We start from the raw sequence: 576716 nt of genomic DNA on the forward strand, positions 1-576716 counted from the left end.
TCCCGGGCCAATATTTATCCCTCAATCAATTGTAGGAGCTTGTTCTGCACAAAATTGGCTGCCACGTTTCCTACATTACAACAGTGACTACACACCAAAAAGTACTTCATTGCTTGTAAAGCACTTTGGGACATCCAGTGGTCATGAAAGGCTCTATATAAATGCAAGTCTTTCTTTCACTCTTCACATTCTGGCTATTGTGCTGAAGACGTGCTCCAGAACTAGCCATGCCTCTAGCCAAGCCGTTCCAGTACAGCTACAACACTGGCATCTATCTGACAATGTGGAAAACTGCCCAGGTATGTCCTGTCCACAAAAAGCAGGACAAATCCAATCCGGCCAATTACCACCCCATCAGTCTACTCTCAATCATCAGTAAAGTGATGGAAGGTGTCATCAACAGTGTTATCAAGTGGCACTTACTCACCAATAACCTGCTCACTGATGCCCAGTTTGGGTTCCGCCAGGACCACTCAGCTCCCGACCTCATTACAGCCTTGGTCCAAGCATGGACAAAGGAGCTGAATTCCAGAGGTGAGGTGAGAGTGCCTGCATTTGACCGAGTGTGGCATCAAGGAGCCCTAGTAAAACTGAAGTCAATGGGAATCGGGGGAAAAACTCTCCACTGGCTGGAGTCATACCTAGCACAAAGGAAGATGGCTGTGGTGGTTGAAGCTCAATCATCACAGCCCCAGGACATTGCTGTAGGAGTTCCTCACGGCAGTGTCCTAAGCCCAACCATCTTCATCAATGACCTTCCCTCCAACATAAGGTCAGAAATGGGGATATTCGCTGATGACTGCACAGTGTACAGCACCATTCACAACTCCTCAGATAATGAAGCAATCCATGCCCGCATGCAACAAGACCTGGACGATGTTTAGGCTTGGGCTGATAAGTGGCAGGTAACATTCACGGCACACAAGTGCCAGGCAATGACTATCTCCAACAAGCGAGAATCTAACCACTGCCCCTTGGCATTCAATGGTATTACTATCGCTGAATCCCCCACCATCAACATCCTGGGGGTCACCGTTGACCAGAAATTTAACTGGACCAGCCACATAAATACTGTGGCAACAAGAGCAGGTCAGAGGCTAGGTATTCTGTGGCGAGTGTCTCACCTCCTGACTCCCTAAAGCCTTTCTTCAAGGCACAAGTAAGGGGTGTGATGGAATACTCTCCACTTGCCTGGATGAGTACAACTCCAACAATACTCAAGAAGCTTGACACCATCCAGGACAAAGCAGCCTGCTTGATTGGCAACCCATCCACCACCTTAAACATTCACTCCCTCCACCACCAGTGCACCGTGGCTGCAGTGTGTACCATCCACAAGATGTTCTGCAGCAACTCGCCAAAACTTCTTTGGCAGTACATCCCAAACCCGCAACCTCTTCCACATAGAAGGACAAGGGCAGCAGGCGCATGGGAACACCGCCAACTCCAAGTTACCCTCCAAGTCACACACCATCCTGACCTAGATGTATATCGCCAATCCTTCATCTTCGCTGGGTCAAAATCCTGGAACTCCCTACCTAACAGCACTGTGGGAGTACCTGCACCACACGGACTGCAGCGGTTCAAGAAGGCGGCTCACCACCACCTTCTCAAGGGCAATTAGGAATGGGCAACAAATGCTGACCTTGCCAGCGATGCCGACATCCCATAATCAAATTAAAATAAAGGTCTGCGTGATTGCGCAAGCAGTCCAGGCTTCAACCTTGCAGTTTACAATGTCAGTTGTGCCCTGAGAGTGTTACAGGAAGCAGCCACCTTTACATAGCGCTCCCCCAGTCCCTTCCTGACTGCAAAATGCTCCCCTCAACCTGTCGTTGCTATTGGCAGGCGGTAAGGCAGGGGGCGTCACTCAATATCTGGTCCGGGGCGCTACCAGGGCATTGCACACTCGACTGATGTCACAATCTGCCGGCGCAGGAGATCATGGTGGTAGTGTTTAGCGCTGCCGCAAAATGTCTAGTTAATTTCCTGAGCGGCGCAAATATCGCCACGCACGGGCGCTAGTTGCTTTATGCCCCATTAGCGCCCTCTTAAGGCGCTAACGGGAGGTGCAAACCAACTGAATTTTTCCCCCCTTTACTCTTATACTCAAATCCTCATGTAATAAAGGCCAACATAGCATTTGCTTTCCTAATTGCTTGCTGTACCTGCATGTTAACTTTCAGTGATTCGTGTACAAGGACACCCAGGTCCCTCTGAACACCAACATTTCCCAATCTCTCACCATTTAAAAAATACTCTGCTTTCCTATTTTTCCTACCAAAGTGGATAACTTCACATTTCTCCACATTATATTCCATCTGCCATGTTCTTCCCCACTCACTTAGCTTGTCTATATTGTCTTGAAGCCTCTTTGCATCCTCCTCACAACTTACATTCCCACCCAGCTTTTTAGCATCAGCAAACTTGGATATATTGGCCCAGAAATTCCAGAACGGGGCTTGCAGCGCGTGCAAGCCCCGTATTTGCACTTACCCCGCGCTCGTGCCGATCAGCTTCTGGGACGCCTGAACTTGCAGAAATAGAAAGCACATTCCCGGGCAGCGTATGACGTCACGCCGCCCAGGAGTGCAGCCAGCGCGAAGCCAGGAGCGTGCAGTGTAAGTGAGACACGCCCCTTGAGGTCTCAGTTTCACTGGACACGCCCCCAATGTTTCTGTCAAGCTGCTAAGGATTTTTACATGCAAAGCAGCAGTTTAAATAGGTTTTTGGAAGTTTTTTGAAGATTTTGGTAACTTTTATAAACTTTTTTAAATGTTTACATTATTTTGAGTAATCTGAAGTAGTTTTAAAGAGAATTAAAGCAATTTAAAGACTTTTAAAAGCCCTAAAAGAATTTTTTAAATTCCATTTATTTATTTAGCAATGTCGTCGTCATACGTGTCTTCACACTGTTCCCTTTGGGGAACTGTATGAAGTGGTGGAAGGATTTATGGCCGTGATTAACGCTCATTCCGTGACCGTAACCATCTTTGAACCAGCCATTAGGGCGGTTAGTCCTATGGCGGGAGGGTTTTACGGGCTCCCACAAGCTATACAAGGAGGGGGGGCCACCCACACCCACGGACGCAAATATCCCACTGGATGTCAACCCAGAATTTAGAGCCGGAGCTCCGACTCCACTTGCCGGGACTGTCTGGAGCGGGGTTCGAAACCCTACCCTGATCTGGCCCAGCGGCGGGGATCCTACCGCTATGACAAAGGCCCAATCCAATTAGCAACGTGAAATGGCAGCATAGGGCTCCAGTCATGGGGAGGGAAAAGGCGCAGGAAACGTATGGGTGTCACCTTTTGTGCGGAGTGGGCCTTTTGCGTAGCAGTAAGCATCCCCGCCGCTGGGCCAGAAGGAGTAGGGTTTTGAACCCCACTCCAGACAGTCCCGGCAAGTGGAGTCGGAGCTCCAACTTTAAATTCTGGGTGGACATCCAGCGGGATGCTTGCGTCCGTGGGTGTTGGTGGCGCCCCCCCCCTCAGATGGGTTGTGGGAGCCCGTAAAACCCGCCCGCCATAGGACTAACCACCCTAATGGCTGGTTCAAAGATGGTTACGGTCACGGAATGAGCGTTAATCACGGCCATAAATCCTTCCACCACTTCATACAGTTCCCCAAAGGGAACAGTGTGAGGATACGTACGATGATGACCTCTTGTGCAATGCACCTCCTTGGACCCTCAGTCGCAGATGCGAGGGGGCAAGTTGTGCAATTGTTAAATTTTTTATTTTATTGACATGTAAAATGTTGGCCCAGTAATTCCCTTCCAAATGCGCTAGTACGGTCGGGGTACTTACGCATCTGGCCGGATGAAATGCCGGTTTTCAGCATGCACAGTGCATGTGGGGAAAACCGGCATTTCCTGTCCTCTGAACGAAGGGGTTCAGAGGCAGAACGCGTGCGACTGCACAGGCAGCGCGTGCGCAGTATAATTCGCCGCTTTCATTAATGCTTTCAGTGAGGTCCAGTCATTACAACTTACACATGAAAAAAGCATGGGTACAGTTGCTCCAGAGGCTGCGGAGGAAGATATTTCTTATCGTGGAGCTTCTGAAAGTATGTATGTCTGTATATATTCCTTTGCGTGTTATGTATATATTCCTTTACTTATGTGTATGAATGTATTATTTAATTATGACTTTCAGAGAAAGTAACTTATTGGAAAATCATAATTAAAAATATACATTCACACACATTAGTAAAGGAATATAAAACATACATACATATACGTAAAGGAATATATGTGGACATACATACATAACTCATTCTCACATTCCATTCACACAGCCACAATTGCTCCTTCTACCTACCGTTCTGAAAACCCGTTTAAAAAAAAAAAATTAAAGTTTAAAACTTAGTTAAAATTTCTTAAAATAACTTCCCTCCCTTTCCCAAACCTAAATATTGCATTTCATAAGCTCTTCCATAAAATATATCTCCTTCCCCAGCCAATGAACAACTTTACACTTGCTTTTTTCAAGTGCAAGTTCTAGGGACTTACCCTCACTGAATCCATCAGTGAAATCTACAAAGTTCACTGCGCAAGCGCTGCCTGTGCAGTCGCACGCGCTGTGAATAGACCTCGGGTCTGGAAATGCCGGCGTTCCCCGCATGCGCTGTTCCTGCTGAACGCCGGCATTTCCAACGGCCAGATGCGTGAGTAACCCGACCGTACTCACGCTTCTGGCCTGGAATTTCTGGCCCATTACATTTGGTCCCCTCATCCAAATCATTGATACAGATTATGAATAGCTGAGGCCCAAGCACTGATCTTTGTGGTACCCCACCAGTTAAAACCTGCCAACCCGAAAATGACCCGTTTATTCCTACTCTCTGCTTTCTGTCCGTTAACTAATCCTCAATCCATGCTAGTATGTTACCCCAAATCCCATGAGCCCTAATTTTGTTTAATAACCTCTTGTGTGGCACCTTATCGAATGCCTTCTGAAAATCCAAATACACCACAGCCACTGGTTCCCCCTTTATCTATTCTGCTAGTTACAACCTCAAAAAACTCTAACAGATTCGTAAACACGATTTCCCTTTCATAAATCCGTGTTGACTCTGCCCAATCCTATTTTTATTTTCTAAGTGCCCTGTTACCACTTCCTTAATAATAGATTCTAGCATTTTCCCTACTACTGATGTCAGGCTAACTGGTCTGTAGTTCCCCGTTTTCTCTCACCCTCCTTTATTTAATAGTGGGGTTACATTTGCTACCTTCCAGTCTGCGGGAACCGTTCCAGAATCTATGGAATTTTGGAAAATGACAACCAATGCATCCAGTATCTCTATAGCCACCTCTTTCAAAACCCTACAATGTAGGCCATCAGGTCCAGGGGATTTATTGGCTTTCAGTCCCATTAATTTCTCCAGTACTATTTTTTTCTAATTTCCTTCAGCTCCTCATTCTCACTAGACCCTCGGTGCGCCACTATTTCTGGGAAGATTTTTGCGTCTTCTTCCGTGAAGACAGACACCATGGGTTGGATTTTGCCAGGCCCGAGGAGGCGGGTTTGGAGGCGCGTGAGGTGTTAAATTTGCAAAAAATGGCGGGCGGCTCCAATCCCACCCCCAGCCCGCCTCTGAGCAATTTTCCCAAAAGCGGGCTTTCAGACCCCGTTTCGATCCCGCCTCCAAGAGGTGGGATGAGCCCTTAAGGCCCTTAACAAGTGCTTAATTGCCTCTATAATGCCATTTTGAGAGGCCTTTCTAAGTTTAACACATTTCCCCCATGCTGCACGTCTCCCCTGGAACACGCCAGTGAATCCTGGTGGGCTCACAAGTGAATTGCTTACTAACAGCTGCAGCTCCACCATTAAAAAGGAGTTTTCAATAATCATCATTTGCAGGAGGCCGAACTTTGTTTTCTCAGGTCTGGGAGAACTTTTAGCAGGCCTACTCATTGTGGAAGTTTTGAAGCTGAGATCCATCTCCACTGTGAGCTCCTGGGAAACCCCTCTCCCCACCTTGACTAAGCGCTTCCTCAACTGAGGTATATATCTGCAGCATGGGAACCATTTATTTCCTTTCCTCCTGGACATCAGATGCGGATGAAGACCAGCTGCGGCAGCAGCAGAACCCGGAATAACAGCAGCACCAACAGCAGGACCAACAACAGGAGCGCCAAGCTGCTGCTCACCCACCTGAAGCTGCATAGGCCAGAAGGCGCCAGCGTATGGAAGTACGTCGCAGCAGGAGATACCCCCAAAACAGGGTTTACAGACAGAGGATGAGCTACCTCAACATGACTGAGCAGCAATGCCAAAGGAGACTCAGATGTTCGCGAGAGCTGGTGGATGACACCTGCGCAATGCTGCACCAAGACCTGGAGCCCAGAGGAGCGGATGGACACCCCTTACCAGTGGCCATCAAAGTCACTACTGCACTCGACTTTTTTGCTTCAGGATCATTCCAGGGATCAACAGCAGACATCAGCGGCATCTCCCAGGTGGCCACACACGCTTGCATCATGCAGGTAACCGATGCCCTCTTTACCAATGCGCACAATTACATCAATTTCTCCAAGGATCAAGCAAGTGTAACGGCACATGCGGTTGGATTTGCTAATCTGGCAGGCTTTCCAAGGGTGCAGGGCATTGTTGACTGCACACATGTGGCCCTTAAGGAACCTTATCACAATCCAGGTATTTGTGTCAACCGCAAGGGCTTCCACTCCCTCAATGTACAGCTGGTGTGTGACTACAAGAAGGAAATTTTGCATGTTTGTGCCAAGTACCTTGGCAGTTGCCATGACTCCTTCATCCTGCGGCAGTCTAGCGTGCCTCCGCTCTTCAGTCCGCCAGACCAACTTTGCAGATGGCTACTTGGAAACAAGAATTATCCCCTGAAGACGTGGCTAATGACGCAGTTGAGGAGGCCATCCAACGAAGTTGAGGAGAGCTATAGCTGCAGCCACATTTCCAACAGATCCATCATCGTGCAAACCATCAGCTTGCTGTAGATGCGATTCAGATGCCTTGATGGATCAGATGAAGCCCTGCAGTACTCAGCAGCCAGGGTCTCCAGAATCGTCGTACTCTGCTGTGCACTTCACAACATGGCATAGCATCGTGGCTTGCAGCTGCCTGAGGTACAAGTGCCTCATCACATTGCCTCCTCAGATGAGGATGAGGAGGAGGAGGAGGAGGAGGAGGAGGAAGAGAGCGACAACGAATAGCTTGCGGAGATGCATCAATCAGCGGCAGCAGGGTGCGAGCACATTGCAGCACGGGATGCAAGGGATGCACTCATCTTGGCCAGATTTGCTTAGCCTGCCCAATCAAACACATTTGCCTCACACCTTTTTACCACACCATCGACAATGGACAATAACCTGCGGCTTCCTAACACTCTGACCATCATACTGACAATTCCAAGTCACCCTGAGCATACAATGTGAAAGCCCCATTTGCAAAATGACACAGCCCACAACATCAACAGTTTGCCATCAAGTTATTTTATCACATAAATGCACGGATGGCTTTTCAAAAATAAACACAACAGAACACCCAAGTGAGTACCTTTACGACTACTTGTGCTTTATCATCCTCTTACGTGTGCTCCTACGTGGTGCTTCCCCGGCGGCTTCAGTAGATGTGGAGGCTGTTGTATCCGTGTGTTAATGGAGACACGGAATGCAGGAGTTGGTTTAACAGGTGTTTACTGAACAAAGTCTGGAGGTGAACTAACAGATACAAGACGCTATACAGGCTTATATACCTGAGTGGTCACTACCGGTATTACAGTACACAGGGGCTCTTAAAGGTACATACACTACAATTCCTCCCCTTTTAGATAATTAGTACATAACATTTTAAGTAATCATTAATTAACATATTTACAAGAACAATAATCTACACATTTGCTGCAGTTAATCAATTATAAGTCAGTCTCTCTGGAGGCTTCCTGACTCGGTCCGGATAACGCCTCGGTGGTGTAATAGTTTTCGGTGGTGTAGTAGGTTCTTTTGGCAAGGTCGATTTGGCTTGAATGCCAGTGTCGGGTTCATCTGGTTCCACTATCACCGGATCGGAGGTAGATACTATGGGTATCTCTGCTTCATCATTAGGTGTATAGAGTTGTGGTGTAGGTTGTCCCTTTTCGGATGACTCTATGATCTGGTCAGCATGGCGCCTTATTATGCTTTCACCAATGTCCGCGGTATACATCAGCAGTCCTAGTCGTGTGCAAATAGTTCCAGGCTGCCATTTCTCGGTACGGTAGTCCCGGGCCAAAACTTGTTGACCTATCTGGAAGGTTCTAGTTGGCCTTTCATTCATGCCTTGAAATTGTCGGTTCTCTACGTCCCTTCTGATGTTTGGCTTGATCAAATCCAGCCGGCATCTTAGTCTTCTATTGAAAAACATCATGGCGGGAGTTTGGTTTGTAACCACATGTGTTGCATTCCTGTACGCAAACAAGAAGTTATCTACCTTATGTTGCAGATTTATGTCTTCATTACCCATGGCCTTTATGGCCTTCTTGAAGGTCTGGACAAACCTTTCAGCTAATCCATTGGTGGCGGGATGGTATGGGGCGGATGTGTAGTGCTTAACCCCATTGTTTTTTAAGAACTTCCTGAATTCTTCGGACACAAATTGCGGTCCATTATCAGAACAGATCTGTTCAGGCAGCCCATTCCTGGCAAATATGGTCCTTAATACTGTGATGGTTTTTTCCGTGGTGGTGGAGGACATCTTTATTACCTCCGGCCACTTGGAGTGTGCATCAACCGCGATTAAGAACATTGAGTCCATAAATGGACCAGCAAAGTCGATATGTACCCTTTGCCATGGAGATGAGGGCCACTCCCATGGATGTAGAGGGGCTTGTGGTGGGGCGTTTTGGACCTTCTGGCATCCTAGACAGCTCTTGGTCATTTCTTCGATGTCTCCATCGATACCTGGCCACCACACAAATGCTCTGGCTAGGTTCTTCATTTTCACTCCACCCAGATGCCCCTCGTGAAGCTCCTTTAGCACTTTATCCTGGAGTTTGGGTGGAATCACCAATCTGGATCCACACATCAAGGTTCCTCGGCACACTGACAGCTGTTCTCTTCTTTGCGAGAATGCTGGCAACAGTGGTTCGCCATGTGCTGGCCATCCCTTCACCGTTAAATCGTAGACTCGTGAGAGAGTCGGGTCATTTCTCGTTTCCTTTTCAATGGTAGAATTTGTTACTGGTAGACATTCCACTATGGTTGAGTGGAACATCTCCACTGGGTCCACTGTAGGTGCCTCTTCTACCGTTGGCAACGGTAGGCGTGATAAACCGTCAGCATTCCCATGCTGTTTTGATCCTTTGTATTCTATGTCATATTGGTGTGCCCCTAGGAAAAGGGACCACCTCTGTAGCCTTTGCGCTGTCATAATGGGAACGCCCTTTTTAGGGTTGAATATGGAGTCGAGGGGTTGATGGTCAGTCAACAAGGTAAATTTTTGTCTGTGTAGGTAATGGTTGAATTTCTTCACTCCCCACACCAGGCTGAGTGCTTCCCTGTCGATCTGGGCATAGTTACGCTCAGCTGAGTTCAATGAGCGTGACGCAAAAGCTATCAGCCGCTCTGAGCCATCAGGGAATCTATGCGATAATACCGCTCCTACGCCGTAAGGGGATGCATCGCACGCCAGTCTGATTGGCAGTGATGGGTTGTAATGAGCCAACACTTCCTTGGACGTGTTCAAGCCTTTGCATTTATGGAAGGCACGTTTACAGTCTTCGCTCCATTTCCAAATTATTCCCATTTTTAGCAGTGCGTTAAGAGGGTGCAGAACAGTTGACAAGTTGGGTAAAAATTTATGATAGTAATTTATCAATCCCAGGAACGACCTTAATTGTGAGACATTTTCAGGTGCTGGGACTTTTATGACCGCTTCAATTTTTTCAGGTGACTTATGCAACCCTTCTTCGTTAATTATATGGCCACAATATGATATTTGTTTCTGGAAAAATTCGCACTTGGGGCGATTTGCTCGTAGGCCCCGTTCTCTCAGCCTAGTGAGCACCTGCTCCAAATTGGCAAGGTACTTGTTGTCGTTTTCTCCTGTTACAAGGATGTCGTCTAGGTAGCATTGAGTCCCCGGAATCCCTTGCAGGACTTGCTCCATAGCTCTTTGCCAGATAGCTGGAGCTGATGCTACTCCGAAAACCAGTCGATTGTACTGGTACAGGCCTTTGTGTGTGTTTATCGTGAGATACTTTTTAGAGGCCTCCTCAACCTCCATCTGTAGATATGCCTGTGCCAAGTCAATTTTGGTGAAACGTTTCCCCCCGGATAGTGAGGCGAAAATATCTTCTATCCTGTACCGTATGAAGGACCGGGTTTACAGTCACCTTGAAGTCCCCACAGATGCGAATTTTTCTCTGTTCTTCAGATTTATCATTATTCAACGTTTCCTACATGACCGGGACGATGGGTGTTGCCCACTCGCTCCAATCTACCTTGGATAACACGCCTGCCTTTTCCAAATTCTCCAGCTCTGCCTCGACTGCTGGACGAATTGCGTATGGCACCGGCCTTGCCTTAAAAAACTTGGGACTTGCCGCATCTTCCACTTTTATTGAGGCGGTGACGCCTTTCAAGGTTCCTAGTTCCTGTTGAAACACTTCTTTGGCGTTGGCCAAGATGTCTTTTAATCGTTCAGGTATGACGTCATCATCATTTTTTTTCTTACTGGTCACCGTCAGTGCCTGAATGGAGTGCCAGTCTAAATGTATCTTCCTGATCCATTCATGTCCCAACAGTGGTGGACCACCATCTTGCAGAACGTATAAATACAACTTCTGTATTTCCTTGCCGTTGTATACAACAGGCACCCTTATTTTCCCTCTGGGGTTTACTTTCTGCCCCGTATATGTCTTCAAGATAATGGATGTGTCTTTCAAAGGTATATGCGGAAATAGCCGCTCGTAATCCCGTCGACTTATGATGGTCAGAGCTGATCCTGTATCTAGCTCCATTTTAACTGGGGACCCCGCTATCGTGAGGGTAACCCAAATGGTCTGGTAATCTTCTTTGGCAGTTACATTATGTAATTTGAGAGAGCTTAGTCTCTTGTTTCCAGAGTCGCTATCGCTCTTCTGGTCTTCGGAGCTACTGTCCGTCATCATTTGTACCTTTCTGTAATTTTCCTTATTGATTTTTTTTCTGTCAGTGGACTTTTTTGTTTCCAGATCGGCATACACGTGCAATGTGTCCCATCTTTCCGCATTGCCTGCATGCTTTGTCCTTGAACCAGCAGTCCCTCTGGTCATGGGTGGATCTGCCGCAGCGATAACATCTCTCGAAACCCCATGTCATTTCATGTGTGCTGAAGTCCTGTGGCTTTTGCTGTATCTCTGCAGCTCCTCTTGCTGCTGCTTCGTATGATACAGCCACACTGAAAACCTTGTCCAGTGTCAAATCTTTCTCAGAAAGTAGCCTTTTCTGTGTTCCTTCACTTAGGAGACCGCAGACGAATTTGTCTCGTAGAGGATCTGCCAGTCCTGCCCCGAATTGGCAGTGCTTTGACAGCTTTCTTAATTCGGTGAGGTAATCAGCGTTACTTTCATTCTTGTGCTGATTCCTCCTGAAGAATTTGAATCGTTCCGCTATCAGCAGCGGTGTTGGGTTTAATTGCTCCTGTAGGGTATCAACAATCTCCTTAAAATTCTTGTCCATCGGTTTGGCTGGAGTGATTAAGTTTCGTAACAGCCCGTATGTCCTTGCGCCCATCAGATTTAGAGGTACCGATGCCTTTTTATCATCCTCTACTTCATTCACTGTGCAATATACCTCCACTCTTTCCACATATGTCGTCCAATCCTCTATATTACTATCGAAAGCAGTAATATTGCCAGCCTTAGGCATCCTGAAAATCAAAAATGGCGCCTCCCGCGCTTTCCTTTCTTCCCTGCCGAGAAAAAATGGCGTCTCCCGCGCTTTCCCGCCACTGCCGCTGCTGACAACGCTGTTCTCCGCGGTTTTTATTTACACAGATATTTTTAATAGTTGGAGAGTCGTTCCCGCCGGACTTTCTGGGACTTTTCCCTCCCTCTGCTTGGTCCGAACGCCAACCTGCTTTGCAGCGCCGGCCGTCTCCCGAGTGCTCCACCCTCCGTCTCTGTTTGCCTCCGCCTTCCGACTCGCTTCTTGGCCCCGCTGCAGAGCCACCCGATCGAGCCCCAGCCCGCCGCCCAGGAAGGATTAGTGCAGTACCTGCCACCAGCCCGGCTAGCTGGTGAAACCACAGTTTTTTTGTGTTTTTTTTTCTTCGATTTTCCTCTGAGGAATCGATCTCCTTGAGGTGCTGCCGAATTGCAGGTAAGTCCATTTCCAATTCGTCGCCACTGTTGTATCCGTGTGTTAATGGAGACACGGAATGCAGGAGTTGGTTTAACAGGTGTTTACTGAACAACGTCTGGAGGTGAACTAACAGATACAAGACGCTATACAGGCTTATATACCCGAGTGGTCACTACCGGTATTACAGTACACAGGGGCTCTTAAAGGTACATACACTACAGAGGCCCCTTGCTCACTTTCTTGCTGCTCCTGCCTCAGCAACTTTGGCGGGCATCCTCTGAGGTTGTGAGCTTGTGAGGGCTCGGCAACAGTCTGCTGCTCCTGCGGCTTGTAGGGGGTGGCGGGTGGCGTGTCGCATGTGCCCAGTCAGTTCTGCCCCTGACTGTTGGTGAGCGGTTTGAATCGCCCCCATGCCCCTGGGTTCTAGACACTGGACTTGGGTGCAGGTGGCGATACAGAAAACTCCAGTAGACAAGTGGTTTGGTGTAAGAAACCCAAGATTTTATTGAACAGAGATAAAACACAGTCTTATGAGAGATTACTGGTAGACAATTACAGGCATAAACAAAATAACTATATACTTATACAGGGAATGGGGAACACACGGCACATCGAGGGAAAACAAGCTACATTAACAATCCCCTTATCCTTATCCCACCCCTATACCTAACTAGATTAAGCTATGAGGGGCCAGGAATTCATGCTCATCGAGTCAAAATCTGCTGAGTTCAAACAGCAGTGGGGTTTGGGGTTCGCTCTTTGTGCTCTCTGGGGCCTGCCGTCGTCACATGGTCTCAGGGCACTGCAAGGATGTCGTCCAGGTAAAGTACCCCGAGGTTAAAGTCTTTGCTTGGGTACTTTACCTCGCAGGGATGATGGTTCCTCTTCCTCGGGCGGCAGTTGGAGTTTGCATGAAGATAGTCGCAGGTCGGCTATATTGAAGGCCATATTATTCAAAGCGTTCTTCAATCTTCTCCCAATTCATCTCGTCTCATATCACCTCGCCTCGTCTCGTCCCGCCTCGTCTGGCCTGGTTTGCCCGTGTTCGCCTGGTGCAATGCTGGGCGTCCCTGATGGAGTTGGGAAAGACACGGGCAGTGGTCAGGTGGCAAGCGTGGGAGGGGAAAAAGAGCAGGAGCCATGAGGGCAAGGAGCAAAAGTAAGAGTCAAGGCGAAGGGGCGATTGCTACTGAGGGCCTACAATTATACTCCTTCGGATGGCCCTTATCTGCGCGCCAAATCAGGTCAGTTCATTGTTTCACTTTTGGTGGGCTGTTTTAAATGATTACACCAATCTAAACTAACTGTTTTTAGATGGCCGTTTATCACACCTAATGGCCTGATGTCCGAGCTGTATTGGCATTTGTGCATTTTAATCGGCCTGTGCAGCCTTGGTGGCTTCCTTAAGCTGTTTATTTATGCGGACAAACTAATGGCCTTATGCTTAGGCCTAACTGGGTTGATATGTTCCAATCTGATGAAATGCATATTCAGTGTTTGCTTAACTGTCTAGTTTTTCAAACACAAATGTCCTTTTTCACAGAAATGCATTTTAAGTTTTGATTTCCCAAAACAGCTTGTTCTGTGCTGCAGAGTCCAAGCTTTTAAAATCTTACAGGCTTTTGGTCACGAGGTGCAGACGCCATCTATTGGGTACACTTGTTAAATTGTCCATAAGGTCCCTTTATTAATAACCTTGGGGGAAATGTGGGAATTTTGCGAATCTTACAGGCTGTGCAGGGGCTGAGCCGTCGATCTCAGTTGGGTGAGGACTCTGGTGGGACTCTGACCGAGGACTCTGCAGTGGCATGGTCGTGTGAGCGCTTGAAGAGGAGCCCCCACTTCCTTGTTCTCTGCCACCAACATCCCTCTCATGGGTCAGCCTCACTTCAGATTTAGCAAGTGGCTTGACAGCACCTTGCTGCACTTCAGGAGGGCCATGTGACCCGTTTCTGCATGGGAAGTCCTACTCCAGAGGACTTCCATGAAGGTCTGGTTTCTCTGCTCAATAGCTGACCATCGCTCCTCAAGAGATGTCAGTCTATTCTGAACAATGACCATGTTTTCAAGACCCTGGCGACTTGGCTCCTCCATGGCCATAGCCATCCTCTCCTCTACCATAGCCATCCTCTCCTCTACGGTAGCCAGCATTACCATGGAGGTAGCCATCCTTTCCATGGAGGTTGCCATCCTTTCCGTGGTGATGTGTTCATGCGCCAATGCCTCCACAAAGGCTCTGCTCATGTTAGCAATGGACTCTTCCATTCGCTCCACACTCACAGCAACCCTGGAGACAAAACCTGCCAGAGGCTCCTGCACCTGTTCCTGATGTTCCAGCACCGCTCTCCTTCTGGATGGACCCAGAGGCACAGGGTCGGCATGCAGCTGAGCCGAGCTAGGAGAGTCCTGCGCCCTCCGACGAGGACTCTCCGCTGCTGTCCCTGTCTCCACCATCTGCTGATGCTCATTTGTGAGCTGTGATACACCAGGTGACAGCACTACTCTATCTACCGAAGGTCCCACCGAGGTGTGTGTGTCTGTGCTGGTGCTGGGTGTGCTTAATTCTGCTGACGCTGCACTCTCAGAGGTTGCAGCTTCCTCTGAGGAGTCTGGTGGTTCAGGCTGTTCCTCCTGGACAGTGGAAAGGGGGGCTGTCGATGCTCCTGTGGAGGAGTAAAGGAAAGAGTTAGACATGTGAGTTAAACGTTGCATGCACATTGAAGTGTGCAGATTATCAAAAGTCTATCTGTTACAGCAACAGAATCAAGATCAGTCACTCATGCAATGTCAATGAGAGAGATGAAAAACTATTCTGTCACCAGCTTGCTCTGATGCGCCCGCCTGTCCGTCCCTCATTGCGCATCCTTCTCGACTCCCACGATCTCCAGGGCTGCCTCCTCTGCAGTGGTGAGCTGGGCTATTGAGGGTGGCCCTCTTCCTGTCCTCACCCTTTCCCTCTTATTGTGGGCTCTCTTTTCCTGCAATGAGGGACACAAGTGAAGTTTGAGTGAGAATGAAGGAGTGAGTGTAGAGAATCCATAGCACAGATGCTTAGAAGGACACAAAGATGGAGTGAAGTCCCAAGACCAAGGGCCCTCCCTGTGTGTTGTAAATTGTTGTCACAGCATCACAGTGATAGGGAGTGTGTGGGCTGCATAGTTGAATAGTTAAGTGAATGTGAACATACAGAGAGAGGGAATGGTTAAGGGTGCAGGGATGTAAGGGTCAAGTGGGATGTGGAGGAGGAGGTTGACAAAGCAGAGTGCTGGGGATGAGAGGCGATGGGGATCAGATTGAGGGTCATTGTGATGGAATACTCACTTTTCCTGTTTGGAGAAGATCATGAAACTTCTTTCTGCACTGCAGCCAGGTTCTGCTGCACATTGAGAAGGCACTCACCTCCTGTGCCACTTGCAGCCACACAGCTTTGGTCTGTTGGGGAGGTTTTTTCCTCCCAGAAGAAGGAAACAGCACTTCCTTATTAGCTCTTGCACCCTCCACCAGAGCTTGGAGGGAGTCCTCATCAAAACGGGGTGCACACTTTGATCTGGAGCTTGACATGGTTGGAACCCTAATCCCTCAGAAGTCTAATTCAAAAGTTGTAAGGCAGCAAATGAACCAAGGCTGCTTGCAGGCCTTAAATGCAGCTGCATAGATGACGTCATCAGTGGAGAGTTTCAAGACCAATAGAATCATTGGACCAGGGGTTCCCACACGCTGGAAATCAAATGCCCAATTAGGGCAAAATCGCTCACAGCGGAGGCGGGGGCAGGACCCGCCAGCCACCTGACCCGACCCCAACCCACCCCCAATGACAAAATCAAGCCCAAAGTATTTGTTTAATTTCTCTGCCATTTCCTTATTCCCCATTATAATTTCTCCTGTCTCAGCCTGTAAGGGACCCACATTTACTTTCGCTAATCTTTTCCTTTTTACATACCTATAGAAGCTTTTACAGTCTGTTTTTATGTCTCTCACTAGTTTACTCTCATATTTTAAGTTATGGGTACTGAAATTAAATATCTACCTGTAACACAAAGCACTACAAGTAGTGTAGGCAAAAAGCAGCAACTCCTTCCCCCTCTTCTCCGAATTCCCACTCTTTCCAAATTTCCAAATAAAACACTCTGTTTAAGTACACTTCGTTTTAATTCCGCTCTGGCAGACCGCTGCACAGGTAGATATTTAATTTCATTACCCATAATTTAATCTAGATCAAGTAAGTAGGAACAAACGGGTTATTTTCAGGATGGCAGGGTGTAACTCGTGGAGTGCCGCAAGGATCAGTGCTTAGGCCTCAGTGATTTACAATCTATATCAATAACTTAGATGAGGGGATCGAATGTAATGTATCCAAATTTTCTGATGATACCAAGCTAGGTGGGAAAGTAAGCTGTGAGGAGGACGCAAAGTCGCTGCAAAGGGATATAGACAGGTTAAGTGATTGGGCAATAAGGTGGGGTATAATGTGGGGAAGTGTAAAATTTATCCACTTTGGTAGGAAATATGGAAAAGCAGAATATTTTTTAAAAGGTGAGACTAGTAGATGTTGGTATTCAGAGGGATTTAGGGGTCCTTTTACACGAATCACAGAAAGTTAACATGCAGGTACAGCAAGCAATTAGAAAGGCAAATGGTATGTTGGCCTTTATTGCAAGGGGTTTGGAGTATAAGAGTAAGGAAGTCTTGCTGCAATTATATAGGGCTTTGGTGAGACCACACCTGGGGCACTGTGTACAGTTCTGGTCTCCTTACCTAAGGAAAGACATACTTGCCTTAGAGGGAGTGCAACGAAGGTTCACTAGACTGGTTCCTGGGATGAGGAGATTGCCCTATGAGGAGAGATTGATTAGAATGGGCCTATATTCTCTGGCATTTAGAAGAATGAGAGGTGATTTAATTGAAAGGTATAAAATTCTTAGATGGCTTGACAGGCTGTTTCCCCCGGCTGGGGAGTTTAGAACAAGGGGTCATAGTCTCAGGTTAAGGGGTTGGTCATTTAGGACTGAAATGAGGAGAAATTTCTTCACTCAGAGGGTTGTGAATCTTTGGAATTCTCTCCCCAGGAGACTGTGAATGTTCAGTCGATGAGTATATTCAGCATTCCTGTGCTGCCTTCCTTTAGGAATTTATGTTAGTTTTCCAGTTAATTCAGGGGTTTGAGTAATTTGGGTTGATTTCCATTGTGTGCCGCCACCTAGTGGATATTTGGTACCTAGCAAGTGCAGTAAAGTGCAGTAAAGTGCAGTAAAGTGCAGTAAAGCACAGTAAAGTGCAGTAAAGTAAACTACTGTATATCACAGGCCTGCAGCCACACATGGTCTGGGAAGTTATTTTCTTGCTATGCTCCGGCCTTGGACACTATTTGTCTGTAAGTACTTGAGAATGTTATAGATGATTAGTGTACACTATATTTTGCAGAAAATGTTTAGTTTGTAACTTTTCTCTGTAAGCAAACTTACACAGCTAGCCGTGAAGTGCTCGCTCTCTGTCTAGCTGGTTAACTTGTAGCTGTATTTTGACGCACTATGTACAGGGCTAATTTAAAGTGAATGTAAGAGAATGCCTTTCAGTTTGCTAAATGTATATTCACAGTAAGCTGTGTTTCCACATGTTTTGGTAAGTTACATGCCAAATGTACTGTGTTGCTCAGGCGTACCTAAATTTGTGTATGCATATCAGTTATGTGCTTGCATACTAATGTGTGCTTCCATTTCTGTATTGTATTTCAGTTTCACAATAAGAATCTTTCAGTAAAGTTTACAAGAAAAGTCAAGCCTTGTGATTTTTATGGGAAGATATCAAGTTGTTAGCTACCTGTCTAGCTTTGCATAGGAACACGCTGCAAGGGCAGAATAGTGAAAAGACAACAGCACAGCGGGCTCAAGCACAAGAAGATACCACTCAGCTACCATGAGTCTACGCTCAGGATGACAATATAACATAGAGGACGTTGACCAGCCAACCGAGAAGCACGAGCCTCTTCGAGCAAATGATGCCAAGTCACAGTCCTCTAAAGCATCCTCTAGATCATCTCGGTGGTCCAGCAGACCGTCGTCATCGACAACTTCTGCAGCCGCCAAAGCACATGCCAAGGCAAAAGCTGCCCAGGCTCAATTGTCCTTCAGTGAAAAAGAAGCTAGTGTGATGAAGCAGAGAGCTGACGTCGACGCTAGTGTGATGAAGCAGAGAGCTGACCTCAACGCCAGTCTCCACATTCTCCAAAGCCAGAGAGCTGCCGCTGCTGCTGAAGCTGAAGCTGCAGCTTATGAAGAAGGTGAGGAGAACGAAGGCGGGGAGCACAGCCATGAACCATATGTTCCAGAACAGCCCCTCAGTCCAGTGCAACGTACAAGTGAGTATGTCCAACAACACTCCAAATTGTTCTTCAAGGAAACATCCAGGTATCTCGACGCACAACCAGCTACTCACCACAGTAACAAACAGCCTGTTTTCAGAGATACTGAGATTAAAAGAGAAGGAACAAGTAAGACTTACCTGCAGAGACCTCCACAGCACTCGGCCAATCCAGCCAAGCAGTCCTCACCCGAGCCACAAGGTGCACAAGACCTCGCTAGGTATCTCATCAACCGAGAATTGTTAAGTTCAGGTCTTCTAGAATTTGATGACTGTTGTGTATGTACCTTTAAAAGAGAACTGTTTTACAGCTCCTGTATATTGTAGTACCGGCAGTGACCACACCTGTATATAAAGCCGGAGCAGGCTTCTGTACTTCAGTCTTGAGACTACTCTACTCGAGTAAACACCTGTTGATTGTTAAGTTATAGCCTCCATGTAGTTCTTGGGGAAACATCCTATTTAAAGAATCACGGATCTAACAGTGGCGACGAGGTTGATTCGAATCTGCCTGCAACTCTGCATTTCCCGTCAAGGAGTCGCTCCAGGAGGACGGTGGAAGAAAGTCAAGGCCAGAAGCACGGGCGTCGACCACGAGCAACCAACCAGTTATCCGGCAGCAAGTGAACATCGCAGGAGTGGCTGTTGAGAGCCATGACGATCCAGCAACAGACTGGCAACAGGTGCAGCGCACACCCTTCCCGGACAGCGGCGGCGGGAGCCGACCGACGGCATAGAAAAGCCGAGCAGCGTCGACGGGGTAAGAGAGAGGGTGAAGCAAACAGGGTGCGGCCGGGGGTTAAAGAACCGAGCGGCGTCGAGGAAAAACAAGCAGAGAGAGAGAGAGGGTAAAGCAGCAGCCGGGTTCAGGACCGAGCGACGGCAACGGGAAAGGCGCACAGGAGAACGCGCAGAGCACAGCCAGGGCTCAAGGGCTGAACTGCGTCCTCGGGGAGAAGAAGGGAGAGCACGGGAGACGCCATTGAGCCGCGGAGAAGAAGGGAGAGCGTGGGACACACCATTTTTTTTTTGAAGCCGCAGCGGGGAAGAAGGGCGAGCGCGGGAAGGAAGGAAAGCACAGGAGACACCATTTTGTTCCAGCAAAGAAGAATGGAGAGCATGGGGGACGCCATTTAGAGAGTTAAATTACACCCAGGGATGGCGAAGAATGGCAGTATCACGGCGTTAGACAATGAAGTCGAAGATTGGGCAACATATGTGGAACGCATTGAGGTGTACTGCATGGCGAATGAAGTGCCAGATGCTAGGAAAGCACTGGTTTTGTTAAATTCCATGGGTGCAAACACTTATGGCTTACTGCGAAACCTGATAACCCCAGAGAAGCCCATGGAGAAGAATTTTGAAAGCATAGTAGAAATCCTACAGGACCACTTAAGCCCCACACCGCTGCTGATAGCAGAAAGATTTAAGTTCCACAAAAGGAACCAGCATAAAGACGAAAGTAATGCTGAGTACTTAACGGAACTGCTCAAGTTATCAAAACACTGCCAGTTTGGAGTGGGACTAGCAGATACGTTAAGGGACAAGTTTGTGTGTGAGCTTCAAAGTGAAGGAACCCAGAAACGGCTTTTATCAGAAAAGGATCTTACGCTGGACAAGGCTTTCAGCATGGCAGTATCACACGAAGCAGCCGCACGGGGCGCTGCAGAGATACAACGGAGACCGCAAGAATACAGCACCAATGAAATGTCATATGGAGCAGGGAAGTGTTATCGCTGCGGCAGAACAACACACAATCAGAAGGGTTGTTGGTTCAAGGACCAAGTGTGCAGACAGTGTGGAAAAACAGGACACATAGCAAGAGTCTGCAGGTCAGGGAAGAAAACCAACAGCAAGAAATCTCCACAGGAGAAGTACAAAAAGGTACATAAGGTGATGGACAGTAGTTCAGACGAACAGGGAAATGATACAGACTCCGGAAGCAAGGAGCTGGGTTGTCTGAAACTACATAAGGTAACCAAAATGGAGGATCACCAGACTATCTGGGTCACACTCAAGATAGACAGAGTCCAAGTGAAAATGGAATTGGACACTGGATCAGCCCTAACAGTCATAAACCAAAGGGACTACAAGCGGCTATTTCCACCTATACCCTTGAAAGCTACAGAGATTGTCTTGAAGACGTACACGGGGCAAAAAGTCTACCCCAAAGGAAAAATAAGGGTGAAAGTGATATACAAAGGCCAGGAAATATCTAAAATGGACCTATGTGTATTGCCAGATGGAGGACCACCACTACTAGGACGTGAATGGATCCGGAAGATACAATTAGATTGGCATTCCATACAGGCACTGAAGGTTGAGGCCAAAAAGGATGACGACGCCACACCTGGACGACTGTCAAAAATGCTAACTGACACACAAGAAGTGTTCCAGGAGGGACTCGGAACACTAAAAGGCATAACAGCAACGATTAAAATAGAGGAAAATGCAAGTAGTCCAAAGTTTTTTAAGGCCAGACCGGTGCCTTATGCGATCCGACCAGCCGTTGAAGCAGAGCTGGAAGGGTTGGAATGTTCAGGAGTACTGTCCAAAGTAGACTGGAGCGAGTGGGCTACACCCATCGTCCCTGTAATGAAGAGGTCGTTGAGTAATATGTCTGGGGAACCAAAGAAGGTCCGCATCTGTGGGGATTTTAAGGTGACAGTGAACCCAGTCCTTCACACGGTACAATATCCACTTCCACGGATTGAGGATATTTTCGCCTCGCTATCTGGAGGTAAACGCTTCACCAAAATTGATCTGGCCCAGGCGTACTTGCAAATGGAGGTAGAAGAAGCCTCGAAACAATACCTCACGATCAACACTCATAAAGGTCTCTATCAATACAATTGACTGGTGTTCGGGGTAGCATCGGCTCCGGCTATTTGGCAAAGGGCAATGGATCAAGTCCTGCAAGGGATTCCAGGGGCCCAGTGTTATTTGGATGACATCCTGGTCACGGGCGAAAATGACAGCGATCACCTCGCCAACCTGGAGAAGGTGCTCACTAGATTAAAGGAATATGGGCTACGAGCTAATCGCCACAAGTGGAGTTTTTCCAGAAGCAGATCTTGTATTGTGGCCACATTATTGATGAAGAAGGGTTACATAAGTCTCCTGAAAAGATTGAGGCAGTAGTCAAGGCTCCAGCACCGGAAAATGTGTCACAACTGAGGTCGTTCCTCGGGCTGGTAAACTACTACTGATGTAAGAAAAAGGAGTCTCACACATCAAGTAACTTTAAAGTAAGCTTTAAGCAACTTATAATCACACTATATACAAGAGAGGTCTTCACCATGCCTCTGGTAGAAGCCCTTTACAATACTGAGCAGTTCAGTATTTATACCAGTCCAACAGGAAGTGACGTATGACAGGAAGTGATGTATGTACAAAGTTCACAGTTCACAGTTCACAGGAAATGATGTGCGCATAACTTCCCGGAAGTAGTTATTATTATCACATTCTTCCCTCCTGCAGGATTAGAAGGCTGTGGTCTTCCTTTTGTTCCGCAGCCGCCGAACGAGGAAGAGTCGCACCCGTTTGGGTTCCCGTCGTAGAGGGTCGCTGGTCCGCTTACATGCGGTTGGCCATTGGTCAGAGTCTGTGTGGCCTGGATTACCCTGTGAAGGGTCGGGGAGATCATGGCTTCGTGTACGAGCCCCAATAGGTTCAAAGTCGGTCTGCCTCTGTTCAGAGGGAGGTGCAGAGCTGGTCTGTGGCGGATCAGTACTTTCGTGCGCGGTACTGGGAAGATCGCAACTTTGAGTACGGGGTTCTACCGGCACCAAGCTAGTTGGTGTCTGATCAGGATCCTGGAGAGGGGTACCCGATAGGTTGCAAGAGTTTCCTGGTAAAATACCATCACCCGATGTCCCACTAGGTCCTGGTGGGCAGGGAGCCAGATCCCGTAATGATACGGTAGATTCTCGGCCGTCGGGATATCGTATATTTGCATAGGTGGGGTTGGCATCGGTTAGTTCGACCTCGTCTATGAGAGGGTCATTTTTAGACGTCCGAACGTATCTTTGGAGTAGTACAGGTCCAGGAGTAGTTAGCCATGACAGGAGTGATGTCCCATGAGATGAGCAACGCTGGAATCCAAAGAACCGCTCATGAGGTGTAGTACTTGTGGCTGTAGAAAGAAGGGACCGTATAGAGTGCAATGCATCTGGAAGCACTGCTTCCCATTGCTGGTCTGGTAGGCCCTGAGATCTTAAAGCAAGACGTACGGAATTCCAGATGATACCGTTATACCTCTCTACCTGCCCATTTCCGATGGGATGGTATGGCGTTGTTTTGCTTGTAGCAATTCCCCGTTCTGAGAGGTAGTCCTTGAGTTCCCTTGACATAAAGGATGGACCCCGATCTGAGTGAATATAAGCCGGCATGCCACAGAGAGAAAATATCTGCTCAAGGCAGCAGATTACTGTGGACGCCAGCATATTGGAGCAGGGGAAGGCAAACGGAAAACGTGAATATTCATCAATCATGGTGAGCAAATATGTGTTCCGAGTGGAAGAGGGCACTGGGCCCTTAAAATCGAGCTAAGTCATTGCATCGGTTGGGTTGCATGTATGAGCATACCATCTGAGGGGCGGAAGAACTGAGGTTTTAATTTCGCACAAAACCGGCATTCTTTACATCTCCAGTAGAAAAAGGGAGATTCCGTGATCGTACGAAATGTAGCATGCGCGTAACGCCAGGATGACACAATCCATTATGGACATCTATGAGAGTAGAGGACGACATAGTGGAGCAGAATGCCCGTGTGAGGGTGTCCGGGGCCACATTCTCCTTGCCAGGTCGATAGTGAATGGTATAACCAAAAGAGGCCAGTTCCATCCTCCAAAGTTGTATTTTATTATTCTTAATTTTGGTTCGTTTTCGATTATCGAGCATGAAGGCGACTGATCGCTGGTCCGTGATTAATGTAAAGTGCTGGCGAGCTAGAAAATGGTTCCACTTCCGTACTGCCTCTAAGATGGCTGTGGCTTCCTTCTCAAACGGAGGATAATGTAGCTCGGCACCTTGTAAGGTCCTGGACATAAATGCTACAGGACGACCTTCCTGATTCAGAGTAGCCGAGATCGCCTATGAAAGGGAGATTCTCATCGATGGAGTGAAGAGCCGCTTTCTCCAACTGTTTTTTGAGAAGGTTAAAGGCTGCAACAGCCACTGTTTCCAATGGAAATGATCTAGCATGCAGCAAGGGTTGGATTTTGTCTGAAAAATGAGGAATCCATTTAGCATAGTATGCAAACAGACCGAGAGCCTGACGTAAAGAAGCCGGATTCTTAGGTGACGGGAGCTCTTGGAGCGGGCGAAGTCTTTCTGGGTCTGGCTTAATGATACCATTGCCTACGCAGTAGCCAAGGATGTTGATGGTCGGTTGCGACTCAACAGATTTAGATTCATTCAAGGTTAAGTTACGGCGATGGAGGGCATCCCGAAATTTTTGGAGGTTGGCGTCATGTTCCTGTTGATCGTGACCTGCAATAGTAATGTTATCAAGATAGGGAAAAGTGTCCCTTAGGTTTTCCTGTTTAACCAGGCCATCCATTGCCCGTTGGAAGACAGCCACTCCATTAGTAACCCCGAATGGGAGGCGACGAAATTGGTACAGCCGTCCATTAGCCTCAAAGGCCGTGTACTGCTTATCTGAGACCTTCAAGGGTACCTGATGATAGGCACTTTTTAAATCGTAAGTTGAGAACACTTTGTATTCGGCCAGCTTATTAACCATATCATCAATGCGTGGCAATGGGTAGGCGTCCAAGTCAGTATATTGATTGATGGTTTGCGAATAATCGATGCATAGTCATTGTTTGTGAGGTTTTAGAGGGTTCTTGACGATGACGATTTGAGCCCGCCAGGGCGACGAACATGGTTCGATGATATCCTCTGCTAAAAGTTGAGAGATTTCAGCCTCAATAAAAGATTGGTCTTCCTGACTAAAGCGCCGCGATTTCGTTATTATTGGTTTGCATCGAGGAGGAATACTGGCAAATAATAAGGGTTCATCAAGTGAAGCTGCTGATAATGCACAAAACGATAATTTAGACAGCATATTAGAAATAGTAAGTCCAGGTTTGGATCCGCCTAACTCAATGGTGAGTTTCTTATGCTGTTTTTGAAAATCCAGCCCTAAGATGAGATCACTACATAAGTCCTTGAGCACCGAAAGTCGGGTGGAGGGATACATGCGACCATTAAGTGTCATATCAACAACACAAAAGCCGGAGATTCTGGTATTAAGTGATGACTGAGCCATCGCAATTGCCTGGTCCGATGGGAAGACATGTAGTTTCAATTTCGCAACAATCTGTTCTGTAATGAAACTATCAGTACTTCCTGAGTCAATTAAGGCATCTAAGATATGCCCATTAATTGAAACTTTTGTAGCTGCATGAAACAGGTTCTGTGGGCAAGCAGCTGTAATTGGTGTGGTTGCACAGAGAGTGGCTGAAACTCTAGGTGTGCTTCTTCGGGAGAGAGCTCGAGAGGAAGCTTGATAGGTCCTAGCCGGAGCATCTTGATAGGCCCTAATTGGGGCAGTTCGGTAGGCCTTAGCTGGATAGGCCCTCGTAGAGGCTCTTGATTGGCAAACTTTAGCAAAGTGTCCTTTTTTTTTGCAATGACTGCAGATCGCATTGCGAGCAGGGCAGAATTTCCTAGGGTGAAAAGAATCTCCACAAAAGAAGCATTCCTTCCTAGATTGCCAAGAGGCTGCTAAAGTGGGGTCATCCTCCTCTTCTTCATCAGAAGTATCATCAGGATTAGATTCCTCCATGATAGGGTTCACCTGAGGCCACTTGAATCGTCTGGTTGCAGTTACAGCAGCAGATCGAGATCTGGGCAGCTGATAGAGGTCTGCATTTCTCTTTGCCAAATCCAGAGAACAAGCTAGGTTAAAAGCCTTTTGTAGCTCAAGTGTTTTACTTTCCGGTAGACGCTGGCGTATAAATGGAGAGGCAATCCCGCAGATGAAAGCATCACAAATCATTTCTTCACGGTACAGCTCAGCTGAGGCTGCCTGAAAGTTACAATCTATGCTGAGCCTGTGAAGTTCTTGACGGAATTCGTTAATCGATTCCCCTGGCCCTTGTCGGGCTGTGGCCAGTAGATGTCTAGCATAGACCTCATTTGGAGTCTTGGCATACAGTTTTTTAAGTGCCCGAATCACCTCATCGTAATTATCCCATTCATCAACATATTCAAACACTGTTGGGGTCACATAGTTGATAAGTATCCTCAGTTTAGTAGGAGCATTCGCTTTACATTCATCAAGAAAATTCTCAAAAGTACGGTACCAATGCTTCCATACCCTGCCAGCTGCTGGTGTGTTTGGGTCCAAGTCCAGGCGAGTAGGTTTAAGGATGTTTTCCATGATGGGTGGTTCCCTGGATCCTTAACTCCGAGTTTGTCCGAAGGTCTAGTATTTGTGAGTGTAAATACTAAGTTGCTTAAATTGATGTAAGAAAAAGGAGTCTCACACATCAAGTAACTTTAAAGTAAGCTTTAAGCAACTTATAATCACACTATATACAAGAGAGGTCTTCACCATGCCTCTGGTAGAAGCCCTTTACAATACTGAGCAGTTCAGTATTTATACCAGTCCAACAGGAAGTGACGTATGACAGGAAGTGATGTATGTACAAAGTTCACAGTTCACAGTTCACAGGAAGTGATGTGCGCATAACTTCCCGGAAGTTATTATTATTATCACAACTACCATAAGTTCTTACCAAATTTGTCTACAGTAGTACACCCACTGAATACCCTACTGCAGCGCCTATATTTCCTAAGGAGGCTGAAGGGATGTAACCTGTCACCTCTGATCCTCTCTAACTTTTACCGCTGCACAATAGAGAGCATCCTGACGAACTGTATCACAGTATGGTATGGCAGCTGTAGCTACTATGACCGGAAAGCCCTGCAGCGGGTAGTCAAAACTGCCCAACGCATTACCAGCACCCGGCTACCAACCATAGAGCACATATACCAGAAACGCTGTTTACGGAGGTCACGGTCCATCATCAAAGACCCTACCCACCCCAGCCACAGTCTGTTCACCCTCCTGCCATCTGGGAGACGCTACAGATGCATTCGCACCCGTACGACCAGATTTAGGAATAGCTTCTTTCCCAGGGCTGTCATCCTACTGAACTCCACAAATATACTCTAAAGCCTGCACATCTGCCAATGCACTTTATTATGGTTATGTTTCTGTTAATGTATTACAAGCCAAATGTATGTTGAATGTTTAAATGTCTTAATCTAAATGTACACTCTAGGGAGCCGCAAGCCTACATTTCGTTGTACTGCACTTGTGCACTAACAATGACAATAAAGTTGATTATGATTATGATTATGATTATGAAACGGGGGTACCATGGAAGTGGAATGACAAATGTAAACGAGCTTTCCAGAAGTGCAAAGAATTGATCACATCAAAAGAGGTGTTGGCCCATTTCAACCCAGCACTACCAATTCGGTTGGCATTTGATGCATCACCCTATGGTATTGGAGCGGTGCTGTCGCACAAATTCCCAGACGGGTTGGAAAGGCCAGTAGCCTTTGCGTCTCGGTCACTAACCTCAGCCGAGCGCAACTACGCCCAGATCGACAGGGAGGCCCTCAGCCTAGTATGGGGAGTAAAAAAGTTCAACCACTATCTGCATGGGCAGAAGTTCACCTTGCTGACTGACCACCAACCACTTGTCTCCATCTTTAATCCAAAGAAGGGCGTTCCGGTGATGACTGCACAACGGTTACAAAGATGATCCCTTTTTCTAGGGGTGAACCAATATGAAATAGAATATAAAGGCAACACAGCATGGAAACGCTGATGGGCTATCACGCTTGCCACTGCCTACTGTGGAGGAAGCACCAGCAGTGGACCCTATTGAGATATTTTATTCGTCAATAATTGAACGATTGCCAGTAACTAACGCGGATATAGAGAAGGAGACCCGCAATGATCCGACACTGTCTCGGGTATATGATTTGACGGTGAGGGGATGGCCAACACATGGCGACTCACTGTTGCCAGCATTCTCATCCAGAAGAGAACAGCTGTCAGTATGCCAGGGGACAGTGATGTGTGGATCCCGAGTGGTAATTCCACCCAAGTTAAGGGAGAGATTGCTCAATGAGCTTCACGAAGGTCATCTGGGAGGGGTAAAAATGAAAAGCCTTGCTAGGGCTTATGTGTGGTGGCCGGGGATTGATCAACAAATCGAGGACCTAACCAAGAGCTGCTCAGGATGCCAGAAGGTCCAAAATGCACCACCACATGCCCCTCTACACCCATGGGAGTGGCCTTCCTCTCCATGGCAACGGGTGCATATTGATTTTGCTGGTCCATTCATGGACTCAATGTTCTTAATAGCAGTGGACGCGCACTCGAAATGGCCTGAGGTGATAAAAATGTCCTCAACCACTACAGAGAAAACGATTGCAGTCCTACGGACCATATTTGCCAGGAACGGCTTGCCAGAGCAGATTTGCTCTGATAATGGACCACAGTTTGTGTCCGAAGAGTTTCGGAAATTTATGAGAAGGAATGGGGTAAGGCATTACACATCCGCCCCATATCATCCAGCCACAAATGGATTGGCTGAGAGGTTCGTACAAACCTTTAAAAAGGCGATAAAGGCCATGTGCGATGATGAAATTCCACTACAGCATAAGGTGGACAATTTCCTGTTAGCCTACAGAAATGCGACACATGCAGTTACCAACCAGACCCCGGCCATGATGTTCTTTAACCGAAGGTTGAGATATCGTCTGGATTTGCTCAGACCAAATGTGAATGACCGTCCTGAAAATTATTGGTCATGGAAAGCCTCCTTCCTGAGTACCACCAAGGACTTGAATCTGTCAGCCAGAGAAGAACTAGATTTGATGACAAAGTGGCTCGGAGCTGAGTCGTCAGAACAGGCGAGGAGAATTCGCTCAGCGCACGTCCGCAATCTCACAGCAGGCCTCAACCTGGTTTGGCAACGTCTCGAAGACTGTTATGGGACACCAGAAGTCATTGAACACGCACTGCTTAAGAAGATTGAGGACTTTCCGAAGCTAACCAGCAAAGATAATGTCGAGCTTCGAGAACTGAGTGACATTCTCCTCGAACTGGAGTGTGCTAAGGGAGAAGGTTACCTGACAGGCCTCTCGTATTTGGATACAGCTCGTGGGGTAAACCCAATAGTGGAAAAGCTCCCCTACAACCTTCAAGAGAAATGGATAGATAAGGGATCCAAGTACAAGGAGGACAACGGAGTAGCATTTCCTCCCTTCTCTCTCTTCTCCAGGTTCGTCCAACAACAGGCAAAGGTGAGGAATGATCCAAGTTTCACTTTCTCCACCTCCAGCAGTTACGCTCCTTCGAGAACAGAGAAACCCACAAAGTACAACAACAAAGCCTCTGTGAGCGTGCACAAAACAGATGTTCCAGCCGAACCCTCAGTCAACCAATCCAGTTCTGCTGGGAATAAAGTGGATGACCCAGATCGTCAGTGTCCAATACACAAGAAGCCCCACCCACTCAAAAAGTGTCGAAGCTTTAGAGACAAGCCTATTGATGAGCGCAAATCATACCTGAAAGAGAATCGCATCTGCTTCAGGTGTTGTGGGTCGACTATGCACATGGCAAAAGACTGCAAGGCGACAATCAAGTGCTTCGAGTGCAACAGTGAAAAACACATCGCAGCCCTGCATCCAGGTCCTCCTCCTTCGACCACTGAGAGTGCTGCGGTTGACAAAGAGGATAGCGGAGAGCAAAGCGAAAGCGCATCTTCTTCAGTCACCTCCAAGTGTACAGAGGTTTGTGGAAATGCAAGCAGCCCACGCTCATGCTCCAAAATCTGCTTGGTTAAAGCATATCCTGCAGGGAGAAAGGAGAAGGCAATCAAGATGTATGCAGTGCTTGATGAGCAAAGTAACAAGTCTCTAGCGAAGACAGAATTCTTCAATCTCTTTGAAGTCAAGGCCAGCGCAGCTCCGTACACGCTAAAAACCTGTTCAGGGACAACAGAGACTACGGGTAGGAGAGTCGGTAACTTCATGATCGAGTCCATGGATGGGAAACTACAGCTTCCCCTCCCCACCTTAATTGAGTGTGACATGATGCCAGATGATAGGATGGAAATTCCCTCCCCAGAGGTCGCACGCCATCAGCCCCACCTACAGCCAGTTGCCAACAAGATTCCAGCTGTGGGCCCGGACGCGCCAATCCTCCTGATCTTGGGAAGAGACATCTTAAGGGTGCACAAGGTGCGTGAGCAAATCAACGGGCCCCACAATGCTCCTATGCACAGCGGCTTGACCTGGGATGGGTCCTTGTGGGTGGAGTTTGCCTGGGAACAGTCCACAAACCAGCGGATGTCAACGTATATAAAGCAAACGTGTTGCACAACAGTCGCACATCCTGTCTCAGCCCATGCCCAAACAGGATCCAGGTAAAGGAAGACTACGATGGCATGACGCAGCATCATAGGTCAACCTCCTCTGCCTGTGAGGAAGAGGCAGGCCTCAGTGTGAGCACAGACAGCCTAGGATGCTCAGTGTTTGAAAGGTCCAAGGATGATGACAAGCTAGCATTATCCATGGACGACAAAGCTTTCCTAACCATCAATGCCCTGAGGAGGTTTTTCTCAATCCATGGTCCAGCCAAACTTCTCCGCTCCGACAAAGGGACTAACTTCGTGGGTGCCTGTAAGGAGTTGGACATCCACACGGATGATGCAGTGGTAGGAAGCTACCTCCAAAAGAAAGGATGCACGTGGGTGTTTAACCCCCCGCATTCATCCCACATGGGTGGTTCATGGGAGAGGCTCATCGGTGTTGCCAGGCATATTCTGGATGCTATGCTGCTTCGGACGGGACCCACTCGTCTCACACACGATGTCTTGAGCACTCTCATGGCTGAAGTCATGGCAATCATGAATGCAAGACCCCTGGTGCCGGTGTCCACCGACCCAGACATGCCTGCAGTCCTCACCCCAGCGATGCTCCTGACTCAAAAGATGAGTGCTATTTCAGCCCCCTCTGGAAACTTCGACATGGCTGAGCTGCACGGGAAGCAGTGGAAGCAAGTCCAGTGTCTTGCAGACACTGTTTGGAAGAGATGGAGAGGAGAGTATTTGTCCACCCTACAGAGCCGTAGGAAATGGACAGAAGACAAGCCAAATGTTAAAGTGGGAGATGTTGTCTTGCTGAAAGACAGCCAAGCACACAGAAATGAATGGCCAGTGGGACTGGTTGTCAAAACTCTGCCGAGCAGGGACAAGAGGGTCCGCAAGGTGGAGGTGAAGATTGTCAAGGAGGGTACTGTCAAAGTGTTTCTGAGGCCAGTCTCAGAGATCATAGTCCTCCTTTCTGAAGAAACCTAGAGAAAGGATTCTGAGTATGTTTGCAGCCAAAGGACGTTTTCTTTAGGTTTTATTTTGTATCTGTAGTGGTACAATGGAATTGTACCAAGCGGGGAGTGTGCTGCCTTCCTTTAGGAATTTATGTTAGTTTTCCAGTTAATTCAGGGGTTTGAGTAATTTGGGTCGATTTCCATTGTGTGCCACCACCTAGTGGATATTTGGTACCTAGCAAGTGCAGTAAAGCGCAGTAAAGTGCAGTAAAGTGCAGTAAAGCACAGTAAAGTGCAGTAAAGTAAACTACTGTATATCACAGACCTGCAGCCACACATGGTCTGGGAAGTTATTTTCTTGCTATGCTCCGGCCTTGGACACTATTTGTCTGTAAGTACTTGAGAATGTTATAGATGATTAGTGTACACTATATTTTGCAGGAAATGTTTAGTTTGTAACTTTTCTCTGTAAGCAGACTTACACAGCTAGCCGTGAAGTGCTCGCTCTCTGTCTAGCTGGTTAACTTGTAGCTGTATTTTGATGCACTATGTACAGGGCTAATTTAAAGTGAATGTAAGAGAATGCCTTTCAATTTGCTAAATGTATATTCACAGTAAGCTGTGTTTCCACGTGTTTTGGTAAGTTACATGCCAAATGTACTGTGTTGCTCAGGCGTACCTAAATTTGTGTATGCATATCAGTTATGTGCTTGCATACTAATGTGTGCTTCCATTTCTGCATTGTATTTCAGTTTCACAATAAGAATCTTTCAGTAAAGTTTACAAGAAAAGTCAAGCCTTGTGATTTTTATGGGAAGATATCAAGTTGTTAGCTACCTGTCTAGCTTTGCATAGGAACATGCTGCAAGGGCAGAATAGTGAAAAGACAACAGCACAGCGGGCTCAAGCACAAGAAGATACCACTCAGCTACCATGAGTCTACGCTCAGGAAGACAATATAACATAGAGGACGTCGACCAGCCAACCGAGAAATAATTCCGAAGGGACCACTCCCTCCGTGACACACTGGTCTAATCCTCTATCACCCCCAACACCCCTTCCCCTTCGCCCGGCACCTTCCCGTGCAAGCGCAGGAGATGCAACGCCTGCTGCCCTTTTACCTCCTCCTTTCCCACTGTCCAGGGCCCCAAACACCCCTTCCAGGTGAAACAGCAATTTACTTGTACTTTTTGCAATTTAGTATACTGTATTCGCTGCTCACGATGCTGTCTCCTCTACACTGGGGAGACCAAATACAGATTGGGTGACCACTTTGCAGAACACCTCCGTTCACTCCGTAAGGGTGACCCCGAGCTTCCGGTCGCCTGTTACTTTAATTTTCCACTCCACTTCCACTCTGACCTCGCCGTCCTCAGCCTCTTACACTCTTCCAATGAAGCTTAACATAAGCTCGAGGAACAGCACCTCATCTTTCGATTAGGCACTTTACAGCCTTCTGGACTCAATATCGAGTTCAACAATTTCAGACCATAACCTCTGCCCCTATCTTTTTTTCATTTTTTTTTCTCTCTCACATGGCAGCTGTTGATTATTCTGCCATTGCCATTTACACTTCATCTAGAGTCATCTTTTGTTTCTTAACTTGTCTCAAATCACTGCATGAAATGGGATTGTGTGATGACAGTACGCCAAAGAACATTTACTCATCAGGTAAAGCTGTTTTTCTGTCCTCTTCATTAATTAATCATTACAACAGCTATTTTCTGATTTTCAGTCAATTCTATGCTAATTTCTTACCACATGTTAAGGCTGCATTGGGCAGTATTAATTCCAGTTTGTATATTCTGAGGGACCATATATTAGGAATGTCCACACTTCTTGTCTTTGTGAACCATTTGGAGCCTTGTAAAATTTAAATCAATGCTGATTTGCATATTTGCATATATTGCAAGTTGTGCACTGTAAGACATCCCATGTTCTAATTTAGGACTTATTTGCCAATGAGGCAATGGCACTAAGAATAGACTTTCCAAATCTTCAGGCCCGTGAAATTCAAAGAGGATAAATTGGTAAGCAATAAATATATTTGCCAAAAGAACTGAGATGCCTGGGCTTTGTGGGCCACAGTTTGGACATCTTCACCTTTTCTTTTATATTCACATATAAGACAAAACATTTATATAATTCTTTGAGAATTAAAGTAGGGGGTCATCTTATACACAAGCTCATAGCCTGGTCCCCTTCTGCTGTGTGTTGACTTGACTATTCCAATGTTCTCTGGGCTGTCCTCCCATCTTCCACCCGCCATCATTTTTTTTATTCATTCACGGAATGTGGGCATCGCTGGCAAGGCCAGCATTTATTGCCCATCCCTAGTTGCCCTTGAGAAGGTGGTGGTGAGCCACCTTTTTGAACCGTTGCAGTCTATGTGGTGAAGGTACTCCCACAGTGCTGTTAGGGAGGGAGTTCCAGGATTTTGACCCAGCGACGATGAGCTCATCCAAAACTCTGCTGCTCGAGTCCTAACTCGCACCATGTACCATTCACCCATCACCCCTCCCAGTCTTGCAACGCCACAAATTTTAAAATTCTCATCCTTGTTTTTAAATACCTCTATAACCTCGCCCCTCCCTATCTCAGTAACCTCCTCCAGCCCTACAACCCTCCGAGACCTCTGCGCTCCTCCAATTCGGGCCTCTTACGCACCCCCAATTTTAACTGCTTCACCATTGGCAGCTGTGCCTATAGCTGCCTAGGCCCTAAGCTCTGGAATTCCCTCCCTAAACCTCTCCGCCTCTCTACCTCTCTCTCCTCCTTTAAGATGCTCCTTAAAACCTACATCTTTGACCAAGCTTTTGGTTTTCTGTCCTAGTATCTCCTTATGTGGCTCGGTGTCCAATGTTGTTTGATAATCACTTCTGTGAAGCGCCTTGGGGCGTTTTACTGCATTAAAGGCGCTATTTAATACAAGTTCTTGTTGTACTGGGTTCTCCAGTGCAAGTCTCTTGCTCTGCTCTCTTTGGCTCCTTATCACTTCTCTCTCGCTCCCAGTATTCTCTTTCCTGATTGTTTTATGTTGTGGCACCTTGAGCTGTATCTCCGCAGAAAGTGGGAAATCTGACTTTAATGCACATTGACTGTTTTGCTGCCACTTTGCATGAATTCAATCAGGAGCCCTCCACCACCGCCCGCCACCACACCCCCCATCTCCTCACCCCACCCCCATGTGCTGACAGAGGGCAACTGGAGACATGGCAGCTAGAGAGAGTTAAAACTCCAGAACGTTTGGGTCCTTCACCCCCTCCCCTCCCTGGCTTGGAAATCTCGCCCCAGTAAATATTGGGGCCTCACTGTCTAGGCTCACTTATAAGGACAAGGAAAGGCCATTTAGCCCATTGAAGCTCATATCTGCAATACTCAACTCTCCCAGCCGCAAATCCAATTGCATCTTGAACATCCCAGTGACTTTGCCTCCACCACCATGCTCAGCTGATTATTCCAAACATTTATTGCCCTTTGAGTATGGAAATCTTTCCAGAGAGCTGGAATTTACTTTTCATTCATTTATGTAAATTTCCATTTTACTTTGAAGTAAAATTAAAGATTTACTTCCTTATACATACTTCCTTTACTTCTTTATATATCTTGACAAGATTTCTCAAGATTACAGCTCATCCCTTTTACATTTAGGATCATTTGCGTTGCTATTCTTTGCAGGCTCTCCAATTCTTCTACGTCCTTTTGTGCTAACCAGAATTGAACACAGTACTTAATTGAACAAGTTATAAATGGCCACTTGAGTAAAGTAGCAGAGTGTAGCTGGCACTCAGGCAGCTGTATCTCAGCAAGGGTTATTACTTTTAGGACAGAACAACAATAACTTGTATTTATATAGCACCTTTAATTTAGAAAAATGTCCAATGGCACACCATGGGGCATAAGGAAAACAATGGACAGAACGAGATGCTAGAAGGGTGACCAAAAGCTTCGACTTAAAAGATGGGTATTAAGAAGGATCTTAAAGGAAGAAAATTGCATTTTGACACCCTTTTGAAGGCATTGTTATATTTTATTTGTAGCAACCTTGTATTCAATGGATTTTTAGAAACTTTATTGCGGTCATCGGTTCATGCCTTGTTGCACAAGTTTGTGTTTGGCAGAGCAGATTTAAAATTAAATTTTTATTTAATCATTTGCTAAAAATAAACAATTCAGCTTCCACAAAATGTGACTGTCTTTGTGCTTTTGCTTTGTTCTCCATTTTCTGCCATTTAGCTCCACCTACCATTGTACAGGGGGGGAGGGGGGTGAAATTCAATCACCGTGTTAAACGGACACAAAGTCAGTGGAGCGGTTGCACCGCCCGGCCAAAGCCGGCTTTGGGAGGCTCGAACCATGTTTGGGTTTAGGCCTCATTTAAATGCTGCAGGTCAACTCAGGGCTACAAATGGGCGCCCGGATGCAGTTCATCAGCTGTGGGAGGACAGGAAGTCGGCTAGCTCCCACGCTGAGCTGACCGGCAAGTCGGGTCCTGGGTTGCTCGCCAAACGGACCGGTAGCTCGCCCATTTACAGGTCCGTCCAAAAATTGCATCAGGCGGGCAATCAATGGGCATCAATGGGGCTGCCGAGGTGCGCCCCCCCACCTCCATTTTCAACTGCCAGCCAACCATTTTTCAGGTGAGAAAGGGGCGGCCAGTAGTTATGATGTTCAGTAACACTGATTAAGTATCTCAGTTGCAATCATTACGGCAGTCAATTTGAATAATTTCAACTAACTTCTGATTAGGTGTCTTAATTTGCTGCTGGCTGTAGGGTAACATACTGTGTATGCATGCTGCATTCACTGCCCAGTGCTAAGTGTATACATATACTGTCATATATTAAAGTACCTTAGCAGTCCAAAACTAGCTCCTTCTGTCCAGATGCCAATTTTCAAAACATCCAAGAATATTTTAACAATATACACCAACAGCTGTCAACAATTACGTACACTGCAGTTATTTGTAACATTGTAAATACAAACAAAATTTGACCAGATACAGTTAATTGTGGCATCTGTCAAAAAGGTGCCCCATGTGTTCAGCTTGCCCACCATGTGACTTTACTCCTTTCAAAATTGCAATTGAGAAACTGGTTAAACGAGTGAACATTCTTCCTTCAATGAAAAACCCTGACTAAAGATAAGTTTATATAGGATCTTATCATGTAACATTGTCGGAAAGCAAATGGTATATTAGCTTTTGTTACAAAAGGATTAGAGTATAAGAGTAAATGGGGGAGAAATTCGGTATAGCCCTGTTTGGGGCGCCATTAGCGGCCGTGCGCAAAGTTTAGCGCCTGGCGCTAATTATTGCCTCCGACGGCAAACTTGGCTTTTATCGCCCCTGGAGGTGATTGGAGCGCTAAATCAGGCGCTACACACCTCTCTTAAGGCGCTAAGGCCGAGGAGCGAGGCGCTACCTCAGAGGGCGGGCGCAGCGCAGATGCTGTCAGTTAGCGATTGAACACAGACACACTGGCGCCGGTCAGTTCTTAAAGGGGAGGGTCGATCTTGCTCTGCAGCCACACCCTGCTCATTGGAGCCTTGAATCTCGGCCTGGGCAGACCTGTGGCTAAATCTTGCAGCCAAGGACTGTGGAGAGGGCCAGGGAGCGAGCACAGCGAACCAGCGAGCGGGCCTTGGAGGCTCTGGTTGACGCGGTGGAGCACAGAAGGTCTATTCCGTACCCAGAGAGTGGCAGGAGGCCTTTGCCACATGAGTACAGAAGAGTGTGGAGGGAGGTGGCTCAGAGAGTCTCCTCAAGCAGCATGGTGCCTAGGACCCATCTCCAATGTAGGAAAAAGTTCAACGACCTCACTCGGGTCGTCAGGGTGAGTGCCTTTTTTTCAAAACCTCTCCATCCCTCCATCTCAACCTCACTTTATGGCCAGAGGGTCTTAAAAGCCCCAATGCCCAACACTCATCCAACACCTATGGCCCTTTCATCAAACACACATGCACATTCCACACTTTGCATACAGTAAGGGCTATTCAACTATGGGAGGCATTTCAGGCAAGACCATGGCTGCATACAGTAAGGGCTATTCAACTATGGCAGGCATTTCAGGCAAGACCACGGCTGCATACAGTAAGGGCTATTCAACTATGGCAGGTATTTCAGGCAAGACCATGGCTGTATATTTAGTCAGACGCCGTCCTTTTTCTTGCAGGCCAAGTTACCTCATAATAGGAGACAGCAGCAATGGACCGGTGGAGGGCAGCCTCAGCTGCAACCCCTCAGCGACCTTGAGTTGCACGTCCAGAGGATTGTGGCAAGCCGGGTGATTGGTCCCGTCGCCACTGGAGACGCCGACCCCGTTCTGGACAGCAATGGTAAGGTCATCACCTTTTTGTCCTCTCTCATTCCACTTGTTCCTCACAACACCAGCCTTTGACACTTTCAATCCAAGTTACTAAATCGCTGCACTCATGCCTCCCTTGCTGCCACCCTGTCCTCACGCTAAAGCCACTCTTGTACCTCCCTGCTTTCAGATAATGATTCACCAGGTGAGGAGACGGGCCCTCAAGCTGCCAGTGGGAGTGAAGCTGAAGGCGAGGAAGAAGAGGAAGCCGGAGCATCAGCGCCACCCTCTCCTGAGGAAGCCCATGCCCACACTGGGAACACGCCTTCCCTGGAGGGGAGTAGGGGGGAATGGTCTGATGAGGGTGAAGCTCCAGGACCCAGTGGGCTGCAGCAACGCGATGGGGGTAGGGAAGCTCGGGGGCCTTCTCCCCGGAAGGAGAGTATGCCATTGAGTCCTGCTACACTGGACGCAGAGGAGGAGCGGGTCCTTGCTGAAATGAATGCCCAAGCGGAGCACAGGCACACTGAGCTCATGGCTGCAATGGCAAGGGTGCCCGAATCCATTGAACACTGGCAAGGAGTATGGAGCACTTCGCTGTAGCACAGGCGGCTGCCACGCAAATGCTTAGTGTTGCAATGCAGTCACTGGCTGCGCGAGCACTGACTGCTGCCACCCTTGCTGGATTGGGCACATTTCCCCGGTGCTCCAGCAGATTGCTCCGGATGCTGAAGTGCTGCCCCGTGGGAGTGCAGTGTGTCGGTCGAGCAGGGAGTTGCTGTCCTCTCTCAAGATGACAGCATTCCTGCTGCCACCACTGGCACTTCTCCACTACAGTTGCCACCGCCTGTAGGACAGACTGCTGCCGCCTATGCAGAGTTGGTGCAGTCTGCAGCCGGGCCTTCCAGGCCCAGAGCTGGTCGAGGCTGTCCTTCAAGGGCATCTGCAGTCTCAGGTTGTGACAATCAGCAGCCTTCCACCAGCCTTGCTCCAGCCACTGGGGTCCCATTACGGAGGAGCTGCAGGGTGGGAAGGGGGGAATTTCACAAGGGAAGGAGATCACCCTCGAAGGGCAAAAAGTAGGAGGTGTGACAAAAGGTTTTTCATTGTTTTATTAAAGGCCGAGGTTCATGGTCAAATTTTTGTAACTGTTTTGGACATTGTCTCCAGGTTGTGAGAGACAGTTATGCTAATGACTGGTTTTTTTTTGTGTTTCTTTCTATTAGTTTGTCATGCGGAAATGAGACACACAGTTTGTCAAATAAAGAAGTTTCTGTATTCAAAATGTACATGTTTGGTCTTTGCAATCATTGTTGCCTTGACTGGCTTAGGGGTTGCGGGATGGTTTCATTCAGGTTGTTTGAATGGCAGAAGCCATTTCCTCAGAAGGGGCCTAGAAGCGACTTGCTATGAGCCTTTGACGGACGGCCCTTCCACTTTGTACATTGTGTGTCTCCCCCCCGCCTTGGTGCTGCTGATGATCATCCTCCTCATCTTCCTCCTCCTCTTCCTCCTCCACCTCTGCTGGTGCTCCAATGCCTGGTGGCATTGGCTGGGTCCTGAGGATTGCAAGGTTATGCAGCATGCAGCACACAACAACGAAGTGGGAGACTCACTCAGGCGACTACTGAAGGGCTCCTCCAGAATAATCCAGACAGCGGAACCGTTGCTTGAGCACGCCGATTGTGTGCTCAACAGTGTTCCTGGTAGCTTGATGGCTCTCATTGTATCGCAGCTCAGCAGGGGTGTTGGGCGTACGGAGCGGTGTCATCAGCCAGGTGCACAGAGGATATCCCTTGTCCCTGAGAAGCCAACCTCCTGGGTGATGCGGTGCCTGGAAAAGGTCTGCCACAGAAGTCTGGCGCAGGATGAAGGCATCGTGGCTACTGCCAGGGAAGTGGTCATTGACAGCGAGTATTAGCTGTCTGTGGTCACAGACTGTGGTAAACCACTGTTTGTATTCCTGTTTGTCCTGTTTGTATTCCACTGTGTACATGCCTGGACATGCCTCGGCTGACTCCTCCCACAGGTCCTAGTATAAAGGTGACTGCTCCCCAGCCCTTTGTATCCTGGACCGGTCGACCACTCGAGGCAGACCTCCATTCTGTTGTTAATAAAAGCCTTTAGTTACTCTTCTAACTCTCAAGTCTTTTATGAGTAATTGATAGCGCATCAATTTTATTAACAACATTTTTATAATGGAGAAGATCCTCACACCAGCATGCCTGGACTTAGATCATCGGGAGGCGGACTCATCCACCAAGTTTACTCACTGGCTTAAGTGTTTCGAAAAATTCCTGACCGCCTCCGAAGCAATCAAATCGGACGAGGACAAACTGGATGTCCTGACCTCCAAAGTGAACCACCGAGTGTACTCGGTCATCCAAGACGCGACCTCGTACGCGGATGCTATCAAGCTCCTCAAGGACCAGTACACGCGCCCAGTGAACGAAGTGTACGCCAGGCACCTCTTGGGGAGTCGTAAACAACAACCTGGGGAATCGACCGTGGAATACCTTCAGGCACTGTCTGTGCTTGGCCGGGCCTGTGGTTGTAAGGATGTAAAGGCCGCCGTGCACACAGAGGAACTTATCCGGGACGCTTTTGTAGCGGGCCACAGATCCAATTACACACGACAGCGACTGTTGGAGCAGAGTAACCTCGACCTCAACAAGGCCTCTGAACTCGCACTATCGTTGGATGCAGCCTACCAGGGCATGGATGCCTACTCCTCTGCACCGTGGACGCCACGGGGAATGACAGCCTGGGACACGGTAGGACCGCCTCATAGCGCCGTGCCACCCCAGCCACACCCCAACAACGGCCCAACTACCGCAGCAGTGTCCCAAGGCCAGACAGCAGTGCCCCAAGGCCAGAAATGCTACTTCTGTGGCCAGGCAAAACACCCCAGAGCGCGCTGCCCGGCGAAAAACGCGATCTGCTCGGGCTGCGGGAAGAAGGGACACTACGCTAGCGTCTGCAGGGCCAAAGCCACCCCGAACCCCAGCAGCGCCGCGTGTGGGCCATGCGGGCCGCCATTTTGGACCTCCCCGGCCGTGTGCGAATCACCGGTACAGCAGCCATTTTGGACGCCTCCAGCCACATGGGGATCATGGACGCCGCCATCTTGGACGACAGCCGGGACGCAGCAGGCCCCCGACACCGCCTCATCTGATACCCGCAGCGACACACCGACCCCTACGCTGGCATCCGTTACACTGGACCAAGCGAGACCGCACCAACTGGCCAGTTCCACAATGGACATTAAGGTAAATGGTCACGATACAATCTGCCTTTTTGACTCTGGGAGCACGGAGAGCTTCATCCACCCCGACACGGTGCGGCGTTGCTCTCTCCCAGTCCTGCCTGCGCAACAGCGGATTTCTATGGCCTCCGAGTCCCAGTCGGCGGACATCGGCGGCTACTGCGTGGTGACACTCGTAGTAGACGGGACCGTGTACGATCATTTTAAACTTCTGGTCCTGCCTGACCTCTGCGCTGCCGTCCTGCTGGGGTTAGATTTTCAGTGCCACCTTAAAAGTGTTACGATGGCGTACGGTGGACCCCTACCCCCACTCACAGTCTGCAGCCAGCAGCTTCCAAATTGCCCGCCGCGCACCAGGTGCAACCTCTCCACACTCAGAGTCACCCCCCCACCACTGTTTGCTAACCTCACCCCCGACTGTAAGCCCATCGCCACAAAGAGCAGGCGATACAGTGCCGGGGACAGGGTTTTCATTAAAACCGAAGTGGAGCGGCTCCTGAAAGAAGGGACTATTGAGGGCAGCACCAGCCCCTGGCGAGCCCAGGTTGTGGTCGTTAAGACCAGCGAGAAGCAGCGCCTGGTCATCGACTACAGCCAGACAATAAATCGCTACACCCTGCTGGACGCCTACCCACTCCCCCGTATAGCTGATATGGTCAACCAGATCGCGCAGTACCGCGTCTTCTCGACCATTGACCTGAAATCAGCGTACCACCAGCTCCCCATCCGCCCTGAGGACCGCCAGTACACTGCCTTTGAGGCAAACGGCCACCTCTATCACTTCCTTAGGGTTCCCTTTGGCGTCACCAACGGGGTCTCCATCTTCCAAAGGGAGATGGACCGGATGGTAGATCAAAATGCGTTGCAGGCCACTTTCCCATATCTGGACAATGTGACCATCTGCGGCCGTGACTTGCAGGACCATGACGCAAACCTCGAAAAATTCCTCCGCACCGCCCAACTCCTAAACCTGACATATAACAAGGAGAAGTGCATATTCCGCACAAACCGCCTCGCCATCCTTGGCTGTGTTGTGGAACACGGAGTCATCGGCCCCGACCCCGACCGGATGCGTCCCCTTATGGAACTTCCACTGCCCCACTGCCTCAAGGCCCTGAAGAGGTGCCTAGGGTTTTTCTCCTATTACGCCCAGTGGGTCCCCTACTATGCGGACAAGGCCCGTCCGCTGATCAAGTCCACCTCTTTTCCCTTGACGGCAGAGGCCCGCTTAGCCTTCCACCGTATCAAGGAGGACATTGCCAAAGCCACCATGCACGCAGTGGACGAATCCATCCCCTTCCAGGTGGAAAGCGACGCGTCCGACTTTGCCCTGGCCGCTACCCTCAATCAGGCGGGGAGACCCGTGGCCTTCTTTTCACGAACCCTCCAAGGCCCGGAGACCAGACACTCCGCTGTTGAGAAGGAGGCCCAGGCGATTGTGGAGGCTGTGCGTCATTGGAGGCACTACCTGGCCGGAAAATGACTTACCCTGCTCACTGACCAGTGTTCAGTTGCTTTTATGTTTAACAACAAGCAGAGGGGCAAAATCAAAAATGACAAGATCTTGAGGTGGAGAATCGAACTTTCCACCTACAACTACGAGATCTTGTACCGGCCCGGGAAGCTAAATGAACCCCCGGATGCGCTATCGCGTGGCACCTGCGCCAGCGCGCAGATCGATAGACTACGGGTCCTCCACAATGACCTCTGCCACCCGTGGGTCACCAGGTTCTTCCACTTCATCAAGGCCCGCAACCTGCCTTACTCTATTGAGGAGGTCAGGACCATGACCAGGAACTGCCAAGTCTGCGCTGAGTGCAAACCACACTTTTATAGACCAGACAGGGCCCACCTGATAAAAGCCACTCGCCCCTTCGAGCGCCTGAGCGTTGATTTTAAAGGGCCTCTCCCCTCCTCCGACCGCAATGTGTACTTCCTCAATATTATTGATGAGTACTCCCGTTTCCCGTTCGCCTTCCCCTCCCCGGACATGACCAGTGCCACGGTCATTAAATGTCTGAACAACCTCTTCACCCTGTTCGGCTTCCCCAGCTATATCCATAGCGACCGGGGCTCATCGTTTATGAGCGACGAACTCCGTCAGTACCTGCTAACTAGGGGTATTGCCACAAGCAGGACCACCAGTTACAACCCCCGGGGGAACGGACAGGTGGAAAGAGAAAATGCGACAGTTTGGAAGGCCGTCCTGCTAGCCTTAAAGTCTAGGGGCCTTCCAACCTCCCGCTGGCAGGATGTGCTCCCCGATGCGCTCCACTCTATTCGGTCACTGCTCTGCACTGCCACTAACGCCACCCCTCATGAGAAAATGTTTGTCTTCCCAAGGAAGTCCACATCAGGGACATCGCTACCGCCATGGCTGACGTCCCCAGGGCCGGTCCTACTGAGAAGACACGTGAGGACCCATAAAACGGACCCCCTGGTCGAGAGGGTCGACCTCCTCCACGCCAACCCCCAGTATGCTTACATCGCATACCCGGACGGGCGGGAGGACACAGTCTCCATAAGAGACCTTGCACCCTCGGGGACCACAGTAACCCACTACCCACTACCACCCCCCCCCACGATTCGATATCCAGCCCCAGCAGACGGCAGGCCTGGGCCCCGCGACCCGCTCGACATCTACGAGGACGACACGCCTGTGCCACAGCCTACGCTGGACTCGACGCCGGAAGCTTCACTACCCCTGCCGTCGCCACGCCGATCACAGCGGCAGACAAGACCTCCGGAGAGACTCCAATACACTAACTTTTAATACACTTCACCCCGCCGGACTCAATTTTAAACAAGGGGTGAATGTGGTAAACCACTGTTTGTATTCCTGTTTGTCCTGTTTGTATTCCACTGTGTACATGCCTGGACATGCCTCGGCTGACTCCTCCCACAGGTCCTAGTATAAAGGTGACTGCTCCCCAGCCCTTTGTATCCTGGACCGGTCGACCACTCGAGGCAGACCTCCATTCTGTTGTTAATAAAAGCCTTTAGTTACTCTTCTAACTCTCAGTCTTTTATGAGTAATTGATAGCGCATCACAGACCAACTGAATGTTTAAGGAATGGAAGCCCTTTCGGTTGCGGAAATCCTCTGCATTCTCTTGCGGCGCATGCAAAGCCACATGCGTGCAGTCAATGGTGCCCTGCACCATGGGAAAGCCCACTATCATCGCAAAGCCCGTTGCGTGTTCTTGCTGCTTGTCCAGAGTCATGGGGAAAGAGATGTACTCTTGTCTCCTTTTAAAAAGGGCATTTGTGACCTGACGGATGCAGCAATGCACCACGAACTGGGAGATATTGGCAATGTCCCCAGTAGCTGATTGAAATGAGCCAGTGGCATAAAAGTTGAGAGCCACTGTTATCTTCACTGCCACCGACAGAGACGTCCTGCTCCTCAGTTGAGGCTGCTGATCTGGCTGAAGCAGGTGGCAGAGCTCAGTGACCACCTCCTTGCTGAAGAGCAGCCTTCGCAAACACTGCTCTTCAGACATATTAATGTAGGAGAACTGTTGGTGAAAAACCCTGGGAGGGTAAGGCCTCCTGTACAGAGGCCTGTTGGCCCTCCTCCGTCTGGCCATGATTGCCACTCTCTCTCTGCATCTCTGTGCCCTCCGAATGTGATGGAGAAGGACGACGTTCCCATCCATTGCAGCCCCCATAGTATCTAGGCAATCAAAGTTATGAAGGTCAAAAACCAAAGTACCTGCAAAGTTATGGTCAGAAGCCAAAACTACCTCAGACAGCGTTGACTCAATGCAGAAGTCTCTCTTTCTCTCTTTGTCTCTCTCAAAATCTCTCTCTCTCACTCAGAACGAGTGGTGCAAAAATGGCTACCACACAAAAGCCAGGAAGAGGCCCCCTTTAAATAGCGCCCCCCCCCCAGCCCCATAGTGACTGGGAAGCGTTCCAATCAACCTGTTGTTGGTTGCGCCAGATGGAAAGGAGGGGGGCGCCACTCAATTTCCATCCCGGGGCGTCACAGGGGCGTTGCACTCTCGAATGATGTCAAGATCTGTGTGTGCAGGAGATCGGGCAGTATTGTTTAGCGCGCCGCAAAATGTCCAGTCAATTTCGCGAGAGGCGCAGATATCGCCGCGCCCGGGCGCTAGTTGCTTTGCGCCCCATTAGCGCCCTCTTAAGGCGCTAACGGGAGGCGCAAACCTACTGAATTTTCCCCCCAAGAAGTTGTACTACAATTATACAGGGCATTGGTGAGGACACACCTGGAGTACTGTGCACAGTTCTGGTCTCCTTACCTAAGGAAAGACATACTTGCCTTAGAGGGAGTGCAACAAAGTTTCACTAGACTAGTTCCTGGGATGAGGGGATTGCCCTATGAGGAGTGATTGAGTAGACTAGGCCTATAGTCCCTAACGTTTAGAAGAATGAGAGGTGATCCAATTGGAACATATAAATTCTTAAGGGGCTTGACAGACTGGGAAATCTAGAACACTGGGTCATAGACTCAGCAGAAGGAGTCGGCCATTTAGGACTGAGATGAAGAGAAATTTCTTCACTCAAAGGGTTGTGAATCTTTGGAATTCTTTACCCCAGAGAGCTGTGGATGCTTAGTCATTGAGTATATTCAAGACAGAGGTCAATATATTTTTGGGAACTAAGGGAATTAAGGGATATGGGGATAGTGCAGGAAGGTGGATTTGAGGTGGTAGATCAGCCATGATCTTGTTGAATGGCGGAGCAGGCTCAAAGCGCCAAATGGCCTACTCCAGCTCCTATTTCTTATGTTCTTATGTTCTTATTTTACTCAGTATTTGCCAGCAAATCGACTGGGAGCATAGCAGCATTCCAATTACACATACTCAATGAATGCTGTTGAACTAGCTAGAGGAGAGAAAAGAAAGAAAGACTTGCATTTAGACCTCAGGATGTCCCAAGCACTTTACAGCCAATGAAGTACTTTTAAATTGTAGTCACCGTTGTAATGTAGGAAATGTGGCAGCCAATTTGTGCACAGCAAGCTCCCACAAACAGCAACATGATAATGACCAGATAATCTGTTTTTTGGTGATGTTGATTGAGGGATAAATATTGTCCAAGACACCAGGGAGAACTCCCCTACTCTTCTTCAAAATAGTGCCATGGGATCTTTTACATCTACCTGAGAGGTCAGATGAGGCCTCAGCTTAATGTCTCACCCAACAGTGGAGGACTCCCTCAGTAGTGCACTGGAGTGTCAGCCTAGATTTCTGTGCTTAAGACTCTGGAGTGGGACTTGACCCCACAACCTTCTGACTCAGAGGTGAGTGCGCTACCAACTGAGCCACCGCTGACAGCCTGACACTGTAAGAGGCTGAAAGAGATCTAGGAGCAATAATGTACTCAACACTGACCATATCTTGTAATTATGCAGTAGCAAACAGTATGCTGAGCTATATTGCCACATCAACAGAATTTAAGTCTGAGGTCAACATGGTGAAGTTCATTAGGGCTGTGGTCAGGATGCACCTTGACTACAGTATTCAGTGGTCATTGAGCCCTGAAAGTGGTGCAGGGCCATGAGGTTGATCCTTGGTATCTGAGGACTGGGTTTTGCGAATAGGTTAAAAAAATCTTGGACACTTCAGCCTTGAAGAGGCAAATTTGAAGGGATTTTATCACATGGAACAGAAAAGGTTGATTTTTAGCACTAATGGTAGGGTAATAGAGGCAAAACTCTGGATGAAGTTAGGTGCCAAATTGGGGGATTGTAGGGTTTCTAAGATAGAATGAACTAGCTGGACCAAATAGCCTCTTGCATCTGTACTTAACTTTGTGAGCTTTACGTACATTGTGAAGGAGATTTGGGAGTTGTCTTAAAAAATCACATCCATAAATAACAGAGATAACACAATATTAAAAAATGTATATGGATAAGCATGAAATGGCCAGATGTTCTTCCCTTAAATTCCTGTATTTTTGCCATCTGCAGTAACTCTCTGTACTTGTGTTTCCACTTCATGTTTGTAAGAGTTGTGGTATTATCCTAGCATATGCTCGTCATTTTAGACTTTTTCTGTGCTACCCTACCTTAGTAAGAATGTGGATGAAACACAGAAGTGAATGTTATCATCACCAGGTAAAACAAATATAAAAATGGAGTCACAACCAATGAATTACATCTGAAATGCAGTTACTGCTATGCAGGCAAATACAACGGCCACTTTTCGCACAAACAGCAATGTGATATCCCTCATATCCTAATATTTATCCCTCAATCAACATCACTATAAGAGATTATCTGGTCATTATCACATTGCTGTTTGTGGGGACTTGCTATGTGCAAATTGGCTACTGCGTTTCCTATATTTCAACAGTGACTACACTTCAAAAGTACTTCATTGCTGTAAAGTGCTTTGAGACATCATGAGGTTGTGAAAGGCGCTATATAAATGCAAGACTTACTTTATTCTTTGATAAATTATCAGTTAATCTGTTCTTGTGGGTGGTGGTAGAGAGCTAAATATTTCCCAGAGCAACTCCTCTGCTCTTCTTTGAATGGTGCCCTGGGATACCTGAGAGGGCAGACAGGCCTCGGTTTAATGACTCATCCAAAAGCCAATGCTGCCGACAATGCAGTAATGTAATTAAACAGTCAGCCTAAATTACGTGCTCAAATCCTGGAGTGGGGCTTGAACCAATGACCCTGTGACTCTGAGGCAAAAATGCAACCAAACTGACACTTTCAGGCTTTTTTTTATACACAGGTAAATGATTCCTGACATATGCTCCTTCATAAGTGTAATGTATACAACATTGAAGGGACTACTTTGTTTTGCGGCTGTACATCCTTAGTTGCGAGCGTATATAACAGACGCGTATCGATTTGTATTGTCAGTGCCGAAGTTCCAGTTACCCAGTAAAGATCACTTGAAGTTACTCTCAGTCTCTGCTACTTTATTATTTTATGTAGTTGTGTATAGCGGTACAAACATGACAAATTGGCGATGAGAATTATGAACCTACGTCTTCCTATTCTGGCATCGCATCCAGAGGACACCGAAATTTGGAAGAAAGGAGCGAGAAGGTAGAGAAAATGGAGCACGCTTGCTAAGCTAGGCAGGGGATACGTAAGTCAAGTGAAAAGTGCACAGGACTTGCGTGATGCTAGCTAACTAGTAAAGAAAGAAAAACGGGTTTGGAAAAAAAAATGGCGATGATTGGCACGATTGTAGCATTTGATAGCAGCATTGAAGACTGGGCAACTTACATTGAAAGAGTGGAGTTGCACTGTGAGGTTAACGGAGTGGAGGTAGAAAAAAAAGCCACTGTTTTGCTAAGTGTTATGGGCGCAAAGACATACGGGCTGCTACGTAGTTTATTAACCCCTGAAAAGCCAGCAAACAAAACATTCAAACAAATAGTGGTCACACTCCAAGACCATTTAAGCCCCAAACCACTGCTCATAGCTGAAAGATTTAAATTCCATAAACGGAACCAGAGCAAAAATGAAAGCATTTCTGAATATTTGGCAAAGTTGCGCAAATGATCAGAACATTGCCAATTTGGAGTGGGCTTATCAGACGCATTGAGGGACAGATTTGTGTGTGGCATGCAAAGTGAAAGCACACAAAAGAAGCTCCTGTCTGAAAAAGACCTCACATTGGAGAAGGCTCTGAGTATCGCAATATCAATGGAAGCAGCAGCACGTGGCGCTTTAGAAATTCAACAAAAATCCCTGGAATATTCAACTAATAAAATGTCACTGAAACAAGAAAAGAAGTGCTATCGCTGTGGCAAAATGTCACATGACCACAATGACTGTTGGTTTAAAGATAAAGACTGCAGACAATGTGGCAGACGAGGGCACACTGAAAGAGTCTGCAAAGCAAATAAGAAGCCGAAAACTGATACAATACAGAGTAACAAAAAGGTACATCAAGTGACTGAAAACAAGAAACCTTTCAAAGATAGATACAAGAAGGTACACTACGTGACTGAAGACAGTTCAGAAAAAGAAAAAAGTGACACAGACTCAGAGGAAGAGGATCTGGCTTGTCTAAAACTATACAGTGTGAAAGAGACAGGGGATCACAGATTAATATGGGTTACTCCAGAAGTGGCAGGAGTTAGGCTGAAAATGGAGCTGGACACAGGCTCAGCTTTAACAGTGATCTCTGTACATGACTACAAACGACTGTTTTCACACATACCGCTAAGGCCAACTAAAGTACTGTTAAAGACATACACAGGACAAAGAGTGTGCCCCAAAGGTAAAATAAAAGTGACAGTGACATACAAAGAAAAAAAAATACCGCAATTGAACCTCTATGTAGTGGAAAATGGAGGACCACCATTGCTGGGACGCGAATGGCTCAGGAAAATACAGTTGGATTGGCACACCATCCAAGCACTGTTTGTGTCAGCAAAGGAGGACAGCAACGCCACTCCTGAGAGACTGTCACAAATACTCTCTGACTCTCAGGAAGTGTTCAAGAAGGGAATAGGAACACTTAAGGGCATGAAAGCAAAAATTAAGATTGAGGAGAACGCAAATCCAAAGTTCCACAAGGCCAGACCAGTGCCTTATGCAATTCGCCCTTCAGTAGAAGCAGAGCTGGAGAAGTTGGAGCAGTTAGGGGTCCTGTCCAAGGTGGATTGGAGTGAATGGGCCACACCTATAGTTCCAGTGATGAAGAAAGCCTCCAGCACAAAACCAGGAAAGCCAAGAAAAGTGCGCATCTGGGAGACTTTAAAGTGACTGTTAACCCAGTCCTCCACACAGTACAGCACCCATTGCCTCGCATTGAGGACATCTTTGCTTCCCTGTCAAGAGGGGAACGCGTCACAAAGATTGACTTGGCCCAGGCCTATCTCCAAATGGAAATTGATGATGCATCAAAGAAGTACCTGACAATAAATACGCAAAAAGGCATTTACCAGTACAATCGGCTGGTATTTGGAATAGCATCAGCTCCTGCAATCTGGCAAAGGGCAATGGACCAAGTCCTGCAGGGGATCCCAGGTACTCAGTGTTATCTTGATGACATCATCATTACTGGCAAGAATGACAACGACCACCTTTCCAACCTCGAACAGGTGCTCATCAGGTTACGGGAGTATGGGCTCCGAGCGAACCGAGACAAGTGTGAGTTTTTCAAAAAGGAAATCTCATACTGTGGACATGTGATTGACAAGGACGGTTTACACAAGTCTCCAGACAAGATTGAAGCTGTGATTAATGCACCAACACCTGAAAATGTGTCTCAGTTGAGATCATATCTTGGACTGGTGAACTACTATCACAAGTTCTTGCCCAACCTATCCACAGTGTTACATCTACTAAATGCACTGCTACAGACAGGGTCACAATGGAAGTGGAGTGACAGCTGTGAACAAGCTTTTCAAGAGAGTAAAAGACTCATTACTTCAGAAGAGGTGCTAGCTCACTTTGACCCATCCTTACCTATTCGACTGGCATGTGATGCTTCACCCCATGGCATTGGTGCCGTGTTGTCACATAAGTTCCCAGACGGCTCAGAAAGACCAATAGCCTTTGCCTCAAGATCATTGACTACAGCTGAACGCAATTATGCACAGATTGACCGAGAGGCCCTCAGCCTTGTGTGGGGAGTCAAGAAATTCAACCACTACTTGTATGGTCAACAGTTTACACTGTTAACTGACCACCAGCCTCTCATTTCAATCTTCAACCCAAGGAAGGGCGTTCCAGTGATGACGGCACAACGGCTACAGCGATGGTCACTCTTCCTAGGGACTCACCTGTATAATATTGAATACAAGGGGACCAAGCAACATGGCAACGCCAACGGTTTGTCACGTTTACCACTGCCAACCTCAGAGAGAGCTACAACAGTTGACTCAGCAGAGGTATTTCACACGACAATAGTTGAGCAGCTACCAGTGACAAACTCCCTCATTGAAAGAGAAACACGCAATGACCCTACATTGTCAAAAGTTTATGACATCACTGTGAAGGGATGGCCAGTGCATGGTGACTCATTGTTTCCAGCATTCTCAGCTAGGAGGGAGCAGCTATCAGTGTGTTGGGGAACACTGATGTGCGGCTCACGAGTTCTGATTCCTCCCAAGCTTTGTAACCGAGTGCTAGATGAACTGCATGAAGGCCACTTAGGTACGGTAAAGATGAAAAGCCTTGCCCGTGGTTATGTGTGGTGGCCGGGAATTGACAAACAGATCGAGGACCTGACAAAGAGCTGCTCAGGATGTCAAAAGGTCCAGAACGCACCACCACAAGCCCCTCTCCATCCATGGGAATGGCCCTCATCACCATGGCAACGTGTGCACATTGACTTTGCTGGACCGTTCATGGACTCCATGTTTTTGATTGCAGTCGATGCACATTCTAAATGGCCCAAGGTCATTAAAATGAAATTAACCACATCTGAAAAGACCATTTCAGTTCTGAGGACCATGTTCGCTAGAAATGGCCTACCAGAACAAATCTGCACAGACAATGGACGACAATTTGTCTCTGACGAATTCCAAGGGTTCATGAGGAAAAATGGAATCAAGCACTACACATCTGCCCCGTACCATCCCGCTACAAATGGCTTGGCAGAAAGATTCGTACAGACTTTCAAGAAGGCCATCAAAGCAATGTACAGCAAGAATCTACCACTGCAACACAAGATAGACAATTTCCTCTTTGCTTATCAGAACGCAGTACACGCAGCCACTAATCAGACTCCAGCGATGATGTTTCTGAACAGGAACCTGAGATCTCGCATGGACCTTCTTAAACCGAATGTACGTCGTGATGTAGAGAACAAACAGTTCAAACATTTGAATGCTAAGCCAACAAGAAGCTTCAGTGTGGGACAGTCAGTTCTTGCTCGTGATTTCCGGACGGAAAAGTGGCAACCAGGGACAATATCCACAAGAGAGGGACCACTGATGTATACTATGGATGTGGGAGAGAACGTTTTGAGACGTCATGTGGACCAAATTCTGGATGTTCAGGTGGAAAACACCCCTATACCTCGCCCAGACTCATCTGACATGGAAACAGACACTCCTGATTCATCAGCATCAGCACCAGCCTCATCCACAGCTGAGAGTTCTACCTGTGCTGATAGCTCACCTAATGCACCTGTACCTGTACAGTCTCATTCCCCAAAGCAAAAGAGTCTGGAGAGACGTTACCCAGAGAGGCAGAGGAGGCCTCCCCAGAGACTTGACTTGTAAAAGGGCTGTTGACAAAATAAAATGTTATGTTGGAATTTGAATTTTGTTACATTTAAGAAAAAAAAGGTTACTGTAAAGACAGGCTCTGTATGTTAATTATAGAAATTTTGCGTTAATATACTATTAAACTAAAGGGGGAGGAAGTGTAATGAATACAACATTGAAGGGACTACTTTGTTTTGCGGATGTACATCCTTAGTTGCGAGCGTATATAACAGACGCGTATCAATTTGTATAGTCAGTGCCGAAGTTCCAGTTACCCAGTAAAGATCACTTGAAGTTAATCTCAGTCTCTGCTACTTTATTATTTTATGTAGTTGTGTATAGCGGTACAAACACAACAATAAAAGGCAATATGCCCCGTTTATCTGGACAGAGAACAGCTATGAGGCTGAATTATGCATTGCATATTTCATACGTGAAAACATCCGAACACCACCAGTGTGCCATCTGAGTATTTCATACTGTCAGCAACTGAGCACATAGCAATAGTAGATTGGCCCTTCTCCATAAAATAATACGGCCATTACAGCACTTTGGAATACATCAGGAGTGATTTTTTTTTGCATGAGACGAGAATTCAGAAGAAACTTCTTTACCCAGAGAGTGATGAAAATGTGGAACTCGCTACCACAGGGAGTGGTTGAAGCGAATAGTATAGATGCATTTAAGGGGAGGCTAGACAAGCATATGAGGGAGAAGGGAATAGAGGGTTATGCTGATAGTTAGATGAGGAAGGATGGGAGGAGGCTCGTGTGGCGCATAAACGCCAGCATGGAATGGCTGGGCCAAAAGGCCTGTTTCTGTGCCATATATCCTATGTAATTTAATTGGGCGACGACTTTGCTGCAAAGTTACACCTTGTTATGTCTTCTAGCACTCATAGTGCTTTGTAAAGACGACTCTGGACTCGGTAGTTTGTAATTATAACTACTGTTTTATTTGTGTTGTAATGGCTGCCTGCCGCATGGTGCGGGGTGATATTTTTGAAGTCCTGTGCAGCGCCTGCGCACTACTTTCCCAGCATCGTAGTGCTGCTACACTTGATTTGAGTGTTAGTACACTTGTACAATGTAGTCCCAACATAACTATGTAACATCCCTCTTTCCCAACAAAACTAATTACATCAATTTTCTATTTTACAATGTTTCCAGTTGAATAACGTTAACAAAATACAGAACGTGAGCTTTCTTTGCTCAATTTATATACAGATATTTGTCCATGTTGTTTTACTGTTCCTAGCGAATTATAATTGTCTTTATAATTATTCGCGATACCGCTCAGGTGGTAGTATGTTACTCCTCCATCTTGTGGACTTGGCTGTAACTATTCCTTTCTGCGGTGTTTTGGTGTGTTCTTTTCTTGTTGCCGGTGCTGTTGTGTTTGGCTCTAGAGAGTGCATGTTTGCAGTTGTTGTATTTGAGGTGTTTGTTATATTGTTTTCCGTGTCTGGTACCCTAACTGCTGTTAATGTTGTCCGCTGTTTGACAGCTTCAGGTGAGGGTCTGATATGGATCCTGTTTCGCCTGTATTGGTTTCCAGGTTCTGTCTCTACCAAGTAAGATCTTGGAGTATCAGCTTTTCCAATAACCTTGGCTGGACTCCATGTTCTCAACAACGGATCTTGTATATGCACTGATTGCCCATTTAGCAGCTCCGGTAGTGGTTTTGCATGCTTGTTATAGTGTGTGCTCCCCGTAGCTTGTGTTTCCATCAGCTTCTGCCGAACGTCCTCTTGGTCCTGGGGAGGATATACCTTTGCTGGTAGAGTTGTTTTGTATTTTCTACCGTTTAGTAGTTCTGCTGGTGATTTCGAGTCTGCTCTCAAAGGTGTCGATCTGATTGCCAAAAGGGCGAGGTCTTGGTCTTCTCCCATCTCCTTGCTTTTAATGAGAGCTCTTTTGACTGTTTGGATCTGTCTTTCAATAAATCCGTGTCCCCTTGGGTAATGTGGGGATGAGGCAATTATTTTAAATCCGTATTTTCCAGCCAGTGCTCTGAATTCGCTGGAGGTGAATTGTGTCCCATTGTCGCAGATGACCTTCTCTGGGATGCCCTGTTCTGCGAATAAGTTTTTCTCAATTTTTGTGATTGCTGTGGCTCTCATGTCGTTTATCCTTCTGACAAAAGGAAATTTTGAGTAGTAGTCTGCTACTATGATGTACCACTCCTGGTTGCACAGGAACAGATCTGTTCCGACCGTGTGCCATGGTCTCGGGGGTACTTCCATTTGAATCATCTCCTTCTGCTGTGTGTTTTGGTATTTCTGGCATATGCAGCATGTGGAGACCATTTGTTCTATGCTTTTGTACATGCCTATCCAGTACACAGCTGATCTGGCTCTTAGTTTACATTTCTCCATCCCCATATGGCCTTGGTGTATTAAGCGGAGAAGTTCCGTTTGCATCGTTTTTGGTATTATGATTCTTGAGCCAGCAAGGAGAACACCGTCCTCCACCGAGATGTCGTCTCTGATTGTCCAGTACTGTCGGATTTGGTTTTGGACCTGCTGGATCTTCTCCGGCCACCCCTGTATTACCTGTTGCATGAGTAGTAGCAACTCCTCTTCTTTACCAGTCTCCTCTTGAATTTGGCTAAGCTTTGTGGGAGTAACATTTACGAGGTGGTGTATTTTTACTGTCAGGCCCTTCATCTCGTGTTTTTCGTGTGGTGACAATCGAGACAATGCATCTGCCAGTGCCATTTCTTTCCCTGGCTGGTTTTTTTTAATTCGAAGTCGTAACTTTGGAGTCTTAACAGTAACCTTTGCAGTCTTTCTGGGGCCTTGCTTAGGTTCTTCTTGTAAATTTGTTCAAGTGGATGATGGTCACTCTCTACCTCGAATTTTCTTCTGTATAAGTAGGTGTGGAACTTTCCACATCCGTATACTACTGCCAATAGCTCTCTTTCGATGTTTGCGTATCTTGTCTCTGCTGATGTCAATGCCTTCGATGCGAAAGCTATTGGTCTTCCTTCCTGCACAAGGGCTGCCGCTAGCCCCCTGGTAGAGGCATCTACCTGTAGGGTGACAGGTTTTTTTCTATCGTAATAAGACAGGCTGGTTTCTTTACATAATAATTCCTTTAGGTGTTTGAAGTTCCTCTCATGGGATTCTGACCATTGGTATTCGGTGTCTTCTTTTAGTAATTCTCTTTGGTTCGCTGTGTAGTCTGACATGTTCGGGATGAAAGAGCTCATATACTGGACCAAGCCGAGGTAGCTTCTCAGCTCCTTCTTGTCGTTTGGAGGTTTCATCTCTGCTATCGCCTTGACCTTTTTGGGATTAGGCTTGACACCCTCCGGTGTGTAGATCATGCCAAAAAATTTGCATTTCGTACTTTTAACAATGCACTTCTCGGCGTTCAGCTTGATGCCAGCCATTCTGGTGCGCTCCATGGCCTCGTGCAAGTGCACGTCATGGTCTCTTTCATTTGATCCGTAAACTTGGATGTCATCAGCGATTCCAATGGCTCCTTCACAGCCTTTGTATGTTTCCTCGATCTTTTGTTGGAAGATGTCTTGGCTGACTTTCATCCCGAATGGCAGCCGCAGGAATTTATAATGCCCCAATGGTGTATTAAAAGTCATCAGGTTAGTTGATTCTTCGTCTAGTTTGACGTTCCAGTAGCCGTTTCTGGCATCCAGTTTGGAGAAGACTTTGGCTCCTGCCAGTGCTGGTGTGATTTCTTCTAATGTTGGTGTGGGGTAGTGGTCCCGCTTTATTGCCTGGTTTAAGTCTTTGGGGTCCAGACAGATTCTGAGCCGCCCGTTCGGCTTTTCCCGTACCACAATCGAGTTTACCCAGTCTGTGGGTTCAGTGACCTTTGCGATTATTTCTTTCTCTTCCATTTCTTTTAGTTCGGTGTATAATTTTTCTTTTAGCTCAATGGGTATTTTTCTTGGAGCGTGGATGACGGGTTGTACCTCTGGATCTATTGTTATATGGTACTTGAACTCCCCGAAGCATCCTACAGTGTCATCAAAACATTCTGGATACATGTCCATCAAATGTTTCGTGTCCATGATTTGTGGACGATTCTCCAGTGGGGTGTTGCTGTCAACTTTCAGTGATGTTTCTGTTAGTTCGTGGTTTACCGAGATTAACCACAGCTTCTCGCAGCTGTTTAATCCCAGGATCGCCGGTCCCTCGGAGTCGGTCACATAGAACATGCAGTTGATGTTTCTGCTTTTGTGTGTTCCTTTTATATAGGTTGTTCCGAGTTGTCTGATCTCGCTCCCCCCATACGCTGTCAGCGTGACGTTGTTTGCTTTTAAACATCCTCTTTTCGGGTATCTATCTTCGCCCAAGTTTTCAGGGAAGATCCTCTGGTATAGCCTCAGTGGAAGGATGTTGCTCTGAGCTCCTGTGTCCAACTTTACTTTTAGATTGACGATTGTGGGCTGTCCTTCGATCTTTTTAATCTGGATGATAGTGTGCCATTCTTTCTTTGGGGTGCTTTCGGTTCGTGTAAGAGAACCTTTATGGTTTCAATGTTCAGAGCTTTGTCGTACCTGCAGTCTTCATCATCTTGCTCACCCATGGTATGGATTTTGTTTTTCTTTTGTTGGTTCTGCTGCCCACCTCTGCTTTTGGTGTGTAGCCCCTTTCTTTTAGCTCTGCACATCTTTTGCCAGTGGTTTGCTTTACCACACGTGTTGCAGCTTGTTCCATACGCTGGGCATTTTCTTCTGTCTGTGTAGTCGTGTTGTCTTCCGCAGTTTCTACACGTATTCGTCCCGCTGTCATATACTTGTTTTTGTGTGCTGTGCTTTTCGCGCACTGCATCTACTCTGTGATCCGGTTCGGGAGTTGTCCGCACGTCAGCTGTATGAGTATTCAACGTTTTCATCTGTTGTTTTGTCGCTTCGTGAGCCCTCGCTGTATCTATGGCTTCTGATATTCTGAGCTTTTCTTTTCCTATTAGTTCTTTTTGCACTTCTGTATGTGCTGATCCCCATATTAATTGGTCTACCAGCCTTTCTTCTAGTTCCGTAAACTTGCATTTGCTGGCTTCATTTTTTAATCTCGTCAGGAAATTGTCAGCCGTTTCACCAGGTTCCTGTCTTAAGCTTTGGAATTTATACCTGTGTATGCGGTGGTTTGATTTAGGCTTGAGATGGTTACTGAACTTTTCATAAATCTCCGTAGGGTTCGTTTTATCCTCTTCGGATAAACTCCAGCTGTTATAGAGATCTAAGCCTTTTTCTCTCGCCCACAGTAGAATGTAGCTGACTTTTTCCTCATCGGAGGAGCCTTTCAGGAAACTTTTAAATGTAAGCTCGCATTTTTGCTTAAATTTTTGGAAAGCTTCCACGATATCGTCGGCTTCCCAGTTCATGATGGGGAGCATATTCGCGGTCAGTGCATTGGACGCCGCCGATTCACGGTTACAACGCTGCAGTTTACTTTTAAATTTCTTTCTTCAATCCGATATCGTCTTTATTTGCGTAAGTTTTACTCACTTATACCGCTGCCACCATGTTGTCTTCTAGCGCTCGTAGTGCTTTGTAAAGACGACTCTGGATTCAGTAGTTTGTAATTATAACTATATTTGTGTTGCAATGGCTGCCTGCCGCATGGTGCGGGGTGATATTTTCGAAGTCCTGTGTGGCGCCTGCGCACTACTTTCCCAGCATCGTAGTGCTGCTACACTTGATTTGAGTGTTAGTACACTTGTACAATGTAGTCCCAACATAACTATGTAACACACCTGATCCTAGCAAGTGACTTTTTAATGCAACAGAAAAAAAGGACCATTGCTTAATTGTTTGGGCAATGCATTCCCATTACACTTTTTTACATTTTAGAACAGATAAGAGTTTTGGCAAAATACAGTCCTGGGTTTTGTGTGTGTAGGTGTGTACATATAGGCTGAACTTAGGTGGGCGGGGTGCAGCCTTGCCCAGGAATGATCATAATCAGTTACTGCAGCTTCAGCAGGAGGCGTGCGCGCGCTGCTGCGGTTGCCAGGGTTTGGGTTCCAATGGCGGCGGTTGCTAGGGACAGGCCGGAGTCGGGCCCGTTCTCAGGCTCGGCTCGGGAGGTGCGGATCCGCGGGGCCGGCAACCGGGCGGGAGCCCAGCCCCCTCCATCCAGCGGGGACCACAAGCTGAGGAAAGACCGGGACGGCGCGGCGGACAAGGCCAAAGCGGCGAGGGGCGAGGTGCCGGAAGCGGCCGCCGTGCTGCTGGCCGCTGCCCACTTGTTGCTGCTTTGGGCGCTGGTCCAGCTCTCGCTGCGACGGCTGGTGGCTCCCGGCGCTGAGCCGGCCGGCTTCAGTGCCCACACGGCAAGGTAACCAATCCTTCACGGCCGGGCCAGCGCCTGGTTTTTACATCTAGAGCAGGCCGTGTTTTTATTTTAAACCGATGCTTCATCTATTGTGCGGTTCGTGCATTTATATCGCGCCTTTCACCACCTCAGGACGTCCCAAAGCGCCTTACAGCCAATGCAGGACTTTTTGAAGTGTGGTCTAGGGTGACCATATTTCCTAAAGCGAAAAGGGGACTCCCAGGTTGGGAGCACAGCAAAGTAGCCAGGATGTAAAATGCAGGTTGAGAGGCAATAATCTTTTAGCAGCCTTTATTTTAAACAGTTGCATATCTACTCTACAAATGCAGAACGAACGTGTGTATAATTACCGTGGATGTGACATCGCACTTTTAAAGTGCATTCAGATGCCATTTATAGAAAGAGAAAGACTTGCATTTATATTGTGCCTTTGCCTTTCACAGCCACCGGACATCTGAAAGTGCTTTACAGCCAATGAAGTGCTTTTGGAGTGTTGTAATGTAGGACTACAATAACACTGTTCAGTCCATTGACCTGAAACTGTAATAACAACAGAAATGCTGGAAATACTCAGTAGGCCAGGCAGCATCCGTGGAGAGAGAAACAGAGTTAACATTTCAGGTCTGGGACCCTTCATCAGAACTGGAAAAAACTGGAGATGTAACAGATATTAAGCAGGTGCAGAGACGGGAGGGGGGGTTTAGGAGGGGAGGAAGGAATAGAAAGAACACCCTGCATTTTTGTAAGAGGCAGGAAAGATAAAATGTTGCAAATGGGAATGGCAAAAATCATGCTGCATGAAAAGTGGGGGCAGGGATAATTATCTGAAATTGTTGAACTCAATGTTGAGTCCGGCAGGCTGCAACGTGCCCAATCGAAAGATGAGGTGCTGTTCCTCGAGCTTACGTTGAGTTTCATTGGAACAATGCAATAGCCCGAGGACAGAGAGATCAGAGTGGGAGTGAAACGGAGGTGTTCTGCAAAGCGGTCGCCCAATCTGCGTTTGGCCTCCCCAATGTAGAGGAGACCACATTGTGAGCAGCGAATACAGTATATTAAATTGCAAGAAGTACAAGTAAATCGCTGCTTCACCTGGAAGGGGTGTTTGGGGCCCTGGACAGTGGGAAGGGAGGAGGTAAAAGGGCATGTGTTGCATCTCCAGTGCTTGCACGGGAAGGTGCCAGGTGAAGGAGAAGGGCTGTTGGGGGTGATTGAGGAGTGGACCAGGGTGTCGCGGAGGGAGCGGTCCCTTCGGGATGCTGAAAGGGGAGGTGAGGGGAAGATGTGTTTGGTGGTGGGATCACGTTGGAGGTGGCGGAAATGGCGGAGGATGATCCGTTGAATGTGGAGGTTGGTGGGGTGAAAGGTGAGGACAAGGGGAACCCTATCGTGGTTCTGGGAGGGAGGGGAAGGGGTGAGAGCAGAAGTGCGGGAAATAGAACGGACACGGTCAAGGGCCGTGTCAACCACGGTAGAGGGGAATCCTCGGTTGAGGAAAAAGGAAGACATGTCGGAAACACTAGTATGGAAGGTGGCATAGTCAGAACAGACGCGACGGAGAAACTGGGAGAATGGAATAGAGTCCTTACAGGAAGCGGGGTGGGAGGAAGTGTAGTCCAGGTAGCTGTGGGAGTCGGTGGGCTTGTAGTGAATGTTTGTTGAAAGCCGATCACCAGAAATGGAGACGGAGCAGTCAAGGAAGGGAAGAGTCGGAGATGGACCATGTGAAGGTGAGGGAAGGGTGGAAATTGGAAGTAAAGTGAATGAACTTATCTCGTTCAGGGCGAGAGCAGGAAACGGCACCAATACAGTCATCGATTTTGCGCAGAGCAAGCACCTACAAGCAACAATGTGATAATGACTAGATGTTAATTTGAGGGATAAATATTGGCCAGGACACCAGGGATAACTCCCCTACTCTCCTCGAAATAGTGACATGGGATCTTTTACGTCCACCTGAGAGGGCAGATGGGGCCTCAGTTTAATGTCCCACCAGAAAGACGGCAGCTCCGACAGTGCAGCACTCCCTCAGTACTGCACTGGACTGTCAAGTCAGCCTAGATTTTTGTGCTCAAGTCTCGAGTGGGACTTGAGCCCACAACCTTCTAACTCAGAGGTGAGAGTGTCCCCCACTGAGCCACGGCTGACAGACATTGACTACTTCCCACAGATTGAGCCTTGCCTGGCCCTGCGACTATACTGGTACCATGTTGACACTGGCACCATAGTTACTTTCTTGTAATATAGTATTTATATGCACTCCCTTAACATTAGTTTGCCTTTTCTAATAAAACCATAGAGACATTGGATTGCCCCAGTGCCATCCAGCAAAAGTGTCCATTTAAAAAAAAAATTTTTTTAGAGGGGCACAACTAGTAAGGAACTAAACCAAAGGAAAATTGTAATATTAAACCTAGTATGCCCTCCAGTCCTTAGCCCACCAGTCATGGATGGCCTCAAGCGTACTGGCAGACATTTCGTGCTCCTTCTCCAGGGCCACCTGGGTGTGGACAAGACCGCGGAAGAGAGGCAGGCAACCAGAGTGACTGCCTCCATGGGCTGTGTCCAACTTGGACCTGTAAATGGTCACCTTTAACATTAGTTTGAGTTTGAACATTTATAGACATCACCTTAATTAGTATCTGACAATCGATTTCAGTTGGGCAGAACCAAATGGAGCAAGATTGCAGCAGCGATTAGAAGTATACAGGCTGTGAGCTGTTTGGATTTGAAGTTTTATTTCAGCCTAATGCATCTATTTACCTTAATTATAATGAATTCTAAGATAATAACAGTGCTTACACAGTGAGGTAATGATTAAGTGGTAGTTTGTAGTCGCTAGCAAGCATTTTTAGTTTGTATTGGCTCTGTTGTTTATTAAAGGTGCACTGCTTCTGGAGCCACTTGGCAATGTTGTGGTGCCATTCGGTTTATGTCATTTTTCTCAGCCCAGCCTAGTACTGTTTGCCTTTTGGTCAGATGGTTGAGCATTTGAGCCCCACACCAAGGCTTAAGAACACAAGCTCAGCCTACTTACTTCCACCTCTGTCTGCACCCCTACCACCGATGAAACTCTTACCAAGTCTCTGTCACTTCTAATACTTGATTTTTCCAGTGCCCTTCTTGTGGCCTCCAGCAAAGAACTGGCAATTGTGAAGTGTCTTTCATGTCCTCAGGACGTCTCATCCGAAAGACCCTACCTTCAGCAGTGGAACACTCCCATAGTATTATGCTAAAGTGTCAGTCTCGATTATGTGCTCAAATTTCTGGAGTGGGGCTTGAACCAATGACCTTTTGACTCTGGAACAAGAGTATAAAATGTACAGTAATTCCTTTTGAGGACATGTTTTTATTTCTGTAAGTTTTTTTTGCTAACACCTTCCTGCCTTGCAACTCTGCTTGTGAGATCTGCTATTACTCCTCTAAGACTACAACCAGCTGCCAGCAGGTCTGCAAGAGTGGTTGGTGCTCCAAGTTTCCCTTCATTATCCTAAATATTTGGTTGCTGCTCAGCAGTTTACCTGAGACCAGAAAACTGGGTGAGCCTGTATTTGTGGTGTAGTAGGGTTCCCACTCCTGATTGCTCTCCAGTGATCATTGATGGAAGATGTATGTGTGTGGGCACGAGGTGAAGACATGGTTGGGTTTGGCTGTGATGACTTTAGCAATTGAATTGCTTGTTGAGGCTCAAAAATGAAGAACGGTCATATGTGCAAGTTACCTTTTTGAGTTATATCCCAGTATGAGTCACTACCTTGGATGAAGATTGGGGAGTGAGAGAAAAAATTAATGGTTTCCATTTTTTTCAGCCAGATCTCAATTTAAGGATTATTTTTAAAGTAGAGGAGAGGAATTGTGCATGATCTTGAGAATTGAAAGGAAGACCATTTAAAGGGTGGGGAAATGTCTTGTATGATGCAGTGGGTTTGAATGCTTTCTTCTCTGGTCGAAATTCAGTTCAGACTAATGGATTGTACAAGTCTTTAACTACTTCACACTTTATCTCATGATTCAGTATGAATGGCAGTAAATTGTTAGCCTTGCTCAGAAGTGCTGATTTTTGGGGAATGCAAAATCCACACTAGTGCAATAAGTGATGCTATTCTGAAATTGGGGCATAATGCAATGAGTGAAGTCTGCATCCATTCTGGATATACGTGATGGTGGTTACCGAAAGTAGGAAGATCTAGGCTGCTGGAAATCTATTTGAATGTGTAGTTATGCTGAGAATGAGAAGTTATGCTGAACCATTATAAATCGCTGGTTAGGCACAACTGGAGTATTGCATCCATTTCTGGTCACCACACTTTAGGAAGGATGTGAAGGCACTCGAGAGAGTGCAGAGGAGATTTACCAGAATGGTTCCGGGGATGGGGGATTTTGGCTATAAGGACAGATTGGAGAAGCTGGATTTGTTTTCATTAGAGCAAAGGAGGTTGAGAGGTGATTTGATAGAGGTGTACAAGATTATGACGGGTTTGGATAGGCTAGATGGGGAAAGGCTGTTCCCTCTAGTTATTGGCACAAGGACTAGGGGACTCAGATTTAAGGTTTGGGGCAAGAGATACAAGGGGGATGTAAGGAAAAACCTTTTTCCGCAGTGAGTGGTGATATGGAACTCGCTGCCGACAGAAGTGGTGGAAGCAGAGACACTCAATGTTTTCAAGGGGAGACTGGATAGGCACTTAAGGGAAATAAACTTGCAGGGCTACGGGGATAGAGCGGGGGAATGGGACTGACTGGATTGCTCTGCAGAGAGCTGGCGTGGACTGAGGATTGGGAGCAGTTTAGGAGTCGACAAAGGGATTAATTAAGAAAGGGAAAATAGAATATGAGAGTAAGCTAACAGGGAACATAAAAACTGACAAAGCTTTTATAGATATGTGAAGAGAAAAAGATTGGTGAAGTCAAGCGTAGGTCCCTTACAGTCAGAATCGGGAATTTATAATGGGAAACAAGGAAATGGCAGACCAACTAAATACATACTTTGGTCTGCCTTCACAAAGGAGGGCACAAATAACCTCCCAGAGATGCCGGGGAACATAGGGTCTGATGAAAGAGAGGAACTGAAAGAAATCAGTATTTGTAGGAAAATGGTGTTAGGAAAATTGATGGGACTGAAGGCCGATAAATCCCCAGGGCCTGATGGTCTACATCCCAGGGTACTTAAGGAAGTGGCCCTAGAGATAGTAGATGCATTACTGGTCACCTTCCAGAACTCGATAGACTCTGGAACGGTACCCATGGATTGGAGGGTAGCTAATGTTACCCCACTATTCAAAAAAGGTGGTAGAGAAAAAGTGGGGAATTATAGACCGGTAAGCCTGACATCGGTAGTGGGGAAAATGCTAGAGTCTATTATAAAAGATGTAATAGCAGAGCACTTGGAAAGCAGTGACCGGATCGGACAAAGTCAACATGGATTTACAAAAGGTAAATCATGCTTGACTAATCTGGAATTTTTTGAGGATGTAACTGGTAAAATAGATAAGGGAGAACCAGTGGATGTGGTGCATTTGGACTTTCAGAAGGCTTTCGATAAGGTCCCACATAAGAGATTAGCGTGCAAAATTAAGGCACATGGGATTGAGGGCAAGCTATTGACTTGGATAGAGAACTGGTTGGCGGACAGAAAGCAAAGAGTTGGAATAAACGGGTCGTTTTCCGAGTGGCAGGCAGTGACTAGTGGGGTACCGCAAGGATCGGTCCTAGGACCCCAGCTGTTCACAATATATATTAATGATCTGGACGAGGGAATTGGATGTAATATCTCCAAATTTGCAGACGACACAAAGCTGGGCGGGAGGATAAGCTGCGAGGAGGATGTCGGGAAACTCCAGTACGATTTGGACAGGTTGGGTGATTGGGCAGAAACATGGCAAATGCACTATAATGTGGATAAATGTGAGGTTATTCACTTTGGTGGCAAAAACAGGAAGGCAGATTATTATTTGAATGGCAATAGATTGGGAGAAGGGGAAGTGCAAAGAGACCTGGGTGTCCTTGTGCACCAGTCGCTGAAGGTAAGCATGCAGGTGCAGCAGGCGGTTAAGAAGGCAAGTGGTATGTTGGCCTTCGTAGCAAGAGGGTTCGAGTACAGGAACAAGGATGTCTTGCTACAGTTGTATAGGGCCTTGGTGAGACCGCACCTTGAGTATTGTGTGCAGTTTTGGTCACCTTACCTGAGGAAGGACGTTCTTGCCATGGAGGGAGTGCAGCGAAGATTCACCAGGCTGATACCTGGGATGGCAGGAATGACGTATGAGGAGAGATTGGGCTTATACTCACTGGAGCTTAGAAGATTGAGAGGGGATCTCATCGAAACCTATAAAATTCTGCCAGGACTGGACAGACTAGATGCAGGAAGGATGTTTCTGATGGCTGCGGAGTCCAGAACCAGGGGTCATAGTCTAAGGATAAGGGGTAAGCCATTTAGGACTGAAATGAGGAGGAATTTCTTCACCCAGAGAGTGGTGAACCTGTGGAATTCTCTGCCACAGAGGGTGGTGGAGGCTAGTTCATTAAATATATTCAAGAAAGAGTTGGATATATTTCTTGAGGCTAAAGGGATCAAGGGATATGGGAAGAAGGCAGGGACAGGGTACTGAATTTGGATGATCAGCTATGATCTCATTGAATGGCGGAGCAGGCTCGAAGGGCCGAATGGCCTACTCCTGCTCCTATCTTCTATGTTTCTATGAATGGCCTCCTTCTGTGCTGTTATGACTCTGACTATACAGTAGAGGTACATGGGCAAGTGGCTAAAGGTTGATGTCTATTCTATTCAAAAGTGGCCAGAATAAAGCTGTTTCATTTAATAAGGCGACAAAACCTTCATTATCTTTTTTAGGAAACATCTCGAGCACATCACTGATTTTGGGCCCAGGCCTGCCGGGAGCCCTGCTAATGAAATCCTGACCGTCAACTACCTGCTAAAACAGATCCAGAAAATCAAAGAAGGAAGTGCAGTAGCACATAGCATTGCAGTGGATATCCAGAGACCAACTGGCTCTTTCAGCATTGACTTTCTGGGAGGTTTCAACAGTTACTATCATAATATTACTAATATTATCGTGAAGCTGGAACCAAAAAATGGAGCAAAGCATGCAGTGCTTGCAAACTGCCATTTTGATTCAGTGGCCAACAGTCCAGGTAAAATGACGCTTTTTTTTTGCTCTTCTCTCTGAATAATCACATGCAGTAATCCGTACTGTGTGCCTATATTTTGCAATCTAGTTGCAACTGGTATTTCAGGGAGTACGTACTGTAGCCTGACGCAGTTTCTTAGGCAGCATGTGGAAGAATGACTGATGAGATGGGCTCAGTTTTTGTGTCTGTCACTCCTGCTACTGTGGAAGAAAGTCTGGACTGCTAGACTGACTATCACTAAACAAATAAAGCTCCTTTAATGATGCCACAATACTCAAATAGCCTTTAATGTGAGGCTTGTATGAATTGAAGGAGCATAATCTTTTAGGGGTATCTAAGGACAAAACTCATGCCTTTAGGCACTTCTGTTTGCACACAGTCCTTTACCCAATTTCATTAATCCCATTACCTCACGCATTCCCCATGTCCCATAAAATTGGGTTGCTGGTCTCTGCAGGCATGCTGGGCTCTACTTTAAAACTGAGCGCATGGGACCATCTCCCCATGTTTACGTTACTAAAGCCAGCTCCCGTATCTTGAAGACCGCATCAGACTACAGTTTTAGTGGGCCAAAGATCCCATTGAAACCTAAGCTTGTCCACACTATGGCGTGTAGCTGACAGAGAGAGACTTGGCCATCTGCAGTTGACTGTACTCCTGAAATACTAGTTGCAACTAGATTGCAAGGGATGGAAGTAGTGGAATTGTAGTACTGGGGATGGGGTCTCAATGTTCGGAGGTGAAACCAGAGATGGAACAGTTGGGTGGGGGAGAGTGAGTAGAATCTCTGATGTGGAAGGACCGTGGGATGTTTTTCTACTTTTAAAGGTGCTATATAAATCCAAGTAGTTGTTGTTTTGCGGAACTGCCGTGGAAGCTGAAAACCGGTTTAATTTTTTTTTCAACAATCTGATTGGTGTGTGGTGTTGCCATGGACCAATCAGCAATGTTGAAGCTTACTACAGTATTACAATCGGGTAGGTGGACACCACACGCCAATCAGCAATGTTGAAGCTTACTACAGTATTACAATCGGGTAGGTGGAGAGTAAAAGACCAGACAGATTCTTCCCAGGGATAAGTGGGGTACAAATATCAGATTAGGAAATAGAAGATATATTTGATGAGTTCCTCACATCATTCTTCAGAATTGAAACTCTTAAACCGATTTCGGATCCAATCACATTAACTAAATTTTTTAAAACTATGTAGGCATCTGTGCAGCATGTTTTAAGGAGAAACTTAAGACATTAAATATAAACCTGTATCAGTTTTTAAGATTCTTTGTGTGAGAAGTTTAGTTTCATTTTTAATTTTTTTTTAAATTCAAGGATATTGGCACTCCTGGAATGCCAGCAGCTGCCAGTACAGAAGAAGTCTTGATTGTGTGGGTTAATTTGTATTAAAAGTACAAATGCTAGTGTGTCCTGATGATTCATATCTGAAGAGTTGCTTGTTTTCGACAGGTGCCAGTGATGATGCTGTCAGTTGTGCAGTTATGCTGGAAGTTCTGAATGCGCTGTCTAATTCATCTACTCCCCTGCAACACGCAGTCATATTTGTTTTCAATGGGGCAGAAGAGAATATTTTGCAAGTAAGTCATAAAGCTGACCAATATGTTGAATATATGCAACACAAAAGTAATACAGCATTAACCTTTCTGACCTTGAATGTACCATCCTGTGCTTGTTCGTTTTTTTTTTGGCAGGCGAGCCATGGATTTATTACACAGCACCCTTGGGCTAAGCTAATAAGGGCATTTATTAACCTAGAAGCTGCTGGTGTAGGAGGGAAGGAGCTTGTTTTTCAGACAGGTAACCCATTGTTTTGTTTGTGGCAGAGACTGTGGTTATTATACAATGGCTGCTGTATGTGTGTCCTGTTTAATTAAAAATATCAAGGCAGATTGTGGGCAAGAAGAGCATTTCAAAACCTGCTGCTACTTGTATTTTATTCAATCCTCATTCATGTAGTCTATTCCCAATGCCAGGACCTTGTACAGCTGGTGGCAGCTTGAAGGTAAACCTAATGGGATTCTCGAAAGCCAGTGGCTGGGAAGACTTTTTTTTATGCCGGCTTTTCCTGGCGACTGGCCTTAGGCAGGTTTACCTTCAGATTACAGCCATCTATTGGAACCTGGTGGTGCTGGTCTCCGTATAGTATAAAAGCAGCAGCAGTGGATATGGGACCTTGGGCTAACTGAGCAATGTGTTTATTTTTATATTGTAGTATGTATTTTCAGCACGCTTAGGTTTCTGCTGGCACTGGATGTAGCCTCAATTTCTGCACCAGAGAGTTAAGGGGAGTGCTTCAAAAAATAAGTTTTTGAGTACTGATTGATAATTTTAATGCCAGACCAGTACTCTAATGGATGTTGAAAAACCTAATGGAACTGCAGTAGAAAAACTAATGTCATCATCTTTACTGTTCTGCTGCGAACACTGGCTTTGTGTTGAATCCATTGACTGCTTCTACATTGTGAGAATGCTGGTCTTGTCTTCCAGTCTTGGATGAGTCATATCTTCTACCACTGAACCCTTATACGTGCGTCCAACACTGTCTTTGCTGGCCTTCTGCCTTCTATCCTCTGTAAACTCTCCACTTGTCTGAAACTTGGCTGCTTGTGTTCTGTCTCGCACTAAGTCACAGTAGTCCCTCACCCAGTCCATACTACCCCACCTTGGTTTCCTGTCCTCGCCACCTTGAATTTACAATTCTTATTCTTGTCTTGTAAGTCCCTCCATGGCTTCACGCCACTGTATTCACAAGCTCCTGCAACACTATATTCTCCTCTGACTCTGACCTCTTTTGCACCCTCCTCCTCCCTTCACCTCGCATTGGTGGCAGAACGTTCGGCTGCATGGGTCCTATCTTCTGGCATTCCCTTCCTAAACCTCTGTTTCATTTTTATTCCTTTTTAAGAACCTCATCAAAACCCATCTCTTCGATTTGTTTGGTTACTCACATGCCTCTGGAATGTTTTGGGACTGTTTCTGTGTTAAACATAGAAACATAGAAGATAGGAGCAGGAGTAGGCCATTTGGCCCCTCGAGCCTGCTCCGCCATTCAATGAGATCATGGCTGATCATCCAAATTCAGTACCCTGTCCCTGCTTTCTCCCCATATCCCTTGATCCCTTTAGCCTTAAGAAATATATCTAACTCCTTGAATATATTTAATGAATTGGCCTCCACCACCCTCTGTGGCAGAGAATTCCACAGGTTCACCACTCTGGGTGAAGAAATTCCTCCTCATCTCTGTCCTAAATGGCTTACCCCTTATCCTTAGACTGTGACCCCTGGTTCTGGACTCCCCTGCCATCGGGAACATCCTTCCTGCATCTAGTCTGTCTAGTCCTATTAGAATTTTATAAGTTTCAATGAGATCCCCTCTCATTCTTCTAAACTCCAGCGAATATAAGCCCAATCGACCCAATCTCTCCTCGTACATCATTCCTGCCATCCTAGATATCAGTCTGGTGAATCTTCGCTGCACTCCCTCCATGGCAAGAACATCCTTCCTCAGTTAAGGCGACAAACTGCACACAATACTCAAGGTGTGGTCTCACCAAGGCTCTGTACAACTGCAGCAAGACATCCTTGTTCCTGTACTCAAACCCCCTCACTACGAAGGCCAACATACCATTTGCCTTCTTAACCGCCTGCTGCACCTGCATGCTTACCTTCAGCGACTGGTGCACAAGGACACCCAGGTATCGTTGCACTTCCCCTTCTCCCAATCTATTGGCGTTCAGATAATAATCTGCCTTCCTTTTTATGCCACCAAAGTGGATAACCTCTCATTTATCCACATTGGGCAGATGCAGTATAATCACCCAACCTGTCCAAATCATACTGGATCTTCTCGGCATCCTCCTCACAGCACACACGCCCACCCAGCTTTGTGTCATCTGCAAACTTGGAGATATTACATCTAGTTCCCTCGTCTAGATCATTAATATATATTGTGAATGGCTGGGGTCCTAGCACCGATCCCTGCGGTACCCCACTAGTCACTGCCTGCCACTCGGAAAAAGACCCGTTTATTCCAACTCTTTGCTTCCTGTCTGCCAACCAGTTCTCTATCCAATTCAGTACCTTACCCCCAATCCCATGTGCCTTAACTTTACACGCTAATCTCTTATGTGGGACCTTATCGAAAGTCTTCTGAAAGTCCAAATACACCACATCCCCTGGTTCTCCCTTTATCTATTCTACCAGTTACATCCTCTCAAAATTCCAGTAGATTAGGCAAGCACGATTTACCTTTTGTAAATCCATGTTGACTTTGTCCGATCCTGTCACTGTTTTCCAAGTGTTCTGCTATTACATCTTTTATGATGGACTCTAGCATTTTCCCCACTACCGATGTCAGGCTTACCGGTCTATAATTCCCTGTTTTCTCTCTACCACCTTTTTTGAATAGTGGGGTAACATTAGCTACCCTCCAATCCATGGGTACTGTTCCAGAATCTAAAGAAGCTACATAATTACACATTGTTGTTGAATCTGTGACTGCTATGCAGAGACTGCTGCCAGATTTATTTGGAAGGTGGCAGCTGTCAAAGAAAGCATCCCACCCCAATACCCTTCCTGTTGGCTAAATAAATAAAATTACACAAGACGACTGGGTAACACAGTGCGCTTTCACTTTGGGGATCTATGTTTGAGTTCAGCCTAGACTCATGGGATAAAATGGTGCCTGGTCCGACCATTTCTATCCTAAAATGGATGTGGGGTCTTATGCACGATCGTGGGACCCTGATTTACATATTAAAAAGGGCCTACCACCTGAACAGGCTGGTACTTTAGCTGCCCAGCGGTATGCTGCTCTCGCCCCTCTGAGCTGCAGCGGGCCGAACTTCGGCATTAATGGGTCAGTAAATCTACCAAACCTATTTTGAGGCCTTCACTGCCCTATTAACGCTGATTTTGGCATTTTAAATCGATTCCGATGTCAGGAGAAAGCCTACCCTCAGTTGGGGTATTGTGTCAGCACTTGGTGTTATGTTGGAGCTGAGTGAGCCATTGCTGGTTGCTGTGGTGTTCGTAATGGTGTCTGTTAGGTTGCATTTACACTACAATAGTGGTGTTTGTGTGGAGTAGTTTCGCTTCACACCAGTGGTAAAATTCCTGGGTAAATCTGGAGTTGGGGTTGTAACCTGACTCTGGAATGAAGCAGCGTGAGAGGAAGGCATTTTACTCCACTTTATGACAGTCAGATTGGGGCCTAAAGCTGGATTTCTGCAAAATTTTAGCATTGGTGTGAAGTGGAACTGCTTTGCACAGCCCTCTTGTAGTATCGTGTAAATGTATCAATCTAAACTTCACAAATCGCGACCTAAACCATTGTCTGCGCACCTGGTTCTATCCAGTTACCTAATTAACAGCGCACATACAGCAACTATAATATTGTGTAATGTTCTTCAACAACTTGTATTTATATAGCGTCTTTTAACGTAGTAAAACGTCCCAAGGCGCTCCACAGGAGTATTTTAAGGCAACAAATTTGACACCGATCCACATAAGGATATATTAGGGCAGGTGACCAAAAGCTTGGTCAAAGAGGTAGGTTTTAAGGAGCGTCGTAAAGGAGGAAAGAGAGGCGGAGTGGTTTAGGGAGGGAATTCCAGCACTTAGGGTCTAGGCAATAGAGCGCACGACCACCAAAAGTTCAGCAATTATAATCGGGGATGCTCAAGAGGGCAGAATTAGAGGAGCGCAGATATCTTGGATGAATATCTGGCTTCTTTGAGTTATGCCAATTGTGTAGTGGTATACTATGAATTTGATACTGAGTTTACAAATGATCTTCACCGCACGTCAATTACAAGAGAAATGCAGGGAACAGCACCAACCGCTGTACATGGCCTTCTTTGATCTCACAAAGGCCTTTGACACTCAACCGTGAGGGATTATGGAGTGTCCTCCTCAAATTTGGCTGCCCTCAAAAGTTTGTCACCATCCTCCGCCTGCTTCACGACGACATGCAAGCCGTGATCCTGACCAACGTTTCCACCACAGACCCAATTCACGTATGAACCGGGGTCAAACAAGGCTGTATCATCGCACCAATGCTCTTCTTGATCTTCCTTGCTGCAATGCTCCATCTCGCCCTCAGTAAGCTCCCCACTGGAGTGGAGCTAATTTACAGAACAAACGGGAAACTGTTCAACCTCCGTCGCCTCCAGTCCAGATCCAAGGTCGTCCCATCCTCTGTTGTCGAATTACAGTATGCAGACGACGCTTGTGTCTGCGCTCACTCGGTGGTCGAACTCCAAACCATCGTCAGCACCTTCACCGAAGCGTACGAGAGCATAGGCCTTACACTAAACATCCGTAAGACAAAGGTCCTCTACCAACCTGCCCCCGCCACACAGTACTGCCCCCCCCCCCCCCCCCCCCCCCCGATTGTCCAAGGCCTAGTCGTGGATTTTGATAATGTGGACCACTTTCCATACCTCGGGAGCCTACTGTCAACAAGGGCAGACGTCGACGACTAAGTCCAACACCGCCTTCAGTGTGCCAGTGCAGTCTTCAGTCACCTGAGGAAGAGTGTTTGAAGACCAGGACCTCAAACCTGGCACTAAGCTCATGGTTTACAGAGCAGCAGTGATACCCGCCCTGCTGTATGCCTCCGAGACATGGACCATGTACAGCAGGCACCTCGAAGCACTGGAGAGGTAACACCAACACTGCCTCCGCAAAATCCTGCAAATCCACTGTCAAGATAGGCGCACCAATGTCCGTGTTCTTGCTCAGGCCAGCATTGAGCGTGGTCAAAGCTTCGATCAGCTCCGATGGACGGGTCACATTGTCCGCATGCCCGATACAAGACTCCCAAAACAAGCGCTCTACTCGGAGCTCCGGCACGTCAAGAGAGCCCCAGGTGGGCAGAGGAAACGCTTCAAGGACACCCTCAAAGCCTCTTTGGAAAAAGTGTAACATCCCCATCGACACATGGGAATCCCTGGCCCAAGACCGCACAAAGTGGAGGGGAAGCATCCGGGAAGGCGCCGAACACCTCTAGCCTTTTCACCGGGAGCAAGCGGAAGCCAAGCGCAAACAGCGGAAGGAGCACACGTCAACCCAAGCACCCCACCCGCCCCTTCAACCACCGTCTGCCCCACCTGTGACAGAGACTGTAGGTCCCGCATTGGACTCGTCAGTCACCTGAGAACTCATTTTTAATGTGGAAGCAAGTCATCCTTGGTTCCGAGGGACTGCCTAAGAAGACTGAGTTTACAGCAGTATCAACAAGAAATTATTGCTTTTGAAAGGGACTTGCTGGAAACATTAGTATAATGGAATAGAATGGAAAATATTAAAAATGCACAAATTGCCTTGAGGTGCATTCACGCAGTATTGTAGTAAAGTGGTTGCCAAATAGCTGACCCCCCACCCCAACCTCAGCACCTGATGGGTTAAGACCTTTATAGTATGATGCAGCACAGAAGGAGGCCATTTGGCCCATTGTGCCTGTGCCGGCTCTTTGAAAGAGCTCTCCAACTAGTCCCAGTCCCCTGCTCTTTCCCCATACCCCTGTAATATTTTTCCCTTTTGAAAGTTACTATTGAATCTGCTACCACCCTTTCAGGTAGTGCATTCCAGATCATCATAACTCGCTGCGTTTATTTAAAAAAAAAAAAAAAGGTTTCTGCATGTCGCCCCTGGTTCTTTTGCCAATCACCTTAAATCTGTGTCCTCTGGTTACTGACCCTTCTGCCACTGGAAACAGTTTCTCCTTATTTACTCTACTCTATCAAAACCGTTCATGATTTTGAACACCTCTATCAAATCTCCTCTTAACCTTCTGACGAAAAGTCACTGACCTGAAATGTTAACTCTGTTTTCTCTTTCCACAGATGCTGCCTGAACTAAGTATTTCCAGCATTTTCTGTTTTTATCTCCTCTTTACCTTCTCTGCTCCAAGAACAACTCCAGCCTCTCCACATAACTCCTACAGGTTAGGTTCCAAAGGGCAGAGTAGAGCTGGGCACTGAGCCAGCAAGGGGGAGAAGTGGAAATTCAGTGACCACTCATTTGCTGAATTGATTATCTGTTCTGGGGATTATAGAAAAAGCTCTTGAATTGACTAAACTGTCATGTGCCCGTGTTGTGATGTAATTATTCTGACTTCATGACTCCACACTATCCATGATCTTCGCAGCCATCCAAGCCGAGCAAGTAGGGTTGGGCTTTGGATGTACCAGTATGAATCAACTGCCCAAACCTGAAGCAAAACTCAGGAGCAATTCACTCCTGGAATGCTTGCCGGAATGATTTTTTTTCTTGAATTCCTAAAGTTCTGTTTTTTACCTCCTGAAGGTCCTGAAAATCCTTGGTTGGTTCAGGCATATGTTCGTGCAGCCAAACATCCTTTTGCATCTGTTGTTGGTCAGGAGATATTTCAGAGTGGGGTCATTCCATCTGACACAGACTTCCGAATCTATCGGGACTATGGCAATATTCCAGGTACAGTGTTTGTTTGTTTTTAGTAAATCGACTACAGTTCGGACTAGGTATCCCTGAATTCATTAAATATTCTGAGAGTTCAATTTTAGCTTTCAAACTAAGTTCCTCATTTCTTAGATACACCATTTAAAAAAAAAAAAAAAAAATAATTTTGGACGCTTAATGTTAATCAACGAACCATTTATTGGGCTGTGCTTCACATTGGTTGTACTTCACATTAGTACACTAACACTGAATACCAGGGAGTGGAAGGCCACAGGCATGAGTTCCCACTGTGCTCAGTTCCTGATCTGAGCCATTCCGAGTGGAAGCTCTGACTTCTGGGAGGGAGAATATAAATTCGGATGGATGTGTCATTGCTGGGGTGGCTGTTAACCACCTTCTGATAGCTATCCAAAGAAGGCATTGCTGGTTGCCCATCCTCTGCACACCAAAGATACAAGACTTGGCGTTGTTAAGAAAATTGAGGGTGCGTGTCATTTATAGGAGAGTAATTACTCTCTGCCAAACAAAGTACACAAAACTGTGGAAAAGGGCTCTCTTGTATTGACAATTTAATTTTTTTTTTTTTTAAACTCCATTTTGGCACAAAATCAATACTACAGTCTGAAGGATATAGTGGAACCTCGATGCCTATCATAATGGAGGGATCGCTTCCATTCCCTTCCCACTGATGGATTCTGTAATAAGATGAAATGAACAGCAGAACCTCAATTATCATTTTATTGTTGCTTTCATTTAATCAGTTTGTAATAAGTTTACCTGGACTTGCCTTCCCAAATTGTTATACAGCGTCGTCATCATCAGTGAAATGAACATTCAGGTTTTCACTATTCAACAATGTTATGTAATGATTGCTATTCTTATCTACTGTACTTGAAAACTGTCACCCGAATACCTAGAAGTAAAACAGTAAAAGCAAGCCCCGAGTCCTGTTGTGCTATTGGCCCAAACCTGACTCTAATGCGAACTGGAGCAGATAATGGCAAAGCAGTTAATTGAGGTTGTACTCCTGTTTTGTGTTTTTTATTCCAACAGATGTATTCTGAGATATTGCATCATTAATTTGCTTGGGAGCCTCTTATGATGTGTGTTCTTTTACAGGAATAGACCTTGCTTTCATTGAAAATGGTTATATTTATCATACAAAGTATGACACAGCAGATCGAATTCCTCTAGACTCCATTCAGAGGGCTGGTCAGTATCGTGTAACCTATAGAACAGGAAGCACTTAGTGTAATAGTAATGTGTATGTTTTGGTTTGAACCAAACTTCTCAATACGTAACTCTTATGATGAAATGATCATTTATTGTGCCATCAGTTGCAGTTAATCTCTAAACTGAGAAGTTAGTTTTGCATTTGGTTCCATTCTATGTTGTGCAATTGGGCACTTTCTAATTATTGAGGATCATTGGATTCAATTAGCCACTTCCTAGTGTAATCATGACTAACTAGCTTAACTAATTAGAATCATAAGATTTTACAGCACGAAAGGAAGCTTTTGGCACATTGTGCCTGCATTGGCTCTTTGGAAGTGCTTACAATTTCCCTGACTTTCCGCATTAAAAAAAAAAAAAATCAAGTATTTATCCACTTCTCTTTTAAAAGCTGTTGTGACTTCTGCTTCCACCGCTGTTTCTGGTAGGGCACGCCATACCTTGACCTGTGTATATAAAAACTCTGTTCCATTGCTCTTTTTGTGACGTTAATTTTATGCCCTCTGGTTACTAACTCACTGACCAGTTTTTCTCTACTTATCAAAACCCCTCATAACTCCGATCTCCTAGCATTCTTTGTTCTAATGGAAAGAGTCCCTGTTTCTACTGCCTTTTCTCCTAACTAAAGCAATTATTTATTTGCTCCATGATGAAAAATTCTGTGCATACAAGATTTGAAAAAACATCTTAAATACTCCAGGTAATGGTAATGACCATCACATCAAATTCTTCGGTTAATTGTTTTCTTCAAGAATTCAGTTTTTTACAACGTTGAAGTTCTTTCCCGTTCCCTTTTTCCCCCATCCTAATTTTTTTTGATGGAGAAACTTTTCTCATGGTCACTTGCCTGCTAACTGGAGTTACTATCTACTTACCATTTCCAAGGCTGTACACTAAAATATGTTTCTGTAAATACTGTAAAGAATATTCGCTGATAATTCTCACTGGACTATGCTGCACCATTAAATTAAATTGTGTAACACCAATTATAGTATTTTTACATATACAATATGAAAATTCACTGTTCCATTTGTGACACTGACACTGTACCTGCAGGGGAAAATAACAGTAAAAGTATTTTTGTGGCAAAAAAATTAATGTTTTAAAATAATTTGCTCTGATTACAAAAGAAATTCAAATTTTTAATTAAAACCTACTAACAAGTATTCATTATATTGTAGTCAGCCATTTAATATTGCATTGGTTTCTGTGCTCTACAAGTGCTCCTTGCTGGGGGATGAACATTTTATTCATATTTTGTCCCAAACACCATGGAATAGATGTATAATAAAGCTTCTCTGTTTTGCCTCAACAATGTGACTCTTCCCTTTTTTATAGAGTTCTCTGATGTGGACTTTACAGTTAGTAGCCTGTTGTTTGGGTTGGGTTTGGTTCAGAGCCAGGTTCCAGAAGTCAAAGGACAGCCAGGAAATACACTGCACCTCCTGGCCCCAAGCTAGTCATTCATCCATGACAAAATATATGCAGTTGTGAGATGTCTGGCCAGGTGTACTTGTTTAGGATATTGTCATAACTAGTTGCGACATAGTAAATTTACATTTAAACACAGACTTTCCACCGAGGGTTAAAGATAACTACCGGCTAAGAAAGAGGATATTTCATGGGTGGACGCTTGCCAATTTTTACACATGAGAATAACCCAGATCATTCAGGTGTAAACTTTCACAATCTCATGACATGTGGGCCGCAGAAACCGTTCAGAGAAGTGGGTTATCTGCAAGAGAGCTTTTTGCAAATGTTTATTTTTGCTTGGGCTGCTTTTAAAATACTGCTCGATTGATGCAGCGGTTGGAGAGCTATAAACAAGATGGCTTTGATGAAATACAAACATGTGAAAATTAAGGGCAGGAAAAGTCCAGCTGGTCCATCAAGTCTACCCCACACCATGATGGCTGGACCACCATGGCTAAAACACTCCTTCCCCTGCAGCCATGTGATCACCTGGGAGAGGCAAAAAGACAGGAAAAAAAACCCAGAGCCAATAAGGGAAAAATACTCCATAAGATTCCCCTCCGACCCCCTTGGGCGATCAAGACCAGTGCATTAGATCACACGATCCAAGTATTAACTGTAAAGACACTTTCCTTCTATCTGGTGTGATCTCTGCCCCAGCCAGGAACTGGTCCAGCTCCCTCCTTGAAGGCAGGCAGAGGGACGGAGCCACTACACCAGCCGGCAATGTATTCCAGAGGCTTTCGATTCTCTGGGAATAGATGAACCGCCTAATGTCCAGCCTATTCCAACTCTTACATAGTTTAAACTCGTGTTCCCCTGGTCCTCCCCAATCTGTTAAACTGGAATAACTTTTTTTAATTGCGAGTTCATGTCAGTTTAGAGAAATTTGCTTTTAGTGATATTAGATTTTGTCGTTCATCTTTAGGTGGTTCCTCTGCCATTTTTGTCTCTTCAATATTACATAGGATTACATAGGATATAAGGCACAGAAACAGGCCTTTCGGCCCAACCAGTCCATACTGGCGCTTATGCTCCACACGAGCCCCCTCCCATCTTTCCTCATCTAAATCTATCAGCATAACCCTCTATTCCCTTCTCCCTCATGCTTGTCTAGCATCCCCTTAAATGCATCTATACTATTCGCCTCAACCAATCCCTGTGGTAGCGAGTTCCACATTCTCACCACTCTTTGGGTAAAGAAGTTTCTTCTGAATTCCCTATTGGATTTCTTGGTGACTATCTTATATTGATGGCCTCTAGTTATGTTCTTCCCCCACAAGGGGAAACGTTTTCTCTCTATCTACTCTATCAAAACCTTTCATAATTTTAAAGACCTCTATTAGGTCACCCCTCAGCCTTTTTCCAAGAGAAAAGAGACCCTTTCCTGATATGTATACCCTTGCATTTCTGGTATCATCCTTGTAAATCTTCTCTGCACCCTCTCCAGTGCCTCTATATCCTTTTTATAATATGGCGACCAGAACTGTACGCAGTACTCCCAAGTGTGGTCTAACCAAGGTTCGATACAGGTTTAGCATAACTTCCCTACTTTTCAATTCTATCTCTCTAGAAATAAACTCTAGTGCTTGGTTTGCTTTTTTATGGCTTTGCTAACCTGTGTCGCAACTTTTAGCGATTTGTGTATTTGTACCCCTAGATCCCTTTGTTCCTCTATCTCACCTAGACTCGCACCCTCCAAGTGATAAGTGAATATCTATAAAACGAAGCCAATTAATTAATTGCCCACTGTCCAGGGCCCCAAACACCCCTTCCAGGTGAAACAGCGATTTACTTGTACTTCTTGCAATCTAGTATACTGTATTCGCTGCTCAAGGTGTGTTCTCCTCTATATTGGGGAGACCAAACGCAGATTGGGTGACTGCTTTGCGGAACACCTCCGTTCAGTCTGTAAGGGTGACCCTGAGCTTCCGGTCACCTGTCATTTCAATTCACCGCTCCATTCCCACTCGGACCTCACCGTCCTCGGCCTCTTGCATTGTTCCACTGAAGCTCAGTGTAAGCTCGAGGAACAGCACCTCATCTTTCGATTAGGCACTTTACAGCCTTCCGGACTCAATATCGAGTTCAACAATTTCAGAACATAACCTCGGCCCCTGTCATTTTTATATATTTTTTTTATCCACACTTTTGGTTTGTGCCTTTTCCTTTTTTTTGTCTCCCACATGGCAGCTGTCTTTCATTCTGCCAGCGCATTTCACACTTCATCTAGAGCCATCCTTTTGTTTCTTTACCTGTCCTATTACCATCTCGTCTCACCTTGAATATCTCTCAATATCTTCACCTCTCACAGACCTTCCCTTTTGTTCTTTCATCCCCTCCCCCATTTCCTAGCCCCCAAACTTGCTTTTTAATCTTTCATTTCCTGCTTTTTTTCTCGGTTCTGACAAAGGGTCTTTGACACACAGAATCCCCACAGTGCAGATAGAGGCCATTTCGGCCCATCGAGCCTGCACCGACACACATCCCACCCTATCCCCGTAACCCCACGTATTTAATCCCCTAACACTAAGGGTCAATTTATCATAGCCAAATCAACCTAACCCGCACATCTTTGGACTGTGGGAGGAAACCGGAGCACCCGGAGGAAACCCACGCAGACACAGGGAGAATGTGCAAACTCCACACAGACAGTCGCCCGAGGCCAGATTTGAACCCGGGTCCCTGGCGCTGTGAGGCAACAGTGCTAACCACTATGCCACCGTGACCTGAAACGTTAACTCTGTTTCTCTCTCCACGGATGTTGCCTGGTTTGCTGAGTTTTTCCAGCGTCTTCTGTTATTATTTTGGATTTCCAGCATCCGCAGTATTTTGCTATCCAATTAATTAATTACTTGTGTAAGCTTGAGCCCTTATTTGTATGCACTTCTGGTTCTTTACAATCAAATGATTGCAGTAGTTAATTCACTAAGTACATGGGAAGAATCAGAATGTGGAAGTAATTAATTAAAACAAATTATTTTTTAAGCTATTATTCTAAACTGTCTTGTGGCATTTGTAGGTGACAACATACTGGCTGTACTGCAGTACCTGGCGACGTCTGTGGAGCTGGCTGACTCAACACAGTATCGCCATGGGACCATGGTATTTTTTGATGTACTTGGATTGTTTGTTGTGGCCTACCCACAACGGATTGGTGCTATAATAAACTATTTGGTGGCTGTAGTAGCTGTTCTCTACTTAGGAAAAAAATTCTCAATATCGATAAATCAAGGTAAGTCTAATCGAAACTTTTAACCGATTTCTGCAGTGGTGGCTTTTTGATCCTAAAAATGTTCAGCTTTTAAAGAAATGTAGTAACGTTGGGCTTAAAAGATCAATTGGCTTATCTCGCAGCTTGGCTCTGTTGGTTGTACTCTCTCTAACTCAGAAGGTTGCAGGTTCAAGCCTCATTCCAGGACTTGAGCACATAATCTTGGCTGATAACTGAAGTTTTGCATAGTCAGAGGTGCTGTCCTTCATTTAAGATGTTAAGTTGAGTGTGCAACTGTTTGCTATTGTGTTTCAGTTGGACTTTAAAGATCCTACATCACTTCCAGGAAGAGCAGGAGTTTCTGCTGGTGTGCCCTGCCCAACATTTCTCCCTCAACCAATATCCCCAATAACCGATTAACTGGTCATTAGTTTCATTGATTTGATGGATCATGTTTTGTACAAAGTGACTGCTTTGTTTGCTTACGTAACATAGGTAATCACAGCACTGCAAAGTAACATATTGGCCCAGAACTTGGTGTCGGGGGCTTGCCGCGCGTGCAAGCCCCCGATGTGCACTTACCCGGCGCGCCGACATCTGAAACCTGGCCCGCAGTGGATTTCCTGTGACGGGCCCGGTTCTGATGTCGGCGCGCTGTGCTAACCTGACCCAGCGGCGTAGTTAGTGCGATGTGCCGGCTGGGATCAGGTGAGCACTGTTCAGCCAATCGGGGGAGGGGAAACTTCATTCATAAGTTTGATAGTAAAGACTGTCAAACTCATGAAAAGTACGGTACCCCAAAACACTACTTAAACTTTAAATAAAATTTTAAAAAGCATCCCAATAATTAAATTAACTATGAATAACTTTAAAAAACTATTTTAAACAATTAATCAAATTTTTGAAAAAAATACATTTTTAAAAAATAGGGTCTAAAACTAAACTTACCTTACTGTAGATTCTTTAAAAATAATAAACCTGTGGGGGGGGGGGGGGGGAAAAAAATTCTAAATTGTACTAAAAGACCACTTACCTGTAAAACTAAGTACTTACGTGTGGTTTCTCAATGCGTAAAAACCGGAGCCCTTTACACGTGCGCAAATCTGTAAAAATACAGGAAATCCAAGTCGCACGCGCTGCCCAATACCGCGCATGCGTTCAGCCTCTTAACCCCTTGGGTCAGAGGACAGGAAATGCCGGTTTTCAGCGCATGTGCTGTGCATGCTGAAAACCGGCAATTCCTCCTGGCACACGCGTGAGTACCCTGTCCGTACTCACGCGTTGTGACAGGAATTACTGGGCCAATTAATGTGAAGGACTTTGACACGTTTGAGGGACCTGACTAGGAACTATATAAATACAAGTCTTTTTTTTCCTTTTTAATTGCCTGTTATCGAGGGGGAGTTTAGGATTATGAAGGCAATGGTATCAAGATATCCGCACCAAATTCCAAGGCATTGTGTTCTTACCTTGATTACATCTCACAGAAATGTTTTCATTTAATAGGAGTAAGATTCCATGATGTGGAGGGGGCGTGTACAAACCATATGTAGATTGGTTCATCTCTTTTTAAACATTGAGCCAACATCCTGCAGTTATGTTACAGGCTCATTAACATTGCCGGTGTGTGTTTTGGGGTAAATTTGAGCCAAGTTATTTAGATGCATATTTTAAAAATTGACACCTATTCTCATCGGTTTAGGGCATCTAATGTATCTAAATTTAAACACTTTTTTGAGAATTAGAATGGAACACTGATATTCCTTTGGTAAAATGGGCAGTTCTGGAGCTCCACCAGTGGCACACTGGGTAAATGTATTCCTGGGATGGTATTGAGCGATTATAGACCAGGGGTTACCTGGACTGTGCTGCATTAGCTGCTCTCAACCAAGGCAGCAGTGTGGGCACTACTGTTGGCTCAGTGTCCCCGGGCTAAAATGGAAGGTAAAAATGTGCCTTCTGATCACTATCTGATGATGCCTGGTGGAAATTGCACATGGTGGTCTTTGGGGTGAAGTCCAGAATGGGCTGGGTTGTAATTGAATAGATTGCTGACTCTTGCTGTGTAGAGTCTCCAATGAAATGGAAAAGAGAGGAGAAAATTACTAGAAGGGTAGTAAACTTGAGGTCATCCAAAACTCTGCTGCCCGTATCCTAACTCTCCAAGTCCCGTTCATCCATGTGCTCGCTGACCTACATTAGCTCCTGGTCCAGCAACGCCTCAATTTTAAAATTCTCACCCTTGTGTTCAAATCCCTCCATGGCCTCGCCCCCCTCCCAACTCTGTAACCTCCGTCAGCCCTACAACACCCGCCCCCCCCCCCCCCCCCCCCCCCCCCCGAGATCTCTGCATTCCTCTGATTCTGACCTCTTGTGCATCCCTGATTTTCATTGCTCAACTATTGGCACCTGTGCCTTCAGCTGCTTAGGCCCCAAGCTCTGGAATTCCCTCCCCAAACCCCGCTACCCCTCTCTCCTCCTTTTAAGTTGCTCCTTAAAACCTGCCCTAATATCTCTTTATGTGGCTCTGTCAAATTTTGGCTGATAACATCCCCAGGCACTTCGCAGGAGCATTTTTAACTAAGTTAAAGGTGCTATATAAATACTTGTTAATATCTGATATTTGGTTCCTAAAATGACACCAGTTATCTTTCTGTTAACCCTGTGGCGTGTAACTGGTGTGATTATTTACAGGTTCTCACTATAGGAGGGATCTCCTTTATGGAATCGGTGTCACAATAATCAGCTGGTTTATCATCTTTGTGACAATCCTTATTGTAGCAGTTTTCGTGTCTCTGACTGGACACTCGATGTTTTGGTACACCCACTTCTATGTTTCCATCATTTTGTATGGCTCAATAGCCCTTGCTAAGCTCATACTGATTCATACACTTGCGAAAAATCTTTACTATGGAGTAAGTATATTGATTCTTTTTATGTTTGTTATTTATAATCCATGTGTTGTCAATTGATGTCTGACTAATATTATCTTCTATCTCCTCTTCATCTTCCTCCTCCTCCCCGCCCCCCCCCCCCCCCCCTCCCTCAAAGCTTTGGTGGCTGATCTAACGCTAGAGCTTTTGAAGATTCAATTTGTGGAGTGCAGTGATGTATAAATTCTGTCATGGCTTCTTGATGTTGCAGAAGCCAGGTGTGGAAGGAGGAGAATAAAGAGGAGAAAAGGATGCAATTTGCAACCTTCTTTTGACATGCATAGTTTGAGTGTTTTTATGACCAAGCCAGTGTTTTCGGTTCAGTGCTAGTGAGCTTCCAAGGAATAGGTTTTAAGTTCCTGTTTATGTACACAAGGACAATGTAAGGTGTTTGGTTTTCTCATCCTTACAAGGGTTCTTTGACTCTGGGTTTTACAGGAACAAAATGGTAGATGACACAGGTTTAGGTTCAACCCAAAACTGTTAGTTTATTAAAACCAACAAAACTCAGACAAAAACCTGTTGCGATTTGGCTGAAACTTACAATCACCCATACGGCCGCTCGTTACCGTTGTGGATTGTAGACCTGGATCAGAGATGACCTGTCCCGTCCTCTCATTTGACTGCAGCTGCCTACACAGCACAAACCCCTTGTAGAGTCAACTGATACTTACAATCACCCATCCGGCTGGTCGTGGCCGAAGTCGATTGCAGGCTGGGAGCTGGAGATGACCGTCTTCCCTTCCTCCTTACACCTGGCAGTGTTAGTCCGAGCTAGCTTCCAAGAGAGTAAGAGGGAGAGAGAATTGTGGTGTGGTTCCTTTTTACAGCTCTTCCGTCACGCCTTTTTGAGTCTGGGCCTTCCCCCAACTCTTGTTTTCCAATACACACCTAGTAATCCAAACCACAGGATATGTACAGGGCTGAGGGATGGAAGATAATTCCTTATCTTGTCTCCTCCCTCCTCCCTTTCTTTCCCCCCCCCCCCCCCCCCCCCAGGTTCATATTCAATGTGATTTAGTCTTACTGCTGATGTGTTTTGCCAAAGGTTAAAGTGTTTTCCATTGAGGCCAGGAAGTCCGTTGTTCCAGTGACACTGGTATCGTTGTCTAATCCATTGAAAATCCATCGAAACCCATTAAAACACAAAGTCTCATTGTCCAAAGTTAAATCACCTATTCACTGTTAAATCACCTATCGAGACTCTCATTGTCCAAAGTAAATGTCTTTTCCAAAGTTAAATTAAAACTCTCAGGTGTGTCTGTGCTTCTAGGTTTAACTGTATCATGCCCTTACCACTGGGCCAAACAGGCTTCCAGCATTTTGCTATTGTACAGGGTTTTTTGGCAATCTACAACAACGTGACCAGAACTGCTTTTCCCAAACTGTATACAACTCTGGTCAGATCACATCTTGCGTACTGTGTCCACATCTGGTCACCAACACACAAGGGAGCCATTTATGTGCTGAAGGTACTGTGGAGAAGAGCCACGAGGCTGACCTCTAGTGTCAGAGGTCTGAGTTATGAAGAAATTTGAGCTTTTTAGACTTGTGCCTTTTCTCTCTGGCTATGACCATTGTCACACCAATACCAGTGATTGCTCTCTGTGATAAGTCAATACTGTAAGGTGATATTCCCAACATACCAGTGGTGGTTGGTGGAGTGGGGTTTACTGGGTCGCTTGTTGGGCCTGGAGGAAGCACTGTGTAGGCACTTCCCTTATGGATTCATTCCTTCTCTCCTCCTTGCAGCTGCCAGGTTTCCTGAGGCCTGGGAAACTCGGCCGAAATGAATTAAAAATAGAATGACTGTTAAAATGAAGACAGGTAGCCTCATTATAATATTTAAATGACCAACTTGTTTTCCACTAGCAGATTAGTCGCCCACCCCTTGTCTTGCCACTGTTAAAACAGGAAGTGGGCGAGTTCAAGGCGCGTTGTGTTCCTGTTTCAGATTTTTTGCCTTTTAACCTCTGACACAACCCCAACCCACCTGTTTTTGGGAGTTAAGATTTAGCCCTTTTTTTTTTTGAAAGAACCTATTGGTCAGATTTTGCTAGTTTTCTAGATTGGCATGTATGTATACTCTAATGGCATTGTTGTCAATTCTACTCTGAATCCTGTACGTTTTGACTTCCTTAATCTGGCCCATAACCAAGCTGGTCTGTTGATATTACCATGTTGCACCATTTATGATCATTTATAAACTAAAGGGTACAATTCTAAAGGGGGTGCATGAACAGAGAGACCTGGGGGTATATGTGCACAAATCGTTGAAGGTGGCAGGGCAGGTTGAGAAAACGGTTAAAAAAGCATACGGGATCCTGGTCTTCATAAATAGAGTACAAAAGCAAGGAAGTTCTGATGAACCTTTTATAAAACACTGGTTCGGCCTCAACTGTAGTATTGTGTCCAATTCTGGGCATCGCACTTTAGGAAGGATGTAAATGCCTTGGAGAGGGTGCAGAAAAGATTGACAAGAATGGTTCCAGGGATGAGGGACTTCAGTTACGTGGATAGGCTGGAGAAGCTGGGGTTGTTCTCCTTAGAGCAGAGAAGGTTGAGAAGAGATTTGATAGAGGTGTTCAAAATCATGAGGGGTCTAGACAGAATAGATAGAGAGAAACTGTTCCCATTGGCGGAAGGGCCGAGAACCAAAGGACACAGATTTAAGGTGATTGGAAGAAGAACCAGAGGTGACATGAGGAAAAACTTTTTCGCAGCGAGTGGTTAGGATCTGGAATGCACTGCCTGAAAGGGTGGTGGAGGCAGATTCAATTGTGGCTTTCAAAAGGGAATTGGATAAGTACCTGTAAGAAAAAATTTGCAGGGCTACGGGGAAAGGGCAGGGGAGTGGGACTAGCTGAAGTGCTCTTGCAGAGAGCCAGCACAGGCTCGAAGGGCCGAATGGCCTCCTTCTGTGCTGTAACCATTGTATGATTCTATGTATAAAAAACATTGTCTCTGTATGTGGATGACACTGGCAAGGCCACATTTATTGCCCATTGCTACTTGTCCATATAGGGACTAAGCTTCATTTCTGACTTAACTCAATTATTACAACTGTTTTCCCAATTTGTCCTCTGTTTGACACTGGATTTGCAGCACTGCAGTAATTTTTCATTACTTGAAGTAAAACCCCTTGGGGAGAAGGTGGTGGTGGGAGAATCTCCCCTCCGTTATGGCAGATAATTGAGGTCTTGCTGTCAAAAGTGCCTTGTATAGGTAATGCATGATAGTTCCCTGAATCTCTAGAATAGGCTGCGAAGGCCCCAAACCTCATTATTGTCATATATCTGACCTGCTACTAAATTTATAATTTTGTTTATGTACAGAACATGAACGTGTTTTACCTAGCGGAGCTGTATTTTGATGTTTCACTAACAATCTGGTGCTGTACTTTGGTTTACCTTACCCAACGTGACATGTGCTCAGCTTATGTGCCTGGACTGTGGGTGGCTTTTCCTCTGTTTGTGAGATTACTGATTGGGACGGAGCTGAAACAAAAAGGTAAACTCGCATACTGTGTATCCTTGCGTTAAAAGAGGAGTATAAATAAATAAATACACAGCAAAATTCAAGAAATACATTGATCACACTTTTCACTTTCAGTTCCTTCCTAGTTCACCACCTGGTGTTACTTACCAAAAAAAAATTCTCTCCATGTAACTATCTCTGCTTGTCTCCCACTCTAATTTTTACTGTGTTCCTCTCTTAATTTGTCTTTCACTTTCTGTCAGGGTCTCTCATTTTGTTCTCTCCTTTCATGGAGAGCTATAGCTAGACTTGGGGTAGCCCTACAAAGGACGGAATACTAGGGTTGGGAGGGAGATGTTCGGCTGAGGTACTTAAACTCTCTCGCGCTCTCTTTTGTACTCTCCGTCCGACTAATGCAGTTTTTTGTTGAGAAATATTAGGTGACTTAACTTAAATTTGGTAATAAAAGCCCTTGGATTTCACAATACCCTAGCTTGCATATTATTCCCCATATCCTGTGTGAAGTCAAAGGACCCACAGCAAAAATTCACATGTTGCTGGACCTCTTGCCCCCTGCCATTGAATAACAAGGACAGGTGATGATGGGGGTGGGGGAGAAAATAATCAAATCCAGCCAAGGAGATAGTTAGGAGGGTGGACACTACAGTGAATGTCATTCAGAGGTGGGTGGGAAAACGTCCGGTTCAGTCAGAAGTTGAGTGGACTGGGGACCTCACTGTGTAGCTACAGTTAGAGGGAGGGGAGATTTGGATTTGGGTGAATAGGTCATAGAAGTGGAGAAATTGAGAAAAGTCATTGTGATCAACTTTTTTGTTTTCAAGAAACGTCCATAGCCATTGCAATCTTTTGCAGATACATGTGAGTGCATCAATGTGCTTTTTGAGGCCACTTATAACTGAGCCCATGATGGGAACGAAAATAACTTCCTGAAGCTGGTCCTTTGCAAATTTGTCTTGTTGGTCTGCAGCAGCATTATCATTTTCTCTGTATCTAGATGATAGGTGAATGGCATAATGCCACTAATCCCTCTGGAGGATAGATGCCAAGGATTGCTGCAACAAGCTCTCATTCATTAAAAATCAACTCTGCCAGTTCATTGAGGCTTTTGCTGTTGTCTCTTTCAACATCAAGCATAGCATCTTGGTACTGAAGGACTAGGTTCTGTTTATTGATGGGATTATAATTTTTCAAATTGATGCGAATAAAACCTATTTAAATTTGGATAGAAGGAGGCTAGCAATATTACTTTTGATTGTGGAAGTCTGGTTCAATTCAAGCAACTCATTTAATGCAACTTTGCAGCCTTTTGGACTCTTGGGCAACAGGACGCGTACAATTGATACATGCTGACCACCGTGTATCAGACGTTGAATGGAGTGAAATGGGAACTTTGTGGACTTGCATTGAAACGTATCTTTGGGTGTCTTTAGTCATTGTACAATCAATTGACTACTTGGCTGAATCAACACCAAATCAATTCATGGTATGCACTACACAAGGAGAAAAAAGTGCCTGTGGATTCTGTCGAAGAAGCACTGCTGAACTCGAGTATTTTCCTGCCGTATTGGCTCTGTTATCATAAGCGTGTCCATGACCGAGTTCGAAATCTAATCTGTGTTCAGCTACCTTGGTTATTTCCTCGCCAGTCTTCTTGGTAAAGTCTCTGAAGCACAAAAAACATTCCTGAATCACAGTTTCCTGCAGGTACTTGATGATTAAAAAAAAATTTGTTTATGGGATGTGGGTATCGCTGGCAAGGCCGGCATTTATTGCCCATCCCTAATTGCCCTTGAGTGAACCGCTGTAGTCTGTGTGGTGAAGGTACTTCCACAGTGCTGTTCGGGAGGGAGTTCCAGGATTTTGACCCAGTGACTTCTAAGTCAGGATGGTGTGTGACTTGGAGGTGGTGACGGTCCCATGCGCCTGCTGCCCTTGACCTTCAAGTTGGAAGAGGTCGCGGGTTTGGGAGGTGCTGCTGAAGAAGCCTTGGCGAGTTGCTGCAGTGCATCTTGTAGATGGTACACACTGCAGCCATGGTACGCTGGTGGTGGAGGGAGTGAATGTTTAAGATGGTGGATGGGATGCCAATCAAGCGGGCCGCTTTGTCCTGGATGGTGCCGAACTTCTTGAGTGTTGTTGGAGTCATTGTGTGGCGCGAATGTTACCTGCCAATCGGCCCAAGCCTGAACGTCATCCAGGTCTTGTTGCATGCGGGCATGGACTGCTTCATTATCTGAGGAGTTGTGAATGACGCTGAACACTGCAGTCATCAGCGAGCATCCCCATTTCTGACCTTATGATGGAGGGAAGGTCATTGATTAAGCAGCTGAAGATGGTTGGGCCTAGGACACTGCCCTGAGGAACTCCTGCAGTGATGTCCTGGGGCTGTGATGATTGACCTTCAACCACTGCAACCATCTTCCTTTGTGCTAGGTATGACTCCAGCCAGTGGAGAGCTTTCCCCCCGATTCCCATTGACTTCAGTTTTACTAGGGCTCCTTGATGCCACACTCGGTCAAATGCTGCCTTGATGTCAAGGGCAGTCTTCCCTCACCTCTGGAATTCAGCTCATTTGTCCATGCTTGGACCAAGGCTGTAATGAGGTCGGGAGATGAGTGGTCTTGGTGGAACCCAAACTGGGCATCAATGAGCAGGTTATTGGTGAGTAAGTGCTGCTTGATAACACTGTCGATGACACCTTCCATCACTTTGCTGCTGATTGAGAGTAGACTGATGGGGCGGTAATTGGCTGGATTGGATTTGTCCTTTTTGTGGACAGGACATACCTGGGCAGTTTTCCACATTGTCGGATAGATGCCAGTGTTGTAGCTGTACTGGAACAACTTGGCTAGAGGCATGGCTAGTTCTGGAGCACAAGTCTTCAGCTGATAGCTGGGATGTTGTCAGGGCCCATAGCCTTTGCTGCATCCAGTGCACTCAGCCGTTTCTTGATATCACATGGAGTGAATCGAATTGGCTAAAGACTGGCTTCTGTGACTGTGGGGACTTCTGGAGTAGGCTGATATGGATCATCCACTCGGCACTTCTGGCTGAAGATGGTTGCAAACGCTTCAGCCTTGTCTTTTGCACTCGCGTGCTGGGCTCCACCATCATTGAGGATGGGGGTATTCATGGAGCCTCCTCCTCCTGTTAGTCACGACTGGATGTGGCAGGACTGCAGAGCTTTGATCTGATCTGTTGATTGTGGGATCGCTTAGCTCTGTCTATAGCATGCTGCTTCCACTTTTTAGCATGGATATAGTCCTGTTTTGCAGCTTCCCCAGGTTGGCACCTCATTTTTATCTGACTGTATCTGATCACTAGTGCTATCTAATCCTTGCGTGAGCTGTCTGACGTTGCATCAAATTTTTGAAAATTACTTGGCCTCTTTAACCACATCCAAGATTGTTTTCACGATGTGACCAGCACGTTCTTCAATACAGGAAACTTTGGTTTATCCGGAGGTTAACTGTCCTGAATGCTCGAGCCACCAGCAAAAATCAGGAGCCGTTTTGTTAGTTTTTTTTTCTTTTCGTTGCTTTTTTTTTCACCAGTCAGGCTCTGCAAGGTCTCGCTAAAGCTGTTGCTAAGCTACAGAGACGTTTGCAAGGTACGGCCGACTGTTTAGAAGCTGTTGCTAAGCAACAGGGTTTGTTGCCAGATACGGAGCTCAAAATCTCTATGTTTCAACATTAGCGCTGGTTTGTCCGGCAGTTTTGATGGGACGGCAACGGCTCGATCCCGTCGGTGCCAGATAGCAGTTTCCTGTAATTCATTTTGGCTCTCTGGTGACAAGAATGTCACTTGAAATCTTTGCACGTGTGCCTTTTTCACACGATCAACATGGTCATCCACAATTGGTCACACCGCAGGTTGGGGCTGCACAGGCAGAAGGGAAATGGGTGACCATCAGGCGGAGCAGTAGAGGCAGGCAGGTAGTGCAGGGGACCCCTGTGGCCAGCCCCCTTTCAAACAGTATACCGATTTGGATACTGTTGAGGGGGATGACTTGCCAGGGGAAGGCAGCAGCAGCCAACTTCCTGGCACCAGGGGTGCTTCTGCTGCTCAGGGAGGAAAAGGAGTGGGAGAGCAATAGTGGTAGGGGATTCTATCATAAGGGGAACAGATAGGTGTTTCTGTGGCCGTAGACGTGACTCCAGGATGGTTTGTTGCCTCCCTGGTGCCAGGGTCAAGGATGTCACTGAACGGCTGCAGGGCATTCTGAAGGGGGAGGGTGAACAGGCAGAGGTCGTGGTTCACATTGGGACCAATGACATGGGTAGGAAGAGGGATGAGGTCCTGCAGCAAGAATTTAGGGAGCTAGGTAGCAGATTAAAGAGCAGGACCTCAAAGGTTGTAATCTCTGGATTACTCCCGGTGCCACGTGCTAGTGAGTATAGGAATAGGAGGATAGAGCAGATGAATGCGTGGCTAAAGAGTTGGTGCAGGAGGGAGGGCTTTAGTTTCCTGGATCACTGGGCCTGCTTCTGGGGAAGGTGGGACTTGTACAAGTTGGACGGGTTGCACCTGAACCAGTGCGGGACAAATATCCTTGCGGGGAGGTTTGCTAGCACTGTTCGGGGGTGTGTTTAAACTAAAATGGCAGGGGGTTGGGAACCTGAGCAGGGAGACAGAGGAAAGGGAAACAGGGATAAAAACAAAAGATAGGAAGGAGAAAAACACAAGTGGCAGTCAGAGAAATCAATGGTTTAAATCAAACGTGGCCACAGTAAATAATAATTCTAAAAGGTCTAAGAGCGTTAAAAAAACAAGCCTGAAGGCTTTGTGTCTTAATGAGAGGAGCATTTGTAATAAGGTGGACGAATTGGCTGTGCAAATTGGGGGCGGAGCGATCATAATATGATCGAATTCTTCATTAAGATGGAGAGTGAAGTAGTTGACTCGGAGACTAGGGTCCTCAATTTAAATAAAGGAAACTACGATGGTCTGAGGAGCGAGTTGGGTAGGATTGATTGGGGAATGGCACTCAAAGGGTTGACGGTGGATAGGCAATGGCAAACATTCAAAGACCGAATGGATGAGCTACAGAATTTGTTCATCCCAGTTTGGCATAAAAAGAAAAGAAAAAAGGTGACTCAACCGTGGCTAACGAGGGAAATTAGGGATGGCATAAGATCCAAGGAGAGGACATATAAATTGGCCAGAAAAAGCAATAATCCTGAGGATTGGGAGCAGTTTAGGATTCAACAAAGGAGGACAAAGGGATTAATTAAGAAAGGGAAAATAGAATATGAGAGTAAGCTTTCAGGGAACATAAAAACTGACTAAAAGCTTTTATAGATATGTGAAGAAAAAAAGATTGGTGAAGTCAAGCGTAGGTCCCTTGCAGTCAGAACCAGGGGAATTTATAATGGGGAACAAAGAAATGGCAGACCAACTAAATTCATACTTTGGTTCTGTCTTCACAAAGGAGGACACAAATAACCTCCCAGAGATGCCGGGGAACATAGGGTCTGATGAAAGGGTGGAACTGAAAGAAATCAGTATTTGTAGGGAAATGGTGTTGGGAAAATTGATGGGACTGAAGGCCGATAAATTATAAGAACATAAGAAATAGGAGCAGGAGTAGGCCAATCGGCCCCTCGAGCCTGCTCCGCCATTCAATAAGATCATGGCTGATCTGATCCTAACCGCCAATCCACTATCACAGAACCATCTCCTGAATCTAACAGAATTAGACACATGAAATAGGAGCAGGATCAGGCTACACGGCCCCTGGGCCCGCTCCGCTACCCACAGGGCCATGACCGATCCGAACCTAGACTCATGTCCAAATTCCTGCCTGCTCCCCGTAACCCTTAATTCCCTTTACTTCGAGGAAACTGTCTATTTCTGTTTTAAATTTATGTAATGATGTAGCTTCTACAGCTTTTTGGGGCAGCATATTCCATGGACCTACCACCCTCTGAGTGAAGTAGTTCCTCCTCATCTCAGTTTTGAAAGAGCAGCCCCTTATTCTAAGACTATGCCCCCTAGTTCTAGTTTCACCCATCATCGGGAACATCTTCCCCGCATCCACCCGATCCGACCCCTTCACAATCTTATATGTTTCAATAAGATCGCCTCTCATTCTTCTGAACTCCAATGAGTAGAGTCCCAATCTACTCAACCTCTCCTCATATGCTCATCCCCGGGATTAACCGAGTGAACCTTCTTTGTACTGACTTGAGAGCAAGTATGTCCTTAAGTATGGACACCAAAACTGTATGCAGTATTCCAGGTGCGGCCTCACCAATACCTTGTACAACTGAAGCAATACCTCCCTATTTTTATATTCTATCCCCCTAGCATCCCTATCCCCAGGGTACTTAAGGAAGTGGCCCTAGAAATAGTAGATGCATTGCTGGTCATCTTCCAGAACTCGATAGACTCTGGAACAGTACCCATGGATTAGAGGGTAGCTAATGTTACCCCACTATTCAAAAAAGGTGGTAGAGAAAAAGCGGGGAATTATAGACCGGTAAGCCTGACATCGGTAGTGGGGAAAATGCTAGAGTCTATTATAAAAGATGTAATAGCAGAGCACTTGGAAAGCAGTGACGGGATCGGACAAAGTCAGCATGGATTTACAAAAGGTAAATCATGCTTGACTAATCCAGTGGAATTTTTTGAGGATGTAACTGGTAAAATAGATAAGGGAGAACCAGTGGATGTGGTGTATTTGGACTTTCAGAAGGCTTTCAATAAGGTCCCACATAAGAGATTAGCGTGCAAAATTAAGGCACATGGGATTGGGGGCAAGGTATTGACTTGGATAGAGAACTGGCAAAGAGTTGGAATAAACTGGTCATTTTCCGAGTGGAAGGCAGTGACTAGTGGGGTACCGCAAGGATCGGTCCTAGGACCCCAGCTGTTCACAATATATATTAATGATCTGGACGAGGGAATTGGATGTAATATCTCCAAATTTGCAGACGACACAAAGCTGGGTGGGCGGGTAAGCTGTGAGGAGGATGTCGTGAAACTCCAGTACGATTTGGACAGGTTGGGTGATTGGGCAGAAACATGGCAAATGCACTATAATGTGGATAAATGTGAGGTTATCCACTTTGGTGGCAAAAACAGGACGGCAGATTATTATTTGAATGGCAATAGATTGGGAGAAGGGGAAGTGCAAAGAGACCTGGGTGTTCTTGTGCACCAGTCACTGAAAGTAAGCATGCAGGTGTAGCAGGCGGTTAAGAAGGCAAATGGTATGTTGGCCTTCGTAGCAAGAGGGTTCGAGTACAGGAACAAGGATGTCTTGCTACAGTTGTACAGGGCCTTGGTGAGACCGCACCTTGAGTATTGTGTGCAGTTTTGGTCGCCTTACCTGAGGAAGGATGTTCTTGCCATGGAGGGAGTGCAGCGAAGATTCACCAGGCTGATACCTGGGATGGCAGGAATGACCTATGAGGAGAGATTGTGTCGATTGGGCTTATACTCACTGGAGTTTAGAAGATTGAGAGGGGATCTCATCGAAACCTATAAAATTCTGTCAGGCCTGGACAGACTAGATGCAGGAAGTATGTTCCTGATGGCCGGGGAGTCCAGAACCAGGGGTCATAGTCTAAGGATAAGGGGTAAACCATTTAGGACTGAAATGAGGAATTTCTTCACCCAGAGAGTGGTGAACCTGTGGAATTCTCTGCCACAGAGGGCGGTGGAGGCCAGTTCATTAAATATATTCAAGAAGGAGTTGGATATATTTCTTAAGGCTAAAGGGATCAAGGGATATGGGGAGAAGGCAGGGACAGGGTACTGAATTTGGATGAACTTGATCTCATTGAATGGCGGAGCAGGCTCGAAGGGCCGAATGGCCGCCTCCTGTTCCTATCTTCTATGTTTCTATGATCATATACTTGGCTAACAATTCAATAAAACCTAAAAAATTGCCATTGGATTTTTCACCCAACTTGGAGCTTGTGTCACGGACAGCTAATTCTTGTTCTCCTCCATTATCCGTCCATTTTTCTTTTTCATTAGTAAAATTTTGGTGGATCTTTGTCTCATGGTCAAGGATTTGTTTCTACAGCTGGTGCCAGGTTTAATCTGTAGTCCACCCAATTGGCATGGCTAGGGTTGGGAGAAAACCGGAGTTGCTGCATCCTGCGGGAAAATTCAACATGGAATGCAGCAAACAGCATACTTCATCATTCTCGCTTCATTTTCTCTCCATGAGGAAGGGTGTAGGCGAGAAGTGCATAGAGGAACAGCTTTCCTTTGATATCCGTTTTTGGGTGGAACTTTGTGTTCCAGTTCCGAAGCACAAGTCTGCCTATATCATCCTGTTTTAAAGACCTTGCCATTGAAAGAATTTTCCCAACAGAAACATGAGGTGGTTTCATGTTCATCTTTTTCCCCTCTATGCTCTTCCTCCTGCATGTCCTCTGGACTAGTAGGAGGAGGATTACCATTTTCTTCAGCTTCAAACTCAAACTGGTCCTGATCCATTTCATTGTCATTGGCACCAGAATGAGGAGTTGGATATTTCAACACTCTCTGCCTTCTCTGATGACGATTTCCTGCTGCACTGAATTGGTTTCCATCCAAAAATTGTGAAATATTTTTCGCTGCTTCTTGCTCTGCAATTTTTCTCTGCTTTTCCTTTTTTTTTCTGCACTTGACTTGTATACACGCTTCATTTTTGACTGTGTTTAATTTTATGATCAAATACAGCTTGTGACCCTCCAGAATTCAGTCTTTCTGCTTTTATAGGTAAAAGCTCACCATTTGAGAAACTTCTCGAATAGCTTCCAGCATCCTGTTTGGCTAACTAAAAACAACATAGGTGTAGAATTTTCCAAAACTCCTGATTGGTTGGTTAGTTTGGGTGGGCGAGGCCCAGTGTCGCCCTGGCATCACCGAGCACAAATCAGTTTAATAGATATTACAAAAACTTGTTTGTATTAAATTTATTGCTTTTTTTGAATAGAAAAGAAATAAACATTTATGGAAATCAGTCACGATAGTTATACATGTTTTATGTAGGGTTAACTAAGCTATAGGGTTTGGTCCCAGCGAATGTGATGTAAAATGCCCCCAAATTCCTCTCGACATGCCTGCCTTAGTCATATATTTGTAACATTTAAGTGTGGACGTGATAGTGGCTTGCTGGCCTCCTGAACTTCACCCTATATGAAGTGCAACTCATTCAGAACTTTACAATCCCCATCTTGCCTCGCACTAAGTCCTGCTCGCCTATCTCCACTATCCTTACTGATCTCTGTTGGCAACTTGTCCCTTGGCGCACCAATTTCAAAATCCCATCTTCAAATACCTCCATGGCCTTGTTTCCTCCCTGCCTCTGCAACCTCTTTCAGCCCGATGTCTGTGGCCACAGCCTCTGCTCATCCAAATCTGGTCTACTGCATGCTGCCCTTCCCTCTGATTTGTCATCAGTGACTGATCCTTCACTACCTCACACTTTCTGTAATTCCTTCAGTAAATCTCTCCACATACCATTGCAACTCTTCCTCCTTAAAACCTACCCTTCTGAGAGCACTTACAGGCACGTGCTCCAATCTTCTTGCTTCTGCTGTGATCTAAACCCAACTGTGAAGTTACTCTGGATGTTTTGCTACATTAAAAGCGTTCTACAAGTGTAAGAAGTTGTACACACATTGGATGTTCTGCTTCCTCCAAAACTCTAACGTACACCTGTACACACATGGCGCAGTGGATATGTACCTGTGTAGGGTGCTCAAGAGTTTTCGAAGAAGGCCAAGTGCCTAATTACATGCTCTGTAATGCATTATTCAGTGCATCGCACATATATTGAGAGATTGGGTATGACTGAGGTATTAACTGTAAGTAGTTTGGGCTGGAGTCATTACCAAATTTAGTAGTACTATGTTTTAAGTTTAAAGACAATTCATTGGGTCTGTTTTGCACTAAAATGTGACTAAAACAAGGTCCTTGCATGCACAGCATCACTACTTGTTCCAAGATCTGAAATATTAGGGCAGGGCCTATTTTTGTAGCAAAGAACAAAAGTGACATTAAAAATAAAGCGACATTGCTCTCTCAAATAGCCTCCTGCTCCATGGTGCCTTGGTCGGCATTCTGGCTGTCCTGCCCACAGTCTTTCTCCTTTATCCTCAGTTATTGAGTACTTTGTACCTGTTGGACAGGAGCAATGCCTGCTTGACCTCCTTCACTACCTCACCTACTTTCCCCTTACCCTGCTGACTGACAGTCGTACTCTCCTGTTCCTGCACCTGTGTTTTTCCTCTGGTGTGTGACTGTACTCTGGAGTAAATTACCCAATAATTTTTCCTCCTCCCTTGCGTGTCATAGTGTCTCTAGCTTGGATACCAGATCAATGACTCTGAGCCAGAGTGTCTCGATGCAGAGACATTTCTTGCATATGTGGCAGTCTGGGACAGTCTCGTTGTCCACAAGCTCCCACATGCTACAATCCCGACGCACTGCCATGTCTTTATTTTTTTAATTAATTAATTAATTAGTTATCTGTAGTTTATTTCTTGAACTAATTGGTTACTTGCCGTCAAGATTTATTAAATAGGTGGGTTTAACTTGATAAATAAATTAGTAATTAGTTACTGAGATTAACTACTTGGCTATTTATCTGCTATTAGTTTTTAAATGCAGTTAGAATTTAATCACTTAGCTTGTTTTTCTTTGACTTACACTTACTTGCACTAATATTAAATCCTTACTAACTCGAGCTTAACACTAACCACTGAAGACACTAAACACACAAAGGGATATCTAGATACTTGCCTATATACTTACTTTCCTTGGGTTCTGCTGCTCTTCTCTGTGTGTTGATTATGACGTCACTTTTTCTATTTCCTCCTATTTTAAATAGCGGAGTGACGTGCAATTTTCCAATCTAAAGAAATGGTTCCTGACTCGAGAGAACTTTGGAAGATTATAGTTAGGGCATCTGTAATGTACTCCCCTACTTTGTTTAAAACCTTGGAATGGAAACCATCTGGTCCTGGGGATTTGTCACTCTCTTTAGTGCCATTATTTTCTTCCTTGCTGTTATTTTACTTACTTTCATTTTATTGAGTCCCTGTCCCTAATTTAGTTTCCTCTTGCATGCTATCCTCTTCCTCTACTGTAAACACTGATGCAAAGTAATTATTCAACATGTCCGCCATTTCCTTATTATCATTGATAATATCACTGCTTTCAGTTTTTATGGGGCCAACATTGCGCTTGACTACTCTTTTTCCTAATGTAACTAAAAAAAAAAGTGTTGATTTTTGATATCCCTTGCAAGTTTCCTTTCATACTCCCTTTTTGTAGCTCTTACTATTTGTTTTATGACCCTTTGTTCTTTGTATCCTTCCCATTCACCAGGATCTGTGCTATTTTTTGTGTACTTTTTCTTTCAGTTTTACACTGTCCCTTACCTCTTTAGTCGTCCATGGCTTTTCTTTTGGCGAGTAGAGCTCTTGCCCTCGGGTATAAACTGGTTCTGTATCACCTTAAATTTTCTTTGAACATCTCCTACTGATCATCTGTCGTTTACCCATTAACAGATTTGCCCAGTTTACTGTGGACAGTCTCTGTCTCATCCCTTTGAAGTCGGCCTTACCCAAATCTAGAATCTTAATAGCTGTTTCGCGTTTCTCCCTTTCAAACGCTGCGTTGAACTCTTATGTTATGATCGCTATTGGGTAAATGTTCACGCACAGTTAGGCTGTTAACTAAATCTGGCTCATTACTCATTACTAAATCTAATATGGCATGCCCCCTTGTTGCCTCTAGGACATATTGTTGTAGAAAATTATCCCGGACACACACAAGAAATTCACTACCTTTCTGACAGGTGTTAGTCGGCTTATCCCAATCTATATGAAAGTTAAAATCCACCATTAAAAACACTCTGCCTTTGGTGCTTTGGTTTTAAATTTGCTGCAGTGCAGCAAAGCAAACTTAGGTTAAAGATTTAAAAAGCTCCCAGCTGTACCATTTTTTACATTTTTCTAATGCTACTCAAGACCTGACATCACTCCGGAGACTACAACATCGAGGGTGAAGGGGTTCAAATTGTCCTCCCGATTGTGCAGATGCACTTCAGATTGGATCAAGCTTTTAAAAATTCATTTGCTCCACAGCAGAGACCAAGAGCACTCTGAGAGGAGCTAAGGGGATGATATACCTAGCAATTCATCCAATGAAAAGCGACGAGTTAAGACAGTAACTATAGGTTTTTATTGGCTAAATAACAGAGCCCACCCTCGTGGGTGATCGGATCCAACAAGGAGGAGTGCCAGCCAGTCGACCACCTTTATACCTGGGCAGGTAGGTGGAGCCATGGGCGGAGTCAGCAGTGGTCAGCCCAGGTATAACAGCGTGACAAGAGGCGACCTCGTGTAGTGATACAACAGTGTGAACAGTGATAACCATAGAGTAACGATATAACAGTGATAACTATAGTGTAACGATAGTGAACGATAAAAGTAGTTTACCACAGGGGACTCTTCTAAACCAGTCCTTTGGCTTAGTTCTTCAGCTTTACTCATAGAAACATAGAAGATAGGAGTAGGCCATTCGGCCCCTTGAGCCTGTTCCACCATTCAATGAGATCATGGTTGATCATCCAACTTCAGTACCCTGTCCCTGCCTTCTCCCCATATCCCTTGATCCCTTTAGCCTTAAGAAAAATATCTAACTCCTTCTTGAATATATTTAATGAATTGGCCTCAACTGCCTTCTGTGGTAGTGTGATCCCTGGTTCTGGACTCTTTCCGCACCCCCCCCCCCCCCCCCCCCCGGCCACCCGCCAGCGGGAACATCCTTCCTGCATCTAGTCTGTCTAGTCATGTTAGAATTTTAAAAGTTTCAGTGACATCCCCTCTTAATTCTTCTAAAATCTAGCGAATATAAGCCTAATCGAACCAATCTCTCCTCATACGTCATTCCTGCCATCCCAGGTATCAGTCTGGTGAATCTTCGCTGCGCGCTCTCCATGGCAAGAATATCCTTCCTCAGATAAGGCGACCAAAGCTGCACACAATACTCGAGGTGTGGTCTCACCAAGGCCCTGTACAATTGCAGCAAGACATCCTTGCTCCTGTACTCGAATCCTCTCGCTGTGAAGGCCAACATACCATTTGCCGCCTTAACCGCTTGCTGCACCTGCATGCTTACCTTCAGCGACTGGTGCACAAGGACACCCAGGTCTCGTTGCACTTCCCCTTTTCCCAATCTATTGCTGTTCAGATAATAACCTGTCTTCCTGTTTTTGCCACCGAAGTGGATTACCTCGCATTTATCCACATTGGGCAGATGCATGGCATCAACCTGTCCAAATCATACTGGAGTTTCTCTGCATCCTCCTCGCAGCACACACACACCCCCACCCAGCTTTGTGTCATCTGCAAACTTGGAGCTATTGCATCTAGTTCCTTTGTGTAGATCACTTAATATATATTGTGACTAACTGGGGTCCTAGCACTGATCCCTGCAGTACCCCACTAGTCACTGCCTGCCACTCGGGAAAAGACCTGTTTATTCCAACTCTCTGCTTCCTGTCTGCCAACCAGTTCTCTATCCAAGTCAGTACCTTGCCCCCAATCCCATGTGCTTTAACTTTTCACACATGTGTTGACCTTCCCTTTTATGGGTCTCGGCAACCCCAATTGGGCAGTCCTACTTATGTAGGACAGCAAAGTTTTTTTTTCATCCTTTCAGGACTTCAGAATAGTCTTCATTCCCTGATGAATTGGCATCTCCCACAACGTTCTTGTCTCCCTCCCCTCAGGCAATGGAGTAAGCAAACACTGACCAACTTTAATTAAAGCTTAATTAAGATAATATGGAACTTGGAGAACTTGGAAACCTAGAAAAATTCTGAGGCGTAGGATAGAATCCAGGCTAGACTAATTGGATGAAAGTTGCTTTGGTTCCTCTAAGGGGTCTTTCTAACTACTGGATTTGAGTCTTATTGGGGATCAATCTGCAGCACAAAAGTACCCACAAATCAAGATTAGCTCACTGAGTGGCCACAGAATGCTGGTATGTAAATTGTAACCTGTTAAACTGGTGCAGTAGGGGGTTATTTTCTGAGATTAAAGTGAAGGTACATTTTTGGGACAAAGTCTTTTATTCTGCATCTAATCATGCTGTACATTATATAGGATTGCTGATGTTGACACTGGGAAGAGCAGCAGTATTTCATTACCAATGCTAATGATCATTAAAAGCAGGGCAATCTTATTGTATTGGTTTGGGTGATCACACGTCTGTTGCAAATGTGTTTAGTACTTGGAATTAATTTTAAGATGCAGGTGTGTGTTTTCTCTCCAACAGGTGGAACTTAAAAAGCAGAGTTATTGTACAAGCAGACACCTATGATGTGAAACACCGTAGTAGTTCTCTTGTTTGGAAGTTTGTTATTTTCTCATATTAAAGCAATATGCAATAATTGAAGCTTATGGATAATTGTATCCCAATTAAACCTTTCCTGCGTGGCACTCATTTTTCCATGTAATTTTGTTTATTTTCCCCTAAATATATGGAACGATTATGTTGGGTTTGTATATTGGGAGCAGCGGGGGAACTTTTTTTTCTATCCAAGATTATATTCCAGCTGAAGTGTTTGCAGATGTGGATTGTATTCTGGCCTTGATAATATTCATATAATTGTGTGTGTGTCTTTCCCTCGGTTATGAGCTTTCCTTATTTTTGGACTTTTCCTGTAGGGTGCAAGGAATTCCTGTAGATACTGAAACGCTGAAATAAGTAGTGTGGTGTGAACGTGTTCAAAATCTGGATAGCTGTCAGATAAAAGTTTGTATAAAAAAGTTTTTGGAGGTCATTGATGGTATATTTGAGATATTGATGGTTTTCTGTATTTCTGTTTGACCTAGGTGCTACAGTGAAGCTGACGGCAATTTATTTTCTGGGCCTGCTTATTCCTCATCTACTGACCATGTATTTGTTTTGGGCTGCATTTGAAATGTTCACCCCCATCCTAGGTCGTAGTGGTACTGAAATACCTCCTGACGTTGTACTGGCTTCTTTAATTGCAGCATGCACGATTATTCTAACTACTTATTTTGTAAGTGGTCATGTTTCATTGCAGTCAAGAGTGTGTGGAGGAGGTTTAAAGGGGCAAAGGGAAAAGTGCATTGCGTTTTGATAGACTAAAATAAAAGTTAATAACCAACACTTCTTAAAGGAACAGTTACGTCTTAATTAAAATTTGAGTTCTTCACATCTCTGCAGCTGCCTAAGTTCTGCTTTAACCATATCATACATTTGTAAACCGGTCTCCACACTGTCACTGCTGCATTATGTAAACCATGAGTTAGGAAAATAAAATGGATCTTTACATAGAATTTTACAACATAGAAACTGGCCATTCTGCCCAACTGGTCTATGCCAGTGTTTATGCTCCACCCGAACCTCTGCCCACCTTGCTTCATCTCACCTCTATTAACATATCCTTCTATTCTTATGTCCCTTGTGTACTTACCTAGCTTCCCCTTAAATGCATCTATGATACATTAGAACAGTTGTTTGTGATAACCTCTGAATAAACTTGTTTGCTACTCCATTTTATCATTGGTTGGCAGGAGGTAGGGTTCCTCCCTGCATCATTCATTCTCCATCTCCTAGTTTTCTCCCTGCCCCTCACTTGAATGATCACTTTTAATCCCTAAAACCAAAGCGATTCCTATAAATTATGAAGACGACCAATTATATATTTTATGAAGGCATTAGTTAAAATTGCAATACTCCTGTTTGGGTGCAGTACAGTGGACGCTGGGAGCCCTCTGGTATCTTTCCCAAGTGGCCAATTTTTCCCATATGTAAGTCTAGCGAGTGAGTGGCAGCAGATTATTCACCATGTTTGAGCATCACAATCCTGTCCTTGCCCAATGTCCATGTGTACTGGCAATTTATCGGGAGTGGGAAATCGGGCAGGTTATTACTCCCCACCCACCCCTTCCTCTACCTGGGCTTCTTTAATTTACAATTAAGATTTTATATCATTAGCCAAGATAATGTGCTGTCTTGCATTTTCAACTGTTTACTCACTAAATATCTTCTGTTCCTAGGTGAGTCTGGTTTATCTGTGCAGAAGTACAAAATGGACTCTGTTGGGTTTAGGGACTGTGTTTTTGGTTTCAGCCACTCTTGTGTGTAGTGGTGCATTTTTTCCGTATACATCTGACCCTGCTAGACCACACCCCAAGCGAATCTTTCTTCAGGTAAGAGGTGCTAAGATTATTACATTTTAGTTGCTAGGTCTAGGAAAGAAAGACCTTGCATTTATGTAGAGTCTTTAACGTTCCAAAGCGCCTGAAGTACTTTTTGAAGTGTAGTCACTTTTATACTGTAGGAAACGTGGTATCCAAGGCGAGACTGCGACCAAGTGAGCCAAGGCTAACTACTAGGAAAATGGAACTAAGTGGGTTCAAAGTAGAAATTACTAGTTTTGAAGCCTACACTGCTAGATGCAGGGTAATTTGTACAGTGATTCATTTCAGAGACACTGGTAAACTATCCCAGCTTTCCCGTGACCAGTAAAATCAATCTATTCTCACTAGTGAAAATCGAGAACATATAGACCAGTCAGCTTAACATTGGTGGTAGGAAAAATAATGGAATCCCTACTAAAGGAGAAAATAGAAGATCCTCTAAAAACCAAAAACATAGTAATGAATAGTCAGCATGGATGCAAGGAGCATAGCGAACAAGGCAGATGAGCTGAGGGCACAGGTAGATACTTGGGACTATGATATTCTAGCTATTGGAGAGGCGTGGCTGAAAGAGGGGCAGATATGGCAGCTCAACATTCCTGGTTACAGGATTTTCAGACTGGATAGAGAGGGAGGTAAAAAGGGAGGGGGGTTGCGGTATTGATTAAAGAAACTATTACAGCGGTGAGGAGGGATCATCAAACGAGGCCATATGGGTTGAATTGAAAAACAAAAAAGGGGCAATCACACTGCTGGGAGTGTACTACAGACCCCCAAACCGTGAGAGGGAGATAGAAGAACAAATATGTGGACAAATTTCTGAGAAGTGCAAAAACCTTTGGGCAGTAATAGGGGATTTCAAATACCCCAATATTAACTCGGATAAAATCAGTGTGAGGGGTATAGAGGGTGTGGAATTCCTAAAAATGCATCCAGGAGAACTTTTTTAGCCAGTATGTAGCAAGCCCAACAAGGGAGGGGGTGGTTCTGGACTTAGTTTTAGGGAATGAAGCTGGGCAGGTAGAAGGCATATCAGTGGGGGAGCATTTTGGTGCTAGTGACCATAATTCTGTTAGATTTAAGGTAGTTATGGAAAAGGACAAGGATAGACCAGGAATAAAAATTCTGAATTGGGGGGAAAAGCAAATTTTGCTAAGCTCAGAGGGGATTTAGCCATAGTGGACTGGAAACAACTACTTGAAGGTAAATCAGTGTTGGAGCAGTGTGAGGCATTAAAGGAGAAGATCCGGAGGGTTCAGACCAAATATATGCCCTTAAAGAAAAAAGGTGGGACTAACAAACCTAGAGGCCCCTGGATGTCTAGGGACATACAGGGTAGGATAAAGAAAAAAGGTGAGGCGTATGACAGATATCAAGGGCTAAATACTCCAGAGTCTTTAGAGGAGTGTAGGGGTGCAATTAAAAAGGATATTCGGAAAGCAAAGAGAGAGCATGAAAAATTCTTGGCAAGTAAAATCAAGGAAAACCCAAAGATGTTTTATAAATATATTAAGAGTAAGAGGATAACTAAAGAAAGGATAGGGCCTATTAGAGATCATGAGGGTAATCTGTGTGTGGCGGCGGTAGGGTTCTTAATGAATACTTTGCGTCTGTTTTCACAAAAGAGAGGGGCGAAGTAGACATTGCTATCGGGGGAGGAGTGTGAAATATTAGATGAAATAAACATAGTGAGAGAGGTTTAGCAGCTTTAAAAGTGGATAAATACCCAGGCCCGGATGAAATGTATCCCAGGCTGTTAAGTGAAGCAAAAGAGGAAATAGCAGTGGCCCTGACCATCATTTTTCAATCCTCTCTGGCTTCAGGTGTGGTGCTGGAGGACTGCTAATGTGGTACCCTTGCTTAAAAAGGGAGAAAAGGATAGACCGAGTAATTACAGGCCAGTCAGCCTAACCTCGGTAGTGGGTAAATTATTGGAAAAAATTCTGAAGGACAGGATAAATCTTCATTTAGAAAGACATGGATTAATCAAGGATAGTCAGCACTGATTTGTTAAGGGAAGGTTGTGTCTGACAAACTTGATTGAACTTTTTGAGGAGGTAACAAGGAGGGTAGATGAGGGTAGTTTGCTTGATGTAGTTTATATGAACTTTAGCAAGGCTTTTGATAAGGTTCCACATGGCAGACTGATCACTAAGTTAAAAGCCCATGGGATCCAAAGCAAAGTGTCAAGTTGGATTCAAAACTGGTTCGGAGACAGGAAGCAGAGGGTAATGGTTGATGGGTGTTTTTGTGACTGGAAGGCTGTTTCCAGTGGGGTTCTGCAGGGCTCAGTACTAGGTCCCTTGCTTTTTGTGGTATATATCAATGATCTAGACTTGAATATAGGGGGTATGATTAAGAAGTTTGCAGATGATACTAAAATTAGCTGTGTGGTTGATACTGAAGAAGGAAGCTGTAGACTGCAAGAAGATATCAATAAATTGGTCAGGTGGGCAGAACAGTGACAAATGGAATTCAATCCAGAGAAGTGTGAGGTAATGCATTTGGGGAGGGCTAACCAGGAAAGGGAATACACACTAAATGGTAGGACACTGAGTTGTGTAGAGGAACAAAGTGACCTTGGAGTGCATGTCCACAGATCTCTGAAGGTAGTAGGCCAGGTAGATAAGGTGGTTAAGAAGGCATACGGAATGCTTGCCTTTATTAGCCGTGGCATAGAATACAAGAGCAGGGGGATTATGCTTCAACTGTATAAAACACTAGTTAGACCTCAGCTAGAGTACTGCGTGCAGTTCTGGCCACCACATTACAGGAAAGATGTGATTGCACTAGAGAGGGTACAGAGGAGATTTACAAGGATGTTGCTGGGAGTAGAGAATCTTAGCTATGAGGAAAGACTGGATAGGCTGGGTCTGTTCCTTGGAACAGAGGAGGCTGAGGGGAGACCTTATTGAGGTGTATAAAATTATGAGGGGCATAGATAAAGTGGATAGAAAGGACCTATTTCCCTTAGCAGAGGGGTCAAAAATCAGGGGGCACAGATTTAAAATAATTGGTGGAAGGATTTGAGGGGAAATTTCTCCACCCAGAGGGTTGTGGGGGTCTGGAACTCACTGCCTGAAAGGGTGGTAGAGGCAGGAACCCTAACCACATTTAAAAAGTACTTGAATGTACACTTGGGATGCTCTAACCTGCAGGACTACGGACCAAAAGCTGGGAAGTGGGATTAGGCTGGGTAGCTCTTTGTTGGCCGGCACGGACACGATAGGCTGAAATGGCCTCCTTCCGTGTTGTAACCTTCTATGATTCTATGAAGGGAAAGGGAAGTCAAAAGGGAAAGCCTGGCTTGACTAACCTCATTGTCTACTCTCTATTATCTCTTCAAAAAATTCAATGGTAATGCAGTAGGTGTAACTTATCTAGATTTTCAAAAGGCCTTCAATAAGGTACCCCATAATAGACTGATGAACAAGGTCATGAATGTGAAGTCAGGGGGAAGTAGCAGAATGGATAGCTAGCTGGCTTCAAGACAGAAAGCAGAGCGTAGCTATTCACAGTGACAGAAGGTGGGTAATAGTGTTCCACCAGGATCAGTGCTGGGACCACTGTTGTTTGCAATTATTATAACTATTTAGACTTTGGAATCAAAAACACAATTTCTAAATTTGCAGATGACACCAAATTGGGGGGGGATAGTCAATACTGAGGAAGACTGCAACAAATTACAGGAGGACATCAATAAACTTGCAGAATGGGCATATAATTGGCAAATGAAGTTCAACACAGATAAATGTGAGGTATTACATTTTGGTAGGAGGAATAGGGAGGTCACTTATTACATGGGTGTGAGTCTAGGTGGGGTAGAGGAACAAAGGGATCACTGAGTACAAATCACAAAGTTGTGACACAGGTTAGCAAGGCCATAAAAAAGCAAACCAAGCACACGGGTTTATTTATAGAGGTATAGAATTGATAAAAAGTGAAGTTATGCTAAACCTGTATCGAACTTGGACCACACTTGGAGTACTGCGTACAGTTCTGGTGGCCATATTATAAAAAGGATATAGAGGCACTGGAGAGGGTGCAGAGAAGATTTACAAGGATGATACCAGAAATGCGAGGGTATACATATCAGGAAAGGATGAACAGGCTGGATCTCTTTTCTCTTTGAAAAAAGAAGGCTGAGGGGTGACCTAATAGAGGTCTTTAAAATTATGAAAGGTTTTGAGAGAGTAGCTAGAGAATGTTTCCACTTGTGGGGAAGAGCATAACTAGAGGCCATCAATATAAGATAGCCACCAAGAAATCCATTAGGGAATTCAGGAGAAACATCTTTACCCAATGAGTGGTGAGAATGTGGAACTCGCTACCACAGGGATTGGTTGAAGCAAATAGTATAGATGCATTTAAGGGGAGGCTAGACAAGTATATGAGGGAGAAGGGAATAGAGGGTTACGCTGATAGTTAGATGAGGAAAGACGGGAGGAGGTTCATGTGGAGCATAAACACTGGCATGGACTGGTTGGGTCGAATGGCCTGTTTGTGCCGTATATCCTATGTAAGATCTATTTCTTGCCTCTGGAGAGGTTGGGATGGTCCTGCCTCCCAGTAAGGTTCCCTCACTAGCTGTGAGAACAGGCTGCAAGAAGCAGTATTTAGCATGTAGCCAGAAAACTGGCTACAAACGAGAATCAAACCATGGAACTTCTGGCCAGAGTCTTTGTCCTGTATGCTGCACTGGGCAGTGCCTTTACCATTTACGCCATTGGCGAGCTCATGTTAGACATGTTTCTCTTATTTCTCCATGGCATTTAAGAGATTTAAGCTCTGGTGATCTCTGTATTAGTTTTGAATTATAGTGTTGGAGTTGGAGATTACCTGCACACGTCTGGAAAGCTAATTACATTAATGCCTATTCATCCCAATAGGACTTGTCTGTTCCGGTCAGTAGGCAAAGCAGACTTGCTAAGTTGGCTATTGGGGTGAGGGGGTGGGGAAACAGGTAGCAAATTAACATTTATTTGTTTTCTAGCATCTCCCCATGACATGCCCATAAGACTTTGTATTAACTCCTATATGCACTTTTTGGGGGAAAGTTGGGCACACGACACTAAACTTTGTTGAGCCGTAACAATTTACAATGGTGGCAGAGAATGGCTTACATTGGGCTAGAGTAATAACAACAGAAAATGCTGGAAACACTCAGCAGGTCAGGCAGCATCTGTGGAGAGAGAAACAGAGTCAATGACCCTTCGTCAGAACTGGAAAAAGTTGGAGATGGAACAGGTTTTTAAGCAATTGCAGGGGGAGGGGAGGAAAGAACAAAAGGGAAGGTCTGTGATAGGAAGGAAGGCAGAAGAGATTAGAAGACAAAAGAGATGATGGTGCAAGGCAAAAGGAGATGGTAATGGGACAAGTTAAACAAAAGATGATTTTGGATGACCTGTAAATGGCAATGGCAGAATCATCGACAGCTGCCATGTGAAAGAAAGAAAAAAAAAAAAATAGGGGCCGAAGTTATAGTCTGAAATTGGGTTAGAGAAAACTGACACGGTGGCAGCATCAGAGTAGTTAAAAGGGAAATCCGCCTTAAACTATCCATGATGATTTGCAGATCAGTGGACATTACGGGGTAAATTTTAGTCTTCACCACCTGGGTAGTAATCTGGTAGAGCAGATTCCCCACCTGCCCGCAATGGAATGAAAATCTACAATGGGTAGACGGTCCACTGTGCCAGATTAGTGCCAAGTAGTGCATACAATAATGTACCTCACAATTTTTTACCTTTTTTTTTTGGAGAGCATGAGAAAGTAGGTGTTGAAGGTACTGCTCCTTGGGATGATGCAATCTTTTGAATGATCAGGAGATCTAGCCCAACTGTGCTATAAAGGTGAACTAATAAATGTACAGATGATGGTTGGTGTTTGTGTCCAAAGGGATAGGATACAACTTTATAATCATTAAATTTAGGGCCTGTACAATTAGTTTAAGAACAACACTTTAAATTTACTAAAGGAAGTGAGGTATTCCTACCACACATTTTGTACTTTCACTACACTGGGCTGGAATTTGCTGGAGCGGGGCATCTCGCAGCATGCCCGGTTAGTTAGACTTTTTTCCTCGTCCTTCAGTTCAAAATGTTTTTGCCCTGTAAGTCGCTGGAAGTGTGAGCTGATAATGGTGCAGTGAGGGCAGCCGGGCATCTGGGACCTTTGTGAATGACTGGACCAACAGGGTATCTCCTTAACCAATGAGATTAAGCGATTGAGAAATAAACAGAGGAAGGACTGAGAAGAAGGGTGAATTAGAGTAAAATTAGGTACAAAAAGAGAAAGAAAGAGACAAAGGAAAATAAGAACATTAAAAAATTTTTTTTTTTTTTTTAAAATCTGTAATGACAATTTACTACATGCAGGCATGAGTTTGAACAGTTTAAATTGTTCCCTTTCTGGGCTGGAGAGGTTGATTGGCATTGCATTAACAATTATCACGTCATTAAAAGGGTACTTGTGCTGTTAATCACAAGTTCTAACTTTCTGCGGTGAGTTTAATGGGCAATTAACGTGCAAATCGAGCAAGTTCTTAAATAACGGGGAGGCTAAGGGCGAGATGCTATTTGTGCGGAGGAATCGGCAGCGGTGTAAATCGACCAGCAAGTTCTGGAGAAACGCATTAATAACGATATGTGTCGTTAACACGCCGTTATTTAACCAACAAGATTTGGCCCTATTTTGTTTGGACAATTGAAGGTAAAATTGGAGAAAATGCCTTTACCTGAGGTATGACTTGTAATATGGTATTTGATGTGAAACTGGATTTTTGACACATCTACTGTGGTTTTTTTTCCACTTGCCCAATGTGTTCATTTCTCTCCCTCTTTCCACTTCAGCACACAACAAGGACATTCCATGATCTTAATGGAGAAATAATCCAGAAAGATTCTGGGATATGGATTAATGGATTTGATTACACCCTTATGTCCCACGTTACTCCACATATACCAGAAATAAACCATACAATAAGAAGTTCATGCGAGAATGCACCTTTTTGTGGATTTCCTTGGTTTCTACCTGTACACAACTTTATCAGGTGAGGATTTCCCCCTCATCCCACCCAATTTTCTCCCCTCTCTTGGAGGTGTTGGGTCTTGTTGGAACTGGTTGCTCTGTTGTCCACACTTAAATGCCAGCAGATTATCTGACCATAGAGAACATCACAGGCAAGCCTTGATTTATGAATGGGAACCGTGGGCTGATTTTTACCCTAGGTTACGGCACAGGGGCCGAATGTATACATCCTGTCAGAGATTGGCCTACTTTGCACAGAGCAGGCAAAAGTGCTGTTGTATTAAATGGATTATCACTGTTGAGCAACTGCAGTTAGTTCTGGCAAAGCCATCTGACACTGCTGCCTGTTTTTCAGCTTTGAAGAAATTTTCTCTTGAGTTTGTTCACTGGCTTTTACTGTTTTCTAGGAAAAACTGGTATCTGCCTGCTTCGGAAATTTCACCGAAGACACCTGGTGCTTTCAAACTGATTTCCAAGTATAAGATGCCTTTGCAGTCTGTGAAATTGACCTTTGAAGTGACAGGTATGACAACTACAGAATTATAGTTTCTGCATCAAGTACAATGTTAGTAAGCTGTTGCCCCTGGTTGGCAGGGGGGGGGGGGGGGGGGGGAAGGGTGAGGAGAGGGAGTAAAGCAGGGAGAGAGGGGGAGGGAGAGAAAGAGTGAGGGGAGGGAGAGCTCACCGCCTTCCTTCCTTCGCAGGGGTCGATCGGGCCAGGCCTGAGGCGCTCCTTCCTCCTCCCCCACCCCCCCCCCCCCCCCCCCTCTCCAGGCTAATCCCAAACTAAATCCAGCAGTCTCCCTCTCTCCTCCCCCCAGTCTCTCTCTCTCTCTCTCTCTCTCCTCCCCCCCCAGTCTCTCTCTCTCTCTCTCTCTCTCCTCCCCCCCAGTCTCTCTCTCTCAATTCAATTCAATTTTTCAATTCAAATGCTTTATTGGCATGAAAGTTTACAGGGAACCATATTGCCAAAGCTTACATAACAAAAAGTACAGTTTTCCAACATTCTGTAGGTGTCAAACAATTTTGACCTTCGTTGGGTACATACAATATTACTTTAAACAATATTAATTTAAACAGTCTTTGTACATCATTGGGTACATTCAGTATTAATTTTAAACAGTCCTCGGGTTGTGACATGTTGTTACATATTGGGCACCAAGGTATGGTCTGTCTCCTTCTCCCAGGACTAATCTTAATTTTGACAGGTCATCCAATTCCTTGAAATCTGGGGTTGTTTGGCTGAGCTTGTCAAATAATATGTTTCTTGAATTTTTTGCATTTTAGGAGGAAATGCATCTCTGTCTCAACCTCGCCGGCCAGACATTGATCACATATTCTATTCTCTAGGCTGCCAGGATTTCTTGTATCTTCCTTTTTCAATTGCCAGTTGGTGGTCGCTTAGTCTGTACCTGGTGAGGGTCTGTCTCTGTTTTGTGTCTCTGATGGTCGAGAGATAGTCTGCCAGTTTATATTCTCTTTTTAGGGCCCGGTAACATTCTAATCTGCTTTGGCTTTTGGTTATTTTGTTCCAATGTTCCAGGTAGATTTCTTTGCATTGTTTAATGATTTGGTTCACTCGGATTGGTGTTTGGACGGCAGTGTTGGTCTGGGGCTGGTCAGGGTCCGGCTGAGTAGGAGTACTTAGTTTCAGTAGCAGCTGACTCAGGGGACTCTTTTCTGGGTTTAGCTCTTGGGTCTGGAAGGCTTTAAAATGAAGGGTGTCTGGGGAGCTAGATTTGAGGTGATTTAGGAAGTTTAGTGCTCGTTTTTGGATGTTTATTATCAGTGGGTATCTGCCTAGTTCGGCTCTGCATGCATTTGTTGGTGTTTTCCTTTGGGTGCGAAGGATGCTTCGGCAAAATTCTGCATGTAGGGCTTCTATTGTGTGTTTTTCCCATTTAGTGTAGCTATGGTGATTGAGCGGGCCCCATACTTCACTACCATACAGTGCAATGGGCAGGATTATGCTGTCAAATATTTTGAGCCAGATTTTGATTGGGATTTGGATGTTGTAGAATTTTCTTTTTATTGCATATAGGGCTCTTCGGGCTTTTTCTCTTAGTGCATTCACTGCTATGCTCTCTCCTTCCTCCCCCCAGTCTCTCTCTCTCTCTCTCTCTCTCTCCTCTCCCAACAACAACATGCCCTACCGCCAGGCACTCCAGCTTATATTTTATATATTTATATATACACGAGTTGGTCTGCCTGTCTGCTATACACTCAAGTTATAGAGCGTACCTACACGCATGTTATATCAAAAGAAAGCTTATCATTAGGGGAGCCTAATAGGCGTATTTACTTTTTGGTCAGACAAAAATTGTTCTAACACTATACAAGAAACGTTCAAAAATCTGCTCATTAACGGTTGACCAATCCTACCGCTCATTAGCGTTGAGTGACGTGATGGTTGACCAATCCTACAGTTCAGTGACCTGATGGTTGACCACTCTGCCGTCTGTGGGCGGGCCTAATCCTGCAGCCTCATGAAACTTCGCCGCCATTTTTTTTCATCCCCACAGCGACAGCACCAGCCAAACAAACCCCCACATTGCGGCTCCGGGAGCAGGAGGTGAGTTGGAGTCACTCGGGCCGGGCCTCACAACCGCTCGGCCCGACACACAGAGCGGGCGGGGGAGCGTCAGCAGCCGTCCATAAACCACGGCACCCTGCCGCACCGGGAGCTCGGCTGGGGTTCGTCTCGGCCCGAGAGCCCGAACCGCTAGGCCCCGCACGGCCACAATTTTCAAAGCCCTTCCCCGGGTGCCAAAAGAGGGGCAGGGAGGGAAAGAGTGACACAGCGCGGGACCCGGCAGCACCCTGCCATAGGGAGGGGGAGGGAAACAGTGACACAGAGCGGGGGAGCGGCAGTGCTCGGCCATAAACCGCGCGGCCCAAAATTGCCCTGGCAACGCCGCCCCCCCCCCAGCTAGTATATTAGTGTGTATATGTGTGTGTATCCTACACATATGTTATATCAAAAGACAGCTGATGATCAGGGGGGTGTCATAGGCGTATTTACTTTTTGGTCAGACAAAAATTGTTCCGACAGTATAAAAAAAACGTTCAAAAATCCGCTCATTAGCAGTTGACCAATCCTACCGCTCATTAGCGTTGAGTGACGTGATGGTTGACCAATCGTATAGGGGATAGTGTTGACTGACGTGATCGTTCACCAATCCTACAGTACAGTGGACCTGATGGTTGACCAATCGGTGTGTCACGGGGGGTGTTTTATTCCGTGTGTGGGTGGGCCTAATCCTGCAGCCTCCCGAAACTTCGTTGCCATTTTAAAAATTGCGACAGCACCAGTACAACATACCCCCACATTGCGGCTCCGGCACAGTAGCCCGGCCGGGCCCCCCCCAGCTAGTGTTATATGTAAGGTACATTCCCTGCCATTTCCATGAATTTTAGCCCGCTGTACAGCTGACCTTAAAACCGTAATTATCAAACTTTTTTTTAAAATTGTAAAGCTTCACCATGTGTCTACTTTTACTAAATTGGTTGCATTTCTTGTGTGAGAGAAAGATTTAAGTTACAAATGGTTTTGTTTCTGCTCATCTTTTGTCGGAAGCAGCAGACATGTGATATTAAATTGTATCCCAGATATATTTGTTTTAATATGCTGAAGGGTACTTTAAATGTTGCTTAAAGTAGTTGTTGGTGAAGATAAAGATGTTAAATCTACACAACCTGTCTTTTGCAAAAAGCAAAGTGGGATGGGAGAGTATTTGGAGAGCATTGTGTTCAACGATTTTATTTTAAAATATTAACGCATTGTAGTTATGTGACTATTAACCAAATACTGAATTCTGTTCATGCCTCTGAGTGTACCTTTTCCCTGTGCGTAGGTCCCAGCCACATGACACTGTACATTCGACCACTGGAAAGATCTTTCATAATCGGGTCATCTGTTGGGAATGGGACTTCTTTGTACAGTAGTGATGGGGATTATTTTGTCTTCTATTCCCATGGACTACAGGCTCCACCGTGGCAATTTTGGTTGGAGATCCAGGTAAACCAATTTATTCCAGTAGCCTGCATGCTTTGTCTTTCGGTATGAACCTTACACTTGAACTGAAATCCTGTGTATTTTGTAATCTAAGTTGGGTTTTCTTTTTGTGTGATTTGAAATAGCATTGCAGTGAATGAACTTGAGATCACAGTTTCCACCTTTCTTCTCATTCTACAGTAACTTCTTCCTTGTTGCCTTTATATTATAGAGTCATGATGGTCTGAATGGTGGCCTCCTGTACCATTAAGTCCGTGCCGGCTCTCTGTAGAGCAATCCACTCAGTCCCATTCCCCTGCTCTATCCCGTCTCCCCTTGAAAACATCGAGTGTCTCCGCTTCCACCGTCGGCAGCGAATTCCAGGTCCTCACATCCCCCCCTGTATCCCTTGGCCAAAACCTTAAATCTGTGTCCTTGTACAATCAACTAGTGGGAACAACCTTTCCCCATCGTGCCTATCCAAACCCGTCGTCATCTTGTACACCTCTCCCCATCGTGCCTATCCAAACCCGTCGTCATCTTGTACACCTCTCCCCATCGTGCCTATCCAAACCCGTCGTCATCTTGTACACCTCTCCCCATCGTGCCTATCCAAACCCGTCGTCATCTTGTACACCTCGATCAAATCACCCCTCAACCTCCTTTGCTCTAATGAAAACAAATCCAGCTTCTCCAACCTGTCCTTGTAGCTAAGATTCCCCATCCCCAGAACCATTCTGGTAAATCTCCTCTGCACCCTCTCTAGTGCCTTCACATCCTTCCTAAAGTGTGGTGACCAGAACTGGATGCAATACTCCAGTTGTGGCCTAACCAGCGCTTTTATAAAGGTTCAGCTTAACTTCTCTGCTTCTATACTCGATACTTCTATTTATGAAGCCCAAGATCCCATATGCTTTGCTAATCACTCTCTCAATATGTTCCACCACCTTCAGAGACCTATGCACATTAACTCCCAGGTCCCTCTGTCCCTGCACACTCTTTAAACTGTGCCATTAAGTGTATATTGCCTCTCCCGGTTCCTTCTGCCAAAATGCCTCACCTCTCCCAAAAAAAAAAAGCAGTGGCCCCAGCACTGACCATCCTCCAGTCTGAAAAACAGCCATTTACCACAACTTGCAGTTTTCTGTCCTTAAGTCAATTTTTTATCCAAGCTGCCACTGACCCACCTATTCCATGAGCCTCAATTTTGTTAACCAGCCTTCAATGTGGTACTTTGTCAAATGCCTTCCTAAAATCCATGTAGACAACATCCATTGTATTCCCATCATCAATCCTCTGTTACTTCATCAAAAAATTCAATTAGATTAGTCAAACACGATCCATCAATTTTCACCCCTTCCATTGCTTCTACCTTTTCCACATCTTCTGATATTTTGTCAGCATCCACCTCCTTAGTAATCACCAATGCAAAGTACTCAGAGTATTCTAGCCTTGCCCTGCGCTTCTAAGCATATATCACCACCTTTGTGCCTAGTAGGCCCCACCCCTGCCTCTTACTACCCGCTTACTGTTTACATGGCGGTAGAAGATTTTTGGGTTCCCTTTTTATGTTCACAGCCAATCTACTCTCATTCTCTCTTTGCCAAACTTATTTTCATCTTCACTTCCCCTCTCAACTTATTGTATTTGGTCTGGTTTTCCCTTGAAGAATTCACCTGACATTCATGATACAACCTTTTTTTTGTTTCATCATCATCTCTATCTCCCTCGTCATCCAAGGAGCCCTTGCTTTGGTGCTGTGGCCTTGGCTCTGCTCTCCCCAGAGAAGCCAACACCCCCACCAGTTTCCAGAACTGTGAACCAGTTAGCGAGCGAGATGCACTCTGGGGATTCCTGCCCTACCTGCCTGATCCTCCTTCTCTGTCTGGTAGTCACCCATTCCCTCCCTCTCTGCCTGCACATTCTGAGACTACGGGGTGACCACTTCTAGAAACGAGCTTTCCAAGTATTTCTCAGCCTCGCGGATGCACTGTAGTGACTCCAGCTGCCGCTCGAGTTGCTGCAGTTGGCAACACTTCCTGTTCACGTGGTTGTCCAGGCTGCAAGAAGCATCCAGATTTCCCACATCGCACAGGATGTGCAAATCACGGGACTGAGCTGCCCTGCCATGACTCTTTACCTCTATGTTGAACTTAGGCAGCAATTTTCTACAGTGCACTTGGCCCTTTTTATATCTGGTTCTCTTTTTTTTCTCTACCACTCTACTCTTGCAGTTGACACCTTGTGTTTGGGTATAGTGTCAATGGCCCTCCACTCCAGGACCTTGCCCAAAAGATTGTTTTTAAATTATGCATACCTAGTCACTGAGTGTTGACTGACTGTTCAACTGAAGGGCATCATAGCCAAACAGAATCCTGCCACTGGATAGCAATGGGAAGGGGAAGGCTGGCAAAACAATGCTATTGAACTGCTGGTTGCACGCTCCCCTAGGTATAATTACCCTTTTATAAATAGTCTAGATTTTAAATAAATGTCCTTTGTTTAACTGAGTGCTAAAGAAACTTAACAATTTCGGCTAACATGGGAGCCAGAAAAGTAACGGTTCTCTCTCCTCAGGTACTGTCCCCCTCCCCTTCAAATCTGCCGTCATCGTCCGTCTCCTCAAAATAACCCCTTGACCCCCTCTGTCCTTGCAAACTACCACCCCATCTCCAACCTCCCTTTACTCTCAAGTCCTTGAACGTGTTGTCGCCTCCCAAATCCGTGCCCATTTTCCTCGCAACTCCGACTTTGAATCCCTCCAATCCGGTTTACGCCCCGCCATAGTACCAAAACTGCTCTCAAAGTCACATGACATCCTTTGAGACTGTGACAAAAGTAAACTATCACTCCTCGTCCTTCTTGACTTGTCTGCAGCCTTTGACATGGTTGGCCACTCCATCCTTCAACGCCTGTCCAGCTGGGTGGGACTGCACTCGCCTGGTTCCATTCTTAGCTATCTAATCATAGCCAGAAAATCACCTGCAATGGCTTCTTCCCACTCCTGCATCATTACCTCTGGGGTCCCCCAAGGATCTATCCTTGGCCCCCTATTTCTCATCTACATGTTGCCCCTTGGCGACATCATCCGAAAACACCGTCAGTTTCCACATGTATACTGACAACAAGCAGCACTACTCTCGATCTCTCCAGTCTCTAAATTGACACACTGCTTGTCTGACATCCAGTACTGGATGAGCAGAAATGTTCTCTAATTAAATACTGGGAAGACTAAAGCCATTGTCTTTGGGCCCTGCCACAAACTCCGTTCCCTAGCCACTCATTGCATCCCTCTCCCTAGCATCTGTCTGAGGCTGAAAGTGTTCGCAACCTTGGTGTCATATTTGACCTTGAAATGAGCTTCCGATCACACATCCGTGGCATAACTAAGACCGCCTATTACCACCTCCATAACATTGCCCGTCTCCGCCCTTGCCTCAGCTCATCTGCTGCGGAAACCCTCATCCATGTCTTTGCTACCTCTAGACTTGACTCTTCCAATGCACTCCTGGCTGGCCTCCCACATTCTATCCTACGTAAACTTGAGGTCATCCAAAACTCGGCTGCCCATGTCCTAACTTGCTCCAAGTCCCCTTCACCCCTGTGCTTGCTGACCTATATTGGCTCGCGGTTAAGTAACACCTCGATTCCAAAATTTTCATCCTTGTTTTCAAATCCCTCCATGGCCTCGCCCCTCCCCATCTCTATAATCTCCTCCAGCCCCACAACCCCCCGACCCCCCCTGCCAAGATATCTGCATTCCTCAAATCCTGCCCTCTTGAGCATCCCTGATTATTATTGCTCAACCATTGGTGGTTGTGCCTTCAGCTGCCTTGGCCCCAAACTCTGGACTCACTCCCTAAACACCTCTATCCTCCTATTAAGATGCTCCTTAAAACCTACCTCTTTGACCAAGATTTTGGTCATCTGCCCTAATTTCTTATGTGGCTCGGTGTCAATTTTTTGTCTTAACACTCCTGTGACGTGCCTTGGGACGTTTTACTACATTAAAGGCGCTATATAAATACTAGTTGTTGTAAAGGTATATGGCACACAGCTTGTGTCAGATTAGCAGCGGGGCCTATTCCAGGTAAGTATGGTGTATAAGTGGATTATAAAAATGCATTAGTCCATATAACGGGTTAATTGATTAGAAAAACAGTAAATGGGTTTGTTCAACAGAACCAGAAATGTTTTCAGTCTGATGTAGTACAAAATGGAGGATATTGTATGCAGTATCAAACTTTTTGTAGCACTCAACACAACCACTGCAAAGAATTCTATTAATGAGTCTGTACAATTTCTTAATGAATTCAATTTTTTAAAATTGTTTTGGTTAATATAAAATAATTCAGTAATTTCATAACCTCCAGTATTCATTCCCTTTACCACATTGTTTTTCAGACTCTTGACCCGACAGCTGACGCTATGGTTGCTATTGCTGTAGCTTCTCATCATTTATTTGGAGAAGATCAACGTACAGCAGAACTGATTGCTCTAGAGAAGAGATTTCCAGAATGGTGTGTTATATCGAGCTGGTCCAGCTCTTACAGTTTGTTCGTCTTCTAACATATTTACATTAAATAACTGACAGGTGGATTTTATTTGAATAAAGTTAAGGCATGACTAGGTATGAGACAAAGTGAATGTACTCCTGTAGTATACTTTAAGGTGGTGAACATTCACCTGTAAGGGCATAGAAATAACTTACATTTTACAATCCCTCATTCATGTGCAAGTAAATGCTTAATTTGATGATGAAAAAAATATTCATAGAATTAAGGTTGGTTAGTGAGACTGGTGTTTCACATGTAAAAAAAAGTTTTAGCATGTGTGAAATATCAAGCTGCTGCTAGGATCTCTGTCATCAGACTATAAAAATCAGGTCTGCTTGTTGACTCATTTGTGTACTTTGACCATTTTACTGATCTGGTCACAGACTGTGCTGTCTCACTGAGGAACAGTGCATTTTTCCACATCTGGCCACTTAATTCCTTGGCACCTGTTCAATCCCAGGGGTCCTCATTTGTTGTGAAGTGAAGATCATTTAGGAAATATTCAAGATGGATTAGTGTGTGCACACACATTTTGGTTTTCATGTTGTATAATGAGTACTTTTGAAATAAAATATTAAAAGCTTGTTTAAAAATTAGTACAAAGTTAGGAGTGAACATGAAGAAATGAGGTGAAGTAATGTTGGTGAAACAAACCTCTGGTTTCTTGCCCTGTGAGATGCAAAGGATTGGTAACATAAGGGCCCATGAATCAAATAATTAACTCGAGTATTTTCAGCTAATTGTTTACAGGGACATTTGGGTTTCCCTAGAATTATCAAAAGATGTCCCCTGTGCTGTCTGTTAATTTCAACACTGATACTCTCAGGAATAAGAGTCACTGCTTGTAGCAGTATTAAATGTGTGACTTGTGATCTTACTAGTGCTAATTGTTCATACTTCTAAAAATTCAACACTGAGGCAAATTTAAAGATGTTAAGAGCCTACTACAACTTGGGTATTTTTTTCTGTGCCTGCATGAGGCTGCCAAGGTGTTGTTATTTTTCCTTTCCCTCGTCCCCTTCCTTCCTGAGCAGGGCAGAGTGAACTAACTATATTTTCCAGAAGTTACAAGTGGGCTTGTACTAATGCTCTGGTACTGGAGATAGTTGAATTCACTCGCTGCAATGAAGTAGGCCAAGGTACTCCACCAGAGTGGAGACTGTCTCAACACCAGGCAGCTGCTCTGCTTGGATTCTGCCTGCAGTTCAGCATCGTGCAGTGGAAGTATCTATTTTAGGGTGTACATAATGCAAATTCCCAAAAGTCATCTTAATTGGATCCCTGTATGCTCTGGAACCATATTGTTTTCTTGAAAGAATATAGCAATAATCATTGTAAAACCAAAGTACAGATGCACAATAACACTTGTTTATTATTCATGTTTAACATGTCTTGATGTTACTGGGGGCTCTTTTAGCATAATGCTGGACACTGAGCACTGTTTTGTTAGTTTACACTGAGGTTTCTAAATGGGGTCAATGAAGTTACTTTCAATATGGAATTTCTTTTGTGTTGATTTCTCTCAGGCCTGAATCAAGTGCTTTACAATTAACAGGAGCCTAGTAATAAAAACTGCACTGAGTTTTAAGTTGAACAAAAACAACTTGGGTTAAGTTGGTGTAAATGACTCTCTCCCAATTTTTACATGGTTATGTATGTTCACTTAACTGTTAATCTTTGATTAACAATTGGCTGGTTTCTAGGTTTAAGTACTTGATTTGGTTCAGTAATCTTTAATGTATAGAAACACTGGAATGGAATTTTTTATATTGGATAGGTGAAGTGCAGTCCTTTGATGATCAACTCTAGCTTAGGCCTGACCAAGCATTAAGTATAAGAACTCCTGGCATCATTTGAAGAGGAGCATGGAGCTTTGTTGGTCCTGACTGATATTCCTCCTGTAACCAATCTCACCAAAAATATAACATCCATTAATTTCACTACAGCTTATGTCTTTGGGAGGGGAAAACAGCCAGGGTTCATTCTCCTAAGTAAGTGCAGCTGCTGATAAAGATAGGATTGGGCTTGAATAATGATGGTTCCCCACATAGCTTACTGGTGGTATATGTTGTCTCAACTCCTGAGGGATTGCTACTGATGGCAACCCTAGCCAACCCCTATGGACCCAAATGGAAATTCTCATGTACACCTGCAGTCTGCAACTAAAGCTCTATTTAACAGGTTGATTAATAAACTTTGCTGATATTGCTTTGACAGTACCACTTTTTTAAATGCATGTAAATTCTTGATAAAATAACAGCATTAATTCATTTTATTTGTGGTCATATAGATTTTGCAAAATCATGCAGGTCTAAAATCTTTAATATATCTCATATCCACTAGGTGGCACTTACTACTTAAACATTGCACCATTGAGCAGTACCTGCAGAAGACATTTCACACTCACGCCGATGGAGAATTATCTCATTGTTAGATGGGTTAGCTCTGTGCAACAAATCAAGTGTTTAGTTACACACTGGTTGGACTGAAGGTGATTTTTTTTGAGTTACAGATGGAGAACTCCTGATTTAGACAGATAGTACTGCATTATGGACACTACAATGCAAAACATCACACTATGGAAACAGGAATCCAAATATGTGGTTGAAAGATGTTTGCCATATTACATTGTTGTACTAGATTAGTATCAATCAGTGTGCTCCCATTTACCAGAGCCATACGACCGTTCCCAAATGTGGCCTCAGTGGAATCCATTTATGGGTGAAAAACATGCTCAGTTTCCATACCAGAGAGAATAAAGGTTTAAGAAATAACTAGTCTTTTAATGTGTAATGCTGGTTTTGATGGGGAATTCAATGCATCTATATGGTCATCTGTCCAACCAACATTCTAATCTTCAGTATATTCAGAAACTCATCAAAGCAACACAGTTACACCAACATTTGGGGTCAATAATTCTAGCTAAATACATTAACAAAAATAAATCTAATCGCAGGCGGGGAGGTCTGGGGAAATTGCAATTTTTTTGCATACCGAGACAAGTAGTAATAGATTGCAGAGAGAAACCACGTTTAGATAGAACCACATTTATGTAGAGAAGTATAATGCTTGTGTCTGAATTCTCAGTGAGGAGAGTACCATCAGTGACATGGTTAGAATCACCTTAACTTGTATCATCTAAAATCAACATCCTAGACATCACAAAATTGTCAATATTCTGTTTTATAGCTTTTATAAAAGCTTGTGCAGTTTTCTTTAAAAAATGAACTGTACAGATTCCTGTGAAACTTCAGACAATTAATGGTGTTTGCAGATTGCACACACAACCATCCACATATGCCAGGAACCAATCCAGAGATGAAATAAGCACCCCTCTTTCGGAACAGCCGTAAAACAAGAACACTTACATAATCAAAAATGTTTATTGCTGTAAATTTGTACATGTGACAGGAAACAAGAATAGCAAATAATTTCTGATAGTACTGTACAGACAAGAACTGCCACAAAGTAGCATTGTGCACTGCATCAATGATTCTTGCAGAAATAATCCTAGGTTCATACCCATGTTGCAAAGTCATTGATGAGGTTATGCTAAACACAACATACTCAATTGGCAAACTGTGCCATTGTTAACCATCTTGTCTATAAATAAAACTTTACAGGAAGAAAAGTGTCTTATCGTTGGATTTTCATAGCTTTACTTAATTTATAAAAATGACTAGGTCAGATTTTTAACATTTGGGACCTTGGTGAAAATTTCACAACATTGGAACTACTGTCTAATTTTTAAAAAGTTCTTTGGATTGCTCCCAATTAGATTTGTGGTGTTTTGTTATTTTATGGGCATGTTAGGAAATTTTGTAAATATATTTTTACTGAATATTGAGTACACTAGTGGAAAAAAAAATCAAAAATTACTTCAAATGCAAGCAATTTAAACACTACAATTAAATATGAAGGTACTACGGTGCATGAAAACAGACAAGATAGTCCAAAATATAATTAACCTTGTAGTGTGTACTTATGATGCTCAACACACTTCAAAATTAGTTAAGAATCTGGCCTCAGTTTAGCCCAGCCAATTCTAGGGCTCATTAACCAATCAATGCACACTGTTTAGTATCTGTATTGCAACAGGCTGTCAGTCTTACTGTATGGTACATGTACAACATGAATCCAGTCTCAACTCTTTTCACATTCCTCAATCGCATTAAACAAAATAAAGCTTTAAAAAATCCCTTTTAAAGGAGATATTACCCTTTTAAATAATTCTGTTTCTACCCATCATTTCCCTACAGGCCTAACAGAAGCATGTGTTCAATACAGTTACAATTAGTATACTAGTTACTGCTTAGGGCTAGGTTACTAATTTGGTCCACATCAAAATTCATTTAAGTTCAGTTTAGCTATAAAAATAGACTACTCAATTTCGTTGTATAAAATAAGCAACATTTTGCATTTTTTGTTCAAATTGCACTGTAACAAATATATGCTATCTTAGTCTTTTAATACTGCTTCAGGTACTTTTATTTTATCTGCATTAAGATGCAAGGAAACAGCTATGAAGGCGGTACCACTAAATACACTGCAGCACTTTGTTCAAACAGGTTACTGTCCAACAGCTCAAGAGTAGGAAATGAATCAGTTTGGGGGTTTGTTCCCTTGAAAACGGATCAATATCTTAATCAAGCTTTAGTTATGACAGCTTTTATTAAAAGCTATTAAAAAGGATGTTGCTTGTTACGGTTTATATTTATTGTACACCTAACTAGCAAGTATAAACACATGATTACATAGCTTTATTTTATTTACATAAAAATACTTTTTGCATCTAGAACAAAAGCTTGAGTTTTTTTTGGAAAAGCAATAAATAAAGGCATTTCTAAACTCAAACCTGTTAAAATAGTCTTACTGATTTATGTATAATTTTCATAAAAAGGGTCTTTTCCAGCCCCTCTACAAAGCAATGGTATTTATTTTACAATGTAAATCACACAAAGATCTTACAACAGGGTACCAAGTTCCGATTTAAACAGCATCACAGTTTCTAACGTCTGACAGCTACCGTAGGCTCATGCAACACACATGCATAGACATATAGTTGCGCTTGAACACTGTACAATATAAACAGCTGCTGCAAGAGCAGTTTGGTTAGTGATTATACTTTAAACTGAATCTGAAATGCACTTTTTTTTTAGAAAAAAGGTCTGTACAAAATACTTGAGACCAGAGGATCAATTCCTAAAGCACCAACACAGCAGGTTTCAAAATTAAGTTGAACAGAGTCTCGTACACATGTTGTGCACATGTCTTATGCCATGCAAGTGGTGATGGGTTTTCCTGAAGACTAGTGATGTCACAGTGAAATATCCGGTGATTGTGCCAAGTAGCATGATTTGTAGAAGTTCCCGCTACTAGCAGCCGACTCACCACAGACCCAAGGAGGGTCATTTTAGGAAACTATTACCTTTTGTGCAATAGATTATGTTTTGACTTTGATGAAATGCACCATGTTTAACAGTCTCTAAACCACAGAGATCAACAATAATAGTTTCTGTTTGCCCAATATGGAGTGCACATATTCCCTCAGAGACACACCCCACTTACCCAAGTCCAGAGAGCCTAGGAAGAGCCAAAGTTTAAGAGTCTTTAAGTGTGTGCAGGGGTACTGCGGGAATTAAACTAGCCAAAACTGCCAAGCCTAAGCATGGAGTATTGGTAAGCACCCCGCTGCTTTTCCAGCCAGGACCATTAGGGCTTTGGCTTTGCTGGAGTCAAGTGGGAAAAAATCCCAGCCCTCAGTTCCATTGGTAAGCCAGGATGGCTGGTCAGTCTTCAATAGTCCTTTGGGAGTACTGAGACCATCTGGCTCAGGTAATGGATTTGAGAGTCTGGCACAGAGGGTACATGTGAGATATCAGGGATATCATCTTGGAATCATGCCAACCCAGAGACTCCGCTCATCTCTCTTCCCTAGGAGATTAATCACCAACTGGTTGTTAGACTGCGGACTAGTACAAGGTTGAGCCCTTGCTAGGGAGACTGCAGGTACAGGAGCTACTCACGAATAGTATGGAGAGAAGCTGAACTCACCATAACATCTGTCTGCACTGCACTCATCCTCCAGGCCTCAGTATGGAGGTAAACCATACAGCACCGGTGGTCTAAACAGCTGGACGCATGCAACCCGTTGCTTCTTTGCAACCCCAACATGGTGGGCACCAATTCCTGGGTATACCAGCACCCTGCCTCCAGGAACCGCCACCGAGGAGCTGTACCCACTCTCTTCCCCCCTCCCTACAAGTCCTCAGCAATCTAAACAGCTTCACTGAGATCAGCGCAGTGGAGATTGCCAACCGGAGATGAGGACATAGTCACTACTAGCATGCACCTCGGCAGCTGGAGTCTGTGGTATCTAAATAAAATGAAAATTGAATATCTTATACAAAAGGGAATAGGATTCTAAAAATATCCCATTACTGAGTCGTGCGAGGGCAGAGCTCGGTGCCAGAAGGAAAAACTGACAAGTGCTACAGAGAATTAGCACTCGCCTCTTTCAAATGTACTTACAACATTTTAAACAACTTTTGTTTTGCAAAAGTAAAAGCAACTTGTACTTCATTGGGAGTAACACTGTCTTTTTAACTAAATCCTATCGTTCCCCTCCCACCCACCCCTGACTTTACAACTGCCCTGCAATTTGCAAGCAAGTTCCCTGTGAAAAATCACAAGACTTAGTTATCCTTACAGCAATGAGATTGTTTAAAACAAAATGCTACAGAATAATGTAAAAGAGGTTTTGTGGTAAATACTTTGTAGGACCATTACGTTATTCTATGATGGCGAAGTTCTAAGCCACTATGGACACAGACAAATCACAGCAGATAAACCTGCAGTTACATTTAGACTCAAAATTCATACTTGCTTATTAAGTTATTCAGATGTCAAAACATCAGTGCTTCCAACTGCTCAGCCATTCAATCGCTCCTAACACTGTCAATGAATAAATCTGTGCCTGGTACTTGCCCTTTCACCTGGGTCATGTTCAGTTTGTACAGCAACTTTCCTTAATGCTCTCCAGACAGAGAAAAATGATATAGAATGTGGGGCGCTTAATTCTGTCCTGAGAGCATCTTTGCAAGACTCCCTTCCCTCACTCATGTCAGAACCGAGGTATTATCCAAACACAACTAAAGCACAATGGAGCATCTCGCAAAGGTACTGGTGGTAGAGTCAAGTACCTACAAATGCAGCAATAAAATGTAACTACTTTTAGAAACTGTTATTTCCATGAAATCATCCTCGCTATCATTAATGCATTTTTCAGAGCATCTTGCAGCTTGTGCATTGCATTATGCCAGGGAGCACAGGAGGATAAAAATGGTATTTACAGAGATAATCTCAGGATTGGATTACTATACATGTCAGCATACATCAGCAGAAGTGTCTTCAGTAATCAAAATGTCACTTTTATTTTGGTAGTGTGAAATGTGAAGGTTGCGTTTTGTTCCAAACTGGGGTTAGTCTTATTTCTGTACATGAGACAATTCTCCTGTAATATGCGGTAAGACATGTGCACAACACTGACACAAGGCACCAATGATTCATTTGCCTTTTTAAAGTTTGGACTACAGCTGTCTGAAGAATAACCATTCATGACAGAGAGCACTCGTAACTCCCTTCATCCACAAGTTGCTCCTCTTCCTCCTCTCCTTGGCCAGCTTCTTCCTGCCTGCTGATACCCCCACCACCATCATTCTGGCTACTGTTAATGTGACTCACTGTATTTCTACTGTCCTCTGCCCAAGGGCTGGGGGGCTCCACTGCCTTTGATATGCTCAGGCGGTTCGAGGGCTGAAAAGCTTCAGGCTGAACCTGCTCCTCCGTGGCCTCGTTCAATTTCTGCAGCTGGGGCTTTATGCGATTCAGAAATGGCTTGTATCCAGGGCTGGCAGTATTAAATCAGCACAGGGGGTGGGGGGGGGGAGAAAAAAAAGTGTGTGTATGAAACAACAGTAGAATTCTGCTCTCACTTTGGTAACTTCTACTGCCCAATGGAATATTTATTCAGCCATTTGTTATACATGCAAACAAATGAAGAGACATTCTTGCATTTCCAGAGATTATGTTTCATGCTGTTAGTAACCTTGGAGCCATTTAAAACCAGACAATCTTCAAAGGCTTAGAAACAAAGATATCAGGCTAACATGTCATTTTATATATACATGAGAGATCACAAAATTAATAAATTACACTAAGGTCATCTGTCAATTTAACCTCCAAAAATTTTACTGAAAACACCAGCATATAAATTTCCTTTGTCAATACTTAAACAAGTAAACAGTCAACACTTAATTGACCCATTTCTCCATTAAGCAATTGCACAAATCTCCTGCTTTATGCCCAATAGGCCTGGCTTCCTTCCCAAATATGCTGTTGCTCACTGACCATGAAACTATCTTGTTTTGATGGCATGAGAGAATGACAACAACAGCTGCATTCATTGGCACTCCAGGATCAGCAACTGAGGGGCAGGTTTAACTGAATCAGCTTTTTCTCTCCAGACCAGGAGTTCGGTAAAGAGCAGAGGGAAATGAAGTGGAGCTGGAACTGAAAACAAGGGACATTCTGGATGGGAGATGAGCATACCCACCACTTAATCTACACGGCTGTGATCAAAGGATTTTGGAAGAAAAAACTATCCCCCAGATTTTCTTTTAAAGAGGTATTCTGCTCAAGGAAATACTGAAGCTTCCCTGAAGACATACTCAGCTTAGCCAGTGAATATCTGAGCAATACAGCTCTGGCAACTACGTCGTTCAAATCTCAGTCTGTGTGATCTCAGCTGAGGCAATGGTAGTTGCGCTAGAATTAGCATTAGTGCCCCTGGGTAAGAGTGGAGAAAATCAGCCAGGGTCCCCACTCGTAACTACTACAAAGCAAACCCTGCTGGAAAATGTACGTGTGGGCATCAGGCGAGGACAGAATCAGGCTTTGAATGGCCACCTAATGCAAGCAGTCATTTGTGTGGAATAGCTACTTGGATAAGGACAGTAGGTGTCCATGAATCCATACCCCAAGCAAGGAGTCAGTGGGGCAGAAATTGTACCTCGTGTCAGTTTTAGAGGCGCAAAAGGCTAAATTTCAAGCACCAATGTCCTGCGCCCCAAGGACACCCGAAATTAGGCCGGGCCATTTTTCAGGTGTCAGGTCCCTATGTAAATATGGTGAAATTGGGATGCGATGAGTAGGATAGGCATTGGGCCTGTCCTGCTCAGAATTCTTCAGCGTCTGCTGCTTAAGATGTGCTGTTAAAAAATGTTTTTTTTAATTTTTTATAAAAGCCTCCTGTGGAGTCAGGAGGAGCAGTAGTGCTTTCAGCTACACAGTATTTGACAGTTGTTGCCGGCCGCGATTGCCCATATTCCACGCCTGCTGCACTACTTTCCCCCACCGGGCACGTAGGCCTGAAATTAGTTGTCACAAAAGGACAGGCTGCATGTGGAGGCAGACAAGATTATTTACATGACTTAGGTGAGGTCCGAGGCCCAAGGTCCAATTTCAGGCTGGCCTCCTGATGCGGGCATGCATAGCCTGGGCAGTGCGAATTCTGGGCCAGGGCGAATTTCTACTCCTATATCTTGGTGAGGATTTTTTTTTTCTTTTGTAGAAGGCTTACTTGCAGTAGTTCTTTTTACTGCCAGCAGTATCCAGCGTTAAGAATGATTCAGTTTACTAAGAAAGGGAAAATAAATCTCCCTCTCTTTCTGGTGTCTCAATATTACTGAACTCTCACATCCCAGTGACTCTCTACCACTATCTACCTGTTCACGGAAGTAAGACATTCTCACTGACCTCGTTCTCCTTCACTTGTGTACCTTGCTGTCTTGACTTGTTTATTTTCTTTGCTCTGAGCTTCCACTGTGGATCTCCACCCTGGAGGAAGCAGCAGCTGGAGCAGCTAGCTTGTAGAATACACTTCACCCTTGCCACACCCTCCCCTAAAAGTGAAGGGTTTTACTTTCACCGTTAAAGACGGGAAGCGGAATGATACGGCACAAAGCCTCGCTCTCGGGCAGCACTCATCAGAAATTTGGAAATTAGTGGGGGGCGAATTCCCGATATCTAAATCTTTGGTGCGAGAAGTTCTGTGCTGAGAGTACGGATATGCAAGCTATCTCTCGACAGTAAACACCAGCCAACACAAATAGACTGGGCTCTGATGGTGACACCGATTAGTATCCAACCACATTGTAAAATTCTAATGACAGCAACATAATGCCACAAGTTTTATTTAACTTAAATTATTCAAATTCAATAAAACACATGATGTAAATAAAATACCTAATGGGACTCAGCGGTTTACCAAGAAAATAAACCAGGAAGGAATTCAGCCAGAATTATATGGCTCAATGTCATGCCAGTTTATCTACAGGTAACTGACCAAGTTGTGGTATGTATCTTTTGTACATCTTGGTCTTACTTTCTGATGTGGTGAGGAACATAGGCGCAACCAACAAATCAATGTTAGGGACACAGAAGGACTGTCCACATATACTCACTCAAGCCAATTGCCATTGAGTGAACTATCTAATAAGAGTGGTTCTCAAACCTTTTCAGATTGGGCCTCACCAAAAAACAAAAACCCTTCTGAAGTCCATTTACTTCTATTTTTCACTCCCGCCTTCATTTCTCTTTCTCCCTCGTCCCTCCTTCTCTCTAGTTTTCCTCCACGCTGTTTCTTTCTTGCTCTCTCGCTCACTTTCATCTCTATTCTTCACTTTGGCTTCTTCCCCCCCTCCCCCCATCACTTTTCTTACTTTTTTCCCCCCTCTAACAGTTTTCTTTTCACTTTACTTGCTATAGCAAACCAACTTGCTTGGTCAGGATTATTTCTAGCAGTGGTTGCGCCAATGGCTCAAAAAGTGCTACTACAGCTCTTAAAAGGAATAAAACATTTAATATACCACGAGTTATGCCAATGCTTTTTAACCTTTTGTGTGGGGGATAGCCTACACATGCCCAAGCACCCCCTGCAAACACTGACTCAATTATTCCAATTTCCAAAAGTCTAATAACGGCACAAAAAACTGACATCCATTGCAAAAAAACCCCATTAAAAATAAATTAATACAAAGCAACAAAAGCAATGTGCCAATAAGGTAACAAATGAAAAATTCTCGACATTGTTTGCCTGGCTCCAGACCGACAGAAATCTGAAGACTTTACAGATCCCATGGGGCCCTCTGGCTAGCCTGGAAACCTATGACTTACGCTACCCATCCTGGGAGGTTTTCTGAGCTACAGCAAGTAGAAATCTGTAGATAATTCTAAGATGTGGATTTTTGGTATAATAGGAGGCCATTCAGCCCATCATGTCTGTGCTCTGGGAGAGCTTTCCGATTAGTCTCACTCCCCTGCTCTCCCCCCCAACCCCATAGCCCTGTAAATGTTTTTCCTTCACATACTTTGGTTCTGTCTTCACAAAGGAGGACGCAAATAACCTCCCAGAGATGCTGGGGAACATAGGGTCTAATGAGAGGGAGGAACTGAAAGAAATCAGTATTTGTAGGGAAATGGTGTTAGGAAAATTGATGGGACTGAAGGCCGATAAATCCCCAGGGCCTGATGGTCTACATCCCAGGGTACTTAAGGAAGTGGCCCTAGAGATAGTAGATGCATTGCTGGTCATCTTCCAGAACTCGATAGACTCTGGAACAGTACCCATGGATTGGAGGGTAGCTAATGTTACCCCACTATTCAAAAAAGGTGGTAGAGAAAAAGCGGGGAATTATACACCGGTAAGCTTGACATCGGTAGTGGGGAAAATGCTAGAGTCTATTATAAAAGATGTAATAGCAGAGCACTTGGAAAGCAGTGACAGGATCGGACAAAGCCAACATAGATTTACAAAAGGTAAATCATGCTTGACTAATCTACTGGAATTTTTTGAGGATTTAACTGGTAAAATAGGTAAGGGAGAACCAGTGGATGTGGTGTATTTGGACTTTCAGAAGGCTTTCGATAAGGTCCCACATAAGAGATTAGCGTGCAAAATTAAGGCACATGGGATTGGGGGCAAGGTATTGACTTGGATAGAGAACTGGTTGGCGGACAGAAAGCAAAGAGTTGGAATAAACGGGTCGTTTTCCGAGTGGCAGGCAGTGACTAGTGGGGTACCGCAAGGATCGGTCCTAGGACCCCAGCTGTTCACAATATATATTAATGATCTGGACGAGGGAATTGGATGTAATATCTCCAAATTTGCAGACGACACAAAGCTGGGTGGGAGGGTAAGCTGTGAGGAGGATGTCGTGAAACTCCAGTACGATTTGGACAGGTTGGGTGATTGGGCAGAAACATGGCAAATGCACTATAATGTGAATAAATGTGAGGTTATCCACTTTGGTGGCAAAAACAGGAAGGCAGATTATTTGAATGGCAATAGATTGGGAGAAGGGGAAGTGCAAAGAGACCTGGGTGTTATTGTGCACCAGTCGCTGAAGGTAAGCATGCAGGTGCAGCAGGCGGTTAAGAAGGCAAATGGTATGTTGGCCTTCGTAGCAAGAGGGTTCGAGTACAAGAACAAGGATGTCTTGCTGCAGTTGTACAGGGCCTTGGTGAGACCGCACCTTGAGTATTGTGTGCAGTTTTGGTCACCTTACCTGAGGAAGGACGTTCTTGCCATGGAGGGAGTGCAGCGAAGATTCACCAGGCTGATACCTGGGATGGCAGGAATGACGTACGAGGAGAGATTGTGTCGATTGGGCTTATACTCACTGGAGTTTAGAAGATTTAGAGGGGATCTCATCGAAACCTATAAAATTCTGTCAGGTCTGGACAGACTAGATGCAGAAAGGATGTTTCTGATGGCCGGGGAGTCCAGAACCAGGGGTCATAGTCTAAGGATAAGGGGTAAGCCATTTAGGACTGAAATGAGGAGGAATTTCTTCACCCAGAGAGTGGTGAACCTGTGGAATTCTCTGCCACAGAGGGCGGTGGAGGCCAGTTCATTAAATATATTCAAGAAAGAGTTGGATATATTTCTTGTGGCTAAAGGGATCAAGGGATATGGGGAGAAGGCAGGGACAGGGTACTGAATTTGGATGATCAGCCATGATCTCATTGAATGGCGGAGCAGGCTCGAAGGGCCGAATGGCCTACTCCTGCTCCTATCTTCTATGTTTCTAAGTATTTATCTAATTCCCTTTTGAAAGAATTTGCTTCCACCATCCTTTCAGGCAGTGCATTCCAGATCACAACAGCTTGCTGCGTAAAAAAACTTCTTATGGGAAAGAAATAGCCATTGCAAATTTGGGCCTATCTGGTTACTGCAGTTTACAGCTGGCCAAATCAAACAGGTTGTATTTGACATAAATCATCAAAAATTTAACTCTGACATAGTGAAGTAAAAATAATAAAAGCATCATTTGAAACTAGCCCATCCTTTTTATAAACCTTATAAATGCGGTTACGAACTGGATCTGCTGACTTTACGGTACCTCACTTACCAGTCTGTTGAAGCCCATCCATCCACAGCTAGCATCCCGTCTTTAATACCCTGCAAAATATCCATGGGAATCTCGGAGTGTTGGATTGAACTGATTATCTGACCGATCACTGTAGAATCTCGGAGAATGAGTGCTGTAACTATACACCACTCCAAACAGCCAGCTTCCATAAAAATGTGCATCAGATACCTGAAAGAACAGAACAGTCGGAGAGGTAACACAGGTAGCTGCAAAACTTTTAACCTCAGGGTTTTTGTATCACTTTGAAGCAACCTTCAATTAGGCCAATTTTTTTTTATTATCCCAAAATATATTTTTCAAATTTTAGCTTTACTTCAAAACAGAAATCTATAATTCAAGAATATTAAATAGCAGTTATTCCCACGTTCTCAAGAGTACTTTTATTGCTCCCTTTAGGTCAATAACAGAAGAATTAGGAACAGGAGTAGGCCATTCGAGCCTGCTCCGCCATTCATGGCTGATCTTCTCCCTCACCTTCCCGCCCGATCCCAATATACCTTGATTCCCTTAGTATCCAAAAATCTATCTATCTGAGCCTTGAATATACTCAATGACTGAGCATCCACAGCCCTCTTGGGGTAAAGAATTTCAAAGATTCACAATCCTTTGAGTGAAGACATTTCTCAGCTCAATCCTAAATGGCCAACCCCTTATCCTGAGACTGTGACCCCAAGTTCTAGACTCCCCAGCCAGGGGAAACATCCTCTCAGCATCTACCCTGTCAAGCCCTGTAATAATTTAACATGTTTCAATGAGATCATCTCTCATTCTTCTAAACTCTAGGGAATATAGGCCTAGTCTCCTCAATCCTTGCACTACCCACTGTCTGATGGGCAGGCTGGGGCCCACTCCTAAGCCTCTGCCAGGTCATTCTTGATTTAGGTGAGAAAACTGCCTGGGATGTCTGAACCTTTAAATTTATTTTATCCATGGATAAATACTGGAGTCTTTATCTCACTCTCTCCCTTACCCCCGAAAAGAGATTAATCAGGAACCTGGTATGTGGGGAATTCAAAAGGCTTAATTTCATGTCTCACTGAGATTGCTGGGCTCGACACAACAAAATAGCGCCTTGCATCTAGGGTGCCTGTTTTCACATGGAGTATTAGAAATGCTGTTGCAGTCAACAGATTTTGGGCTTGTAAAGCAAATAAGTTAAGCAAGTTACTCACCTTAATTGAACCTGCGACTTACGAGGGCCTTTATTGGCCAGCTCCATTGATATATATTCCAGCTCAGACTGTGTAAGACTGAGTGTAGAAAAACTTTCATCTACCATAGTCCAGTCACCATCCACCATAGAACTGGTTTCTGTGAGATCGGTAGCTGACCCAATACTGCATTCATCACCTAAAAATAAAAAGATATCAGTATTTAACGGAGGAATAAGAAAGCTTTTAAGACTTTTGAAATATTTGAGTCTATTTTCTACACCTATGGAATTGCAAAAGCTAATAAGTAGAATTAGAAAGCAACAAAAAACACTTGCATGACAGAGGAATACTAAGCTCTTTTGCTCTCTTAACTGCACAGGTATTGAAGGATTCGAAAATTTCATACATCTCTCCTCCCCCCTCCCCGAAGATTTATTTGTTTTTTTTTTTTTTATAAAAAGAAACCCTGGTCAGACTGAGTTTTAAAATCCAGGGCACAACAAAATGGCTGCGGTCAGACCTCGTGACCGAAAGCCTGTCGGTTTCAATTCGGACCCTGGCAATCTAACAGCTTGTGCATTTCAATGTCTGCAGCAAGGAGATCACAAAACCAGACAAGACTTTTGCATATGCATTGGGGACAAACCCAATTACAATCAGACCTACGCAAAAAGGCCATTAGGTGTTTGCTCAAACAATCAAAATAATCAGCGGGGCCATCGAGACTGGGCTGGCCCCCATCAAAGAACCTGTTGGACAAAGGAGAGCAGTTGCAGAACCGGCAGGAGCCGATTACCGGCCATCCAAGTCGATGGGCCAAGATCAATACCTTTTGTTTAATTCCAGCCCGCTCATATCAGACAAAAGAATGAGCTGATTGAGCGTAGAGATAAGGGCTACCGAGGGGGGTATAACTAGCCTCTCGAGCATCCATTCTCTCTCTCTCGCCTCGCCTCCTGCACCCTGCCTCGCCATCAACCAAGGAAGAAGACCATCGAAGGAGAGCCCGTCCAGAGAGGTAGGATACCCTGTCAGAGACCTTTTAATTACTGGGGTGTCTCTACCTGGATGGTGAAGTCTGTGCAACAGCGGGACCACGTGACATCGGCAGGCAACAGGGCAAAGCTTTTCTTTCAACATCTCAGACCGGTGAGCATTATACTTCTGACCCATCGCAAGATAATCTAGCTAGGTGTAGAGGGTGGGAGTTAAGGGGATTGCTGGATTGTCATTTTAGCCATTTTCCCTCAATGTGCCGTTTCCCCTCCCTTGTTAAGTGTAAGTGTACTGCATTCATATCATCCTTTTGTATAGTATTGTTATCTTATTTTCTCTGTTAATAAATTTTGGTTTTCTTTGTACCAAACCACTGGTCTGCTCGTTTGTCTATATCGCTATCTGCCAATAAGTCCGGGGATCAGAACTAAGGGGGGAGCGAGCCGAACCGCTCAGAGATAAGGCAGCCGGAGACACAACCGACTGGCCAAAGCAAGTAGCAAAACCCCCTACAGTATAGCACAGCATGAAGATCTATTCTCAACTGGACCACAGACTAGGTCGTGGGAAAGTTGGCATGTGGAACAATATGAATAGGGAAGACACGTAAAAGGATTTTTTTGGTTCCATGAACAACATAGATAAGCCTTCCATTGTGAAGTAGAATTATTAGAAGTTACCCCAAACAGCTAACAAAATTTAAATTTATCAAAGGTGTACCAATTACTCCATGTAATCCCTAGATTCTAGAACGGTCCCAGCAGATTGGAAGGCAGCAAATGTAACACCACTATTCAAGAAAGGAGGGAGAGAGAAAACAGGGAACTACAGGCCAGTTAGCCTGACATCAGTCGTCGGGAAAATGCTGGAATCCATTATTAAGGACGTGGTATCAGGGCACTTAGAAAATCATATGATTAGGCAGAGTCAACATGGTTTTATGAAAGGAATATCGTGTTTGACAAATCTAAGAGTTTTTTGAGGATGTAACTAGCAGGGTAGATAAAGGGAAACCAGTAGATGTAGTATATTTGGATTTTCAAAGGGTATTTGATAAGGTGCCACACGAAATGTTGTTACACAAAATTAGGGCTCATGCGGTTGGAGGTAATATATTAGCATGGATGAAGGATTGCTTAAAGGACAGAAAACAGAGTAGGAATAAACGGGCCATTTTTCAGTTGGCAGGCTGTGGGGTGCCGCAAGGATCAGTGCTTGGGCCTCAGTTATTTACAATCTATATTGATGACTTGGATGAAGGGACCAAGTGCAATGTATCCAAGTTTGCGGATGCAAAGAACCTGCAAAGGAACAGAGACAGGTTAAATGAGTGGGCAATAAGGTGACAGATGGAGTATAATGTGAGGTTATTCACTTTGGCAGGTAGAAAAATCAGAATTTTTTTTAAATAGTGAGAAACTATTAAATGTTGGTGATCAGAGGGATTTGGGTGTCCCTGTACACAAAACACAGAAAGTTAACATGCAGGTACAGCAAGCAATTAGAAAGGCAAATGGTATGTTGGCCTTTATTGCAAGGGGGTTGGAGTATAAGAGTAAGGAAGTCTTGCTGCAATTGTGCAGGGCTTTGGTGAGACCACACCTAAAGTACTGTGTACAGTTTTGGTCTCCCTACCCAAGTAAGGATATACTTGCCTTAGAAGGGGTGCAATGAAGGTTCACTAGATTGATTCCTGGGATGAGGATTGTCATATGAGGAGAGAGTGAGTGGAATGGGCCGATACTCTCTGGAGTTTAGAAGAGTGAGGGGTGATATTAAAACATACAAGATTCTGAGAGGGCTTGACAGGGTAGATGCTGAGAAGCTGTTTCGCCTGGCTGGAGAGTCTAGAACTAGGAGGAATAGTCTCAGGATAAGGGGCCGGCCATTTAGGACTGAGGTGAGGAGGAATTTCTTCACTCAAGAGGGTTGTGAATCTTTGGAATTCTCTACCCCAAAGGGCTGTGGATGCTCAGTCATTGAATATATTCAAGGCTGAGATAGACAGAGTTTTGGACTCTAAGGGATATGGGGATCGGGCGGAAAAGTGGAGTTGAGGTCGAAGAGCAGTCATGATCTTATTGAATGGCGGAGCAGGTTCGAAGGGCCGTATGGCCTGCTCCTGCTCCTAATTCTTTTATGCTCTCCCTATCCAGTTTGTGTTGCTCGCTCTCCCTCCCCAGTTTGTGTTGCTCTCCAGCTGTCTCCCTGCCCAGTTTGTGTTGCTCTCCAGCTGTCTCCCTGCCCAGTTACTTTCTCTCCCTCTCTCCATAGTTTGTTTCTCTCTCTCCCTTCCCAGTTTGTGTTTCTCACTCTCCCCCCGTTTGTGTGCGTTTCACTCTCTTCTTAGCCACGCCCCCCCCCACCCCAGTTTGAGCGCGTCTCTCTCTTTGCCTTCCTCCCCCAGTTGCTCTCAGAGTTTCCAGGCAATTTTCATTCGCCCCGATGCACTTATCTTCACAACTGGTTTCTGAATAGCAGGGGGAACCGGCAGGGCTTGGACAACGCGGTTTGGTTGCAAGCTATGACAGCCGGGGGTACTGCGCATGCTCAAACCGCACATATGGGGGCCGTTTCTCCAGAGCTGCCAGGAGCAGTGCCCAGGAGACCAACCGCCCATTCTGGTAGCCCAAAGCGGCAGGGATGGGAACCCTCGCTATGATTGGAAGAACATAAGAAATAGGAGCAGGAGTAGACCATTCGACCCTGCTCCGCCATTGAATGAGATCATGGCTGATCTTCTGCCTCAACTCCATTCACCGGCCCTATCGCCATATCCCTTGATGCCCTTACTAGTCAGAAATCTATCGACTTCAATTGAATATACCCAATGACTGAGCCTCCACAGCCCTCTGGGGTAGAGAATTCCAAAGATTCACCACCCTCTGTGTGAAGAAATTTCTCAGCTCAGTCCTAAATGGCCTACCCTTTATCTTGAGGCTGTGGCCCCTGGTTCTAGACTCCCCAGCCAAGGGAAACATTCTCCCAGCATCCATCCTATCAAGCCCTGTAATAATTTTGTATGCTTCAATGAGATCCCCTCTCATTCTTCTGAATTCAAGAGAATACAGGCCTAGTTTACTCAATCTCTTCTCATACGACAGTCCCGTCATCCCAGGAATCAATCTCATGAACCTTCGTTGCACTCCCTCTATGGCAAATATATCCTTCCTTAGGTGAGGAGAACAAATTTGTACACAGTACTCCAGGTGTGGTCTCACCAAGGCCCTATATAATTGGAAGAAGACTTCTTCACTCCCGTACTCAAATCCTCTTGTAATGAAGGCCAGCATACCATTTGCCTTCTTAATGGCTTGATGCACCTGCACATTCACTTTCAGTGACTCATGTACAAGGACACCCAGGTCCCTTTGAGCATCTGTATTCCCCAATCTTTCACCATTTTGGAAATACTCTGCCTTTTAGTTTTTTCTACCAAAGTGGATAACTTCACATTTATCCACATTATATTCCATCTGCCATGTTCTCACCCACTCACTGAGCCTGTCGAGATCCCCTTGAAGCCTTTTCACATCCTCTTTGCAACTGACACTGCCACCTAGCTTTGTATCATCAGCAAATTTGGAAATGTTACATTTAGTCCCCTCATCCAAATCATTGATATAGATTGTGAATAGCTGGGGCCCAAGCACCGATCCTTGCGGTACCCCACTAGTCACAGCCTGCCATCCTGAAAAAGACCCATTTATCCCTACTCTTTGTTTTCTGTCTGTTAACCAATTCTCAATCCATGCTAGTATATTACCCCCAATTCCATGTGCCCTAATTTTGTTCACCAACCTCTTGTGTGGGACCTTATCGAAGAGTGTGACGAGAATGAGGAACTTATTATTAGTAAAAAAAACAGTACTAGCAAAATTAATGGGACTAAAAGTCGATAAATCTCAAGGTCCGGATGACCTACATCCTAGGGTTTTGAAAGAGGTGGCCATTGGGATAGTGGACGCATTGGTTGTCATTTTCCAAAATTCTATAGATTCCAGAATGGTTCCTGCAGATTGGAAGATAGCAAATGTAACCCCGCTATTTAAGAAAGGAGGGAGAGAGAAAACGGGGAACTACAGACCTGTTAGCCTCATCAATAGTTGGGAAAATGCTGAAATCTATTATAAAGGATGCAATAACTGGGCACTTAGAAACTAAAAGTAAGATTGGGCAGAGTCAACATGGATTTATGAAAGGGAAATCCTGTTTGACAAACTTATTGGAGTTCTTTGAGGATGTAACTAGTGGAGTAGACAAAGGGAAACCGGTAGATGTGGTGCATCTGAATGGAACCAAGCGGGACAGTTCCACTGAGCTAGACAACAGAGGAAAGGTTGGGAGGAGTACTAATCTTAGGTTTTCTCAAGATTTTACTTGGGCATTACTGGACAGGATTTCAATTATGGACAAGAAATGCCATCATTGCACTTCAATGGTGTCCTATCTCAGTCCCAAGGAACTTGAAGCCATTAAAGGACAGCTGTGTCAATTTGGCCTGTATATTTGTTGGTTGCCCTGGATATTTTGACAGACTCTCACTAACAGAATGGCTTTTAAAAAGATAGAAGCTACAAAATTCTAATGAGCTGTTTTCTTCTGAGTATTTCTTAAAATAGTGGGTACTGAATCAGAATCGTCTTGCTCAGCTGAAAGCACAATGGGACTGAATTGACAGAACTGAAGCTGAAGCACAGCGCAGAAGAGAATTCAGTCCACTGAGGTCTGCATTAGCTGAAGCTGGTGATGGGTGGAGGTGGGGAGGCTGGTGAGGAGAGCATTTGGAAAATTGATGCTCGAGGTGAAGAAAATTCATGGGAATAAAAAATATTTCGAGCTCAAGCAAAAAAATCAGATGCAAAAATTATTTCTCAAGACAAAATGACTGATGCAGCAGGATCAGAACAAGTGACAGCTACCCACAAGGGTACTATAACTGGGTGGAGCAATGGAAGTTCATTGTTGAGGATGCTAATTTTTTATCTCAAAGTCTGTGTGGCTGCTTGACATAGATGTGCTGTGCAACAGATAACCAATGAAAACACATCCTAGTTCTGACAAAAATGTGTCTGCTGATGATATTTTGAAACAGTATGTCTCCAATAGTAGGGGTCCATTCACTCCCAGTTCAATTTTCCTTCAATGCTGTATATGATGTAAGAAAATTTACATCAGTTTCAGTTTATATCAGATTAAGTCATATGGGGGAAAGAAAGTGCACCAACACATGGTGCCAAAGGTTCAGATATCACGCCACCCGTTTTCCAATCTGTGCCACATCAGAGTGTCGAGTGAAATAGCAGTGCATGTGGTGCGACACGGTAGGGCCGGGATGGTGGGGTTTTGGGAGGTGGTCGCTAAGGAAAGAAACAAAAGGGGAGGGGGAAAAAAAAATCAGATGGGCCTTTATCAGCAGCCTGGGAGTAGTTTGCAGCCACCCCTCAGTTGAAAATATATGTTAGGCCTGCAAATGAGGAAGAGATAAAGATACAGGAGAAACCACGGGCCAGAAATTCGGGTCCCCACGGGTGAGTACGCGCTGTGTACTCACGCATAGGGCTAACGAAAGTGCCGGTTTCGTGCATGCACTGCGCATGTGCTGGAAACCAGAACTTCTGTTCCCTTGAAGGAAGGGGTTCACAGGTCAAATGCGTGCGCCGGAGAGGCAGCGCGTAGACCTTGAACTTTTTTTTATTTTTTTATAACAGGTTTCTCCGGGAGAGTAAGTCTCTAGCAGCTGCGCGTTTAAAAAGCAGTCACAAGGCCTGCTTTTAAGTGGTGAATTAAGTAAAATTAAAACATTTTCCCCCACAGGTTTATTATTTTTAAATACTTTAAAGAAAGGTTCGTTTATTTTTAGCCCCGTTAAAAACTGTAATTAAATTTTTCAAAAATTTAAATTATTGTTTAAAATAGTTATTTTATGTAATTTATCGTTATTTTAAAAATGTGATGTTTAAAAAAAAAATTATTTGAAGTTTTAGTAAGGTTTTGGGGCCGATCTCTATTCATAGCTTTGACAGGAAGACCTGTTAAATCTATGAATAGAGATTCCCTGCTCCGATTGGCTCCCCATGGCCCACGTGATCCCAGGGGACGTTGCGAACTAACTTCGCCGCTGGGATACGCAAGCACTGCACAGCGGCAGTTGGAGGCGGCCCAGGATTGGAATCCCACGTGGCCCCATGTGCAGGTCAGGGGCTTGCACCCGCGGGAACCCTCCAACCCGAATTTCTGGCCCAGAGGAACTTATACCTCAAAAATCACCCCCCCCCGCAATAAAACCTGAAACCACTGTGTGCAGTACATTAGTTAAATGCCAACAATTAACTGAGAGGCAGCATTTGGCAGAAGCATTGTAAAGACAATAATAGCTGTATTCACTTTACTGCCGGTATATCGCATCTCGAGTCCTCCGTATTTTTTAAGTTACATGGTGCACACTTCCCAAAAGATGGTGCTGGTCTCCTGTATAAAGAGTGTACAGCTTCCATAATACAATTACAATAGGCTTATATAATACCTTTCCCACATTTCCAGCTCTGGAGAGCACAATAAGCTAATTGCTGGTCCCATTTCTTGTCCTACTAAGACTCCCATGTTGTTACAAGTCCTCTACGCTGATTTTCTTTTGTGCCAAAGATACAAGTGTGCTTTAACATGCCATAGATTTGTTTGGTCTGCTTTTATTAATAAGTAACTTGCTAAATTGTAGGTAGAACAGCATTATGTATGGACAACAGGTTTAACTCATGTATTATGAGGGCTGCGTTTGTGTACTTTTATGAATGCTTAATTAACATTTTTACAATAATAACCAAACAAATACTTACCCTTTGAAAGTAAAGGTGACAGAATTGCATCCTGTGTCTGAGGCCCTTGCAATGAGCCAGAATCCATCTCTCTGTGTGCAGTATTTAGGCTAAGGCAGATATGACTACCACGTGCATTTATGACTCCACTCTCCAAATCACTGTTTACAAATGACTCAGTTGACTGCGATTTAAGAAACTGGTCTCCCACTGCAGAAAATTAAAACAAAGATGTTATTAGTGTTCACCATTTCATTAAAAAAATTTTTTTTTTTAAATAGGTCTTACTATGCTAACATTTTCCATCACAGTATTTGTTTCTCCTTTTGTACCAGTTAAGGACTGCTAACCCCAATGTAATTCACAACTGCCCATTACTTACAATGCACGGCATTGAGGCATCCACAACTATGGCATTTCACACTTTTCCAAGGAATGCCAAAGCTTTTTGTATGGCTATTATGTTTGGCCTTTTTCCAGAGAATACAGAACATTGAAGAAAAATAACGTGCTCCTTGTACACTTATTTTGTATGCCTTTATGCAACTCATTCACAGGGGTGCTCATCACAGGGATAGCTCCTGAAAGCATATTATTTATATTTCCCAGCCCTGTAACCTCCATCACTAGGAAGGTACAAGAGTTACAACACACCAACCTGACTTAAGAACATAAGAAATAAGAGCAGGAGTAGGCCATACCGCCCCTCGAGCCTGCTCCGCCATTCAATAAGATCATGGCTGATCATCGACCTCAACTCCACTTTCCCACCTGATCGCCATATACCTCGATTCCCCTAGAGTCCAAAAATCTATCTATCTCAGCCTTGAATATACTCAAAGACTCAGCATTCACAGCCCTCTGGGGCAGAGAATTCCAAAGATTCACAATCCTCTGAGTGAAGAAATTCCTCCTCATCTCAGTCTTAAACGGCCTACCCCTTATCCTGAGACTATGCCCCCTAGTTCTAGACACTCCGGCCAGGGGAAACAACCTCTCAGCATCTACCCTGTCAATCCCCTTCAGAATCTTGTATGTTTCAATGAGATCACCTCTCATTCTTCTAAACTGCAGAGTTTAGGCCCATTCTACACAACCTCTCATCATAGGACAGCCCTCTCATCCCAGGAATCAATCTAGTGAACCTTTGTTGCACCGCCTCCAAGGCAAGTATATCCTTCTGCAGATAAGGAGACCAGAACTGTGCACAGTACTCCAGGTGTGGTCTCACCAAAGCCCTGTACAATTGTAGCAAGACTTCCTCACTCTTATACTCCAACCCCCTTGCAATAAAGGCCAACGTGCCATTTGCCTTCCTTATTGTTTGCTGTACCTGCATGCCAGCTTTCTGTGTTTCTGGCTCAATGACACTTGGACATACATCACCACTCCTTTATCACTGGGCCAATATTCTGGAATTTCCTACCCAATACCATTGTGGGAGCAACATTACCACAGAAAATGCAGTGGTTCATGAACACTGCCCACCACCATCTTCTCAGGGCAAGTAAGGGTGGACAATAAATGTGGCCTCAGCAATGACACCCAAATTCAGTGAACTAAAAAATTAAAAACAAACTAGTATTTGCTTCGAATACTCCAAAACACCATAACCAAAGAACCAGGCCACAATGCTGGTCTGTTGTCTCAGGACGTGGGCGACACTGACAATTAATCAGGGCAACCAGGGATGGGCTATAACCGAGTGGCTTAAAATCATACAGCACTTGTACCAGCTATCCAATTAGTCCCACTTCCCTGCTCTTTCCCTAATGCTTGCTATGGTATTGAGATCAACCATGTAGTGTGGCTAGAGTCATATGGAGGTCAGATTGGATAGGACATCAGCAAACCGGTTGGGTTTTTATGGAAATTTGGTAGCATTCATGGTCATTTCTCCTGGCACTAGCCAACAAGTTACCAGGTGGGATTTGAACTCGGGACCTCTAGGCTGCTAGTCCAGTCGAATAAACACTACACTACTAAACCCTTATACATTATATGACATTACTAGCTGGAGTGCCCGGCGGTGCCGAGGCTTTTTCGAGGGCATGTTGTTGTTGGAAGAGAGAGAGAGAGTGACTGGGGGGTAGAGAGCGACTGGGGGGGAAGAGAGAGAGCGACTGGGGGGGGAAGAGAGAGAGCGGCTGGGGGGAAGAGAGAGAGCGGCTGGGCGGAAAGAGAGAGAGGAGAGAGAGAGAGAGACTTGGGGGAAGGAGAGAGCGAGAGCAAGAGACTGGGGGGAAGGAGAGAGCGAGAGACTGGGGGGAAGGAGAGAAAGAGAGAGAGGGAAGGAGAGAGAGACAGAGAGGGGGAAGGTGAGAGTGAGGGAAGGGGCTGGACTCAGAGCCCGGTGGGTGAAGGGCGGCCGCCATTTTGTGAGGTCGGCGGGACGGTTGAGGCCGCGGGGAAGGGCTTGGACTTAGAGCCCAGCCGCGGTGACCGTGGGTTATATTGCGATGACTGTGTTATAGGACAATGAAGCCAGCTACCCTCTGACCGGAGGAATCAGGAGCCACTTTCTTAAGGCTTTTAATCTGCGATTTAATAATTTCAAAATACTGTTACTTGTTCCACATTTAAATTTTATGTAGTTTAAAATACTTCTAACATTGAATATAATTCTGGTTAATATTTGGGATCCAGGGTGTAGTTAGTAATGCTTGAAGTCTTACGTTGCAGCTTCTGACCGCCTGTGTGAAGCAGAAACTCAGGCATAGTTTGATGCTGAATCTTTGCTGGTTGTTCAAATGATGCCAATAAATCTGTATCCGTTTCTGTGACTTTTTCTTAATTAGGAAATGCCCCTAATTGATGAAACGCCGACTCCCTCCTACCTCTTCCCCCCCTCCCCCCCTCCCTCTTTCCTCCCCCCCTCTTCTCCCCCCTCCCTCTTTCTCCCCCCTCCTCCTCCCCCCTCTTCCCCTCCTCCCACCCTCCCCCTCTCCTCCCACCACCTCTCCCCCTCCCTCCCCTCCCACCACCTCTCCCCCCTCCTCCCTCTCCCCACCTCCCTTCCCCCTTCCTCCTCTCCCCACCTCCCTACCCCCTTCCTCCCTCTCCCCACCTCCCTACCCCCTTCCTCCCTCTCCCCACCTCCCTACCCCCTTCCTCCCTCTCCCCACCTCCCTACCCCTTCCTCCCTCTCCCCCACCTCCCTACCCCCTTCCTCCCTCTCCCCACCTCCCTACCCCCTTCCTCCCTCTCCCCACCTCCCTACCCCCTTCTCCCTCTCCCCACCACCCTACCCCCTTCCTCCCTCTCCCCACCTCCCTACCCCTCCTCCCTCTCCCCACCTCCCTACCCCCTTCCTCCCTCTCCCCTGCCCAAGCCCTCATCCCCCGCTCCAATCCCTCTTTCCGCCCCGGGGCCCGGCACCTGGATGAACGCGTTCCTTGGACGCTTTTGGCGGCCTGGCCGTCAGCCTGATGCCGTTTGGCCGAGGCTAACACCGCAAAGACATGGCCCAGCCGAGTCCAGCGCCCCGGTCAGCTCGAGGTCCGCAGCCCGCTGTTCGACCGCAGGCCACAAAGCACCCGAGCCCAGCGCCGGCGATGGCTCCACGGAGCTCCGTGCCGCCCCACGCACTGACATGGCCCCAGCCCTCCCGAGCTGGCTTCAAGAGCGCCGATTGCGGCTGTGAGAGACGGCCGGCGGGCCCGGTTGCCGGGGTAACCCTTCCCACTCTCCAGAGCCCCGCCCGAGATCAGCACCCCGAGAGCTCCCCCCCCGCCCCCCGCGGCCGAGCGGGGAACAGAGAGACGCCGCGTCTCAGCTGCTCCTGCTGCGCGCGCACCCTTTACTAAGTAGCGGCGCTCGGCTGAGGCCCGCCCCTCCAGCCTTCACAAGATGGCGGCGATCGGGGGGCCGCTTGTTGACTGGGGCCGGGAGGTGCCTAGCTCGGGCAGTGGGTGCGGAGGACAGGCCGAGGCTTCGAGGCCTACCTGGAAAAACGGGGAAAGCTAGGAAAATTAATGAGTTTAGATAAAAGATTTAGAAACAATATGTGTTTTAAAAGCAACTTTTTTTTTTAAAGACGCAGAAAGCGGGAAAAAGGAAAAGTTGGAATCAAGATGGCGGTGACTCACCTCGGTTCAGAACGATAAGGCCCGCCCACACAGGCACCGATTGTGGACCGTCAGGTCACCGAAGCGTAGGATTGGTCAATCGTCCCGTCACTCGACCGTAGGAGGGGCCCGGCCGCACGCGCCAGGAACCCGGCGTGCGATTGGTCGACCTCGACGTCACTCGATGCTAATGAGCGGATAATGAGCGGAATGTTGAACGCTTTTTGGATACCGCGGGCGCAATTTTTGTCCGGCCGAAACGTAAATATGCTTAGGACGGTTCTGGAATCGTCAGCTTTCTTTCGACGTAATGCACGTGTAGGTACGCTCTATAACTTTCGAGTTAATTCAAGACAGGCAGACGGAATGACAGACAGAAGTATCCTTTTATATATATAGATAGACTAGCTGAAGTGCCCGGCGGTGCCGAGGCCTTTTCGAGGGCATGTTGTTGTTGAGAGAGAGAGAGAGAGAGAGAGAGAGCGCGAGGGAAGGGGGGGAGAGGGGGGGAAGGGAAGGGGAGGCAGGGGGGGGGGAAGGGGGGCCCCCCCGAGGGTCGCGCCCCCCCCCCCCCCCCGAGGGTCGCGCCCCCCCCCCCCCCCCCCCCCCGAGGTGAAGACCGCCGATTGCGGCTGTGCGAGACGGCCGGGGGGCCGGTTGCCAGGGTGACGCTTGGCGCGCCCCCCCCCCCCCCCCGAGGGTCGCGGCCCCCCCGTGGGTCGCCCCCCCCCCCTCCCTCAGGTGAAGACCGCCGATTGCGGCTGTGCGAGACGGCCGGGGGGCCGGTTGCCAGGGTGACGGTTGACGCTCAGCAAGCCCCGCCCCCCGGCCGAGCCAGAGAGAGACGCCGCGTCTCAGCTCCTGCTGCGCGCGCACCCTAGCGGCGCTGGGCTGAGGCTCGGCCCTCCAGCCTTCGAGTGGGGCCGGGAGGTGCCTAGCTCGGGCGTGGGTGCGAAGGAGAAGCCGAGGCTTCGAGGCCTACCTGGAAAAACGGGGAAAGGTAGGAAAATTAATGAGATTAGATAAGTTAATTCGTTTCTAAATCATTTTTTTTAATAACAGTATGTGTTTTAAAAGCAACGTTTTTTTTTAAAGACGCAGAAAGCGGGAAAAAGGAAAAGTTTGGAATCAAGATGGCAGCGACTCACCTCGGTTCAGAACGATAAGGCCTGGCCACACACGCACCGATTGGCCTGGCGTACGATTGGTCGAGCTCGAGGTCACTCTGTCGCTAATGAGCGGATAATGAGATGCTAATGAGCGGAACGTTGAAGGTTTTTGGGATACCGTGGGCGCGATTTTAGCCCGGCCGAAACGTAAATACGCTTAAAACCGTCTCGGAAGCGTAAGCTTTCTTTGGAGGTAACGCGCGCGTAGGTACGCCCTGTAACTTTCGAGCGCATAGCCAGACAGAATGACAGACAGAATGACAGACAGATGTACCGATTTATATATATAGATAGATAGATAGATAGATAAGTCTATCAACTCCAAGTCACTGTTGCTCTTTCTAGGGCTGTAACAGCGTTTTGAGATATTAGTAAAAAGAAGTCACTTTACATTTAGAACCATTCCATTTTCTTCTTTTGCCCTTCAATTCTACTTTTAGAATATTCCACATGGAAATAAACAAAAATATTCCCTTATGGCTCAGTGCACCTGCAACCTACTGTAGAATCAGCACACAGATTAAAGAAGATCCCAAGTTTGCAAACCTATAAAGTCACTCCTGCTGAAAAGTGTGACTGTGGGGACAGAGTATGGAGGGGATCACAATGGAGTCCAAACCTACCCTCACCCTATAGCATACTCCGGCTCACTGCACTGGTGGGGAATGGCCAGTTGGGTGAGGTTCCGGAGGGCTGCAGGAGCCCATGGTGCTTCACCCCAGCAAGAGGGCAGGAAAATGAGCAAACTGGCAACAGGTGTTGGTCTATTTCGCACAAGCATAGAAAAAGAGGGTTTTCTAAAAGCTACAATAAGCTCAGAGGGTTATGAGCAATCACTAAGAAAATAAGTGCCATGGCTAACAATTCTGTAGAATTTTTCATTGGGTGGGTGTGATTGCTTCAAATGTTAGAGAAAAACAGTTACTAGTACTCCAGTGTTTGTATATTACATAATCTTGAAATTTGTGTGTTAAAATACAAAAAGTCAAATATCTTTTAAATGCAATACTGTATACCAGGGACTGAAATAATATTATTTGTATTACCTGTTTTATATTTACCATTTTTGAATGGTGAATTTATTAAAGAGCAGGAAGGAACAACAGGAAATGGCCAAAGAAAGTCCTTATGGAGTCTTTTTAAAGCCTTAACAAAGTCCTCGACTCGAGCCGCCCGAGTCCTTTCTTTGCAAAGCCAGCCTATGAGCTCAAATCCCAGCTGTGCAGCAAAGCTGCTGAGATCTTTTAGCCTCATCTCCTCCAGGAGTCTTCGTGCATGGCGCCAAAGCATCTCATCTATGTACATATTCTCAACACAGTCAACATCTTTACTCCACCTAAAGACAAAATACACAAAAATAATTAAACTTCATTCAAATACTTTGTTCTTTAGAATAAGAATATTTTTTTAATTCAGTGCCTGCCGGCCCTTAAAAGCCTCCATTACTGAATGCCAAGTGGTACAGTAGGTTAGGTTTATTCATGTGCTCCGACATGAAGTGGGAGGAAATGAGTTTACATTTACAATTCCCCACACAGCAAGTTATTGGTCTCTGGTGAGTTGCAAGGGTAATGCCAAACAGGTGTTTCACTACTGGGGATGGAGGGAAAGATTGGAGAAGGAATGAGTTAACCTGCACTGTTCTTGTGCACCTAGAGAACAGCGTAAGTGAAGGCCTGGGAGCAGGGAATAGTGGGCAGAAAGAGTTAACAGTGTGCTTTAGAATGCACTTCATGGTTTACACAAAAATTAGTAAAAGCATTTGATAGAAAATTAGTGTAGAATTGATTAATATGCAGACTTGTGCATTTCAACAGCTACATTTAAAACACGGTGGCATAGTGGTTAGCACTGTTGCCTCACAGCGCCAGGGACCCGGGTTCAAATCCGGCCTCGGGTGACTGTCTGTGTGGAGTTTGCACATTCTCCCCGTGTCTGCGTGGGTTTCCTCCGGGTGCTCCGGTTTCCTCCCACAGTCCAAAGATGTGCGGGTTAGGTTGATTGGCCATGATAAAAAATTGGCCCTCAGTGTTAGGGGGGATTAAATGCGTGGGGTTACGGGGATAGGGCTTGGGTGGGATGGCTGTCGGTGTAGGGACCGGGTGCTAGGGTTTGGATGATCAGCCATGATCTCGTTGAATGGCGGAGCAGGCTCGAAGGGCCGAATGGCCTACTCCTGCTCCTATCTTCTATGTAAAAACTCTACAGGGTGAGTAAATGCAAATTTTTCATACTGAAACAGTAAGAATTTTTAAAGGTTTCTAGATTTCTTAGCACTTCTACTGCAAATATGTAATAACTCTTCAGTCCATTATGAAAAGTGGTAAAAGGATCACCCATACTAATCTTCTAACAGCTCTGGTTTATATATAGCGAGGGGGAGAAGAGTGCATCAAACTTTTATTGCAATAAATCCCTGCATTTAGTCTTGTGCTACTCGACAATCATTTTGATGGATCTTTCATTTCAGTTTGTATTTTATAGGTCAATATAATCCATCAGTTTAATAAAGCAAAGTCAAACAACCAGCGATAATTTATGATGTACATTATCTGCTTAGAACAAGAATCTAGTTAGAAAATTAAATAGTACGGTTACCTCTTGGCTGAGGGCCCTGAAGGCATGCTTAGTGTCTTCTGCAGGTTAAATTTACCAGCACTGAGGCCTTCTGTTGACTGGGAAAAACTAATGCTCCGATGTTTCGATGTTTGAAGAACTCAAAGCCTCCAGTTGAGCTGGGTTCCTGTGACAAAACAAAAAGACAATACTTTTAACCTCAAAAACATAAACAGCGTACTCTGTTATCGCTTATGCCACGTGGAAGCAAGCAGAAATAGAATATATCTAATTTTGCACTGGGAAGGATTCTGCAACCAATTTTTCCACTCATGTCGACTGCTAGAAATTGGGAGTCAGGAGCAATGTTCACTGTAATTTTGTGCGGCCCCTTTAAGGGGCTGCGCGAGCCGTTCAAAATACCACGCATGCGTGGTTTTTTTCATTGAAAAGCTGGCAAGCCGGCTATGCGGGGTCCCTGGAGTGCTACACCGCCGTGCAGCTTACAGGGAACATTGGTCAGGAGTTAAGGTAAAGTTGTCATTTATGTACCATATAACAGCACTAGAGCATGGAGCAAGAGAAGACAGCTACAGCTAACAGTCCAGGCATCTACTGTTTCATAGGCATGCTGAAGGCTTTGAACTGCTCATTCTCTCAAAGAATCCAGCAAGTAAACAGTTAAATCTGCAACTACTTGCAGCCACTACTATAAATGCTTTGGGCTTTTAAAATATTTAGATGTTTCCTTCTGATTCACTGTTTTTGCAGCAGTTACTATAAATATATCAAATGTCATCCAAAGATCAGATGCAATCATCTTCTCATTCTCACCCTCCAAGTCTACAACCCTGCTAAGTAAAGTTGGGTGGCTGACTTGAGAGCGGTTCTACTGTATATTGGAACTTTACCGTTGCAATGCAAAAGCAAGAACTTTTAATTCGCAACCTACATTTTTTCCACAGTTTAAAACTGCAAAAAAAATTGGGTTGCAAGAAGTTCAAGATAGTAACCAGTGTGTGTGTGTGAAGGTTGACATAGTTTATCAGCATAAGCTACACTCTCTGAACCAGCCCAGAACCCCAATACTCCACTGGTTATATAGCGTATATATGAAAATTAAGGACACTAGATGGCTGGCAGTGGATTATAAGGCAATAATTTACCCAGGTTTAAGTTACATCACCAAGCATAAGAACAGAGCTTGAGGAGTTTGTTAGCGGAGCCCGAGATTGAATTACTGTCAGACATTGTCTCAATTACATAAATTTAAAAAACTGATAGCAGCTGCTTCTTTTGAATATCATAAATTAGTGACAAGCAATATCAGACCTCAAGCTACAAGGGCTACAGAAAACACAATTCTCCATCCTCCTTTTCTGTACTTGGAGGTTGTTGCAAAGTTTGCTGCACCACATCTCAGGATAGAGTAGTACAACTGCTGTCATGAAAGAGCAATGTGTAGTGATGTATGAAGAGTTTTGCTGGAAAATTATTGCTATATTTGCAGGGCTACAGGGATAGGGCAGGGGAGTGGGACTAGCTGAAGTGCCCTTGCAGAGAGTACCATTCTATGATTCTATATATTGTAACAATATGTATTGATGCGCACTGAAAGATAAGCCGTTTTCACACATACCTGAGTGGTAGGGGTGGGTGGAGGAGTCTCTAATTCTCCTGCACCAATGGCTTTCAAGAAACGGATCATGTGACGGCAAAGATCCCATTTTCCTTGTTCCAGGGCTGTGCTGAAAAGCAGGGTCGCGTGCTGTCTGCTAACCGCAGGGACTTCCATGTTCTACCAGGAGAAAGAAACAGTGGTAAGAAAATGCACCCAAACGCAATCTCAGTGGATTTTATTCCAAATTATCTGTAGAAGCCATATGTTTAGAATCTTTCTCAGATTCTATAATGGGGCTACTAATCAATTTGATTTTTGTGCCATGAACTCTACATATTCAGGTAACCAGATTTCCAGAACAAACATCTAAATTTTAGCAAGAAACCTTGGATATGTATTACAATGAAGAGACCTTAATCAAACTTACTGCTAGACAATTAGTTTTCCTAGTTGCTTACCATTACAGTACTTGTGATCAATAGATTATCCAGGAGCGCACTAGCTCATTTCACTGGAAGCAACACATCAGGAATGATGCCCAATCTTTTGCGGACTGCACTCAATTATTTCCACATCAAAATAAGATTTATGTAACCAGAGAAATATTTTGGCTTGTTCTATAGTTCCACATCTTAATTAAAATTTTAGAAATTTCAACAAAATAAAGCTGGCATATATTAGGCAAGACCAAAAAACCATATTCATTTTTAGAATTGCAACAGATATTTAGCACTTTAAAGGATAATTGCTCCCAAAAGGAACCTTTTCTTTATTCTAACCATGATCTCAGAGACCTCACCATGCCAACACAAAAGCAAAATACTGCAGATACTGGAAATCTGAAATAAAAACAGAAAATGCTGGAAATACTCAACAGGTGTGGAGAGAGAAACAGAGTTAACATTTCAGGTTAATGATCCTTCGTCAGAACTCACCATGCCAAGGTTGGAAAAGTAAGCAAAATATGTATTCGCTTTTTTCCCCCCTCTCGTTTAAAACGGAGGAATCCAACAATAATCAAGACACCAGTACAGAGGAAAAGTGTGAAATGAATAATGATTTTGTCAAGTAATTTTGTTCACTTCACCGTTTTATTCTTTTTATCAGTTTTAACTGGTGTACCAGGTTTGGCAAGAAGCTATCAATGGAATGGAAACTGGATTGCAATTAGTGCTGTAAAAGCACTCACACAGTTGTTATGGATAACGGTGTTTTTATATCATTTGCTTCATTACAATGTACACATTACAGTGCAGCACAACTAATCTTTAACAAAAAGGTTGTAGTACACTAAACTATTTAGCGATTTTAGTCTAGGAAACTAGTCCATACAGTATTGTAATTACAACAGAAAATGCTGGAAAAACTCAGCAGGTATTGTAATTACTTTCACCTCATCAGCAGGAGAAAGCACCACCTTCTTTAGAGGGGGTGTTTCCATTATTCACAGAGAGTCAGAGTTTCTGCCAGTCAAGAGTTTCTGCCACAGCTTGTTGCCAAAGGGTTTGTGCGCCACTAAAACATGGGTAAATTATTAGCATCACAAAGCTTGAGCATTAGCACCTGATGAGGCGGTTTTCACCCCTAAACAATCACATGGATTGCCAAAAGTGCTTGAGGACTAGTATCTGGAGGTGAAAAAAGACACTAAAACGTCACTGAACTGGTTATCTGTTAAGCTCTTTTTTTAAAACAAACATTTTTTGTCTCTAAAAAGAGCTCAACACATGGGGCTGGAATTTGCTGGAGCAGTGTGCCTGGTTAGTTAGACTTTTTCCTGCCGCTTCAGCTCAATTTTATTTTGCCTGCAAGTTGCTGGAAGTGCAAGCTGATAACGAGCAACCGGGCATCTGGGTCCTTGGATAACGATGGGACAAACTGTGTATCTCATAGAATCATTGAATGGTTACAGCACGGAAGGCGGCCATTCGGCCCATGCCGGCTCTCCAAGAGCACTTCCGCTAGTCCCACTCCCCCGCCCTTTCCCCGTAGCCCTGCAAATTTTTTCCCCATCAGGTACTTATTCAATTCCCTTTTGAAAGCCACAATTGAATCTGCCTCCACCACCCTTTCAGGCAGCGCATTCCAGATCATAATCACTCGCTGCGTAAAAAAGTTTTTACTCATGCCGCCTTTGGTTCTTCTGCCAATCACCTTAAATCTGTGTCCTCTGGTTCTCGACCCTTCCGCCAATGGGAACAGTTTCTCTCTATCTACTCTGCCCAGACCCCTCATGATTTTGAACACCTCTATCAAATCTCCTCTCAACCTTCTCTGCTCTAAGGAGAACAACCCCAGCTTCTCCAGTCTATCCACGTAACTGAAGTCCCTCATCCATGGAACCATCCTTGTAAATCTTTTCTGCACCCTCTCTAAAGCCTTCACATCCTTCCTAAAGTGCAGTGCCCAGAACTGGACACAATACTCCAGTTGAGGCCGAACCAGTGTTTCATAAAGGTTCATCAGAACTTTCTTGCTTTTGTACTCTATGCCTGTATTTATGAAGCCCAGGATCCCATATGCTTTAACTGCTTTCTCAACCTGCCCTGTCACCTTCAACGATTTGTGCACATATACCCCCAGGTCATGTTCATGCACCCCCTTTAGGATTGTACCCTTTAGTTTATATTGTCTCTCCTCGTTCTTCCTACCAAAATGTATCACTTCGCACTTTCCTGCATTAAATTTCATCTGCAACGTGTCCACCCATTCCACCAGCCTGTCTATGTCTTCTTGAAGTCTATCACTATCCTCCTCACTGTTCACTATACTTGCAAGTTTTGTGTCTTCTGCAAATTTTGAAATTGTGCCCTGTACACCCAAGTCCAAGTCATTGATATATATCAAAAAAAGGAGTGGTCCTAGTACCGACCCCTGGGGAACACCACTGTGTACCTTCCTCCAGTCCGAAAAATAATCGTTCACCACTACTGTTTTCTGTCACTTAGCCAATTTCGTATCCATGCTGCCACTGTCCCTTTTATTCCATGGGCTTCAACTTTGCTGGCAAGCCTATTATGTGGCACTTTATCAAATGCCTTTTGGAAGTCCACGTACACCACATCTCCCTCATCAACCCTCTGTTACCTCATGAAAAAACTTTAACCAATGAGATTGAAGAATTGAGAAATAAACAGAGCAAAGACTGAGAAGGAGGGTGAATTCAATGTCAAATCAAGTACTGAAAGAAATAAAGAGAAGGAAAGAACAATTGGATTGAGAGAGAAAAGAGAAAGGAAAATAAAGACTTATTACATTTTAAATCTCCAAGAAGAATTTACAATGAGACGGAGCAGTTTAAATTGTTCCCTTTCTGGGCCAGAGAGGTTGATTGGCAGTCATTAACAATTGTCATTAAAAGGGCTATTAAATACCAGACTTAACTTTGTGTGATGAGTTTAATGGGCAATTAATTTGCAAATGCAGCAACTTCATGAAACTCATGGGGATGTTAAGGGTGAGATGCCATTCTCGCAAAGCCAATGCAATTCACGGGGTATCGCTTCCTCGCCACAAGTTGCTGGCCAATTTGCACATTAGTAACGGCGTGTGTCAGGCTTTTTTTAAATCAAATTCTGGGCCAATGGCTTTAGCGAGGCAGGGCAATGCTTAAATGAATAAATAGCCTTTCGCAATTCGTTTAAACATTTTACTCAATTAACTTTTCATTTAACAGGGACAAATTTCACTGGAAAGCATAGAAAAGGTATTTGTGTATGGAGATATTACACTCAAACGTTTTATTCTTTAATCACATTCATTTAAGTGGGTTTGATTGTATTTTATTTTTAAACTAAGGAACTACCAGAGCTCGTCAACACAACTTTAAACTAACTTTATGTTAACCATCCAAATACTTTTAGAAAAGGGTCATTACATGCACTCATATCTTATCATTCTATCACAGCATAATATAGAAAGCACAGTAAAATAGCCATGCATGTTGAAATTCTGCTCACTAACAGAATGTGATAACTTAATCTCTGAAGAGTTACAGAAATGAACTGCTTTATTCAAAAACTGACTGAAGTATGTCGGTCTCATTCTTAGTATATATATTTAATGCAAGATAAACTGCACCCAACTATCTGCCCAATTAGTTATTACTTTAAAGTTCAGTAAAATAAATGCATTTAACTTCAGTACAAATCACAACTGAATTGACTCCATCAGACGGGAAGAATACTTCTGGGAAGAAACAAAGTTTCCTAGCGAGCACAAAAGATTGGTGAGATTTACAACAATTGAACTAAAAAAAAACCCAGCAGCCAACTTAGGCAAACATACGAATTGCCGATCAGCTCACCCTTTAAACCTACGTACAAGATCATTTATCTTCTCATTCATCTCCTTTCAATCTTGGCACCAAGGGCTGATCATTCTAACTACAATGTTACAGGACTGGCCTCTCAACTAATGACGCAGATGTACGGTGCTTTAGAGTTAGCAATGGATGCAAAATCCAGCCTCTGAAACATAGTACATTTAGGTTGTTTACAGGTGTTTTTCAAATCAATGCTGCTGAAAACAAGACAGGATCTGGGCTTGGCTTTACACCAGTATCAGCCGCGATTCTAGCAACCTTGCCAGTGCCATCTCAAACAGAGTCAACGTGCTGAACATGGCCTTGTATGGAGCCCAGACAATGGGGCATTGGAGTAGTCAACCCTTGGGGTGTGAAGGCCAATGTTCCCTCAAACTTTTTTTTGGGAGCATGGCCCCTTGTACGAGTTGCGCGGCCCATTCAAATTTCTGTGCATGTGTGGTTTTTTCATTGGCTAATTGTGCCCGTTTGCTGCCTTTCGAGGAGGCTCTTCAAATTAAGCTGCCTTTTTTTTTTAAAAGGCGCAAGGGCACGAATAGGCACCTTAATTTACTAAGAAACTGACTAGTGTACACCAATTTAACTAGTCAATGGTTTGGTCTACAAAAAATAATTAAAAGGCTAATGGAATGGTGGCCTTTATATCTAGAGGACTAGAATACAGGGGGGTAGAAGTTATGCTGAAGTTATACAAAGCCCTGGTTAGACCACACCTGGAGTACTGTGATCAGTTCTGGGCACCACATCTTAGGAAGGCTATATTGGCCTTGGAGGGAGTGCAGCGTAGATTTTTTAAAATTTGTTTATGGGATCTGGTCGTCACTGGCAAGGCCAGCATTTATTGCCCATCCCTAATTGCCCTAGAGGTGGTGGTGGTGAGCCGCCGCCTTGAACCGCTGCAGTCCGTGTGGTGAATGTACTCCCAGTGCTGTTAGGTAGGGAGTTCCAGGATTTTGACCCAGCAACAATGAAGGATCGGCGATATACTTCTAAGTCAGGATGGTGTGTGACTTGGAGCGGAACTTGGAGGTGGTGGTGTTTCCATGCGCCTGCTGCCCTTGTCCTTCTAGGTGGAATAGATCGCAGGTTTGTGAGGTGCTGCCGAAGAAGCCTTGGCAAGTTGCTGCAGTGCATCTTGTAGATGGTACACACTGCCATCAGAATGATACCCGGACTTAAAGGGTTAAGGTACGAGGAGAGATTACACAAATTAGGGTTGTATTCCCAGGAATTTAGAAGGTTAAGGGGCGATTTGATTGAAGTTTTCAAGATATTAAGGGGAACCGATAGGGTAGATGAAGAGAAACTATTTCTGCTGGTTGGGAAATCTAGGACTAGGGACATAGCCTAAAAATTGGAGCCAGGCCTTTCAGGAGTGAAGTTAGCAAACACTTCTACACACAATGGGTCGGAGAAGTTTGGAACTCTCTTCTGTAAACGGCAGTTGATGCTTGGTCAGTTGTCAATTTTAAATCTGAGATTTCTGTTAACCAAAGGTATTAAGGGATATGGGGCAAAGGCAGGTATATGGAGTTAGGTCGCAGATCAGCCATGTATAGTGGTACAGGCTCAAGGGGCTAAATGGCCTAATCCTATTCCTATAGCTTTTAAAATCAGATTACTCACAGGTGGTGGACTGGACACTTACTGAACCATAACTTCACTTCCGGAAACTAGCGCAAATTTGATTGCAATTTGCGTCTGAATTGCCGATTGCATCCAAAGCGAAAACTCTACCCTAATATAAAAAAAGCTTATTTCAACGTTTTCAGAACAACTCCTCCTCGGATTCCTGCACCACACCCCCCCTGACTGACAGGGTAGGTATGTGGTCTGCTCCCAATCTTCTGTCTATACAGACGTACTGGTGGGTCCAATATAAGAATCAGTAGAACATTACATGGAATTTACAGCACAGAAACAGGCTATTCAGTCCAACTGGTCTGTGCCGGTGTTTATGCTCCACACGAGCCTCCTCCCACCCTATGTCATTCAACCCTATCAGCATATCAGGAAACATGAGAACAGCCCAAGGCGATATCCCCTATCCTGGGTAGCGAGCCTGCATTCCGCAGCTCACATTTTAAACTCAACAGATACCACTGTGAAGGACACCATGCTCCAAAGAATTATATCTGATTATTCTACATACAAAAAGATGACGTGAGTTTTCTGCAAGCAATGGGAAACAGATGCTCGTTGATAAAGTGTGCACTGGTTGTGAAAACGGAGCCAAACATCCAGTTAAAACACAGTTTGTGTTATTTTAAAAAGTAGACTTCCTGACTTTCCCAAAATTTTACAAATAACTTCCATGTTATAAACTGTATTTCGAGCTCTATGACGGGCTCTTCGGGACTAGTCCTGGGTCACTGCTGTTGACCACAGAGCACCATTTCCCACATTCGTACATACAGTTGATTCCTGTTAAGACAAGATTCAATTGGTCAAGAAAATGAGAGATTTTATCAGGAATTCCACACAGGAATGTGTTTAAACCACACTTCTTTTCTTCAAATAATCCCCCCATTTCTCATTCATCTCCTGAAAGTTCAGACCCAATTGCATTGTCAGCCCTCCAGTACCTGTCCATGTGCCATTCTTCAAAAGTAAACAGACAGCGAATAGTGACAGGCTATCCAATCACCAAGCAGTACAGCTGCATATGATCAGATTCTCACCAGACACTCAAAAAAAAAAGTCAATTTCAGCAGTGCTGACTAGATAGGGGGAGTTTGCTGTGGCAACCTGAGCCCACATCAAACTTTGAATTTTCTTGGTAGAATTAGTTTAATCCACATGTGGCACAGCATTTAACCAATGATCTACTTAAACCACATTTGTTCTTTTCTTGCCAATATTCTCGCCTCACCAGGGAGTTGGCTTCTCAATGGGGTATGGTCCCATGGGTGTCTTCAAGACCATATCCAAATGTCTATTATTCACATGCTAGCCTCACAGTATCAGCAAACTTTTTGACTACAGGGGCACTGTAGCCAAGCCTAATCTGGTTCTTTTACAATTTCCCCATGCATGCACTTTCCAGCAGGGGTTGGATAGAGATCAGGAACAGAAACCATAGCCAGTTTACTCCAGTTTAACCCAGGACACCGAGACCAGATGTAATGTCCCCTTCACTGTCCTGGTTTAGATCAGCTAACTCACCCCAGAGCATGGTTTGAACCCAGGATCTTCCTGGTTTGTATGGCTCTGCTTCTCACTATACAACATCACTAAGCCAAGGGGGTGGGGGTGGTGGAGGAAGCAGCATAAAACAGATTTTTAAATGAAAAACCTATAAAGCACAGCAAGTATCTAAAAGCTATAGCATCATTAAAGTTAGTAATCGAACATCTCAATGAGCTATCCATTTAGTCTCATTCCATTGTCCTTTCTCCATACCTCTAATGTTTCCTTTTTCAAGAATTTATGCACTTCTTTTTTAAAAGCTATAGGCATTTTGATTCCACCACTGCTTCGGATAGGGAATTCCATGTCCTAATGGCCCTCGGCATAAAGACATTTCTCTTAACCTCCCCCTTCATACTTTGTGATTATCTTAAATGATGCTCTCTAGTTGCCTATTCAACCACCAGTGGAAAGTCTTTTCCCCATCTACATCAAAACCCTGCATAATTTTGAACACCCATCAGATCTCTTAATCTTCTTTGCTCCAATGAAAAGTGCACCAGTTTCTCTACTCTCTCCTCATAATGAAAGGTGCTCTTCCTTGTTATCATAGCGAATCGCTATTCAGTTAAGCATGCTCCAGATTTTTGTCTTATTTACAAATTTTGATATAGTGTCCCTTATACCCAAGTCTAGATCCTTTCTCTATATTAAGAGCTCTGACCCTTGGGAGACACCAATATTTACATCTCTCCAGTACAAAAATAATCCACTAACCAACACTGTTTTCTGTCCTTTAAATAACTCTCTATACATGCGGCCAAATTCCCTTTCATACAGTGTGCATTGTTTTTAATATAACAAGCCTCTTATGCTGCACCTAGTGAAAATCCAAGTAGAAGTACACAACATCCACTGCGTTCCCTTTATCAATACACTATTTCTTCAAAGAATTCTCTTAAATTACCAGACATTACTTGCCTTTTACAAATATGTGCTAGTTGTCCTTAAATAATCCAAGGTTTTGAGTTTTGATTTGGTCCCGTATTATAGGCTCTAGAAGTTTATCTACTACCAATTTTAGGTTGACTAGTCTATAGTTACCTGCTTCATCCCTTTCTCCCTTATCAGGAATGTTGCCCTATTGTTTCCCCTATGCCCCTTCCACTCAATTCTTTTCAATTTGTACACAAAGCGGAGAGATTATTGCCTTAATGGAAGGCTCAGTTCTTCTTGGTAAACCACTGCCATTGAACTATGGTACATCCAGTGCAGTCACATATTTACAACAGCAACTGCTGCAACACAAACTTCAACACAGTTTCATTTTTTAGATTGAAAGTAACCCACTTTGGTGGCAGAAAGTGAAATTAGGGACAACATTACTGAGTGGCAGATATTTTAGAAATAAGACATTTAATGTTGACACCAACCTTAAACGCTTCCCATGTCACCAAAGTTTTTTATTTAAATGGTGAGTAATTTAGTATTTGAACAGACAACTGGAATTTGTTCTAATCAATCTCTCAGTAAAGTGGAGTAGCTTGCACTGCAATTCACTCCAGAATCTCAATCTTACCTCATGTAGCAGGATTCTAAGATCAACTTTTATTCAGTTTTTTTATAACCGACTGTGCTGACATCTAACAATGTTAACGGCCAAACAGAGGAAATGTGTTACTCCAAACAGCACTCACAACTTTTCTCTTAAGCACTGTAGACAAGGACTTGTCTTATTGGCAATCAGAGCTGCTGTGTCTGAAAGTACAGACTGAAGACGACCATTTCAGTGGAAGAGCAATAAATGTGCTAAAAGTTTGTAAATAGAGATAAGCATGAGGTGTTATAAAACAAGAAAACTCAAAAACATGGCGGAGGTTGCTGGAATTCCCAAAATAAATATTCTTTTAAGAGTGCTGTGAGATTTGCTACTAACTCATTTATATCCAAGTTTAATGGATCCAGTTTACAAAACTCTCCCTCCGCTCTTCCCCCACCCTACTCATCCCTAAGCACACCAATATAAATAGGATACGTCAACTGATTGCCTTCCATAATTTGTTTCAATAACAAATAGGTGTGTATAGGCCTAAAATGACAAACCTGCCATCTTCACAAATAGCATTGCTGTACACAGATAAATATAGAGGTGGTAAATTTACAGAAATAGTTCAATTCAGACTGGGTTACTTCTTTCTGTAGCTGGCATACATAGGTATAAAAAAGGTGCAATAAAGTCAAACAAAAAAACACTGCTGCAAAAAAAATCTGATTTACAATCAGTAGTTTGGTGTTGGTTTTATCGGTTTTAATTTTTTTTTAAAAAAGCTTCAACTGTAGGAGTTGAGGGGAAGACATGCATTTCTACTTCCATTCCACACATTTTGCTGTAGAATTAGGCCAAACTACCTTCCTGGAGAAAAGAAAAGCAAACATGCAAGTCTCAATTTGCATGCAAGCTGACACTGGTCTTTCTTATTTCCTTAATCAATCTATACCTACTGCTGATTATCTTTGTAAACATATTTATATTCCTTTCAGAATTAAAGCAAAACTTTAGGATTTTGGTTTTGTAGGATTCTCAAAATTCACAGATCCCCCAAAACTCAGAGAAAAACCCTAAAGAAAAGGACTTTGGACTCTTTTCTAACCACTTCAGGGTGATAAAATATTGGGCCTAACAGAGGGAGATTCAAGGTCAAAAACCAAGATTTGGTATTTTAAAAGGCATGTTTTGGCTTGTAAAGAAAGAAAAGGCTGCAACAGGAAATGGGATCAACCTCTGTAATAGACAGTTTGAGTACTGGAGTTAATCAGTTAATCAAGCTGTCTGGGGAACTGTCTAACGTCACTCAGCCCCTATCAGGCAATTTACATTCTAACAATGGACCCACGGAAGAACAGCCTCACCCAAAATACCCATCCAAAAACATGCATAAAACAAATCATTTCGCCAACCTACAAAGAATCTCAGGCCCCACAGGAAACTCAAAGCCTGAGGACAATTGACTACAATCAAGTAAGAGCTCAACAGCTCATGGAACCATCCCGAAACCACTTCACACATTCATAAACAAGTTACTATTAACGAGCCCGCCAAAATCTTAAAGTAAACCGAGATTGATTTGGTGCGCAGATTAGGAGGCCCCAATTAGTATAATTGAAAGTCTGTTTTCTAAAGACAGAGAAGTCAAGAAGTTCGAAAGACTCATCAGAAAGAGTCAGCAGTTCCACAGTTACAAGTTCTCTACAAGCTCTACAGTTCTGGGCAGTTCTCAGGAGTTCATCGAGTTCGAAGAAGTTCACAGTTCTGGAAGCAGGTCAGCACACAAGAAACCAGAGCAACAGTTTCGGTGACCATCAGACACCTCGCGGCAACAAGGGCCTTACAAAACAACCAACCGGGGTACGGCAGGCACCAACCAACACATCCAGCGAACCCCGAAACCGCGAACCAGCTCAACTGTCAAGGATCCGTTTGGTGAGCATTATCCCTGGTCCTCTAGAGCCCAATTTAGCTAGTAAAGTGGGATTGGGAGGGGTGAGGTATTTTCTACTGTAATTTCCCTCGTGTGTATCAAAATGTTCCCCATTTTATTAGAGTGTTAAGATTGTTGTGTTGTATTTTCTCTCTTGAATAAAGATCAAAGTTTCTTGCACCAAAACCAGTTGTCTGCTGCACTTTTGTCACAACCCCCAAATAAGTCCAAGGTCTAGAACCAAGGGAGTGGGAGCGATTCGAACTGCTCATAAGTCAAAGGTGAAGCTGACACACACCACCACCCCCTACAGTTTTCATAGCAAGACATCATAGATTAGTGCTACTCTTGCAATACAGTGTTCCCTTTATAAAAAATATTCCAACTTATACAAGTGCTTGGATTGCAACCTTTTGATTCTCTTCACATTGCATGTCACTACCTGATCAACATTTTAATTAGAGCACACTCCATAACAAAATTCCACTACAAACTAAAGCAAATGCTTTGAAGGTTGCTTTGCCATGCAGATCATTTTATGATTCAGTGTGCATGAACTTCCTACCTGCAGGATGATGAGATAAGATGCAGCAGTGTCCAAGTCTTGTGCCAGCAAACACTCCTCAAATAAATCTTTAGGGTTGCCTACTGCAGCAAACAGGTAATTCCACAAGGCATATTCAGTCTTTCTGGCACAGTGAACTACTGTCTGCAGAAACAAAGGGAATTCGGTGATGAACTTTGCCACAGTTGGAAGCAGTGGGTCAGGAATAGGTTCCCGGGAGGTAGCTTCTTCTTCCAATACTTCATGAAGCATCAGTTCCAGTACATGAGGGAAGTACGGTAATGTGGCACAGGACTGAGCTAGGAGCAGAGCCTGTTCACCAAGGTTTCTGACCAGGAGCTGGCGAAGAATATGATGGAGGTAGATTTGGGAGGTCCTCTCAACAGTACAGAAAGGGAACACGACTTCCAAAGGTTCTTTTTCACTGTTGTGCATGTATAAATTGTCATAGAGCACAGTCTCATTCACTGCACCAAGGACCAAGGCATCCTCAAATAGGACAGCCAGGGGATAGATATTGATCTGGAAGGGCAACATGATCCGTCTGGAAAGGAAGGAATGTGGTTTGCGATTATCTCTAGGAAAAAGAGGGAGCCAGACTTTCATTCCTGCTTCTCCACAACTAAGCCAGAGAGCCTCCAGCAAATGACGCTTCTGTTTGTTGGATCGGCAGGTAGTCCATACATTTTCGACACACTGGGCAAGTACCACTGGAGCACAGAATGGGAGCTAAAAGACAAAACAACATTCTTGTCATGAAAAAGAACTAGAACAGAAGTTAGCTATGATATTGCAGAATATTTTAAAACATTCTAGCTAATTCAATTTAATTTGAAACAAAATACTCAGACATATTTAAAGTACAACTAATGCTTTTAGATCAGTCTGCTGGACAATTATTCTGGTGTATTTACTTACCAGCTTCTTTTGTTTAGAAATGCTGTCCTTCTCTTGTACCTGAGGACCTGATCGATCCCTTTGTAGCATGATAAGCTGACCTGCCAAATTAAGCATAATACTCTCTGCAGCACAGGCCTGAAAAAAAAAGTTTAAAAAAAATCTCAGCAATACAAGAATAGACTTTTACTATAAGTAATCAATTCAAAAATACATTGGAAATAAGATTAAATGTTAACAGCTTCCAGTTTCCCTTCTCAATGCATTTCAAATGGGTCAGAGACCATTTGAAGCGCATAACCAACTGCGATGGAATTAATAAGATAGCAAAATACTGCGGATGCTGGAAATCCGAAATAACAGAAAACGCTGGAAAAACTCAGCAGGCCAGGGCAGCATCCATGGAGAGAGAAACGGAGTTAACGTTTCAGGTCGAAGACCCTTCGTCAGTTCTGACGAGGGTCTTCGACCTGAAACGTTAACTCCATTTCTCTCTCCACAGATGCTGTCCTGGCCTGCTGAGTTTTTCCAGCGTTTTCTGTTATTATTGCGATGGAATTAATACAATTCCAAATAATGCGGAGAAGGACTAGTTATGCAATGGTGGTATTGTCTTTTTTAGCACCGTTTAACAGGACTTCACCTTCAATCGACTGATTTGAAGGGGAAGGTCAGTGTACAGAATTGCTCCATAATCCCAGTTAGAAAGAAATGTCTCTGTACAGTTACTGGTGTCTCAGACATTCCTCATCAATCTATGGCTAGTTTAATTGTAGGAACAGTCGTTTTATTAAGAATACTTCCAGTTGTGACACAAGAGGTGGAAGGGTGGGAAGATGGGAAAAATCTTCAACATTTTTGCTCTCGGATTACCTTAACTCAGCAGTTCTAACACAGACACATGGAATAATGGGAGACTGTGAGCCACCAGGAAGCATAGCAAAAAAATTTTTGGGTACGCACCACATGGGAAAAACCACGCATGCGTGGTTTTTCCCATCGACAAGCCAGCTGCACGAGAGCGCTGTGCGGCCGTGCAGCTTAAAGGGAACATTGCTTCCCTTCATTACTTTTAGAATTACAGGGCAATTCAGTAGATTATCCGATTTTCTAAAGGAGAAGTGCAAGTTCAAAAGGCTCCTGCGATTTCACCAAGGATCCTTGTAAACAATTTTTTTTTTCAATTAAAATCGGGAAAATGTTCAACAGTGGTCTGGGATAGCTATTTATTGTTCACAGCATTTTTCCTTTAAAAAAAAATTATGCTACATCACTTTGTTTTGCGCATATAGCAGAACTTCAATTATATGTGCTCTCATTATCAGAGTTGCGAGAAAATTGGAGATCTGGAGAGTCAGCATTTTAAATATCTTACTTCTGAGCCCGCCTCCTACTAACAATTGGTGCTGCAACAGCCGATTTGCTCTCTCAGCTCCCCAATGCATTCACCTGCAACTTTATCACTGGACATGCCACAGACCCTATTGTTACCTCTGGTGTCCCCCAAGGATGTATCCTTGGCACCCTCCTATTTCTCATCTACATGCTGCCCCTTGGTGATATTATCCAAAAACACAGCGTCAGTTTCCACATGTATGCTGATGACACCCAGCTCTACCTCACCACCACTTCTCTCGACCCCTCCATGGTCTCTAAATTGTCAGGCTCCTCGTCTGACATCCATTGTGGATGAACAGCAATTTTCTCCAATTAAATATTGGGAAGACCAAAGCCATTGCTTTTGGTCCCCGCCACAAACTCCGTTCCCTAGCCACTGACTCTATCCCTCTCCCCAACATCTGTCTGAGGCTGAACACCACTGTTCGCAACCTTGGTGTCATATTTGACCCTGAAATGAGCTTCTGACCAGATAGCCACGGCATAACTGAGACTGCCCATTTCCACCTCTAACATTGCCCGTCTCCGCCCTTGCCTCAGCTCATCTGCTGCTGAAACCTTCATCCAGGCCTTTGTTACCTCTAAACTTGACTCTTCCGAAGCACTCCTGGCTGGCCTCCCACATTCTACCCTACGTAAACCCGAGGTCATCCAAAACTCTGCTGCCCATGTCCTAACTCGCACCATGCCTCATTCGCCCATCACCCCTGTGCTCGCTGACCTACATTGGCTCCCGGATAAGCAACGCCTCGATTTCAAAATTCTCATCCTTGTTTTCAAATCCCTCCATGGCCTAGCCCCTCCCTATCTCTAATCTCCTCCAGCCCCACAAACACCCCCACTCCCCAGATATATCTGCGCTCCTCTAATTCTGCCTCTTAAGCATCCCTGATTATAAATCGCTCAACTATTGGTGGCCGTGCCTTCTGTTGCCTAGGCCCTAAGCTCTGGAATTCCCTGCCTAAGCCTCTCTGCCTTCTTTAAAACGCTCCTTAAAACCTACCTCTTTGACCAAACTTTTGGTCACCTGCCCTAATTTCTCCTTGTGTGGCTCGCTGTCAAATTTTTTCATCTTATAATACTCCTGTGAAGTGCCTTGGGACGTTCTGCTACGTTAAAGGCGCTATATAAATACCAGTAGTAGTTGCTGTAGGGAGCAGGCCAAGAACCTACGCCCAATCCCATTGAACTCGATGGGAATCGGGGGAAAACTCTCCATTGGCTGGAGTCATACCTAGCACAAAGGAAGATGGCTGAGATTATCGGAGGTGAATCATCTCAGCCCCAGGACATCGCTGCAGGAGTTCCTCAAGGCAGTGTCCTAGGCCTAACCATCTTCAGCTGCTTCATCAATGACCTTACCTCCATAAGGTCAGAAGTGGGGATGTTCGCAGAGTGTTCAGTTCCATTCGCAACTCCTCAGATAATGAAGCAGACCGTGCCCGCATGCACCAAGACCTGGACAACATTCAGGCTTGGGCTGATAAGTGGAAAGCAACATTCGCACCACACAAGTACCAGGCAATGACCATCTACAACAAGGGAAAGTCTAACCACTTGCCCTTGACATTCAATGGCATCACTATCGCTGAATCCCACACCATCAACATCCTGGGGGGGGGGGGTTCACCATTGACCAGAAACTTTACAGGACCAGCCACATAAATACTGTGGCTACAAGAGCAGATCAGAGGCTGGCTATTCTGAGGAGAGTGTCTCACCTCCTGACTCCTCAAAGACTTTACACCATCTACAAGTCACAAGTCAGGAGTGTGATGGAATACTCTCCACTTGCCTGGATGAGTGCAGCTCCAACAACACTCGAAGCTTGACTCCATCCAGGACAAAGCAGCCTGCATGATTGGCACACCATCCACCACCTTAAACCTTCACTCCCTGCACCACCGGCGTACCGTGGCTGCAGTGTACCATCTACAAGATGCACTGCAGCAACTCGCCAAGGCTTCTTCACCAGCACCTCCCAAACCCATGATCTCTACCACCTAGAAGGACAAGGGCAGCAGGCGCATTGGAACACCACCACCTCCAAGTCACTGCCTTGGAAATATATTGCCATTCCTTCATCGTCGCTGGGTCAAAATCCTGGAAATCCCTCCCTATCAGCACTGTGGGAGTTCCTTCACCACAGACTGCAGCGGTTCAAGGTGGCTTCACCGCCGCCTTCTCAAGGGCAATAAATGCTGGCCTTGCCAACAACGCCCACATCCCATGAATGAATTTAAAAAAAACATGAGTCTCCAGCTACATAAGTGAGTGCCAAAGGCATTATATACTTACCTCTAGCAATTCAGTTTTGATCTCAGAGGAGCTGCCAACTTTAAAAATTAACAGAGCTGTATATTTAAATGCTGGTGAGGTGCAGGCAAGTATTTGGAGAAAGCTGCAGGCAGCAAATCAGCGGATGGATCAGCTGTTGTGAAAGCAACAAATTTTCCTGACAGGAGTAACAAATGCGAGTCTGGTAGCAAGGACTGAGCTGGCCGTATGGGGAAAAGCAGAGCAATCAACAGCGTAATTTGGGGAGTCTTGCTATCTAGTAATTTCTATGATCCATTAGGCGATCTTCTCCATTAGGGTATACACTTACGGTTCCAAACTACTCTCAAATTTAGCATACTTTATAGAAAATTAAGTTCTTTTTGGAGCTCTTAAAAGAGTATGTCCTATTTCCAAGGCTAGTGCATCAATCCCAATATTAGCAATCCAAATCACCAACACAAAATCACTATTAATAAAGTTTTTTTTTTTAAAGTCCTAATCTCAGATATCTTGGGCTGACCTGCAAATTGCTGGTAAAAATGTAAGAATTATCAAAATGCTGGCTGGAAAATTGACCTGAACAAATGACCACACAAAATACTGGCATCAGAATTGCATACATTTCAACTGGTACCTGCTGTGGCATTTTCAAGGTGATGCCTGTCTCTGTTCTCACAGAGGTCAAAGTTACTGATACCACGAGTGAAGGGTGCGGGATGTAACGTGACATGGATACCTCCTGCAGAACCTGAACATTGGCAGTGGGGTTAGGGCTAAAGTTTACAAGAAAAGAAAAAAATTATTAAAAATCGGATTAAAAACAACACTGTAAATCTTCTCAACTTAAGTCATACTTCCGAATGGCCTGTTTTCCCATATATACTCTATGAAATGAGCCAATCCAAGAGTTTAAAAAAAAAAACTTTACTTATTAAAAAAGTTGGTATGTGGTAAGAAAGCATGTTTCCCACTTCACCAGCAAACACTTCCAGGTCAGATAAAGCTCCCTGTCGAACAATTGCCTTAGCCTCAGAAGAGCACCCACTAATGCACCACTGACCTTTTTCATAATATGAATTTTGTGCTGTGAACGAAATTGCCAATTTAGCACCAAATATGCTGAATTAGGGCTAGTTTGTGCTGCCAATAGATTCAGACTGCTCCAATAAGCTTCTAGGCAGCAGAGCAGATATTCATCCCAAAGCCAGAGCTGGATTTGACCTAGGTCCCAGAATCAGCGTGCAATCCTCTACACCGCCCAGTCCCTCGATTAATTAAATTTAAAACGTAGCAAGCACCTTTCATAGATCAAAGCTTGCATTTAAGGCATTGATCCTTTGCTCTAATATACATGATCAAGCACTGACATTATATATAATTTTCTGAGGGTTAGCCATAATGAGCCAAGTTAAAATATATTGCAGCAAAATTGCATTTCTTTAAGTGCCGATTACCATATTCCACATTACTTTTAATACTTCATTTTCCATTGATCATTTTACAAAATAATTGGATCTTCCATCTATTTCCAGAAACAGGTTCCATTAATCAAAGATTGAGTTCTCAGAATCTTACATGTTAGTTGACGTGAACAGAAATGTAATAAGTCTGTGAAATATTTCAATAGGTTCTTGTATTCCTTCCCAATAGGGGAAAAAAATACTTGCATTTATATAGCGCCTTTCATGACCTTAGACTTTACAGCGAATGAGTGTAGTCACTGTTGTAATGTAGGAAACACAGCAGCCAATTTGCGCACAGCAAGGTTACACAAACAGTAGTGTGACAATAACCAGTTAATCTGTTTGAGTGATGTTGGATGAGGGACAAATATTGGGCAGGACACCAGTGAGAACTTCTTCGAATAGTGCTGCGGGATCTTTTACATCTACCCAAGAGGGCAGACAGGGCCTTAATTAATGTCTCATCTAAAAGATGGCAACTCCGGCAGTGCAGCACTGGAGTGTTAGCCTAGATTTTGCGCTCAAGTCCCTGGAGTGGGGCTTGAACCCACAAAATATCAGAAATGGATCTATAGTTAGTAAAGAGACCCTGTGGAAAAGTTGTTTAATAGGGGAAATAAATAAGGTACAAATAAAGCTAAAGATCTAGTTAATGGAGGATCAGTCCATTTGAGGAAAAACATATACATTGCAGTCTTTATAGCAATAATTTTGCAGAGTTTTAGAAATGCAATTGTAAGCCAAAATCTAGCTAAACTCATCACTGTAGGCTCAGCTACTAAAATTATAACAAAGACTTTTGCATAGGTTTGTAAAGAAACCCAAGAAATATTGTGGTCAAGCGTAAATAACCAATAGCACTAAAGAATTTGGCAATTTTCACTTCCCAGTGCAACCTTCTTGCAGCTTAATGTGTACAAGCTTTTTCTCCAACACTTACAAATTATAAGCTGCAGAACTAGTTTCAAAAGAAATTGTTAAACTAAGACCTAAATATTGTTTAATTCAATGTGTAAATTGCTAACAAGAAATTAGGCAAAAGTGACGTATTAGCCTTATTTAAAAGTTTTCTATCTACCCAAGAAAAAAAGAGATACTTTTGGCTTGCTAGTCACTCTGTTCCATTTAAACAGTGGAGTCTACCCTTCAAAGTACTAGTCTGTGCATGGACAGAGAACAGTATGATCTCAGCTCACCCACTATGCCAGAGATATCTAGAAATGCATGATCTATTCAAAAGGGTTATCCAGGAATGGGCTGGTGGCATCCTGCATTGCTGTACGAATGTGCTTAGACATGGAATGAGGACTGGCACCCACCCAATCTCAACTGGTCCATCAGAGGAGCAAAAATGAGAAAGTTCCACACAAAGATAGAGGGAAATTCATAACCACTGATAATCCAAGAGCTGCATTGCTAGAAGCCCAGGAAAAGATCGCCTGCTATTCCTCTCATTAACGTAAATACTGGGGGGGGGGGGGCGCAGAGAGAAAGGGGAGCTAACATCGAAAGGTTACTTTTGACCAAATTAGTAACAATACTGTGGAGGAGGAATTCCTGGAGTGTTTACGGGATGGTTTCCTGGACCAATATGTCGAGGAACCAACCAGAGATCAGGCCATCTTAGACTGGGTATTATGTAACGAGAAAGGATTAATTAGCAATCTTGTTGTACGAGGCCCCTTGGGTCGGAGCGATCATAATATGATCGAATTCTTCATTAAGATGGAGAATGAAGTAGTTGACTCAGAGACTAGGGTCCTCAATTTAAATAAAGGAAACTACGATGGTCTGAGGAGCGAGTTGGGTAGGATTGATTGGGGAATGGCACTCAAAGGGTTGACGGTGGATAGGCAATGGCAAACATTCAAAGACCGAATGGATGAGCTACAGAATTTGTTCATCCCAGTTTGGCATAAAAAAACCCCAAAAAGGTGACTCAACCGTGGCTAATAAGGGAAATTAGGGATAGCATAAGATCCAAGGAGAGGACATATAAATTGGCCAGAAAAAGCAATAATCCTGAGGATTGGGAACAGTTTAGGATTCAACAAAGGAGGGCAAAGGGATTAATTAAGAAAGGGAAAATAGAATATGAGAGTAAGCTTGCAAGGAACATAAAAACTGACTGTAAAAGCTTTCATAGATATGTGAAGAGAAAAAGATTGGTGAAGTCAAGCGTAGGTCCCTTGCAGTCAGAATCAGGGGAATTTATAATGGGGAACAAAGAAATGGCTGACCAACTAAATACGTATTTTGGTTCTGTCTTCACAAAGGAGGACACAAATAACCTCCCAGAGATGCCGGGGAACACAGGGTCTGATGAAAGGGTGGAACTGAAAGAAATCAGTATTTGTAGGGAAATGGTGTTAGGAAAATCGATGGGACTGAAGGCCGATAAATCCCCAGGGCCTGATAATCTACATCCCAGGGTAGTAAGGAAGTGGCCCTAGAAATAGTAGATGCATTGCTGGTCATCTTTCAGAACTCGATAGACTCTGGAACAGTACCCATGGATTGGAGGGTAGCTAAAGTTACGCCACTATTCAAAAAAGGTGGTAGAGAAAAAGCGGGGAATTATAGACCGGTAAGCCTGACATCGGTAGTGGGGAAAATGCTAGAGTCTATTATAAAAGATGTAATAGCAGAGCACATGGAAAGCAGTGACAGGATCGGACAAAGTCAACATGGATTTACAAAAGGTAAATCATGCTTGACTAATCTACTGGAATTTTTTGAGGATGTAACTGGTAAAATAGATAAGGGAGAACCAGTGGATGTGGTGTATTTGGACTTTCAGAAGGCTTTCGATAAGGTCCCACATAAGAGATTAGCGTGCAAAATTAAGGCACATGGGATTGGAGGCAAGGTATTGGCTTGGATAGAGAACTGGTTGGCGGACAGAAAGCAAAGAGTTGGAATAAACGGGTCGTTTTCCGAGTGGCAGGCAAAGACTAGTGGGGTACCGCAAGGCTCGGTCCTAGGACCCCAGCTGTTCACAATATATATTAATGATCTGGACGAGGGAATTGGATGTAATATCTCCAAATTTGCAGACGACACAAAGCTGGGTGGGAGGGTATGCTGTGAGAAGGATGTCGTGAAACTCCAGTACGATTTGGACAGGTTGGGTGAGTGGGCAGAAACATGGCAAATGCACTATAATGTGGATAAATGTGAGGTTATCCACTTTGGTGGCAAAAACAGGAAGGCAGATTATTTGAATGGCAATAGATTGGGAGAAGGGGAAGTGCAAAGAGACCTGGGTGTTCTTGTGCACCAGTCACTGAAGGTAAGCATGCAGGTGCAGCAGGCGGTTAAGGCGGCAAATGGTATGTTGGCCTTCGTAGCAAGCAGGTTCGAGTACAGGAACAAGGATGTCTTGCTACAGTTGTACAGGGCCTTGGTGAGACCGCACCTTGAGTATTGTGTGCAGTTTTGGTCACCTTACCTGAGGAAGGACGTTCTTGCCATGGAAGGAGTGCAGCGAAGATTCACCAGGCTGATACCTGGGATGGCAGGAATGACGTATGAGGAGAGATTGTGTCGATTGGGCTTATACTCACTGGAGTTTAGAAGATTGAGAGGGGATCTCATCGAAACCTATAAAATTCTGTCAGGCCTGGACAGACTAGATGCAGGAAGGATGTTTCTGATGGCTGGGGAGTCCAGAACCAGGGGGCATAGTCTAAGGATAAGGGGTAAGCCATTTAGGACTGAAATGAGGAGGAATTTCTTCACCCAGAGAGTGGTGAACCTGTGGAATTCTCTGCCACAGAGGGCGGTGGAGGCCAGTTCATTAACTATATTCAAGACGGAGTTGGATATATTTCTTAAGGCTAAAGGGATCAAGGGATATGGGGAGAAGGCAGGGACAGGGTACTGAATTTGGATGATCAGCCATGATCTCATTGAATGGCGGAGCAGGCTCGAAGGGCCGAATGGCCTACTCCTGCTCCTATCTTCTATGTTTCTATTAGAGTGCTTTCTGGAGGAGGTCCAGGAGAGGATTGCTCATCTGCTTTTAAGTTGATGCATGGCTCAGGGGAGGTGGAAGAAAAAGATTTGACACTCATATCCAAGGAAGATAAGCTCCCAATTGCAATTTAAATTAGGGATTTCAATTCAATTCAATTTTATTTGTCATATATGCAGCAGACATATGCACTGCACAACGAAATGTTGATTTTTACGAGTCCTCCCAACATTGGAATAAATATGGCATAGCAATGATAAAAATACTAGAAATACAGTAATAATAAATAAAACAGTAATTTCCTTTAATTATTTTCTATGCGAATAGACAAAATGCTGATTTAGTGCAGCTTATGATAGAGTAGCAATTCCATTAAAACACAGCGTTTATGTTCCCCCAGTAACTTGTGCCGCAAGCAGCCAGCAAAAACTTCAAGTGCAGCATAGCTACAATTTACAAGTCACTTATGAACTGAAGTACCCTATTCAGACTGGCATAATACACAGTATGTTGATGCATGAACACCTGTGCCAAGTCAGCAAGTTGAGGCAGAGCCAGTCATTGCAACATACAGCAGTCCCATGGCCCACATGCAAGTGAGGAAAACCAAGTGTATAACAAAAGAGGGTCCAATGTGAGTGTTTTCGATGCACCATGGGTCAAAAAAGCCACCATGTATAGTACAATCTACATCTCTTCAAAACCGTATTTTGTTCCTATATATCAGCACCAATAAAAGTAAATATTTACTGCTTATTACAAAGACAGACAACAGTGGGTACTGTTCTGGGAGGAGTGACTAGAGTCTTCCACTGAAATTAGAGCTGAAAATTTCATTTCTTGACTAATCAAATTTATACTGCATGTTGATACTACAGTTTAGCTAGAATTTTTACACATTATACCATTTTCCAGTGCTAGGCTATAAATTAAGTGTAGTTCAAAAGCAGGGAAATTTTAAAGCCCATTTAAAGCACTGTCCTAAGTTGGATATTATGGTTGCAGTGTCTGGTGATGTCACAGCTATAACAGAGGTATGCCCTAACCTCAAAACAAGGTTTCAAAAGTCTACATGCTTTGTATACGACCTAACTCCCTTCGGAGAATAGCACTAAACATCAGCAGAAACTTGGGAGGGCAAACCTGGCTACTCACCCATCATCTTTCCGGTCAATACTGTATAAGCAGATAGAGCAGTCTGCTCTGAACAATATCACCATGTCCCTGAAGACATTTATTAATAAAGTCTCCGATTGCACTTTGGTAATATGAGCAAAAACATTGTCCAAGTTGGATGACCGGAGATAAAGTCTCAGCTGTTTTGGAAAGAAAATAGAGTGGATATAAAAATTACACCACAAGTTCAGTGTGAAATTTCAACATAAATTCTAACAAGAATGTTTTCTGCAAAAAGGATTGCTATAACAATAAAAAAAACACGGCCGACTCCTAGTTTTCCCCATCCCACAGCCAAATCAGTAGATCAAGATAGCCATTTGCATTTGGTAAAACTTGCAAACTTTGCATATAACCAAAATATTCACATGGCAAGTTTTCTTGTACAAATGTGCAGAATAGCAGACTCTGTCATATCAGTTTTTAAGATTTTGTTACATTATTTCTAAGTCTGATTACTAACAGCAGTGGTTAGTCATCCAAAATCCCCAGAAGATTTTTTTTTCTCAGAGAACATTCTTCGCTTACCTCCTCTTGTTGGTCACTCGCAACAGGTAAGTGGTAGAAATATATACTTAATATGCATTTTTAAAATCGTTATTATGCATTTTCTTTTAAAAATAGGCGATATCAAAATGGAGGTGGCTCTCTTGCTGAATTTCAAAATGCTAGGCAGGAATCAGGTTAAGTTGATTGATTGAGATTAGTTAGGATAAAAAAGGTTCTGGTCGAAGTACAAATTGGATTGTCAACTCTCAGGGCCTTGGTGAATGTTCAGGATCCAGACTACGCGCGATGAATTGTTGATTAGCATTCTACCCGGTCGCTACATATTGCGCCTTTGATCGTGAGCAATTGTCAGTACCACCTTCAAAAGCCTTTGGACTTTGCAAGACTGGGATTCTCCTGTAATCTTTATCTCTGACATTAGTGCAAACAGGTCTGTGGATGAACTGGAACCTATGCCACCCACATGCAACATCTCATTTTGAAGGTCTATGAAAGAGAAAACCTGACTGTTCAAACGAAGGAGATGCTAGCTCCCATTATGTCTTGGAGAACAGAAGTTCTGTGTACACTGATTCTAGTTTTGCTGTTGGGTATTGTTGTTTTAGTATTTTGCTACATGTATTTTTGCTTCTGTATATTATTATATATGTAAATAACTTTGGTGAAATAGTTTTAGCCTACACACACTGATTTGGCAATATGTTTTTATTTGATAACACTTCTGTGAAGCACCATGGGACATTTTACTACATTAAAGGCGCTATATAAATACAAGTTGTTGTTTTTGGTCTGAGGACTGGAAGATGTCATGAGCATACAACCTATTCTCCAGTAAGGGTTTTACCACAATTGGGAGTCAACTTAAACTTGGCATGTTGGTCAAATGTTCTTCACTTACCTCCTCTTGTTGGTCAATCAAATTATAACAGGCTAAAACAATGAAGTCATTCCACCATGCCAAGCCACCAGTCACTGCCATATTTTGTTCCTAAAAATAATAGATGATATGGATTGAGGTTCTCCATCAGATTCTGGAAGAATTCATTTTCCAAAGCATTACTACTCTTGAGATCAAATTCTCAGACTATTATTGCTCCTTGTTCACACGATTAAGTAAACACAGGTGAAATCCTGCTGTGTTTTGTTTTAACTTTGTGTTAAACTAGTGGTACCTACTAACTTTTGGCTGAGCGTCACAAGGTCGCTCTCAAACTCACCAAAAGGATTTTTCTTTTGTTTAAAACTATTTGTTCATAAACATTTTGAAGAAATAGAACAGCAGCAGATGGTAAAAAGCCAATCATTACAAAATTTACAAATCCAAACACCCTTTTAACAATTTGCAGTCAATCAACAACTCCTAATATCAAACAAATAAATTAGATATCAATTATCAAAACATCCCTAGGGTCAAATCAGTTGTATTCTGGAAGAGTAAGGAACACAAAGCTCAAGAGGCAAAGGAAAAAAGTTATAGGAAGCTGAAAGGATGGACTACAAAGAAAATGACAACAGCAGTTGCCAAATAAGAGGAAGAAAGGAGTCTCATGATCACAGGTAAAGAGACAACTGCAGCTAAAAAACTGTTACAAGTTGGAGGGTGGGGGGGAGAAGACAGGGAAAACACACACAGAAACAAAGATAGAGAGACAAATGTAATGAATGGGTAAACAACAACAACAGACAACCATACTCCCTCCAAGAGGCAACCAAAAGATACTACAGGAAACTTTGAGTTATCCGGAGGCGAACCATCCGGCAAGCTGGAGCCACCGTTTTCTTTGCTTTTTTTCCCCCTAGTCAAGCACTGCAAGGTCTGTAGCTATAGCAACAGCTTTAGCTACAGACGCTTGCAGCTGCACCCGACTGTTTAGAAGCTGTTGCTAAGCAACAGTGTTTGTTGTCAGATACGGAGATAAGAATCTCCGTATCTTTCAACATTAACTCTGGAGTGTCCGGCAGTTTTGAGGGAATGGCAGCAGCTCGGTCCAGTCGGTGCCGGATAGCACAAAGTTTCCTGTATGCCTACATCAAACCAGGACAGCATCTCAATGCAATGAAGGAAAGGGTACCACACATTTGCAATGTTGAGAAAGACTTATTTCTACAATCTGTACTCAGCTGCAGACTATTGGTTGTCTAGGTCAGCATGTCGTTAGTAAGTTTTCATGTGTCGGTTGAGGCACATTGTGGTGACCATTTCACTTACCGTTTGATGTGTATAATTGGCAGCCAACATCTCAAAGCAAAGGATTAGATAACGTTTGTTTTTAAGAGCACTGAGGCAAGCAATACCATAGCAAAAGACTGGGATAGGTCAACGCATAGCAAAAAAACCCAATACTGATAACTTAAGAGATTTCCAGTCCAACCCCAAGCTAGACTCAAGATTAAAACCTGTCATTACTTTATTTGCATTCAAAATCATCGCCCAATATTCTTGGGCTTGTGGACATATTCACAAAGGGTGTTAGGGAAAATGCTGGAGTCCGTTATTAAGGAGGTGGTGGCAGAACATTCAAAAAATCATAATACAGTCAAGCAGAGTCAGCATGGTTTTATGAAAGTGAAATCATGTTTGACAAATTTGCTAGACTTCTTTGAGGATGTAACAAGCAGGGTGGATAAAGGGGACCCAGTAAATATAGTGTATTTGGATTTTCAGTAGATGTAGTGTATTTTGATTTCCAGAAGGCGTTCGATAAGGTGCCACATAAAAGGTTACTCCACAAGATAAGAGCTCAAGGGGTTGGGGGTAATATATTAGCATGGATAGAGGATTGGCTAACTAACAGAAAACAGTGTCAGGATAAATGGGTCATTTTCAGGTTGGCAAACTGTAACTAGTGGGGTGCTGCAGGGATCAGTGCTGGAGCCTCCGCTGTTTACAATCTGTATTAATGACTTGGATGAGGGGACAGAGTGTAATGTAGCCAAATTTGCTGCTGATAGAAAGATAGGTGGGAAAGCAAGTTGTGAAGAGGACACAACCTATCTATATCCCTGTGCAGATTCTTTGAGTGGGCAAAAATTTGGCAGATGGAGTACAATGTGGGAAAATGTGAGGTTATCCACATTGGTAGGAAAAATAAAAAAGCAATTTATTATTTAAATGGAGAGACACTACAAAATGCTGTGGTACAGAGGGATCTGGAGGTCCTTGTACATGAAACACAAAAAGTTAGCATGCAGGTATAGCAAGTACAGGAAACTTTGTATTATCCGCAGGTTAACTGTCCGGAATGCTCAAACCACCGGCAAAAAGCAGGAGTCGTTTCGTTAGTTTCTTTTTCTTTTTGTTGCTTTTTTTTTCCACCAGTCAGGCTCTGCAAGGTCTCGCTGAAGCTGTTGCTAAGATACAGAGATGCTTGCAAGGTACGGCCGACTGTTTAGAAGCTGTTGCTAAGCAACAGGGTTTGTTGCCAGATACGGAGCTCAAAATCTCCGTATGTTTCAACATTAGCGCTGGTTTGTCCGGCAGTTTTGATGGGACGGCAACAGCTCGGTCCCGTCGGTGCCGGATATCACAACGTTTCCTGTAATTAGGAAGGCAAATGTAATGTTGGCCTTTTTCTTGCAAGGGGGATGGAGTATAAAAGTAGGGAAGTCTTACTACAACTGTATAGGGCGTTGGTGAGACCACACCTGGAGTACTGCATACAGTTTTGGTCTCCTTATTTAAGGAGGGATATACTTGCATTGGAGGCAGTTCAGAGAAGGTTCACCAGGTTAATTCCTGAGATGAAGGGGTCTTATGAAGAAAGGTTGGGCCTATACTCATTGGAGTTTAGAAGAATGAGAGGTGATCTTATTGAAACGTACAAAATTCTGAGGGGGCTCGACAAGGTAGATGCAGAGAGGATGAACTAGGGGGCAGAGTTTCAGAATATGGGGTCGCCCATTTAAAACTGAGAGGAGGAGGAATTTCTTCTCTCAGAGGGTTGTGAATCTTTGGAATTCTCTGCCCCAGAGAGCTGTGGAGGCTGAGTCATTGAATAAATTTAAGGTGGAGATACACAGATTTTTGAAAGGTAAGGGAAGTCTAGGGTTATGGGGAGTGGGCAGGGAAGTGGAGTTAAGGCCAAGACCAGATCAGTCATGATCTTATTGAATGGCGGAGCAAGCTCAAGGGGCCAAATGGCCTGCTCCTGCTCCTATTTCTTATGTTATGTTCGAGGATGTTGATCTCACCGTATCACCTCAAGCACACATCAGGAAGCTCAGGTTACCAGATGTACAGATGAGCTGGTGTATTTTAGGTCATATACAGGATTTTTAAAATTGTCTCAGAATTCTGAGAATTCCTACAGCTCTTCAAAGCAAGGTGATCTTACCTAATCCACTTGCAAAACATTATTCACACTGATGCAGGAGTTATACCTTTGTTTGTTGTCCTGCAGATTTTTATGCTGTAAATCTAGAGGGAATTGGCACCAGCTCACACAGAAACCTCAAAAAAGTAGTGATGGTGGTAAAGTTGCACAATCTTGTGCTTGTAAACGCAGCGTGCCATATTGGCCCACACCATGCTTCATTTCTAGTGTTGGCAATACAACTAAAAGGCCAAAGATCACCTCTTCAGTCTCATCAGCTCCGTGATAAACAGCCCCGATAACCCGTCCAACACTCCAGTATTGTACTTGTAACTATGTCAGATTAAATGTTCCTGAAGCTGCCTAATTACTGATAATTACATTTCTAAATCTATCCAAGCATATCAATCAATGGCTGGTTGATAGTGTATCTCTGTAATTCACTGGAACATACAAATAGCTGCTTCCAATTTAAAGTAACACTGAACTGCCAAACGGTATCCATGTATGTTCATCCTAAAGCTGCTTATGGGGATTCAACCAGAAGCCCTATTACCATATCTCAGTAACACCATACTGCAAGGTTTCTAGATGGTGGAGTGGACTAGACCCTCACCTCTGGGAATAGGGTTCAAATGTAGCCCAGACTGTTGGGATGAAAGTCTCTGCTGTGTACTGACTGCAATGATCTTTGTGAAATTAGTTTGGGCAGTCTCAATACCATAGGCATGGATCCAGAGTTAAATATTAATTCAGCACTAAGTTTGCAAACTCACCCAGATTACACAGGATGGCGATATGAAATTGGAAAAGTGTCACATTGGTGCAGTAAGAGGCCCTCTACTAAGGTTGGGGGTTGGGGAATATGTTGCAGCAGAGTGGAGAGTTTTGTTCTACGTCTGACCATATTAGCATTACATTGGAAGTGACTGACGCAGCATGAAATATAAAGTGTTCAATTCTCCAGTAATACCATTTCACGCCTTGACAAGCACAAAAAAGCCACACAAAATTTTTTTTTTTTTTTTTTTAAATCAGATACAAATACATGAATTCTGCTGTATCCCATAATGATTGGTTAATGCTGCGACCAGCTGAGTTGGAGATGAAGGCTCCCGGTTTGATTCCTGCTTTCTGTTGAAGTACCCATTCTCAGCTGGCCTCAGTGCTTCTGAATTAGAAGGGTGAAAATCTGTTAAGGTTTGCAGATAGATGGATGTTGGGCAAGGACAGAATTGGACTCAAGTGTGATAGGACAGTGGTCAAACAGCTTGCTGACAACTCCCGATCAAGGCTCATCTCATGAAGAATGGCCACTGGGTGAAATGTCTGAGGAACAATGTCTCAACAAGGGCTCAACACTTCTAGGGGTGGGGAGGGAAGAAAAACCAGCAGGAAAAAAAAGCATTTTTTTTTTTTTTAAATCAGAGAAAGTAAAACTGAACAGTAATTCTAGGATTTTAATGAAACCCACTGCCTACCTGGGTAATATTTCCAAAAAGCTTCCATTTCCTCGTAAACAAAGCATAGTGTGCAATTCCATATCTGCCTGCCACTGCAACATACTGACCCAGCCGGTCTATTGCTGCGAACTGAGGAAATATAGAATACAAATGAAATCTCATCACATCACTAGGTTTCTTGATTTCACAATTTGCTTACTGAAAAAAATCTCACCTTTATTGGCCAGTTACTTTCTAGATAGGTACTGTGGATCTACAGAAAGAGACACAAACAAGTTACGTAATGCTTGGTGTTCAACAGCAGAGTTTACAATTAACCACATTTAGAACGGTCTTTTTAAACAGCTCCCTCCCCCGACCACCAGGTTGCGCCCCTCTCCTCCGAAGGAGCAAATTCCTTGCTGGGGTACAGCGATGTAGGCATCCTGCAGTGTAAGAGGGAAGAGATTTTAAGAACATTAATTCTTCTAAAGAGGATAAGGGGAGTGAAGACCACTGTGGCACATCTGTGACATGTTAAGGTCCTGCATGGCAGACTGGTCACGTAAGTAAAAGCCCATGGGATCCAGGGCAAAGTGGCAAGTTGGATCCAAAATTGGCTCAGAGGCAGGAAACAAAGGGTAATGGTCAAAGGATGTTTTTGTGACTGGAAGGCTGTTTCCAGTGGGGTTCCACAGGGCTCAGTACTGGGTCCTTTGCTTTTGTGGTATATATCAATGATTTGGACTTGAATGTAGGAAGTATGATTAAGAAGTTTCCAGATGATACAAAAATTGGGCGTGTGCTTGATAATGAAGAAGAAAGCTGCAGACTGCAGGAAGATATCAATGAACTGGTCAGGTGGGCAGGACAGTGGCAAATGGAATTCAATCCGGAGAAGTGTGAGATGATGCATTTGGGGAAGGCAAACAAGGCAAGGGAATACACATTAAATGGTAGGACACTGAGAAGTGCAGAAGATCAGAGGGACCTTGGAGTGCAGGTCCACAGATCCCTGAAGGTAGCAGGACAAGTAGATAAGGTGGTTAAGAAGGCATATGGGATACTTTCCTTTATTAGCCAAGGCATAGAATATAAGAGCAGGGAGGTTATGCTTGAATTGTATCAAACACTAGTTAGGCCGCAGCTAGAATACTGCGTGCAGTTCTGGTCCCCACATTACAGGAAGCATGTGATTGCACGAGAGGGGGAGCAGAGGAAATTTATGAGGATGTTGCCAGGACTGGAGAATTTTAACTATGAGGAAAGATTGGATAGGCTGGAGTTGTTTTCTTTGGAACAGAGGAGGCTGAGGGGAGACCTAATTGAGGTGTATAAAATTATGAGGGGCCTAGATAGAGTGGCTAGGAAGGACCTATTTCCCTTAGCAGAAGGGTCAATAACCAGGGGGCATAGATTTAAAGTAATTGGTCGGAAGTTTAGAGGGGATTGGAGGAGAAATGTTTTCACCCAAAGGGTGGTGGGGGTCTGGAACTCACTGCCTGAAAGGGTGATAGAGGCAGAAACACTCATCACATTTAAAAAGTACTTGGATATGCATGTGAAGTGCCGTAACCTACAAGGCTATGGACCAAGAGCTGGAAAGTGGGATTAGGGTGGATTGCTCTGTTGGCCGGCACGGACAAGATGGGCCGAATGGCCTTCTTCTGTGCTGTAAATTTCTATGATTCTATGATGATCTGTCCAAACAATGCAGGTTTATTGTGAAATTCCAACTACTTAAAAGTGAAAGCTGTCTCATTAAAAGGGAATCTCATTAATTTTGTACCGTAACAGATTTACTTTCAAATTTGTATGCTGCATAAATTGGAAAGCTTTTCTTTGATTAAAGCAAAAGTTCAGCTAATGAAAACAAATCTCGTGCGCATCTGGTCAAAACCATTTGAAGGGTTGAACTTCAAGTGGCACTGTACCATAGAAGCATAATTATAACAGTCACTTCATATCCCTACAGTCACAGGCTTGAGGGGTAGTATTGCCCAACACTAATCTGCCAGCCACGCAGCTGCCGAATTGTTTCAAATGGCAAAGCATTCTGATGTACTCAAACTTGTGTCTGTACTGATTTCTAACATTTTTCTTAAAGCAATTGAACAGCAGTAACACCAAATAAACAACTGATAAGTTCTCATGAACGATATTTACTTGCCTATCAGCAAGTAAAAAAATTCAAGTGGTTCTGTGAATATAAAACCAATCACCTGTACAACATGCCAGTGCCTGTGTCCTAATAAAGTGCTTAAACCCTGAGGAACTAGAATGTCATCCAACAGAGGGTTCTTTTCCCTGACTGGCTGATGGCCTGAATTTGCTGATGCGGTACTTGAATTCTGATTCTGCAATGCATCCCCACAGTTCAAATACAGGCGATCCTCTCCTTGCAGAAGTACTTGCTCCTGGTTATTCTGGAAGGAAAGAAGATTGCAACCGTTGTTTAGTATCTAATTCTCCGCTTAAAGCTTTTTTCCAAATGTATGAAAATATTTGTTTTCTAACCTACAAGTGCACTTTAGATCCCTCACAAGTAAAGACAAGAGAGAAATTCGGGTCTTCACGGGTGAGTACGCACGGGGTATGCACCCGTAGGCCCGATGGAAGTACCGGTTTCCTGCATGCACTGCGCATGCGCGGGAAACCGGCACTTCCGTTCCGCTGAATGAAGGGGTTCAGAGGTCGACTGCGTGCACGGGGGTGGGGGGGGTGCTGCGCGTGCGCATCGAACTTCGGTCTTTTTTTTTTTTATAAACAGGTTTTCCCGGGAACGTAAGCCTGCAGAATTTAGAAATGTAAAAAGCAGGCGTAAGGCCTGCTTTTTACAAGGTAAGTGATGAATTAATTAAAATTAAAACATTTTTTCCACAGGTTTATTATTTTTAAATACTTTACAGCAAGGTAAGTTTATTTTTAGCCCCGTTAGAAAATAAAATTATTTTTTTCAAAAATTTAAATTGTTTAAAATAGTTACTTCATTTAATTTATAGTTAATTTAAAAAATGTGATTTAAAAAAAAAATTATTTGAAGATTTAGTGATTTTTGTAAGAAAGGGCCCGTAGTATTTCTAAGTTTGACAGCACTTCCTGTCAGACTTATGGATGGAGCATTCCCTGCTCTGATTGGCTGCCCATGGCCCACGTGATCCCAGGGGACGCATCGAACTAACTGCGCCCCTGGGATACGCAAGCACTGCGCGTCGGCAGCTGGACCAGGCCTCGGATCGGAATTCCACGCAGGCCCACAGCTCAACGGCCGGCGCGCAAGGTAAGTGCAGGTCGGGGGCTTGCACCCGTGGGAAGCCACTGACCCGAATTTATGGGCCAACATTCCAGTCTTACTAGTGTACGTTGCCCAGAGATGCTTTTGAATTGCAATGAAACTACATTTTCAAATATGGAATAATTTCTTTTGGGGAGAGAAATACAACAGCTGAAAACTATTTTCAATTTCCCCAAGATCCTGGAAATAATAAGAAACGGAGGGGATGCAAAAAAAAGTGACAAATCTGATTTTATATAGGCAAGTACATAGAGAGGGGAAAGATGGCTTCTATTTCTCACAGGCAGGTATATGTTCAGAAAACCTATGCTTTTAGTAAAAAGTAATCGAAGTGTGACGTCACCAGAAAGCAGGTAAGTGATTGGTTGGTGAGTATTTCTCTTTTTTACACTTTAACTCTGTGGTTTATAAGCTCTCTTTGGTGTAGCGGGGACTGTTGGTAAACCAGGGCCCTTAAATATATCATTTAACTGCAGTGTAATTGGTGGGATTGATTTGATTTAATTTAATTTCAATTAATTCAAGGATAAGTCATGGCAGGAGAGCCCGGCCTCGTGGTATGTTCCTCCTGCGCTATGTGGGAACTCAGGGACACTTCCTGTGTCCCTGACAACCATGTGTGCAGGAAGTGTGTCCAGCTGCAGCTACTGGCAGACCGCATTGTGGCGCTGGAGCTGCGATTGGATACATACTGGACCATTCGCGATGCTGAGGACGTCGTGGATATCACGTTTAAGCAGTTGGTCACATCGCAGGAAAAGGTTGGACAGGCAGAAAGGGAAGGGGTGACCAACAGACAGAGTAGTAGACGCGGGCAGGTAGTGCAGGAGTCCCCTGTGGACAGCCCCCTCTCAAACAGATATACTACTTTGAATACTGTTGAGGGGGATTGCTTATCAGAGGAAGGCAGCAGCAGCCAACTTCCTGGCACCAGGGATGGCTTTGCTGCACAGGACGGGAGGAAAGAGGGGTAGAGCTACAGTAATAGGGGATTCTATTGTAAGGGGAATAGATAGGCATTTCTGCGGCCGCAAACGAGACTCCAGGATGGTGTGTTGCCTCCCTGGTGTAAGGGTCAAGGATGTCTCAGAGCGGCTGCAGAACATTTTGGAAGGGGAGGGTGAACAGCCAGTTGTCGTGGTGCATATAGGTACCAACGATATAAGTAAAAAACGGGATGAGGTCCTAAAAGCTGAATATAGGGAGGTAAATTAAAATATAGGACCTCAAAGGTAGTAATCTCAGGATTGCTACCAGTGCCACGTGCTAGTCAGAGTAGAAATAGAAGGATATTTCAGATGAATACGTGGCTAGAGGAATGGTACAAGGGGGAGGGATTCAAATTCCTGGGACATTGGAACCTGTTCTGGGGGAGGTGGGACCAGTACAAACCAGACGGTTTGCACCTGGGCAGGGCCGGGACCGATGTCCTAGGGGGAGTGTTTGCTAGTGCTCTGGGGGAGGGTTGAAACTAAAATGACAGGGGGTTGGGAACCTGAGCAGGGAGACAGAGGAAAGGGAAACAAGGACAAAAGCAAAAGACAGGAAGGAGAAACATAAAAGTGGCAGTCAGAGAAATCAACGGTTTAAATCAAACATGGCCACAGTAAATAATAATTCTAATAGGTCTAAGAGCGTTAAAAAAAAAAAGCCTGAAGGCTTTGTGTCTTAATGCGAGGAGCATTCGTAATAAGGTGAATGAATTAGCTGCGCAAATAGAGGTAAACGAATATGATTTGATTGGGATTACGGAAACATGGCTCCAGGGTGGCCAAGGCTGGGAACTCAACATCCAGTGGTATTCAATATTCAGGAAAGATAGGCAAAAAGGAAAGGGAGGTGGGGTAGCATTGCTGGTTAAAGAAGGGATTAACACAATTGTAAGGAAGGATATTAGCTCTGATGATGTAAAATCTGTATAGGTAGAACTGAGAAATACCAAGGGGCAGAAAACGTTAGTGGGAGTGGTATATAGACCTCCAAACAGTAATGCGGAGGTTGGGGATGGCGTTAAAAAGGAAATTAGAGAAGCGTGCAATAAGGGCACAGCAGCCATCATGGGTGACTTTAATCTACATATAGATTGGGCTAACCAAATTAGTAACAATACTGTGGGGGAGGAATTCATGGGAGTGTTTACGGGATGGTTTCCTGGACCAATATGTCGAGAAACCAACCAGAGATCAGGCCATCTTAGACTGGGTATTATGTAATGAGAAAGGATTAATTAGCAATCTTCTTGTACGAGGCCCCTTGGGTCGGAGCGATCATAATATGATAGAATTCTTCATTAAGATGGAGAGCGAAGTAGTTGAGTCAGAGACTAGGGTCCCGAATTTAAATAAAGGAAACTACGATGGTATGAGGTGCGAGTTGGGTAGGATTGATTGGGGAATGGCACTCAAAGGGTTGACGGTGGATAGGCAATGGCAAACATTCAAAGACCGCATGGTTGAGCTACAGAATTTGTTCATCCCAGTTTGGCATAAAAATAAAACAAAAAAGGTGACTCAACCGTGGCTAACAAGGGAAATTAGGGATAGCATAAGATCCAAGGAGAGGACATATAAATTGGCCAGAAAAAGCAGTAAACCTGAGGATTGGGAGCAGTTTAGGATTCAACAAAGGAGGACAAAGGGATTAATTAAGAAGGGGAAAATAGAATAAGAGAGTAAGCTTTCAGGGAACATAAAAACTGACTGTAAAAGCTTTTATAGATATGTGAAGAGACAAAGATTGGTGAAGTCAAGTGTAGGTCCCTTGCAGTCAGAATCAGGGGAATTTATAATGGGGAACAAAGAAATGGCTAACCAACTAAATACATATTTTGGTTCTGTCTTCACAAAGGAGGACACAAATAACCTCCCAGAGGTGTCAGGGAACATAGGGTCTGATGAAAGGGAGGAACTGAAAGAAATCAGTATTTGTAGGGAAATGGTGTTAGGGAAATTGACGGGATTGAAGGCCGATAGATCCCCAGGGCCTGATAATCTACATCCTAGGGTACTTAAGGAAGTGGCCCTAGAAATAGTAGATGCATTGCTGATCATCTTCCAACATTCAATGGAATCTGGAACAGTACCCATGGATTGGAGGGTAGCTAATGTTACCCCACTACTCAAAAAAGGTGGTAGAGAGAAAACGGGGAATTACAGACTGGTAAGCCTGACATCGGTAGTGGGGAAAATGCTAGAGTCCATTATAAAAGATGTAATAGCAGAGCACTTGGAAAACAGTGACAGGATCGGACAAAGTCAACATGGATTTACAAAAGGTAAATCGTGCTTGACTAATCTACTGGAATTTTGAGAGGATGTAACTGGTAAAATAGATAAGGGAGAACCAGTGGATGTGGTGCATTTGGACTTTCAGAAGGCTTTCGATAAGATCCCGCATAAGAGATTAGCGTGTAAAGTTAAGGCACATGGGATTGGGGGCAAGGTATTGACTTGGATAGAGAACTGGTTGGCAGACAGAAAGCAGAGAGTTGGAATAAACGGGTCTTTTTCCGAGTGGCAGGCAGTGACTAGTGGGGTACCGCAGGGATCGGTCCTTGGACCCCAGCTATTCACAATATATATTAATGATCTAGACAAGGGAACTAGATGTAATATTTCCAAGTGTGCAGACGACACAAAGCTGGGTGGGCGTGTGTGCTGTGAGGAGGATGCCGAGAAACTCCAGGATGATTTGGACAGGTTGGGTGATTGGGCAGAAGCATGGCAGATGCAATATAACGTGGATAAATGCGAGGTTATCCACTTTGGTGGCAAAAACAGGAAGGCAGATTATTATCTGAATGGCAATAGATTGGGAGAAGGGGAAGTGGAACGAGACCTGGGTGTCCTTGTGCACCAGTCGCTGAAGGTAAGCATGCAGGTGCAGCAGGCAGTTAAGAAGGCAAATGGTATGTTGGCCTTCGTAGCGAGAGAGTTTGAGTACAGGAACAAGGATGTCTTGCTGCAGTTGTACAGGGCCTTGGTGAGGCCACATCTTGAGTATTGTGTGCAGTTTTGGTTGCCTTAACTGAGGAAGGATGTTCTTGCCATGGAAGGAGTGCAGCGAAGATTCACCAGGCTGATACCTGGGATGGCAGGAATGACGTATGAGGAGGGATTGGGTCGATTGGGCTTATACTCGCTGGAGTTTAGAAGAATGAGAGGGAATCTCATTGAAACTTATAAAATTCTGACAGGACGGGACAGACTGGATGCAGGAAGGATGTTCCCGATGGTCGGGGAGTCCAGAACCAGGGGTCACAGTCTAAGGATAAGGGGTAAGCCATTTAGGACAGAAATGAGGAGGAATTTCTTCACCCAGAGTGTGGTGAACCTGTGGAATTCTCTACCACAGAAGGCAGTAGAGGCCAATTCATTAAATATATTCAAGAAGGAGTTGGATATATTTCTTAAGGCTAAAAGGATCAAGCGGTATGGGGAGAAAGCAGGGACAGGGTACTGAATTTGGATGATCAGCCATGATCGCATTGAATGGCGAAGCAGGCTCGAGGGGCCGAATGGCCTACTCCTGCTCCTATCTTCTACATTGACAGCAACATAAATAAATATTTCTAACTAGGTAAACAGCAGTAAAGGAATAAATGTGTACAGCTTCATCACACTGATATTGGCCTGGATTTTGCGGTTGGTATGACGGCATACTGTCTGCCTTTGACATTGACAGCAAGTTCGAGATTCCGCATGTGCTAAATCCCGAACTTGCGATCCATCAAGTTCCTACTTTACAGATGATCCGCACCGACATGGACATCCTAAATGCTAGCGCAGAGTTGGGCTAATTGCCCAACAACTAGGTATGAAAATTTTACAGCTGGTGCAAACAGGTTTAGGGCCCATTTGCACAACGCAAGGGGTGTTCTGAAGCACAGCCCCAAGTGGAACAGCAATTAATACATTTGCCATCTGAAATACGTGATAGATATGAATTTATAATCCATATCTACAGGCAGGCTCTTTTCCGATTCATTTGCTGTAATAGGTTGCTTTTTTTCTAATTCGATGAAATCCTGGAATGTATACAGTTGTGGAGTGTCTCATTTGGGCCGTACCCAGACAAAATGTGGAATATTAGCACAAATATTAATCGACAGGCATACACACAGAAATCATCTAATAATTTAGTGTTGTTATTTTGTCTCCAATTTGTGTTTCTTTAAAAAGAAATGGGAATGTAGATGTTAAAATTTCACTCCGATTCTCCAGAGTGCCATTAAACTACTGCAAAGAATTGTAGTTCTGATAAAAAATCAATTTCATTCCTCCAAATAACATATTGCTTCTGTTTCCTGATTGGAGCACCGGCCCACGTGATGCCAGGTACGCTTACGCACACGTGATCCGTGGGCCACTACACTGCACGCAACTCTGCAGCGTCCGACAGCAACTTTTCATTTGGGCCCTCGTAACAGGTAAGTGCGCATTCAGTTCGGATGCCGGCGGTGTAATCCTTAATTATGCAGCAGATCTAGTTTTTGGGCATGACATCCATCACCTTTGAAAATCTATTACTGTAAAATAATTAAAGCAATGCTCAAAACCAAACACATTTCATTACAAAAAGAAATAGAAAATGATGGAAACACACAGGGCAATCAGCATTTTTAAAGAGAAAGGACAGGTTGCCATTTCAGGTAGGAGACCCGTTCTTAGAACTGAAGACAGAGATCATCAAGGCGCTTTGTAAGGTGGGAGAGGGGAGGAAGCAAAAAACACTAGTCACAGAGAAAGCTAATGAGTTAAATGCTTTGCAAACTGTTTACACTTGACACATCAACATGCCTCCCATCTGCCTGGATGCCAAAAGAATCCCACCACATCACCAGTACCTCCAACTAAAAAGGAAAATGGGAGACATAGCTAAGGGGCTCGATTATTTTTTTCAGTGAAATATTAACCTACCTTTTCTCTTTACAGGTTCTGACTGACTTGCTGTGTATTTCCAATATTTTCTGTTTTTATTTCAGATTTCCCACATTTTCTTTTTAGTTGTGTATTTTATTAATTTGGCATTATGACTGTCCTCAAGAGTTAACACGCTTCACACATGAAGGCATTTTTCTATCTGCCCAAAATACAACAATCACCACCCACATCAGGAATAAACTGGAATAGGCCAGTGAAAGGATTAATTATAGCTGTAATGAGCCTGAAAATACAAGTGCAGGCAGAACACTTTCTGGTTTTCTTATACAGAAGCATCAATCAATTACAAAGCTAACAAAACAAAATCCATGGAAAATGCAGACTCTTAAATTTTAAGTGCTGTCCAGGTATATGCAGAAAGAAAAGCAATGAAGCATTTTAAAATTCTCATCCTTGTTTTCAAATCTTTCCATGGCCTCGCCCCTCCCTATGTCTAATCTCCTCCAGCTCCACAACCCTCCAAGATATGTGCTCCTCTAATTCTGCCCTCTTGAGCATCCCTGATTTTAATTGCTCCACCATTGGTGGCTGTGCCTTCAGCTGCCTAGTCCCCAAGCTCTGGAATTCCCTGCCTAAACCACTCCGCTTCTCTGTCCTCCTTTAAGACGCTCCTTAAAACCTACCACTTTGACCAAGCTTTTGGTTATCTGCCCTAATTGTTCCTTTTGTGGCTCGGTGTCAAATCTTGTTTTATAACGCTCCTGTGAAGCACCTTGGGACGTTTTACAACATTAAAGGTGCTATATAAATACAAGCTGTTCTTATTTTATTCTCCGGAATTTTTCAACATTGTTGAGAAAGAAGTAAATTGAAGATGGAACCAAGAACCTAAAATTGCTGGAGATTAATAAAAGCTGAATGCTGAAATCAAATACAAACAAAATCCTGGAATTCACAACAGGATCATGTAACAATTGGAAACATTTTACACAGATTTCATTGGTTCCAATAAGTTTTAGTTGTTATGGTTTACAAAAGCAAAAATCAAGTTTCTTTAACAGCTAGTCTCCAGTCTGTATGCTAATAAGAGATATTAAATGGCTTTATTAGCAATATTACACTTCCCATGAAGGAGCCAACAAAATAAACATTAAAAACCACAGTGAATATTTAATATTTTACATTTTGCTCGGAATATTTGTGACCTAAAATTACTGCTAATAAAAATACAATAGAAGGTTGAAGAATAATTAGCAGAATAAAAACAAATTTTAAATCACCAGTTTGCAATTAGTAAATAATAGTTAGGCATCCAGGCCTAACTTGCAACCTACCATGCAGGGGTTAACTGTTAATGCGCTTTTGATGAATTGGAACTGCAGAATTTCTGCTTGCTGTACTACATTTTTGTTATCCAGGTCATTTTCCATTTGTTGAGTACTACAGGTATCACTGGAAATCACCCAAAGATGATAGCCTTCGGCACCCCAGCTCTGTAAATATGGAATAACTTTAGCAAAATATAAGGCATTAAATAAGAAAATCAATCAAGTTATTTTAGAGTATCAACAGAACAAAGAATTTTAGTTTGTTCCAGCCAATAGACAGAATGTTTCCTTTAACTTCAGCGAGATTGAGCTTACAATGCAAGGAATCATAACTATGAATCATTTATTACAAATGCAGCTTACTGCTACGCTATCTTTAAATACAACTTGGTTTATGTTGAAATTGCAGCACACAGATTAACTCATTTCTTTTTAGGTCACAATTTCTCTTAACTGAATGTCAGAGTTTTTTCACAAATATATTTCTATTTAATATGCAGCATGTAGGAAGACAGCATAATCCACAAATAGTTTGGAACACAGTTGTCACCACTTCCCGGAAGCCTACTCACCATAGAGCTGATTTTCATAGGCTCCTTTTTTGTGCCATCAGAATAATGCCTTAAAAAATCAATTGAATGAAATTGTAGCAAATTATTAAGTTTTATAAATTGTCAACACCTGAATATTAGCATTTCTACCCTATTTATCTATATTTATTAAGGGTCTTTAATGGAATCAATGCACTTTTTAAACAAATAGATTCTGATTTTATGAAAATACAATTCTTCCCCATTTCAAATAATTAGGGATGGCTATACATCAATGCAAGATATACTAAAACTCAAGGTGCTGGTTGGGTGAGATCTGGAAAATCACCTGGACACGTACATAAAGAACACACTGTAACCCACAGGACAATTTTTGCTTGCCAGACAAAACATCCCTGTGCCACGTGGATAATTAGATAAAATTAATATCCTAATACATTACCTGCAGAAAAAACAATTTTACCAGCATTAGCTCCAGACAATAAAAACAATAAACTGGACCCTTGCTAAAGGAACTCAGGAAACAAGCAGCTGTGAATGATAACATTATTTTTGAAATTACATTACATCTTTCAGAAAATCTCTCTCCCCACCCTTTTAAAATTCTTTCAGGTATACTTTTCCACTTGACTTATTCCCACTATAATTAATTACTGAACCAAAACTGGACTTTCAACCTGCTGTGACAAAGAAAATCACAAATTATGTTAGCCTGCGAAAATCAGAGGTTTGATCATGGGGTGTTACGTGGTAAATCATTGGCCCCAATTGTTACTAATGCCAATCTACAAGCAACAGAAGGCATAATACAAGCAATAGAAAATTAAGCTTTTCTTTCCTCTCCTAAATGTGGCAATTCATGCTGGAGTGTAGTTCCACAACCACTGGCCACTCTTCACATGAGCCTAGACAGAGAGAGTTGGCAGGCTATTCACCACATTGGGTGCATCACAGTCGTGCAGATCCTGTTCTCACCGTGCACTTTCAATCAGGAATCACTCGATAGTGATCAGGAGCTTGAACCTAGATTGACTTTTCCCATCCCTAGCCCAGAAGAGCTGATGTCAATTGTAGTGCCCTTGCCGCCATCTTAAGAACAGCTAACTCAGCACGAATCAAACTAGGCAGCTCTACAGTTGGTGGTGCATTTACCAACTTAGCCATCAGGAACACCACATGAAATAACTGTCTCAAGTTATCTGCAACAACTCTGTCTCCACCCCTACCATACTCCCATTGCTGCTGAAATTCTTATCCATGCTCATTTTCAAACCCCTCCATGTCATTGCACCACACCCAGTTTGTTAGTTTCTTTAGTCTTATACCCACTCCCTCAACCTTCAGTTATCATAACTTTGGCCTCCAGCTGCCTTAGTCCTAGTTTCTGAAACTCCCTCCAGTCTCTCATCTTCTTAAAGGCTAACTTTTCGACAAAGTTTTTAGTAACTCCTTCTAACTGTCTCACTATGGTTGTGTCCAAACTTTAAAAAAAAATCCCTCTCAAGTGTCTTTCAACATTAAAGGCCCTACATAAATGCAAGTTGTTAGTGACAGAGTATGCTCGAGCCCTAAAGATGTCGAAGGATTGTCTAATCTTGCCATTAGGATACACAGATAGCCCACATCATTCACAGGAAAGTTATTGTGCACTATGAAGTTCCAAAAGATGTAGAAGCAATTATGGGGCTTTGAAAATCTGGTTGGAAAGTTCAGCTAAAGTTGTCAAAATGGAAAGGTCATGTGGCATTGTACATAAGCAAAATCTTTTTTCAAATTTTTAAAATTTTTTTAACTCCAATAATACTCAAGTCAACTAGTGCCAAGCCTAAAATGTCTAATATTCAAAACCAAGTTATGAATGCCGTTTCTATGCTGCAGTCACATGCAACATTACTGCAAACCTAGAATTTGTGAAGGAAATACTCACGCAAAATCTCCGCCTAGTGTGCAAAACAGATGAGCACCAAAAACACTCCACAAGGATAAGCCTCCACAATCCCATGTTACCATGGCAACACTACAATCAGGTGACCACCTGACCAGTTTCACAGCTCCTGTCTTGTTCCAAATATCTGTTCAATATAAGAGTTTGAGTGAGTATTGAAGTCATGTACTACTAGAAAAACTCAATACAGTTCCGCAGAATTAAAAAAATTATTGCAATGCTCCACTTAAAATGGAGGTAAGCATTTTCCAGCACTACTTCTCTCGGGTCATAAGATAATTACCGACGATGAAGGCAGAAGTTCTCTAGCCACTTCCGATTTGAACTTCTTTTGGTCCCACGTAACAATGGGCCAAAATTTCCTATAGCAGATCACCTAATGACGTCTGCTGTTAGTTAGACTTGCCCGGGCATATTTAGGTTTTTTAATTTTTTTGCGTGGCAAGTTGCTGCAAGTGCGATCTGATAATGTCACAGCGAGAGAAACCAGGCATTTGGGACGTGAGTGAACAGGACAAACAACTGTGTATCTCTTTAACCAATCAGACAAAAGGATTGTGAAATCAATAGCATAAAGACCAAGAAGGAAGTGTAAATTAGAGTGGGTGAATTCAATGTCAAATCAGGTACGGAAAGAGAAAGAGGGAAAGAAAGATTGAGAGGAAAGAGAGATCGAGAGGAAAGAGACAGAAAGGAAAAGTGAAAAAAAATTAAAATGTTACATTTTGAAAATCTCCAACAATTAAAACCTGAAAGAATAAGACTCCACACTTGTAATAGTTAATTTTCAGTGGCTGAGAGGTTGTTTGGCAATAATTAACACTTATCACATCGTTAAAAGGGTACTTAGACTGAAATGGCTAAGCCTTAACTTACTGTGGCGAGTGCAAATACAACAACTTCATGCCTTTCAATGGTGAGTCAAACAGCGAGATGCATTTTTGCAAGCTAAAACAGGGTGGTGTAAATCGGACAGCAATTTTTGGATATCTGCGTTTAACTTTGCATCTGCCCCTCACCTGAAGTTGCTGTGCCATTTGCACATAAACAACAGCGAGTGCCATTAGCCTCACTGCTATTTTGACAGCAAATTCTAGTCTATTATTCTGGCCAAGAGAAGAGAGTTCACAGTTCCTGATAATAAGGTTCTTGATTTGGCAGAAAGGGCACTTGAATGTAGCCGTGAGGTGGAGGAAGACTATCTTACTTCTGATGTGTACCTCCCTCAAATAATCACACTAAGCCAAGACTGGGATTTTCCTCGGGGGGGGGGGGTTGTGGAGAGGGACAGAGTAAGAGAGATTACCCTGCCAGTTTATGATACAGCTGTTGTGCATGCATTAGCTGCAGTATATAAATGCCATTTTTATAAAACTGCTTTCAACAACCCAAGTTGGTATGTCAATTTCTTATCCTAAAATCAGAACTCCACAAAAGGTCGTTGCGATCCATTAAAAAATATACATTAGTTGACAGTTTTAGTGAATAAAGTTGAAATATTGCTCTTGTTCCGTTAAATTAATTTCAAATATAAACTTTAAAGCCCAAATTAATGACTACACATTTCACCAACGATGTAAATGCTCTTTAAAGTTAATCGGCAACAGAAGTGAAGCATTTCACTAGGATTTAATATCTATACAGATGAGCCATGAAATCTCAAACCTACCAGGGTACTGTTTTGGAGTTAATTCCAACTTGTGGGACAGCTGCATAGCTCCTGTAGTTGTATCCATTGTGTAAACTAAAACAGAACCACTGGTAGAATGGGAAAAGAATCAGTTATAAACCAGTTTTAAAATAAATAAATAAATCTGAGAATTTTTCATTCTTCAAGGTGAGGGATGTTAATACTAGGACATGGAAGACAATCCAATTTGGATATCGAGTATCAGCCTCAAGCATTACCAGGCCACAAGATAATTATTGATGAGAAAGGCAAGAAAAATGCTCTCAATTGTTTTTTAAATAATTCCAAGGTCTATTTCACTTACTGATCACTCTAAAGGACTTCCGGCTATCAGTCCTAAATTTGCCATTTACGAGTTTGAACACATTTCCTTGTCCTACTCTCAACAATTAGTTTGAATTAAGTTGCCAGATTTACCTTTCCGTACTACCATTTACTATCTTACACAGATGATCACGTCTCAGATTTCTCCTTTCAATTGATTGTCCAATCCTTTCTCATGACTCAGACTGTTGACACTAGGAATCAGTTGCATGATTCTTCTCTGCACTGCTTCCAGTGCTAGAATGTCTCCCTTGTGCCTTGGTGACTAGAAATTAATTCAGTATTCACAAGGTGTGAGCACTATACAGTTGATCATGACTTACCCCGATTTTCATTCTACTATTATGGCAACACAGTTCTATTGGTTTTGTTGATTGCACTCAACATGTCCAACTGATGTAGAACAGCAGAGTCCAATAAGATCCCTATTATTAGAGACAGAGTCACTGAACACTTGGACAAGTATGTGTTGGAGAGTCAGCATGAATGTTAAGGGTAGGCCATGTTTGATTAATCTAGTTGAATTTTTTGAGGAGGTCTAGTAGGGGAGTGCCTACGAATGTTGTCTATAGGTATTTTCAGAAGGCATTTGATAAGGTTCCACGCAAGAGATTATTAGAAAAAATGAAAGTGCATGGAATTGGAGGTAACCTTGTGACCAATGTTCCCTCTTTTATTTTTTTGGGCCTCAAGCATGCGTGGTTTTTGTATTGAAAAGCCGGTTCCCTGGAGCGCTGCGCAGCCGCGGGGCTTAAAAGGAACATTGCTTGTGACATAGCTTGGTAAATTGGTTGGGAGATAGGAGTAGATTTAAATGGAACATTCTTTGATTGGTGGATACAGAGAAACTATTTCCTCTGGTGGGGAAATCCAGAACAAGGGTATAATCTTAAAATTATAGTTAGGCCAGTGAGGAGTGAAATCAGGAAGCATCTTGTCACACAAAGGCTAGTGTAAATCTGGAACTCACTCCCCCACAAGGCTGTGGAAGCTGGGCCAATTGAAATTTTCAAGACAGATTGATAGATTTTTGTTAAGTAAGGGTATAAAGCGATATGGAACAGTTGAGGTACAGATTAGCCATGATCTAACAATGTCGGAACAAGCTCAAGGGGTTGAACGGCCTACTCCTGTTCCTATATAGGTCTCTTCCAACTTCACTTCTAGCTATTTCAACACCATCCATCTTTCCTTCCTATGTGCTGTACTTTATACTGGTCTGTAATAAATTTAATCTGCCATTGTTCTTCTTATATATTTTGTCCAACTCTTGCTGTGATTTCTAAGCTGACTGCTGATTCCACTACCTCTCCCCTAGTTTAGCATCATCTGCTAGACTATTTTACATCGAGTTTGAAAATCCAAATCGTCGATGTAAATTATAAACAGTAATAACTGTGCCTTTCACGTGGAACTTTGTAAAATGCCTTTTAGAAGTCTGGGTATATCGTGTCACAGGGCTTTGCATAGTCCACTTGGGTCGTCACTGGCTCAAAGAAGTTAAGCAGGTTGGCCAGACAGCAATCTTTCCCTTATAACTCAATGCAGACTGCGGTTTACTCAGTTGTTATTGTACAGGTAATACTCAAATTTACTCCCAATAACTAATTTAAGGTATAGCACAGTGAATTGCAGAGTAAAGCTCCCTTATTCTCTGTCCCAACCATATGCCTCAGAAGAATAGCCCCTTACTGTATTTGTCCATTTCCCATACCAATCCACCATGGCCTCATGCTCACTAGGTGAACTGAAACTCCCCAAACTCATTTCATGTAGACAGGAGACGTCAGAGGTGACATTTTCAGTGTTACAGGTTACAGTAAAACACATGAATAAAAATTGTTGTTCATGAAATAAAGAATAAACAAATCAGCCATTTATGCAAGTCGTACAAATTACAGCCATTTAGCTATTATGCCTGTGTCAGCTTCAACTGTAGCTATCCACTCTAAACTCATTTTACTGGCCATTTCTCATATCGTTGCATATTATTTTCCCATTTAAATTACATTATAGTTTCTGCCTCAATTGCTCCTTATGGTAAAGCATTCGACCAGTTTTTTTCTCGACATCCCCCTTTGTTCATCTGGTCATAATCTGGCGTTTATGCCTCTTGTTATCAATTTGCCAAACAGTGGAGACAATCTATCACTATTTATCTTGCAAATTTTTTCATCATTCTGAAAACATCTTAAATCTTCCCTTAACCTTCTCTATGCCAGTGGAAAGCCCCCAATTTTGCACCTTTCTTCAAAACTATAACCTCTCATTCCGGCTATCAAAATCTATTCGGTACATTGTTCGCCATTGGTAGTTTTATGCACAGTTTAAACTTTAATGTCAACAAGCAGGAGCCCACTTACTTTGCACACCCAAAGGCCATCAATTTGTACTTGTTGTTTATAGCTACACAAGTACCATCGGTAACTTCTTGTGCCCATACACCATGCAAATCCTGAAAAGTAAAATTATATAATTTCACATAAATGATACATGCAACACGTCACTTAACAGTCTTTGTTCACAATAGTAGTCTTTTCACTCTACAACAGTCTCTGGTGTTCTTACAAACAATACTAGAACTGTACAATGACAAGCTACATAACCTTATCTTTGGAATCATCAGCCTGCTTCTGCAGGATGTTTGCTCAATGTGACTGGCATGTTCTACTATTTTCCTCATTTGTTGCCCGCCGGGTGCCAGGGTTAAGGATATCACCTCGCGGCTGAGGAAGAATTTGGAGTGGGAGGGGGAGGATCCAGTTGTCATGGTCCACATAGAACCCAATGACATAGGTAGAACCAGGAATGAGGTTATGCTGAGAGAGTTTGAGGAGCGAAGGTCCAAATTAAAAAGCAGAACCTCAAAGGTAATAATCTCTGGATTGTTACCAGAGCCACGCGCAAATTGGCATAGGGACAAGCAGATCAGAGTGTTAAATGCATGGCTTAAGAGTGGTGTGGAAGGAAGGGGCTTTGATTCATGGGGCACTGGCACTAGTACTGGGGAAAGAGGAAGCTCTTCTGTTGGGACGGTCTCCACTTAAACCGGGCTGGGACCAGTGTCCTAGCGAATCAAATAACTAGGACTGTAGATGGGGCTTTAAACCAAAAATGGGGGTATGGAGGGGTCAGGTGGGGGGAAATTTAGAAATCTAAAGAAAAAAGTCAAGGCAATGGAGCAATGTAGCGATTTGGGTAAAGATAAGCAGAGTGCAACAGGAAGGGACAGAGTTTAACAGTAAAAGTGCATCAGCAAATAAGGTGAAAGCAGGGAATAATGGTAAAATCTTAAACTTAAAGGCTCTTTATCAGAATGCACGAAGCATTTGTAACAAGATAGATGAATTAGTGGCAGAGAGAGATAAATGGCTTTCATCTAATAGCCATTAGAGAGATGGTTTGCTTCCAATTTCCACCCTTCCCTCACCTTCACATGGTCCATCTCTGACTCTTCCCTTCCCTTCCTCGACTTCTCTGTCTCCATCTCTGGGGATAGGTTATTGACAAACATTCACTACAAGCCCACTGACTCCCACAGCTACCTGGACTACACTTCCTCCCACCCAGCCTCCTGTAAGGACTCTATTCCATTCTCCCAGTTTCTCCGTCTCCGCCGCATCTGCTCGGACGATGCCACCTTCCATACTAGTGCTTCCGAAATATCTTCCTTTTTCCTCAACCGAGGATTCCCCTCTACTGTGGTTGACACGGCCCTCGACCGTGTCCACTCTATCTCCCGCACTTCTGCCCTCACCCATGCCCCTCCCTCCCGGAACCACGATGGAGTTCCCCTTGTCCTCACCTTTCACCCCACCAGCCTCCACATTCAATGGATCATCCTCCGTCATTTCCGCCACCAAACGCATCTTCCCCTCACCTCCCCTTTCAGCATTCCATAGGGACCGCTCCCTCCGCAACACCCTAGTTCACTCCTCTACCACCCCCAGTACCCCTTCCCCTTCGTCCGGCACCTTCCCATGCAAGCGCAGGAGATGCAACACATGCCCTTAGACCTCCCCCTTCCCACTGTCCAGGGCCCCAAACACCACTTCCAGGTGAAACAGCGATTTACTTGTACTTCCTGCAATTTAGTATACTGTATTCGCTGCTCACGATGTGGTCTCCTCTACATTGGGGAGACCAAACGCAGATTGTGTGACCGCTTTGCAGAACACCTCCTTTCAGTCCGTAAGGGGGACCCTGAGCTCCTGGTGGCCTGTCACTTTAATTCACTGCTCCATTCCCACTCAGATCTCACCGTCCTCGGCCTCTTGCATTGTTCCACGGAAACGCAGCGTAAGCTCGAGTAACAGCACCTCATCTTTTGATTAGGCACTCTACAGCCCTCTGGACTCAAGAGCTCAACAATTTCAGACCATAACCTCAGCCCCTATCACATATATATATATTTTTTTATCCACACTTTTGTTTGGCCTTTTTTCTTCCCTCCCACATGGCAGCTGTCCTTCATTCTGCCAGCGCAATTCACATTCCATCTAGAGCCATCCTTTGTTTCTTAACCTGTCCCATTACCACCTCCTCTTGCCTTGAATATGTCTTAATGTCTCAATGTCTCTCAATCTCCTGCTTTCTATCCCATCACTGACCTTCACTTTTGTTCTTTCATCCCCTCCTCCTTTTCCCAGCACCTAACTTGCTTTAAAATCTATTCCTTTTCCTGCTTTTTTCCAGTACTGACAAAAGGTTCTTGACCTGAAGCGTTAACTCTGTTTCTCTCTCCGCGAATGCTGCCCTGGCCCGCTGAGTTTTTCCAGCGTTTTCTGTTATTATAGAGAGACATGGTCGCAAGGTGACCAAGGTTGGGAACTAAATATTCCAGGGTACTTGATGTTTAGAAAAGACAGGCAGAATTGAAAGGGGGGGGGGTGGTAGCCCTGATAATAAAGGATGACACATGTACATGTACATAGATCCCTGAAGGCAGCGGAGCAGGTAGATAAGGTGGTTAAAAAGGCATATGGGATACTTGCCTTCATTAGCCGAGGCATAGAATATAAGAGCAGGGAGGTTATGATGGAGCTGTACAAAACGCTGGTGAGGCCACAGCTGGAGTACTGTGTGCAGTTCTGGTCGCCTCACTATAGGAAGGATGTGATTGCTTTGGAGAGGGTGCAGAGAAGATTCACCAGGATGTTACCTGGGATGGAGCGCCTCAGCTATGAAGAGAGGCTGGACAGGCTGGAGTTGTTTTCCTTGGAGCAGAGAAGGCTGAGGGGGGACCTGATTGAGGTGTACAAAATAATGAGGGGCATAGATAGGGTAGATAAAGAGGAACTTTTCCCCTTAGTGGGGGGGTCAATAACAAGGGGGCATAGATTCAGGGTAAGGGGCAGGAGATTTAGAGGGGATTTGAGGAGGAACTTTTTCACCCAGAGGGTGGTTGGAATGTGGAACTCAATGCCTGAAAGGGTGGTGGAGGCAGGAACCCTCACAACATTCAAGAAGCATTTGGATGAGCACTTGAAATGCCATTGCATACAAGGCTATGGACCAAATGCTGGAAAATGGGATTAGACTGGACAGGGATGGATGGGCGGCGCAGACACGATGGGCCGAAGGGCCTCTTTCTGTGCTGTAAAACTCTATGACTCTATGACACAAGGACAGCAGCGTGAAAGGATCTCAGCTCAGAAGATCAGGAAGTAGAATCAGTATGGGTGGAGATAAGAAATAACAAGGGACAGAAAACACTGGTGGGAGTAGTTTATAGGCCCCCAAACAGTGGCTATACCATTGAACAGGGTTTTAATCAACAAATTATAGGAGCTTGTAACAAAGGTAATACAATAATCACGGGGGACTTTAATCTTCATATAGACTGGGCAAATCAAATTGGCAAAGATAGCCTAGAGGACGAGTTCATGAAATGCATTCGAGACAGTTTCCCAGAACAATGTGTCATGGAACCAACCAGGGTACAGGCTATTTTAAATATTGTATTGTGTAATGAGACAGGGTTAAATAGCAATCGCATAGTAAAGGATCCTCTGGAGAAGAGTGATCATAATATGATAACATTTCACATTGAGTTTGAGTGAAATACTTCAGTCAAAAACAAGTCTTTAGCTTAAATAAAGCCAAGTACATTGGTATGAGGGGTGAGTTAGCCAAGGTAGATTGGGAAATTAGATTAAGAGATAGATGGTAGATAAGCAGTGGCAAACATTGAAATATTCCAAAATTCTCAACAAATATACATTCCATTGAGAAATACAAACTCCATGGGAAAAATGATCCATCCGTGGTTAACTAAAGTAGTTAAGGATAGTATTAGATTAAAAGAAGCTTATAATGTTGTGAAGAATAGTAGTAAGCCTGAGGATTGAGAGAGCTTTAGAAACCAGCAAAGGATGACCAAAAATTGATAAAAAGGGAGAAAATAGAATTAGAGTAAACTAGCAAGGAAGATAAAAACAGATTGTAAGAGCTTCTACAAGTATGTAAAAAGGAAGAGAGTCGCAAAAGTAAGCATTGGTCCCTTAGAGGCTGAGACAGGTGAAATTATAATGGGGAATAAGGAAATGGCTGAAATTTTAAATTAATATTTTGTATGTCTTCACAGTAAAAGACACAAAAAACATACCAAAAATAGTAGGGAACCAATGGGCTAATAAGAGTGAGGAACTTAAAGTAATTAATATCAGTAGAGAAAGTACTCGAGAAACTAATGGGACTAAAAGCCAACGAATCCTCTGGACCTGATGGCCTACATCCTAGGCTTCTAAAAGAGGTGGTTGCAGAGATAGAGGATGCACTGGTTGTGATCTTCCAAAATTCCCTAGATTGTAGAATGGTCCCAGCAGATTGGAAGGTAGCAAATGTAACCCCGCTATGCAAGAAAGGAGGGAGAGAGAAAACAGGGAACTACAGGCCAGTTAGCCTGACATCAGTTGTAGAGAAAATGCTGGAATCCATTATTAAGTAAATGGTAACTTAGAAAATCATAATATGATTAGGCAGAGTCAACATGGTTTTATGAAAGGGAAATCGTGTTTAACAGGTTTTTTGAGGATGTAACTAGCAGAGTAGATAAAGGGGAACCAGTGGATGTAGTATATTTGGATTTCCAAAAGGCATTCGATAAGGTGCCAAATAAAAGGTTATATCGTAAAATAAAGGCTCATGGGGTTGGGGGTAATCTGGATGGAGGATTGGTTAACGGAAATAAAAAGAGATGGGATAAACGGGTCATTTTCCGGTTGGCAGGCTGTTACTAGTGGGATGCCACAAGGATCAGTGCCTGGGCATCAGCTATTTATAATCTATATTAATGACTTAGATGAAGGGACCAAGTGCAATGTATCCAAGTTTGCTGACGATACAAAGCTAGGTGGGAAAGAAAGCTGTGAGGTCGTCACAAAGCCTGCAAAGGGTATAGACAGATTAAGTGAATGGGCAATAAGGTGGCAGATGGAGTATAATGTGAGGAAATGAGAGGTTATTTACTTTGGTAGGAAGAGGAGAAAAACATAATTTTTTTTAAATGGTGAGAAATTATTAAATGTTGGTGTTCAAAGAGATTTAGGTGTCCTCTTACAGGAACCACAGAACCCTAGTATGCAAGTACTGCAAGCAATTAGGAAAGCAAATGGCATGTTGGCCTTTATTGCAAGGGGGCTGGAATACAAGAATAAGGAGGTCTTACTACAATTGTACAGGGCTTTGGTGAGACCACACCTGGGGTACTGTGCACAGTTTTGGTGTCCTTATCTGAGAAAGGACATACATGCCTTAGAGGCGGTGCAACAAAGGTTCACTAGATTGATCCCTGGGATGAGAGAGTTGTCCTATTAGGAGAGATTGAGTAGAATGGGCCTATGCTCTCGAGTTTAGAAGAATGAGAGGTGATCTCGTTGAAATATAAGATTCTGAGGGGTGTTGACAGGGTAGATGCAGAGAGGTTGTTTCCCCTGGCTGGAGAGTCTAGAACTCGGGAGCAAAGTCTCAGGATAAGGGGTCAGCCATTTAAGACTGAGATGAGGAGGAATTTCTTCACTCAGAGGGCTGTGAATCTTTGGAATTCTGTACCCTACAGGGCTGTGGATGCTGAGTTGTTGAGTATATTCAAAGCCGAGATATATTTTTGAACTCTAGGCGCATCAAGGGATATGGGGATCAGGCGGGAAAGTAGAGTTGAGGTCAAAGATCAGCCATGATCTTACTGAATGGCAGAGCAGGCTCGAGTGGCCGGACAGCCTACTCCTGATTCTTATGTGGTTATTACTCTGAATGAAAAAGTGTATATTTCATTAAGAGCAATGATAGCTACATATACATTTTATTTACATGGGTGTATGTAGGAGAATCTCTCATGGCCTTGCTCATGGTTAGTCAGAGGATATAGCATGCATTTGTTATAACAGGACATGGTAGGCAGACCTGGGTAACTTGCACCACAGTCCCACTAGTGGTGGGAGGAATAAACAACAGGTTTTAATGTCACCTATTAAAAGTAATAGGTGCTGCCACTGCACTTTAGGCCTCGAGGCATTACTAATGTCACAAAAGTGTTACTAAATCGCGACAGCAGAAAATCAGGATGACAAACGGGAAGCTATGATCTTATTAAATGTTGGAGCAGGCTCCAAGGGCTAAATGGTCTACACCTGCGCCTATTTCTTATGTTAAGAATTAAATATGTATATCGATAACTATCAGGGACTGCTTATTAAGGCCAGATTATCATTCATGATTTCATCCAGACTATTTTTGTTCTATATATGGTCACACAAACACAATGCAACTTTAAACTTTAACTCTTCGTTTTTAATCCACCTTCAGCTACCAAGAACGGTGTGTGCTGTTCCACAAACATTGCCATGAAAACCATCAACAATTGCTCCACAATTGCAGGTTGTCCACATTCTCAATTAGCATCTTTCCACAACGACTTCAATTCTTTTAAGCTCATGTAGGTGACTTCTAGTACAGCATGGCTAGATTCAAAGCAAAGCTCCATCTACTCTGCCCTAACAATGAGCTTTAATCTCCAACCTCTGAAGAGTACCCTCTATCAACCCCCCTCCACATAGCATCAGCAGGATTTTTTCCACTACCCACAGTACAGGAAACTTTCGATTTACTGGCACCTAAATAACCGGAAATCTCAGTTAACCGGCAAAATTCAGGAGTAGGTTCAGGTAAGTTTTATTACTTGCCTTCCTTCATCTGTTGCTGTGCAAGGGTGTGGCTGCAGCTGTTGCTAAGCTACAGAGACGCTTGGAACTTTTGGCCATTGTTCTGAACCTGTTGGGTTTGTTGCTTTATACGGAGCTCTCAGCTCCGTATCTTTTACTATAGCTTTCGGTTATCCAGAATTTTTGATGAACCGGCACCACGTCGGTCCCGGATAAAAAAAACGTTTCCTGTATCCTTATGGCTTTGGAACCAAAATTGCAGTGCCAACTTGTGGGCAGGCCAGTGATGTGCCCCAACCCACTATGATGTGTGTCAAGATTGCCCATTGTAACTTCAAACAGAGGAAAGTGAGCAAATAAGACACAGAGATATTAGGCTAGATTTTGTTTAAAAATCCACTTTATATCATTTGCACATTACTACAATGCCATTTCTTTTCAAATCATTTTGATATTGACTGCATTAAAGGTGTCTAAGCTAATGGCATTCGTGTCCAGAATTACAATTTATGATGTACAAGATTCTAGTCATCAGACTCCACTTTTTCTTTGGGGATTTGAGCATCAGTATCATGGAATGTGGAGCTGCACCTATGATCCCCACACATGGAATTACTAATTTCAGCAATGCCATTATGGTGAGGTGCCAAGTAGAGAGACAGTTCCTCTATACAGGGAGGAAGCCTTATCCCATGGTGCAACTCCTGTGTCATACACTGCCCAGTGTCAGCCACAGAGCAAAAATGGAGATCTAGCAGCAGGTTATCCACCTTCTCAGTTGGGGATACATGACAAGGTAAAAGTACAATACCTTTTCTAAAATAAAGAGCAGGGCTGCATTATTCCTGAACATGCCACTGTGATGCATCCCGATTCCACCCAAAAACACTTAGCTCTGGATTTCAAATATCAGATTTAGTTCCCCAAACCTCCATTGAATAAACAATTGAAATAGCAGTTAACACATCTGAAATGAATGAAAAGCATTGAACTTTAATATACTGCAATGATATACGAAATGACACAACCAAAACGTGTTCTACCTCAGCTGTAAGTTTACTGGATACAGGAGTAATGAAACCAATCCGACCGTCATCAAAAACCACAGCAAAACCATCAAGGGTTGCACAGTATTCCATATCTTGAATATGTACAGACTCAAAATCTAATGACGGACCTGTCAGCAAAAACAAACATCAAAACCATACTACGCTGTAAAATTCATACCAGCATTTGCAAGTATCATGTTGGACCAATTGCAAGGTGACTAATACCATATTATGCAGATACAATCAAGCCCACATTTCACAGAATCACAGAAACCCCACAGTGCAGAGAGGCCATTTCGGCCCATCGAGCCTGCACCGACACATATCCCACCCGATCCCTGTAACCCCTACACCAACACATATCCAACCCTATCCCCGCGTATTTAATCCCCCTAACACTAAGGGTCAATTTATCATAGCCAATCACATTTAATGAATACCAACTTGCCACATTGAGCTGTTGTTCCACGCAGGTGTCTGCTCAATGCGGGGTTAATTCTGTATGCTCAGTGCTCGCAACATTGAAATTATAAATTTCAATTTGATTAAATGTCAGAATATCTTGATTTTCCCAGTGGGCATTTATGAAAAGTCTGTGCTTTAGATTATGTCAGGTTGCTGAGATTTTTTTTTTTGGGGGGGGGGGGGGGAGGTGATGGTAGTGACAGGCCCTGCAAATGGAGCTGGCAAGAGGATCTCATGTTCTGGAGTCCACACTGAGGGGTCAATTTTGTGGAACCTGTCGGGAAAAGGCGGGACTTCCCCTTTCGGGTTTCTGACCCGCCTACTTTGACGTCCGGCCAATCCGCGCGATTTTCCCTTGATTGACCTTGTTGAGCCCGCCCAGCGGGCTCAGCAGGCCAATTAAGGGCCACCCGGCAACAGGGGACGTCACAGACTGCAATTTCATCTGTCAAGATTTCTGACAGATGAAATATCAGTATTTCACAGCTGTTTGAAGCTGTCAAACACTGACACTCTGATTTCTAAGCTGAGTCCTTCTACGCAGACTCAGTTAGAAATCTCAGCAGCACTAAAAGCTGCAGGCTGTCACTTTTCACAGATCGCAGCCATTCAGCTTTAAGTGCCGGCTGACTGATGCGCTCCCAACACCTAGAGGAAGAAAGGCTGTGAAGGTAAGTAAAGGTAAGTAAAAGTTCTTTACACACTTTAGACACACCAAACACACTTACCTTTGCACTCATGCACCCATCACTCACCTGAGCGCCGACATCGCGACCCCTCCAACTCATTCAACCCGACGGCCCGCCGCTCCAACCTGGCGTGGTTTGGAGCCGTCGGGAAACCCACACGAAACCCCTCAAAATGGGGATTAGGCTAAAAACTGCCTGTTAACTACCTGTTAACAGGCAGTTAATTGGCACTAATCCCTTCCCGCCTGGTTTCGGCGGGTCCCAGTGAGGGGCGGGTACCCGCCGCCCCTGAAACTTACGTGGGGCGGGGTTTTGGGCGGGATAGTGTCGGGACCCCCAAAGTCGGGATTCCCCCCACCCCCCCACCCCACCCGCCTGACGGCTCCCCGGAAATCTAGCCCTAAGTGTTTGCATTTGGGAAAATTCAGACATTTATAGCACTTCAAGGAAAGATACTTTGAATAACCAATACTGAGCAACTGAAAAGTTGAACAATCAGTCTTCAACTGAGATGGCAACTTGCATTTGTATAGTGCTTTTAAAGTAGACTTCTAATATTTCGGTAAAGCTAGATTCAGTATTTTAAAACACAGTAAGTGGGCAGCACTGGTCAGCTCTGAGAACAGCAGAGCGGGCCGGAATGTCATGTGCTAAGGATCCGACTGTCTGGTGAGCCTGGGCAGTATAAACCAAGCAGGATTGGAGAAGGTGCAGCTAGTTGAGCCTGTCTGAAGAGGTCACAATTTTGGGGTTTTTGTGCTGGATATTCTCTAGTATAGCATCACTCCTGTAAGTAGACCTTGCATGCTCTACACCTTTTTCTGTCCAATATCTACTTGGATGATAGCATGTCCAAGGGATTGTAACAGGGAACCTTTACTCCATATATTGGCTACTTTAAAAAGGAGACTGAAATAGCACTTTACGCAGATAAGCCAGTTTTCAAACAATCAATTGGTTTATTTTACATTAAAAAGTGAACGGTATACAGTTTTCAGTGAGAATAATGTTTTCCTATACTCCTTGGTTATGGAAAATAATAAAGATACAATTTACTGGTTTTCTAAACAAAGGCTCATTTCACTAGCTAAGCTGGTCCAAGCTTTTAAAACAGGCTGCATCTTGCTGCTGCGAGAATACAGATCATTCTTGTGCGAGTGAGCGAGACCTTAGCTGAGCCCCCACTGTGCAAATTAGATGGAATAATACCTGAACCATTAGGTGTCTCACACAATGTTTGGGATGGTACAGAATGATTCCCCTCCACTGAATGGCTAATTATAAAGGCATAATGCATAAGTTTAGATACTCAGGTTGCAGTTTTACTAGCTGAATTTCAGCACAGTTCAGATTGACCAAATATGAAGACCTTACCTCTTGAAGACTGCAGGTCTACAGAAAATGGAACTGAACAAAGATTAATAGCTTTCCTTCCATTTGTCAAACCATCCCAGTGAATAAGATGGAGTATCCCATCATTAGTAGCGATTACCAAATCATCCTGCATCGACTGCAAACTGTGAAGAGGGAAAACATAATTAGTATGGCAATCTCAATCCATTACAATAAAATCAGAGTGGAATTTGCCCAGGTTTATCACAAGACCACATGACCCATTTCTAAATATTTCTACATTAAAGAAGTCCTTGTTATTGATTGTTGTCTGCAGACGTTGGTCATGGTTAAATGGCAGGAAAGTCAATGGCATCCCTCCTGGTGGTGAAAATGCAGCATTATAGATTTCAGTACTCCACAACACTTCTACACAATTAAAGGTTAGGAAAAAAATGTCTTCACGCAGAGGGTGGTTAGAATGTGGACAAATCATTGTTGAAGCAGACTCCATAAATTCTCTTAAAGGGAATTAGAAATTGAATTGGAAAAGAAGAAATTAAAGGCCGAGGGCAGAAGCGTTGTCTTTTAGATGAGATATTAAATCGAAGCCCCGTCTGCCCCATCAGGTAGATGTAAAAGATTCAATGCCACTTTTTGAAGAGCAGGGAGCTTTCCCAGTGTTATGCACAACCAGGCTATCCCTCAGCCAACACTACCAAAAATAGATTATCTGGTCATTTATCTCACTGCTGTGTTTTCCTACACTACAATAGTGGTTACACTTCAAAAGTACTTCATTGGTTGTGAGGCGCTTTGGGACATCCTGAGGTTCTGAAAGGCAGGATATGGAAGATCTTTTAATCAGGAAATCTAAATTGAACACAAATGGTGTTGAAGCTCAGAACCTCCAACTGGTAGATTCAATTTTATGAAGTATGGTGTATCCACATGGTGGTCAGAAGGATGATGGCAATGCACTCATATTTTATGATGTGTTGTGCAGTTCAACTGCTAAACACCTAATGAGGGTTCAAATTTGCACTTGGCACTATTCTAACAAGTTAGTGACTATCTTCCTTGGGAGGGAGTGTGGGAAGGGAAATGGTAACTGAGATCTCTTTGGGGTTAAGGTGGCTCTGAAACAATAAACTTGGTGATGGAGTGTTGAACCAAGTCAACCCTTTATGAAAGGCTCGGTAATGAATTATCTGAGGCAGACAGGGACACAGTACGCCAGCCTGGCTCACTAACATCATTCGCATCTGGGATTCTTCCTGTTCAGTTTCAGATAATCCAAAGACTCAATGGGTAGGGTGGTCCTGCACCTACAGGCAAGATATCTACGCATGTTGTGTTGGGAGCCTGACTAAATTCCAGCAGCACTCATGCATACATTTGGGGTACCCCATGCCATGGCGCCTCTCAACTTGTGCCCAAACTAGTCGAGGGCAGTGTCAGTTCTATCTCCCGCATTTCTGCCCTCACCCCTGCCCCTCCCTCCCGGAACCACGATAGGGTTCCCCTTGTCCTCACCTTTCACCCCACCAGCCTCCACATTCAACGGATCATCCTCCGGCATTTCCGCTACCTCCAAAGTGATCCCACTACCAAACGTATCTTCCCCTCCCCTCCCCTTTCAGCATTCCGCAGGGACCGCGCCCTCCGAGACACCCTAGTCCACTCCTCTATCACCCCAAACAGCCCTTCCCCTGGCACCTTCCCGTGCAAGCGGAGGAGATGTAACACCTGCCCCTATACCTCCCCCCTTCCCACTGTCCAGGGCCCCAAACACCCCTTCCAGGTGAAACAGCGATTTTCTTGTACTTCTCGCAATCTAGTATACTGTATTCGCTGCTCACGATGCGGTCTCCTCTACATTGGGGAGACCAAACACAGATTGGGTGACCGCTTTGCGGAACACCTCCGTTCAGTCCATAAGGGTGACCCTGAGCTTCCGGTCGCCTGTCATTTTAATTCAACGCTCCATTCCCACTCGGACCTCATTGTCCTTGGCCTCTTGTATTGTTTCACAGAAGCTCAACGTAAACTCGAGGAACAGCACCTCATCTTCCGATTTGGCACTCTGCAGCCTTCCGGACTCAATATCGAGTTCAACAATTTCAGATCATAACCTCGGCCCCTATTTCATTTTTTCTTGTAATTTTTCCACTCCTTTCCCCCCCTCCCCCCTTCCTTTTGTTTTGCTCTCACACCTGGCAGCTATCCCTTGCCCTGCCAGTACACTTTACACCCAATCTCAGCCTATTACCATCTCGTCTAGCTTCTAACACCTTTCATTGTCTCTTTTTTACTTCTTTTGTTTCTTTTATTCTTTTGTCCGATCGCAGCCCTGCTTCCGATCCATCTTTTCTTTCCAGTTTTGAAGAAGGGTTCGACCCGAAACGTCAACTCAAATTTCTGTCCACGGATGTTGCCTGACCTGCTGAGTTTTTCCAGCATTTTCTGTTGTTATTTCGGATTTCCAACATCCGCAGTATTTTGCTATCGTACTAATGTTAGAAGTTAGGATGTACACCACAAGGCAAGCCTAACCGTGGCATGAGAAGCTGTCCTTATCCTGCATGAATAGCTGGAGTTATACCAACACACTGGTGGAGTCCCTCACTTGCATAGAAAGAAAACAAAATGGAAAGCCCCCTTACATATCAACCTCACAGATAAACCACTGCACTCCAGTGGCAACTAGTAAGAAAAAGCAAAAAAAAATGCAGTCACAGTGTATAACGTTTTCTAGTGTCTTTTTTTTACTCATTACATTCACATGGCGAAAATGAAGTTTCATGACAACTGATTTTTAGGTGGTAGCAAATATGCTACACAATTCCACAAATAAAATGGAGTAAGATCACCCCATCCTGAAATGGTTTGCTGCAATTTTTAAATATCATTTGGTATTAATCAGAATGGTTCTTCAGATTATGGGCTACACATGTCAACTTCAAATGAAGAAGCAGAAGAAATAGCATGAGAAAATTAAGAATAACCCATATAAATGTGAGATATATATAAAAAAGAGATTATTCGGCTCTCTTAATTTCACATTTAAAAATAATTTTGTAATTTCAGTCCTATTGAGGCTACTTTCCACCTGGCACAAGACTCCAGCACTGTGGTTAGGCCACAGCTGGAATACTGTGTGCAGTTCTGGTCGCCACACTACAGGAAGGATGTGATAGCTTTGGAGAGGGTGCAGAGGAGATTCACCAGGATGCTACCAGGGCTGGAACGCTTCAGCTATGAAGAGAGACTGGGCAGATTGGGTTTGTTTTCCTTGGAGCAGAGGAGGCTGAGGGGGGACATGATTGAGGTGTACAAAATTATGAGGGGCATAGATAGGATGGATACTTAAGGAGCTTTTTCCCTTAGTAGAAGGGTCAATAACTAGGGGGCACAGATTCAAGGTAAAGGGCGGGAGGTTTAGAGGGGATTTGAGAAAGAACTTTTTCACCCAGAGGGTGGTTGGAGTCTGGAACTCACTGCCCGGAAGGGTTGTGGAGGCTGGAACCCTCACAACATTCAAGACGCATTTGGATGAGCACTTGAAATGCCATAGCATACAAGGCTACGGACCAAATGCTGGAATATGGGATTAGATTAGACCGGGCGTGATGGCCGGCGCGGACACGATGGGCCGAAGGGCCTCTATCCGTGCTGTATAACTCTATGTTGCACGTTGTACTCCATTTTGACAGACAGGCAAAATCCAAGTCTCATGCAATACCATAGCTTTTCCTTCAATACCTTTGGCAGAATATAATTAACTCGAGTTAGCTGAATCATAAGAAGTTACATCCAATAAGATTAAGCTTTAATCAAAGTCAAAATCCCTAATGCATCAAGAACAAAATGGCTATTTTACAAAAATTACAAAACAATTTGTAACAGAAGAGACTGGGAATGTTGAAGTATTACCTTGTGATTTGTGCTTGGAAATCCAGCACTTTTTTCATCTCTACAGTGAGGGATGGAGCACATTGTTCCTCCTTGTAACCTGGAGTTACTTTCACTCTTGGATTTCCTCTATAATAAAAGGAAAGTCAGATTGTTAAAGCAATATGTAATCCCATTTACACACTCAGGGTGCAAGTATTCGTTTATATATTGAGTGAAACTATACTGTATTAGCAAATGAGAAGGCTTAGCCAATCATTACAAAATTACTTTCTACTGTAAAATCCAATTTAATGTTAGAATTTAAAGAATTAGGTTAAAAAGCTAGACATGCTGTTGATAATTTTTGGCAAAAATAAGCAATGCTGTAAAAATTTCCACTGCCTTCTATATAGTTAAAATGGGAATTCTTACTAAAGCTTAAATTTGATAAAGTAATTTTGAGATCATTCATACTAGACAATATGGAAACAATGAATAAGCAGTGAAGTTTTGTCATTGCTGCATTAGACAAGCAAGACTGTCCATAGGTTATTGAAAGGAGACATACCAATTAATTCATCATCCATTCACTCAAAAAAGTCAGATGTATACATTTTTGTCAACTTTAAGTTCCAGGTTGGAGGAGAAATGAAATGGAGACACATTTTAAGACTACACAGCTTAAAGCTCTAGCATCTTTTATTCCAAAATTCAATTTCTACACCTATTTCATACATTAAATGTGTACATTAGAAAACTACTGGCAAATTGCTTCTCGGAATGAAGTTAATAATCAGAAGACCCTCATTTAAAGACTCTGGAATTACCATCCTTTATGTTAACAGGTTGCTCAGTTCATGCCAGATTGCTAATAGCTGAAAGCCATGGCGGGATGAAAAATCAGCAAAGAGAGCGATTGCATCCTGAAAAGTTCAGCTACAGTTTGATCTGAAACAGTGTGAAACAGCTGAAACAGGACAGCAAGAAAATAGGGGGAGAAAAGGATAGGGATATAATTACAGCAGATCGATTAGGAGCCTGTTAAGATCTGAAAGCATCACAGGGCTTGAGGGCTGAAAGAAAATGTTTCCATCAATCTTTCCAAATCACAAGACTTCAGCACATTAATTAGTGTGATCATCTTTCTAGGAAGGTTCTCATGTTCAAACATTTCCATCTCTTTAATGCCATCACCAAGGCACCTACAATCCAATATGACATGAGCAATGGCAATTATATGAAGGGATTGTCAAGATCAAACAAATAATTCATCTCAAAAACAAAACAATGTATTGAATCTTGGAACATGCATAATTCAACATCCATTTGATCGGTACACTCAGGTTGTTAACCAACTGCAAGAATGTCTTCTCAAAGTACCAAAGTCAACTGCTGCAAATGGGTCTACTCAGTTTCCTCAGAGAAACAAGGGAAGATTGGCTCATTGCACCCACCACTTGACATATGCGCCCAAATTCAGAATTAATGTTGGATGGTCAAAAATGCTTTGTAAGCAATTTAGCAAGTCCATCAACACCTCATGAATAAATTCTGAAGCCAAATGAGTTAACTAGTGTGCCAGCATGAAAACATTTTTTTTTAACTATGAAAAACAGTATTGGTTGCCTGCATAGTACCAACAGCCAGTTTTACAGATGAAATCTAGCTGCAGGGTCTCAGATGTGTCTTGTAATCTATTCCAACTTGCAGTCCCAAAGTAAGCAGTGCTGCACAAGATTACATCCATGACTCAAGTGGGCTCCTCAGAGGGAGATACATTGTCAATAGAGGAGAACGTCAAACTAGTGTACATTAACCTACTTGGTTACACAGTAAAACTGGCAGATCACTGCCCATAGGGGATTGTTCTTATGGTGATCCTGAAGAGGGGTGGTACAGAATAAAAATTTTAAAGGATAGCTTTATCCCAGAATCACTTTTTGTACACAGTACAAGCCAAAGTATTGAGGTGCCTCATTTAAGATATTCACAAACCAGTTACAGACCTATTTATTTTTTCCAGTCAGCATAAGAGAGAACTTTACAATTATTGAGTACTGTGGCATTAAACCCTGAAAATAGGGTGAAGGGCATCTCGTCTGAATGTCATCCATGCCAATGTTTGGCATTATCAGTATGCATATGGAAGATAAAGCCCATGCATATGGATAATGCAACTGAGAAGCAGCACGTAGGTGAGGTATTGAAGGCCAAGGATGGAACTTTGGAGCATTCTCAATTATGCACGGACTGGGGTGAAAAGCGTTGTAGATGTGCTAGCTTTCCTGTAACTGGTGAGTGTGTAACCAAGTGAGGGTGGTGCTACAGAGCTGAACTCAGAGGAGAGACAATGGAAGATGGAATGGCCAGCCTGCAGAAAGGTCAAAGAATGATAAAGCACAACGGTCCCAGTTACAAAAAATGTGGTTGGTAACATTGACCAGGATTGCCTTCATGCTGTGGGTAGGGTGGTAAATGGACTGTAGGAATCTGAGCAGGGAGTGATGGAGAGGCAAGATGGGTAGCAATGATACATCCGAGCACCTTAAAGCAAGGCAATATAGTAGTTATAGAATTGTATAATCTTACAGCACAGAAGGAGGCCATCCAGCCTATCGTGCTTGTGCTGGCTCTTTGAAAGAGCTATCCAATTAGTTTAAAGAGGATGGAGGGGGGGAGGGGTCTAATGGCAGTTTTGAAGAATGGGAGAACAGCCTGTGGAAAAGGGCCACTGATCACATCAGCAAGCAATAGTTCAAGGAAAGTAGTTGTGTGGTAGGAAGTCTCAAAGAGCGGTCGGTCTAACGGAGGAGATGAGCCTGATTGGGCTGGGTGGGGGGGGGGGGGGGGGGGCGGGAGGAAAGAGAGCAAGTGTCAGGGAAAGAGAGGGGACTAGAGTAATGTGAGGTCAGATTTGGGACAGAGGAGGCCAAATGGTCTCAATCTTGAAGGTGAAAAATTCCATGAGATTCTCGTATTGCTGTTTATTGAAAGTCATAACCTTGACTTTTGTTTGAGATTGTGGAACTCCAACAGCTGGCAAGCCAGGAAGGAGGAAACCAAAGGTGGGCAGAACATTCACCATTTATATTGCTGCTCTAGCTCTCCTGCCTCCTACAGTATGGAGGGAAAGTCTACTTCTAGAGATGACGATCTACTTTTCCAGAGGCAGTAGCAGCACAAAATGCTGCAAGAGCAGATGTGGGGAAATGGAAGTGGCAATAACTATAGTCAAGGGAGCTTTACTCAGCAAATGCATGGGTGCTGGAGATATAAATTGTTAAGGAGAGGGAGGAGGGGAAAAAAATAAAAAGTTTAATTTCCTAGTAATTATATCCTTCACCTGCTGAATAAAAATTCAACAAAATAAGTTACAGTTCTTTCCTTAAAAATTAAATAGAAACCAATGGCAGCATACTTTAATATTTCAGAAACTTGCCACCACACTATTTCTTGGGTATTATGGCCACTATTCAGGACAAGAATTAATAATGCACTCCCTTTAAGACATGCCTTTTGTTAGTCATAAAGTAGGCATGCAGGATATGACCATTAAACAGCATAGAAAGCAATTAGGTGCACAGTGCACACACCCCAATAAAAGGAAATGTTTGAACTATGCTGCCACATCAGCAACATTTGCATTTCTTGGATGAGGTGTCTGGTTGAAACAAGTTGAAGAAAGTGAAATCAGGGTCTCTTCTCCCCAGCCCCCTCTAATCGACCTGCTGCTCTCCTACTTTGCAACACAAATCTAACTGGGTTCACAGAGCTAACATATTTACATGCACAGAAATACTCAACCTATGTTGTCGGATGGTTACAAGGAAAGATATTGGGGAAAGGTTATTTTGTGCTTCTTTGTATATTAGCTTAAAGTACAGATGAATTTACACAGGCACCGTTGATCAATTTTAAGATGCAAATAACGAGTAGAAATACAGGAAACTCTTATCCGGCACCAACGGGACCGGCGTGGTGCCGGTTTATCAAAAAGTCCGGATTACAGAGAGCTCCGTACACAGCAACAAATCCAGGCTTCCCTGTTGCTTAGCAACATGTGCAGGAACTCCGGCCACAGACCAAGCGTCCCTGTTGCTTAGCAACAAGTGCACGAACCCCAGTTACACAGCCACAGATCCAGGAACTGCCACTAATATGAAGTAAAGCTTACCTGAACCTACTCCTGAATTTTGCCGGTTAACAGAGATTTCCGGTTATTTAGGTGCCGGTTAAAAGGGAGTTTCCTGTACATACTATGGGCAATTCTAACCCCAATGTGCCATCTCAAAAATATACAAAGTGAGTCCCCATTTCTATTACCACACGAGGCAGTTTTAAATTTAAGCAGGTTGAGCAGACATCAGTATTTCTATCCACCTGCAAGCGGATCCCATTTTCCCCAGGCTCATTATCGCAATTGAACTATCCAGACAACCCACAATAGGGCAGAGGGATTTGGGATACGATTCTCTAGTATATGATTAAGGATCTTTCCTGTGTGCAATAGCACTTTGAAACAAATTTAGGAAAGCACAAGTTTAACTAGTCGATGCAAATCTTACTTAAAACTGGACTCTCAGCGGTAACATTACACAACTAAATGCTTATTTATTGGCATAGGCCTTGGGCAAAAAAAATCAAGCTGCTGATGAGAAGCCTTTGCTGCAAGTGCATTGGCCCAACTTAACTTTACAATTGTAAACAGGACCAGAATTGCTTTACCAAAAAAAAGCCAAGTGCCCATGAGCCTCCATTTGCCACTTCAATTGTAGAAATTTACAGTTTACATAAATATAATTTTGTCAGGCTCCAAATGCTGAACCCATGATTTAGTTCTCAACATATTCAGGGCTGGCGTTTGCTTTGCAAGGACTCCCTGCAAAGGTTCAGCTTTGGTCCCCTACATTTTACTAGACAATGATACTACGGTCTGGTGTCAAATTGGTTGTCTGAACTTCATCACGTTTACTTCCCAACTTTTTAAAGATAAGAAAAAGATAATCAGATGAGCTAACAGAAAAGAATAAATAGAGGTAAAAAGGATAAAAATGACAGCTCGGTCAAGATCTGTCTCTGCACTTTATAACTATGGGTTACTCGCGCTGTTAAACTTTCTGCACTATTATTTAGCACCTGGGAACTGTGACCGTCATTTCCCAGTACATATATTTCCACACAAAATGTTCAAGTGATTCTAACGGGTCAGAGGAGATAGCAAGTACTGGAAAGCGCAACAGATTTCACTTGTTATTTAAAAAAAAAAAATCTTGCCACAAGATGCAACTGGGAGGTGTATTTGCTCAAGAGTCACCTTTGGGAGAGGAGTGGCATGAGAGAAAGGACCTTCTCTATCCAGAAAGTGAATGAACAGGACAACAGAATTAAATAAAAGATTAAGATCAGAAATGTACGGTCAGACCATGCATCGTCTATGACTGACAGGCTGGAATGCAGTTGTTGAAACCCCAGCAGAATTTTAAAACTGATTAAGAGGGGACGGCTATTGTCAGGCGCCGTCAATGTTTCCTTCATAATGACATACATAAAGGGCATCAGTTTGCTCAGAGAAAATGCATTGAGTTAGGGAAATAATTAGGCACAAGCCTTCTTTATTATCGGATGAGATGGGTGACAATTCGTTTTATTTGTTCTAAGTAGCAAGTTATCATTGTTTTGAGATGTGAAAAATTATTTTGACTTGCAAAAATGAGGTCACCTTTGAAAGGGAAAAGACGACAGTTTACGGGTATTCTCATGATTTCAAATCCATTTAAAACTGTAAACTCAGGAAAGATATTGCTGAATGAAAATATAATTCATATTGATATGTATTTTAAAAATGTTAATGAAAGTATTGAGATTTGTGCGTAATTTATTCTACATTAAATTAGCACACCGAGGCTGCTCGGGGCCCTGCGCAGTTGCATGGGTTGTACGTGTAACGCCACCCCTGACCATATTAAAACTGAAGTGAAAAAAGTACTTCAGGTAAGATAACCCATGAAAAGCAGGCAGCAGGCAGACAAATTGGCAACAGCCATCTTCCCATCTGTCCTTTCCTTTCTCTATTTCCCCCCTTCCTGATCTATATACTGAGCTACATGCAATTAGAAGCGGTAAAACTATGGAAGATGTGCATCCAAAGGCCAGTAAAGTAGGCATAAAGTAAATGATCCACTGTGTATGCAAGACAAAAAAAAACATTTACCAGCTTAAATTCTTCTAAATATGTTTGTAAAATGATCACACAGAAGAGGGGTGTAAATTGCTATATGCAATTATGTGAAGACTATAAATCCTTCACCACATCCTTAAATTGACATGTACCACAAAAGTGAAACATAGCAATTTATTTAACAATCAAAATTGACTCTAAATGACTAAGTTGCGACAGGGTGCAAAGATGTCAGTTATCTATCTACCTTCCCAACGCTTGTCACACTACTTCTGGCTTCACACAACCCAGACTCCGCGGTATGCTTTCTTGTTTAAATAGGATTCCTAGTCCAGGTACTCAACAGAAGTTTATTCAATGCTTTAGACATTGCAAAAGCATTCTTAGCTAATGAGTCAAACGATCATAAAAATGTTTAAGATAGGCAGCTTTGATGTCAGATTAAAGCTGAACTGTTTCTTTGTTAATGTACAAAATAGGAAACTACCATGGAAGCAAAATGCTGAACATAACTGAATGAAAAGCAATTTTGCATTCTTTGCCTTTAGGGACCATTTCTCCAGATGTCAGGGAAAGCCTGTAGCCAGACAGGCGGTTGCGATTACGACTGTTGAAAACACACACACGTTCAGTGTTGCCACCACTGAGTTTTGTTGCGCAATATTATCTGGGCGAATTCGGATTTCATGTGACAAGATGGTTCCATTCAAAACAGCGTATTTGCACACTGCAGTTATTGTCCAAATTACCCCACAATCTAAGATGTGTTGCTACATGGTTTATTTACACATTAGCAGCCAAAATGGGGGCACAAATAAAGATGCACAGCCAGAGAAATTAGGATTCAACTGATCCAATTCCAGCAGTGGCATGCTTGAACAAAGACACCGCTGAGTGGAGTAATCAGAGGTTATCGTCACATTTAAGGTAGTATTAATCCTGTGCTATATAAAAACCCAGGGGAAATAACACCACCCATCTACAAATGTGTTATAATGGAAGATTGCAATACTGAAAACTATGTGGAAAAGGCTGCTTGTACTTGCCTTCTGTAAAATAAGGTATTGGTGGAAAAAAACTCAGTTTAACTCCCACTGTTACATAATCAGGAAATTTTAAAATGCTGAGCAGGAAGATTTCTTTTGAAATGGCGTTTACAATAATCCTAGACCCAACCACAAACTATTTTGCTCACTTGTTTGTAGCAAATGCCTTTCAAAAGACCATACAGATTCTGACTTGTGCTACCAAAAACAAGTTTATGTTCCTTTTTGAATGTCTGCCAATTCATGTTCACTTTTTGCCAAAAGATCCTAAATAACCCACTTGTGTCAAACCTCATAGGTTAAACACAAGTGAACAGCCTGTGCTTCTCTAACTTACTTTTATATAAAGGACCTCCAAGGGCATGTGGTAAGAGTGGCAAAGGTTCACTTGGTAAGTATAAGTTAGTTTGCGAACTCCACCAAAATCTAAGAGTATTACATCAAGACCCTTGCTACCATAACCAGGTTTGTGGGGTCAACTTAGTTGAGCTGCCCCTTTTTCACTGCAGCAGCTCTTGTGTATTTTTGAAATTAAGAATTGTCAGTACAGGGCAGGAGAGAAGGAAAAACATTCAAGTCATAAATCCACAAGCAAATGATGTGGCAGTTGAAGTTTCCTAGCAAGACATTGCTCTCAAAATAGCTCTGGTTAAAGTAAATTCAGCCAACTTAGAGCAGGAAAAGATCTGGAATATGGTTTGAAATTTTTGGCATACTATCTTTAACAGAACATTGAGGGACTGCAGAGAGTTCAGAGAATGATAAAGACTTAAAATACTGAAGGAAGTCCAATTCATGGAGCACTTTATCGAAAAGTACAAAAGGGTCAGTGTTGGGGCCATTGCTCTTCTCCACGTGTGGCAGCCATCTGACTCGAAAGACAATGGTGTAAGCACCAAAGCATTTAAGATACTTTGCCACGCTGCAATGAGTGGCTGAAGAGCTCCAGAGGAACAGTCCTCGCTACTGGTGGTGCATGCATAAAACACTGTCAAGATGATGAAGCCCTTGCAGTCGTGACTCTTGAAACTTGACGCACATTCCCCTTTGTTCCCTTCTCTTTCTCAGCCATCTGTCTTTAGCATCCTTGGCTCCCCGATGTAGTGCAGCTAACCAGTGTGGCCTGTTATTAGTCACATCTTCCCAGCTTGCAGTATTGATGTTAAAGATTTTCAAGTCTCTCTTTCAACACAAGCCTAGGTTATCCCAGCGGCCTTGAAGCACTGCAAGTTTTCCATACAAGGGGTGATTTGGGAACACATATTCCCTCCAACACAGACCAAGCCACCGGAGGAATCCATGTTCGAGAAGAGTTATTAAACTTGGTAACTTAACTTCCTCAGGTACTTCGGTGTCGAAAGCTTTATCTTCCCACTTAATTATCTAAAATATGGCTAAGACAGTAGGTGTGGAAAGAGTTTAGCTTTCTCTCATGCCTGCTATGAGTGGTCTAGGTCTTGCTTCCATCCAGCAGCATGCTCAGGACCTGTATGTTGGTGTCCAACATAACATTTCTGATTATTCCACACATGCTTAGTTAAGTGTCTCAATGTGGCTGCTATGTCTCCAATGTGAGAATTATCTCGTTATCTAGAGATAAGTTATCCGATACAGTTGGTCCTAGGTAATAGAACTATGTTTACAACTTCTAGCCTGGTGTCAGCTAGTTAAACTTCTGGTACAGTCAACACACCTTGTGCCATGATCACTGTCTTCTTTAGACTGATGGTTAGTCCAAATTCAGCGCAAGCTAGCAAAAAGCTATTGCAAGGTTGTTTAAGCTTCACTTCACTGTGTGCGATTAACAATACATTATTGGCGAAAAGAAGTACTCTTATCAACAGCTGTTTGATTTTACTTTTTGCGCTTAGGCATGCAACATTAGAGTTTACCAACAGATCTTGTATGTAGTAATACACCTTCGGCACTAGATGAGAAAGCACAACGAAACAGAGAGAGGAATATACCAAAGTGTTGGTGCCACAATACATCCCTGATTGACAGCACTATGAATTTCAAAACTGTCAGATTAAATCATCATACTGGAGTGTAACCTTTACACCATCTTATCCATATAAATAATCTAGAAGCTGGTGTAAGGGGCACAATATCAAAACTTGCAGACAACAAAAATAGGAACACTTCAGAATGTTGACCATTCTTTCATGAGAAAGGATTTGGAAAATGAAAGTTACTTTTAAATGTGTTTTTAAAAGAAAAGCGTATTTACACAAGTAAAAAAGGCAGAGAATGTGGTTAAAATGCCTGTAAGCGAAGGTTTGAAGTTGTGTCTCTAAGGACTGTAAGCAGTAACAAATTTGTAACGTGTCTCTGTAATCGGTAGACACCTCATACCCATTTTTTGGGAACTCTGATTCCTTGCGCTCAGCAGGCCTTCCCTGGGGTTGTGAACACAGGGTGATAAAAACAGGGATAAAGGCAGTCTCCATAAACTTGTAACTAAGGTTGACCATGTCCTCTTCTAACTGTTCCACAAACTAGTTAGTACATTGGGCAGATGACAGATGAAATTTAATGTAAGAAATGTGAGGTGATATGTTTTGGGTGGAAAAATGAGGGGAGTGGAAATAAGAACTGGTAAAACTGACAGTGAATGCAAGATGTGGCGTGAGGTGCTGCACAAGGGTCTGTTGAGGGTGCAAACATAATACGTGAATGTGAATATAATCTATGTGTCAATATCAAAATTTGCTGATGGCATCAAATTAGGACGGTTAGGAATTTGGGTCTGCCGTAGAAAGCTTCTCTGATTTAGTGGCATCAGTTGGTCCTGTAAACAGTCTGAGTGTACTACTGTATGAGAGTTGACTTGTATGTCCCTGTATCTACTTGAATGGCAGAAGAACCCAGGACACTAGTACCATCCTTGTGACTTGAACTGGACATTTGAGTCTTTCACTTGTGCACTTTTCAACCTTTCCAAAGTAGGACCAACGAGTTGGTGAGATGAGGCCAGATACAAATTGATAAGCTGCTTTATTTCACAGCAAGATGAACACATAGAAGAGCAGTTATGATCAGACTCACTGAATTCAATCAATCAATCAGTACATTAAAAGGTATGGGGATAGAGCTGTTTCTTTGCTGTAACATTCTAATCATTTTATGGGTGATGGGGAAAGAGGGGGTTTGATTGTGAGCCTGAGATTATCTGCAAAACATACTCTCAATGGAGTTTCTGCAATCATCTCCAAATTAAACTTGCAGTGCTAAAGTCACAGATGACCCTGTGTGATCAATACCATTAAACAACGTCAATTGAACACCACTGCCATTTCAAAATTAAAAGTTAAACATTACAAAAGTTATGACTCACTTGGGATACACCGGTTCATATAAGCATTTCTCTTGTCCTGAATGCACAATGTCAAAGAGCAAGATGTATCCATTTGCAGTCTGAAAGAAACAGAAATCAAAATTATAATACTTGGTAAAAACCTCACTAAAGTGGTCATTTTTCCCATTACCGTGGAAGCATTTTTGCTATGGTTCAGCACAGTTCAATAACGCAAGGGCAAAAGACTTTCAACAAATTAGCTAGGTCTTTTTACAAATTTATTAACACAGGTTTTATTTTGATTACCTTCTACTGATACATTTTCAATGCTAGATGCCAAGTCCTGGTGATATTTAGTATAGAAAGTTTTATTTTAAATGCTTGTTATTATGGCAACCCTTCAGTAGCACTTATTAGTTATGCTTGAAGTAGGTTGACAGCTCAGAACAATAGGTTCAACTTTTGCTTTATGACCCAGAGAAGCTTGCCGCACAATACTTTTGAGATTATTAGCAAACTTGATTTTCTCCCATTAGACAGACATCGCTAATTTGGAAAATAACCTGGATAAAAAAAAACTGTATTCAACGCGATTACAATTTTCATGGAGAAGTACTGTAATGAAAAATTCCAAATTTACTAATATGTAGGAACAGTGCTTGGTAAAATTGCCCAAAGGGTTGCATTCAAGATTCACAAGGGAAATTCTCTGTCAACTGACTGAGGGTACCCATACAATATGGAGTTAAGCTGTTGAACTGCTGGGAAGTAAAATAGTTAATACAAGCTTTTAAGCAATTAATTCGTAAAGTTATTATTCCTGGCTGAAGTCCAACAACAACAACAACTTGTATTTATATAGCACCTTTAACTTAGTAAAACGTCCCACGGTGCTGCACAGGAGTATTTTAAGATAAAAAAGCTTGGTCAAAGAGGTAGGTTTTAAGGAGCGTCTTAAAGGAGAAGAGAGAGGTAGAGAGGCGGAGAGGTTTAGGGAGGGAATTCCAGAGCTCGGGGTCTAGGCAACAGAAGGCACGGCCACCAAAGGTTGAGCGATTATAATCAGGGATGCTCAAGAGGGCAGAATTATCTCGGGGGGGGGGGGGGGGTTGACGGAGATTACAGAGATAGGAAGGGGCGAGGCCATGGAGGGATTCTGAAAACAAGGATGAGAATTTTAAAATCAAAGCGATGCTTAATTGGGAGCCAATGTAGGTCAGCAAGCACAGGGGTGATGGGTGAACGGGACTTGGCTGCCCGTGTCCTAACTCGCACCGAGTTTTGGATGACCTTAAGTTTACGTAGGGTGGAATGTAGGAGGCCAGCCAGGAGTGCGTTGGAAGAGTAAAGTCTCGAGGTAACAAAGGCATGGATGAGGGTTTCAGCAGCAGATGAGCTGAGGCAAGGGTGGAGACGGACGATGTTACAGAGGTGGAAGTAGGCGGTCTTTGTTATGCTGCGGATGTGTGGTCGGAAGCTCATTTCAGGGTCAAATATGACACCAAGGTTGCGAACAGTGTGGTTCAGCCTCAGACAGATGTTAAGGAGAGGGAGGGAGTCAGTGGCTAGGGAATGGAGCTCATATTTGTGTGGGTCTCTTTGTTAAAAGTATGGCTGCAAGGTAAGGGGAATTGCAAGAGTGGACTGACCATTCTGAAGATCACTACTTCAGTATGGACTTGTTGGCAATAATCGACATGTATCTAGACAATAATCTATCCAATAAATCGGCTATCAAAGCTGTTAACTTGTCAGCTATCTAGGGTTTTAACCTTAAATTAATCTCGTCAACTGTATCTTGCACTCTGATCATTGCTGTAATTAATATTAATACTCAAGTGTCCATTAATGCTGATTTATAATGATACACCGAATTGTAATTGTGATTTTTGTAACCAATAAACAGTCTTTGTGCAGGATTGGTTGTCTGACGTCCGTCTTGATGATTCGCCAAGAAAGGGTTAATTAATTCACTCAGTAGCCTGCAGGTATCCTAATTGAGGGTTGAATTGAAACTTAAATTTAATTTGAATGGGTTAGTGTAAGGACTGCTTGGTCAAGCCGATCCAGGCCCCACCCACTCCCAGATATATGCTGAGAGGTAAACGCAGATGGTTCCTAGCGAGCATGTTAGGGATTCATCTGGTTCCTCAATATAGTTGTCTGGATACCGAACCCAGCGTTGTGTAAACAATTAACCACCAACAGGTTTTCATGAACTAAATATGTAGAGAGATTATATTTTTGAATTAGTATAAAAGTAGACAGTACAAGAGTCTTTAGGAGCCTTGAACAGAGCATGGTATATCACAGGTCATGGGTTTACCAGGGAGTGCTATTGTACAGCTGGTATTGCGTCTGAGTTGCAGTTTGGATAGGATATGTAACACTTACTGGAATGTGAACTTTGTTCTTCATGCACAAATAAGAGCAAAGTTTCAGGTGACTTGCAGGCCAAGAGGGCTCTGGGCCAATGTGTTAAAGGTGACATACACTGCATCCCTAGATACATATCTCTTATGTATTGCCTTCAAATGTACTGTGCACAGCAAACAGTATTGACTCTGGAAAAGAGTTCATTGGAGTCAAATTTTTGGTGAAACTTGAGTTTCAAATTTGTATACATTTTTAGCAAAAGCTCTGGTATAAACTAGCTTAATGTTGAAAAGTTCCAACTTTGTAAAAGATCATTGCACAACACATGTATACACCACACACATTTTATGTGGAATATGCTAAATACAAATTTCCTGTTTTGTTTAGAACACAGACAAGTTTATATGAAAAAAACATGACTTTTACTGACATTTAAAAGCACATTTCTAAACCTCCAGCTAAAAGCCAGTAACCAGACAGTAGAGATTCTTCCTAGCTCAAGTGCCTCTGGATTGGCCTCCAGGGCAGGCCAAAACACCCACTGCCTATTAAAAGCAACACAGCTGTGCCAGGACACACATGAACCAACTCTGAAACCCACATTTGGTGTGGCTCATGGGGGCAGGGAAGCAGTGAACTAAAATCACGTACTCATGAGGTTGTAAATAGAATGCGAAAGTGAAGGTCCCCGCCAACAGTTTATGGCAATTGTTTCCAGCAAATATTTTATTGTAGTTCATTATATGTTTATGCTTTAAGCTCGTGAATAGCAAGCAAATTCCTGGTATGCGCTGAGATAACTGATCTTAGCTGGGGCAGCAATAGAGGTGCTGCCATTGACTGCAGTGTCCCCAAGATATGCAAGAAACAATTGGCCAGAATTCCTGCTCCTAAATGACCCCTGTTGGGAAAGTGCATGTGCGCATGCTGAGTAAAGACAGCACTGGGCTCAGCTATAATGCCCTGAGATTGAATCACTCACCATCAAGGCTCACACGAAGAACGACCACATGGACTTTGTATTGAAGGTGGAGACACACACCTGGAATGATGTTCCAGGAAGGAGGGGACAGGGGGTGGAAAAAATTGGTACGGGGGAAAAAGGGTCAATTATTCATCAGCCTACACATACTATGAATGAACACAGTTTATCTTTAGTCTAATATTAGCAAAAGTTGTGAAATACGAGCAAAATTTAGCTGTTGATAATCTGGGGTGTTTAAGTGATTGGAGCCGATTTTCCTGACCTTTGCCCTGGTTGGGGAGGCGCGCCCTATCCCGGAGCACAAATACCAGAAAAAGAGGGAGGGGACCTATTATACTAGGTGTCCCTGTTACCCTGCGATTAAAACTAGTGTGGGCCCAATGAACCCATGCAATGAGATGGAGAGGGTTGTTCCAGGCACTCCCACCTCATTTTCTGTTGGGATGGCCATGGAGTGCCTAGGCAGAGGAGCACTGCAAAAAGTTGGTATTGAACTTGTGTCAAGATTCCCCTCCTCCCAGACTGGACGGTTTCAGTGAATCCTGGAGCTGCACTCAAAAATTTTCCCCTTTTTGCTAGCACCACACTCTGCCTGGGGACAGGCCTGTGTCAGAAATAACCCTGGCTCGTAGTAAAAGAGGCCAAGCCAGACATCGACAGTGCTCCTGGGCCTGGAAAGGTGCAACGCACTGCTACTGTACAGTGCTGGGGGTGGGAGAGGAGGGGGGAGAAAAGAGAAAATCAGCCCCTATATGTTTATTGTTACCTTCATGTAAACACAGTACCATATTGTAGAGCGGTCTTAATGTCCTAAAGTTTTGAATATCACTCCTAAAAATCTGAATCAAGATGGAATAGTCTACCCTTATGCCCCCAACTTTACACCTCGTCTGTAATGCAGAATAGCTCTACATACGTTTCGTTTCACCTTCCTGCTGGTGAAACTTTTCAAATTGCATTGCACAGCTCAGTGGTATCACCAAGAAAAGGGGCAGACTTCACTTTCATCATCACAGTTTAGTAGTCAAAACAAATCTTTGCTGCTTCTGCTACTGATTTAGGAAACCCTAAGGTGACAAACAAATTGATGTAAAGGCCAGTTTGTTACTATAAACACAAAGTACAAGATTGACATCCAATTCCTAAAGGTGGCATAGTGGTTAGCACTGTTGCCTCACAGCGCCAGAGACCCGGGTTCGAATCCGGCCTCGGGTGGCTGTCTGTGTGGAGTTTGCACATTCTCCCCGTGTTTGCGTGGGTTTTCTCCGGGTGCTCCGGTTTCCTCCCACAGTCCAAAGATGTGCGGGTTAGGTTGATTGGCTATGATAAATTGAACCTTAGTGTTAGGGGGATTAAATACGTGGGGATAGGGTGGGATATGTGTTGGTGTAGGGGTTACGGGGATCGGGTGGGATATGTGTCGGTGCAGGCTCGATGGGCCGAAATGGCCTCTATCTGCACTGTGGGGTTTCTGTGATTCTGTGAAAGTGTAGAGGTCGGCTGGTGGCTCTCCAGCCCACTGAAAAAGTTCAATGTTTTGGAGTTTGTTCGTCGCCACCTTGGCTAATGGTTTTGTGGACAATGACATCAGCCTTTAAACTGAAGACTTTGTGGTTCTGTCTGAAACCAGGTTGATGAAGACAGGGCTCAGATCTCAGCTGCATAATTCATCATCAAACCTCCATGCAGCCAAGGGCATAACCATGGTGAAGATGTTGCTAAATAACAACAGAAAATGCTGGAAAAACTCAGCAGGTCAGGCAACATCCGTGGAGAGAAATTTGAGTTGACGTTTCGGGTTGAACCCTTCTTCAAAACTGGAAAGAAAAGAAAATAGATCGAAGGCAGGGCTGCGATCGGACAAAAGAAGTGAAAGAAACAAAAGTAAAAGAGCTAAACGAGATGGTAATAGGCTGAGATTAGGTGTAAAGTGTACTGGCAGGGCAAGAGATAGCTGCCAGGTGTGAGAGAGAAACAAAAGGAAAGGGGGGGGGGGGGGGGAAGGAGTGGAAAAATTACAAGAAAAAATGTGTAATAGGGGCCGAGGTTATGATCTGAAATTGTTGAACTCGATATCGAGTCCGGAAGGCTGCAGAGTGCCTAATCGGAAGATGAGGTGCTGTTCCTCGAGTTTACGTTGAGCTTCCGTGGAACAATACAAGAGGCCAAGGATGGCGAGGTCAGAGTGGGAATGGAGCGGTGAATTAAAATGACAGGCGACCGGAAGCTCGGGGTCACCCTTACGGACTGAACGGAGGTGTTCCGCAAAGTGGTCACCCAATCTGCATTTGGTCTCCCCAATGTAGAGGAGACCGCGTGAAGATGTTGCTGCTGGTTAGGATGAACAAAGATTACAATGGATGTGAAGAACGTAATGTACACCTGAGCATTCTTGAGAACTCCATTTTAGAAGACTGAAATGACCACTCAGGAAGGGATGCTGGCATAGAGAGAGCGATAGTGATGTAGGTGTACGAGTAAGCGAACAGCCCTTCAAAGCGGTAATCAGAATCCCTTGCATTACAAAAGAAAGGGAAATAGGGCAAAATGGACCTGGTGAAAATTGCTCCAGGCTCCAAAAACAGCTCCCATTGCAAAGATAACAAAGCCAAAGATAACAAGCTTCAAAATGGCAGTGGAAGTACTTGCCTTTGCCCCATATCCCTTAATACCTTCGGTTAACAAAAATCTATCAATCTCAGATGCAAAATTAACAAATGACCTAGCATCAACCATATTGTGGTGCATATAGGTACCAACGATATAGGTAAAAAAACAGGAGGTCCTAAAAGCTGAATATAGGGAGTTAGGATGTAAATTTAAAAATAGGACCTCAAAAGGTAGTAATCTCAGGATTGCTACCAGTGCCACATGCTAGTCAGAGTAGAAATAGAAGGATATTTCAGATGAATATGTGGCTAGAGGAATGGTACAAGGGGGAGGGATTCAAATTCCTGGGACATTGGAACCGGTTCTGGGGGAGGTGGGACCAGTACAGACCGGACGGTTTGCACCTGGGGAGCACCGGGACCGATGTCCTAGGGTGGGGTGTTTGCTACTGCTCTGGGGGAAGGTTTAAACTAAAATGGCAGGGGGTTGGGAATCTGAGCAGGGAGACAGAGGAAAGGGAAACCAGGATAGAAGCAAAAGAAAGGAAGGAGAAAAACAAAGGTGGCAGTCAGAGAAATCAATGGTTTAAATTAAACATGGCCACAGTAAATAATAATTCTAACAGGTGTAAGAGTGTTAAAAAAACAAGCCTGAAGGCCTTGTGTCTTAATGCGAGGAGCATTCGTAATAAGGTAGATGAATTAGCTGCGCAAATAGAGGTAAACGGATATGATATGATTGGGATTACGGAAACATGGCTCCAGGGTGACCAAGGCTGGGAACTCAACATCCAGGGGTATTCAATATTCAGGAAGAATAGGCAAAAAGGAAAAGGAGGTGGGTAGCATTGCTGGTTAAAGAGGGGATTAACACAATTGAAAGGAAGGATATTAGCTCTGATGATGTGGAATTTGTATGGGTAGAACTGAGAAATACCATGGGGCAGAAAACGTTAGTGGGAGTGGTATACAGACCTCCAAACAGTAATGCGGAGGTTGGGGATGGCATTAAACGGTAAATTAGAGATGTGTGCAGTAAGGGCACAGCAGTTATCATGGGTGACTTTAATCTACATATAAATTGGGCTAACCAAATTAGTAACAATACTGTGGAGGAGGAATTCCTGGAGTGTATACGAGATGGTTTCCTGGACCAATATGTCGAGGAACCAACGAGAGATCAGGCCATCTTAGACTGGGTATTATGTAATGAGAAAGGATTAATTAGCAATCTTGTTGTGCGAGGCCCCTTAGGTCAGAGCGATCATAATATGATCGAATTCTTCATTAAGTTGGAGAGTGAAGTAGTTGACTCAGAGACTAGGGTGCTGAATTTAAATAAAGGAAACTACAATGGTATGAGGCGTGAGTTGGGTAGGATTGATTGGGGAATGGTACTCAAAGGGTTGACGGTGGATAGGCAATGGCAAACATTCAAAGATTGCATGGATCAACGACAGAATTCGTTCATCCCTGTTTGGCATAAAAATAAATCAAAGTGACTCAACCGTGGCTAACAAGGGAAATTAGGGATAGCATAAGATCCAAGGAGAAGACATAAATTGGCCAGAAAAGGCAGTAAACCTGAGGATTGGGAGCAGTTTAGGATTCAACAAAGGAGGACAAAGGGATTAATTAAGAGGGGGAAAAGCTTGCAGGGAACATAAAAACTGGCTGTAAAAGCTTTTATAGATATGTGAAGAGAAAAAGGTTGGTGAAGTCAAACGTAGGTCCCTTGCAGTCAGAATCAGGGGAATTTATAATGGGGAACAAAGAAATGGCTAACCAACTAAATACATATTTTGGTTCTGTCTTCACAAAGGAGGACACAAATAACCTCCCAGCGATGTCAGGGAACATAGGGTCTAATGAGAGGGAGGAACCGAAAGAAATCAGTATTTGTAGGGAAATTGACTGGATTGAAGGCCGATAAATCCCCAGGGCCTGACAATCTACATCCTAGGGTACTTAAGGAAGTGGCCCTAGAAATAGTAGATGCATTGCTGGTCATCTTCCAAAATTCAAGAGACTCTGGAAGAGTTCCCATGGATTGGAGGGTAGCTAATGTTATCCCACTATTCAAAAAAGGTGGTAGAGAGAAAACGGGGAATTATAGACTGGTAAGCCTGACATCGGTAGTGGGGAAAATGCTAGAATCCATTATAAAAGATGTAATAGCAGGGCACTTGGAAAACAGTGACAGGATCGGACAAAGTCAACATGGATTTACAAAAGGTAGATCGTGCTTGACTAATCTACTGGAATTTTTTGAGGATGTAACTGGTAAAATAGATAAGGGAGAACCAGTGGATATGGTGTATTTGGACTTTCAGAAGGCTTTCGATAAGGTCCCGCATAAGAGATTAGCGTGTAAAGTTAAGGCACATGGGATTGGGGGCAAGGTACTGGCTTGGATAAAGAACTGGTTGGCAGACAGGAAGCAAAGAGTTGGAATAAACGGGTCTTTTTCCGAGGGGCAGGCAGTGACTAGTGGGGTACCACAGGGATCGGTCCTAGGACGCCAGCTATTCACAATATATATATAAACTAGCTAGAGTGCCCGGCGGTGCCGAGGCTTTTTCAAGGGCATGTTGTTGTTGGAAGAGAGAGAGAGAGAGAGCGACTGGGGGGGGGAGGGGGGGGGGGGGAAAAGAGAGAGAGCGATTGGGTGGAGAAGAGAGCGCGCGACTGGGGGGGGGAGCCCTCCCCCCCCTCTCGCTCCCCCTCTCCCCACCCTCCTCTCTCTCCCCTCCCCCCACCCTCTCTCCCCCTCCCCCCACCCTCTCTCTCTCCCCTCCCCCCACCCTCTCTCTCTCTCTCTCCCCTCCCCCCCACCCTCTCTCTCTCTCTCTCCCCTCCCCCCACCCTCTCTCTCCCCTCCCCCCCACCCTCTCTCTCTCTCCCCTCCCCCCACCCTCTCTCTCTCTCCCCTCCTCCCACCGTCTCTCTCTCCCCTCCTCTCCTATCCTCTCCTCTCTCTCTCTCTCTCTCTCTCTCTCTCCCCTCCTTGCAAAGACATGGCCCAGCCGAGTCCAGCGCCCTGGTCAGCTGGAGGTCCGCAGCCGCTGTTCGGACCGCAGGCCACAAAGCACCCGAGCCCAGCGCCGGCGATGGCTCCACGGAGCTCCGTGCCGCCCCACGCACTGACATGGCCCCGCCCTCCCGAGCTGGCTTGAAGATCGCCGATTGCGGCTGAGAGACGGCCGGCGGGCCCGGTTGCCGGGGTAACCCTAAGCCCCGCCCGAGATCAGCACTCCCGATAGCCCCGCCCCCCGCCCGAGCCGAGCGGGAAATAGAGAGACGCCGCGTCTCAGCTGCTCCTGCTGCGCGCGCACCCTTTAGTAAGGTAGCGGCGCTGGGCTGAGGCCCGCCCCTGCAGCCTTCGAGTGGGGCCAGGAGGTGCCTAGCTCGGGCGTGGGTGCGGAGGAGATGCCGAGGCTTCGAGGCCTACCTGGAAAAATGGGGAAAGGTAGGAAAATTAATGAGATTAGATAAGTTAATAACTTTCTAAATCTTTTTTTTAAAAAACAATATGTGTTTTAAAAGCAACGTTTTTTTTAAAGACGCAGAAAGCGGGAAAAAGAAAGGAAAAGTTTGGAATCAAGATGGCGGCGACTCACCTCGGTTCAGAACGATAAGGCCCGCCCACACACGCACCAATTGGTCGACCGTCAGGTCACCAAAGCGTAGGATTGGTCAATCGTCCCGTCACTCGACCCATAGGAGGGCCCGGCCGCACGTGGCAGCAACCCGGCGTACGATTGGTCGACCTCGAGGTCACTCTGTCGCTAATGAGCGGATAATGAGATGCTAATGAGCGGACTGTTGAAGGTTTTTCGGATACCGCGGGCGCAATTTTTGTCCAGCCGAAACGTAAATACGCTTAAGACCGTTTTGGAAAGGTAAGCTTTCTTTCGACGTAACGCACGCCCTATAACTTTCGAGCGCATAGCCCGACAGACGCACACGTGATGACAGACAGAAGGATAGACAGACAGACAGAAGGACAGACAGACAGAAGGACAGACAGACAGAAGGACAGACAGATCGACCGATTTATATGTATAGATGATCTAGACGAGGAAACTAGATGTAATATCTCCAAGTTTGCAGATGACACAAAGCTGAGTGGGCGTGTGTGCTGTGAGGAGGATGCCGAGAAACTCCAGTATGATTTGGACAGGTTGGGTGATTATACTGCATCTGCCATGCTTCTGCCCAATGTGGATAAATGCGAGGTTATCCACTTTGGTGGCAAAAACAGGAAGGCAGATTATTATCTGAACGGCAATAGATTGGGAAAAGGGGAAGTGCAACGAGACCTGGGTGTCCTTGTGCACCAGTCGCTGAAGGTAAGCATGCAGGTGCAGTAGGCAGTTAAGGCGGCAAATGGTATGTTGGCCTTCGTAGCGAGAGGTTTCGAGTACAAGAACAAGGATGTCTTGCTGCAGTTGTACAGGGCCTTGGTGAGGCCACACCTTGAGTAGTGTGTGCAGTTTTGGTCGCCTTATCTGAAGAAGGATGTTCTTGCCATGGAGGGAGTGCAGCGAAGATTCACCAGACTGATACCTGGGATGGCAGGAATGACGTATGAGGAGAGATTGGGTCGATTGGGCTTATACTCGCTGGAGTTCAGAAGAATGAGAGGGGATTTCATTGAAACTTATAAAATTCTAACAGGACTAGACAGACTGGATGCAGGAAGGATGTTCCTGATGGCCGGGGAGTCCAGAACCAGGGGTCACAGTCTAAGGATAAAGGGTAAGCCATTTAGGACAGAGATGAGGAGGAATTTCTTCACCCAGAGAGTGGTGAAACTGTGGAATTCTCTACCACAGAAGGCAGTGGAGGCCAATTCATTAAATATATTCAAGAAGGAGTTGGATAATTTCTTACGGCTAAAGGGATCAAGGGATATGGGGAGAAGGCAGGGACAGGGTACTGAATTTGGATGTGTAGTGTCCGTGTGTAGATAAAGACACTGAAGACAGGAGTTGGTTCATAGGTATTTACTAAGCAAGTCTGGGGGGGGTTCTAAAGGATATACACAATACACAGGCTTATATAGCCCAAGTGGCAATTACCGGCATTACGCACACCTGGGGCTCTTAAAGGCACATACACCACAATTCCTCCCCTTCTAGCTAACTAGTACATCATATTTTAAGTAATTATTAATTACATGTTATATGCAAAATAATATACATTGCTGTATTAATTAATTATAAGTTAGTCTCTCAGGAGGCTTCCTGACTCGGTCCGGATAACGCCTCGGGGTTGTAGTAGTTTCTGGTGGTGTAGTAGGTTCTTCTGGCAAGGCTGATTCGGCTTGAAGGCCAGTGTCGGGTTCATCGGGTTCCAGTATCACCGGATCGGAGGTAGATATGGGTATCTCTACTTCATCGTTAGATGTATAGCGTGGTGGTGTAGGTTGTCCCTTTTCGGATGACTTGATGATTTGGTCAGCATGGCGTCTTATTATGCTTTCTCCGATGTCCACGGTATACATCAGTGGTCCTAGTCGTGTGCAGATAGTTCCAGGCTGCCATTTCTCGGTACGGTAGTCCCGGGCCAAAACCGGTTGGCCTATCTGGAAGGCCCTAGTTGGCCTTTCATTCATGCCCTGAAACTGCCGGTTCTCCACGTCCCTTCGGATGTTGGGCTTGACCAAATCCAGCCGGCATCTTAGGTTTCTATTGTAGAACATCATGGCGGGAGTTTGGTTTGTAACCGTATGTGTTGCATTCCTATAAGCAAATAAGAAGTTATCCACCTTGTGCTGAAGTTTTATGTCTTCATTACCCATGGCCTTGATGGCCTTCTTGAAGGTCTGGACAAACCTTTCAGCCAATCCATTGGTGGCGGGATGGTATGGGGCGGACGTGTAGTGCTTTACCCCATTGTTCTTTAAGAACTTTCTGAATTCTTCGGACACAAATTGCGGTCCATTATCAGAACATATCTGTTCCGGCAGCCCATTCCTGGCAAATATGGTCCTTAATACTGTGATGGTTTTTTCCGTGGTGGTGGAGGACATCTTTATTACCTCCGGCCACTTGGAGTGTGCATCAACTGCGATTAAGAACATTGAGTCCATAAATGGACCAGCAAAGTCGATGTGCACCCTTTGCCAGGGAGATGAGGGCCACTCCCGTGGATGTAGAGGGGCCTGTGGCGGAGCATTTTGGACCTTCTGGCATCCTAGGCAGCTCTTGGTCATGTCTTCGATGTCTCCATCGATACCTGGCCACCATACAAACGCCCTAGCTAGGTTCTTCATTTTCACTCCACCCAGATGCCCCTCGTGAAGCTCCTTTAGCACTTTATCCTGGAGTTTGGGTGGAATCACCACTCTGGATCCACACATCAAGGTTCCTCGGCACACTGACAGCTGTTCTCTTCTTTGTGAGAATGCTGGCAACAGTGGTTCGCCATGTGCTGGCCATCCCTTCATTGTTAAATCGTAGACCCGTGAGAGAGTAGGGTCATTTCTGGTCTCCCTTTCAATGGCAGAATTTGTCACCGGTAGACATTCCACTATGGTAGAGTGGAATATCTCTACTGGGTCTACTGTAGGTGCCTCTTCTATCGTTGGCAACGGCAGGCGCGATAAACCATCAGCATTCCCATGCTGTTTTGACCCTTTGTATTCAATGTTGTATTGGTGTGCCCCTAGAAAAAGGGACCACCTCTGTAGTCTTTGTGCCGTCATAATGGGGACACCTTTCTTAGGGTTGAATATGGAGATGAGGGGTTGATGGTCAGTCAGCAAGGTAAATTTTTGTCCGTGTAGGTAATGGTTGAATTTCTTCACTCCCCATACCAGGCTGAGTGCTTCCCTGTCTATCTGGGAATAGTTACGCTCAGCTGAGTTCAATGAGCGTGACGCAAAAGCTATCGGCCGTTCCGAGCCATCGGGGAATCTATGGGACAATACCGCTCCTATGCCGTAAGGGGATGCATCGCACGCCAGTCTGATTGGTAGTGATGGGTTGTAATGAGCCAAAACTTTCTCGGATGTGATTAAGTCTTTACATTTATGGAAGGCACGTTTACAGTCTTCATTCCATTTCCAAATCACTCCTGTGTGTAGAAGATCATTAAGAGGGTGTAGAATAGTTGATAAGTTCGGTAAAAATTTATGATAGTAATTTATTAATCCCAGGAATGACCTCAATTGTGAAACATTTTCAGGTGCAGGGTCTTTTATAACTGCTTCAATTTTTTCAGGTGACTTATGCAACCCTTCCTTATTAATTATGTGGCCACAATATGATATCTGATTTTGGAAAAATTCGCACTTGGGGCGATTTGCTCGTAGGCCCCGTTCTTTCAGCCTAGTGAGCACCTGCTCCAAATTGGCAAGGTGCTCGTTGTCGTTTTCTCCTGTTATAAGGATGTCGTCTAGGTAACACTGAGTCCCCGGAATCCCTTGCAGGACTTGCTCCATAGCTCTTTGCCAGATAGCTGGAGCTGATGCTACTCCAAAAACCAGTCGATTGTACTGGTACAGGCCTTTGTGTGTGTTTATTGTGAGATACTTTTTAGAGGTCTCCTCAACCTCCATCTGTAGATATGCCTGTGCCAAGTCAATTTTTGTGAAACGTTTTCCTCCGGATAGTGAGGCGAAAATATCTTCTATCCTCGGAAGAGGATACTGTACCGTGTGAAGGACCGGGTTTACAGTCACCTTTAAGTCCCCACAGATGCAAATTTTTCTCTGTTCCTCAGAGTTATTTTTCAATGCTTTTTTCATGACTGGAACGATGGGTGTTGCCCATTCGCTCCAATCTATTTTGGATAATACGCCTGCCTTTTCCAAATTCTCCAGCTCTGCCTCGACTGCCGGACGTATGGCGTATGGCACCGGTCTTGCCTTAAAAAATTTTGGAATTGCTGCATCTTCCACTTTTATTGAGGCGGTGATGCCTTTCAAGGTTCCTAGTTTCTCTTGAAACACTTCTTTGGCATTGGCCAAGATGTCTTTTAATCGTTCAGGTATGATGTCATCATTGTTTTTTTCCTTACTGGTCACCGTCAGTGCCTGAATGGAGTGCCAGTCTAAACGTATCTTCCTTATCCATTCACGTCCCAACAACGGTGGACCACCATCTTGTAGAATGTATAAATACAACATTTGTATTTCTTTGCCGTTGTATACCACAGGCACCTTTATTTTTCCTTTGGGGTATACTTTCTGCCCCGTATATGTTTTTAAGATAATGGATGTGTCTTTTAGAGGTATATGCGAAAATAGCCTCTCGTAATCTCGTCGATTTATTACGGTTAGAGCTGATCCTGTATCTAGCTCCATTTTAACTGGGGACCCTGCTATTATGAGGGTAACCCAAATGGTCTGGTAATCTTCATTGGCAATTACATTATGTAATTTGAGAGAGCTTAGTCTCTTGTTCCCGGAGTCGCTATCGCTCTTCTGGTCTTTGGAGCTACTGTCCGTCATCATTTGTACCTTTCTGTGCTTTTCCTTATTGATTCTTTTCCCGTTAGTGGATTTTTTATTTTCAGATCGGCATACACGTGGAATGTGTCCCATCTTTCCGCATCGCCTGCATGCTTTTTCTTTGAACCAGCAATCCCTCTGGTCATGGTTGGATCTGCCGCAGCGATAACATCTCTCGAAACCCCGTGTCATTTCATGGGTGCCGAAGTCCTGTGGCCTTTGCTGTATCTTTGCCGCTCCTATTGCACTGAAAGCCTTGTCCAGTGTTAAATCTTTTCCAGAAGATACCTTTTTTTGTGTTTCTACACTTAGGGGATCGCAGATGAATTTGTCTTGCAGAGAATCTGCCAGTCCTGCCTCGAATTGGCAGTGTAGGGTATCAACAATCTCCTCAAAATTCTTGTCCATCGGTTCGGCTGGAGTGATTAAGTTGCGTAACAGCTTGTATGTTTCTGCGCCCATTAGATCCAGAAGCACTGAAGCTTTTTTTTCATCTTCTATTCCATTTGCGGTGCAAAACACCTCCACTCTTTCTACATGTGGTCCAATCCTCTATCTTGTTATCAAAAACATCAATATTGCCAAAGTTAGGCTCTGTTTCGTTATCAAAAGCATCAATATTGCCAGACTTAGGCATTTCAAAAAAGATATGGCGCTTCCCGCGCTTTTTTTTCCTCTCTGTAGCAACGATATGGCGCTTCCTGCGCTTTCCCGCCGCTGCTACCGATAACAACGCTGTTTTACTGTGGTTTCCGTTTATTCACTGTTGGAGACTCGTTCCCGACGGAGGTCTAAACGCTGACCTGCTTGCCGCGCCGGCCGTCTCCCGAGTGCACCCTCCCAGTCCGTTATTGCTTGCCTCCGATTTCGCTGCCTGCCTCAGCTGTAGAGCCCGCCGCTGGAGCCCCAGCCTGACGCCCAGGAAGGATTAGCGCAGTACCTGCCACCAGCTTGGCCAGCTGGTGAAACCACAGTTTCTATTACTTCCTTGAGTCTTCTGGACGCTGGAGGAATCGATGTCCTTGAGGTGCTGCCGAATTGCAGGTAAGTCCGTTTCCACTTCGTCGCCACTGTAGTGTCCGTGTGTAGATAAAGACACTGAAGACAGGAGTTGGTTCATAGGTATTTACTAAGCAAGTCTGGGGGGGGTTCTAAAGGATATACACAATACACAGGCTTATATAGCCCAAGTGGCAATTACCGGCATTACGCACACCTGGGGCTCTTAAAGGCACATACACCACAATTGCTCTTAAAGGCACATACACCACAGGATGATCAGCCATGATCTCATTGAATGGCGGAGCAGGCTCGAGGGGCCGAATGGCCTACTCCTGCTCCTATCTTCGATGTTTCTGCTGCCATTTGCAGAAGAGTGTTCCAAACTTCTACCACCCTTTGCATGTAGAAGTGTTTCCGAACTTCACTACTGAAAGATCTGGCTCTAATTTTTAGGATATGTCTCCCAGTCGTAGACGCCTCAGCCAGTGGGAATAGTTTGTACCCTACCCTATCAGTTCTCCTTAATATCTTGAAAACTTCAATCAAATCACCCCGTAACCGTCTAAATTTCCAGAGAATACAACCCTCATTTGTGTAATCTCTCCTCGTAATTTAACCCTTGGAATCCAGGTATCATTCTGGTAAATTTACGCTGCACTCCCTCCAAGGCCAATATATCCTTCCTAAGATGTGGTTCCCAGAACTGATCACAGTACGCCAGGTGTAGTCGAACTTTGTATAACTTCAGCATAAGTTCTACCACCTTGTATTCTGGTCCTCTAGATATAAAGCCCAGCATTCCATTAGCCTTTTTGATTATTTTCTGTACCTATTCATGACATTTTAATGACCTATGTACCTGGGCCCCCAAGTCTATTTGGACCTCCACTGCTTCTAGCTGTTCACCATTTAGAAAGTACCCTGTTCTATCCTTTTAGGTCCAAAGCGGATGACCTCACCCTTGCCTACATTGAATCCATTTACCACAGTTTTGCCCATTCACTTAATCTATCAATATCTCTTTGTAATTTTATGCTTCCGTCTACGCTGTTTACAATGCCAAATATCTTCGCGTCATCAGCAAACTTGGATATGTGGCTCCCTATCCCATCATCCAAGTCATTAATAAATATCGTGAACAGTTAGTTGAGGCACCAACACAGATCCCTGTGGGACACCGCTAGTCACATCCTGCCAATTTGAGTACCACCTGCCAATTAACCCTACTCTGTTCTCTTGCAGCTCAGCCAATTTCCTAACCAGGTCAATAATTTGCTTTCAATTCCATGAGTTTCAACTTTAGCCAATAGTCTCTTATGAGGGGCTTTATTGAATGCCTTCTGGAAGTCCATATAAATAATATCCATAGATATTTCCCTTGTCCATTTCTTTAGTCATCTCTTTAAAAAGTTCAATCAGGTTCCAGCAGGCATGATCAACCTTTTACAAATCCATGCTCTGACCAGCTGAAAATTTTCACGGTGTTCAGTCACTCTATCCTTTTGCTGGTGCAAAAATAAAATAAACCCAGGAAGCAAAAAAATGAGGGGTATAAACAGAGTTTTGAGCAGCATTTGTAGTGAACACTACAAGCAGGTACAAATACATCTTTGACATGGAAGACTACATGAACTTGAACGCAAGCAGTGAGCTCTATAAATGGATTACAAGGCAATAACTATAGGTCCCCTCAATGCAAAGACATTTCTGGAAAGACAAACCCACTGATCGATCACACTTGATTATCACGGTCTTGGTGCTCGCTTCTAGCTTGTTTCCAATTCTACACTCTAATTTGATCAAGGGTACGGTAGCGTAGTGGTCATGTTACTGGACTGGTAAACCAGAGGCCTGGACTAATAATCCAGAGAACACAAGTTCAAATTTAAGTTTGAGAATGTGAATTCAATTTAAAAAAATACAAAATCTGGAATTAAAAAGATGGCATCTGTAAAAGTGACCATGAAGCTGTTGAATTGTCATAAAAACCTAACTAGTTCATGGATTTCCTTTTAAATAACTTGCTGTCCTTACCCGGTCTGGCCTGTGTGTCACTCCAGTCCCACACTCTAAACTGCCCTCTGAAGTTGTCTGGCAAGCCACTCAGTTGCAATACCGCTAGAAAGGAACAAAAGAAAAAATCCATACGGACCTGTCAGGTGCGACCTAGACATCAAATCAGGACAACAAAGGGACACCCAGCCCAATCGACCTGCAAAATCCTCCTCACTATCTGGGGACTGGCGCCAAAGTTAGGAGAGTTATCTCTCAGATTGTCAAGGAATAGCCTGACAGTCATACTTACAGATTTATGCCCATTAGCCAACATCTCAGACTCCTCCATCACCATCTCAGAGTATGTCCTGCCCCATTGGCAGGACAGACCCGCCAGAGGTAGGGACACAAGGGTGTACCAGTTAGGGGAATGGGGGGGGGGGGGGGGAAAAAGAGGCAGGGCAGAATATCGCTGGGAGTCCTCAACATTGACTCATGGCTTCATGTCAAGCATGAACAAGGAATCCTCCTGCTAATTACCATCTATTGCCCTCCTTCAGCTAATGAATCAGTGCAGTACTCCTCCATGTTGAACACTACTTGGAGGAAGCACTGAGGGTATCAAGGGCACAGAATGTACCCTGGGTGGGAAACTTTAATGTACATCACCAAGAATGGCCCGGTAGTACCACCAAGTCCTGAAGTACATAGCTGCCAGATTGGGCTCGCAGCAGGTGGCAAGAGAACCAAGACAAGGGAATAACCTACTTGCCCTCACCAATCTACCTGTCTCAGATGCATCTGTTCATGACAATATTGGTAGGGGTGACCACCGCACAGTCCTCGTGGAGACAGCATTCCACCTTCACACGGAGGACATCTTCCATTGTATCGCATGGCTAAATGGGATACAATAATAGATCTAGCAGCTCAAAACTGGTTATCCATGAGGCACTGTGGGCCATCAGCAACAGCAGAATTGTATTCCGCCACAATCTGTAACCTCATGGCCCGGCATATCTCACTCCTCCATCACAATCAAGCCAGATGACCAACTCTGGCTCAATGGAGTGAAGAGCATGCACCAGGCGTATCTAAAAATGAGGTGCCATCCTGATGAAGCTACAACACAGGACTACATGAATGCTGAACAGCAGAAGCAGCATGCTATAGACAGAGCTAAACAATCTCACAACCAACAGAGCAGGTCAAAGCTCTGCAGCCCTGCCACATACAGCTGTGAATGGTGGTAAACAATTAAGCAACTAACGGGAGGATGAGGCTCCATGAACATCCCCATCCTCAATGATGGCAGAACCCAGCATGCGAGTATTTGCAACCACCTTCAGCCAGAAGTGCCGAGTGGATGATCCTACTCTGCTTCCTCCAGAGGTCCCCATCAAAGATACCAATCTTCAGTCAATTCAATTCACGCCACATAATAGAGAAACAGCTGAGCGCACTGGACACAGCAAAGACTATGAACCCCAACAATATCCCGGCTGCTGTAGTGCTGAAGGCCTGTGCTCCAGAACTAGCTAAGCTGTTCGGGTACAGCTACAACACTGGCATCTACCCGACAATGTGGAAAATCGCCGAGGTCGGTCTTGTCCACAAAAGCGAGACAAATCCAGAAGAGGTTCAACAAATAAAAAAAAATTGCTTACATATCAGTTAAAGTTAAACAATATGGTCCATTGGATTAACAGTACAATACTTTGCAACTAGGGTTAATAACATACTGCTCATCAGTCCTCTTCAGCAGAAAGAACAGTCCCTTAGAAAAAAAATTAAAGCCAAGTACTGGGACTGCAATCCTAACAGCTCAATCTCCTCGAACGTTTGGTAATAGAATGCCATATCCCTCGGGTACAGAGTAAATGCTATCCAAATGCCCTCGGAGTTCTTTATTTTGAGCAAGCTGCAGAGTCCAGGAAGAACTGAAGAAAATACAGACAGAACCTGCTTCTATCTGCTTCATTTCTTTCAAAGTACAAAGCAGGTGAATTTTAAATCGCAAAATTACAGGCTTTAGGGAAAGCCATGGCTACTTTCAAACATACCAGTTAGCTAGTTTTAGCACAAAGAACAAAACCACATTTGAGCCTGATGTTATAGGGTGAGGAAAGTCATAAGCAATTCCCAATTCTAATTGAATGGCTAATAATTTAAGAGTCTCACGGCACCTGCAAAGCAACAACTTGCATTTATATAGCGCCTTTAACGCAGTAAAACATTCCAAGGTGCTTCACAGGGAGTATTATAAGGCAATAAACTTGACACCGAACCACATAAGGAGAAATCAGCGTAGATGACCAAAGGCTTAGTCAGAGGTAGGTTTTAAGGAGCATCTTAAAGGACGAAAGAGAGGTAGAGAAGCGGAGGTAGAGGGCCAATGTAGGTCAGCGAGCACAGGGGTGATGGGTGAACAGGACTTGGTGCGAGTTAGGGCACGGGCAACCGAGATCTGGATGACCTCAAGTTTACATAGGGTAGAATGTGGGAGGCCAGCCAGGAGTGCGTTGGAGTAATCAAGTCTAGAGGTAACAAAGGCATGGATGAGGGTTTCAGCAGTGGATGAGCTGAGGCAAGGGCAGAGACGGGCAATGTTAGAGGTGGAAATAGGCGGTCTTAGTTATGCTGTGGGTGTGTGGTCGGAAGCTCATTTCAGAGTCAAATATGACACTAAGGTTGCGAACAGTGGTGTTCAGCCTCAGACAGATGCAAGGGAAAGGGATGGAGTCTGTGGCTAGGGAACGGAGTTGGTGGCAGGGACCAAAAACAATGGCTCCGGTCATGAGGGGAGATCGGAGAGAAACTGGAGAAAGATGCGAGTTCAGGACTAGGGCAGGGGGGGAACCTTAGAGGAAGCTTGGCCCGGTGGGCTAGGGGAAGGAAAGGAAGTGACACAGGCAGCTGAACGGATGGTCTCAATCTTAGAGACAAAGAAGTCCATGAGCTCCTCACACTTGTTGTCAGAGGTGAAGCAGCACTATACTTTATACTAATTAAGTTATGTTCCAAGAACAAAGGCTAGCAACCCCCTTTGAAGTAAACTAAACAGACATCTGTTTTTAAACTTTTTTTTGGAATAAAGGTCTTTTTCATATACAATTTTACACAAGTATTTGTCAATTCTATCAGAGGGTGCAGGGAAGCAGGATGGATATTTAAGTCTGTAATCTGGCAGCAGCTGTCCAGCTTAAAACCAGCATGGTCACAGCAAGAGCCAGATTCCGAAACTAATTTTTGGAGAACTACGATAGGACATAGGAGTGTTGGAAGCGGACTTGATTTTACAAGGAGATAACCTACTCCATGCTATTCCTTAGTCAGTCCTGATAAGAACATAAAAAATATGAACATGTACTACCTTCTCTAGATGGATAAGCACAGACAATATGCTTTCAGACATTTGCCAATGTAGCTCTAACCTATCTGTTCCAGACAAGAATACAGGAAACTTTGGTTTATCCAGAGGTTAACTGTCCGGAATGCTCGAGCCACCAGCAAAATTCAGGAGTTGGTTCAGTAAGTTTTTTTTTCTTTTCGTTGCTTTTTTTTCACTAGTCAGGCTCTGCAAGGTCTAGCTAAAGCTGTTGCTTAGCTACAGAGACGCTTGCAAGCTACGGCCGACTGTTTAGAAGCTGTTGCTAAGCAACAGGGTTTGTTGCTAGATACGGAGCTCAAAAGCTTCCGTATGTTTTAACATTAGCGCTGGTTTGTCCGGCAGTTTTGATGGGACGGCAACAGCTCGGTCCCATCGGTGCCGGATATCACAACGTTTCCTGTACATCCTGGGAATAATTCTCCTTCCAATTTTCCCCACAGAAAGTGTGGCAGAAACTCAATCAACGGATGGTTGAATCCAATTTGTGCACCTTCCGTTTCCCCTCTCCCCAAAAATGATCTTGTACCTTGTTTATTCAATGCAATGTGACACTTGGCTAGACACAAGATAATCTTCCTCTTCCCTAACCCTTTTCTAAAAGTGCAGACTCACTAATGGGGTATGATTCCACGGTTGCCTTCAATACTTTGTTCAAGTTCACTCAATGTGTAGCCTTGACAGACAGTGAAATTCTGCAGGCTATTCAACTGTGGAGTGCATTGCAGACAAGCCAATTTGGTCATCACCCAAACATACACCACGCGAGCACTTTCCAGCAAGAATCACAGGATAACAGGAGCATTCGGGCCAATTGCAGCATCCCAATTGAGATCAGCTAACTAACAGACCCGGCATTATATCTGGGACCTTTGTGCAAGAGACTGGGTCGTACCTTTACCATTATAAGAGCGATGATAAACATTTATTGACAGTATATTGCCTTCCAGTGGGCAGTCATTTCACACTTCATCATGCATCATACACTGGGCTACATTCCACCCATTCGGAGTCAACAAGTAGAAACTTGAGCCAGTAAGTTCAAAGGACTGCAGAGTGTGGGAACCAGCTGGTGACTCCAATCATCCATGCAGAACAGCATTTAACAGATTACAAACTTCGGTTATCAAATACAAGTAAGTTTGTTTAAAGAATTGGCAAGTACTCTGCTGGGGCAGATGAATACAACTACTGGGTATACCTTTAATGTGCAGATCAAAGTGCTGCTGCAACTTGAAAGTTACAAATTCTATCCCACCCAGAATTTCTCTTCTAAGCAGGCTGCCAAATTTCAACTGACAAGCATATTTCACTTTCCCAGTTTAGTCAATCTTACAGATTATTTCCAGTCATTGGAGAAAAGCACAACTACGTTTATTGTGACTGCACATTCCATCTGAGCTATGCATACTGGAAACTGCCACTGAGTTTTATGGTGATTTTTTTTGTGTTAGGCTACACATTATGGGTGAAGGTTCATAGCTATTAAAGCAAACAGTGAAGTTGCTGCTTATAGGCTATTTCAGTTAAAAATAAGATTTAATATGATTTAATGGTTGTTTTAAATGTGTAGCTTTCAATGCCTGTATATACTAGCTTAGTGTTGAGAAATGAAAGATTCTAATTTCATCCAGCTTTGAAAACCAATTGTACAGATCAATGATTGCAAGTCTGGAAGACTGCTCCACAAGTAGTTCACATCATTTAAGCTACAGACAATGAATGAGAGAGCACAAGGGACAGTATTCAGATTTACAACTAGTCACTTCTATTCTCTTAATCCATTAAAATGGTTACATTTACAGCTAAATTTACTCTTCAAAATACAAGTATATTCTCCCAAGAATAACAAACACTTCTGACCAGGTCCAACTTGCTTATTCCTCAATCCCACAGAGTACTGCCAGGAAAAGCAACAAAGCGAAGAAGAAGAAAGGCGACAGAGATAGGAAGAGAACGAGATAGGAAGAGAAAGAAAACATAAATGCAGAAAGGTCTCTAATCAATCATTCAAAGTTTGCAATACCTCAAGGTAATCCATAACACGGATTTATGATTTTTGCTACACAACTTCCCATATTCACACCCATAACTACTCAGTTTTTGATAAACCTTCTTTATCCCAAAGAAAGAGTACATTCATTTGTTTGAAAATAATCATAATCCACATAAACTGCTGCATTTGCAAACACCAAACAGCCCTATTTAAAGTTTACACAATGCTGACTTGTACCAGTGCACTGAGCATGGAGGCCTTAGTCAGCTAGAAAAACCAGCAGCGTTTGCATTTGCAGCTAGTGGTACCACCTCTTTACATTTGTGCTGCAACTACTGGTCTGCAGTATGACTTCCAGCCAGACAGTGCGCAGTTTACACTCCAATTATCCTAGCCACTCTTTCACACAATTGTAATCACTCAGTTGTACAATATTCTCTTTGATGTCTAAAAGTGCTATTTAGAAAATTAGAAGGAAAACATGCTAGATTCAACATCTGGTTTTACAGCATCGCAAATCAAGAGCTTGGGTGTTACATTCCTTTGTAGGTAAAGTAGTTTTACTGGCATTAAAGAGCTGCCGAAACTTGCTCCCTTGATTGCAGCATTTAGCCAATGAATAGCTGAGCCATACAGATAAGGAAGATGCTAGGATTCATCCCCAGTCTGGCCGTAAACTGATCTCAGCCGGACCTCAGATAGGGAAAGGAAAAGTCCACATGGAATCCCACTATTCAGTTGTGCAGCAATTACTATTGCAAGTACGTACTTGTAGATGTTGGTTGCAGCAGGATTGGGCTCGCCATGAATGCCCCCCCCGCCACACATAGTTAAATAACCTGCTAACACTTGGTCAGTGGTCACTGTAGGGCAACTGATGCCCATGGAACTATACATCACAAAGGAATCACTGCCTTCAGAAAATGAAGAATGGAGAAAATGGTAGAAAAAATATTCAGTTCTCAGGCCAAATCTAATTTTGCTCCATGAAATATAAATACTGAGTTTAAAGCTACATTCTCGTTAGTTAGCACACCAATGCAGTGATGACCATTTAAAACTAGGTCCTGAAAACACTACAAATTCTAGGTTATGGTGAACAATTCATTCTACATATCCTAACAATATAAAGGGAGCATGATTTTACATTCAGCACATACATAAGAGCTAACTGAAGTGGCAAATTACTTAATCGCACAGAATTATAGTCAATATCCAAGAAAATTGTCCCAAAACAAATGCAATTAATTCTGCCATAAATAAAACATAGCTTCACAATGAGACTAACTTTTTTTCAGGAATGCATCTTGCAAAACATAGCATTCTATTATCTGGTGTGCATACATGCAAGTAAATCTTTCATCCATGGACAATTCTTCGGTTCAAACACTGACTGAAACAAAGCACTTCAAATACTTTGGGCTAGACGAAAACAGATACCAGCGACTCCATCCATGGTTGGTGCCAGTGATTTTTGCAAGTTGATACTTGTTTTGTTGAAGATAGAGTTCTAAGCTTCTAAGAAAGCAATTCAGATGGCCCCATATGGAAAGGGGCAACAGCCTGCAAAAATTACAATTAGCACTGAGGGGAAGCAGCAGCGCAGAAAATTAGGAATGAGAGTAAGCTGTTCACCTCTTTGAACCTGTTTTGCCATTCGATTAGATCATGGCGGATCTGTACCTCAACTCCAACACTGGGTGACAGGGACTACAGAAGAGAAGGCTTCAAATTTAGATGTCTTCTTTCAGGGGATAAACCTGGCATCCCAGGGTTCTTGAGCTGGATAGAAGTTGTGAGCAGAGGAAGGGATAAGGCTGTGAATTTGGGCTTTGGTAGACAAATTGAATCAGACCAGCAGACAATACGAGTGCCAAGTATTTTAAAAAGCTGGTTATTAATCTATACCATGGATCAGTATGCTGTATTACATTTTCACAGCAAGGAAAGCACTCGGTCCTTCAATAGGACAAGTGAAATTGCAGATATTTGGGAGCAGTTTGTACAGCAACCCCTCCAATTTCCACTGATTATTTGCGTAGACTTCTGCGTCCTTCTGCGCATGTGCCCATATGAGGCGGGGGCCTAAACAACGCCCTGCCCCCACCAGAACGATGCATGCACAGAAGCACCACCAAATCCTAGGATTCTTGCACAGAAACAAATCTCCAAAGAGTTAACTAATCCACTAATTAGAGTATAAGTCTTGTATTTTGTCAGCCAAGGGCAACTATAATTACAAGTGCAGAATAATATTAACAGAGGATCTTTACATAGCTAACTAGACTTCCACATTCTGTAGTCTATACGACTGCAGACTGGATCAAATTACACATTGCAGACATACTGTTGGGTGCGTCTTGTCCTCCAAGGGAGCCAATCAGGAATCTGGTGTTGCAAATAAACACGACCTCCGATTTCTGCATGCATCTGCAGTCATTTTAAAGTCAGGTTTGAGGCGCCAAATTTAGCACCAAATGGAAGCTCCTTCTGCCCCCATGGTAAATGGAACCTGCTCCTCTCCTCTAAACATTATCACACCCTGTCTTTGCAAATTATCGTCCCATCTCCAATCTCCTTTTCCTTTTCAAAGTTCTTGAACATACAATCATTTCCCAAATCACAGCCCACTTTTCCCCACAAGTTCACGCTTGAAACCCTTTAATCAGATTTCCGCCCTTCCACAACAAAGTGGCCGTACCCAGTCAAGAATTACACTCTCTGTGACTGACAATTCTGCATTATCCTTCCTCATCCGCTCTGCAGTCTTTGACACAGTTGACCACACCATGCTCCAATGCTTCTTAGTCCCATTCTTACCAATCCAATCATAGATAAGAGTACCAATAGCAATGGCTTCTCTCTCCACCTCAGCAGTCACCTCAGATAATCAAAATGGACCAGCTTTGGCCCCCTTCTCTTCTTCATCTACATGATGACAAAATCCACAAGCATGGGTCAGCTGCTACATGTACACGATGAAACCCAGCTCTACCCCTCTAGTGCTTCTGTGCTGTCAGACTGCTTGCCAGCTCAACATTGGGAAGACCAAAGACAGCTGAGCTGTCAACCTCATATCCTTTTTTAAAAATTTGTTCCTGGGATGTGGGCACCGCTGGAAAGGCCAGCATTTATTACCCATCCCTAATTGCCCTCGAGAAGGCGGTGGTGAGCCGCCTTCTTGAACCGCTGCAGTCCGTGCAGTGAAGGTACTCCCGTAGTTTTGTTGGGGAGAGAATTCCAGGATTTTGACCCAGCAACAATGAAGGAACTGCAATATATTTCCAAGTCAGGATGGTGTGTGACTTGGAGAGGAACTTGGAGGTGGTGATGTTCCCATGCGCCTGCTGCCCTTGTCCTTCTAGGTGGTAGAGGTCGCGGGTTTGGGAGGTGTGGTCAAAGAACCCTTGGCAAGTTTCCGCAGTGTATTTTGTAGATGGTACACACTGCAGCCACAGTGCGCCGGTGGTAGAGGGAGTGAATGTTTAAGGTGGTAGAAGGGATGCCAATCAAGAGGGCTGCTTTGTCCTGGATTGTGTTGAGCTTCTTGAGTGTTGTTGGAGCTGCACTCATCCAGGCAAGTGGAGAGTATTCCATTATACTCGTGACTTGTGCCTTGTAGATGGTGGAAAGGGTTTGGGGAGTCAGGAGGTGAGACACTCGCCACAGAATACCCAGCCTCAGGCCTGCTCTTGTAGCCACATTATTTATATGGCTGGTCCAGTTAAGTTTCTGGTCAATGGTGATCCCCCCCAGGATATTGATAGTGGAGGATTCGGCGAGGGTTATGCCATTGGATGTCAAGGGCAGGTGGTTGCACTCTCGCTTGTTGGAGATAGTCATTGCCTGGCACTTAAGTGGCAAGTAACATTCGCGCCACACATCAGCCCAAGCCTGAATATTGTCCAGGTCTTATTGCATGCGGGCATAGACTGCTTCATTATCTGAGGAGTTGCAAATGGCACTAAACAATGTGCAGTCATCAGCGAACATCCCCACGTCTGACCTTACAATGGAGTGAAGGTCATCGATGAAGCAGCTGAAGATGGTTGGGCCTAGGATACTGCCCTGAGGAACTCCTGCAGCGATGTCCTGGGGCTATGATGATTGTGCTAGGTATGACTCCAGCCAGTGGAGAGTTTTCCCCGATTCCCATTGACTTCAATTTTACTAGGGCTCCTTGATGCCACACTCGGTCAAATGCTGCCTTGATGTCAAGGGCAGTCACTCTCACTTCACCTCTGGCATTCAGCTCTTGTCCATAGGCCATATTGAGGTCTGGAGCCGTGTGGTCCTGGTGGAACCCGAACTGAGCATCGGTGAGCAGGTTATTTGTGAGTAAGTGCCACTTGATAGCACTGTCAATGACACCTTCCATTACTTTGCTAATAATTGAGTGTAGACTGATGGGGCGGTAATTGGCCAGATTGGATTTGTCCTGATTTTTGTGGCCAGGACATATCTGGGCAGTTTTCCACATTGTCGGGTAGATGCCAGTGTTGTAGCTGCACTGGAACAGCTTGGCTAGAGGCGCGGCTAGTTCTGGAGCACAGGTCTTCAGTACAGCAGCCAGGATGTTGTCGGGGCCCACAGCCTTTGCTGTATCCAGTGCACCCAGCCATTTCTTGATATCACGTGGAGTGAATCGAATTGGCTGAAGATTGGCTTCTGATGTAGGAGGCAGAGATGCATCACCCACTCGGCACTTCTCGTTGAAGGTGGTTGCAAACGCTTTAGCCTTGTCTTTTGCACTGGTTTGCTGGGCCCTGCCATCGTTGAGGATTGGGATATTCATGGACCCTCCTCCTCGTTAGTTGTTTAATTGTCCACCACCATTCACGACTGGATGTGGCAGGACTGCAGAGTTTTGATCTGATCCGTTGGTTGTGGGATCGCTTAGCTTGGTCTATAGCATGCTGCTTCTGTTTAGCATGCATGTAGTCCTGTGTTGCAGCTTCCCCAGGTTGACACCTCATTTTTAGATACACCTTGTGCTGCTCCTGGCATGCTCTCCTGCACTCCTCATTGAACCAGGGTTGGTCCCCTGGCTTGATGGCAATGGTAGAGTGAGGGATATGGCAGGCCATGAGGTTACAGATTGTGGTGGAATACAATTCTGCTGCTGCTGATGGCCCACAGCGCCTCATGGATGCCCAGTTTTGAACTGCTAGATCTGTTCTGAATCTATCCCATTTAGCACGGTGGTAGTGCCACACAACACGATGGAGGGTGTTCTCAGTGTGAAGACGGGACTGTCTCCACAAGGAATGTACAGTGGTCGCTCCTACCAATGCTGTCATGGACAGATGCATCTGCGACAGATTGGTGAGGATGAGGTCAAGTAGGTTTTTCCCCTCGTGTTGGTTCTCTCACCACTTGCTGCAGGCCCAGTCTGGCAGCTATGTCCTTCAGGATTCTGCCAGTAGCGGTGCTACCGAGCCACTCTTGGTGATGGACATTGAAGTCCCCCACCCAGAGTACATTCTGTGCCCTTGGTACCCTCAGTGCTTCTTCCAAGTGGTATTCAATATGGAGGAGTACTGATTCATCAGCTAAGGGAGGGCGGTAGGTGGTAATCAGCAGAAAGTTTCCTTGCCCATGTTTGACCTGATGCCATGAGACTTCATGGGGTCCGGAGTCAATGTTGAGAACTCTCAGGGCCACTCTCTCCCTACTGTATACCACTGTGCTGCCACCTCTGGTGGGTCTGTCCTGCCGGTGGTACAGGACATACCCAGGGATAGTGACAGAGGAGTTTGGGACATTGGCTGAAAGGTATGATTCTGCGAGTATGACTATATCAGGCTGTTGCTGGACTAGTCTGTGGGATAGCTCTCCCAATTTTGGCACAAGTCCCCAGATGTTAGTGAGGAGGATTTTGCAGGGTTGACTGGGCTGGGTGTTCCGTTGTTGTGTCCGAAGCCGGTGCCTAAGTCGATGCCGGGTGGTCCATCTGGTTTTATTTATTATTCACCACAAAGGCCACCTATGTCAATCTCCATAACATCGCCCATTTCCATCCGTACCTCAGCCCATCTGCCACAAACTCTTATGCATACAGTTGTCATCTGTAGACATTATTATTCCAACGCTCTCTTGGCCAACACCCCATAAACTTCAGCTCCACCAAAACGCTCATATCCTATCCCACTCCAGTAAGCAGTACATCACAACACAGGTATTAGTAACAATGTTCCCGTGTCTGGAGGTCCCGCACAGGCCGTTAACCGGCTTTTAAATGGGAAAAAGAAAGCGCATGCGCGAATTTGAATGGGCTGAACACCCAAAAAAATTAGCGGGAACATTGATTAGCAGTCTATGAAAATCCAGCGAGTATCATTAGCTTAATGTTTAATTCCCTTTTCTCAAATTGTGACAAACCCTAACCACCTGTAATAATAACAGAACTGTGACTTCTGCAATAATGAAAAGAATGACAAGTAGGGTGTTATTTATATGCACAGGAACAGGCTGGAATGAAGTACGTGTGACAAAAATGATCGCGGTGTGCAGTTGACTTAGTTTGCCATTCGTTGAAAAAAATCACTAAGAGTAGGAAAGCTTCAACATTTGCTACGGCAATTTAACATTTTCTGTCCATGCAAACATTACAATGTTTTACGGTAGATCAAGTCACCTTCCTCACTAATATCCAATAAAATAATTCATCAAGAAAGCCAGTAGACATTAGCAATAAAACCACTAGACCAGGCAGAATTACAGTAACATTCATAAAAAGCAAAAATCAAACAAAAACAGAAAATTCTGGAAACAGCAGGTCTGTCACCATCTGTGCTGCAAATATTTCAGATGAAGAACCCTTCATCAGAACAATAATATTTTTTCATGTAAAGCACCTGTATTATCATAGCAACCACAGGTTAGAATAAGATGTGCCCCAGGTGGCAGATTTGATTAGCTCTAGAAACAAGATTTCTCAAGTGGAAAATATTTCTGCACACGCCTACAAGGTAATTTTTAAAGAAAAAAAATTCAAAAACAGCAATTTTGATTGCAAACCCAGACCATCACTGCATTCACACAGCTTTATTTAAAAAATACAAAATTTTAATTTACTTCAGAAAGATTTTTAAACAAATGAGCAAATTTTAACAAAACTTTGCCATTGAACATTACTTCAACCAGACAGTCTCTATAACTCTAACATGAAACCATGTATAACTATGAAAGTATTAAGAATTCTGCTTTTTTTGGTCATCTTAAGTTCATCACAGGTATTCAACTGGTCATTTAGAAGTGATATATTCACTTGATTATTGGAACAGAAAACAAATTCTACTTCCTACCCGAATCAATAGTTTGAAATTTAGTTTCATTTTCCAACTACATATTGAGAGTACTGTACAATGATAATCAATACAAAGGCTATTTGAAGTGGGATCAGTGGGCACTTTCCACATAGCTTGATAGTTCACTTGTAAACTAAGAAATCAAACTTGGGCGTTTAGGCCAGTCAGCATCAGCAGCCAGCACTCAGGCGCACAGGAAGCCTATCTTGGTTCACCATTTCTTTCATTTGGCTTTGATGGAAAAGTAACCCTTCCATTTGCAAGGAGGTAAAAAATAAAACAAGTCTCATACCCTCTGGTATGATGCAGTCTGCTCTTTTTTTGTTTAGGTAATATGGAATGAATTAACTCAATTTCCAGCCTTCAAATTTCCTAATCTTCCATTCTAAACAGAACAGAGAATTGCACAAGTTTTGCCTGTAGAAAAAATGTTCAGAAAATCTTTGTTTGGGTGGAGGAAGAGTCAAAAGACCTTGGAATGTCATACCTCACACACAAAATGTGGTGTTACAACATGAATTATTATGCAGCTTGTTTGTAAACAAACAAAAAAAACACTTTTCATGAAGGCTGTGTCTCTATGAGGCTTAAATATAGACACAATCACAAACTTTTAAACATAATGGAAAAACTGACGTGAGAATCCTTATAGGTTTCCTGAAGTTCAAATCAAAAATCTTCCAAACTGAAGTCCAGAGTAGTGTGAGCAGCTCTAGTTTGGGATAGATCAATGTGTTCTGAAGAACGTCAAACCATTGGGAATGCAGTCTGGAACTTCCATTAACTGCTCAAAACAATCACCAGGAGTTAAATTATGTGGTAAATGCAGTTTATTTTGCTGAATTGAAACCCATTGTAAAATTACTCCAATTGTAATTGTTTTCTGTGGTTCAAGTCAGAAACTACACTTGTGATTCAAAATTTACCACTGATTGCCCAGTTTTAGATCCAAGTAAAAGAAACATGCAAAACTGATGGCCAGTTGGTTGAGTCTGTGCCAGTCATGGCCCCCAAAGCGCCCCACCCACCAGCAGCCACGTAATCTCATGGGAGAAGCTACAACACTCAAAAAGCTAGACACCATCCAGAACTAAGCAGTTCATTTGATCGGCACTTCATCCACTAGCCTAAACATCCACTCCCCCCAACTGCCAGGGTACTTAAACCCCACAAGAGCACTGTGGGCCTACCACCATCTTCTCAAGGCCAACTAATTATGGGCCTATCACCCCCAACACCCCTTCCCCTGGCACCTTCACATGCAAGTGCAGGAGATGCAACATATGCCCTTTTACCTCCTCCCTTCCCACTGCCCAGGGCCCCAAACACTCCTTCCAGGTGAAACAGCAATTTACTTGTACTTCTTGCAATTTATACACTATTTGCTGCTCACGATGCAGTCTCCTCTACATTGCAGAGACCAAATGCAGATTGGGTGACCGTTTTGCGGAACACCTCCGTTCAGTCCTTAAGGATGACCCCGAGCTTCCGATCGCCTGTCACTTTAATTCTCCGCTCCACTCCCACTCTGACCTTTCCGTCCTCGGCCTCTTGCGCTGTTCCAATGAAGCTCAACATAAGCTCGAGGAACAGCATCTCCTCTTTCGATTAGGCACTTTCCAGTCTTGTTGAACTCGACGTTGAGTTCAACAATTTCAGACCATTACCTCTGCCCCCATCCTTTTTTTCTCTTTTTTCTCACATGGCAGCTGTCGATCATTCTGCCATTGCCATTTACACTTCATCTAGAGTCAGCTTTTGTTTCTTAACTTGTCCCATTACCATCTCCTCTTGCCTTGCACCATCATCCCTTTTGTCTCTTAATCTCTCCTGCCTTCCATCCTATCACAGTCCTTCCCTTTTGATCTTTCCTCCCCTCCCCCCTTTCCCTGCCCCAACACTTGCTTAAAAACCTGTTACATCTCCAACTTGTTCCAGTTCTGACGATGGGTCATCGACCTGAAATGTTAACTCTTTCTCTCTCCACAGATGCTGCCTGACCTGCTGAGAATTTCCAGCATTTTGTTTTTATTTCAGATTTCCAGCATCCGCAGTATTTAACTTTTGTATAAGTATAGGCTTTGCCAGTAATGCCCACATCCGTAATGCCCACATCCAGAGAACGATTTTTTTTTTTAAAAAGCAAACCTCACAGCACTGGTAACGAATCTCAAGAAACTATAACAACCATGGCCTAGAAATTCAGTTGGTTGCGCCAGCCGTTAGCGCCTTAGGAGGAGGTGGTGTCGGGCGCTAGGCGGGTAGCGCCCGGGCGCAGCGCGAACTGCGCCTCGCCCCAACTTCACTAGAGATTTAGCGGCGGCGCAAAGTCTTTGCGCGCGCTCAGCTGCACGCGCAGATCATGACGGCATTTCCTCGTGCAACGCCCTTTGTGCGCCCCCAGCCGGAACTTCAGTGGCAACGCCCCATTGTGCGACTGTTAAGAGTGGAACGGTGCTCAGCCGATGCGGGGCGCGGGGGGGCGCAAATTAAAGGGCACTCCTCCTGCACTATAAAAGGCTGCCATTTCGCAGCACTCCCTCTTGAGAAACGGATCTTTGGAGAGAGACCAAGGTAGATAGCTTTCTGCTTTGGCCCAACACTCGGACAGGTACTTCTGGCTTCAGGCCACAGCTTTCCACTAGTCTTTGCCTTCATTGACATCTCATTGTTTGCCAGCATATTATGGGGGCTGCAATGGGTGTCAACGCTGGCTTTCTCAATTACATCCAAAGGGCTCACAGACGCCATGAGAGAGTGGCAGCCCTGGCTAGACGGAGAGGGGGCAACAGGCGTCGGCAAAGGAGGCCTTACCCACCCAGGGTATACCGCCAGCAGTTCTCCTATCTCAACATGTCTGAGGAGCAGTGTGTTCGGAGGCTGCGATTCAGAAGGGACGTGGTCACAGAGATCTGCCAGCTGCTTGGCGGTGATCTGCAGCCACAGCTGAGGAGCAGGACGTCTCTGTCGGTGGCAGTGAAGGTGACGGTGGCTCTCAACTTCTATGCCACCGGCTCCTTCCAATCCGCTACTGGGGACATTGCCAACATCTCCCAGTTCGCCGTGCATTGCTGCATCTGCCAGGTGACCAATGCCCTTTTCAAAAGGAGACGTCAGTTCATCTCCTTCTCCATGGCCCTTGCCAAGCAGCAACAGCGTGCAATGGGCTTTGCAGCATTCGCGGGCTTCCCCATGGTGCAGGGCGCCATTGACTGCACGCATGTGGCTTTGCGGGCACCTCTGGAGAATGCCGAGGATTACCGCAACCGGAAGGGCTACCATTCGCTGAACGTCCAGCTGGTATGTGACCACAGGCAGCTCATCCTAGCTGTCAATGCCTGCTTTCCAGGCAGCAGCCACGATGCCTTCATCCTGCGACAGACTTCTGTGGCAGACATGTTCCAGGCCCAGCCTCACCCACGAGGATGGCTTATCGGGGACAAAGGCTATCCTTTGTGTACCTGGCTGATGGCCCCGCTCCGTGCGCCCAGCACCCCTGCTGAAGAGGGATACAACGAGAGCCATCAAGCGACCAGGAACATCATCGAACAAACAATCGGCGTCCTGAAGCAACGGTTCCGCTGTCTGGATCGTTCCGGTGGAGCCCTACAGTATTCGCCGGAGCGAGTCTCCCATTTCGTGGTCGTTTGCTGCATGCTGCACAACCTGGCTATCTGCAGGACTCAGCCACTGCCACCACAGATTGGAGGGCCACCTGAGGAGGAGGAGGAGGAGGAGGAGGACCAGCACAGGAGGGAGGCAGAAAGTGCAAGGGCCGCCCGTCGCCGGCTTATTGAACGTCGGTTCTAGGCCCCCTCTCAGGGACTGGCTTGTGCCAATGTCAGCAGATGAATGTAGCCGCTCCACAAGCCCTCAGCCGAGCAGGGCAACCAGGACTTAACCAAAAAACCATGCACACTGCAATTTAACAACAATAATTTATTGAAAACCTCTGCCCTTCCCACATTACATGCTCATGTGGAGAAGCCCCCTCCAAAAACACAAAACTACCAGTCTCGGCCTTACAAAAAAAACAAATCCACCCTCCCCCTTTAAGAGCTGACTGGCGCCAGAGTGTCTGCCGTCAATCAAGAACTCGCCGCACCTGCGCTGCGCCCGGCCTCGGGGGTATCGCTCAGCACCGCCGGCTTAGCGCCTAAAGATAGTCGTGCATCGCCTGTTTTAGCGCAGCAGCAACCTCTTGGGGCGATGCGACTGAATATCGGCGAAGGGGGCGCGACTTTGCGCCGGGCGCAAACTTTAGCGCCCGCCCGACTTTACCGCCCCAAAAGTGGCTATACTGAATTTCTAGGCCCATGTCTCTTTCCCCCTTCAACAGACTTCAATTCATAACCATAAAATTAAATTTGCTTCAGATTTCTAAAATTGTTAGTGTCTTTTACCAGGCTTTTGGAATATGGGTTAAATCACCCTGCAATATAAACACAATCTGCAATTCAAATTCCCGAAAGTACAGTATTACTTATTGAAGTGGAGAGGAGCCAAGCTTAGGAAATCCATTGGCACAGGTGATGCAATTGCACCAGCCCAAATGAATTAATTTAGGGTTATGCAGTTTCTCTATTTCCAAATCCCCTCTCTCCACTTGTTTCATCAGGCCATGCACTTGCTGCAGGCACACAAGCCACCTCCAGTCCTTTGCCATTACGACAATTTGCATTTATACTGCACCTTTTAACGCAGTAAATGTCCCAAGGCGCTTCACAAAAAAGCAGATGGTGAGCCATTAGGGGGGAGTTAAGGGAGATGGCCAAAACCAGTCATGAGACACAAGTTGAGAGAAGGCTTCTGAAGGTGGGGAGAGACTTTGCAAGATCACAGGCCTTAGGGAGCCTTACCAAGCCATTAGGCAGCACACAACAGCAATCCAATATTTCCCCCCTTCTCTCACCCCACCCCTTGCAGGTAGACAGTAAGAATTAATCAGAGTAAAAGGGAAAATTGAATCTCCTGCTCCATTGCCACAAATCAGATCCTGGTCTTCTAGCATATTGTGCCTCCTTGATAACAAAAACTTGCTGTTACGTAGTGCCCATCAGGACCTCACAAACCACTTTGCGGCCAATTAAGTACTTCTGAGGTGTAATTACTGTTGTAATGTAGGGAAACATGGCAGCCAATTTGTGCACAGCAAGGTACCATAAAGAGCAATAAGAAAATGAAAAGATAATCTGTTTTTAAGTGATCTTGGTTGAGTAACTATTGTCCCAGGATACTGGGAGAACTCCCTTAATCATGTTTTTTTTTTTTACATTCACCCAAGGAGTCAGACATCTTGTTCAAAAGACAGCAGCCTCTGACAGTGCAGCACTCCATGAAATGTCAACCTAGGTTATATGCTCAAGTCCTGGAGTGGGACTTGGACTCTCAACCTTTTGACTCAAGAGGTGAGAATCATGCATTTTGGGATGCTACACATCTTCTGACATATGAAATTGGCAATGGCAGAGAAATATTAAGAATGCAGTTTTTCCACCAGTTTTGTTATATTAGAACACAGTATGATCTGTTGGATTACAAATGCTTTCCATACATAAGTATTTCTTCCACCGGAGCAGACTAAAGCAGAAAAAAAATCTATCAACTTGAGTGGAGTCAAAAAATCAAAAGGAAAATTGACAATGAAAAACACACTACTGTAAATGAGAAAAAAACCAGCTGAGTGCAATAACCAATTCTCCCATCAGCCTATCTCAGATTACAAGTGTATTTTTATGATCAATTTTAATTGGCCACTGAAGTCAGGAATTCTAACTCTTTTACCTTGAACAAAAGAAGATATTCAGCATTAGAAATTATGGAAATGTTACATTAGCATGATACCACCAATGCGCGCAAATCAGAGATTCTAAATCATTGCAGGCCAAATGGTGGAAGTGCCACACTGACTTTTGGACAGTTGCAGATAAATATGCCCTCATGTATTCTTAGCTATTTCTATTTTACATTATTTTTGAATTCAAGTATACCTTCACGTTCCAACTTTGAAAGCAAGGTCACCCATTGGAGGTCTTTCAAAGCTGGAAAACCCAAGTGTCCCTAATACTTCCTCATAACTCAGACTTTTGATCCCTAGGTGTCAGAGGCTTGAGCAAAGATTGGAGAAACTTGGTCCTTTCAACCATGAAAGGCAACATCCAACAGGTTGAAGTTGGATAGCAGATCAGAGTTGGAGGACGAAAGAGTGTCGGCTGGCATTTGAGACTGGAGGATGCTGCCATGGTAGGGTGGGCAGAGTGTAGGAGGATTGGGAGACAGTGGAGGTTGGCAAGGACAGAAGTGATGGGTGAGTGAAAACGGCTCGGGGCAATAGAATTTTGGACAAAGAGTTTGTGTATAGTGGAGTTGGGAGGCAGAGAAATTGAATTCTGAGATAACAAGGATGAGAAGGGTTTCAGCATCAGTTAGGGGGTGGTGGGGGGGGAAGATAAGGGCAGAAACCAGCAATGCTGTCGAGGTGGGAATAAGCAATCCCAGCTAGGAGGAGTTTGATGCACTATCAATTGCTACAAAAGATTGGAGATTGAGAAAGTAATAAACAGGCTTTTATTACCAAACAGAGCATGCCTCTTGTGGTTGCCTGGTATCCAAAAGGGCCGGAGGCTGCCGAGCAGCGACCTTTATACCCAGCCATGAGGGTGGAGCCAGGGGCGGAGTCAGCTGAGGCATGCACAGACAAGTACAACAATATGCAAGAGTGAACAACAGTACTAACAGTGAACAACAGTACTAACAACAGTGGTGAACAACAATACTAACAACAGTGGTTTACCACATTCACCCCTTGTTTAGAATTGAGTCCGGCGGGGTGAAGTGCACTAAAAATTCGTGTACTGAAGTCTATCAGGAGGCCTTGTAAGCCGTCCTGAGCGTCGCAGCAGCGGCGATGGTGCAGCATCCAACGTTGAACCCGGTGTCTCGTTCAGAGGAGGTGTAGCAGGTGGCGGACCCTGGGGCTGCTGCATGCCGTCTACAGGGGTCAGAGCATGGGTAATGGGAGGTAGCGATGGTGGTCTCTCAGAGGCACCCGAAGGTGCGAGGTCTCGTGCGGGGACTGTGTCCTGGGAGTAGGCAGGAGTAGCGGTGGGTGGCGAAGAGGGTGTTTCAGGAGCACCCGCAGGTGCGAGGTCTCGAATGGAGACTGTGTCCTCCCGCCCGTCCGGGTACACCACGTAAGCATACTGCGGGTTGGCGTGGAGGAGGCTCACCCTCTCGACCAGGGGGTCCGCCTTATGGGTCCTCACGTGCTTTTGCAGTAGGACGGGACCTGGAGAAGTCAGCCATGTTGGTAGCGAAATCCCCGACGTGGACTTCCTGGGGAAGGAGAACATTCTCTCGTGAGGAGTGGCATTGGTGGGTGTACAGAGCAGCGACCGAATGGAATGGAGCGCTGCAGGGAGGACCTCCTGCCAGCGGGAGGATTTTAAGTTTAAAAGGACTGCCTTCCAGACTGTCGCATTCTCCCTTTCCACCTGGCCGTTACCCCGGGGGTTGTAGCTGGTGGTCCTGCTTGTAGCAATGCCTCTTGCGAGCAGGTACTGCCGAAGTTCGTCGCTCATAAAAGATGAGCCCCTGTCGCTATGGATATAGCTAGGGAAACCGAACAATGCGAAGAGGTCATTCAGACATTTAATGACCGTGGTACTGGTCATGTCCGAGCAAGGGATGGCAAACGGGAAACGGGAGTACTCATCAATTATATTGAGGAAGTACACATTGCGGTCAGAGGAGGGGAGGGGCCCTTTAAAATCGATGCTCAGCCGCTCGAAGGGGCGCGTGGCTTTGATCAGGCTCGCTCTGTCTGGCCTATAAAAATGCGGCTTGCACTCGGCACAGATCTGGCAGTTCCTGGTCATGGTCCTGACCTCCTCGATGGAGTAGGGCAGGTTACGGGATTTGATAAAATGGAAGAACCTGGTGACCCCTGGGTGGCAGAGGTCATTGTGGAGGGTCTGTAATCTATCAACCTGCGCGTTGGCGCACGTACCACGTGATAGGGCATCTGGGGGCTCATTGAGTTTCCCGGGTCGGTACAAGATATCGTAATTGTAGGTGGAGAGTTCGATTCTCCACCTTAATATCTTGTCATTCTTGATTTTGCCCCGCTGCTTATTATGAAACATAAAAGCTACTGAACGCTGGTCAGTGAGCAGGGTAAATCGTTTTCCGGCCAGGTAATGCCGCCAATGTCGCACAGCTTCCACAATGGCCTGGGCCTCCTTTTCGACAGAGGAGTGTCGAATCTCGGGGCCCTGGAGGGTCCTTGAGAAAAAGGCCACGGGTCTCCCCGCCTGGTTAAGGGTTGCAGCTAGGGCAAAGTCGGATGCGTCGCTCTCCACTTGAAAAGGGAGGGACTCATCCACAGCGTGCATTGTGGCCTTCGCAATATCGCTTTTTATGAGAGTGAAGGCTGCACAGGCCTCTGCTGTCAGGGGGAAGGAGGCGGACTTGATGAGGGGTCGGGCTTTATCCGCATAGTTGGGCACCCACTGAGCATAGTCCAAAGATGTGCGGGTTAGGTTGATTGGTTATGATAAATTAACCCTTAGTGTTAGGGGGATTAAATACGTGGGGTTACAGGGATAGGGTGGGATATGTGTTGGTGTAGGGGTTACGGGGATCGGGTGGGATATGTGTCGGTGCAGGCTCGATGGGCCGAAATGGCCTCTATCTGCACTGTGGGGTTTCTGTGATTCTGTGATTCTGTGAAAAACCCCAGGCATCTCTTCAGTGCTTTCTGGCAGTGGGGGAGGGGGAGCTCCATAAGAGGGCGCATTCTATCGGGGTCTGGGCCGATGACCCCGTTCTCCACTACGCAGCCAAGAATAGCAAGGCGCTTAGTACGAAACATACATTTGTCTTTGTTGTATGCGAGATTCAGCCGCTGGGCCGTCCGGAGGAATTTCCCTAGATTAACGTCGTGGTCCTGCTGGTCGTGGCCGCAGATGGTGACGTTGTCTAGATATGGGAAAGTGGCCTGGAGCGCGTTCTGGTCAACCATCCGGTCCATCTCCCGTTGGAAGACAGAAACCCCGTTGGTGACGCCGAAGGGAACTCTGAGAAAGTGATAGAGCCGACCGTCAGCTTCAAAAGCTGTGTACTGGCGGTCCTCAGCCCTGATGGGGAGCTGGTGATATGCCGACTTCAGATCAATCGTCGAGAACACCTGGTATTGTGCTATCTGATTGACCATGTCAGATATGCGGGGGAGTGGGTATGCATCCAACTGGGTGTAGCGATTGATCGTCTGGCTGTAGTCAATAACTAGGCGCTGTTTTCCGCCAGTCTTCACCACCACCACTTGTGCTCGCCATGGGCTATTGCTGCTCTTGATAATCCCTTCCTTCAGGAGTCTCGCTACCTCGGATTTAATGAAACCCCTATCCCCGGCACTGTAACGCCTACTTTTGGTAGCGATGGGCTTACAGTCGCGGGTGAGGTTAGCGAACAAGGAGGGGGGGGGAGACTTGAAGGGTGGAGAGGCTGCAAATGGCGCGCGGCGGGCGATTTAAAAACTGCTGGCTGCAGACCGTGAGAGGGGGGAGGGGTCCACCGTACGCTAAAGTGACACTCTTAAGGTGGCACTGAAAATCCAACCCCAGTAGGACGGCAGCGCAGAGATCGGGCAGGACCAGAAGTTTAAAATTTTTGTATTCAGTACCCCGCACTGAAAGAGTCACCATACAGTAGCCACCGACTTCCGCTGACTGGGCTTTGGAAGCCATAGAGATGTGATGACGCGTCGGCAGGACCGGGAGAGAGTAACTGCGCACCGTGTCGGGGTGTATAAAGCTCTCCGTGCTCCCGCTGTCAAAAAGACAGGTAGTGGCGCGGCCGTTTACCGTAATGTCCATCATGGACCTGGACAGTTGATGCGGGAGAGATTGATCCAGCGTCACGGAAGCCAGCGTATGTTCAAGCGCGTCGATGCGGTCGTCCGATGAGGCGGTGGTGGAGTCCGGGTCCCCGTAACCAAAGTCGGAGGCGTCCAAGATGGCGGACAAAATGGCGGCGCCCACGGTCCCGATCCCCACGCGGCTGGGGGAGCCCAAGATGGCGGGCAAGATGGCTGCGCCCACGGTTCGCACGCGGCGCTGCTGGCGTTAGCGGTCTTCCCTTTGCAGGCGCTAACGTAGTGACCTTTCTTCCCGCAGCCGGAGCAGGTAGCATTGTTCGCGGGGCAGCGTGCTCTAGGGTGTTTAGCTTGGCCACAAAAATAGCATTTTTGTGCCTTGGACATCGCTGCAGCAGTCGGAGGTGGCGGTCCCATGGCCCAAGATTGCGGCGTCCATGGCGCGGGGCGATTAGGGGAGAAAGCGTCCATATTTCTGTGGGCCGCGTCGAGCGAGAGCGCGAGGGACACTGCCTTTGTCAGGTCTATTTCACCCTTCTCCAGCAGCCTCTGCCGGGAGTAGTCGGACCTTAGACCCGCAACGAAAGCGTCTCATATCAGTCCCTCCGCATGTGCCGCGGCCGATACTTCCTTGCAGTCGCAGCCGCGTCCGAGTACCCGCAGTGCCCGTAGGAAGGCCTCCACCGATTCCCCGAGCTGCTGTCTGCGAGATCTTAAAAGGTGCCTGGCATAGGCCGTGTTAACCGGGCGTGCATACTGCCCTTTCAGTAGGTCGATAGCCGCCGCGTAGGTCGTCGCATCTTGGATTAAAGTATAGACTTGGTGGCTCACCTTCGAGGCCAGGTTTTTCAGTTTATTTTCATCAAGAGTCACGGTCGAGGCTTCCAGATACGCCTCAAAGCAACGCAGCCATTGTGCGAATTTAGTCGACGAACCCGCTTCTTGGGGGTCTAGGTCCAGGCATGTTGGTCTGAGGGCTCGCAGCAGTGCCTGCTGCTCAGCGTTTTGCGCCATCCGTTGATCAGCATCCGCAGCCAACATTTAACTTTGGTAATAAAATTGATGCACTATCAATTGCTACAAAAGACTGGAGATTGAGAAAGTAATAAACAGGCTTTTATTACCAAAGAACAGAGCATGCCTCTTGTGGTTGCCTGGTATCCAAAAGGGCCGGAGGCTGCCGAGCAGCGACCTTTATACCCAGCCATGAGGGTGGAGCCAGGGGCGGAGTCAGCTGAGGCATGCACAGACAAGTACAACAATATGCAAGAGTGAACAACAGTACTAACAGTGAACAACAGTACTAACAACAGTGGTTTACCAGAGTTTGAAGCTCAGATTGAATAGAACACCTAGGTTACACACAATCTGGTTCAGGCTGAACAAGCAAGTCAGGGAGGAGAATTAATTTCAGGCAACAGTTAGAGTTTTCGGTGGAACACCAAAACGGGAGTAAGGCATTCAGCCCCTTGAGCCTGTTCCACCATTCTTAGATCATGGCTGATCTGTACCTCAACTCCATTTACCCACCTTTTCTCCATATCTCCCAGAAAGGATCTGTACTATTTTCCCCAGTGTTTAGTTTGAGAAAATTCTCATTCAACCAGCACTTCATGGCAAAAGAGAGATAGTTGTGAAATCCATATCTCCGAGTAAAGACTCAAATGTGGAAAAGAATGGGATACATCACATAAAATGCTGGAGATATTCTGGCTACACTGGGCCCAAGCATGGACAGTCTCCTGGAGGTAGACCATGAGGAGGCATTTAAGAAGAACGATGAAGTAGTCAACAGTGTTGAGTGCCATGAAGGAGTCAAGGATAAGAAAAGATAATGCACCATAGTTGAAATTACACAGGATGCCGTTGGTTACTTTGAATAGTGTGATCTCAATGCTGCGAGCAGGATAAAAGCTCCTTAAAAAAAAAAGATCTGCAGACTCCTTGTGGGAATGTGCCTGACCTTCACTTTACCCCTCCCAAATGAAACCAGGAATTCAACATATGGGGAATGATGGACATAACCCGAGGTTCTACCTGCCACTTTGACATATCATGGAGGAGCTGAGGGAGTATGAGGTCCTGTTGAAGTATCAGGAGTTAGAAGCTAAATTAAAAAACAGAACTTCAAGGGTAACAATCTCTGGATTATTGCCTGGGCCACGTGCAAGGGCTGGTGTGGGACACTGGCACCAGTACTGGGACAGGAAGGCGCTGTACCGATGGGGTGGGCTCCACCTGAACCGGAATGGGACCAGTGTCCTAGTGGAAAGGGTAAATAGGGAGATGGCAAATGCTTTAAACTAGTAAGACGGGAGGAGGATCTACAAGAAATTAAACAAGCCTAAATATAAATAAAACAGGAGAGCATTGGACAGACTAAACTAAGGGAGGACATAAATGGCCAGGGAATAAAGAGTTATAGAACAGGAGTGTAAAAAGATGGTTAAAAATAAAGCGAGAGGAACTGCTATTAAAAATGAGTTAAACTATGTACAGCAATGCAGTGTCCGCAATAGAACAGGGTAACTGAAAGCAATAATACATTGTGAGGAACAAGATTATAGTAGGGATTACTGAGACATGGCTACAGAAAAATCAGGATTGGGAATTAAACATTGCAGGGTATAACAATATTTAGAAAAGATAGAGGGGAAAAAGGGGAGGTGGAGTAGCTGTACCTATTAGAGATAACAATGGCAGTAGAAAAAAGTGACATAGCCATCGGTAAGACAGAAACAGAATCCATGTGGATAGAGATAAAAGATAGTGGGCCAGAACTTTGGGTCCCCACGGGTGAGTACACGCTGGGTACTCACGTGTAGGCCCAACGAAAGTGCCGGCTTTGTGCATGCACTGCGCATGAAACCGGAACTTCCGTTCCCTTAAAGGAAGGGGTTCACAGGTCGAACACGTGCGCCGGAGAGGCAGCGCGTATGCCTGGAACTACTTTTTTTTTGCAGGTTTGTCCGGGAGGGTAAGTCTCCAGGAGCTACGTTTGTAAAAAGCAGTCGCAATGCCTGCTTTTAACAAGATAAGTGGTGAATTAAGTTAAATCAAAACATTTTTCCCACAGGTTTATTATTTTTAAATACTTTAAAGAAAGGTAAGTTTATTTTTAGCCCCGTTAGAAACTGTAATTAATTTTTTCAAATTTAAATTATTGTTTAAAATAGTTATTTTATGTAATTTAGTTATTTTTAAAATGTGATTTTTTAAAAATGTATTTGAAGTTTGAGCGATGTTTTGGGGCTGAATTGTATTCATAGATTTGACAGGTCTTCTTGTCAAATCTATGAATACAGGCTCCCTGCTACCATTGGCTCTCCATGGCCCACGTGATCCCAGGGGACGCTTCGAACTAACTGCGCCCCTGGGATACGCAAGCACTGCGCGCCGGCAGTTGGAGCAGGCCCAGGATCGGAATCCCACGCGGGCCCACAGCACAACGGCCGGCACGCTAGGTAAGTGCAGGTCGGAGGGTTGCACCCGCGGGAAGCCTCCGACCCGAATTTCTGGGCCAATAAAGGATCAATCACACTAATAGTGCAAGGGAGCTGGAGGAAGAAATATGCAAACAAATTAGGGAAATGAGCAAAAAACCTAGAATCATCACTATGGGGGATTTCAACTACCCTGAAATTAATTGGCCAGAAGATGGAGGTAAAGGCGATAAGGGACTGGCGTTCCTACAATGTGAACAGGACTCCTTTCTAACCCAGTATGCAAGAAGCCCAACAAGGAAGGATTTGCCACTGGATCTAGTAATGGGGATGAACCAGAGCAGATAAGAGAAGTAAAAGTAGGGGAACATCTAGGATATAGTGGTCATAATATAATACACTTTAAGAGAATAACTGAGAAGGACATAAGAATGACAAAGACCAGGGTGATAGATGGAAGAAAGCAGATTGAGTAGCTGAGAATAGAACTTGGGAAAATAAAATGGACAATAATATTGGCAAACAATGGGAAACGTTTTAAAACGGTGTTCAACAGAGTCCAGGAAAAAATATATTCCGCTAAAAAACCAAGAACAAACTAAACACTAATGAGACAGCATGGATGAATGAAGATATAAGGAAAAGAGGCACACACATGGACAGCAGGGGAGAGCATGACAAGCGAGAATACAAAGAGATTAGGAGAGGTCAAAAAAAAAATTAGGAAAGCAAAGAGTAACAATGAAATTAAATCGAATCTATATATATAAACGAGTCGATCTGTCTGTCCTTCTGTCCTCGGGTGTGCGTCTGTCCGGCTATGCGCTCGAAAGTTATAGAGCGTACCTACGCGCGCGTTACCTCCGAAGAAAGCTTACGGTTCCGGGACGGTCGTAAGCGTATTTGCTTTTCGGTCGGACGAAAATTGTTCACGCCTTATGCAAAAAACCTTCAAAATTAAACTAATTATCTGCTACTTAGCATTGATTGACTGACGTCAAGGTTCGACCAATTCTGTGCCGTCACGATTGACCAATCCTACAGTACACTCCCCTGATGGTTGGCCAATCGGTGTGTGTGTGTGGGTGGGATTAATCGTTTTCATCTCAGGGATGTGGCAGCCATTGTTTCACTGCCATTACTTCAGCTTCCAGCTCAAACTACTTTGATCATCCAGCTTTGAAAAAGTTAGTATCTCTTTTAAAAATAACATAAGATTTACCAAAAACGTTTTATAAGTACTTTCACTTTCATCTTTCAAGGTATTAAAAGGTAGAAATGTTGCCCGGCAGCAGATTGAGAGGGGGACACAGACAGGGCCCAAAAGCCTGGGACTCGATTTAAAATGTTGCCCGGCAGCAGATTCACAGAGGGACACAGAGAGGCCCCAAAGCCTGGGACTCCATTTAAACCGCCCGGCCCAAAACAGCCCTGGCAACGCCAGGCTCCCCCCAGCTTAACAAATAAAATAGTAAATTATTCTACAGGCACATAAATTTAAAGGCAGAATGGGAATAGGGCCACTAAGAGATGGACAGGGTAAAATCACAGGCAGCAATAGCAAAGTTGCAAAAATATTAAATAATTACTTTCCTTCAGTATTTACTAGGGAGACAGATCAGGTGGACATGGCATTGGAAGATGAGATTAGAAATGATATAACCACATCTAAAATAAAAAGGGAAGAAATATTAAATACAAACTAAGAGGATAAAACCCCTGGTCCAGATGGATTGCATCCGTGCATTTTAAAATAATCTAGAGATAGTAGAGGCAGTATCACATATTTAATAATTTGTTAGAAAAAGGTGTAGTGCCAGAGGATTAGTGGATAACTAATGTTATACCTATATTTAAGGGCGATAGAACAGGTCATGGGAAGTATAGACCAGTCAGCTTAATATCGGTGGTGTGAAAAATAATGGAATCCCACTAAAAGGAGAAAATAGAAAAACCATCTAGAAACCAAAAATAATAATGAATAGACAGCATAGGGCAAAAGTGGAAGTCAGAGAAATCAAGGGTGTAAATCAAACATGGCCGCAGTAAACAATAATTCTAAAAGTATTAAAAAAACAAGCCTGAAGGCTTTGTGTCTTAATGCGAGGAGCATTCGTAATAAGGTGGATGAATTAGCTGCGCAAATAGATGTAAACGGATATGATATAATTGGGATTACGGAGACACGGCTCCAGGGTGACCAAGGCTGGGAATTCAACATCCAGGGGTATTCAATATTCAGGAAGGACAGGCAAAAAGGAAAAGGCGGTGGGGTAGCATGGCTGGTTAAAGAGATCAAAACAATAGTAAGGAACGATATTAGCTCTGATGATGTGGAATCTGTATGGGTAGAGCTGAGAAATACCAAGGGGCAGAAAACATTAGTGAGAGTTGTATATGGACCCCCAAACAGTAATGCTGAGGTTGGGGATGGCATTAAAGGGGAAATTAGAGATGCATGCAATAAGGGCACAGCAGTCATCATGGGTGACTTTAATCTACATATAGATTGGGCTAACCAAATTAGTAACAATTTTGTGGAGGAGGAATTCCTAGAGTGTATACGGGATGGTTTCCTGGACCACTATGTCGAGGAACCAACTAGAGATCAGGCCATCTTAGACTGGGTATTATGTAATGAGAAAGGATTAATTAGCAATCTTGTTGTGCGAGGCCCCTTGGGTCGGAGCGATCATAATATGATCGAATTCTTTATTAAGATGGAGAGTGAAGTAGTTGATTCAGAGACTTGGGTACTAAACTTAAATAAAGGAAACTACGATGGTATGATGCGCGAGGTGGCTAGGATGGATTAGAGAATGTTACTTAAAGGGTTGATGGTGAATAGGCAATGGCAAACATTTAAAGATCGCATGATGAGCTACAGAATTTGTTCATCCCTGTTTGGCATAAAAATTAAACAAAAAAGGTGACTCAACATTGGCTAACAAGGGAAATTAGGGATAGCATAAGATCCAAGGAGAGGGCATATAAATTGGCCAGAAAAAACAGCAAACCTGAAGATTGGGGGCAGTTTAGGATTCAGCAAAGGAGGACAAAGGGATTAATTAAGAGGGGGAAAATATAGAGTATGAGAGTAAGCTTACAGGGAACATAAAAACTGACTGTAAAAGCTTCTATAGATATGTGAAGAGAAAAAGATTGGTAAAACGTAGGTCCCTTGCAGTCAGAATCAGGGGAATTTATAATGGGGAACAAAGATATGGCAGACCAATTAAATACATACTTTGGTTCTGTTTTCACAAAGGAGGACACAAATAAATTCCCAGAGATGTCAGGGAACATAGGGTCTAATGAGAGGAAGGAACTGAATGAAATCAGTATTTGTAGGGAAATGGCGTTAGGGAAATTGACGGGATTGAAGGCCGATAAATCCCCAGGGCCTGACAATCTACATCCTAGGGTACTTAAGGAAGTGGCCCTAGAAATAGTAGATGAATCATCGCTGGTCATCTTCCAAAATTCAGTAGACTCTGGAACAGTTCCCATGGATTGGAGGGTAGCTAATGTAACCCCACTATTTAAAAAAGGTGGTAGAGAAAAAAAACGGGGAATTATAGACCGGTAAGCCTGACATCGGTAGTGGGGAAAATGCTAGAGTCCATTATAAAAGATGTAATAGCAGAGCACTTGAAAAATAGTGACAGGATCGGGCAAAGTCAACATGGATTTACAAAAGGTGAATCATGCTTGACTAATCTGGAATTTTTTGAGGATGTAACTGGTATAATAGATAAGGGAAAACCAGTGGATGTGGTGTATTTGGACTTTCAGAAGGCTTTCGATAAGGTCCCCCATAAGAGACTAGAGTGCAAAGTTAAAGCACATGGGATTGCGGGTAAGGTACTGACTTGGATAGAAAACTGGTTGGCAGACAGGAAGCAAAGAGTTGGAATAAACGTGTCTTTTTCCGAGTGGAAGGCAGTGACTAGTGGGGTACCGCAAGGATCGGTGCTAGGACCCCAGTTATTCATCAATATATATTAATGACCTAGACGAGGGAACTAGATGTAATATCTCCAAGTTTGCAGACGACACAAAGCTGGGTGGGCGTGTGTGCTGTGAGGAGGATGCAGAGAAGCTCCAGTACGATTTGGGCAGGTTGGGCGATTGGGCTGATGCATGGCAGATGCAGTATAATGTGGATAAATGCGAGGTTATCCACTTTGGTGGCAAAAACAGGAAGGCAAATTATTATCTGAACAGCAATAGATTGGGAAAGGGGGAAATGCAATGAGACCTGGGTGTCCTTGTGCACCAGTCGCTGAAGGTAAGCATGCAGGTGCAGCAGGCAGTTAAGAAGGCAAATGGTATGCTGGCCTTCATAGCGAGAGGATTCGAGTACAGGAGCAAGGATGTCTTGCTGCAGTTGTACAGGGCCTTGGTGAGACCACACCTTGAGTAGTGTGTGCAGTTTTGGTCATCTTATCTGAGGAAGGATGTTCTTGCCATGGAGGGAGTGCAGCGAAGATTCACCAGACTGATACCTGGGATGGCAGGAATAACGTATGAAGAGAGATTGGGTCGATTAGGCTTATATTCACTAGAGTTTTAGAAGAATGAGAGGGGATCTCATTGAAACTTATAAAATTCTAACAGGACTAGACAGGCTAGATGCAGGAAGGCTGTTCCCGATGGCGGGGGAGTCCAGAACCAGGGGTCACAGTCTAAGGATAAGGGGTAAACCATTTAGGACTGAGATGAGGAGGAATTTCTTCAGCCAGAGTGGCGAACCTGTGGAATTCTCTACCACAGAAGACAGTTGAGGCCAATTCATTAAATATATTGAAGAAGGAGTTAGATATATTTCTTAAGGCTAAGGGGGATCAAGGGATATGGGGAGAAAGCAGGGATAGGGTACTGAATTTGGATGATCAGCCATGATCGCATTGAATGGCGGAGCAGGCTCGAGGGGCCGAATGGCCTACTCCTGCTCCTATCTTCTATGTTTCTATGATTTCAAAAGCGAAAGTCTTTCTTGACCAACCTTATTGAACTCTTTGAAGAGGTAACAGAGAGTGGACAAGGGTAATGCAGATGTAACTTATCTAGATTTCCAAAAGGCCTTCGATAAAGTGCCACAGAATAGACTAATGAATGAGGTCAGAGCTTGCAGAATCAGGGGACAAGTAGCAGAATGAATAGCTAGCTGGCTGCAAGACAGAAAGTAGAGAGTAGGGGTAAAGGGCAGCTATCCAGAGTGACGAGGAGGAAAGTGGGGTCCCATGAGGATCAGTGCTGGGACCAATGTTCCCGTTAAACTCCGCAGCCGTCTGGAGGTCCGTGCAGACCGGCTTTGAATGAAAAAAACGCGTATGCGCAGAAATTTGAATGGGCCGCGCAGCCAGTTAAAGGGGCCCTGCACATAAAAAAGTCAGCGGGAACACAGGCTGGAACCACAGTTACTCACAATTTATATTTATGATTTAGACTTTGGAATCAAAAGCACAATTTCTAAATTTGCAGATGACACCAGATGAGGGGGTCGTCAATACTGAGGAGGGCTGCAACAAACTACAAGACGACATGAATAAACTTGCAGAATGGGCATATAATTTTTTACCCAGCGAGTGGAGTAAATGTGGAACTCGCTACCACAGGGGGTGGTTGAGGCAAATACTAAATAAGCATGATAGAAGAGGGAATAGAGGGTTATGCTGGTAGAGTTAGATGAGGAAGGCTCGTGTGGAGCAGAAATGCCAGCATGGACTGGTCGAGTCCAATGGCCTGTTTCTGTGCTGTATATTCAATGTAATTCTATGCAACATACTATGCAATAGATCACTATTGTATAATTTTTTCAGTATTCTGTACCATGTGTGTACAAAGAAGCAGGAAAGGCAAGCAAGGGCACTGTAGACGTTTTAAATAATATATAAAAGGAGGCTGTAACAGACACCGCAGCAATTGCTTGTTGCATTGAAAACCCTAAAAAAGGAAACTACAGTTCATTTCCTGGAAAATTACAGCTTTAACTTAAAATTTCTGCTGTAACAAATTAATCAGTGCAAGAAAACAGTTAGACATGCAACACTGCTATTTATTGGAATAAGTTGCAGATTTTTATGGATCTACCCTACTGGGTGTGATTAAGCAGCTTTCAACAACATGGCACTTTCAAATAAGAAAGTCTCATTTATTGCCTAAATTTATAATTCTTCTGAGTTGTTGACTGGAAAAAATATTTCATTACTGAATAGTCCAGATTTTCCTGCAAAAAATGCTATAGTGACAGGCATGGGAACACAATGAACGGTAAAATTACATAGAATGTACAACACAGAAACAGGCCATTCGGCCATCTGGTCTATGCCAGTGTTTATGCTCCACACGAGCCTCCTCCCACTCCTCTTCATTTAACCCGATCAGCATATCGTTCTATTCCTTACTTCCTCATGTGTTTAATGTAGCTTCCCCTTAAATGTATCTATGCTATTTGCTTCAACTGCTCCTTGCGGTAGCGAGTTCCACATTCTAAAGAAGGGTAAAGAAGTTCGCTTCCTGAATTTCTTTGTGGATTTATTGGTGACTCTCTTATATTTATGGGTCCTAGTTTTGGTCCCCCCAGAAGTGGAAACATTTTCTCTGCATCGACCCTATCAAACCCCAGTCATAGTCTTAAAAATCTCTATCAAATACACACACACACAGCGAAAGGAGCAGCTGGTGTCTCTTGGCTGAGCAAAACTCACCAAGTGTTTTGAATATTGCAGAAATGAAAGTAGACACGTACTCATAAAAAAATAAAGTGCTTATGTGCTGAAATCTTTGAATTTATCTGACATGCACAATAAATGACAAGTCTATTTTTCCCAGCAGAGTGGAGGTCAACTGCAGCACAGCATTTCCGGCTCAGATCAGCTAACAACACAGTGGGTATCAAAATTGAGACATTTTGGTCTGCACAGCTCAGCTACTCACTGGATAATTACACTGAGGCATTGAAGGAGCCAGTTACAGGCCTTTTGAAAATTAAAGAGTACATTAAACCACGGTATAAAAATAACATCCGAGGACACAGAGAAGTTGAATTTTGGAAACAAAAATAGGGCACTATGATTTTCATCATAAAAAGGCACCATTACATTTTGTTTCAAGTCACCTGAAAAAAAATTCTTGCATATTGGGAATTCAAACCATTACAATATTTAAACAGCTAAGACTTCTCCCTCCCCTCCCCACTCCAACACACACTATCCCCTCCTCCTTCTACTAAAGCAATGACTCCTTGCAAGTGTGCAACTCCAGGGGACCCAGTTGGCTTCCAGTATATCACACATGTACCCATTATTCATGTGCTAGAAGGTAAATCTTGGTAATCTATTTAAATGTGGCAGTTATTACAGTTTAAGCCCAATCCTTTCACCCAACAGGGGTCCCTGGATAGTGACAAGGACCAGGAACCATTTCCAATTTTCCCATCCATAACCAAGAGATGCTGTGGCCAATTGTAGGTTCCCTATGCCACACTGGCCAAGTTCAGCTAATGCAGCACAGGGCAGGAATCGCCTGGGACTTTACTAGTCTATATGATGCAGCATTATAATTTAAACAAAATTTATCTCCGAATACAGACTGACGATCTGGGACAGGAAGCACACAAGTAGTTATTGAAAACAATACATCATTCAAACAGCTCAATATAAAACTGAAACACTTAATTTTCCTGTAATTACCTGCAGATTTCTCCAAGGCTGTCAAACACCAGCATCATTCTCTGAATTTTAATATACTTTCCATATTGCACTACTGTAGAAATCTAACACAAGGTTCAATACCTCAAAATAACGAGAACAAAACTGCTTTAAAAAGTCAGTAAACTGTTCTTTATAAACTCTTCTTTATACACTCTTACTATGAATGAGACATTATTCGGTTTTGTGCCAAGATAGCCTATTTTATATTCTTGATTATTAAGCTATATCCATTGGGAGATTCAGTTGTGTGCGCCAGAATCCATTATACTGAATTTGCCCCATCAATAGTAATAGAATAATAGAAGTCACACACAGGAGGCCATTTGACCCATCGTGCCTGTGCCGGCTCTTTGGTAGAGCTATCTAATTAGTCCTACTGTCCTGCTCTTTCCCCATAGCCCTGTAATTATTTTCCTTTCAAGTACTTATCCTATTCCCTTTTGAAAGCTTTTATTGAATCTTCTTCCAACACTCTTCAGGCAGTGCATTCCAGATCACAACAACTCACTGTGTAAAAATTGTTTTCCTCATGATGCCTCTGGTTCCTTTGCCAATCATCTAAAATCTATGTAATCTGGTTACCAATCCTTCTTCCACTGGAAACAGCTCCTCCTTATTTACTTGAGCAAAACTGTTCATGATTTGAACACCTCTCAAATCTCCTCTTAACCTTCTCTGCTCTTAGGAGAACAACCCCAACTTTTCCAGTCTCTCCACATAACTGAACTCCCTAATGCAGGTTGAATTCAACAATGGAGAACTGCACGTGAAATTCATATGTATAGTTATGCAAAGTCTCTTTGATAACCGTTAATATAGCTAGAACCTTCCTAGATACCTAAGGTGGTCCACACTGGCTAGAGGTTTAAAAAGCACAGTTAAGACTGAATGGTAACCAAATGTTGTTTTATTTAGAGTTAAAGTGTGAAATTCCTAGTGCCGAAGGGTTGCACGCTCTTCAGTGGCTGGTGCCAGATCATTTATACTTCAGGACTGCCTGCATTAAAAAGTATTATCTTACAGTATTAAGAGACATTAGGTGATGTGGCAGAGGAGGTACTACAGGTACAACTGGCCATAGTATCCTTGGGTCAGAAAAGGGAAAAAACACAATGGTTCTCATCAGATGTGCATAGTCTGTGGATATTAGAGGAGTACAGGATCAAGCTGCCCATTAGGCAAAGTCAGAGAACACTGCACCCAGCACAAGTCACATTTGGATGAGATGGGATTGAAGGAATTGGAACAGGGGTAAGGGGGGAAATCAATTCACAAGTGCCTCAACACAAGAGGAAAACATTTATTGTTTACATCAAAATCACACCATGGTTAAAATTGGTAACATTTACAATTCTAAAAGTTAAATTTTTGCCATCTATATTCGCACTCACAAAATAAAGGAGATGCCATGGTGTTAAAACACAATTTTGTTTGGCAGCACAATTGACTAGAAAAATACATAGGGAGACACAATGCATGATAATGGAAAATACTGTGAAACAATATACCTCCAGTAGTGTTAATATTTTAACATTCCTACTGCTACTCTGAATATTTAATACAATAGTGTACTTTACAGGGGCTGGAAAATACAACAGGTTTTAGCAAGAGGCAACTAGATATCACAGAACACAGGTTGCGCATAATTGAGAACTTGAACAGTTGTATGGAATAAGCAAACCCACAAATTTTTCACCATCAGGGATTCTTAACAAATTTATTTAATTCTCTGAAGGACATGATAACCACAAATAAAACTTCCACAGAGAAGGCATTGTTGCCTGAAGGCAGCTGTACAAAACTGCAGGCTATTACTATCTGCATTATTTAAACTTGACTGGTTGGATTTCACGGAGGACATTTCCACGATCTCAACAATTCATAGGGCACCCGATCATCTAATTAACCTAATTACAGGTTAGACTCATGTTATTTGCAGAATACAGTGTAAATTTTGCTGGTGTTTTCTAAAACCTCTCTAGCATGGCGCCGACTCACTTTGCCAAATGGCTTTGATTTAGAAAGGGGAACATTGTCAATTTTTTTTTTCTTACAATCTGGAAGAAAACATGGCATCTTCAACCAGGCATGTCAGCGAAGGATTGTACTCTCGGAGCCAAAGGTAGCAACAGCATTGCTATCTGAACTATGATGCCTACATTATCTACTTTGTCCCTGGAAGTATGTTTGTGTGAAGATTGGGTACAGGCAGGACCAGGCTTGGCTGTGATGCAGTCTGTAACAGAATAGTCTGCCCAATGCTTAAACATAAAGAATAGCCTTAAGTGAGGTAGTAGACGACTGCTGGCACCCATATCCTAACACAAATCCACACCTTCAAGAGACAAGGAATGGAGAGGTTTGTGGTGGTGGTGGTGGGGGGGGGGGGGGGGGGGGGGCTGGAGGGAGATTTGGTAAGAGAACAAAAAATACCAAAAATTCAAAATCCTACTTTTCCAGACTCAACATTTAAAAAAAGCAAGCACTCCAGCTAACCAGCAATCTACAAACAAATCCGTATTCATTATTGCTTTACTGCTTTATCAAAAGTATCTGAAAGCAAATTAAACAAGTGATAATGTGTTGCATTGCTCCAGGTAACAACATTAAATATTCTACTGGCTTATCTACAGGGAACAAACATGTATTCTGCAATAGTCACAACAAAAACATTGCAGTTTTAAGGAACCAATATTATGCTGAAGTCAATGAAATGTAACTAAACTAGGTGTAGAATACCCCAGTTATTAACTGTTGTATGTAACTATTAGCGTTCCTTCACAACATTCAAAGCCAAAAGTTGTAAAATTTGAATACATGAAAGGAGTTTTCCTTCAAATAAAACAAAACCTATAAATATTGTATTCATCACTCTTCATGGCATACTCAGTAAATTGCAAACCTTTATTGTGTTATGGAAGTAACAGTAAATGCAGCTACAACCATCAAAATGGTTGAAATATACAGTCTGCATGTTTGAAGTTTAAGTAGTCTGTTTTGGCTAAATATTTAACAGCAAACACTGCAATTAAGAAATGCCTCCCAAAATGAGACTTCGTTAAATCAACCAATATTTTCAACAGAATGATGTCTGGTATATGAACACAAACTGATGTGTTTGTGAACTGCATCTGCCAAAAAAGTGGTAGAACATAAAACTTCCTTTGAAGTCCTTAAAAAAAACTGTTGCAGAGGAGACACAATGGGGAACATAGCAAGGAAGATCAGCTCAGGAGTTATGAAGTCACAAGAAAATTAGGAACTCCTCAGCTTACGAAGCAGCAAGCTCCCAATTTTGGTTGGGCTGCAAGAACCAAAGCAGCAAATGGAAGATTAACATTTTCTTCACAAGGAAGGGAGAAAAGTCAGTGGGGAATTACCCAATGACATGGCCTGGCTGGTCACTAGCTGTTATCTTGACTCAAATCACTTATTAGAAGAGTTGAAATGAGTTTAGGCAGTAATTGCAAAGAAAAAACCAAGAGAAAGGAAGGCTATGTCTCACTGAAAGATAAAATTGAGATTTTATGATTGGTTTCAAAGCTATTAAGGTCTTTGGAAGTCTGCAGTTTAAGATTGAATACAACACACTGGTGCAACATCATTTTGTTATGTTTATTTTTTTGCCAGTTGATAACACTAAATTAGAAGTACTGTCCATGTTTGAGCTATGCACATGGCCCAGGAGATGAAATTCACAAGACAATACTGATGGAAACTTGCTCCTAGGAATGCAGGTCTTGACAAATAAACACATGCAATGTGTGCCAAATTCACTTATGGCTCAAAATGGTAATTAGAAACGTATATTAGTGTTTTCAAGATGGAATTGCTAACACAATAGTATGAACTTTTGGACTCTTGCAGAATCTTTGTTATTTAACTGATGTTATTAATTCAAGCTGGACTCCCTTTCCAAAAAGAGAAATGCAGAATATGATACCTGTAGAAATTACTCAATTAATGCAGCATTTAGAATATATCTTTAATGGAACATGCTCAGCATTTAAATCTTTATACACAGCAAGAGCACACACCGCTAAATAATATGCCCCAACGGATGACTGTGGTTCGGAAAATGCATTATCTTTCTGTAGCATAACATACCATTGAGATATTTGAATCCTACCCATGATAGAACATGCATTGCAGAGTAAGACAAACAAGGTAGCTTCATATGAATTTTCATGCAGACCTAGAGTTCCCAGCCCTCCCACTTTGGGCGAGAATCTACCAGACTGGTCGGTTGGTCTCCCGCTGCTGCTGGTGGCGACTCGAGAGAAATGGTCCTTGTATGCGTGGTTCACGCATGCGCAGTGCGCCGGCTGTAGTGACTTGCAACCAAACCGCGATGTCTGGGTCCTGCCGGTCTCTTTCCCCCCACCTCCCCCGCGCTATTCAGAAACACATCGCTTCATTGTCAGTTGTGAGGATACTGGCATCGGGGGTCAATGAAAATCACCTGGAAACTCTGAGCCCCGAGAGCGAAACTGGGGGAGGGAGAGGCACAAACTGGGGGAGCGGAGGAGAGAGAAACACTGGAGGGAGGGAAGAGTTCATGTCAGCCTGTGATGTGCACCGCTGTATAACGTGTTTATTATGGGAGTCAGGCAGCTTTGCTGCTTCTCTGAGGACTGAGCCTCACCTCCCTGAAGCTGGGCTACAGCCGTGGGCTGTGGGAGTCAGTGAATTGAATTAGGTTTGGTTTTGGTTTTATTTACTTTTATAACTTGATGTGTATTGTTAAAAAGTCAGAAAATTGTAGGAAAACTTTAGTTAGAAGTTACTTATAATCGATGATTTTGTTGAATCAGTGGTATTTACTTGATGCTTCTCATTGTGATCGATACTGTAGAAATGTTACAAAAGTAGTTTTTATTTAAACATTACTTATCCTTAAATCTTTCTATTATTCTGTGTTCTTTGATTTATAAAATTGTGTTATTTACTATAAAACAAAAAGTCAAATATTTTATTCGAGGCTGGGTGATAGAGACACTCAACGAAGGTGGTAATAATACAAAGGCAAAATTCTGCGAATGCTGGAAATCTGAAATATAAACAGAAAATGCTGGAAATACTCAGGTCAGGCAGCATCTGTGGAAACATAAACAGAGTTAATGCTTCAGATTTTGATGAAGGTCATCAACCTGAAGCATTAACTGTTTCTCTCCCCACAGATGCTACCTGACCTGAGTATTTCCAGTATTTTCTGTTTATATTTAAGGCAACAACATTGGCAAACTGTGGGAAAATGTCATGTGATTGAGCATCACTAGCAGTGTTACGTGATTGAATGCAGTGATCAACTGTCACATGATAAAATCTCCAGGAATACATCAAACCAGAATTGGCAACCCTATATAGAGACCGGAGCACATACTCTAACATTCCAGTGTAGCAGCGATGGAACACAGCTTTGTCAGAAGTGCAATCCTTTGTTAAACAAAGCCCTGTTCAAAGAGTGAAGAGCAGGGTGTCCCCCGTCTTCTAGTCAGCACTCCTATCCTTCAACCAATACTACTATAAACAAAGTCATCGATTTTGCTGCAATTTAGGGGATCTTGTGTGTAAAATAGTTGGCACACATTTGCCAACATAACACTTAATCCACTTCTAAAGTAACTCATTGTATGTAAAGTGCATTGAGAAGTTTGTGCTATTGGATGCTATATAAATGGAAGCCTTTGTTCCTTGCTCCCATTAGAAAACCCTCATCCAGTGATAATCACAATTCAGCAATTATACTGGCTAAATTCATACAGTAACATACATTCATTTCCCATAACATTCCTAACTTGAAGGCATCAAATACATTTACTAAGAATATAATAACTCTGGTTTCTGGTTTTTTTTGGTTTGAAAATGTGGCATTTTTGTCCTCTTTTCCCATTCTGGAAATCTGGTCAAAATCAGTTAAATTTGGTCTTCGAAAAGTTGCAGTCACTGGAAAAATTTGATACCAGTATTTTTAATTGGTAAACAGTTATATAGCAACAGCAAGCACTTGTAGAACGCATTTAATGCAGCAGAGCATCTCGAGGCTCTTCAGAAGACTCCATGCTTACGGATAATATTGCTAAAGGGCAGCATGAATGTTATATCTTACCGTAACTGCGATCATGCTGTTGTCTGACTTCCATTCTGTCTTTTCATACCACCCAAACTGTGAAGCCGCCTTTGCAGATTCCTTGTAGCTTACAATTAAAACACTGGGCTGGTGGAAGAAAGAAAAAATTTAAATGGTATTAAAAGACATTTGTGCTGCAATAGACTAAGCTATCTTAATGTCTAGGTGTTCATGTTTCTATACGCTTCTTTTCCCCCAATTGTTTGTTTAATATTTTGGTTGCATTTCCCTGCCAAGTCAGTCACCTGCATGTAGCAGCTGCCTAAAACAGCAGCAATGGCATTCTAAAGGTGCTCACTAGTCCATCTGACCAAAAGAACACATAAGAATTAGGAGCAGGAGTAGGCCATACGGCTCCTCAAGCCTGCTCCGCCATTCAATAAGATCATGGCTGATGATCTACTTCAACTCCACTTTTCTGCCCTATCCCCATATCCCTTGATTTGAGTCCAAAAATCTATCAATCTCAGCCTTGAATATACTCAACGACTGAGCCTCCACAGCCCTTTGGGGCAGAGAATTCCAAAGATTCACAACCCTGAGTGAAGAAATTCCTCTTCATCTCAGTCTTAAAAGGCCGACCCCTTAGCCTGAGACTAGACTCTCCAGCCGGGGGAAACAATCTCTCAGCATTTACCCTGTCAATCCCCCTCAGAATCTTATATGTTTCAATGAGATCACCTCTCATTCTTCTAAACTGCAGAGAGTATAGGCCCAATCTACTCAATAGTTATACTCCCACCAGCATTGCTATATTAGAACATATCCAGTATCAATTTTAAATCTTATGACAATCATGTCGGGTATAGTGTCACATACGGTACAGTAGCATAGTGGTGATGTCACTGGACTAGTAATCCAGAGGCCTGGACTAATGATGTGGAGACGCAAGTTGGGGAATTTAAATTCAATTAAATAAATTTGGAATAAAAAAAGCTAGTATCGGTAACGGTGACCATGAAACTATTGGATTGTCATAAAAATCCATCTGGTTCACTAATGTCCTTCAGGGAAGGAAATCTGCCTGGTCTGGCCTATATGTGATTCCAGACCCACAGCAATGTGGTTGACTCTTAACTGCTCTCCGAAATGGCCTAGCAAGCCACTCAGTTGTACCAAACCACTATGAAAAACAATAAGAATAAAACCGGACGGGCCACCCAGCATCGACCTCGGCACCGGCTTCGGACACAACAAAGGCACACTCAGCCCAGTCGACCCTGCAAAGTCCTCCTCGCCAACATCTGGGGACTTGTGCCAAAATTGGGAGAGCTGTCCACAGGCTAGTCAAGCAACAGCCTGACATTGTCATACCTCAGAGAATCATACCTTTCAGCCAACGTTCCAGACTCCTCCATCACCATCCCTGGGTATGTTCTGACAGACAGACAGACCCAAGAGAGGTGGCGGCACAGTGGTATACAGTAGTGAGTGAGTGGTCCTGGAAGTTCTCAACATTGACTATGGACCCCATGAAGTCTCATGGCTTCAGGTCAAGCATGGGCAAGGAAACCTCACGCTGATTACCACCTACCGCCCTCCCTTAGCTGCTGAATCAGTACTCCATGTTGAACACCACTTGGAAGAAGCACTGAGTATAGCAAGGGCACAGAAGGTACTCTGGGTGGGGGACTTCAATGTCCATCACCAAGAGTGGCTCAGTAGCACACTACTGACCGAGCCCTAAAGGTCAAAATGCCAGACTATGAGGAGTGTAGAAGAGCTTGCCAGGAGCAGCACCAGGCAGACCTAAAAATGAAGTGTCAACCTGGGGAAGCTGCAACACAGGACTACATGCATGCTAAACAGCAGAAGCAGCATGCTATAGACAGGGCTAAGCGATCCCACATTCAACAGATCAAAGCTCTGCAGCCCTGCCACATCCAGTCGTGAATGGTGGGCAATTTAACAACCAACGAGGAGGAGGAGGAGGTTCCATGAACATCCCCACCCTCAATGGTGGCGGAGCCCAGCACGCAAGTGTAAAAGACAAGGCTGAACTGTTTGCAATCGTCTTCAGCCAGAAGTGCCAAGTGGATGATTCACATCGACTTCCTCCTGATATCCCCACCATCACAGAAGCCAGTCTTCAGCCAATTCGATTCAATATCAAGAAACAGCTGAGCGCACTGGATACAGCAAAGGCTGTGGGCCCCGACAACATCCCGGCTATCGTGTTGAGGACTTGTGCCCCAGAACTAGCCATGCCTCTAGCCAAGCTGTTCCAGTACAGCTACAACACTGGCATCTACCCAACAATGTGGAAAACTGCCCAGGTATGTCCTGTCCAGTCCAAGCAGGAGAAATCCAACCCGGCCAATTACCGCCCCATCAGTCTACTCTCAATCATCAGCAAAGTGATGGAAGTTGTCATCGACAGTGCTATCAAGCGGCACTTACTCACCAATAACCTGCTCACCGATGCTCAGTTTGGGTTCCACCAGGACCACTTGGCTCCAGACCTTATTACAGCCTTGGTCCAAACATGGACAAAAGAGCTGAATTCCAGAGGTGAGGTGAGAGTGACTACCCTTCACATCAAGGCAGCATTTGACCGAGTGTGACATCAAGGAGCCCTAGTAAAACTGAAGTCAATGTATATCTGGGGGAAAACTCTTCACTGGCTGGAGTCATACCTAGCACAAAGGAAGATAGCTGTGGTTGTTGGAGGCCACTCATCTCAGCCTCAGGACATCGCTGCAGGAGTTCCTCAGCCCAACCATCTTCAGCTAATTCATCAATGACCTTCCTCCATTATAAGGTCCAAAGTGGGGAGGTTTGCTGATGATTGCACAGTGCTCAGTCCCATTTGCAACTCCTCAGAAAATGAAGCAGTCCGTGCCCGTGTGCAGCAAGACCGGACAAAATTCAGGCTTAGGCTGATAAGTGGCAAGTAACATTCACACCACACAAGTGCCGGGCAATGACTACCTCCAACGAGAGTGTGCAACCACCAGCCCTCGACATACAATGGCATTACCATCGCTGAATCCCCCACCATCAACATCCTGGGGGCTCACCGTTGACCAGAAACTTAACTGGACCAGTACATAAATACTGTAGCTACAAGAGCAGGTCAGAGACTGGGTATTCTGCAGCGAGTGTCTCACCTCCAGACTCCCCAAGGCACAAGTCAGGAGTGTGATGGAATACTCTCCACTTGCCTGGATGAGTGCAGCGCCAACACTCAAGAAGCTCGACACCATCCAGGACAAAGCAGTCGGCTTGATTGGCACCCCATCCACCACCTTAAACATTCACTCCCTCTATCACCAGCGCACCGTGGCTGCAGTGTGTACCATCCACAAGATGCACTGCAGCAAGTCACCAAGGTTTCTTCAACAGCACCTCCCAAACCCACGACCTCTACCACCTAGAAGGACAAGGGCAGCAGACTCATGGGAACACCATCATCTCCAAGTTCCCCAAGTCTCACACCATCCTGACTTGGAAGTATATCGCCGATCCTTCATCGTCGCAGGGTCAAAATCCTGGAACTCTCTCCCCAACCTACAACTGCAACAAGAAGTCTGCAACAATCTTGCATGTAGTGGAGGCTACCATTTCCTGTTAATTACTGCTTCATTTTTAGATATATGCATTACATAAAAGTTTGTTTCTTTCCCAGAGAACTGGAAGGAAAATAGGAACTTCATGCTAAAACCCTAGACCCTCAAGACCAGAATTTGAAACCTAATCTTTGAAAGTCTCACTGTGACATGCCATGTAAAGTATGTGTTGTTTTTTGCCCGCTCCGTAGCACTTATGTATCCCTAACAATTACAGTAGTTGACAAGGGAGCAACACTGATGGCAGCTCAATTGAGAAGTCAACAGGTTTAATCTTTCTGCATCGTAGTGATGCAGGTTTCTGTGGATAAAAGGGAGGGGGAAGATAATGGTTGTTCAGTTTTACATATGCAAAAACACATTGGTATGAAACAGGGCCTGCATTATTCAATAAGGAATTTAAAAAAGTAGACATTGCTCCAGTAACTATGCTAAAAAGGACAAAATAAGCACATCACAACAATTCAAACAGTTAAAATTACATATTGATAACTCAATCTTTTGATAACCTAATTAATACATCTACAAGGATCGAAGATGCCTACAGGTGAAGTAAAATGAAGTAGAACGCATATTTAGACAAGATAAGCACAATATCAGCTTAAAAAGTACAATATTATCTAAATGTTTTTAAGATCAGTCCCAAATTGTAACAAAATGGAGTGCTGATGTTAGAGGTACAATTCTTCACAGCTGGTCTAATATTGTACATTTCATGATTCAGAATAAATCAGTTTCCATAGTAAACAGCGAGGCTGCAATTTCAAACTGACCTGATGTTTCCCAAACTGTTTACTGGAAGCAAAACATTACCAGAGCAGCTCCTAGGCCAATCTACAATCACCCTTCCACTACCATGGTTTATTATGGAACTGCTCCCTCAGTGTTGTCACCAGAGCAACCAGGTGGGTAAAAAGCTTTCCCAAGATTAAACACGATGAGCCGAATGGCCTCCTTCTGTGCTGTAAATTTATATGATTCTAAGATTTCCCATCCCTTTTCACTATTGTAGCTAAAGCTATTACCCTTTAGATCAAACTAACTGAACTCCTGTTGGTGACATCCATAAATCAAATTACCGAGTACAACAGTACCACACCACCACAACCTGCACTTGTGTAGTGCCTTTAACGTGGAAAAATGCTCAAAGGAGCTTCACAGAGACATGGGGGGGGGGGGGGGAATGCACACCGAGTCAAAGGATGGCATATTAGGAGGAGTGATCGAAAGCTTGGCCAGAAGAGTGGGTTTTAAGGAGGGTCTTAAAGGATGAGAGGAGAAGGTGGACAGGCAGGGGAGTTTAGGAAAGGAACTTAAATGTAAAAAGTGGAAAATACTGGTAGATTCAAGTAAACTCAACCATACATGCAGAAATTTCACATCAATGCTAGCAAGTGTCAGCCTTGGCTCAGTGGTAGCACACTCGCCTCAAGAGTCAGAAGGTTGTGGGTTCAAGCCCCACTCCAGAGACTTGAGCACATAATGTGGACTGGCACTTCAGTGCAATACTGAGAGTGCTGCACTGTCGGAGGTACCGTCTTTCAGGTGAGACGTTAAACCATCTACCCTCAGGTGGGCGTAAAAGATCCCATGGCACTATTTGAAGAGGAGCATGGGAATTCTCCTGGTGTCCTGGTCAACATTTATCCCTCAACCAACAACAGAACAGATGATCTGGGCATTTATTTCATTGCTGTGTGCAAATTGGCTGCTACATTTCCTAGTGATTTAACTTCAAAAGTACTTATTTGGTTTTAAAGCGCCTTGGGATGTCCTGAAGACATGAAAGGTGCGATGTAAATGCAAATCTTTCTTTTCTATGAAAATAACCGACGTGTACCAAACCTCATGAACCTTTAGACAGCTGGCACAATGATGTACTTAATCAAAAACTTGCATTTCCATAGCACCTTTTATGTTCTTAGGGCATCTTGTAGTGCTTCACACCCAATGAAATTAATTTTACTGAGCAATAATAGGCAATAGGAATTCTCAAAAGATACAGACAGCAGTAAATCTAGGTGCCAATGATGGATTAAATCCCATTTCAAAACAATGTGAATTGTAAAGTGGATTAAGTTATGAGGGGGAAAACTCAGGCTCTTTAAGTCTTGAAAGTAATCAACAGAAATTAGATTCTCTCAGATAGTAAACTGATATAGAAAGGGTCGATCTGGAATGCTACTTCAAGATAGATAGTGGGACAAGGGAGTGCAGGTTTCAATTTGTGAAAGGCAAGTTCATCCAAAGACTGATTCAACACTTGGAATAGACCTCCAGGTACAGTAGTAGAGGCAAACATTTGAGAGACAAATGCATACAGTGGCAGGGGTGAGGGAACAGAATTGTAGGCTTTCCTACATGGATAAACTATGATGGGGCAAACAGTCTTGCTCATCTATATTTATCTTGTGAACTGTTCAGGAAACTAGCCTGAGCCCTTTAAATCACAGCAGCTCTATTTGGGCTCATTTCAACAGACAAGTTAAATCATTAGAAAAATAAAGACAGACTTGCATTTATATAGCGCCTTTCATGACCACCGGATGTCTCAAAACACTTTACAGCCAATGAAGTACTTTTGGAGTGTAGTCACTGTTGTAATGCGAGAATCGCGGCAGCCAATTTGCGCACAGCAAGCTCCCACAAATAGCAATGTGATAATTATCAGATAATCTGTTATGTTGATTGAGGGATAAATATTGGCCAGGACACCGGGGAGAACTCCCCTGCTCCTCTTCAGAATAGTGCCCTGGGATCTTTTACATTCAGCTGAGAGCAGACTCAGTTTACCGTCTCATCCAAAAGACGGCAAGAAAGACCGGCCAAGCAGTGCTGCTCTCAAGCCAACTAAGTCGATAAAATTAATTATTTTGTTTCTGCCAACGTCTACCCTCTCTCATCACAGGGGGGAAAAAAATGAAAACCTGTAATGTGGAAAACTAGAATAAATGCAAAATAAGCACAGAAAATGCCAGCACCCACCCAGGCCCTGTATGAAGAATTCCCTCCTACCAAGAGCCAGGCACTACCTACATTAATTAGTGGCCTCCCACACTCTCACCAGCATTGGGAAAGCACTTCTGGAGATGGGGAACTCCTTGACTTTTGATTGAGACCCAAAAATCCCACCCTTACACCACATTCTATGAAAACAGATAGATTATAAATGCTTTTTTTGGGATGTAAACATTTGCTAGGATACGGTCCTAAGAATATGTGCATATTGAGAAATAAAAGGGAAAACCTCAGAATGTGAACACTTTTAAAAAGTACCTCACAGTAAACCTCTTAGCTTCCAGGTGGCAATTTAATGGCCATCAACAAATAGTTGTTTTGCGGCACAAACAGAATAACTTTGTCACTAGGCATATTTACTGCGTTGGTTCCAACATACACTCAAACCAATATGCTTTAATGTGGCAAGACATTCCCTGTTCGAAAACTAATTCAAATTCATTGCATCACATCATTCCCACCATTATTTCCACTAGTGAGAGCTGCAGCCCCAGTACTTCACCTTACTATTACATAGTTCACAATGGTTTTGAGACACAACCCAAACTTGGAAGGACAATAACAAAACAAAAAAATCTATAGTTGTACTGCTGGGTGTTTTTCAACAACAATTTTAATTTATACAGCGTCTTTAACGTGGTAAAACGTCCCAAGGCGCATCATAGGAGCATTATCAAACAAAAATTTGACGCTAAGCCACATGAGATGATATATGGGCAGATGACCAAAAAGCTTGGTCAAAAAGTTAGGTTTTAAGGAGCATCTTAAAGGAGGAGGTAGAAAGGCAGAGATGTTTAAGGAGAGAACTCCAGAGCTTGGGGCCTAAGCAGCTGAAGGCACGGCTGCCAATGGTGGAGCAATTAAAATCAGGGATGCACAAGAGGCTAGAAAAGGAGGGCTGAATGAGGTTACAGAGATAGAGAGGGGAGAGGCCATAGAAGATTGAAAACAAGGACGAGAATTTTAAAATCGCAGCACATTGCAAATATGAAAACTTCACACACCCACCATTATGGCTTACTGAAATTCTCTCAAGCCCATGTTTGCTTTTAAAGTTGACATTATATTTCCTTATATTACAACAGTGACTACACTTCAAAAAGTTTTTCATTTATATAGCGCCTTTCATGATCTTAGGACGTCCCAAAGTTCTTCAAAGGAAATGCAAGCTCATTGGTTATCTATTAAATACAAATTTAAGCTAACTCTGCAAGTATTCGCAACATTCTGGTAAATATTTGTCGTCAATGTGAACGATGCTAGTGCTTAGCAACAGAATTTTTAAACATTTTTTTTTACACCTGGCAATACAGTAGTATCAAGCGCAGGCCAAGATGCACAATACAGCTCGCTATAGTATGCCAACAAAGTGCTTCACCCTAAACTCTGAGCAACATTCATTTCCTACACCCCCGTCTATGTATGCATTCTGCACAAGTTCAGCAATTTAGTGCCAAATTAAGGGCTGTTGGGGCTACGGTGTCACCAGAAACTGGGTTGAAATTGCCCAAACATACTTCCCATAGGGCATTTACTGTTGTCAGGAGAAATTAATCTTACCATTCTTGGCTGGATCAATTATCTTATGGGTATTAAATTGTAAGAGAATGTTCTTTATTTACTGTAGGCCCACAATAAACAGAAAAATCAAAACTACAGGTACACTGATTGATTGAAGTACTTCACAAGTGATTGCAATTCCAGCCCCCTTTATTTTGTTATAGAATATGCTGACAACATGGTTCCAAAATAAAAATATACTGTAGTCTGAGGTTATGCAACTGATCCAATTTGACATACTGAGCTTTGAAAAGGGAGCCTATGGCTTTAACGTCACTTTTTACAGTAAGGTTTTTAAAACAAAAAGGCCTTTTGGTTTTGAAACCAGGAAAGCAAGCAAATTGTTCTCTGTTGCATAACCAGAATCTATATAGCACTGGAGAAAGAGTAGTTTCCATTGTTGCCTGGATTCAGAGTGAAGCGCAGTTAACACAACAAACATTGTTTCTATTCAATTTCCACTATTCAGATATTTATGTCAGTGAGAGCACTCTGCAATTTAATGAGCTTTCTCTGCCACTGCAAAAAAAACTACCAGGTTATGCCTGAACACTGACTCACGAGTCTCTTACAATTCACCTTTTTGCCAATATAAACCCATCTTTTGAAGTTTAAACAAATATTACCGGGACAGTACAGATAATCTTACTTTTATTTGTAGAGCTAACATTTCAGTTTCAAGTGCCATTCTGTGAATGAAAAACAAAAGATACAACGCCCTCAATATTTAAAAGCTTTTTAGAGCTTTGCACTGAACTTTCAGGGGTGACAAAAAATGGAGTGTGTCAATGGGACACACGCACACACACACACACACACTTGACTAAGTGATTAAATGGTAACATTTCAGAAAATTGGTCAACTGAGTTCTTCACCGTAACAACATCTGCATTTATCACGAGACCCCATTTTACCTTTGTCACTTTGGTCTGAGAATCCATCATTCTTCAGCTACTACACCCTTGCCTCCTTTTTCTGTGGCAGCCTGACCTCTCCAAAAGCGATCAACTAAACCACAAGATTTGTGGTACCCACAAGATCAATAATGAATTATCTCAAATGTTTAATCTGAGCCCTACCCATGGTATTCAAATATAATGCCAGCAGCACACAATACAATACAATACAATACAATACAAATCGCTTTATTGGCATGATAAGGTACATCTTATGTTGCCAAAGCATCAAAATACATTTATGGTTGAACACATAAACGCGGTTCCATTCATACAGTGTATAAACAGGTATATCCCTGAGTTTATAAATATATTTTCGCCTTGTTTATATATACTCTTGTCTTAGTTTACTGGTTGTCCCTCTGTTCATGGCAAGCTGTAACATAGTGTGCCGCCAGTGTTACACAGCTTCTCTCCTCCCCCAGTAGGAATGGGAGTTTTTGGTTGTCAGTCAGATTTCCGAATTCAGGGCATATTTGTGAGAATTTTTGATAGAAATTCTCTCTGATGCCCTGATATTTTCCACAGGCTGTGAGGAAGTGCATCTCTGTCTCAACTACTCCCTGACTGCAGTGAGAGCATATCCTGTCTTCTCTTGGCAGCCTGGTCTGCCTGTGTCTGCCTTTTTCGATCGCTAGGCTATGTTCGCTAAGTCTGTACCTTGTCAAGGTTCTTCTCAGTTTGTTATCCTTTACCATGGTCAGGTAATCAGCTATGTTGTATTGTCTGTTTAGGGCCAAGTAGCAATTGAGTTTGCTTTGGGTTTTTGTTGTTTCTGCCCAATATGACAGATATTTTTCCTTTTGCTTAGCGACGATTGTGTTGGGTCGAATTCTTTGTGTTACCCTGTCACTGTCCTGGGGCTGGTTATTGTTAGTATTGTTATTAGTTGCTTTATTGAGTCCCAGGACTAGTTGACTGAGGGTATTCTTCTTTATGGTCAGCTCTTGGCATTTCAGGGCGTCGTAGTGATAGCATTGGGGGTTGCTCATTTGTAGGTGATTCCAAAATTTGGTGGCTCTTTTTTGGATAGTGATTATTAATGGGTATTGGCCTAGTTCCGCCCTGCATGCGTTGTTTACTGTTTTCCTTTGAGTCCGGAGGATACTTTTACAGCACACAATGGTCACAATCATTAGCTGCAGCATTACTGTACCAAGCCCGCAACAGACTGGCAGATATGCAGGTTAATAAAAACAAGAATCTTGCAGGTAAAATTACAATAATTGAACTGCTCATTTCTACACCACTGTGCTCATATTTCTGATCCATGCGACAGACACGACATGCCAGCCATGTACAAAGAAAACAGAGTCAATTGTCAGCAGTAATCAGCATAGCTGCTCAATTGAGTTTAATATATACAAAAGAAGCTGATTGGACATCTACAGTCCAGACTATTCTATTCTAGAACAGCACACTGCTAGGGTAACATTTACAGAACTCATTCTCTTATTTCAGCAAAGGCAGTCACATGGCAGATGAAATTTAATGCAGAGAAGTGTGAAGTGATGCATTTTGGAAGGAAAAATGAAATGGCTATATAAATTAAATGGTACACTTTTATAGGGGGGTGCAGGAACAGAGACACCTAGGGATTCACAGACACAAATCTTTGAAGGTGGCAGAACAAGTTGAGAAGGCTGTTAATAAAGCATACGGAATCCTTGGCTTTATAAATATAGAGTACAAAAGCAAGGAAGTTATGGTAAACCTTTGTAAAACACTAGTTAGGCCTCAGCTATAGTATTGTGTCCAATTCTCAGCACCACACTTTAGGAAGGATGTCAAGGCCTTGGAGAGGATGCAGAGGAGATTTACCAGAATTGTACCAGGGATGCAGGACTTCAGTTATGTGGCAAGAATAGAGAAGCTCAGACTGTTCTCCTTAGAGCAAATAAGGTGAAGGGAATATTTTAATAGATATTTTCAAAATGATGAGGGGTTTTGATAGAGTAGATAGGGAGAAACTGTCTCCACTGGCCGTAGGGTCATTTACCAGAGGGCACAGATTTAAAGATAATTGGCAAAAAAGCCAGGGGAGAGATGAAGGAAAAAAATGTTTACACAGCAAGTTGTCATGATCTGGAATGCACTCACTGAAAGGGTGGTGAAAGCAGATTCAACAGTAACCTCAAAAGGGAATTGGATATGTACTTGAAGAGGAAAAAATTGCAGGACTATGGAAAAAGAGCAGGGGAGTGGGACTAATTGGATAGCTCTTTCAAAGAGCCGACACAGACACGATGGGCCGAATGGCCTCCTTCTGTGCTGTATGAATCTTTGATAAGATTTTATCCCCATTATTCTGGGTATAAACCTCCTGCTAAGCCAAATGCAAGCACTGGAAGTCAAATTATACGCTGGCCCAATCTAATAACTGGAAGGGCGTATTGTATGGTGATGAATGTGGTAACGTATGTGGTTAAGAAAGTGAGGAAGCCACAAAAATATTTTGTTTTAGATGGGTTTATTACTTCTAGTGTAACATTGCCTAATCAAAGTATTAAAATAACAGGGAAGCTATGTGGAGCAATAGCAAGTAGGAATTTAAATGCAAGTAGTCTCTTAAACAAATGTGCTTGTTGTGTGCAGAGACATTTCTATGGCCTTCCAAATACTGTTCATATTCTAGTATGTTTGGTTGTCAACAGGAAATGACAATTCAGTGTTCAGCAGTTACAATGTACTACATAACTAAATGTACTTTGTGCATCAATTTCTTCCTCATGGTGTGGGTGGGGGGCAAGAGAGCAAGGTCAATTTTCATTTCTGTACTTGGTTTCAAATTACATACATTTAGAAAGTGACCAAGAATCTCTCACTGCTAATTCATACAAGACAAAGTCACCTGATAACTTCAAAGCACTGTCATAAGTATTAAAAGTTTCACACCAGCAATTCAACAGTGAACTCTTGATCTCTGCCAGGCCAGAAGAGTGCACGTTCCTTTTTTTGTGAAGGGGAGGGGCGGGGGGGAAGGAGATAGAAAAGAGAAATCATCCCAGGCTGTTTGGAGACCTAGTTGCTAGCTCAGCAATTACATAACCAGCAGAATATCACATACCTGTACTACCAGCAGAATATCACATACCTGTACTACCAGCAGAATATCACATACCTGTACTACCAGCAGAATATCACATACCTGTACTACCAGCAGAATATCACATACCTGTACTACCAGCAGAATATCACATACCTGTACAACCAGCAGAATATCACATACCTGTACTACCAGCAGAATATCACATACCTGTACTACCAGCAGAATATCACATACCTGTACTACCAGCAGAATAGCACATACCTGTACAACCAGCAGAATATCACATACCTGTACTACCAGCAGAATATCACATACCTGTACTACCAGCAGAATATCACATACCTGTACTACCAGCAGAATATCACATACCTGTACTACCAGCAGAATATCACATACCTGTACTACCAGCAGAATATCACATACCTGTACTACCAGCAGAATATCACATACCTGTACTACCAGCAGAATATCACATACCTGTACTACCAGCAGAATATCACATACCTGTACTACCAGCAGAATATCACATACCTGTACTACCAGCAGAATATCACATACCTGTACTACCAGCAGAATATCACATACCTGTACTACCAGCAGAATATCACATACCTGTACTACCAGCAGAATATCACATACCTGTACTACCAGCAGAATATCACATACCTGTACTACCAGCAGAATATCACATACCTGTACTACCAGCAGAATATCACATACCTGTACTACCAGCAGAATATCACATACCTGTACTACCAGCAGAATATCACATACCTGTACTACCAGCAGAATATCACATACCTGTACTACCAGCTGAGGAAATTGGCAATTTTTTTTTTGCAGGGGACAGGAAAAAGAGAGAAAAAGTGAGAAATCAAAAAAGGCAAAATATTAGTAAGATCTGTACAACTTTGCTAAAGCAATGGATCAAACCCAAATCATCGAATGTGTGAAAGGTGTAGGGGGTGAAATTGGTCTTCTGCAAAAGCGCGAATCAGGCAATAGTGAATTGGCAGCCCAATATACACCACGCCCAGTGCAACAGGCTGCCGAATTGCTATCGCCCGTTTTGCACTTTTGCCGAAGACCAATTTCACCCTCGTACTCTCAAATTCCCTCTAGTCAGATAGTCTATATACAATAAAACCTGATCTCAGTGCCGCATTTTAATTCAGTGTATTGAATATCCTTGTTACACTGGCACACTCGTCAGTTTTCCCTCCTCAGAAAATTAGTGGCAACATAACACAAGCTACCCAAATTCCACGTACAGGAAACTCTATTATCCGGCACCAACAGGACCGGCGTGGTGCCAGTTTATCAAAAAGTCCGGATTACAGAGAGGTATAGTTAAAAGGTACGAGAGCTCCGTACACAGCAACAAATCCAGGCTTCCCTGTTGCTTAGCAACATGTGCAGGACCTCCGGCCACAGACCAAGCGTCCCTGTAGTGCACGAACCCGTTACACAGCCACAGATCCAGGAACTGCCACTAATATGAAGTAAAACTTACCTGAACCTACTCCTGAATTTTGCCGGTTAACAGAGATTTCCGGTTATTTAGGTGCCGGTAAATCAAGAGTTTCCTGTAGCAAAATGGCATAAACCGTTCATCAGACCCACTCAAGCTACTGATATCAAAGTGGCATCCATTCTGATGCACAACATAACTGGCAGCAAACGAAACATCAAGTCATCCACACAATCTACAACCTTCCCCCCCACCCCCCCCCGCACCCTCTCCTGTCAGTGACACTATTTTAAACTAAGTTTAAATGAGAAATTTAACAATAAAAATGCGTTTTTTGTAAAAAAAAAAGTTAAACGTTAGCTACCTGGGAGGGTCTTTATTCTATGAACGATATGCATCCGCCACCCATCACAGGAGTAAAGTCTACCTTTCCAAGTTCTATGCAACCCCCCCTACTGAGCAGGCACAAGAAAATATACCACAGAAGAGATAGGTAATGCTTTACATGGCTTACTTCTCCCACATCATGTAAAGCCCCAGGATTTATACTATTGCACAAGTTTTTAACCTGAAACCAAACACTACCTATCTGCGATAACAACAGAAAATGCTGGAAAAACTCAGCAGGCCAGGCAACATCCGTGGAGAGAAATTAGATTTGACGTTTCGGGTCTAACCCTTTCTAACCCTTTCCAGCATCTGCAGTATTTTGCTATCGTACTACCTATCTGCAATGTCACTGACATTTTCTTCTGCAAAAACATAATTCCCCAGAACATTTCAAGCTGGACTGTACTCCAGGTTTGGGGTAGGAATGAAGAATCATCAACATCTTTTCAATTTTGTGCTGTTCAATTTGTATGATTTGTTTTTAAAAATAATAGTGTTATCACCATGAGAATGGGGTGGAGGGGTAGGTATGAATATTGGCTTGAAGGAGTAAGTGAGCCTGCAAGTATAAAAGCAGAATTTACAAACATTATTGATGCTAGTTGGATCAACATTTAAACTGTATCTCTGCTTAAGATAAACTTGTAACTGAGATCACGCATGGAGACAATTAAGCCAGTATCTGTCAATAAGGTAATCGGCACTTAGAATTTTATATTAGATATTAAAAATCAAAAGTTGACACCTGGACAGAATGAAAGTTTTCTACTTTTTATTTTTATGAAAGGGAGAGGGGCGATCAATCCGGAGGGTCAGTGCATTATTAATTGCCCATGTGGGCAAACACAACATTGTTCAAACAAAATTAACAGGTGCCCTGCTGAAAGCATCCAGTATAACTGGAGAAACTCCAAAAGCCAGTCACAAATTCTATATGCTCAGCCAAAATTATTGCACCATTATTCTCACCAGTGTTGTCCAACTCTTTCCTCCATAACCACTTTTTTGACCAAGTTTTTGGTCACCCTTTCTAATAAATCCTCCTTGGTCTCTGTGTCCATATTTTGTCTGATTATGCCACGTGAAGCGCCGTGGGACGTTTCTCTACATTAGAAGCACTATATAAATGCAATGTTATCTTCCATTCCAACTTCCAACGATGGAACAGATGGATGAATGACAACCCATGCTACAGTAAGCTTCAAAATCATGAGGGGTCTAGACAGAGTAGATAGGGAGAAACTGCTCCCATTGGCGGAAGGGTCGAGAACCAGAGGACACAGATTTAAAGTGATTGGCAGAAGAACCAAAGATGACAAGAGGAAAAACTTTTTACAGTGGAATGCACTGCATGAAAGGGTGGTGGAAGCAGATTCAATTGTGGGTTTCAAAAGGGAATTGGATAAGTAGCTGAAGGAAAAAAATTGCAGGGTTACGGGGAAAGAGTGGGACTAGCTGAAGTGCACCTGCAGAGAGCCGGCATGGGCTCGCCGAGCCAAATGGCCTCCTAATGTGCTGTAACCATTGTATGATTCATTCCTGCAGCTGCTGGACCAGTAAAATAAAAATAAAACTTTTATCTCTGCAATGACTAAAACTTCACAATATAGTGTTTTCAATGTTAGGGTGGTCCTCTGCAGTCAGCTAGATCTTTGGACAATTCTTGAACTCCAATCTCAAAGTCATTGGCTGAACTACAAGTTCTGAATTGGCTCTGGCACAAATCAATGAGTAGGTCCCACAACATGGCCAATGCAGAAACATGAAGTGGCTGCAGTCTTACCACCTGAATTCCCCCCCACCTCCGCACACTGGTCAATTGTTGCCAAATGTAGAAATGTTTCAGAAAAAGGTCTTAAGGCTTTGCAGATGTTTCCAGAAGCAAATAATGTCCACGTGATCACATATGCACAATATTTTCAACTCAGCAGTTTAAAAAAAACTAATCGTGGTAAACAGGACATCTGGAAATGCTTGCTAAGCCTGCACAAGAGACCTGGTCTGAACATAATGGTATTACCACAGAAAATTAGTTACACTGATTTTTCATAAAATTAAATGAGAATCACCAATGATTTCTACTTACAGATTAAAAATACAAAAGTTTCCTACATAGCAGTTAGATTTTAAGATGACCTGCCCAATGACACTCAAGTTTCTAAATATTACACACTAGGAAGAAAGAGAGAGTTTCCTGATTACTTGTTGGATAAATGCAATAAGCGAGTGCATTATGCAGACCAGGAAAGTCCCAGGTTCAATCCCTGATCTACACGGAGTAACCCAATCTTAGCTGGAGCAACAGAGGGAATGCTACAAATAGCCTCAGCATCTCAGGGAAAGGTGAACAGGAAGCCAAAAATCAAGACAGCGAGGGATCTCTCTCTGAATTGCTGTCCAGCAACTCCTGCTGTAAGTGTGCATATAAACAAGCTGAGGTTTGATGGCCCCCACAATTCAACACTCCACCAGCTCGCTACTTGAAGGCTGCTGCCAACCTATGGAACCAAATATTTCCCACCACCACCACCGCCACCTCGCCCCCTGCCCCAAACCTCTATTTACTGAAGGTGTAGATTTATGTTAAAGTGTGGTTCCACAGGCACCAGTCATACAACACTACCTGGTCTAACTAACCACTCTCCATGTGCAAGCACAGTGCGCATCAGCAGGCTATTTGATCAGAGAGCAGCACCACAGCCAAGACTGACCTTGTCCTCATCTGACATCCATAAACATTAGGCTTTTGAGCAGAAGTTGCTGGATAGTGATCATGGAACTCCAAACCCCACCACATAAGACGTAGGAGCAGGAGTAGGTCATTTGGCCCCTCGAGCCTGCTCCGCCATTCAATAAGATCATGGCTGACCTGATCTTGGCCTCAACTCCACTTCCCTGCCCGCTCCCCATAACTCTTGACTCCCTTATCATTCAAAAATCTGTATCTCCACTTTAAATATATTCAATGAGCCAGCCTCCACAGCTCTCTGAAGAGAATTCCAAAGATTCACAACCCTCAGAGGAAATTCCTCCTCATTTCCGATTTAAAAAGGTGCCCCCTTATTCTGAAATTATGCCCCCTAGTTCTAGATTCCCCGAGGGGAAACATCCTCTTTGCATCTACCCTGTCAAGCCCCTTCAGAATCTTGTATGTTTCAATAAGATTCCCTCTCATTCTTCTAAACTCCAATGAGTATAGGCCCAAGCTTTCTTCATAAGACAAGCCCTTCATCTCGTGAACCTTCTCTGAACTGCCTCCAATGCAAGTATATCCTTCCAAAAATAGAGACCAAAACTGTACGCAGTACTCCAGAGGTGTGGTCTCACCAGCGCCCTGTACAGTTGTAACAGGACTTCTCTACTTTTATACTCCATTCCCTTTGCAATAACGGCCAACACTCCATTTGCCTTCCTAATTACAGGAAACTCTCGTTTAAACGGCACCTAAATATCCGGAATTCTCTATTAACCGGCAAAATTCATACTCCGAAAACAACACCTCAATAACCGGAAATGTTGCCGAGTCCGAGTCTCCCGCGGTGGCCAAGTTAGTCAGTGGGGGTAGTTCTCCAAGCTGCCACTACTCGGCTTCTTGGCACTGTCGGAAGTCATTAAAGAGTTATGGATTACCCTCAACTGGTAGCACTGTATTAATCAAGCATCTTCCACCATCCATTTAACACAGCATTCTGTAGGTGAGTACCCAATTACTGTATGTTGCACATTTCTTGATTTTTTAATTTTTGTTTGTTAAAAATAGCCTCGGTAGATAACCCTCTCCATTATCCGGAATTTTTAATCAACTGGCACCATCCCGGTCCCGTCAGTGCCGGATACCAAAGAGTTTCCTGTACTTGCTGTAGCTGCATGCTAACTTTTTGTGATTCATGTACAAGGACCCCCAGATCCCTCTGTACCTCAGCATTATTTAATCTCTCCCCATTTAAATAATAATTTGCTTTTTTATTTTTCCTACCAAAGTGGATAACCTCGCATTTTCCGACATTAAACTCCATCTGCCAGATTTCTGCCCACTCACTTAACCTATCTATATCCCTTGAGATTCTTTGCGTCCCCCACACTATTTGCTTTCCGACCTACCTTTGTATCAGCAGCAAATTTGGCTACATTACACTCAGTCCCTTCATCCAAGTCATTAATATAGATTGCAAATAGGTAAGGCCCCAGCACTGATCCCCGCGGCACCCCATTAGTTACTTTGCCAACCTGAAAATGACCCATTTATCCCGACTCTCTGTTTTCTGTTAGTTAGCCAATCCTCTATCCATGCTAATATATTACCCCCAACCCCATGAGCTCTTATCTTGTGTAGTAACCTTTTATGTGGCACCTTATCGAATGCCTTCTGGAAATCCAAATACACGACATCAACTGGTTCCCCTTTATCCACCCTGCTCGTTACATCCTCAAAGAACTCCAGCAAATTTGACAAACATGATTTCCTTTTCATAAAACCATGCCGACTCTGCTTGACTATATTATGATTTTTTAAATGTCCTGCTACCACTTCCTTAATGATGGACTCCAGCATTTTCCCAATGACAGATTTTAGGCTAACTGGTCGATAGATGCCTGCTTTCTGTCTCTCCTTTCTTAAATAGGGGCGTTACATTTGCGGTTTTCCAGTCCGCTGGGACCTCTCCAGAATCCAGGGAATTTTGGTAGATTACAACCAATGCATCCACTATCACTGCAGCTACCTCTTTTAAGACTCTAGTATGCAGGCCATCGGGTCCAGGGGACTTGTCCACCTTTAGTCCCATTTATTTGCCTAGTACTTTCTCTTTAGTGATAGTGATTGTTTTAAGTTCCCCCCCACCCAAATAGCCCCTTGATTATCCATTATTTGGATGCTTTTAGTGTCTTCTACTGTGAAGACCGATACAAAATATTTGTTCGAAGTCTCCGCCATTTCCCTATTTCCCATTATTAATTCCCCAGACTCATCCTCTAGGGGACCAACGTTTACTTTAGCTACTCGCTTCCTTTTTATATACCTGTAGAAGCTCTTACTGTCTGTTTTTATTCAGATCAATATATGTCAACATTAATTCAACCCAAATTAACATGGCACAGAGGTTATGCTCTATGTACTGACGCTGTAGTCTTAAATTGCTCATGTAAACTGTTCAAATCCATTGTAGACCCTTTAAAAACACACTTCTGGGGGAGGAGGTGGTTATGCTCGGCAACTGTATTTTTTTGTTGGTATGGGACAATAAGGGTAAGCCTTCACCATTATGTAATAAGCCACTACGTCATTACATACTGTAACCTTTTTCCAATTTAAAGACTACATGTTTATATGGCACCTTATCTTGAAATGTTTCAAAGTGCTAATACAATACAGCCAAAAATTATATAAATTTCACCAAAAAAATCTGGTTTTAATTTCTAAATTTAATAACCTGCACTCAAAAGGCCAACTCACATGGCTTCAACCTGGTCAAGCTCTTAAAGGCGTGGCATGATTACAATTTAGTGAGGCTGAAATTGTTGGCAATGCAAAGATCTGAAGTGGCTCAAAACATCAGGAGCATTCTCCAAACAGAAACGTTCAAACGCTGAATCACTTGACACAAACCTGGGCTGCTGGGTCCAACAAGAGCATACGAACAATGACCCTCTGGTCCATCTAGCCTATCCCACACAACTGCGATACCTTGTGTATCACAATATATACGCTCTCCACCCCACCCAAAACCATGTGATCCCTTGGGAGAGGCAAAAAAAGATTAAAAACTCAAGCCAATTTGGGGGGAAAAATCTGGGAAATTCCTCTCCAACCCATCTAGGCGATCAAAACTAGTCCAGGAAATAACACTGGCCCTGAATTCCCTGCAGTACCTACCTTCTGTAAGAGGTGATCTCCACCCCAGCCTGAATTCTCTTCAGAATCCAAAAAAGAAAGCCCAAATTATCTCCAGCTGACAAAGGCAGAGATTTTCAGTTTTCACAGTCACTTAGGCTCTGGAACCCAGTGATAATCCAGAAAGGAACGCCAGTGTCAAGCTCATTAGCTCCCAAGCAGGATTGTAGAACAGACACCTCATTGTTTCCCCTTGCCCACACCCCCTCCTATGAAGATAGAATGGTAATCTTGGGGATAGCCATTTAGTTAAGAAGAGTGTTTCATGTAGTGAGGGCAGCCAGAGGGGAATAAAAGAATAAATATTGCATCTTCCCTCCTTAGGTCCTGTCCAGCTCAACTACAGACAATTCTAGGGGTCATTCATCACCGCTTGGTGGTAAGGTTGTAATCAGAAAACACAAAACCAGCCAATAGGGACAAGCGTACCCAGATCCTTTATTTATTATTCCGTTTCACTGGACTGTGAATCATAAAGAGATATTATTCAATTCTAATATAAATTCTTTCCAAATACCAAACTAACTGCAGTACACTTAACAGTTTTGTACATACAGCAAGACTCCAGAGACTCAATAAATATAATTGAAGTCACTTAAGGGAACTCCCTTATGGCAGATAAAGGCTCATTTTCAAACAAAAAACGTGTGCACCTACACTGCTAACAATAAGTCATAAACTTAACCCTATAACTACAGACTTGGATTAGATGCAGTTCTGCAATACAGGCAAATTCATCACATGCAATCACAGGAGATGATTAAAAGCTCTACTCAATCACAGCTCTATTTTATCCATTATGAAGAAAACAATCAACTTTTATAAAAGGTCACACATACAAAATGAATTTAGCCTATTTATGGCTTGACTCTGCTAATCCAGAATTATGCCAACAAAGTGGAAGCCCTAATCTCAAATGTTCCCATAAACCAGTATTTCCATCTCATTATACATGAAGTCTGGCTGAGCGAACTGCTCCTTTTGAACAGACACTCTCACTAACAGCATACTTGTGATAGATTGGGAATCTCTTATTTCAATCATGAGACTATTTTTAATATTTCATTAAGGAAATTCATTAGCTTAGCAGGATGACAAGTATAAAGTATTTTCTTTACTTTCCAGAAGTTCTGTCTGTGCCTCTGCATCAAGCTAAATATGCATTCTCTCGCTCATGTTAATTTTAAAATTTGGATAAATCACCAGAGGTGAGCTGTTTAACAGGCATCGCAGAAGACAATGATTAATGATACTGCCCAGTCAATGGGAGGCCAAGAAAGGAAGGAGATTGCTCTTTGCATCAGAGTTGCCTTGTTTCACAGATGTAAACATTAACTAGTTCTTGTAGCTTTGATTCTAGTTTTGATTGCCAACTTTACTTAATTACAAGGTATCTTAATATTCCTTTGTCGCAGTTCATAATTCAAAGCAATGTGTGAGTAAAACTGACGTCCCGTATCTACACTCATGGGAACTTCTGCTGAGGTCACTGGAACACTCCATGAAACATTCAATTTCTGGCAATGCCAGTCCAAACTAAGAGCATTACCGTAGATCTATGAGAACATAGAGGGATACATTTAGATTTTGCATTCTGGTTCAAAGCTGTAATATTTAGACTGACTTCAAAACTCACCGTTACTGTTTCCTTCCTTTAAATATTATCTGCGAATAAACCTATTTGGTAATTTAGTATGTTACAAAAATGTCCGGCATGATTGGTCGTTGTCTTCAGGAGTCATTGTGGGCAGCTAGTGAAGATCCTATGTATAATCCAGAGATAATATATGGGCTTACCATTTACCCAGGGCAAACTACTTTAGATTACTCGGCACACAGAGCATCACTTCAGCTCATAGGCTTGCCTATGGGAATTGTTTTTTGTGGTCATGAGAAAAAGTACCTGGACAAGCCTCAATCAGAACAAGGAACTGGTTACATCTGCTATTATAAAACACTTGATAGAAGTGCTACGGTGCTATATAAGTGCAAATGTCCCAAAGCACTTCACATACACAGCAAATTATTTTGAACTGCAGTCACGGTTCATAAGATCATAGAAAGACACAGCACAGAAGGAGGCCATTTGGCTCATCGTGCCTGTGCCAGCTCCTTGGTAGAGCTCTCCAATTAGTCCCACTCCCCCGCTCTTTCCCCATAGCCCAGCAATTTTTTTCCCCCTTCAAGTATTTATCCAATTCTCTTTTGAAAGTTACTATTGAATCTGCTTTCACCATCCTTTCAGGGATTCCAGATCACAACAACTCACTGCAAAAAAAATGTTTCCACATATCGCCTCTAACAATCACTAAGTATGTGTACTCTGGTTACCAACTCTTCTGCCAATGGAAACAGTTCATCCTTATTTATCAAAACCATTCATGATTTTGAACACCTAGCAAATCTCCTCTTAACCTTCTCTGCCCTAAAGAACAACCCCAGCTTCTCCAGTCTCTCCATAGCAAGTCTCTTCTACACCCTCTCAAAGTCCTGGACACCCTCCCTAAAGTGTGGTGCCCAGAATTGAACAAAAATACTCCAGCTGAGGCCTAACCAGTGTTTTATAAAGATTAACTTCTTCCTTCCTTTCTTTTGCACTCTACTTCTATTAATAAAGCCAAAGATTTTGTATGCAGATTTCTGGTGGGGAAACTCCGATCTGGGACAAAATTAACTGGCATTTGGAAAAGTATATGGACTAATAAATGAAAGTCAGCACAGATTTGTTAAAGGCAAAACACATTTGACTAACTTGATTAAGTTCTTTGAAGTAATGGAGAGGTTGATTAGGGTAGTGCAGTTAATGTTGTGTATAGGGACTTTCAAAAGGCATCTGATAAAGTACCACATAATAGACTTGTTAGCAATATTTAAGCCCATTGGATTAGAGGGACAGTGCCAGTGTGGATACAAAATTGGCTAAAGGACAGAAAACAGTACTGTTGAACGGTTGTTTTTCAGGCCGGAGGGAAGTATACAGTGGTATTCCCCAGGGGTTGGTACTAGGACCACTGTTCTTTTTGATATATATTAATGACTTAGACTTTGGTATACAAGTTATAATTTCAAAGTTTGCAGATAAGAAACGCAGAAAAGTAGCAAACCATGTGGAGGATAGCAACAGACTCCAGGAGAACATACAGACCAGTGAAATGGGCAGACGCGTGGCAGATGAAATTTAATGCAGAGAAGTGTAAAGTGATACATTTTGGTAGGAAGAAGGAGGAGACACAATATAAACTAACTGGTACAATTTTAAGGGGGTGAAGGAACAGAGACTTTGGGTGTATGTAAACAAATCTTTGTAGGTGGCAGGACAAGTTGAGAATTATAGAATCATAGAATGACAGCACAGAAGGAGGCTATTCAGCCAATCGTGCCTATGCCAGCTCTTTGGTAGAGCTAGCCAATGAATCCCACTCCCCTGCTCTTTTTCCATAGCCCTGTAAAAAGGTTTCCTTCAAGTATTTATTCAATTCTCTTTTAAATGGTACTACTGAATCAGCTTCCACCACCCTTTCAGGCAGTGCATTACTGATAACAACTCACTGTGTCTTCATGTCAGGAGGACTTGAAGTTCTTGGCCAGAGCCTCTGCAATTTTCACTCTTCCCTCAGTAACCTGGGATGCATCCCATCTGGACATGACTTTTCTACTTTGAGTACTGCCAACCTTTTAAGTACCTCTATTTTTATCTTATCCAATATCGCTACTACCTCCTCCTTTGCTGTGCCTCCTGTTCGAAGGGTAAGCATGGCCATTTTGAGCACATTAAGATCCAACAAAGAGCAATTAGATGAATAACTAGTTCATCTATTTTGAGCGAAGAACATTGTCCAGAAAAGCTGAACTCCCTGATGCTTTTCAAATAGTGCTACAGGATCATTACATCCACCTAAATCACCAGAACAGACTTAATGCGTCATCTGAATAGGGCTGCGAAGGGGTGGAAAGTTTCCGGTAAATTTCCGGAAATTTTCCACGGGAAGTTTAGCTTGGGAATTTTGCTCAAAAAAGCACATGCTAACATAATATTTTGTTGTTGTTGTATTTCTTTCATTTTTTTCCCCACAGGTCCTCTCTTAAAATTACTAACAGAGATGGAATCTTAATTATTAAGGAATTTCTTAATCAATATATGTTTATCTTCTTACTTGGCTTGTTTTAATAATTACAAGTTTTGTGTGTGACTAAACAAATGTGTCCTGATTGAGTGGATGAGCGATTAGCTCCCTCTATTGGTGATGTAGCGCCATGCGTGCACAGGTCATGCTTCCATCACATGGAGCATCAGGAAAAATTTACTCACCCTGTTGCAATCGGGCTGATCGACCGCAGTTCGACACAGACGAATGTCCTTTATTTCGCTGCATAGAACAATGGCACGTTTACCGTCTGATGTGTGGAAGCATTTTACCCCAGGCATTAAAGATGGAAAGATTGTGTACATGTGCAAACACTGTACAAAACCATATGTAAAGAATGCCACAAAAATGCAGCAGCATTTATCCAAAATGCAACAACTTCACTCAAAGCTCACAGCAGTCAGCCCAGAGTTCCTCTGCTTCCATTCAAGAAGATGATGGTTCACATTCAGCATCAGGCTCCTTATCAGCAACTCCTGGCCCACTTGGAAGGTTCTTTGATACAATGGATAAACAAATCAGCATTGCCCTACCCACATCCCTGCTGCTCAAAGCAGAGGAGAAGGCAATTGTTCAATTCATACAGACGCGTCAAGAATTTTGTGTCAAGCCGATTCATGCTACAGCATACGTGCTGGACCGAAAGCATGTTGGGAGACCAATACTTTCTGGAGAACAGATCAACAGCGCTTAGTGTGATTTCTACCCTCTCACGCCACCTCAATCTGGACGTGAGCAAAGTTCTGGGAAGTCTGGCAAAGTTCTCTACCAAGCAAGGTCTTTGAACGGGGACGGGATATGGGAATCATGCAAGCATATCAGTGCACATACCTGGTGGAAGGGACTTTGTGCATCTGAGGCCCTGTCACCTATTGCATCGGTGATACTCCAAATCCCACCTTCATCAGTGGCCTCTGAACAAAACTGGTCACTTTTTGGGAATACGCATACAAAGGTGCGCAACAGGCTGACTAACAAGAGAGTGGAGAAACTGGTGGCTATCCGGGTGAACCTACAACTTATTGAGCCAGATACAGAAGTGTCCACCACACAGCTAGACACTGACACAGAGGAGGAAATGGACACATCAGAGCCAGAGTCAGAGAATCAGGAGGAGCAATGAGGAGTAGAAGACTCAAAGGGACAAAATAAGGACAAATTACAGGCTAAATTATCTGACGCTCTTTTTATTTTATTTTAGATGGGTCTTTTTTGTGGGGGTTCAATAAAGTTCAAAATTATAACCTAAATAAAGTTTTGAAAGCCTGTTTTTATTTGTGTGGAACAGTATGTCTATTTTGATGACAAAGATAATATAAGGGTCAGAGACAAAAACTATCAGTGTGCAAAAAAAACTCAAAATTCCCATGGAAAGTTTCCTCTTTTAAAAATTCCCAGAATTTTGCAACCCTACATCTGAATGAAGGTAACTCCAACACCACAATGCTCCAAGTATTACTATGGAGGTATCAGCCAAGATTATAAGATACAGTCCTGAAGTGGGGCTTGAATTCAGCACCTTCTGACTTCGAAGCTAAACTACTACAAACGGAGCCAAGCTAAAACTTGGGTTGACACGATAATCGATTGCAAGAGTCTCTGCAATAGAGCAATACTAACCACCAAGATATCTCATCTATGACTTATATATACTTTGTATAGGTCAAAAAACTGTTTGTTGAAAAGCTACTAGGTTTTCTTTAAAGTTAAAAGTTTTCAAATTGACAGTTAATTCATAAAAGCTGCATGATATTACCAATTGCTGCTAGATCAACATTACACATTTCATTATACCACAAATTGCAATTACCAGCTCCAGAAGGAGCTACTTACAGTAAATACAGGTAACTGTATTTGGCTGAAGAATGTATACAACTGGAAGAACAACTACCGAAGCTATACAAGAAGTTACACGGTAAATTCTTTGTATTGAATAAAAGATTGTGCTGAGGGAGGGGGGGGGAGAAATTAACTATAGTTGGCATATCTGCTTGAGCTACATCTTACCAGTGAACACAATACTGCAATGCTAGCACCACTCAGACATTTAGTTTCAGTTATATGCAGGGAAATTAAAAGGATGCCAATTTCATTGAAGTTTAGAGTTATACAAACTAATAATCATCAATTCAAAGTACAAGAAGTTTTGGAACCAGTTCCCCTGAATTCAATTCCTTCAGTTCATTGGAGATCAATTGTTTATTACTGCCGGGATTTTTATAAATACTGTATAATTCTAAAAGACAGAAAACAATTCCACAATAAAACCTCTTGAGATGTGGCAGAACTTTACATCTGCACCAAACCTTAACAATGCTATGTGCACTGTTTGTAATATTGCACTTGAAACCAGAATCAATTTATAGATTGAGCTAATAGTTCTTTTCTTTCCCCTCACTCACTCTCTTTCTCTTCCTCTACAAGTTAAAATTAAAAATCTTATTAGTTTCAAGATTTCCTAATGTCAAAAGGTTCCCAATATCAAAACCTTTATTAATTCTCAGAACTGTACATTCTACATTATTGATTTTACATTCATCTTAATTATTCGTGCAGAAAAAAATATCAATTAGCCATTACAGGAAATAATGAGATGCAATTTACCTAAAGACTTATCTGAACTGAACTGTTAACTGAATTGCCTGGTTCAACGAATGGTCTGTGTGGGGATAATTAACTATGCTGTACATTAGTTTTGATGCTGAAAATAATTAATGCATGACAACAACTGGTTATAATACTATTTACGAACAGCCATGTGCAGTTTGGCATTTCTAGTAAGAGGACACTAGACTTCCAACCAAGTTTTAAAACTTTTAACATTTGTATATGCCGGACCAAAACTGGTTGAACCTACAGATGGAACACGGAGGAGATTCGCTATGACCATGCCATCTGCTCCAAACAATGTTATCTGAACAAGCACTACGCCAAAAGAAAATTGCCCAGAAATTCGGGTCGGGGGCTTCCCGCGGGTGCAAGCCCCCGATCTGCACTTACCTTGCGTGCCGGCCGTTGAGCTGTAGGGCCCCGTGGAATTCCGATCCGGGGCCTGGTCCAGCAGCCGGCGCACAGTGCTTGTGTATCCCAGGGGCGCAGTTAGTTCAATGCGTCCCCTGGGATCACGTGGGCCATGGGCAGCCAATCGGAACAGGGAATGCTCCATTCATAAGTCTGACAGGAAGAGCTGTCAAGACTTATAAATACTACGGCCCCAAAATAGCACTAAACATTCAAATACATTTTTTTAAAACATCACATTTTTTAAATAAACTATAAATTACATGAAATAACTATTTTAAACAATAATCTAAATTTTTGAAAAAAATAATTTTATATTCTAACGGGGCTAAAAATAAACTTACCTTGCTTTAAAGTATTTAAAAATAATAAACCTGTGGAAAAAATGTTTTAATTTTAATTAATTCACCACTTACCTTGTAAAAAGCAGGCCTTACGCCTGCTTTTTACATTTCTAAATCCTGCAGGCTTACGATCCCGGAGAGACCTGTAAAAAAAAAAAAAGTTTGATGCGCACGCGCAGCCTCCCCCGTGCACGAGTTCGACCTCTGAACCTCTTCGTTCAGAGGAATGGAAGGGCCGGTTTCCCACGCATGCGCAGTGCATGCAGGAAACCGGCACTTCCATCGGGCCTACGGGTGAGTACCCCGTGCGTACTCACCCGTGGAGACCCGAATTTCTGGGCCATTAACTTGGAGAAGTTAGTAGCTCAAATCAGTGGCTCAACAAGCAAATCTTTAGAATGTATAAAATATTGTGCGTTATCGTCAATAGATAAATATACTAAGTTTACTGTAGATTTTTTATAAAGAGTAAATTAATGTCCGACTGCAGCAAGGCTCAAAATTAACTCAGTATCAATGTCTGTGCGACACTTCTCCTTGGGCAGGTTGACTGGGTCCCCCCTCCCCCAAATGAGGGAAAGTTACATTTGAACAAGCAAAAATCATTCTAAAGTAGCAAAGTTTACAATTCACAATATTCAGAAATCAATCATTTTAAACAGGAAACAATGCAAAAATGTGCCACTAAAGCATTTTAACACAAAGCACACTACAAGTGTGCATCACTGAGGCAGACAAACCAGTATCAACATTCGTATCAGCAATGGGGCAGTCACAGGTAGACGACCTGCTCACATTTCTTTTTAATTCATTCACAAGGCCAGCATTATTGCCCATCCCCAATTGCCTTCGAGAAGGTGGTGGAGGGCCGCCTTCTTGAATACAACGGAGTGGCTTGCTAGGCCATTTAAGATGCGGTTAAGAGTCACATATAGGCCAGACCAGGTCATAATTACTGATTAGGTTTCTTTAAAAAAATTCCAGATTAATTGAATTTAAATTCCCTAGCTGGTGGGCTTTGAACTCTGGATTACTAGTCCAGTAACATAACCACTATGCTACCGTACCCCCGTGGATGGCAGACCTGTGTACACAAACCATATGCAAGCACTGACTACTGCCCTTTCGGACTGAAGAAATGTGACTGTCCAAGTCAGTACAGCGGGCCATCTCAGTTTTTCTAAAGTTTAAAAAGCTGTTAGACTGTAGCCAAAGCGCAGGGTCAGTGGCGCAAAACCATCTTTTCCAGTTCATTTTACCATCAACACCAAACCTCCACCTCCTCAAGATAAACTGTGTTTGATTACAAGCCTGGCATGGGTGTGATGAAGAATCATACTGAACCCACAATGTATTGTACAAGTGGGTCATATTTAACCAATGTCATCCCTTAACTGAACAGCTGGGATTCATATCATTATCCAGTGCACCCTCTGCATTTGTGGACACAGGACAAAGCTCAACTGTGATGACCCCGGAGGTCAAATAGTTCACCAACACTCACCATCTAGCCTCACAAATGAAGAGAAGTCACCTGGACAAGGAGCCTCCAACAAAATTCCAAGTTTTTTGGGGGGAAAGGGGGGAGAGAAATGTAGATGATAGGCAACAGGAATATGCACTATATTGACAGTGATCCTGAAGAATTAAGTGCAACTCGTGCTTTACAAGAATGAAATGGCAATGCTTCCCTATGAAACATTATTTTACTTCCAATAGTACTGCCCATAGTTTCACCTCAAGACAAACTTAGGCATCTACAAATAACCAGCTTTTAGTAATTCACTAATGCTCCACCACCATTGTATGTGACCTTTACAACCCTCTAGACAACATAATTTAACCATCTGATAGATTCAGGAATGTAAATAATTTCTAATCCCTTTCACACTAAAAATCTTTTAAAGCTTGAAGCCTGTATACGTCTGGAAAACTTTTGGAAAAAAATTAAACCAATTTGTGCAGTAACAAAAGCACTTAGAACAGCATTTGGATATAATTAGGTTTGCATTAAGTTTATGACCTAATTTCAACAGGAACCAAGTTGAATAAAGCTACTGCTAAATTAAAAGCAATTGATTTTCATTCTCCCTTGAATTACAAGCTCGCAGTAACAGTGAATAAAGACCAAGGTGGCAATCCTAGTGCTGAGTTATCATGCACACTATTGTGCCTCAAATCCACTTCGAGAACTTCCTGGGTTGTTGCAAAGTCATTGTACTTGGAGAAATATTTAAAATTTCTAGGAAGGAAGGTGAAAACACAAACTGTTCTGAAATCGACATACACAGGAAATATTGGCACAATGTAGGCTTTGAGTTACACAGCCATTAACCTGGCTAAAAGCTACATACCAGCTACATATCCTCAAAGCAATTATGGACAGGACTTAAGGAACCAACTGGACCAAGAGCAGTTCTAAGACTCAGAATCCTGTCTACTACATACTAACAATCCCTTACAGATACATCACCAAAATATAATGATGAAGTGCAGAGACTCCATTGCAGCACTATTTCACAAATAGCTAAAATTTGAACTGCGTTAAGTTGAGAATCAATAATATGCCCAGATTTATTTTGCAAGATTCAGTGACTGAAGCTCCAAACCAATCTTTGTGAAGGTGTAGAACGCTTTCATATTTTCCTTCCCTTTTCACTGATGTCCCCAGGCCAAGCATGAACTGCAACCAACCACCTCAGTGTCCTGCTGAACTGACTACTAGAAAATGTGCAAGTGCACCTATCCCAGATTTTCCCAATGATGTGGCCCAAACCAGGAATGTAGTGGTTGCAGGAAAATTAGATTAAGTAGGAGAGCATACATCCCACCACCATGTAACTTGCTGCAAATTAGTGCTCCAACAGGTCCTCTAGTTCTCAAGTGTAGCATTCCTTAGCACGTGTAGGATTCTCAAAATTCCCAAGTTATTAATAAGGGACCCTGAAGGAGAAGTTATTAATAAGGGTACCCTAAAAGGAATGGCTTTTGGACTTTATGGCAAAACCTGCAAGGTTAAAGCAGGACCCCGCAAACAGTATGTCAAGTTCAAAACCTTAAAACCTGACATGCCTGGGCCTGTGGGAGACAGCTTTGATTTGTTATTTTGAAACCAGACAACTGGATGAGACAGAATACGCATTTTTCCCTTTAAAACAAATCAACTCAAGAAAAGACTTAATCTTGCACAAATTTAAAGCCCATCAAACCTCTGCATAAATAATCGTTTACAGTTCGAACTAGCTACCAAGCCAGGGAGACACCGATTAGCATTATGTATAACAAACACCCAAGACATTAAAAGCCATTTAGCAATGAGACAACCGCCCAAAACCCAGTTACAGTGAATGGCTATAATCACCTTAACGAGCCCGCCAAAAAAGAACTAACCCTGATTTGGCGCGCAGATAACAAACTCAAAAACAGTATAATTATCGGCCCACCGGTAACCAAGGAGGTGCTAGCTATCGACACGACACCAGGAGGGGCCAAGTGAAGCCAACAGGGAGGCTCACGCAACATCACGGTGAGGGGGCACGGTGGGGCAGGCTCGACCGAAGACGATTAGGCCGCAACCGCAGCCTTAGATGAGGACCGACCACGAGCACCGCGGTAACAGAGGGGGCCAGGTAAGCCATACCTTCAGATCATTACCACTACACAGGTAATGATCTAGGCCACCGCGACCGAGCCAACACCGAAGACCACCAACCGAACCCCAGCCGCCACAAAACCCGACGACCAGACCACCACCGGAAGAACAAAACCCGAAGTTTTCCATTCTACAAGCTAAAGTACCCAACAAAGACTTTATTCTCCCTATTTCTAACTAAGAAAAGAGGGGACTCACCAGGCAAATCCACAACCGCGCCCATACCGCAACCGCGGACTCCACCCAACTGAAGAACCTTCGCAGATTCTAAGACTGGGACCACGTGGCAACGGCAGGCTCCAAAGGACACAAAGAGCGAACCCCAAAAATGCAACCGGCTTAACTGACAGGATTCGAACTGTCAAGAAACCCCTATTGGTGAGCATAATCCCTGGCCCCTTTTAGCACAATTTAGTTAGATATTGGGGGTGGGACAAGGGTAGGGGGATTGTTATTGGGGCAGAAATTCGGATCGGGGGCTTGCCGCGCGTGCAAGCCCCCGATCTGCACTTACCCGACGCGCCTGCCGTTCACCTCCAGGGACGCCTGGAATTCCTTTTTGAAAGAGAAGAATCCCGGGCAGCGTCTGACGTCACGCCGCCCAGGAGTGCAGACAGCGCGAAGCCTGGAGCGCGCTGTGCAACTGAGACACGCCCCTTGAGGTCTCAGTTTAATAGGACACGCCCCCAATGTTTCTCACAAGCTGCAAAGCATTTTTACATGGAGAGCAGCATTTTAAATAGGTTTTTGGTATTTTTATGAAGCTTTTGGTAACTTTTATAAACTTTTAAAAACGTTTACATTATTTTGAAGAATCTGAAGTAGTTTTAAACAGAATTAAAGCAATTTAAAGACTTTTAAAAGCCCTGAAAGAATTTTTTTCATTCCATTTATTTATTTAGCAACGTCGTCGTCGTACGTGTCTTCACACTGTTCCCTTTGGGGAACTGTATGAAGTGGTGGAAGGATTTATGGCCGTGATTAACGCTCCTTCCGTGACCGTAACCATCTTTGTACCAGCCATTAGGGTGGCTGTCCTATGGCGGGAGGGTTTTACGGGCTCCCACAAGCTATACGAGGAGGGGGGGCCACCCACACCCACGGACGCAAATATCCCACTGGATGTCAACCCAGAATTTAGAGCCGGAGCTCCGACTCCACTTGCCGGGTCTGTCTGGAGCGGGGTTCGAAACCCTACCCCGTCTGGCCCAGCGGCGGGGATCCTACCGCTACGCCAAAGGCCCACTCCGATTAGCAACGTGAAATGGCTGGAATGAGCACAATTCACGGCATTAAAAGAACTCACAATTGAACTGATGATGACCTCAGCAATCTCCTCAACGAGGTGGAGGCGCAGCACCTGCTCATCATTGGTAATGAGAAGTCCAAGGCGCCGCAAAAAGGACAGATGATAGCTTGGTCTTTCAAGTGGCAGCATAGGGCTCCAGTCACGGGGAGGGAAAAGGCGCAGGAAACGTATGGGTGTCACCTTTTGCGCGGAGTGGGCCTTTTGCGTAGCGGTAAGCATCCCCGCCGCTGGGCCAGAAGGAGTAGGGTTTCGAACCCCGCTCCAGACAGTCCCGGCAAGTGGAGTCGGAGCTCCAACTATAAATTCTGGGTGGACATCCAGCGGGATACTTGCGTCTGCGGGTGGCCCCTCCCCCTCAGATGGGTTGTGGGAGCCCGTAAAACCCTCACGCCATAGGACTAACCACCCTAATGGCTGGTATGAAGATGGTTATGGTCACAGAAGGAGTGTTAATGTGGCCAGAAATCCTTCCACCACTTCATACAGTTCCCGAAAGGGAACAGTGTGAGGATACGTACGACGATGACCTCTTGCGCAATGCACCTCCTTGGACCCTCAGTCGCAGATGCGAGGGGGCAAATCGTGCAATTGTTAAATTTTTCATTTTATTGACATGTAAAATGTTGGCCCAGTAATTCCGTTCCAAATGCGTGAGTACGGTCGGGGTACTCACGCATCTGGCCGGAGGAAATGCCGGTTTTCAGCATGCACAGCGCATGCGGGGAAAACCGGCATTTCCTGTCCTCTGAACGAAGGGGTTCAGAGGCAGAATGCGTGCGACTGTACAGGCAGCGCGTGCGCAGTAAAATTCGCCGGTTTCATTCATGCTTTCAGTGAGGTTAAGTCCTTACAACTTACACATGAAAAAAGCATGAGTACAGTTGCTCCAGAGGCTGCGGAGGAAGATATATTTTATCGTGGAGCTTCTGAAAGGCAATATTTTTGTTTGGGAAAGGGAGGAAAGTTATTTTAAGAAATGCTGAGGTAAGTTTTAAAGTTTATTTTTGTTTTTTAAAACGGGTTTTCAGTACTGTAGGTAGAAGGAGCAATTGTGGCTGTGTGAATTGAATTTGCTGTGTTTATTAAATGTGAAAATGACTCCAACATTTTTAAGAAAGAAACTTTTCATCAGTAATATATTCTTTTAAGTAATTATGTATGTATGTCTGTATATATTCCTTTGCGTATATATATGTATGTATATATTCCTTTACTTATGTGTATGAATGTATGTATTTAATTATTGGAAAATCATAATTAAATACATACATTCATACACATAAGTAAAGGAATATATACATACATACATATACGTAAAGGAATATATACGGACATACATACATAATTACTTAAAAGAATATATTACTGATGAAAAGTTTCTTTCTTAAAAATGTTGGAAATGTTACATTACTCATTTTAGAACAGTCATTTTCACATTTAATAAACACAGCATTCAATTCACATAGCCACAATTGCTCCTTCTACCTACAGTACTGAAAACCCGTTTAAAAAAAAAAAAAATTAAACTTTAAAACTTACCTCAGCATTTCTTAAAATAACTTTCCTCCCTTTCCCAAACAAAAATATTGCCTTTCAGAAGCTCCACGATAAAATATATCTTCCTCCGCAGCCTCTGGAGCAACTTTACACATGCTTTTCTCATGTGTAAGTTGTAAGGACTTAACCTCACTGAATCCATGAATGAAATCGACAAAGTTCACCGCACACGCGCTGCCTGTGCAGTCGCACGCGCTGTGCCTCTGAACCCCTTCGTTCAGAGGACAGGAAATGCCGGTTTTCCCCGCATGCACTGTGCATGCTGAAAACCGGCATTTCCTCCGGCCAGGCGCGCGAGTACCCCGACCGTACTCACGCGTTTGGAACGGAATTACTGGGCCAATGTGATTTTTCCCTCGTTGTGCCGTGTGTTCCCCATTCCTAATTAAGTGTACTCTTAGATTACTGGAATGGTTACAGGCATTCAAGTGTAATTTTTCAATGTTATAATTTTATTGTGACTCTAATAAAACACAGTTTTCCTGCACCAAACCAGTTGTCTACTCCAATTTTGTATCGCAGCCTGTGCCTAAGTCTGGAGTCTAGAACCTAAGGGGTGTGGGAGCGATTCGAACTGCTCAAAACAGTCAGAGGCAAAGCTGACTCCACACACCACCCCCTACACACGCAAGTTTTTGACGCACAAACAGATGGACATGAGCCAGCTCAGCAGTAACCTTTAAAATGTATGAGTTAGCAGATAATTCAACAACTTGTATTTATATAAATCCAGAGCAATATTTCAGCTGCAGAGATGCCCCATTATTCTTTGACAAAATAACATAAGTGTTAATGAAGTGTGCAATTTCCAAGAATGCAGTAATGTAAAAGAGCAGCCAATCAGGATGCACCTGGCAGCTGTCTTTCACTCTGCCAGCGCATTTCACACTTCATCCAGAGCCAGTTTGTTTCTTTACTTGTCCTATTACTATCTCGTCTCACCTTGAATATCTCAATGTCTCTTCTTTCATCCCCTCCCCCATTTCCCAGCCCCCAAACCTTTTCATTTCCTGCCTTTTTTTCTCAGTTCTGTAAGAGGGTTTCGACCCGAAACGTCGACTCGGTTTCTCTCTCCACGGATGTTGCCTGGCCTGCTGAGTTTTTCCAGCGTTTTCTGTTGCACCTGTAATAATGATCCCTTAACACTTCCAAGCATCTAACCAATGACTGAACAGTATAAATGCCAATACAGTTGGATTAACAAATCTAGTGTGTGCATAATGTGAGAAAAAGGACAATTTCAGATCAGATGCCAGATGCAATGGTAACGACTGATAGCACCAAGTCCCATTCGCCCATCACCTCTGTGCTTGTCGACGTACATTGGCTCCCAGGTAAGCAATGCCTCGATTTTATAATGCTCATCATTGTTTTCAAATACCTCCATGTCGCTAAACTCCTCCAGCCCCGCAACCCTCCAAGATATCTGCACTCCTCTAATTCTGGCCTCTTGCGCATCCCCGATTTCCTTCGCGCCACCATTGGCAGCCGTCCCTTCAGCTGCCCAGGTCCTAAGCTCTGGAATTCCCTCTCTAAACCTCTCCCTTCTCCTTGAAGTCATTCCTTAAAACCTACCTCTTTGGTCACTTGTCCCAATATTTCTATGTGGCTCGGTGTCAAATTTTGTCTGATAATGCTCCTATGAAGTGCCTTGGGACATTTTACTACGTTAAAAAGGTGCCAAATAAATGCAAGTTGTAATACAAATTACATTATATGTCATGATGGGAGAGAGCATGTACCACAGTAGTTCAAGAAGGGCCACCATACATCTTCAAGGCAACTAGGGGTGGGCAATATATGTGACCTTGCCACAGTCACCCACATCACGAGAACACATTTTTAAAAAGGAAGGCATATCCGTATGCTAAATCACCCCCTCTCAATCCCAATGCGCTTATGTTTTAAGGATAAAGTTGCACACAACTGAAGGTCACAGCTTGGAACAAGTCGAATCAGACATGAAACAATGAGCTGGCAATAGCAGATATTGAATGTTTGAAATGCATAGGTCCAGAGACTGGAGGAAAGTACAGCTCATAGCATGCATCATGTTATTCAGATAGGTTACATCAACAGTCTCAGAGGTTGTACACAAGAGAACACATTTTTAAAAAAGTGTTCAGGTTAAATGCTGTGGAATGGAACCCCCTCCTACTCCAGGCACCCAGTGCCAACATCAAACACTCCCAGAGTAGGCATTGTGCAGCCAAATGCAGAACAAATCTCCCCCCATTCCACCTTGACATTGTACACCAGCCCCAACTTCAGAAGAAGAACCCTTGCTGTACTAACATGACTTACGGCACCCCACTTCCCACGCCAGCCATCTGTAGCCCCAGTAAGATTTCCCATTGGTACCAAATTAGGGACAAGCCTGCACCCATTAGGAACTGGACATGGACTGCATAAACTCATTTAACATGGGATCCTTGCAACCAGAGGAGAAAGGCCAGTGCTTAACTCACTGTAACCCAGTTCCCCCAAAACTTAAACTCATAGCACCTTATCACAGTGCAGTGACCTTTGTGCAGACAAACACAAAAACCATTCTGCAACAGCGACCCTCCACAACAGAAATTAAATATTTGTGATGGCACTCATTAAGGAATGAATATTAACAGGGACACCAGGAGAATTCCTTGTTCTTCGAATAGCACTATAGGTCCTTTAATGTCCACCTGAACACTAGATCTGATTCAACATCTCAGCTAAAAGATGCCACATCCAATAATGCACCATCAATACTGCACTGGAGTGTTAGTCTAGACTAAGCCATGGTATGTGGCTTGAACCAAAAGTAAGAATGCTACCACCTTGCCAAGCTGACACACCAGTGCACATAAATGATAATGCGGTATCCAAATGGCTAAGTGTGCTTATTAATATATAATCAACTCACTTTACAAACCAAGGAGAACCCAGTTGCCCTGCAGTGAACCATGAAGACATCGCTAAACATCACGTACGCTTGAAGCATGCAGCAACACAGATATACATACCATAGAAGTAGCTACCGTAAAGTTGAGAAGTAAGCACAAGGTGTGGCCTAGCACAGATGAGGAATAGGCAGGAGTGGGGGTGGTTGAGGAGAACCAGCTGGTACAGGGTAGAGGTTCAGTTTACTGAGTGCTCCTCCTGAATTGTATTGAGACAGCAGTTTGCTTCCAAGAGGCTGTACAACATCAAAACAATATTTTAATCTTTCTCACCATTTGACCGAGTTACTATTTTCTCTGCAATCTCCAGAGTTAAATGGATTGGCAGGTTAGTATCTGGCAAAATGCTCCCAACACTCCATAACTTTTATCAGCAATTTCTTTATCAGCACATATTCATCTACTTTTGTAATTAGAAAAGTATTACCGTTGAATTGCTAATTGTGTGATTCTACCGCCAACTGTGGTATACTGCTGTTCTGATCCAATTTTAAGACTTAATCAAATCTCTAGAGCCTCTATTAAAATATACTGCTCACGGTCTAGTGAAAAATTATTAGCAACATGTCAGCTTGGTAGCACTCTTGCCCAAGTCAGAAGGTTGTGGGTTCAAGCCCCTTTACGGACTTGAGCACATAATATAGGCTGACATGACAGTGCAGTACTGACAACCCTCCTGTCTACTCAAGTAGATGTAAAGTGTTCCACGGCACTATTAAAAGTTCAGGGAGTTTTCCTGATGTCGTAGCCAACTTCCTCCCTCAACCAACACCACCAAAAAATGAATGCATCATTCATTTGCTGTTCGTAGGTCCTTGTGTGCAAATTGGTTTGCCTACATTTTAAAAGTAATACATTGATTATAAAGTCCAAGAAAATGAAAGGATGGATAGATAGAATATATAAATGAGAGGAGAGAGAAATGCAATATAAACAGAAAACACTGGAAATACTCAGCAGGCCAGGCAGCATCTGTGGAGCGAGAAACAGGGTTAATGTTTCAAGTCAATGACCTTTAATCGGCTTGAAACCTAAACTCTGTTTCTCTCTCCACAGATGCAGCCTGACCTGCTGAGTATTTCCAGCATTTTCTGCTTATATTTCAGATTTATAACATCCGCAGTATTTTGCCTATATATAAATACAAGCTATTTCTATCCAACTTAACGCTAAACCGATCACCACACGATTTCCATTGGACTCTCATTCTGCAATGCAGGATGCTGTTTCTAGGGCTGGAAAAACTGCCCATTTATATTTTGGGGCAGTTTCTATAGCAAAAGATCAACATATAAACTGTATATGATTACTTTGAAGTTGACATGCGAGACTAGTGTCCAACAGTTTTCCTCTTTAACCATTTCACAGATATACGTGCAATTCAGCTCACATTGTGGTGCAGGTGAGCGAGAATTTACCTTACTGTTTGGAGGCGACAGTTATTTCCAGTATTAAGTTGGTACAATTTTGTTAAATTCAGTACATTTTGTTAAAGTCCAATAAATCACAAGCAAATTTAGCTTGTCCAGAATTGTGTCCACTTCGATACTTATTCAATACAACAAATTTCCCCAAAACCAATGCATAAAGCAATTGCAATTTGCATTTCTGCTTTCTGAAAACAGTCATGTTATCTTACACAAACTAAATAACAAAAGTCAAACATTTCTAAGCATTTGATCTAGTTAAACCAGTATGTAAACAAAGGAGAGATAGTAATAAAACTAAAGCAGTATAACAAACACAACATACTGCAACTATACAAGACAATTAACACTGGAGCATTTTTCCTGTTCTCGGAATGTCGGCAAGGCTGAATTTATTGCCCTGAGAAGGCAGCGTTAGACCTTCTGTCGCAAATCACAGATACAAGGTATAAAAATACCAAGCCATACATCAGGTTCACTTGCAATTAAAAGACTTGCATTTATATCGCGCCTTTCACAACCACCGGACGTCCCAAAGCACTTTACAGCTAATGAAGTACTTTTGAAGTGTAGTCACTGTTGCAAATGTGGGAAACATTACCATTAGAATTCAATCTAAACAGAGGAAACTACGGTACAAGGGTATGAGGGACAAGTTGGCCATGGTAGATTGGGAGACTACACTAAAAGGTATGAAGGTGGACATACAATGGCTAACATTCAAGGAAATAATGCATAATTTGCAACAAACATATATTCCTCTAGGGCATAAAAACCCAAAAGGAAAAGTGATCCAATCATGGCTAACAAGAGAAATTAAAGCTAGTATTAAGACAAAATAGGAAGCTTATAAAGTTGCCAGAAAGAGCGGTCAGTCTGAGGATTGGAATCTTTTCAGAAATCAGCAAAGGGGGAACAAGAAATTGATAAAGAAAGGGAAAATGGATATGAACACAAACTAACAAAAAATATAAAAACAGATTGTAAAAGCTTCTATAGGTATGTGAAAAGGAAAAGACTGCAAAGGTAAATGTAGGTCCTTTACAGTCAGATGGGAGAATTTATAATGGGGAATGAGGAAATGGCAGAGAAATTAAATAAATACTTTGTTTCTGTCTTCACGGAGGAAGATTCAAAAAACCTCCCAGAAATACGAGAAAACCAAGGATGTGGTGAGAATGAGGAACTTAAAGAAATTATTATTCGTAAAAAAACAGTACTAGCAAAATTAATGGGACTAAAAGTCGATAAATCCCAAGGACCGGATGACCTACATCCTAGGGTTTTGAAAGAGGTGCGCCATTGGGATAGCAGACGCATTGGTTGTCATCTTCCAAAATTCTATAGATTCTGGAACGGTTCCTGCAGATTGGAGGATAGCAAATGTAACCCCGCTATTTAAGAAAGAAAGGAGGGAGAGAGAAAACTGGGAACTACAGACCTGTTAGCCTCACATCAGTAGTTGGGAAAATGCTGGAATCTATTATAAAGGATGCAATAACTGGGCACTTAGAAACTAAGATTGGGCAGAGTCAACATGGATTTATGAAAGGGAAATCCTGTTTGACAAAACTATTGGAGTTCTTTGAGGATGCAACTAGTGGAGTAGACAAAGGGGAACCGGTAGATGTGGTGTATCTGGATTTTCAGAAGGCCTTCGATAAGGTCCCACATAAGAGGTTGGTGAACAAAATTAGGACACGTGGAATTGGGGGTAATATACTAGCATGGATTGAGAATTGATTAACAGACAGAAAACAGTGTAGGGATAAATGGGTCTTTTTCAGGATGGCAGGCTGTGACTAGTGGGGTACCGCAGGGATCGGTGTTTGGGCCCCAGCTAGTCACAATATATATCAATGATTTAGATGAGGGGACTAAATGTAACATTTCTAAATTTGCTGATGATACAAAGCTAGGTGGCAGTGTCAGTTGTGAAGAGGATGTGAAGAGGCTTCAAGGCGATCTCGACAGGCTCAATGAATGGGTGAGAACATGGTAGATGGAATATAATGTGGATAAATGTGAAGTTATCCACTTTGGTAGAAAAAGCAAAGGCAGAGTATTTCCTAAATGGTGAAAGATTGGGGAATGCAGATGCTCAAAGGGACCTGGGTGTCCTTGTACATGAGTCACTGAAAGTGAATGTGCAGGTGCAGCAAGCCATTAGGAAGGCAAATGGTATGCTGGCCTTCATTACAAGAGGATTTGAGTACGGGAGTAAAGACGTCTTACTCCAATTATATGTAGGGCCTTGGTGAGACCACACCTGGAGTACTGTGTACAATTTTGGTCTCCTTACCTAAGGAAGGATATACTTGCCATAGAGGGAGTGCAATGAAGGTTCACGAGATTGATTCCTGGGATGGTGGGACTGTCGTATGAGAAGAGATCGAGTAAACTAGGCCTGTATTCTCTTGAATTCAGAAGAATGAAAGGGGATCTCATTGAAGCATACAAAATTATTACAGGGCTTGATAGGGTGGATGCTGGGAGAATGTTTCCCTTGGCTGGGGAGTCTAGAACCAGGGGCCACAGCTTCAGGATAAAGGATAGGCCATTCAGGACTGAGATGAGAAGAAATTTCTTCACACAGAGGGTGGTGAATCTTTGGAATTCTCGACCCCAGAGGGCTGTGGAGGTTCAGTCATTAGGTATATTCAAAAAAACAGAAGTCGATAGATTTCTGACTAGTAAGGGCATCAAGGGATATGGCGATTGGGCCGGTAAATGGCGTTGAGGCAGAAGATCAGCCATGATCTCATTGAATGGCGGAGCAGGCGCGAAGGCCGAATGGCCTAATCCTGCTCCTATTTCTTATGTTCTTATATTTTAGAGCCACAATTATGCTGTCCAGAGAGATACCCAACTAGTAAGTGCAAGTAAAACTGCCATACTATTGGGAAGGGAGAAGGAAAAGAACAGGAGCCTCTTAGCAGGTCAAGCTAGTGGCAGCTACTTTTTTCCCCGCCCATTGCATTTTTCCTTTTGTTGTTCAGATCATTTTGGCTGCAACCAGCCCATGGTCCTATAATGACACCACGGTCAAAAAAACTGCTTAAACCACAAGGTGCTGTAAACACTAATCAGAAATCCCTTATTCCAACAAAAACTAATTGAAACACTATAAATTTTAACAATTAATAGATAATTATCTAACTACTGAGCTGTGACAGCTGAGCTTATGCCAAATATATATAGTTAAACTGCCCAGTAGCACAGAATTTCAGCACTTTGACCTGAGTGATGCAGTATTTTAGACCCAAGAGTATATCATGGTTTTAAAATGAGATACCAAAGCAACAAAGCACCGCAATAGAACGCCTTAGAAACTTTTGTTTTAAAGCACAGATTCTTTTTGTACATAAAATAAACCAACTATTTAACTTTATCAAGTGCCAAGATATACACTATATTAATGCCCAGTTAAAATCAACCTAATAACCTCTCTAGGGCAAATTGGTATATTGTGCTTGCCTTTGCCAACTAAGTAGCATGCATGTTATAATTACACAATACTGCATCTCCTGTAGCTCCTAGGTAGTCTGGAGCATGCAGCATGGTTTGTGGCTTTTACTGCAGTCCTGCACTATGGTCCCAGAACTCCTGTTTCCACTCTTTCTTGGTTAGTCTGTCACCATGTTTAGGAATCTCCAAACCAACTTGCTGCTGCTACAACTTGCATTTATATAGCACCTTCAATGCAGAAAATGCCCCATTGTGCTTTATGGAAAGGTGGGGAAAGAGGAAAGCGTATGCACCATGGAGGGAAAGATTAGTATTAGGACTTGGCTAAAAAGATGGGTTTTGAGATGGTTTTAAAGGCGGAGTGAAGGTGTTTAGGGAGGGAGTTCCAGCCGAGGGGGGCTGAAAACTCTGCCACCAATGAGTAGCGGGGGGAGGGTGGGGGGGGGTGGAGGATGCACAAAAGGCCAAAACGTTCAAGCGCCAAAGGGTACAGGATGGGATAAAAAGGTGGAAGAGGTTGCAGAGGTAGGGTATGGTGTGAAGGGACTTGAAGAGTAGAACATAGGTTTTAACTTTTCTGCATTGGAGGACTAGATTTTATTCTAGTTTGCCGATTCCTTGGCTTGAGATTCTCAATAGTTCCCAATTAAACATTGATGTGGGGACAGGAAGAGAAGCCATTTCAGGAGATTCTCTGGCTACGAATGGATAGGTAAGAGTGGAACCATGCCAGGGCAGACCTACTCAACTGAACAACAGAGGAGAGGTGTTGGAGGAAGGTGATGTGGTTGACTGTGTCAAAAGCTGCAGGGAAGTCGAAGAGGAATAGTGCAGCACAGTCAGGTGTCATTTGTGACTTTGATCAGGACCATTTCAGTGCTATGGCAGGGGCAGGAACATTGGAGTTGCAGGAAATATAGGCACAGATTTGGGAGGTAATAACGGGCCAGAAATTCGGGTCCCCACGGGTGAGTACGCGCTGTGTACTCACGTGTAGGCCCAACGAAAGTGCCGGTTTCGTGCATGCACTGCACATGAGCAGGAAACCGGAACTTCCGTTCCCTTGAAGGAAGGGGTTCACAGGTCAAACGCGTGCACCGGAGAGGCAGCGCGTAGACCTTGAACTTCCGTTTTTTTTTTTTTTTAAAACAGGTTTCTCCGGGAGGGCAAGTCTCTAGCAGCTGCGCGTTTAAAAAGCAGTCGCAAGGCCTGCTTTTAACAAGGTAAGTGGTGAATTAAGTAAAATTAAAACATTTTTCCCCACAGGTTTATTATTTTTAAATACGTTAAAGGTTAGTTTATTTTTAGCCCCGTTAAAAACTGTAATGAATTTTTTCAAAAATTTAAATTATTGTTTAAAAGAGTTATTTTATGTAATTTAGTTTTTTTTTTAAATGTGATTTTTTTATTTTTTTTTATTTGAAGTTTTAGTTAGGTTTTGGGGCCAATCTCTATTCATAGATTTGACAGGTCTTCCTGTCAAATTCCTGAATGAAGATTCCCTGCTATGATTGGCTCTCCATGGCCCACGTGATCCCAGGGGACGCCCCGAACTAACTGCGCCCCTGGGATACGCGAGCACTGCACGCCGGCAGCTGGAGGAGGCCTAGGATCAGAATCCCACGCTGGCCCACAACACAACGGCAGGCGTGCTAGGTAAGTGCAGGTCGGGGGCTTGCACCCGCGGGAAGCCTCCGACCCGAATTTTTGGGCCAACATATTCAAAGGACTGGAGGAGAAAGGGAGGTTGGAGATGTGGTGCTAATTTGCAGGGACAGAGGGGTCAAGGGTGGGCTTTTTGAGGAGGGGGCAGTTTTCAAGGAGGGGTCATGAGGGGAGACGAGAGAAACTAGAGAAAGATGCAGAATCAGGTCTAGGGCAGGGGAGAGCCTTGGGGAAAGTTTGGCAAGGGGGGGGAGGGGGTATGTGGTAAGAGTCAGCTGAACGGAAGGTCTGTCTTAGTGACAAAGAACTCTATGATCTCCCTGCAATTGTTTTTGGAGGTGAGGGCAAAGGGGGCAGGGGGTATGGGTTTAAGGAGATGGGTGGTAGTGGAAAGAAGCCGGGGTTATCTTTGCATTCCATGACAATTCTGGAACAGTGAGCACTTTTGGCAGAGGATAGCAGGGCCCAGTAGTGCTTGATGTGGTCCAGCCAGATCTGACAATGAACAGTTAAACCAATTGAGAGTGAAATCTACACCCCGTAGACTTGTGCGACTGAAGATGGGGACCGTACCAGGGGACGAGAGCACCAAAGGCAGGGGTGAGGGAGTGATGGAGAAGATCACCAGCTGCAGAAGTATTGTGGCAAGTGGTGGGGCAAAAGGTTAACCAGCTGAGAGCTTGAAAGTGCTAGTCTTTACATATAGAAAATATGAGAGCTCTAGTAGTACAACAAATAATACAATATTACTTAGATGATCAGGCACCAATATTATTTCCTCCCTCCCCCCAAAAAAACACAAACATGTCCATGTATGTATAATGGAGAGGGTTAGAAGGCAGCAACAGATCTCTGGGTTGTGATGATTTTTAATAAACTACACAAGTTTACCTCTTGGATTAACCGTCACCTCCACGCATTAATATTTTGCTCCACTACAGGTGTGCATTGCATTGTCAGAACACACACTCAAACCAGCTGTTATTCTCAAGACTATTTCAGAAAGAACATAGCCAGGCACACTCAGATCTGCAAAAATGATAAATCAGATGAACCATTTCAACACAAACTCATACTTTGTGCTTGACTTGCATGAAATTTTTGCAGAGATGGAGCAGCATGGGAGTTGTCAATTACCCCAAAATTATTTATTAAAAAAGGGTCAGAGGCAGGGAGCATGTCTGGAGAGATGATTTTAACACGACATTCCTTATATAAAAAAAAATCTACTGTGCATCTTTAAAACTCCCCCGGTTCCCCACACAGCTCCTCTTCTTTTGTATGGTAGATGCAAAGCAAATCAAATGTCAATATCTAAGTCAGATATGCAGGCCAAACCCCTTTAACTCAGTTTTAAATAGACTTTGGCAGCATCCCCAGACTATTGAAGATTTGACTCCAGTGACAACTCAGCAATGGGAAAACAAGGAGGGAGAAGAACTGGGGACACACACACACACAATACAACACACACACAATCACAATCACACTACGCAATCCACAACACACAATGACACAACACACACACACAATCACACAACACATACCATCACACTAAACACACACCACACAACACACACACACAAACACAAATACACACACATCACACCACACACAACCACAACCCCACACAACACAATCACACTACACAACACACACAAACACACCACACACAAACACACAACACAAAATACACACACACACAACAATCCACAACACATGCACAAATACATACACACACCACACACACACAAACAATCCACAACACAACACGCACACACACACTCACACACATCACACACACAATCACACTACAGAACAGAGCACACAAACACTACACAACACAATCACACACCACAAACTACACACACACACAAACACACACAACAGAACACACAATCACACTGCACACACTCACACTACACACTCCATACAACACAATCACACACAACACACACACACCACACAACCAATCACACACAATCAAACACACGCCACACAAAATCACACAACACACAAACACACACAACGCCACACACATCACACACAAAACCACACACAATCACACACACAATACACTCACACACAATCACAACACACAGAACACACACACCACAGAACACACAACACAATCACACACACAGAACACAAACACAGAACAGAACACACATACCACACAATCACACACACACACAACACAATCACACAACCAATCACACACAACACACTGAACACACACTCAACACACAACCACACACCACTCACACATAATCACAACACACTCCACACACAACAATCACACACAACACACAGAACACACATACACAACCCAGAACACACACACAAACACAAGACAACACAGAACACAATCACACACACACACAGAACACAGAACACAATCACACACACACACAACCACTCACACACAACACACACAAACACACACACACCACACAATCACACCACACAACACACAAAATCACACACAACACAGAACACAATCAATCACACACAACCCACAATCACACACACAACACTCACACCACACACAATCACACTCTCACACCACACACAATCACACACACACACACACACAATCACACACACACCACAATCACACACACCACAATCACACACACACACACCAATCACACACACACACCACAATCCCACAATCCCACACACACACACACAATCACACACACACAATCACACACAACCACACCACAATCACACAACACACAAACCAACACACAACACTCACACACAACCACACACACCCACACCACAATCTCACACACACAAACACAATCAATCACACACACACAATCAATCACACACACAAACACAATCACACAACACAATTACACACACACCACAATCACACACAACACAATCACACACACCACAAATACAATCACACACACCACAATCACACACACCACACCACAATCACACACCACAAACAATCACACACCACACACACCACAATCACACACAACACACACAATCACACACAATCACACACACACCACAAATCACACACACCAATCTCACACCACACACCACAATCACACACACACCACAATCACACACACACACACCACAATCATACACACAATCACACACACACCACAATCACACACACCACAATCACAATCACACAATCACAATCACACACAACACACACCACAATCACACACCACACAATCACCCAATCGCGCGCGCGCACACCCCAATCGCGCGTGCGCACACCACAATCGCGCGCACACAACACACACCAATCGCGCGCACACACACCAATCACACACACACACACCAAACAATCACACACACACACACCAAACAATCACACACACCCAACAATCACACACACACACACCCAACAATCACACACACACACCCAATCACACACACACACACCCAACAATCACACACACACACACCCAACAATCACACACACACACCCAACAATCACACACACACACCCAACAATCACACACACACACCCAACAATCACACACACACACACACACACCCAACAATCACACACACCCAATCACACACACACACACCCAACAATCACACACACCAATCACACACACCAAACAATCACACACACACACATCACACACACACACCAATCACACACACACACACCAATCACACACACACACACCAATCACACACAATCAATCACACACACACACAATCAATCACACACACACACACACACACACACACACACAATCGCACACACACACAACAATCACACACACAAACACACACTCAATCACACACACACACACACAATCACACGCACTCACAATCACACACGCACACACAATCACACACACAACAATCACACACAATCACACACACACACAACAATCACACCCAACAATCACACACACAAACACACAACAATCACACACACAATCACAATCAATCACACACACAATCAATCACACACACACACTCAATCACACACACAATCACACACACACAATCACACAATCACACGCACACACAATCACACATGCACACACAATCACACACGCACACAAACAATCACACACACTATCACACACCATAATCACACACATCACACAACCACATACACACATCACACAACCACACATCACATAACCACATACACACACACAACCACACACACACACACACAACACAGACCTGCTTATTGTTGGTATGAATGTGCTGCTGCCCACAGCCCGGTTCTACTCACCCTGCTGTACCACAGGCTGATCTGCGTCTGCGACAGGAGCGCGAACACCAGCCTCCGCGAGTCGGGCTGGATGTGGAAGGGCTTCTCCGAGCCTTTAAGGGGACATAGGAGCCGGCGGGGCCAACCACTCAGGAAATACATCGCCAAGCGCCGGCCCGCTCCAATCCGGCCCGGCCGCTCGGCACAAAGACTCCTCTCTCTCCGGCTCTCCGCGCACGGGCTCCGGTCCTCAATGGGAGGGGTGAGCTAGGTCGCTCACCGGCGGCTGGCAGCAGCGGGGGGGACGTGGGGCTGGCCGTACTTCACACTCGCGCTCGAGCCTGCCTGCCTCCCGCCCGCCATCTTGTCTCAGGCTGATGACGCGGCACGTTGGGGAGGGGCGGGGCCGGGCCTGTACAGCCCCGCCCCGCCGACACCCGGATGTCGGTCGGCTGGCCCGCCCCTCCGGCTGGGCAGAGCCGCGAAGAAAATCCGGCCAGCGGATCGGGATTAGAGCCATGACTACTGACCTGCTGGGTGGCTGAGGTAAAAGTTGGCTCACAGCCCCAAAACCCTTTTCACAGAATCATACAATGGTTACAGCACAGAAGGAGGCCATTGGGCCCGTCGAGCCCGTGCCGGCTCTCTGCAAGAGCACTTCAGCTAGTTCCAATCCCCCGCCCTTTCCCGTAGCCCTGCAAATTTTTTCCCCTCCGGTAGTTATCCAACTTCTTTTGAAAGTTGAATAATGAATAATAATAATATTGAATCTGCCTCCACCATCCTTTCAGGCAGTGTATTCCAGATCCTAACCACTCGCTGCGTAAAAAAGTTATTCCTCATGTCACCTTTGGATCTTCTGCCAATCACCTTAAATCTGTGTCCTCTGGTTCACAACTCTTCCACCAATGGGAATAGTTTCTCTCTATCTACTCTGTCTAGACCCTCATGATTTTGAACACTTCTATCAAATCTCCTCTCAACCTTCTCTGCTCTAAGGAGAACAACCCCAGCTTCTCTAGTTAATCCACATAACTGAAGTCCTTCATCCCTGGAACCATTCTCGTAAATCTTTTCTGCACCCTCTCCAAGGCCTTCACATCCTTTCTAAAGTGTGGTGCCCAGAATTGGACACAATACTCCAGTTGAGGCCAAACCACTGTTTCATAAAGTTCCATCATAATTTCTTTGCTTTTGTACTCTATACCTCTATTTATGAAGCCCAGTATCCCGTATGTTTTTTTAAAAATTCTTTCTCAACCTGCCCTGCCACCTTTACCAATTTGTGCACATATACCCTCAGGTCTGTCTGTTCATGCACCCACTTTATGATTGTATCCTTTAGTTTATATTGCCTCTCCTCGTTCTACCTACCTTTTGGATTGCCTTTTCTGTTCTTCATAAAGAGACACTAGGTTGCCCAGTGCCTTCAACCACCTCCCGCAAAAAAATCCATCAAAAATGCCCCCTTTTTAAAGGCATACAACTCATAAAAGCCCAATTTTTTTTTTTTTAAAGACTTGCCTTTATAAAGTGCCTTTCACAACCACCCGACATCCCAAGTGCTTTACAGCCAATGAAGTACGCTTGAAGTGTAATCACTGTTGTAATGTAGGAAACACAGCAGCCAAAACTGCACACAGCAAGCTCCGACAAACAGCAATGTGATAATGACCAGATAATCTGTTTTTAGCGATGTTGATTGAGGGATAAATATTGGCCAGGACACCGGGGATAACTCCCCTGCTGTTCTTAGAAATAGTGCCATGAGACCTTTTATTATCCACCTGAGAGAGCAGACAGGGCCTCAGTTTAACTTCTCATCCAAAAGACAGCACCCCCTCAGCACTGCACTGGAGCATCAGCACAGATTCTTTTTGTGCTCAAGTCTCTGGCTTGGGACTTGAACCCACAACCTTCTGACTCAGAGGTAAGGGTGCTACCAACTGAGCCACAGCAGAGGTAAAACGTGACTTGCTGTTCCAGAATCGCCATGCCTTTTCTGTTAACCCATAAGGGGACACTAGGTTGCCCCAGTGCTATCAACCCCCACCCCCCCAAAAAAAATCTAACAAAAGTGCCCTATTTTTAGAGGCATACAACTCAAAACCAAATAATAAAATGACAAAGGAAACTTATCAAATTAAATAAGTGTTATTCACTGTATCCACTATGCACTCCAGTCCCTGAGGTGCCCACTGGTTGCAGAAGGTCTCAAGCGTACCAGTGGACAGTGTGTGCTCCTTTAGGGCCCAGAATCGGCATGGAATGCAAAGGTAACCCCTGGCTTATTTTTTTCCCACTACGACTTAAACCCTACCTCCTGCCCCCTCCACCCTCGCCTCCAAAAACAAGTGTAGGGAGCTCATGAACTTCTTTGTCACTTAGATTGAGACTGTCCATTCAGCTGCCTCTGCCACATCCCTCTTCTCGTTGCTCAGCAAGCCAAACTTTCCCAAGGTTCTCCCCTGCCCTAGCCCAAAACCTGTAACTTTCTCTATTTTCTCTCCTATCTCCCCTCATGATCTCTCCCTTTGAAAACTGCCCCCTACTCAAAAACCCTTGATCCCTGTGTCCTTTCAAACTACCACCCCATCTCCAACCTCCCATTCTTCTCCAAAGTCCTTGAACATGTTGTCACCTCCTGAATCCTTGTCCATATGTCCCGCAACTCCATGTTTGTACCTCATCTGGACCAGAAATGTTGGAGTTACACTACCAACCCTCAGCGTATGAAGCAGACACCAGCACCTCAATCCATGTGTCAGTTTGTCAGTGTTTCACTGAGATTCGAGGTGATCAGTGGCAACCAACCAAATTGTTTGGAGAGCTTGATTGGAGGTTGTCAATACCAACCAGATTGGGGACAGAAGACTATTAGAACCAATCAGAATGACTGGGGGCTCGGTCTAGAGGTTGTCGGATTTAATCAGATGGTATTTCTGCCATTGTTGATTTTAAGTTTTCGGCCTCAGGTTTATGTACAATGAGTTGATGGTTTTTAAGAGTCACAACTACAGGTACGTTTATTTTGTATTTATCCCTAAAGCGGTCATACATAACAAATAAGATATTCAAATTAATCTTTTAAAAACATTTCATTGTCCTCAAAGCAATTTTCTGGAGCATACCCAACTGTTCTCTTTTATGAACAGGTTTAATTTCTTCAAGACTGGGGGCGGCTACTTTTTTTGAGATAGAATCCTGTCACCACATTTATAGAATTACTCGGGTTTGGAAATGAAATGGCCAGTGGGTTGGAGCTGTAATGAGGTTTGCTAAATTTAAAAATTACACACTGAGATTTGTACTCAAAATTATGCTCAGAATTACAATGGACTCCAAAATGCTAGAAAATGAATTAAACCAAGTGTCAAAAATCAAAATATTCTGTGGGGTGGCATGTGCCAAGAAAATGAATCTTATGCAGTCAAATTCCTCTTCTGTGATTTAAAACTGCACTTTTGTGTACTACCGTACGCGTGATCAAAGTCAGAGGGTAATGATGAGCCTGTGTCTCACTGCACTTTGTCTATCTCCTTGTGTCATAAGGCTTATATTCAAAGCTGTTTGTTGAGCTGTTAGCCTTTTTGGGACTTTCAAAGCTTTTTGAAGCTGTTAGGTAGCCCCTGGTAGCTTCCTAGTTTGGCATACAGGCGCAACAGTTCCATCAGCATCTGAAAAAAAAATACAAGTTAATGTTTCATCAAATGCTGATGTACCAGCTGTATATTTCCAGCTTTTCCAATTTTAATATCAGCTATTTAGAACCTCTAGGCATGAAAAATTGAGTCGCGCCCACTTTGGGGTGCTAACTTTGCCGGGGCGCTACTTTTAGCACCCCGAAAAAATTAGCGCCCCCGCGGCCGGAATTGAATGGTAGCATCCCAAGAGGAAAGCGAGGCGCTACCGGAAGCACCCCGCCTCCCACTTGGGGCGCTGGGAGGGAATATCGTGGCGCGATGTGCTGCAGCACACGTCGCGCTGTGGTACTGCAGGCCTTCCTCCCCTTCTTAAAGGAGAGGGGCCTTGCGCCGCGTGACCCGGGGCCCAGCTGGGCCATCAGGGATCGGAGTGCCGGCAAAAGAGCCCGGCACTCAAGAGAAGGGCCGGGCTCACGGAGCATAGCCAGCACTCCGCAGGGGAGCTTCACAGAAGGCCAGGGACGGCAAAGCAGGCAGGTGCTGTCAGGCGGCCAGCAACAAAAATGGCCACCTGGCACCTCGCCTTTAATTAGCACTGCCCCGGCTGCAGGTAGGCCCCCCTGACCCCGTCTGATATAGCGCCCGGTGGTATGTCAGAGGGCGCTACCAAAGATCGCGGCCGGGGCACGAGCGGGGCGCTGCGCATGGCGATGCGCACGGGGCGCTAATGCTTGCCGCCGCTAACCTCCCGCTGAATTTCGCGGGAGGCTTTGGCGGTTCCGCGCCCGGGCGCTAGTTGCTTTGTGCCCTGTTAGCGCCCTAAGGCGCAAAGCAACCGAATTTTTCTCCTTAGAGTTTCTAATCTAGTTTATAGTCCAAGTTTAAGTGAGAAATGTTTATAAGTATAATATAGCATTTATGCTTTAACACCCCAACAGAATGACTGTCCACTGAATTTTAAAGTGGCACAATCTAATTCAAAATACTTTGGAAAATCTTTTAGTAGAGATAAAAAAAGATACCTGGGATGGCAGGAATGACGTATGAGGAGAGATTGGGTCGATTGGGCTTGTACTCGCTGGAGTTTAGAAGAATGAGAGGGGATCTCATTGAAACGTAAAAATTCTAACAGGACTAGACAGACTAGATGCAGGAAGGATGTTCCCGATGGTCACAGAGAGTCCAGAACCAAGGGTCACAGTCTAAGGATAAGGGGTAAGTCATTTAGGACAGAGATGAGGAGGAATTTCTTCACCCAGAGAGTGGTGAACCTGTAGAATTCTCTACCACAGAAGGCAGTGGAGGCCAATTCATTAAATATATTCAAGAAGGAGTTGGATATATTTCTTAAGGCTAAAGGGATCAAGGGATATGGGGAGAAAGCAGGGACAGGGTACTGAATTTGGATGATCAGCCATGATTTCATTGAATGGCGGAGCAGGCTCGAGGGGCCGAATGGCCTACTCCTGCTCCTATCTTCTATGTCTCTATGTTTCTATGTAAAAGCATGCGTTCTGGCAAGTAACAGTAGGTCGGTCAGCTCCTGAAAGAGAAAGGCATTTTAGTGTTTCAGGTGGGAACACCTTTGATGAAGGGTTACTTCCAAAACATTAACATCTTTCTATTTCTGATGCTCATCACCCTGCTGTATATTTCTGCATTTTCTGTTTTTGCTAATTTTTTTTTTTAATGTTGCAAGTTAATGCAACATTGTCTTCATCACACCAGCACCGGAATCACAGAAAGGTCATCAAAATTTACTGATGAGAATGTAAAAAGGAGATACAGAAAATAAAAATACTACAAAATGAGCAACATGAGACATCACACTATTGTAGGAATACACAGAGAGCAGGTTACAACAGCACATTCCTCACACAGATATAAACCATATTGTGGCAAGAGTCTTTATTCAATAAATAAAAAGCATGGATCTGAATTTAAGCACTTATTCACCAGTTTGCTTTTACCATATGCTTTTAAAACTTAAACCAGCAGGCAGACTGTCTTGGGATTCCAGCAGTCTACCAGCCTTATGCCACCAGTAGCCAAGCAGCGCAATCACCAGCAGCCAGGCAGTCTCAAACCACCAGCAATCTACAGGCCTGGAGACAATTGGCACCCAGATGGCACTGGATTACTGACTGCCTCAGACTACTGACCAGACTCAGGATGGCAACTGCCAGCCAGGCCCGATGGTTGGAACATAGGAATATAGGAATAGGAGTAGGCCATTGAGCCCCATGAGCCTGCTCCGCTATTCAGTGAGATCATGGCTGGTCCGTGACCTAACTCCATATACCCGCCTTTGGCCCATATCCCTTAATACCTTTGATTAACAAAAATCTATTAATCTCAGATTTAAAATTAACAATTGATCCAGCATCAATTGCCATTTGCGGAAGAGAGTTCCAAACTTCTAGCACCCTTTGTGTGTAAAACTGTTTCCTAATTTCACTGCTGAAAGGTCTGGCTCTAATTTTTAGACTATGCCCCTAATCCTAGACTCCAAGGTTGGTTACTGAACAGGCCCCCGCTCCTTTCCCATTTCAGACACTGGATCACAACTATGACCATCAAGCAGCCTCTTGACCACCAGGCAAGCCCAAGTTCCCAATTGCCAGGCCATCGGGGATGCTGTTGGACTTTGACTGCCTTTCTCAGTTTCCTTGCAAATGGACTCTCCTTGAACTATGTGTGGCTTTCCCTAACAACAACAACATTGCGCCTTTAACTTAGTTAAGCGTCCCAAAGTGCTTCACAGGAGCGTTACCAGACAAAATTTGACAACAGGGCACATAAGGAGATATTAGAACAGGTGATCAAAAGCTTGGTCAAAGAGGTAAGTTCTAAGGATCGTCTTAAAGGAGGATTAGTATGTAACTGGAATACCACCTGTGTAAATTTGTATATGTGCATTAGTTGCTGCTCTAGACTTGAGCTTCCCCTACTTTTTCTCTCGGTCCATTCTGGCCCCATCTATCATCAGCTTCCCGCTTATTCCAGGTCTTCTCACTAACCCCACCGTCCTGCCGCCACACTCCTCGCCCCCCCAGTTTTTGAAACATGCTCCTCTCCACATCCCTATCCTACTCAACATTAGTCCTTTGCTGACTTCCTCTCATGCCTCCACCCCAGACTTGAGTCCCTTCTGAATGAGCCCATAACTTCCCTCGGCTCTGAGCTAGGCATCCTCCACTGCACTCACCAAGGCATCTGCAACTGGTAGTCTCAATGTAGCAGTGCCAATTGCCTCATCCCTTCTCTTGCTGGACACCTTGCCAACCTCACTCCTCATGGGTAAACCTCTCTAACCTTCCTCTCTTCACTCCACCCACCCCACCCATTGTTCTCCTCAATGAGCCACCCACCACTGGTTCACTGTGTTTTGACCTATAAAATGTTACATTCTTGCAAATAAGGTCCTCCCCATCTATCACCACAAGCTCAACCTGGCAATAACATTCTGAATCTGACCAAAACCTGCCTCACTGACATTGAATCCTTTCCCCTACCCTGCCTGATTACATGTTCCACTATATTCCCCACACAAACCCCAAAGGGGAAATGATGTGCTAGCATCTTCTAGTCCCACTTTGATATATCCTTGTAATGTATGTACCTTTAAGGGGAGAACTACTTTTTACAGCTCATGTATACTGTAGTACCAGCAGTGACCACACCTGTATATAACGCTGAGTAGTAATCTGTACAGATCAGTTGCAGTTTGAGCCATGTTGAGTAAACACCTATTGTACCGTTCTCCGCAGTCCATTTCTTATTATACACGGACGTAACATTGGCGACGAGGCAGGTTCGAACGTACCTGCAACTCTGCATCACCTCCCGGGGATTTGTCCCTGGAGATCAGTGGATTGGAGGTCAAGGCCAGAGACTCGAGAATTGCGGGGGAGGCTGTCGATAGCCAGGCTTGGCTTTCCAGTCGAGGTGGTCCAGCGAAACGGGCTGGCAACAGGTAGTGCGCAGACCCTTCCTGGACGGCGGCGGGTTAGAGCCCGACTGAGCGGCACAGCAAAGGGCCGAGCAGCGTCGATGGGGAGAGAGAGAGGGCAGAGCGCACAGGGCGCAGCCGGTGTTCAGGGGCCAAGCAGCGTCGGAGAGAGGGAGAGAGACGCGCAGAAACCTACAGGGCGCCGCCATTGTCACGAGAACCGCCGGGAGCGGCGTCGGCAGCAGCGGGGGAGGAAGGAAAGCACAGGAGACACCATTTTAAGCCATTGGGAGACGCCATTTTAAACCATACCCAAAATGCCGAAGAGTGGCAGTATCACCGCATTTGACAATGAAGTCGAAGATTGGACTACATATGTCGAACGAATAGAGGTGTACTGCAAGGCAAATGAGGTGTTAGATGACAAGAAAGCGTCGGTATTGTTAAATTTAATGGGTGCAAAGACGTATGGTTTATTACGAAATCTAGTAACCCCAACGAAGCCAATGGAAAAGAGTTTTGAAGACATAGTAACAATACTAAAGGAACATTTAAATCCCACACTGCTGCTGAAAGCAGAAAGATTCAAGTTTCACAAACGGAACCAGCATAAGGATGGAAGCAATGCTGATTATTTAACAGAACTGCGCAAACTATCGAAACACTGCCAGTTTGGAGCGGGACTGGCAGATACCTTAAGGGACAAGTTTGTGTGTGGGCTTCAAAGTGAAGGAACCCAGAAACGGCTTTTATCTGAAAAGGACCTTACGCTGGAAAAGGCTTTCAGCATTGCGGTATCATATGAAGCAGCAGCACGGGGCGCTGCAGAGATACAACAGAGACCGCAAGAATATGGCACAAACGAAATGTCATATGGAACAGAAGTGCTATCGCTGCGGCAGAACAACACACGACCAGAATGATTGCTGGTTCAAAGACAAAGTGTGCAGACAGTGTGGAAAGGTAGGACACATAGCATGAGTCTGCAGGTCGGGAAAGAAAACCAGCAATAAGAAACCGGCCAAAGGGAAGTTCAAGAAGGTACATAAGATAACGGAGAATAGTTCAGACGAACAAAAGAGTGATAACGACTCCGAAAGCAGGGAACTGAGTTGTCTGAAACTACATAATGTGATCACAACGGAGGATCACCGAACCATTTGGGTCACTCAAGATAGCAGGAGTCCAGGTAAAGATGGAATTGGACACAGGATCAGCGCTAACAGTCATAAACCGACGGGACTATGAGCGGCTATTCTCACACATACCCTTGAGAGACACAAAAATTATTTTGAAGACGTACACGGGGCAAAAAGTCTACCCCAAAGGAAAAATAAGGGTGACCGTTATATATAACGGTAAGGAAACACCAAAACTAGACCTGTATGTATTGCAAGATGGAGGACCACCATTACTGGGACGTGAATGGATCCGGAAAATACAACTGGATTGGCATTCCATACAGGCACTGACTGTGGCTGACAAAAAGGATGACGACGTCACACCTGGGCGACTGTCAAAGATCCTAACTGAGGCGAAAGAAGTGTTCCAGCAAGGACTCGGAACACTAAAAGACATGACAGCGACGATTAAAATTGAAGAAAACGCAAGCCCAAAATTTTTTAAGGCCAGACTTATGCGATCCGCCCAGCCGTCGAAGCAGAGCTGGAGAGTCTGGAACGTTCAGGTGTACTGTCCAAGGTAGACTGGAGTGAGTGGGCTACACCCATCGTCCCTGTGATGAAAAAGTCATTGAGCAGCACGCCTGGGGAACCAAAGAAGGTTCGCATCTGTGGGGACTTTAAGGTAACAGTGAACCCGGTCCTTCACACCGTACAATATCCACTTCCGCAGATTGAAGATATTTTCGCCTCGCTATCTGGAGGGAAACGATTCACTAAGATTGATCTGGTCCAGGCGTATCTGCAAATGGAGGTAGAAGAAGCATCAAAAAAATACCTCACAATCAACACCCATAAAGGTCCCTACCAATACAACCGGCTGGTATTCGGGGTAGCATCAGCTCCGGCTATTTGGCAGAGGGCAATGGAACAAGTCCTGCAAAGGATCCCAGGGACCCAGTGTTATTTGGACGACATCCTGGTCACGGGCGAAAATGACAGTGATCACCTTGCCAACCTGGAGCAGGTGCTCACTGGATTGCAGGAATATGGGCTCTGAGCTAACCGCCCCAAATGCGAGTATTTTAGAAAACAAATCTCGTTTTGTGGCCACGTTATCGATAAAGAGGGATTACATAAGTCCCCAGAGAAGATTGAGGCAGTAGTCAAGGCTCCAGCACCGGAAAATGTGTCACAACTGAGGTCGTTCCTCGGGCTGGTAAACTACTACCATAAGTTCTTGCCAAATTTGTCTACAATACTACACCCACTGAACACCCTACTGCAAACTGGGGTGCCATGGAAGTGGAGTGACGAATGTAGACGAGCTTTCCAGAAGAGCAAAACACTAATCACATCGAAAGAGGTATTGGCCCATTACAACCCAGCATTACCAATTCGGTTGGCATGTGATGCGTCACCCTACAGCATTGGAGCGGTGCTGTCGCACAAATTCTCAGATGGCTCAGAGAGGCCAATAGCCTTTGCGTCACGATCACTAACCTCAGCCGAGCGTAACTACGCCCAGATTGACAGGGAGGCCCTCAGCCTAGTGTGGGGAGTGAAAAAGTTCAATCACTATCTGCACGGGCAGAAATTCACCTTGCTGACTGATCACCAGCCTCTTGTCTCCATTTTTAATCCGAAGAAGGGTGTTCCGGTGATGGCTGCGCAACGACTACAAAGATGGTCACTTTTTCTAGGGGCGCACCACTATGAGATTGAATATAAGGGCACGAAACAGCATGGAAATGCTGATGGGCTATCACGCCTGCCACTGCCTACTGCAGAGGAAGCACCAGCAGTGGATCCTGTCGAAATATTCCATTCGACTATAGTTGAATACCTACCGGTAACTAACGCTTGTATCAAAAAGGAAACTCGAAATGACCCTACACTGTCTCGGGTATATGATTTGACGGTGAAGGGATGGCCAGCGCATGGCGACTCACTGTTGCCAGCATTCTCGACAAGGAGAGAACAGCTGTCAGTGTGCTGGGGGACCTTGATGTGTGGATCCCGAGTGGTAATTCCACCCAAGTTAAGGGATAGAGTGCTCAATGAGCTTCATGACGGTCATCTGGGAGGGGTGAAAATGAAAAGCCTAGCCAGGGCTTATGTGTGGTGGCCGGGAATCGATAAACAAATCGAGGACCTGACCATGAGCTGCTCAGGATGCCAGAAAGTCCAAAATGCACCACCACAGGCCCCTCTACACCCATGGGAGTGGCCCTCATCTCCATGGCAACGGGTGCATATTGATTTTGCTGGTCCATTCATGGATTCAATGTTTTTAATAGCCGTGGATGCGCACTCGAAATGGCCTGAAGTCATCAAAATGTCCTCCACCACCATGGAGAAAACTATTGCAGTCCTACGGACCATTTTTGCCAGGAATGGCTTGCCAGAACAGATTTGCTCCGACAACGGACCACAGTTTGTGTCCGAAGAGTTCCGGAGGTTCTTGAAAAAGAATGGGGTAAGGCATTACACATCCGCCCCATATCATCCAGCCACAAATGGATTGGCTGAGAGGTTCGTACAAACCTTTAAGAAGACAATAAAGGCTATGTACAATGACAACATTCCGCAGCAGCACAAGGTGGACAATTTCCTGTTCGCCTACCGGAATGCGACACATGCAGTTACCAACCAGGCCCCAGCCATGATGTTCTTTAACCGAAGGTTAAGATCTCGCCTGGATTTGCTCAGACCAAACGTACGAAGAGATGTTGAGAGTAAGCAATTCCAGCACATCCATGAGAAGCCAACAAGGAGCTTCAATGTAGGGCAACCAGTCTTGGCCCGCGACTACCGAACAGAAAAATGGCAGCCAGGAACGATATGCGCATGGCAGGGCCCACTAATGTACACAGTGGACGTTGGGGAGAGCATCATGAGACGCTATGCTGACCAGATCCTAGAGTCACAGGAACAAGTCAACCCCATGCCTCACCCATACGTACCTGGTGATGAACCCGACGTACAGGTAGCATCTACCCCAGAAACAGTAGCATCGGAAGCTGATGAACCAACCGACGACAGGGGGCCAGAATCACATCCGCACCAAGAGCAAGACACTCGGGAAAGGCGCTATCCAGAAAGGATCAGGAAGCCTCCCCAAAGACTGAATTTATAAATAGACTATTTTCAGCTAATGTTGCATGTTAAAAGTGTTAATTGTAATTAGTTTGATATTTAATTGTTAAATGAGTGTTATGGTACTGTTAATCTAAAAGGGGAGGAATTGTAATGTATGTACCTTTAAGGGGAGAACTACTTTTTACAGCTCATGTATACTGTAGTACCGGCAGTGACCACACCTGTATATAACACTGAGTAGTAATCTGTACAGATCAGTTGCAGTTTGAGCCACATTGAGTAAACACCTATTGTACCGTTCTCCGCAGTCCGTTTCTTATTATACACGGACGTAACAGTCCTCTTACTCCTCCAGGTCCTCTACTTTCTAGCAGCTCACACTTTACCATCCCCCCCCCTTCTTCAAGCTCCTCATTGTCTGCAGAATTCCAAAGCTCTCTGGTGAAATCTTCGTTAAACTCTACATCCTATTTTGCTTGAACATTCTTTATACCAAGTGACTCCTTATCCTCACGAACTTCAAACTATACTCCGCCTGCGTCCTTTCCTCCTATTTCTCCCCTCTCCCATCCTCATTCACTATGACCCTGTACATCATCTCTCTAATCCATAGCAATGGCCAACCCCTCAACCTCATTACAGTGGCCCCAGCACCTCTCAGGTCTCTGTCACTGACAAAGCCTTCTTAACCACTTTGTCGTTTCTGTAACAGAAACTGTAGCTCCCAATGTCGTCCTCCTTCCCAGATGGCCCCACAAGCTCAACCTGATACTATGTAGCCTCAGTGCCTTGCTTGACCCAGAAGTGATCATAAAACTCCCATCCAGCCCATTACCAAGATTGCCTATTTCAACCTCTGAAACATCAACAATCTCGTTCCCTACCTCAGATCCACTGCCACTGAAACCCTAATCCCATGCCTTTGTTACTTCTGTACTTGACTTTCCCAACACTTTCCTCACTGGCTTACTTAACTCCACCTTATATAAACTGCAACTCATCCTGAATTCCAGCACCCGCACCCTATCCTGCACAAAATCCTCCTCAACTTCCATCCTAATCCTTACCAACTTCCATTCATTCTCATTGCTCAGCTAATTGATTTCTAAATCCTCATTCGGTGTTCAGATTCCCCCATGGCCTCACCCCTCCATACCTTTGCAACCTTCTCTAGCCCTCTATCTCTGTTCACACCCTTTGTTCTTCCTACCCTCCACTGTACCATCAATAGGAGACCCTTCAGCCATCTTGCCCCCACACTCGTGCACACCCTCCCTAAACCACTTTGCCTTGTAACATCTCATCCCATCTTCAAAAGTCTCCTTAAAAGCGAGTAATTAAACTACACATTCAGTCACTTTTCTGAAGCCCTTCACCCATTCTGACTTGGGTATGATGACCAAAGATGAAGCGCCCCATTAAAGGTACTGTATAAATGTGTGTTATTGTTGCTAAAATGACTACTGTATACATAGCATATCCTTGGATAAAGCATCTAAAACATACAGCATTATTAAAAATAATCAAATGAGGTGAAATCAAGTTGTGTGTTATTAGCTCATGAACACTTAACAAGTTCATATGGAATTAGTTTGTCCATTATGCAAATGTGTTATGGATTCAGAGGCTAATATTGCACAGTGCAACTTCACCCCAGAAAAGATTTAAGAAAAATAGGAAATGGAACTTCAAAAATGCAAATTAAAAGGCAAAATTATAGAGACAAAAGCTAAATAAACTTCCCTCTCAATCTGCTACTTAACTCAAATGCTTAGTTTTGAAATAAGAGAAGCGATTAAACAACACAGCATGTAGCTGTCAATTAATACTGATAATGGCACATATGAGTAACTAGAGTATTCAGCAGAAACACCAGGTGCTTTTACATTGCTATTTATGCAGCTCAGTGTATCATAATCCCCCTGTTACATTTGATGGCAGGTGACAGTCTCCCGTATGTGTGCTGGGCTCTGCAGTTTGTCCATTATACAAAAAGTTGCACGGTTGGTCCTTCTCCGGGGTTCGTTCGGGGACTTTTAGAACCGAGACTCTACCCATCTTCTTCATCAAGGGGGCACAGAGAAATCTAACCTCTTTATATAGAAAGCAGAATCCAAAATGATGAATGTATGGCTAGAAATTCGTCTCTGGCACAAAGCGGGTGGTATCGGTGTAGGGGGTGGCGGGTGTGGCGCGTGCGCCCAGTCAGTTATGCCCCTGACTGTTGGTGAGCAGTTCGAATCGCTCCCACGCCCCTGGGTTTTAGACACCGGACTTAGGTGCAGGCGGCGATACAGAAGAAACTCGAGTAGACAAGTGGTATGGTGTAAGAAAACCAAGATTTTATTAAAACAGAAATAAAACACAGTCTTATGAGAAATTACTGGTAAACAATTACAGGCATAAACAAAATAACTATATTTATACAGGGAATGGGGAACACACGGCACATCGAGGGAAAAACAACTACTTTAACAACCCCCTTATCCTTAGCCCACCCTTATACCTAACTAGATTAAGCTATGAGGGGCCAGGAATTCATGCTCACCAATCCAAAGCAAAGCCTGTTGTTTTAGCAATGGTGAGTTTTGAGGTCTGGTCTCCTGTCCTTTGGGGTACTCCATCGCCACGTCGTCTCAGGGCGCGGTGCTGGAGCTGTTGCTGCGACACACCTTTCCTCTCCTCAGCTACCGTCGTCGTCTCGTCGCGATGGGTTCTCTTCTCCCTCCGGCAGTCGTCAGCGGCAACGTTGCGTCAGCAGTTTTTACTGCTTAGATTTTTCTACCCATTCTTAGAACGCCATCATATTCGTAATATGAATTTTTTCCCCAAGCGCCAGCTTATAACTAGGCGCTCGGTCGTTATCAATGCGTCTTTTGCTGCCCTTCTCTGTTCTTGTCAGGTCTCTATCTTATTCTTCGTCTCGGTTCGTTTCGCCTCATTTCCTCTGCCCTCTCTTGTAAGAATTCGTAATAATTTACAGTCCTGAAGATTAATTTTGTTGATTAAAGAATCCCTGGGCGTGGTGCTTTTAAATTTCCAAGGATAAAAATGGCTGTCGCACCACATGGCCGAAGACAAAGGTGCTTGGAAAGCAGCTTTCTCTGTCTGGAAGTAAGGTTCAATGGAGACAAAACGTTACCACAGGACAATGCTTTGTTTACAAAGCAATTGAATGCTATTAGCATTTGTTTGTATATCGAGTGGATACATCTAAACTGCAGAAGAGACTTTTGTATCTTGAATGGGATCCGTTTAAGAACTGAATGGGTCTAAATCACCAAGCATTCTGGACAATAGAGCAGTTGTATTTCCCTTTTGTTTCAGCCCAGGGAGCTCCGGAAGACACATTAACCCAGTCCAACCACTCTGAGTTAGCCAATCACAGCTTTCTCTTGTGTATTGGACCCTTTGGGTGGGAATTTTGCACACAGCCCTTGCAAGGCAGAACGGCAGGGGGCTCACCAGGTATAAAGATAGCTGCTGAGAAGCTATCTCTCTCTCTTTTTACTTCACTGGACCACAGGTGAGCAGGGTGTTCTGACTCCTCGGCAAGGCAACCTAGCAGGAGTTAGGGGGTGGTGATTTGAGGGTAATTGCTAAGATTGTTTAAGTAACATTGGAGCCATTTTATCCCTCGTTTTCACCGTCTGCAACTCCCTGTTATATAGTTTTACTGTAATTACTGTGTTCGTGTGGTATAGTTTATTCTTTTGATTGTAGTTTATTTAGGTAATAAAACTTGATTTTTCTCTCATCCAAACCACTTGTCCGTTTTAATATCATTAATTATAAGTTCCTCCACTCAGAACTGAAGGAGGGGTAGCGATTCGAAACCGCTGTTTGTAAATTGGTTTAGAGTGCAGCAGCAAAAAGCTGCTGACCAGGTGAATTACCGTAAACCAGGTAAAAGGTTGGAATTGGTCAGAGCTCAGAGGCAAAGGCTGCTGGCCAGGTAAATGACCATAAACCAGTTAAAAGATGCCCCCCTTACAAATGGCGAGCCAGGTAGGAGTGGAGGCAGTTTTTGATTTAATAAGTGGTCTGGATCTGGAGAAAGTACCAGCTCTTGTTTCTCTCGTTGTTTTCAGTATGTGGGTAGCCCTGCGAATTTTAGCGGCAGTGTGTAGGCTGACCTATCAAGGTATAGGTGGCTGGATTAGGAAGGGGGAGATGAGCGTGCAGGAGGAGGTTAAAGAGGCCAAGAATCGGGAGTCCCATCTTGAAAAATGCCAGGCGGAGGTAGAACGCCTCAGAGAGGTGTATGAGGCCAGAGCTAGTGGAATGAGGGTGCGGGAAGAGAATGCATGCCTCACACTAGAGGTCACGAAATGCCAGGCATTTATAGAGCGCCTTGTGCAGGAAGTCACAGAGGCAAGGGACTGTGAGATGAGGCTACAGGAGGAAATCGCACACCTCACCCAAGAAGCTAGCGAGGGAAAAAGCCATGCAAGGAACGAGATAGAATTCCTAAAGTACCAAATTATAGGAGTAAAGAGGAGCGAGATGAGACTGCGGGAAGAGAATGCCCGCCTCACCTCAGAAGGAACAGAGCAGGAGGAGAAGGTTAGGGAGGTAAAGGCAGCTTATAAGTTGGCCTGCGCCCTAAGGTTTGAGGAAGCAGATCATGGCCCCTGTAGGGCAGAGATAGAAAGCCTTAACATGGCTTTAAATGCATCAAAGGGGATGATTTGTCTGATCAGCCCGAAGGCAGGTCAGCTGGACTTTACTGGCAGCCCAAGTAGAACCATCCCACAGGCAGCACCCAGAACGGTGCTGGATTGGGAATTAGAGACCCCAAGACCGCAGCCCACAGCTCCGAGTCTTGAGGAGCTCTGGCAGCGAGGAGGGGTGGACAATGGGGTGGTAGAACACCAGCAGGTCCCGCTAGGCAGGCGGGGACCAGGACCAGTGTACCCCCTCCAACAATGGAGGTACGGTCCGCCCGTGAGGAGTGAGCCTGAGAATAGGAATCCTCAGCCCACAGCAAGTTCGAGTTCACAGGCAAGCACTGTGGCTTGTGTGGGGGGAGGAGCCATTCATGTTCAGAGTAAGCTGTTTAAGCCAGGGAACAGGGAAGGAGAGTTCTGGGACCCCTGTAGAGCAGGTCCAGTAGCAGAAATCCGGGACAAGGGAGGCACACAGGGGATAGTTTTGGCCCCAGACGAAAGGCAGGTCCAAAATTCCCCAGTTAAAGCCACCTGGGTGAGGGAACATGAGTTTGCTGCCCATGCAAGTTCAAGTTCACAGCCTACAAAGACAGGCAATGTGGCTTGCTTCCAGGGACAAGTTGTCCAGCCCACCAATTGGAACACTTCCCTACCCCAGTGGGACCCTAGTTTTGCCCAAAGTTCAAATTTGAGCAAGTTAGGTGGCTCAGAAACAAAGAAACAGCAGCCTGGGATTAGAAATCAGCAGGCTGCTGCCCATTCATTCACTGAAACTGCCTGCGCATGCGCAGGCACTGGTCTGGAGACAGGAATCCCCCAGTCTTCCGAACAGCAGATTCACGCAGGTGCAGTGGCCTGTTTAAAGGGACCAGCTTCCCAGCCCGCCTCTAGAGTGGTCCCCCCCATGATGTGGGACCCTGGGGGGGGGGGCAGGGATAGCAATCCCCCTTGCAGGAGACATAGGGAGGGAGCTGACACCAGGTTTTAAACATGGGGAGGAAAATTTCCAGCCACCAGCAGCGGGTGGTGGGAGTATACCTGCCCCCAGCACAGGAGTGGGCAGGGAAGAGCAGACAAACCCAGAGAGAGATTTGCACCGGCAGGCTGCCAGGTACATTACACAGTGCGGGTTATTTGGACATGGGGGAGAAGGTTCCCAGCCAGCTGGGGCTGTGACCCAAGCTCCGGGTCCGCCAGCCAAAGTTTCCCCCATAGAGACACTCCTCAGAAGGTCTCAGCGGGTGCCCCAGCCTAAGAAAGCATGGTCACCCACTTTACAGTGGAGTAGGGCAGACTCCCGAGCCAGGGAGAAGCCAAAGAACAGAGGCCCCCACTCAACAGCCATAAGCTGCGAGGGACCAGAGACAGGAGGCAGTCCAGCTTCGCTGCAGCCAGCAGCAATCTGCGACAGTGCCAGAGATTAGTCTGGCCGTCCGGAGATGGGCGGCATCTGTATTATAGCTTTGGTGTGCATATAGCGTGCTTCTAAGGTGTATTTTAAGTTTTGTTGACATAACTAGGTTTAAGTTTAAGTTTAAAGAGTTTAAGTTTACATGTGTGCCGAATGTTTGTATTTTGGTCCGAGGTCAAGGGACCCGACCATGTCTCCACCAAAGGCAGCAGGTCAGTGAGACCTGGCTGCATGTCCTTTTAAGTTTTGCAGGAGATTGGAAAATGAAGCAGCTCTGTTCACCCAGCCCGAGCTGGGCATCGAATGAAGATATGGAGACAGGATGTTGGGGATCACCTCGCCTCTGGACGAATCCAGGAGACCCCGCACCGATCTTCGGGAAAAACCGGACAGGGTCCGGAGGAACTTGCCTACTCCTCCTACGGGGAGGAGATGGCCCCAGCTGGGTGGGGCACGGCCCCCAACCCAGCACCATCCTGACCGAAGTTCACTTGCGGGAGACCTCGCTGTTGAGGAGTCACGATGGGGAAGCGCGGGCGCCTTGTGATAGGGACGCGTTCCTCGGGGGTGGGTGGTGATGGCCCGGGAAAGATCGTATAGGGAGGGGGAGACCCAAGAGTCGCGTGTGTGCGGTCGGGGGAGGGAGGAACTCACCCGGGGGCCCACGGGCAAAGAGGGTAAGTGTGGCTGGGGAGGATGAGTGGGTGGCTGGATCTGGGATCCAAGTTTGTGTGGGGCCAGGGAGAGCCACCACACAGGCACCCATCATTTTTCTGCAGCCAGTCGAGGGAAGACGGGAGGGGGAGGGACTGGGAGTCATGATCCCATACTCCCCGGTCTCAGTCTGTGCCTAGGTAATTTCAACATGAGGGGTACCCTGCCTCCAGAAAGGGACAAGGGAATGGCTTGGGGCTGGCAGAGCAGGCTGGTCTGTAAATCCATTCTGCCTGTTTTAAAGTTTAAGACAATCAACAGGGGGGTGGAAGGTACTTTTACTGCCCGGATGGGAGGAGCAATACCCACTCGAATTTCATGACCCATCATCGGCACGTGATGGTCAGGGTTTTAATTAAGTATGTTGTTTCAAATGTTTAATTTTTTTTGTATTTTGTGACAACTCCAAGTTGAGCAGAGGCGTAGGACCCTCTCCGTGCTTGGGATCATTTTGATTACATTTTGTAATAAGTTATAATGTAAAAGGTGTTTGTAAATTTGGTTTACATTGTATAATTTTACAAGCGTGTAGGGGTATGAGACCCCTTATTGAAAACGGAAGTATCTGTAAGATGCCTACCGTACCATGTTTTTTTTTCTTGAATTTAAGGGGAATAGATGGGACGGGGATCAGTGGCAGATAGCTATTAGGTAAATACAGGGGATGGTTGTTTGTGAGGGGTCAGAAATTATTGCTCATTTCTTCAAGAGGATACTACAAGCAAGCTGGAAGTATTCAAGGGCGGACTGTAAGAATTCGCAGTAATTTACAGTTCTGAAGATTAATTTTGTTGATTAAAGAATCCCTGGGCGTGGTGCTTTTAAATTTCCAGGGATAAAAATGGCTGTCGCACCACATGGCCGAAGACAAAGGGGCTTGGAAAGCAGCTTTCTGTGTCTGGAAGTAAGGTTCAATGGAGACAAAACGTTACCACAGGACAATGCTTTGTTTACAAAGCAATTGAATGCTATTAGCATTTGTTTGTATATCGAGTGGATACATCTAAACTGCAGAAGAGACTTTTGTATCTTGAATGGGACCTGTTTAAGAACTGAATGGGTCTAAATCACCTAGCATTCTGGACAATAGAGCAGTTGTATTTCCCTTTTGTTTCAGCCCAGGGAGCTCCGGAAGACACATTAACCCAGTCCAACCACTCTGAGTTAGCCAATCACAGCTTTCTCTTGTGTATTGGACCCTTTGGGTGGGAATTTTGCACACAGCCCTTGCAAGGCAGAACGGCAGGGGGCTCACCAGGTATAAAGATAGCTGCTGAGAAGCTATCTCTCTCTCTTTTTACTTCGCTGGACCACAGGTGAGCAGGGTGTTCTGACTCCTCGGCAAGGCAACCTAGCAGGAGTTTGGGGGTAGTGATTTGAGGGTAATTGCTAAGATTGTTTAAGTAACATTGGAGCCATTTTATCCCTCGTTTTCGCCGTCTGCAACCCCCTGTTATATAGTTTTACTGTGTTCGTGTGGTATAGTTTATTCTGTTGATTGTAGTTTATTTAGGTAATAAAACTTGATTTTTCTCTCATCCAAACTATTTGTCCGTTTTAATATCATTAATTATAAATTCCTCCACTCAGAACTGAAGGAGGGGTAGCGATTCGAAACCGCTGTTTGTAAATTGGTTTAGAGTGCAGCAGCAAAAAGCTGCTGACCAGGTGAATTACCGTAAACCAGGTAAAAGGTTGGAATTGGTCAGAGCTCAGAGGCAAAGGCTGCTGGCCAGGTAAATGACCATAAACCAGTTAAAAGATGCCCCCCTTACACTCTCGTGGCCCAGGTGTCCTGGGTGACTTTGGACTCGGGTCTCGTTCCCCTCCCCTGCGATTGGTATGGATGTCCTTGACTGCTGAAAACCCAATGCAGGGAGCGAGAAGAGAACCCGCCACGAGGCCAGGGCACGAGTACAGGCTGCAGCAGCCCAAGAGGTCAGAGCAGAGCAAGAGACAAGAGCGACGAGTAAGAGAGCGATTGGTACTGATGGGCCTACAATTATACTCCTTCGGAAGGCTCTAATCTGCACGCCAAATCAGGTCAGTCCATTGTTTCACTTTTGGCGGGCTGTTTTATATGATTATACCAATCTAAATTAACTGGTTTTAGATGGCCGTTTATCGCACCTGATGGCCTGATGTCCGGGCTGTATTGTCATTAATGCATTTTAACTGGTGTTCTGGACCGATGGACATTATGTGACATTCTGGACATTTTTACATGCAATAGCACCCTCTGGTGGCGGTTATTGTGTTAACAGTTTGTATGCTGGAAAGGTCATCTGATCTTTCTTCCTGTGTGAGGTCATTTGACCTTTGTTCCTTTCTTCCTGTGTGAGGTCATTTGACCTTTGTTCCTTTCTTCCTGTGTGAGGTCATTTGACCTTTGTTCCTTTCTTCCTGTTGACCCCAGGAAGCAGTTTTGCCAGGAAGAACCTGACTTGAATAATGGAGAATCTGCCATGAGAGGTTCCATTTACATTCCAATGTAATCTGATTTCATATGTTAGGCCAAGCGCAATATCTGTGAGTATCTTTGGTTCTTAGCATAATAGCAATGTTGTCAGAGTAATATTTTGATAATACTATGTTTATAAAAGGTTAATATTTAATAGTTACAGAAGTTAGTTCAAATGTTAGTTAGTTATACAATTAGTCTATTCTACTGTTGTAAATATGTTTATATCTTATGTAATATCGAATGTATAGTACTCAGTTTATATACAAAACATACTTTGTCTTTGTTTACAGTTTCACAAATTTGTTCAAGTAAAAGGCTTCAAACAGCAAAAGGCTTCAGAAGAATTATTTTGAATAGAGTGTTTAACTTGCTGGATAGCTAGATAGGAGCACGTCTAGCGCGGCCAGCACAGTGAAAAGATAGCAATACGGCTAGCTGTGAAGAGCGGAGCAGGAGGAGCCCAGAGTAAGCCTTAACCTCGTAGAGCACATCTACCTCACATCAACATGTCAGAAGATAATAACGAAAATGCTTTGCAGCAAGTAGAAGACCTTAAACAGGCAGACGAAACTGTAGAACGTGACAATTGGTCTATAAGCACCGGTTACTACAGGTCGCAAGTTGGTTCACGGTCATCGGGTGGTTCTAGAGTAAGCATAGCCATCGCCAAAGCACGGGCTAAACTAGTAGCAGCTCAAGCCAGAGCTGCGCATACGGACAGTGAAATGGAAATAAAAGTAAGACAGGCCTGCCTCCAAGCTGAACACCAAGCAGAACAGACCCGGCACCAAGCAGAACAGGCTCGACTCCAAGCTGAATCCCAAGCAGAACAGGCCCGACTCCAAGCTGAATCCCAAGCAGAACAGGCCCGACTCCAAGCTGAATTCCAAGCGGAACAGGCCCATCACCAAGTGGAACGCCAGGCTGAACAGGCCCGTCTCCAAGCCACATTAGAGGTTCTGCAGCAACAAAAAGGGATAGATGCTGCATTAGCCAAGACACAAGTATTCGAGGCAATTTTGGAGGGAGCTGATCCCGAGACAGCTTACAAACCTTTAATTCCCGTTCCGTGGCAGAGTCCACGACAGCGCACCATAGATTACGTGAGCGACCATGCCGACATACAGTTTACAGGAGAAAGGGATGGAAGCCAGCACATCTCTACAGACGCAAACACTTCGTATAACATGCCACAAGTTGCCAACCAAGGTCAAAGCAGACGGCGTGCCTCAAGCCGCAGAGTCTCCGCCAGCAGAACGGAAGACACGGTGCAAAGGAATAGGACGCCGAATAGAGAAAGTCAGAGGCAAATCCCCTCTCGGTCCCTTGAGACCCCCAACAGAGCCCCCAGCCAAGGCAACCCTGGCCCAGGTCCCAGCACCTACGACCTCGCCAAATACCTTGTACGCACCCAGCTGGTGACTTCGGGGTTAATCACGTTTGATGACAGGCCAAAGAATTATCGGGCTTGGAAGTCCAGCTTCCACGATGCCACATCGGGCTTAGACCTGTCGGCAGGAGAAGAGCACGGCCTCCTTATCAAAGAAGCCAAAGCCAGGAACAACCCCAGCTTCAACTTCTTCTCCTCCCACCCAGCACTTGCCAGAAGAGACAAGTTCGACAGACATGGAAAGACACCAATATCTGTCCACAAAATGCAAGTGTCCTCAATTGAGCACACAAAGATTCAAAAGAAACCTGAGGATATGAGCAAACAATGCCCTATCCACAACAAGCCCCATCCTTTAAAGAAGTGCAGAGGCTTCAGGGAGATGTCCCTGGAAGATCGGAAACAATATCTTAAAGAGAACTCTATATGTTTCAGGTGCTGCTTGTCCACGAGTCATCTCGCCAAGAACTGCAAGGTGGATGCAAAATGCACTGAATGTGAAAGTGATCGGCACGTTTCAGCACTACACCTAGGCCCAGCTCCTTGGAAGTCAGAGACGCCTCCTCCCGCATCAGAGCACGGCGGGGAGAGAGAGGGAGCTGCTGGTCCAGAGATTACATCCAGGTGCACCGAGGTGTGTGGAGAAGGAGTGAGCGCAAGAGCATGCTCCAAGATATGCCTCGTTAATGTGTACCCTGTAGGACATCGCACACCAGAGAACAAGCCATCTCAGGTGAGCACACTCAAGACTTCCATCTTGGAGAATGGTCGTCCAAGCTACCTTACCCCATGCAGTAGACAGATCCGCGTGGTGTTTGACTCCAGTGCACCATATCAGGGAGTCTCTCTCAACGACGTACTCCTCACAGGGCCCAATCTTAACAACAGCCTCTTGGGAGTGCTCATGAGATTCAGGAAAGAGTCCATCACCATCACTGCCGATATCCAGCACATGTTTCATTGCTTCGTGGTGAGAGAAGACCACAGAGACTTCCTCCGCTTACTGTGGTATCGGGACAATGACCCTAATAGAGACATTGTGGACTACAGAATGCGTGTCCATGTCTTTGGGAATAGCCCATCCCCTGCTGTCGCCATATACGGACTAAGGAGGGCTGCCAAGGAAGAAGACGACGACTTTGGCAGTGATGTGAGAGGGTTCATCGAACGAGAGTTCTACGTCGATGACGCACTGAAGGCATTCCCGACCGAAGCAGAGGCCACCAGTACCCTCGGACGAGCCCAGGAACTACTTGCACTATCCAACCTCAGGCTGCATAAGATAGCCTCTAACAGACCAGCAGTGATGGAGGCATTCCCCCCTGAAGATCGTGCTAAGGACGTCAAGGACCTAGACCTCTTCACTGATGACCTCCCCCTACAGCGTAGCCTAGGGGTGTCGTGGAACATAGCAACAGACACGTTCACGTTCCAAGTCCTAGACGCCAAGAAACCCTTCACACGTAGAGGAGTGCTCTCTACAGTCAACAGCCTATACGACCCTCTCGGCTTCTTAGCCCCTGTCACCATACAAGGCAGGCTGCTCCTCAGGGAACTTTCCACACGCGCTGAAGAGTGGGATTCACCTCTCCCTGAAGAGATGGAAGCAGAGTGGGACAGATGGAGAGACTCACTCCAAGACTTACAGGAGATCCGAATACCTCGCTGCTATTCGTCTTTCTCTCCCTTAAATGCCCAATTCAAAGAGCTTTGTGTCTTTGCAGATGCATCCACTAAGACCATTGCAAGTGTGGCTTATCTGAAGGTCACCACTCAAGATGGACAAAGCAAAATCGGCTTTGTCTTTGATAGAGGCAAGTTGGCGCCCCAGCCAGACCTCACCATACCCAGGTTGGAACTGTACGTAGCAGAACGCAACCTACCCCATCACAGCAGTCTACGGAAGCTGCATCCTATCATTGAAACCGACGGACTGTCTCCGAGGTGGTTCTTCTTTTGTCGCCAGAGGACTCCAGTAACAAGTAGAGTTCGGACTATGTGGAGTCGTTAATGACCCCAGACGGGGAGTGTTCTGGACCGATGGACATTATGTGACATTCTGGACATTTTTACATGCAATAGCACCCTCTGGTGGCGGTTATTGTGTTAACAGTTTGTATGCTGGAAAGGCCATCTGATCTTTCTTCCTGTGTGAGGTCATTTGACCTTTGTTCCTTTCTTCCTGTGTGAGGTCATTTGACCTTTGTTCCTTTCTTCCTGTGTGAGGTCATTTGACCTTTGTTCCTTTCTTCCTGTGAGAGGTCATTTGACCTTCCTACCTTTCTTCCTGTTGACCCCAGGAAGCAGTTTTGCCAGGAAGAACCTGACTTGAGTAATGGAGAATCTGCTATGAGAGGTTCCATTTACAATCCAATGTAATCTGATTTCATATTTTAGGCCAAGCGCAATATCTGTGAGTATCTTTGGTTCTTAGCATAATAGCAATGTTGTCAGAGTAATATTTTGATAATACTATGTTTATAAAAGGTTAATATTTAATAGTTACAGAAATTAGTTCAAATGTTAGTTAGTTATACAATTAGTCTATTCTACTGTTGTAAATATGTTTATATCTTATATAATATCGAATGTATAGTACTCAGTTGATGTACAAAACATACTTTGTCTTTGTTTGCAGTTTCACAAATTTGTTCAAGTAAAAGGCTTCAAACAGCAAAAGGCTTCAGAAGAATTATTTTGAATAGAGTGTTTAACTTGCTGGATAGCTAGATAGGAGCACGTCTAGTGCGGCCAGTACAATCGGCCTGTGCAGTCTTGATGGCTTCCATAACCTGTTTCCGATTATTTATGCGGACAAACTAATGGCCTTGCGCTTAGGCCTAACTGGGTTGATCTGTTCCAATCTGACAAAATGCATATTCAGTGTTTGCTTAACTGTCTGGGTTTTTTCCAAACACAAAGTCCTTTTCACAGAAATGCATTTTAAGTTTCAATTTCCCGAAACTGCCTGTTCTGTGCTACAGAGTCCAAGCTTTTAAAATCTCACAGGCTTTTGGTCACGAGGTGCGGACGCCATCTTTTGGGTACCCCTTTTAAATTGTCCATGCAGGGTCCCTTTTATTAATAACCATGGGGGAATGTGGGAATTTTGCGAATCTTACACTCCCCCCTGTGATACTAAAACTTGCTTGAAGTATCATCCTAACAAGGTGAGCAAAATTTCTGATCCTCCATAGTCAACCTTCCCTTGTAATTACCTATCTAATATACCCATGACACATGCACTTCCCATTCTGTGAAAATGTAGTGTACATAAGCATACATAGAATAATTCCAGTCTTTTACACACATCCAAGCATGGAGGAGGTTCAACACCCCTGCACCACTTGGTACACATACATCTTTATTAACAACGCATCGTAAAATCTTTATTAAAAACAACAAACAAAAAAACAACAATCTTTAATCAAAAATACAAAAACTCAAACAGGCGTATCTCCCTCCACCTTCACATAATGTTCCTTCCAGATCCTCTGGTTTCAGAATTCTAGCATCTGACCCTTTCCCCTTGCACTGGATGCAGACTAGATACAACACTGATTCCTAACTGGCAAACCACGAGAATGTGGGAAGCCAGTCTGATCCACGAAGGGACCTCTATGTTATTGAAAATGTCCCACCAGGGTGGAATCACAATATCCAATATCTTAGTCCCTATCTCTACTGTTTTCTGCTCTAGAATGTAAAAATGTTTCTGTGAAACTATAATGGCTTTGAGTATTTTGGTAAGGTGTTCTGGGAGAGGGGGAATTTCGTAGCCGAAGTGTGCTACTTACTTTTGCAAATTGGTAAAATTCTCCTTCACAGCGAGGTGAACAGCGGAGGGTTCAGGAATGGGGACAATTCATTCTTGAGCCACTTGAACTTCTGCCTCGGGTTTAAAGCAGAAACTGCTGTCACTAACCGGACACCAGCTATGCTGTCCATGCTGGTAGTGGGGCGCGCCTGTGGTGACACAATATGTCCCACCTCCTATATATGATACCTGTGGGGGAACATGGCCTTGTGCCATTGCCTCCATGGTACAATTTATAGGTTTCACGCCAGCAGCTCTGAACCCGCACTACGGTTTTGAATAGGCATTCAAGTGCTGGAGACACAGGATTATGTGTGCTCTCCGGCTCTGGCACCCTGAGAGGTCAGTACCTGTCATAGCGTGCTCCCACTTTATGACGTAAGGCGGGACCGCTGTGAAACAAATGTGCGCACCCCCTTGAATGACTCCAATGTTCTCAACCCTGTATACCGGTGCGGGTCGGGCTGTCCTACCCATGACCGGCATCCTAACTACTATTCCCATGATGGTGTGGTTGGACCGCCCACAATCCACTGGGGCTGGGTAGGCCTCGGAAGCTAGCCAGAGTTGGCATGGGCTTAATGCATTCTCAAACAGATGGAGGGCTGTGAGGTGTTTGTTGCTGATCCAGGAGGGGACTAAACCCTGTTTTAAATCCTCCAGATTACTGCGGCCCTCACCCAGCAACCACGCCCCATACAGCACGCACACCTCGTTCTGTGCAGCCTGGTCAGAAGCATTTCTGTCCTCCCTTATGAGGGCATTTACCGTCTTTGCGTGCTTCTCCAACTCCGCTATAATCTCCTTTAAATGGACCGTCATGGCCTGGTCCTCATGTAACTCCGAGCCCACTACCTTGTTCTCATCCGTTAATATCTTCCTTAACTGTGTTTTTAAACCGTTTATCTGGGTCTGCAGCTCTTTGTCATCCAGACTGTTGATGACAGAGGACCCAGTATTAAATGCAGTAAAAACATCATTCCATGCTCCCCTTCTTTGTCTCCCTGTATTGCCCAAAAACTCTCGGTGTGTGGTGTACAGTTCGGTTTTGTCATTATTGGCGAAATCGAACTCATAAAACTTCTTGAACATGTCCTTTAATAGGGCCTGGTATAGCTGCTCTGTTTCTTTGGGACACCACTCCGGTAAATGTACCTCGGTGAGATTTAAAATCACGGAGGCTACCGTGTAGTGTACCCCCCGGTACAGCATCTGGTCGGTAGGCACTAGTACCAACCCATTCCCTGGTCCCTTGGTGGTGGTGGGGCACCCTTCCCTGGGTAACCTTGCCACCTGCGTCGTGGGCAGGGCACAAGCTCAGTAGCATTGACTGGGATCGGAGAGCATGGGACCGCGCATGCCTTCAGGCTGGTATCCCACTTCATCCCCTCCCCGGTGTCTTGCCACTGTCGGTGGAAAATAATGGATATGCCTGAGGGGCAGACTTTCTCTGACCCCCACATACAGATGTAAATCCCTTGATCCGGCTCCCACCACTTATCCCAACACACACTTAATCCCCCATGAGTCCCTGTAATCGTCCGGTGGGTATTGTTCCCCAACCGTTCCCACTCGACTGCGGGGTTTCTCATATCTTTGCTCAGCTTTCTGAGCCACCACCACCTATCCAGAGGAATGTGTCCCTTGCACGTTAAACATACACACTTCCCTACGGTGACGCTGACCCTTGTGGTAACGACCCGTACCCTGGGGCACAGGAGGGAGGCCTTCCCGTACTTAAACCCGGTCTGGCTGGAGTACTGAGACGAATTGGACCCCAGCCACCCTGGCCACCTTCCCTCGTGGACGTAGACGGCGGTCTCCTTTGCATCCCGTTCACCACTTCCACCGGTTGCTATTGGCGCTCTATCTCCGGAGCACCCATAGATGTGGGAGTCTTCTACATCACCCCTCTTTCTCAGGCTCAGCCCTGTCAGGTCGAGTAGGATTACGATCCCCTTCATCCTGAAAGTCTTTCTGCAACAGATACAAAAACATGCAGCCAGGTCCCCAAGAGATTCTCTGGCTTGGGTGAAGCATAGTCGGGTCCCGTGACCTCGACTCAAATACATACACTCTTAGCAGATTACTACTTAATTAAAAACTAGCCATCACCTTACTTTAACTTAAGCTAAAACACCCAAACTTAAGCTAAATACCTAACTTAAAACATAACACTTACATTACCTAAACTATATACATCCGCCGCCCATCTCCGGATGGCCAGGCTAATTCCTGGTTGAACTGCGGCACACCGCTTCCTCCGGCGTGGCCGCACCGTCCTGCACTGTTGGTCTCTCGCCGTCCGTGGCTGCTGGCTGGGGACTTCTGTCCTCGGACCTCCCCCTAACTCGAGGGGCGGCCCTTGGTAACTGGGGAGCTGCTGACCATGGCTTTCTTGGCTGGGGCGTCTGTGGGGACCTTCTAGGGGCCCTGGCGGGTGGGGCTTTCTTGGCTGATGGGCCTTTAACCCGAACCGCTGCCCCCTCAGGCTTGACCTCTCCCGAACCTGGGCTAGGGGCAGATAACTCTTCGCAGCCTGTTGCTGCAAGCTGAGAGCCTCCGCCCCCAGGTCCCATGGCTGGGTCTGGGGCGGGGTTTTCACCCTTGGGTCCCACCTCCTCTACGTCTGGGTTAGGCGCAGGGTCTTCGCCCTCGGGTCGCTCCTCCTCTACACCTGGGTTAGGGGCGGGGTTTTCACCCTCGGGTCCCTCCTCATTTGGAGCCCAGAAGAGTGGGGGAGTGTCCCAATCGATGGGCGGGATGGCCCCTCCCTTTAAGCAAGCCACAGCGCCTGCCTGTGCAGTCTGTGAGCTCGCTCCTGCTGCAGGCTGAGGATCTCTATCCTCAGACCCTACCCCAACTGGCTGTTTTCTCCTTTCAGGTTTAAACAGCTTGCGCTGGTTAATGTAACCAAAAGCCTGTTTTAAAACCTCGTCCGCTGCCCCGAACGGGCCTTCTAGGGACTCCCCGTTCTCTTCCCTTACCGGGACAGCCTCACAGACGGGATCTCGGGCTTGGACCTGCTTTAGGTCCGGGGCCAAAGCTACCCCCTGTGTGCCTCCCTTGTCCCGGATTGCGGCTACCGGGCCTGCTCTACAGGGATCCCAGAACTCTCCTTCCCTGGCCCTCTGCTCGGCTACCTCGTTGGTCCTTTGGTTATCCTCCCACATGGTAGGGAGGGATCCTAAAACTATGGCCAAAAGTTTGGCCATTTCCCCAGCCTGCTCATTCCCTGTGACTCCCATTGGGCTAAATGGGACCTCGTTAGACCCGGGTGGATTGGTTGGGTCTTCCGGATGGACCACCGTGCTGGAAGCTCCAGTGTCCACCGAATATCTCCCCTGCACCGTCTCCACCCGCATCTTAACACAGGGCCTGTTCCCCTCATCGTTTTCAGGGGGACACAGGTCAACAGGCTGCGCTGGTTCTAGTCATGGCTGTGGGTTGGATGGGGCAGATGGGGTCAGCGTACCGGTAGCGGCTGCTACCCACCCTTGGCCAGTCAATATGGACCTCATGGCGTCCAAAAATGACTCAACTGCGGCGGGAGGGATTCCTGCCTCCGCCTTTTCGGCTGGGGCTGTGGAATTCTTTCCCTTGTTATCCTTCCAAGGGTTTTTGCACTCCTTCCGCCAGTGACCATCCTTCCCACATCCGTAGCAATTCGTCTTTGTGTTGGGGGGGTTATTCCCTTCCTGGTACCACTCTTTCCTACCCGGTCCGGGTTTTACCTCATGCACCTTCCCCTTAGGTGGGTGTGCATCGGTTCCCCTACGGTTTTTATAGGCCAGAGTCAACTGTCTGATCACCGTAAGTTCGGTGGTCTGGGGGTTCTTGGGGTCGAACCAGACTTCTGCCTTGGCCCGAACCTGCGGCAAGCTGTTCGCCACCAGGCAACGGAGCCAATGGGCCAGGGGATCCCCGTTCAGGAACGCCCGGTTTGGTGTCCCCGGACAGGCACTCCGGTACACCGGCCATAACCGGTCCGCGAAAGCCTGCGGGGTTTCCCCTGTGAGTTTGACCGTCTTCTCCACACGGGAGAAAGGACTTCCCTCATTCATCCCCATGGCCTCCAGAACTTCATCCCTGATCTCCTCATACCCACTCTGCCCCCTCTTACACTCATCAGAGAGAGATTGGAGGAGACTACTCTCCAGGGAGAATAGCAGCATCTTGGCCTGCTCAGCGCCATTACAGTCGTTGACGCTGGCTGCCTGCTCTATGTCCCTGAAGTGGATCGAGGGGTCTCCCTTTTTGGAGAGCTTTGGGATGTGGTTCACCATAGCCCTAAGCTGTTGGGTGCTATACAGTAATACGAACTGGTTTTGGAGGGGTCCCTCATTGTTGCCATTGACGGGTGGGCCGAACCTCCGATGCCGTGCTGGGCACATTGGTCCCGGCTCCGACCTCTCTGGCAGGGGTTGCTCCACCTCCGCTCCCACATCTGGCTCCACCCCCCCTTGCTGCCAGGCCTCGCTGAAGCTTGGTGCTACAGGTGATGGTCATGAGACCTCCTGTCCCTCAACCGGGTCGTTCCTGGCACTACCGGTGACGTTAGAACTGTCCTCCCCTCGTTCCCCATAAAATCCGCCTGGCCTGCCTTTGGGCTTATAAGGCACACCATGCCTTTTGCCTTCCTGAGGGCCAGGCTCAGATTTTCTATCCGCTCTTTGCAGGGGCCATGGTCTGCCTCCTCAAACCCCCGCTCTCTCGCTAGCTTGTAAGCTGCCTTTACCTCCTGTACTTTCTCTTGTTCCCTAACTTGCCTTGCCAATTGGGCGTTCTTTTCCCGCAACCTGAACTCATTTCCCTTGGCTTTAGTGACTTGGCACTGTAGGTATTCCAACTGGGCCTTGTGTTCTCCCATTAAATGCACTCTCTCCTGATTCAGGACCTGCAATGCTACCAATAACTTCTCCCCTGCTAGAGCTTTATCCTGGACCTCCAGGGCTGATTCCTTTAACTCGGCTGCCTGTGCTGCAACGAGCCTGTCCAAAAGCTGGACCTGCTATTTGAAACACATCAGCCATACTGCCTTCTCTAAGGACTTTTTGTGTTCCTTTCCCTCTGTCCACTTAGCTGCTGCATCTACCGGACGCCCAGCCATTAACAGAGTGGTGATCCACTTCTTTGTGATATTCACCTTGCTAAACACATAATCAGAAATCTTTTCCTCCATCATGGTTTGCTCATCCGAACCATTGTCCACTGTATCGCAACCCTGCTGCCGATGTCCTGCCGTGGTCGCCATTTTCTGTAGGGGGTGGCAGGTGTGGTGCGTGCGCCCAGTCAGTTATGCCCCTGACTGTTGGTGAGTGGTTCGAATCACTCCCACGCCCCTGGGTTTTAGACACCGGACTTAGGTGCAGGCGGTGATACAGAAGAAAATCGAGTAGACAAGTGGTTTGGTGTAAGAAAACCAAGATTTTATTAAAACAGAAATAAAACACAGTCTTATGAGAAATTACTGGTAAACAACTATAGGCATAAACAAAATAACTATACTTATACAGGGAATGGGGAACACACGGCACATCGAGGGAAAAACAACTACTTTAACAATCCCCTTATCCTTATTCCACCCCTATACCTAACTAGATTAAGCTATGAGGGGCCAGGAATTCATGCTCACCAATCCAAAGCAAAGCCTGTTGTTTTAGCAATCGCGAGTTTTGAGGTCTGATCTCCTGTCCTTTGGGGTACTCCGTCACCACGTGGTTTCAGGGCGCGGTGCTGGAGCTGTTGCTGCGACACACCTTTCCTCTCCTCAGCTACCGTCATCGTCTTGTCGCGATGGGTTCTCTTCTTCTTCTCCCTCAGGCAGTCGTCGGCGGCAATGTTGCGTCAGCAGTTTTTACTGCTTAGATTTTTCTACCCATTCTTAGAACGCTATCATATTCGTAATATGAATTTCTTCCACAAGCGCCAGCTTATAACTAGGCGCTCGGTCGTTATCAATGCGTCTTTTGCTGCCCTTCTCTGCTCTTGTCAGGTCTCTACCTTATTCTTCATCTCGGTTCGTTTCGCCTCGTTTCCTCTGCCCTCTCTCGTGGCCCGGGTGTCCTGGGTGACTTTGGACTCGGGTCTCGTTCCCCTCCCCTGCGATTGGTATGGGTGTCCTTGACTGCTGAAAATCCAATGCGGGGAGCGAGAAGAGAACTCGTCATGAAGCCAGGGCACGAGTACGGGAAGCAGCAGCCCAAGAGGTCAGAGCAGAGCAAGAGACAAGAGCGACAAGAGTAAGAGAGCGATTGGTACTGATGGGCCTACAATTATACTCCTTCGGAAGGCCCTAATCTGTGCGCCAAATCAGGTAAGTCCATTGTTTCACTTTTGGCGGGCTGTTTTAAATGATTATACCAATCTAAACTAACTGGTTTTAGATGGCCGTTTATCGCACCTGATGGCCTGATGTCATTAATGCATTTTAATTGGCCTGTGCAGCCTTGATGGATTCCATAAGCTGTTTCCGATTATTTATGCCGACAAACTAATGGCCTTGTGCTTAGGCCTAACTGGGTTGATCTGTTCCAATCTGACAAAATGCATATTCAGTGTTTGCTTAACTGTCTGGGTTTTTTCCAAACACAAAGCCCTTTTCACAGAAATGCATTTTAAGTTTCGATTTCCCGAAACTGCCTGTCCTGTGCTACAGAGTCCAAGCTTTTAAAATCTCACAGGCTTTTGGTCACGAGGTGCGGACACCATCTTTTGGGTACCCCTTTTAAATTGTCCATGCAGGGTCCCTTTTATTACTAACCTTGGGGAAATGTGGGAATTTTGCGAATCATACATCGGATTGGCCACCAGTTATACACAGCACCTGATCTTCAGTTCCATTGCAGTCAATATGTATTGCCTATAACGAGCAGCCGATCTGATACCGCCCATTTTGCGCCACCGTCAGAGACGAATTTCTGGGCCATAAAATTCCCTGCTGCAACCTGCCATGATTAACAATTTAGCAAAGCACATGCAAGTTCAATTCTGTAGCATCACAGTCCAAATATTCAAAGTGCAAACACAGATCTGGTTCTCTGCATTTGCTGTAGTAGAATAAGTGGCCTTAACCCAGCTGCAGATTCGTGGACACACTTTTTCCTGCAGCTATACTCAGTTCCTTGTAGTGCTTGCTATTTATATTTAGGCGTACAGCTCAGAGCATAGAAACATAGAAGATAGGAGTAGGCCATTCGGCCGCTCGAGCCTCTTTCGCCATTTAATGAGATCATGGCTGATCATCCAAATTCAGTACCCTGTCCCTGCTTTCCCCTATATCCCTTGATCCCTTTAGCCTTAAGAAATATATCTAACTCCTTCTTGAATATCTTTAATAAGTTGGCCTCAACTGCCTTCTGTGGTAGAGAATTCCACAGGTTCACCACTCTCTGGGTGAAGAAATTCCTCCTCATCTCTGTCCTAAATGGCTTACCCCTTATCCTTAGACTGTGACCCCTGGTTCTGGACTCCCCGGCCATCGGGAACATCCTTCCTGCATCTAGTCTGTCTAGTCCTGTTAGAATTTTATGAGTTTCAATGAGATCCCCTCTCATTCTTCTAAACTCTAGTGAATATAAGCCTAATCGACCCAATCTCCCTTCATACGTCATTCCTGCCATCCCAGGTATCAGTCTGGTGAATCTTTGCTGCACCCCCTCCATGGCAAAAACATCCTTCCTCAGATAAGGCGACCAAAACTGCACACAATACTCAAGGTGTGGTCTCACCAAGGCCCTGTACAACTGCAGCAAGACCTCCTTGCTCCTGTACTGTAAGATTTGCAAAATTTCTGCATTTCCCCGAAGGCTGTTATTAATAAACGGGACCCTGCGTGGACATTTTAAATCAAAAGGGGTACCCAAGCTGGCGTCCGTGCCTCGTGGCAGAAAGCCTGTGGGATTTTAAAATGGACTCTGCAACGCAGACCGCTTGTGGATCGAAACCCAAGCTGCAGTTTTCTGTGAAGAGAGACTTTGTATTTTGAAACCAGACAGGACTCTGAATTATGTATTAGACCGAATTGGAGACGAATCTAAATTCAGTTTAGGCCTATAGTTAAGGCCATCAAACAGTCTACATATATAATTGGAAATAGATTAAGAGAGCCATTGAGGCTGGACAGGCCCATCAAGGAACATTCATGATAATACAAGTCAATTATCGGGCCGGTAGATGCGATTACCGGCCATCTAAAACCAGTTAGTATGGATTGTTACCATTATTTAAAATAGCCCGCCAAGATTAAGACAAAGAACTAACCTGATTTGGCGCGCAGATAAGGGTTTTCGAAAGGAGTACAATTGAAGGCCCCCGGGTAGCAATCGCTCATCTGCTCTGCTACGCTCTTCTCTTCTCTCTCTGCTCTTCGGCCCCTCGCCCTCGTGGCTCCCGCTCTTTCCCCGTCCCGCGCTTACCCCTTGGCCTTTGCCCGTGCCTTTTGCCACTCCATCTGAAAAATAGTCCCGGCACTGCATCGGGCAGACACGGACAATTCAGGCCAGGCGAGGTGGGATGCAACGAGGGGAGGAGGGAAGACCACCGGAGGAAAGGCCACCCGAGGAAGACCGACTGAAGAAGACCAACTGTGGAGACGAACTGAGGGGAGGCTTTGAATTATCGGGACTTCAGCCTCAGCCGACCTGCGAATATCTGCACACCAACCCAAACTGTCGGCTGGCGATGAAGAATCATCCCTGCAAGGTAAAGTACCCAAACAGAGACTTTAACTTTGGGGTACTCAAACCTGGACAATGCCCTTGCAGCACCCGGAGACCACGTGATGATGGCAGGCTCTAGAGAGCACCAAGAGCGAACCCTGAACCCCACCGCTGTTTTGAGTCCAACAAACCCTTTTGATTGGTGAGCCTGAAGTTCTGACCCCTCATAGCTTAATCTAGTTAGGTATAGGGGGTGGAATAAGGATAAGGGGATTGTTAAGATAATTGTTTTCCCTCGATGTGCCGTGCGTTCCCCATTCCCTGTATAAGTATAATAATAGTTATTCTTGTGTATTTTTGCCTGTAGAAGTGTGCACTAGTAATTTTCCATAATATTGTATCAGTTTTTCCTTTTCAATAAAATCTTGGTTTTTATTTACATCCAACCACCTGTCTACGCGAGTCTTCTCTGTACCACCGCCTTGTACCTAAGTCTGGTGTCTAGAACCCAGGGGCGTGGGAGCGATTTGAACTGCTCACAAAACAGTCAGAGGCATAACTGACTGGGCGCACGCGCCACCACCACAGGCCACCCGCTACAGTACTTGAGTCCTCTCACTATGAAGGCCAACATACTATTTGCCTTCTTAACCGCCTGCTGCACCTGCATGCTTACCTTCAGCGACTGGTGCACAAGGACACCCAGGTCTCATTGCACTTCCCCTTCTCCCAATCTATTGCCATTCAGATAATAATCTGTCTTCCTGTTTTTGCCACCAAAGTGGACAACCTCGCATTTATCCACATTATACTGCATCTGCCATGCATCTGCCCAATCACCCAACCTGTCCAAATCATACTGGAGTTTCTCTGCATCCTCCTCACAGCACACACGCCCACCCAGCTTTGTGTTGTCTGCAAACTTGGAGATATTACATCTAGTTCCCTTGTCTAGATCATTAATATATATTGTGAATAGCTGGGGTCCTAGCACCGATCCCTGCGGTACCCCACTAGTCACTGCCTGCCACTCGGAAAAAGTCCCATTTATTCCAACTCTTTGCTTCCTGTCTGCCAACCAGTTCTCTATCCAAGTCAGTACCTTACCCCCAATCCCATGTGCTTTAAGTTTGCACACCAATCTCTTATGCGGGACCTTATCGAAAGCTTTCTAAAAGTCCAAATTCACCACATCCACTGGTTCTCCCTTATCTATTCTACCAGTTACATCCTACACCAGCAGAACTACATGTCTACACAATAGAAGCAAAATCAGGCAGGCTCCATTATGGTCATTGTGATAAATCCAGAAAGTGGAACAAGGAACTCAAAGAGGCTAGATGTTAGAATTAACATGAGTACTTTATTAACAACTGGGAAACACGTTTACAGACAGCCTGCATCAGCATCCTGGCATTCCACCTTGTGCTGACCTATCCAGGAAGCAAACCTCTGACCTTAACAGGAAGCAAACCTCTGACCTTAGTAGCAGCATTGGCTACAGCACCACCTGGTGGATAACCTCAATCATAACATTCCAGATTACTATATCCCTCCCCTCTTAAGATTTCAATATGAATTTCTTAACAAACAACCATTCCTGAGGGTCACATAAGGAGACTCCATTCATCATGTTCCATACTTGACGAATCTAACAATTCAGTATCAATCTCTCTGGTGGCTTGCGAGGCCTTTGTGAACGTCTAACAGTAAAGTCCCTGCTTGTTTGTGGTGAAGCCACCAGCTGCTCCTGAGCAGTGCTCAGAGTATCTGACTCTGCAATGATGGTTTCCTCTTGATGGATAGGTTCCTGTGGAATTATCTCTGTCCCTGGTGGTGGCTCCACAGATGCACTTGGATAACTGGGGGCAACCCTGTCTTCAGTCATTGCATCTGGAACCTTCATTTCAATTTCCCCTTGTCTGGGAAGTATCTGATCTACATGTCTGCGTACTACCCTACCATCTCCCAACATGACCTTGTATGATACTGGACCTGTCATTGAGTCTATGAAGCCAGGAATCCACTTTGGTCCATAACTGAAATTCCTGGTAAGGATCGCATCTCCTTCTCCAAAACTTTGGCTCTTTGTTCTTTTGTCATGGTTCTCTTTTTGTTTGTTTTGTCTGTTTTCCATTTTCCTTTTTAGGTCTGGGTGGACAAGGTCAAGAGTGGAGCATAGCCTACGACCTAATAACATCTTAGCAGGAGAGAGTCCTGTGGTGGATTGAGGTGTTATTCTGTAGCTGAACAGAACCCGTGACACTTTGGCTGCTAAACTCCCTTCTGCACTTTTTTTCATCATCTCCTTAAATGTTTGTATGGCTCTCTCCGCAAGTCCATTCGAGGACGGATGATATGGAGCCGAGGTCACCTGCACTATGCCATTTTTTCTCAAGAACTCTTTTGTCTCTGTACTCACAAAACAAGTGGCATTGTCACTCACCACGATCTCCGGTAGCCCTTGATTACTGAAGCTCCGACGCAGGCAGTCTAGTAGTAGTAGTGGCGGAAGCAGAATTTACAGGATAAACATCCATCCATTTGGAATGTGCATCAATGATTATGAGGAACATCTTCCCCATGAATGGACCCGCATAATCTAAGTGCAATCTTCTCCATGGTTTATCCGGCCACTCCCAGGGGTGGAGAGGAGCCGCTGCTGGTGCCTTCCGGTGTTCCTGACAAGTGCTGCATGTCTTGACTAGATTTTCTATCTCCTCATCTAGCTTTGGCCACTACAAGTAACTCCTAGCCAAGGCTTTCATACGCGAGACCCCAGGATGACACTGATGTAGTTGCTCTAGGATAGACTGTCGTGCTGGCTGTGGAATAATCACTCGTGCTCCCACAACACGCAACCATCCTGCACACTCAGCTCTGTTTTCCTGACACTGTAGGGTGTGAAGTCAGCCCCTTCCGGATGCTGTGGCCATCCCCTCACCACATATTCTCGAACTCTAGACAGTACTGGATCTTTACCTGTCCATGTTCTTACTTGCTCTGCAGTCACAAATGCCATGTCAGTGTCCTCCAACATCAAAACTCTGTCCTCTGGAGCTGCACGGATAGGTGTGCCTGGCAGTGGAAGATGGCTCAAGGCATCTGTGTTCCCATGGTACTTGCCCGCCTTGTAGACGATGACATACTCATATGCCCTCAACGTCACTGCCCACCTCTGGATCCAGGCTAACACCATCTGTGGAACTGCTTTCATTTCGTTGAAAAGAGAGAGAAGAGGTTTATGATCGGTGCATATGGTGAACTTCCTGCCATATATGTACTTGTGGAACCTCTGTAATCCAAACATTACTGCTAACCCCTCTTTGTCTAACTGGGGATAGTTTTTTTCCGCTGGTGTTAGAGTTTGGGACATAAACCCTATTGGTCTTTCAGTTCCATCTTCCATGCAGTGTGAAAGAACTGCCCCCACCCCATAAGGTGAAGCGTCACAAGAGAGAATGATGTCTTTCTCTGCATTGTAGTGAACCAGCACATCCGACGATGGCATTAGTTTCTTGGACTGTTCAAATGAAACCCCCTGCTCCTCTCCCCACTGCCACTGTGTCTCCTTGCACAGTAGTTTGTGAAGAGGTGCTAACACAGTTGACAAGTTTGGTAAAAACCTGTTATAATAGTTCAGCAGTCCCAGGTAAGCTTTTAACTCAGCCACATTGGTAGGAGCAGGGGCGTCCTGCAGTGCTTGTACCTTCTCCTTGAGTGGATGGAGCCCGGTGGCGTCCACTCTGTGTCCCAGGAACACTGCCTCATTCCCCAGGAAAGTGCACTTACTTCTCTTGAGCCGGAACCCTGCCCTCTCCAATCTCTGTAGTACCTCTCTCAGAGTGCTCAGATACTCCTGGTCGGCTGTTCCCATCACCAGAATGTCATCCAGATAGATGGAAACATGTGGAATCCCTTGCAGTACACCTTCGATTGTCCTCTGGAAGATAGCTGGACTAGATGAGACACCAAACGGTAAGCGGTTATATGTAAACAAGCCCTTGTGTGTATTTATGGTGACATACTTCTTTGATTCGTCATCCAGTGTAATCTGCAAGTATGCATGACTCATATCCAACTTTGTGAATTTCTTTCTTCCAGCCAGGTTTGCAAAGAGATCCTCTGTTTTGGGAATAGGATGCTGCTCTAGTTTGGACACCCAATTGACAGTCAATTTATAGTCTCCACAGAGTCTTACCGAATTGTCCGGTTTTAAAACAGGTACTATGGGAGCTGCCCATTCCAAACATTTCACCGGCTCCAGTATGTTCTCTCTCAATAGACGGTCAAGCTCAGCCTCTACCTTTGGCTTCATGGCATAAGGCACAGGTCGTTGTTTAAAAAACCTTGGCGATGCCTCCTTGTCTACATAAATCTTAGCTGGGGGGCCATTAAATGTGCCAAGTTCCTCCTTGAACACACTCTCACGTTCACTCAACACTTCTTGCAAAGTCAACTGTTTGCCCGCATCTATTTGATGTACTGCTCCCCAGTCTAATTTAATTTCTTTTATCCAGCCCTGACCTAACAGGTTTGGTCCGGTACCCGATACTATAACTACAGGTAGCTGTTCCACTGTGTCCCTGTGTTGCACAATTACCTTAGCTGTACCTAATGTCGCTACTCGTTCACCTGTATATGTTTTAAGATGCAGGGAGCAAGGCTTTAACTCTGGAACTTTTGCACGGTTCCACAATTTTGAGTACTCTGCCTTGTTCATTATGGTCACTTCAAAGTTCACCTTAGAGTCATTTACTGTCAGTTGCAATGTGATAGGAGCCACTTTTGGAATGTTCTCTAACATGCTATACATTATGAACATGTCCTCTTCTTCCTCAGCTTCCCCACTGGTGTGGTGTGCTCCATGTTTTTTCACTTCTCTCCCTTGGTTTTGCTGTCCTCCCCCTTTTGGTTTGGATTCCTCCACAGGTGATTTCGCCCTGCAAGCTCATTTTATATGTCCTTGTTTCCAACACTTGTAGCACTTTTCCTCCAGAAACCGGCATTCACTCGCCAGGTGATCGCCCTTGCATCTATAACATGCCTTCACATGTTCACGTTGTGGTTTCTGACGCATGTTCAACTTGTGCACAACAACCTGACCTGCAACTTACGTAGCATTAGCCCTGTCTGAGCCCTGTATTTCTTTTACATCTCGGTTCGCTGTCTCTATGGCTTGAGCAAGTTCCAATGCTTTTTCATAAGTAAGCCCAGTCTCGGATAATAATCTACGCTGCATTCGGTTGTCCATAATTCCGCAAACTAGCCTATCTCGCAGCATTTCCTTCAGGTTGTTCCCATAATTGCAATCTTGTGCTAATTTACGCAACACCACTACATAGTCCATTACGCTCTCTTCCTCTTTCCTGTTCCTTGAATTAAACTTGAACCACTGTACAAGCTCACTAGGCTTAGGGTTGAAATGTTCTTTTAGCAAAGCCACTAATTCAACAAATGATTTGTCTCCAGGTTTTTCAGGACTGAGCACATTTTTCATCAAACTGTAGGCTTGGCTTCCCACTGAACTAAGCAGAATGGCTTTCCTTTTTCCGGCATCATTTATTTCATTTGCTTCGAAAAAATAACCCAACACTTCACAGTATTCTTCCCCGGTTTGTGCTTGAATATCAAAAGCGGAAACCGTTCCTACCATGGCAGCCATGCTCTCTTCCAGCTAGTAGCTAACTTTAGCTCGTGAATTTGTTGTTTAAATATCCCGGCAGACTTTTCTTCATTATGCAGGGTCCTTTAGTTGCCTTGTCGCCAAATCTGATAAATCCAGAAAGTGGAACAAGGAACTCAAAGAGGCTAGATGTTAGAATTAACACGAGTACTTTATTAAACTGGGAAACACGTTTACAGACAGCCTGCATCAGCATCCTGGCATTCCACCTTGTGCTGACCTATCCAGGAAGCAAACCTCTGACCTTAACAGGAAGCAAACCTCTGACCTTAGTAGCAGCATTGGCTACAGCACCACCTGGTGGATAACCTCAATCATAACATTCCAGATTACTATATCCCTCCCCTCTTAAGATTTCAATATGAATTTCTTAACAAACAACCATTCCTGAGGGTCACATAAGGAGACTCCATTCATCATGTTCCATACTTGACGAATCTAACAATTCAGTATCAATCTCTCTGGTGGCTTGCGAGGCCTTTGTGAACGTCTAACAGTAAAGTCCCTGCTTGTTTGTGGTGAAGCCACCAGCTGCTCCTGAGCAGTGCTCAGAGTATCTGACTCTGCAATGATGGTTTCCTCTTGATGGATAGGTTCCTGTGGAATTATCTCTGTCCCTGGTGGTGGCTCCACAGATGCACTTGGATAACTGGGGGCAACCCTGTCTTCAGTCATTGCATCTGGAACCTTCATTTCAATTTCCCCTTGTCTGGGAAGTATCTGATCTACATGTCTGCGTACTACCCTACCATCTCCCAACATGACCTTGTATGATACTGGACCTGTCATTGAGTCTATGAAGCCAGGAATCCACTTTGGTCCATAACTGAAATTCCTGGTAAGGATCGCATCTCCTTCTCCAAAACTTTGGCTCTTTGTTCTTTTGTCATGGTTCTCTTTTTGTTTGTTTTGTCTGTTTTCCATTTTCCTTTTTAGGTCTGGGTGGACAAGGTCAAGAGTGGAGCATAGCCTACGACCTAATAACATCTTAGCAGGAGAGAGTCCTGTGGTGGATTGAGGTGTTATTCTGTAGCTGAACAGAACCCGTGACACTTTGGCTGCTAAACTCCCTTCTGCACTTTTTTTCATCATCTCCTTAAATGTTTGTATGGCTCTCTCCGCAAGTCCATTCGAGGACGGATGATATGGAGCCGAGGTCACCTGCACTATGCCATTTTTTCTCAAGAACTCTTTTGTCTCTGTACTCACAAAACAAGTGGCATTGTCACTCACCACGATCTCCGGTAGCCCTTGATTACTGAAGCTCCGACGCAGGCAGTCTAGTAGTAGTAGTGGCGGAAGCAGAATTTACAGGATAAACATCCATCCATTTGGAATGTGCATCAATGATTATGAGGAACATCTTCCCCATGAATGGACCCGCATAATCTAAGTGCAATCTTCTCCATGGTTTATCCGGCCACTCCCAGGGGTGGAGAGGAGCCGCTGCTGGTGCCTTCCGGTGTTCCTGACAAGTGCTGCATGTCTTGACTAGATTTTCTATCTCCTCATCTAGCTTTGGCCACTACAAGTAACTCCTAGCCAAGGCTTTCATACGCGAGACCCCAGGATGACACTGATGTAGTTGCTCTAGGATAGACTGTCGTGCTGGCTGTGGAATAATCACTCGTGCTCCCACAACACGCAACCATCCTGCACACTCAGCTCTGTTTTCCTGACACTGTAGGGTGTGAAGTCAGCCCCTTCCGGATGCTGTGGCCATCCCCTCACCACATATTCTCGAACTCTAGACAGTACTGGATCTTTACCTGTCCATGTTCTTACTTGCTCTGCAGTCACAAATGCCATGTCAGTGTCCTCCAACATCAAAACTCTGTCCTCTGGAGCTGCACGGATAGGTGTGCCTGGCAGTGGAAGATGGCTCAAGGCATCTGTGTTCCCATGGTACTTGCCCGCCTTGTAGACGATGACATACTCATATGCCCTCAACGTCACTGCCCACCTCTGGATCCAGGCTAACACCATCTGTGGAACTGCTTTCATTTCGTTGAAAAGAGAGAGAAGAGGTTTATGATCGGTGCATATGGTGAACTTCCTGCCATATATGTACTTGTGGAACCTCTGTAACCCAAACATTACTGCTAACCCCTCTTTGTCTAACTGGGGATAGTTTTTTTCCGCTGGTGTTAGAGTTTGGGACATAAACCCTATTGGTCTTTCAGTTCCATCTTCCATGCAGTGTGAAAGAACTGCCCCCACCCCGTAAGGTGAAGCATCACAAGAGAGAATGATGTCTTTCTCTGCATTGTAGTGAACCAGCACATCCGACGATGGCATTAGTTTCTTGGACTGTTCAAATGAAACCCCCTGCTCCTCTCCCCACTGCCACTGTGTCTCCTTGCACAGTAGTTTGTGAAGAGGTGCTAACACAGTTGACAAGTTTGGTAAAAACCTGTTATAATAGTTCAGCAGTCCCAGGTAAGCTTTTAACTCAGCCACATTTGTAGGAGCAGGGGCGTCCTGCAGTGCTTGTACCTTCTCCTTGAGTGGATGGAGCCCGGTGGCGTCCACTCTGTGTCCCAGGAACACTGCCTCATTCCCCAGGAAAGTGCACTTACTTCTCTTGAGCCGGAACTCTGCCCTCTCCAATCTCTGTAGTACCTCTCTCAGAGTGCTCAGATACTCCTGGTCGGTTCTTCCCATCACCAGAATGTCATCCAGATAGATGGAAACATGTGGAATCCCTTGCCTTAGCTGTACCTAATGTCACTACTCGTTCACCTGTATATGTTTTAAGATGCAGGGAGCAAGGCTTTAACTCTGGAACTTTTGCACGGTTCCACAATTTTGAGTACTCTGCCTTGTTCATTATGGTCACTTCAAAGTTCACCTTAGAGTCATTTACTGTCAGTTGCAATGTGATAGGAGCCACTTTTGGAATGTTCTCTAACATGCTATACATTATGAACATGTCCTCTTCTTCCTCAGCTTCCCCACTGATGTGGTGTGCTCCATGTTTTTTCACTTCTCTCCCTTGGTTTTGCTGTCCTCCCCCTTTTGGTTTGGATTCCTCCACAGGTGATTTCGCCCTGCAAGCTCATTTTATATGTCCTTGTTTCCAACACTTGTAGCACTTTTCCTCCAGAAACCGGCATTCACTCGCCAGGTGATCGCCCTTGCATCTATAACATGCCTTCACATGTTCACGTTGTGGTTTCTGACGCATGTTCAACTTGTGCACAACAACCTGACCTGCAACTTGCGTAGCATTAGCCCTGTCTGAACCCTGTATTTCTTTTACATCTTGGTTCACTGTCTCTATGGCTTGAGCAAGTTCCAATGCTTTTTCATAAGTAAGCCCAGTCTCGGATAATAATCTACGCTGCATTCGGTTGTCCATAATTCCGCAAACTAGCCTATCTCGCAGCATTTCCTTCAGGTTGTTCCCATAATTGCAATCTTGTGCTAATTTACGCAACACCACTACATAGTCCATTATGCTCTCTTCCTCTTTCCTGTTCCTTGAATTAAACTTGAACTGCTGTACAATCTCACTAGGCTTAGGGTTGAAATGTTCTTTTAGCAAAGCCACTAATTCAACAAATGATTTGTCTCCAGGCTTTTCAGGACTGAGCACATTTTTCATCAAACTGTAGGCTTGGCTTCCCACTGAACTAAGCAGAATGGCTTTCCTTTTTCCGGCATCATTTATTTCATTTGCTTCGAAAAAATAACCCAACACTTCACAGTATTCTTCCCCGGTTTGTGCTTGAATATCAAAAGCGGAAACCATTCCTACCGTGGCAGCCATGCTCTCTTCCAGCTTGTAGCTAACTTTAGCTCGTGATTTTGTTGTTTAAATGTCCCGGCAGACTTTTCTTCTTTATGCAGGGTCCTTTAGTTGCCTTGTCGCCAAATCTGATAAATCCAGAAAGTGGAACAAGGAACTCAAAGAGGCTAGATGTTAGAATTAACACGAGTACTTTATTAACAACTGGGAAACACGTTTACAGACAGCCTGCATCAGCATCCTGGCATTCCACCTTGTGCTGACCTATCCAGGAAGCAAACCTCTGACCTTAACAGGAAGCAAACCTCTGACCTTAGTAGCAGCATTGGCTACAGCACCACCTGGTGGATAACCTTAATCATAACATCCCAGATTACTATCGTCATGCAAGCATCTCTACCCTCTGCTTAGGTGATGCTTAACGGCCAGAGGGCAAAACATGAAAATCTAACCCGTTGATTTTCTATTTTTGAGGATTAGGGGGCAATTTTAACCTGGTTTTACACCCCACCCGAATTTACATTGACGTCAATGAAGAATAACATTGGGCGGGTGTAAAACCGGCGTTTCACTTGATTCCATGGATTAACCCAATAGAATCTCTCCCCCTCGCCAGCACTGGATATTTCCTCCTCCTGCTGTTTCAAAGGCTGCTTTTACATTCAGCACTCACACTAGTGTTACCCATTTCCTGCTATAAACATTTCTTCCTCGCAGATGGTTTTAGTGACTTCTAGCAGCCAGTGCTTTTGGGAACTTTGGCGCAGTGGTAACACTTTCATCTCTGAGTCAGCAGGTTGTTGGTTGAAGCCTCACTCCAGGACTAGAGCACAAAACCTAGGCTGACACTTCAGTGCAGTACTGAGGAAATACCACACAGTTGGAGATGCTGGCTCTCAAATGAGGCATTAAAGCAATGACCTCTCTACCTGTTCATGTGGATGTGAAATCGTCTATGGCACTGAAGAACAGTGAGCTCATTTGCTGCCCTGGTACACATTCCTCCTCAAACAACACCACCTAAAGACAGAGTAACTGGTCAGTCATCTCCTTTACTGTTTATGGCACTGTGTTGTGCCAATTGGCTGTTGCATTTGCGTACATACTAACTATACTTCAAGATTAATCGATTGGTTGTAAAGCTCTTTGAGATGTCCGAAGGATGTGATAAATGCAAGTTCTTTCTTTCTTGTTATGAGCTGCTTGACCTCTGCCAGACATTTACAATATTAAGGGAATCAAGGGATGTGGGGATAATGCAGGAAAGTGGAGATGAGGTAGAAGATCAGCCATGATCTTATTGAATGGTGGCGCAGGCTCGAAGGGCCAAATGGCATACTCCTGCTCCTATTTTTTCTGTTCTGTTCTTATGTTACAACTGATGTAGAAACCCACTATTCACCCTGTATCCTTTTTGGGCCTTCTCATGGTGATTTGATCAAACACTTGGATTTGAACTAACTGATACTGTACCTGGCATGTTTGTTTGTCATCATAGGCGCTAACATCATATAGACAATCCGCTCACTGAACTACTTTTTATTAGCATTGAGTCAACTGTATAACCTGTTCCATCTGTACAATTCGAGCTCACGAAACAAATGTTGCAAATTTACCACACATATTAGGTTAAGTTTCTGAATGTGAGACTCCGATAACAATATTTAAAATTCTTGTCTGTTATTTTTCAATTCCACTCTAGTGCCACATGTTTCCTTCCATTTGATGAACATAACAGAAATTTACAATGGCTAGATTAGGAGATGTAGGGGATATTCTTACTGTAAAATATTTGATGAATGTGGAACCATATTGGGTCGGAGCGATCATAATATGATAGAATTCTTCATTAAGAGGGAGAATGAAGTAGTTGACTTAGAGACTAGGGTCCTGAATTTAAATAAAGGAAACTATGATGCTATGAGGCGCGAGTTGGGTTGGATTGATTGGGGAATGTCACTCAAAGGGTTGATGGTGGATAGGCAATGGCAAACATTCAAAGACCGCATGGATGAACTACAGAATTTGTTCATCCCAGTTTGGCATAAAAATAAAACAAAAAAGGTGACACAACAATGGCTAACAAGGGAAATTAGGGATAGCATAAGATCCAAGGAGAGGACATATAAATTGGCCAGAAAAAGCAGTAAACCTGAGGATTGGGAGCAGTTTAGGATTCAACAAAGGAGGACAAAGGGATTAATTAAGAAGGGGAAAATAGAAGCTGAGAGTAAGCTTGCAGGCAACATAAAAACTGACTGTAAAAGCTTTTATAGATATGTCAAGAGAAAAAGATTGGCGAAGTTAAGCGTAGGTCCCTTGCAGTCAGAATCTGGGGAATTTATAATGGGGAACAAAGAAATGCCAGACCAATTAAATACATATTTTGGTTCTGTCTTCACAAAGGAGGACACAAATAACCTCCCAGAGATGTCGGGGAACATAGGGTCTGATGAAAGGGAGGAACTGAAAGAAATCAGTATTTGTAGGGAAATGGTGTTGGGGAAATTGACGGGATTGAAGGCCGATAAATCCCCAGGGCCTGATAATCTACTTCCTAGGGTACTTAAGGAAGTGGCCCTAGAATTAGTAGATGCATTGCTGATCATCTTCCAATATTCGATGGAATCTGGAACAGTACCCATGGATTGGAGGGTAGCTAATGTTACCCCACTATTCAAAAAAGGTGGTAGAGAGAAAATGGGGAATTACAGACCGGTAAGCCTGACATCGGTAGTGGGGAAAATGCTAGAATCCAATATAAAAGATGTAATAGCAGAGCACTTGGAAAACAGTGACCGGATCGGACAAAGTCAACATGGATTTACAAAAGGTAAATCGTGCTTGACTAATCTACTGGAATTTTTTGAGGATGGAACTGGTAAATTAGATAAGGGAGAACCAGTGGATGTGGTGTATTTGGACTTTCAAAAGGCCTTCGATAAGGTCCCGCATAAGAGATTAGCGTGTAAAGTTCAGGCACATGGGATTGGGGGCAAGGTATTGACTTGGATAGAGAACTGGTTGGCAGACAGAAAGCAAAGAGTTGGAATAAACAGGTCTTTTTCCGAGTGGCAGGCAGTGACTAGTGGGGTACCGCAGGGATCGGTGCTAGGACCCCAGCTATTCACAATATATATTAATGATCTAGACAAGGGAACTAGATGTAATATCTCCAAGTTTGCAGATGACACAAAGCTGGGTGGACGTGTGTGCTGTGAGGAGGATGCCGAGAAACTCCAGTATGATTTGGACAGGTTGGGTGATTGGGCAGAAGCATGGCAGATGCAATATAATGTGGATAAATGCGAGGTTGTCCACTTTGGTGGCAAAAACAGGAAGACAGATTATTATCTGAATGGCAATAGATTGGGAGAAGGGGAAGTGCAACGAGACCTGGGTGTCCTTGTGCACCAGTCACTGAAGGTAAGCATGCAGGTGCAGCAGGCGGTTAAGAAGGCAAATGGTATGTTGGCCTTCATAGCGAGAGGGTTCGGGTACAGGAACAAGGATGTCTTGCTGCAGTTGCACAGGGCCTTGGTGAGACCACACCTTGAGTATTGTGTGCAGTTTTGGTCGCCTTATCTGAGGAAGGATGTTCTTGCCATGGAAGGAGTTCAGCGAAGATTCACCAGACTGATACCTGGGATGGCAGGAATGACGTATGAGGAGAGATTGGGTCAATTGGGCTTATACTTGCTGGAGTTTAGAAGAATGAGAGGGGATCTCATTGAAACTTATAAAATTCTGACAGGACTGGACAGACTAGATGCAGGAAGGATGTTCCCGATGGGCGGGGAGTCCAGAACCAGGGGTGACAGTCTAAGGATAAGGTGTAAGCTATTTAGGACTGAGATGAGGAGGAATTTCTTCACCCAGAGTGTGGTGAACCTGTGGAATTCTCTACCACAGAAGGCGGTAGAGGCCAATTCATTAAATATATTCAAGAAGGAGTTGGATATATTTCTTAAGGCTAAGGGGATCAATGGGTATGGGGAGAAAGCAGGGACAGGGTACTGAATTTGGATGATCAGCCATGATCGCATTGAATGGCGGAGCAGGCTCGAGGGGCCGAATGGCCTACTCCTGCTCCTATCTTCTATGTTTCTATGTTTCTATGTTTCTAAAGTACAGTAATACTGATTAGAGTCACAAGCAAACATGAAGGACTGAAGAGGAGGTCGGGCCTGACTTTAATCGCTTATTAATCAATCCCACATGGAAAATGGAATTGCTCTTCGTGATTCGATTTCACCTGTCAGTCTGTGTTTATACTACAATAGTTCCTGATATATTTTGATTTATTCAGGCTGGGTATGACTGAAAGGAATTTAACAGCTTATTCCATTTACAGACACAGTGGGACCTATCTGGTTGCAGATAGTTTACAAACCTAAGCAACAAGATTGGCATTTTCATTGCTACAGTATCAGCAAGGGCTGGCAGGATGCCCACGTCAGCACTCAATTGCCTAACCTTCCACACAGGCTTGATTTCTGGCACGAAATTGGTATGAAACTCATGGATTGTGGAGGGTCAGGGAATTTTTATGGCAGCTTCATACCAGGGTTTATGAAAGAGCAAGATGGGTTAACAATTCATGTGGGATCTTTCATCAGAACTGACACTTTCAGGCTGGAGACTCCCCAGTCTTTCTTTTAGGGTATTTAAGAGTTTACATTACTGGTTTTACTCTACAGTGAATTCCATTCTCCTTCTCCTTCTGCTCCTACACCCAGTCCAAGGATGTACCTCCAGAATGGGGGAAAATTTCGGTTGCTTTGCGCCTCCTGTTAGTGCCCTAAGAGGGCGCTAATAGGGTGAAAAGCAACTAGCCCCCAGGCGCGGCGATGTTTGCGCCGCTCGCAAAATTGACCAGACATTTTGCAGCGGCGCTAAACACTACTGCCACGATCTCCTGCGCCCGCCTATCGTGACGTCAGTCAAGCATGCAACGCCCTGGTAGCGCCTTGGACCAGATATCGTGTGGCGACCCACTGCCTTTCCGCTTGCTGCTAGCAAAGACAGGTTGAAGGGAACGTTTTGCAGTCGGGAAGGGACTGGGGGAGCGCTGTTTAAAGGCAACTGCTTCCTGCCTTTTTTTGTCAGTGACATTTTCACACCACGCATTCTGAGAGAGAGAGAGACTTCTGGAGAGATTCAATGCTGTGTGAAGGAGTTTTGGGTACTGAGCATTACTTTGCAGGTTCATTTTGATTTGACCTACCTTGCATCGATTTAGAAGAGACTTTGGGCGCTGCACTCTGCTCTTTCCCTAGGTTTCTCCATTGTTCTTTCCAGCAGATTTGATGTACAGGTCTCTCCAAGCCGAGATTTAAGGCTGCAATGAGCAGAGTGTGGGTGGAGAGCAAGATCAACCCTCCCCTTTAAGAACTGGCCGGCGCCAGTGTGTCTGTGTTCCATTGCTGACTGACATCACATGAGCTTCGCCAGCGCTCTGAGGTAGCGACTCGCTCCTTGGCGTTAGCGCCTTAAGAGAGGTGTGTAGCGCCTGATTTAGCGCTCCAATCACCTCCAGGGGTGATAGAAGCCAAGTTTGCAGTAGGAGGCGATAATTAGCAGCAGGCGCTAAACTTTGCGCCCGGCCGATAATTGCGCCGCAAACGGGGCGATACCAAATTTTTCCCCCAATATCGGTACACACACAACAAGGTTGTGCTCTGTGGATATATAGCATCATTATTCACATCATTCCTTGTTTGGAAACATACAAATGCCCAAGTTTTAAAGGAGCACTGTCTTCACAAAAAAATTGGTAAAATCTTTTCTCATTTGTTCACAAGCACACAAACAGGAATGTAAATCGTATCAAAACACACGATTGTGACGCTGTGATATGTAATGCCACCATGACTAAAATTAGGCGAGGCACTTCTGGCTTTTCTTTCTCTCTAACGCAAAGACATTTTCCATTAAGGTATCGGTATGAATTTCCCCATGGTCCTCAGTGGATTTCCGGCCTGTCCGTCCCGCGATGGCCATGTTCAACGTGGCGGTAGGCCTCACGAAGCAGCAGTAGTAAAGGCCCTGAGCTCCTACAATGGAGGGAGAGGGCCTTATAGCAGCCTCCTCTTCCCTCAAGGCAGACCCAACACTTCCCTGCAGAGGGCCTTGGTCTCAGCCGAGGCCTTCAGTAGGAGCCTTCATTCCGATCTTTCTGGCCTTTAAAGTGCCCCACCGCCTCTTTTGGCACTCTTGTGGTGTCCCCGCTGCAGCAACCACCAGAGTTTCCATAGTTGCACTGTCAGGCTCCCTCTTGATGGCGGGATTCCTGCTGGGAGCCCATCGTGCATAGTTGATGAGCCCCAACTCAGGAAAACGGATTGACACTGGGGCAGATACAGAGGGGCAGGCAGAAGTCCCTGCCTGCCAGAACTCCTCCCCGAAGAGGAGAATTCCCCTCTCCTACTGGGGTTTCATTGCGTAGTCCTTTTACATCCAAAAGAGGCTATGGTCAATTATTCTTGCAGTTTTCACTGAAGGATGCTTCGCAGTAGAGCTAAATCCACACTAGAGGTTTAACTGGGGCTCTGCTCTGTCTCGTAGCCCTACAAACAGTATAGAATTGTGAATGAAAACACATCTCAGCTAGATGAAAGTACATGACATTACATCCCTTTTTGTTTCAATTAGGAGGATGACTTTTTAAACCTTAAACAGCAGCAGTTCCATCTTGTAGTTCCCAACTTGGAAATGCCCTAAAAAAAGCATGTTGCAAGTTGATTGCTTAATTGTAAAAAACAGCTTTAGAATTGTGTCAGTGCCCAAGAGATGGTCTATTGAAAAGAGTACACGTGGGGAGCGCTGTAAGCATTAGTCCAGGCATGGAATCTAACCTAAGCCCTAGGTTTTCTATGAAGGTGCAAATTCATTTAATTCAGACTCTTCCACACAGCTTTTGGAGGTTTACAATCAAAACAGGAAGAAGTTTTGACTTGCAAAACAAATATAGGTTTCCATGCCTCTGTCCAAGTCTCACTGACTTGTCAAAAGTAACACATACAAAATGACTGTTAAATTGTATGTATTGAATTGGAGGCCCCTAGTGGTTGTCAATGAGAGGATCATTTATACAATATGAAGGTTCTCTTTTACAAAGTGCACCTTAGTTACTTCTTTTGATTATAGCGCAGTGGTGCCCACCCCATGGCATTGTAAGGGGTGGTGTGTGGGTCAGCTTCGCCTCTGACTTATGAGTGGTTCGAATCACTCCCACTCCCTTGGTTCTAGACCTTGGACTTACTTGGGGGGTGTTGCAGCAGACAACTGAATTTTGATGAAAGAACTTTGATCTTTATTTGAGAAAGAATATACACAACACAATAATCTTAACACTCTAAATTGGGGGAACACTTCGGAATATACGAGGGAAAATAACAATCGACAGAATACTTCACCCCTCCCAATCCCACTTCACCAGCTAAGTTGGGCTCCAGAGGACCAGGGCAATGCTCACCAAAATGACTTCTTGAAAGTTGTGGAGGTTCGCAATTTTGGGGTTCTCTAGATGTGTCGGTTGGGGCCTGCCGTACCCCGGACGCGGTAGAGGACTTCACCTGCGTAGCTGGTCAGTCTTCGCGAGTCCGCTGATGCGGTAGGGTACGTATTGGATCTATCAGGTGAGTACCCAATTTTCTTTGGTTAGAAATAGGGTTTTGAGTCCTTTTCAGTAAAATCTTACCCAGGGGTAAGTCAGGATAGTTTGTAGAGTGGAAAAAAACTGGCGGATCTTCGGTTTCTTCCAAGTTAGTTTCTTGTTGGTCGCGGTGGCCCAATATTACTTGGTTGCTGGTAATATTTTTGGTTGTTTGTTTCGTGGGGCCCTGGTCTGCCGTGATGGTGTGTTACTTCTTCGAGAGGGAGAACTGCTTCGAGATGGACTTCTTGATCCCGATGTTGGTGGATCTCTTCTGGGTCGATGCCTCCTTCGAACTTGAACCGTTGACTCGAACTGCTTGAACTCCTTTCTTTAACTCTCTCTCACTCAACCTTCTGCTGTGAGAAACAGGCCTTCAATTATACTGATTGAGGCCTGCTAATCTGCACGCCAAATCAGTTCTGGCTTATTGTTAGTTTTGGTGGGCTCGTTAATTTTATTTGGTGTGAATTGTTTAATTGGTTTCGGGATGGTCCCATCGATCTTAAGTTGTTTTAAGAATGTGTGAAGTGGCTTCGGGATGGTCCCATCGATTGTTTAACCTCTTGTTTAATTGCAGTAAAGTTGTCTATTCCTGTGGGGACCAAGGTTCTTTTGTTGGTTGGTGGCATGTTCTGCATTATGCAAGGTTTTGGATGGTTCTGTAATTTTGGCGGGAACTGCTTTTCCGTTGGTCTATTGTCAGTATGTAAAATGACTGAGACAGTCTAGATAGTCCCCAGACAGCTCGGTTAATGCTAATACCCAAAACTGTCCATTTACAGAGGCCAATCCCAATTCCTTTGTTGCAGCCTTTTTCCTTCCACAGGCTCGAACATGCTTTTAAAATAAAACCAAAATCCTGGGGTCTTTGATTTTAAATCTCCCTTAGGCCCAATATTCTTATACCATTCTGACATGGTTTATTAACAGTCCAAAAATCCCTTCTTTAGGGTAATCTTCTTGGTTTTGGGGATCTGCTGAATTTTGCACATCTTACAGCATGTGGGCTGAACGTGGCCTGTTTGGAGACACCGTTTAGGTCACTGTAGCCTTACATCATGTGGCCTGAAGAGCAGCTCCTGGTTCACTAGATTGATCCCTGGAATGAGAGGGTTATCCTACAAGGAGAGATTGAGCCTGTACTCTCTGGAGTTTAGAAGAATGAGAGGTGATCTCATTGAAACATATACAGGTAAAAATTGGGTAGCGCCCCGAAAAAGTTAGCACCCCCGCAGCCAATTTTCCCACGTAGCGCCCCGAGAGGGAGGCGGGGCGCTATTAGAAGTGCCCCGTGTCTCTCTTGGGGTGCTGTGAGGCAATATCGCGGCACTGCGGCACGTCATGCCGCGGTACTGCAGGCCTTCCTCCCCGTAAAGGGAAGGGGCCTGGCGCAGCGTATCCCAGCGCCCAGCTGGGCCACCAGGGATCGGAAGTGCCGGCAAACAAGCCTGGCACTCACGGAGAGCAGCCGGCACCCCGTGGGGGGACTTCACAGGGGCCGGGGACAGCAACGGTGGCAGGTGCTGGCAGGTGGCCAGCAACAAAAATGGCCGCCCGCCACCTCTCCTTTAACAAGCGCCGCCCTGGTCGCAGATGGCACCCCCCCCCCCCGGACCCCGGTGGACATAGCGTCCAGCGGTAAGTCTGGAGGTGCCATCCAATGTTACAACCGAGGCGCAAGCGTGGTGCTGTGCACGGCGATGACGTCATCACCGGCGGCGCAGCTCTGCCGCTAACCTCCCGCTAAATTTCATGGGAAGCCTTAGCAGTGCCGCACCCAGGTGCCAGTTGATTTGCACCCCGATAGCACCCTCTTACGGTGCTAACGGGAGGTGCAAATCAACTGAATTTAGCCCCCATAAGATTCTGAGGGGGATTGACAGGGTAGATGCTGAGAGGTTATTTCCCCTGGCTGGAGAGTCTAGGACGAGGGGGCATAGTCTGAAGATAAGGGGTCGGCCTTTTAAGACTGAGATGAGGAGGAATTTCATCACTCAGAGGGTTGTGAACCTTTGGAATTCTCTACCCCAAAGGGCTGTGGATACTGAGTCTTTGAGTATATTCAAAGCCGAGACTCTAGGAAAATCAAGGGATATGGGGATCGGGCAGGAAAGTGGAGTTGAAGATCAGTCATGATCTTATTGAATGGCGGAGCAGGCTCGAAAGGCCGTATGGCCTACTCCTGTTCCTAATTCTTATGTTCTTATAATTCATTCCACCCCTTTCTTGATCACTGTGATGTTAGCCACAGTGTGTGCCTGACGAGCAGCCTGTGGTTTCCATGGGAACAAAAAGCAGATCAATGCAGCAAATTACTGTATTCACAGATGCACTGTCAAACTAAAGTCAGAAGTACTTCAAACTGCTGCTATTCAGCTGGAGTGCGGGCCAGCCAATGAGAGTGCAAGGGGCAGAGGAAATCAGAACAAGAAACACTCTTCATTTATCCCGCCCTTCTCTTTAAATAAAATCACTACATTGGTAAACAAACAATGGTAATCAAGTCCACAGATTTACAATTGTTGTGCAAATGTGGACACAATCACATAATACAACCACAATCAACAAAGCAAACAGAATGTTGAACCACATAGCCAAATACAAGTCAAAGGAAGTACAGTGCCCTGGTCAGAGCACGCTTTGCGTACTGTGTTCAGTTTACAAGGAAGACTGTGCTGAGAGGAACCACAAGGCTGATCCCTGTTGTTAGAGGTCAGAGTTACGAGGAAAGACCGGAGAATCTTCCACTTTTTAGCCTGGAAAGGAGATGTGCGAGAGGTGATCTTATACAAGGTAGTTAGCGGTACGCAAAAGGGAAATCCAGTATATTACTTTAAATTGCGAGAATAGAACTCTATTAATATCAGGGGACACAAGTTCAAACCAGTAAATTACAAATTTAGGCCTGATACCAGAGGATTCTTCTTCACACGAGGTGTGCTTAACACATGGAACAGACTCCTGGATAGAGTAGTGCGAGGATAAAGTGCTTCTAAATGGATGAATTGAGATGGGCCGAATGGCCACCCTTAACCACGATTATCTTGTAACCTTGTGAATTTGAACCATATCGCCAAAACTCTCATAATACTTTGAAATAAAATAGCAGCTTCATTTACTCAATCACTATGGTCTCGATGGATAGGAGAGGGTCAGGTCGGGTTGGGTCGGGGGTTAAAATATAAGGGTCAGGCAACCTGACCCCATTCACCCCAATTTAAATTTTAAAGTGCACAGACGAGGCTCTCGCAAAAGGCAGGGAGGGGCCTATTACCATACCAAAGTCACGGCCTGATGACAACTTCAATTTAACAGATTCCTGGCAGCTGAAGTGAAGTGGGAGCTGCTAGCTCCCTAAGGTAAGTGGCTCTTTGACACTTCTTGTGGGCCAGGAGGAGCAGGAGTGCTCCCCACTGACCCCTCAATGAAGCTTTTGGCCTCTCCGCAGCCCTCCTGATTGCCGACCGCCCCCACCCCCCCCCCGAATGCAGGGGACCTTCTTAAAGGGTGTGACCAACTGATTAAACGTGATATCCACGACGTCCTCAGCATCGTGAATGGTCCAGTATGTATCCAATCGCAGCTCCAGCGCCGCAATGCAGTCTGCCAGTAGCTGCAGCTGGATACACTTCCTGCACATATGGGCCCAGAAATTCCAGAACGGGGCTTGCAGTGCGTGCAAGCCCTGTATTTGCACTTACCCCGCGCTCGTGCCGATCAGCTTCTGGGACGCCTGAACTTGCAGAAATAGAAAGCACATTCGCCGCTTTCATTAGTGCTTTCAGTGAGGTCCAGTCATTACAACTTACACATGAAAAAAGCATGGGTACAGTTGCTCCAGAGGCTGCGGAGGAAGATATTTCTTATCGTGGAGCTTCTGAAAGTATGTATGTCTGTATATATTCCTTTGCGTGTTATGTATATATTCCTTTACTTATGTGTATGAATGTATTATTTAATTATGACTTTCAGAGAAAGTAACTTATTGGAAAATCATAATTAAAAATATACATTCATACACATTAGTAAAGGAATATAAAACATACATACATATACGTAAAGGAATATATGTGGACATACATACATAACTCATTCTCACATTCCATTCACACAGCCACAATTGCTCCTTCTACCTACCATTCTGAAAACCCGTTTAAAAAAAAAAAAATTAAAGTTTAAAACTTACTTAAAATTTCTTAAAATAACTTCCCTCCCTTTCCCAAACCTAAATATTGCATTTCATAAGCTCCTCCATAAAATATATCTCCTTCCCCAGCCAATGAACAACTTTACACTTGCTTTTTTCACGTGTAAGTTCTAGGGACTTACCCTCACTGAATCCATCGGTGAAATCTACAAAGTTCACTGCGCAAGCGCTGCCTGTGCAGTCGCACGCGCTGTGAATAGACCTCGGGTCTGGAAATGCCGGCGTTCCCCGCATGCGCTGTTCCTGCTGAACGCCGGCATTTCCAACGGCCAGATGCGTGAGTAACCCGACCGTACTCACGCTTCTGGCCTGGAATTTCTGGCCCATGGTCATCAGTGACACAGGAATTGTCCCTGAGTTCCCACATAGCGCAGGAGGAGCATACCATGGGGCCGAGCTCTCCTGCCATGAATTACCCTTTAATTAATTCAAATTAAATTAAATCAAATCAATCCCACCAATTACACTACAGTTAAATTATATACTTAAGGGCCCTGGTTTACCAACATTCCCCGTTACACCACAGAAAGCTTATAAACTATAAACTACAGAGTTTAAGTTTGGAAAAAGAGAGAAATTCTCACCAACCAATCACTTACCTGCTTTCTGGTGACGTCACACTTCAATTACTTTTTACTTCTCTTTCTCCCTCCCTCTGAGCTCGGAGATTGGTAAGCCTACCTGCGCCTCACCTCTTTATATCACCGCCGCTGCCTCGCTCCACACAGGTCCGCCGCCACTGCCGCCGCCGCTGTGCGGCCTCTCGAGCCTCTCCCGCTCTTTAAACTCACCGCCGCTGCCTTATTCCAGTCAGGTCCGCCACCGCCACCGCTGTGGGGCCTCTCGAGCCTCGCCGCCTCTTAAACTCACCGCCGCTGCCTCGCTCCAGTCAGGTTCGCTGCCGCCGCCGCTGTGGGGCCTCTCGAGCCTCGCCGCCTCTTAAACTCAGCGCCACTGCCCCGCTCCAGTCAGGTTCGCTGCCGCCGCCGCTGTGGGGCCTCTCGAGCCTCGCCGCCTCTTAAACTCACCGCCACTGCCCCGCTCCAGTCAGGTCCGCCGCCGCCAACACTGTGGGGCCTCTCGAGCCTCGCCGCCTCTTAAACTCACCGCCGCTGCCTCGCTCCAGTCAGGTCCGCCGTGTTACCAAACGAAATTGACACCGAGCCACATGTTGCTCCCTATACCCGAGTCTAGGTCGCTTTAAAAATTGAAAAAAAAGTAATGGACCTAAAGCTGACCCTTGGGGAACACCACTGCAAACCACCTCCCAATCTAATAAAACATCCATCCACCACCGCCCTTTGCTTCCTGTCACTGAGCTAATTTTGCATCCATACCGCCACTTTCCCCTTAATTCCATGGGCTTCTAGTTATTGCACAATTACATAGAAGGTGCAGCATAGAAACAGGCCTTTCGGACCAACTGGTCCATGCCGGTATTTATGCTCGACTGAGCCTCCGCCCACCCCTCTTTATCTAACCCTATGAGTATATTCTCCCATTCCTTTCTCTCTCATGTGCTTATCCAGCTTCCCCTTAAATGCATCTATGCTAGTTGTCTCAACTACTCCTCCTTGTGGTAGTGAGTTCCATATTCTAACCACTCTTTGGGTAAAAAAAAATTCTCCTGAATTCCCTATTGGATTTATTTGTGACTATCTTATATTTATGGCCCTTAGTTTTGGTCTTCCCCACAGGTGGAAACATCTTCTCTACGTCTACCCTATCAAACCATCTCATAATCTTAAAGGCCTCCATCAGGTCACCCCTCTGCCCTCTCTTTAGAGAAAAGAGCCCCAGCCTGTTCAGTCTTTCCTGATAGGTATAACCTCTCAGTTCTGGTATCATCCTTGTAAATCTTTATTGCATCTTCTCCAGTGCCTCTATGTCGTTTGTATAATATGGAGACCAGAACTGTTCACAGTCACCCCAAGTGTGGTCTAACGAAGGTTCTATACAAGTTTAACATAGTTTATCTGTTTTTCAATTCTATCCCTCTAGAAATTAACCCCAGTGCTTTGTTTGCCTTTTTATAGGCCTATATTCCCTAGAGTTTAGAAGAATGAGAGGTGATCTAATTGAAACATCTAAAATTCTTAAGGAGCTTGACAGGGTTAATGCTGAGAAAATGTTTCCCCTGGCTGGGGAATCTAGAACACGGGGTCACAGTCTCAGAATAAGGGGTCAGCCTTTAGGACTGAGATGAGGAGAAATTTCTTCACTCAGAGGGTGGTGAATTTTTGGAATTCTCAGAGAGCTGTGGATGCTCAGTCATTGAGTATATTGAAGACAGAGGTCGATAAATTTTGGGGAATTAAGGGATATAGGGATAGTGCGGGAAGGTGGAGTTGAGGTAGAAGGTCAGCCATGATCTTGTTGAATGTCGGAGCAGGCTCAAAGGGCCAAATGGCCTACTCCTGCTCCTATTTCTTATAAGGAGATATTAGGACAGGAAGAGGTAGGTTTTGAGAAGCTTCTTAAAGGACGTCATAGAGGTAGAAAGGCGGAGAGGTTTAGGAAGGGAATTTCAGAGCTTAGGTCCTAGAACTGAAGGCACAGCCACCAGTGGAGGGACGAAGGAAACTGGGGATGCACAAGAGGCCAGAATTGGAGGAATGCAGAGTTCTCGGAGGATCGTAGGGCTGGAGGAGGTTACAGAGATAGGGAGGATAAATGGTTGCCAAGCTAAAGAAGGAGGTATTAGGAGGGGTGACCAAGAGCTTGGTCAAAGATTGGGTTCTAATAGGGGTCTTAAAGGATGAGAGGAATGTGGCGAAGCAGAGGGGTTTAGGGAGGGAATTCCAGAGCTTGGAGCCTAGATGGCTGAGGGCACAGCCACCAATGGTCGGTGAAGGTGGGATGCACAAGAAACCGGAGTCAGATGAACGGAGAGTTCATTGGGGGGGGGGGAGGGGATTGGCTGTATAGCTGAGAGGGTTACAGAGACAGGGAGGGGTGAGGCCATATAGGAATTTAAACACAAGGATGATCATTTTAAATTTGAGGGTTGGTGGACAAGGAGCCAATGTAGGTCAGCCAGGACAAAGGTAATGGGTGAGCGGGACTTGGTGCAGGATAGTATATGGGCAGAATATGGGAAGATGACAAAGGCATGGCTGAGGATTTCAGGAGCAGATGAGATAAAGCAGGTACAGAAGCAGGTGATGTTAAAGAGGTGGAAGTCGGAGGCCTTTGTGATGGACAGGATATGGGGTTGGAAGCTCATCTCAGGGTTGAATAGGATGCTAAAATTGCGAACAATCTGGTTCAGCCTGAGGCAATGAGTGAGGGTGCCGGTTAGTTCCCTCAGTAACCCCTAGATCGCACCTTCACTTGTTTGTTTCCTTTTGCTAAATTGTTACTAGTTTACTCAACTGCCTTTTATCAGGTTTATTGGTTTCACCTGTTTTTGCTTGTATTTAAGTTCTGTGGTTTCTTCCCTCTGTGCTCAGTCTTGACAAGCCGTTCACCTAGTGGTAGCTTGTCTTGAGCTCCTATGTTTGTAACTGTTTACCTGTGTTATTCTAGTAAAGTACTTTTATTTAAGACTGCATACCTGCTTCTCGCCTCATCTGTCTGCACTTGGGTCCAGAACCAGCCTTGCCCTGACAGCAAGACTGAGCCAGTATGGACCCAGCAGTGATGGAGGAACTTTGTTCTATTCTCTCCCATCAAGGTGCTTTCCTCAGCCACCTTAAGCAACTTCTCCAAAGCATTTCGGACAAGGTAGATACGTGGACTCAGACCATTCAACACCCAGCCGCTGTGGCTTCTGCTCAGGATGTTCCTCCTCAGTCAGTTCCTTTGGGTGCTACCCCACCGGTCTCCGATCTCCAGACTCACTGAGAGCCTCGCCTACCCGCGCCAGAGCGCTATGATGGTCATCCGGGCAAGTGTCGTGGCTTCTTGACCCAGTGCTTCCTAGTTTTTGAACTCCAACCCTCCATGTTCCTATCACCCCGCTCTAAGGTAGCGTTCATCATATCACTACTCTCGGGAAAAGCTCTCGCCTGGACTACCGCTATCTGGGAGCAGCAATCTTTCATCTGCTCGGACATTCTCCTTTTCATCGAAGAGATGAGCAAAGTCTTTGACCATCATGTGAGTGGACGGGAGGCAGCTAAGAGACTTTTGAATCTCCACCAGGGCAACTGCAGCGTAGCCAACTTCGCCATTGAGTTCCGCACACTCGCTGCGGAGAGCCACTGGAACACCGAGGCCCTTCTCTCCACGTTTCTTCATGGCCTCTCCGAATCTATCAAAGATGAACTGGCGTCCAGAGAGGTTCCGGAGGACCTTGACACGCTCATCTCCCTTGCCATCAGAGTGGATAACCGCCTCCGGGAACATGGTAGAGAGAGGAGATTCACTACTTCCACAGAGGTGAGATCTTCCGATGTTTCGAATCTGACCAAGAGTTTCCAAGTACCCCCGAGTCCACCTGTTAGCGCCGAAGAGGAACCTATGCAACTCGGCAGAACTCGGCTCTCCCAGTTTGAGAGACAGAGGAGATTGAGAGAGGGGCGTTGTCTTTACTGTGGCCTGTCTGGCCATCTCAGAGCCACATGCCCTGAGCTTCAGGAAAAAGCCAGGAGGATTGGGAAAATACGGACAAATCAAATCCCTTCTCCTACCCCTTCTGTCTTTCAAACCCTGCTTCCCGCTGGTCTCTCTTGGGAGGGACAACAGTACAACCTCCAGGCGTTTATTGACTCCGGGGCCGCTGGCTGTTTTATCGATGCCACCCTGGTGCGCAGCCTGAAAATTCCTTTTTCCCACCTTGACAAGCCTTTACAAGTCACCGCCCTCGATGGCAGGCCCCTTGGTTCTGGGCGTATTCATCATATCACCGGAGTATTACATGTCCAAGTAGGGGAGAGACATCAAGAGTTGCTGCAGTTTCACCTTATCGATTCACCTGAGCTCCCTCTCGTTCTTGGACATCCGTGGCTCTCTCTTCACAACCCTCACATTGACTGGACTACCAGGACTGTGCTGGAGTAGGGTCCTTCATGTCTAGCCAACTGTCTTAAGGTCTTCCCTAGTCTGCCCCGTCCTTCCTCTCCTGAGCCAGCTGATCAGCTGGACCTTGCTCATGTGCCCCCTGAATATTTGGACCTCCATGCTGTGTTTAGTAAGAGGCGGTCCACTACACTCCCCCCACACCGGTCCTACGACTGTGCCATTGATCTCCTGCCTGGCACTAGCCCCCCTCGGGGTCGGCTCTACTCTCTCTCTGGCCCTGAGAATGTTTCCATGGAAGAATACATCAAGGAAGCCCTCGCTACAGGTTTCATTCGCCCTTCCACCTCCCCAGCGGGTGCTGGCTTCTTTTTTGTAAAGAAGAAGGATGGTGGTCTCAGGCCTTGCATAGACTATCAGGGGCTTAACAAAATTACCATTAAGAACCGTTATCCTCTCCCTTTGATGTCTTCAGCGTTTGAGCAGCTGCAGGGAGCTACCATCTTCTCCAAACTTGACCTTCACAACGCGTACAACCTGGTTCGCATTAGGGAGGGGGATGAATGGAAGACTGTCTTTATCACCCCTAGCGGTCACTGGGAATATCTCGTCATGCCCTTTGGTCTCACTAACGCTCCTGCTGTCTTCCAAGCTCTGGTCAATGACGTGCTCTGGGACCTGCTGAACCAGTTCATGTTTGTTTATTTGGATGATATTCTCATCTTCGCAAAGTCCCCCCAGCAGCATGTCCAACACGTCAGACCAGTTCTGCAGAGGCTTTTGGAGAACCGTCTCTTTGTCAAATCCGAGAAATGTGAATTCCACGTCTCTAAGGTCACCTTCCTAGGCTACGTCATCTCCTGTGGAAGCGTCCAGATGGATCCTAGCAAGGTTCAAGCCATCTTGAACTGGCCGCGTCCCACGTCGGTTAAGCAGGTTCAGCGGTTACTGGGATTCGCCAACTTTACAGGCGCTTCATCCGCAACTTCAGCTCCATTGCCGCCTCCCTCTCCGCATTGACCAAGGGCTCGTCTTTACGGTTCAGTTGGTCTTCTGAAGTGGAATGGGCCTTCCAGGAGCTCAAACAATGTTTCACCTCTGCTCCCATTCTGGTACACCCGGACCCCACCCTGCCCTTTATCGTAGAGGTGGATGCCTTGGATATTGGAGTCGGGGCTGTCCTGTCCCAGCGCTCCCCTAAGGACCAAAATCTACATCCCTGTGCCTTCTTTTCCCGTCGCCTGAAGCCAGCAGAGAGTAACTACGATGTCGGCAACAGGGAGCTCTTGGCAGTTAAGTTGGCCTTGGAGGAGTGGAGACACTGGTTGGAGGGAGCAGAGCATCCTTTTGTCGTCTGGACCGACCATAAAAATCTGACATATATCCAGGACGCCAAGCGCTTCAACCCTCGGCAGGCCAGGTGGGCTCTCTTCTTTAACCGGTTCAACTTTCTCCTGTCTTACCGCCCAGGGTCTAAGAACCTCAAACCGGATGCCTTTTCTAGCCAGTTTGACTCCTCGGAAAAGGAACGGACCCCGGAACCTATCATCCCCAGTTCCTGCATCGTTGCTCCCGTCGCATGGGAGATTGAGACTGTGGTGCAAGGGGCCCAACGTCAGGAGGCTGACCCTGGAGGAGGCCCTCCTAATAGCCTTTATGTCCCCAGTCAGGTGCGCGCCCAGGTCCTTCAATGGGGGCACTCTTCTCGATTGACTGGTCATCCTGGGATCCGTCGGACTCTCGAGTTCCTTAAGAGGAGGTTCTGGTGGCCCTCTATTGAAGCCAACACCCGGGCCTTTGTCTCCGCTTGTCCCGTCTGTGCCCAGAACAAGACATCCCAACAACCTTCGCTTGGTCTCCTGCATCCCTTGCCCATCCCCAGCCGTCCCTGGTCTCATATCGCCCTGGATTTCATCACCGGGCTACCTCCATCTGAGGGATTCACTACCATCCTAGTTGTGGTCGATCGCTTTTCCAAGGCTGCTCACTTCGTCCCTCTTGTCAAGCTTCCCTCTGCCAGAGAGACTGCCCAGCTGGTTGTCCAGCATGTCTTCCACCTCCATGGCTTGCCCCTGGATGTCGTCTCTGACCGTGGTCCCCAGTTCTCATCCAGGTTCTGGAAGGCTTTTTGTTCCCTCCTGGGTGCTTCCGTCAGTCTCTCCTCTGGGTTCCACCCGCAGTCTAACGGCCAGACTGAGAGAACCAACCAAGATCTGGAGAGGGTGCTAAGAAGCTTTGTGTCCTCCAATCCCTCCACCTGGAGCAAGTATCTGGTCTGGGCAGAGTACGCGCACAATACCCTTCAGAGCTCCTCCACTGGCCTCTCACCTTTCGAATGTCAATATGGCTTCCAACCGCCACTCTTCCCTGAACAGGAGAGGGAGATAGGAGTCCCGGCTGCCCAGGGGTTCGTCCAACACTGCCACCGTACCTGGAGGAGGGTCTGATCCGCCTTGCAGCTCGCTTCTTCTCGGCAAAAAGTGCAGGCTGACCGACACCGCCGCCCAGCTCCTCGGTTCCGGACCGGACAGAAGGTCTGGCTGTCTACCCGGAATCTTCCGCTCCATGTGGAGTCCCGCAAGTTGGCTCCCCGGTTCATCAGACCTTTTAAGATTTTGGAAAAAATAAACCCTGTGGCCTACCGGCTCCTCCTTCCTCGGTCGATGAAGATACATCCCACATTCCACGTCTCTCACCTCAAGCCGGTACTTACCAGTCCCTTGGTTCCTGCTTCCAGACCTCCCCCCCCACCCTGCATGATTGACGGTCAGCAAGCCTACACTGTCCGTCGCCTCCTTGATAGTCGCCGGGTTGGGAGGAGCATTCAATACCTGGTCGACTGGGAGGGTTATGGTCCTGAAGAGCGTTCCTGGGTTCCGGCCCGGGACATTTTGGATCCTGAACTCATCAGGGATTTTCGCCGTCGCCACCCTGATCGTCCAGGAGGAATGTCAGGAGCTGTTCCTAGGGGAGGGGGTCCTGTGAGGGTGCCGGTTAGTTCCCTCAGTAACCCCTAGATGGCACCTTCACTTGTTTGTTTCCTTTTGCTAAATTGTTACTAGTTTACTTAACTGCCTTTTATCAGGTTTATTGGTTTCACCTGTTTTTGCTTGTATTTAAGTTCTGTGGTTTCTTCCCTCTGTGCTCAGTCTTGACAAGCCGCTCGCCTAGTGGTAGCTTGTCTTGAGCTCCTATGTTTGTAACTGTTTACCTGTGTTATTCTAGTAAAGTACTTTTATTTAAGACTGCATACCTGCTTCTCGCCTCGTCTGTCTGCACTTGGGTCCAGAACCAGCCTCGCCCCGACACAATGGCCAGAGAGATGGATGGAATCAGTGGCAAGGGAACTGAGTTTGTGCCAAAGGCCAAAGACAATGGCTTCAGTCTTCCCAATGTATAACTGGAGGAATTTGCGACTCATCACACACTAGATTTTGGACAAGTAGCCTGACAACACAAACAGTAGATAGGTCAAAAGTGATGATGGAGTGGTTGAGCTGGGTGTCGTCAGCGTACATATAGAAGCTGACTTCATGTCTACGGATGATGTCGCTAAAGGGCAGCATGTAGGTAAGGAAGAGGAGTAGGCCAAGGACAGATCTTTGGGACACTCCAGAGGTAATGGTATGGGAGCAGGAAGAGAAGAAATTGCTGGAGATGCTCTGGCAACAATCATATACAGTAGGTAAGTGTGCAGCCAAGTGAGGCCAGTCCAATTGAGCTGGACAATGGACTAAAGGCATTGGAAGCATCGAGGGCAACCATATCAAAGGCTACAGTTGGTCCAGGATGATGAAGAGGGATAGTGTAAGAACATAAGAAATAGGAGCAGGAGTAGGCCATTCGGCCCTTCCAGCCTGCTCCACCATTCAGTAATATCATGGCTGATCTTCTACATCAACTCCACCTTCCCGCACTAAACCCATATCCCTTAATTCCCTTAGTACCCAAAACTCTATCGACCTCTGTCTTGAATATACTTAATGACTGAGCATCTACATGGGATTGGGGGTAATATACTGGCATGGGTTGAAAATTGGTTAACAGACAGGAAACAGAGAGTAGGAATAAATGGGTCTTTTTTGGGGTGGCAGACGGTGACTAGTGGGTAACGCAGGGATCAGTGTTTGGGCCCCAGCTATTCACAATATATATCAATGATTTGGATGAGGGAACCAAATGTAATATTTCCAAGTTTGCTGACGACATGAAACTAGGTGGGATTGTGAGTTGTGAGGAGGATGCAAAGAGGCTTCAAGGTGATTTAGACAAGTTGAGTGAGTGGGCAAATACACGGCAGATGCAGTATAACATGGATAAATGTGAAGTTATCCACTTCGGTAGGAAAAACAGAAAGGCAGAGTATTATTTAAATGGTGATAGTTTGGGAAATGCTGATGTACAAAGGGACCTGGGTGTCCTTGTACATCTGTCACTGAGAGCAGGTGCAGCAAGCAGTTAGGAAGGCAAATGGTATTGTTGACCTTCATTGCAAGAGGATTTGAGTACAGGAGCAAGGATGTCTTACTACAGTTGTACAGGGCCTTGGTAAGACCACACCTGGAGTATTGTGTGCAGTTTTAAGAACATAAGAACATAAGAAATAGGAGCAGGAGTAGGCCATATGGCCCCTCGGGCCTGCTCCGCCATTCAATAGGATCATGGCTGATCTGAATCTAGGCTCACGTCCACTTCCCTGCCCTCTCCCCGTAACCCCTAATTCCCTTATCTGCTAGGAAAATGTCTATCTTCATTTTAAATTTATTTAATGTTGCAGCTTCCACAGCTCTCTGGGGTAGCAAATTCCATAGATTTACTACCCTCTGAGTGAAGAAGTTTCTCCTCATCTCAGTTTTGAAAGGGCAGCCCCTTATTCTAAGATTATGCCCCCTAGTTCTAATCTCACCCATCAGTGGAAACAGCCTCACCGCATCCACCCGATCAAGCCCCCTCACACTCTTATATGTTTCGATAAGATCGCCTCTCATTCTTCTGAACTCCAATGAGTAGAGTCCCAACCTACTCAACCTTTCCTCATACGTCAACCCCCTCATCTCTGGAATCAACCGAGTGAACCTTCTCTGAACCGCCTCGAGAGCAAGTATATCTTTACTTAAATATGGAAACCAAAACTGCACGCAGTATTCCAGGTGTGGCCTCACCAATGCCCTGTATAACTGCAGCAAGACTTCCCTGTTTTTATACTCCATCCCCCTTGCAATAAATGCCAAGATTCCATTGGCCTTCCTGATCACCTGCTGCACCTGCATACTAACTTTTTGTGTTTCATGCACCAGGACCCCCAGATCCCTTTGTACTGTAGCACTTTGCCGTTTCTCTCCATTTAGATAATAACTTGCTCTTTGATTTTTTCTGCCAAAGTGCATAACCTCACACTTTCCAACATTATATTGCATCTGCCATATCTCTGCCCACTCATTTAGCCTGTCTATGTCCTTTTGCAGGTTTTTTATGTCCTCCTCACTCACTGCTTTCCCTCCCATCTTTGTATCGTCGGCAAACTTGGATATGTTGCACTCGGTCCCTTCCTCCAAATCGTTAATATAGATTGTAAAGAGTTGGGGTCCCAGCACTGACCCCTGCGGAACACCACTAGTTACTGATTGCCAGCCCGAGAACGAACCATTTATCCCAACTCTTTGTTTTCTGAAAGATAGCCAATATTACCCCCAATCCCGTGATTTTTTTATCTTGGTCAGTAATCTTTTGTGTGGAACCTTGTCAAATGCCTTTTGGAAGTCCAAATACACTACATCCACTGGTTCCCCTTTATCCACCCTGTATGTTACATCCTCAAAGAATTCAAGCAAATTTATCAAACATGACTTCCCCTTCGTAAAACCATGCTGACTCTGTCCTATTAAATTATGTTTATCCAAATGCTCTGTTACTGTTTCCTTAATAATGGACTCCAACATTTTGCCAACCACAGATGTTAGGCTAACTGGCCTATAGTTTCCAGCTTTTTGTCTACTTCCCTTCTTAAATAAGGGTGTTAAATTAGCATTTTTCCAACCTGCCGGGACCTTTCCTGAGTCCAGGGAGTTCTGGAAAATGATCACCAATGCATCCACAATCCCTTCCGCCACTTCTCTCAAGACCCTATGATGTAGGCCATCAGGTCCGGGGGATTTATCCGCCTTAAGTCCCATTATTTTACTGAGTACCATCTCCTTAGTGATTTTAATCGTGTTTAGCTCCTCCCCCCCCCCATTGCCCCCTGTTTGTCCAGTGTTGGGATATTTTTAGTGTCCTCCACTGTAAAGACTGATACAAAATATTTGTACAGAGTCTTTGCCCACCACTAGTTTCCCAGTCCCATCCTCTAAGGGACCAACGTTCACTTTAGCCACCCTTTTTCTTTTTATATAGCTGTAGAAACCCTTGCTATCTGTTTTTATATTTTTTGCTAGTTTACTTTCATAATCTATCTTCCCTTTCTTAATTAATCTTTTAGTTATTGTTTGCTGGCTTTTAAATGCTTCCCAATCTTCTATCCTCCCACTAGATTTGGCTCATTTATATGCCCTTGTTTTCAGTCGAATACTATCCTTTATTACTTTACTAAGCCACGGATGGCTGTCTTTTCTTTTACTCCCCTTTTTCCTCAGTGGAATATATTTATCTTGAAAGATGTGAAATATCTCCTTGAATGTAGACCACTGCTCTTGTACCGTCTTACACTTTAATCTGTTTTCCCAGTCCACTTTAGTCAATTCTACTCTCATACCTTCATAGTCTCCTTTATTTAAGTTTAGTACGCTGGTTTGAGATCCAACTCTCTCACCCTCAAACTGAATTTGGAATTCAACCATATTATGGTCACTCATTCCAAGGGGATCCTTTACTAGGACATTTTTTATTAATCCTGTCTCATTACAAGGGACCAGATCTAAGATTGCCTGCCCCCTGGTTGGTTCAGTTACATACTGCTCAAGGAACCCATCCCTAATACACTCTATGAACTCTTCCTCAATGCTGCCATGCCCAATTTGATTAGTCCAGTCAATATGAAAGTTAAAATCCCCCATGATTATAGCTGTTCCCGTATCACAAGCCCCAACTATTTCCTGATTTATACTCCGACAAACAGAGTTGCAACTGTTAGGAGGCCTATAGACTATGCCCACTAGTGACTTTTTCCCCTTATTATTCCTTATCTCCACCCAAACTGTTTCACTATCCTGATCCTTTGACCCAATATCATTTCTGACTATTGCAGTGATTCCATCCTTGATTAACATAGCAACCCCACCTCCCTTTCCTTCCTGTCTGTCCTTCCTAATTGTCAAATACCCTTGTATGTTTAGTTCCCATTAATGACTATCTTGCAGCCATGTTTCCGTAATGGCCACCAGATCATAACCATGTGTAGTTATTTGCACCGTCAACTCGTCAATTTTGTTACGAATGCTGCGTGCATTCAGATAAAGAACTTTCAAATATGTTTTCTGACGATTTATTCCTGCTTTTACCCCTTTTACTACTTTACCTTTATCATTATACATTCTGTCCTTTCCTGACATGCTCTGGTTTTTAATTCCCTCACTGCTACCTTGCTCTATTGCCTTCTCCGCTGTCATTTTTATTTTTTGCTCTCTTAAAACCTCCCCCCCACTAATTAGTTTAAAGCCCTCTCTGCAGCTCTGGTTATTCGATTCGCCAGGATTCTAGTCCCAGCACTGGCCAAGTGAAGTCCGTCCCAACGGAACAGCTCTCTCCTGTCCCAGTACTGATGCCAGTGTCCCAGGAAGCAAAACCCATTTCTCCCACACCAGTCTTTGAGCCATGCATTTAACTCTCTAATTTTATTTACCCTAGCCAAATTTGCACGTGGCTCAGGTAGTAATCCAGAGATTATTACCCTTGTGGTTCTACTTTTTAATTTGGCCCCTAGCTGCTCAAACTCCCTCAGCAGAACCTCCTTCCTTGTCCTATCTATGTCGTTGGTACCAACATGGACCACGACAACTGGATCCTCCCCCTCCCACTCCAAGTTTCTCTCCAGCCCAGAGGAGATGTCCTTAACCCTGGCACCGGGCAGGCAACACAGCCTTCGGGACTCTCGCTCTCGGCTGCAAAGAACTCTATCTATCCCCCTAACGATACTATCCCCTACCACTACAACATTTCTTTTATCTCCCCCCACTTGAATGGCCCCCCCGCTCCACGGTGCTGTGGCCAGGTTGCTCATCCTCCCTGCAGTCCCTGTTCCCATCCTCACAGGGAGTAAGAGCCTCAAACCTGTTGGACAAGAGCAAGGGCTGCGGCTCCTCCAACACTACCTCCTGGATCCCCGTACCTGCCTCACTTCTAGTCACACCATCCTGACCCTGGCCACGGACTACATCTGAATTAATTAATCCAATTGGTGTGACTACCTCCTGATACACAGAGTCCAGGTAACTCTCCCCCTCCCTGATGTGTCTCAGTGTTTGAAGCTCGGACTCCAGCTCTTCAACACGGAGCCGGAATTCCTCGAGCAGCCAACACTTACTGCAAATGTGATCACCGTGAGCATCAATGGTGTCCACCAGCTCCCACATATTGCAGCAGCAACACATCACCCGCTCTGCCATTCTATGTAATTAATTAAATTTATTAATATTATTTTTAAATACCCTCTGCCCCGATTCTAGATGATGAATATCGCACCTTAGAAACTATAAACCACAGAGTTTAAGCTTAAAAAGAGAGAAAAATACTTACCAACCAATCACTTACCCGCTTTCTGGTGACGTCACACTTGGATTACTTTTTACCTCTCTCCTTCCCTCTGACTTCGGAGACTGGAGATTGGTAGGCCTTACCTGGCCCTCTGAAGCCTTTTTAAGCTTCCCACTCGCGCCTCCCACCGACACCCGAGGTCTGAGGCCTTACCTGGCCCTCTGAAGCCTTTTTAAGCTTCTCGCTCGCGCCTCCCGCCGACACTTGTGGTCTGAGGCCTTACCTGGGTCTCTGAAGCCTTTTTAAGCTTCCCGCTCGCGCCTCCCTCCGACACCCACGATCTGAGGCCTTACCTGGGTCTCTGAAGCCTTACCTAAGAAAGGATATACTTGCCATAGAGGGAGTGCAGCGAAGGTTCACCAGACTGATTCCTGGGATGGCAGGACTGTCGTATGAGGAAAGATTGGGTCGACTAGGCCTGTATTCACTAGAGTTTAGAAGAATGAGAGGGGATCTCATTGAAACGTATACTATTCCGACATGGCTAGACAGACTGGATGCAGGGAGGATGTTTCCCCTGGCTGGGGGGTCTAGAACGAGGGGTCACAGTTTCAGGATATGGGGTAGGACACTTAAGACTGAGATGAGGAGAAATTTCTTCACTCAGAGGGTGGTGAACCTGTGGAATTCTCTACCACAGAAGACTGTGGAGGCCAAGTCACTGAATATATTTAAGAAGGAGATAGATAGATTTCTAGACACAAAAGGCATCAAGGGGTATGGGGAGAGAGCGTGAATATGGTATTGAGATAGAGGATCAGCCATGATCATATTGAATGGCGGAGCGGGCTCGAAGGGCTGAATGGCCTACTCCTGCTCCTATTTTTCTATGTTTCTATCCCCTAGGGGTAGAGAATTACAAAGATTCACAACACTTTGAGTGAAGAAATTTCTCCTCATCTCAGTCCTAAATGGCCGACCCCTTATTCTGAGACTGTGATCCCTTGTCCTAGACTCCCCAGCCAGGGAAAACATCCTCTCAGCATCTACCCTGTCAAGCCCCTTAAGAATTTTAGATGTTTCAATGAGATCATCTCCCATTCTTCTAAACTCTAGGGAATATAGGCCTGGTCTACTGAATTTCTCCTCATAGGACAATCCCCCCATCGCAGGAATCAGTCTGGTGAACCTTTGTTGCACTCCATCTAAGGCAAGTATATCCTTCCTTAGGTAAGGAGACCAAAACTGTGCACAGTACTCTAGGTGTGGTCTCACCAAGGTGCTATATAATTGCAGTAAGACTTGTTTACTCTTATACTCCTGGGGGGCTAAATTCGGTTGATTTGCGCCTCCTAAGAGGGCGCTAACAGGGCGCAAATGAATTCAGCAGGAGGTTAGCGGCAGCGCTGTGCCGCCGGCGATTACGTCATCGCCGTGCACAGCACCCCACTCGCGCCTCGGCTGCAATATTGGGTGGCACCCCCCGACTTGCCACCGGATGCTATGTCCACCGGGATCAGGGGGGCCTACCTGCGGCCAGGACAGCGCTAGTTAAAGGGGAGGTGGCGGGCAGCCATTTTTGTTGCTGACCACCTGCCAGCAGCTGCCCCCGTTGCTGTCCCCGGCCGCCGTGAAGCCCCCCCCCCGCTCCCTCACGGGGTGCTGGCTGCTCTCCATGAGCCCGGCACTTCTCGATCCCTGGTGGCCCAGCTGGGTGCCGGGACACGCTGCGCCAGGCCCCTCCCCTTTAATAAGGGGAGGAAAGCCTGTGGCACATAGTGCCGCGATATTGGCTCACAGCGCCCCAAGAGGGACGCGGGGCGCTTCCAGTAGTGCACCTCCTCCCTCGGGGTGCTACCTCGGAAAATCGGCCGTGGGGGTGCTAACATTTTCAGGGCGCTAAAATTAGCGCCCCGGCGAAGGTAGGGGGTACTACCAAATTTTTACCCCCAATCCTTTTGTAATAAAGGCTAACATATCATTTGCTTTCCTAATTGCTTGCTGTACATGCATTTCATGTACCACAGTCACAGAGAATGTCATTTATGACTTTGGTTAGGGCTGTTTCTGTTTAAAGGCAGGATCCTAATTGGAGGAATTCAAATATGGATTTGCAGGAAAGATGGGCATGGAGTTGGCAGGCGACAACATGTTCAAGAACTTTGGAGAGGAAACAGAGGTTGGAGATGAGGTTATAGCTTGCAAGGACAGAGGGGTCTAGGGTGAGTTTTTTAGAGGAGGCAGGTGATGATGGCAGTTTTGAAACTGAGAGGGACAGTACCTAAGGAGAGGGAACCATTTACGCCAGCTATCATGTCACAGACATGGCTTCAATGGTAGCTTGCGAGGTTGGCCGTGAATCTGCTGTGAATCCTTTGCACCCACACCGCCCTCTGCCTCCTTCAGTGATTCAGGACAGCACACATCACAGCTGCAATGCTCATCAGCACATTTACTTATCCTGGTGATAACGTAACACCACCTCAGGGCGGGAGCAATGGCACAACATCAGTGGAAAACAGCAACCAACAGCAAAAAATAAATTTGCAAACCCTTAATTACCATTGTTAAACTGCAGGCATTAAATAACACCAGAACATTAATGCCAATAAATTCTGTTTTCACAGGATGGAAAATGTGGAATAGTACTAAACATAGCCTGGAAATGCCGTGGGTGTTCACTGGCAGGAATTCAGGAGAAACGGCTATTTCTTTGAGGGATGATGTGCCTCAATTATTCCGAGACTCGAAGTTAGCAGAACAAAAGTAAGGCTTTTATTAACTTAGAACATAACACACGTAAACTAGAGAGATGCCTTCCTTCAGGAGGCTGATGCCCGACTGACTTAGGTTACAAAGGAGCCAGGTATGGGCGGAGCCCTGCACACAACCAATTCCAGCACATTCCAATACTTAATACATGAGGACTGGGGGAAGGGAAAAGACACAGAAAGCAGGCAGTTACAAGACACAGAAAACAGGCAGTGATGAATGGAATATATTTCATCACAAGGGATTCTGCTGATCTTTGGCCAAAGTTACCACAGAAGATCAGGGGAACCACCCCCAACCCCCACCCCACCCCCACCCCCATCCCCACCCCCCCCCCAAGATATTCAGAACCAATGTCTTTTTTCTTGATTTTTCAGCTCTTTGAACACTAACCTCCACATGTTCTAGGAGCAGAAAACATTTCTGAATGGTCACTTTGGGTGGATCTTGACACCGTTGGAACAGTTGTCGCCATTATTAGCCAGTCCTATACTGCTACAAGTGCAAATATGGATCAACAATTCCAGTATAACAAGGACATGTGTCAATGGTACTAATGACTGGAGTGACTCCAGTTGACTGATTTCGTTTATCCAAATCTAGTTTGTTGACTCATCTTTAGCCTTTATTTCTCAAGGTAAAATGGAAATTATTCTCAGGATATCAACCATTTTCAAAATTCATTAATATCGACTGTAAAGCTGAGGAATTAAAGTCAAGATCAAGTGTCAATTTCTCAAGATCAGACATATGAATCTTTTGATGCCTGAGGCCTTTATTCTTCATGGAATCTGTAGTAACAGCTGTAAAGCCTAGACTCATTACTAACAGGAACATCAAAGAATACAATATGGAATGCAGATGCAATTCATTGCTTTAACTTGAAGTGCTAGTTCTTCTGGTGCCACAGAACTATTCTCATTTACACTATGGAGCAGACTGCTAAATGCCATCTGCAATGGAGAAACAACAGCACACACGCAAGTTTCTTAGAAGTTACTTTTATACTATGGATCTTCCTGCCAGCCAGCCTTAGCAAATCCAACTTCTGCAGTTGTCATCTCTTGGTTACTGGAGACTAGGATAAACCAGCAACCTTGTCCTCACAAAGCAGAATATAGAGTCACAGTTACAACTTTAGCTTTCTGGTGACTGACCAGTCCCAGTGTCCAGGGAAATTCCATGTCAGCCAGCAATGGGAATATTGTATTGTTGGCATGTACAAGCGGGCTGTATGCTCCGACCCAGAGATGGAAAAACTGGCAGCCAGCACCACCTGTGTCAGCCTTTTACATTCACTACTGGAGGACACTGCTGCCTCAAGGTGGTTTTCCACTCCACCAGTGACAGTAACATTTCTTCATTTATGTTACATCGTAGTATGCTCCGCACCCTTGCCACCGATTCCATCCCCCTCCCCAGCCACTATCTCGGGTTGTACCAGATGGTTCACAACCTTGGCTTCCAATTCAATCCCAAGCTGAGGTTTCGACCCCATATCCTCTCCATCACAAATATCGCCTATTTCCACCTTCGTAACATCACCCGTCTCCACCCCGCTTCAACCCATGTGCTGCTAAAACCCTCAGCCATGTCTTTGTCATTATTTCAAGTCAACTATTCCAATGCTTTTTTGAAAATGGTTGATATCCTGAGAATAATTTCCATTTTACCTTGAGAAATAAAGGCTAAAGATGAGTCAACAAACTAGATTTGGATAAACGAAATCAGTCAACTGGAGTCACTCCAATCATTAGTACCATTGGCACATGTCCAATGCACCTTCCCGTGCAAGCGCAGGAGATGCAACACCTACCCTTTCACCTCCTCCCTTCCCACTGTCCAGGGCCCCAAACACTCCTTCCAGGTGAAACAGCGATTTACTTGTACTTCTTGCAATTTAGTATACTGTATTCGCTGCTCATGATGTGGTCTCCTCTACATTGGAGAGACCAAATGCAGATTGGGTGACCGCTTTGCGGAACACCTCCGTTCAGTCCGTAAGGATGACCCCGAGCTTCCGGTCGTCTGTCACTTTAATTCTCCGCTCCACTCCCACTCTGACCTCTCCGTCCTTGGCCTCTTACACTGTTCCAATGAAGCTCAACATAAGCTTGAGGAACAGCACCTCATCTTTCGATTAGGCACTTTACAGCCTTCTGGACTCAACACGGAGTTCAACAATTTCAGACCATAACCCCTGCCCCCATTTTTTCAGGCGTTGGCTGTTGATTATTCTGCCATCCCCATTTGCAACATTTCTGCCTTCCACCCTAGCACAGACTGTCCCTTTAGTTCCTTCCTCTCCTCTCCCCCCTTTCCCTGCCTCTGCAGCTGCTTAAAACCTGTTGCATCCCTAACTTTTTCCAATTCTGATGAAGGGTCCCAGACCTGAAACGTTAACTCTGTTTCTCTCTCCACGGATGCTGCCTGGCCTGCTGAGTGTTTCCAGCATTTTCTGTTGTTATTTCAGATTTCCAGCATCTGCAGTATTTTGCTATTGTATTCCAATGCTCTCCTGGTCAGCATCCTCCACAAAAGCAAAATATTGCAGATGCTGGATATCTGAAATAAGAACAGAAAATGCTGGAAATACTCATCAGGTCAGGTAGCATCTGTGGAGAGAGAAACAGAGTCAACGTTTCAGATCGATGACCTTTTGTCAGCATCCCATCCTCCACCCTCTGTAAACTTCAGCTCATCCAAAACTCTGCTGCCCCATCATATCCTGTTCTAAGTTCTGGTCACCCATCACCCTTGTCTCTCCTGACCTACATTGGCTCACAGTGCTCTAATGCCTCTAATTTGAAATTCTCATTCTTGTGTTTAAATCCCTTCATGGCTTCACCCTCCCTATCTCTGTAAACTCCTCCAGCCCTACAATCCCTCCAGAATTCAGTGTTCCTCTGACTCTGGCCTCTTGTTCATTCTTCCCTCCTTTGCTTCATTAGTGTTGGCTGTGCCTTCAACCGCCTAGGCCCCACGTTTTGGAATTGCCTCCCTCAACCCCTCCGACTCTCCTCCTTTAAGGCCCTTCTTAAAACCTATTGGCCTAGAAATTGAGTTGACGCCGCGCCAGGGCTTTAGCGCCGGAAATTTAGCGCCGGCGCTAATTCCCTTGCGCGCGCCAAAAATTCAGTAGCGCTGCGCCCAGACGGCTGCCGGCGCTACTGGCGGGCGTGAGCGCCTCCCAATGGGCGCTGAGTGCCGAATTGCGGCGCTAATCCGGCGCTGCGGCACCCGATGCGGTGCGGCAGGCTGGGGAAGTGCAGGCCTCCTCCTTCAGTTAAGGAGGAGCTGCCTGCACCCGCCCGCTGTCCGTTCAATTATTGAAAAAATGAGCCCGGCACCTCGGACAAGTGCCGGGCTTGCAGGCCAGACGCATCTGTTCCGCGGGGGGGGGGGGTGGAGGAGTCCGGGGAGGGAGGTGCGGGCAGGCAGCCGACGGGAAAGCGGCCGGCCGCCGCGCGACCTTAATGCGCCGGCGCTAACTCGGGGAAGACTCGGTTGCCAGAGTCTTAGTTGCGGCTGCCACGGGCGAGGCGGCCGCAACTGAATTTCGGCGCTGGGGCCCGTCGGCATGGCAACCGGGACGCTGCGCACACCGATGACGTCATCGGTGCCGGCGCAGCGCTACCGGTCTACAGCGGCGTAAGGGCCCCAGGCAATTTCGGCGCCGGCGCCAAATGCAGCGCTAGGCCCTCTAGCGCCGCAAAATCGGCGCTAAGGGCACTCAATTTCTAGGCCATTGCATCTTGACCGAACAGTAATGAATAGAGGAGACGGAATGTACCTTTTACTATTTACTGAGTAAATGGGTGGACATTACAGCACATTGTCTGCAAGGCCAACCCAAAACTGAAAGTGAAAGACAAAGTAAAACTGAGCCCCCCAGCACCCCCTTCAGGTAACACCCGGGAACTGGGACAAACTTAATTGAAGCAAAACTCAAAACACAACAAAACCTATCTCTTTGACCAAGTTTTGGACACCCTTCTTAATACCTCCTTCTTTGGCTTGGCATCCATTTTTGTCTGGGAACGCATCTGTGAAGCACCTTAGGGCATTTTTCTACATATAAATGTAAGTTGTTGTACTATAAAGAGAGCACGGAAATTTCCATTGTCTAAAGTCAAATACATGGCTAACTGTGGAGTAAGACTGCATGCAAATCACCAGGAACAAGTAGTGCTGGTTAAGGGCAAACTTCAAGCCAAGTTAAGACATGAATTAAATGTTGTTCCTGTATTTCAAATTGTCTTGTTCTTCTGCTGTTACTGAACATGAGAGAACAGAATGATCGTGCCTTCAGCCATCTCAGCTGTAAGCTCTGGAATTTCCTCCTCAAACCTCTTTGCCTCTCTGCCTCTCTCTCTTCCCTTAAGGCGCTCCTTAAAACTTACCTCTTTGACCAAGCTTTTAGGCACCCATCCTAATAGCTCCTTCTTTGGCTCTGTCAGTTTTAGTCTGATTACGCTCCTGTGAAGCGCTTTCGCATGTTTTCATATGTTAAAGGTGCTATATAAATGCAAGTTGATGCTGTTTACTTCCAACATTGTACCTCCTAGCTTGTTTAAAGGGCTGTTGGTAGAGCAGCCATTGTTTACAGACAGAGATACAGTAAACAGCTGGTTTACATTCTATGTTTATCAGAACTTTAAAAATGTTCGGCTAAATGGCCTAGATTTTGCTGCCAAAATAACAGTGCGTTTAATGGCACTCGCCGTTATTAGTGTGTAAATCGTCCAACAACTTGTGGTGAGGAAGAGCTACCCCGTGAGTTGTGAATCCCCACAAATTGCTGGATGATTTGCACTGCTCTTCCGTTAGCTTTGCGAAAACAGCAGCTCGCCCTCAACCTCCCTGTGAGTTTCATGAAATTGCTGCATTTGCGCATTAATTACCAATTAAACTCACTGCAGAAAGTCAGGGCTGGTGTAAGTACCCTTTTAATTAAGAGAGTTATGTTCTTGCAATGCCACTCAACCTCTCCAGCCCAGAAAGTGAACAATTTAAACTGGAGATTCATTCCTACAGATAGTAAATTGTTTAGAGATTTTTGAAATTTAAAATTTAAGTTTTAAAATGTTTTTCTTACTTTTCCTTTCTGTCTCTTTTTTTCCTTCTCTCCCTGAAACCAATATTTCTTCCCTCTCTTTATTTCTCTTTCTGTACTGATTTGACTCTAATTCACCCGATTTCCTCTTCCATCGTTCCTCTGTTTCTTTCTCAATCCTTAACTCTCATTGGTTGATCTTGCTGTTCACTAAGGTCCCAGATGTCCTGTTGTCCCCACTGCACCATTATCAGCTCTCACTTCCAGCAACTTAAAGGGCAAAAAAACTTTGGGCTGAAGTGTAAGGGAAAAAGTCTAACTACTTTTGCTGGGCGAGAGACCCCACTCCAGCAAAATCTGCGTCAATAGAGGTCTTTAAAATTATGAAAGGTTTTGATCAGGTAGACACAGAGGGCTCGATTTTGTCAATGGGGAGCTTTTGGAGGCGGGACTCCCACTTTTTGGGTTGTAGTCCTACCTCCATCGACTTGTGGCCAATCCACGCTATTTTCCCTTGATTGACCTTGTTAAGCCCGCCCAGCAGGCTCAGCAGGCCAATTAAGGGACACCTGGTTACTGGTGACGTCAACAATTGACATTTCATCTGTCAAGAGCTTTTGACAGATGAAAAATCAGCGTTTGACAGCTCTGTGAAGCGGTCAATCACTGACAATCTGTCTTCTAACTTGAGTCCTTCTACTCAGACTCAGTTAGAGAGCTCTCCAGGCCAGGAAGCAGAATGCTGCAGCTTTTGACAGTTCAGCGGCCATTCTGCTTTCTGTGCCTGTGAGCTGAGCGACTCCCAAGACCTGAAGGAAGGAAGCCTTGCAGGAGAAAGTAAAGGTAAGTAAAACTTATTAAAACACTTTACACTTACCTCACACACTTACCTCTGCACACACCTACACAACGGACATCACTCACCTGCACAACGGACATCTCAACCCCTCCAACCCCTGCAGACCGACGGTCCACCTTGCTAACTTGGCGTGGTTCAGAGCCATCGGGAAGCCCACACTTCAGGGCTAAAAATAGGGATTAGGCAAAAAACTGCCTGTTAACTACCTGTTAACAGGCAGTTAATTAGTACTAATCCCTTTCCCGCCTCGGGGAGGCGGCTCCCAGCACAGGTCAGTTACCCGCCTCCTGGGACATTGGCGCGGAGGCGGGTTGGGGGCAGGATGGGTTCCTGCCCCCTGATTCTGCAATTTTCCCACCACTCCCGCCTCCAAACCCGCCTCCTCAGGGCTTGGAAAATCGAGCCCAGAGAGTATGTTTCCACTTGTGGGGAAGAGCAAAACTAGAGGCCATCAATATAAGATAGTCACCAAGAAATCAAATAGGGATTTCAGAAAAAACTTCTTTACCCAGAGAGTGGTGAGAATGTGGAACTCACTACCACAGGAAGTGGTTGAGGTGAATAGTATAGATGCATTTAAGGGGAAGCTAGATAAGCATATGAGGGAGAAGGGAATAGAGGAGGCTCGAGTGGAGCATAAACTTCGGCATGGACTGGTTGGACCGAATGGCCTGTTTCTGTGCTGTATATTCTATGTAATTCTATATAAATGTTAAACAAGAACATTCATTTTAAAAAGTAATTTTAATACCAAGGCTCATGGAAGAAGCAGTGATAAATATTCAAATGGATGGTGGCAGTAATCAGTGAAATCATTCAGATGCCTGGACATTCAGATTATTGAGCAAAATACAAAATACTACAGATGAATCTGAATCCAAAAAAATTACATTTATATAGTACCTTTCACAACTTCGGGATGTCCTGAAGTTCTTTGAAGACAATTAAGTACTTTTGAAGTGTAGTCACTGTTGTAATGTGGGGAAACATGACAACCAATTTGTGCACAGCAAGGTCCTGCAAACAGTAATGAGCTAAATGACCAGATAATTTTTTTTTAGTGTTGTAGCTTGGGGGGTAAATATTGGCCAGGACACCAGGAGAACTTTCCTGCCCTTCTTCGAATAGTGCTGCAGGATCTTTTGCATCTACCTGAAAGGGAAGACGAGGCCTTGGTTTAATGTCTCATCTGAAAGACAGCACCTCTGACTGTGCCGCCTTTCCTCACTACTGCACTGAATTACCAGCCTAGATTCTGCACTCTGGTATCTTGAGTGGATAAATCAACACTGACTTTTAAGGGTACACTTCTTTTGTGGCTGTTAACTTGTTGCCTAATTTAAGAACCAGTTTTTTCTGGGGCATAAACGACTGTCACCTGCTGTTCAGAGATTATCGCCTCATTAGTGCACAATGATAAATAATGAGCCTACGTGGTCGCTGCACAGAGCCTTTGTGATTATACGTGATAGTAGATGATGAGGTGAATTTGCAAATAAATTAGTTTATAGTACATTAGTCACTCACGAGTAACACCATGTAAACAAACTTCTCATTCTCCTTTTTTTGAACTCTGGATATTTTATCTTTTACATGGTTTATAGTTGCTTTCTGGCAGCCAAGAGGAGACTAATGCCAATTGACATGCAAGCACTTTGCTCTCAGCTATCAGACCGTTCATCTGACCTAGATCAATGAGAGATGACTGGGGAATAGGAACGCAGTAACCTACATGTACCATATTAGCTTGCCAAAGACAGCCCACAGAAAAATCTATAACCGTAAACCACATCTAGCTGAATTTTGGATATACATAGACTTTATAACTGTCAACTTAATAGATTTTTTTCAGGTGAGTGCTCTCAAGATATTGGCGGATGTCATTAATGCAATAACAATGTACATTTATAAAGCGTAGAGAGCAATGTCGCAGAGCCCTTTGTAGAAAAGCTGGCGACTGAGCAGGAGAGAAATAGGGAAATGCAATACGGGAGAAGCACATTCAAAGAGATTTTCAATGAATCTTTTGAAAGCAGGAAAAAGGTTCCATTTCTTCCATTATACTTGTCACATATGTAGATTTTTAAAAAACCCTGTAAAATGCTGAAAGCCTGTTTGGCCCAGTGGTAAGGGCATGAAATGGTTAAACTTTGAGGCACAGAAAAGGTGCCAGTCATCAAAGTCTGCAGTTCTTGGAGAACACATTGATACTGGACAATGAAAGCTTTGACTCATGATTAACTCTGAAAAGGACATTGACATTGAACTGAGAGGCCTTGAATCATGATTGATTTTGATGGGAAAAATTAACATTTAAGTTTAACTGAAACAATGGGGGTCACGATCGACTTCCTGACATGAATGGAAGATACACAAGTCCCGAGCAAACAATCAGCCAACCGCCCATCAACAGTAATAGAAATCACATTGAAAATGCATTACAGAAAGCGGGAGAGGAGATAAGGAGTTATCTTCGATCTCACAACTCTGTACACCTCCGGTGATTGAATTACAGGTTGACGAGGTGTAAATGTCGGACAGTTCAGCAAGCCGACAACCCAAGCTGGTTGAGGCAGGCCCAGCGTGGGGCCAGGTGACTAAAAGAACTATAAGAAGGAACCACACACAGCTCTCTCTCTCTTTTGCTCGGAAGCTCTCTCTCGGAAGCTAGCTCTGACTACAGCAACTGCTAGGTGTAAGAAGGAAGGGAAGACGGTCATCTCCAGCTCCCAGCCTGCAATCGACGTCGGCCACGACCAGCTGGACGGGTGATTGTATCAGTTGACTCTACAAGGGGTTTGCGCTGTGTAGGCAGCTGCAGTCAGATAAAGGAGGTCGGGGACAGGTCATCTCTGATCCAGGCCTACAATCCACAACGGTAACGAGCGGCCGTATGGGTGATTGTAAGTTTCAGCCAAATCTCAACAGGTTTTTGTCTGTGTTTTGTTGGTTTTAATAAACTAACAGTTTTGGGTTGAACCTAATCTTTTGTGTCATCTACCATTTTGTTCCTGTAAAACCCAGAGTCAAAGAACCCTTGTAAGGACAAGGAAACCAAACACCTTACAACGTATACCAATTTCTTGTCACGCTTACATCTGATTAGTTTCAATTTTATATTCATAAAACAGCACTGAATCACAACTGAACAGGCACTCAATTGGAATCGCAACCCAAATAGGGAACATAACAGTCAAAAGCAGGAATAAAAATTACATACATGCCAAGCTAGGAAACACTGATGAAAAGCCCCAAGCTGATGACTCAAAAAACATACAGCTGAAAATCAACCCTGAATAAAGGCCAATGGCCAAGCCCCTGCTTCAAGGTGACTGAATAACTTCAGTTCCTTCTAATTACATTGGTTTTCAGGATTTTGATGATTTTGATTCGATTTTGGGATCACATTCTGCAATTCAGTTTGTTTTTCTATGAAAACTCAAATCTAACAGTTTCAAGTATGGCATACGATAAGTAGATACAATGGGAAGGCAGTGGGATATGAACTTGTCATAACTTAAGCTGCAGCTATTCCCAATATTCCATTAGTTATACAATGTAGGGGGGGTACTAAAGTACACAAAAGTGCCATTTTTCTAGTTGTTGATTTAGAATTTTTTTAAGGGGGATTTGAGCGCTGACGATGCAAAATTTATCACATGGGGCAAATTTGGAAGAATGCTCCTCCAGGAAATTATGATTTTTTTTTTGTACATTTGTTAGTGTTATTTCTAGCATTTTTAAATGTCCTGTGATTCAATGCTATTTTGCAGTCTTCCTTTGGTAATCATCACAAAGAGAGAGAGGCAAAGTACCTGAAGAAGCACCAATTCATATCCTTCCTAAGGGTTGTAAGGTTCAAAAATTTCTGCACAACCCCAGAACAGAAGAACAACCTTATTTTAAAATGATTTTGGAACATCACAGAAGAAGTCTGTAAAAGGGATAAAAGTGTGGTTGGGCCAAACAGAAGAATTTCAAAGAGTTAAATTACACATTTTTACAAGTGTAAAGAAGGAAGAAATTTTGGACTGTTTTAAGGAGTTATTGGGCCAAGGGGGTTTAAAATAAAAATCCCAGGAAGATTTGGCTGGTTTAAAAAGACATGTTCAGGCTTGCAAAGGCTGGGACACAGGGGAGGTGGGGTGGGCCCCCGAGTTTGGATATTGGACAGTCTGAAAATGTCATGGGCCACCCCAGTTTTACATAAAGACAATGAAACCTGTTCCCGCCAAGAATTCGCAGAAGCCAGGTACATGAATAAACAGGACATGTCCCCAGCAACACAAAGGAAGGAACATCAGCCCTACAGGATACAGCAAACAAACCACAGTCCAAAACCAATTAAAGAGATTGACAAACGTTTTGCATTTTTAAACTGGTTTCAAGGCAATCCTGAAACCAATTAAAGGCCGATTAAGTTTGGATGGGCCATCCCCGAAACTCGTTAAGTTTAGATGGGCCATCCCCGAAGCTCGTTAAAGTTTTAAAACACATTAAAAATAACAAGCCCGCCAAATTTAACAAAGAAACCCGAGATTTGGCAGTCCGATAAGCCAGGCCCCAAAGTAGTATAATTGAGGCCTGTCTTTTCAGTTAAAGAGGCGGAGTCAGTTCGAAGTCAGCTCAGAAGACAGCCAGTTCGAGTTCAGCTCAGAGTTCAAGTTCGAGAAACAGCACAGTACAGTTCAACGGATCACCAAGACCAGATCGGAGATTTGAAGGAAGAAAGAAGAAACAGAGATCACGGCAACCAAAGGCCTACAGAAACCAACAACCACCAATATTAACACCAACCAGGTAATATTGGGCCACAGCGACCAACAAGAAACCAACCGCCGAAAAACTCACAAACCAAAGACTTGTTTCCACTCTACAGGTTAGTCTGACTTACCCCTGGGTAAGATTTGGACACAAAAGACCCTAAAACTAGCCCTAACCAAAGAAAATCGGGTACTCACCTGATACATCCAACAGCGCAACTAACCGCATCTGCGGACAAACCCAGACTGAAGACCCAACGCAGGTGCAGTCTTCTACCACGTCTGAGGTACGGCAGGCACCAACCGCCACAACTAAAGAGAACCCCGAAATCGCGAACCTCTACAATCTGTCAAGAAAGTCGTTTTGGTGAGCATTTCCTGGTCCTCTGGATTCCAGCCCGCTCAAAGGAGTCAGAGGTGAAGCTGACAAACAACCCACACACCACCCCTTACAGGGTTCACTTACTCCACTCTGTACAGCTACCCTCAACCAGAAACTCCCCAAACTTAGTGGAGGGAGGGGTAGGGTCTTGGACCAATAGAAGAAAACAGAGACTCTAAAGGAGCACTGCCCTCCCAACTTTTCTAGAAACAACATTCTGTTTGAACCCTATTTACACCCATTGTCCACTGAACCTCCTTACCCACTCCCTCCACTTGCTCTTAACAGTAGGTAGGGCTACTTACATATACACAACTAAGTTACTCAGCTGTGGCTCAGTGGGTAGCACTCCCACCTCTGAGTCAGATGGTTGTGGGTTCCCAGGGACTTGAGCACAAAACTCTAGGCTGACACTCCAGTGCAGTGCTGAGACAGCGCTGCACTGTCGGAGGTGACGTCTTTTGGATGAGATGTTAAAGCCGAGGCCCCGTTTGCTCTCTCAGGTGGATGTAAAAGAGCGCATGGCACTATTTCGAAGAAGAGCAGGGGAGATATCCCCGGTGTCCTGGCCAATGGCCCAGAAATTCGGGTCTCCACGGGTGAGTACGCACGGGGTACTCACCCGTAGGCCGAATGGAATTGCCGGTTTCCTGCATGCACTGCGCATGCGCGGGAAACCGGCACTTCTGATCCTCTGAACGAAGAGGTTCAGAGGTCAAATGCGCGTGCAGAGGAGGCTGCGCGTGCGCTTTGAACTTAGTTTTTTTTTACAAGTTTTCCCGGGAGGGTAAGCCTGCAGGATTTACACATTTAAAAAGCAGGCGTAAGGCCTGCTTTTTGCAAGGTAAGTGGTCAATTAATTAAAATTAAAACATTTTTTCCACAGGTTTATTATTTTTAAATATTTAAAGCAAGGTAAGTTTATTTTTAGCCCTGTTATAATATAAAATTATTTTTTCAAAAATTTAAATTATTGTTTAAAATAGTTATTTAATGTAATTTATAGTTTATTTAGAAAGTGTGATTTTTTTTAAAATTTATTCGAAGGTTTACTGCTATTTTGGGCCCGTAGTATTTATACGTTTTGACAGGTCTACCTGTCAATCTTATGAATGGGCTTGTCCCTCCTCCGATTGGCTGCCCATGGCTCACGTGATCCCAGGGGACGCATCGCACTAACTACGCCCCTGGGACACGCAAGCACAGCGCGCCGGCAGCTGGGCCAGGCCCCGGAGCGGAATTCCACGGGGCCCTACAGTTCAACTGCCGGCGCGCTAGGTAAGTGCAGGTCGGGGGCTTACACCCGCGGGAAGCCCCCGACCCGAATTTCTGGGCCATTATTTATCCCTCAATCAACATTGCTAAAACAGATTATCTGGTCGTTGTCACATTGCTGTTTGTGGGAGCTTGCTGTGCACAATTGGCTGCCATGTTTCCTACAATACAACAGAGACTACATTTCAAAAGTACTTCATTGGCTGTAAAGCGCTTTGGGACATTCTGAGGTCATGAAATGTGCTATATAAATACAATTCTTTCTTTCTTTCTCAGTGTATTTATTTGTGAGTGCCAAAATATATCCATGACTCCCAACAAAACATGCAGACTTTACACAGCTTATTGAAAGCCTATTATATAAAAAGAGAGAGATCAAGTCCATCTGGATATGATTTAAACTCAAGCCTTAAAACTGAAGACAGTGACCAAGAACAGTTTAAGATGCTACTGCCAGACTCCTTGTAGGAAATCAAGCCATCAAAAAGTTGATTGTCTCATAGAAATTGGGAATGAAATAAGGAGAAGGAGTAGGCTGTTTTTATTTTCCAAATGATTTGTTCATTACAAACTAATGATATCTAAATATCAAGTAGGAGGCTGCAATGGATCAAAAAACATTTAAAATATTGTTCATCTGGCCCCAATTCCAAAAGGACCTTAACAAGGTTGAGTGCAACTAAAACAAATCAACTTTTAGAGATGAAATAATTTACAGAAATAATGGCCCCGATATTAACGCGGAGACAGGTTCTGAGCGGGGGAGGGGGATCGGTAGCGGGCGACAAACACGGAGGATCATGGGACACGTGAAAATGTCCGATTTCAACAGATGCCTCATTATCATGTTACTTCCGGATTTCGCGTCTCTACTACGCATGAGCGGGCGTGATGCAGAACCGCATGATGCAATTTTGCCTCGACTATTTAAAAGCCTACTTCACAGATGCAATTTGGAGGACTTGTGTGGATTGTATTAAGTTAAGTGGAAGTAGCGAGGTGGAATCAGGAAGGGCAACAGCTGCGTCCTGATTTAATAAGGTGTCAATGAAAAAGAGAATGATGGAGGGTCAGCAGCAAATGTGCAAGGTACTGGCAGTCCCGCCAGGCACAATTTCCAAAATGTCACTGAGGATGGAGGAGTCCAGCTCAAACATTTGCGCATTGATGTTGTAGGCCATTGCGAGGATGTCCTCCATGGATAGAGTGGCCTTCTTTTCTTTTATTCATTAATGGGATGTGGGCGTCGCTGGCAAGACCAGCATTTATTGCCTATCCCATATGCCCTTGAGAAGGGGGTGGTGAGCCGCCTTCTTAACAACTGAGTGGCTTGCTAGGCCATTTCAGCAGGCAGTTAAGAGTCAACCACATTGCTGTGGGTCTGGAGTCACGCATAGGCCCATAATGGGCAAGGACAGCAGATTTCCTTCCCTAAAGGACATTATGACAGTCCAACAGTTTCACGGTCACCATTACTGATACTAGCTTTTTATTCCAGATTTTTATTTAATTGACTGAATTTAAATTCCCCAGCTGCCACGGTGGGATTTGAACTCATGTATCACGGATCATTTGTCTAGGCCTCCGGATTACTAATCCAGTAACATGACCACTATGCTACCATTCCCATTAATCTCCACTGTTGAACTGGAATTGCGGCACACTAATCAATCCCTCCAGGCCCTGGCGATGACCATGCAGACTATGGATGCCAAAATTTCAACCACCTTAAACAGGATGACAGATATATTAGCCGTGGGATTACAAGGCGTCACTGATCTGCTCCAAGCTGGCCTTCCACAGAGGTAGGAGTGATGTCCCACTGGCCCAGGAATGGGACGGTGCAATAGGGGAGATGAATGTGCAAACTCCTCTGTAAGCTTTTGCATATCTTTCCCATTGCCACTCGCCCCACAATCAGTACCAACAAGGTGCCTCATCTCCCACTGGCCCAGTCTGCCCCTGCACGAGTGCAAGTGGAGCAGTCTTTGGCGGGGCCCTCATGGGCTCCAACACCCAGAGGTTATCGGCGATGAGCACCTCAGAAGCCAGAGCAAGGAACAATGCAGCCTGCCATTACCTCAATTGAAGTCACAAGGATTGCACCACGTAGGAGTGCTAGGGAAGGAAGAACATAAGCTTTATAGTTCACCAAGGGTGTGCACATGGGTCTATTTGAAAATGTTTTGTTACTTTGCACCACTTCCCCATCTTCCCCATTCTTGCATGGAGAGTGCTAACTCAGGTTTTCAGTTGTTTAGTAATGTGAAAACATGAATTAACTAAGACCTGTGCAATGGGTGGATGGTTGGTTACAGGACTGCTTGTATAAGTGACAGCGTGATAGTTACTTTGGTCCAGTGTGAGCGACTAACTAAACCTTTGCGTTATTAGGACATTCTTGGCATCCCAAGCAGCAATGTGATCGGCTAGTCTGGCGTTGGGGGGCCCCATCTTCCTCTTCCTCCTCCTCATTCACCTTTTGGAATCCTCATCAGGTGAGGAGTGCTGAGCGGCTTGTTCCTCCTGCACCTCTAGTCCTCGCTGCTGCGCTATGTTGTGCAGAATGCAGCACACGCAATAATCCTAGAGACTCCAGCTGGTGAGTACTGAAGGTCGCTTCCAGATCTGTCCAGGCACCTGAAGCACAACCTGAGCATGCCAATGGCTTGCTTGATGGCACATCTAGTTGTCATATGGTTTGTGATATAGCGTTCCTGCTGTTCATCAATGGGGTTCCTCAGAGGAGTCATCAGCCAGGATTGAAGAGGGTATCCTTTGTCGCCTAGCAGCCACAGGTCGGGGATGTTGGACTACTACAGTGTGAAAGCATCATGGCAGCTCCCAGGGAATACTAGCGCAGATCTGCAAGAACCTTTTCTTGTGATTGCACAACAGTTGAACATTGATGGAATGAAATCCCTTGAGGTTGATGAATGCCTTGAGGTCAATCTGGGGGTGCTCAGATTGCCACATGTGTGCAGTCGATGGAACCCTGCACCTGTGGGAAGCCAGCCAGAGACACAAATCCCAATGCCTGCTCATTCTAGCTATTGTCATCACAGGGGGGAAGTTTACATACCTCCCAGCCCTGGCAAACAATTCATCCATCACCTGCCTTATATTTATGTGCAGTCAACTACGAGAGTCTCAAGATGTCTTTGGCAGCACCCTGGAAAGGAACAGGGGCAATAAAATTGAGGGTGGTGGTGACTTTCACAGTCAGTGGTAATGTGTGGCCACCAGGTACAGTAGGGAGCAGGTCTTCTTCCAGGAGGCTGTAGATGACTGCGACCACCTGATGTGACAACCTCAGCCTTCGGAAGCATTGCTCTTCAGAGAGATCAAGGAAGCTGAGCCTCTGACTGTACCCTGTTAGGTGGGTAGTACCTCCTGTGATCTCGACACTTCTGCTGGCCACCTGCTGCTCCCTCCACAACATGACCTTGATGGTGATGATGCTGATTTGGATTTCAGATGAGAAAGACATCTAAAGCAGCCACGGCGCCATCCATCGTAATGTTGTGTGTGTGAACACCTCCAAACTCTACAAATAAGTCTTTCACAAAAAATACACTCACAAAACCGTTTCCCAGAAGGAACTGAGGAAGCAGCTGTGAGCAATGAGCATTTATTCAGACCGGGACTCCTGATCTGAAACCATCCCGATCCTGGCAGTGTCCTCCTGCTGTGCTCTTTTCCACATTCTCCCTTACCGTCCCGCTGTCTATTTCTCCTAGCTAGCAAACAGGCCAGCCCTTCTTTCTATCAAGTTCCAGAAATCTTAATTGTAAAATTTTGTATCCCTCTCCATACCCCACCCACTCACCCCTACAACTATGGTCTTCTCCCTGCTCAGAATGAGACCATGTCGAACATTACAACTGATGAGGAACGAGGTAGCTGAAGTGAGATGGAAGGAGAAATTGGCACACAGGACTGTAGAGCAACAATGGGATTTGTTTTTTTTTTTTTTTTTAAATTGCAAAGGTAAAGAATAAGTATATTTCATTAAAAAAGAAGAAACTACTAGTAGTTTTAGGGTGCTAAGGTGTCAGCCGTGGCTCAGTGGGTAACACACTTGCCTCTGAGTCAGAAGGTTGTGGGTTCATAGTCCCATTCCAGAGACCTGAGTACAAAAGTCTAGGCTGACACTCCAATGCAGTACTGAGGGAGTGCTGCACTGTCAGAGGTGCCGTCTTTTGGATGAGACGTTAAACCGAGGCCCCGTCTGCTCTCTCAGGTGGGCATAAAAGATCGCATGACACTATTTCGAAGAAGAACAGGGCAGTTATCCCCAGTGTCCTGGCCAATATTTATCCCTCAATCAACATCACTAAAACAGATTATCTGGCTATTATCACATTGCTGTTTGTGGGAGCTTGCTACGTGCAAATTGGCTGCCACGTTTCCTACATTGCAACAGTGATTACACTTCAAAAAGTACTTCATTGGCTGTAAAGTGCTTTAGGACGTCCTGAGGCCGTGAAAGGCGCGATATAAATGCAAGTCTTTCTTTTCTTTAATAAAGAGGTTAGAAACCAATTAAGATTGAAGAAGAGGACGTTTAAGGATTATAAAAATAACAATAATCAAAAACAATTAAAGGAGAATATGAGAACAGGAGGTATAGTTAATTATTTAGAAAACCTAAGGAAACTATAATGGGATATTACAAACATAACACAAAAAAATGACAGACAGGAAAACACTTACTGCTCCATCCAGCCTGTCCCATACAGTGGTATGTCTTGTGCATCAAGCAGTATTGATAAGATGGTGAATGGACTTAAAAGCGGCAAATGGAATTCAATGTCAGTAACTGTGAGGTGATAGATTTTGGTAAAACAAAGCAGTAATTACATTCTTAATGGAAGTAAGCTCTGAGTGGAAGAGCAGAGGGATTTGGGGGTTCAGATTCATAGAACATTAAAGGCTGCACATTTAGTTGATAAGGCAGTTAAAAAGCAAATGGAATTCTAGGTTTTATCTCAAGAGGTAAAGAATATAATATCCAAGAAGTATCTATAAATTAGTTAGAGTACTGTGTGCAGTGTTAGGCACCAAGCTATAGGAAGCATATTGAGGCCTGAGGATACAAAACAGATTGTAGGGGGTGGTGTTTGGGGTCAGCTTCACCTCTGACTTATGAGCGGTTCGAATCGCTCCCACTCCCTTGGTTCTAGACCTTGGACTTATTTGGGGGTTGTGATAAAAGTGCAGCAGACAACTGATTTTGAATTTTATTTGAGAAAAGAAAATACAACACAATAATAACACTCTAATAAAATGGGGAAACACTTCGACATACACGAGGGAAAATTACAGTAGACAAATATCTCACCCCTCCCAATCCCACCTTACTAGCTAAGTTAGGCTCTGAAAGGACCAGGGATAATGCTCACCAAATGATTCCTTGACAGTTGAGCTGGTTCACAATTTCGGGGTTCACTAGTTGTGTCGGTTGGGGCCTGCCGTATCCCGGACGCGGTAGAGGACTTCACCTGCGTATTTGGTCAGTCTTCACGAGTCCGCTGATGTGGTAGGATGCGTATTGGATCTATCAGGTGAGTACCCAATTTTCTTTGGTTAGAAATAGGGCTTAGAGTCTTTTTGAATAAAACCTTACCCAGGGGTAAGTCAGGAATAGTTTGTAGAGTGGAAAAACTTGCGAATCTTCGGTTTCTTCTGAGTTGGTTTTCCATTGGTCGTGGAGGCCCAATATTACCTGGTTGACTGAGGGTAATATTCGGTTGGTTGTTTTGTGGGGCCCTTGGTGCCATGAGGTGTCCGATGGTGTGTTACTTCTTCTTCTTCGAGAGAGAGAGCTGCTTCGAGATGCTTGCTGTTACTCGATGATAGCTCTTCTTGAACTTGGAACTGTTGCTCTCCTTGTGGTTGAGCTAACCATTTAACCATTGAACAGGCCTCCAATTATACTAATCGAGGCCTGCTAATCTGCGCACCAATCAGTTTATGTTTATTGTTAGATTTTGGCGGGCTCATTAACATTGAGTTGTGTTAATTGTTTAAATGGTATCGGGATGGCTCCCTGAGCTGTTGAAGTAGTTTAAAAATGTGAGAAGTGGTTTCGGGATGGTTTCCTGAGCTGCTAAGCTCTTATTTAATTGTAGTGAAATGTCCTCAGTGCTTTGAGTTTCCTGTGGGGTCTGAGATTCTTTGTAGGTTGGCGAAGCAATTTGTTTTATGCATGATTTTGGATGGGTTCTGTGAGGCTGTTCTTCTGTGGGTCTATTGTTAGCATGTACATTTCTTGATAGGGGCCGAGTGACATCTATAGGTCACCCAGACAGTTTGACTAACTCGAATACTCAAACTGGCTACTGCATATGTAGATCCCAAAGTCCGTAACAGCCTTTTTCTGTACAAGCCCGAACATGTCCAAAGTCAATTTTTAATAGGGTATTCCTTCGTTTTGGGGATCTGTTAATTTTAAGAATCCTACAAGATTGATTAGGATGTTGCCTGGTATGAGCAAATACAAATATATAGAAAGGTGGAAAAATTGGGACTTCTTCATTACAGCAACGCATATTATGGAACAATGATAAAAATGTTTAAAAAATCACCTCCAGGGTTAATGGTTGAGGCAGGAACTATGTCAGCATTCAATAAAAAAGAGAGAAAGGGTTATGGGAACAGGGTGGGTAACTGTAAGTCAGACTATTTACTTACGTGGAGGGTAAGTGCCAGCATAGACTGGTAGAGCTGAATGGCCCGTTTCCATGTTGTAGCTTCTATGTATTTCTGTGTATGCATTACATGTCCCAAAGTACTGATGAGCAACAACAAGCAAGATCAATTATAATTATAGCAATTGAAATGCCTTGTGTGCATTGCCAGCACACATGGGAAAAACCTGAAGGTCTTTGTGAGGTTGGTATAGAGGGAGTTTTACTTCACGTGTAACCATGCTGTCGTTGACCTGAGAGTGTTTGGTGCCCAAACTGGAAAGTGTTCCTTTTCCCAGTTCTAACAACCTTCATCTTCATGAATATAAAAATCAAACCATGTTTATTTTGTAACGTTGAATAAAATCAACAGTGCTGTGGCATCAGACCTACTGTAATCTCATCTGCTCCGTATTGCTAACCAAAGTTCAGTATATCAGTCACAGGCCATTACACAATTAACCACTATGTACATTCAGAACAAATATCAGCAAACCAAAGGTAGTGTTACTCAGCTTTCCAAAAATAGGCATTTCATTACGTCTACGTATAATGTGACCATTCAGAATGAACACAGTGGAGTAAGGTAGCCTACAGGTAGTCTGCAAATACAGTAAGGTGATCTAATAGTATCTGCTTACATGACAACAGTCCCCACATTTCAAATGGAATTAATTGTGTGAAGCACTTTGAGATATTTTGACTTGAAAGGCATTGTGTCAAAGGAAGTTTTTTATTATTATTGCTGAAAGTGGAACTCAGGCGTATGCATTAAAGAAGAAATAACTTGCATTTATATCGCGCTTTTCACAACTTCAGGACATCCAAAGAACTTCACAGCCAGTAAAGTATTTTTGAAGTGTAGTCGCTGTTATAATGTAGGCAAACGTGGCAGCCAATTTACACAAAGCAAGGTCCCACATACAGCAATGAGATAAATGACCAGATAATCTGTTTTACTGGCATGGACTGAGGGATAAATGTTGGCCAGGACACTCGGAGAGCTACCCTGCCTTTTGATAAGTGCCACAGGACCTTTTACACTCACCTGAGAAATCGGATTGGGCCTTGGTTGAACATCTCATCCACAAATAGCACTTCTGATAATGCAGCACTGAAGTGCTAGGTAGATTATGTGCTAAATCCTTCTGACTCAGAGGTGAGGGTGCTACCAACTGAGCCATGGCTGACACATAATTAGGAAGGTCCCAATTTCAGTACTAACCTATGCTGAATTAGTTGATCTCAACCAGGGCAGCAATTGACCTGATATAATTGGCTGCACCATCCCTGGAAAAAATCAGCCGCTCCTGATTGCTACCAAGTGTCCCAGAATGTGCATTTGTGGACATTGGGTGAGTGGGATCAAAAGGGACAGGTTGGCGTTTGTGGTGGGGGAGACCCTTCATTAGAACATGGGCTGGCATCCTTTTGACCTGCTCTTTCACTTTTCAGAACTGGTGAATTTACTGTACTTTGCTAGAACTTTGGGGGGAAAAATTCAGTTGGTTAGCACCTCCCATTAGCGCCTCCGGGGGGCGCTAGCAACTTAGCATCCGATCACGACAATTTTAGCGCTGCTCGCAAAATTGACTTGTCGTTTTGCGGTGGTGCTAAACACTACCACCACGATCTCCTGTGCCCGCAGATCGTGACATCATGCAAGCGTGCAACGCCCCCGGTAATGTCCTGCACCGGAAATTGATTCTCGTCCCCTGCCTTAGTGCCTGACACTAGGAACGACAGGTAGAGGAGAACGTTTTGAAGTCGGGAAGGAGCTGGGGGAGCGCTATTTAAAGGCGTACGCTTCCTGCTTTTTCTTGTCGGCAAAACTTTTGGCATACAGGAGGAGGGCCAACAGACCTATGCATAGGAGACCTTACCCTCCCAGGGTATTCCGGGAGCAATTCTCCTATATTCATTTGTCTGAGGAGTAGTGCTTCAGAAGGCTGCGCTTTAGCAAGGAGGTGGTCACAGAGCTGTGCCACCTCCTGCAACCAGATCTTCAGCCTCAGCTCAGGACCAGGGCGTCTCTGTCGGTGGCAGTGAAGCTGACAACGGCTCCTTCCAGGCTTCAACTGGGGACATAGCGAATATCTCCCAGTTCGCTGACCATTGCTGCATCCGATAGGTCACAAATGCTCTGTACAAAAGGAGAAGGGTGCACATCTCTTTCCCCTTGACACGGGACAAACAGCGTGAACGCGCATGTGGCTTCGCTAGGATAGCGGGCTTCCCCATGGTTCAGGGCACCATTGACTGCACACATGTGGCATTGCGGGCACCTCATGAAAATGCAGAGGTGTTCCAAAACCGCAAGGGCTTCCACTCTCTGAACGTCCAGTTGTTGTGCAACCACAGGCAGCGCATCCTCGCCGTCAATGCCCACTATCCTGGCAGCAGCCACAATGCTTTCGTCCTGCGCCAGATTGGTGTCCCAGACCTCTTCCAACCACCGCGTCAACCCCATGGCTGGCTCCTCGGGGACAAGGGTTATCCGCTCTGCACCTGGCTGATGATACCGCTCCGTAACCACAAAACTCTTTTGGATCGCCAATACAATGAGAGCCATAGTGCCACCAGGAACCTCATTGAGCAGACGATTGGCATCTTGAAACAACGGTTCCGGTGTCTTGACCACTCTGAGGAGCCCTGCAGTGCTCCCCGATCAAGTATCGGTTTTCATTGTTGTGTGCTGCATGCTTCACAACCTTGCAATTCTGAGGACCCAGCCATTGCCACTAGGGATTGGTGCACCACCTCAGGAGGAGGAAGAGGGAGAGGAGGAGGAAGCGGGGGAGGAGGATGAGCAGCACCAATGTGGGAGGGAGGCGCACAATGTTGCCTTTGCAAGGGCTGTCTGTGAACGTCTGATAAGACACCGCTTCTGACGAAATGACAGACAAGATGGCTTCTGGGATGAAGAAACACATCATTGCAAGCCCCTACTGCCGGGCAAAGCTCCAATGAGTCAACTCAGCAAAGTTGTAAAGTTCCAATAACATTTTTTATTTATATTACAAACTGTGTCTTATTTATTCAGGACAATTAGAAACAAACACAACAATTCATAACCTAACAAAACTCGTTCTTACCACATCGAACTAAGCATCAAAACAGTGAACAAATATATTAAGATGAACATCAAACTTTCCCACAAACATTCCCCCCATTTATTACATAATTTTTACTTTTTGGCCTTCGAAGGTGATCTGCATCCCCTGCACACTTCCCCCCTCCCACCCTACTGCTCCTCTGTAATGTGGCCCCAGTGGCTGCAGCAAGGCTGGCGGAAGGCTGCTGAATGCTGGATCCAGAGCCTGCAGATGGCCTTGAAGGACGGCCTCGACCAGCTCTGGGCCCGGAGGGCCTGGCTGCAGACTGCACCAACTCTGCATGGGCGGCAGCAGTCTGGGCTGGCTGTGTTACAGACTGTGGCAAGTGCAATGGCGAAGTAGCAGTGGTGGGAGTAGGAATACTGTCATCCTGAGAGAGGACAGCACTTTCCTGCTCGACCGACACACTGCCACTCCCACGGGGCAGAACCACAGCACCTGGAGCAATCTGCTCGAGCACAGATTGCTGGCCTGCTGCAGTACCGTGTGATCCCCGGGGGACAGTGGGCGACCCAGCTACAATGGCAGCAGTCAGTGCTTGTGTGACATCAATCTGAGACTGCATGAGAGCAGTCTGAGACTCGATGGCACCAGCCAATGACTTGATTGCAACACTAAGCTGTTGCGTTGCATCGGCCTGTGCTGTAATAGATACAGCCACCTCACCCATTACACGCGACATGGGGTCTGGGTCCCCACGGTCTCCCTGCAAGTCAACCATCCTCTGCAACAAGGCAAGGATGGGTTCAAGGGTTTGCACACAGATGATAGCTGTGCTGGCGGCGGACTCCTCCACGCTCCTAGCCAGTGCATCCATGCTGTCGGGTACCCTTGCCATTGCACTCATGTGTTCAGTATGCACGCTCATCGCCTGCATATTTATGGCCGCTATAGTGAGGTCCTCATCCGAGTCCTGGGCAGCAGAACTCGTGCGCGCACTCACCCTCCGGGGAGATGGCCCCCGAGCTTCCCTTCCCCCATGGCATTGCTGCAGCCTGCTGGGTCCCGGAGCTTACCCACATCAGATGCTAACCCCCTGCTCCCCTCCAGCGAACGCATGGCCCCAGTGTTGGAAGTGTCACCCTCGGGAGACGCAGGCAGTGAGGCTCCGGCTTCCTCTTCCTCCTCCTCTGGTGCATCGCTGCCACTGGTAGGCTGAGGGACAGGCTGGTCAGCTGGTGGATCACTATCTGAAAGCAGGAAGATACAAGAGTGGCTTTAGCGTGAGGGCAGGGGGGCAGGAAGGGAGCAAGGACTGGAGACAGTTAGTTCGATTGAAAGTGTAAAAGGCTGGTGTTGAGGGGGAAGTGGTATGAGAGAGGAGAGAAAGCTAATGACCATACCGTTGCTGTCCCCAAGGGGATCGACCTCTGCACCGGCCACGGCACCTACGATCTGGCTTGCAATGAGTCTGTGGACTCTCTCCTCCAATTCTGTGAGGGGGTGTAGCTCCGCCTGTCCTCCTCCTGTCCGTTGAGTCTCTCGCTGGTTATGTGAAAGCTTGGCCTGCAAGAAAAAGGACAGTGAGTCAGTGAGTGTGCAGCCATGTGTTTGGTAGATGTGCCTACCATAGTTGAATAGCCATTAATGTCTGCAAGGTGTGGGATGTGCTTGTGAGTTTTATGAGATGGCCATACTTGTTGGATGAGAGTTGGACATTTGGGTATTTACACCATCTGTGCACAGTGTGAAGTTGAGATGGTAGGATGCAGAGTTTTTGAAAAACAGGTACTCACCCTGACCAACTGAGTGAGGTTGTTGAACTTTTTATGACACTGTGTATGTGTCCTCTGCACCAGGCTCCGTGATGACATATGCTGGGCCACCTCCCTCCACACTCTTCTAAACTTGTGGGGCAACGGCCTCCTGCTGCTCTCTGGAAAGAGCACAGCCCGTCGCTGTTCAACAGCGTCAACTAGAGCCACCAATGCCTGGTCGCTAAAGCGCCAAGCTCTCTCCCTGTGCCTCTGAGTATCCATCACAATTGTTTCAGCAATCTCAATTATGTTTGCAGGCTGAGGTTCAGCGCTGCAATGAGTAGGGTGTGGCTGTGCAGCAAATGGCCTCTCCCCTTTAAGAACTGGATGGCGTCAGTCTGTCTGAGTTCCAGGGTAATTGACATCGCCTGAGCTTCAGTAGCGCTCAGAGGTAGCGCCGCGCTCCCCGACGTTAGCGCCCTAAGAGAGGTGTGCAGCGCTTGATTTAGAGACAAATTTCACAGTCGCCAGTGATAATTAGCGCCGGGCGCTAAACTTTGCGCCCTGCCGATAGTGAGGCCCCAAAATGGGCGACACCCAATTTTTACCCCTTTCTGTTTAAATTTCAAATTTGTTTTAATATCAAACCTGATCCCCAGGTTATCTGTTACCCATCCATTTTCTCGTATTTTCCTTGGGCCTCCCACAACCTTAGCTATTCTGGTGTCCTTTGTTTCTTGTTTCTTTTATTTCATTCTTTTGCTTAATACTTGACAGATAATCGGTTACATCCTCCAACAATCACTTCACTGACACTTCCTTTCTGTGTTCACTTGTTTGGTTTTTAATATTTCTTTCCTCCCTCTCCTTTCCCTGATCCTATTAAGATGCTTGTCCATCTTTTATCTTTCAGTTGTGAAGAAAGGTATGAACCTGAAACATTGACTTGTTGACTGATTCCCGGCTATACAATTCATGTGTAAAGTTACCTTCTAACAACAGAGGACGATTAATTTTGTTTTTAATATTTTTCCCTGTCCATTAGTTTGTTGTTTCCTTTCTCTTATGTTCCTCTCATGCCACAGACAAATCTCTGTAGGAGAGGGTGCACAGGTATTCTATTCCAATGCACCTGCATAAGTCATAGAGATAGAGCACAGAAAGAGGCCCTTTAGCCCATCGTGTCCGCACCGGCCATCAAGCCCTGTCTATTCTAATCCCATTTTCCAGCACTTGGTCCGTAGCCTTGTATGCTATGGCGTTTCAAGTGCTCATCCAAATGCTTCTTGAATGTTGTGAGGGTTCCTGCCTCTACCATCATTTCACGCAGTGAGTTCCAGATTCCAACCGCCCTCTGGGTGAAAAAGTTTTTCCTCAAATCCCCTCTAAACCTCCTGCCCCTTACCTTGAAACTATGCCCCCTGGTTATTGACCCCTCTACTAAGGGGAAAAGTTCCTTTCTATCTACCCTATCTATGCTCCTCATAATTTTGTACACCTCAATCAGGTCCCCCCTCAGCCTTCTCTGCTCTAAGGAAAACAACCCCAGCCTGTCCAGTCTCTCTTCATAGCTGAAGCGCGCCAGCCCAGGTGACATCCTGGTGAATCTCCTCTGCACCCTCTACAATGCAATCACATCCTTCCTATAGTGTCGCGACCAGAACTGCACACAGTATTCCAGCTGTGGCCTAACTAGCGTTTTGTACAGCTCCATCATAACCTCCCTTCTCTTATATTCTATGCCTCAGCTTATGAAGGCAAGTATCCCATATGCCTTTTTAACCACCTTATCTACCTGTCCTGCTGCCTTCAGGGATCTATGTACACGCACACCAAGGTCCCTCTGATCCTCTGTCCTTCCTAGGGCCCTACCATTCATTGAGTATTCCCTTGCCTTGTTAGTCCTCCCAAAATGCATCACCTCACACTTTTCAAGGTTAAATTCCATTTGCCACTGTTCTGCCCATCTAACTAACCCATCTATATCATCCTGTAGCCTGAGGCTTCTTCCTCGCTATTTACCACACCACCAATTTTCGTGTCATCTGCGAACTTACTGATCATACATCCTACATTCATACAAGAACATAAGAACATAAGAAATAGGAGCAGGAGTAGGCCAATCGGCCCCTCGAGCCTGCTCCGCCATTCAATAAGATCATGGCTGATCTGATCCTAACCGCCAATCTACTATCACAGAACCATCTCCTGAATCTAACAGAATTAGACACACGAAATAGGAGCAGGATCAGGCTACACGGCCCCTGGGCCCGCTCCGCTACCCACAGGGCCATGACCGATCCGAACCTAGACTCATGTCCAAATTCCTGCCCGCTCCCCATAACCCTTTATTCCCTTTACTTCTAGGAAACTGTCTATTTCTGTTTTAAATTTATGTAATGATGTAGCTTCTACAGCTTTTTGGGGCAGCATAGTCCATGGACCTACCACCCTCTGAGTGAAGTAGTTCCTCCTCATCTCAGTTTTGAAAGAGCAGCCCCTTATTCTAAGACTATGCCCCCTAGTTCTAGTTTCACCCATCATCGGGAACATCCTCCCCGCATCCACCCGATCCAACCCCTTCACAATCTTATATGTTTCAATAAGATCGCCTCTCATTCTTCTGAACTCCAATGAGTAGAGTCCCAATCTACTCAACCTCTCCTCATATGTCCATCCCCTCATCCCCGGGATTAACCGAGTGAACCTTCTTTGTACTGACTCGAGAGCAAGTATGTCTTTTCTTAAGTATGGACACCAAAACTGTATGCAGTATTCCAGGTGCGGTCTCACCAATACCTTGTACAACTGAAGCAATACCTCCCTATTTTTATATTCTATCCCCCTAGCAATGTAAGCCAACATTCCATTGGCCTTCTTAATCACTTGCTGCACCTGCATACTAACCTTTTGAGTTTTGTGCACCAGGACCCCCAGATCCCTTTGTACTTCAGTACTTTCCAGTTTCTTGCCATTAAGATAATAACTTGCTCTACGATTTTTCCTGCCAAAATGCATAACCTCACACTTTCCAGTATTGTATTCCATCTGCCAAATCTTTGCCCACTTACTTAGCCTGTCTATGTCCCCTTGCAGGTTTTTTATGTCCTCCTCACTCACTACTTTCCCTCCCATCTTAGTATCATCTGCAAACTTTGATATGTTACACTCGGTCCCCTCCTCCAAATCGTTAATATAGATTGTAAAGAGTTGGGGACCCAGCACTGACCCCTCTGGAACACCACTAGTTACTGATTGACAGTCCAAGAATGAACCATTTATCCCAACTCTCTGCCTTCTGTTAGATAGCCAATCCTCTATCCATGCCAGAATATTATTAATCATTAATGTACACTACAAACAGCAAAGGACCCAGCACTGATCCCTGCGGTACACCACTGGACACAGGCTTCCAGTCACAAAAACAACCTTCGACCATCACCCTCTGCCTCCTGCCACTAAGCCAATTTTGGATCCAATGTGCCAAGTTGCCCTGGATCCCATGGGCTCTTACCTTCTTGACCAGTCTCCCATGCAGGACTTTGTCAAAAGTGTTACTGAAGTCCATGTAGACCACATCAACTGCGCTACCCTCATCCACACACCTAGTCACCCCCTTGAAAAATTCAATCAAATTGGTCAGACATGATCTCTCCCTGACAAAGCCATGCTGACTATCTTTGATTAATCCTTGCCTCTCCAAGTGGAGACTAATTCTGTCCCTCATAATTTTTTCCAATAATTTCCCTACCACTGATGTTGGGCCCACTGGCCAGTAATTCCCTGGTTTATCCCTACTACCCTTCTTGAACAATGGTACTACGTTAGCTGTCCTCCAGTCCTCTGGCACCTCCCTTGTGGCCAGAGAGATTCTGAAAATTTGTGTCAGAACCCCTGCAATCTCCTCCCTTGCCTCACACAGCAGCCTGGGATACATCTCGTCTAGGCCTGGGGATTTATCCACTTTTAAGCCCGCTAAAACCGCTAGTACCTCCTCCCTATCAATACTAATTTATTCAAGTATATCACAATCCCCCTGCCTGATTTCTATGCCTACATCGTCCTTCTCCATAGTGAACACAGATGCAAAATATTCATTTAAAACCTCACCTACAAAGTTCCGGCTCTAAACACAGATTGCCACTATTGCTCCCTAATAGGCCCTACTCTTTCCCTGGTTATCCTCTTGCCCTTAATATACTTATAAAACACCTTAGGATTTTCCTTTATTTTGCCCGCCAGTGTTTTTCATGCCCCCTCTTCGCTCTCCTAATTTCTTTTTTAAGTACCCCCCTGCACTTTCTATACTCCTCCAGGGCTTCCACTGTTTTTAGTCCTTTGTATCTGCCAAAAGCCTCCCTTTTTTTCCTAATTCATTCTTGTATATCCTTTGACATCCAGGGTTCCCTGGGCTTGTTGGTCGCACCGTTGACCTTTACGGGAACATGTTGCCATTGTACTCTCTCTGTTTCCTTTCTGAAAGACTCCCACTGCTCTGATGTGGATTTTCCTACAAGTAGCTGATCCCAGTCCACTTTGGCCAGATCCTGCCTTAACATATTAAAATCGGCCTTCCCCCAATTTAGAACCTTTATTTCCGGTCCATCTTTGTCCTTTTCCATGACTACCTTAAATCGCACCGAATTATGGTCACTGTCACCAAAATGCTCTCCTACTGACACTTCTACCACTTGCCCGGCTACATTCCCTAGAATTAGGTTCAGTACCACCCCCTCTCTTGTCGGACTTTCTACATGCTGACTCAAAAAGCTCTCCTGGATGCACTTTAAGAATTCTGCACCCTCTGACTCTGACTATCCCAGTTAATATTGGGGAAGTTGAAATCCCCTACTATTATTACCCTATTATTTCTACACTTCTCTGAGATTTGCCTACATATCTGTTCCTCTATCTCCCCCTGACTGTTTGGGGGCCTATAGTACACTCACAGCAAAGTGCTTGCCCCCTTTTTGTTTTTAAGTTCTACCCATATGGCCTCATTAGAGGAACCTGCGAAGATATCATCCCTCCTTACAGCGGTAATTAACTCCTTGATTAATATTGCGACACCCCCTCCTTTTTTACACCCCCCTCTGTCTCGCCTGAAGATTCTATACCCCGGAATATTGAGCTGCCAGTCCTGCCCCTCCCTCAACCATGTCTCTGTGAAAGCAACAATATCATACTCCCATGTGTTCATCAACACCTTCAATTCAGCTGCCTTACTTACAAGACTCCTTGCATTAAAATAAATGCCATCCAGCCTTGCCATACTCCCTTGTGCCATTACACATTTGCTCTGCCTTCCAGGCTGACTTGTTTTTTCCTCTATATTTGGCTGTGCATCACCCGCTACTATAGCTCCACTCCATATCCCAACCCCCTGCCAAGTTAGTTTAAACCGCCCCCAACAGTACTAGCAAACCTCCCCGCAAGGATGTTGGTCCCATTCCAGTTCAGGTGCAACCCGTCCAACTTGTACAGGTCCCACCTTCCCCAGAAGCAGACCCAGTGATCCTGGAAACGAAAGCCCTCCCTCATGCACCAACTCTTTAGCCACGCATTCATCTGCTCTATCCTCCTATTCCTATACTCACTAGCACGTAGCACCGGGAGTAATCCAGAGATTACAACCTTTGAGGTCCTGCTTTTTAGTCGGTTTGCAATGAGCCACAAAGAGGTGGTAACAGCAGAAAATGCTGCAAACACTCAGCAGGTCAGGCAGCATCGTGGAGAGAGAAACAGAGTTAATGTTTCAGGTCGATGACCCTTCGCCAGAACTGGAAAAGGTATGAAAAGGAAGGCAGGAGAGATTTTTTTCTTTCTTTTTTTTTCTCTCACATGGCAGCTGTTGATGATTCTGCCATTGCCATTTACACTTCATCTAGAGTCATCTTTTGTTTCTTAACTTGTCCCATTACCATCTCCTTTTGCCTTGCACCATCATCCCTTTTGTCTTTTAATCTCTCCAGACCTTCCACCCGATCACAGACCTTCCCTTTTGTTCTTTCCTCCCCTCCCAGCTATTCACAATATATATAAATGATCTAGACGAGGGAACTAGATGTAATATATCTAAGTTTGCAGATGACACAAAGCTGGGTGGGCGTGTGTGCTGTGAGGAGGATGCCGAGAAACTCTAGTATGATTTGGACAGGTTGGATGATTGGGCAGAAGCATGGCAGATGCAGTATAAAGTGGATAGATGCGAGGTTATCCACTTTGGTGTCAAAAACAGGAAGGCAGATTATTATCTGAATGGCAATAGATTGGGAGAAGGGGAAGTGCAACGAGACCTGGGTGTCCTTGTGCACCAGTCGCTGAAGGTAAGCATGCAGGTGCAGCAGGCGGTTAAGAAGGCAAATGGTATGTTGGCCTTCGTAGCGAGAGGGTTCGAGTACAGGAACAAGGATGTCTTGCTGCAGTTGTACAGGGCCTTGGTGAGACCACACCTTGAGCATTGTGTGCAGTTTTGGTCACCTTATCTGAGGGAGGATGTTCTTGCCATGGAGGGAGTGCAGCGAAGATTCACCAGACTGATACCTGGGATGGCAGGAATGACGTATGAGGAGAGATTGGGTCGATTGGGCTTATACTCGGTGGAGTTTAGAAGAATGAGAGGGGATCTCATTGAAACTTATAAAATTCTAACAGGACTAGACAGACTGGATGCAGGAAGAATGTTCCCGATGGCAGGGAGTCCAGAACCAGGGGTCACAGTCTAAGGATAAGGGGTAAGCCATTTAGGACAGAGATGAGGAGGAATTTCTTCACCCAGAGAGTGGTGAACCTGTGGAATTCTCTACCACAGAAGGCAGTAGAGGCCAATTCATTAAATATATTCAAGAAGGAGCTGGATATATTTCTTAAGGCTAAAGGGATCAACGGATATGGGGAGAAGGCAGGGACAAGGTACTGAATTTGGATGATCAGCCATGATCACATTGAATGGCGGAGCAGGCTCGAGGGGCCGAATGGCCTACTCCTGCTCCTATCTTCTATGTTTCTATGTTTCCCCTTTCCCTGCCCCTGCACTTGCTTAAAAATCTGTTACTTCTCCAGCTTTTTCCAGTTCTGGCGAAGGGTCATTGACCTGAAACATTAACTCTGTTTCTCTCTCCATGATGGTCCCTGACCTGCTGAGTGTTTGCAGCATTTTCTGTTGTTATTTCTGATTTCCAGCATCTGCAGTATTTTGCTATTGACAAAGAGCTGATAATGGACTGCGGTGACACCTGTACTACCTATGGGAAAGTTCCTGACCTCCAACTGTTGCCTTCCAATAGCAACCCAGATGGGATTGAGAACTCACCACGTAGGAAATCCATAACTTGCCTCTCTCTGACTAAATACATTGATACACTAGCAGATTTTACTCCCAGGTCTGCAAACCAGGACGCATTCAAAGCATAGTGATGATTTTTAACCCTGCCCTCCCAGCAGAAATCAGGCGGGCAGGCATTTAAAATTGCCCAGGCATCTGAACTGCTGTCTTCCCACAGTCTTTCATTTTAACTTGCTCCTCTGACCAGGGACACCCACTGGAAACTGTTAGATCCGTGGTTCAGTGGATAAATAATCACACGGATGCTGTACATTAACAAATAACAGGTCTTTACTGGGGGAGGGTAATCTCTAGACTGGGGTACAGAGGCATGCGCACAGCTTATATACCGGTGTGGTCACTGCCGGTACTACAGTATACAGGAGCTGTAAAAAGTAGTTCTGACTTAAAGGCACATACACTACAATTCCTCCCTTTTTAGATTAATAATACCCCCTTAATATTCAAATAACAATTACATTTTTACATGTACATTCAATAACAAAAGTCCATTTATAGATTCAGTCTTTGGGGCGGCTTCCTGACCCTTTCGGGATAGCGCCTTTCCAGAGGTTCTTGTTCTTGGTGCAGAGGTGATTCTGACCCCTTTTCATCGGGTAGTTCATCGGGTTCCATTGCTACTGGGTCTGAAGTAGATGCTACCGGTATGTCGGGTTCATCCCCAGGTACTCGAGACATGGGGTTGACGCATTCCTGTGATGCTAAGATCTGATCGACGTGGCGTCTCACAATGTTCTCCCCGACATCCACTGTGTACACTAATGGCCCCTGCCTTGTACATATCGTTCCGGGTTGCCACTTCTCTGTTCGATAGTCCCGGGCCAAGACTGGTTGCCCTACATTGAAGCTCCTTGTCGGCTTCTCATTGATGTGCTGGAATTGTTTGTCCTCAACATTTCTTCGCACATTTGGTCTGAGCAAGTCCAGACGAGATCTCAACCTTCGGTTAAAGAACATCATGGCCGGGGTCTGGTTGGTAACTGCATGTGTCGCATTTCGGTAGGCTAATAAGAAATTGTCCAGCTTATGCTGTAGTGGAAATTCCTCGTCGCACATGGCCTTTATTGCCTTCTTAAAGGTTTGTACGAACCTCTCAGCCAATCCATTGGTGGCTGGATGATACGGGGCGGATGTGTAATGCCTTACCCCATTCCTTTTCATGAATTTTTGGAACTCGTCGGACACAAACTGTGGTCCATTATCAGAGCAGATCTGCTCTGGCAAACCGTTTCTGGCAAATATGGTCCGTAGGACTGCAATCGTTTTCTCTGTAGTGGTTGAAGACATCTTTATCACCTCAGGCCACTTTGAATGAGCATCCACTGCTATTAAGAACATTGAGTCCATGAATGGACCAGCGAAATCAATGTGCACCCGTTGCCATGGAGAGGAGGGCCACTCCCATGGGTGTAGAGGGGCATGTGGTGGTGCATTTTGGACCTTCTGGCATCCTAAGCAGCTCTTAGTTAGGTCTTCGATTTGTTGATCGATTCCCGGCCACCACACATAAGCCCTAGCAAGGCTTTTCATTTTCACTCCCCCCAGATGACCTTCATGTAGCTCATTTAGCACTCTCTCCCTTAACTTGGGTGGAATCACCACTCTGGATCCACACATCACTGTCCCCTGGCATACTGACAGCTGTTCTCTTCTGGATGAGAATGCTGGCAACAGTGAGTCGCCATGTGTTGGCCATCCCCTCATCGTCAATTCATATACCCGTGACAGCGTCGGATCATTGCGGGTCTCCTTCTCTATATCCGCGTTTGTTACTGGCAATCGTTCAATTATCGATGAATAAAATATCTCGATAGGGTCCACTGCTGGTGCTTCCTCCACCGTAGGCAGTGGCAGGCACGATAGCCCATCAGCGTTCCCATGCTGTTTCGTGCCTTTATATTCTATTTCATATTGATTCACCCCTAGAAACAGGGACCATCTTTGTAACTGCTGTGCAGTCATTACTGGCACGCCCTTCTTAGGATTAAAGATGGAGACAAGTGGTTGGTGGTCAGTCAGCAAGGTGAACCTCTGCCCATGCAGATAGTGGTTGAATTTTTTTACTCCCCATACTAGGCTGAGGGCCTCCCTGTCAATCTGGGCGTAGTTGCGCTCGGCTGAGGTTAGTGACCGAGACACAAAGGCTACTAGCCTCTCCAACCTGTCTGGGAATTTGTGCGACAGCACCGCTCCAATGCCATAGGGTGATGCATCACATGCCAAACGAATTGGTAGTGCTGGGTTGAAATGGGCCAACACCTCTTTTGATGTGATCAATTCTTTACACTTCTGGAAAGCTCGTCTACGTTCGTCATCCCACTTCCATGGTACCCCTGTTTGCAGTAGGGTGTTCAGCGGGTGTAATACCGTAGACAAATTTGGTAAGAACTTGTGGTAATAGTTTACCAGCCCGAGGAACGACCTCAGTTGTGACACATTTTCCGGTGCTGGAGCCTTGACTACTGCCTCAATCTTGTCAGGGGACTTATGTAACCCCTCTTCATCAATGACGTGGCCGCAATACGAGATCTGTTTCTGGAAAAACTCGCACGTATGGCGATTAGCTCGTAGCCCATATTCCTTTAATCTGGCGAGCACCTTCTCCAAGTTAGCGAGGTGATCACCGTCATTTTCGCCCGTGACCAAGATGTCGTCCAAATAACACTGGGTCCCTGGAATCCCTTGCAGGACCTGATCCATTGCCCTTTGCCGGATAGCCGGGGCCGAGGCTACTCCAAACACCAGCCGGTTGTATTGATAGAGACCTTTATGGGTGTTGATCGTAAGGTAATATTTCGAAGCTTCTTCTACCTCCATTTGCAAGTACGCCTGGGCTAGATCAATTTTGGTGAAGCGTTTACCACCAGATAGCGAGGCGAAAATATCCTCAATTCGTGGAAGCGGATATTGCACCGTGTGAAGGACTGGGTTCACTGTCACCTTAAAATCCCCACAGATGCGGACCTTCTTTGGTTCCCCAGGCGTATTACTCAACGACCTCTTCATTACAGGAACGATAGGTGTAGCCCACTCGCTCCAGTCCACTTTGGACAGTACTCCTGAACGTTCCAACCCTTCCAGCTCTGCTTCAACCGCTGGTCTGATCGCATAAGGCACTGGTCTGGCCTTCAGAAACTTTGGGCTTGCATTTTCCTCTATTTTAATTGTTGCTGTTATTCCTTTTAGTGTTCCTAGTCCCTCCTGGAACACGTCTTTTGCATCAGTTAGCATTTTTGACAGTCATCCAGGTGTGACGTCGTCATCCTTTTTGGCCTCAACCTTCAGTGCCTGTATGGAATGCCAATCTAATTGTATCTTTCGGACCCATTCACGTCCTAGCAGTGGTGGTCCTCCATTTGGCAATACATATATATCCATTTTAGGTATTTCCTGACCTTTATATGTCACTTTCACCCTTATTTTCCCTTTGGGGTAGACTTTTTGCCCTGTATACGTCTTCCAGACAATCTCTGTAGCTTTCAAGGGTATGTGTGAAAATAGCCGCTTGTAGTCTCTTTGATTTATGACTGTTAGAGCTGACCCTGTGTCCAATTCCATTTCCACTTGGACTCCGTCTGTCTTGAGTGTAACCCAGATAGTCTGGTGATCCTCCATTTCGGTTACATTATGTAGTTTCAGACAACCCAGCTCCTTGCTTCCGGAGTCTGTGTCACTTTTCTGTTCGTCTGAACCACTGTCCATCACCTGGTGTACCTTTTTGTACTTCTCCTGTGGAGATTTCTTACTGTTGGTTTTCTTCCCAGACCTGCAGACTCTTGCTATGTGTCCTGCTTTCCCACACTGTCTGCACACTTGGTCCTTCACAGAATCACAGAATCACAGAATCTACAGTGCAGATAGAGGCCATTTCGGCCCATCGAGCCTGCACCGACACATATCCCACCCTATCCCCGTAACCCCATGTATTTAATCCCCTAACACTAAGGGTCAATTTATCATAGCCAAATCAACCTAACCTGCACATCTTTGGACTGTGGGAGGAAACCGGAGCACCCGGAGGAAACCCACGCAGACACAGGGAGAATGTGCAAACTCCACACAGACAGTCGCCCGAGGCCAGATTTGAACCCGGGTCCCTGGCGCTGTGCCAACAATCTTTCTGGTCATGTGTTGTTCTGCCGCAGCGATAGCACTTCCCTGTTCCATAGGTCATTTCGTTGGTGCCATATTCTTGCGGTCTCCGTTGTACCTCTGCAGCGCCCCTTGCAGCTGCTTCATGTGATACTGCCATACTGAAAGCATAAGGTCCTTTTCTGATAGAAGCTGTTTCTGGGTTCCTTCACTTTGTAGCCCACACAGAAACTTGTCCCTTAACGTGTCTGCTAGTCCCGCTCCAAACTGGCAGTATTTCGATAGCTTGCGCAGTTCCGTTAGGTACTCAGCATTGCTTTCATCTTTGTGTTGGTTCCTTTTATGGAACTTAAATCATTCTGCTATCAGCAGCAGTGTGGGGTTTAAGTGGTCCTGTAGGATTTCTACTGTGCTTTCAAAATTCTTGTTTACCGGCTTCTCTGGGGTTATTAGATTTCACAGTAACCCATAAGTTTTTGCACCCATGGAATTTAACAGAACCAGTGCTTTATTAGCATCTGGCACTTCATTCGCCCTGCAGTACACCTCAATACGTTCCACATATGTCGCCCAATCTTCGACTTCATTGTCGAACGTAGAGATACTGCCACTCTTCGGCATCCTTGGTTGTGCGTTAACTATCACCAATGGCGCCTCCTGCGCTTCCCCTTCTTTTCCGCTGGCACAAAATGGCATCTCCCATGCTTTCCTTCCTTCCCGCGTTCGCCCGTCTTCTCCGCTGCTTCTCCGCGGCTCAATGGCATCTCCCGCGCTCTCCCTGCTTCTCCGTGGCTCAATGGCGTCTCCCCTTGCTTTGCCCCGTGGACCCTGATCAGCCCGTGATCCCTGGCTGTGCTCTGCGCGTTCTTCTCTTGATATTTGTCGACACCGCTCAGTCTAGCACCCGGCTGTTTCTTACCCTCTCTCCGGTTTGCAGCATTTTTCCTCGACGCCGCTCGGTGATCAACCCCCGGCTGCGCCCTGCTCTCTTCAACCTCTTTCTTACCCCGTCGACGCTGCTCGGCTCTCTCTCTGCCGTCAGTCGGCTCCAGCCACCGCTGCTCGGGAAGGGTCTGCTCTGGACCTGTCGTCGGTCTCCTACTGCTCGTTGTGGCTGGGGAACCAAGCCCGGCTCTCCACAGCCTCCCCAGCGAAGTTGGATCTCTGCCTGACTGCTGGGCGGTTGCTCGCGGTCGACGCCCGTGTTCCTGGACTCGACTATTTTTTAAATTTTTTTTATGTTGCAGGTAGATTCAAATCGACACTCGTCGCCACTGTTAGATCCATGGTTCAGTGGATAAATAATCACATGGATGCTGTACATTAACAAATAACAGGTCTTTACTGGAGGAGGGTAATCTCTAGACTGGGGTACAGAGGCATGCGCACAGCTTATATACTGGTGTGGTCACTGCCGGTCCAAATCCGTAATCATATAGTCTATGGTGCTACAGCCAAGAGGTGAGCAATAGGTCGATCTTCCTAGGAGGTCTCCCATGAACCTACCATTGACAATGTACAGACCCAGGCTTCGACAGAGCTGCAGGAGCTGTTTTCCGTTAGTATTTGTCTGCTTGTCGCAGTTATGCGTGTACGGATGGGAAGGGATATCGAAGTGGTTATTCCCGAATATGTAATTGTTTCCCTGATTATTGGTGAAGTCTGGTTCCTCGCCAGTTCTTGAATTGAGGTCACCACAGATCAACACGTTCCCCTGGGCCTGGAATTGGATAATCTCCCTCTCAATGTTGGAGAAGGTGTCCTCTTTAAAGTACGGGGATTCCATTGGGGGGATATAGAGTGCGCAAATGAAAACATCTTGGGTGTTAGAGATAATCCCCTCTCAATTTTGAGCCACATGTGGTATTCGCCCTTTTTTATAAATTTGATGCAATTCTTAAGCTCTGTTTTAAACCAAATCAGTATGCCTCCGGAGTCTCTGCCTTGGGTTACTCCTGGCAATTTATTGGAGGGGACCACCAGCTCTGTGTACCCTTGGGGACGGCCAGTGTATCCTTCACCTCTATGCCAAGTTTCCTGTAAAATGATAATATCCAGATCTTTAGTTTCATCTATGAATTCTGGGGTCCTACTCTTCACGTTGAGCACCGAAGAGTGTAGACCTTGGATATTCCAGGGCGAAATATATAAGGATTTCATGTAAGTTTGATCTTTTACTATGATAGGTTAAAGAATGATATGTGTTTGTCGTGTCTAAATGGGGGGGGAAAAAAGATCATCTCAATTGTCTATAAATGCTAATACTACTTGGTTACAATTCTTTCTATTAATTAGTCCTTGATTTTTTTCATTTTCTGATCCATAAGGCAGAAGTAGATGCTGCTGCACATCTGCTTAGTGTCTCTTAATGGATTGTTTCTGCCTGAGGTATTGCGTACACCCTGTGCATCTCTCCCTCTGTCTGGCTGGGGGCGGTCCTGTTCCCCTGTAGGACAGGAGTGGTGCAGGTCTGATATTTTTGTTGTGCATGCGGATCCTCTCTGGTCCCGTTTGGTGTGGTGGTGGTCTCTGTAGTAGTCCTGGTATGCACCCCGCTGATCTCTGGTGGTCGGGGGGGGGGGGTCCTCCTGGAGTCTGGGTATGGACCCGGTTAAAAGCGACGTCCTTCAGGGCTTTAGCAAAGATCGATATTCGTCTCCTGTGGATATGGACACGGTCATGAAGACATTCCACATCGAGGGTGGGGTGTTGGGCCAGGTGCCTTCCCTCTATCTCCTTCCCTCTCTCTCCTTCCCTCTCTCTCCTTCTCTCTCTCTCTCTCCTTCCATCTCTCTCACTCTCCTTCCCTCTCTCTCTCTCTCTCTCCTTCACTCTCTCTCTCTCCTTCCCCTCTCTCTCTCTCCTTCCATCTCTCTCTCTCCTTCCCTCTCTCTTTCTCCTTCCATCTCTCTCTCTCCTTCCCTCTCTCTCTCTCTCCTTCCATCTCTCTCTCTCTCTCTCCTTCCCTCTCTCTCTCTCTCTCCTTCCCTCTCTCTCTCTCTCTCCTTCCCTCTCTCTCTCTCTCCTTCCCTCTCTCTCTCTCCTTCCCTCTCTCTCTCTCCTTCCCTCTCTCTCTCTCTCTCCTTCCCTCCCTCTCTCTCCTTCCCTCTCTCTCCTTCCCTCTCTCTCCTTCCCTCTCTCTCTCTCCTTCCCTCTCTCTCTCTCTCCTTCCATCTCCCTCTCTCTCCTTCCCTCTCTCTCTCTCTCTCCTTCACTCTCTCTCTCTCCTTCCCCTCTCTCTCTCTCTCTCCTTCCATCTCTCTCTCTCCTTCCCTCTCTCTTTCTCCTTCCATCTCTCTCTCTCCTTCCCTCTCTCTCTCTCTCCTTCCATCTCTCTCTCTCTCTCCTTCCCTCTCTCTCTCTCCTTCCCTCTCTCTCTCCTTCCCTCTCTCTCTCTCCTTCCCTCTCTCTCTCTCTCCTTCCCTCTCTCTCTCTCCTTCCCTCTCTCTCCTTCCCTCTCTCTCCTTCCCTATCTCTCTCCTTCCCTCTCTCTCTCTCTCTCTCTCCTTCCATCTCTCTCTCGCTCTCCTTCCATCTCTCTCTCTCTCCTTCCCTCTCTCTCTCTCTCCTTCCATCTCTCTCTCTCTCTCCTTCCCTCTCTCTCTCTCTCTCCTTCCCTCTCTCTCCCTCCTTCCCTCTCTCTCTCTCCTTCTCTCTCTCTCTCTCTCTCTCCTTCCCTCTCTCTCTTCCCCCCAGTCGCTCCCTCTCTCTCTTCCAACAACAACATGCCCTCAAAAAAGCCTCGGCACCGCCGGGCACCCCCAGTTAGTCTATATATATAAAAGACCTCTTCTGTCTGTCTGTCTGTCTGTCTGTCTGCGCACGCGCTGCCTGTGCAGTCGCACGCGTTCTGCCTCTGAACCCCTTCGTTCAGAGGACAGGAAATGCCGGTTTTCCCCACATGCACTGTGCATGCTGAAAACCGGCATTTCATCCGGCCAGATGCGTAAGTACCCCGACCGTACTAGCGCATTTGGAAGGGAATTACTGGGCCAACATTTTACATGTCAATAAAATAAAAAATTTAACAATTGCATGACTTGCCCCCTCGCATCTGCGACTGAGGGTCCAAGGAGGTGCATTGCGCAAGAGGTCATCATCGTACGTATCCTCACACTGTTCCCTTTGGGGAACTGTACGAAGTGGTGGAAGGATTTATGGCCGTGATTAACGCTCATTCCGTGACCGTAACCATCTTTGAACCACATTAGGGTGGTTAGTCCTATGGCGGGAGGGTTTTACGGGCTCCCACAACCCATCTGAGGGGGGGGGGGGCCACCAACACCCACGGACGCAAGTATCCCGCTGGATGTCCACCCAGAATTTAAAGTTGGAGCTCCGACTCCACTTGCCGGGACTGTCTGGAGTGGGGTTCAAAACCCTACTCCTTCTGGCCCAGCGGCGGGGATGCTTACTGCTACGCAAAAGGCCCACTCCGCACAAAAGGTGACACCCATACGTTTCCTGCGCCTTTTCCCTCCCTGTGACTGGAGCCCTATGCTGCCATTTCACGTTGCTAATTGGATTGGGCCTTTGTCTGTCCATTCTCTATACGTTCGAAAGTTATAGAGCGTACCTACACGCGTGTCACATCAAAAGAAAGCTTACAATTCTGGACCAGTCATAGGCATATTTACTTTTCCGTCAGTCAAAAATCGTGCCCACAGTATCCCAAAAACGTTCAAAATTCCGCTCATTAAATGGGAAAAGTTCCGCTCATTTGCTCATTAGCATTGAGTGATGTGAAGGTTGACCAATCGTGCGGTCGAGCGACCTGACAGTTGACCGACGGTTGACCAATCGCAGCATCACGGGGGCGGGTTCATTGCGCGTGTGGGCGGGCCATCCTACAGTTGAGTGTTGAGTGACTTGACGATTGACCAATCCGACAGTTCAGTGACCTGATGGTTGACCAATCGGTGCGTGTGTGCGCGGGCCTTATCATTCTGAACCGAGATGAGTGGCCGCCATCTTGATTCTTCACGATTTTTTTGCCACACTTTCTGTGTGTTGGGGAACTAAGGAAAATAACAATTTATTTGAGTTTTAAATTGTATTTAGCAACAGTAGGAAATGAAGTGATCCCCTACCCTTCGCCCGGAGGCTCGCCTGCTTTGACGGCCATTTCGAGCGGCTGTGCCGGCGCCAGGCGTGGCACGAGCGCGGGGTAAGTGCAAATACGGGGCTTGCACGCACTGCAAGCCCCGTTCTGGAATTTCTGGGCCCATATGTGCAGGAAGTGTATCCAGCTGCAGCTACTGGCAGACTGCATTGCGGCGCTGGAGCTGCGATTGGATACATACTGGACCATTCACGATGCTGAGGACGTCATGGATATCACGTTTAATCAGTTGGTCACACCGCAGGTAAAGGTTGCACAGGCAGAAAGGGAATGGGTGACCACCAGGCAGAGTAGTAGGCGCAGGCAGGTAGTGCAGGACTCTCCTGTGGTCATCCCCATCTCAAACAGATATACCACTTTGAATACCGTTGAGGGGGATGGCTTATCAGGGGAAAGCAGCAACAGCCAACATCCTGGCACCAGGGGTGGTTCTGCTGCACAGGACGGGAGGAAAAAGAGGGGTAGAGCTATAGTAATAGGGGATTCTATTGTAAGGGGCCGCAAACGAGACTCCAGGATGATGTGTTGCCTCCCTGGTGCAAGGGTCAAGGATGTCTCAGAGCGGCTGCGGAACTTTTTGGAAGGGGAGGGTGAACAGCCAGTTGTCGTGGTGCATATAGGTACCAACGATATAGGTAAAAAACGGTATGAGGTCCTAAAAGCTGAATATAGGGAGTTAGGAGGTAAATTAAAAAATAAGACCGCAAAGGTAGTAATTTCAGGATTGCTACCAGTGCCACGTGCTAGTCAGAGTAGAAATAAAAGGATATTTCAGATGAATACGTGGCTAGAGGAATGGTGCAACGGGGAGGGATTCAAATTCCTGGGACATTGGAACCGGTTCTGGGGGAGGAGGGGCCAGTACAAACTGAATGGTTTGCACCTGGGCAGGGCCGGGACCGATGTCCTAAGTGGAGTGTTTGCTGGAGCTCTGGGGGAGGGTTTAAACTAAAATGGCAGAGGGTTGGGAACCTGAGCAGGGAAACAGAGGAAAGGGAAACAAGGATAAAAGCAAAAGACAGGAAGGAGAATAACAAAAGTGGCAGTCAGAGAAATCAATGGTTTAAATCAAACATGGCCACAGTAAATAATAATTCTAAAAGGTCTAAGAGCGTTAAAAAAACAAGCCTGAAGGCACTTTGGCCTAGAAATTCAGTTGGCGCCGCGCCAGGGCTTTAGCGCCGGAAATTTAGCGCCGGCGCTAAGTCCCCCTGCGCGCGCCAAAAATTCAGTAGCGCCGCGCCCAAACGGCTGCCGGCGCTACAGGAGGGTGTCAGCGCCTCGAAATGGGCGCTGACTGCCGCATTGCGGCGCAATTCCGGCGCTGCGGCACCCGATGCGGTGCGGCAGGCTGGGGAAGTGCAGGCCTCCTCCTTCAGTTAAGGAGGAGCTGCCTGCACCCGCCCGCTGGCCGTTGAAATCTTGAAAAAAATGAGCCCGGCACCTCGGAGAAGTGCCGGGCTCGCAGGCCAGACGCATCTGTTCCGCGGGGGGGGGGTGGAGGAGTCCGGGGAGGGAGGTGCGGGCAGGCGGCCGGCGGGAAAGCGGCCGGCCACCGCGCGACCTTAATGCGCCGGCACTAACTCGCGTAGGACTCTGCTGAAACATCGTTAGTTGCGGCTGCCACGGGCGAGGCGGCCGCAACTCAATTTCGGCGTTGGGGCCCGTCACCACGGCAACCGGGACGCTGCGCACACCGATGATGTCATCGGTGCCGGCGCAGCGCAACCGGTCTAACGCCGATGGCAGGGCCCCACTGAATTTACAAACCGGCCATAACTCCGGCGCTAGGCCCTCTAGCGCCTCAAATGGGGCGCTAACCCTACTGAATTTTCAGCCCTTTGTGTTTTAATGCGAGGAGCATTCGTAATAAGGTGGATGAATTAGCTGCTCAAATAGGGGTAAACGAATATGATATGATTGGGATTACGGAAACGTGGCTCCAGGGTGGCCAAGGCTGGGAACTCAACATCCAGGGGTAATCAATATTCAGGAAAGATAGGCAAAAAGGAAAAGGAGGTGGGGCAGCATTGCTGGTTAAAGAGGGGATTAACACAATTGTAAGGAAGGATATTAGCTCTGATGATGTGGATTCTGTATGGGTAGAACTGAGAAATAACAAGGGGCAGAAAACGTTAGTGGGAGTGGTATATAGACCTCCAAACACTAATGCGGAGGTTGGGGATGGCATTAAAAGGGAAATTAGAGAAGCGTGCAATAAGGACACAGCAGTTATCATGGGTGACTTTAATCCACATATAGATTGGGCTAACCAAATTAGTAACAATACTGTGGAGGAGGAATTCCTGGAGAGTATACGGGATGGTTTCCTGGACCAATATGTCGAGGAACCAATTAGAGATCAGGTCATCTTAGACTGGGTATTATGTAATGAGAAAGGATTAATTAGCAATCTTGTTGTACGAGGCCCCTTGGGTCGGAGCGATCATAATATGATAGAATTCTTCATTAAGATGGAGAGTGAAGTAGTTGACTCAGAGACTAGGGTCCTGAATTTAAATAAAGGAAACTACGATGGTATGAGGCGTGAGTTGGGTAGGATTGATTGGGGAATGTCACTCAAAGGGTTGACGGTGGATAGGCAATGGCAAACATTCAAAGACCGCATGGATGAAGTACAGAATTTGTTCATCCCAGTTTGGCATAAAAATAAAACAAAAAAGGTGACTCAACCATGGCTATCAAGTGAAATTAGGGGTAGCATAAGATCCAAGGAGAGGACATATAAATTGGCCAGAAAAAGCAGTAAACCTGAGGATTGGGAGCTGTTTAGGATTCACCAAAGGAGGACAAAGGGATTAATTAAGAGGGGGAAAATAGAGTATGAGAGTAAGCTTGCAGGGAACATAAAAACTGACTGTAAAAGCTTTTATAGATATGTGAAGAGAAAAAGACTGGTGAAGTCAAGTGTAGGTCTCTTGCGGTCAGAATCAGGGGAATTTATAATGGGAACAAAGAAATGGCTGACAAATTAAATACATATTTTGGTTCTGTCTTCACAAAGGAGGACACAAATAACCTCCCAGAGATGTCGGGGAACATAGGGTCTGATGAAAGGGAGGAACTGAAAGAAATCAGTATTTGTAGGGAAATGGTGTTAGGGAAATTGACGGGATTGAAGGCCGATAAATCCCCAGGGCCCAATAATCTACATCCTAGGGTACTTCAGGAAGTGGCCCTAGAAATAGTAGATGCATTGCTGGTCATCTTCCAACATTCGATAGACTCTGGAACAGTTCCCATGGATTGGAGGGTAGCTAATGTTACCCCACTGTTCAAAAAAGGTGGTAGAGAGATGACGGGGAATTACAGACCGGTGAGCCTGACATCGGTAGTGGGGAAAATGCTAGAGTCCATTATAAAAAATGTAATAGCAGAGCACTTGGAAAACAGTGACCGGATTGGACAAAGTCAACATGGATTTACAAAAGGTAAATCGTGCTTGACTAATCTACTGGAATTTTTTGAGGATGGAACTGGTAAAATAGATAAGGGAGAACCAGTGGATGTGGTGTATTTGGACTTTCAAAAGGCTTTCGATAAGGTCCTGCATAAGAGATTAGCGTGTAAAGTTAAGGCACATGGGATTGGGGGCAAGGTATTGACTTGGATAGAGAACTGGTTGGCAGACAGAAAGCAAAGAGTTGGAATAAACGGGTCTTTTTCCGAGTGGCAGGCAGTGACTAGTGGGGCACCGCAGGGATCAGTCCTTGGACCCCAGCTATTCACAATATATATTAATGATCTAGACGAGGGAACTAGATGTAATATCTCCAAGTTTGCAGACGACACAAAGCTGGGTGGGCGTGTGTGCTGTGAGGAGGATGCCGAGAAACTCCAGTATGATCTGGGCAGGTTGGGTGATTGGGCAGAAGCATGGCAGATGCAATATAACATGGATAAATGCGAGGTTATCCACTTTGGTGTCAAAAACAGGAAGGCAGATTATTATCTGAAAAGCAATAGATTGGAAGAAGGGGAAGTGCAATGAGACCTGGGTGTCCTTGTGCACCAGTCACTGAAGGTAAGCATGCAGGTGCAGCAGGCGGTTAAGAAGGCACATGGTATGTTGGCCTTCGTAGCGAGAGGGTTTGAGTACAGGAACAAGGATGTCTTGCTGCAGTTGTACAGGGCCTTGGTGAGACCACATTTTGAGTATTGTGTGCAGTTTTGGTCGCCTTACCTGAGGAAGGATGTTCTTGCCATGGAGGGAGTGCAGCGAAGATTCACCAGGCTGATACCTGGGATGGCAGGAATGACATATGAGGAGAGATTGGGTTGATTGGGCTTATACTCGGTGGAGTTTAGAAGAATGAGAAGGGATCTCATTGAAACTTATAAAATTCTAACAGGACTAGACAGACTAGATGCAGGAAGGATGTTCCCGATGGCGGGGATGTCCAGAACCAGGGGTCACAGTCTAAGGATAAGGGGTAAGCCATTTAGGACAGAGATGAGGAGGAATTTCTTCACCCAGAGAGTGGAGAACCTGTGGAATTCTCTACCACAGAAGGCAGTAGAGGTCAATTCATTAAATATATTCAAGAAGGAGTTGGATATATTTCTTAAGGCTAAAGGGATCAAGGGATATGGGGAGAAGGCAGGGACAGGGTACTGAATTTGGATGATCAGCCATGATCTCATTGAATGGCGGAGCAGGCTCGAGGGGCCGAATGGCCTACTCCTGCTCCTATCGTCTATGTTTCTATGTTACTCCTTTGAAGAGCTTTGGAATGTTTACTGTGTTAAAGGCACCATAGAAATGCAAGTTGTTGTTGTTGATTACATCTCTGAATCACAGTGGGACATTTTTTGATGTTGAAGGCGCTATATAAATGCAATTTGTTATTGTTGAGAGAGTAGCTAACTGTCCCTAATGGCAGAGCAGTGCTTGCAAAGGCTGTCCAAGAAGGTGACAAATGGCCTGTGCCAACTCTTCAGCAATGATCTTAAGGACAGTCTTCAGACCGCATCATCCTCCCTGTGGCAGTCAAGGTAACGTCAGCCCTCGGTTTCTATGCATATGGTAGCTCCCAGGCCCCAACAGTGCCATTACATACACAACTCTAAATGGCTTTCCTCCCTTAATCTGTATTATATGGCAGATATCCTCTGGATCACCGAGAAGGATATTATTGCATAGAAGCTGAAGGTAGTCATGACTTGTACAGCTACAGGAAGAGCTGTTCCAGTCCTTGATGTTATTGGTAAATCAGCCTGCAGTAGGTGGGGTAACTCAGTCACTACCTCCTCAGTGAAGCAGAGCTGCTGAAGACCATACTCTGACATATCATGCCTGGAATGACATGATCTTTAAACACATGTCCTAGGGTATTGATGACAATGAACCTGCCCCCTGACATGTTATTGGACCTGAAGACTTTGTAGCCTCAAGAATTAATCCCCCTCATTCAACACTATGGGAACAACCAAAGGAATTCCCATGCTCCTAACTTTATTCCCTGCAACTTGTGCTGCAGTAGCAATTGCCAAGACCCAAGGTAAATGAACCTTGATCCAATTGACCTGTTCCTGGGACTAGGGACAGGGTCACTGGCAAGGCTTCGAAGCTAAGTTAGAGCCAGGCCTGGTTAGTACCTGGAGGGGTGACCATCAGGGAAGACCAGGTGCAGAAGGTCACGGAAGGAGCCCCGAGGAGGGGCGGTTGGTGAGAAGGTCACGGAAGGGGCGGCTGGTGAGCAGGCCCGGGCGTTGGGCTGAAGATTGTCGGACAGGAGAAATGGTGGAAATGAAATGGCGGCGCGCACAGACGCAGCGGCTTTGCTTCTCCCAGGACGGTGCTATTTACGTTTAATGTTAATGTTATTTGTACTGGACTCATGGGAGCTTGCAAGATCACATTTCATTGTTCATGTACTTGTGCATTGTGCAATAAAGTTGAATTATTATTGAAAGGCGGAACAGGCTACTCCTGTTCCAACGTTCTTAAAATGTGTTTCCATGAATAGAAGGGTTCTTCAAAGAGGCAAAAATGTAGCGGAAAATAATAGGGTGTAAGATGTTCAATGTACAAGTAGAGAAATGACCAATGAAGCAATCTATGAAAAATGAGCAACCTCGCTATTGGTGCAGCCTCAGAAAGTTGATGCTATTGTGTCAGCTGTATTTCAATAGCACGAACTAATGCAATACACCACAATCCACTCTATGTTGTGGTGTCACAATGCACGCATCTGTTGAAATGAGGTTGGTACAAGGTATGCTATATGCACACATGAGATGAAGCCTGACTGAATGCCACAATATGTAAGTACCAGTCCATGCGGACAATGGTGCTCTGATGGCCTATTTATACAGCAGAACCCTTTGAAGAAATGGTTCCAGTATATTGCCCAAGGTTTCTAATGCACTAGAACCCACTCTGTCTACAATGTGAGGCAGATTTTACTAAAGTGGAAGAATATAGAACTGTGGATTAAAGTAATGATTTGAAACTTTATTCAAGGATAAGGATCAAGGATAACATACGCGGGCAGGGTTATGTGTTCGAAAACACATTGCCAGCCAGTACAGAGAAGTTGAGCCGTTCAGTTCACTTGTGGCCAAGGAAAATGTCTCCTTTACCTGCGTGGGCAATACCTATGTTACTATGGGCAGGCAGTACAGCTTTACACCCTAACATTGATGCAATGACGTGGCTCTTTTCTGCTGTTTCCAATAGCTCAATGCTGCCATCTAATGGGAGAAACTGATTTTAATACAATTACTGATGTTAAACTGCTCTCTGCTGCCGAAAACAGGTGCAAAGATAAGTACAGATACTGGAAAGAACTGAAGGAAAGAACTTGGCATTTATACAGTGCCTTTCACATCCTCAGGACATCCCAAAGAGCTTCACAGCCGATGAGATACATAGAAAACAGAATAGAAAACATAGAAGCAGGAGCAGGCCATCCTTCGAGCCTGCTCCGCCATTCAATATGATCATGGCTGACCCTCTATCTCAATACCATATTCCTGCTCTCTCCCCATGCTCCTTGATGCCTTTTGTGTCTAGAAATCTATCTATCTCCTTCTTAAATGTATTTAGTGACTTGGCCTCCACAGCCTTCTGTGGTAGAGATACTTTTGAAGTGTAGTGACTGTTGTAATGTAGGGAAACATAGTAACCATATTGCACACAGCAAAGTCCCACAAGCAGCCAGGATATAAATGACCAGAAAGTCCCACAAGCAGCCAGGATATAAATGACCAGATAATGGCCCAGAAATCCGTACGCGCCCATTTTGAGCGCACATGGGGCGTAAGTTACATGCCCTGCACCTAAATTCCCAATCATTCCGGAATGACCAGGAATTTCCTGGAATCGGGGGTAACTCTCCCGAGCGCTGCCTTCCGCAGCCCGGGAGATCAGCCATTTACATTTCCCACCGCAGTGTGCCCCCCACTTCCTTTACATCACCGGCTGCTGCTATTAAAGCCTCAGGCTCGATTATGTCACCCGATCACCGCCACAGAGAGCCGCGACTATGTGGAGCAAAGTCTGCAGGGGCAGGAGAGTCGGGAATCGGGAGGGTCGGGAATCGCGGGTGTCCAATCGGGGAGTCTCCGAACTCAGGGAAGGGGGGAGAGGGGAGAGGGGGGAGGGGGCTTGAAAAATAGGGGAGATCTGAAATCAGGGGGGCTCTGCAATCAGGGGGCGTAAGAGTGAGTGGGAGGGAAGAGAAGGGGATGGGATCAGGGGGAAAGCTGGAGGCTGGGGGGGAGGGGGTGGAGAGATGGTGTGTAGAGAATGGGGGCTGGGAGAGAGGGACACTGGGGAATGGGGGCTCGGGAGAGAGGGACACTGGGGAATGAGGGCTCAGGAGAGAGGGACACTGGGGAATGGGGACTCGGGAGAGAGGGACAATGGGGAATGGGGGCTCGTGAGAGAGGGACACTGGGGAATGGGGACTCGGGAGAGAGGGACACTGGGGAATGGGGGATCGGGAGAGAGGGACACTGGGGAATGGGGGCTCGGGAGAGAGGGACAATGGGGAATGGGGCTCGTGAGAGAGGGACACTGGGGAATGAGGGCTCAGGAGAGAGGGACACTGGGGAATGGGAGCTCGGGGGGGGAGAGATGGAGACTGGGGAATGGGGGCTCGGGAGAGAGGGACACTGGGGAATGGGGGCTCAGGAGAGAGGGACACTGGGGAATGGGGGCTCGGGAGAGAGGGACACTGGGGAATGGGGGCTCGGGAGAGAGGGACACTGGGGAATGGGGGCTCAGGAGAGAGGGACACTGGGGAATGGGGGATCGGGAGAGAGGGACACTGGGGAATGGGGGCTCAGGAGAGAGGGACACTGGGGAATGGGGGATCGGGAGAGAGGGACACTGGGGAATGAGGGCTCGGGAGAGAGGGACACTGGGAAATGGGGGCTCGGGAGAGAGGGACAATGGGGAATGGGGGCTAAGGAGAGAGGGACACTGGGGAATGGGGGCTCAGGAGAGAGGGACACTGGGGAATGGGGGCTCGGGAGAGAGGGACACTGGGGAATGGGGGATCGGGAGAGAGGGACACTGGGGAATGAGGGCTCGGGAGAGAGGGACACTGGGAAATGGGGTTCGGGAGAGAGGGACAATGGGGAATGGGGGCTCAGGAGAGAGGGACACTGGGGAATGGGGGCTCAGGAGAGAGGGACACTGGGGAATGGGGGCTCGGGAGAGAGGGACAATGGGGAATGGGGGCTCGGGAGAGAGGGACAATGGGGAATGGGGGCTCGGGAGAGAGGGACACTGGGGAATGGGGGATCGGGAGAGAGGGACACTGGGGAATGGGGGCTCGGGAGAGAGGGACACTGGGGAATGGGGGATCGAGAGAGAGGGGCACTGGGGAATGGGGGCTCGGGAGAGAGGGACAATGGGGAATGGGGGCTCGGGAGAGAGGGACACTGGGGAATGGGGGATCGGGAGAGAGGGGCACTGGGGAATGGGGGATCGGGAGAGAGGGACACTGGGGAATGGGGGCTCGGGAGAGAGGGACACTGGGGAATGGGGGATCGGGAGAGAGGGACACTGGGGAATGGGGGCTCGGGAGAGAGGGACAATGGGGAATGGGGGCTCAGGGGGAGAGATGGAGACTGGGAATGGGGAATGGGGGCTTGGGAGAGAGGGACACTGGGGAATGGGGGATCGGGAGAGAGGGGCACTGGGGAATGGGGGTTCGGGGGGGAGAGATGGAGACTGGGGGCTTGGTAGAGAGGGATAATGGGGAATGGGGGCTCGGGGGGAGAGATGGAGATGGGGAATGAGGGCTTGGGAGAGAGGGACACTGGGGAATGGGGCTGGGGGGGAGAGATGGAGACGGGAATGGGGAAGGGGGGCTCGGGAGAGAGGGACACTGGGGAATGGGGGCTGGGGGGGAGAGATGGAGACGGGAATGGGGAATGGGGGCTCGGGAGAGAGGGACACATGGGGAATGGGGGCTCAGGGGGAGAGATGGGGAATTAGAGGATGGGAGTTCGTGGGAGAGAAAGGAACTAGTGGTTGGGAGATTTGGGCTCAAGCGATGGGGGGAAATGGGTTGGGGTGTGCATGGAGACCAGCATTTCACACGGAGCCGGGAGCAGCAGCAAGATGGTGAGTGGGAGCGGCACTGAGAGAGGAGCAGCCAGTAAAGGGGTGAATGAAACCTGGTGACCTTATAGTAGGTAAATAGTGAAAGATTACTTCTATTGGGGGCGAAAGGGGAACAAGGGGACTGGATTCTCACTGGAAGAAACAAGTGGGAAGGGAGGAGCAAGGTTCTTGAACTGAGGGCTATTAGACCATGGGATACTTCACTATGTGGCGATTAACTTATAAACTAAAGTTTTATTTCAACGGGAATGGGATATATATTTGAAAAGGAGGAATATGAAAAGGATCTGGGGGGAATGGGGTTCCAGGGGAGAGCACCAGCACAGGTACCAGGCGCCTAATGGCCTCCTCCTGTGCTTTAATTTCTATAATTCTATGAAAACTCTCCTTTGTTGAGTCCGAGCCCAGGGAGTGGTTTTGAAATGTTGGTGCTGAGCTGAGTTTAGGATGATGTGCCCTGTGAGCAGCGCCCCAAACTCTGAGCCCTCTGCCCTATGTGCGATCTCTCGGTTTGGTTCAGGTCGGGGTCTGTGCCACCCAGTTTGACACCCAAGTACAGATCACCTCGGACTGAGGGTCCCAGTTCAGAATTGTCACCTTCACATGGAACCAGAGTCCAAGGAAATGGGGAGAGAGATGGGGCCTGTTAAAAGTGGCATCAACTGGGGAGACTGACCGCGTCTTTGTACAGTGTGGGGGGGGTGGTGGGGGCTTCTGGCTACAGTTTCCGGGTGAATATCAGTGGATTATAGGATTACTACTAGTTACATGTAGGATACTGGGACATTACACCTATTAATACCAGTTAAATATAGTGGCCTAGAAATTCAGTTGGTTGCGCCAGCAGTTAGCGCCTTAAGAGAAGTGAATTTCGGGCGCTATGCGTGTAGCGCCCAGGCACAGCGCAGTTTGCGCCTCGCCCCAAATTAAGTGGACCCTTAGCGCCAGCGTAAAGTTTAGCGCCCACCCGGCTGCGCGCGCAAAAAATGACGTCACATCCTCGTGCAACGCCCTTTGCGCGCCCCGATTCCAAACTTCAGTCGGACCGTCCCATTGTGCGGCTGGCGGCCAGAGCGTTTGTAAAATGGAACGCAACACAGCCGACGCGGGCCCCGGGGAGCGCAAATTAAAGGGCACGTACCCTGCAGTATAAAGGGCAGCCATTTTGCAGCAAACACTCTTGTGCAACGGATTTCTGGACACACAACAAGGAGGAGAGCTAACTGGTTTCGTGCAGCAATAGCTCAGGTATTTTTGGGCTCAGGCCAAAGCGCTGCAAGTGCCCTGTTGGAAATTTGACTGTTTGCCAGCATTTGATGGGGGCTGCATGGGGTGCCAACGCGGAGTTTCAGCGCCATGTGCGTAGGGCTCGCAGACGCGGGGTCAGAGGGGCAGCCCTGGCTAGAGGCAGAGGGGGCAACAGGCGTCGGCAACATAGGCCTTACCCAGTCAGGGTATACCGCCAGCAGCGCTCCTACCTCACCATGAGTGGCGCGCGATGTGTAAGAAGGCTGAGATTCCGAAAGGAGGTGGTTGCAGAGATCTGCCACCTGCTTCGCAGAGATCTGCGTCCAAAGCTCAGGTGCAGGACGTCTCTGTCGGTGGAAGTGAAGGTGACGGTGGCATTGAACTTTTATGCCATCGGCTCCTTCCAATCCGCTGTTGGGGACATAGCGAACATATCCCAGTTCGGCGTGCATCGCTGCATCCGCCAGGTGACCGATGCCCTTTTCAGAAGGAGACGCCAATTCATCTCCTTCCCCATGGCCCTGGAGAGCCAGCATCAGCGTGCAGTGGGATTTGCTAGACTCGCGGCCTTCCCCTTGGTGCAGGGCGCCATTGACTGTACGCATGTGGCTTTGCGGGCACCTCTGGAGCATGGCGAGCAGTATCGCAACCGGAAGGGCTACCATTCTCTCAATGTGCAGCTGCTGTGTGACCACAAGCAGCGCATCCTGGCTGTCAATGCCTGCTTTCCAGGCAGCTGCCACGATGCCTTTATCCTGCGGCAGAGTACTGTGCATGACATGTTCGAGGCACAGCCTCCCCCAAGAGGATGGCTACTCGGGGACAAAGGCTGTCCTTTGTGTACCTGGCTCATGACCCCGCTCCGCGCGCCCAGGACCGCTGCTGAAGAGGCATACAACGAGAGCCATCAAAGGAGCAGAAACATCATCGAGCAAACTATTGGGGTCCTCAAGCAGCGGTTCCGCTGCCTTGATCATTCCGGTGGATCTCTGCAGTATTCGCCGCAACGGGTCTCCCAATTTGTCGTAGTTTGCTGCATGCTACACAACCTGGCTCTCCGCAGGATTCAGGCACTGCCACCTGACGTTGGACCACCACCTCAGGAGGAGGAGCAGGAGGAGCAGGAGGAGGAGGAGGAGGAGGAGGAGGAGTACGTTCCCAGGAGGGAGCGACAAGGTCCAAGGGCCATCCGTCGCCAGCTTATTGAACGTAACTTCTAAGCCCCCTGTCAGGGAGTGCCTTGTGGCCATGAAGCAAGATGAATGCAGCCGCTCTGCAAGCCCTCAGCCGGCGAAGGCAACAAAGACTAACAAGAACAACCATGGACACTGTCTGAATAAAGATAAATTTATATTTGACAAAAATGAAACCCCTTCCCACATGAATCCCAAAAACAATCAACGGCCCCCACAAAAAGTGCAACAAACGACTCACTCCCACAACCTGGGGAGGAGTAACTCCACATTTGAACAAACCAGGCCTCAACCTCGGCCTTAACGCAAAAAACATACCCATAAACAAAACAACCATGGGCAAAATAAAGATGTCCACCGCCATATAAAATGAAAGCTGGCCACACCCTCTGCTTAGTGGCCCGCGAGGGCGAGACCTTGTCCAGCCTTTTGGCGCCCCTGCCCGGCCTGCTGCTCCTCCGCAAGCTCTGCCCAGTGGCTGCTGCGAGGCTGGGGGAAGGCGCCTGAGGGTCAGATGTCCTTCCGCCAGATGGCCTTGGGGGGCGGCCTACATGGGCTTTGGGCCTCGAGGGGCCGGCTGTTGATTGGCGCACATGTGCATGGCCACCATCAGCTCCAGCCGCTTGCCGTTGACGCTCCACTGGGGGAGTGGCGGCGACGGGTGGCGCAATGTGGGCAAGCTGGCGTATTGGAGTCGCTGGCTGGTGATGTCGCACGCTGGCACTCGCCCGGGCACGCACTGCACGATCCGCACCAATCAGCCGAAGGGCGGATCGCTGTGCTGCTGCAGCGCGGCGGGTGTCCTGGCGATGCCTGGCTGAGGCAGCGCGTGTGGCAGCAGTGAGTGCCCCTGTTGCCCTGATCTGCGCCCGCATCACATCCGCCACTGACTTGACGGCATCAACCAGCGACTCCATCGCCGGAGGCATCCGTTCCACTACCTCCATCATCATCCGGCCACTCTCGGCATTTGATGCCCCAAACTCCCGCACACTGGTCGCCAGCGACTCGATGGCCTCAGGCATCCGTCCCACCACCTGCATGAGCTCCGTGTGGCGGCGGTCCGAATCCTCGGCCATTTGGTCCAGCTGGCGCACCTCCTCCGAGGTGAAGGTGGCCGGACTGGAGGCGGGACTCTCCCGCTGGGGAGCAGGGGTCCGAGCTAGGCGACCCTTGGCACGTTGCTGGCGCCGAATGTCCGCAGCAACTGCACTCCCCTCCGATCCTTCCCCCCTCTGGGGGGAAGGCCGCGGCCCACCCGCAGCCCTCCTGGGTGGCTGGATGCCACTGGTCCCAGCAGCTGCACTCCCCTCCGAAAGTTGCTCCAGGCTCTCGTCCAGGGAAGACGTGTCCAACACTTCGCCCTCTGCTGCGGGACCTGAGTCCTCCCCTGATGGTCTGGGTTGCTCTTTCTCCACCTCCTCCTCCTCCTCCTCCTCCTACTCCTGTTCGGAGGGGCTGTCACTGGCAGCTTCAGGGAGCTCTTCATCACCAGCTGAAAGCAGGAAGGCACAAGAGTAGCTTCAGAGTGAGGAGAGGGCATCAGCGAGGGAGTCATGACTGGTGGCATTCAGCGCATTGGTGGCACAGTGGCAAAGGAGGTAGCTCGGATGCGCAAGTGTGATGAGAGAGGGCCAAAAGGCGAGGTCCTTACCATTGCCGGGCAGCGGAGGGTCGGCTTCTCCGCATGCTCTGGGCACAATCACGCGGCCTCCCATGAGGCCACTCACGCGCTCCTCCAGGGGAGTGAGCTTCTGGAACTTGGTGCGGCCTCCCCCGGTGATGTCGCGGCGCTTGCGATTATTCGCAAGTTTAGCCTGCAAGAGAAAGGACGGGTTCTAAGTACGGTGTGTAGCCGTGACGTAGTGTGCACTGCCTCCCATGGTGGAATAGCTTGGCCAGAGTGTAGCCCTGATCTAGTGTGCACTGCCTCTCATGGTGGAATAGCTTGGCCAGTGTGTAAAGTGCAGAATGTGCAATTGATGCTCATGACTGTCCAAAAGCTGCTGGCTGAGGGCTGCCCATTAGGCCTTTCAGGTCCCTTTGCCCATCATGTCAGGTGTACATGCAAGAATGAGGAGGAGAGTGGAAAGGGTACTCACCCTGACAATCCTGGTCAGGTCATTGTATTTCTTCCGACATTGCACCTTGTCCCTGGGGGCATCGCCGTAGGACGACACCCTGGTGGCGATCTTCCTCCAGGCTTTGGTGTAGACGCGGTGGGTGGGATTCCTGCCATTGTCTGGGAACAAGATCCTGCGCCTCTTCTCCAATGCTGTCAGCATGATATCCAGATCACGCTCTGAGAAGCGCAGGGCACGCTCACGGGCCTTATCATGCGTTGCCATGGCTCCTTGGCCTCAGCAGCAGTGTTGAGGCCTAGTTTGAAAGCTGCAGTGTGCAGGGCGTGGCAGCAGACCAAATCGTCCCTTCCCCCTTTAAGAGCTGGCCGGCGCCACGGGGTCTGCTGTCAATCAAAAAATGACCGCACCCGCGCTGCGCCCCGCCTCGGCGCTATCCCTCTGCACCGCCGGCTTAGCGCCTAAAGATAGTCGTGTAACGCCTCTTTTAGCGCTCCAGCAACCTCTTAGGGCGAAGCAACTGAATTTCAGCGAAGGGGGCGCAACTTTGGGGCGGGCGCTAAAGTCGGGCGGGCGCTAACGTTAGCGCCCCAAAACTGGCTATACTGAATTTCTAGGCCAGTGAGTTATTGTATTACTGTTGGTTATGAGGGAAATCTGAGTGTTACCAATTTACTATTTGTTATCAGTGCAATTTCAGTGAATTACCATTAGTTACCGGAGAATTCAAAGTTCCTTCTGTTATGTTCATTAATAACTAGTCGTTTTTATTAAGAACAGCTAGCTTTTGCTAGACACTTTATTGAGCACATGTGGACTAGGTACAGTATCTGTAGAGGCCTCCATCTTGACTGCTGCCTTGTGGGTAGCCTAGTGCATCATGGGTAGCCCACTCTTATATACATACAGCACCACCTAGTGTACCATTCCAAAATGACAGGTTACTGATCATTACATCCCCCTTTCTTTGAGGTTAAACAAAATCAGTATCAATCAATATCAATCAATAACAACATAAACATCTTCAACAGTCAATACATTTTCAATGTAGTTTTCTTTGTACTCAAAGATTAAGTCTATCAGGCTTTTTTACTTCACGTGTGGATCTTCGCAGCACAGGTAAGTCTGATGTGTTTTCATGAGAGCCTGTATGTGTATTTGTGTTAGATTGTTCTGGTGGTGAGTGACAAGATTCAATTGCGGCATTGTCATCGATTTGCTCTTCGATAGTCTCATGTGTTTTTAGGAGGGAACGGCGGTTCCTCCTGAGAATTTGTCCTTCCTCAGTTCTAACAGTGTATGACCTTGGTCCTACTCCCTCAAGAACTGTAGCTTTCCTGTTCCATGCATCTGGATCCTCAATCCTGACAACATCATCCCTTGTCAATGGTTTCAGAGTTTTGGATGACTTGTCATAGTATGATTTCTGTTTCAGCTTTAACAGTTGAAGTCTCTGTCTCAGTTCCTTACTCTGCTTTTCTTTTGCACAGCAGGGTAGCGTGGTATGCAACTTCCGACCCATTAGGAGTTCAGCAAGTGAAAAACCAGAGTCTAAAGGTGAGGCTCGGTAGCTCAGCAGGGCGAGATAAGGATCAGACTTCATTTCTGTCGCTTTCTTCAGTAGCTGCTTGAGAACTTGAACACCTTTCTCTGCCTTGCCATTCGACTGAGCATACAAAGGACTGGATGTGATGTGTTGAAAGTCATAATGTGCTGCAAACTGTTGCCACTCCTTACAGTTGAAGCACGGACCATTGTCGCTAATGGCAATCCTGGGAATTCCATGTCTGGCGAAGATGGATTTCACATGCATTATGACACTGCTTGCTGTGGTGCTTGAGAGCAGTGCCATCTCAGGATAGTTAGAATAGTAGTCAATCACTATTAGATAGTCTTTACCATTTAAATGAAAAAGGCCCATACCAACCTTTTGCCATGGCGCTGTTGGTATGTCAGCTACTATCATTGGTTCCTTTGCTTGTTTGTTTTGGTGTTTCTGACATGTCTCACATTTGCCTATCATGTTCTCAATGTCCTTATTTATGCCAGGCCAATAAACAGTGTCTCTTGCTCTCCTTTTGCATTTTTCAATTCCGAGGTGTCCCTCATGAATCCTTTTGAGCATGTCTTGACGTAGAGCCTGTGGAATGACTATTCTGTTCTGTTTTAGTAATAGTCCACTTGCGACACTCAATTCTGACCTTATGTGAAAATATTTTGGACAGGAACCTTTTGGCCAACCATGATGAATGTTCTCTATTACTGTTTGTAATACTGTATCTTTTACTGTTTCTTCTGCTATTTGCTTTGATTTTGTGTCTGACACGGGCAGCGCAGCAGTGACCATACTCACATGAACATCCACGTCTTCTTCAGTAGAGCTCACATGACTCATTGTGGGTGCTTGGAATAGTGCATCTGCTAACACTATGTATTTGCCTGGTGTGTAGATCAGTTCAAAGTCATATCTTTGCAGCTTCATCATGAGTCGTTGAATCCTTGGAGACATCTCATCTCATTCAGGTTCTTTTTTATGATGGCAACCAGTGGGCTGTGGTCCGTCTCAACTGTGAAGGTGGGAAGTCCATATATGTAGCCATGAAACTTTTCTAGTCCAACTACCAAGCCTAGACATTCCTTTTCAATCTGGGCATATCGACACTCAGTATCAGTCATAGACCTGGAGGCATAGGCAACAGGCTTCCAATCTTCACCCTCTGCTTGTAGCAAGACCGCACCTAGGCCATCTTTTGATGCACCCGTTGACACTTTGATTCTTTTTGTTGGGTCAAAGAAGGTGAGTACAGGTATGGTTGTCAGCACTGTTTTGAGGTTTATCCACTCTTGTTCATGTCTTTCTGTCCATGCGAACTCATTTGTTTTACGTAGCAGGTCTCGCAGACAGGCTGTCTTGGCTGACAAGTTAGGAATGAACTTTCCAATGAAGTTTATCATCCCCATGATGCGTAGCACTCCTTTTTTGTCAGTGGGTCGGGGCATTTTGAGTATGTCATTTACTTTTTCCATATCTGGCTCTATTCCTTTACCAGATAGATTATCTCCTAGGAAAGTGACTTCCTGGACGCCAAACTGACACTTGGCTTTGTTGAGCATCAGTCCATTCCGGCGTATGCTCTGTAGCACTTTAGTCAGTCTCTCATTGTGTTCTTTCAGTGTGGAGCCCCAGATGATGATGTCACCAACATAGACCCGAACTCCTTCCAGACCTTCAATTATGTGTTCCATCGCTCTATGAAAGATTTCAGATGCAGATATTATCCCGAAAGGCATCCTGAGGAAACAATACCTGCCAAATAGTGTGTTGAAGGTACAGTATTTGGTGCTCTCTTCATCCAGTTTTAGTTGCCAAAATCCTTGTGAGGCATCGAGCTTTGTAAAGTATCTGGCACCTGACATTTCACTGGTGACTTCTTCTCGCTTGGGAATCTGGTAGTGTTCACGTTTTATGTTTGCATTTAAGTCCTTTGGATCCATGCATATTCTTAGATCATTGTTCTTTTCCTTTACACATACCATGGAGTTAACCCAGTCTGTTGGCTCTTCGACTTTCCTGATGACTCCTAGGGCTAGATTTTCAGTTGCTAGCGCCAGCAGTTAGCGCCTTAAGAGAAGTGATTTTCGGGCGCTATGCGTGTAGCGCCCGTGCGCAGCGCAGTTTGCGCCCCGCCCCAAATTAAGTTGCCCGTTAGCGCCGGCGCAAAGTTTAGCGCCCGCCCGGATGCGCGCGCAGAAAATGACGTCACATCCTCGTGCAACGCCCTTTGGCCGCCCCGATTCCAAACTTCAGTCGGACCGCCCCATTGTGCGGCTGGCGGCCGGAGCGTTTGGAAAAAGGAACGCAACACAACCAGCGCGGGCCCCGGGGGGCGCAAATTAAAGGGGACGTGCTCTCCAGTATAAAGGCCAGCCTTTTTTCAGAAAACACTCTTGTGCAACGCATTTCTGGAGACACAACAAGGAGGATAGCTAACTGGTTTCAAGCAGCAAGAGCTCAGGTATTTTTGGACTCAGGCCAGAGCGCTGCAAGTGGCCTTTCGGAAATTTGAGTGTTTGCCAGGATTTGATGGGGGTTGCATGGGGTGCCAACGCGGAGCTGCAGCTCCATGTCCGTAGGGCTCGCAGACGCATTGTGAGAGGGGCAGCCCTGGCTAGAGGCAGAGGGGGCTACAGGCGTCGGCCACGTAGGCCTTACCCAGTCAGGCTATACCGCCAGCAGCGCTCCTACCTAAACATGAGTGCCGCGCGATGTGTTAAAAGGCTCTGATTCCGAAAGGAGGTGATTGCAGAGATCTGCCACCTGCTTCGCCGAGATCTGCGGCCAAAGCTCAGGTGCAGGATGTCTCTGTCGGTGGAAGTGAAGGTGACGGTGGCATTGAACTTCTATGCCACCGGCTCCTTCCAATACGCTGCTGGGGACATAGCAAACATCTCCCAGTACGGCGCGCGTCGCTGCATCCACCAGGTGACCGAAGCACTGTTCAGAAGGAGAAGCCAATTCATCTCCTTCCCCATGGCCCTGGAGAGCCAGCATCAGCGCGCATTGGGATTTTCCAGACTCGGGGAATTCCCCTTGGTGCAGGGCGCCATTGACTGTACGCATGTGGCTTTGCGGGTCCCTCTGGAGCATGGCGAGCAGTATCGCAACAGGAAGGGCTACCATTCTTTGAATGTGCAGCTGGTGTGTGACCACAAGCAGCGCATCATGGCAGTCAATGCCAGCTTCCCAGGCAGCAGCCACGATGCCTTTATCCTGCGGCAGAGTACTGTGCATGACATGTTCCAGGCACAGCCTCCCCCAAGAGGATGGCTACTCGGGGACAAAGGCTATCCTTTGTGCACCTGGCTCATGACCCCGCTCTGCGCGCCCAGGACCGCTGCTGAAGAGGCCTACAACGAGAGCCATCAAACCACCCGCAACATCATTGAGCAAACTATTGGGGTCCTCAAGCAGCGGTTCCGCTGCCTTGATCGCTCCGGAGGAGCTCTCCAGTATTCGCCGGACCGGGTCTCCCAATTTGTGGTGGTTTGCTGCATGCTACACAACCTGGCTATCCGCAGGACTCAGGCACTGCCACCTGACGTTGGACCAGCACCTCAGGAGGAGGAGCAGGAGGAGCATGAGGAGGAGGAGGAGCAGGAGTACGTTCCCAGGAGGGAGCGACCAGGGCCAAGGGCCGCACGACGCCACCTTATTACACGGTACTTCTAAGCCCCCTGTCAGGGAATGGCCAGGGGCCATGAGGGAAGATGAATGCAGCCGCTCCGCAAGCCCTCGGCCGGCGAAGCCAACAGACACTAAGAAGAACAACCATGGAGACTGCATGAATAAAGATAATTATTTATTACACAAAAATGAAAAGCCCTTCCCACATGAATCCCCAAAAACAATAAACGGGCCCCACAAAAAGCCCAACAAACGACTCTGTAAGAGCCATAAAAGCTTAAGAAAATACTTTAAAATAGTGGCTAAATGGCATAATACAGTTAATTTACCTGACCGACTTATTGTATTAAGAAACCCCCTATTTTCTTGCTCCAGTAGTATAGTCCGACACCCCCTTCATTCTTGCCACAATGGAACAGTCCCTAAGCCACACATGGGTGCAGCCATTTTACAGTTTAAACTGCACGTGGTGAAAGAGGCAGAAGCTGTGAGGTTTGGAGCAGTACAGTTTTTGACCGTGTTCGTTTATACGTGTTTGCTTTGTAATTCCGTTTGTTAAGTGTTATAGTAAACAGTTTAAAAGACAAAGCTACGTTTGGGAACGTTTTATTTCGACACGCGTCTACTCGTTGTTAAAGGCCCCACAGCTCAGTGGCCTGCCTGTTTGGAAACTAAGAAGCGCCACTACATTAGTCAAAAACTTGCTCCCTAAGAAGGAAGGGACGGAATCGTCGGCGAACGTATACATGAATGGTCACGGAGCCAGACGACAATATAAGAAAGCGAAGGTACAGTGACTGTTACTTGCTTTGTTCATTCTATTGAGAAGCTAAATAAGAGCTGCGGGTAAAATGGCCGAGGCCTTGCGGAGCCAGGAGCTTGCCTCAGCCAGAAGGATTGCTAGCCAAAAGAGGGAAATAAAGCTCACCCCAAAGGCAATGGAAGAGAAGTTACATAGAAGCATAGGTGCAAGGAAGGCTAAATTAGCTCAGATAACTGGAAAAATGAAGATAATTGATCGCCTCATGGAAGATAATGCTAATATTAAGAAAGCTGAAGACATAATGTATTACGATTTCTCCAAGCTGCATGAAGAATTTAATGTACTCAATGAAGATGTATTAGCACTTCTGTCTGAAGAAGAGGGAAACGATGATCAGCACAACTGGTTTGATCTTAAATCAACCAGCATTAAGGATTATATCAAGGCCACGGAACAGTGGATTTTAAAGATTCGTCAAGATGCTGATACAGCAGAGAAAGATAAAGTTGACGATGAAGTCGGACCAGACGATAGCATTTCAGAGACTTCCGCCAGACCGAGCAAAAATCGAAAAGAAGGTAGCTCTGTTTCTGGACGCAGGTCAGTCGCTTCCACCACAAGCTCGTCGCGACGCATGAGAGCGGAGGCTGAACGGGCGGCGTTGATGGCGCGCGCAGCATCTTTAGCGGAGAAGCAAGCTCTTGAATGGGAAGAGGCCCGACTGCAGGTCCAAGAGGCCCAACTGCAGGCCCAACGGGCCCAGGTGCAGGCAAAGAAAGAACAGCTGGAGATAAAAACAGCTATCGAGGTCTCAGACGCCAGGCTGAGTGCGTACGAAGATTATGAAGGCTCACGGGATGGCGGGAGCCACTGCCAGTCAACGTTGTCACATAGAGTTGGGTCCAGGGCACCTTCAAGAGTTACAACAGAGCCCGAAGGCAATCCCCTGGCATTACAGCGTGGAAGAGTGGCCTCTCCACTAACAGGAGCACGTGATGCTACCCCAGACGTCAGACGGTCTAGACTAGACCCTGCTGATGACCACCAGAGGCCTGAAGACACAGGGAGAAGCCTATACCGAGTGATGCAACGTCAGAACGAAATTACAGAGATGCTTGTAAAACAACAGAATCTGTTTCGACTCCCTCAAAGAGACATACCAGTGTTCCAAGGCGACCCACTCAAGTATAAGCCCTTCATCAGATCCTTTGAACAAGCCATTGACTCCAAAACAGAGAGCAGCAGTGATAAGTTGTACTACCTGGGACAGTACACCAGTGGTAAACCACAAGACCTGGTCAGAAGCTGTGAACACATGAGACCAGACCGGGGATACATAGAAGCCAGGAAGTTGCTGCAGGAGCACTATGGTAACGAGCTGAAGATAGCCACTGCATATATTGAAAAGGCTACCAAGTGGCCACAGATCAGATCGGAGGACGGAGAGGCATTGAACGCATACGTTCTTTTCCTCATAGGATGTCGCAACACCATGGAGGATGTTGAATTCATGGAAGAGATGGACAATCCTACGACTATGAGAATCATCATCTCTAAGCTTCCTTACAGGATGAGAGAACAATGGAGAAGAACAGCCTTTGAGATAATGGAGAGACGGAAAAGTAGAGCCAGGTTTGCAGACTTAGTGAATTTCATAGACAAACAGGCTAAAATTGCTAGGGACCCATTGTTTGGAAACATCCAGGATGTCAGCCCGACTACTGATGGAAGAGTGAAAGCCAAGCCTGTTGAATCAAAGACTCTCAGGAAAGGTGGTTCCAGGGGAAGCAGCTTTGCAACTATCGTCACTCAGGCCGAGGAAGAAAGGCCCCAGAACTCCTCTACCAAAAGGAGCAGCACAGGGACGTCTGCTGATGCCTTTCAGAAGCCATGCTTATTCTGCCAGAAGAATCATACATTGGATTTCTGCAGCGACATCAAAGCACAGCCACATAAGGACAGAATCGAATTCCTGAAGTGCAACGGCCTATGTTTTGGATGTCTCTCTCAGGGGCACCTGAGTAGAAACTGTAAGCAAAGAACAACATGCAGAGAGTGCACTCGGAAACATCCCAGTCTGCTGCATATCCATAAAGAAGAACAAGTCCCTAAGAAGAGTGAAGAAAACAATACCGACGAGACGGTTGTTTCAAGTGCTCTGGTGTCGCTAGAACCAGAGACTTGTGGACTTACTGGGGCCGGTGACAGTGATTGTATTCTTGCCATCGTACCAGTAAGGATCAAGTCTAAGAGGAGTGAGAAGGTTGTGGAGACTTACGCCTTCATGCATCCAGGTAGTTCAGCAACGTTCTGCACAGAATCACTCATGCGACAGTTGAACGTTAGAGGCAGAAGAACAGAAATCCTATTACGCACCATGGGTCATGAGAAGGCAATGCAAAGTTATACCCTGTCAGACCTAGAAGTGTGTGGACTAGAAGAGAAGGACTTCATAGACCTGCCTAATGTTTTCACACAGAGGGAGATTCCTGTTAGAATAGGGAACCTAGCCCTGCAGAAGGATGTGGATAGATGGCCTTACCTAGAAAAGGTGCGTCTCCCATACATTGAAGCAGAAATTGGCCTATTAATTGGAACCAATGCCTACAAAACTATGGAGCCATGGCAGGTGATAAACAGCAAGGATGACGGACCCTACGCCATCAGGACAGCCCTTGGATGGGTAGTCAATGGACCGGTAAGGAGAGATGATGGCAACAAGTCGAACAAGGAGAAACGACAAAATGTCACAGTCAATCGCATCTCGATCGCAAGCATCGAAGAGCTGTTGATACAGCAGTTCAACGCAGACTTCTCAGAACGCAGCTGTGAGGAAAAGACAGAGATGTCACAAGAAGACCATCAGTTCATGGATTCGATGACAAGGTCTACACAGTTCATTGATGGCCACTATCACATTGGTTTGCCACTGAGAAGACAGACCGCGAAGATGCTGAACAATCGCTGCATAGCAGAGCAACGCGCCATCAGTCTAAAGAGAAAGCTGAACAAGAACCCCGACTTTCACGAAGACTACAAAGACTTCATGAGAAACATCATAGCGAAAGGCTATGCTGTAAAAGTGCCTGAAGAACAGTTGAACAGAGACGATGGAAGGGTCTGGTACATTCCTCATCACGGGGTGTATCACCCAAAGAAGAAAAAGATCCGTGTAGTGTTTGACTGCGCCGCCTCATTCAGAGGAACTTCACTGAATGATCAGCTGCTTCAAGGTCCTGATCTTACTAATACCCTCATTGGCGTCTTGACTAGGTTTAGACAAGAGCTCGCTGCCATGATGGCAGACATAGAATCAATGTTCTACCAAGTCAGAATCCCTGATGAAGATGCTGATCTTCTGCGTTTCCTTTGGTGGCCAGATGGCGACGTTAGTCAAGCGATGGTGGAATGTAGAATGGCCGTACACTTGTTTGGAGCCACATCATCTCCCAGCTGTGCAAGCTACGCTCTCAGAAAAACTGCAGAAGATGGCAAAGGCAAAGCACCATCAGAGGCCGTGGAGACAATCTTCAGAAACCTTTATGTCGATGACTGTCTGAAGTCCGTGTCAACAGAAGACGATGCCATCGCACTGTCAAGAGACCTTAGAACTCTGTGTTCGAATGGAGGATTCCATCTGACTAAGTGGATAAGCAACAGCAGAGCAGTTCTAGCTTCTATCCCAGAAAAGGAAAGAGCCACTGAAGTCAAAGATCTGGACCTGAGCCACGATGTCCTTCCTATCGAGAGAGCTCTTGGTGTACAATGGTGCATCGAGTCAGACACGTTCAACTTCAGGATAATGGTGAACGAAAGACCATCCACAAGACAAGGGATTCTCTCCGTGGTCAGTTCCATCTACGACCCTCTCGGATTCCTGGCACCACTCATTCTGCCGGTGAAGCTGATGCTACGAGAGCTGTGTAGAGACAAGAGAGGATGGGATGAAGATATCCCAGAAGGTCAAGCTCAGAGATGGCACAGGTGGCTGACAGATTTGCAACAACTTTCTAGCTTCAACGTCAGTAGATGCATCAAGCCCGCGAGTTTTGGAGTTACAAGGACGGCTCAACTACATCATTTCTCGGACGCCAGTGAGGACGGCTATGGCACGGCTACTTACCTCTTGCTGACAAATCAACAGGGCCAGAAACATTGTGCCTTCCTCATGGGGAAATCCAGGGTGGCTCCGCTGAAGCAGGTCACCATCCCAAGACTGGAATTGACGGCAGCGGTTGTCGCAGTTAAAGTTGACCAGGTGATGCGTAAAGAGTTACAGCTCCCATTAGAAGAATCTGTCTTCTGGACGGATAGCACGACGGTGCTGAAGTATATAGAGAATGAGAAGATACGCTTCAAGACCTTCGTAGCAAACAGAATCTCATCCATTAGAGAAGCTACACAACCATCTCAATGGAGGTATGTAAACACCTCATTAAACCCAGCAGATCAAGCCTCACGGGGATTGAAGGCTGAAAACTTCACGAGGAGCGAAACTTGGATACAAGGTCCAAGTTATCTGCTGGAAACAGAGAGATCATGGCCAGAAAGACCAGATATGCCAAGTCAGATTGCTGAAGACGACGTCGAAGTCAAGAGATCAGTCACAGTAAATCTCATAAATACGAAAGAGAACTTCGACACAGTGAACAAGCTTGTTAACCATTTCTCAGGATGGCACCAGTTGAGGAAAGCAGTTGCATGGTTTCTAAGGTTGAAAGAGTTGCTGCTACACCGGAGCGGTAAGAGAAAAGAGTACCGAGCCACTATCAGTCAGTCTGATAGTAACCCTGATAAGCAGAGAATGCTTCTACAGCAGTACATGCATCAGCACAAGACCACATTGGGCAAGAATTCATTGACCGTGGAGGATTTGGCCAAGGCTGAGAAGGAGATAGTTCGCTTCAGTCAAAGACAAAGATACCCAGAAGAAATCGAAGCTCTACAGCGAAATACTCCAATCAAGAAAGGTAGTCATATCTACAAGCTGGACCCTACACTGCAAGATGGAGTACTGAGGGTGGGAGGGAGACTAAACAAATCTGCTATGCCAGAGGAGGCCAAGCATCCTGCTATCCTTTCTAAGGACCTCCGGGTTGCTACTCTCATTCTTCAGCATATACACCAGAGTATTGGACACAGTGGGAGGAATCACGTGCTTGCGAAGCTAAGACAAAGATACTGGATTCCAGGAGCTAATTCCGTAATAAGAAAAATACTCTCTGAATGCATTGTTTGCAGACGGTTACACGACCCTGGAAAGACCGATCACAAAGCTCTGCCTGCTACAAGAAGTAGCGTGAAAGGTTCCTGAACGAAAAAAGTGGACATTTATATTGTAAATATGTTGAACTCATTAGTTTATGACTCTTAAGAATGTTTGAGTAATTGATATGCTTCATGTGCCTAGTCAATTAGGGGCCGGAATGTAAGAGCCATAAAAGCTTAAGAAAATACTTTAAAATAGTGGCTAAATGGCATAATACAGTTAATTTACCTGACCGACTTATTGTATTAAGAAACCCCCTATTTTCTTGCTCCAGTAGTATAGTCCGACACCCCCTTCATTCTTGCCACAATGGAACAGTCCCTAAGCCACACATGGGTGCAGCCATTTTACAGTTTAAACTGCACGTGGTGAAAGAGGCAGAAGCTGTGAGGTTTGGAGCAGTACAGTTTTTGACCGTGTTCGTTTATACGTGTTTGCTTTGTAATTCCGTTTGTTAAGTGTTATAGTAAACAGTTTAAAAGACAAAGCTACGTTTGGGAACGTTTTATTTCGACACGCGTCTACTCGTTGTTAAAGGCTCCACAGCTCAGTGGCCTGCCTGTTTGGAAACTAAGAAGCGCCACTACAGACTCACTCCCACAAACTGGGGAGGAGTCACTCCACATTTCTTCAAACCGGGCCTCAACGTCGGCCTAACGCAAAAAATAAGCCCTCCAACAACACAACCATGGGCAAAATAAAGATGGCCACCGCCATATAAAAGGAAAGCTGGCCACACCCTCTACTGAGTGGCCCGCGAGGGCGAGACCTTGCCCAGCCATTTGCCTCCCCTGCCCGGCCTGCTGCTCCTTCGCAAGCTCTGCCCAGTGGCTGCTGCGAGGCTGGGGGAAGGCGCCTGAGGCTCAGATGCCGCTGGGGGGCGGCCTACACGGCGTTTGGGCCTCGAGGGGCCGTCTGCTGAGTGGCGCACCTGAGCCTGGCCACCATCAGCTGCAGCCGCTTGCCCTTGACGCCCCAGTGGGGGAATGGCGGCGACGGATGGCGCAATGTGGGCCAGCTGGCGTCTGGGATGCGCTGGCTGCTGCTGTGGCGTGGTGGCACTCGGCCGGGCCCGCACTGCAGGATCTGCAACAATCAGCCGAGGGGCGGCTTGCTGGGATGGTCCAGCGCGGCGGCTGCCCTGGCGATGCCTGCCTGAGACAGCGCGTGTGGCAGCAGTGAGTGCCCCTGTTGTCCTGGTGTGCGCCCGCATCACATCCGCCAGGGTCTTGACGGCATCAGTCAGCATGCGGCCACTCACGGCAGTTGCTGCCCCGAACTCGCACACACTGGTCGCCAGCGACTCGATGGCCTCAGGCATGCGCCCCACCACGCTCATGAGCTCCGTGTGGCGCCGGTCCGAATCCTCGGCCATCTTATCCAGCTTCCGCACCTCCTCCGAGGTGAAGGTGTCCGGACTGGAGTTGCGACTCTCCCGCTGGGGAGGAGGGGGCCGAACTAGGGGACCCTTGCCACGTTGGTGGCGGCGAGTGTGCCGATCAGCAGCACTCCCCTCTGATCCTTGCCCCCTTTGGGGGGAAGGCCGCGGGCCACACGCACGGCTCCTGGGTGGCTGGACGCCACTGGTCCCAGAAGCTGCATTGCCCTGCGACAGTTCCTCCAGGCACTCGTCCAGTGAGGAGGTGTCAAGCATTTCCTCCTCTCCTGCGGGACGTGACTGTTCCCCCGATGGTCCGGCTTGCTCCTCCTCCTCCTCCTGCTCGGAGGTGCTGTCACTGGCAGCTTCAGGGTCCTGGTCGTCACCAGCTGAAAGCAGGAATGCACAAGAGTAGCTTCAGAGTGAGGAGACGGCGTCAGCGAGGGAGTTAGGACTGGTGGCATTCAGCGCATTGGTGGGACAGTGGCAAAGGAGGTAGCTCGGATGGGCCAGTGCGACGCGAGAGGGCCAAAAGGCGAGGTCCTTACCATTGCCGGGCAGTGGAGGGTCGGCTACTCCGCACGCTGTGGGGACGAGCACACGGGCTCCCATGAGCACACACACGCGCTCCTCCAGCCGAGTGAGCTTCTGCAGCTTGGCGCGGCCACCCCTGGCACGGGCCTGGCGATTAAAGGCTACTTTAGCCTGCAAGAGAAAGGACGGGCTGTAAGTGCGCAGTGTAGCCCTGATGTAGTGTGCACTGCCTCCCATGGTGGAATAGCTTGGCCAGAGTGAAGCCCTGATGTAGTGTGCACTGCCTCCCATGGTGGAATAGCTTGGACAGAGTGAAGCCCTGATGTAGTGTGCACAGCCTCCCATGGTGGAATAGCTTGGCCAGAGTGAAGCCCTGATGTAGTGTGCACTGCCTCCCATGGTAGAATAGCTTGGACAGAATGAAGCCCTGATGTAGTGTGCACAGCCTCCCATGGCGGAGCCACCCTGGATTTCCCCATGAGGAAGGCACAATGTTTCTGGCCCTGTTGATTTGTCAGCAAGAGGTAAGTAGCCGTGCCATAGCCGTCCTCACTGGCGTCCGAGAAATGATGTAGTTGAGCCGTCCTTGTAACTCCAAAACTCGCGGGCTTGATGCATCTACTGACGTTGAAGCTAGAAAGTTGTTGCAAATCTGTCAGCCACCTGTGCCATCTCTGAGCTTGACCTTCTGGGATATCTTCATCCCATCCTCTCTTGTCTCTACACAGCTCTCGTAGCATCAGCTTCACCGGCAGAATGAGTGGTGCCAGGAATCCGAGAGGGTCGTAGATGGAACTGACCACGGAGAGAATCCCTTGTCTTGTGGATGGTCTTTCGTTCACCATTATCCTGAAGTTGAACGTGTCTGACTCGATGCACCATTGTACACCAAGAGCTCTCTCGATAGGAAGGACATCGTGGCTCAGGTCCAGATCTTTGACTTCAGTGGCTCTTTCCTTTTCTGGGATAGAAGCTAGAACTGCTCTGCTGTTGCTTATCCACTTAGTCAGATGGAATCCTCCATTCGAACACAGAGTTCTAAGGTCTCTTGACAGTGCGATGGCATCGTCTTCTGTTGACACGGACTTCAGACAGTCATCGACATAAAGGTTTCTGAAGATTGTCTCCACGGCCTCTGATGGTGCTTTGCCTTTGCCATCTTCTGCAGTTTTTCTGAGAGCGTAGCTTGCACAGCTGGGAGATGATGTGGCTCCAAACAAGTGTACGGCCATTCTACATTCCACCATCGCTTGACTAACGTCGCCATCTGGCCACCAAAGGAAACGCAGAAGATCAGCATCTTCATCAGGGATTCTGACTTGGTAGAACATTGATTCTATGTCTGCCATCATGGCAGCGAGCTCTTGTCTAAACCTAGTCAAGACGCCAATGAGGGTATTAGTAAGATCAGGACCTTGAAGCAGCTGATCATTCAGTGAAGTTCCTCTGAATGAGGCGGCGCAGTCAAACACTACACGGATCTTTTTCTTCTTTGGGTGATACACCCCGTGATGAGGAATGTACCAGACCCTTCCATCGTCTCTGTTCAACTGTTCTTCAGGCACTTTTACAGCATAGCCTTTCGCTATGATGTTTCTCATGAAGTCTTTGTAGTCTTCGTGAAAGTCGGGGTTCTTGTTCAGCTTTCTCTTTAGACTGATGGCGCGTTGCTCTGCTATGCAGCGATTGTTCAGCATCTTCGCGGTCTGTCTTCTCAGTGGCAAACCAATGTGATAGTGGCCATCAATGAACTGTGTAGACCTTGTCATCGAATCCATGAACTGATGGTCTTCTTGTGACATCTCTGTCTTTTCCTCACAGCTGCGTTCTGAGAAGTCTGCGTTGAACTGCTGTATCAACAGCTCTTCGATGCTTGCGATCGAGATGCGATTGACTGTGACATTTTGTCGTTTCTCCTTGTTCGACTTGTTGCCATCATCTCTCCTTACCGGTCCATTGACTACCCATCCAAGGGCTGTCCTGACGGCGTAGGGTCCGTCATCCTTGCTGTTTATCACCTGCCATGGCTCCATAGTTTTGTAGGCATTGGTTCCAATTAATAGGCCAATTTCTGCTTCAATGTATGGGAGACGCACCTTTTCTAGGTAAGGCCATCTATCCACATCCTTCTGCAGGGCTAGGTTCCCTATTCTAACAGGAATCTCCCTCTGTGTGAAAACATTAGGCAGGTCTATGAAGTCCTTCTCTTCTAGTCCACACACTTCTAGGTCTGACAGGATATAACTTTGCATTGCCTTCTCATGACCCATGGTGCGTAATAGGATTTCTGTTCTTCTGCCTCTAACGTTCAACTGTCGCATGAGTGATTCTGTGCAGAACGTTGCTGAACTACCTGGATGCATGAAGGCGTAAGTCTCCACAACCTTCTCACTCCTCTTAGACTTGATCCTTACTGGTACGATGGCAAGAATACAATCACTGTCACCGGCCCCAGTAAGTCCACAAGTCTCTGGTTCTAGCGACACCAGAGCACTTGAAACAACCGTCTCGTCGGTATTGTTTTCTTCACTCTTCTTAGGGACTTGTTCTTCTTTATGGATATGCAGCAGACTGGGATGTTTCCGAGTGCACTCTCTGCATGTTGTTCTTTGCTTACAGTTTCTACTCAGGTGCCCCTGAGAGAGACATCCAAAACATAGGCCGTTGCACTTCAGGAATTCGATTCTGTCCTTATGTGGCTGTGCTTTGATGTCGCTGCAGAAATCCAATGTATGATTCTTCTGGCAGAATAAGCATGGCTTCTGAAAGGCATCAGCAGACGTCCCTGTGCTGCTCCTTTTGGTAGAGGAGTTCTGGGGCCTTTCTTCCTCGGCCTGAGTGACGATAGTTGCAAAGCTGCTTCCCCTGGAACCACCTTTCCTGAGAGTCTTTGATTCAACAGGCTTGGCTTTCACTCTTCCATCAGTAGTCGGGCTGACATCCTGGATGTTTCCAAACAATGGGTCCCTAGCAATTTTAGCCTGTTTGTCTATGAAATTCACTAAGTCTGCAAACCTGGCTCTACTTTTCCGTCTCTCCATTATCTCAAAGGCTGTTCTTCTCCATTGTTCTCTCATCCTGTAAGGAAGCTTAGAGATGATGATTCTCATAGTCGTAGGATTGTCCATCTCTTCCATGAATTCAACATCCTCCATGGTGTTGCGACATCCTATGAGGAAAAGAACGTATGCGTTCAATGCCTCTCCGTCCTCCGATCTGATCTGTGGCCACTTGGTAGCCTTTTCAATATATGCAGTGGCTATCTTCAGCTCGTTACCATAGTGCTCCTGCAGCAACTTCCTGGCTTCTATGTATCCCCGGTCTGGTCTCATGTGTTCACAGCTTCTGACCAGGTCTTGTGGTTTACCACTGGTGTACTGTCCCAGGTAGTACAACTTATCACTGCTGCTCTCTGTTTTGGAGTCAATGGCTTGTTCAAAGGATCTGATGAAGGGCTTATACTTGAGTGGGTCGCCTTGGAACACTGGTATGTCTCTTTGAGGGAGTCGAAACAGATTCTGTTGTTTTACAAGCATCTCTGTAATTTCGTTCTGACGTTGCATCACTCGGTATAGGCTTCTCCCTGTGTCTTCAGGCCTCTGGTGGTCATCAGCAGGGTCTAGTCTAGACCGTCTGACGTCTGGGGTAGCATCACGTGCTCCTGTTAGTGGAGAGGCCACTCTTCCACGCTGTAATGCCAGGGGATTGCCTTCGGGCTCTGTTGTAACTCTTGAAGGTGCCCTGGACCCAACTCTATGTGACAACGTTGACTGGCAGTGGCTCCCGCCATCCCGTGAGCCTTCATAATCTTCGTACGCACTCAGCCTGGCGTCTGAGACCTCGATAGCTGTTTTTATCTCCAGCTGTTCTTTCTTTGCCTGCACCTGGGCCCGTTGGGCCTGCAGTTGGGCCTCTTGGACCTGCAGTCGGGCCTCTTCCCATTCAAGAGCTTGCTTCTCCGCTAAAGATGCTGCGCGCGCCATCAACGCCGCCCGTTCAGCCTCCGCTCTCATGCGTCGCGACGAGCTTGTGGTGGAAGCGACTGACCTGCGTCCAGAAACAGAGCTACCTTCTTTTCGATTTTTGCTCGGTCTGGCGGAAGTCTCTGAAATGCTATCGTCTGGTCCGACTTCATCGTCAACTTTATCTTTCTCTGCTGTATCAGCATCTTGACGAATCTTTAAAATCCACTGTTCCGTGGCCTTGATATAATCCTTAATGCTGGTTGATTTAAGATCAAACCAGTTGTGCTGATCATCGTTTCCCTCTTCTTCAGACAGAAGTGCTAATACATCTTCATTGAGTACATTAAATTCTTCATGCAGCTTGGAGAAATCGTAATACATTATGTCTTCAGCTTTCTTAATATTAGCATTATCTTCCATGAGGCGATCAATTATCTTCATTTTTCCAGTTATCTGAGCTAATTTAGCCTTCCTTGCACCTATGCTTCTATGTAACTTCTCTTCCATTGCCTTTGGGGTGAGCTTTATTTCCCTCTTTTGGCTAGCAATCCTTCTGGCTGAGGCAAGCTCCTGGCTCCGCAAGGCCTCGGCCATTTTACCCGCAGCTCTTATTTAGCTTCTCAATAGAATGAACAAAGCAAGTAACAGTCACTGTACCTTCGCTTTCTTATATTGTCGTCTGGCTCCGTGACCATTCATGTATACGTTCGCCGACGATTCCGTCCCTTCCTTCTTAGGGAGCAAGTTTTTGACTAATGTAGTGGCGCTTCTTAGTTTCCAAACAGGCAGGCCACTGAGCTGTGGGGCCTTTAACAACGAGTAGACGCGTGTCGAAATAAAACGTTCCCAAACGTAGCTTTGTCTTTTAAACTGTTTACTATAACACTTAACAAACGGAATTACAAAGCAAACACGTATAAACGAACACGGTCAAAAACTGTACTGCTCCAAACCTCACAGCTTCTGCCTCTTTCACCACGTGCAGTTTAAACTGTAAAATGGCTGCACCCATGTGTGGCTTAGGGACTGTTCCATTGTGGCAAGAATGAAGGGGGTGTCGGACTATACTACTGGAGCAAGAAAATAGGGGGTTTCTTAATACAATAAGTCGGTCAGGTAAATTAACTGTATTATGCCATTTAGCCACTATTTTAAAGTATTTTCTTAAGCTTTTATGGCTCTTACAGAGTCGTTTGTTGGGCTTTTTGTGGGGCCCGTTTATTGTTTTTGGGGATTCATGTGGGAAGGGCTTTTCATTTTTGTGTAATAAATAATTATCTTTATTCATGCAGTCTCCATGGTTGTTCTTCTTAGTGTCTGTTGGCTTCGCCGGCTGAGGGCTTGCGGAGCGGCTGCATTCATCTTCCCTCATGGCCCCTGGCCATTCCCTGACAGGGGGCTTAGAAGTACCGTGTAATAAGGTGGCGTCGTGCGGCCCTTGGCCCTGGTCGCTCCCTCCTGGGAACGTACTCCTGCTCCTCCTCCTCCTCATGCTCCTCCTGCTCCTCCTCCTGAGGTGCTGGTCCAACGTGCCTGAGTCCTGCGGATAGCCAGGTTGTGTAGCATGCAGCAAACCACCACAAATTGGGAGACCCGGTCCGGCGAATACTGGAGAGCTCCTCCGGAGCGATCAAGGCAGCGGAACCGCTGCTTGAGGACCCCAATAGTTTGCTCAATGATGTTGCGGGTGGTTTGATGGCTCTCGTTGTAGGCCTCTTCAGCAGCGGTCCTGGGCGCGCAGAGCGGGGTCATGAGCCAGGTGCACAAAGGATAGCCTTTGTCCCCGAGTAGCCATCCTCTTGGGGGAGGCTGTGCCTGGAACATGTCATGCACAGTACTCTGCCGCAGGATAAAGGCATCGTGGCTGCTGCCTGGGAAGCTGGCATTGACTGCCATGATGCGCTGCTTGTGGTCACACACCAGCTGCACATTCAAAGAATGGTAGCCCTTCCTGTTGCGATACTGCTCGCCATGCTCCAGAGGGACCCGCAAAGCCACATGCGTACAGTCAATGGCGCCCTGCACCAAGGGGAATTCCCCGAGTCTGGAAAATCCCAATGCGCGCTGATGCTGGCTCTCCAGGGCCATGGGGAAGGAGATGAATTGGCTTCTCCTTCTGAACAGTGCTTCGGTCACCTGGCGGATGCAGCGACGCGCGCCGTACTGGGAGATGTTTGCTATGTCCCCAGCAGCGTATTGGAAGGAGCCGGTGGCATAGAAGTTCAATGCCACCGTCACCTTCACTTCCACCGACAGAGACATCCTGCACCTGAGCTTTGGCCGCAGATCTCGGCGAAGCAGGTGGCAGATCTCTGCAATCACCTCCTTTCGGAATCAGAGCCTTTTAACACATCGCGCGGCACTCATGTTTAGGTAGGAGCGCTGCTGGCGGTATAGCCTGACTGGGTAAGGCCTACGTGGCCGACGCCTGTAGCCCCCTCTGCCTCTAGCCAGGGCTGCCCCTCTCACAATGCGTCTGCGAGCCCTACGGACATGGAGCTGCAGCTCCGCGTTGGCACCCCATGCAACCCCCATCAAATCCTGGCAAACACTCAAATTTCCGAAAGGCCACTTGCAGCGCTCTGGCCTGAGTCCAAAAATACCTGAGCTCTTGCTGCTTGAAACCAGTTAGCTATCCTCCTTGTTGTGTCTCCAGAAATGCGTTGCACAAGAGTGTTTTCTGAAAAAAGGCTGGCCTTTATACTGGAGAGCACGTCCCCTTTAATTTGCGCCCCCCGGGGCCCGCGCTGGTTGTGTTGCGTTCCTTTTTCCAAACGCTCCGGCCGCCAGCCGCACAATGGGGCGGTCCGACTGAAGTTTGGAATCGGGGCGGCCAAAGGGCGTTGCACGAGGATGTGACGTCATTTTCTGCGCGCGCATCCGGGCGGGCGCTAAACTTTGCGCCGGCGCTAACGGGCAACTTAATTTGGGGCGGGGCGCAAACTGCGCTGCGCACGGGCGCTACACGCATAGCGCCCGAAAATCACTTCTCTTAAGGGGCTAACTGCTGGCGCTAGCAACTGAAAATCTAGCCCAAAATCCTTTGAACACATCCTGGAAATTATTTACTACAGAATCCATCGCGTCATCTGGTCTGCTTATGGCACAGTTTATACGGTAGACTCTCTTGACCAGTTCTAAGTCTTCACAAGCTTTGTCACCTAGTAGTGAATCAAGTCCTTCAGCCACAACAGAAAACATGAGATGATGCACCTTGTCTTTGACTGTCACTTTAAGTCTGCATACACCTCAGCTATCTATTTTCTGACCATTATAGTTTTTCAGTAGTACTGACTTTTTCTGCATTTTGGGCTTTTCTTTCATGTTTTTAATGTCACTCATACTGATTAAGTTTGCTTTTGCCCCAGTGTCCAGTTTCAATGTAACTAATGCTCCATTTATCTGCAGTGGGATCATCCATTTGTCCTCTTTTACTGCATTAACTTTATGTTCAGCATTGTCCATATCTGAGGGCTGCACATTTTCTGTATTCTTTTCTATATTGTCACATGACACCATTCCTACAAAAAATGTCTCACTTAAATCAGGTGTGGAGATGCCGGAGTTGGTCTGGGGTGGACAAATGTAAGGAGTCACACAACATCAGGTCATAGTCCAACAGCTTTATTTGAAATCACAAGTTTTCGGAGCGCTGCTCCTTCATCAGGTGAAGTGGAGAAATGCATAAAGACACAGTTTATATAGTCAGAGAATAATGTCAGATGTTTACAGGTAATCTTTCCAACTGCCATTTATCACACCTCGGCAGAGAGATAATCACAGCAATCAAAGGTGTGAATGGTGTCCAAACAGGTCAGTCAGGAAAACATTGCATCAAAGAACAATGAGGTGGGGTCACAAGGGGTCAAATGTTGCAGATGCTGGGGTCTGTATGAAAAACAAAAAAACAGACAAAAACATTTTTTTGCTGGAAATCACAGCAGGTCCGGCCGCATCTGTGTAGAGAGAACAAGCCAACGATGATTTGAGCCTGGATGACCCTATGTCAGGTGGGGTTACATGTAGCGTGACATGAACCCAAGATCCCTGTTGAGGCCGTCCTCATGGGTGCGGAACTTGGCTATCAGTTTCTGCTCTACGATTTTGCATTGTCGTGTGTCTCGAAGGCCGCCTTGGAGAATGCTTACCCGAAGATCGGAGGCTGAATGTCCTTGACTGCTGAAGTGTTCCCCGACTGGGAGGGAACACTCCTGCCTGGCGATTGTTGCGCGGTGTCCGTTCATCCGTTGTCGCAGTGTCTGCATGGTCTCGCCGATGTACCATGCTCCGGGGCATCCTTTCCTGCAACGTATGAGGTAGACAACATTGGCCGAGTCACATGAGTATGTACCATGTATCTGGTGGATGGTGTCCTCACGTGTGATGATGGTATCTGTGTTGATGATCTGGCATGTCTTGCAGAGGTTGCTGTGGCAGGGTTGTGTGGTGTTGTGGTCGCTGTTCTCCTGAAAGCTGGGTAACTTGCTGCGAACGATGGTCTGTTTGAGGTTAGGCGGCTGTTTGAAGGCGATAAGTGGAGGCATGGGGATGGCCTTAGCGAGGTGTTCATCATCATCGATGACATGTTGAAGGCTGTGAAGAACACGGCGTAGTTTCTCCGCTCCGGGGAAGTACTGGACAACGAAGGGTACTCTGTTGGTTGTGTCCCGTGTTTGTCTTCTGAGGAGGTCTATGCGATTTTTCGCTGTGGCCCGTCGGAACTGTCGATCGATGAGTCAAGCGTCATATCCCATTCCTACGAGGGCATCTTTCAGTGTCTGTAGGTGTCCATTGCGTTCCTCCTCTTCTGAGCAGATCCTGTGTATTCGCAGGGCTTGTCCATAGGGGATGGCTTCTTTAACGTGGTTAGGGTGGAAGCTGGAGAAGTGGAGCATCGTGAGGTTGTCCGTGGGCTTGCGGTAGAGTGAAGTGCTGAGGTGTCTGTCTTTGATGGAGATTCGTGTGTCCAAGAATGAAACCAATTCTGAGGAATAGTCCATGGTGTGTTTGATGGTGGGATGGAACTTGTTGATGTTATCGTGTAGTCTTTTCAGTGATTCTTCGCCGTGGGTACATAGGAAGAAAATGTCATCGATGTATCTGGTGTATAGCATTGGTTGGAGATCCTGTGCAGCGAAGAAGTCTTGCTCGAACTTGTGCATGAAGATATTTGCGTATTGGGGTGTGAATTTGGTCCCCATGGCTGTTCCGTGTGTTTGGGTAAAGAACTGGTTGTCGAAGGTGAAGACATTGTGGTCAAGGATGAAGCGGATGAGTTGTAGGATGGCGTCTGGAGATTGGCTGTTGTTGGTGTTGAGTACTGAGGCTGTCGCAGCGATGCCGTCATCGTGGAGGATACTGGTGTAGAGTGCCGAGACGTCCATCGTGGCGAGGAGTGTTCCCGGTTCAACTGGTCCATGGGTGCTGAGTTTCTGTAAGAAGTCTGTCGTGTCACGACAGAAGCTGGGGGTTCCCTGTACGATGGGTTTCAGGATGCCCTCGACATTAAATCAGTGTCCTCAATTATATTAACTCGTTGCCCTTTCTTAGTTTTTACTTTTGAAAAGCATTGTTTGGCAAAGTGATTCTTTCCATGACATTTTGTGCACATTTTTCCAAACGCTGGACATTGTTTTAACTGGTGTTTGTAACCACAGCATTTACAATTAAAAATTCCTTCCTCCGATTGCTTTTCACTTCTGTTCTGCCCATGTTTCTTCCCCTTGTAGGACACAGCACCGACAGCAGCACTTACTGCAATCGCATCATCATTGATTTCACTGAAAGTCTTGGCATGCTTTTGAGCTAGCTTGCTAGCTTGGCATATTTTCACAGCAATTTCCAATGTTAGTTCGGTTTCTCTCAACAGACGTTCCCTGACTTTTTTATCATGAATACCAAACACAATCTGGTCACGAATCATGGATGCTTTCAGCTCAGAGAAATTACATGTCCGTGCTTTCAGTTTCAGATCAGTCAAAAAGCTATCAAAAGTCTCATTTTGCTGCTGTGTCCGAGAATGGAAGATGTACCTCTCATAGCTTTCATTCTTTTTGGGAGAACAATGTGTATCAAACTTCTTTAGCACATCGTCTAATTTTTCACTGTTCTCCTCTGGATTAAATACAAATGTATTAAATACCTCTATCACCTGTGGGCTTGCAACCGTGAGCAGCAACGCTATTTTCCTTGTGTCTGGCTTCGTACCGTACCCGATGGCAGCAATGTAGAGTTTGAATTGTTGTTTAAAAGTCTGCCAATTGTAGTCGACATTTCCTGTGAGTTTCAAACGCTCTGGTGGCTTCAAATTCTCCATGTCGCGTTGCACAATATTCAGCAGATCTTACCAATCCTGGTACCACGTTATGTTCATTAATAAATAGTCGTTTTTATTAAGAACAGCTAGCTTTTGCTAGACACTTTATTGAGCACATGTGGACTAGGTACAGTATCTGTAGAGGCCTCCATCTTGACTGCTGCCTTGTGGGTAGCCTAGTGCATCATGGGTAGCCCACTCTTATATACATACAGCACCACCTAGTGTACCATTCCAGAATGACAGGTTACTGATCATTACACCTTCCATCTCTGGTTTCCCCTCTGCAAATTGCTCTGCCACCTTTGGATTCCCCACCCCGGTTTCCCCTCTTCCCTGCCTCCCTCCCCCAGTTTCTCCTCTTTCCTGCCCTCGGTTTCCCCTCTTCACCTTCCTGGTTTCCCTCTTCCCCACCCTCGTGGGTGGCCTCCTGGTTCTTGGAACTTTTACACAACAACTGCTGGCACGAAACCACAGGGGACCCAACATTTCTAAGGTAAATGCAGTAGAATTTTTTGAAGTCATGTGATCAAACTTCCAGGAATGCCTCCAAGCAGATTTGGCCGCCTGAATGGTGAGGCCCTTAGATATGTGAGCTGGGGCCGGGTGTTTGGTTCGGGATTAGGTTCAGGGGTTTGGGGCCAGGTCCGGGTTCAGTGTCAAGTCCCGGAATCACGGGGTCAGGCGAAGAAGATCAGGGGTCGGGGCCAGGAGCAGTGGCGATGGGTTCTTTTAATGTGGTGTCGGGAGGAGCACACCTGCTTCTTCTGACTACACATTCAGGTAAGTTACCCACCATCTTGGTTGGGCCTAACAGGTGATTCCCTAGGCTTGGTTTCCCAGAGTGCAGCCAGCACTGCTGTCAGCTGCCTCACGGCAAACCAGTCTTGGAGAGGAGGCCTTAAACAGGCATTAGACCCATTCCTTTGGCAAATAAGGAGCCTAACACCTGTTTCAGCCTAGCTGAAGGACGAATATATTTGCCCTTGCCCAATATGGCGGGCGGCACACTTCCAGCAGTAAATGTGCACCCCTCCTGTGGGCCATATTAGTAGTCTGAGTAGCGCCCAGAAACAGGTGTTGCGCGGACTAATTTCTCGGCCAATCTGTTTTAGTGCCTTTGCTTGAGGGATAAATGCTGAACAGGAAAATTCCCCTGTCCTCCTTCGATTGGTGCATTGGAATCTTTTACATTCACCTGAGATGTGCCTCAGTTTAATGTCCCATCCAAAAGACGACACCTGCGCCAGTGCAGCACTGAAATATCAGCCTAAGTCATACGTTCGAATTTCTAGAGTTGGTCTGGACCTCATAACCGTCTAATTGTAAGATTCTCAAAATTCACAGATCCCCAAAACTCGGAGAAAAACCCTAAAGAAAAGGACTTTGGACTCTTTGCTAACCACATCCTGAAACCACTTCACACATTCATGAACAAGTTACTATTAATGAGCCCGCCAAAATCTTACAATAAACCGGGACGGATTTGGCGCGCAGATTAGGAGGCCCCAATTAGTATAATTGAAGGCCTGTTTTCTCAAGAAGCCAGTTCAGTTCAGCAGTTACACAGTTACAACAAGTTCTCTACAAGCTCTACAGTTCTGGGCAGTTCTCAGGAGTTCATCGGATTCGAAGAAGTTCACAGTTCTGGAAGCAAGTCAACACACAAGAAGAAACCAGAGCAACAGTTTCAGTGATCATCAGACACCTCGCGGCAACAAGGGCCTTACGAAACAATCAACCGAATATTACCACCAACCAACCGGGTAATATTGGGCCACCGCGACCAAAGAAAACCAACTCGGGGGAAACCGAAGATTCGCAAATTTTCCACCCTGCAATCTATTCCTGATTTACCCCTGGGTAAGATTTTTACTTAAAAAGACTCTAAACCCTATCTCTAACAGAAGAAAAGTGGTACTCACCCGATAAATCTAATACGCACCCTACCGCATCAGCAGACTCGCGAAGACTGACTAGACACGCAGTCGAAGTCCTCTACCGTGTCCGGGGTACAGCAGGTACCAACTAACACATCCAGTGAACCCCGAAACCGCGAACCAGCTCAACTGTCAAGGATTCATTTGGTGAGCGTTATCCCTGGTCTTCTAGAGCTCAACTTAGCTAGTAAAGTGGGATTGGGAGGAGTGAGGTATTTTTCTACTGTAATTTCCCACGTGTGTATCGAAGTGTACCCCATTTTATTAGAGTGTTAAGATTGTTGTGTTATATTTTCTCTCTTGAATAAAGATCAAAGTTTCTTGCACCAAAACCAGTTGTCTGCTGCACTTTTGTCACAATCCCCAAATAAGTCCAAGGTCTAGAACCAAGGGAGTTGGAGCGATTCGAAATGCTCACAAGCCAGAGGTGAAGCTGACACACACCACCACCCCCTACATAATGGCGACCGTGGCAGGAGCTTGGCAAAAGGGATGTGATGCAGTGGACACTGTTTTTGAGGAGAGAACTAAGATGGAAGAAAGGATTTCCTCTTATGTGTTCAAGAAAGTAAATATCACTAATGTAGGATTCTCAAAATTCCCACATTTCCCAAGTTATTAATTAGGGACCCTGAAGGACAAGTTATCAATAAGGGAACCCTGAAGGAAATGGCTTTTGGACTTTATGGCAAAAACTGCAAGGTTAAAGTCGGACCCTGCAGACAGGAGGTCAAGTTCAAAAGCTTAAAACTTGACATGCCTGGGCCTGTAGGCTTGTTATTTTGAAACCAGACAACTGGATGAAACAGAATGCACATTCTTCCTTTCTTTTACAAATCAACCCAGGAAAAGACTTAATCTTGTACAAACCTAAAGCCCATCAAAACTATGCATAAATAATAATCGCTTACAGTTCGAACTAGCTACCAAGCCAGGAAGACACTGATTAATATTATGCATAGCAAACACCCAAGACATTAAAAGCCATTTAGCAACAAGACAACTGCCCAAAAACCAGTTAAGGTGAATGGCTATAATCACCTTAATGAACCCGCCAAAAATCGGACAAAGAACTAACCCTGATTTGACGCGCAGATAACAAACTCAAAAACAGTATAACTATAGGCCCACCCGAAACCAAAAGGAGAAGCATTCGGGAGGCACGCTAGCTATCGACACGACACCAGAGGGGGCCAAGTGAAGCCAACAGGAAGGCTCATGCAACATCACGGCGAGGGGGCACGGTGGGGCAGGCTCGACCAAAGACAACAAGGCCGCAACCACAGCCCTACACATGGACTGACCACGAGCACCGCAGTAACAAAAGGAACCGGGTAAACCATACCTTCAGATCATTACCACTACACAGGTAATGATCTAGGCCACCGCGACCGAGCCGACACCGAAGACCGCCAACCGAACCCCAACCGCAACAAAACCCGACGACCAGACCACCACCGGAAGAACAAAACCCGAAGTTTTCCACTCTACAAGCTAAAGTACCCAACAAAGACTTTATTCTCCCTATTTCTAACTGAGAAAAGTGGGTACTCACCAGACAAATCCATAACCGCATCAGCGGACTCCACCAAACTGAAGAACCTTCGCAGATTTGTAAGATTCGCAAAATTCCCACATTCCCCCAAGGTTATTAATAAAAGGGACCCTGCATGGACAATTTAAAAGGGGTACCCAAAAGATGGCGTCCGCACCTCGTGACCAAAAGCCTGTAAGATTTTAAAAGCTTGGGCCTAGAAATTCAGTATTGCCACGTTTGGGGCGCTACAGCTGGGCGTTCGCTAAATTTAGCGCCTGGCGCAACTTAGCGCCACCTTCGCCGAAATTGAGTTGCATCGCCCCAAGAGGTTGCTGCTGTGCTAAAGCAGGCGATGCACGACTATCATAAGGCGCTAAGCCGGCAAGCCGAGGCGCTAACACCAAGGGCGGGCGCAGCGCAGGTGCGGCGAGTTTCTGAATGAAGGCAGACACGCTGGCGTCGGTCAGCTCTTAAAGGGGGAGGGTCGACTTGTTTGGCTGCCATGCCCTGCACACTGCAGCCCTGAAGCAAGGCCTGACCATTGCTGGTTCATCAGTTCTACGCCCTGGACCATGGGGAAACCCGCTATTCTTGCAAATTGCTGCTTGTCCAGGGTCATGGGGAAGGAGATGTACTGACGTCTCCTTCTGAAAAGGGCATTGGTCAGCTGGCGGATACAGCAATGTACCGCGAACTGGGAGATGTTGGCAATGTCCCCAGTAGCAGATTGGAAGGAGCTGGTGGCATAGAAGTTGAGAGCCACCGTCACCTTCACTGCCACCGACAGAGACGTCCTGCTCCTCAGCTGTGGCTGCAGATCTCTGCGAAGCAGGTGGCAGATCTCAGTGACCACCTCCCTTCTGAATCGCAGCCTCTGAACACACTGCTCCTCAGACATGTTCAGATATGAGAACTGCTGGCGGTATACCCTGGGTGGGTAAGGCCTCCTGTGCCGACGCCTGTTGGCCCTTCTCCATCTGGCCATGACTGGCACTCTCTCACGGCGTCTCTGAGCCCTTTGAATGCAATGCAGAAAGCCAACGTTTCCACCCATTGCAGCCCCCATTATATGTGGCAACTCAAGGCTATGGCACTGAAAGTTAAATCCAAGTGCAAAGCTCTGACATGAAGCCAGAAGTACCGGTGCGAGTGCTGAGTCAAAGCCTTTGTCTCTCTCCAAATATCCGTCTCTCACACAAAAGGATTGGCACAAAATGGCTGCCACTTATAATGCAGGAGGAGTCCCCTTTAAATAGCGCCGCCCGCGCCCTGCAACGACTGGGAACCGTTCCCCTCTACCAGTCGCTGGGGGTGCCAGGCGCAAAGAAGGGCGGCGCCACTGAAGTTCCGGTTCGGGGTGCACCAAGGGCGTTGCACCATGAAATGACGTCACAATCTGTGCGTGCAGCTGAGCGGGTGCTGCGGTTTTGCGCCGCCGCTAAATCTTGAGTGAAGTTCGCGAGAGGCGCAGATTGCGCCGCGCCCGGATGGTAGCCCCTTAGCGCCCCACTTCTCCTCCTCCGAAGGTGCTAGCGGCTGGCGCTAACAACTGAATTTCTAGGCCTTGGACTCTGTAGCACAGAACAGGCAGTTTCGGGAAATCGAAACTTAAAATGCTTTTCTGTGAAAAGGACTTTGTGTTTGAAAACTCAGACAGCTAAGCAAACGCTAAATATGCATTTTGCCAGATTCGAACAGATTAACCCAGTTAGGCCTAAGCGCAAGGCCATTAGTTTGTCTGCATAAATAATCGGAAACAGCTTATGGAAGCCATCAAGGCTGCACAGGCCGATTAAAATGCATTAATGACAATACAGCCCGGACATCGGGCCATTAGGTGCGATAAACGGCCATCTAATACCAGTTAGTTTAGATTGGTATAATCATTTAAAACAGCCCGCCAAAAGTGAAACAATGGACTGACTTGATTTGGCGCGCAGATTAGGGCCTGCCGAAGGAGTATAATTGTAGGCCCATCAGTACCAATTGCCCCCTTGACTCTGACCTCTCGTCTGGTCTTGGGCCGCCGCCGCCCGTACTCGTACCCTGGCTTCGTGGTGGGTTCTCTTCTCGCTCCCCGCATTGGGTTTTCAGCAGTCAAGGACATCCATACCAATCGCAGGAGAGGGGAACGAGACCCGAGTCCAAAGTCACCCAGGACACCCGGGCCACGAGAGAGGGCAGAGGAAATGAGGCGAAACGAACCGAGGCGAAGAATAAGGTAGCTCCGACAAAGAGCAGAGAAGGGCAGCAGAAGACGCACTAATAAAACCCAAGCACCTAGTTATAAGCTGGCGCTTGGAGGAAGAAAATATATGGACAGTGAGAATAAGTTGGCCATTGACCACTGTGAATTGAGTAGGCATTAAACGCAGGTGTCCACGCCATAATGAATATACTGGCGTTCTAAGAATGGGTAGAAAAATCTAAGCAGTAAAGACTGCCAACGCAACGTTGCCGCTGACGACCGCCCGAGGGAGAAGAAGAAGAGAACCCATCGCGATGAGACGATGACGGTAGCTGAGGAGAAGAAAGGTGTGTCGAAGCAACAGCTCCAGCACCACGCCCTGAGACCACGTGGCGACAGAGCACCCCAAAGGACAGGAGACCAGACCTCAAAATTCGCAATTGCTAAAACAACAGGCCTTGCTTTGGATTGGTGAGCATGAATTCCTGGCCTCTCATAGCTTAATCTAGTTACGTATAGGGGGTGGGATAAGGATAAGGGGATTGTTAAAGTAGTTTGTTTTCCCTCGATGTGTCGTCTGTTCCCCATTCCCTGTATAAGTATATAGTTATTTTGTTTATGCCTGTAATCATTTACCAGTAATTTCTCATAAGACTGTGTTGTTATTTCTGTTTTAATAAAATCTTGGTTTTCTTACACCCAAACCACTTGTCTACTCGAATTTTCTTCTGTATCGCCGCCTGCACCATGTCCGGTGTCTAGAACCCAGGGGCGTGGGAGCGATTCGAACCGCTCACCAACAGTCAGGGGCATAACTGGCTGGGCGCACGCACCAACCTGACGCCACCCACTACAGATTCTAAGACTAGCACCACGTGGAGATGGCAGGCCCCAAAGGACACAAAGAGCGAACCCCAAAAACGCAACCGGCTTAACTGACAGGATTCGAACTGTCAAGAAACCCCTGTTGGTGAGCATGATTCCTAGCCCCTTTTAGCACAATTTAGTTAGATATTTGGGGTGGGACAAGGGTAGGGGGATTATTAGTGTGATTTTTCCCTCGTTGTGCCGTGTGTTCCCCATTCCTAATTAAGTGTACTCTTGAATGTCTGTAACTTTTCCAGTAATCTAAGTGTAATTTTTCAATGTTATAATTTTATTGTGACTCTAATAAAACACAGTTTTCTTGCACCAAACCAGTTGTCTACTCCAATTTTGTATCGCAGCCTGTACCTAATCCAGAGTCTAGAACCAAAGGGTGTGGGAGCGATTCGAACTGCTCAAAACAGTCAGAGGCAAAGGTGACTCAAAACACCACCCCTTACACTAAGAAATGGGTGCTCAGTCTGTTGCGCGCTGAGCGTCCAATGGACGCTGCAGCCAAGTGGACTGAGAGCAAGGACCACAAGAAATCTGTGGAGAAAGCTATCTGGTTGGTATGCTCCCAGCGACAGATCCAGCTTTTAGACAAACGCGTTGAGGCACTGGCAGAAGAGCTACAGGAATCAGCTCAAAACTGTCTCACGCAAGGGCCCTAGCAGGGGAAAAATTATTGGCAGAACTAACTGCCCAAAATCAGGAAAAAATGCAGATAGTAGAGAAACATAGAAACAGACAGGAATACTTTTGGTGTCAGGTCACCGAAGCTAAAAACAGTGAACTGGTGTTACACGAAGAGAATGCCCGCCTTGCCAAGCAAGTAAGAGAGCAGGAGGAGAGGTTGAGAGATGTCCAGGCAGCTTACAAGATAGCAAGCACTAGCGGGTATGAGGTGGGAGATCACGGCCCCTGCCAGAAACAAATCGAGAGTTTGAACCTTGCTCTGTCCAGGGCCAAAGGCATGGTATGCCTAATAAGCCCGGGTGTGGCCCAGGTGGACTTGGAAGTGCAAGGGGAAACTGTTCGGATGCCACCTGTGGTGCTGGGGAACAACCCGGTTTGGCAGCAGGAGGGACGGATGATTTGTGAGGCCGGCAGGGAGTGCACACCACCACCACCTGTGGTGCCGGGTTTTAACTCGGTTTGGCAGCAGGGGGAGGTGGGCGAACCAATGCAGGAAAGGTCGGAGCCAGGGCCGATGTGCCCAGTCCGGCAGCAAAAGTTTGGCCCGCCCGGCGGTGGTGGGGGTCAAGGACCCCTTGAAAGCCAATTCTTGGCTCCCCATGGCACCCAACAGCTTAGGGCTATGGTAAGCCACCTGAGTAAGCTCACCCAAAAGGGGGACCCCTCGGTCCACTTCATGGAAGTGGAACAGGCAGCGGGCATTAACGAGTGCGATGACTCCGAGATGGCAAAAATGCTCCTTTTCTCCCTGGATGACAACCTCTACCAGTCCCTCTCTGCAGAGAGTAAAAAAGGGCAGGGCGGATACGTTGCTATCCAGGAGGAAGTTCTGGAGGCCATGGGTATGAATGATTGTAGTCCCTTCTCCCGGGTGGAGAAGAAAGTACAGCTCGCAGGGGAGACCCCACTGGCTTTCGCAGACCAACTGTGACCTGTGTACAAGAGTGCCTGTAATGGGGATCTCGACCGGGCTCACCTGAATCAGGACGAGCTGACCCACTGGCTCCGGAGCCTGGTGGCAATCAGCTTGCCATGGATCAGGGCCAAGGCTGAGCTGTGGTTTGACCCGAAAAACCTCTGGGTCACCGAGGAGACAGTGGTCGGACAACTGACCCTGGCTCACTGGAAGGGTAGAGGGACAGAAGAGCACCCACCAAAAGGAAAAGTACATGAAATGAAACCTAGTAATAAGAAAGAGTGGCACCAGGAAGGGGGTAACCATTCCGACACGAAGCGTAACTGCTTCGGGTGCAGGAAGAATGGGCATTGGAGAAGGGACTATAGGAATCCGTGGAAGGATAACATAGGAAAGAACTCCCCAGCTCCTACCCCAAGAACCGAAACACCGAATTCTCCCCCCACGTTCGACTCAGTCGTAGCTGCGATCCGAGCTTTATTAAATGGCCCAGGGAAGGTAGCCACCGCCACTGGTGCTTTAACCCCATCTGCCCCATACAACCCAGACCTATGACTCGAATCAGCGCAGCCTGTCTACCTGTGTCCCATTGAAAGACGCGCCCAGGAAGAGACCTCCCGTAATATGGGGGAATACCTGCGGTGCCAGGTTACGGAGGCCAGGTTAAATGAGCAGGCCTTACGGGAGGAGAACGCAAGATTAACAACGAGAGCTGATGGTTTGGAGGTTCAGCTGAGGGACATTAAAATAGCTGATAAGGTAGCTAGAAGTAGGGGTTATGAAGACTCTGATCACGGTCCCTGCAAAGAAAGGATTAAAAAATTGACCCAAGCCTTGTCTGAGGCCAGAGGCATGGTCCATTCAATGGCACCGGGGGAAACCCGGGTGGAGTGGGGCGAGGAGGGTCAGGAAGCAGAGGATAAGGTTAAAGATAGAGATCCTCAGCCAGCAGCTGTGGCAGACTCACAGACCGCACCGGTGGGGGCAGTGGCTTGTGTCACTGGAGGGGCCATCCTACCAATTATTTGGGACTCAGACACACCCCCGGTAGTTGGAGCCTTAAGAAGGTCTCCTTGCACACCACAGCCTAAACTACCGTGGGCACCAGCGTATCAGTTTAAATGGTTCAGCCCCGGAGGGGCCGCAACCCGGATCTGTCTAGAGATAGGGATCCCCAGCCTGCAGCCTCCAATGGTGGGGGACTCACAGGAGAGGTAGTGGTGGGCAAAGAGAACGAGAGGGGTCCCCAGCCTGCGGCCTCAGGCTGCGAGGAACCCACAGGACAGGATAGGGACTCAGCAGCCACACCGAAGGGGGTAGTGTGCTGTAGTACAGGAGGGGACACTCCCCCGATCATCTGGGATTCAGGGAAACCCCCAGTTGTTTTAAGAAGGACTCTCCGTGTCCTGCGGTATAGGCCACCTGCGTACAAGCTGCCCAGAAGCCGCAGAAGACAGAGGCCGAACAGGAATTAGCCTGGCCGCCCAGAGACGGGCGGCGGATGTACATAGCTTTTCTGATGAATGTTAGATGTTTTTACAGTTTTAGGTTTATTATTATTTAATTATTTTACAGTAAGTAAGTTTAAATTTCGAGACTCGATCACTTGTCAAGCCAAAGAACCTTCTCGGGACATGGCTATCTGTTTTGTGAGTCCCTACAGAGAGGAAATCGGCATGAGGAGGGTTCTGCTCCTGCTCGCCCTGGTAGGGGTGAGCATCGGTGACCGAGGTGACGTGGAGGACTCCCACATTTATGGGTGCTCGGGAGAGAGAGCGCTGATCGTTAGCGCTGGGGGTGGTGAACCGGGTGTGGAGCAGCTCGCTATTTACTTCCATGAGGGAAGGTGGCCAGGGTGGATGGGGTCTAACTCTACACAATACTCCAGCCAGACCGGGTTCACCTATGGGGAGGCCTCCATCCCGTGCCCCAGGGTACAGGTCGTTGCTACAAGGGTCAGGGTCACTGAGGGGAAACGTGTGTGTCTTACATGCAAGGGACGGATTCCCCTGGATAGGTGGTGGTGGCTCAGGAAGCTGAGCAGGGACATAGTGGCTCAGGAAGCTGAGCAGGGACATAGGGGACCGTACAGCCGGCTGGGAACGACTGGGGAACAACACCCACCAGACGATCACAGGGACCCAAGGGGGAGTGAGTGTGTGTTGTGATAAGTGGTGGGAGACGGAACAGGGAATCTATATCTGCATGTGGGGATCAGAGAGAGCCTGCCCCACAGGCATATCCATCATCTTCTCCAGACAATGGCAAGATACCGGGAAGGGGATGGGGTGGGATTCTAGCCTGCATGCGTGCGCGCTCCCACACTCCCCGATCCCAGTCAACGCCACCGAATTCGTAGCACGCACCCGAAAGCCCCTGCCCATGACCCCGACATCACGTACAATAATAGAGAGGTGTCCTACCACCACCAAGGGACCAGGGAATGGGTTAGTGCTAGTGCCGACCGAAAAGGTACTATACCAGGGGGTACACTATGCAGTAGCTTCAGTTATCCTAAACCTTACCGAAGTACACTTACCTGAATGGTGCCCTAAGGAGACAGAACAGCTATACTAGGCACTACTAAAAGAAATGTTTAGGAAATTCTACGAATTCGACTTTGCCAACGTAGACAAAGCAGAGCTGTACACGTTACATGCTGAGCACACTATGGGTGCAGGGAAACAAAGAAGGGGAACCTGGAACGATATTTTCACAACCTACAATACAGGATTCTCGGTAATAAACAGCCTGGACGATACAGAACTGCAAACACAAATATATGGTCTAAAAACCCAACTACAAAAGATCCTAACGGAAGAAAACACAGTGGTAGTCTCAGAGCTACACGAGGAGCAAGCTATGATGGTCCATTTAAAGGAGACCATTGCTGAGCTAGAAAGACATGCAAAAACAGTAAATGCACTCATACGGGAGGATAGGAATGCTTTGGATCAGGCTGCACAGAATGAGGTGTGTGTGCTATACGGGGCATGGTTGCTGGGCAAGGGCTGCAGCAACCTGGAGGATTTAAAACAAGGTTTAGTCCCCTTCTGGATTAGGAACAAGCACCTCGCAGCCCTCCACCCATTTAGCAATTTGCTGAGCCCGTGTCAGCTCCGCCTAGCCTCTGTAGCCTACTCTGTCCCAGTAGATTGCGGGCGTTCCAATTGCACTATCATGGGGATAGTAGTGAGGATGCTGGTCATGGGTGGGACAGCCCGACCCGCACCGGTATACAGGGTGGAGAACATTGGGATCATTCAAGGGGGCGCACACGTCCGTTTCGCAGCAGCCCCACCTTATGTCATAAAGTGGGAGCACGCTATGACATGTACTGACCTCTCCGGGTGCCGGAGCCAGGGTGCGCACATAATACTGTGTCCCCAGCACTTGAATGTCTATTCTAGATCACAGTGCGGGTTTAAAGCTGCTGGCGCACGACCTATTAACTGTACCATGGAGGTAATGGCACAAAGCCATGTTCCCCCACAGGCAGCATTCATAGGGGGTAGGACATATTGTGTCACCACAAGTGCACCACACTACCAGCATGGACAGCAGATCTGGTGTCCGGTGAGTGACAGCAGTTTCTGCTTTAAACCTAAGGCAGAAGTTCAAGTGGCCCAGGAACGGATTGTCCCCATTCCTGAACCCTCCACTGTTCACCTCACTGTCAGGGAAAACATAACCAACCTGCAAGACTATGTCACATTCTTCAGCTATAAAATTCCCCCTCTACCCGAACATCTTACCACCCTACTCAAAGCCGTAGAATTATCACAAAAACATTTCTATACTCTAGAACAAAAGACAGTCGAGATAGCTAGGGCCGAGATTTCGGATATCATAGTTCCACCCTGCTGGGATATTTTTGAAAATATAGAGGTCCCTTCCTGGATCAGAATGGCCTCCCATATTTTAGTGGTCTGCCAGCTCGGTATAGTCTTCTACTTACTGTGCACAAAGTGCAAGGGGAGGGACAGAATGCTCCGATCCCGACATGAGAGAGCATGGGACGAGCATTAAAATAAAGTCTATGACCAGGCATGGGACGAGCCTTAATCGTTATTAAGATAAAGTTTTGTGACCGTGTATTATTTTTCTATGTATGTACCATATTTTCCAAGTGGTGCAGGGGTGTTGGACCCCCTCCGTGCTTGGATATGAATGTACATGAATTCTTACCTGTGTATGCATCTGAACACTACATCTAAAGGGGAATGTATGTTTTGGGTCTTAGATAGGTAAACTGCAGGGGAAGGATGACTCTCGAGGATCAAGAATTTTGCTCACCCAGTATGATACTCTAGCAAGTAAAGTATCACAGGGGGGACTGTAAGATTCTCAAAATTCAGAGATCCCCAAAACTCAGAGAAAAACCCTAAAGAAAAGGACTTTGGACTCTTTTCTAACCATTTCAAAATGGAACCATCCTGAAACCACTTCACACATTCATAAACAAGTTACTATTAACAAGCCCGCCAAAATCTTACAATAAACCGGGACTGATTTGGTGCGCAGATTAGGAGGCCCCATTTAGTATAATTGAAGGCCTGTTTTCTCAAGAAGCCAGTTCAGTTCAGCAGTTACACAGTTACGACAAGTTCTCTACAAGCTCTACAGTTCTAGGCAGTTCTCAGGAGTTTATCGAATTCGAAGAAGTTCACAGTTCTGGAAGCAGGTCAACACACAAGAAAAAACCAGAGCAACAGTTTCAGTGACCATCAGACACCTCGCGGCAACAAAGGCCTTACGAAACAACCAACCGAATATTACCACCAACCAACCAGGTAATATTGGGCCACCGCGACCAAAGAAAACCAACTCGGGAGAAAACCGAAGATTCGCAAGTTTTCCACTCTGCAATCTATTCCTGACTTACCCCTGGGTAAGATTTTTACTTAAAAAGACTCTAAACCCTATCTCTAACAGAAGAAAAGTGGTACTCACCCAATAAAGCTAATACGCACCCTACCGCATCAGCGGACTCGCGAAGACTGACCAGACACGCAGTCGAAGTCCTCTACCGCGTCCGGGGTATGGCAGGCACCAACTAACACATCCAGTGAACCCCGAAACCGCGAACCAGCTCAACTGTCAAGGATTCGTTTGGTGAGCCTTATCCCTGATCCTCTAGAGCCCAACTTAGCTAGTAAAGTGGGATTGGGAGGGGTGAGGTATTTTTCTACTGTAATTTCCCTCGTGTGTATCGAAGTGTTCCCCATTTTATTAGTGTGTTAAGATTGTTGTGCTATATTTTCTCTCTTGAATAAAGATCAAAGTTTCTTGTACCAAAACCAGTTGTCTGCTGCAATTTTGTCACAACTCCCAAATAAGTCCAAGGTCTAGAACCAAGGGAATGGGAGCGATTCGAACCGCTCATAAGTCAGAGGTGAAGCTGACACACACCACCACCCCCTACAAATTCAGAGGTGAGTGCACCACTACTGTGCTAAGGCTGACTCCTAAAGCTTATCTCATCTTATCTACTCTTTTGAATCATGGTGGTGACCTGCACTATGGGTCTTGAACCATATAAGTTTCTTAAATTAACAAAATAGTTATTATACTAGAGAAGTTAAACTTTACATCTGCTCTAAATATTATGAAACCTGGCCTCCTGTAAAGTATAATTAGATTGTTACAAGCTACTTAGTGAAATTATTTAAATTTACTAGTTCACTGATGTGGCCACTTGATTATGTGGGAGTTGAGTAATCATGTGAATTAGATGAAGTATTTTTGCATTTTGAAGTATTGCTGATACTATCAGTAAAGTGGGGAGTAAGCGAGGATAAGTGACCGTAATTTCAACAGGGAGTAATTGCCCACTGAATCAGAATGTAGAATTATTATAGTGTAGCGATTCGTGTGCATCGCCACTAAATAATCGAGTTCGACTTCGACGAACTATAAATAATTGTTTATTTACAGGAACAGGTTAAATACAACAGGTAAGGTAGCAGGTAAGATGGCTGACTGTAGGAGCACTGTGGTGTAGGTCTTTCCTCAGCGGGGACGCCACGAGGACTAACTAGAAGTTTCCGAGCTCAACTGCTAGCAGGTTCCGAACTCAACTGCCAGCAGGTTCCGAACTCAACTGCTAGCAGGTTCCGAGCTCTACTGCCAGAAGGTTCCAAGCTCTGACATCATGACGTCATCACGCAGAGTACAGGAATGAAGCCTGAGTGCAGTAACAGATACATTTAAAGGTAAGTTAAAGGGAATTATGTATCTCAATGTAAGTGACAACCGGTGGTACCGCCACATAGGCCCCCCCAGAATTTGCTTTAACGAAAGTCCAAGGATGAGATGGTCTGACGAGCTGGTGGTCTCGGCGGTCGTGCTGTCTCGACTTGGTGGGCGAGGTAAGCTAATCCTTACGCACGTCGTGGCGAATAAAACGTATCCGTCAGGCGAAGGAACATGGAAACGTACGAAACAGCAGGCCTTGTCAGAGTGACGCTCAGGTTGGGCGGACGCGGACGATCGCTCTGTTGATGTTGGAACAAGTCCTTGTTCTGACGAACCCTGCCGGAAAGCCAAACGAGCGATCCAGAAGGACTTGACAGGCGAGGTCGATGAACTCGCCGACAGGTGAGCGAACTCTTCGGGAGGCTGGAACGCACGGAACGGTGCGTGCCATAGTGCTACGACGTGAACACAACAGAGGGTGAAGAGTTGCTGTGTTGATCAGTGATCGGTGAGTCCAGCAACTTTCACGTGGCTGATCGCGGCCGCAGGATGCCCGTTGGACCCGTCCTCGATGAGTGCAGCATCAGTAGAGGTTTGCGTTTGTCAAAGGGAAAACTGGAGAAAGGGCAGCAATGGTCCGGGTTGTTGTTGCTTTCAGGAGGGGCCAACTCTGCCTGGAGGGCGGCAACACTTGTAACTGTTGTAGATTTAGGAGAACACAGCTGGGAGGGCGGCACACTTTTTGTTCACGCCGAATCGTGTAGTAGGTAACACTACAGGCTGAAGGGCTGGTGCATCGTCGACGGAGAAGGAGTCGTCGTTTTTCACGAGGGATAGATCCTCGTGGTTCGCGAGGGATGGGTCCTAGTGCACGAGGAGTGCGTCCTCGTGTTTCATGGGGGTGAGTCCACGTGGTATCCCCGCAGAGCGCGCTCCGATTTTGTGGGCCCGAACATGCTGTACCCCGCGCTTGGAGAGATGTATACTTGCTGTTGCTTTGGACGTAGAGGCGGATGATCCGTGTGGCGGTAGGAAAGACGAGTACGGGGACCGTAAGCAAGTGCGTGGTCGATGCCACATCGATGTTCTCGTTGAACGGGGCTTCTACCTTTATAAAGCACGAGGGAGACTGTGGCTCCCTGGATTGCGGTAGCAAGAGCAAAACAGCTGCTGCTTCCATGGCGTGCTTCTTTTGTGAAAATTGCTCACAAAAAAATGGAGTCCGGTTGAGTTTTGTCCGTGTCAAATGGGATCTGCTCCAGGCTGCGCTTACCTTGCGAATACGTTCGCAAAGACGGGGTTGCCTTTGGAGGAATCGGTGTTAGGTGGTTGCTGTTCCGTGGTTGTTCGTCGGTTGTGTGTCGGTCGTCTTGTGGGAAGACAAGGTTCAGGCGTGCGTTGCCACCGTGAAAATCATTCACGGATACGGGTTCACCAATTGTAGTGTTGGAATTGATGAGCTCCCGTACTCATGTCGTTGGGTCACCAATGTAGCGATTCGTGTGCATCGACACTAAATAATCGAGTTCGACTTCGACGAACTATAAATAATTGTTTATTTACAGGAACAGGTTAAATACAACAGGTAAGGTAGCAGGTAAGATGGCTGACTGTAGGAGCACCGTGGTGTAGGTCTTTCTTCAGCGGGGACGCCACGAGGACTAACTAGAAGTTTCCGAGCTCAACTGCTAGCAGGTTCCGAACTCAACTGCCAGCAGGTTCCGAACTCAACTGCTAACAGGTTCAGCGCTCTACTGCCAGAAGGTTCCAAGCTCTGACGTCATGACGTCATCACGCAGAGTACAGGAATGAAGCCTGAGTGCAGTAACAGATACATTTAAAGGTAAGTTAAAGGGAATTATGTATCTCAATGTAAGGGACAACTGGTGGTACCGCCACAATAGGACGTTTGGGCAGGGAGTGTGTTCCTATCAGGAAGCAGAGCCAATGTCCAGTACAGAAACTTTTCGAAGAGAGCCACTGAGGTGGTTTAAACTGTTTATCCCAATGGAAAGCCATGCAATTCACCAAGACTGTGGGAAGTTATTGAAGATGGAACCAACCAAGACAGATTTGAAAATGCCTAGTGATTATAGATGCACACTGGAGAATAATTCTTGGACGTGAGATCTAGGGAATGATAAGATCCTTTCCCTTTTGTGAGGACAGGTCTGATGATGGTGCCCTTCTGGGTTGCAAAAACCTTAGAGAGCTTGCTGCATGGGCATCTTAATGACTGTTCAGGTTGCAGACAGGCACATCAACAGCACCCAGGGATTGAAATTAGGGCTGTTTGAACTTCAGATTAAAAACAGATTCGAATAGGGGTCACTGGGATTATCTGCGACAGGAGAAGACAAGGCCAGAAGGATGACAGCAGTCACAAGTCAGTGAAATAATTTTCCATAGAAAATAGGCCGCTGCCAGCGCTGATCCCCCTCATCTAGTTAATCTTCAATTCTTCAAGATAAAGGCAGTGATCTTCTGAGAGCCCAATCCGTCAAGCTGCAACCACTGAACATGATATACTGACACATAACCAGCTCGCATTAAACGATGATAATCTGATTATTGACTGTAAGTTAATGCAGAACTGTTCCAGTCAATAATATGCTCTTTATCTATATTTTATATAGAAAAGTTTTATATATTAATTTGTAAAATTATGATTCTATAAATAGCTCCCCCATCTGTAGTCTAATAAATTATTTCTTTATTTTATTGTTTAAGGCCTAGAAATTCGGTGGGGTTAGCGCCCAATTAGAGGCGTTAGAGGGCCTTGCGCCGGAATTATAGCCGCGATCGAAATTGCGTTGGGCCCTACCATCGGCGTTAGCCGGTAGCGCTGCGCCGGCACCAATGACGTCATTGGTGTGCGCAGCGTCCCGGTTGCCGTGGTAACGCGGCCGGACGCCCAAATTCAGTTGCGGCCGCCTCGCCCATGGCAGCCGCAACCAACGATTGTTCAACGGGATGTTGCAGCACGTAGCGCCGGCGCATTAAGGTGGAGCGGCAGCCGGCCGCTTTCCCGGCGGCCGCCTGCCCGCACCTCCCTCCCCGGACTCCTCCACCACCCCCCCGCGGCACTGATGTGTGTGGCCCGCGAGCCCGGCACTTCTCCGAGGTGCCGGGCTCATTTGTCGGGCGAATCGACCGGTCAGCGGTCGGCTGCAGGCAGCTCCTCCTTAACAGAAGGAGGAGGCCTGCAGTACCCCAGCCTGCCGCACCACATTGGGTGCTGCAGCGGGGGATTAGCGCCGCAAACCTGCATTCAGCGCCCATAGCGAGGCGCTGAAACCCTCCATTAGCGCCCGCAGCCGTCTGGGCGCGGGGCAGCTGAATTTTTGGCGGGCGCAGCGGCAATTATCGTGGGCGCAAAATTTCGGGCGCAAAAGCCCTGGCGGAGGCAAACCTAATTTCTAGGCCTAACTGTCTAGTTTCTAAATTGTTACAGATGATGGAGGCAAGATTAACCTTATCCATTGGAGTATGAATTTACCAGCTTCAGTTGCAATTATCATTATTTTGAATAGAAGCACAATCTTTTTGTAAATAAAGATTATAAAACCTGTGGATTCAGATCACACCGAGGCCACTCCCCATGCAATAGCTATTTTGAAATCTGATACAGTGAGACAACTTTTTTCCCCCATTGTGCAGAATGAGTGTTCTGTTTTGATATATTCTGATTTGGAGGAATGTAAATATGATTATTCTAACATTTTTAATTATTTGTTCTTGGAATGTGGGCAAAAATGGGGTCGCCCAACCCTAGTTTCCTTAAGGGCATTCAGTCAACCATATGGTGTGGACTGGAGTTAAATGTCAGGCAGGCCAGATGAGGGTGGGAAGTTCCCTTCGCTGTTAGGCATTCGTGAACCAGCTGGGCTTTTACAGCAATCTGGCATCATATTCCTAAGGGCCGATTTTAACCCTGCCTGCCTGGCGGAAATCGGACAGGCAGGCAGTTAAAATGGCCCGTGCACCTGACCCGCACCCATCCCACTGCCTTTCCACAGGTTGCGATCTTAACCTGCTTTTCTGAACAGGAAGGCAGTGGGGCCCTTCTTTACAAATGCAGAACAGGCTCCGATGGCATCATTGGGGCCCAACTACCATTTTAACCGGGGGCCTGCAGTGGGGTGGGGGAAAGCCGATGTGGCTTCCCCAAGTCAACCTGGTGACAAGTGGAGCCGAGGCCAGGAAAGGCAAGTCTTTTTTATTCTTTTAGTTTCCTTGTGAGGCCTACAAGGAAATCTTGGCATCCTCTGCCCTTGGCTTCCTAGTTTAATGCAATCTAAGAAGCATCAAAAGATTAATTTAAAGGATTATGGGCTAGTTTGGAGACGACAAATCTAGTTTAGTTGCTAATATTCTGGGCATGTGTGATGTTTACAATCATGCAAGGCTACCTTACCTTTTATTGATAAGAATTGAGGCCCTTAGCATTCCAGTGAGAATGAAATATATGTGGTGCATCACTGCCACCTACCAGTGCCACATGACACAGAAGGATCACATGACAATAATCTCAAAATTGATAGGTTCAGAGTAAGTCGCCCAATGTTACTTATGAACTGTCCCTTGATATGTATAAATATGAACCAATTTGAGTACTTCATTGGTATTCAGCGCTGACCCTGATAGGTGTCGTACTTGTCAGTATACAGATGTATTGCTTTTACTTCCTGTTAATATCAATAAAACCAACCCCAAGTTAATTTATCTCTGATGTCTGAACCTATATAATTTGTATTAATCTACTTGATTAATCTAACACTCAATTCCTGGTGTAGAAATCATACCTACAACCTTGTGACACTATCAAGTGAGCCAATGTACAGCAATCTTTCCTACCCTAATGAAACTTTAGAAACAAATATTTGAGTTGTCCTAAATGATAAAAACATTCTCTAAAACTCTTCCCTTGCCCAATTACCTCCTCAACTCTTCTCAAAGCTCTGGCGTTTGCTCGGTCACTGCTACCCACCATCCAGCACTTGCCTAAGTGACCACTCTTCATTTGGGAGACTAGACCAGGGGTGGCAGCTGCCGATTCAATCAATGGGGCTTTAGGAACCCAGGATACTTATGATTGATGGGATGGGGGGGGGGGGAAGGTTGGTAAAATGGTAAATACTGGCAGTCTGCCCATGACTAAGGGTAACTTCAAGGGCTGAGCTGTTGTTCGCTTTGAATCTAACAGCTGATGAGGGTGATGCTTGTAAATCTGGCTCCAGCTTCTGTTGATTAAATCAATCAGGACCATACTCATTGCTGTCCAGTGCAAGCCATGATAATAGTAATTTGGGGCTGTTTCTGCTTTTCTTTCTCTTTTTAGTGTGTGCTACTAGCCTATCTGGAAAGTGCAGTGGAGCATTGCTCTTCATGATGCTGCAATGGCTGGATATCCATTCAGGATTGCAGTTTGCTGATAAAACCCAATCTATTAGGCCGCACAAGAGCCAAGAGTAATGTAAAAGATTAATTATATTGGGTTAGTCTCCTTAGTAAATGAAGTACTGTATTTTCTTTCAACACTTACATGTACAATTCTCAGCATTTGTGATATTTTCCCACAAACATTATATTATTGTCTTTAGTTATAGTTATCTAATTTCCTACATTTTTCTTTAATTGTTCCACATTCTCTTTTACTTTAAGTTGTTGAATAGCTAGCTCACTGTGTGTAGTGGAATGTGTGTGGATGGGGTTAATAAAAGACTTATGCTATTTGGAATAAGAAGGAGAGGTGAATGAACAGTGAGCTATCACTGTCAGATTACAGCAGAGGATAGAGTGTTAAGGATTTGGCTGGAGCACCCAATGCCAGTTTTGATGTGTGAAGTCCAAGTACAGATCAGCTCTGACTGAGGCTGCCAGCTCAGAGTTGTCATCTTCACATGGAATCTGAATCCAGACCAGAGTTAAGGAGATGGGAAGAGAGATCGGGCCTATTAAAAATGGCATTGACTGAGGAGCCTGACAGCACCTGGTATAGTGCAAGGGTTCTGGCTGTAGGTTCAGAGTGAATATCAGTGAATTATAGAATTACTACTTGTTACATGTAGGATATTGGGCCATTATACCTACTACTACCAGTTGCATATCAGTGAGCTATTGTATTACTGCTGGTTATGAGGGGACTGAGTGTTACCAGTATTACTATTAGTTATCAGTGCAATTTCCATGAGTTACTATTAATTACTGGTGGAATCAAAGTTCCTCCCATCTCTGGTTTACCTTCTGTGAATTGCTCCCCCACCATCAGCTTCTCCCATCCCTGCGTTTGATTTCCCCATTTCACCTGCTGAGGTGGCCTCCTGGCTCTTGAAAATTTCTCGCACAAGAGCTGCTGGCGTGAAACCACGAGCAAAGATAAAGAAAGACTTGCATCTATATAGCACCTTTCATATCCCAAAGCACTTTACAGCCAATGAAATATTTTTTGAAGTGTAGTCACTGTTGTAATGTAGCAGCCAGTTTGTGTACAGCAAGCTCCCACAAACAGCAATGTGATAATGACCAGATAATCTGTTTTTGTGATGTTGATTGAGGGATAAATATTTGCTAGGACAACAGGGAGAACTCCACTGCTCTTCTTTGAAATAGTGCCATGGGATCGTTTATGCCCACCTGAGAGAGTGGACAGGGGTCTCAGTTTAACGTCTCATCCAACAGTGTGGCACCTCCGACAGTGCAGCACTGGAGTGTCGGCCTAGATTTTTGTACTCAAGTCTCTGGAGTGGGATTTGAACCCACAACTTTCTAACTCAGAGGCAAGGGTGCTACCCACTAAGCCACTGGCTGACACATGGCAAGATACTCAACTGCAGGGGAGCCAACATTTATTAGATAAATACAATAAAATTGGCAGATGTCACGTGATCAGAATATTAATATGAGCAAACCTGTAAGAATGCCTCCAACAAGAGTTGGCAATCCTACCTCACAGAGAATGAAAGGAACCCTAAGCTACAAATATCTTGGATAACATAAATGATCTTTTAAGTAATTGGCAGACCAAGTACCTTGGGGTAGAAATGTGTGTTGGGCAGTAGTGCAACTGAACCCAGGGCGGGTGCCTAACAGGCGCTCATGCGATCAAATTCCCTTCCTGTTCATTTGGTATACTAGTATCTGTTAATAATATTGGCAGCTATATGCATGTCTCATAGTTTGACGTCAGACCGAGGATCCTGAAGCTCTGGTTCAATAGTCAATCTTCTCTTTGTAACATTTCTTCACACGCTTCCACAGTCTTGCCTGCTCTGTCTCCAATTTCAAGTGGAATGGAAACATTAAATGGAAACAATACAGTATTTAGGTTTTTTTAAATCCAAGAAATAATCAAAAGGAACAGCTAAAGGAATGTAAAATTTTCAACAAACATATCACTCAATGCTCAGCAAATAAACTCAGCTATTAATTCTAGAAGGTGTAGGCCAGGACATATATAAACAGAACCAAAGGCACAACTTTACATGTGTTTGCCAACTACACTGTGATAACTGTGCCAATAAAAGCAGCAGCCGCTGCTCTGCCTGAGACAAGCCTTGTGTAAACTGAAGACAGGATCATTCTTGCAGCACGCTGAAACCGACCGCATTCCACTTTCAAACTTTCCATTTATTGTGATTTGCTTCACAAAGCACCCCTCACCCTGCTTCACTTTTGTTTCAATATGGAAAACACAGAATGGTGGCCCCACCATCCCGTGCACAAACACAGCCATCAGTTCAGGGTCACCGGTGAGAACCTCTCTCTCATTTTTTTAAAGATCATAGTTTGCTATTCGATCCCAGATTACCAGCGGGTTTGATGGAAGCAGAGCTTCTTCAGGTGTTAAGAAGGGAACATTGTTTATTACATTGATTTTTTGACATGACTTTAGAGGACACATTAACATGGGTTCAACAAATGTCTTCTGATTAGTTATCATAGAATAGTACAGCACAGAAGGAGGCCATTCGGCCCATCGAGCCTGTGCCAGCTCTTTGGAAGAGCAATCCAGTTAGTCCCACTCCCCCGCTCTTTCCCCATATCCCTGCAATTTTTTCTCCTTCAAGTATTTATCCAATTCTCTTTTGAAGGCTGTTATTGAATCTGGATACACTACCTTATCAGGCAGTGCTTCTAAACATCATGATGCATCCCAGCATTACATTCGTTTTTGATCATTTTTGCACCTGTGACCTCACTTTAAGTGACTTATTTACCTGGACCGCAAAATCACTGTTTATCTATCCACTCGTACTTCTCCATAGACTTATCCAATGTCAGTTATCCTAAACTTTGTAAAAGGTATCCGCCATCTTTCTGTGCCTATTAGCAATTTTCAATCCCTTCTTCACAATTCATTGCATTTCCTGGCTTAGTATTAGCTACAGACTTGGGCATGCACCCCTTTGTTTCAAAATCAGACCATTTATAGATATATAGTACAAAGTTGCCACTCAGCACTGATCTCTGGGAAACACAACTTGCCAATGCCCGCCAATCCAAGAACACCTCTTTAATCCCAAATCTCTGACATAAGAACATAAGAACATAAGAAATAGGAGCAGGAGTAGTCCAATCTGCCCCTCGAACCTGCTCCGCCATTCAATAAGATCATGGCTGATCTGATCCTAACCGCCAATCTACTATCGCTGAACCATCTCCTGAATCTAACAGAATTAGACACACGAAATAGGAGCAGGATCAGGCTACACGGCCCCTGGGCCCGCTCCGCTACCCACAGGGCCATGACCGATCCGAACCTGGACTCATGTCCAAATTCCTGCCCGTTCCCCATAACCCTTTATTCCCTTTACTTCTAGGAAACTGTCTATTTCTGTTTTAAATTTATGTAATGATGTAGCTTCTACAGCTTTTTGGGGCAGCATATTCCATGGACCTACCACCCTCTGAGTGAAGTAGTTCCTCCTCATCTCAGTTTTGAAAGAGCAGCCCCTTATTCTAAGACTATGCCCCCTAGTTCTAGTTTCACCCATCATTGGGAACATCCTCCCCGCATCCACCCGATCCAACCCCTTCACAATCTTATATGTTTCAATAAGATCGCCTCTCATTCTTCTGAACTCCAATGAGTAGAGTCCCAATCTACTCAACCTCTCCTCATATGTCCATCCCCTCATCCCCGGGATTAACCGAGTGAACCTTCTTTGTACTGACTCGAGAGCAAGTATGTCTTTTCTTAAGTATGGACACCAAAACTGTATGCAGTATTCCAGGTGTGGTCTCACCAATACCTTGTACAACTGAAGCAATGCCTGCCTATTTTTATATTCTATCCCCCTAGCAATGAAAGCCAACATTCCATTGGCCTTCTTAATCACTTGCTGCACCTGCATGCTAACCTTTTGAGTTTCGTGCACCAGGACCCCCAGATCCCTTTGTACTTCAGTACTTTCCAGTTTCTTGCCATTAAGATAATAACTTGCTCTACGATTTTTACTGCCAAAGTGCATAACCTCACACTTTCCAGTATTGTATTCCATCTGCCAAATCTCTGCCCACTTACTTAGCCTGTCTATGTCCCCTTTGTGGTGTATGTAACCTGTTCCACCTTAAGAGAACTACTTTAAGAGATGTACTACTTTCTCTTGGCTGCTGTATACTGTAATACCGGTGGTGACCACACCGGTATATAAGTGTTGTGTAAGGATTTGCTGGGCAGTTCAGCCCTGACCTCCGAATAGTAAAGGCCTGTTAAAAGTTATTCTTGTTGTCTGTGTCAGTAATTGATCCTAAACATAACTGGGACACACAGACTCAACAGCGGCGACGAGTCCGATCTTACCCTGCGGCAGTTTTACATCCAAGGCAGCTTCGTCCTCAGAACGGGCGTCGAGAAGAGGCATCCGCCCTCATCATCCTGCTGAGCACCATCGGAAGGGAGGCATCGAGAACCCGGGTTAAAAAGAAAAGAATTCTGACCACGAAGCACTCCATCAGCGACAGGCAGTGATCATCCCTTCTACCACGGTGGTGGGTAAGCCGATCAGCGACACGAGCAGAAAGTCGGCCGCGTTGGCTGTGGAGTAGGGGAGGGAAAACGGAGGAATAAGGGCGGAGAGCTCGACCAAGGCCCGTAGAAAGGGCCGGGCTGCAATCGAGGCCGAGAGGCGCAGCGACTGGGGCAGCTTAAGGCTCGAGAGCCGCGGAGAACTCAAACGCAGCCGGTGTACAGGACCGGGCTGCAAGCGGGGCTGCGAGGCAAAGCAGCGTCGGGGAGTTGAGAAGCTTAAGGCACGAGAGCCGCGGAGAATTCAAACGCAGCCAGTGTAAAGGACCGGGCTGCAAGCGGGGCTGCGAGGCAAAGCAGCTTCGGGGAGTGAGAACCTCTGGGGAGGCGAGAACGGCAGCAGCAAGGCAATCGCCATTGCAGCCAGCGGGGGAAGAAGACGAGCGCGGGAAAGACCGCCAAGCACGGGAAGCCACCATTTTAGTAGGCGGGGGAAGAAGACAAGTGCGGGAAGCCGCCATTTTGAGAAAAGGAAAAAAAAAAAAAAAATTTGCAAGGATGCCTAAACATGGGAGCATTAATACCTTTGATAGCGATATCGAAGATTGGACCACGTATGTAGAACGCATGGAAGTGTATTGTAAAGCAAATAAGGTACCAAATGATGAGAAAGCACTAACCTTATTAAGCTCAATGGGTGCGAAAACATACGGGCTATTGAAGCACCTTCTATCACCAAATAAACCGGCGGATCAGACTTTCACGAATATTGTTACTGTCCTGAAAGATCATTTAAACCCCACACCGCTGATGATAGTGGAACGATTTAAATTTTACAGAAGAACGCAGTTGAAAGACGAAAGCAACGCTGAATTTTTAATTGAACTGCGTAAGCTAGCAAAGTACTGTCAGTTTGGAACAGGACTAGCAGATGCGCTGAGAGATAAATTTGTGTGTGGATTGTTAAAAGAAGGAACACAAAAGCGACTGCCTGAGGAGAATGAGCTTACGCTTGATAAAGCTGTCACTATTGCAGCATCGCACGAAGCCGCAGCGAGAGGCACTGCGGAAATGCAGCTACGGTCACCGGAACTCTGCACCAATCAAATGGTCTTGAGTACAGTAAAATGTTATCATTGTGGAAAGACAACGCATGATCAGAACCAGTGCTGGTTCAAAAATCAGGAATGCAGAAAATATGGCAGGCTTGGTCACATAGCTAAAGTATGCCGGTCAGGAAAGAAGACCAGCAACAAAAAGTCACCGCAGGAAAAGTACAGAAAGGTACACAAGGTGACAGAGAACAGTTCGAACGAACAGAAGTCAGATTCAGACTCCAGCAGTAATGAACTGGGTAGTCTAAGAGTACACAATGTTGGTAAGGAAGCAGACCTCCAAACAATTTGGGTCACACTTCAGATAGCAGGAGTCCAAGTGAAGATGGAATTGGACACTGGATCGGCATTGACGGTCATGAATAAGAAAGATTACAAAAGGTTATTCCCATATATTCCCCTACGGGATACAGAGATTGTATTGAAAACATACACGGGGCAAAGAGTATACCCCATCGGGAAGATAGAGGTAAAGGTGGCCCACAAGGGCAAAGAAAGCCGAGGAATGGACTTATATGTGCTGCCTGAGGGAGGTCCACCACTACTGGGACGGGAGTGCATTAGGAAAATAAATATGGACTGGCATTCCTTAAAAGCACTAACGGTAGATTCCGGTACAAAAGATGTCAAACCTAAACGATTGTCCAGAATATTGGACGATGCTAAAGAGGTGTTCCAACAGGGACTGGGAACACTGAGAGGAATTACGGCAAACATCAAGGTTGAAGAACATGCAAACCCGAAATTTTTCAAAGCCAGACCGGTACCTTATGCAATACGACCTGCTGTGGAAGCTGAGCTGGAAGGGCTAGAATGTTCAGGAGTACTGTCTAAGGTAGACTGGAGTGAGTGGGCCACGCCCATTGTCCCCGTCATGAAGCGTTCATCGAGCAACAAGCCGGGGGAACCGGGGAAGGTTCGCATCTGTGGAGATTTCAAGATCACTGTTAATCCGGTGCTTCACACGGTGCAGTATCCGCTTCCGCGGATTGAGGATATCTTCGCTTCATTGTCTGGCGGGAAACACTTCACCAAGATAGACCTGGCACAGGCGTACTTACAGATGGAAGTTGAGGAAGAGTCACGCCAGTATCTCACGATCAACACGCATAGAGGCTTGTACCGGTATAATAGACTGGTTTTTGGAGTGGCATCGGCTCCAGCAATTTGGCAGAGGGCCATGGAGCAGGTATTATAGGGAATTCCAGGTACACAATGTTACCTGGATGATATTCTGATTACAGGAGATGATGACGAGGAACACCTTGCAAACTTGGAACTGGTGCTCACCAGATTGAAAGAATATGGTCTTCGAGTTAATTGCCAGAAATGTGAATTCTTTCAGAAGCGGATCTCGTACTGTGGTCATGTCATTCACAGAAATCACAGAATCACAGAAACCCCACAATGCAGATCGAGGCCATTTCGGCCCATCGAGCCTGCACCGACACATATCCCACCCGATCCCTGTAACCCCTACACCAACACATATCCCACCCTATCCCCGTAACCCCACGTATTTAATCCCCCTAACACTAAGGGTCAATTTATCATAGCCAATCAACCTAACCCGTACATCTTTGGACTGTGGGAGGAAACCGGAGCACCCAGAGGAAACCCACGCAAACACGGGGAGAATGTGCAAACTCCACACAGACAGTCGCCCGAGGCCGGATTCGAACCCGGGTCCCTGGCACTGTGAGGCAACAGTGCTAACCACTATGCCACCGTGCTGCCCACATGTCATTGACCAGGAGGGGCTTCATAAGTCTCCTGACAAGATCGAAGCTGTTGTGAAGGCTCCCGCTCCGGATAATGTATCCCAATTGAGGTCGTTTCTAGGGTTGATTAACTATTACCATAAGTTTCTGCCAAATTTATCCACGGTGCTGCACCCGCTGAACGCTCTTTTGCAGAAGGGAGTACCATGGAAGTGGAGCGAGGACTGTAAGAGGGCCTTTCGCGAAAGCAAGGCATTGATCGCCTCAGAGGAAGTGTTAGCTCACTTCAACCCAACGCTGCCTATTCATTTGGCTTGTGATGCTTCTCCATATGATATTGGGGCAGTACTCTCACACAAGTTGCCAAATGGCCAGGAGAGGCCAGTTGCGTTCGCATCCAGATCATTGACCTCCGCTGAGCGCAACTATGCTCAGATAGATAGGGAGGCTCTCAGCCTTGTGTGGGGAGTAAAGAAGTTTAATCATTACCTGCAGGGCCAAAAGTTTACACATCTGACAGACCACCAGCTGTTGGTATCCATTTTTAACCCTAAGAAGGGTGTTTCGGTGATGACAGCACAGAGACTCCAGAGATGGTCCCTTTTCCTAGGGGCACATCAATATCAGATAGAATTCAAAGGTACAAAGCAGCATGGTAATGCTGATGGGCTGTCGCGCCTGCCACTACCTACAGAGGAGGAGGCACCGACGGTTGACCCTGTTGAGTTATTTCACTCGACCATCATCGAATGTTTACCAGTCACCAATGCAAGTATTGAAAGAGAAACCAGGAACGACCCGACACTGTCCAGGGTCTACGAAGTGACAGTGAAGGGATGGCCAGCACATGGTGATCTACTGTTACCGGCATTCTCAGCAAGACGAGAACAGCTGTCTGTCTGTCAAGGAACATTGATGTATGGAACAAGGGTGATTATTCCTCCTAAGTTAAGAGAGAGAGTTCGAAAGGAACTGCATGAAGGTCATCTGGGGGGAGTCAAGATGAAAAGCCTTGCTAGGGCTTATGTGTGGTGGCCGGGTATCGACCAACAGATAGAGGAGCTGACGAAAAGCTGCTCAGGGTGCCAAAAAGTGCAAAATGCACCTCCGATTGCACCGCTGCATCCATGGGAATGGCCTTCAACCCCATGGCAATGTGTACATATTGACTTTGCTGGTCCTTTCATGGACTCCATGTTTTTAATTGCGGTGGACGCACATTCTAAATGGCCAGAAGTGATTAAGATGACTACCACTACCTCGGAAAAGACGATCGCGGTGTTAAGAAGGATATTTGCAAGAAATGGATTGCCAGAACATATATGTTCAGAAAACGGACCGCAGTTCGTGTCAGAAGAATTCCAGAGATTCATGAAGAAGAATGGGGTGAAACATTATACCTCTGCCCCATATCATCCGGCTACAAACGGGTTGGTCGAGAGGTTTGTACAAACATTCAAAAAAAGCGATAAAGGCCATGAGCGAAGATCAGATTCCACTACAACACAAGGTGGACAAATTCCTACTGGCATATCGAAACGCCACCCATGCAGTGACAAACCAAAGTCCTGCCATGATGTTCTATAACAGGAGGTTGCGGTCCAGGTTGGACTTGTTAAAACCAAATGTGCGGAGGGACGTTGAAAACAAACAGTTCCAGCATATAAATAACAAGACCACTCGGAGTTTCGAAATAGGACAACCAGTGTTAGCCCGGGATTATAAAAACGAGAAATGGCAATCTGGAACAATTCGGGCCAGACAAGGACCCCTGATGTACACGGTAGATGTTGGTGAAAATGTAATACGGCGTCATGCTGACCAACTGGTAGAATCGAGAACAAGGGTCGAACCCATGGTTACGGCAGAGACAACCGTGGAAGAAGTTAGTGAACCTGAAGCATCTACCTCAGAAGTGAATGTACCTGATGATGATGTCCAATCCATAAGAGACCAACTAGATGAGTCACCCCAACAACGAGAATCAGAGACCCCTGAAAGGCGTTATCCAACTCGAATCAGGAGGCCTCCTCAGAGACTGAATCTTTGAACTGTTTTGCATGAAGTTGTATATATGTTATTATGTTATGTTAAATGGGGATATAACTGTTAAGCTAAAAAGGGAGGATTGTGGTGTATGTAACCTGTTCCACCTTAAGAGAACTACTTTAAGAGATGTACTACTTTCTCTTGGCTGCTGTATACTGTAATACCGGTGGTGACCACACCGGTATATAAGTGTTGTGTAGGGATTTGCTGGGCAGTTCAGCCCTGACCTCCGAATAGTAAAGACCTGTTAAAAGTTATTCTTGTTGTCTGTGTCAGTAATTGATCCTAAACATAACTGGGACACACAGACTCAACACCCTTGCAGGTTTTTTATGTCCTCCTCACTCACTACTTTCCCTCCCATCTTAGTATCATCTGCAAACTTTGATATGTTACACTCGGCCCCTCCTCCAAATCGTTAATATAGATTGTAAAGAGTTGGGGACCCAGCACTGACCCCTGTGGAACACCACTAGTTACTGATTGCCAGTCCGAGAATGAACCATTTATCCCAACTCTCTGCTTTCTGTTAGATAGCCAATCCTCTATCCATGCCAGAATATTACCCCCAAACCCGTGATTTTTTATCTTAAGCAATAATCTTTTGTGTGGCACCTTGTCAAATGCCTTTTGGAAGTCTAAATACACTACGTCCACTGGTTCCCCTTTATCCACCCTATATGTTACTTCCTCAAAGAACTCCAGCAAATTTGTCAAACATGACTTCCCCTTCATAAAACCATGCTGACTTTGTCCTATTAAATTATGATTATCCAAATGTCCTGTTACTGTCTCCTTAATAATGGACTCCAATATTTTACCTACCACAGATGTTAGGCTAACCGGTCTATAGTTTCCAGCCTTCTGTCTACTGCCCTTTTTAAATAAGGGCGTTACATTAGCAGTTTTCCAGTCTGCCGGGACCTTTGCTGATTCCAGGGAGTTTTGGAAAATTATTACCAATGCATCCACAATCCCTACCGCCACTTCCCTCAAGACCCTAGGATGTAAGCCATCAGGTCCAGGTGATTTATCTGCCTTGAGTCCCATTATTTTACCGAGTACCACTTCCTTAGTGATTTTGATCGTGTTTAGCTCCCCCACCCCTATAGCCCCCTGTTTGTCCAGTGTTGGGATATTCTTAGTGTCTTCTACTGTAAAGACTGATACAAAATATTCATTCAGTGTTTTTGCCATCTCCATATTTCCCACCATTAATTTCCCGGTCTCATCCTCTAAGGGACCAACATTTACTTTAGCCACCCTTTTTCTTTTTATATAACTATAAAAACTCTTACTATCTGTTTTTATATTTTTTGCTAATTTACTTTCATAATCTATCTTCCCTTTCTTAATCAATCTTTTTGTTACTTTTTGCTGTCTTTTAAAGTTTTCCCAATCCTCTATCCTCCCACTAGATTTGGCTACCTTATATGCCCTTGTTTTTAGTCGAATACTATCCTTAATTTCTTTACTTAGCCATGGATGGCTGTCTTTTCTTTTACACCCTTTTCTTCTCAGTGGAATATTTTTTTTTGGAAGTTGTAAAGTAACTCCTTAAATGTACACCACTGATCATGTATCGTCTTACCCTTGAATCTATTTTCCCAATCCACTCTACTCAATTCCGCTCTCATACCTTCATAGTCTCCTTTATTCAAGCTTAGCACACTTGTTTGAGATCCAACCTTCTCACCCTCTAATTGAATATGGAATTCAACCATGTTATGGTCACTCATTCCAAGGGGATCCTTTACTAGGACATTTTTAATTAATCCCGTCTCGTTACACAGGACCAGATCTAAGGTTGCTTGCCCCCTGGTCGGTTCAGTTACATACTGCTCAAGAGATCCATCCCTAATACACTCAATGAACTCATCCTCAAGGCAGCCCTGCCCAATTTGATTTGTCCAATTAATATGATAGTTAAAATCCCCCATAATTATAGATGTTCCCTTATTACAAGCCTCAACTACTTCCTGATTGATACTCCGTCCAACAGAGTTGCCACTGTTCGGAGGCCTATAGACTACGCCCACCAGTGTTTTTTTCCCCTTATTATTCTTTACCTCCACCCAAGCTGTTTCATTATCCTGATCTTTTGACCCAATATCATTTCTCTGTATTACAGTGATTCCTTCCTTTATTAACATAGCCACCCCACCTCCCCTTCCTTCCTGCCTGTCCTTCCTGATCGTTAAATAACCTGGTATGTTTAATTCCCAGGCATTGTCACCCTGCAGCCATGTTTCTGTAATGGCCACAAGATCATACTCATATGTAGTTATTTGTGCCATTAACTCGTCTATTTTGTTACGAATGCTACGTGCATTCAGATAGAGAACTTTCAAATATGTTTTGTGACACTTAGTTCCTGCTTTTGCCCTTTTTATTACTTTACCTTTTACTCCATACCTTCTGCCCCTTCCTGACACACTCTGGTTTTTAATTTCCCCACTGCTACCTAAGTCTATGACCTTCTCTGTTGTCATTTTTATTATTTGCTCTCTAGGAACCTCCCCCCCACTAGTTAGTTTAAAGCCCTCTCTACAGCCCTAGTTATATGATCCGTCAGGACTCTAGTCCCAGCACTGGCCAAGTGAAGCCCGTCCCAACGGAACAGCTCCCTCCTGCCCCAGTACTGGTGCCAGTGTCCCATGAAGCAAAACTAATTTCTCCCACACCAGTCTTTGAGCCACGCATTTAACTCTCTAATTTTATTTGTCCTAGCCAAATTCGCTCGTGGCTCAGGTAATAATCCAGAGATTATTACCCTTGAGGTTCTGTTTTTTAATTTGACCCCTAGCTGCTCATACTCCTTTAACAGAACCGGCTTCCTAGTCCTATCTACGTCATTTGTACCAACATGGACCACGGCAACTGGATCCACCCCCTCCCACTGCAAGTTTCTTTCCAGCCCAGAGGAGATGTCCTTAACCCTGGCACCGGGTAGGCAACACAGCCTTCGGGACTCTTGCTCTCGACTGCAGAGAACTCTATCTTTCCCCCTAATAATACTATCCCCTACCACTACAACATTTCTATTTACTCCCCCCTCTTGAATGGCCCCCTGTTCCACGGTGCTGTGGCCAGGTTGCTCATCCTCCCTGCAGTCCCTGCTCCTGTCCCCACAGGGAGTAAGAACCTCGAACCTGTTGGTCAAGAGCAAGGGCTGCGGCTCCTCCAGCTCTACCTCCTGGATCCCCGTACCTGCCTCACTCGCAGTCACACTGTCCTGTCCCTGACCATGGGCTACATCTGAATTACTTAACTTCATAGGTGTGACCACCTCCTGATACACAGAGTCTAGGTACTTCTCCCCCTCCCTGATGTGTTGCAGTGTCTGAAGCTCAGACTCCAGCTCATCAACACGGAGCTGGAGTTCCTGTAGCAGCAGACACTTGTCACAGACGTAATCACTGTGAGCCTCAATGGGGTTCATCGGCTCCCACATCTCGTAACAGTAACACATCACCTGCTCCATTCTATTTAATTAATTAAATTTTTTATTGTTAGTTATGGACACCCTCTGCCTGATTTTAGATGCTAGTATCCCCTTTAATTAATTGGATTTAAATTAAATCAATCCCTCTAGTTATACCAGTTAAATGGTTTACCAACAGCCACTCTGCACAAGAAAGGCCTTGGTACAGCACAGCAACCTTAAAAACTATAAACCACAGAGTTAAAGTTTTAAAACAAGAGAAATACTCCAACCAATCACCTACCTGTTTTGTGGTGACGTCACACCTTGAATACTTTTTACCTCTCTCCTTGCCTGAGACTGGAGATTGGTGAGGCCTACCTGAGCCTCTGGGGCCTCTTGTAGTTGCTCTGCCACGCTGCTCCGCCTCCACCCGCTGCCGATGCCGCACTGAGGCCTACCTGAGCCTCTGGGGCCTCTTGTAGTCGCTCTGCCGCGCTGCTCCGCCTCCACCCACTGCCGATGCCGCACTGAGGCCTACCTGAGCCTCTGGGGCCTCTTGTAGTCGCTCTGCCGCGCTGCTCCGCCTCCACCCGCTGCCGATGCCGCACTGAGGCCTACCTGAGCCTCTGGGGCCTCTTGACTTCTACTTCCCAGCCAGTTTGCTAGCAATACTACGAGGCAATCTCCAATTCCACAGCCTCAATTTTAGGTAACAGTTACTTGTGTGGAATCAATTGTGTTGCAAGAGGCCAGTGGAGTGAGAAGACAGCTGAGTGAGGAGAGGGGATTTGGCCTGATTTGGAGTGAGTGGGTAATCACTAAATTTTAACTTTTGACAAGTTAGTTTTTAACTGGAGTTGTTTCACACAAATACTAATTGGGCTGGTTTGGTGTGAAGCTAAATATTAATTAGTTGTGAAAATACTGGTGGCTGGGGGTGATTTTTCATTGATTAGCTGTTTTGGGAGTGGAACTAGCGTTTATAATGATATGTTTCAGTCCTACTCAGGTCCCCTCCCTCACCTCATTTTCTGATACATTTATGACTGTATCGGTGCCGCTTCCTGTTCTCGACTGAACTGGAAAATTTCATCAAAATTGCTTCCAATTTCCACCCCTCCCTTGCCTTCACATGAATCCATCACCGACTCTCCACTTCCCTTCCTTGACTTCTCTATCTCCATTTCTAGGGATAGGCTGTCAACCAATGTCTACCATAAGGCCACCAACTCCCACAACTACCTTGATTACACTTCCTCCGACCTCACTTCCTGTGAGGACTCTATTCCATTCTCCTAGTTTCTCCGTCTCTGTCGCATCTGTTCTGATGATGTCACGTTCCACACCAGTGCTTCCGATAGGTCTTCCTTTTTCCTAAACCAAGGATTCCCCTCCACTGTGGTTGTCAGGGCCCATGAGCACGTCCGTCCATTTTGCTGCACTTCTGCCCTCACACCTTAGATTCTCCCCCAGAACTACGATTGGGTCCCCCTTGCCCTCACATTCCAACAATGTTCCCTTTAAGCTGTGTGGCTGCACGGTGCTCCAGGGAACCCGTGCAGCCGTCTTGCCGGCTTTTCAATGCAAAAACCGCACATGCGCGGTATTTTGAATGGCCCGCGCAGTCCCTTAAAGGAGCCGCGCGGCATCAAGAAAAATGACAGCGAACATTGTCTTCCATCCCACCAGCTGGCATTCAACGGATCATCCTGTGCCATTTCCGCCACCTCCAGCGCGATGCCAACATCAAACACATCTTCTCCCCTCCCCTTTCAACATTCCAAAGGGACCTTTCCCTCCGTGATACCCTGGTCCACTCTTCAATCATCCCCAACACCCACTCCCCTTCCTACAGCACCTTCCATGCCAGCATAGGAGATGCAACACCTGTATTTTCACCTCCTCCCTTCCAACCGTCCAGGGCCCCCAACACCCCTTCCAGGTGAAATAGGGATTTACTTGTACTTCTTTCAATTTAGAATACTATATTCGCTGCTCACGATGCGGTCTCCTCTACATTGGGGAGATAAAACCCAGATTGAGTGATCGCGTTGCTGAACACCTCTGTTCAGTCCGCAAGCGTGACCCTGAGCTTCCGGTCGCCTGCCATTTTAATTCTCCATCCCATCTCACCTCTCTGTCCTTGGCCTTGGCCTCCTACACTGTTCTAATTAAGCTCGAGGAACAGCACCTCACCTTTCGATTAGGCACTTTACAACCTTCTGGACTCAACATTAATTTCAATAATTTCAGATCATAAAAACTGCTATTTTTTCAGACAGCAGGTGCTGGTAATGGTTCTGTTATTACCATTTACACCTCCTCTAGACCCATCTTTTGTTTCTTTACTTGTCCCATTACCACCCCCTTTTGCCTTGCACCATCACCCCTTTTGTCATTTAATCTCTCCTGCCTTCCACCCTATCACAGGCCTTCCCTTTTGTTCTTTCCTCTTCCCCTCCCCCTTTTCCCTGCCCCTGCACTTGCTTAAAAACTGTTACATCTCTAACTTCTTCCAGTTCTGATGAAAGGTCATTGGCCTTTCTGGCTTGTGTTCCAATCTGGGTGTAGTCACTTGCTCTGCCCTTGGGGGAATTCCCAGAAGTCCTGCGGCAATATAAAATGTGGCAGACACCCATTTTTCCTGTCTTTTTCCCCTGGAACTGAAGGTTGCCCAAGAGAGGAAAATCTCCCCCTATGAGTGTCCACATTAATTACAGGTGCAAGAAATGTGTTCAGGTGGATTTGCTCAATTTCAAAGTTACTGGGCTTGAGAAACAATCGTAGACAGCCCACACTGTGTGGGAGGAGGAAGCATTTCCTACAGAACACGTTTGCAGTCGGTGATTGTTCTGCAGTTAGCCGAAGGGAAGTGTGTGATCATCCTCTGCAGTTGTGGGGTAGAGGCAATGTGGGAAACTGCTGAAGCTATCTGATCGGTATACCGGGCTGGATACCAATGACACAGATGAGGATGTCAATTACGGCGAGGGGACTCATGAGCAATATCATGGCTCCGTGAAGCAGTAATTACTCAAGGGGGAAGATTTAAGCATAGAAACATGCAGTGGTAGTTGAGATTAGACAGTGAGAGGAGTAACCATAAATGTGAGCCCAAATGGTGTGTTGCCCCCTAGATGTCAGGGTAAGGGGCATAACAGAGTGGGTGTAGAAGGTCTTGGAAAGGGAGGGGGATCAGTTGGAAGTCGTGGCGCATGTTAAAACCAATGATATAGTTAAAAAGAGGTACAGGAGTTGGGAGATAGGTTAAAAAGTGCCTCAAATGTATTATTTTCAGGATTACTGACCAATACAGGAACAGCCAGATTAGAGAGGCAAATATGTGATTTGAAATGTAGGGCAGGAGGGATGGGTTCTGATTCCTGAGGCACCAGGACCAGTTCTGGAGCAGATGTGAGCAGTATTGATGGTTTTTGTTGTGTATGTAACCGTTTACCTTTAAGGGAACTATAGAATGTGACCGTTCGCCTTTAAGAGCACTACTTCAGGGTGGCACTATTTATTGGCTCATGTATACTGTAATACCGATAGTGACCACACCAGTATATAAGGGTTGTGATACGTTAACTAGGGCAGAAATCGCCCAGACCTCTGAATAGTAAAGACCTGTTTTGTTTGTACTCCTAAAGTCTCTGAAGTTATTTACTGCACAACTTACAGACTTTACAATGGCGACGAGGCCGATCGTACCCTGCGGCAACAGTAGTTCCTAAGCAACTAAGGAGCGTCGAAGTGAGGCACCCGCCCTCGTCGTTCTGCTGGGTGAAAACTCGAGGCTGCAGCGATAGCAAAGAGGAAGATTTTGGCATTGAAAACTTCCATCTGCAACAGGCACTGACGGTCCCTTCTGCCACAGTGAGGAGCGAGCCGATCGACAAGAGAGGCAAGACTGCCACGGACTGTGAGTAAGGGAACAGTAAAAGAAAATAAGGAAGGAGTAAAACCAGAGGATAAGGGCGGTACACTCGACCACGGTCGAGGGGGAAAGGAGCCAGACAAAGTCGGGTCCAGAGGCGCTGAGACCGGGAGCAGGCCGGGTGAGACAGAGCCGAGAAATCGGGAATTGGCCGAGAGCCAGTTCAGAGGCTGTAACTGTCCGCCGTCATCGGGGGTACCCGGAGCCGGTTGCCTGCCGCGGGAAGGAGAGCGCTGAAGCCGACGCGCGGGCTGGGGATCTGAAAGCCAGCGGAGAGCGCTGAAGCCGACGCGCGGGCTGGGGATCTGAAAACCAGCGGAGAGCGCTGAAGCCGACGCGCGGGCTGGGGGTCTGAAAGCCAGCGGAGAGCGCTGAAGCCGACGCACAGGCTGGGGACCGGTAGCCAGCGGCCGTCGCCCGCGGGGGAAAGTGTACCCCTCCCGCCAGGGGAAGAAGCGGGAAACCGCCATTGCCGTGGGCGGGGAGAACAGAAAAGCGCGGGGAAAACCGCCATTAAAGTGGGCGGGGAGAGCCGAGAAGCGCGGGAAAGCCGCCATTTTTCGCGGGAAAACCGCCGAAGAAGAAGGAAGAAGCGGGAAACCGCCATCTTGGAAATTATTAAGAATTTCAGAAAAGTAATAAGATTTTTCAGAAAGGCTGGTGTGTTCTCAAGAAGAGAGAAGAAAATTAATAATAAGTAAAGTAATACTTGTACTGTTCTCAAAAAGAGAAGAAGATGCCTAAGCGAGGAAATATTAATGACTTTAATGCAGAAATAGAAGACTGGGCCACGTATGTGGAACGCATAGAAATATATTGCGTAGCCAACGAAATTGAGGATGACAACAAGGCAATAACTTTGTTAAATTCGATGGGAGCAAAAACATACGGGCTTTTGAAACATCTAATAGCACCAGTTAAACCAGTGGACCAGACCTTCGAAGAGATCGTAACAGTGTTGAAGGATCACTTGAACCCCACACCGTTGATGCTGGCTGAACGATTTAAATTTTACGCCAGAACCCAGAGGCAAGATGAAAGCAATGCGGAATACTTAGTCGAACTGCGTAAGCTAGCGAAATACTGCCAGTTTGGAGGGAATTTGACAGAGGCGCTGCGGGACAAGTTCGTATGCGGCTTGGCCAAAGAAGGAACGCAGAAGCGACTTCTGGAAGAAAACGACCTCACACTGGACAGGGCTGTCCTCATAGCTTCATCGCACGAAGCCGCAGCGAAAGGGACGGCGGAAATGCAGCTAAAGGCGGCGGCACTCGGGGTGGACCAAATTACAACAAGCACTCCCAAATGCTACCGTTGTGGAAAGACAACGCACGACCAGAATCAGTGCTGGTTTAAGAACCAAGAGTGCAGGAAATGTGGCAAACTGGGTCACATCGCGAAGGTATGCAGGTCCGGAAAGAAGACCAACAAGCAAAGGAAGCCACCACCACAAGGAAAGTACAACAAGGTGCATCAGGTGGCTGAAAAGAGTTCAGACGAACAAAATTCAGACTCAGACCCAAACAGCCAGGAGCTGGATAGTCTGAGAATCCACCATGTGGGTAAAGTAACTGATCTACAGTTGATCTGGGTCACACTAAAAATAGCGGGAGTCCAAGTACGAATGGAGCTGGACACGGGATCAGCTGTATCCGTCATCAACCAAAAGGACTATCACCGGCTATTCTCTCACATACCCTTAAGAAATACAAAATTCGTATTACAGACATACACGGGGCATCATGTATACCCCCTGGGAAAAATACGAGTCAAGGTGAGAGATAGGGGTAAAGAACACCCACGAATGTATCTGTACGTACTACCTGAGGGAGGACCACCACTTCTGGGACGGGAGTGGATCAAGAAAATAGACATGGAATGGCACTACCGACAAGCAATGACGAGTGAGGACTCGGTGCAGACAAGCAGCTCAGACTCCGAGCCGGAAGACGATAAGTCCAGCTTATGTATGAAAAACAAGATTAACATGAACTCACGGACTAAGGTTGGGAAATCGATGGCGTGCATAAAGACAGAGAATTCTGAGTCTGTTCAAGCTACAGACAGATGCATTACGGAGGAACACCGGGCTAGAACTCAACGTTATGTCAAAGTACAACGACAATTAGAACAGTTGAGTGCCCGTCTCCTACAAGAGATGGAAAAGGTGAAAAAGTTCTGGGACACCGAATGGGAGTCCCTGGAAAGACAACAGAGACAGCCCGCTCAAGCAGAGAGCGACCATAGAGCCATCGTGGTCAAGTACCAATCACATCTCCCTGAGGCTGTTCAGGAACTAGAATATACACAGAACGATCCAAAGGAAGAGGAATCTTCAGGAAGTCAGGATGGTATTCCAGTTCACCTCTACGTCTTGTTGCAAGCAGAGTGTAACGAGTTGAAAGAACAGTATGAACAGGCTCGGACTACAATCCTGGAAGGGGTTAACTTGGCAACTTCCGAAAAGCTCGTGTTAGTGAAAGAACATGAACGACTAAAGGTTGACCATAAGCAAGAATTACAAAGTCTGCAGGAAATGTTTGATGAGCTTCAGGCCAAGGCTGACTCATCGTTAGGGATTCAATCCATAGAAAAAAAATTAGTGGTGGAAGACATACCAGAACAGGGAATTCAGGATGTCCAAGAACTCGTTAAATTATTAAAGGAAACACAAAATAAATATGAAGCGGCAATGGCCGAGGTCCAACGACTTGAAGAACAGATGCAACTGGAAATCTTTTCAGTGGAAGAAAAGGGAACTGTAAGAAACACAGAGACCGTAAGAATGGACCATGAACATGAGCTTAAATCGTCAGAGGAGAAGGGTTTGGAGCTCTCAAAAGTTATTGAAATAGCCGAGGTTGCAACACAGACGGAGAAGATGGCAGCAGAGCAACCCTTAGATACCAAAAGTACGCTGACTCATGTCAAGGTTGAACAACAGAACGCTGAAACAACTGCTCCGGTAGAGGGATTGAATAGTCCGATCAATCAATCTCCAAAGGAAGTTGAAGTATTAAAATCACAAATGAGGTCATTAGTAAACAACTTGCTGAAAGCCCAGAAAAAGTTAGAGGAAGCGGAACACGTGAAGAAGTCTCTTCAGGAAAGATGTCTGGATTTGGAACAAAAATTGGCTGACGTCCAGCTGGGTAGGGAGGATATAGAAGACCCTCTCGCTGGCCTAGCTCAGGACGACTCCGAATATCACTATGTCCTGTCCTGCCCAACTTGTAACTTCGACTCCCACCATACAGAAATCATGGAGGAGCACCGAAAGTCTACGGAACATCGGGAGAAGGTGGCTCTACTACGGAAAAAGGAGGAAGAGAAGGAGGAACTGCGCATACAGCTGGCAGCTGACAGTGGAGCCCAGAGAGTCTCCAAGAAGCAGAAAAGGAAAAGTCAAAACAGAAGATGACCCATCTGAACCATGATTACCTCTACCAGATCACACACGTGGTCCCTCCGAACGGAGCCAATTCAGTTCGGAAGTTCAAACTGTTAAACCCATGGAAGGACTATTGAATGAGTCACTCCAGCAATGTGAACCGACTACACCACAGAGACTGAATCTATGAACTGTTTTCCACAGAGACTGAATCTGTGATCTGTTTTGACATGAAGATATATATGTTATTATGTTATGTTAAACATGAAGTTATATGACGTTGACTCCATCGAGAGTATATCTGTAAATTGTTATATGACGTTGACTCCATCGAGAGTATATCTGCAACCTGTTTATATAAATTGAAGATTGTATGTTTAACGGGATTCTGTAAGTAATAAGCTAGGAAGGGAGGAGTGTTGTGTATGTAACCGTTTACCTTTAAGGGAACTATAGAATTTGACCGTTCGCCTTTAAGAGCACTACTTCAGGGTGGCACTATTTATTGGCTCATGTATACTGTAATACCGATAGTGACCACACCAGTATATAAGGGTTGTGATACGTTAACTAGGGCAGAAATCGCCCAGACCTCTGAATAGTAAAGACCTGTTTTGTTTGTACTCCTAAAGTCTCTGAAGTTATTTACTGCACAACTTACAGACTTTACAGTTTTCACCTGAACAGAGTTAGGACCAACTTCCTGGGGGAAGTTAAGTAGAACTATGATAAAGATTTAAATTAACATGGCAGGGGAAAAACAAGAGAGTAAAATAGGCAGCTTGGAATGGAAATTTAACTTTGGGTGTTTTAGTAATAAGAAGGTCGAAATGTTGATGGAGTTTCAATAGGACAGGCCAGTAAAAGAAAAATAAATCAGGGAAAATATATGGGAAGGGAAAAAAGGAGAAATTGCCAAACTAAAGAAATCCAAACAAAAATGTTTGTATATTAATGGACAGAGTACAAGAAACAAAAAGCGAGGAACTGGAATGTGTAAAATGGCTTGCTTTTCTGATATTTCACCCAAAGAAACATTCTTAATCAAAATTCTAAATGGCTTGATATATATTAATGACTTGGATGTGGGTGTACAGGGCTCAATTCTGGGAGTTAGCCCTTTGCAAACTAAATCTGACTTTATATCAAAGACGGTACATAAATTAAAACAAAATTGCTTCCAGACCAAATAGGTAAAAATTCCAAAATGTCACACATAAACATAGATCAGCAACGGGAAATATTTAAACAGGAGATGGAAAGATTGCATAGCACGTATATTCCAGTAAGATATGGGAGTCTTGAAGACTCTGGTTCTGAAATGCTTGCCCGTTTCAGGCGATAGGCTCCTCTTACTATGCGAATCAGGGTCCTATCGTGTATAGAACTAGTGTATCGACAGATGCTCTGACTAGTAATAATGGCAGTAGTGCCGAAGAGGCCCTGGAAAGGTAAGTTTTAAATTCGTTTTGTGGGACCAGGAGGAACAAATGTGGTCCACAACTATACTGCAAGCCTCTACTTGCCTGGACTGGTCACCCTCAGCCTCGTCTCCCGCCCCTCCAAAAGACCCACTTGGCGCCCCAGCCGGCCAACATTCTTGTGGCCCAATACTAATGAGCTACCTCAGGTTGCCAGTTTGGCATCTGCAGCTCACCAGTCAGATTTGAATGAGGCCTGTGCCTCAAAAATCACAACGGCCTCTTTCGCCACCAGAGCAGGCGCTCGGCCGGTGATCTCCACTGATCGGCCACACAGTGGTCAAAATCTACCTGAAGGTCTTTTACTCAAAGTTGCCAAATGTATGGGACTTCCCAACTTGGAATGTTTTTATTAACTCAAGAAATCAGAAATTTCACATGTGCAGACTTAGAAAATAAGCAACTGATTGGCCCAAGGTTGTTTTAATAAATACACTAGTAAACCTGCTGAGCAGGACAAGAGACAGAGCTTAGTGTATCTAAATGAGTCATACCGGAACAGAAGTTCTGCTTTTGTCACAGAGACTGAATTGCACATTTTGCTACTTGTTATTTTGTATAAAATTAGAGGTAGGGGGTTATACAATTAGGGGAAGTTGGGCTGCCACTTAGAGGGATCGAGAGCATCATGAAATCACCACACACCGATAGGTGTGATTTTTCGCCTATCATTAAATGTTGTGTTAGCTTTCCACGTGGGAGGTGGCTGCTTAGGAGGGCGGTGTTTATATTGCATCATATTTTCCAGTGTAGATTTTCTTCCTTTGTGTTCTGCTTGCCTAGTAGTTGAAGGCACAGCTTGTTGTAGTACTGAGACAAAGACCAAAAGGTTTGACCCCTGGCCTGTGCCGAGTTAACTGAACTCAGGTAGAGTCGTGGTAGGGGCATGTCCACTGGCCTCAGAGTACCTGGATTAAAGAATTAAATGGCCAGGGTTTCCATTCCTGATCGCTAACCAGTACCCTGATAGAAGTTCGCATGAGGACAGGATCAGGTTCAACTGTCTTGCTCTCCATGGACAAATATCCTGTTGCCACTTACATGAAATATGACTACTAGGGGGAGATACTGAAGGGGACTGGCACCTTGGAGCTGTAACCCAGCAAGGGAGGCAGCTGCAAAGATCCCGTTTCCTGGCTTCTATTCATGACTGCTATGAGGAAAAGAAGAATTTTTTGGGGTGACTCTCCTTTCAATTCCCTCCCCACTTCCTGTGGGGAAGTATCGTCTGTAGGTCAATAGCATTAAAGAGCCAATGACGCGGAGAAACAATCAGACAGAACATGTAGATTTTCAATTTTAATTATAATTACCAAGACATGCAGCATTATTAGCTGAAGTTTTAAAGGGTTTTTAAACTCGTAAGCAACATCTGATTTCAGATCCCATCTCACTGTGTGAATCTTGTTGAATTGTCTTTGAATACAATATATAATTTTTAAATTCTATTCCTAATCTCCCTATCTCTAGTCTCCTCCAGTCCAACAACCCCCCTGCCCCCCCCTGAGATATCTGCACTCCTCTAATTCTGCCCTCTTGAGCATACCTGATTTAATCGCTCAACCAATGGTGGCCGTGCATTCAGCTGCCTGAGCTCTGGAATTCCCTGCCTAAACCTCCATGCCTCTCTACCTCGCTTTCTTCCTTTAAGATGTTCCATAAAACCTACTGTAGGATTCTCAAAATTAACAGATCCCCCAAAACGAAAGAAAACCCTATTAAAATGACTTTGGACCCTTGCTAAAAACTTCAGGAGGATAAAAAGCATGTTGGGCCTAACAGGGAGATTCAAGGTCAAAAACAGACTTGGCATTTTAAAAGGGGGCATGTTTGGGCCTGCAATGGAAGAAAAAAAGGCTGCAACAAAGATTTGGGATCAACCTCTGTAATAGACAGTTTGAGTATTGGAGTTAATCGGTTAATCAAACTGTTTGGGGAACTGTAAACGTCACTCAGCCCCTATCAGACAATTTACATTATAACAATAGACCCACGGAAGAGCAGTCTCCACCCAAATTACATGACCTATCCAAAAACATGCATAAAACAAATCGCTTCGCCAACCTACAAAGAATCTCAGACCCCACAGGAAACTCAAACACTGAGGACATTTCACTACAATTAAATAAGAGCTCAACAGCTCAGGAAACCATCCCGAAACCGCTTAAACAAATTACACAACTCAATGTTAAAACGAGCCCGCCAAAATCTAACAATGAACCGAGACTGATTTGGCGTGCAGATTAGCGGGCCTCGATTAGTATAATTGGAGGCCTGTTCAAGAAGTGAAAAACAGTTCCAAGTACAAGTTGAAGAAAGGAGTTCAAGAAGAGCCATCATTGAGTAACATCAAGATCAAGGAGCAAGCATCTCGAAGCAGTTCTCTCTCTCTCTCGAAGAAGTAACACACCATTGGACACCTCATGGCACCAAGGGCCCCACGAAACAACCAACCGAATATTACCCTCAGCCAACCGGGTAATATTGGGCCACCGCGACCAACGGAAAACCAACTCGGAAGAAACCGAAGTTCCGCAAGTTTTTTTTCCATTCTACAAACTATTCTGACCCTCCCCTGGGTAAGATTTTATTCAAAAGACTCTAACCAAAGAAAATTGGGTCCTCACCTGATAATTCCAATACGCATCCTACCGCATCTGCTGACTCGCGAAGACTGATCAGATACGCAGGTGAAGTCCTCTACCACGTCCGGGGTACGGCAGGCCCCAACCGACACATCTAGCAAACCCCGAAATCGCGAACCAGCTTAACTGTCAAGGAGTCATTTGGTGAGCATTATCCCTGGTCCTTTAGAGCCTAACTTTGCTAGTAAGATGGGATTGGGAGGGATGAGATATTTGTCTACTGTAATTTTCCCTCGTGTATGTTGAAGTGTTTCCCCATTTTATTAGAGTTGTAAGTGCAGGGTTCTCAAAATTCCCGCACTCCCCAAATTATGGATCAAAGGACCCTGTTTTGGACAAGTTATTAAAACCAGTGTACCCAAAATGGCTTCTGTAACCTCGTGACCAAAACCGACAGGATTTTTAAAGCAAGGCTTTGCAGACAGGCAGGCCCGGAGGTGATTCTTAAAATGCAGGAATCTGTGAAAAGGACTCTCTGGAGCCAGACAGCCAAAGTAAACACAGAATACGCATTCATTCGACTTGAAATAGATCAAGCCAGAATGGGCCTAGAATCGAGGCCATTAGGTTTCTGCATATTTAATCGGTAACAGCTCACCGTAGCCATCAAGTCAGGATGGGGACAATTAAGTCTTATCCATGAAAACAACCAGGACATCGGGGCCATTAGACCCGGAGACGACCACTCCACAAGTCGTTAAAATAAATAGCTGTAATCAAAGTTAAAACAATGGACTGACCTGATTTGGTGCACAGATAAGGAGTTGAAGAACGGGTATAATTGTAGGCCCATCAGTAGCAATCGCTCTCTTGCTCCTGCCCTCATCTTTGACCTTGGCCTGCTGCCTCTCGTACTCGCGCCCTGGCCTCGTGGCAGGCTCTCTTCTCGCTCCCCGCGCCACTCAACAACCAAGGACGCCCATTACACCGGGACCAAACGCGGGAGGAGAACGAGACCTGAGTTCAAAACCACACAGGGCACACAGGCCACAAACGGGCAGACGAGACGAGACGAGATGAAGAAGAAGGTAAACCAGTAAAGGCAGAGAAGGGCAGCGGAAAGACGCATTTGGGGACCAACGCCCAGTTATAAGCTGGTGTTTAATGAATAAGATTGACGTATAGTGTAACCCCAATTTAAGAATATGCTGGCATTCGAAGGATGGGTAGAAGAATCAAGACATACAGCCTAGTTATAAGCTGGCATTTGTCACATGGACAGTAATAGCCCAGTTAAAGAATAAGCTGGCATTCAAAGAATGGTTAGCGGTGCCCACGACGAATAAACTGGCGTTCGAAGCTTGGATAGTGAAATCATTCAGACGGTAAAGACCGCCAATCGACCCCCGACCATAACATTACTGCTGACGACCGCCCGAGGGAGAAGAAGAAGAAAACCCATCGTGACGAGACGACGATGGTAGCTGAGGAAAAGGAGGGTGCTTCGCATCAACAACTTCAGCACCGCGCCCTGAGACCACATGGTGATAGGATACCCCAAAGGGCAGCAAGAACAGACCCCAAAACTCACAACCGTTAAAGCAACAGGTTTTGGATTGGTGATCATAAGTTCCTGGCCCCTCATAGCTTAATATAGTTAGGTATAGGGGGTGGAATAAGGATAAGGGGATTGTTAATGTTGTGTTTGTACCACTATACACAACTACATAAAATAATAAAGCAGCAGAGACTGAGAGTAACTTCAAGTGATCTTTACTGGGTAACTGGAATTTCGGCACTGAACATACAAATCGATACGCGTCTGTTATATACGCTCGCAACTAAGGATGTACATCCGCAAAACAAAGTAGTCCCTTCAATGTTGTATACATTACACTTCCTCCCCCTTTAGTTTAATGGTATATTAACGCAAAATTTCTATAATTAACATACAGAGCCTGTCTTTACAGTAACCTTTTGGTTTTCTTAAAAGTAACAACATTCAATTCCAACATAACATTTTATTTTGTCAACAGCCCTTTTACAAGTCAAGTCTCTGGGGAGGCCTCCTCTGCCTCTCTGGGTAACGTCTCTCCAGACTCTTTAGCTTTGGGGAATGAGACTGTACAGGTACAGTTGCATCAGGTGAGCTATCAGCACAGGTAGAGCTCTCAGCTGTGGATGAGGCTGGTGCTGATGCTGATGAATCAGGAGTGTCTGTTTCCATGTCAGGTGAGTCTGGGTGAAGTATAGGGGTGTTTTCCACCTGAACATCCAGAATTTGGTCCACATGACATCTCAAAACGTTCTCTCCCACATCCATAGTATACATCAGTGGTCCCTCTCTTGTGGATATTGTCCCTGGTTGCCACTTTTCCATCCGGAAATCACGAGCAAGAACTGACTGTTCCACACTGAAGCTTCTTGTTGGCTTAACATTCAAATGTTTGAACTGTTTGTTCTCTACATCACGACGTACATTCGGTTTAAGAAGGTCCATGCGAGATCTCAGGTTCCTGTTCAGAAACATCATCGCTGGAGTCTGATTAGTGGCTGCATGTACTGCGTTCCGATAAGCAAAGAGGAAATTGTCTATCTTGTGTTGCAGTGGTAGATTCTCGCTGTACATTGCTTTGATGGCCTTCTTGAAAGTCTGTACGAATCTTTCTGCCAAGCCATTTGTAGCTGGATGGTACGGGGCAGATGTGTAGTGCTTGATTCCATTTTTCCTCATGAAACCTTGGAATTCGTCAGAGACAAATTGTCATCCATTGTCTGTGCAGATTTGTTCTGGTAGGCCATTTCTAGCGAACATGGTCCTCAGAACTGAAATGGTCTTTTCAAATGTGGTTAATTTCATTTTAATGACCTCGGGCCATTTAGAATGTGCATCGACTGCAATCAAAAACATGGAGTCCATGAACGGTCCAGCAAAGTCGATGTGCACACGTTGCCATGGTGATGAGGGCCATTCCCATGGATGGAGAGGGGCTTGTGGTGGTGCGTTCTGGACCTTTTGACATCCTGAGCAGCTCTTTGTCAGGTCCTCGATCTGTTTGTCAATTCCCGGCCACCACACGTAACCACGGGCAAGGCTTTTCATCTTTACCGTACCCAAGTGGCCTTCATGCAGTTCATCTAGCACTCGGTTACAAAGCTTGGGAGGAATCAGAACTCGTGAGCCGCACATTAGTGTTCCCCGACACACTGATAACTGCTCCCTCCTAGCTGAGAATGCTGGAAACAATGAGTCACCATGCGCTGGCCATCCCTTCACAGTGATGTCATAAACTTTTGACAATGTAGGGTCATTGCGTGTTTCTCTTTCAATGAGGGAGTTTGTCACTGGTAGCTGCTCAACTATTGTTGTGTGAAATGCCTCTGCTGAGTCAACTGTTGTAGTTCTCTCTGAGGTCGGCAGTGGTAAACATGACAAACCATCGGCGTTGCCATGTTGCTTGGTCCCCTTGTATTCAATGTCATACAGGTGAGCCCCTAGGAAGAGTGACCATCGCTGCAGCCATTGTGCCGTCACCACTGGAACGCCCTTCCTTGGGTTGAAGATTGAAATGAGAGGCTCGTGGTCAGTTAACAGTGTAAACTGTTGACCATACAAGTAGTGGTTGAATTTCTTGACTCCCCACACAAGGCTGAGGGCCTCTCGGTCAATCTGTGCATAATTACGTTCAGCTGTCGTCAATGATCTTGAGGCAAAGGCTATTGGTCTTTCTGAGCCATCTGGGAACTTATGTGACAACACGGCACCAATGTCATGGGGTGAAGCATCACATGCCAGTCGAATAGGTAAGGATGGGTCAAAGTGAGCTAGCACCTCTTCTGAAGTAATGAGTCTTTTACTCTCTTGAAAAGCTTGTTCACAGCTGTCACTCCAAATCCTTTGAACACATCCTGGAAATTATTCACGACAGAATCCACCGAGTCATCTGGTCTGCTTATGGCACAGTTTATACGGTAGACTCTCTTGACCAGTTCTAAGTCCTCACAAGCTTTGTCACCCAGTAGTGAATCAAGTCCTTCAGCCACAACAGAAAACATGAGATGATGCACTTTGTCTTTGACTGTCACTTTAAGTCTGCATACACCTAAGCTATCTATTTTCTGTCCATTATAGTCCTTCAGTAGTACTGACTTTTTCTGTATTTTGGGCTTTTCTTTCATATTGTTAATGTCACTCATACTGATTAAGTTTGCTTTTGCCCCAGTGTCTAGTTTCAATGTAACTAATGCTCCTGAGGGCTGCACATTTTCTGTATCCTTTTTGATATTGTCACGACACCACTCCTACAAAACATGTTTCACTTAAATCAGTGTCCTCAATTATATTAACTCATTGCCCTTTCTTAGTTTTTACTTTTGAAAAGCATTGTTTGGCAAAGTGATTCTTTCCATGACATTTTGTGCACATTTTTCCAAACACTGGACATTGTTTTAACTGGTGTTTGTAACCACAGCGTTTACAATTAAAAATTCCTTCCTCCGATTGCTTTTCACTTCTGTTCTGCCCATGTTTCTTCCCCTTGTAGGACACAGCACCGACAGCAGCACTTACTGCAATCGCATCATCATTGATTTCACTGAAAGTCTTGGCATGCTTTTGAGTTAGCTCACTAGCTTGGCATATTTTCACAGCAATTTCCAATGTTAGTTCGGTTTCTCTCAACAGACGTTCCCTGACTTTTTTATCATGAATACCAAACACAATCTGGTCACGAATCATGGATGCTTTCAGCTCAGAGAAATTACATGTCTGTGCTTTCAGTTTCAGATCAGTCAAAAAGCTATCAAAAGTCTCATTTTGCTGCTGTGTCCGAGAATGGAAGATGTACCTCTCATAGGTTTCATTCTTTTTGGGAGAACAATGTGTATCAAACTTCTTTAGCACATCGTCTAATTTTTCTCTGTTCTCTCTGGATTAAATACAAATGTATTAAATACCTCTATCACCTGTGGGCCTGCAACCGTGAGCAGCAATGCTATCTTCCTTGCGTCTGGCTTTGTACCGTACCTGATGGCAGCAATGTAGAGTTTGAATTGTTGTTTAAAAGTCTGCCAATTGTAGTCGACATTTCCTGTGAGTTTCAAACGCTCTGGTGGCTTCAAATTCTCCATGTCGCGTTGCACAATATTCAGCAGATCTTACCAATCCTGGTACCATGTTATGTTCATTAATAACTAGTCGTTTTTATTAAGAACAGCTAGCTTTTGCTAGACACTTTATTGAGCACATGTGGACTAGGTACAGTATCTGTAGAGGCCTCCATCTTGACTGCTGCCTTGTGGGTAGCCTAGTGCATCCTGGGTAGCCCACTCTTATATACATACAGCACCACCTAGTGTACCATTCCAGAATGACAGGTTACTGATCATTACATCCTCCACTCCTACGATCTCCAGGACCGCCTCCTCCCAGGGGGTGAGGTGGGCTAGTGAGGGTGTCCCTCCTCCTGTCCTCGCTCTTTCTCACTTATTGTGAGCTCTTTTTTCCTGCAATGAAGTAGACAAGTGGAGGTTGAGTGAGAATGAAGGAGTGAGTGCAGAGATTCCATAGCATAGATACTTAGAAGGAGACAAAGATGGAGTGAGGTGGCAAGACCAAGGGCCCGCCCTGTGTGTTGTCAGTTGTCTGCATAGCATCAGAGTGATAGGGAGTGTGAGGGCTGCATAGTCGAGTAGTTATGTGAATGTGACCATAGAGAGAAAGGGAATGGGTAAGGGTGCATGGATGTCAGTGTCAAGTGGGATGTGGAGGAAGAGATTGCTAAAGCTGAGTACTGGTGAGGAAAGGCAATGGGGATCAGATTGAGGGTGATGGGAAATTCTTACTCACTTTTCCAGTGTGCAGAAGGTCATGAAATCTCTTCCTGCACTGAATCCAGGTTCTGCGGGGTACTGGTAATGAGTTGACCTCCTCTGCCACCTGGATCCACACAGCCTTGGTCTGCTGGGGAGGCTTCTTCCTCCCTGAAGAAGGGAAGAGCCTTGCTCCCTCAACTGAAGCTTGCAGGTCAACATCATCAAACCTGGGAGCAGACCTAGGTCTCTCGCTGGTCATTCTGCCTCCAGGTCCCTCTAGCATGAAAGGGCAAAAGGTTGGCAGTCTGCAGAAGAAGCAAGGCTTGTTGCAGACCTTAAATGCAGCAGCAGTGATGACATCATCAGAGGGGACTTTCAGTCAGGAAAAACTCATTTGCCAAGGGTTCCCACACATTGGAAATCAATTGGACAATTAAGTTAAAATTGCATCAATCTCCCACACCCATTTTGATTCGGGTGGATAACACAAAATGCGGATAACACGACACCATCCTGCACCTGAGTTAAAATCCAGCCCTTCATGATGTCTCTCTGTTGAGATTCATTTAATGTGGAGCAAGAATTTACCAGTGCTTGTTTTTGTGTCTCTGTAGTTTCTCTTCCCTCACCAGTTACCATTCCGAATGAAAGGGCAGTATGCAACCTCATCACAGTTTGAACTCTTGAACGTCTCTTCTTCATTGACTGTCCTTAAAGTGAGGAGGGAGATTTCTGCTGTTGTTACTCACTTTACTACATACATTAGCCATAGTCTCTAGCATGGATTTGCAAACAAAAAAATTAAAATGGCACCATCTTATCCTCAGACAAATCTCCAGCCAACCTCAAATATTTTAATAAATAATCTGGAAATTTTGGAAATCTTCTTAACGTGCAAGTTGAGATTTTCCATATGATCTATAGCCAAAAGTCTGATGCTCAGTCCTGAAAGATGAAGAAACGTTTGGCACTGCTTGTGTGGCATGTGTGCAGATGCTGAGTGCTGTAGAGACATAGAGCACAGGTTTAAAATGCTTCAGTGATTGGAGCATACAGATGGTGGCAATTTACGATGGAGCTAATAGACTGGCATAAATATATCCTTATCTACACATATTCAACTCTATTTAGACCACAGTTAGTTAAATAAAATAGACTGGGATTTATAGCATCTCGATACACTATTGAAAGGGATATATTTGGTTTGTGGGGACAGCCCACATGGTTGTCACCAGGTGACTCCATTCAATAATAAAAACAGAAAATGCTGGAAATACTCAGCAGGTCAGGCAGCATCTTTGGAGAGAGAAACAGAGTTAACGTTCTCTGCTTCCCTCACTCACTTCAACCTACCTCCCTCTGAACTTGCAGCACTCTGTTCTCTCAGATCCAACCCCAACATTGTCATTAAACCTGACAAGGGTGGCGCTGTTGTTTGGCGAACCGACCTCTACCTTGCGGAGGCTGAACGCTAACTCTGACACCTCCTCCAACATGACCCCACTACTGAACATCAAGCCATCATTTTCAAGACTGTCACTGACCTCATCTCCTCTGGAGATCTTCCCTCCACGGCGGATAACCTCATAGTTCCCCAACCCCGCACAGCCCGCTTCTACCTGCTTCCCAAGATCTACAAAGGGGACTGCCCTGGTAGATCCATCGTTTCAGCTGGTTCTTGCCCTACGGAACTAATTTCTTCCGATCTCAATTCTATTTTTTCTCCCCTTGTCCAGTTTCTTCCCACCTACATCCGTGACTCTTCCAATGCCCTCCGCCACTTTAACAGTTTCCTGGCCCCAACCGTCTCACTTTCATTATTGACGTCCAATCCCTCTACACATCCATCCCCCACCAGGGTAGCTTCAGGGTGCTCTGCTTCTTCCTTGAACAGAGGCCCAACCAGTCCCCATCCACCACCACCCTCCTCTGCCTGGCTGAACTTGTTCTCACATTGAACAACTTCCCCTTTGACTCCACTCACTTCCTCCAAATTAAAGGTGTTGCTATGGGAACCCGCATGGGTCCTAGCTATGCCTGCCTTTTCGTGGGATATGTGGAACATTCTTTGTTTCAGTCCTACTCAGGTCCCCTCCCTCACCTCTTTTACCAGTACATTGATGACATTGGTGTCGTATCCTGCTCTCGCCCTGAACTAGAAAATATCATTCACTTTGCTTCCAATTTCCACCCTTCCCTCACCTTCACATGGTCCATCTCCGACTCTTTCCTTCCTCAACTTCTCGGTCTCCATTTCTGGGGATAGGCTATCGACAAACATCCACTATAAGCTCACTGATTCCCACAGCTACCTGGACTACACTTTCTCCCATTCCGCTTCCTGTAAGGACTCTATTCCATTCTCCGTTTCTCAGTCTCCATCACATCTGTTCTGACAATGCCACCTTCCATACTAGTGCTTCAAATATGTCTTCCTTTTTCTTCAACCGAAGAGCCCCTCACTGTGGTTGACATGGCCCTCAACTATGTCCGTTCATTTCCCGCACTTCTACTCTCACCCCTTCCCCCTCCCTCCCGGAACCATAATAAAGTTCCCCTTGTCCTCACCTTTCACCCCACCAGCCTCCACATTCAACGGATCATCCTCCACCATTTCTGCCACCTCCAGCATGATCCCACCACCAAACATATCTTCGCCTCCCTCTTTCCCCCCCCTTCAGCATTCCGAAGGGACCGCTCCCTCCACGACACCCTGGTCCACTCCTCAAATCATCCCCAACGCCCCTTCCCTTTTGCCCAGCACCTTCCCGTGCAAGCGCAGGAGATGCAATACCTGCCCTTTTACCTCCTCCCTTCCCACTGTCCAGGGCCCCAAACACTCCTTCCAGGTGAAACAGCGATTTACTTGTACTTGAGATTTAGTATACTGTATTCGCTGCTCACAATACAGTCTAATGCAGTCTCCTGTACATTGGTGAGACCAAACGCAGATTGGGTGACTGCTTTGTGGAACACCTCCATTCAGTCCATAAGTGTAACCCCGAGTTTCCAGCCACTTGTCACTTTAACACTCCACTCCACTCCACCTTAAGGAACAGCACCTCATCTTTCAATTAGGCACTTTACAGCCTTCTGGACTCGACATAAAAGAGTTCAACAATTTCAGAAAATAACCTCTGCCCCTATTTTTTCCACATGGCAGCTGTTGATGATTCTGCCATTCCAATTTACACCTCCTCTACACATCTTTTGTTTCTTTACTTGTCCCATTACCATCTCCTTTTGCTTTGTACTATCATACTTTTTGTCATTTAATCCATCCTGCCTTCCATCCTATCACAGACCTTCCCTTTTGTTCTTTTCTCCCCTCCCCGCTTTCCCTGCCCCTGCACTTGCTTAAAAATCTGTTACATCTCTTAACTTTTTCTAGTTCTGCCGAAAGGCCATTGACCTGAAACGTTTCTCTCTGTTTCTCTCTCCACAGATGCTGCCTGACCTGCTGAGTATTTCCAGCATTGTCTGTTTTTATTTCAGATTTCCAGCATCTGCAATATTTTGCTTTTGGCTCCATTCAACAACCTGATTTCAGCACTTTGGATTAGGCTGGTGGTTGTTAATATTCGAGCATCTCAGTCAGCCAATATTTGTTCCAGGCAGCACAAACTTTCCCAGCTTCATTCTCTCCAATTGTAATCCAAGCCAGCCCAAATTTCCATTTTCCGCATTACTGGAGCAGCTCCAAGTGCAAGCAGAGAGGAGAGGTCTACTGGAGATGGAAAATTAGTCACCAAACTGAAGACTCATATGAGTCATCTACCAGCTAGAAGACATTTTCTTAACTTTTGAAAAGGTGTATGGGAGCACCTTGTACTGAAATTAGTCTAACCTCAAAGTTAGTCCTTTCCTCTAAATACTGAATCTGGCAACTTGATGAAACCAGACAACTGGCACTGTTAATGTCTTCTGTGTATTGGTATTTAATTAGATAATATTTTAACTTCCAAATACATATTTCCTTCATATAACTGCAAAATAAATGTTAGTTACTGAGTTTTCTAAGTTATTTATTATAAAGTAGAATTGGAGAGAATGACAGAAATAAACAACTTTTGCTCTAAATTCCCTCCCTTTTCCTCTCCTGAAAACACTGATTCTTGCTTGCTGTCATTCCATGGTCACAGGCAGCCCTCTGGTACCTCAACAAGTTGTCATCTTTCATGCATGAGCTTAGACCACACACGTGCACGTGCACACATCAGTGGAGGGTGGGAATCCCTTTACTCACCAAACCATCAAGGGAGCTATCAAAGAACTCTTCGCAATTGACCACAGTGTTAAACAGGCTGTTGATTCGCTATCACCTGTTTTGCACAACTGTCCAAGACCAATTTCACCGCCAATGAATTAATAAGCTGCCCCAATGGCTCGGCAAGTTTCTCCAGTGTGGTCCGGAGGTCTACAGACTAGGAAAGGACCGTGGGCTAGATTTTCAGTTGCTTGCGCCAGCAGTTAGCGCCTTAAGAGAAGTGATTTTCGGGCGCTATTCGTGTAGCGCCCGGGCGCAGCGCAGTTTGCGCCCCGCCCCAAATTAAGTTGCCCGTTAGCGCCGGCGCAAAGTTTAGCGGCCGCCCGGATGCGCGCGCAGAAAATGACGTCACATCCTCGTGCAACGCCCTTTGGCCGCCCCGAATCCAAACTTCAGTCGGACCGCCCCATTGTGCGGCTGGCGTCCAGAGCGTTTGTAAAATGGAGCGCAACACACCCTGGGGAGCGCAAATTAAAGGGCACTCCTCCTGCACTATAAACGGCAGTCTGCATGTGTTGTGTGGAAGGATCCAGTGTGTTGTTGTGAACGGTGTATTTATGTTTCCGGCCACCACCAACACCACCACCACCACCACCTCCTCCTCCTCCTCCTCCTCCTCCTCCTCCTCCTCCTCCTCCTCCTGTTTCCCCCCCCAGACTCTGCCTTTGAAAAAAACACATGCACCCTTCCCCTTTAAGAGCTCACTGGCACCAGAGTGTCTGCCGTGCGCTGCGCCCGAGCTCGGGCGCTGCGCTCTGCACCGCCGGCTTAGCACCTAAAGATAGTAGTGGAACGCCTCTTTTAGCGCTCCACCAACCTCTTAGGGCGAAGCCACTGAATTTCCGGCAACGGGGCGCTACTTTGGGGCGGGCGCTAACTTCGGGCGGGCGCTAAGGTTAGCGCCCCAAAACTGTCTATACTGAAAATCTAGCCCCGTGTTCCTTACGACAATTGGCCTCAGCATTGTAGATCATGGAAGGGAAAATCCATCAGATTTCACATCGCCGATGGTTTCATTGGCCCTTGGACATGCACCTGTGTGGACATTGGGTGAAGACAGGATGAAGGTCAGCTATGATGCCCTTGTGGTTCTGTAGGCTGCCAAGTGTGCAGGGTAATATATTGGAGGGAAATAAGAGCCTGTGAAACTGTCTCCTAGCAAGGAGTCGACACCATGGTGGAGAATACTTAATCCAAGTTAATGACTAACATTTTAAATTGGTATAATATATGTGTAGATGGTTATGTTGAAATATGGAGACATGTGATGAAGAGCAGCCCAACCAATCCCCATCCACCACCTTCCTCCTCCTGGTGGAACTTGTTCTCACCTTGAACAACTTTTCCTCTGTCTCCACTTCTTTCCTCCAGAGTAAAATAAGTCAGCGCAGGAACCCACATGGGCCTCAACTATGCCTGTTTCTCTTGTGTAGAAGATTTTGAACACTTTGCTCAGGTGATGCCAGACTTGTGTTGTTACATTGATGCTGTTACTGCTGCTTCCTGCTCTCATTCAGATCCAGGGGATTTAATTAACTATGAGTTAAATTTCAATCTCCCCCTTCTACCTGTGTCTCCCTTCTCTAACTGCTCTCCATCTCCAGATATTGGCTTTCCACTGATATTTATTTGAAGCCCACTGACTTCCACATTTACCTAGATTATGGCTCAGAAATTAGTGTCCCAACGCGCGAGTAAGCACCGTGTACTCATGCGTGGGACCGATGGAATTGCCGGTTTTCTGCATGCACGTAAACTCGAGGAACAGCACCTCATCTTCCGATTAGGCACTTTGCAGCCTTCCGGACTAAATATCGAGTTCAACAATTTCAGATCATAACCTCGGCCCCAATTACTTTTTTACTTATAATTTTTTCCACCCCTTTGTTTTGGGTCTTCCTTTCCCTCCCCCCCCCTTTCCTTTTGTTTCCCTCTCCCACCTGGCAGCTGTCTCCTATCCTGCCAGCACACTTCACACCTAATCTCAGCTGTCTTTTGTCTCCACTAGCCTATTACCATCTCGTCTGGTTTCGAATACCTTTTATTGTCTCGTTAACTTCTTTTGTTCGATCGTAGCCCTGCCTTCGATCTATTTTCTTTTCTTTCCAGTTTTGAAGAAGGGTTTCGACCCGAAACGTCAACTCAAATTTTTCTCCACGGATGTTGCCTGACCTGCTGAGTTTTTCCAGCAACTTCTGTTGTTATTTCGGATTTCCAGCATCTGCAGTATTTTGCTATCATAGAAGTAATGGGCTCAGGTCTAGAGGTGCAGCCAAAATGTGTATGTAAATGAGCCGAAGGAATATGGGTTACATAAGCATGGCAGAGATGAGACATGTCCTGGTCATAAATAGAGGACCTTACCCCTTACTCCAGGTACCTTGCACCAGCTACACCAAAATGTTATACTCAGTACATTAGTGTTACAATAAATGTTACAATATCTGAATAACCAATTGTCAGCCCACAGGTGCCAAACTTCATTGGATCAACAACCTCACCAAACACTAAACCACGACACAAAGCAAGGCTCACAAATTGAACAAATGCCCTTTTATTGAGTCTCTCCATCTGTCTCTGATCCTTGAGTCTTTCGCCTGACCTCTGGATCTCTCGGATTCACTCATCAAGCATCCCTACCGCCTGCTCTCCTTCCCATACAAATGAAGGCAATAGAACATGTGTCCATTTACCAACTACACCACTGTCAAGAGGAGGAGGACAGATGGGTTGAGCTTGGAGTGGCTCATTGGTTAAAACACTGCTGGCAGGTGGTCTGCACTCTTAGTTTCACCTTGCTATTTATCTTCCAGACTCCTGAACTGTTGGATCCTGGCTCCACTTCACCAGCTTTCTTTGTGTGCTTCCATTTCTATCCACCTTACACTTCAGCTATTCACACATTCTGTGTCGTAAATGTTTAACTTCTCCTGTCTCTTATTGTTTCCTGTTAATAGCAAATTAGGCATTTGACCATCTCCTATTTTTCTCTTAAGCATTTAACAGATGATTGTGTGTTCCTTTTGTGTGTTCCTTTTTAAAAGTGGTTAAACTATAATTTCTTCCAGTTCTGATGAAGGGGCTAGACTTGAAATGTTAATTGAAAAGCAAGATACTGCGGATGCTGGAAATCTGAAATGCTAATTCATCTGGTTTTTTAGAAATTCGTTTATGGGATGTGGACGTCACTGGCAAGGCCAGCATTTATTGCCAATCCCTAATTGCCCTTGAGAAGGTGGTGGTGAGCTGTCTTCTTGAACCGCTGCAATCCGTGTGGTGAGGGCTGTTAGGTAGGGAGTTTCAGGATTTTGACCCAGCGACGATGAAGGATCAGCAATATACTTCCAAGTAAGAATGGTGTGTGACTTGGAGGGGAACTTGGAGGTGGTGATATTCCCATGCACCTGCTGCCCTTGTCCTTCTAGGTGGAAGAGGTCGCGGGTTTGGGAGGTGCTGCCGAAGAAGCCTTGGTGACTTGCTGCAGTGCATCTTGTAGATGGTACACACTGCAGCCACGGTACACCGGTGGTGGAGGGAGTGAATGTTTAAGGTGGTGAATGGGGTGCCAATCAAGCAGGCTGCTTTGACCTGGATGGTGTCGAGCTTCTTGAGTGTTGTTGGAGCTGCACTCATCCAGGCAAGTGGAGAGTATTCCATCACACTCCTTACTTGTGCCTTGTAGATGGTGGAAAGGCTTTGGGGAGTCAGGGGGTGAGACACTCACTGCAGAATACCTAGCCTCTGACCTGCTCTTGTTGCCACAGTATTTATGTGGCTGGTCCAGTTAAGTTTCTGGTCAATGGTGACCCCCAGGATGTTGATGGTGGGGGATTCGGCAATGGTAATGCTGTTGAATGTCAAGATGCTGGCTGACCGGAGTGTTTCCAGCACTTTTCAGTTTCTGATGGATATCTCATTTGTTTCCTTCAAGATCCAACAAGAGAAGATTTGGGAAGGTCTTGAGCCAGTCTATGTGCATGCTGTTGTCCTGGTTGTACTAAATTGGGCACTGTATGTCCACTTCCACAAGGACACCAGTGGCTGGTGTGAGAAATAGGATTGGCAATGCAGCTGCCCTGAGTGCACCATCTAATGTTTCACCGAGCTTTACAAAGAAAGAACTGATCACCACTCTGGCAGCAATGTTAGTTCAGCAGACCCGGCTTAGAGAAATGAGGGCAGGGGGAATCATCAAGGGTTGCAGCTCTGATCACTAAAGGCATACTCATTTTTCACTGTACACTTGCTGCTGGAGGTTTGAAGAGGATTTTTGAGACACATTGGGAGACTTTCTGGGTAGTTTGTCAAGACTTCACCAACACTGTCAACATTTAATGTGGAAATTCTCTGAGGACTTCACCTAACGAGAGGGAGTGCTGTGCTACTCTACCTATTGGAGACCTTATAGGAGTCACCAGGAGAAAGGGAGTGCTTGGTTATCAGCATCTTGCTCGGCGTCCCCCTTGGTCTGCAGGAGGACACAAGGCCGGGCAGAGCAGCACCAGCTGCTGCAGGTGAGAGGGCGAGGTGGCGTCCTTCCCTCCCTGCGGGTACAGGACGTCCTTCTCCTCTGGACCTCCTCCACCAAGACCTCCAGCACAGCATCTGAGAACCTGTGTGCCCTCTCACTCGGTGCCTGAGCCATCCTGAAACTTTACGTTGTGTCACCCAGAGCACTCCACACCTTCAGTGGAAGTGGGTGATTGGAGCCCACATATACTGCTCCACGAAAGTTGCTTCTAATTAGCGCTAGAGTGCTAAACCTGCAGGTGTCTGTTTTAGTACCTCCAGGCAAGTTCAAATCATGGTAATCAGCAATTAGCCCCAAAATTGCATGCTAAAATCAGTCTTTCAAAGAGGCGTGTCTTATTAGCACAGCACTCACTTAGTGCCCATTTCCACCCTTTCACCAAAATAACCCCCTTTGTGTTTTTGAAATCATGTGGTCCCAATCACCCAGCGGAGATAGAGGAGGGGGCAGATGGAGTTCTTGGTCCCCGACCCATTTGCGCTATGGTGAGCCTTAACCCTAAATTTAAATCAACAGCTTGGCAAATGCCTGTGTGTGAAATTTCCATTCCCATGACCAGTCACCAGGGCCTTTTACTTGTAATAATGGTGGCCAATTAATGCAGACATCAGGTCCTTTGTATTGTGGGCTCAGGTTCCCCATGGAATTGGGTTTGGATATTCCAAGTTATTAGTTTCTTTGGGGAAAAAAGGTCACTTTATACTAGTCTGGATAGAATGAAGATTTATGCGCATCAATGTTATTGTCATTGCCCAGATGAGGGCAGCAGACAGTAATGTCATGATGAATTGGGTCATCCTTGTTGAAGACCAATTAGTTTCCATGAAACAACATTTGTAATGTGGATTAGAATCAGCATAAACTCAGTGTAATTGAGTTATTTACTATTGTAAGTGAGTTATTTACTATCGTAAGTGACTTAAAATAAATGCAGATGAGTTAAATTGTCATATCTGGTTCTTCACAAAAAGCCCACACACACATATAGCATCTAACTACTGTGGAAATGGAAGCTATGTAAGAAAACTGAAACAAAATGGAGGAGTCACCATGTGTAAGGGATAATGGATAAATAATGTTGAGGTTCAGGAATGTTCTAAACAGAGGGCTCATCGGTAAACTCGTCAGATATGAGTGAGGTCACTACAGATGCCAGTTAGCAAACAATGGGTCAATTAGAGAAAATGGATGAAGTAAGACGTAAACTAATCAAGGAGATGAGATAGGATGTGGAATAGAGTAAACTAATCATCAGGATGCAGGGACAGTAACAGATGTGTAACCAAAGAGATGGGACAGATTATAGGATAGTATAAACCAGGAGGAAAACCCCAGTTAGAGAGAGACAACCTGGGAGCGAGAATCTGGCAGCGAGGACCTAGGAGCAACACTCGACAGCAGGGACCTGGGGTCAGAACCCCTATGTAGAGGTTTGGACAGAGATTGATCACCTCGGACCAAATCGGGTAATATCAATATAAGTTGTGAGTTTTATATTTTGGAATTGCACTTTAAATAATGAACGGTGTTTGTTAAGCATTTATTAAAGATAAATCTTTGTACACGAGATCTGTTGCCTGTGTGTTTGTTCAGACCAAACTTACATTTGAACCCTAAAAGGAAAATTGCAAACCTACTTTGTTCGATCTTTCGAACATCTAGCAAAATCTGAGCAACAATTGGTGAACCCAGATGGGACTTTAGAACTTTGTTTTGGACAAAATATACCACAGTAATGGGCTGAACAACTGACAGACAATATCTGTTAGAGTCAGATAAGGAATATCTGTTAAAGTCGAATAAGGTATATCTGTTAGAGTCGGATAAGGAATATCTGTTAAAGTCGGATAAAGTATATCTGTTAGAGTCGGATAAGGTTTTAAAGCAGTAACTATGGTGGAACATGACGCGTCTAAAGGGGAGACCTCCCAGGATTGGGAAGAACAGTTTAATCAGTTAATGGTAGGAAAATACAAGGACTGGGTGGTGATGATCGCCAGTCCAAGTTTCAAAGGAGGTCAGACCTTCTTTGAGCAAAATAATAAAAAGGGAAAAATGAAACGAAAAATATTTAAATATTTGCTGATGGCAGCCTGTTACTCCGAACTAATGAGCGAGCGAGCATTAACACACAGTCAGGGTCAGACCCAAAACCAATTGCAGTCTGATTTAGACCAGCTCTGGAATCAGGTTAAAAATTTGCAAAAGGAAAATGAGGAATTACGTAGTGATAAAAGATTGCACACTCTCCATATGGCCTCTAGTATGACTGCAGTCGAAGCAAGTAATCAAAAATTACACTGAATGCAGGAACAATTAGGCCAGTCCACAAGGGATCGCTGTGCCCTAGAGGAAAAGTGTCAGGATTTAAAATCAGCCCTCAAGGTCATACAACAGTCACACCTGCGGGAAAAATACGATAAAATGGATCATACCCGCTGTCGTCAAGAAATAGAAGTATTAAAGTCACAATTATCCTCACACAGAGGCATAATATGCGCTTTCTCCGACGGAGGCGGAGAGGGTATCGACTACTCAAGTCTGGCTGAAGCAGCCCAGAACTATGAGAAGGACCGATCAGGAGAAAGGGACTACGGCCCCCCTGACCTGTCATGGTACAATTCCCCGCCACCCTATAGAAATAATAAAGGTCCTACTGCCCCAGAGGAGCCACCACCCCCACTACCCATGAACCCTATGGTCACTGTTCGGACACAGGAAAGGACCGACGGTCAAGCGGTAGGCGATGTGCCCAACGGACCCATCAATTATGTCACTCCTTTTACTCTCTCCCAATTGATTGATATTGCCAAAAACATACCCAAGTTCGATGGCGAGAGTAATTTTGAATTATGGAAGGCCGCGGTTCTCCAGGCCTCTGAGACTCAGGGACTAGATGAGGGAGAGCTGAGGAAACTAGTGACTTTGTGTTAGGGACCCGTTATATTTGGGGCCATCCAGAGAACAGGGCAGGGCACCATAGTCGAAATGTGGATCGCCATTAAGGAGGTGGCAGGAGTTAACAGCAAGGATCCCGTTATGGAACTAGCTAACTTTAAACAGGGTGACGAAGAACATCCCCGCGCTTATGCAGAACGCTTGTGGGTGGTTTTCGGTAACCTGATAGGAACATTTAACCGTGACAATCTGGATGATGGTCCTCGTGCCACCTGGTTTAAGTCCCTCATTTCCCATGCCTCCGATTCCGGTAAAAGGGCATGTAAGCTCTTCGACCCTACCGATGACACTCATAATGAGGCCTGGATCTTAAGGCGTATGACCAGGGCTTGGCAGGGTGATCAAAATCAATCCTCTCCCCAACCAAAAGATAAAATCCGCACTTTCCACTCAGGCCCAGATAGAAATGACCCGCCAGCATGGAGGACTAAGGGATCTCCAAGGTATCCGGTAGCAAACCAGGGAGATAGGGGATATGGACCACTAAGGGGACCCTGTTATAACTGCGGAAAGATGGGACATTGGCAAAGGGAGTGTCAGGCGCCAAAAAGAAGTAACCAGTCCGGTGCTGTGGGATGCTCCGGGCGAATGGCACTCTTCCATGAGCAACTGGCACTCGAGCCTGGGGGCCAACAATGACTGGGTCCGACCTCGGAGGTCGTGTGCAAGGCAGGATATGACAATCATGGACGGCCTATAGTCTCAGGTGTCGTAGGAGGTCGTGATACTGTGGCGTTGCCACATTGGGGAAACACTGTGTGTATGTAGATAAACCTGTATAATCCCCTTTTAACTGCTGTATTCCCCTCGCCCCGCAAGACAGTTGCAAGCTGAGAGGAATAAGGCACGTTCAGACTTGCCTGCTGCTGAGAGAAGGAAAAACAATCAGGTTCCAGCAGGTGACCAATCCGTGAGTCATCACAGGTTCGCGGGCTTCACGAATTCTGTTCTGTATTGTGAGAGTTGGAGTAAAGACCTATTTCTTGTAGCTCGCTGTGTTGCCTATTTCTTTACGTGGGAGAACGTAGTCCCCCACATTGGTGACCCCGAATGTCGGCGGCCGAAGCCCCCGGCTCACGCAGCCTTACAGAGGCCAGCAACGACCCGATGGCAACCAGCAGCAGCCTGATGTCGGCCGGCGCCGCGTCCTTGAAGCTCCCCACCTTCTGGGAACACCAAGCATCAGCTTGGTTCACGCACTCGGAGGCTCAATTCACCCTTTGTAGGGTTCAAGACGATGAAGAAAGGTACCTCCACGTAGTCTCAGCACTAGCAAGCTCTACCGCCGCCGAAGTTCTCGACCTGCTGGGGAACCCACCACAGACCGGCAAGTACTCAACCATTAAGGACCGCTTGCTGCAGGCTTACGGCCTGTCCAAGGAGGAGAGGGCCCGCAGGCTTCTCTCACTACCAGGCCATGGCGATTCTACCCCGACCCAGTTGATGAGCCGGATGCTTGCGCTCCTGGGCTCTGAACCGCTTCTTGTTTCGGGCCCTTTTCCTCAGCCTGCTTCCTCAGCAGGTACAGACTGCCCTCGCGGGGTCCCCGATCACGGACTGCGTACAACTGGCAGCCGCCGCGGACAAAGTTTTTGCCGTCGCCCAACTCGGCTGTGCAGCCGCGAGGCTCCCCGACACCACCGAGCGTGCACCGCCACGCCAGGCCGCAGAACTATGCTACTACCACACGCGTTTTGGCCACAAGGCCCAACGCTGCAGAGCACCCTGCTCTTTCGATCAAACTAAGATGGCCGCCCGGCCCAAGGCACCAGCCCCGCGCCGCCGCCTAGGCCCGCTCGACCACACCCCCGCCGCCACGATGGCCATCGGCACCGCAGGTAAACTGCTGTACATAACCGACTCTCTTTCAGGGCGCAGATTCCTTTGCGACACCGGAGCCCAATGCAGCATAATTCCTGCCTCCCAGCTCGACATCCAGGCAGGCCGCAGCAGCCCACCCCTCGTGGCGGCAAATGGCGCAGCCATCGCTACTTTCGGAAAGTGACGGGCCGAGGTTTGTTTCAATGGCCAGTGATTTACGTGGGATTTTGTGACGGCCTCGGTGGCACATCCTTTGCTGGGCGCCGATTTTCTTTGCGCCCACGGACTCCTGGTCGACGTCCGTGACAGGCGCCTGATCGACGCAGCAACTTTCGCTTCACTGGCCTGCCAGCAGAGCAATAGCCCGGCCCTCGTCGGGTCCTGCTCCGCCCCGGCGCATGACGACTACGCCCGCCTGCTCGCAGATTTCCCGAGGCTCACACAACCGACCTTCTCAGCCGCGGCAGCCAAGCATGGGGTCGAGCTTCACATCGCCACTATGGGACCACCAGTGTTCGCTCGAGCCAGACGCCTGGACCCAGCCAAGATGGCGGTGGCCAAGGAAGAATTTGCCACGATGGAAAAACTGGGCATCATCCTCCACTCGAACAGCCCTTGGTCGACCCCCTCCACATTGTGCCCAAGCCGGGCGGTGGCTGGCGCCCCTGCGGCGACTACAGATGGCTCAATGACGCCACCACGCCCGATAGATACCCCATTCCGCACATCCAAGACTTCTCGGCACACCTAGCAGGAAAGTCCGTCTTTTCCAAGGTCGACCTGATTCGTGGCTACCACCAGGTCTCCGTCCACCATGCAGACGTCCAGAAGACGACGGTCATCACCCCCTTCGGACTGTTCGAGTTCCTGCGCATGCACTTCGGGCTTAAGAACGCCGCACAGGCCTTCCAACGGCTCATGGACTCCGTCCTACGGGACCTGAGCTTCCTGTGTGTCTATCTGGACGATATCCTCGTGGCCAGCACCAGCAAGGCCGAGCACATCGCGCATTTGCGCTCCCTTTTCCAGCGCCTCAGCCAACACGGGCTAATCGTCAACCCGGCCAAATGCCAGTTTGGAGCAGCCCAAATTGACTTTCTCGGCCACAGAATCTCGCCAAGGGGAGCCATTCGCCTACCTTCCAAGGTGCAGGCGGTGGCGGACTTTCCCCAGCCCACCTCGGTTAAGGCGCTGCAGGAATTTTTGGGGATGGTCAATTTCTATCACCGGTTTGTGCCCAAGGCCGCCGCACTCATGCGCCCCCTCTACGAAGCCACCAGGGGCAAAACGGGCAAAGAGCAACTCACCTGGTCCAGCGAGATGGCGACAGCCTTCCACCAGACCAAAAGCGCCTTGACCAACGCCACACTACTGGCCCACCCCATCCCGGGCGCCAAGACCGCCCTCACCGCGGACGCCTTGGATTACACCGTCGGCGCCGTCCAGCAACAGTGGGTCGAAGGCGCGTGGCAGCCACAACATTTTTCAGCCGACAGCTGCGCAAGAACGAGCAAGCCTACAGCACGTTCGACGGAGAGCTCCTGGCCCTGTTCCTGGCAATCCGGCACTTCCGTTTCCTTCTGGAAGGCCGGCCGTTCACCGCTTTCGTGGACCATAAGCTGCTCACTTTCGCCATGGCCAAAGTAACCGAACCCTGGTCCGTGCGCCAACAGCGCCAACTCAACTTCATCTCGGAGTTCACCACGGACATCCGCCACGTCGCCGGCAAGGACAATTTGGTTGCCGACTGCCTCTCAAGACCCTCGCTCCACGCAGTGCACCTGGGCGTCGACTACGCCAGTATGGCGAGAGACCAGGCTGCCGACGCGGATATCCAGGCCCTCAGGACGTCAACTACCAGCCTCACCCTGGCCGACATCCACTTCCACGCAGCCAGCACAACCCTCCTGTGCGACGTCTCAGTCCCCTCGCCTTGGCCGGTTGTTCCATCCGCCTGGCGCAAGCGAGTTTTCGACATCCACGGCCTCTCACATCCAGGGATGCGTGCGTCTCAGAAACTTATGTCCGCCAAGTTCGTCTGGCCTGGGCTCCACAAGGATGTGAGAGACTGGACCAACACATGCGTGCCGTGTCAGCGCGCTAAGGTCCAGCAGCACACCAAGGCGCCATTGGGGTGTTTCCCAGTGCCCGAGAGGCGTTTCGACCATGTCCACGTCGATCTGGTAGGCCCCTTGCCACCGTCGCATGGTTTTACACACCTGCTCACAATCGTCGACCGCACCACCAGATGGCCCGAGGTGGTTCCCCTCGCTTCCACCACCACGACCGACGTCGCGCGAGCATTCGTCTCGACATGGGTGGCCCAGTTCGGCGTGCCGACCGACATATCCTCGGACAGAGGCCCCCAGTTCACCTCCCACTTGTGGAATGCCATCATTGCCGGCCTCGGCACCAAGTTGCACAGGACAACAGCCTACCACCCGCAGGCCAACGGGCTCTGCGAGCGCTTTCATCGTTCTTTGAAAGCCTCCCTCCGTGCCAGCCTGGCCGACACCAGCTGGGTCGACAAACTACCCTGGGTTCTCCTGGGATTGCGTACCGCGCCCAAAGAGGACCTCTGCGCCTCCGCGGCCGAGATGGTCTACGGCCAACTGCTCAGAGTACCAGGCGACTTCCTCCCCCTGACAACGGAGCCGTGGTCGGCTGCCAGACAGCTTTCCCTGCACCAGGACACGGCCCAGTAATTCCGTCCAGTGCCCACTTCGCAACACGGCCCGCAGCCGTCCTACGTGCCTCGAGACTTACGACATTCGGAGTTCATCTTCGTGTGCCGGGACGCGCACAGAGGCCCGCTGCAGGCACCATACACCGGCCCCTTCCCAGTATTGGAGACGGGGGACAAAGCTTTTCTTATCGACGTCGGCGGGAAGCCGGACCTTATTTCAGCAGACTGCTTCAAACCGGTGCACCTGGACCTCAGCGTCCCGTTTCGGCTGGCTCTTCCCCCATGGCGGGGCAGACCCCCCGCGTTGGCGGCGGCCCCACAAGAGGACCAAGACATGCCAGAACCTTACTTCCCGGCTGCCGCCCCACCTTCGCCGGCAGCCCGTCCAGCCAGCCCACCGGCAGACCAGCCGCCAGACCAGCCGACGAACCAACCGGCCGACCTCCCAGGCAGCCCTCCTCACACGCCAGATGGCTACTACAGCCGCTACGGCCGCTTGGTCAAACCTCCGCAGAGACTGACTTTTACAGTTAACGAGGATTCTGGGGGGGGGGGCATTGGGGTAACACTGTGTGTATGTAGATAAACCTGTATAATCCCCTTTTAACTGCTGTATTCCCCTCCCCCCACAAGACAGTTGCAAGCTGAGAGGAATAAGGCACGTTCAGACTTGCCTGCTGCTGAGAGAAGGAAAAACAATCAGGTTCCAGCAGGTGACCAATCTGTGAGTCATCACAGGTTCGCGGGCTTCATGAATTCAGTTCTGTATTGTGAGAGTTGGAGTAAAGACCTATTTCTTGTAGCTCACTGTGTTGCCTATTTCTTTACGCGGGAGACCGTAGTCCCCCACAATACCACATTTTTATGGGATACAGGTGGATCCAGAACTTGTCTGGGAAACCAGCACCCTCTCTCGCACAATGACTTAACTAATCAAGAAATTCTCCTTAGCGGCTTTACCGCTACAATCACTAAGCCATTGGAGATTCAATTGGGAAGTTTCAAATTTAAGCATGCCTGCCTATCGATGCCACAGATGCAGGGGGAATTGGCAATAATTGGTATTGACTTCATGAGAATATATAATTTGGCTTATGACCCAGCAAACCGATGTATTTGGAGAATGTGCGAAACTTGTGTTGACGGATTAATACCCACGGGGACGTATGACGCGTGCGTATGCTGCATGAAAACTTTTACTTTTGTTCCTTCTACCATAAAACAGACAACCCGGAAATACAGGATACTTTAACCCAAAACTCAAATGTTTTCGCCACCCACAAACACGAGTGTGGCCGGATGGCAGGACCGGTCTCAATCATGGGACCTGATCCCCCGCCAGAAGCAGTATAAAATTCCTGTAGAGGCAGAAAAGGACTTAGATAATATTATTCACAGTCTTTTGAATCAAGGCGTGCTCCGACCTATTGCTTCTACCAATAACTCACCCATTTGGCCCGTTCAAAAACCCAATAAGTCCTGGAGAATGACTATAGATTACCGAGCCTTGAATAAGGTTACGCCTTCCGTGGCACTCACTGTTGCCACTGCCTCAGAGACCGCTTCAAAGCTTTCCCCAACTGCGAAAATCTTTACTGTCCTCGACATCAGTAATGGATTTTGGTCCATACCCTTAATAAAAGAATGCCAGTACAAATTTGCTTTAACTCACAAGGGACAGCAGTACACTTGGACCCGGTTGCCTCAAGGTTTCCACAACAGCCCCTCAATATTCTCAAACATACTGGCAAATAGTTTGAAAGGATTTTCCCAGCCCTCAGCACTCATTCAGTACGTAGATCATATCCTCCTCCAAACTGACACCCCATGGAGGAACATAAGGTCCTGTTACAGGAACTATTTAAAACCCTAAGGTCCTGTTACAGGAACTATTTAAAACCCTCCACAAGATTGGGGTAAAGGTAAACCCTAAAAAGGCACAGATTGCGAAACGGTCAGTGCATTACTTGGGAATGCAAGTCACAGAGGGACTAAGGGAGGTAACGGAAGAGTGAAAAAGGTCCGCCTCCAAGTTGCCTACCCCCACAGATGTAAAATCCCTCCAGTTCCTTTTAGGGATCATCGGATATTGCCGGGACCACATTGAGGACTACTCTTTACTGGCAAAACCCTTATATAACTTACTAAAGAAGGGAGTGGCATGGGAATGGTCCCAACAACATACGGATTCCTTTAACCAGCTAAAATTAGCCTTGACCCAAGCCCCTTCACTACGCAGCCCCGACATGTCTCTGAGTTTTTATCTGGAGATTGCCGCTTGTGAGGCCGGCCTATCAGCGGTATTATTACAGGAACACTCTGGGAAGCTCCAGCCTGTTGGTTATGCTTCTAGAATTCTGACCCCTGTTGAGTTAATGTTCTCACCCGGTGAGAAAAATTTACTCAGTGTGTTTTGGGCTGTGCACAAATTCTCTCCAATCGTCGGACTTAACCCTTTGATTATCCTAATCACACACACGCCTATTAAAATGCTTATGGATGGTAGCCTTAAAGATGGCTCGGTCAGTTCACAATGAATAGCCAGATGGACACTACTCCTACAAGGGAGGGATATCAATGTTAAATATCAGCCTAAATTGACAAACTTAGCGCAGAACATGCTGTACCCAAGAGACCCGCACAAATGTAAAATTTTGTCATCAAGTGACCTTGATGGCCCCTTTCAGACAAAATTTAGGGCGGGTGACGGTGACCAGAAAATCAAAACACACGTGTATGTGGATGGTTCATCAACTGTGGTTAATGGACAACAATGTACCGGATTTGGGGTGGTAACTATGACTGAGGATGGGAAAAGAGTTCTGGAACAGACCCTTATAAAATTGGAAGGACGCAAAGGAGCACAAATCGCCGAATTAAGTGTCATTGCCTATGGAGTAATGCACCCCGAATCATTTCCTCCACCGGTGGTAATCCATTTGGACAGTAGTTACACCTGCAACAGTTTGACAGACTTTTTGCCCATTTGGCAAGCCAGAGGTTTTACTTCGGCAGATGGAAAACCACAAACAACCGGCCCACTCCTCAAGGTTATCTTTGACGCAGCCACCAAGAACCAAGGGCAGTATATAATCAAAAAGGTGAAAGCTCATGTAAAAACTACTCCGCTAGGGAACCAGTTAGCTGACAAAACAGCAAAGCAAGGAGCCATCGATGGCTACCCATGGGACCCCCCACCAGGGAGCACAAACATACCAACAGAAATTCTCTCGGCTGTCAAGGTATCCCCCAAAACAGTAATAGGTCTAAAGGAAAGTCAAGGTACAGATCCAGACTTAAAGGCTATTCAGTTGGGAAAACCCTATCCTGACCCCTACAGTCACCATAGAACAGGTCTAACTTTGCATCAAGGTGTGGTGCTGAAAGAGGGAAAATATGTCGTCCCAAAGATGGAAAGGGCCGAAATGATTTACCAATTCCATGATGCGGCAGGGCACCAGGGAACAGACAGGACTGTGGCCAAAATAAGGGACGTGTGTTGGTGGCCAAGGATACAACCAGATGTAGAGAAGTATGTCAAGAATTGTTTAATCTGTGCGCGAAATAATCCGGGGAAGTACAAAAACCAGGCCAAGTTGGGACACACTCGACAAGGAAAGGGCCCTTGGACTCAACTCCAGATAGATTACATAGGTCCATTGCCCATTTGCTCGGAGGAAAGAAATACATCCTGGTAATTGTAGACGTGTTTTCAAAATGGATTGAGGCCTTTCCAACTAATAACAATTCGGCTGCCACCACCGCAAAAATCCTAATGGAGGAAGTGTTCTCCCGATGGGAATTGCCTGAAGGTATCGATTCAGATCAGGGGACCCACTTTGTGGGAAAGGTTATGCAAATGGTCATGCAGTTAGCTGGGGTAAAACAGAAATTCCACGTCACATACCATCCAGAGTCCAGTGGAATAGTGGAGAGAATGAACAGAACCCTAAAAACCATGATAAGGAAAATGGTCCAACAAAATCACATCTCCTGGAATCGGGCACTCCCCTATGTATTAATGGCCAACCGTAATACGGTAGCCGCATCTACCAGTTATTTACCGCATGAATTAATGACTGGGAGAATTATGAGAGGTGTTGAAGCCTTCATGGGATTAGATCTAAATGAAATCCAGAAAACCTCCTTGTCCTCCGAGAAATACATGTCCAATTTGGTAAAACACTTGGAGGTCGCCAAAATGACAGCTGCAGTAAACATGGGAAATAGGCATCAAAAGAGCAAGGCCTACTTTGATGGGAAGGCCCATCCTTGGGAATTAAAGATAGGGGATCAAGTGATGGTCAAGGTCCAAAGGGAAGGAACCTTTTTGAGCCCTAAATACGCGGGACCCTTTAGTGTCATGGAAAAAGCTAGCGCCTCAGTGTATAAGATTATGGATGGACAAGGGAAATACCGATGGCACCATATTAATCAGTTAAAACCTGTTGGGAAAATGGGCTCCTTCCACATGCACCATGTCATGTTGGACACTGGGGAGGACGATACTGAAGGCCCAGCCACCGCCGGCCTCCCTGCGCCAGGGGCTCTCGAACCGGCAAACATGAATAGGCCTGGCTCAGACCCAGAAGAGTCAGAGGGGGAAACGGGGTCCAGCACTGAATTGGGATCCGACCAATTGGGATCCGACTCTGGCGATCCGACTGGAGACCTTACCCAGGCATTACAGAGGTTGTTTTTGGAATCTCCTAGAGTGGCCCCTCGAACCAAGACTTTAATCCGACCCGTCAACTGGACTAGAAACCATCCTCTACCCCCGCCCAGTCCAGGACGACCCAAACGGTTGCGTCGGGTATCAGAAAAGATAGAACTGTAAATAAGAGCAGTTGCTACCCTGATCTTTCTTTTCCTTTCTAGGTAACTGATTATTGCACATGGAAATCCCAGTACCCACCCTTCTGGGGTACGGTGGTCTGGTGTTTGGCTGTATCCTCCTCGTTGAGAACTCGGATGTAACTATTACCACAGACGGACAGAGAAGTCAGAGCTGTGCCCAAGACAACAATGCAAGTTTTCATGCACCTACCAATGGCAACAACGAGTGCAGGTGTAGCAGCCAAGGAAAAACCTGCTATGAGACGGCAACGGAAACTCAACTGAACTTTGTGTGTATTGCGTGTACGGGAAAAGATGTTAAGGCTATAGTATGGATGGCTATGCAGAACACAGGGGGTACCCATAGGGTTCTATCGGGGGCAAATCCTGTTGGTTCAGAGTATGAGATGAATTGTACTAAGATAGATAAACAACTGTGTTGCAACATAAGCAAGACAAGCACCTCCTTACAGATTATGGTGGTGTTGTGTATGTAACCTGTTCCACCTTAAGAGAGCTTAAGCCTGTTCCACCTTAAGAGATGTACTACTTTCTCAGGCTGCTGTAGACGTAATACCGGGGGTGAACACACCGGTATATAAGCACTGTGCAGTAATCTTGTATTCAGAATAGTCCCTACCTCCAACCAGTAAAGACCTGTTTTTGATTGTTATTAATTAGTCTGTGTCTTAATTAACTAGATAACTCACAGATTTAACACTGGCGACGAGTCTGATTCGGACCCTGCGGCAGTCACTCCACGGCAGCTTCGTCCACAGCCAGGACGTTGCAGAGAGGTTTCCACCCTCTCCACCCCACTGGAAGACATCCTGACCTCGGAGCCTCCATCGGCGACCGTCAGCTTCTTCTCCAGCTTGGTGGTGGGTAAGCCGTTGTCTGAGCCGGGCAGCGACGCGACAGGCAGTCGACCGCGTTGGCTGCACGAACGGGGCTGGGGGAGCCGGAGGAATAGGGCGCGAGAGCCGCTTCGAGCGGGAGGCGTTTCAATAGAGCGATCGCATCTCCTGATAAGGGCCGAGAGCCGCGAGAGCGATCGCATCTCCAGATAAGGGCCGAGAGCCGCTTCGGTCGGGAGCCACTTCGCGATCCAGCGATCGCATCCGCTGATAAGGGCCGCACTCGAGCGATCGCGGCGAAGATAAGGGCCGCACTCGGGGGCTGAAGGGAGACGGCGTCGGGGGACGGGTGAAGACCGCCAAGCGCGGGAAAACCGCCATTTTGTGGGCGGAGGACGATGGCAAGAGCGGGAAGCCGCCATCTTGGATAGCAGTAAAAAAAAAAAATCTGAGAAATTGCAAATCTGATAAAGTACTACAATGCCTAAACACGGGAATATTAGCAACTTTGATAGTGACATCGAAGAGTGGGCCATATATGTTGAACGAGTTAAAAATTATTGTAAGGCCAATAAAATTCGTGAGGCTGATAAAGCACTAACATTATTAAATTTAATGGGTGCGAAGACATACGGGCAATTGAAACACCTGTTATCACCAGATGAACCGGCGGATAAGACGTTCGATGAGATTGTTACTGTCCTGAAAGATCATCTAAACCCCACGCCGCTGATGCTAGCGGAACGATTTAAATTTTACGACAGAAGGCAGCTACAGCATGAAAGCAATGCTGAATATTTGCTGGAATTGCGTAAATTAGCGAAATATTGCCAGTTTGGAACGGGACTGACAGATGCACTACGAGACAAATTTGTGTGTGGTTTATTTAAACAGGATACACAAAAGCGACTGCTCGAGGAGAATGAGCTGACGCTTGAGAAGGCGGTCACTATGGCAGCAGCACACGAAGCCGCAGCGAGAGGCACGGCAGTAATGCAGCTACGGTCACCGGAGCTCAGTGCACACAAATTGGGTGTGAGTTCTGGCAAATGTTATCGTTGTGGAAAGACAACGCATGATCAGAACCAGTGTTGGTTTAAAAACCAAGAATGTAGAACTTGTGGTAGGCTTGGACATATAGCTAGAGTATGCAGGTCAGGGAAGAAGACCAGCAACAAGAAGTCACCGCAAGGAAAATACGCAAAAGTACACAAGGTGGCCGAACAGGAGTCCGATTCAGACGCTAGCAGTAATGAACTGGCTGGCTTAAGCAGTATTGAACTGGCTAGCTTAAGGGTACTCAACGTTGGTAAGGGTGCAGACCTCCAGACAATTTGGGTTACTCTTCAGATAGAAGGAGTCCAAGTAAAAATGGAATTGGACACTGGATCGGCATTGTCGGTCATGAATAAGAAAGATTACAGAAGGTTATTCCAACATATTCCCCTACAGGATACGGAGATTATATTGACAACCTACACGGGGCAGAGAGTGTACCCCATCGGGACAATAAAGGTTGCAGTGGCCAACAAGGGCGAAGGAAGTCAAATAATGGACTTATATGTGCTACCGGAGGGAGGTCCACCACTACTAGGCCGGGAGTGGTTTAGAAACATAAATATGGACTGGCATTCGCTAAAAGCCATAAAGAGTGAGAACTCGGTGCAGATAATCAGCCCAGACTCTAGAATTGATGATGGTAAGACCAACCCATGTGCAAAAGACAAAGTTTCAGCACAGAATTCCACTGAGCAACAACAACATAGTTTAACAGAGAATTCTGAGTCTGTCAATCTACTGATATGCACATTTTTGAGGGACACTGGGCTCGAACTCAACTCCATTTCAAACTACAACAGCAATTAGAACAAATGATTCGCTGTTTTGAGCAAGAGATGAATGAAATAAAAAAGTTCTTTGTTACAGAGTGGGAGAATCTGGAAAGGCAACAGAAGCAACTGATGGAGAAAATGGAGCAGGAGCACACCAACCATCTGCGCGAGGAGGCCGAACGAATCAAAGCTGATTCAGGTTCTGAAGGTGCGTGCCATAATCTGGTGTCAGAAGAGTTAACGGTCAGCCAACTCCTTCATATGCTGAGGGACAAGACTCTGAAATGGGAAAAACTTGAACACGAGCTGCGATCTTCAAAGGAAAAGGGTTCGGAGCTCTCAAAAGTCATTGAGATGGCTGATGTGACGACACAGACTGAAACGACTGCAACAGAGCAGCCATTGGATGCCAAAAGTATGCTGACTCACGTCAATGTAGAACAACAGACCGCTGAAACAGCTGCTCCGGTAGAGGGATTGCATAGTCCGATCAATCAATCTCCAAAGGAAGTTGAAGTATTAAAATCACAAATGAGGTCACTAGTAAACGACTTGCTGAAAGCCCAGAAAAAGCTGGAGACAGAGGTACACATGAAGAAGTCTCTTCAGGAAAGATGTCTGGATTTGGAACAAGAGCTGGCTAACGTCCAGCTGGGTATGGAGGAAATAGACCACCCTCTCGCTGACCTGTCGGACGACTCCGAATATTACTATGTCCTGTCCTGCCCAACTTGTAACTTCGACTCCCACCATACAGAAATCATGGAGGAGCACCGAAAGTCTACGGAACATCGGGAGAAGGTGGCTCTACTACAAAAAAAGGAGGAAGAGAAGGAGGAACTGCGCATGCAGCTGGCAGCTGTGGCAGCTGACAATGGAGCCCAGAGAGTCTCCAAGAAGCAGAAAAGGAAAAGTAAAAACAGAAGATGACCCATCTGAACCATTATCACCTCTACCAGATCACACACGTGGTCCCTCCGAACGGAGCCAAATCAGTTCGGAAGTTCAAGCTGTTCAATCCATGAAAGGACTATTGAATGAGTAACGTGAACCGACTACACCACAGAGATTGAATCTGTGAACTGTTTTCCGCAGAGACTGAATCTGTGATATGTTACGTTAAACATGAAGTTATATATGTATATATGTTATTACGTTATGTTAAATGGGGGGGATGACTATAAAGCTAAGAAGGGAGGAGTGTTGTGTATGTAACCTGTTCCACCTTAAGAGAGCTTAAGCCTGTTCCACCTTAAGAGATGTACTACTTTCTCAGGCTGCTGTAGACGTAATACCGGGGGTGAACACACCGGTATATAAGCACTGTGCAGTAATCTTGTATTCAGAATAGTCCCTACCTCCAACCAGTAAAGACCTGTTTTTGATTGTTATTAATTAGTCTGTGTCTTAATTAACTAGATAACTCACAGATTTAACAGGTGGGATGTAACAGCAATTCAACTGTAAGAAACCTAATCAGTAATCCACAGAAGAGCTTAAAACCAACGTGCTCATGTAAACACCAAGGAAAGCTAGTGGTTCAGGTATTACAGACACCTACTACCCCCGAGCCAACTACCCCACTCATTATTCAGACCACCACCCCGATCCCTACGACCCGGGTTCCAGTTTGGGACTGCCCCAAACACGAGCGGGGACCCAAGGAAGGAGTAATATTAAGAAACACAACCAAAATTGTTTATGATAATATACAATATGATTTAATACCTATAGTACTGAATATAATCGATGTACAATTTCCCGATTGGTGCCCAGAGGGAACCAAAAGATTGTATCAGGACTTGACTTTGATGTTGCTCAAGGGAGAGATAGGAGGGAAGCAGGGAAATAAGAAGTAGGAACATAAGAAGTAGGAGCAGGAGTAGGCCATACGAACCCTTGGGCCTGCTCCGCCATTCAATAGGATCATGGCTGATCCGAATCTAGACTCACATTCACTTCCCTGCCCTCTCCCCATAACCCCTAATTCCCTTATCTGCTGGGAAACTCTATCTCCATTTTAAATTTATTTAATGTTGCAGCTTCCGCAGCTCTCTGGGGTAGCAAATTCCATAGATTTACTACCCTCTGAGTGAAGAAGTTTCTCCTCATCTCAGTTTTGAAAGGGCAGCCCCTTATTCTTAGATTATGCCCCCTAGTTCTAGTCTCACCCATCAGTGGAAACATCCTCACCGCATCCACCCGATCAAGCCCCCTCACAATCTTATATGTTTCGATAAGATCGCCTCTCATTCTTCTGAACTCCAATGAGTAGAGTCCCAACCTACTCAACCTTTCCTCATACATCAACCCCCTCATCTCCGGAATCAACTGAGTGAACCTTCTCTGAACCGCCTCAAGAGCAAGTATATCTTTTCTTAAATATGGAAACCAAAATTGCACGCAATATTCCAGGTGTGGCCTCACCAATACCCTGTATAACTGCAGCAAGACTTCCCTGTTTTTATACTCCATCCCCCTTGCAATAAAAGCCAAGATTCCATTGGCCTTCCTGATCACCTGCTGCACCTGCATACTAACTTTTTGTGTTTCATGCACCAGGACCCCCAGATCCCTTTGTACTGTAGCACTTTGCAGTTTCTCTCCATTTAGATAATAACTTGCTCTTTAATTTTTTCTGCCAAAGTGCATAACCTCACACTTTCCAACATTATATTGCATCTGCCAAATCTCTGCCCACTCACTTAGCCTGTCTATGTCCTTTTGCAGGTTTTTTATGTCCTCCTCACTCACTGCTTTCCCTGCCATCTTTGTATCGTCGGCAAACTTGGATATGTTGCACTCGGTCCCTTCCTCCAAATCGTTAATATAGATTGTAAAGAGTTGGGGTCCCAGCACTGACCCCTGCGGAACACCACTAGTTACTGATTGCCAGCCCGAGAATGAACCATTTATCCCAACTCTTTGTTTTCTGTTAGATAGCCAATCTTCCACCCATGCCAGTATATTACCCCCAATCCCGTGATTTCTTACCTTGATCAGTAATCTTTTGTGTGGAACCTTGTCAAATGCCGTTTGGAAGTCCAAATACACTACATCCACTGGTTCCCCTTTATCCACCCTGTATGTTACATCCTCAAAGAATTCGAGCAAATTTGTCAAACATCACTTCCCCTTCATAAAACCATGCTGACTCTGTCCTATTAAATTATGTTTATCCAAATGCTCTGTTACTGTTTCCTTAATAATGGACTCCAACATTTTGCCAACCACAGATGTTAGGTTAACTGGTCTATAGTTTCCAGCTTTTAGTCTACTTCCCTTCTTAAATAAGGGTGTTACATTAGCCATTTTCCAATCTGCCGGGACCTTTCCTGAGCCCAGGGAGTTCTGGAAAATAATCACCAATGCATCCACAATCCCTACTGCCACTTCTCTCAAGACCCTAGGATGTAGGCCATCAGGTCCGGGGGATTTATCTGCCTTAAGTCCCATTATTTTACTGAGTACCATCTCCTTAGTGATTTTAATCGTGTTTAGCTCCTCCCCCCACCATTGCCCCTGTTTGTCCAGTGTTGGGATATTTTTAGTGTCCTCTACTGTAAAGACTGATACAAAATATTTGTTCAGCATCTTTGCCATCTCCATGTTCCCCACCACTAGTTTCCCGGTCCCATCCTCTAAGGGACCAACATTCACTTTAGCCGCCCTTTTTCTTTTTATATAGCTGTAGAAACTCTTGCTACCTCTTTTTATATTTTTTGCTAGTTTACTTTCATAATCTATCTTCCCTTTCTTAATTAATCTTTTAGTTATTGTTTTCTGGCTTTTAAATTCTTCAGAATCTTCTATCCTCCCACTAGATTTGGCTACTTTATATGCCCTTGTTTTCAGTCGGATTCTATCCTTTATTGCTTTACTAAGCCACGGATGGCTGTCTTTTCTTTTATTCCCCTTTTTCCTCAGTGGAATATATTTATCTTGAAAGATGTGAAATATCTCCTTGAATGTAGACCACTGCTCTTGTACTGTCTTACACTTTAATCTGTTTTCCCAGTCCACTTTAGTCAATTCTACTCTCATACCTTCATAGTCTCCTTTATTTAAGCTCAGTACGCTGGTTTGAGATCCTACTCTCTCATCCTCAAACTGAATTTGGAATTCAACCATATTATGGTCACTCATTCCAAGGGGATCCTTTACTAGGACATTTTTTATTAATCCTGTCTCATTACACAGGACCAGATCTAAGATTGCCTGCCCCCTGGTTGGTTCAGTTACATACTGCTCAAGGAACCCGTCCCTAATACACTCTATGAACTCTTCCTCAAGGCTGCCATGCCCAATTTGATTAGTCCAGTCAATATGAAAGTTAAAATCCCCCATGATTATAGCTGTTCCCTTATTACAAGCCCCAACTATTTCCTGATTTATACTCCGACCAACAGAGTTGCAACTGTTAGGAGGCCTATGGACTACGCCCACTCGTGTCTTTTTCCCCTTATTATTCCTTATCTCCACCCAAACTATTTCACTATCCTAATCCTTTGACCCAATATCATTACTGACTCTTGCAGTGATTCCATCCTTGATTAACATAGCAACCCCACCTCCCTTTCCTTCCTGTCTGTCCTTCCTAATTGTCAAATACCCTTGTATGTTTAGTTCCCAGTCATGATTATCTTGCAGCCATGTTTCCGTAATGGCCACCAGATCATACCCATGTGTAGTTATTTGTACCGTCAACTCGTCAATTTTGTTACGAATGCTGCGTGCATTCAGATAAAGAACTTTCAAATATGTTTTCTGACAATTTATTCCTGCTTTTACCCCTTTTACTACTTTACCTTTATCATTATACATTCTGTCCCTTCCTGACACGCTCTGGATTTTAATTCCCCCACTGCTACCTTGCTCTACTGCCTTCTCCGCTGTCATTTTTATTTTTCGCTCTCTTAAAACCTCCCCCCCACTAATTAGTTTAAAGCCCTCTCTACAGCTCTAGTTATTTGATTCGCCAGGACTCTAGTCCCAGCACTGGCCAAGTGAAGTCCGTCCCAACGGAACAGCTCTCTCCTGTCCCAGTACTGATGCCAGTGTCCCAGGAAGCAAAACCCATTTCTCCCACACCAGTCTTTGAGCCATGCATTTAACTCTCTAATTTTATTCACCCTAGCCAAATTTGCACGTGGCTCAGGTAGTAATCCAGAGATTATTACCCTTGTGGTTCTGCTTTTCAATTTGGCCCCTAGCTGCTCAAACTCCCTCAGCAGAACCTCCTTCCTTGTCCTATCTATGTCATTGGTACCAACATGGACCACGACAACTGGATCCTCCCCCTCCCACTCCAAGTTTCTCTCCAGCCCAGAGGAGATCTCCTTAACCCTGGCACCGGGCAGGCAACACAGCCTTCAGGACTCTCGCTCTCAGCTGCAAAGAACTCTATCTATCCCCCTAACGATACTATCCCCTACCACTACAACATTTCTTTTATCTCCCCCCACTTGAATGGCCCCCCACTCCACGGTGCTGTGGCCGGGTTGCTCATCCTCCCCGCAGTCCCCGTTCCCATCCTCACAGGGAGTAAGAGCCTCAAACCTCTTGGGCAAGAGCAAGGGCTGCGGCTCCTCCAACACTACCTCCTGGGTCCCCGTACCTGCCTCACTTCTAGTCACACCATCCTGACCCTGGGCATGGACTGCATCTGAATTAATTAATCTAATTGGTGTGACTACCTCCTGATACACAGAGTCCAGGTAACTCTCTCCCTCCCTGATGTGTCTCAGTGTTTGAAGCTCGGACTCCAGCTCTTCAACGCGGAGCCGGAATTCCTCGAGCAGCCAACACTTACTGCAAATGTGATCACCGTGAGCAACAATGGTGTCCACCAGCTCCCACATATTGCAGCAGCAACACATCACCTGATCTCACATTCTATGTAATTAATTAAATTTATTAATATTGTTCTTAAATACTCTCTGCCCCGATTCTAGATGATAAATATCGCACCTTAGAAACTATGAACCACAGAGTTTAAGCTTAGAAAGAGAGAAATACTCACCAACCAATCACTTACCCGCTTTCTGGTGACATCACACTTGGATTACTTTTTCCCTCTCTCCTTCCCTCTGAGTTCCAAGATTGGAGATTGGTACACCTTACCTGGGTCTCGGGCGCCTTTATACAGCCCGCTCAGCCGGCGATTCCCACCGATTCTCGCACTGAGACCTTACCTGGGTCTCGGGCGCCTTTATACAGCCGCTCAGCCCGCGATTCCCGCCGATTCTCGCACAGAGGCCTTACCTGGGCTCTGGAGCCTTTATACAGCCGCTCAGCCCGTGATTCCCACCGATTCTCACACTGAGGCCTTACCTGGTCTCTGGGGCCTTTATACAGCCACTCAGCCCACGATTCCCACCGATTCTCGCACTGAGGCCTTACCTGGGTCTCGGGAGCCTTTATACAGCCGCTCAGCCGGCGATTCCCGCCGATTCTCGCACTGAGGCCTTACCTGGTCTCTGGGGCCTTTATACAGCCGCTCAGCCCACGATTCCCGCCGATTCTCGCACTGAGGCCTTACCTGGTCTCTGGGGCCTTTATACAGCCGCTCAGCCTGCGATTCCCGCCAATTCTCGCACTGAGGCCTTACCTGGGTCTCGGGAGCCTTTATACAGCTGCTCAGCCTGCGATTCCCACCGATTCTCACACTGAGGCCTTTCCTGGTCTCTGGGGCCTTTATACAGCCGCTCAGCCCGCGATTCCCGCTGATTCTCGCACTGAGGCCTTACCTGGGTCTTGGGAACCTTTATACAGCCGCTCAGCCCGCGATTTCTGCCAATTCTCACACTGAGGCCTTACCTGGGTCTCGGGAGCCTTTATACAGCCGCTCAGCCCGTGATTCTCGCAATGAAACAAAGACAGCTAGGAAAAGGAGGAAGTGAGGGTTACTGAATGATGCAGGGACAGTTTATGGAGCAGGAATGGCCACTGTATATACTCTAGATATAACTAATTTGAATTCCAAGATTAAAACCTTAACCCAGCAGGTCAAAATGTTATTGGAGGAACTGAATAATACTCAAAGACAAGAGTCACAGGCAAGACAGGAAAGTATAGGGATCCAAACACAACAGGTGACGGTCTTAGAAGGACATGCACGGAATATTAATCAAGTTATTAACACGGCCAAAAAGGCGGTGAACGGAACCCAACAACAAACACTGTGCATGACATATGGCAATTGGATGCTGGACCAGCTGAGAGAAAACTTAATGCTGGCAAAACATGAAGGAGTACCCACTTGGATCAACAATACTCAAATCCGGGGTCTGATAAAGCAGAATGCTCCTGCTACTATCAGTGACTGTGAACTATGGAAACTCAGCAGAGTATGGTTCAACAAGAAATGTACGGGCCCCCGTGGAAGTACTGCTGTAGGGATGGTGATAGGAGTCCCCATGATAGGACACCAGGAAGGAATGCTATTATTTGAGGTCCAAACCATAGGCACTGTACAAAAAAGGCGTATGGGTGGCCGTGGCAGGAATGAGGCCATATGCTGTGAAGCAGAACAGCACTCTAGTGGGAACTGCATTGGGACAATGTGCCACTATGGAAAGAACAGTAATATGCCCATACAAAATTTACCCCACCCACACCGCGCGATGTGGATTTAAGGGAAATACGACCATAAATTGCTCCTTGATCATGGAGAACACGATTCACAAACCTATCACTTGAAGCGCTTATATGGGTGACGGAACATATTGTTTTACCACCACTGATGGTGAGAGGGTCGTGGATTACATGTTTGATGAGTTGGTCACGCTGCAGGGTAGGGCTGCACAGGCAGAAGGGAAATGGGTGACCACCAGGCGGAGCAGTAGAAGCAGGCAGGTAGTGCAGGAGACCCCTGTGGCCATCCCCCTTTCAAACAGGTATACCAATTTGGATACTGTTGAGGGGGATGACTCACCAGAGGAAGGCAGCAGCAGCCAACTTCCTGGCACCAGGGGTGTTGCTGCTGCTCAGGAAGGGAGGAAAAAGAGTGGGAGAGCAATAGTGGTAGGGGATTCTATCGTAAGGGGAACAGATAGATGGTTCTGTGGCCATAGACGTGACTCCAGGATGGTTTGTTGCCTCCCTGGTGCCAGGGTCAAGGATGTCACTGAACGGCTGCAGGGCATTCTGAAGGGGGAGGGTGAACAGGCAGAGGTCATGGTTCACATTGGGACCAACGACATAGGTAGGAAGAGGGATGAGGTCCTGCAACAAGAATTTAGGGAGCTAGGTAGCAGATTAAAGAGCAGGACCTCAAAGGTTGTAATCTCTGGATTACTCCTGGTGCCACGTGCTAGTGAGTATAGGAATAGGAGGAAAGAGCAGATGAATGCGTGGCTAAAGAGTTGGTGCAGGAGGGAGGGCTTTAGTTTCCTGGATCACTGGGCCTGCTTCTGGGAAAGGTGGGATTGTACAAGTCAGACGGGTTGCACCTGAACCAGAGCAGGACAAATATTCTTGCGGGGAGGTTTGCTAGCACTGTTCGGGAGGGTTTAAACTAAAATGGCAGGGGGTTGGGAACCTGAGCAGGGAGAAAGAGGAAAGGGAAACAGGGATAAAAGCAAAAGATAGGAAGGAGAAAAACAAAAGTGGCAGTCAGAGAAATCAACGGTTTAAATCAAACATGGCCACAGTAAATAATAATTCTAATAGGTCTAAGAGCGTTAAAAAACAAGCCTGAAGGCTTTGTGTCTTAATGCGAGGAGCATTTGTAATAAGGTGGATGAATTGGCTGCGCAAATAGAGGTAAACGAATCTGATTTGGTTGGGATTACAGAAACGTGGCTCAAGGATGGCCAAGACTGGGAACTCAACATCCAGGGGTATTCGATATTCAGGAAAGATAGGCAAAAAGGAAAGGGAGGTGGGTTGCATTACTGGTTAAAGAAGGGATTAATACAATTGTAATGAAGGATATTAGCTCTGATGATGTGGAATCTGTATGGGTAGAATTGAGAAATACTAAGGGGAAAAAAACATTAGTGGGAGTGGTATATAGACCTCCAAACAGTAAGGTGGAGGTTGGGGATGGCATTAAAAGGGAAATTAAAGAAGCGTGCAATAAGGGCACAGCAGTCATCATGGGTGACTTTAATTTACATATAGATTGGGCCAACCAAATTAGTAACAATACTGTGGAGGAGGAATTCCTGGAGTGTTTACGGGATGGTTTCCTGGACCAATATGTCGAGGAACCAACCAGAGATCAAGCCATCTTAGACTGGGTATTATGTAACGAGAAAGGATTAATGAGCAATCTTGTTGTACGAGGCCCCTTGGGTCGGAGCGATCATAATATGATTGAATTCTTCATTAAGATGGAGAATGAAGTAGTTGACTCAGAGACAAGGGTCCTCAATTTAAATAAAGGAAACTACGATGGTCTGAGGAGCGAGTTGGGTAGGATTGAGTGGGGAATGGCGCTCAAAGTGTTGACGATGGATAGGCAATGGCAAACATTCAAAGACCGAATGGATGAGCTACAGAATTTGTTCATCCCAGTTTGGCGTAAAAATAAAACAAAAAAGGTGACTCAACCGTGGCTAACAAGGGAAATTAGGGATAGCATAAGAACCAAGGAGAGGACATATAAATTGGCTAGAAAAAGCAATAATCCCGAGGATTGGGAGCAGTTTAGGAGTCAACAAAGGAGGACAAAGGGATTAATTAAGAAAGGGAAAATAGAATATGAGAGTAAGCTTTCAGGGAACATAAAAACTGACTGTAAAAGCTTTTATAGATATGTGAAGAGAAAAAGATTAGTGAAGTCAAGCATAGGTCCCTTACAGCCAGAATCAGGGGAATTTATAATGGGAAACAAGGAAATGGCAGACCAACCAAATGCATACTTTGGTTCTGTCTTCACAAAGGAGGACACAAATAACCTCCCAGAGATGCCGGGGAACATAGGGTCTGATGAAAGAGAGGAACTGAAAGAAATCAGTATTTGTAGGAAAATGGTGTTAGGAAAATTGATGGGACTGAAGGCCGCTAAATCCCCAGGGCCTGATGGTCTACATCCCAGGGTACTTAAGGAAGTGGCCCTAGAGATAGTAGATGCATTACTGATCATCTTCCAGAACTCGGTAGACTTTGGAACGGTACCCATGGATTGGAGGGTAGCTAATGTTACCCAACTATTCAAAAAAAGGTGGTAGAGAAAAAGCCTGACATCGGTAGTGGGGAAAATGCTAGAGTCTATTATAAAAGATGTAATAGCAGAGCACTTGGAAAGTGACAGGATCGGACAAAGTCAACATGGATTTACAAAAGGTAAATCATGCTTGACTAATCTACTGGAATTTTTTGAGGATGTAACTGGTAAAATAGATAAGGGAGAACCAGTGGATGTGGTGTATTTGGACTTTCAGAAGGCTTTCGATAAGGTCCCACACAAGAGATTAGCATGCAAAATTAAGGCACATGGGATTGGGGGCAAGGTATTGACTTGGATAGAGAACTGGTTGGTGGACAGAAAGCAAAGAATTGGAATAAACGGGTCATTTTCCGAGTGGCATGCAGTGACTAGTGGGGTACCGCAAGGATCGGTCCTAGGACCCCAGCTGTTCACAATATATATTAATGATCTGGACGGGGGAATTGGATGTAATATCTCCAAATTTGCAGATGACACAAAGCTGGGTGGGAGGGTAAGCTGTGAGGAGGATGTCGTGAAACTCCAGTACGATTTGGACAGGTTGGGTGATTGGGCAGAACATGGCAAATGCACTATAATGTGAATAAATGTGAGGTTATCCACTTTGGTGGCAAAAGCAGGAAGGCAGATTATTATTTAAATGACAATAGAGTGGGAGAAGGGGAACATAAGAACATAAGAAATAGGAGCAGGAGTAGGCCAATCGGCCCCTCGAGCCTGCTCCGCCATTCAATAAGATCATGGCTGATCTGATCCTAACCACCAATCCACTATTACAGAACCATCTCCTGAATCTAACAGAATTAGACACATGAAAGAGGAGCAGGATCAGGCTACACGGCCCCTGGGCCCACTCCGCTACCCACAGGGCCATGACCGATCCGAACCTAGACACATGTCCAAATTCCTGCCCGCTCCCCGTAACCCTTAATTCCCTTTACTTCTAGGAAACTGTCTATTTCTGTTTTAAATTTATGTAATGATGTAGCTTCTACAGCTTTTTGGGGCAGCATATTCCATGGACCTACCACCCTCTGAGTGAAGTAGTTCCTCCTCATCTCAGTTTTGAAAGAGCAGCCCCTTATTCTAAGACTATGCCCCCTAGTTCTAGTTTCACCCATCATCGGGAACATCTTCCCCGCATCCACCCGATCCAACCTCTTCACAATCTTATATGTTTCAATAAGATCGCCTCTCATTCTTCTGAACTCCAATGAGTAGAGTCCCAATCTACTCAACCTCTTCTCATATGTCCATCCCCTCATCCCCGGGATTAACCGAGTGAACCTTCTTTGTACTGACTCGAGAGCAAGTATGTCCTTTCTTAAGTATGGACACCTAAACTGTACGCAGTATTCCAGGTGCGGTCACCAATACCTTGTACAACTGAAGCAATACCTCACTATTTTTATATTCTATCCCCCTAGCAATGAAAGCCAACATTCCATTGGTCTTCTTAATCACTTGCTGCACCTGCATACTAACCTTTTGAGTTTCGTGCACCAGGACCCCCAGATCCCTTTGTACTTCAGTACTTTCCAGTTTCTTGCCATTAAGATAATAACTTGCTCTACGATTTTTCCTGCCAAAGTGCATAACCTCACACTTTCCAGTTTTGTATTCCATCTGCCAAATCTCTGCCCACTTTCTTCGCCTGTCGATGTCCCTTTGCAGGTTTTTTATGTCCTCCTCACTCACTACTTTCCCTCCCATCTTAGTATCATCTGCAAACTTTGATATGTTACACTCGGTCCCCTCCTCCAAATCGTTAATATAGATTGTAAAGAGTTGGGGACCCAGCACTGACCCCTGCGGAACACCACTAGTTACTGATTGCCAGTCTGAGAATGAACCATTTATCCCAACTCTCTGCCTTCTGTTAGATAGCCAATCCTCTATCCATGCCAGAATATTACCCCCAATCCTGTGATTTTTTATCTTAAGCAATAATCTTTTGTGTGGCACCTTGTCAAATGCCTTTTGGAAGTCTAAATACACTACGTCCACTGGTTCCCCTTTATCCACCCTATATGTTACTTCCTCAAAGAACTCCAGCAAATTTGTCAAACATGACTTCCCCTTCATAAAACCATGCTGACTTTGTCCTATTAAATTATGATTATCCAAATGTCCTGTTGCTGTCTCCTTAATAATGGACTCCAAAATTTTACCTACCACAGGTGTTAGGCTAACCGATCTATAGTTTCCAGCCTTCTGTCTACTGCCCTTTTTAAATAAGGGTGTTACATTAGCAGTTTTCCAGTCTGCCGGGACCTTTGCCAAGTCCAGGGAGTTTTGGAAAATTATTACCAATGCATCCACAATCCCTACCGCCACTTCCCTCAAGACCCTAGGATGTAAGCCATCAGGTCCAGGTGATTTATCGGCCTTGAGTCCCATTATTTTACCGAGTACCACTTCCTTAGTGATTTTGATCGTGTTTAGCTCCTCCCCCCCCTTTAGCCCCCTGTTTGTCCAGTGTTGGGATATTCTTAGTGTCTTCTACTGTAAAGACTGATGTAAAATATTCATTCAGTGTTTTTGCCATCTCCATATTTCCCACCATTAATTTCCCGGTCTCATCCTCTAAGGGACCAACATTTACTTTAGCCACCCTTTTTCTTTTTATATAACTATAAAAACTCTTACTATCTGTTTTTATATTTTTTGCTAATTTACTTTCATAATCTATCTTCCGTTTCTTAATCAATCTTTTTGTTATTTTTTGCTGTCTTTTAAAGTTTTCCCAATCCTCTATCCTCCCACTAGATTTGGGTACCTTATATGCCCTTGTTTTTAGTCGAATACTATCCTTAATTTCTTTACACCAGTCGCTGAAGGTAAGCATGCAGGTGCAGCAGGCGGTTAAGAAGGCAAATGGTATGTTGGCCTTCGTAGCAAGAGGGTTCGAGTACAGGAACAAGGATGTCTTGCTACAGTTGTACAGGGCCTTGGTGAGACCGCACCTTGAGTATTGTGTGCAGTTTTGGTCACCTTACCTGAGGAAGGACGTTCTTGCCATGGAGGGAGTGCAGCGAAGATTCACCAGGCTGATACCTGGGATGACAGGAATGATGTATGAGGAGAAATTGTGTCGATTGGGCTTATACTCACTGGAGTTTAGAAGATTGAGAGGGGATCTCATTGAAACCTATAAAATTCTGTCAGGTCTGGACAGACTAGATGCAGGAAGGGTGTTTCTGATGGCCGGGTAGTCCAGAACCAGGGGTCATAGTCTAAGGATAAGGGGTAAGTGTTAAGTCCGTGAATGATTGAGACATGGACCAGCAGGAGTGAAAACAAACAAGTCTTTACTGGTGGAAGTCAATAGTGAAAACTAACAAACAGAGGCTCTCTTGCGCCTTTTATACAGGGGTGGTCACTGCCGGTACTGCAGTCTGAGACCAGTTATTCTCTTAAAGGTACATACACAACAATTCCTCCCCTTTTAGATAAACAGTACATAACATTCATTTAACAACTAAATGATAACGAATTACAATCACAATTACTGTTGCTAGATACTTTGGTTAAGTTTAAGCAATTATAAGTTCAGTCTTTGAGGAGGCTTCCTGATTCTGTCTGGATAACGCCTCTTTGGGGTATCAGGTTCTTCTGGCAATGTTGCGTCGGGATCAATGTCTTTGTTTGGTTCATCTGCTTCCAATATTACCAGTTCTACGGTAGCTGCAATTGGAACGTCAATTTCATTACCAGGTGTATCAGATCATGGTGTGGAGTTGACATTTTCCAGTGACTCTAGAATCTGGTCAGCATGGCGTCTTACAATGCTCTCCCCAACGTCCACGGTATACATGAGAGGTCCTTGTCGTGTACAAATCGTTCCTGGCTGCCATTTCTCAGTGCGGTAGTCCCGGGCCAAAACTGGTTGACCTATCTTAAAACTCCTGGTCGGCCTTTCATTCATATTCTGAAACTGCCTGTTCTCCACATCTCTTCGGACGTTTGGCTTAACCAAATCCAAGCAGCATCGTAGTCTTCGATTGAAGAACATCATGGCTGGAGATTGGTTGGTAACCGCATGTGTTGCATTCCGGTAGGCAAACAAGAAGTTGTCCACCTTGTGTTGTAGGGGTATATCTTCATTACACATTGCTTTGATAGCCTTCTTGAAAGTTTGGACAAACCTCTCGGCCAATCCATTAGTGGCTGGATGATATGGGGCAGATGTGTAATGCTTAACGCCATTGTTCTTTAAGAACCTGCGGAACTCTTCAGACACAAACTGTGGTCCATTGTCAGAGCAAATCTGTTCAGGCAGCCCATTCCTGGTGAATATGGTTCGCAAAACTGTGATAGTTTTTTCCGTGGTGGTTGAGGACATTTTTATTACCTCTGGCCACTTTGAATGTGCATCCACCGCAATTAAAAATATCGAGTCCATGAAGGGACCAGCAAAATCAATGTGCACCCGTTGCCATGGAGATGAGGGCCACTCCCATGGATGCAGAGGAGCTTGTGGTGGGGCGTTTTGGACCTTCTGGCATCCTGCACAGCTCTTGGTCACCTCTTCGATTTCTCTATCGATTCCCGGCCACCACACAAACGCTCTGGCTAAGTTCTTCATTTTTACCCCACCCAGATGACCCTCATGAAGCTCATTGAGTACTCTATCCATCAACTTAGGTGGAATTACTACTCTGGATCCACACATCAAGGTCCCTCTGCACACTGACAGCTGTTCTCTTCTCGGCGAGAATGCTGGCAGCAGTGGTTCGCCATGTGCTGGCCATCCCATCACCGTTAAATCATAGACCCGTGATAGTGTCGGGTCATTCCGTGTTTCGTTTTCTATGTTTGCATTCGTCACAGGGAGACATTCGACTATGGTCGAGTGGAATAACTCCATTGGATCCACTGCAAGGTCTTCTTCTTCCACCGTCGGCAACGGTAGGCATGACAATCCATCAGCATTTCCATGCTGTTTAGTTCCTTTGTACTCGATGTCATATTGGTGTGCCCCTAGGAAAAGGGACCATCTCTGCAGCTGTTGTGCCGTCATTATCGGTATGCCCTTCTGAGGGTTGAGAATGGAGACAAGAGGATGATGATCGGTTAGTAGAGTAAATTTTTGACCGTGCAGGTAGTGATTGAACTTCTTCACCCCCCACACTAGGCTGAGGGCCTCTCTGTCAATCTGAGTGTAGTTACGCTCGGCAGAAGTTAACAAGCGTGACGCAAAAGCTATCGGCCTCTCTAACCCATCAAGGAACTTATGTGACAGTACCGCCCCAATGCCATAGGGAGACGCATCACACGCCAGTCTGATCGGCAGTGCTGGGTTGTAGTGAGCCAATACTTCCCTTGAAGTGATTAAGTCCTTACTCTTCTGAAAAGCACGCTTACAATCATCGCTCCATTTCCATGCTACCCCCGTTCATAGCAGGGCGTTCAGTGGGTGCAAAATTGTCGACAAATTCGGCAAAAACTTATGATAGTAATTCACCAATCCGAGGAATGACCTCAGTTGCAACACATTTTCAGGCACTGGGGCCTTAACAACCGCTTCAATTTTGTCAGGGGACTTATGTAACACCTCTTCATCAATCTCGTGGCCACAATACGATATCTGTTTCTTAAAAAATTCGCACTTGGGGCGGTTGGCTCGCAGCCCATGTTCCCGTAGTCTAGTGAGCACCTGTTCTAGGTTGTTAAGGTGTTCACTGTCATCTTCACCTGTTACAAGGATGTCGTCCAAGTAACACTGAGTCCCCGGAATCCCTTGCAGGACTTGTTCCATCGCTCTTTGCCATATCGCCGGAGCCGATACTACTCCGAATACCAATCGATGATACTGGTAAAGACCTTTGTGAGTGTCTATCGTGAGATACTTCCTAGAGGACTCTTCAACCTCCATCTGCAAATATGCTTGTGCTAGGTCAATTTTTGTAAAATGCTTCCCTCCAGACAGTGAGGCGAAGATGTCTTCTATCCTTGGAAGAGGATATTGTACTGTGTGAAGGACAGGGTTCACCATCACCTTGGAATCCCCACAGATGCGAATCTTCCTTGGCTCTCCGGACTTATTGCTTAACATTTTCTTCATGACAGGAACGATGGGTGTCGCCCACTCGCTCCAGTCGACCTTAGACAACACGCCCGCCTTCTCCAGATTCTCCAGCTCTGCCTCGACGACTGGGCGAATTGCATATGGTACCGGTCTCGCTTTGAAAAACTTGGGAACTGCATTCTCTTCTATTTTTATCGAGGCGGTTACGCCTTTAAGCGTGCCCAGTTCTTGTTGAAATACCTCTTTGGCGTTAGCTAAGATTGTTGACAATCGTCCAGGAGTGACGTCTTCATCTTTTTTACCTTCCACCGTCATTGCATGAATGGAATGCCAATCCAAGTTTATCTTTCTGATCCATTCCTGTCCCAATAACGGTGGTCCACCATTTGGCAGTATGTAGAGATACAATTTCCGTATTTTCTTGCCATTGTATTCGACAGGCACCCTTATTTTTCCTCTGGGGTATACTTTTTGCCCCGTATACGTCGTCAAGACAATGGATATCTCTCTCAAGGGTATGTGTGAAAATAGCCGCTCGTAGTCTCGTCGATTCATGACGGTTAGCGCTGATCCTGTATCCAATTCCATTTTAACTTGGGACCCTGCTATCGTGAGGGTGACCCAAATGGTTCGGTGATCCTCTTTTGCGATTACATTGTGAAGTTTGAGACAGCTTAGTCTCCTGTTCTCGGATTCACTATCGCTCATCTGGTCTTCGGAACTGCTGTCCGTCATCTTTTGTACTTTCTTGTACGGTTCCTTAGTAGCCTTTTTGTTGTCGCTGGTCTTCTTCCCAGACCTGCAAACTCATGCAATGTGTCCAATCTTCCCGTATTGTCTGCATATTTTGTCTTTGGACCAGCAGTCCTTCTGGTCATGGTTAGTTCTGCCGCAGCGATAACATTTTGCAAATCCCCATGTCATTTCGTGGGTGCCGTATTCCTGTGGTTTTTGTTGAATTTCTGCAGCTCCCCTGGCTGCTGCTTCATACGATACTGCCATGCTGAAAGCCTTATCTAGCGTCAGCTCTTTTTCTGAGAGTAACTTCTTCTGTGTTCCTTCACACAGGAGTCCACAGACAAATTTGTCCCGTAGGGTATCTGCCAGTCCTGCTCCGAACTGGCAGTGCTTTGATAGCTTGCATAGTTCCGTAAGATACTCAGCATTGCTCTCATCTTTGTGCTGAGTTCTCCTGTGGAATTTAAATCTTTCTGCTATCAACAGCGGTGCAGGGTTTAAGTGTTCCTGTAGGAGAGCAACAATTTCGTTAAAACTCTTCGCCTTCGGTTTGGCTGGAGTAATCAGGTCCCGCAATAGGCCGTACGTTCTAGCGCCCATTAAGTTTAGCAATATCGATGCCTTTTTCCCCTCCGCTATTTTGTTTGCCTCGAAATATACCTCGACTCTTTCCATATATGTGGTTCAGTCCTCTAATGTATTATCAAAAGCAGTGATACAGCCAGTCTTCGGCATCTTGCAAACTAAAATGGTGCCTCCCGCGCTTTGCCTTCTTCCCCGATTTAACAAAATGGCACCTCCCGCGCTTTGCCTTCTTCCCCGCTGTTGTTAGCGCTGCTTTCCACGGTTTCTTGCGCGTTAAATATTGATTCTTTTTCTTTTATTATTTTCCCGTCATGGAGCGGACCCTCTGGGACACTTCCCTCCCTCTTCTTAGGTCCAAACGCTGCCCGGCTTCAAAGCACCGGCCGCGCCCTGTGTGCTCCACCCTCTCTCTCTCTCTTTGTCTCCCGACTCGCTGCCCGGCCCCGTTGAAAAGCCACCTGATCGAGCTTCAGCCCGCCGCAGCCCAGGAAGGATCAGAGCACTACCTGCCACCAGCCCGACTAGCTGGGAAACCACAGACTGGTGAACCGAACCTGGCTCTTGACAGTCTCTCCTGCAAGTTTTCAAACCGATGATTGACGGTCGACGCCCGTTTCTCGAGTTTCTTTGGACTCAATTTTTTTCTTTCTTCTGGCTCTGGCCTTCAACAACGTCGTCTGAGGTGCTGCCGAGTTGCAGGTAAGTTCGTTTCTTACTCGTCGCCAGTGTTAAGTCCGTGAATAATTGAGACACGGACCAGCAGGAGTGAAAACAAACAAGTCTTTACTGGTGGAAGTCAATAGTGAAAACTAACAAACAGAGGCTCTCTAGTGCCTTTTATACAGGGGCGGTCACTGCCGGTACTGCAGTCTGAGACCAGTTATTCTCTTAAAGGTACATACACAACAGTACGCCATTTAGGACTGAAATGAGGAGGAATTTCTTCACCCAGAGAGTGGTGAACCTGTGGAATTCTCTGCCACAGAGGGCGGTGGAGGCCAGTTCATTAAATATATTCAAGAAAGAGTTGGATATATTTCTTGAGGCTAAAGGGATCAAGGGATATGGGGAAAAGGCAGGGACAGGGTACTGAATTTGGATGATCAGCCATGATCACATTGAATGGCGGAGCAGGCTCGAAGGGCCGAATGGCCTACTCCTGCTCCTATCTTCTATGTTTCTATGAAGCTAGTAATTGAGCACTCACTACTGGCTAGTGGGCCTGGCTCAGAAATGCAACTTGGAGGGGTAGACCTGTCATGGGGTGGCTGTGCTTTTTTCTCTTTCCTCCTCTCCCTGGGCTGCAGGTGCCTCTTTATCTGTAAGCTGTGCAGGATAGGATCATACCAAGGAGACTAGTACTCAATCCTACCAGTTACAACATTTGTAAAATTTTGCTTTCATCAGGTTAAGTTGAAGATCTTGGCTTAGGGGAATTCAGGAAGAGTGACTGGTTTTGGGCTTATCCAATACCAGACAATTTTCCCTATGGTTGGATAAGTGAGGTATTAATCTGTAGGATTCGCAAAATTGAACTTTATATTATAAAGGGTCAAATGGCAGAAGAGGCCATGATTTTTAAAGGCTGTTTTAAAAGAAGCCCAGAAAAAGGGGCATACAAAATGGCTGCCATACCACGTGACCGACTTATTGGGACATTTTAAAATGGTTCCTGCGAAACCTCAGACAGCTTTGTGGATTCAACCCACAGTAAGTTCTGGAAGCCGTTTCTGAGAGAACGAAACCAGACCCACACATATACATATGGATTAGATGCAGATCCAGTCAAGATCGGCCTGGAGACAGAGGCCATCTAAATGTTGACCCAGACAAAAGGGGACAATTTCATATTCATGAGAACAGCACCAAGGACTAGATAACGAGATCAGCAGGACATTAAAAACAATGAAGGTCATTCCAGACCAGAGATGGGCCTTTACCGGCCATCTAAAATATTTTAAAATATAATAACTACCCCGCTGTGCTCCCAGACCGCCAAAAGTTAAACAAAGACTAACCTGATTTTGGGCGGGAAGTGGAGGCTTCTGAAGGGAAAGTATAATTGGAGGAGTTGAAGTGGAATTCGGACAGTTACAGACGGAGTCACAGTTGAGCAGTTGTTGGACAGTTGAGTCGTAGGAGAGTTGAATTCGAGCAGTGGAATCCGACGGTTGTTGAGCTGGGTAAAGAGGAGCTGGTTTGGGAGAAGATCAGCGAACTCTTGTCCACCATCGGAGGAAGACGAAGAAGACTAAGCCGCCATCAAGAAGACCGTTCGAGCCGGTGTCCCGCCCCGGGGTCAAACATCGGGAGATCATCGACCAACCCCGGGCCGTTCACAGAAACGAGAGGCCCTCTTCCAACTCGGGAGAAGAGACAAAAACAAACTGAAGAAACGATGGGGACCAGCCCAAGGCTCCTCTGACCGGGGTCGAGCCGACGATCCCCAACCCCACCGACATCCAGAACCAGCCGGTGTCCAGCCGCCCCCAACCCCCACCTCAGGAGAGGTGTGGTGCAGCTCGCTGGGGCTCCACGATCCACGTGGAGATGGAATGCCTGAAAGGATCAAACGCGGACTGGTTCAAAACCTTACACTTCCTAGTTGGATTGGTGAGCATGTTTCTGGCCTTTCACAATCAGATCTAGATAGGTTTAAGGGGGTGGATTTAAGGGTACAATTAACGAGTTGTTGTCCCTCGATGTTCTGTGTGTTTCCTTATTTCATGATGATTTTTGTAGAGTATAAGATGCCTGTATTTGCCTTAGTTAGTATTGTGTTGTTATGATTTGTTTGTGTTTTTCCCTACCATGTACTCTCTTATCTGCTTGCATTTGATTTGTTTTTCCTTATACAATAAAATTTCATTTTGTTTCATCAAACTTGGTCTATAAGAGTTTTCTCTACATTGTAGTTCCTGCCCCAAAGTCCAGAGTATAGAATCTAAGGGGCGAGTGGGTCGAACCACTCAAGGTTTTACTGTCCAAGAGAGAGAGGACTCTAGAGAGAGAAACCTCTGTGATCTAAAACCCCTTACAAATCCACCCCCTCCAATTGTTCCCTCAATAATGGGGAAACAGTAACCCTACAGGTGGGGGACAAATTTTGAATGGATGATTGACTTTCATTGAGTGACATTTAAGTGAGATGGCCAGGAGACTGAAAGCAAATTTTCACTCCTATTCAGTGTTTTCTCTTTTTCTGCACTTTCAAACTTGTTAAAAAAGAATGTTATAGTTGGAATTTTACTGTATGGTTTTCTTTAAGAATTAAGTATGAAAAGTCACGCCACTACCTTAGTCTGCCCCATCTGCTTTGGATGGTGGAGTCGTTTGGAACAGGTAGTGATGAGTGTATGAGGAACAACCCATTCCTGTATATAATAGGGAAATTGATGGCAACTTGGGAAGCACAGAAATATTTATTTACAGCAGCAGAGTTTCTCTACAGCATTGAGGAACTTGACGATCACACTAATGCTCCCCTCCCCCACAGCATTGCACCCTCTCTCGATCATGAGTGGCCCCTCTACTTCCTCCATGAACCAATAGAAAATTACAATGATCTCACAGATTCACAATATTTTCAGCTTTTGCCCCACTCCCCGCAACCCCCCCGCCACGTAAAAAGAAATTTCCTATAGACAGCAAACTCTCCTCAGTTATGGAATCGAAAAAGACCATCCCACCTTTATCTTTTAGTTCACACCCCTACCAAGAGGGACCCTTGTGTGTTTTGAAAGAAGGAAAATTCCTCAACATTATTCATCCCTCCCCAGTATACATTAGATTAGATAGTTCATCTTTTCTTGGGAAGGTTGGGAGTGGGAGAAAGATCAAAGTAAATTCACAGGATGTTTTCTCTAAATTTAAAGAGAAGTTTCATAAAGTCCATCTGCAGAATTTCAAAGTTTTAGGAGGACCTCTTTTTGCCAGTGTGAGAAGCCACACTACTGCAGGCTTAAATAACTTTGCTCTTGTGAAGACATTATGCCAGAGAGAGACTTGTTAAAGTAGGTTGGAAATATGTGGCAGGATATCACAGTGGGAAATATTGTATGAATGTGTGGCGGAATAATCGTTTTCAAACAAATGGACTCGTAAGATTCTCAAAATTCACAGATCCCCCAAAGCTAGAAGAAAACCCTAAGGAAAATGACTTTGGACTCTTTCTAACAAGCTTCAGGATGATAAAATACGCATTGGGCCTAACAGAGGGAGATTCAAGGTCGGCAACCAAGATTTGGCATTTTAAAAGGCATGTTGGGCCTGTAAAGGGAGAAAAGGCTGCAACAGGTAATGGGATCAACCTCTGTAAAGACAGTTTGGGTATTGGAGTAAATCAAATTGTCTGGGGAACTGTGTAACCTCCCTCAGCCCCTATCAGACATTAACATCCTAACAATCGACCCACGGAGGAGCAGTCCCCACTCAAAACACAGGACCCATCCAAAACATGCATAATGCAAATCACCTCGCCAACCTACATAGAAATCTCGGGCTCAGACAGGAGACTTGAAACCTGAGTATAGCTATGACAATTAACTAGGAGCTCAACAGCTCATTGAATAATCAGTACAGCATCTCAAAACCATTTTACACATTTCTAATCAAGTTACCATTAACGAGCCTGCCCAAATCAAACAATAAACTGGGACTGATTTGGCGTGCAGATTAGAAGGCCCCTCAAAGTATAATTGAAGGCCTGTTTTCCCAAGAAGGCAGTTCTCTCTAGAAGCAAGACACAAGAAGAAACCGGAGCATCGAGATGGGGCAGCATTCTACCGTACACCCAAGTTCAACAGCTTCAGTGACCCAGGACATCATCAGACACATTGCAGCAACAAGAGCCTTACGAAACTACCAACAAAATATTACCAACCAACCTGGTAATATCAAGCCACTGCGACCAAAGAAAAACAACTCAGGAGAAAACCGAAGATTCGAAAGTTTTTCACTCTACAATCTATTCCTGACTTACCTCCGGGTAAGATATTTACTTAAAAGGAACTCTAAACCCTCTACAGAAGAAAAGTGGGTACTCACCCCATAAATCCAAAATGCACCCTACCGCATCAGCGAACTTGCGAAGACTGACCAGCAGTCGAAGTCCTCTACCACGTTCAGGGTACTGCAGACACCAACCAACACTTCCAGCGAACCCTGAAACCGCGAACCAGCTCCACTGTCAAGGATTCGTTTGGTGAGCATTATCCCTGGTCCTCTAGAGTTCAACTTAGCTAGGAAGTGGGATTGGGAGGGGTGAGATATTTTCTGCTGTATTTCCCTCGTATGTATTAAAATATTCCCCAATTTTATTAGAGTATAAGATTGTTATGTTGTATTTTCTTTCTTGAATAAAGATCAAAGTTTCTTGCACCAAAACCAGTTGCCTGCTGCACTTTTGTCACACCCCCTAAATAAGCCCAAGGTCTAGAATCAAGGGAGTGGGAGCGGTTCGAACCGCTCATAAGTCAGTGGTGAGGCTGACCCACACACCACCCCCTACATAATGGCGACCGTGGCAGGACCTGTAGGGGGTGCTGTTTGGGGTTAGCTTCACCTCTGACTTATGAGCAGTTCGAATCGCTCGCACTCCCTTGGTTCTAGGCATTGGACTTATTTGGGGGTTGTGATAAAAGTGCAGCAAACAACTGATTTTGGTGCAAGAACTTTGATCTTTATTTGAGAAAGAAAATACACAACACAATAATCTTAACACTCTAAATGGGGGGAACACTTCAGAATATACAAGGGAAAATAACAATCGACAGAATACTTCACCCCTCCCAATCCCACTTCACTAGCTAAGTTGGGCTCCAGAGGACCAGGGATAATGCTCACCAAAACAACTTCTTTTGACAGTTGCAGAGGTTCGCGATTTCGGGTTCTCTAGATGTGGCGGTTGGGGCCTGCGTACGCCGGACGCAGTAGAGGACTTCACCTGCGTTGCTGGTCAGTCTTCGCTTGTCCGTTGATGTGTTCGACTGCTTATTGGATCTATCAGGTGAGTACCCAATTTCTTTTGGTTAGAAGTAGGGTTTAGAGTCTTTTCAGTAAAATCTTACTCAGGGGTAAGTCAGGATAGTTTGTAGAGTGGAAAAACTTGCGGATCTTCGGTTTCTTCCAAGTTGGTTTCTTGTTGGTCGCGGTGGTCCAATATTACCCGGTTGCTGGTAATATTTGGTTGTTTGTTTCGTGGGGCTCTGGTTTGCCGCGAGGTCTCCGATGGTGTGTTACTTCTTTGAAAGAGGGAACTGCTTCGAGATAAACTTCTTGATCCTGATGTTGGTGGATCTCTTCTGGGTCGATGAACTTCCTTCTGACTCCTTTGAACTTGAACCGTTGACTCGAACTGCTTGAACTGCCTGCTGTGAAAACAGGCCTTCAATTATACTGATTGAGGCCTGCTAATCTACGCACCAAATCAGTCCTGGTTTATTGTTAGTTTTGGCGGGCTCGTTAATATTGATTGGTGTGAATTGTTTAATTGGTTTCGGGATGGTCCCATCGATCTTAAGTTGTTTTAAGAACGTGTGAAGTGGTTTCGGGATGGTCCCATCGATTATTTAACCTCTTGTTTAATTGCAGTAACGTTGTCTTTTCCTGTGGGGGCCAAGGTTCTTTTGTTGGTTGGTGGCATGTTTTGCATTATGCAAGGTTTTGGATGGTTCTGTAATTTTGGTGGGAACTGCTTTTCCGTTGGTCTATTGTCAGTATGTAAAATGACTGAGACAGTCTAGATAGTCCCCAGACAGCTCGGGTTAATGTCAATACCCAAAACTGTCCATTTACAGAGGCCAATCCCAATTCCTTTGTTGCAGCCTTTTTCCTTCCACAGGCTCGAACATGCTTTTAAAAATAAAACCAAAATCCTGGGGTCTTTGATTTTAAATCTCCCTTAGGCCCAATATTCTTATACAATTCTGACATGGTTTATTAACAGTCCAAAAATCCCTTCTTTAGGGTAATCTTCTTGGCTTTGGGGAATCTGCTGAATTTTGCGACTCTTACAGCCCCTCCTGTGATACTCTATTCGCTAGAGTATCATACTGGGTAAGCAAAAATTCCTGACCCCCGAGAGCCTACCTTCCCCTTTATTATCTATCTAAAACCCCCAAAAACACATACATTCCCCTTTTTGGTGTAGTGTTCAAAATATATATACAAGGTACGAAAATCCGGTTACATTCACATCCAAGCACGGAGGGGGTCCAACTACTTCGAAGAACAAAAAATAATACATGGTACATACATAGAAAAATTAACAACACGTAGTCAGAAAAACTTTATTTTTAAAGGTTTGTTTTATACTTGGTCATAGACTTTATTTTGATGCTGGTCCCATGCTCTCTCATGTTGAGATTGGAGCATTCTGTTCCTCCCCTTGCCCTTTGTGCACAGTAAGTAGAAAACTATACCGAGCTGGCAGAACACTAAAATGTGGGAAGCCATTCTGATCCAAGAAAGGACCTTTATATTTTCAAAAATATCTCACCAGGGTGGAGCTACGATATCGAAGATCTTGGCCCCTATCTCGACTCTCTTCCGTTCTAATGTGTAGATATGTTTGTGTGATAATAACAACTGCTTTTAGTAGGGCGGCAAGATGTTTGGGCAGAGGGGGAATTTCATAGTGGAAATGTGTGACATAATTTTGCAGGTTGGTGATGTTTTCAGTTACAGTGAGGTGAAAAGTAGAGGGGTTCAGGAATGGGGACAATCCGTTCCTGGGCCACTTGAACTTCTGCCTCGGGTTTAAAGCAGAAACTGCTGTCACTCACTGGGCACCAGATGTACTGTCCATGCTGGTAGTGGGACGCACTTGTGGTGACACAATATGTCCCACCTCCTATGAATGCTACCTGTGGGGGAACATGGTCTTGTGCCATTACCTCCATGTTACAGTTCACAGGTTGTGCGCCAGCAGCTTTAAACCCGCACTGTGGGCTGGAATAGGCGTTCAAGTGCTGGGGACACAGTATTATGTGTGCACCCCGGCTCCGGCACCCGGAGAGGTCAGTACCTGTCATAGCGTGCTCCCACTTTATGACATAAGGTGGGACCACTGCGAAACGGACGTGTGCACCCCCTTGAATGATTCCAATGTCCTCCACCCTGTATACCGGTGCGGGTCGGGCTGTCCCACCCATGACCGGCATCCTCACTACTATCCCCATGATAGTATGGTTAGAACGTCCGCAACTAACTGGGACAGGGTAGGCTTCAGAGGCTAGGCGGAGCTGACATGGGCTCAGCAAATTACTAAACGGGTGGAGGGCTGCAAGGTGCTTGTTGCTAATCCAGGAGGGGACTAAACCTTGTTTTAAATCCTCCAGGTTGCTGCGGCCCTCGCCCAGCAATCATGCCCCGTATAGCACAAACACCTCATTCTGTGCAGCCTGATCCGAAGCATTCCTGTCCTTCCGTATGAGTGCATTTACTGTCTTGGCATGTCTCTCCAGCTCAGCAGTGATTTCTTTTAAATGGACCATCATAGCTTGGTCCTCGTGTAGCTCTGAGCCTACCACTGTATTTTCTTCCATTAGGATCTTTCTTAATTGGGTCTTTAAACCATTTATCTGTGTTTGTATCTCTATATCATCCAGGCTATTTATTGCAGAGGATCCTGTATTATAGGCAGTGAAAATATCATTCCAGGTACCCCTCCTTTGTCTTCCCGCGGCCATAATATATTCAGGGAGTTGTGTGTACAGTTTCACTTTGTCTACGTTGGCAAAGTCGAATTCATAAAACTTCCTAAACATTTCTTTTAGCAGGGCCTGGTATAGCTGTTCTGTCTCCTTAGTGCACCATTCAGGTAAGTGTACCTCGGTCAGGTTCAGAATCACTGAGGCCACTGCATAGTGTACCTCCTGGTATAGTACCTTGTCGGTCGGCACTAGGACTAACCCATTCCCTGGTCTCTTGGTAGTGGTAGGACACCTCTCTGCTATGGTCCGTGACGCCGTGGTCATGGGCAGGGTCTTTCGGGGGCGTGCTACGAATTCGGTGGCGTTGACTGGGATTAGGAAGTGTGGGATCGCGCACGCATGCAGGCTAGATTCCCACCCCATCCCCTCCCCGGCATCTTGCCATTGTCTGTGGAAGATGATGGATATGCCTGTGGGGCAGACTTTCTCTGACCCCCACATACAAATGTAAACTCCCTGTTCCGACTTCCACCACTTATCCCAAAACACACTCGCTCCCCCTCGGGTCCCTGTGATCGTACAGTGGGTGTCATTCCCCAATCATTCTCAGTCAACTGTACA

At 45.6% G+C, this 576716-nt stretch overlaps 2 protein-coding genes across 4 annotated transcripts; one reads left to right on the forward strand and one right to left on the reverse strand.

The window, feature by feature from the left end:
* Positions 1-35537: 35537 nt before the first annotated feature.
* Positions 35538-120563, forward strand: ermp1 (endoplasmic reticulum metallopeptidase 1). Of its 3 annotated transcripts, XM_085993754.1 has the most exons (16): positions 57687-58065; positions 64913-65214; positions 66677-66804; positions 66919-67024; positions 73538-73684; positions 74789-74881; positions 79398-79610; positions 82284-82504; positions 85858-86032; positions 100873-101063; positions 102067-102219; positions 109062-109261; positions 109647-109762; positions 113094-113257; positions 117638-117753; positions 120302-120563. In XM_085993754.1, coding segments are annotated over exons 1-16 (2637 nt in total). In that variant the 5' UTR covers positions 57687-57754; the 3' UTR covers positions 120303-120563. The 3 variants fall into 3 exon arrangements, with proteins under 3 accessions (XP_085849888.1, XP_085849880.1, XP_085849871.1); XM_085993762.1 differs by lacking the exons at positions 57687-58065; positions 120302-120563 and adding an exon at positions 35538-35663 and having other exon boundaries at positions 117638-119235; XM_085993745.1 differs by lacking the exon at positions 120302-120563 and having other exon boundaries at positions 117638-119235.
* A 595-nt stretch (positions 120564-121158) lies between these two features.
* Positions 121159-326100, reverse strand: ric1 (RIC1 homolog, RAB6A GEF complex partner 1). Its single transcript, XM_085993734.1, is given in 27 exon segments — positions 121159-125698; positions 131262-131450; positions 132455-132632; positions 140269-140457; positions 146530-146819; positions 148082-148185; positions 148188-148226; positions 149679-149837; positions 161158-161886; positions 162076-162192; positions 166367-166505; positions 172327-172487; positions 173756-173845; positions 178652-178762; positions 178848-178886; positions 180835-181038; positions 189124-189282; positions 189690-189738; positions 191596-191740; positions 193283-193371; positions 195991-196082; positions 203832-203965; positions 206366-206508; positions 210260-210367; positions 220782-220861; positions 278009-278116; positions 325706-326100. Coding segments are annotated over 27 exon segments (4281 nt in total). The 5' UTR covers positions 325847-326100; the 3' UTR covers positions 121159-125403.
* Positions 326101-576716: the final 250616 nt, after the last annotated feature.

Source organism: Somniosus microcephalus, chromosome 1 (genome assembly GCF_052327205.1).
Source record: "Somniosus microcephalus isolate GS21.2 chromosome 1, FLI_Smic_1.0, whole genome shotgun sequence".
Taxonomy (NCBI): domain Eukaryota; kingdom Metazoa; phylum Chordata; class Chondrichthyes; order Squaliformes; family Somniosidae; genus Somniosus; species Somniosus microcephalus.

What these genes read in the sequence shown, in the direction of transcription:
- ermp1 (XM_085993745.1), top strand. Translation starts at nt 57,755, where the DNA reads ATGGCGGCGGTTGCTAGGGACAGGCCGGAGTCGGGCCCGTTCTCAGGC. An exon ending in TTCAGTGCCCACACGGCAAG is followed by an intron (nt 58,066 to 64,912) that starts GTAACCAATCCT and finishes TATCTTTTTTAG; the next exon opens with GAAACATCTCGAGCACATCA. An exon ending in GACGGAGCTGAAACAAAAAG is followed by an intron (nt 86,033 to 100,872) that starts GTAAACTCGCAT and finishes TGTTTGACCTAG; the next exon opens with GTGCTACAGTGAAGCTGACG.